Raw genomic sequence first — 571711 nt, forward strand, 5'->3', positions numbered from 1 at the left:
TACCAGTTACACTATCCTGGGACAAGACAGAGAAAAATTTTTCTGGCTATTTATACTTTGAAGATGTGGTTCTGCAGTCAGGCCAGATGATCTTGCTTTTACTAAAATGAGGAGTCCTTATTTCCCCTTCTTCTTCCTACACATCGTTAATCTGGCTGAAAGCTACTTTTTGTTGAACTAATCTTTCATTGAAAACTAACTGGTCAGTTGAGCTGGGTTATGTAGAGGTACACCAAAAGCCAGAGACAGCACAGAATAAGCAGCAGGACCATGTAGCTGGGATTCAGAGAGAAAGCAGAGGTAGCAGTGAACTGTTAATTTTGTCTCAGCTGATATCAAGAAAATCTTAAGGATTTCTAGCTGAACCAATTAAGGATTTGCTTCCACCAATATCTTCCTCTAGCTTTCCACAAACATGAATAATGTGTTCTACATTTGAACATGCTAGATTCCCCAGTATTACACTGAATTCATTAGTACTTCAACTAGTGTACTAATGAAGCACAATAAATTAAGACAGCAAAGTCACCTGCAAACAAAGACAAATTGAGAAGAATTTTTAAAACTGTTCACACATGCTTCTTTTTAATTAAACACAAGGTGCCAATGGTTCAAAATCTTCTGTCAATGCTAAACTTTAAACATTTTTTTTTCCTTGAAGTCATTGAGTCTGCAGGTACTTAAAATGAAAATCATTGTAAGAGTATACCTACACTGCTGAACTAATTTGAGTGAATCACTCAGGTCATACAGAAAAACATACTTCAGACATGAGAAACTAGTAATGCAAAGCCAATTTGTAGAGCACTCATTCCACTGAACATATTTTGTAGAGATACTGAGGCTTGCGGCAGCTTATCATCCCAGTCATAATATTACAATCAGCTCAACTGTCTTTTCCTGGGAACTGTAGAATGAGTTGTTTGTCCTACTGAGGGCACAGAGAATTGTCAGATACCGAGCTGCTTAGCCTGTTTCTCACCAATACTCTGGGGAAGATACCTGCATGCAAAAGCAACCTAGATGGATTACTTAACACAGAAATAATGGAGCACCACATTTTAATGTAGAGATACTGCTTGTGAGGGAAAGGCCAGCATCAACACTTTAGTAACAGTTCAAATTTAGCCTGCCCTAAAGTGCAGAATTGAAATAAATCATTTTTATTTTCCCTTTAAGAAAGCTGGACAGGTACCCTATTATCCCAGAGCAATCTGCAGTTTAAGACAGGTCTGTACCACCTATGTGAGAAGTACAGCTGTCTACGTTAAAGTTCTACCAATAGATCACCCATACAAACATATAGCTAAGCAGGAGTTAACAGTACTAGGAAGAAAAAAAAAAAAAAAGACACACTTTCAGGGGAAAAAAAAAAAATCCCAAATAAAATATTTAAAAGAACTAGAGCCTTTCTTCCTTAAAAAGAGCAGTATGGAGCAACTGAGGGGTAGAAAAACATTTATTTGGGTATTTTTGAAAAATGCTTATTTTGGTTAACATATATCAAGAGGAATTTTAAAATAATCAGATGGGAAACTTTAGTTTAAAAAAAATCAAATAATTCTATTAGTTGCACTAAATTTCTAATGCATCTGTACTAATTAAGCTGGGTTTCAGCTTTGATTTGTATAATACTGGTACTTTATATATTATACAAGCAAGAAGGAAAAAAAATAATGAAGATTTTGAGGCTCCTCAAAAGTCCAGTGTTTTCACTAGGAATCTTTCACTGACTTCAGACAACACTGAATCAGATCTCTGAATATGAGCTTATCCTAGTTTAGTTTCATAAGCTGTTTCCTGCAGTTTGCATACAATCAACTTTGTTCATCCTACTTGGCCCAGAAAAAAGGTTTTGAAGGCCAACTACTGTATCTTGCATTCTTTTAGCAGTTAAGATGCTTGCCAGCTTCATTCTTTCAGAAACAAAATATGCAAGCTTTCTTTCCATCATCTTTGACTATTACCATTCATGTCTGCAGCATACTTTTTATATTTATGCTTTAACTATCTGGGAACAGTTCATGTGTTTCATTTAAAAAGTGATTTAGTAAAAATATTTTTTAAAAAAATAATAATAGAATAATGTATCTTGTTACACAATTAGAACATTTGCAAACAAGAATACTCTTTCTCTTTTGCTTATATAAATGGATTTTATGCAAATGAACATTTTTTGCAAAGCTCACCACCTGCTTTTATACATTCAGAGTATTTTCCTGAAATGAACCTGCACAAGTCCTACTTTTAGCTAAACATCTAAGACTTCAGGTACCGAACAGTGAAATAATTTACATTCATTTTTTAAAACTGAACCTGGTCAGAACATTACTATTCAAAGCTTCCAAAGCAGCCTAACAGCATATAAATATTATGTATAACTTCAGTATTTTTAGTTATGTTTTCCATTATAAAATTTATCTCAAATACTACAAACAATAGTAATTTAATTACATGTTTGTCCAGGTAAGTATGCTGTGTTACAGAATACGTTAAAAACTTGAAGCCTAACTGGGTCACAATTTGGATTCAGCAGTTTTGTCTGTAAAGACCTTGGCAGCTCCCCTGATCACCTGTTAAGATGTTATGTCTTCATTTTTGTTCAGCAAAACACACAGGGCAATGTAGGGCTATAGTTTCATTGAAAGAAGTTCATCGTAAGGGAGAAAGACCCTGAATGGATTCTATGAAGCACATTACAGAACAAAAACATTGAATTCTTGCTCCATACAGCTAAGTCCAAAGCAGAGACAGGGAGCAGGTGAAAACAGTGAGACAATTACTCTCACAAATGGGTGCTGACAAATTAGTAAGCACACAGGGCAACATACTAAGCAGCATTAAAATTGTACCTAATGTTTAAGAAGGAAATCAAAATATTTCTTACAGCAATAAAAATAAGTTATCTCATGCCTACATCATGAAGTCCTTATATATTACTCCTAAAAAAAATCCCAATTTAGGCCACTATAACCCAAAGCACTTTTAGAATATAGCAGCAACAATTCTTCAGAATGCTTTTGAAGCTATCTTCAGAATGAGCATTTTAGTTGCACTCATTTGTAGCTGCTTAGCATAAAGGCAGAAACAAATGGACATCACACATACATACCTATATAAAAATACATGCACCAACCCTAGGTTTATCAAGAATGTCAAATTCATTGTGGATATAAACATCCTTACATGTCAGCTGTCTGAAATTGTATGTATGATCATCATGTTGCTAATCAGAAAAGGTCCACTGGACCAAGAAAATAAACTTTTTTTTTAAAGTATGAAACTTAAGATAAAGAAGAAAATACATATTCAAGTGTGTGTCTGTGTGCATGTTCAGTTGTGAAAGCCACCACCACAGGCTGGCAGATCTCATTCTAGTTAGCATTTAACTTAAGCCTGCATTTAGATTATAAAGAGTAATTCACATTAAAAACAAAACAAAACAAAAACACACAAACAAAAAGAACCACAAACAAGCAAACAAACAAAAAAAAACTAAACAAACAAACAAACCAACCAACAAAACACCAAACACATATACAGGGTTTCATTTCTGATCTTTCTTCTTTTGGACATTAGACAGAATGTGCAATTATGAACATTCCAGTTGTAATTAAGGTGCTACAGTAGCAGGTCTAACAAATACAATTTCTACATTTTAAATGTATAGAAAACTAATTAGAAAAGGCTCAGCCCTGACATACCACAAGTTTTTTGAGAAATACTATTCTAAAAATTTGGGCTTAGTTTGATCATAAATAGTATCTTGAGCTAACCACTCAATCTGCTATTACATCTTCAACTTCTAAAAACTATGCTTCCAGCCTAATCATACTTCTCCAAGCTGCCATACAAGTCCAATGAACTCCATGCCAGGCTCTTTTGTTTCAAAGCTACAGTTCAAAAATTATAAATCATGTGGCTAAAAGAAGATAAATCTAGGGCTTTTTCCCATGTCTGTGTGTTACAGACCAGTTAGCTTTCCCTTCTGGCTATGTCTACTCTGTAACAATCATTCATGGAAGGACAGGTTACAAGTGTTTGGTTTAGATGAGCAACCTAGAACAGCTTTTAACGTTAGAAAGGTGCTGTTCAAACAGAACACTCAATGATTGGCAGCTAAATATGATTAAGAATGTTCTTTACTTAGACCATTAGATTTTAAAGAACAGTTTAAAAATGTCAAACTCTCCCTCTTCTCCAAGGCAACGATCAAGAAATTAATAATGCCAAGAACACAGGGATGGCTTTTTTCAGATTCATTAGCCTTGACATACACACACACATACATATATATTTATATTCCATAACCATAAGAACACCAAGCATTCTTTTAAAACATCACTTCTAGTGATTAAAGTGAATTGTTAGTTCCATTTGTAAAATAGCAAAAAATTCACCACATAGTATTACTGAGGTTTGAATGGAAAAAGTGCATAGATATATCCAAGCTATTGCTCAGTCAGTGCAGGAGTCAGTTTGAACATGTTTGCTCAACATGCACACACTGAAGCTTAAGGGAGCTTGATCACTGACTTTAATGTGAGTACTCTCAGTCCCACAATCACACACCTTTAGAGTTGTATAAGAATAGAGAAATGAGACTGCCAAACATTTGAAATAACCAGCATTGCCCCACATGTACTGCCATCCAGGTTCATTGCTAAATATAACAAAACAGCAAGGTTCACAGACCAACCAAGTGATCACTGTTTTCCCCCCTCTACCATTATTTACAGCATTAAACTATTCAAAAGATAATATTAGCATAATCATAATCCTGTCACTTTGAGGACAGTAAGTTAGTGAATCATCTCTTAATAACAGACAACTGATGTTTTCTTGTAGGTTTGGAAGGGTGGTTTTGGGGGTTGTAGGTCTTGTGGGGGAAAGGCTAGTGGGGGTTTTGCAGTTTTTTATTGGTTTTTTTTAATTGATTTGGAGTTGGGGGGGTGAGACAGGGGTTGAGTTTTTGCTGTTTTGGTGGGGGGGTTTGTTTGTTTTTAAGAAACTTTGATTTCTCCCTCCTGATCAAGTTTCAAATATTTGGGCTTTGTAGGGGAACTGAGTACTGGCAGGACAGAATTCACATACATGGAATGCATGAGCCAAATGTCCTATTATGTCCTGGAATATAGAACTCTTCGTATCAGTTGCTCAGTGTAACAGCAGATCTCTGCAAGATATCTTCTGACTACCTAATGCCATGTATCTTACCATTTTACTTAAAAATCAGCATGAAGGAAATTTTCCTAAGATGCTTTCTTCAGCCCTCTCTTGCATGTTCCACTGAGAGTTATGTTGCAAATAGAAACTCGTGCCAGCCCTTAGCTATTACAAGGCATTGTACCTCCAAATATTCACATTAGAAGTTATGAATGGTCATAATAACATAGTACTTCCTTATTTTAGGGGGCTATAAACAGCAACTTAAAGCCAAATACCTTTGTATCCCTGCAGGCAGACTTGATCAACATAAAATTTTTTATTGAAAAAAAAAAAAAGTACATTCAGCAATATCAAATAAAATTTTGTAACCAGCACCCTCCCAACTTTGAATTTTCTTTCTTCTTAGGGGTGTCATGTGGTGTTTAAAGTGAGACTTTTTCCAATACACTGAGGTGTATTGGAACCTCTCTCCCACAAGTTACACGCTTTAACTTTGTCAGGCCTGAATGAGTCCGGCAGTTGGACTAGATGATGGCTCTAGGTCCCTTCCAACTGAAATAGTCTATTCTATTCTATTCTAAATTTATCACAAGACAAAAGCATCGAAAAATTGAAGTTCTATACAAAGTATGTGTCATAATAAAAAAGAAAAGTTGCCAGCAACTTGAGGTGACAAATAAGTTCTTGTAAAAACACACACAACTGCCCACAACCGAAGAAAAAGTCCCTTTTGCACTCTTGAACACACCACCTGGGAGCTCTCATTTAAGCTGATGAAAAATTTGTTCCAGAGCTTGACAAACACTACGAAAATACAAGACAGTTGGGATTTCTAGTCCCACTAATTCTAACTGCTCAGAGGGGGTTGAACCAATAAATATCCTCTAAGATATGGAGGTGCTTCATAATTCAATTGACTGTTTCTTTACTGTTTTGGTTGGTGTTTGTTTGGTTTTGTTTCAAACAACCATTATTGGCCATGATCCACAGATCTACACATATGCATGAAGTTTACGTGGATCTTTTTATAGGAAAAGGTTGTTAAATATAAACAGTTATGATACCAAATTACACATACAATGTATACAATATTGGAGACAACAATCCTTGTATGCATTAAAATTTCAGGCTACTTATTTTACACTAGCTACCAACTCTATGTGACTTTCAGAGGAATGCCTGAATTTAATACATTTCAGAAAACATGCCTCAAGGTTTAAAGGGATCAGATCACCTTTAATAAAGGCAAAAGATCTACTAATGTGTTCATTATTTCTTCTAAAATTTCAAAGTTGCCTGCTCCTTTTATATTTCTGAATAAAACACATAATAAAGGTTTAATTTTGCAATCCAAATCAAAACCTGTTTTGATTGTGTTATTAAGAGAGACTGATAAATTATAAATCAGCTGTACCAGGTATTTTTCCAACCCACAAATAAGTAATATCAATTATAAACCACAAAAATCAAGAAACTGCTCCTTCACACACAAGAGAGAAATCTTATTACTCTCAGTGAGAACACTTATCTGAACAGCCACTTCTGTTCATAAAGATGAAAGCCTCAGACTCCACTCCAGATTTCATTACAGTCTTCTGTGGACATAACCCTTAGCTAAAGCTTCACACACCATCTAATGTCAAAAACCAACATTCTCAAGTCTAACGATGCTTTCACCCTGCTTTAGATGGTCTATCTAGCACTCAAGCCTAAAGCATAACCGGTGCTTATATTTCAGCTGCTAATCCAGCAATTTAGTGTTCAGTCCCCTAGGAAAAAAACTCTCTTTCTCTCACTCTCTGTTTATCAGAAGGACACATACAAAACCAAAACTGACAATTCTAGCAGGCCTATTATATGAGAAGCTGTCTAGCACCATTCTGAACAGTCTCTGGGTTTGTGCAGGTTAGTTTTTCTCTTCCCAGGATGTCAGATTGAAGGCAGAAAGCCCAACAGAGCTGGAATAACCACTGCATATTATAAATCACAAAACATACAATACTTGCTTCAGGATACAACTATGATGGCTTCAGGCCAGAAGAACAGAATCTCTCTGAAGAAAATTTGAAAAATTCAATTGTATCTTTTGTAATATTCTAAGGAAATATAAATTCCAAACTAAAACCAGAAATCTTTTATTTCAATGCACACTACACAGATCAGAATATAATGACTGTTTGTTATGACAGGAAGGAACGAACTGGACCTGAGTTTACAAAATGAAAATTAGGAGACTTTGACAAATCATCTGATACTGAAAGAGCACACTTAAAGAATTTCAGGAGTGTCCAAACTTATGAATAAACAACAGCATGTAACAATTAGTATTGTGGCTACTTGTGACACTGTAGTTCTCAGAGTTAATTTGAACCAACTCCAAACAATTTTAGCTGATTAATCCAGACTTCTAATATATAAAATAGATCATCTTTACACAGGAGATCAAGTGTTATATAGCATAATAAGGGTCCTAAAAGAAAGACAGCAACTTGAAAGCAAATGGTTAAAGAATTTGTTAGCAAATAGGATTAAATATGGTGAAAGATATTCCCAGCCTTGGCATCCACCAGGGAGCCTCATGGGTGCCTGGATAAGCAGAGGAAAGCCTTGTACACAGACCTTGATATCTCCCCAGTAAAGCCGTATTTGCAGTGAAGGACATTGATAGAGATTCTTTAAAAAAAGTGTGCTGGGGAAAGGGGGGGTTAGACAGAAAACACAGCACAGGCTTTGAGAACAAGAAGTCCTCTCCCAGATTTACATTGTCCAAACACCATTGACGTACGTGAGAGAAAACACAGACGATAAATTCTCATTCTCAGCGCACATTTCAAGCCATCACTTTAATTATTCCTATCAGTCCTGTTGTTCGTTGCACTCCCATTTCTACCTCCCCCAACATATGAGTGATACTTTCCATGTTTTCAGCAGTTTTACAAAGCAGCGCTTTTTGTGCACCCAATCTGCAGGTGCAGTAAAGACCTTGGCAAGGGGCAAACCGATTATCACTTATGAAAACAGATACACTGTATTGTTCATACTTCTCCAAGGTCTTCAGCAAAGCATAAATTCTCATGAAAGTGAAGGCTTTGCAGTTCAAGAATCAGACAGCTAACCAGGTAAGTCTTTCTATTGTTTGTAGAGACGATTTTAGAGTATATTGTAACTTATAAACTTTCTCTCTCTCCCTCTCTTAGCATTTGTTTGGAAATTCAAACAGGTATTTTCACAGCTCTTAAATAAAAAAAGCTTCAAATGCTGTGCAGTAGTGCAATATACAGGATATTGTTATTGAGTTGTAATTCATTTTCAGGTCAATTCTACAGAGATGGCTCTTCAGGATTTCTAAGAACTCTACTTTTTTTTCCACATATTTCAAAAAATGAGATTGCACTGATGAATTTTAACATCCTAAATACTGTTAAGTCTCTGCTGAATCCTAAGCATTAATGTTCATTGTCTCATACTTGAATCTCTGCTCTAGCCTGCACTAGTTTTTAACAGCCTTATAGTTCAAAAGAAAAGGTGCTGGGTAAAGAATATAATTTATTTTTATTCTCCTTAATCTATACATTTATATTCCAGGTTTACTACTGCCACAAGCGGAGTGGATCTTGATCTGACTCGTTGTTCCTTTTTCCTATGCATATACTTCTTTGAGAATTGGATCTAAAGAGGCATAGGGCATGGGAAAATGGGGCGACTGAGGTACTTCACCATTTATTTCAAACAGCATTGCCAAGATGACTGTGGAAGTGTATAAAGAAAACAGCCGTATGAAGAAATGAAAGGTTAATTTGTGAAACTCTCACTTAACCATCAAAAACTGCATAAAAATATACTGGTGCTATTTATGCTGGTATAATGGTTGTATGTTGGTTTCATACTAAAAACCCAATTTATCACAAGAATAATATTTTAAGCATTTATCCAGATACAGTATTTAATACATTGCTTGTTTTAATGTTCCATCTAAAATACATGCATTGCTAAAAAGGTACTTCCGTAGTCCTTATTCCCATAAACCTCCAATTGAAAAATAATGGGAATGTTGTCACACAAACTGCAAAAGTGGAACTCTTCGGACCTGTTTCACAGTTGCTGGGATTCAGTCTTCACCGAATTCAGTTAGTGATGACTCAGGTGCATAAGGCCCCAGTCACGCAAATGTTACCCAAATAGGCTGGCTTCAAGGTACTATTTATTCTTAGGGCTTGATCCTTTAACATCCTAAGTACCTTTTACATGATGCCTGCATGTATGGAATTAGAAATTCCTCTCTTGTAAAACTCAGACAGTTAATAATAAATCAAATAGTAAACATGCTAATTTTTTTTTCTTCTTTCACCCACAGGTGTCTCAGAAGTGTAGCAGTTATCCTGGATTTTTTCATTCAGTAGAAAAATGGTCATTAAATACATCTGTAACATTTCTGTCCGATTAATTTTACTCTAAATAGCAATGTATCACATCAGTTCGGAGGGGGGGAATACTATTTTTAAACTATGTACCTGTACATGCCGCATGTCAAATAAAAATCTAATGTTTCAGTCACAGATCAAAAGTTTGAGTTACCCTGCATCACAAATTCTAACAAGCCTTGTAAAGCTATGCACTTAGTAAAAGCAAAACTAAGTGCATTACAAGTTCTTTTACTCAGTGGTTATTATACTACACTATTCAAGCCTAAATGAATATTTGAGAAGATACTGTTTCATTTATCTGTAACATAACAGTGTCAGAGGACTATTCTATTTACACATCACTTTTTTCCTTAAATTAAAAGTCAATAAAAACTTACACCCACAGCTAGCATCTTTATTCACTGATTTCATATCAAAGCTTGTGGTAAATGGAAGTAAATAAAAAATACATTATTTAACTGACTTGTGAGAGAATGAAAAAAAAAATTTGATTCTAAGAAATATTAAATCCAGTAACTATCATTAAAATCAAGAGGAACCTCCAGAATTATTGCATATAAAGATGGAAAAATCACATATGAATCAAACAAAAATATAAATAAACAAATGCCAACCCCCCAAAAAACTTATAGTTTTTCAAATTCCACAGAGATTTCATGTTAATATACAATTTTTAAAATGTAATTGTATTTTAAAAGTGTGTATTTTACCATTAGTACATCTCTTGTATAACTTAGGCTCTAACAGTCCCCAGAGCCTTATGCAACAAGACTACAACTGATGGAGGTGGAGGAGGGGGTTGTCGGGTTTTTTTCAGACACAGAGTACAAAGTTTAAATTGAAAGCTAATAGGCAAAATAATATCATCTCAGCTATTACCAAAAATAGAGGTAAACAAAGCGCTTTAGTTTGAAGAAAAATTAATAAAAATATCAGGCCAGAGACCAATCATATTAAACATGGTAGCAGCGAGACAAGCAGCAAGATTGAACTGAAGGGGTAAAATATGAATGTCAACAAGAAGATAATTTTAATATGTGGTATCTTTTGTCCTTTTAATCTAAAATTAGTGTATTTTTCAAAAAGAAATTTAGAATAATCAGATAAGCTACCTAAAAATCAAACAATAGGCACAATGTTTACGTTCACTCACTATGTTATGGAAACCATTTCAGTTCATTTACAAAAATGGGGTGGGGGGGAGGGTGTGCATATGAACTTATAAACAAGCACCTCATTGATTTTTTTTTTCCCCTTTTTTATGCTTTTGGTTTGGCTGGGGTATTTTGTTTGTTTGTGGGTTTTGTTGGTTTGCTTTGTTTTTTTGATGTTTTTAAAATCCTTTGAGCTGAGTGAGCCTAGCTCTCGCTCTTCTTAAATACCACTGATTAGTGATCCCAGCTTTCATGAGTAAAGTCAAAACTTTACAAACCATAACATACCTCTAAATGTTCTCAAACTCCACATTTTTTTAACTCCAAGACATCATTCTTTGTAAGCATATATAAATTGATGAAACAACAGGGCATGCAAATGATAAAACTCAGGACAGATATTGGGAGCAGAACTAGCAAATCTGGAGAAGGGATGGGACAATGATGGGATAGTGAAGCACAGATTATCTACAGGCTTTTCCACCTCTATCCAGTTTGTGCTAAATCTCTCAAACACAAACCATAACCCTATGCTTAAATACTTTCCTCGACAAGACTGAAGGGAAAGTAAAAGACATGGCTAAAATGCAGACCTTTTTCCTCTTTCTTGGTGGCACAGTGTAAGATCCAAACTAATTATCACCAAAAAAAAAAAAAAAAAAAAAAAGTATTTTAAGTAGGAGCAGTAAAATAGGAGGTCAGGAATGCAGGATTCCATTCTCTAAGGCTTAAATAGCAAGACAGAACCCTAGCTATAAATATCCTTGTCACCTCCTAAAAACATCAGGTTAAGATGAATTGACAAAACAGTGTGATGAAAATAACAAATAGAAGTACATGCTACATTATTGTATAGTAAATACTCTGTGGAGTAAAATCAAGGGCTGGAAAAATGCAAGGAGCATTGCAATGCAAAAAAAAAAAAAAAAAATCAGTATTAAGGATTTTACTGTTCTACAACTGTATTATGGTTTGTACCACTCACTGCCTGAGTTAAATGGGCAGTGAAAGCTTTAACAAAATTCCTTTGCACAAATATACTGTTCATTCTGTTTGTCATTTCTCATGTCACTATTGGGAAATGAGAAAAAAATGGGAGAGGGGAAAGTGTGAACTTACCTCTATCTGCAGATAAAAGTACAAAATGTCATTACTAAAATAAAATTTTAAGTCAGGCAGGAATCAAAGCAGTGATCAACACTGACACTACACCAGCTGCACAAAGAAGGAAGCACTGAGTTGGAAAGGACTTTTGATTATTTATTGTTTTAAAGCATTGCAAATCTACTTCTAAAACAAAAAGAAATTAGTAAAATTCACTAGTTTACAGTTTAAAAGTAATTTCATGACCCATTTTTCTCCCCAAATAAGGTATTTTCCTTTCTATCACCAGAAACATCCATAAAACATTATCATTCTATAAAAAAACCAAAGATTACTAAAACCAAGCTTTGGTTGCATTAAAACACCAACATTTTGCATTACAATGGCTGGAGTGTGATCATGTCATGCTTCACATAATGTGCAATTGCTCCTCTGTTTTGTAACAGGCAAGTGAAGCAGATTTTCCGTTTTGGAATATTTTTTTGCCATTTTGTCTCATACGAACCAATCTTGTTTCAAGATTCTGTGTTGTACTGATTTTGAACTAGATAATTTGTATGTATCTTATGCAAAAATTGGTAATATCAGCTTGTACTCAAATGTGATACTTAAGCTAATTTAATATGCTGGAGGTCTCAATTCTCAAGTCAGATGTACATGGAAATGACTTTTCAACTGGAAACAATTTAAAATTGGAAACTTTTAAAATAGGAATAAAATTATAAAAACAAATTATTAAATTATCAGCTCAGTAAACAATCTAAACATGTGCATGCCCCAGGTATCAGGAGAAATCACTCAGTAAGGCCAGATGTACCATCTACAAATACTGGTTACACATACAGCCATGCAGAGTAGGAATGTTATGTAGAAGTTCTATACTGCACATCTACAGTTTCAGCAAAGCAACAGCCCTGTGAAGGTGTGTTTATCTTAAACACGCACAGTTGTCTTTTAATTTTTACTGCATTGTCCATTAATTTCCACATGCAAATCTCCACGGCCAAAAGAGAAGACTCACACTGCTCTATATACAAAGAATGTATGTGTTTATAACTTCTACATCTAAAAAAATCATTTAAGCCATCCAGTTTTGGACTTCCACTAAATATGTAACAGAGGTAATGAAACCAAACAATAAGCACATAAAACTATTTAGGTTAAATCACGAACCACGTTGAATAATAATTTAATTTCAAGGTTTTTATAATAATATTTCAATTTAAAAAACACTTATCTCATAATGCAGAACAGCCTTAAAATATTTGCCAAACAGAAGTCAGTACAAAACCTATAGAATCTACAGAAGATGGTACAAAATGTATAATAGTAATAAAGTATAATACTGCAGTTTTACAGAGCTCTTCTATGCAGTGTGTTATCTGTAGGAACATCTTGTAAACACACATTTTAAAAAATTGTAGTAATTCCTGAATATTTATGTATTTGGGGGGAGGACGTTCGGTTTTGTTGGTTGGGTTGTTTTAAACACTCTAAAGCACCTCCAGGAACTAATATATTTACCAAAAGAAAACAAACAAACAAAAAACCTATTCCACTCTCTCCAAATAAAGAGCGCAGCACTAGGAGAAGCAGGAATTAGTTTAATCTAAGTTACAATGACCACACTTTTAAAACTTTCTGGCCAGCTAAACTTTCCTATTTGTTATGGTGTTGCATTCTGTAATCACAATTTAAAAGCACTGAAAAGGTTAGAAGGGGTGACATCTCAATCCCCTTCCTCCTGCCCTGATAGTCTCTTCCTGGATTTGCACTGCCTATGGCAGTTTTCCAACCTTTCCATATGTGACTTTCACTTAGTCATGCAGCAGTTAAACAAACAAACACACACGGTTTCTGTTATGATAGTGGCTCACACATTACGTCCTCCTCTAATAGATGAATCCAAAAAGTGTCAGTCCTAGCAAAAGTTAAGGAGCAGTAGTGTACAACCAGAAGCTAAAAAGATAAGTGCAGCAGCACTGTAAGCTATTAGGTCAGGTCACTTACAGTTGTGGGATAGCTCCCTAAGGATCACAAATAGTTGAGACAAATCAAATGGAAGCCAAAAGCAGATTTTCTGAAGAACTGCTGCAAGAGAAATTCAATAGTCCTGATAACATCACTTCAAAATAAGTCTCTGGGGCCTGACAGAGAATTCTCAACTAATCCTGTCAAGTTTTGAGCTGGTAGAGAAAAGCTAGCCTCCAGCTGTTCAGTATATTTCGCCACTTCAAAATAATTATTTTCTTAATAATTCCTGCTTTAGTTTCCATATTGGAAGATGTGAATAAACATTGTTGGTTTCAATTACATCCGAAGCTTTTTAATATATAAAAGAAAATTTTTAAAAAGGCCCTCCCAGAAGTCAGGCTAAATTAAATTCATTGTGAAGTTTTTCACTATCATTGTATGCAGTAGTTTTACAAGACACAGGGAACAATGTCTTTTTCAGTGCCTTCCTATTTGGTAACAATGTTCATTACAGTTTCCTGCAGTTCCTATGACTCCCTGTTCCTACTTTTGCCTCACTGTATCTGAGCTGTAAATTAGATCAGAGAGCCAACCTGCCTAGGGAAAACTAAAAAAAAAAAAAGGCAGACGAAAAATTCTGCTTCCCCTCCCCCCACAAAGGAATTAGTTCTCTGATCTGATTCACTGTGTACCTGCAAAACCAACTGCATCAGTGTAATGAAGGAGGAGAAGCAGAAGTTGCTTAAGTTGGAAGGACACTCAGGAACATCTTTGGAATTGCAGTTTGCGGAAAGAGTGTTTACATTTCCACTTTCTCTAGCACACAAATACTTGTGACAGATTTGCCTTGGAGAAAAGAACCAAGACCCAGCTAGAAGGAAATATGTTAATCTCTGCCTTTTTCAAAAACACACTGACACATGTAGACCAAATTTGTCTGTAACACTAGCTGTCAGCACAGGCATAAGTCAGAGTGGGAAAACAATAAGGAATCATAGTCTGTACCTCCTTTGTATTTTGTTACAAAACCCAACATGGTTAGCAGCAACATACTGTATCGTGAACAATTAGACTCATTCTCAACTGAAACTAAAGCTAAGTATTCAAATTTATGTTCCAGCATCTACATAAAACAATTTTGTTTTTTGTTTTGTTTTTTTTTTAAGATGCCAAGACGTTAGTTTTGTTACTACATGTAAACAAGAAAGTTGTGGTACTATATGGAGAACTGTGCAGATTAAACAGCTCACTGGCACTGAAAAGGAACAGTCCTTCATACCTTCTACCTGCTAACCTTGCATCAATTCAAGCTAGTTTTTGACACTCAGTTAACTCTTAAGGATATACCAAAAGTGGAAAATCCTTGGGTTTACGTTTAAAACAAAACTGAAAGACCTGCAGTTTAATGATAATTTACATACTAGATACGTGTGCATAAGGGAGGGAGGGGGAAGAAGCCTGACTCAGTACCTAACCTAAAATAGCTAGGCTTGGGACTAATTGTTCTGTTTACATCTTTGTTGCTAGTTAGTTTGTTCAGAGGGTTTTTTTATTGCTTTGTTTGGGGATTGGTTTTGTTGGGGGGGGGGGGGGGCTTTTTTGATTTCCCCTCACACACACTATATCAAACAACTGCTACAGCAATTTAATGAGCTCTAATTCTTCCAACTTTCAGTACTTGGACTTGTCACACAGCACTGAAGCATTAGGTGAGTACCTGTTATTTTCCTAATTAAAACTGATCCAACTTTTAATAAGTCCTAGGTACATCCTCCTGCGCCCCCCCCCCCCAAAAAAAAAAAAAAAAAAAAAAGGCAGCACTTGGATTTCGCACAGATTCCAGAGACAACCTGTTCAACATTCTGCAAAAACTGTCCCCGCTTCCCCGCTCTGTGGCACGCTTCAGCTGGAGGGTGCCAAGAGCCGGGCAGAGCCGGCCCTGCGACGCTCCGGGCGCTCCCCCTGCTGGTGCCGCCCCGGGGAGCGCCGAGAGCGGCCACAGCGAGATGGAAACAACGGCAGCACACACGGTGTGTCAAGTCAAAGTGGCCGGGGCTTACAAAAGCTCATACGGAGAACAGACTGGATGTTTATGAAGCGTATGGGGAGACGAGCTATTGCTTTGGGGCTTTTAGGACTTTTGGGCCTTTGAGGTTTTTTTGTTCTGTTTCTGCAAACCATCTCTTTCTATAATACACCCCCCCTTCAGAATCTGGAATTAAAATGCTTATTCTTGTCAGCAAAACCATCGCTTTCTATAATACACACACACCACACCCCCCCCCCCCCCCGAATCTGGAATTAAAATGCTTATTCTTGACAGCAAAATGTATATTTTACCGGTTTTGATAGTCAGCTTTATTACACATCTACATTGTGAATCTTGTAGTGACGTTTTGTTTGTTCGTGTTTTTATTAGTTTGGGGTTTTGCTTCATTTGTTTGGTTTTATGAAAAGAAATATTTGTAAATATTAAGCAATCTACAAGAAGCTGAAAAGTTAAAACGTACTGGAATTTCTCAGTCTTAACTCCGCTTCATAAAACATGCACTACAATGCAGTCCAAATTCAATCTTCCTGGTCCTATAAATTACTCCCACCTCTCTCCCCCACAGGACCACTCCTCCATTCTGCAGGAACAAAGCCTTATCAGCTGTAGACATAAAAAGCTGCAGATCAAGTAAAGACGGGAAAGCACAAAGAGAAAGGAGAAATCTTACATTAAAAAGGGTTAATGACATATCAGACAACTTATTCCTTCTATAAGAGACAGATTTCCTGTGAGATGGGTCAAGTTTTCTAAACAAATATCTTTGTTGGGGTTTTTTGTGTCTTATAATGTGTCAAAGGGGATAAATTAAGACTAAACACTAATTGAATTTTAATTAGAAATATTATTTTACATTAAAAGTTAGGGGGGTTGTGTTTGGGGTTGGTTGGTTTTGTGGGGTTTTGTTCGGTTGGTTTTGTTTTTTTGTTTTTCCAGTTACCATACAATATCCTTTAAGGAAGAAAAGCATTACCCACTGTCAGAGGGAGGCTGAAAGCAATAATAGACTACCCCTTTACTGGACCACAATGGACTGTTAAAATTAAGCTGTTAATTATTGCTGAATCACGGACGTGTGCTACTTAACAAACAGAAGTCAATGCTTTTAGCCCGTGAACAGATTCTTCTCTTCAGTACTGCAAAGTGCCACTAGGTGGCGTAGATCAGCATCATCATCAGAGGCCTTGCACCAGTGCAAGCAAGCAGTGTTCACAGAATACTGGAGCAAGGAGCAGAGGACATACTAGAGAGTCGAACTAGTCTAATCAGAACATCTAGAAAAGCTGGCAAGGAGGAAGTAATTAAAGTAAAAATCATATTAAAAAATCATTATCTATTTACCATTGAGTTACATATGTATCCATACATTGCTCCAATAAAATACAGTCACTATAGAAATTAACAAATCAAGTCACGTAGGATTGCTATTTCCTCTTGGCTGACTAGAGTGTTGCCAAAGAAAAGCAAACCTGTATTTATACTATTGCAACAGAAAGGCTTTTACTTTGAAGTAGCTGAGCAGTTTAAACATTTCCTTTACAACACTACTTCTAAAAGCATAATTATATAGGTCCACAATAAATTTATACAATACACAAAAATACTGTATATACCTTTTTTCAAGTTCTCTTTTCCCAAATAATCCACAATACTTTTATTTGCTTTTCTGACCATAGCTAAATGCAGAGGCGGCATTTCAGAGAATTGCCATAAGTGATTCACAAAACTTCTAAGATGTGCTATGACAGGGTAGCTGACTCAATGGTTCTCTCCCAGCAAAAGCAAACCAAATCTCTATTTGCCACCCCTACACTCCATAAAGTATTATCTTTTTGCCAGCTTCATATCCTGAACTGGAAACAATGTAGTAAAAGATGAATGATTCTAGTGCACAGGAAGCTGCTGGAGTGAGATGGAAGGGATCATTTTTCACTGATTGCTGGCAGATAAATGAGCTTACCTTGATTACCAAACCGAATTCTAATAGATAATGAAAGAGGGTGTGTTTAACCACAAAGGCTGTGACCAGAGTACTTACAGTTCTTACATCAATCTATCTAGAGAAAGAAATTATACCTACCCACTAACTGTAAATACACCTGTATTTATTTATATAAAGCAACAGAACTACTCACTACTAAAAGGAACCATCCTGCTTCCTGTCTTCCCTCCTGTGCTCCAAATATTCCTCTCTGCAAGTTACAGAGCTCAGCCAACTTGTCAGTGGAGGGCTTAGTTCTCCTAGCTGTTAAAAAGCCGTTTCTTTCTTTTCTTTTATCCCCTTCTGTTTCCTGCTAGCCTAGAAACCTAAATGGACTCTCTAATAGATCAGAGGATTACCTAAATTCAGAGCATGTGGGTAAAACCACGCCCAGAGAAGGGGAAGACTGAAACAACTCCCTTCGACAGCAGAGAGCTGTTAGCTCTACTCAACACATTTCACTTAGCTAGGTGTGTCCTTTGTGTGAGGTAGAAATTAAGGTGGTACGTGACATTTTTATCTGATGAATGAGCTTAGGATCATTTTTCAAATGATTGAATGAACCTGTCCCTAGTGTTTTTCAGTGCTTAGATACTTTCACTTCTAGCATATTGACAAATCCTTGTACAGCTTCTACACATGAATATTTTCCATAATCAAACCAATACCACGAGAATAATTGTTGCTTCATAGGACATGACCTTCACAACTGATGCAATGACTAAAAAAAACATTTCGGTCACTATGCTTTTTGTAGTCTAGGTATTCACAGAAATTGTTAAGGGAAGACGGGATAGCTGTTTCATCATAGTACCTGCCAATTGTTAATTGCTAACCAGGAACACGCGGCAATTACCCTTTAAATTGTAATTGCTTTCATGTGATGGTCGCTGATGGCATTACAATCACTCCATCAAAGCTCTTTGAATGGAGGCTTTGCCTCAAGCCATGTTCTGTATCTTAGGTAAATCATCAAAATAACACTCAATGTATGAACACTAGCATTTTAAAAAATGTAATTCATTTCAACCATATGTTTTCTTGTGCTTATCACCTTATCATAGCCACTGACACTCCCTCTTAGAGTTTTTTTGAGCTCTGTTTTGTTTTATTCTAACATTGCAGCGTCGAGAAACGCGACAACACTAGCGTTCAACTAAAAGAAATATGACAGAAAGATATTACAGGAAAACAATCATATTAAATAATAATAAAAGCTTCTAAAACCAAAATGCACAATGGGTTTCTAACACAGGAGAGCGCTATACATTTTTTTATATTGCAGTCACATGCCAATACAGGGAAGCTTAGTCATTAAGTCACCTACTTCTGTTTACAATAAATGGGCCAGTATTTAAAACATGGGCAGCCACCAGAGCGACTTTCGTTTTATGTCTGCACATAATATCCTCCACAGCAAAAATTCTCAGAGCAATTCTGACACAAATCTATGAAAGTTTTTATCACCAGCAGATAAAGCGAAGGAGATTCCCCACCACCACCCTTTGAAAAGATACTTGATTTTCAAAAAGAGATGGGCAATATCGAAATCACTACTCCTAGCATTTAGGTACAATTTCAAAGCCAAACTACTTCAGAGGATGTAAAGAGAAATTACAGTAAGACTTTCTCAAGTGATTCTGTCCCATGAAAAAAGTGGAAAGGAAGCATCAGCAGCCTAACCGTCATCAGCCAAACCATAGCATGAGCCTGAAAGACTGCTCTACTACCAAAATACGTTATCTTCCTGTGTCTTTTGAAATTAAGGCTTTTTTCCTAGAAGCTATAAAATCGATTATTCCAATCTAGTCAGATAATAACATGTTCAACGACCGAAGGATTAAAAACCAAAATACTACACACGAATAAATCCACAAGTTTCATTAACACTAAAACAAAACAAACAAAAAAAAACCAACACAAAACTGACAGTGGCAATCCTTTTGTTGCTTAAAACATAACCACAATAATAATAAACAACTAGAAATAATTACATAATAAAGGAATGGTGTCTTACTGATGCTTCTGATTAGATGTCACCTGTAACATTAAATATTTTACAACAATTCACTTCAGAAATTGCCTATGACTTTATCATTTTTTCCAGATCAAACTTTCTAGGACTAATTTGCAGTTTCCTTGGCCTAGGGGGAAAAAGCTAACTACAAGTGTATGTAGCGGTCCATTTCAGACAAATGACCCTGAACACCTCATTGTTTCCCAGTAATTTTTCTATAACTTTAAGAGTTCAAGACTAATACCCTTTGACTGTTGTCAGAACAGAGTACTTAGCAACACTCTCCTTCCTGTATTTGTTTTTTTAATTTATTTCATCTGGTAAACATGGAAAGAGAATTTGCAGGTTTCTGTGTGATTTTTTTGCTTGCCCTTTTTTTTTTTTTCCCCATTAAAAAGGAAAGCTGTAACTTTTAACTTGATTCCTACAGTTTTTAAAAACTGTAGATTGCTGTGAGTGGAATTAGAAGCATGTGAAGACAATGTAACTGTCATCCCTGTTAGAGTATTCAGATAACCTCTTCGGTAAAACATAAATATCAGGTATGCAATGTAATTTATTTGCTTCGAAGCATATGTTGTCACCTCCTAGAAGTTTCATGCTGATAAAAGAAGAAAAACAGACTGCCCAGATGGATATTCAAGATTCTTTTGTACTCCTTGTAATAATGAGGAAAAAAAAAAAAAAACAAACCATAAACTGCAGATATATGTATGAAGAATACTGAAAGTCAGCATCTAGAAATTTCTTATGTTATGCTTCAGTACACTTAACAAAAGAGCATGCAAATCCCATTACACATTATGAGAGAAAATAATATTCCTGCCTGAGAAAATACAGAAAAACCTTTGAGGAAAAAAGAGCTAGAAAGGTAGCATTATCTGACTTTTGCCATCTCACTCCAAATACCTTTTCAAAAAAAAGGTGACATGAAGTTCTTTGAAGTCTAAGAATGAAATGTTGTCTCAGGCATGTTCAGCTCCGCGTGAAAGCTAGTTCATTATCTCTGAGTGTATAAACTCAAGCAGTAGTGACTGTTTACTGAAACAACCTGTAAATGTGTTAGTCTGTGTTTGCAAAGGATAAGGACTGTGCCATCCCAGGCCCACTTCAGACCACAAAAGTGGTTCTTTTCTCACCCTTATCTGAATCATCCTTGAACAGACTGCCTCTGAACAGAGTTTACACTCCTCTTCTTTGATCTACTTTATAAGAACATCAGAACTGTTTACTTTGAAATGCACAGATTTCTTTCTTGGCGTGGAGGGAAAGACATGAACAGATACATTCAAGCCAACGAGTCATTTTCTCAGTATTTCTTATCCTGTCCAGTATCCTGAAACCTAACTGCTCATTGCTTTTTATTGAATAAATTAATAAGAATTACTTTATTCTACTGCCTATTAAATAATGCAAAACTTCCCACGCTATTTCCTACAAATGACCTAACAAATTGCCATGCTAATGCCACTGCATCTAGTTTCAAATATTATCTCCCTGAAGACTTCTTTAAATCTCCGATACTACATAAACTGAAGTCAACATCTGTAGCTCACACTTCAGAGGAAGTTGAGAGTCCTAATTGCAGCACTCTGCCTCATGGACAGCAGTGAAAAATATTTAACCATGCATTTCCAACTAACTCTTAGTTTAAACAACATCTGCCCACCCTGACTTGATAAAGAGCAATCTGTTACTCATAAGTGTATTAGGAATATAGTTGTTTCAATATTTCTCCATCATTTTTACCTGTTTGCAAGCTCGAGGACTACTCGTTTGTTTCTACCTCAAGTCTTTCTCCTTTGCTAGTAGGCAGGCAACAGGATTCTTCCAGACCTTGCATCGAACAGACAAGAGAGGACTCAAATTTGGACTTAAGTCTCATAAAAGAGGTCTCTCTATGTACTCCTTTGTTACCAGTCCTTCCTGAATCCTCATCCTTCGTACTAGGAGGTAAAGATTAAAAATCACGGTGTGGTTCAGGAGTTGAGGCCATCTTGGGCAGCACAAAAAGCACAGGCCATGATACAATTATCAGCAGCTACGTGGTCAGGAGACGACTCAGAGCTGAACTTGGCGCCAGGTCAGGGAGCCTTGAGTTCCCCTAACTACTGTGTTCAGAGATTAGGTGGATGTAACAATTACCTGAAAGGAGAGATTAAAGCACCTCTCAATGGTGCCCTTTGTTCTCGGCCACATTTGATGCCTTGCGGCCTTTTCAAACTACGTCGCGGAAGGCGCTTTAAATGTTTGCCCCCACAGCCGGGGCGGCTTCAGTGAGCGGGGAGCGCCGGCTGCACCGGCAGAGCCGGCGGAGATGGAGAAGAGGCCCTTCTCCGTGGAGTGGCTGGCGCAGAGCAGCCGCGGCGGAGCCCAGCCCATCGCCGCTGCCCTGGGAGGCACCTGCGACCCGGAGAGCCCGGCGGACCCCGGTGAGTCCCGCCTCCCCTCGCGGGCGGGTCGCGCGGCGGGACGGTTGGTGGCAGCCGTTATGCTGACGGTCGCCACGCGCGAGGCCGTCGGGGAACAGTTGTCGCACGTGCGGCCTTTGCCTGCGCCACAGCCCGCGCGACCCGACACCCGCAGAGGGAAGGTCCCTCCCCTGACCCCCGTCCTGTCCCCGCAGCCGCGCCGCGGGGCCGGGACGCCGTGCACCGTAGCAGCCCCGGGCTCGAAGCGGAGGCGGGCGGCGGCGGCGCCGTACCCGGGCGGGCCCGCACGAAGTTCTCGGCCGCGCAGCTGCAGGAGCTGGAGCGGATCTTCCGCGAGCAGCGCTACATCGGCGCCAGCGAGAAGCGGCGCTTGGCCGCCGTGCTGAACCTCTCCCAGAGCCAGGTGAGCGCGGCCGCGGCGCCCCGGGCGCGCCCCTGCCCCGCACCGGGCCCGGCGCCGCCTCAGCCCTTGCACCCCTACAGCAGCTGGTGGCATTGCAGGATTTATCTCTGAACAGAACTAGCCCTACCCAGCACATTTATTTCCCTGCACCAGTCTTGCGTTACAGTCCTGGTCCGAATCTGATCTCTGACTGGCTTACCGTGTGTTGTGGAGTTGTCACAGTTTGGTTCCTCCTCATGCCAAAAGACAATTATTTTATACAGAATGTAGACCAATGTTATTATCCCTAAATCTTATAACTGTTAATATATTCCGTTAGTCTAATAGTAAGACTGACTTCAGGATATATTACTATATGGAAAAGGGACAAGTGGGTTGTTTTTTGACTCCTTTTCTTATCCTCAGATAAAAACCTGGTTTCAGAATCGTCGTATGAAGTTTAAACGTCAGACTCAAGATGCCAAGGTGGAAGCTCTTTTCTCAGGCTTATTTTTACCCTACCATTGTTACCCAGATATTGCTATATCCAGCTGTTCTCATGGGATAGATGTCAACATCTCTTCTACCTCTGCTGTACCAAGCACTGCCTTGTCATTACCTTCTGTTCCAGCTCAGTCCCTTCAGCCGGTTTTGCCAAGTCCAGCTTTACTGTTGCCTCCCAGCCAAGGACTATCTTGTTACTCTTCTGTAATTCCAGCGATTACTCTAACCGATGACCACAAAAGACTGAGGTTCCAGCCATATCTTCCTTCCTGTTAAAAATGCCAAAGATTACCTGTAATCTGAAAAAGAACTCCCAAATATCCCTAAGAGTAATTACTTAATTTATTTTGTGATATTAAACAGTTCGATTATCCTTTTTTTAATAGAATGTTGGGGTTTATGTTGAAGGAGAAAATATTTTACCTGTATTACAGAAGTAATACTGAGTGTGGAAGTGGAGGACTTGAAACTTCCATTTATTCCTGGAGTCTTCACTATATTGTCTTGAAACTTCTGTGAGTTTTCCAGTACAAAGGTTTGTTTTCAGAAAACAACCTATAATCACATGATTATTTCCACTGAAAAAGTCAAGTACTGTTTACCCTTAAATTTACACAGCAATTATATCACGTAATAGAAAAGTGTTAAAAACTTTTGACATTCTACTTAAGTGTGTTTTAAGGAAAGGTTTCTGAACTACAGCAAATGCATTGAAGTGAAAATGGTACTAAAGGTGGCAGCCCTAAGAACAAAACTGAACAAGTTTTCCAGTATTGTCTTTTACCTTTATATTCTGTTCCACTCCTGAAATGGCCTCCTCAGTTTGTTGATGGAGATACTCAATTTATGCATTTAAAGAGAGCTGAGGCTAAGGAATTCATTGGCAAGCATGTATTTTGATGCTACTGTCAAACATACTTCTAATTTAAATCTGCTGATGAAAACATTGTTTTTACTTGTAAAGTTTCAGCTGTAACTTGGCAGCCTCACTAATTTTAAACTGCAGGATTCTGTTAGACATGCTATCATGAACACTCAGGGGATGTTCCTAAAACTCCCAAAGCAAACTTTATGGAAAGTGGCAAAGCCAAGCCTTTAGGGGATATTGAGATGCAAGAGATCTTGCATCAGCATAAAGGAACTGCAGCAGGTGTGATTATCTCTCCTTTCCTGCTCATCATAACCTGCTTGCCAGAAGATGGTTAGACTACTTTGCAATTGTCGAAATGGGGGTGGGGAGCCACACAAAACAACAAAATAAAAACCCCACACCACCACAAAAACCCCTCCCTTCCATGCAGATTGCTCTTAAGAAATAAAAGCAGGCAGCTAGTTGGCAAACAGGGCCTACAACAGCCTTGTGTCATGCCTTCCCTTCTTCCCCTCTCTCCCCTCCCATTGATATGTTGTGGAGCTACAGAGAGCAAAGTTGAAATCAGTCCTTGGTAGACAACAGGGAGATTGAAGTACAGGAGAGGACATACTTCCATACAAATTCATGCCTTCTGTGTTTCATCAAAAGGTGTGTTTGAGTATAAGTTCTGGTGAAAAAGCAATCCTACAGCAGCCATAGCAAGCTTATCTCTGAATCTGCTCTCAAGCACTCCTGCTTTTCCTACCTAGGGGGAGGGTGAGAGGCACTTTCCCCTCTTCCAGCCTCAGTGCTACAGCAGGACAGCACTGCTCTGAGGTGCAGCCAGGCTGTGCAAGGGGCAACATGCTTGAACACAGACTATACAATGCAGGGAAGATGCAGCATGACTATTAATGGTCGGCCTATAATTTCACACCTTCTATTAAAGGGCGTGATTTACTGAAAAAAAAAAAAGGTTCAAAATATGAAATTATCATGGAAATCTAGTGGTAAATCAAAGACCAAATTTGCAGGTTAAAATCCCATTGAGATGAGACAGCTATGAACCCAAACACAATGATGCTTCTAAGTGGTTTACAAAGTATTTGTTTTGGTAATTACAGAACTTTAAAAGAAACTTTAAAATTCTATACTGAAGGCTTGAAGTGTTTAATTCCTGTTCACTGACTTAATTAATAATTGTAATTAACACAGATGATGCTTCCAGGTGGAAGATGGGAGTGGGAATGGAAATGGCAAAGCAATACATTTATTAATATTCAGAAGAGAAACTCACCAACAGTTTGTCCTTCCTCTTCCTTCTGGAGGATGCACTTAGCCAAAAGCAACTGATAAGATTCAGGTTCCCAAACACACTCAGCAACACACAGACTATATTTCAGCATGAATGTGGGAAAGTTAGATCAGATGCATTAAAATATCTAAACCCTTCCCCATTACCCAAAACCAGAGTTCAGGTGTCCATAGTTGTTTACATTGCACAAGTGCAACTTTTATAGAGGTGGCACATACAACTGTGCAGATTTTATATATACATATATATATACATATATATATGGAAAACTGGGGATATGCAGTGAAAGCCAGAATCTTAACATGCCCATTTCAGACTAAACTTAATAGCTTTGCCCTACACCACAGGAGTTTAGCAGAAGCAAGCACCTTTTTCTCCTCCAGTTCCCTTTCAGCAGCTTCTTTTCAGTTTACTAGTATGTAGAATGAAGATAGATTACTGACAGTTAAAAATAAGAGCCTATCAAACAAAAAATTACTGAGTGGCATCACATCCAATAAATTTTAATACTAATTAGTACAAATATAAAATTATTCATTTTCACATTTAACTTAAAATAATAAACACATACTCTTCCAAATCAGACAAGAGATTCTGACCACAAATTACATTGCAGCGTACAATTTTCTTCTTTGCCTGTGCCTTTTTGTTTTCACTATAATGCATATACAGGGTGGCATTGCTTGTCCATTGTGTTCTGAATAACTGGATGGAAGGAAGGATGAGGAAGAAAAGGCTGATGGTAGTATGGCAGCTCATTTGCCATAAAGCGGTAGGTGCTTTGTGGTGTATCGTATCTGGGAAAGGAGAAGCTGAACTGCACAGCAGGCACAGGTGTAAAAGGCAGAAGTCTCTGGTGCTGCGGAGCAAAGGGGTAGTGGAGACCATCCTGGAACAAAGCAGTTGGGGTTCCCGGGGGACAGCTGTAGAGTGGAACTGGAGACACAAGGCTCTGCTGGTGATCCTGTATCTGTCTCTTCAGTTTCATCCTCCGATTCTGAAACCAGGTCTTGATCTGAGCAACAAGAAAAACGGGGTGGGGAATGGAGAAGACAAATCAGAGACTTTGCTTAAAAATGAAGTGCAAACTATGAACAACTATATCTCAGATGCTTTTCCCATTTTGCATCACTTGAATTAACAGAATTGCAATGTTAGTTTTGCATAAGTTAACTGAAGGCAGAGGATCTTGGGGTGTAGAGCATGTGTCCATACTCAGCGATTTTGGAATGATGACTTTGGGTCTTTAAGACCATATATAAGCTTTGCAAAGTTTCCGCAGATCACCGCACATCAAGGACAGCAGTTTACCTTATTAAGAAAAAAGGAACGTAAGAACACTGGTACCTCCCCGGTAGAAAGTGCCCCAAGTTCCCCGAGTGTTAATTCCTTAATCCCCGAGGGATCCCACTACCATTCCCACAGCCCCTGCTAAACTCAGCTGAAGACCGCCCACTACGTCTGCTCAGCGCAGGAAAGGTCGATGCCTGGCTGTCCCTGCTCGACGGGACCGGGAAGGATGCGCTTCCTCCAGGACCCACCTGGATCTCCGAGAGCTGCAAGGAAGCCGCCAGCTTCCTCCGCTCCGAGGCTCCCAAGTACTTCTGACGCTGGAAGGTCTTCTCCAGCCGGCAGACCTGCTCGGAGGTGAAGGCCGTCCGCGCCCGCCGCTGCCGCTCGCGGGTCCCGCCAGGCGCCGCCACCGCGGTGCGCTCCCCGGCCGCGCTCTCGCTCTCGTAGCCCGAAGACTCATCGGCACTCAGACAGCCGCCGTCGGAGGCTGCAAAGGAGGAGGGAAGGGGCGGCAATGAGGCTTCTTCGCCAGGAGAGGGGGGTGCCTCCACCTCGCCTCGTCCTGCTGGGCCGTTGCATCGACAGGAGTCGAGGTCCCCTGTGTACCCTGCGCCCGCTCCCCTCTCTCCTCCCTTCCTGTCCCCTCCTCACCCACCTGGCTCCGACGGGTACAGGTCGGTGTGCTCCCGAGGACTGTCTCGGCCCCGCTCTGCCTCGCAGGACTCGCTGTCCGCGGGCTGGCTCGGCCGCGACACCCTCCGTCGAGGCTCGGCTCTGACCAGGAGGTGGGTACTGCCGAGAGAGGTTGGGGCGCAGGGAGGGGGCGCGCAGCAGATATGGGGCCTGACCCCGTGGGGCTTGGTCTCTTCCAAAGGGAGGTCGGCCTGGTTCATGGTTGAGAGGGGCTGGAGGACCGTAGGGCTCGACCCGCTCTTATATGTGTGCTCTGGTCCCGGGTGGGCTCGTTTGCAAGTGTGAACCCACATCAAAGTGGGAATCGAGCAGAGATAACAGCTCCCAGCGAGGAAGAAAGTTCACACGTCTGGCAAATGTCTACAGCCCCTGGCTCCAGCGCGTCTGCAGAGCCGGGGAGACCCCCTTGAAGTGCAAACCTGCCCCTCTCCCCCGGCGGGCAGGGCACGGGCAGGCCCAGCCCCGCAAACGGGCGTTTAAAGATACTGATGGGGCCGATAACATCGCGGCTTCACCCACCCCCTTTTCAGCCGCGGGGTCCCGCATTGGGCAGGTACCCGAAGGCAGCCCCGAGACTGCCCAGCCCGGCCCCCACCGTCGGGGCGCAGGGGTAGTCCGAGGCAGGGATGAGGCATAACGTAACATACCGCAGGGCCTGCCAGCCCCGCCGTCGGCACCTCACCTCGGGAGAGACCAGCCTCCCTGGGAAAAGCCGTGGCGGGGCCTCTATCAAGAAGTCCCTATCCCCAGGGCTGAGCCCTCACCGCTGGGGACCACAGCCGTGCCGGTGGGGTTAGCAGGGCCGCGGGCCTTCTCAGCTTGAACTTGGCGCCGTCAGTCTAGCCAGAGATCTCCCAAAGAGTTTAGCGATCAAAGCACTAAGTGAGCAGCAAAGCTCGCACCTCATCAGCTTCAAACTATCCCAATCCACACATCGCTTTTCGAGTAGGACGACGCCCTTGTAATGTAGGGAGAATACCAAGACATCCCACCTGCCAAGCTTGGTTGGGAAAAGGCTGACTGAGGGAAAGAGGCATCCCGGCCGTTCAGTCCGTGTCCGGACTCTTCTTGTGTCCAGCTTACACTCAGCTTTTAGCCACCCCACTGAAAAAGACCGCACCGACCCCGACCCCATAGGCAATAGCGATACTTGGATAACCCACGTTCTAATCCTCGATGCTGCCTAAAGAGCAGGGGAAATGATCGGCATTCAACTGTGTGAACGCACTGACAGGACTTCAGTTTCCACTAAAATCCTCGGGGTTCCCACCAGGATGCACAACCGAAAGGAGAGTGCACCATTAACCCGGGTCTTACAGGGCGGGAGCTCGTTTCTTTCTAAGAATAGAGCAATAATTTCGGTTCCCACACATAACAGTAGATGTGAGTTTTCTTTAAAAGACAAAACAAAACAAACACAAAAAAACCAAACAACCAAACAAAAAAAAGTCAAACAACTAACCAAACCAACTCGCCTGAAACCTCTCGAATTAATAATGAGAGATCAGAGGAGAAAAATCATATTCGTGCTACCAATTTTCATTGTTTCAAGCATTCCCATAACTCACTGGCCACCAGAAAGGACAGTGTGTTATCGACCTCTCTCGTCCCACCCCGATGGTCACACCAGCTCATCCCAGGTCTGGCCCCAGGGCAGTGATAAAGCCTGGGCACTAAAGCAATGCAAACACAAGCCCACAGAACCCAGGAGCTGGATGTCACCTGGAGCTTTGCTTGCATCACCAGCCGCTAAGGGCAGGGATGGGAGAGGCTGTATTTTCCTTGGCACAGCCCTGATAGAGAGATCGGCCTGTTCTTTATGCGGTGCTGGGCACAGGCACTAATGGAGGTTCAGTTACTGCTATTGTAAGACTGTCATTTTGGCTGATAATGCACAAACCAGCACAAAAGCCCAAGCAGTTGAACACCAAGCTGGAGCCCAGACTCCCTCCCTGGATCTGAAACTCATACCTGTGAGTACCACTGACCCAATCAAAACCAGTAAACAGAGGAGCACTTAAACCCCATAGCATTTCCTAGACACATGTCAGTCAGAGGGACAAATGACTCACTGCTCCTCAAAAGAGCTAAGTGCCTGCACATTCATTTTAATAACTTGTGGGTTTAATAACTATTCCTGAACTATCCACCTGTGAATGGTCCCTCTGTTTTCCGGAGAAAATGTACCACCGTACTTACTGTCTCTATCTTATTTCAGAGTATTTGTGAATAACACCATGTGTGGACAAATCCAAGCAGAGGAAACTCGGGCTCCATCATACAAATTCATCCACAGCAAATTGTTCCTTATAATGATAGTGTACCATCTGCAAAGCCTGACTGCCCTGCCAAAACCAAGTTTGGAGGTAGTACTTGAAAACCACTGGGATTCAGGAGCTCCTAAGTTGAGCATACCTGCGCAGCAAGCAGTGTGTTCCTGCCAGGGTGGCCTTCCCACTGGTTCTCCAGCAGACAAAACATGCTGAGCCAGGCAGCCCTGGGTCCCCTGTGGCCTGTAGTTCCCACACCAGGACACTCGGGGACTCTCATCTAGGGAGAGACACTTGCCACATTAAACCAGGCATGAGATGATCATTCAGTGCTGTGCCCAAAGAGACCAGCACGCACACTTGTATTTATACATTATGTGTCTTCTATAGAGGGAAACTGTTAGTATCCCTGAAAAGCTTCTGCTGTTTCCCCTGTTATTTGACTGAGGCTGCAGACAAACAGCTGACCTGTCCCACTGTTTGTTGAAAGTCAACGAAAACCGAGTGCTTTTTTTTTACCCCCCCTCCCCCCTTTAATTAGAATACAATTTTAATTGCCTGTTAAGATGTTTATACCCAGCCCCAGGATTCCACCCCCTGCTCCGTGCCCCCAGATGAACATAGCTGCATTTGTGGACCACAAAACCCAGGAACAGATGGGGAAGGGGTGGGAGGTGTTATGTGGCTGTTGCAGCTCCCATCAGAAAGAGGTGGCAGCTTGAGAAACTTGGAAACTATGATGACCCTGGGTGGACAGAGGCTTTGCAGCTACAGTTAAATCCTCCCCTCCCCTTTCAGAAAAAAATAGTGCTTATAGGAGACACAAATTTACTTCCACTCAATTCCTTTTTTATCATTTGAAACTTTCCTATCATTCAATTACCATATGACCATGATCAAAAATAAATCTAATTTTTTAGCAGAATTAATGTATTTTAATGTCAGAAGTCCGTATACCCAGAACTTAGGGATACTGTAGAATCTTATAAATCATGTAATGAAAATACATGTATTTTCTCTTAAGAACAAAGTGGTGTCATATCTTCAAATCATATTTCAAATATTTATTATTCTGCATTTGCATGTAAGCATTAAAACCATGAGAAACATGTTTGCTTCAAGTAATGCAGTGGTAACTTATGTGCACTTCTAACTCAGTATGATGCCTTGAAATTTAGGTACAGTGATTAATGCCAGGATGTGAGAATTACAGCTAAGGTCATCAGGACAAAATGCTCTTTTCATGTGAATTTTACAAGACTTCTAGGGGAAAATGGTAGATCTATCTCTCTTGTACACAATGGGAATATTTATCTTGGAGCTTTGTGCACACACAGGAAGTATGAGCCCAAGACAACAGGCATGACTGTAGCAGCTCTGCATACATGAAGGTATCACTGGGGGAAAGGTTCAGCCCATTTTTTAGCCTGCAGTGTTTCCTGCATCAGTTACTAGAAGCTCACCTTTTACTAGAAGCTGAAGTACTTGTACTCCAGAATGGTGTTGGTGTTCCAAGTCCTTCAAACACACCATCCAAACTTTCCTTCTACTAGCTATGCTTGTAACTAGTAATCCATTAAAAAAAAAAAAAATGGTGTACCAGGCCATCTGTAGTGGCATTTGTCACAGATTAAGAGCTGATGCACTAGGTCACCGGACCCTGGACTTGCTGAGCTACTCAGTTACTGTCTCCATCATATGCAGATCTTGTATTGCTTTCTGAAGAGCACAAAGATATCATAATTTTCTCACCAAAACTAGAGAAGCGGGGATGATAGAGGATGCACTAAGAACAACTGCAATGCCACTCCACTCCTTTAGGAAAAACAAATACACACAAAACCCACAACGACAACAAAAAACCCACACACCTCCAAACCCCCCAGAAACCCAGTAGGTTTAGCTGTAGAAACAGGCAGCAGTTTTTTTAGGAAGAGTCTGCGATAGCCTTTCAGAGGTAAGTAAGCTGACTGACTGCAGGGAATGAGGTTAACGCTGCTGGAAGCGCAGGGCAGACACGATACGCTGCCTGCTCTAGCAGGGGCCAGACAAACAGGCAGGACTGTAGCCTGTGGCAGGGCCCGGCCTAGGCTTTCGGTCTAGGCCAGTGGGATAACTAATCCCTGTTTGTACCCTCCGCTGCTCCCCTTTAGAAATGCTAACTAGGTTATTCAGTGCTTCCTTTGATGTCCTGATAGGTGCTATTAGATAGTCAATTAGGCATCAGCGAGATCGATTGTTTCAGAATAGATGCTTTTCTGTTTGAAGTACCTGTGAACACTAACAGGGCCATCATCCAGCCGCTCCTTTGCCCACGGGAACAATGCAGGCTAACACACAATAAATGACAAATGCTACTGACTCACTCGGCAGTGCTGCACCCCCTTCAGCCGGCTCACACGCTGCAAGCCCAGGTATTCCCATTCAGCAGCTGTGGGAACAAACACGCACTCTGCATTAAAAACAATTTATCGGGGAAATCTCATTCAGTTCTTTGCGCAACTAATGGGCAAAGCGTCTAGATAAGTTAACTACAAGTTAGCTCGAAACAAAATAGTACTTGAATTCCCATGCACACCATCACACGTTGCCTGAAGGACTTGTAACACCTCCACAGTTGTTCAGAATTGCCCAGGCAGAATAACTAAGAACTAAAGCAAGAATTAAAGCACTTAATCTACCTGAATACCAAAGAGTTGCCGTGATTGGGTCCCTACTAAATACCATTAGAAGATAACGCTAAGTCGAAGCCTAAGAGTTTAATAAAAAGCTAGGAATAAAAAGTAGCAAAGTCTACACAAGAAACCAGTCGAGACCAGAAGACCTCTCCTCTTTCTTCCTACTCCCGCTTCGGTGGGATTTATCAAGTTAATTGTCATCTAATTGCGTATCAAAGAAAGAGATAATGGGCAGCAATTAGATGTAATGGCCTGCCAGTGCGAGATCTCTCCCGATTAGCACACAACGCCGAATAATTTCACCTAGTTTGTAAAGAGGTCCCTGGACTGGCTCCACCGTGTCTGGGAGATGCAGGGGGGGAACACCCCAACCCTGTTCCCAGTCCCCGGTGGCTGCTCTCGCCAAATTGGGACAGGCGTTAACGAGCACGGGCACAGACGGCTCCCTGCCATTACCGCTGTGCTAATTCAATCATGTTTCTCCCCCTCCGCGCACACACTGCAGGGGAGAAAGGCTTTGAAGTTAGTGCTCTGGCAATTTTCCCCTCCCATTCTCTTTCCCTCCCCAGGGAGCCCAGTTTCCAGGTTATACAGCCTCTTCCTCAAGAGTCGCCAGGCCGGGAGCTCCAACAGTTTCACCACACGAGCATTAAACTGCTCCTCCCCAGCTAATCGGTTCAGCTTTTCCATTTGTAGCTGACTTGCAGACAACGCTTTGTCTTGCCGGATAGCATTCCGGTACTGATGGTTATTGTGATGCGATTAAAGACACAAAGGGGAGTGTTAGAAACGAAGGGGCCTCTCAGCCATGCCAGTGGGGCAGCCCGGGAGGTTCTCCGCGGGCCCGCCGGTCAGTGGCGCGTTCAGTGCGCCCTGGGGCGTGTAGCGGGTGCGGTGCCAGGGCAGGATCGCTTTGCTCTCCGGTGGGGCACTGCCAGTGTGCAGCGGCCCTGCCCTGGCAATAATGCACCTTCATGACTGCCGAGGGTAAACCACAATGAACGATAAATTCACACAAGCAGGAATAAAGCATGAAGGGTTCTCCGGGTTTATTTCTCCCAGATCAAACATAAAATTTGCAACCAAGTTTTAGTAACATATTTCGACCTCTTTAGCAAAAATGAAATTATTTCACATACAGTGTTATAGACCGCTGAAATGTAGTAATTACCTTATTGGGAAAGACGATTTTTGCAGGTAGAAGAGGAATTATGTAGATATTCGGAGGAATCTGCTACTATTAGGGACTCAGCCAACTGACCATCACCTGACAAGTTAGTTTGAGCAACTGTTGAGAAACGGGACAATATTTGCAAGATAGCGCTGCCAAAATAAGGCATTTTCGTTTGCTTGTTGAGTATACATGTGGCCATGGAGTCATTATGTTAAGTGATCATTAGCACCTTTTCAAGCAGAGCCCGGCTTCTCCCCCACCAGTCTGCGTGCAGCTCATACTCCCGCAAACAGGGCGCCCCGGCAGCCCTGCTCACCACCCGCGCCCCTGGCACGAAACCCGCCTGCCTTAGCAGAACTGTAGGAAGCCGCATACCCGCGCCCCACAAACAAAGCCTTCATCTCCGACATTACCCCCATGGCCGGTGCCTTCCGGCCCCGCAGCCCTGCTTGTCTTAGCGTGGTCCCCACAGCCTCCGTGGTTTTAAATTGTGGTAGGCTGCAACACTACATGCTGTCCCGGCGGCCTCAGATGTCTCTGGCTTGTTCTAAGCCTTTGCACGGAGGGGATACTGCTCCCTCAACCCTCCGAGCACCGCTGGGCCTCCGTCGAGCTGTGCTCGGGTGAGGGTAGCCGCAGGGTCAGGCCGGCTCTGGGCTGCGCTGCCATCGCACGGCTCAGCCCGGCCCGCCCACTGCGAGGACCTTGGTGCTGCAGCGGCGCCGGCCCTGCGTTACCAGCTCCGGGGCTGGGAGGGTAAATCCGCGGGGGCGGACGGGACAGACACGCTACAGAAGGCTCAGCCGGAGCTGCCCCTGGGACGTTCGCAGACCCCTATAAGGTGTGCTCCTGTCGTTCCCTTACTATCCTTCGCGGGGTGGGGGGGCTCTCTGTCCCCACGGAAGCAGCTCCCCTCCGCGGGTGGAAGCGCTTTGTTCTCATTCTGTCCTCCTGAGCCCTTTCATCTCTCCCTCATTTCCCCCGGGCCCAGCTGCGGTGGTGCCCGTCCCCCTTTCCTTTTCACTCCCTCCATTTGGTCCGGGTTTGGGGCGCTCCCGCAGGGCTGCGGGCAGCCCCGGGCCCGGCCGGTCCTCTTGAAGGGTGCACCCCCCAGTCCGATACCGCCCGATCTGGCTTCTGGCAGCACGAAGGGCTTTTGACTGTTCTTTTTTTTTGTTTGTTTGTTTGTTTGTTTGTTTTTTTACGGGGTGAGCAAAGCATCTGGAAGAGAGGTAGAGTCTTTCCTTGTGGCCATACAAGGTTATAAGGGCATCAACTAACCCCTTTACCACTAACTTCCTGAAAATGGGCTAGTGGGCTAGCCGAATCGAGTCTCACACTTAAGACCTTTTTTTTTTTTTCCCCCTAAGTAAATTGTATGGTTCTTGAACTTGACTCTTTTGCTGTTTTAAAAATGTCACTCCTTTAGAGAAAGTATTAACCATTGCAGACCTCTTCCTGGACACATCCCTGTCCTCTAGTGACGTTTGAAAGTCAGAGAAGATTGCTGGTGTTTTGTTTGTGATTTTTTTTGTTTGTTTGTGGGGTTTTTTTGTGTGTGTGTGTGTGTGTGTTTTTCTGTTTGTTGTTTTGTTTTCTGAATCAATATAGCCATTTGGTAATACCTGGGTTTGAGAAATAAGCCTCCACTCAATTAGAATTTTTCTCTCATCTCAAGAAGTTTCCTTAATCCCAAATTGCATCTTACTCCTGAAGAGATCTCAGCAAGACTGATAGCACCTGAGCCCTTATTAGTTTTCTGAAACTGTTGCATTAGAACCACATCAATTGTGCAATTGCAAGCAAATGTAATATCTCAAAAGGCTAGAAAAGCAGTATGGATTACGAAATAATTAAGGAGACTTCCAAATGTGACAGCCACTCAGAAAATCAAAGGCCACAGCCTTCAGCTGCACAATGTTGCTTTTTACCAGGCGAGTGTATCTAAGGCACAGAATGGCCCCTATACAAAAGAAAATAAGTGTGTTCAAGGATGAGTGGCAGAGAACCTTCAGACCATTCATTACGACATCCCATTCTAGATTACAAGTGCACAGGAAGTTGTCTAATAACCACAGAGATGATCTCTAAAGTGATGGAAATTTTTATTGCTCTTTTCATGTTAGTTAACAATTGACTTTTCATGTTAGTTGACAATTGACTTTGAAAGATTTATGGCAAGTTACATCATTCAATGATAATTTCTCAGAGCTGTTTTTCTAGCCTGAAATCAAACCATTTTGATCTTATGTTTTCTGGAGCATTATTCAAAATTTTAAAAGTGCATAGCAGAACAGTAACAAACTTTATTGTCATTTAGGGAAAACCAGCTTTGGAATGTTGTATTTCTTTTGATAATCACCCTTGTACACCATTAGGTACATGTAAGATGCCACGATACTATTTTGTTGAGACTTTTTAGTTGATAAGAAATTTCAAGTCTAGATCCTTTCCAATATCTGTTTAGGCAAGAGGCCCTCACTAATCTACTGAGGCTACACATGAGTGTGAAGATGTATTTACGTATTTATTTAGAAAATAACGTTTTGGATCTTAAAATCATATTCTAGATGTTCTTTTAAAGGCTGCAACAGAAAGCATCTCTTCTGCTGCTATAGCAAAACCAGTATGAAGTATTAGTAACAGGTGCATGCACATATTTGGTTAAAAGCACAGATCCATCAGAAAAAGTATCACCTGGAAAGCAGCTGAAGGGGTTGGATACCTGCTTTAGAGGACAGGGTGAAACGCACATTTTGCACTTACCCTGAGTAAATTGCAGGATGCCAGAAAAGATCTAGAAAATGAGCCTATGCTTCCCTTTTAATGAAGAACTCTCTTTTATGGAAGGATAAATAGCTCTACAATCTTTGTGGAAGGAATTCACATGAAAGATGGAAAAAGTTTAGGTTTATTAAAAGATTCCATTTATATTAATGTTTGTCCTGTGTTGTATTTCTATTTTATACAGTTGCCTATAAATGCAGGGGCATGAAGTCCAGGATCCAGATTTTCCACTGTGTCTCTATAAAATATTTTGCTCAGTGCTGCATCATAACTCCACCAGGCAGTTATAGACAAGGGCAGCCCTGATGGTTATTGTTAGTGCAAATCCTCCTTAGTCATAGTCCGTATCAGAGGGTCAAACACCCAGCAAGAAAGCTCTGGGATCTCTGTACCCTACAAAGCAGGGTGCACCCCAAAAGCCCACAGGCTGTGCTCTGCAGGCGCTGCTGAGGTCCAGAGTGGGTGCTGGCAGTGCCGCCAAGGTGAAGCCCCCAGAGGCAGCCTCTTGTCGGGCCAGAGGCGGGGGCTGAGCCATGTACGTGAGCGGCAAGGACACAACACCACTCTGAGGTCCGTAAGGGAGAGATGGGCTGCAGAAAGGCTCCGTCCTCAGCTCCTGCAGCTGCCGCTTGAGCTTCATTCGACGGTTCTGAAACCAGGTCTTGATCTGGGGGGAGAGGCCAGGAGGGAAGGAGTTGAGGTTACAACGGCACACAGCCCCTGCCATGGCCCACACCCAAGCCATTGCCCAAACTGTTGTGCCCTCCCTTGCCCGTTTGCCCCCGCGCTCACCTGCACCTCCGAGAGCCGCATCCTGCCCGCCAGCCGACGGCGCTCGGCGGCCCCCAGGTACTGCTGCCGCTGGAAGGAGCTCTCCAGGGTGCTGAGCTGCTCGGCGCTGAACGCCGTGCGCAGCCGCCGGCCGCCCCTGCCGCCGGGCTCCTCGGGGCCCGAGCACTCGGGACCTCCCTCTGGCGGGGGCTGCTCCGCTCCCCACGGCCGCCCGCCTGCTCCTGGGGAGAGGGAAAAAGGGGTGAGCAAGGGCCAGGAACCTCGGGTGTGCCCGCTCGCCTCCGGGCAGCCACTGCACTGCCTTTATCGGGGCTTTAGGGGCAGCACAGGGCCCGTCCGTCCTTCCCCTCCCAGCCCGGGTTGCCCCGACGGTCGCGGAGACTGCGGTTACCTGCAGCGGGGGTGGCCGTCAAGCGCTCCTTGCTCCTGCTGCCTCTTCCGGCCCGCGGGCCGGCGGACTGCTCCTTGCTCCGCTCGCTCAAGGAGGGGCTGAGGCGAAAGCTGGGCCGGTGGCTCGTGGAGGATGCTCGGTGCGGGGAGCCCTCGGTGGGGCTCTTGAGGGCCTGGCTGCTCTGCGACAACCACTCCACAGAGAAAGGGGCCTTGGTCATCCTGCTTTGTTTCAGAGATGCCGGGAAGGAGGGTGCAGGGGACACCGGCTCCTCCTTTATACCGCAGCTCCCGGAGGAAAACGTTGTTTGTGTAAATACACATCAAAGGGCCAGATAAGTATCATCTAATTGCCATCAGTCCTCCCCCCCAACAAAAGATACCGTTCACACATTGCCACAGCTAGCGAAGGCTCGGCTCCGCTGTGTCTGCCCCTGAAGAGTTCACTCCGCCGTCAGTGATTTACAGCTCTTGTTACATCCTATCCCGATGCAAATGGCATTTATAGAGTTGAGCGGCCTCAAACGGCGCTGGGGAATGCACCCTCGGGGGAGCCCACTGGGACCATCCCCAGACGCTGGCGGGAGAGGGGACGCTGCTGCTCCCTATCCCTCTTCCCCTAGAGCTGGCTTTTTCATTAATTTTCAGCCAGAAGATCCACTGTCTAAAGCGATCTTCCCGAGCCTGCGCCTCTCTGGGCCGAGCACTGTGTTCCCGAGACAGCCCGAGGCACGCAAATGGATAAACTCAGTCATTGCATTCTCCTGAGCCTGCAGCATCAGGTTATAAGTACCAAGCACAGGGTGAGGGGCTTGGAGAAGAAGGTTAAAGGCTGTTCAGTTGTAGCAATGGGCCAGCTCTTAGCTGCTTATATAAAGTATGTTAGAAAATAATCCAAAAAAAGACTATTATTGCCTTAGAATTAACACTCTGCTGAGACTTCTGCTGAGGTTACAGGAATCGTGTCACATATTTCCTCCCAGATGTCTTGCAAGCTGTGCAGGTCACACAGGTTTCTCTGTTATCTTACTCTCCCTGTCTTTACTCTTACTACCTTATGCATGTCTTTCAGAAGTGTTCCCATACATCCTTCGGTTTTGTGTACACCAGGAACACTTGGCTCATGCACTAACGCCTCTGTAGTATATTTACAAAAGGTTCCTGGTGCTTTATAGGCAGTTTTTCACTGTAAGGTTATCCATTAATTCCCTCCCCTTACCATCCTCTTCTGTGCAAGAACAGAGTGGGACAGCTGCACCACTGATAACTCCTATCACACTCCTGCCTGGCATCAGTCTGCCTCCAGAAATCACGACTGCATGTCTGATTTGTCTGTGCTTGTTACTGTTTTTGGCTTTACATTCAGCCTTTACCCCCTGCACACAAACGCAGTGCTCTACTGTCCCTTTACCCTGTGATTTGCTCTGATATTCTGACACTCCTGCTGGATTTTTCAGCATTCACTTTGTCTGCAATGACAGTTAATGTAACCATGATTCTACCTATTTCTTAAACTGTCAGTGAGGTAGAGGCTTGAAGACTGAACCCCTCCTGCTTAGTTTATATCTAAATCTTTCAACATATTCAATTTTAATCTTGCAAAGATGTATATTTTCCTTTATATTAATCCAGTAAAAAGTTTTACTCAAATCCTCTTGATCTATCCTTTTCTAAAGTCAACATTTCAACTTGCTATATCCATTCATCACAAAATCTTACCATTTTCTGCTTACTAGAAAATTGTTTAATTGAACTATTTTCAAGTTTGACTTGTAAGCCCCTTCTAAGCTCTGTCTCTCCTTTCTTGTTCATTCTCATAGCATGGTTAAAGTTCTTCTCTGCTCTACCAGTGATGCCACTGGTCAAGAGTTTGTCTCTGCCCAACAAAAATACAAACGCTATTGTCACCTTTATTTAAAGGTGGCTAATAACTGATCTAGAACCTTTGTTTCTGGCCTGTGTAGGTAGGGATCGACATTGCAGCCTGTACTGCAGCAATAGCCTGAGCCCACTAAACAAGCTTTGTGGAGGAAACTAAGGGAACTGGCATAAAAAAGTCTAAACAAAAGTTCAAGCATTAATGCCTCCTATACATCTGTTACATACCTAAAGAAGCTCAGAAACATCTCCAACATGGACAAAGCCCTGCAGGACATATATATTTGTATTTTTTCACTGTATGAAAGCATCTGATATCTAATGACTTAAAACTCCATCCACCTATCCTTCCCAAGCATTTTCTGATTAACATTGGAAAATTTAGAAAGTTTACTTGGCCAAACTGTACAAGATTTGTTATAAATTTCCTTTCATTTATAAAAAAAATCCCTCTCCTTTTCCACTCTCAGAATATTCCATGCACAGGGTCTTAATTGTAATTTTCATTAGATAATTGTGAAGACTACTCCACCACAAATCAAAGGAAATATTTTAGAATACCAGAAGTTCTAAGCATTTACATATTAGCCAGTCCTGGTGCCAACACATTTCACAGAGCAGACCAAGAAGGCAGGAGATGGAGAGGAGACATACAGGAATCTGCTCTGTTAACCAAGTTCCTAAATGACAAGTCCCCTTGAGATGGCTGCACTTAACATGTGGCCTGGCTGCAGTCTCTCCAGTCAGAACTGGGAATACTAGTGCCATCACCTGCCTGAAGAATCCTGCCAGACCTCCTTTGCAATGACTAAATTCTCATAAAGATCAGAAAAAGGAAGCGTAACTTTCCTGCAAGCTTCCTTCTTGATTCAAATACCTCTGCTTACTTTAACAGCATTTTGCCTCACGGGTGGGGCAAGATCCCATCCCAAAGAGATAAATATGTCCCTTGTGCCCAGAATTATTTCCATTCTTAGTCCCTACATATTATATATACATATAAATAACACACTTACATGCTGCTTACATACTTATATATAACATATATACCTCTATATCTATAATTTTTTTTTTTAAAGTATAAAACTACCTATATTATGTTATTCTTGTAGCTTTATTTTATGTCAACAAATAAAGGTACTTGGCAAGCTGTTGGATAAGACAAAAAGAATACATGACATACGATGGTGCTCTAAAAGATAGAAAATCTCGGGTTTTAGCATCCACTGATACATCTGTTGCATAGTTTCTTTACAGATTTTAAGACATTTTTTACCATCTGAGCTGCAAATTACATGTTTATACACTGCTGGTTTATTAATTGCATTGTATTGAGGCAAATGCCACAGCTGAAACATGGTGTCAAATGTTGAGCTCTCAGATACACAAATTGATCACGTTGTGACAAGGTTAAACTAAATCTCACTTCCATTACACATAAAATGTAGAAATTTCATGGATAGATGGCAGATGACTTCTGGATGTAATGACTGCCACAATATTTAACAGCTGCTAGCTTAATTTTATCTAAAATTCTTAAGCTGCCTTCATTCTGTTTCTATGTATTATTCATTAAGTGTTTGTTTGAAAACCTCCTGCTAAACTATTATCCAGAAATGCTATGTTTAAAATCAAGTGATATTGTCACGGGGCTGTAAACATGCTCATGCTAAAGTCCTCAGGAATTTCTCAGGGAAGAGCAGGAACAAACAGGATCTTCACTCTGCTGCTACAAGCAGGTAGAGACAAAGAGCCCAGACATACCAACATGACTGCCACTAGCAGAAATTTGAAAATCCATTTACTGAAGATAATGACAATATTTTATGCAGATGTCTGTACAATACACACTTGCCCTCTTTGGGGAGTCAGAACCTTCTCCATGAAAATAAAGGCCATCAGCTTCCTGAAGACCACAGGAGACTGGGGATCATAATGCCAAATGCCAAGCCAGGCTGGGCCAGGCCATTCTGTGGGAGGTGATATAGAAGTGAACATTTTAGCATCCAGGGGAATGAAAATGAGTTGAGATTTGTCACTTGACACTGACCCCCATATTTCTTGTGAGCTGCAGCTGCATTTAAAGAGGCCAAGAAGTGGCTTTATAGATATCTGGCTGGGACAGGTAGGATGGGATAAAGATAATGGTCCTTATACACAAAGTAGCACCACAGAAAAGCACACACACAACAGTGGTTTCAGGCTGAGGATGTTCTGCAGAACTAGCTAGTCCTGCTTGGATGCTTACTGGGCAGTTTATAACAGATATATTTTGGGATAATAGCCCAGCCTTTGAGAACTATTGTAATTGTTGCTCCACATCTTCCATCCCAAAGGCCAGCTCTGCCCTAGTAAGCCAGCTCAGAGCCCTGCAGAGGGGCAGGACTGTGCTCTGAGATATCCCCTTCCCTAATGAAGCTTTGAAGGAACTGAGGAGAGAGTAGCTGAGGGCTGCCAAGTACCTTGGGTTCCCCACAGGTACTGGAGAAAACTGCCACCACTTGGCCTTGCTGCAGTGGGGGTACACAAGATCAAAGAAGAGGACTGTCATTTTGAAATAGAAGGTGACCCTTTCTTATAACAGTGGAGGGTGAAACTAGAGTGAACATGTGGTCCTTGGGAGTAGCTTGGTGGTGACGCAATGCAGACACTTAAAAGGGCAGCTTATGACACACAGAAGGACGTGGATCCATCTGTGGACATGCACATTTATTTCCTGTGAAGGTCTGCCAAGTGAAGCAAGGGCTGCTGGCATCTGCTATACAATTTATATGGTCTTTATCGTGGCATGTTTATCCAATCATCGTAACTTCTGAGAAACTACCCTTTAGGACTTAAAAGCATTACAAATAGCCTCTAACCAATCTCTTCATTATCAATTATTATAATCTTTCCTCTTTGACAGAAATAAGAGCTACTTTTCCATGAGGAATGAAAAGACCATATGCGCAGAAATACCAGGAAAGCTTGGATTAAACAGAGTGATGATACATAGAGGAAAATAAAATGTCTCATCATGCTTGGAATTGATCTAAATCAACACAGCACTCAAAATGCCAAGAGCTCCCATGGCACCTTACCATAAGGCTATTACCAGCTGCTAAGCAGAATCAGTGAAATGTTTTAAAAAAATATACATTCTGCAGAGAGCTGCTGTAAATATTAAGAAAGAAAACACATGTTATGTTTTTAACAGTTTCTTACTCAAATTTAAGCTTATTAAATAAGGAAGTCAAAGTCAGTATGAATCAGGACAACATTTAAAACATGTACCGCTGTTGTTACAGAAGTAAGGTTCATCAGTAGTAATCAGAGTTTAAAAACTATTAGTTGAAAGGAAGCAGCATGAAAAAAGGCTTTAGAAGGGGTTTTATTTTCCAAAGTAGATAGGAATTAATTGTTAGGTGCATAAATATGCTTTAGGATCTGGATTTCATTAAAAATATGTATTATCTAGGGATATGAGGTACACCTACAGAGAATAATGTGCATATGCAAATTCACATAAACCCCACTGGTTTTAGTAATTGTTCAGATCACTTGGACTAATAATCTGATCAAGACCACAAAATGTCACACTTAGACACTCTGAAATCTTTTCAAAACCTGACAGAGGCTTACTTCACATTTTAGATCAAGACCCTTCGTCAGTCTTTGCTGAAGGATAAATTTTTTCATGATGGTTACTTCTAAAGTTACATTTAACAACCTATTAAACATAAAACTGAGAATGCATTAAATCAGAAATGTTCCATTATTTTTAGTTTTTGTTTCCCACAAATACCTTCTAAAGAAATGTAGCTATACTATGACTAAAGCATTTATTATTATTGAAAGTAATTTTTCACTTTAAGCTATTAAAGAATGACTCAATTTTTTTCTATTACCTTGATTTTAGAGTCGGCATTTGAGCATGATGAGTCAGCAGGAGAATGAGCTATCACAGCTGGCAGCCCTGGGTCATCTATCACCCTCTGTGCTCATCCTGGTCTGTGCCATACAATGCTGCTCTGAAATGCATTGGTCCCAGCAGTGAAAATATTTTACTGACTCTTCCTTCCCTTAACTTGCACCTAATATAAATAAGATCTTTGTACTGCTCCAAAACCAGTCTATTCAAATTAAATGGAAAAAAAAAAAAGTTACATTTTTTTCTGACTTCAAGGCTCTTCTGTTTCCTGTTTCTAGTTATTTCTTCCCCTCTTCTGTGTTCCTCACTCTACACTGTTTCTTCCTGTTTTCTTTCAGTCACTTCCATCAAGTATCCTGCAAATATTACTGATAGCTGAGGAAGAGAAGATGCAGAACTGTAGCAACAGAGCACAAATGATGCTGTCGCCTTCACTGCACCCTAGAACAGCGAGCACTCATCCTGACATCCTCTGTCACTTTACTGACAAGGGAAAAAGTGGGCTACAGTGAGTGAGGACAGGAATGTAGTTAGCTAAGATGATTAACACTGTCCCTATAACGTGTAATTCAATGTCTACATTTGCTCCAAACAATACAGTGTACTTTCTTTGACAGGTTTTACGCAAATGGATGCATTACACACCAATAATTAAGATTTTAATTTACGAAGTTGCGTGTGCATTTCTTCAAAAGATTAATGGCAGCAGCTGAATGTAAACACGTTTGGTTTAAAAATGGAATTAAAAAAATCTCTGCCGTTTCGTGTTTGCCTGTTTCTAATGGGCAGAATTCAGGCAGAACGTTTTTCACAGTACCTTTGCTCATAGTGCGGCATGTACATTTAGAAGCCTGCAAGGGTCTCTCGTGCCATCTCCTGGTTATATCAAGACTTCGCATCCAGAAAACTGCTACACATAGGGGAAAAAAAGTTGCAGAAGTTTAGCTGAGGCAGCGATAGAATCAGAGAATCATTTAGGTTGGAAAAGACCTTTAAGACCACCGAGGTTAACCGGAAACCTAACACTGCCAAGTCCACCACTAAACCGTGTCCCTAAGCACCGCATCTACACATCTTTTAAATACTTACAGGGATGATGACTCAGCTCTTGGCAGCTAAGGCAACTGATGAGACTTGCTTTCCACTCTCCTCAACACAGGGATGTGCATGGTGGGCTTTTACTCCTCTGCTGCTTTTAGAAATTACCACTTTTCCACTGCATTAATATATCATTATTAATTATTAATATATAATATATATAGTATATAATGCAAATTCAGTATTCCTCTGTAACATGTTTTACATAAGTTCAAGTAATGCACGCCCTAGCAACACCTACTCTTTTGCTATGTATCAGTGGAAAAATATAAATAAAACTTTGAAAATTAAAGTAACTGTTATACGATGAAATTAATAATCAAATTAATAGCATTCTCTGATTGCAGGTGTTCAATTTTTATGTCTAATCTACTTTAGTGAGAATATAGAGTGACTGAAGATCAGTGCTGAGCCACTGTCCCTTCCCAAGGACAGGACTAAGTGGGCCTGAGCACTTACTACAGTTTTATGTGATCTGTTCTAACAAATTTACAGGAAAGGGGATACTACAGGCGTGTTACAGGTCAGCAACCTGTTCCAGTGCTTCACATGAATCTTTCCAATGTAAAAACTGAAACCTTGCTTCAAAATTAATACTGCCTCACTTAAGCTTCACAGAGCATGGAGAAAACTCCATCTGTCTGTAGCTACTACAACTTTTTACAGTAACATTTCACACACAGTCCTGCTCAATCTAATCTTGTCTACGTAAGTCCAATTCTTTCAGGCTTTCTCTGTTTATGTTTTTAAACATATTTTTATTATGGTCCTCTGTTCTCTTTCATGTTGCCTGTATGTATCTTAAGTGCAGTGCCTAAATGGTAAAGTATTCATGCTGATGCTTCACCAGTGCCAGAAAAAAAATAATCACCTTCTGTCATATATGACTCTTTTATAGGACACCTCTGGCTTTCCCTCTTTTTTTTTTTTTTTCTTTTTGTAAACTTTACACAGAGATTCATGTTCAGTTTGTGATCTATTATGGTCCCCAGAGATTTTTTCTGAAGTTCTGCAGTTATTTATAATTTCATTTTTATCCTTCAGAAATGTAGGACTTAGAGCTTAAATTTAAACCATCATCACGATTATTGTGAGTTCTAATCCCGTGTGTTGTGTAAGTATACTGGACTTCATCAGTAGAAATCCCAGACACAATTGGATCCAGGCCCCACCTGTAATGATAGGGCGTGAGAAGACTTTGTTACTGTAACCCAGGATAGTTTGCCTCCCCCATCCCAGTATGCAGAGTCCCAAGCACGTCTTATCATGTTGTGACTGTAACATGGAATAGTTCACTTCTTCCCATCACAATATGTAGAGTCCCAAGCACATTTTATCTCATTACGATAAGCCAGGATAGTTCGCTTTCCCTCAGCCCAGCACAAACCCTTGCGCAGCTGCCAAGCTGAAGGTCAGCTGTGGATCTTGGAACTCAGACAACGGCACCTGCATTACATCAGTTTGCTAATGAGCAAAACAGGACATTGCATATGTATAAATTAATCAGCGCAAGTTTTATTACCCACCTCTGAGGTGCTTTTCCTTGAGCATCACTCCCGAGCAGGGGTCCACTGCATTGAGTCCCCATTTGATCAGTGTCAGTGCCCCAGGGTTCCCACTGTGGTAATGCTACGCTTTTGATAAACCCAAAGCTTTTACTTAATGAGACTTGTGCCTCATCTCTGAGGGATCTGTACCTGCTTTTTGCTCATAACATATGGATAGCCTCGCCCCAGCTGCTCAGTTTATCTTCACAGTTTATCAAGCACTGGTATTCACCCTTTGAAATAACGTATTAACTAGCTGTGTACCCACAGTATCATCATCTGAATCTTAGTGACCTAATATATAATCAGGTCAGGTGGACCCAAGATTATTTCATTTTTTGCTCATTATTATAGAACAGATTGAATCAGAATTTAATGTTCTCATACATCTAATTAGTCTGACAGTCTCCCATTCTGACCTGCATTCCTGTTTCCTGGCTAACTTTGATCATAATATGCACTGTTCGGAGGGGAGTGAAATAGCAAGCACTTCAGGCTTTTGCACCATCTGATATTTATTCAGCTCTCCTAGTAAGCAGAGAACTCTTATTGTATAATAGAAAATGATTTAAGAATCCAGTTTTACTGTTTCACTTTTCCTTTGGTGGCAATAGCATTTTATCTGTCCAGTTTTGTTCCTAACCTAACCTGCTGTGCTGTTCTTTTATATTTGTTCCTGTCAATGCAGTCTTCTTGTTCCTACTTTTTTCAGTATTCTTTTCTGATTTTTTTTTTCAGGTCATTGATGAGCCCCTAATGCTGCCACACTGCTCTGTCAGTTTTCTTTCCTTTGCATGAGGATAGATTGTTATACTTAATACAGTCTGTTTTAGAAATCTCTTTTTAGAAACTCTCAGCCCTCCTGAACTTCTATTTGCTTTAGAATTCCTTCCCTTGGTACCTTATATACCAGTTCCTCAAATTTATTGAAGTTTGCTTTTTTTGAAGACCACTGTTGTTATTCTGCTTCTCTCATCCCTTTCTTTCCTTTCAATCATGAACTCTCTTGTCTCGTGGTAACTTTAATCTCAATTGCTTTCCACCTTCAGATTTTCAACTAGTTTCTCTCTATTAATCACAGTAAAATCTTAAACAGCAGCTACTGTCAACCACACTGTGGTCATCCAGGCAAAGGTGGATCTGCTATTTAGCGGAAAGGTGGAATTGTTAATTCTAACATGTATTTTAAAGTTATCAGAGTATGAAATCACATTGCAAAACCCAGTGGAATCTTCTGCCACAAATTAGTCATTTACTGATACTTAAAATAATTACAAGAAAAAAAAAACTTTAGGGAAAAAATCTTTTACAAAGCAAATGGTAGTGGTGACAGTTAAAATGACTATCTGGAAATTTCTAACATTTATAATATTGACATTTTTAATAACTAAATGAAGACAAAAAAATTCATGGGTGAAGAATACCTGTTTTTGCAAAGATGAGTACTCAATTAAGCTTGATTTATGGGACTTGAGTTTTCAAATACTGTTCAAACCTGCATTTCTAATGCTTTGAGACTCCTTCTAAAGCTCAACATCTATTTTAAAATTATTATTGATAAAGCATGTCTTGAGAAATAAAATCTTCTACTAAAAAAAAATATGCATTTTAAGTCCAGATATTCTTTGGATTGTATTTAAGCAGGTATGAGGGAGAAAAATAATTTATTTGCACTCTAGCCCTCATTGTAATATCAAGGATTGTAAAAAATCTACTGTATGTCTAACACTGAAAAATTATTGTTAGCTTCTCTCTTCTAAAACTATAGTCTATTAATTTGTTTTTTAGAAACAGATTTCCTAAAATTTTAATCCTTTGCAAATCACATACTGTACTCACAGAAGAGTCTCAGTAAAGCTTATGAAACCACTCCCAATACATAGAGGATGAACATAGAAAACTACAAAAGGACAGTTTAGAAGTGGTTGAAAAATTTCGAAGGAAAGAAATTTGTCAGAATCATGAATTAGTGTCTATTCATTAAATATTTTTCCAGCTTCTTGGTTTGGGTTTCTATGGAATAATTTATAGGATCCTGGAGGTGCTGGAGCTGGAAACCTACTTTCAAATGCAGCAGGTGTAACTAGGACACAGGTCCCAGTTCTCTAGCAGGAGGCCTGGAAGCCCCAGGGATCCTGAGGACAGACACCTGCAAGGGGACACAGAAAGAGCACCGATGCACAGAGCAACTGCAAAGGCTCCCAAGGAGCAAACTTCATTTCAGAAATTCCAAGGCTCACAATTGGAAAAGAAACAACATAAAAATAAGATAAGTGTGGAAAAAACTGTGAAGAAGAACTAGGACAGCTGGTGGCAATATTGGCTTAAAGAACAAACTCCTTTTTTTTCCAAACATGCTAATTTGGTATTGGAATGGAAACATGGGGCCAGACTGCATAGTCCCTTATTTATGCAATTCAATTACTGATGACAACAATTTTTTTGCCAACTAGATACAACTGAACTTGCTTTTTTGACATGTTTTGTCCTGTGTTTTCTTTTAAAAAGACATTCCCCACAGGAGGAGAAAACTTTAGTCCAATCCTTCCTGCTTGTTAGTGATAAATAAAACTGCACAGTTATACACTAGACATAACTGTATTCTGAAATTTGTGTCACATAAATGTGCATACATCAGTGTTCGTGGACAAAAGCAAATCAGTTTCTTTGTAAAAGAGTGTTGTTGGTTGTGGGATTTTTGCCCTTTTATTTTTTTTTTCTTCAGTAGCTATTTACATTTTTTGTTGTTGTTTTTTGGGGGTAGTTTCTAAATACAAAATCTTAAATATCTGATTGATGAAAACACCCCAAAGTAAAACCATAACTCAGTACTATGAACTTATAGCAATATAAGGTCTGATACACTCAAGCATTATACAGAAGACATAAGATGCTTTTTAATCTTGTATAGCACCAGATATTGTCATAGAATAAACATAATATTTTCTAGACATAGTAGATTCTTTAATCCTGATGAAACCATAAGAAATATATGAGCTAATTATAATGAGTGCAACATATAAATAAGTAAATTCACAAAAGCAATTTCGATAGTCTGGCAACTGTATAAAATGAATTTATTAAGATAATGTGATTAGCAAATTTTGTGGCATTCTTTACATTAGTAAAGCTTATGCTACTTTAAATTCTACTGTCTTTCAAAGGCAAGGCGTGGCTTTAAGTGAATGGTAATTCTTAATTGAGAAAAACAAATAACTACTAATAAAAACAACTCTTTAAAATAAATGCATATAGATCAAATATGTGAAATGTATGTCTGCAGATAGTTATTAAAATTCTTAAATCACCGTGTAATATAAAGATAGAAGGTAAAGATTAAATGTTTTCATACTTAGCAATTTTTAGAGAAATAGCAACACATTTTACTTACTCAAGGGTAAGTCAGAATACTACAATTAATGACATGCTAAACCCACATATGGTAAATAACAAAATAAATCATCTTAAAAGTAGAACAAATGCAAGAAAACCCTGTCAAGGACTGAGTTCTCCACTGTTTAAATCAATAAGAGCACAAAAGTTAGTCTGGTATTAATATATTAGTATGAAAAAGTAACTGAGGTATTAAATGGAAAATATGGACATACCTTGTGTTTGACTGAGAAAGATGAGGAGCAGGTGGCCTTTGATGTATATATTGCCATTATTGACAAGAGAAAAAGAGAAGCTTTCCTCTTAAACATTGAAAAAGCTACAATTTAACATGTGCACATGCATTTCTGTCAGATACAATAGTACAATTTGCAAAATACTAGACATGTGCACATTCCCATTTCTTACATCATTATCCTTCTCCATCACTAAAACATGCCAAGACAGTTAGTTCACATCTGCTCCCCACATCTCTCAAAACATCTTTTTAAAAATTTTTTTTAAACACAGTTCTAGCAAATCACTTTCAGGATAGAGTTAATTGTAGCTGTTTCTTGCCCTTGCCCACTTCTCTTCCCATACTAACATTGTCCCCTCTGGTAGAAATACTAGAGTTTGTAACTAATTTTTAGCTTTAACATTTTGGCCTTGCATAAACCTGTGTAGCTCAACAAACTTTCAAGCAATTGCATCACATTTCATTGCCATTTAGAAGGTCTTGTAGGTATAAGCTCTATAAATAGGTTAGCACCGAAGTTTTACAAGATGCAGATCCAAATTTCACACTGCTATCTCCTGTTTAATGCTGCTGGAGCACTGTGATCTACAAAAGCAACCTCAGGAGCAAAAGCCATAATCAAATGTGCACACATACATACGTACACAAATTCGCAATGTGATTCTTGTGCCAAATACAGAAAGAAAAGCAATTTCTTGCTTATTGTTTTCACAAGGCTATGAGGGCGGAAGCAGAGCAACAAAGTGGTAATATTTAGATTCAGATCTTACTTTCATTTGGAAACAGGCTGTATCAATGACATTAAAATCAAAACAAAACAAAGAAGGAATGCAGCATGGCATTCCTCTCCTTCCTCAGTATTTTTGATGAAAAAGATGGCCAATTATTATAAGTCAATTATAGTTTTCATAATACACAACATAAAAGCAAGAGACATCAACAGTCAAAGGACAGCAGAAGATCTGTGTCCCTGAATTATATGCACACTGTGACAGGGTAAAAGTGTATTACATTTATATAAAAATACATTCAACATTTAATGAACTATACTCCAAACTCTCCTAGGCCAAATTTGCAATAGAAGCTGTAATCTTAACTTATTTCCATGGTATTTTTTGATATTTGCTTTTAGGCTAATTATTTTCTTATGCTAAATAAGAGTGACAAAATGAATCATCCTTTTCATCTATAATCTCTCTTTACTTTTATCTTTATTTTTATTCTTTTGATCTGTCATTCAGTTGCTAGGAAATCAAATGTCATTAGTCAGCATTTTATAATTCCATGCTAAGAAATACAATCATTTCAACTTGAGATGGAATTTTAAGTCTTTTCACTTAAGTATTTGCTTGGGAATTGGTCCAGGAGATGAAGTCAACTGAATCCAGTTTTACAATCTACACTTGAAATAGAACAGATGAAATGTAAATAATTACTGAAATGTTGCCTTCATTCTGCGCAGTGTGTCCTGAATTTTTCGTGAATGTTTGTCTGCTGGTATCTGATGGAAGTTGGCACAGTTGTCAGCTGCCAAGGCAGAAATGTCTGCATCTTTAAAATGAGTTATTCTTTGTGTGAGGTAAGACTGCAGCTTGAAATCTGGTGCGTATGTATAAGGATTCTCTTGAAATGCATGAACTTGGCTCACAACTTTTGCAATATTTCTTGAAAGAGAATATGGTAGAAAATATTAGTTTGCTTTGCTGATGATTAAAACCAACCAACCAAAACAAAAAAGCCCCAAACAAACTTTAAAGGCTATTTCAAAGGCACTGACTATCCTCTTCTATGGCATGTCTCTTCAGTTAGATGTCAAAATGACTGAAACTATTTAAAATGCTGTGAAATGTTGAATTAGATTTCATTACCCCACTAGACAATACTCAATTTTAAACAGTTAGGTGACACACATCATTAAAATAATTACCTAAGTTTAGTCCACTTGTGAGCTCCATTTGTCATTGTGAATCCTCCAGTTTCAAGCTGTTGGACGTGCATAGCCAAAACGTGGGCTGATGGAATTGTTGGAAGTGTTTTGAATCTTTCTCCTTCCATCAAGCACAGGCTGTCGCTTTTTAAAAACACCTAGTGTAAAAATACACACAGACAAATATCACCGTAAGTATATTGGGGCAGGTTTTACAAGAAGTTCCTAACTCCATTTATTTAGCACTATGTATTTATTTGTCATGAATTTTAATTTTTAGCACTGAAGTTGAAGACAACACTATGAACTAATCTGGTGCCAAACATTTAAAAGTATACAAGTAAAGAAAGTAACTTTAATCAAAAGATACTTCATACATAATTTTAACAGTGCTAAATCTCATCCAAAACTACATTTTAGAACTTCAGTCTACAATTTAAAATTGTATAGATAAAGAAAAGAATGCCTGTAATAAACATTTCAAATTTTCCAAAACAGATTACAGCCACAAAGCTCTTACAGAAATAATCAGAAAAAGTGTATCTAATGTTCCAGCTTGCTTTGAATTTCTTTCTTGATAGTTAGTCATACAGCAAACATTTTCAAGAAATACTGAAAAGTACTGTAAAATATCAGATTAAGGGTCAAAAGTCTTAAATCAAATTAAACTCTCCTTCATATACAAAGTAATAATTATAGCTTTCATCCTGCAGAGTCACTCATTTAAGCAGATCTTGCATATTCTCCAACCCCAAAGTATTTTTACATTAAAGACTTCATACTGTACCTCAACAGCCTTGAGTTCCTCCATTATTTCAGCTACTTTTGCAGGCAAAATTTTCCAGGCCTTACAATAAAACAAAATATATTTTTGTTTTTCACGTTAATGTCCATATTGAAACAAGACTATGATAAGCAAAGCAGTTACAGAACAGAGTCTCAAACTTACTGGTAACTGTCGTACAATAAGATTTTCCAAGCCTGCTAGAATTTGCATCGCAGTAGCAAAATTTCTTTGTTCATAGCAGCATTTTGCTATAAGAAGAAATTTTGATAATAAGCTCACCTGCAGCTGAAAAAAAAAATACTATATAGTTATATATAGTAAATCTGCATAAATCTACATAATAAAATTAAATGAGAAGGAAGAATAAATGCATTTCCTTTTTGACTTTGTTATCAAAATTGTTGACTGTAGTAACATTTCTCTCCAATACAAAGCTTTCTCTTTCCTGTCACCAAGGTGTCATTAAAGCCTGACATCTCTTCAGGCAACCCATTTCTTACATTCTATTAGGTTTTGACACCTGCTACTACAAATATTCAAGACATCCCAGACGCTCCCCTTGTGACAAAAAAAGTATTGTTAACTGCCCACTCATAGGTATATTTCAAAATATTTCTTGCAGCTTTGTTACATAGCAACTAATAAACAGTAACAACAAATAACCATTTTATAATTAATAATACAATAAAACAGTGACAAACCTTAGATGTGTGACATGTTACAATTTCAGCAGCAACCCAGGTGCTGATATTGTCTGCATTTCTTAATAACTGTAGAAGGTACTGGTCTTGTACGCACTTTGACAGAAACAGATTACAGACTTTGAGTGAAACTGTCTCAGTAGAAACAGCTCTATGGGGAGAATGGGGAAAAAAAAGACAAAAATAATTCATGCTGACTTTGGATTTTCAAAGAAAATATTGATTGTGAAGATGCCAATTTCTAACCATTTGAAATTATTTTTCAGTTCTTTCAGTCTTGATTTTATAATATTTTACGAAGTATGTAATGAGCTACATTATTTTTAATTCCTTATACTTACGAGATAACTATATGATTACAAGACAAGCATATGCAGTATACATTTCTGTACATAGAGACACCTTCCCCATTTGTTACTAAATAAAACAAATCATGCAGTCTGACACAAAACAACACCCAGAAATACAAACTCATTAAAAACTGCAGTTACATAAGAAATTGAGCCTGATATCTAATGGTACCACACAGTTTGTTTTCTGTGCCTGAACCCCGAATCAGTATAAACCAGCTGATTTAGCCTCTGCCATTTAACAATCTGTGAAATATGATCTGCTTTAGATGTTCATTCCCTATCTTTACACAGAGAAGTCTACTACAGGTAGTGCAATTAACAAGCACTAATTAGAAGCTAGCTGAACCCACTGAGTATGTGGTAGCTAGACCATAATCAAATATAATTAGGTCCATGTGGCTGGATGAAAACATTAATTACTGTTGAGCAAGTAATTTAAATAGGTTGGTAACCACTCTAATAACTATAGGAAAATTCTTATGTGTTAGTGAATACTGATACTTCATCTGCCTAACAGTACAAAATAAACACTGCACAGAGAGGTTGTGGAGTCTCCATCCATATTCAGAACCCAAATGCACATGGTACTGGGCAACCTGCTCCAGCTGACCTTGCTAAAGGCAGGGGCATTGGGCTACATGATCTTGAGAGATCTCTTCCAACCTCAGCTATTCTGTGACACCATAATGGTCTTTGAGATTTGATATACATACACATATACGTGATCAAGGAATCTGTTTCAGAAACCATTACATTTTTTTTCCGTCAAAAATGAAAACTTTGAAGCAATCCCCTCAACACAAGTCTTCATAAATATTTTGGCCTGACTCACTTCAGATTTCAGAGAAATCACCTTGCAAATGTGACCTATCACATACATATACGTGCATAGGTACACAGATATACACATGCATAAAATCTCCTGAAATTAAAAATTTTTTATAAACAGACTATCTAGTCTGGCAAAAATATATTAAGTTTTAAAAATGTTTTTTTCTTCCTGGACATATTAAAGGTGTAACACAGTAAATTACTGTGCACCAACAGAATAGAAGGGCATTTAAAATAAGCAACTTACTTTTGGACAGCAACACATTTGTCTTTAACACCAAGTGCTCTTGAATTTAGAAAGTGTACAGGATGACATTTATGAAATACTTCCTAAACAAAAAGAGGAAGATACATCTCTTGTTAGATGTAGCAGTTCTTTTGAAATGCTCAGGGATAAAAATGACAGAGGTTTTCCACCCCCTTGCCCCTCCCCGCCCCAAGAATAGAATTCACCAGTCTAAATTTCACTGTAAAGATTTCAAGAAAAAATTAAAAGCCTTATGAAATAAGCTTGAAACAGGGTTGGGAAATGCTAGAGAAAGGAAGCTGAGTATAAAGTAAGAAGCTCAATATTATCTGTACTTTGAAGTAAACCTAGACTTTTGTACCTGTTGCAGTAACGTCAGCTGACAACAAAGCTGTTGCACACTGTATTCTATTAAGAGATACGGTCCCACTTCATCTGCTTTAGCAAGGGAGCCTGGGAATTCTTCTGTAAAACTGTTATAGCATGGCTTTGGCAAAACTGATGAAATAGAGTACAGTCGCTCTCTCTGATATTGCGCGATTGGTCCCATACCTTTGGAAAGTTTCCAGTTAAAGTTCTGTAGACAAAAAAAAATACATAAAGCTTTGACTGCTCTGAAGCAAATATTACATGTCCCCTTGATTTAACTTTCAGGAATGTTTTGTTAGAGAAACACCTTTGTGGATGCAAAACTCTTCAGCTAATCTTTAAGGCTAGCCCAGACATGAATTCCTTTATTCAACATTGCTATTTTAAGTTAATATGGTATGCACAGTCAATGAGTCTGAGTAGAAGGTTGCCAGATCTCAATCACTGGTATTTAAAAAAAAACTTCTGTGTATTCAAGCTTGCTGCCATAAAATAGTTTCTATTCTGAAGTCCTATATTTTATACTTTACTCCTTACTAGCTCTATTTCTTGCACTCCTTTTGCTTAGAATCAAACATCCCTTTCCAAATAAATACTTGGTTTTCCATTGTTTTCCCTTCTTTTATCTTCCAGTATCATTATGATGCAGTGACAACAAAAGAAGTCCATGTTTCTCTACTCTGCTTGCCCTTTATAAGTTGAATCCCCAGTATACCCCATGGAATTCTCCACCTTTATCAGGATGCTGATTCTAAAGTCAACTTGCACATTATCAATACATTTGACTTCCACATGTCATTTTGGTCACTCTGTAGAGAGTTCTTTTTTTCAGGAAAAGCCTACAGTATGCTCCAGCTTCTGGGGTTACTTTTCACGAGGACACTGTATGAATCAGTAAATACAGACAAAAGTTCAAATGTTTTTGCTACAAGCTTTGAAGTTCTAGCAGGAAACCCCTCACTGCCTGTTTTCCTGTATTTATAGACTTAAAAATACATATGCCTAATAAAAAGTATTAATGTTTGACAAGGGGCAAAAGGTTTCCTAGTAACTATGAGACACATACTAGTATCAAGGATGAAGAGCTCAACTCAGAATTTTGATTATCTGATCTATTGTTACTGAAACAGCTGACAGGGCACAATTGAGGCTTAAGATGACTTCCACAGTTATAGTTTATGCCTTAGATACTTTCAAAAGAAAATTTAAAATGCAGGTACATAAATTTTACTGCAGTCTGAAGACATGCCTTTCTGGAAACATCTTCTGAGAGCTTTTTACATAGAGAATGTAATGTTTTTCTGTCCTCCTCGCCCTCATCTTCACACTTGTCCATGCTTACGCACTGACGAGCACTGCCACTCTTCCTGGCAGAAGCATCCTCAAGTAATGACAACAAGCGCTCACCATAGCCATTTAATGGAACAACCTGCAATTGCAAAACACTTTAACAGAATATTGAACTAAATTTCCCATAAATTATAAGGAAAACACAATATCACTGTGAGATTCATGTCTGTCCAAAACTAGATATATTGAACGCAGCTGTCAAAGATAACATTTTTTTCCTTTACTCTAATTGTAATTAGGACTTTTTTTGGTAGTAACAATCTTACATACACCATAACTGACTTAGACTGATTTTTTTTCTTAAAACTTCTACTGAAATTCTGACTTACCTTGGAAGAAATAAAATCTTTTAGGGTACACAAAAGATCAGTATTTGTTGCAAAGTCTACACTGTAGCAGTCTTCAATCCAAGCCTGCAGGATGTAGAAACTGCGGTTACATATTTTGGTAAGTGCTGTGGAAGGATCCAGGCTTGCACTGGTAAGAAGAAAAAGGCACTTGTTTCACAAAAATTGATATCCCATTCCAATTCAAAACTAAGTGCTGAAAAAACCAAAAGTATTATTGGTATTAACTGTACTATCCTAAATTATTAAGCTTCATGTCTCTAGAATCCATGGCTCTATGGAACCAAAGCTGTGGTTGTACTTAAAACCCCTCACTAAACAACTGGCAAAAGTAAGACTCAGAATTCAGAAGAAAAAAATAAGTAAGTACATTGTCAAATATTGCACTTGCTCTAGTTTCATTCTCACTTGTCAAGAGAGTCTTACAAAAAACAACATCAAAATTCAATTTAATTAAGTAGTTATTTTCAGAAACAAGTATTGGGAGGAAAGTCAATTGTACTTTGATAATATTTTTCACAGGAAATTACTATACCTGGATAAAGTCCTGCTGATCCTATCAAGAAGAAACTGCAAAAATTCTTCTTGTGTGCAGAAATAGCGAAATGTGTAGAGAAACTGCTGTACATAACCTTCTAAAAATGCATTTCTGTGAAGCACAAGAAAAACTTCAGACAAGCAAGAACACATTTTCTTCTTGCATCAGAGTATAGCAAGAGCAAAAAAAAATCCTCAAAACATCAAGAATTAATAGGCATCCTAAATTCTCAAGCTCTACTTAAACCTTGATTCTCTTTTATTCTTACACACCAAATATTGCGATTGCCAACACTGAAAACATAATTTGTTTAAAAATAAGTTTCTCTATTTGCAATTTTGTGAAGAACTACATTGACATTTCTGTTATCAGAAGTTACATTCCAAATACTGTGAAAGAACATATTTAATTTTTTTTTTATAATCTCAATTAATGTTGGTTTAAAATACTTCGATTACAATAACAATATAAAAAGTAGATACTTTAATCAAGAAAATATTTCCTGTAGCTCTAATTACAGCAGTAGTTGCTTTAACACCAGAATATGCTTGTTATACATGTGCTAAAAATCAATGCAGTTTATATTTTTTTATACACACACATATATATTTATAAACACACACTCTCAGGGTCTTAACACAGGTCAATTGTCACGTGTCCCTGATGGCTTACAGCTGCCATTAAAATTTGGGCTTGATGAATGTGGAAGCTCTGATTCAAAACAATTTGTTTACTTTGTGCAAAACATTAACTACCAGGAAAAGCAGCACTCAGGATAAATAACTGGGTCTCTGAGTCAGGATGAGCTGGGAGAAGCAGCTGGGAGGAAGTTGCTCCCTCTGCAGTGGCACAGGTCTGATGGAGTCTCTCAGGCACTTTTCATCCTTCATACTACTATGGCTCAGGTACCTTAAACCAACACCTTAGCTGAAGTCTAAAGGACATCTTTGTCCCCTTCTAAGCCATGAGATAAGCCTGTATCTTGATCAGTCCCAAGGACTAGGGCAATAATCTGTAAAACAAACTGTATGTTTTCACACCCAGACCCTATTAATACAAAATATCAAATTATATGTTCTGAAGAATTGTAATATTCCTGGCAGTAACATAAAACCTTGAATCCATGGCAACTATCAGAGCAAAACCTCAAATAAGTACAGGATAAAAAAGTTTAAATTTATTAGGTTTCGATTTATTATCAAATGCATCGAGTTTTAATCAAATCCAAACTTAGCAGTTTGGCTTATTTCTTATCTTTTGCCATTTCCATGCCCATTTCCTTAAATAAGAGTTCACAGAAATAACATTAAACTTAATATAAGGGAGAAGATTTTCTGCAACATTGAATAACTAGGATTTATCACAGAGACTATTTTTTCCTGAATTAGCAACTATGCCTCAACCCACTCTCAATTAAGAATGTGCAAAATATACTATACCTAGAATATAAATAAGCCATTAAACCAAGTGGTGTACCAGCCTGCAGAACTTTTATTCCATTTTGATTATTACACTGGTGTTTCTCTGTGTTATAATAAAGAAACAATGATGAATCATCTGTAGGTGCCACATCCACGGTGTCAGTTCTCCCGTTATGAATGACTGTAGGCAGCACACAGGATTCCACACCCCACTGCTCTGCATACATGATCTGCTCAAAGATGCAAAACCATGTAAAAATAAAATGTAGGGAAATAAAGAGGAAAATCCACACAAAAGGCAGTCAACTCAAAGCCAAACCACATTTCACACAATTGCTTTTTTTTTTTTTTCCTTTTTAAACAATGCTAGCAGCAATTACTAATAGAAATTATCTTTATTTAAATCATTCATTTAGATCCAATTTATTTGGCACTTTGACACAAAACATTTCACATTTCATATACTGACCTGAGCAGCCAACTACACTGATGCAGTAATGAAATGACAAATGAAACAAAAGCACAACAAAGTCTGACTTGCCTGCACATATTTCTTCACGAGTTCAAGAAATTGCACTTTTGATTTCATCTCCTGCAGTTGTAATCTCAATTTGGGCAACACAGATTTAGTTTCAGGACCTTTCAATTTAAAACACACAGTGTAAGAACTTCAATGACTCTGACTTACAGAAAAAAATCCTTAAAAGTAGTATGCACCCACTTCAATACTGGCAAGTTGCTGTACTCTTACCTTTGCTGCTTCTTTCTTTCTGCAATAGTTTCTGGTAAAACTTTATGGTCTTTCTGTAATTTTTTGTCTCTATCATTAGCAATTGTTCTAGTTCCTATTTAATGAGAAAAAGGATTCTGATTAGAATGGTAAATGTAAGGTTCTCGTAGGAAAACAGAAGTATCAGAAGAGAATTATTTTGTATGAAAAAAAAAAAGAACATCCAGACAGATAAGAATATGGTATTAACCAGGAAAAAATACCTTTAACAACTGTTCTCATAGGCAAGTTACAGCAGTCATCACCTGTCCCCAGAAAAGCATTAGTTATGCCACAGTTCTACAAATTAAGAACTGAAGCTGGTTTGTGTATGACGGGACCACATCTGAATCCATTTAAATATGCCTTTAGTTATAAGGCACTAACCTGATAGTTTTTTAAAAGTTACACTCAGAAGTCATCCAGAATTAAAAGTGATGGCTTCTAAAATCAGTTCGTACTCCAGAAACGCTCGGTTAAGCAGCTGACCCCCAGAACTGAAAGTCTGACTGAAAGTAATGTTTGCCATACAAGTATAATTACATTATTTTATACAACCAGGTCACAAAGCAGACAGGATAGGTGCTCTATAAATAAAGGACAGGTCAATTTTGAAGTTAAACTTACATGTTTTATATTTATGCATTTTACACAATTGAAAAAATAAAACTAAATTTCCACAGAATTATAGAACTTAAGCAATTGATAGAAATCAAAGTATATAGGGCTTTTCACAATTAATATAAAATTTAATGTAAACATTTATATTTGTTTGCATATCAAAGGTTTCATTATTTTACCAACCAATGAAAATGGGCCATCCACTTTGGGTTCAGTTTCTGATTTATTATGAAACAACAAACATAATTTGTGCTGTGTTTTACAAATGTGGTGGCTTTTGCACTTGGATGCTGAGCTAACTGCCACTGACCCAGTTACATGAAACAGCATTTTAAATTGAGTAAGTTCACTGAATGCAGCAGACAGAACTCCCACAAGCACAGTGATCAGAAAACACATAGCTCAGAGCTAACATATCAAACAACAGATTGGTAAATAGGTTAGCTTTAATAGGATGGACTTACCAGAAATTAATTTGAGTTTGAGAAAAACCTGTCACTGTTTTTCAGAAAAGCTCAAAAGGTTTAACAACATAGTTCATTAGCAGAAAGTCACAAAAGCCCTGTGGATTTTTAAAAGATTTACCGCTACTTAGGCATTACATAAAGAATATAGAAAGCACAGAAAAGTTATTACCCAGATTCTGAATTGGAAACTGCTTGCTTTTACCTAAAGGTCAGTTTTTGCTTCATCAGTTAAAGTGAAACCAAGTTGATTAAGGGACTATGAACACAGAAAGGGAATCAGAAAGAGCAGTTGTTTCTTGATTTTCAGAATCTGATGGACAGAAGTGGTTTGTTTTCTGAATAACTTCATGTGAGCAGCAATTAAGTCTGTAGCAAATTTCTAATATATTCCACAACATCTTTTATTTTAGGTAGGTCTAGAATATGAACATTTTTGATGAAGCTACACATTCAATTTTTCTGTTCCCTCTGAAGAACATTTAATTTGCCAGGACACTTTTGTATAGAATACCCCTCAGTCTAGGGAACAAAGTAATGATAGAGTGACTTTCCTTACTTGGGAAAATTGCAAATTCCCATCTGTCCTCGAGGAATAAATTTTTTACATGCAGAAGGGTTGCTCCACCAAAGGATGCAGAATATTGGCAGAAGGGAAAGGAAAAGTGAAAAGGAATGGGAAAGGGAAAACTGTGGCCAGAACATGCAAAACCTTCACTAGAAATGTCCTACTCACAGGCTGGGTGCACCAAAGTTTGGTGGAGGCTATTAGAAGTAGCTTATGAAATCTAGGGGATAATTGAAACCTAGTGCAGGCACAGGAGAAAAGGGCAAAGGCCAAGGGTGAAGGCTTGTGCTAGCAAGAGAACCGAAGCCAGCTTGTCAGACTACACAAAAAAAGCTCTTCTCATTGTGAGGGCAGACTTGGACACCCCCTGAAGAAATGGCAGCCCTGGTAGCTGCCTTCCCTTCTTGCTCTGCTGCAAGGACTTGGTTTGGTTTGCCTGGACGTGCTCTGTTTGAGGGTGCAAAATCAGCAGTTCCTGGGCTAGAGGTGATGTGAGGCAGGGGACATATACACACTTGCCTAAGGACTTATTTTTCTAAATGCGGATTAACCTTTGCTGACTTTAAGAACAACAATGAACTATCTGATAAGCACCTGCACAGTAAAGCATTAATTATTTTTATGACACTTGAAAGTGTCACCTTGACCCATAAATACTTTATTTTTTATGCTAGCTATTTCACATTTCTTCCAAACGTAAGAGTACATATTACCATGTTTTTTTGAATCAATAGCTTGCTTAGTCCTATTGTTAGTATTGTTCATCATGTTACAAATTTTTTACTTTTTGCATCTTATTAAACCACAACCTATCTAAGGTACAGACAATATCCAAGAGGCTCCAGTAGAAAAATAGAAAAGTTAATTATTTTTATGGCAGAATATTTGACTCTGTCATAATACAATTATATGTTATGGCACTCAGAGTTTCTCAGAACCTGCATGTTCTCAAACCTACTTACAGGTGTATAAAATTAAAAAACTAAATAAATTTAACTGCATTTAGCTTTAGAAGGTGAATAAAGAAACATTTGAATCATATGAATGTTTTCATTGGAGAGATAAGTGTATTAACAAGATGTTTATGTCTCTAAAACTGTAATTTGTGTGGTTAGACTCTCATTCACTACCCAGTTCCAGTTGCAGACTGGACTCGAAGTGACCAAGCAGACCTAACCCTATGGAAGGGTTGTACCACTAAGTCAGGACAAATGTAATCAAGCTCAAATGTCTAACTATCTTTAAATATTTACTCTTTGAAATAGCAACTTCTAAACACTGCCTTAGCATGTTACCACAAAGCTGTACAATTAGCTCAGTTTTATTGCTGACTTTCAAAAGATCTGTCAGAGACATGGGGCAAAAAGTAGGTTGATGTAATCCGTGTCAGACAATGAAAACTAGACTCCAGTTAATCAAGTAACTAGTTTCTGAAATAAAACTGGTTAATAGATGATTTAAACAAAGAAGGATATGGTGGAGACAAACAGCTCTACCTTGCAAGAGAGGCAGAACTTTCCTCCAGCAACTCAAACCACCTTTCTGCTCCAAACAGCCACTTAGAAGCCTTCCTTTGGACTTCATAGTCCTCCTGGACTGAATATGGTAGATGTGTTTTTGCCACTAGATTTGACAGTGAGAGACTGGTAACTAGCATAATTAACTTTTTTGGGCTTCTACTTTGGCAAAAAAACTCATGTTAGTTTTCACATTGAGTCTATTCTTGTTTTGGTCAGTAATTTGGTTCAGACAAGCGTATCATTCCCTTGAAATTTGCACAGCTCTTCTTCATTGTTTATGCATTAACGGTGATAACACTTCATAAATGCCAATGATTAATGACCACATTTATTTTCTAAATAACAAGTGCTCCAAGTATAAATGTATAAATGTGCATATTCTCAAAAAAAACTAATCGAAAACACATGCAGCTGTTGGCTACATCCAAGTACAACAATACACAAGGATTTATAATGTTAAATCCTACCACTGTCAACAGTACCAGCAATATCCATATTGTTCAAAATGAGATATGAGCTGGTCTTTGCCAGCTTCTGGTATGGAGACTAAAATCATGCTATACATTTTTCACAGTTGGTTTGTAGTGTTTGGTTTGATGAATCAGGCAGCAGAGAGCACAAAGAAGCTGCTTATCACCTACATGTTGATAGTAGATTGTCTTACAGCTAAAAATAATAATTTCTTGTTGGGTGCAACAGTGCAAAAAATAGATTTTTCCCTGTCTTTCTTATATATACTGACCAGTTAAAGCTCATAACAGTTCATATTTTTTTTCAACAATATTGCTAATAGTTTATTTCAGAAATTGTCATGACTGATGGAGTTCTGAAAAACAGCAGGATTTTGGGAAGGTTTTCTTTGCTCAGGTTAAAAGTTCCACATTACTGCAAATGGAGCATTATGAATCTCTAAGCTTTTATTTTAAACACATTTGGAAAAAGCTGGGTTTCACAGAAAGTCAGTGCTGTAGCAACACCAGCAGGAAGATTAAAGTTGTTGATACTACGGCAGTGAAAGAAATAAAAATAGTCATGAGACCAAAAAGTAACTGATTTTTGAAACTATCCTCTGTTGAATTGTAGTAACAAGACACCTTAAAATCATTTTGAATTAAAAAAGAAAGAGCATTTAATACTATATTATTAAAAATATTTTATACCTGCCTTTTTAATATAAACAGTACAACATAGAATATGCGTTTCTGCACATATTAATCCATTCAAAACATTTCTATGCTGTACAAGAGTACTGAGCTTCTGTTAACCTTCTCCTCTGAAGAAAATGGCAGAATACAAACTGAATTTGACTTCATAATCGAAAATGACACTTTATAATTGTATTCTTTATAACTTGGACACAAAGGGATCTCACAAATTAGGAAGGCATTTTATATGCTACCAAACTTCTATTGTCTGCAAATAATTATCCTTGTTTGTCCATTGTTTCATATGCAGTGAAAATCACATATGTTATTCCTGCATTACTTAGAATAAGATTAGAGTTTAATTTTTGTCCAGCTCTTAAGATTTCACACTAATTTTAGATAACACAAGGAATATTAGTTCATTTACCCTCAGAGTAGTATGCATCCTTTTCAGCTATTGGAATGTGCATTCCCTTGCCCTCTAAATGAATTGTTTATTAACTGCTAAACTGAACAAATTGTACTTCATATCAATAGTAATCTTCCTCCAGTGGAATGCACTGGGCACAAACAAAATATAATTTTCTAAAGAGATATCTCATGACTGTTTTCCCCTCAGCTCTTGTATGATTGTTAGGTTTGCCAAGTTCTTATACATTAATGAAAATAGGAGCAATGTATAATACCATGCATTAATTTCATAAGCAAATTCCAAAGCAGACTGTAAGCACCATAAATCTTGCTTCATTTTTGTTATATGCCTGTTAAATATAGAAAACAATCACTAAGTACTCAGAATATCCATCTTTTTGATTCAAACTAAATTGCTGAGTAGTCTGTAATAATCTTTAACTAAAAAAGACTGCCTGTTGAAACAGAAAAATCTATTTAGATGCTTATGAAAACTCCTTGCTCTTGAAAATCTGTTCCTCAGTCAAGAATTAGTCCTTCAAGGAAGGGAGATTTTGCAAGCCCATTTTTCTCTAGTTGTCATGCTTACACAGGATTAAACAACTCTATAGGATTAGAAATACTAATAGGAATTTTTGAGTAGATGTAAATTTGAGAGTGACAGTCCTGAATCCTTATTTTTTACTTTTTATTTTATTTATTTTTATACAAACCAATAGTAGCTGAAGTTTCTCCTGCTATTTTTTCCTGTAGACTTACACTTGAACAGTAAGGAACAAAAACAAAAAAGAAGTAGAACATTTTCAATGATTCAGGCTTTAATTTGCTAATAACAGAAAAATAGTGTTTGTTTATTTTACTGAAAACTGAAGTGACATCACAGTACTTCACAAAAAAAGAGCATGTAAATAGATCAATTGTGACTTAAACTGGCTATGCGGAAAGAAAGAAGTTTAGATTGTGTTCTCAGCTGTTCACTTCTACTATGTCATACTCACTTGAAAACAAAGCAACAAATTCAACTAACTGCCCGTAGTAAGGAAATCCACAAGAACAATACAACTCCTGCTTCATCTTTATTAAACATACATCTGGTAGAAAAAATAAGAATACACAAAGTAGACATCTATCCATTCTCAGGGACACAAAAAGATTCCAAGTGTCCCTTACTAATAGGTCTTCCAGTATTAATAATTAATTTCCTTCAATTTTTCCATTCCCTTCCCAAGAACCAGCTCCAACTACTTAGATTTCTACAGTCTCATATATAATCTTTACTCTGTGGCTTTGGCTTTGAAATATTTACAAAAATATTTACAAACTGATGCTTCTTATATCTAGGTGCACAAATGCAGAAATTAAGTAAACACAATCAACACGATATTTACGGGAATGGAAGATCTTGCTAACCTAAAACAACCCACACCCCTGCCCATGCTCTCCCATAGCCTCCAAGCTGATTAAAAGGAACAAAGCTGCACTCATAATGATAATCAGCCATATCCAAGAGCAAATAGGTGCCATTCTGCTGACCAAAGAAAAGGGCTTAGAGAACATGTGAGGGAGGACCTCTTGAGAGCCCGAGATACACACCAGTCATAGCCATCCTTGGCTCTTTTCTGTAATATTACCACCATGGGGTTGGTGCACATGGCAGAGGGTACTTTTCCAGGACTTTTTCAGCTCCAGGAAGAGAAGACGGGTTGTAGGTCAGTGATTATCCATTTCATGTCAGTGATCTTTATTTTGGAATACTTACCCTCACCCTGTTTTATTGATAAGACATCACAAATCTCAAGGTTTTTAAAACACTTAAGAGTCAGAATTTAAAAGAAGAAAAAGGGTTTCAACTCACTATAACACAACAAATACAATACTTTTAACCAGCAAGTAAAGAGATATTTAATGATTTTAAATCAATGTACTCACCACTTTTTTAGCATCTATATTTTGTGAATCACTTGATTTCTGCTTTCCAAGATTTTTGATGTATCTATGAACTTCTGAATCAAAACATTCAGCTCCATAAAATGCACTGCTCCAACCAGGACTACAGCCATGAAAGTCAGGTAGACTGGGAGACACAAGGTAATTGTTTCCACCTGCCTTTATCATGGTCTCTTCCTCTGGTTCTCTACTTTCTTCTGCAAAGCCTGGACTAATGCCACAGTCACTGCTTTGTAAACATTGTTGCCCTCTCTTCATGTGAATAGTATTCTCTAGCCTCAATTCTTTTTTAAAATTATCTGAAGGTGACTCATCAAAATCCATTTCAGCTACTGATGAATTCATAGACTCAGCCTTCATGTCAAAGGTTGCTTCCCCTTCTCCTAAAGAGGGTGTACAGAGGGAAAAGAAATAATGGTCATGTGTTGTGACGCATGCTTTGTTGAACTTAAACAGTACACACACAAAGTAGAGTTATGAGACCACCTCTGCCCTCAAACAGTGGTGTTACGTGGTTACTTGGGGTCTGTGCTTTTTTCCTCAACTACACATTGCAAAATTATAAAGGCTAAAGAGATTTCAGAACTATTAAGCTTTGGTCAATACATTTCCGAAAATTACAAAATACATTCTGTGTATATACAACAAGCATTTAAACAAAACATAGTATGGAAACTTCAAAACAAAAGTTAAATACGTCAGACCTGTGCACACATTAGTAAAAAGCTTAGCTCTTGATGCTTTTTTCTAAGTCTTGAAGCTTTTAGTCCAGACATAGAGGGAAAAAATACTTGATGCCACCAAAGCAGACATAGATGTTAAACCTTCTGCTCCTACAGGACTAACTCCCTTGAGCTATGATGGGACTTCTTTGCAGTTATTATAATGGTTACTACCAACCTTAAGGGACTGAGGTGACAGTGAAAGGTTGGTATGATGCTGACAGGAGCTTTTACGCCTGCCAGAAGCTTCCCTTTTCACTTGAGCAACTTTCCAGGGCTCAGACATGCCACCTTGAGTCAAACAGACCTGAATTACTGGTGCAAAGAAGTCACATACCCCATGAAAAAGTCTGGCTTTACATTTGCAATCATTCTGAGCCAAATGGAAAACTGTAACACAGCATGACAGCAGCCAAGTGCAGACTTACAAATTTACGTTTTGCCATAAAAGTTAACAATGTAGGGGGTATAAGTCATTCTTTAAAGAACACCCAGTTTGACTTTACCCAAAACAGAGAAGTAACCAAGTTCAAATGTCAAAACTTGGTTGAACTACCTTGAAAAAAAATGAAACTGCTACAACAGCAACCACATACAAGCTGTCCCTGAATACACCAAACCTAGAAAGGGCAATGCTTTTTCTGTAATAATGGTATTTACCAGTCCAAGCTCAGTTTTGATTTCAGTTACTGAAAGATGGAGTATTTTGTGAAACTTCAATCACAAAGTTTGTCAGGGAAGATGCAAAACTCACACATCAATGACTGCCCTGAAATAATGATCAAAGGGCAAAATTATCTTGATTAACAAATCATTTGACCTGATCACTTTGCCATCTATCTTTAAAAAGGCATGTCAATGGATAAAATAGGCAAGTTGAAGAATTCCCAGGAAAGGACTTTTTTTTTTTTCCTATTTGTGAAAACCATTCTGATAGTTAAAAATGCTTATGTAAATGCAAAAGAAATTAAGTTCCTAGATTTCTATACAATTCCCTTCCCAGAATTTGTAAATAAATGTATTGACAAGGCAATATTTTTGGTTTAATACATTTTATTTCTTTTTCTGCCTAGTTTTGTTTTAATTCTGATAAATGATAAAGAAGGACCAGATCACTGAAGGGTTATCCTTCAATCAATTCTCAATGTCTTCAGTAACACCTACAGAGACATAAGCATTTTCTGAAGCTCTCCTCTCTGCCTAGCTAAGCTTGTTACACTGCACAGAGCTGACTTAATGTGATTGTCCTTTCCCTTCCCTCCCCCTACTTTGAAGAATGCCAGTAGAACTTCTACTGGATGAATACAAGAAAACAACATGTAGCAATTAGGATTTTGGAGTTTTTCAACAGACTCATCTGTGTAAATAAACCTAAGTAACGGGCATCTCACTCAGTGAAATATGTGAGCTTCTTATAAAAGGTCCCCAAGGCACTGATAAAGTTCAGATTCACCAATAATGTTCGTAAGTGCCCAGATGAATGTCTTCCTGAAAACAAAAAGTGCCAATCTCTTAAAATCTGAGTCATTTGTTCCTAACATACACAAAGATCTAGAAACATGAAGTCCCTTCTCACCTTCTGTTTGATCGCTGCTTGCCAAAGAGCTACCAGATTTCTTCAGATCTTGGAATACATTGTCACACTTTGAATCACCTGCCTCAGTTATGCTGAAAATGTAAGAGGATTAGGAAAAAATGATATTTTATATCCTTTTATATTTACATCAGTAAAATGAGTTCTCACAAATTACTACCATGTACGTGAAGGGCTTCATGGCATTTATCTACCTCCTGAAGCTTGCATGTTCAGCTTCAGTTGTTATTTCACAAGAAAAAAAAGTGTTCAAATGGACATTAAAGCACACTTGAGTAAGATACAGAGATTTTCCTTTACAGCATTTGGCAAAATTCCAACAGAATTATCAGAACACATACAAACAGGAGGCATAACTCCAGGCACAACTTAGACTGAAAAGTACTGTAATGGGTTTTTCACTCAGGATTCAAACTCTGGATAACAGACTAAGTCATCTCTAACAAGAATAATCATAATTTTAACTCAAAGAAGTTAACAATTAAAAACTGCTATATTCTCTAAAGAATGTTAAGTAAGCCGTGTCTCAGAGATATTCTGAGGCAGTTCTTGTGCATGATCTAAAACCTAGAATTGTATTTTTACACTGGATAATAAATGGTCAATGGTTTTGTGGTCAATGGGGCGGAGTCCAGTTGGAGGCCTGTATCTAGTGGAGTGCATCAGGGGTCAGTACTGGGGCCTATATTATTCAATATATTCATCAACAATTTGGACAAGGGAATAGAGTGTACTATCAGCAAGTTTGCTGATGACACAAAGCTGGGAGGAGTGGCGGACACGCCAGAAGGCTGTGCTGCCATCCAGTGAGACCTGGACAGGCTGGAGAGTTGGGCAGGGAAAAATTTAATGAAATATAACAAGCAGAAGCGTAGAGTATAGCATCTGGGTAGGAGCAACCCCAGGTACCAGTATAAATTGGGGAATGACTTATTAGAGAGCAGTGTAGGGGAAAGGGACCTGGGGGTCCTGGTGGACAGCAGGATGACCATGAACCAGCACTGTGCCCTTGTGGCCAAGAAAGCCAATGGCATCCTGGGGTGTATTAGAAGGGGGGTGGTTAGTAGGTCAAGAGAGGTTCTCCTTCTCCTCTACTCTGCCCTGGTGAGACCACATCTGGAATATTGTGTCCAGTTCTGGGCCCTCAGTTCCAGAAGGACAGGGAACTGCCGGAGAGGGTCCAGCACAAGGCAACGAAGATGATTAAGGGAGTGGAGCATCTCCCTTATGAGGAAAGGCTGAGGGAGCTGGGTCTCTTTAGCTTGGAGAAGACTGAGGGGTGACCTCATTAATGTTTATAAATATATGAAGGGTGAGTGTCATGAGGACGGAGCCAGGCTCTTCTCCGTGACAAACAATGACAGGACAAGGGGTAATGGGTTCAAACTGGAACACAAGAGGTTCCACTTAAATTTGAGAAGAAACTTCTTCTCAGTGAGGGTAACAGACACTGGAACAGGCTGCCCAGGGAGGCTGTGGAGTCTCCTACTCTGGAGACATTCAAGACTCGTCTGGACACCTTCCTGTGTAACCTCCTCTGGGTGTTCCTGCTCCAGCAGGGGGGTTGGACTAGATGATCTTTTGAGGTCCCTTCCAATCTCTAACATTCTGTGATTCTGTGATGATTTCCTTTTCATTCCTGCTTTCAAAAACTTTACTTTGTAACAAAAGTTCATGTAGAGGATGACCTCTTCATATATCTCAGTAATTCAGCTGCAACATGCTGTTTGCCCTGCTGTAACATTCAACTCTGGGGAACTAGGAGCCTAACCTCCAACCAGTTTTCAGTGACTCCTTAAAAATCCCAATACAAACAGGAAATAAACTAGCATATCAGGGTCTGATATCTGGAGGTCTTAGTCTGTTCTCTCTGAAGCTTGCTGTCAAGATAATATACCTCTTAATACTGAGATTTTTCTACAAGTACGTACCAAGCTGCTTTCTCAAAACTTCCAGTTTTTAATTCCAGACTGTGACAAAGAAAACATCCATAACCATCCATATATAAATTGGTTACTGTTTACAATAGCCCTTAGTAAGAAGTTTTTATAAGTATGCTACATTTGGAGGTTGCAATAAAACATTTTTATTATTTTTCAGGTAAATATGCCTTGAAGATGAATAGTAAAAATGAGAAATTAAGCTGGTGTTTTCTCACTTAATGGGCTACTTCAGAAAGATTGCCAGGAGGAACACTTAGTCAAACTAAATCAGTTAAGTAAAATATTTCTAGCAAAGCTAAACTAATTTCCTTGTTCTTAGATATGAATAAATATAAATAACTAAACTCAAACAGAATAAGGAAACCGAACACTAAGAACAATATATTTCACTTCTGATTAAACAGCCTCTTTCTAACATGACTATGAAGCTCTCCATCACACTAATGGTTGAAAATAACATTGATCAAAATTAGTTCTCCATTAATTCAGCTATCCTAAGATGGAGTTACAGACAAGCTTAATAGAAAATGTTTTCTGCTAAGTCATTAAGCCCAATGTGCTATGGGGAAGACCATGAAGTATCTGATAGACCAGGAAATTAACAGTTGGCAGGAAACAAGTAAAGCTATCTGAGAAGAAGCAGGATATCCAGTTCCTGCTTATAGGAAGTAAGGAGAAAAGCATTATACTGAACTGTAAGAAGAAAAAAGTTGAAAAACACCTACCATAAATGTGAAGGTCTTTCTCCATTTACTACCTGATAGAGATTCTCCAGTAATTTTTCATCCCAGTAGAGGTCACAAAACTTCTCACAAATTGTATCAGAGAATATGCCAAACTTAACTTTCTTTAAGCCTAAAATGAAGTTACCTTGTTTTTTTTTTTTTAAAAAAAAAAAAAAAGGAAAAAGGAAACAAAAAAAAAAGAGAGAGAAAAAAAGTCGTTTCTAATAATATTCTCACAGATCAATGACAATAATATATAGAAGAAAATGTACATACCCATGTCAAAAACCTCAACTCCATTTTCTAGATAGCCATCAAATGCAAACTCCTCTTGTATAAGATGAACCACTTGCTGTAATAAAGTGTCACTTGTGCTGTTCTGCTGGGGGAAGACTTCAACACCAGAGAGATGAGAGTTATCTTGATTCACTGAGGTACATGGTATGTGTTCTTGCTCAGCAAAAATACTGTTTACACTGGCAGCACACTCTATTTCTTGGCAGTTGGTTTGAACACCTTGGTTACTTTTATCAAACATGTTCTGTGTATTAGCAGTCTCACAGTTTTGCACTTTGCAAAGGGAGGCATCATTTTCTGCTTGTGTGCCCATTTTATAACTTGCAATAGTACTAGAAAGTAGCACTGGCAAACTCTGATAGCAATCATAAGCAATTCTTGAACGAAGAGGTTTATTTGGTATTTTCTCTGACACGGCTAAATGTACTGGCACAAATGTCAAAACTCTTTTCTCTGAGTCCTTTTTGAGGATTATATTATTTATGTGAAGAAAACTAGGTGATGTAGGGCAAGCTAAGGAGCTTGAAGGAACTTCAGACAAAATATTATTTTCTTGTAGAATATGTGAGGAATTGGATGGCGATGGTAATGTAATCATAGAAGTAAATGCATTGCCTGACTTTTGCTCTTCTGAAGATATCTGTGATGAGTGACCTGGAATTTGCAAATCACACTCAGGTATTTCAGGTGCAGTTTCAACATCTGTGTCCTCAGTAGCACAGCTTTCAGATTCTTCTATATATCCTGATTCATTATGGCCCGCATGTTTTTCTTTTCTTTTATCTTTCTTGAATTGCTCAGAAACTGGTGTGTGAACCTCTCTGAAAAGGAATAAAATTGTTTTGAGGACAATTCAAGTAGATTTAACAATGAAGTGTAAAGTTTAACTTACTCTGCTTTAGGATATACTAACTTAGTTATATTTGCATTTTGCTGCAGAATAATAGGCTTAAAGTGAGTTGCGGGAGAGGTGAATGCAACAGGTAATGTAGCTTTTTCACAATTTAGGGAAATCTGGCATGGTACTGGTCCTTTAACTGCTACAAGTTTACTGTCACTGGTAATAGGCACAAATCCTAAAAAACAAACAAAAAACCACATAAAGATGAATAATATGTCAAATATAAATCTAAAGTAAATAACAATCAATTTAGACAGAAAAAAGCTTTGTACATGGCTGAGCAAATCTTACATGGACAACTGATCTAGAGAGTATTAAAACAAAGTAAATATGTCAAAGAGCCTGACTGCTTACCTAGACTTGACACTGAAGGGTCCATCCCATGGCTTTCATGTTTAAATTCAAAAGCAACATGATCTTGAGAAGAAATTACTTCTTTCTCAACAGCCTAACAATAAAAATTGAAGTTCAAACTGAATTTATTAAAATTTATTTTTTTTAATTTCTGCTCAGCACATTACTTTAAAAACAAAAACCAAACCAACAAAAAAAAAACCCAACCCCATATAAACCTATAACTTCAGGATTTTCAGTTTCTGTGATACGCAAGGCAGCAACTTAGTGATGCTGAGACAAAGAATTAAAACAAATGACACACAAAACTCTGGTAGGAGTGGTAGGACTGATAGAACTGTTTACAAATCTTGGTAACCCTCTGTTTCAAATCAGAACTTTTGGGTCATCAAAGTTTTGAACAAAGCCAATTCCATGGATTGACTGGATGCTGCATGTATTGTATCTACATATTTGAAACATTAGCAGAACACAACAATTACATTTTAAAGTCTTCCATTCTGATAAGAGGGGTTGTAAATGGAAATAACTGCTGCTTCTTATTTCTGAGCCCTGACACATGTGGATTGTGGAATTAGGGCACAGATTCTGGGGAGACACCACTCCAATAGCAAGAACTAGAAAACAGCAATACTTAAAGACTACTTGCCAATACAAAAAAAAAAAAAAAAGAACAAATCTAATATAGAGAACAAAAATATTACTGAATACAATTTACAGAACTAATTGAAAAAATGTAGATAATTAAAAAAGGTGGCACTCTTACCTTAAAGACAGTTTTGTTCAACAATGCCAAAATGTTTTTGCTGTTCATACCTTGTTCAAGTAAATAACAATTGCATGTCTAAAAAGAAAAAAAAAATCATAATTTTCAGTTAGTAAATAAGTTTTCAATCAAGTGAGGTATTCTTGGACAAGGACAAAGTCAAGATAAATAGTCAATTAGAAGTAATATAAGTTTAGGAAGTATTATGAACCTATTCTAAGCACCTTATTGATTTCAATGTAAATTAAAAACACACCTCTCTGTGTCTCTCGGGAGGCAGCTTTATAAAAAACAAACCCCAAGGTGACTGGTTATCATTTAATTAGATATCAGTCTATTACAAAAAATAAATTAATATTTTGACATTCAGATCACTAAAATAAGACTTTAGACACAACTAAATTTCACATAAAATTGCTTAACTCTAGTAACCTTAATTGCATCAGCTAGAGAAGGTCTTTCTTCAGGGTTTTTTCTTGCCATATCCAGAAGAAATTTTTTAAATTTTCTTGGCAATGCTAGTTTGTGGCTTGGTGGAACACTGTATTTTGCAGCCATCCAGAGAACTGCAGCAACACCATAAATGCAGACCTATTAGAATACCACAGGAGACAGAAAAGATGTAAACAGACCAAAACAAGCTTTCACCTCAAAACCAATCTCAGCTAATTATCCCAAAATTCCCATCACTCTCCCCCCAAAAAATAATGATTTGAGCTTCTGAAGTACAGATTACATTTGGCTTTTGAAGACACTGATGAAAATCACAGCCCATTTCAAAAACCAGTTGCTACACATGCAGGGCCAATAATAGTAGCTAAATTTCCACTGTTGAAGCAACAGACATAATTTTCTTTATGCTTTGTCTAGGAAAACTATTCAGGAAAAAAGGTGGGTTTTAGAATAATTTTGAAGAATTCCTTACTCATATAAAAACTTAGATTGCTACAAGCCTTAGAGTTCTACTATAAAACCTGGACAGTTGCAAGTTACTTTAAAAAGGTCACTATAATTCAGCAGTAAATGGCACACAGTAATTAAAAGCTAGCCAGGACGAGTTGTATTTCATAGAGATTACACCTATCAGAAGAACGAAGTACTGTATATTTATTTTAGCAATTATTGTGCTACCTGCAGCTAGATCAGTTGAAGTTGCCATGATGAGGGACCTTGAAAAGTACTTGATCTTCACAAGCTTTCTTGTTTTATTCGAAGAATTACAATTTTGAGACAGAGCCTGATTCAGACTACTTAATGAAGAGTTTACATATGTTAGCATGTACTAGAAATGCAGGTAGAACACCATGCTTTTTCACATCGCCTCTGAAAGATATAAAAATGCTCAGGGGACAGAAACCTAAGCACAGTACTAAACAATGTGGTCGTGTAAAACAACATTCTCTAATACTCTTTTGAGCAAAGTGAACAGCAATAAACACGACGTAAGGAAGTTCACTATAAAGACAATTACCTGTGAACCATTTGAACTGTCAAACAAAAGCGACTAAAAGGTACGAAGTATTTGAAATAGGAGAAAGAAGTTCCACCAAAACAAACAAAAACAAGTCTTCCCCTTGGCTCAGAATTCCAAGAGCTCAATGGGATCACAAATTTAACCTAACTTTATTTATTTAGGAAAAACTTGCCATCCAATCCAGCATACTCATCAAAAGTTCCTTTTACTGCGGTAGTACAGTTGCTATGACTGGCAACACACAGTCTTTATTTCCATACCATAATTCTAACTAAATGTTAGTAACAACCAAAAAGTTATACGAATATCAGGAAAAAAAGCCAAAAAATCCAGTCAGCTTATTCTATATATAATGCTGTAGAAAAATAAGGAAAAAAAAAAAGATTACTCCAGATATTCTAAAGAAAAAGAATAAAGCATAAAGACTTTAGAATTATTAATTTATACTGTCTGGTGAAACTGCTGTATTATATTTCAGGGTTAGTTTAAGCTTTTGAAGCCTTTGAAAAACCGCATGTTGGATCAAAGCAGTTTAAGAAGAAAGAACAACTCTAAAGATGATATATAATAATTTTCTAGTTACAGATAACTTTACAGAAAGTCAAACTCTGTCTATAGTAGGTTATTAATGATTTTTTTTTTTTCTGATTCATGACTGCTATGTCTAATTTTAAAGCACTCAAAGGGGCACAAGGTACATATTAGCTAACTGCTTTTCTTGTTACATAATAGAAAGGTATCGTAAATTCTGTCTTCCTAATTCTTAAGATCAGTGTTGTACAGCTTGCAATTCAGATGCAGCTGCAGGGGAGACAAATACCTGCTATTTATTAACATTTTTATAACCTTTGGTCAGACAGCTCCTCGTGGCTTACACCTACAGCAAAAAACTCTAGGAAAACTGTACTGGTAAAAGACATAATTCATAACGTTTCCATAGTAATAATATGCTGACAGTGATTTTTTTTATCCAGTCTTCCAAATGAGAATAATGTTTGAGGTTTAGCCTAGAAAGTAAAAAAATACTGACCTTAGTGTGACATCTAGAATGTGAAAACATGACTCAGAAGTCTGTCTCACTGCTAACAAACTGAGGATAATTAAGCTTTACGGAAAATTTTTGAATAACAGAGTTTTGGCAAGCAACAGATTTTAGAAGGCAAAATTATTTCTATTATTTGCATTTTTTAGAAGCAATTAATTTATGGGAGATGAATATATTAAAAAACTCACAGATAACAAGAAATATTGGGAGAAATGAGAAACATTAGAATCTCAGAAGACTTTCGCTTTCTTCTTCAAGCAGTAGAGGGATATAATTATCCTTTGATAAATGCATAGCAACCTACATAACCTACCACATTACCTTCTCAGTATTTACATCCTCTTCTTCAATTTCAGGAGCTAAATAAAATATATCACAAGATTCTAAATGAGAAAAGAAACCAGAAACAAAAGGTAAGATATTTGCTTTCCTCTTCACTCCCCTCTAGAAGAAACAGAAGCAGAGCATGCAATGTATCAGTTTACCTTCAGCTTTTGGAGCAGCAAAGAGGACACTTCCATGGCAGTCAATCAGCACGGAGTCCAAACATAAGACCACTGCAAAACAAGTCACAAAAGGGCAAGACGTAATAAATATCTGTTCTTATAACTATGACACTAATAAAAAGAATTAATTTTTAAAATAATTTGCAATGTCAGCAATTACGCTGCAATAAATTATGCTTTAAGTAACACTAATGCTGGAACAGACAATACCCAATAAAGAGACAGTAGATGCATAATCACCCAAAGCAATTCCTAGAGAATGAAGACAAGAAAGTAAATAAGTAAGGAACCTTTATTAGTTATTTCTGCAGAGGCAGCTCCTGAGAACCCTTCACGCTCACTGTCTTTGCTTCTCAAGAGTTAACACCCCTGAATCTGGCCCTGAATCTGCAACAAAATTCAGGCAAACCAGATCTCAAGGAGTTCAGCACAGCAGGGAATTCTCACCTGTGTTATCTGAAGTGCCCATAAGCAACATCCTCTGATAAGAGGAGAGGAAATAAGTAAAGTCTCAAAGGAGGGTACAAACAACTTTTGTAGCAGGATTGAATTAAAAAAAATAAATGAAGAGGATAGCTTTGTGGTATGTTTTCTTACCCAGATAATTCCCATTTAGGATAATGAAAGAGGTGTAATCAAGGAAGGATTTAGAGGAAAAGGCTAAGTGAATAAATAATAAACAATGCAGTTTATTCCACATTTCATATATTTAACTATGACTTACCAGCTACCAATCTTACTCTACCAGTGTTAAGACAAAGGATATTTTAACAAACGCTTTATATGATATCAGCTTCACTTTAATAAGCTAATATTACTCAAAAGCAATGCTGAGAGAACTTTGTGTGTGTGGGGGCACTGAAGTAGCAAACCCACTGTAAGTCATTACACAATGCACAACTACTCCCAGAACAGGCAGAGAATCCTCTCAGAAATATTTTATATCTGAACACAATAGTCAACTTCAAGGTAGCTTTACTTGTCAAATATGGAATTTTAAGTAAGGTGCGCTCCATTTAGTGGTTTGTATCATTATGTTCACTTTTACAGGCTATGTAAGGTTCAGATCACAATTCAGCCTTTAGTACTTTGAAGACTTACACATTCCACGTGCATGTAAGTACGGTAACAGAGACTGGCTAGGCATATTAAATTAGAATCTGAGCCTTTATGTGCAGTTGTAACCTTGACAAACATTAGGAACATGGTATGAGGCTGAAATAATCCTTTTATTGCAAGGTATATCAAATACTTAGTGTTAAGGGTAACATTCCTTAAAGTGCTCAGAAATCTCTAAGGGCCATTTCCTCTTTAACAGTTTCATACCATAAAAAATAAAATAGCTGAAGCTGAAAATTGAAGAGGTGCAGTAAGTTTTCTGTACCTTACAACCTGGTTGTTTACATTCAGTTACAGACCTCAAACTCATCCCTGTCCAAACCCTCAAAAGCAGCCTTTTTAAATCAAAAAAAAAGGAAAAGGTGGTGGTGGGAACCTCTGCTCTGTTTATCAGAACTGCTACAGATTTATTATTAGTAGAAGCTAAACCAACATTCAGAATGCCTACGGAAATTTAGGGTGGTCTTCTCCCAAGTCATATACAACATATTCCAATTCTGTCAAAGCACAGTTTCCCGTTCCTCTCTCAGAAGTTGACTTCTGATAATTCTTCTATAAACTGAAGCATAGGGAATGTGGAAGGAGTTATGTCTCTGGGCACTTTAAACTGACAAAGCCCTGTATTGTCAAAAATATGTCAGGAATCACTTGTCACAAAGAAATTCGGGCAAGAGTTATGTTTACATACAGATAAAACTTATTTCCTCCTGCTTTCAAGAGACAAATCCCAAGTGCTTTTCTTAAAAGTCACAGTACAGTTTCTCCATCCCCAAAATGTCTAAACATAAAATTTGCTTCATTGCTTGAAATCATAAAGATTTGTTTCCCCTGCAAAAGCCACTGAAACTCAGAATGAAGAGAAAAGCAGACATTCTTCTATATATGGAAGAAAATTCCAAATTGAGTCAAAATTCGAAGTCACAATTTAAAAGATACTACCTATTATTTTTTTTGTACACAAAAGGAAAGTAGGGATATTTTTATTCACAGAATAAAGAAAACATTAATAAAGAGAACATAAATAACTAAGAAAATATTTCAAGATATTTAATATAATACCTGGATAATCTATGCAAGTCTGCAGAGCACATAAACACTCATGACACAGAGCCCAGAGTTCATAGTCTTTCAGAGGTTTACGGTACCAGGACAACAGGAGTTTTAGAGAGATCCACTGAAAAAAAAGAAAAAAGGTGAGGATGCAGAAAGTTAATTAAAATCATCACAAACCAAAAATGTTTACGGACACAGTGAAAAAGTAAATCCTAATATACAACACTGTCACCTAAAAAGCATTAAGGTATTAATTGCACTTGCCAGTAACGAATTACTAATACTTTTTACGGAAAAAGCATTGTAAGTTGGCTGTATAGATGAACCAGTAGTTTCTTAATTGCATAACAAAGGTGAGATTTCAGCAAGAATAGAAGTGTTTCAGGAAAAGTAGGGTGTTTGGAAGCTCTTTCTTATCATACTAAGGAAAGACTCTCTAAAAATGCCAAAGATGACACATAATTGTAGGGACACCACCTAGACTTGAAAACATAAAAATCCAAATGATCACCACCAACAAAAAAAAAATCCCACATTCAAATCCTGATTTACCCTGACAGTTGCATTGCAAGTCTTACCTTAAAGATTTCATCAACGTTTCTTGTTCTTCTGTGAAAGATGGTCACAATACTGACAGAATTAATGACAGATTTATTTGAAGTCCAAGCACGTTCTTTTTTTTAAACACTGGATGTTCAATTTGTAGCGACAGCATTTGTTTTTCTGGCTATCAGTTTAGCGTTTGTTACCTGACATAATACATTAATGCGACAAAGATACTGCTCCATGGAAACTTACTGTTCTTCAGAGAATCCATGTTTTACGTTTTGTGATTTTTTTTTTTTTCTGAATGTAGTAACTTGACATTGATAGTGCTGCACAGACACTTTCCCCATCAAGTTGTGCTAATAGAAGAGCTTATCACTACTAGTGCCTCTTGACATCAGGTGGACTTTATAATCTCCATTCAGCTACCAAAGGAACAGTAAAAAATTCACTGTAGGTAGAAACCTCTGGGTTAGAGCAGACTCATCTAACTGTTTTAAAAAACAGCACAGCGCATTTTCTGTTGCATATGCAGCCCTAAGATATTAAACCATCTCTAAATGTCAGCTTTAGGCCATCTTGGGGAAAAGAACTACCACATGCAATTCAGGATTAACTCTGGAAAAATAAACAAAACAAAACCAGAACACACGAGACAGAAGCAAAAATTAAAACCTCTAAACTGTTCTGTTGTTTTCAGAGACATCTTCATATCCCAGTCAATGTTTGTAAAATCTAAATAGACTACAGGTCTCTCACACACAATAGTACAACATTATATTTGCCAAATTGATCTCTGCACTGTCATTTACTGCAGCCAATTTTTCATAATCCTGGCTATGAAATAAAGTCCAAATAGTGCCTCACTGAAGTCTATCATAAACTATGCAAACAGAATACTGCATTAACTTCATCGAGACCGACAAACAGAAATTATTTTCCTGCAATCTATGGGGAGGAGAAAAGGAACTACATTAATTTCTGCATCCGAAACTTCATTGAAAAATTAATTTTTACCAGAAGACCTTCTCAAAGAAGGTAATACTTTGGGATCACAGTATTTAAATATTCCATCAAGGTGAACCAGATAAGCTATTAATTTTTAACAAGATGTGCCATCAAACACCTTTTGATTTACTTACAATGTTTTATTTTCTGCCTACAACTAACACACACAAATGAATTTGGTGGTTTTTTTCCTCCTACCCTCTCCTGAGGAACACAGCAAAAATTAGTAACTTTGGAATAGACAGATTTGAAGCCACATAATAAAGTTAAGCTTCATTCTCAAAGTTTGCTATCGCCAGCATCCTGTTCCATTCACTAATGCGCTTCTTCATTATATCTAGAAAACTAAGCTCCTGAACTGTCTGATAAAAAGACATCAATTACACAGTAGGAAGGAAGAGGTCAGATAGTCAAAAAGAATGAATTATTCTAGAGAACATTCAAGACAGATCTTCAGAAGCTGTTGACTGATTACTGTGTCTGAACAGGGCTGCATTCCCCCCTCCACCGCATCCTGGTCCTCACGTGCCTCCAATGTCTTTGCTCACAAACACCTTACAATGAAAGCAGCAGACAAATCTTCAAATTCACCCTGCATAGCTGACGTGATTGGAGAGACATCAAAAGATAAATTCCACAGACCAACTAGAGCTTTAAGAAGGCTTTGGAATTTGAGAATATTTTTGTAATAAGTACACACCACTGCCACATGTTTCTCTATAAGAGAATCCCTCCTCTTGAAGTTTGTGTCCCTAGAGGCTCTAAAAGCTGCAGTGGAGAAAGATGAACTTCCTCTATCACATATACAAAACACCTCTCACTTCAGGAGAAGGTGATGAATAGCTAGCAAGGGGAAGAAGAATTTCTTACTAAACTGGAGACTGAAGTTAGTTGTACAGCAGAAAGCTGAAAGGCATTTCTCTTGGATATCCAAGCTCCCTAGAGGAAGAAATGACAGAAAGATTTAAGCACAGCAAGAAAGTAGGAATAAGCCCTACAAGCAGCAGCAAAAGTTCAAGAAATAAGAAAGTGTCAATGACAGACAACAAAAAAAAGAGGATGAAAAGGCACCAGAAACTGAAATTCTATTTCAGAAGAAGAAAGGATGTGGGAAAAGCAAATCTTAGCAGAAGTGAGAACCACTGCCAGCCACAGGATGGCCAAACAAACCCGAATCAGGAGGAAAAAAACAACCAGTCTGGTTACAGATTGGTGAATTTTATTTAAATGTATAACCTCATTGTTTCTCTCTGGCCAGCATCCTAAAGAAAGATTAAACTTCAAATATTAATATTGCTAGCTGGTATTTATATGCTAGCTGTTCTGTGATACTCATAATTAACTGCATTGCTATTGTCTCACTGTAAGTCAAATCTCTCTGCATCTTGACCACATCAAAAGAGTATTTTTATTCCTGAAAAAATACCTGATAAGGTCATCCTTCTAGTGTTCTAGTGTCCTAATTATTCCAAATGTTCATCATCCTATACCAGAAGGAGAGAATTCTGGAAGACTTTGTTGGAAGACTGAGAGTTCAGACCTGCTGGGGACATGACCTTCTAACATCCGATATAGTCAAGATACACAATAAGGTATGTTTTATCACACATTTACATCTGTGATGAAACACATGGAATCTGGTTAAAATAGCTTCCAAACGCAAAACAAGAAACTTCTCAACCTAAGGTTATGAAGCAATTTTTATTTAAGCCTCAAAGCAGGTATGTAACAAAGTGGCCTCTCAAATTTCACTGAGTCTGTTTATGTTTTGGTAAACATACAAGTGTAAATTTCCCTTTTTTAGGCACCTGTCTGAGGTTTGGTTGTTTTGTTTTTTAACTTGCAAGTCTCTGATTCATGGCTATTACTATTTCCTACAATTTCAAAAGAACCCCAATCAGGCACCAAGAAAAAAAAATCTGAAGTGTTGGAAAACTGATGATTAAAATTTTTAGTGCAAACACCTGTAGCATGCATTGCTTCTTCATCATCTATTCAGACATTCTAGCAAAGCAAGCTCAAGGCAAGTGTTCAGCATCTGTGTGGCCTCAAGTCCACTTCATTTAAAGCATTAACAGGATTGTAATACTGACATAAAACATTCATCACCAAATGAATTTGCCCCAAAGAGCAAACAAAATTATAATCCACTGCCTCTTTCTGAATTTTTTCTTCACATTCTAGACTTTTTCATAACAGCAATTACCTAATCCAGTTTTTAAAGTAAGAAAATGCTTTTCAGAGCACAGAAATTTTGACAGAAAATATGGAAAAGCCACATGAATGATTATTGCCTATAGCTACATACTGGTGACATTCTGTTTTATGCCAAAAAGATTGCATTTTAAGCCTTGCTTGTTGAAAAAGTGATGTTTTTTCTTCAGTGGTGCAAAGGTTATTTAACAGATCTTTCATTTCATTGTTGTTACCAGAACTGTAAGACCAAACTTTTCAAAGCTTTCAGAGAATGCCAATGTACAAGATTATATGAACATAATGCTGCCATATTTTAAACAGCTGAAGCAAGCAAGATTTTCATTCTTCTTTTCTTAGTAAGTACTGTTATGGGAATTAACAACTTTTCTTTCCTCCAAGTGTTATTTCCCCAGTGTTTAAGTGTCATTCTCTACCTACATGGCTTTTCACTTCTGATGCTTGACTGGGTATGAGTGATGAACAGAAAACAAATGTGTATATGCCAGGTTCTTGTTAACCCTTCTAATGTAAAGGCCATAGCATTTGAATCACAGAGAAACATTTAAAAGCATTAGAGATGAGACATACCTGATTGGAATGAAATTGGTTAGAGAAATAAAAGATCTCCACTCAAACTTGAAGTGAAAAATATTTATTTATGGCATGCAAAACTATAAAAATTACTAGGAAAACCCTCACAAGATACATTGCAGTAGCCAGACAAAAGCAAGCAAGTATTTTTAGTAATGCTTACTAGCAGTAAAGCACATAACATTAAAGAGCAGTGTTGGGGTATTAGAAAAATATTGTCCACTGGAGAAGCATTATTGACAGGTAAGATAAACTGCCTGTTCTCCAGAGTAGACAAGGTTGATCTTCAACCGGATGGGACTGGTATTGCACTTCCTCTGAAAAACAAGAAGTATTTAAAGAGATGCCAGAGATACTATTCTAAAAGCTCTGTTTGCTGCAATCATGCTTATTTGTTACAGAAAAGTAGTGAAAAAGCAGCACTGTAAGTCCGAGGTATTTTTTCCATTTAGTCCAGAAGTCAGAAATCACATTAGTTGAGGATTCACACTTTTTGTGCCTTTGCAGTAAATGAAGAAGCTCTCAGACTCAAGTTTTAGCTTCTCAAATAAAAGAAAAAAAAAAAAGTATTTGGTAAAATTCTGGCACAGAGAAATGAAAGGGAACTTCAAAGTGTCCAGAGACACCAGCTGGAACTTTTTCACGTAAATGATAGCACAGCACAGTGTGGCTTTATTTTTGCAATTGTGAGGAGGTAAGACAGAGGCAGAGAACGCTGTTTCGGAAGCCTGAGGAATAAAATCTGTTTTCCAGAAGCAGAAAAAGAAGCTGAAAACATTACCCTCTTTTCCCCCACCTCCTTCTCTAAGAAGACTTATAATAGAGTCTGCCATACAGCTCAATGACTACTGAAAATGACTGACCCTTCCTCAGCAAACAAGCACCGATGATCTGGCTGGAAGCTCAGCAGTTCGAGGAACAGCCATTTCAGAAACCAAGGTATTGCTCACAGATATTGATATATTCAAATGCTTTTTTTCTCCCTACAGCAGTTAAATAATTAAATAAGTCAGGGGTTTTTTGTTTGTTTGTTAAGATTAATTTAAGATTTTAACAAGCTCTAAAGAGCATTAGATTTTCATGTGGCAGAACCTGAATATTTGCTGGAAGTGATTATTAAAAAAAATAATATAGAGAATGAATCTATCAAACTTTTCTTCTACTGAAAACACAGCTATAAAACTTCGGTTTCATAGACAACCACCATCCTGCTGTCTTCATTTCAGATCATACGTATTATGGCACTTCTTATTAGGGTAACTGGAATATCAGTTACTTTTTCTTATTCACTGTGGTTGTCCTGTGAATTAAGTGGAAGCAGGATAACCTCACTTCTACCAAGAGCCTACTTATTTGGAAGAACAAAATTGGGTTCAAGTTGAAAGAACATTTTTTTTTTAAATTGATGATGAAATATTTGAAGAAAAAGAGTATTTCAGAAGAATAACCTGAAAACAAAATATATTTTGATTTACTTTTCTATATGCCAATCTCAAGTGCTGCTGCAGGAAAAGCAAACGAGGCATTCATTACAGCTTTTAAATTGTGCAATAATTTTGGAAAACTATAATTCTGAGGAAAATTATTTTCTTCACGCATCCAGAGTCAAACTGTTGCCCTGGTAATCCAGTAAGGACAGAATATAGGTCTTATTTTAACAGATGTTTTCCTCCTAATGAAGAGCCCCTATCAATACACTAAATTTATGTTCTTAAGTGTTGGTAGCTTATTCACCACACCTCCCTAGTTAACACAGAAGCTTAAGTAAGCCCTCTTCCATCTCAAGGTAAGCGACTTAAGGGTGGCACCTTCATTTCTTGGAATGTAAAAAAAACCCCAAAAACAAAAAAATACCAAAAAGAGATGACTCCCTCCCCCAAAAACAAACAAACAAAACCCAAACCCCAAACTAAACAATCCCAGCTGCAGTGGTTTTATAGTGGTCTGATGCCCAGTTGTTTCTGTTGCTTGAATACTAAGACACAGATTTCTGTATACTACGAAGCTTTCTCACAGGAAGTCAAGTGACTGAAATTACTATGATCCTTGTTAGAAATACAGGCATATCTACGAAATGAATCAGGTTCATGTAAATCCAGAGTAACAAATAACATAGCAAAAGCAGGAGACTTTGCAATTATTATAAATTAAATTATTACTTTGTACTCTCTTCCAAATATTTAAGGTTGCATAGTCCAGAGAAGGAAGGGGAGGGGAAAAAAAGAAAGGGATGTGTCTACAATAAATGGATCTTTTCCCAGAGTCTAAAGAATCCACCTGCAGGATTTAAAAATTAAATAAAGGACTCAATATGCATACAATGAATAACTCCCTCGGAGAGCAAAACCATGCCATGCGGTACTTGTCCGTATTTACTATTCTCCTGCACTATGAATTTAGTAAGTGCACATGCTACTGAGGGGAGAAGAAACAGGTAAGTGAAAAAAAGCAGTTAGAACAATCTTCAGTGCTGCCTTGATTTTCTTTCAATATGATGAACCAAAGGCTCTTTACACGCTTGACAGTCCTAGGTTACTACTCAGGTGGAGGTGTTTGGACAAGGCGAAAAGAGGGATGGATGCAGGCTGAAAATAACACCAGATGCCACTGCTTGGAATGGCTGGAAGACAGGCTATTAGGCAAGGAGAGCAAGGCTGAATTGCCAGTAAAGTAAGGAAATACCTGACATCTTCGCCTAGGCATAACTGCTGGAAATGAAATGTGTGAAGTTTGTGCTGCTCATTTTTATCAAGCCACAGCAAGGCTGGAGAAGCATCAGCCATCCTGCATTTCTAGGCAGCAGCTCTCCCATCACATGGACTGTTCACATCTCTTTAAGTGTGGCAAAAGAGAAAACCATCTAGTCAGAGACCAAACTTGTCCACCCTGAGAGTATGTAATTTGAGCAGAGACCGTACTACAGCTATCTATCAACAAATTCTACTATACTAATTATTGGTTTTCCCTCTTCTTATTTGGCTATTTATAAAGATGAAATGCTTGAGACAACATATCCATAATATTGTGCACATATTTGAATTTTATACATAACAAACACAGAGGTGGTAATTTAAGAACACAGAACAGATACAGCATACGTACAATTTTCAAAAACTTAAATGCACATGTAGATTAAAAAAAAAAAAAAGTTGGAAACTTTTCACCTCCTGAAGCAGATGGGATATTGCCATTGATTTCAATGAGGTCAGGTTTACAGTCAGGAACTGCAATTTTCAGAAGCACCTGGGAGGCCGACTGCAAGGTAGTGAACTTTATGCATTGACAGTAATGGAGAGTTAAAAATCTACGTACACGTTGGTAATGTTCCCTTACAAATGTAATCAACAATTAAGTATGCTGCTCTAACACACTAGCAAGTATAGTTCATTTGTAAAAAAAATTAAAATGACAGTTAATTTTGCAATAGCATAAATTTCATCATAGCACTTCACCTTTAAAGAGGAAAAAAGGATCGCAATATTTCCAATATTAACTCTTAAAGTGTGCGGACTAGCAAAATGAGATTTTCCAAGATGCTAAGGGAGGTGAATAGGGAAGCAATCACACACTATTTAAGTCATTTCATCTCCACATAAGTGACTACAACAACTATATAATGAAGACTTTATTTTCACTACCTGCTCATTACTTTTGATTTCTGACCCTCTGCCACCACAAAGATTATCTTCATTATTGTTTGTGCTCATCCCACCGTTGCTTAATTCTGGAGACCTAATTAGGTTTGATCCATATCTGTTCCCACTGGGTTTTGTCGTTAACACTGAAGCCATCTTGTTAAAATGTGGTAAAGCATTTTCATTTGACCCTTGAAAAGTTTCAGAAGAGTCTTCCAATGCCATGTAATTGTCTAGCATTTTCGTTCCAGCAATTGATTGATTTGGGCCTTTTAGCATGCCAGCTGTATTTGGCATTTCAGAGGTAGCATCAGAACAGTCTTCTTTGTGATCAGATGAAGCAAAACCTATCTTTTTACCATTAATAAGTGACATATGTTCTTCTAGATTCATGCCAGACACCTGTGTGCACACACACTGAGCTTCTAAATGAAGATCATTAAGCTGGTGATTCTTTGGTTCTATTTCTGGTGGATTACTAACAGCAAACGAATTAAGATTTCCCTTTGAAAAAGCAACCTCATTATTATTGTCTAGAGGTAGTGACTCTTGTGTTAGCAAGTGATTTTTCCTAGCTAGTGGTCCACTGTTGGTTACAGATGTAAAAAAGTTATTTGTATCCCCAGGTTCAAGTGGTAGCTTTGGGAAGGTTTTAATTTTTCTCAAAGAACCTTTCTTAAAAATGCCATCTCTTTCCAGGTCAATAACACATGATTTTATATCCAGAGCAAGACTAGCAAAACTGTCAGTATACACTGCATGTTTGTCCTCTTCTTTGCTCTTTTTAGCTTGAGTTGCAAGTTGAAAATGTTGAGTTTTCTTATTATCCAGATCATTTTGCATTTCCTTTAAACCACTTTCTCTGCCAGTTACCATAGTAACTACAGAAGAGTCCTTATGACAGGCAGCTGTCACATCTTGCACTGCAGACGAATCACCTGCTATGTTGTTTTGCTCATTTGAATACATTTTAGATCCCAAACTTCTCTGACACATTCTTCCCTTCCACATGTTATCACAGACATCTAGATACAAAAACAGATGCTTACATTAAATGTGTATTTAAACCTTCTAATCTTTCCTAGTACATCTTTATATTGCTTTTTCTGCCACTGCTGTTACGTATCTTCAGTATGTTACACAAATTATTTCTGGACAAGTGACTTTTAATCATAAAAGATACTCTAAATATATTAATTATGCTAATTAAAAGTTATATGTTCCCTGTTCCCCAGCCCAAATTCACAAATATTTAATAATGACTTTTTTATATCTAGTAAGGAACCCATAACAGGAAAGTACACAAACTTAGTATTTTAAAAATCATTAGATTTGTCAGTCAATCTATAGTCCCAGAGTAAACACATTTTAAGGTTACCTTGAGAAGCACCAAATGATTCAATTGAAAGAACCCTTCTTCCAACAGCAGATAGGCTTCGGCAAATACTACTTGATGAAGCAATCTTCAGTTTTTCTTCACATAATGACAAAATGCTCTAGAGAAAATTACCGTTAAATACTTATTTAATAATGAATAGATTTGTGAATTTTAACTAAAGTGAATCATGTTAACTCACACAGTACATCTGAGTTTATACAATGCTACATCTGAGGTCTTTCTTGCACTGTTAATTATACTATGTGTTTCTATTATGTGGCTGAATTAATTTCTCATTTTTACCATGGGCTATCATGAAATTATTTAACACAGTTCAAGTTTTAGCCTACAGTTAGAACACTAAGAATAACTGATAAAAACTAATAATATTAATGTTACCCTTTATGAATAACAAGATGTAAAAAGCTAGAGTGCAGATTATTTTTTAAACAGCCACTGATTCACTTAAACTGAGTGACACAGGCAGGATGATGGATGTTTTTATTACTGAAACTACATTAAAAGTAGATCCTGGAGTTTTTTAAAAACTGCAGAATACAATTAGCTAAAAAGCATCATTCCCAATTAGAAAAAACAGTCATTATCAGATAACAAGAAGAAACACTATTACATATCTCTAAACTGTAGCCTGAGCATCATTTGATGGCATTACCACTGGTCTCACACACAATTAACTACAGACATTCTCACATTTGAAAAAAACCTGCCACTATGGGCAGGAAGTAGAAGAGAGCTGCCTTTCCAAATGCATCCCACTGTGTCATCAGTAACTGTTCCTAAATAAAACACCGATGAGACCTCATACAACTCCAAGGAGCTGCTCTTACACCTCATTAACCTGCTTAACTGCTCTTCTGCTATTGTGAATGGAAGGCAGAAATTGGCTCTGTGGGTTCACAGATCCAGGAAGGACAGGAAAAAGTGAGGCAGGTATCCAGCTGTGCTGGAGTTAAGTGAAAAGCCCAGAACAATCTATGGGTTTTCCCTCCATTTAGCTCCCCTCACTCCTTTCCACCCAAGAAAGGGCTCAGTGGAAAAGGAATGGAAAAGAGAACACATAGTCACAAAGTGACCTTCATATATTACTCTAAACCAGCCTTGACTGACCCCTATTTTTGTGCTGATTTAAGTAGTCAGACCAGTCTGGGACTTCAGACCAGCTGGAGATAACAGGGAGTGTTACACAATCCCTTTCCTGATGATGCTTGAAAGTAAAGGACTAGAAATACAGGAGCTGATCGAGCAGACTATGTCAGGAATGGTCTCGTGCCTGGGCAGTCCTCGACCAGGGAGCCACTATTATTTGCTTTGGGGAAAGGAATCTAATCATTCTTCTGTTGTGGCACTCTTTCTGAAAAGTTCTGATTATAGGTGCTATATCATTTAGAATATACACTTGGGAAAAAAAATAAACCAATTAATATCTAATCAAATGCTACATAGCATTTATATATTTAGAGAAAAACTAGTTAGTAGTAATGCTTTGAACAACACTGCTTTGAACATGCCAAGGAACAGAAGTTTCCTGGTGCGTGACTCCCTCCATCCCTTTCTTAAATGCAAGCTAAACATCATTTCAGACATCATACAAATTCCACAGCATAACATTTGTACTCTTACTTCTAATGACTCTCTCTCTCTGTAATCTCAATATTAAGTGGGAAGAAACAGTTAAGAGAAAATGTAGATCCACAAGTGTATTCACCCAACCTTTTTAAAAATCAAAGAATTGTGAAACATGTACATCTGCTTTTCAGGTTCTATCTCCATTAGAGTACAGAGGAAGAAGAATTTCTGCTGAGTTTGGGAAAATCTCAGCTTACTTGCAAAATCTGAGCATATTACATATAAAGATAATCTCTCTATTAATGAGAACACAGAAATATTTGTGTCATTTTTTTTAAACAGAAAAATATGTAGGGCTGTTTTACCTCAATATCTGGCCTATTTTCAGGATTCTCTTCTTGCATTTGTTCCAGCAGAGTATGCAGATCTTTCCCAAATTCTGATTCTGTCTCAGGTTCTACTATATATTCTATCGCTGCTTTCAATGTTGCACCTAAAGAATAGATGTGCGCCTGCATGAAGTTTAAAAGAAGCCATTAAATATGCTACCAATTTTCTCTCTCTCCTGCAAAAAAAGCTCTGAGATCACAAGGGATACAGCTTAAATGGTTTTCATTTTTAACTTGTAAGTAATAGTTTACTGGAGAGGTGGTTTAATTTAAACAGGAGGAACAAAACTGCTTTGGGTGATATGCTTGTTACAAACAAAAAGAAATAACCATGTGGGGTCCAACTAGAATCCCTTTTATTCCTCACCAATAATAAGTATTACAATTTTTCATTGGTTACAGCTAAATATAAAACTCAGCCCCTCTGTACATGCAAGTAATATTTAAATCAGAAGCATGCTGGGAGATTGAAATGGCATTCCCCTTACTAAGGAAAAAAATAATTTCACAAAAATAGTATTTTATAAGTGTTATAAAGCATTAAAAAACTGAGCAGCAACAATATAGAATGAAATTTCTTGTCTCTGAAGACACTTACAGAAGAGTTTAAAGAAATACTCCATGTTTGTCACCTTTGCTTCTCTGCAAGCCCACAGCCTTGTGATGAGCACCAATACAAAAGGAGGTGAGCCAACAACTTTCTTAAATCTAGTGCTAATGCATTAGATTTGTCATACAACACAGCAACCTCTTAATTTTAGAAGTTTTCCTCTTAAAAAAATCCCAACCTTTTCAGATCTGCTTTAGTAGTAATAGTAGTATACCCATAATGGCCTGCGTTTTGTTTTTATGTTCCATTCAGAGAACACAATTCAGTGAAATTTATAACCCAGACAAATGCAAATTTGTGTAAACATTTAAGGAATAGTAACTGCCCTAAAAAAACCCAAACAAACAAACAAACAAAAACCCCAAAAACCCAAATCAAGTCTAGATTTATACTTCAGTATATTCCAATCCGTGGAAGGAATTTAACCAAAATTCCTCCCACAGCATCCAAGAATTTAGGAAGATTTTCTTTGTTTCCTGTAGTTATTTTCATCAGTGAAAAGGATGTGTAGAGTGTAGAACTTATTCCTTTATTTTGATATTAAATACTGTTTCAGTAAGTTATATAATTTTGTGTTTCACAACAGATGGCATAACAAAACTGAACATAAAAAAGAACAAGGAAACAAACTCCTAAAAGCATAATACAGCTCTATTTAAAGAACTTTTCGTATAATTGTAACATTGTACTTTGGTAGTTTAATACACTCAATGTTAGTAAGTTATTTCATGTACTTTATATGATCTACAAGAAGTGACAAATTGACTTTAATAAAGAAATTAATCACTCCTATAAGAACTGAAGGAAAAAAACCCCATAACATACAAGTTATTGACATACACTATGCAGACCAAGCAATGTCAGAACAGCAGGTGAAATAATGTCATGTAGTGCAGGGACACTTTTGAATTCAGAAGGTACTTCTGAATAGAATAACCAATTTCAGCCCCTGTATACCACTTCTAACACCTGAAATGGGTAGAAGAATTGCTTTATTAGGAAAAAAAACCGCTTTTATGCTCTAACATCTGCTACATTACTGACACCAAGCTTCACTGATTATACTTTAAAGACAATATATTGCTTATGTGTTTTTACATCATGAAGCAAAATTAAGCAACACATTACATTTGTACTCTGTCAGAAAATCTTGCAGTCCTATTTATTCAGTGTAGTGTTCTATTTATTCAGTGTAGTGTTCTATTTATAGAAATGCTAAAGTTAACAACCCACATCAAGAGATGGGATGTAGCCATGAAAGAAGAATTAAAAATAGTTTACCTCAAACTGTCAACTTACTTGACATATTTTTTGTTTCCCTGTTTGGCATTCAGCAAACAGAATACTTCTAGGAAACTCAGTGAACTAAGACATGGATGGAAGAAATTCTTGTTCTTGCCTTCTCTTCTTCTTGTTCATTTCAAAAGTGGTAATTTACATGTGTCTACAGACATCACTTTTGAGGCTATTTTATCATTTGTACATCACCTGGATGTTTAAGCCTCTCCAGAGATATGCATGTCATCCCTCAGCATCTGATTTAATTTTCAGAATGTAGTGTCTCTTCCAAATACATAGTGCATAAGACTAAGCAAAGAGTTTATCTCATCTTCTCTCATTAGGAAATATACCAGAAATGAAGTACTTCTTATAATACAGAAGAATAAGAAAGCATTTTTTAATATAATCTCCCTATATACAGCTCAAATACCAACTCTAGGAGCAGGATAGAAAGACGAGAAACTTTACTTTCAGGGGGTAAAAATTCCCTTTTGACAAACTTTCTTTATCCACATGAGGATGGATGTTGACGTTATAGGACACAGAAATGGAAGGGCAGAGCAACATATTACCTCATCCCACTTTTTCCAGTTAATTTCTATTCACTGTGGGGTATAACTCATCCACTAGTCTGCCTTTAAAAGCACAAGTATCTTTGAGATGCAAGCTGATATGTTTCAATACCTTCCATTTTGCTGTCCTGTTTTAAAGAAGTTCACTGTATCTCTTCCTGTACAAGGGAAGGCCACTCTTGTATTGAATAAAGAAATTCTTTTCCCTGGACAGAAAAGTGTTCAGTTGAGATACTTCCTTTTCTCTGACATCCAGGAAAGCCAGTTTTGAACATGGCAATTTCAATTACCATAGCTCGTAATTAATAACTTCCATGGTTAATATTCCAACATATATTCCAACATTTATGGTTAATATTCCAACACAACCTTAAGTCTCCTGTCTGAACGGGAGCAACGAGAAGATCCAGTTTGTGATCGTCCACTAGGTGGGGCGTTCCCCAAGCTTATGCATCAAATCAGCTGCTTCTACTTTCCGCATTGTTTAGTCTTAGGAAGAAAATTTCTCTTTTCAGCAAAGGAGATCAAGATGGTAAGTGCAAAAAATAAACCAAATTCCTAAGTATAAATATCTAATGCTTACTACTGCTCTCAATGAAAACAATCTCACAATTAAGCTAAGGTTTTTTAGTGTGTTATAAGGAAAGTAAACAAATAGGAAAGGGCGCGAAACAATTTTCCTTCTCCTCGGCAACAAGCAAAGATTGGCATTGTATTGGCAGTCAGGAATTTTCTGAAGGAATTAAGAGGGTTTTTCTTCCCAGTGAAGATTTTTTCCTTAGTTTTTGGAAAAAACTTCACCTGTTTTAAATCTAGCTAAGGAGAACAGTTTTTGAATTATAGGAACTGTTGCATTGAAGGATAATAATAGCTGATAAATAGCATTCATTTCAAGAGAAATCCAAAAGGAAAAAAGCAAACAGAAAACCAAAACAAAACAACCTCTTCACAATTCCTAAAGATACTTTAAAATTAAAGAATTAATGCAATTTGTTACAAAAACCCACATAGACCATACTGGCAAGGTTGCACTACAATATTAGCTTTAAAAAAGATGGAGGGAAAGGGAGGAAGTCACACTAGGAAACTGGATCTCCACATTTGGTCTTAAAGAGTACACCTACTCTTAGCCAAAAGTTAGTAAGTGTAACAAGAATCATAGGTAAAACCATAATTGTATGCATCACTGGGAAAGCCATCACGGAAATAACATGCCCTTTAAAAATCAAAATGGCAACACGAAGAAAAGATGTTTGAGAAAAGTCACAAGTATGATTTATGGTCCAGAAAACCTTCCTTTCAGTAACAGGCTAAGTAACCTCATGTGTCTCAGAGAAAAATTTGAAGGTCACAAGCATACAAGCAGCTTCAAATCAAGCTAACTTCTGATACTGGAGCAGTTTCCAAGACACAAACGTATAACAAGGCTCAAAAGTGGAAAAAAGAAAAACAGATAAAAATTCCAAAGGTGAAGATACTACATATTTTAAAAGCGTTCAGGCTAAGTACTGGAAGCACTTACCAAGGGAGAGGATAGCTTCTGCCATCATGTTAAAATTTTATATCATGGCTGAAATACATTTAAAAATCCTCCTGTCAGCTCCAATCAAAAGTTACTCGGCTTGCTGCATGCCATTTTATGACCATTTAACACTATAGGAAGTGAAATCAGAGAATAGTAATGATCTGCACTGGTTTTAAAATCTGCAAATCTAAAGATCAGGAGAGGAAGTAAAAGCTCCAAGCCTACAAAGTGTGACAGAGGCTCTGTTGTATTACTGCTTGGCAGGGCTGAAGAACTAAGCTTCTATAGGAACTCATACTCACAAACATGACAGAAAAAAGCTGACAAAAGAGCTTTTGAACAGTGACTGCATAAGCATTATGGCATATTGCAATTATGAATAATGACCATCTACATTTTGTATTGAGATTTCACTAAGTTCAGAAATGTAGGTCTTCAGCGGAACTGAAAAAGACAGACCATAATAGAACTAATACTTTCTGTAAAACATTTCTCACTAAATGATAAGCTATAGGAATAGTGTAAGGCAGTTTTTGGTTTTGACATTCATAGCCAACCCTTCCTTGCTTTGCAGTTTTTTTCTTTTTTTTTTTTACTGAGATTGCTTCACGTATAAAGATGTTTCCACAGAATCACAGAATGCCAGGGATTGGAAGTGACCTCAAAAGATCATCTAGTCCAATCCCCCTGCCAGAGCAGGAACACCCAGATGAGGTTACACAGGTGGGTTTTGAATGTCTCCAGAGAAGGAGATTCCACAAACCCCCTGGGCAGCCTGTTCCAGTGTCTGTCACCCTCACTGTGAAGAAGTTTCCTCTCATATTTAAGTGGAACCTATTGTGTTCCAGTTTGAACCCATTATCCCTTGTCTTACCATTGGCTGTCACCAAGAAGAACCTGGCTCCATCCTTCTGACACTCACCCTTTATATATTTATAAACATTAATGAGGTTACCTTTTCACAATTCAAAGCATCTAAAGATTCCACAAATGAAAGCTTCAGTGTTGTTATAAAACTCAAAGTTTTATAAACAAATTCAAGCTAATGCTTGAGAAAATTACTATTTTGAGAAAACATTGAGGGGAAAAAAAGACATAGGTAAATATTAAATGTACTTATTCTAAAATGCACTACTTTTATGCAAAAAAAAAAAAAAGGGAGTCAGACAGTAATATACTTCAGCCACACAATGAAAGGGAAATAGGCCTATTATTTTTAATACTTTCCTTCATTACAAATGGACTAAATGCCTTTCTGCATAACTGTAATTACTGGAAGGTGCTGTATTACCTATTAGCTTTTTATTAATTTGGCACTTTGGATGTGTACATAATTAGTCAGCAGAATGTGCTAAAAGTGCTAAACCACTGTAGACTGTTCAGAAACATATGCTCTAGTTTGAATTGGTAGCAAATGCTGGAAAAACACCATTTTCAAACAAAGCTATAATTGCAGTTTATCCCTTCTCTACAGTTGCTACTCAGCTTTGTCTGAAAATATTCTTCCCCAAAAGACTGCTAAAATGACGGGCACAAAAATGCATCCACAGGTCAGATTTTCTCAAATAATCTGCTCACAGCTGAAGTTTTCAGGTATTTCAGTTTGCAAATTGCCTTTTAATTTACCTAACAACTGCCAGCTTTCAAGTTTGAATATGTTCTTAGGCAAACGTCAGGTGATCAGCTTACATCACAAAACATAAGCAAGGCTTCACGGATACAATAATCCAAGAAGCATGCTACAACAACATAAGGAGCAATGAACCAAGTAAAATCTAAACACACTTGCAAACAGCATGTATCACATATATTACGGTTGAATGCCCCTACATTTTACTATGCTTTGTTTTTTTGTGACCTCTGTTTATATAACTCAGTTTGAACTGAGAAACTCTACCTAGTATATCAGTCTAATCTCATTGTTTTGTAGTTGCAGGCTTCTTGTCTGTAAATGGTCCACGACAACTGTTTTATCTCCATGAAGTTGTCTAAGTTTTATCCACCTGCACCTATATTTTGCAGCAAGAACTTCCACAACTTACTACTTCACAAAGAAGTATTTCCTCTTGAGTCCACAGGTATTCACATCATTGTTGCCACTTACTTCTTCATTTACGAGAGCTTGCAAATACTCCCTCTGTGGCTGCTGCTGATTCACAGCCTTCTAGCACAGCATCTCCTTTAGGGCATTCTTTTCCAGGCTAAAGAATATTACTGTTCTCAATTGTTCTTCCAAGCTTTTTTTTGAAATGTTGTAGCTAAGGAGAATCATGTGAATGACAACCATTTTGTCAATCTCGAAGGCTCTGTTGATTAAATCTCGATAGACCTATGATGACCTAATTCACAGTGAAAACTGAACTAGTCTCAAGATTTTATCTTGAGATTAGGAAGTCATCCATTCTTCTACCTACTTCTAAGTCAATCTGATCCTGAACCTTTCAGAGAGGCAGTGGTATTTATGAATGTTCTCATGCACTAGTGGAACGGCTTTATTTTCAGTTCATATAAATGCTATAAATTAATGGTTATTGTTCCAGAGAGTATAAGGTCTCCAGATCCAGTCTAGCAATGACCATGGATCTTTCAGTGACCTGAATATCCATGTAAAACAGAAATAAAATTAATGAAAGAGAAAACCTTTGATATCAAGTAATGACAAGGAATAATTTTGCTGGAGGTCTCCATGTTGCCTTTAAGGGTTCAGGCTTACATTTCAAAAGCATTTTCAAACATTCTGAAGTGTAAATTATTGAAATAAGCAGAGAGTGCTATAGAAAATTAAGTTCTGGCAGGAAGACCAGTATGATGATGGGTTCAAAGACATGAGATTGAATGGTAACACCAAAAACTGGCAGGTAACTCTACAAGGACCAAGGAAGACAACTTAATCCATAGTTGAGAAAGTGTCAGTACTAATCAGAGGAGTTTATGTGGAAGATTCTGGAGACAAAAAAACTATTGAAAACATTTGTTTAACATTATGGAGCCTGGAGTTTTATGACACTGCACAATGATAACAGGAGAAACCAATCTGTCCTCTTTTCCATAGGTTTTTGCTCATGATGGGAACTATCTGCAAATTTACTCAACACATGTCCTCAGGCTTCTAAAAGAGCAAACTTCAACCACCACAAGAACCAACTGTTAAGACAGAACACCAAGTACTCTTTTCACTCTCACTCTTTCTCTCACAAAACAAAAATCCTTAAATAAGCTGATCTGAAAAATGCTTTTGTACATCAGAGGATAATCTCCCTCAATCTTAAAGAAAAAATACATATCTTAGTTTTGATAATGCCTTCTTACAGGAACCTAATAACTGAGTATAAACCTGAAATCCTACATATTTTCATTGAGCAGGTTACTTATACTGTTATATATTTCTATTCTGAGGACATTTTTCTGCCTAAAAGACAGACTATTCCTGATAAAAAACAGAAGTCATTCTGTCAAAAGTTGTGTTTCAGGCTTAGAGGCAAAACTGTAAAAATACCAGCAATGTGCTCAAAAAGCCAGCTAGAAAAGACTAATATGACAACTTCACAAGCCCAACTTCAGAACTAAGCAACAAGCTGTAGTTTTTTGAAATAATCAAATAATAAACTCTAAGGTATTTTATACACTAAAAAAAGAAAAAAAAAAAAAAAAGACTGGCTTCATATTCTTCTTTTGGGTAGCTCTTTGTATAAAGCAACTAAAGGTTGATACTCGCTCAGTACTAAGTTCCTGAATAGAACCTCAATTGGGTTGATAATGTAAAAGCGAGAGCAGGAGGATTCCATTTCGTCTTCTATAGCACAGCAGAGGCATAGGTAATCAAATAAAAGTAATTTATTTTTGTCACAGAAGGAACAGACAGCTTTAAATAACACTCCGAAGACAGACTGGTTTTGACTACAGGAGGAGATAAGTTACCATTTACTGATGACAAGCCTTGCTGCTTTTATATAGAATTAGTCTCAAGAGGAAGCAACGCAAATTAAGGGAAACAGAACTCAAGAAAAAGGGCACTAGGTGTTTCAAAAGATTTATTTCTCCTATCAGATAAAAACAAAACCAAAAACCCCTCTAGGAGAACATATAAAAAGTTTCCTTCCTCCTGCACCAAGTGCCGAAAAAAGAATAGAACAGTAGAGAGAATCTCACAGCATTCAAAGCTACTGCTTTAAAAGAGCAGGGAAGTGGCAAAGGAAAGACTTCCTTTATACCCTCTGCTGTTTTGATTTGGGAGAAAGATGAAGGCTTTGATATTTAGAGAAGGACCAACAGCTGAGACCTGAGCACTAGCTCAGTAATGATCAACTATTGAGAAATACTGAAGTATCAAATTGTCAGCTCAGTTTGGTAGGACCACCATATATATAACCCAACCCTTTTTTCTTTATGTATTCCCTAGAACACTAGGTTTCATTTGGCATTTCAACCTGTGCGTTTATATGGATATAAAATATTTGTATGTATATGGTATATATCAATCCAACTGCCTGGTCACATTTCACAGGAGTATGACATATGAATCTTAACTCTTTGGCTTTCAACAATAATGTAATAGCTTTTAGCTTGTCTTTCTACTTGCACTATTTATACCACTTTGTGTAGAATAATTTATTTTAAAGTTGTTGAAACAATTTGTCTGTCTTCCTTTTTTAAAAAAAATAACAGAAAACTGTAACCCACTGAGAACTGCAAGTTGACAGCTGTCACATTCTAGCAGAGCCAGGCAGTGTTCAGCCTTTTCTGGTTCTGATCTTCTCCCACGTGAGGGATCAGCAAACCCCACTCCTGCCGTGATAGCAAAAACCAAGAACAAGTTCTAGATGAGAAAACAGACAGAAGTGTGAACTTCACTTTCTTCTCATTCTCTATCCACTATTTCCCCTTCAAGGCTCTATTCAACTCTGTATCACTGTTTCAGTTCTTTTATTTTCAAAAGGTTTTAACCATGCTGCATACCAAGGTTTCTGAACTACTGCATTTTATCACCCCTAAATAACGGAAGAAGTCCATCCAGCCTGCTACAGATACATTAAAAAAAAAGTAGATAAGACTGAAAATTCACTTATTTCTGTTACGGAGGTTCACTAGAACAGGCAAAATTGAATAGTCACATTATTAAAAGATTATAAATGCAAGTTCACACATGGCAGACATGGGTCCTTCATCTCACTGAAAGCTCATATCTTAGAAATGTGGGGTTCTACATCAATGAACCTCTGTGTCAGACTCAATGGCAGTTTTGTGATGCAGACAAATAGCTATTTGAAACTGGCTTGAGAGAGCTGATGTTTTTAACCCGAGGCAAATTTGTATTGTAGTGATAGAAATAAGGCTATTAATGAACTCACCAATATTTAGCTATTCCTGTTGTGCCTCTCATTGGTCAAATTTCACAAGTCTAGCACTGTACTGCCCAGGGCAAGAAAATGAAATAAGAACCTTTTTCACTAGGAAAAGTTTAAAGCTCTTCATATTTAGAGGAGGGAATCGGGACTCAGTATTAGTTTACACTGAAGATGAATTTTTATATAAGCCCGCTATATAGTCAAGTAGGCAAATTTTAAAAGAAGCCTCAAATCTCTATTTTTGCAACTCAGTCTCTCAATGTTTTTCTAAAACAGAAAAATTAACATTCTATACTGCTCTCTACAGTAGCATGCTAGTAAAACATTACAAAATCAGAGGCTAGCCTTTATACTCAAGATGTTTCTAACTGACTTCTAGCTCATGATTCTGTGATTCATGATTCGACAAGAACAAAAAAAGTGGTTAGTATTTGCCATAGCAAATACAGACACACCTTGTAGCTTTGAGAAGCAGAAAGTGAGATCTTTCTGTCAATGCAGGCAAGTAATAGCTTTAGCCATCAGAAAGTTTTACTGAGCACAGCCGCATCACATACCTGCATATGCATTAAGAATTAAAGCAAAAATGATAATAAATGTTCTGTATAGAAATCACCTTTACAGTGTCGATCCTAACTCTAAAGTTTCTTTCCTGTTCCCTCTCTTGGCAGCACCAACCCTTAACAGTGCAGTCATTTGGGCACAATGGTAACAGAAGTCTGTAAGGAGATAGCAAAGTTAGAGGGGAAAAAAAATTAACAGACACCCAGGAGATTCTCTGTTTTCGTCCAGTGCTACCTTAGAGACCAACGGTACCTGCTTGGCTGCTTTTTTTGCCCTCGTTCTGTGCCAATGCTTACACCAGGAAGAGGAAGACAGAAGTACCTGATTAAATGCTGCTGCAACTAATTAGCAACACAGTCATTTCAAGGTCTCTTGAGACCCTCAGAATCTGCAATCCTTCCTCCAGCCCCACAGCTGGAGCTGTGGCAACACTAAAGAAGTCACCAGTTGGAAGGCTCAGCCACACTTCACTGTTGGCACCAAATGACCCTTTCACAGCTACTTCCTTCTTAACATCTTTCTCTCTAAAAAGTCTGTTCTACACCTGATACTGAAGCTAACAGCTCCCTGAAGGGCTAGTTTTTACCTTCCCACTCAGAAAAATAACTGAAGTTGGTGTTATTTTTCCCACTTTACAAATGGAGGGCAGGTCAGGAAACAAGGCATAACTCTAAAACAAACCACATGAAATCAATTAGTTTTCAGTCCTGCGCATCGTCATTTGGACAAAGCTTTAGATCTCTTGCTATTTGAAATTCCAACTACAAACTGAAATTTTTAATAGTGTTGTTTCAGACACCAGGACAGTAATGCATTTCAATTTGTTTCCTGCGTCTATTACCATTGTGTGCTTGTGAGCGCCAGCTAAGTTTAGCAACTAATTAGACCTAGTCACAATTCCATTAGAGGTCTGGATCAGTAACTCACCAAGCAGGAAACAAAACATCTATTATTGAAATAACTGTAGCTTTATTTGATGGATTTTTTTTAAAAGAGTTTGAAGAGGAAGAAGTCATCCAGCAGCTATACAAACCTCATTGTGTGCTTCCATTTTAGAAGCCACAAAATAGGTCATGCTCCAATCAAGTGAAACCTTTGGCTGACATAAGTATTTTTAATCAGCTGAGCTTTGATAGTGGAGTAACAGCTATCAAAGATCATCCTGAACATAATGAGTAGCTCCAGTACTAATTTTTTGCTTTATATTGAAAATAGACAGTTTCAACATAAACATAACTTTCTATTATTTTCAACAAAGCAGCTGCAAAAAAGCTCCAACAACGAACAACACAGTAGAGTCAATACCAAGGAAGAAGCAAGCAGTAACACAAGATTTCACACCCCTGTAAAAAAGGCAGCTTACTGGTATAGTGGAAAGAATATTTAATACTGGGAAAGCACAAGGGCCTAGAGTTTCCTCAGAGAGATGTCTATACAGTGGTATTCTTCTATTGTGTACTAGAAGGTCACAACTAGGGTGAGGGGATAGACAAAAGTATCAACGCCTTAAAAAAAAAAAGATCTTGAAGTATTAGCACAGAGAAGAAAAACAGCTAGCTTGGAAAAATTACAATGTTATAAAACCCTTGTAACAACTAGATAAGGATTAATTTACTGTAGGTCTTAGAAACTGCAAAAGCAAGCAGAGGTCAGTGTGAAATCCCTGGCAGAATTTGATCTCATACAAAAGTACTTAAAATTGAACCAAACTCTAAAAGTGGTAGGAGGTAAAGCTTTTAAAGTTCCATGAATACTCCAAATACTGCAGCTGTCAGACAAAATGCACACAAATCTCAAGGAAAAAAATACACCTCTCACTTAGTATTCTCACAGTGTTCCCAAATCCCCATTTCACCTTGTTCCATCCCATTGGTCTTTGCACCTCTTTCAGTGTATCTATTTGCTGTATGCCTAAGAGTTCAGCAACTCAGAGGAGGAGAAAGGGTTGGGGGGGGAATGCAAGTTTGCCAGATCAGCAAATAATTCCACAAATTTTGTGTTTCTGTGTCACATCTTGAAGGCTTGTTAAGGGGTGAGGCATAGAGAACATATTTCTGTAAAAATCTTAAGTCCAGCTTCAGCAGTACAACAAAAAGAAAGAAACAAAAATTAGTCACCTTTGAGCGACTTTGAGGCTTGCTTTCCTCAACCACATCTGAATATAAAGACTATCACACTTGCCAAGTTTACATGCAATACTGGTCACCTCCTAACCACTCCCCACCTGCGCTGGCCCCCTGTCCCCAAAGACTCCCAAAACAAGAGCCTGGGGGTGGGTGGAAGAGCAAGTACAAAATTACTAGAGCTCTGCTGGCCTATGTGACTACATTAACAAATCATAGCAACAGGGAGATATGTTGCATCTCTAGTCTTCAAAGACTGTTATACTTCATATTCTATACTACCCTTCCTGCCATATCATTCTCATCCTACTTGTAGGACTCCATGCTTCCAAGGTTCACTTATCATCCCCTCCTCCCTCTGCTAAGAAAACACAGAGAACTGTAAACATGACTACGAAGGCTATAGCAACAAAAGATAAAAGGTATTTGTATTGAACTATAAAGAAACACAATTTTTTTAAAAAACCTCGAATAGATCATGTTGCTAATCAAAGCATTTGCATTATCTAAGAATACAGGCCAGAAAAAATACTGTATTTAAAAAAAGGATATTAAGCAAACAAGCACTCCTCCAGCATGCAATGAGATAGTTGACTTGGGAGGCTAATGAATTAGTATAAACAATTTAAAACTAATTTAATTTAACAGCATAGAGCATTTGTGCATTGCAAAGCAACAGATAGTCATTTGTTTCTTCATTAAATCAAAGATAAAATTGCTGATTACCCTTCCATGAATTATTTTATTGAAGAGGACAGCAAACAAATTTTATATTTAGTCATAAAAGCTCATAGCTAGTCCCCAAACAAGCAAATGTAGTCAGTGAAGGATACCAGGGAACATAATATAAACCAGCTGTGGTTTAGGGCAACACATTATTCAGCCAAAACAGATTCTCAGATTTTAACAGTTAGCAAACAAATGTTTATACAGAAAGTTAATATAGCATTTAAAGTTTACTTTTTATTTCCACAAAACATATCTAAATAGCAGAATTTATTATTCACAAACTTTAAATGCGTTAATAATATACGTTGAGAATGCTGCGCATTTGGTACCGCCAGAAATACTAAAATGATTAAACCCCCCTCTACTTCACAGATAAGTTTATGAACTTGCCTCAAAAGTGTTACCGGTGATATCAAATTCTGGTGGAACAAAGGCACCCTCTGGATCATCTTTGAAAGCAAAAAGAAATGTGTCATATTAAAAATTAGTAGTCTTTTTCGCTTAAAAGCAAAACCAATTTGATAATATAAACTTAATGACATACTCATAAATGATTTGAAAGAAACTATGTATATAGCAGTATTTTGGTTCACTCATATCTAATGTACAAAAAGCTTGTTATCCACGTTTCTAGTAATGCAAGTAAAATGAAGTGTTATTTTCAAGCTTTCTGTAAGAAGATACCATACTTTTCCTACTAAGAAACAAAAAGAGACAAAACACCGCAAAGAGGTACATTTACCATGCCTAACCACTTCTTGCCTTCATATATTCATGTTTGCACCAAGTTATGACCTAAGCTGGTGTGGCTCAGCTGTGGCTTGCAAGTTTAATTTGATTAATGCAACATTTCCATTCACTATTTTCCACTGCAGACCTGGGGCATAAGGGTTCAAGCAGCAAAACCAACCTAAACAGCTAATGGCCTCTTCATCTACAGGCATCTTGACCTTTCTGCTTAGTTTGTTTTAATTATGATAAAAGAGTTGAGGAAGCACATTCCCCACCTGCATGCTGCTTAGCAGAGAAATGAGCTACTGCAGCAGCCACTTCTTAGTGAAGAGGTGGAAGGAAGAAAGGGACACTTTAAGAGAGCGATGCTGCTGCATCCAAGCATGCATGTAGTATCTCACTGTACTGATGTCACTTGAACCCAGTAAAGAACACCAGGGGATTTTAAAAAGTGCCTGACTAAAAATCCTACACTTCACTTACACATACAACTCACCTAGTGTATCCTTCCGTGAAGCCAACAGATGACTGAGAGCCTTTACAAGCAAAGACTATAAATTTCCCCTCTCAACAGGGAAAAAAACAAAGTATGCTCCCCAGAGTAGCATACTCAACATAGCTTTCACTAATAAAACTTTTGGGCCTGTATTTTAGAAGTGAAATGCAAAGCTCCTTTTGTGAAAAATACTAAACTCAGTTATATGGTAGAGAGAACTAGAGAAGACTTTTTTGACATATTCATATATTGAAGCTACCTGGCATGGCTGACTATCTATATGCCACTAACTGATTTACAGTTTCTCACTATGTTCTGAAATTCTACCTTTCCACTAAAAAAAATAGGAACTAATTCTGCATCCTCTGTCACCATTTTCTCCTGATGTTTGGGGGACAAACAGGGAGGGGAATTAATTAATAGAAGGTATTTGGTCCCTCCTCATTCTCTACCCCTAGACTACTGCTCCTTCTTTTAATCACCCCACTATCTTTTCCCCTTCTTTTGATAGAACACTTCAAAGGCTGTACAAGCATATAATTTTCATCACTGGTAAAGCTCACTGTATCCTTTTAATTGAATGTTTACAATGGAAACCTGTCTGATTTGAGAAGACAAGAAGATATCAGGGCCCTTGGCAGAACATCCTATGGAATGTCATTTCAGTGCCACAAAACCTGCAGGAAGCAGAACTCTGCTAAAGCAGAGGTGACAGGCTGTTTGTTTTCTCTCACTGGCATGGAAATCCAGAGGTTATAATTTTCTTCTAGATAAATGAATCCATAGGCAACAACTATAGGGAAGCAAAAAGGATAACCTCTGCAAGTACCTATCTAACAAACTGTATTTTAAACAAATAGTAACAGGATCTGATGGAAAGGGGAAAAGAAAGAATCAAAGACATAGTGGAGTGTGTATGGGGGACACAGAATATATACATAGCTTTTTGCATTCCTAGGAAAAAACGAAGAAACAATTTATTTAAAGAGAACTGATGAAAAGTCTCTTCCTCAGAGATCAACATGACATTAAGGAACAAGATCTTTGTTCATTTGCTTTGCACAGGAATTTGTTATCCCACATTTTAAGCAGTTGAATATTGCAAATTCCTGGATCGACTGTTTGCCAGTTATTCAATTAGAATAAGACATTTAAGAAGGAATTGATTTTTTTTCTCCTTTCCCAGCTGCAAGCAAAGATCTCAGTTGAGGGGTATTTTCATCGAGTAGATTTATTCCCTTCAACAAGTCTTTCACATACTTCTACAAATACAAAGCCATCTTTTTTTCTAATTTCAAGTTATGGCAAGCTCCTTAAAATAAAGGAAATTGATTCCACATTACCCTATTAACATAGAACTAAAAGTTACCTCATATTTGAGGAATTTAAGCACATAACAAATACCACAACAATTAAGAAGATATATTTTCATCTTTATTAATTGCATTTTATGTTACATGTTTATTTGAAAAACTACCTTTAATTGCAAAGAAGGCAATAAATATTCATTTGTTGCAAACTTCTCTTACACTATTTTTTTCTAAATACTGCAATTTTGATTTTGATGAAAAGAATAAGCACTTATTCTGACACAGAGTTAAAAATAAATTAAAGAAAACATAAGACCTGAATAGCGTGTATACGGACCACAACAGTGGTTCTTGTTACAAGCTGAAAATGTTAAAAGTATCATAGAATAAGAGATTTTTTTTTTGTTTTGTAATATCCCTAACAGGCTCAAGACAAAGACTCTTGAGATGGGTCATATGAAGAGTGAACAGTAACAATAACATGGTTTTTTGTCTGTCATAAATCAGAAGTCAGTTTTTAAGTTAACTATCCCCCCCATTCATCTGCTACAATAACTGAAGGCCTTACATGCTACTACATACTGGGTTTTAGCATATTAAAATTCATTTCTCAGTCAGTCATCACACTTGCCAAGTCTAAAAATCACGACCTCAAAAAAAAATAATAATCCTTTATTCAGGAGAGAGCTTTCCTTTCTGACAGTGAATAGGCACTAGAATTGCCCCATTCTCTGTGGCTGCAATCATCAAGATACATTGAATGTCAGATTTCTCCAGAAATAGAACATACCCATGAAATAAGAAGAACTGGAAGAGAACAAGAACGTGCTTTACATAGGTAGAGGCTTGTGCACACAGATACACAAATACATAAGCTACCGTGTTTAAAATGGAGATAAAAGGACATTCCCCTGGATAAGTCTTAAAATAACCAGGATGAATTTTCTAAGCAAACTCATAAAAGCCTTTGTTCATCAATCACAAAACTGAACATGTAGTTTTATCCAGACCCATACTCACCCATTCTTAAACAAGTATTTGTTTTCTCTTTAATTACGAGTCTTAAGAACAGAATATAATGCCTTACTACAATCTCTCACTATGAGTTTCCATAGTTCTAAAACAAACGGCCTGTAAACACAAATACTTACCGCTGAGCTGTTCCATGAAGCATACATTGCCATTGGTGTTAAAAGCCAAAGTGTCAGGAGTGATGCAGAGCGTCTGGAAGATTGCAGAATGGGCAATGCTCTTCAGTGAATGGCAACACTCCAGGCAAATTGCCCAAATATCCTGCTCAGTAAGACAGCTATCCCGCAGCGACAAAATATCAGCAAGGGACACATTCTCCTGCCAAAATACAAATTCATAAATTACCCTGTATTTCATGACAGTACTTTGTGTATTATAGATTACATTTGACACAACTGGCTACAAGTAATGTTTCCAGCAAGTTCTCAGACTTTCTAGGACACTGATTAACACCCCAAGATACACCAAGTGCATGACTTTGCTCTTAACACAGTCTCTGAAGAAGCACATTTAACCTGAACAAAGGTATCACAGTGTGTTAACATCAAAAGAAGACTTACTATGCAAGCTATGTAAGTTACATAAACACTACATCAAAGTTAGGGAAACAGACCATTTGGAGGTAAAAGCAGAGAGACTAAGTTATAACATTTTGTTTAACCCATGTCTCCCTTAAGCTCTCCCAGGTGCCTTTGGATAAACTACTTAAAAATTCTCTTCACAGCAGTTTTCCCTACCATCTGTGATCTGGGAAAAAGTATTCTCTAAATTAGCCTTTCTTAAGAATGATAGTGTTACGAAGTTTAGTGGTGCAGACCATTTAATAAACACTGAAAAGCCAAACAAGCCATAGAAAAAGTGTTCTTTGACTTAAAAGTAAACACCTTGGTTGGCCTAGGCCTCCTTATTACACCCAGATCTCTTAGTGATCAAAATAGCTCATGGACTTTATTTCTAAGTTAGGGTTCTAAACTGCAAGTCAACCTCTTTGACCCTGTCATCACAGTGAGGCTATGAAGAGTCCAGTTCCAAAAAAACATGGCTCTAATGTGGCTTCTCTGGTCAAGATGTTCAGAAAAAATGCTTTGTTCAAAGCAGCTAGCCTTTTTCAGTACATTTTTTAGAACAGAAAACTAATCCATTACCTATAGGTACAGCAGTAAAGCTTTAATGAACTTAAAGGAATGACAAAGACATACAAACAAAACATCAGTTCTACCTGTAAAGAAAAATAAGCTAACAAAAATGGAAGTATCTACAGAGTTTCTTTGCATCAAAGCTATATAGCTATTACACAAAATAGTTTTTCCTCTATATATAGTAATTAAGAATAAAGACTATACTTTGGAATGATGTTAAATATACGTTGAAGATGTAGCTGCACATTCCTTAGAATACAGAAAATAGAAAGTATGTCATTGTCAGCAAAACAGAATGTGAAGTATCTTACAGCTCAGAAAACTAAAATACAGTTGGAAAGTACAGTTATAACTTTCTTTACGTATCTCTGTACTGAAGAACATCAGTGATATTTAGATTACCATTTGCAGAAGCGTTAACAGCTTGTTAACATGTTTTTTTCAGAGAATTAAGTATTGCACTCATAATAGCCTTCAAACAAGGACAAATTCTTAGTCCAATAATTTATTTTTCTTTTTTAGTCTAAAGTATAATACTTAACAAATAAACAAAAAACTGGTAGGAAATGAAACATGCTATTATTTGTGAAACTTAATTTCTATTTTCAATATTCTAGTTTTCATCAGCCCAAGGATGCATCAGTTTAATGGCAGCATTACTACAGTGCCTTCCAGCACTAATCATGGACTCCGGTCTCACTGAGTTCAGTCCTACATAATAACAAACAGCAAGAGATGTTGCAGTTCAAGTACATGACACAGAAGATCTCATTTTCTCTGTGGTGTACTCAGCACCATATGTGTAATGCTGCCATCAGATTTTGAAGGTGGATGAGGAAGTTTTGCACAGCTTTATGGGGAACTAGTTCCAAGCATGAAATGCAGCACAGAAGTTCCTGTCTCTGAAAACAAACACATGACAAGGAGCTGGACCACAAACCATTAGGCTTTGAAGCTGACCAAACTGACAGGTAGGATGAAGACAGGCTTGGAAAGATGAACTGCTTATTCTATGGTCAGCCAAAAAAAGTTTGGAAAAAAAAAAAAAAAGAAAAACAAGAAGTAGTTCTACGATCAAAGCAATGAACCAGTAAAACCTGTAAAACCTGCAACTTTTAAGACAGCTTCAATAACAAATTCCAGTCACAATCAGGACTTGGTAGAATTTATTTTGAGTCAAGCTTTGAGGTTGAGCTCTAGAGTGGATATTAATCATCAGTGGAGATATCTACACTTTAAACCTACAAAACCATCTTTGTCTTGTGATTATTTGGGGGAGTAAACAAAAGATGATGATGATCTCATGTCAAACTTATTTTCCTTGCAGGGAAAGGGAAAGTTAGGTAATAAAGGGGAAAAAATAAAAAAAAAAATAAAAAAAAAAAAGAAAGGCAGGCCTATGAATGTTCAGTGGTTTCCATCAGCAATGGATGGCTAAGTAAAGATAAAAAACAAAGCAAAATACCACCACCACAACCACACAGTAAGCTGCCTTCTTTCCAGTGCTCCAGGACATGAAGTTACTTATTTCACAGAAACCATGTATTTGTCAAATAGCCACAGTACCTTGACCTTTGTTATTAAAGTTGCTATTGCAGCAAAGCAAGGCCTTTGTAGAGAATGTAACATTAAAAACACCAAGACGTGCATTTGATTAGTTTCCATTCACAAAGCAATACAGAAAAAAGTTTTCACTGAGTGTAAAAAAAAATATATATATATATATATATATATCCTTTTAAGACTATTATAGAGTCTACAGCAAACTGAAGCTTCTGGTGAGCCGTGACTTCAGTATTTTGGACCACTGAAAGCTGGTTCACTCAAATGACCAGAAAACTCCTGTATTGTGTAACAGAGATGCCGATGCCTTTTCTCTCTTGTGTCACTATCAGTAAAAGATGCTTGTAAAAGCAATTATGGTTTAATAAGTACAAAAAGTGAACTGGCCAGACAACCACGCTTTAATTACTCGCTTTAGTTCTCAATTTTCCCTTATGTTTTCTTCAGAAAACATAAACCAGTTCCGTAGCATATATGATTAAGCAGGGGAAGAGAGAGCAGGAAGAGAAAACTAATTAATTGGCCACACACACTTCTTAGAAGATTTGAAACAAAATATTAAGGAGTAGGAGATGGACAAAGTCCTAGACATTTGAAATACACCATCACCCTCTGTATTTCCTACTCTTCTTCAGCTCAGGCAGCTTCTTGCTTCACATACTGTCTTTTGTAAACCACATACATCAGACACCAACCTTATTCCTTATACTTTGTACAGTGATAAGAAGCATGGGCTCCACTAAATGACTAAGCAGTTAAGAGTTATGTACATCAGCGTTCACAGCTCTCTGGGACCTAAGTGTTTTTGCCACGATAATTCCCACACACTTCAATCTATTCCAGAATCGTGGAAAATCTGGAAAATACATTTCGTTAATTTCATCACATTTGACAAAAAACACTAGCTTGCCTGGGTAAGCTCACTGAGTACTCTTCAAAGCAGCCCTTTTTTATTCTCTAATCACCACTTGATAGGACATGTTCATTCTCTCAAAAAGAATATTGAAAACATTTGTGTGTCTGGAATAACTAAATAGAAGAGACTGGTGGGAATCCACAAACAAAGTATATATTGAGCAGGTGAGAAAAATGGGCTCAGGTCTTTCTCACACTGAAGAGTTGACCTTCAGTCTTCTCCTCCTACCCTGAAGAAATACTCTCAATATTAAGCTGATGTGGAAAATGTAGGCCACTTCCACCTGCCTTCTCTATTTTGCCTGCGCCAGTCTGGGAGGGCCCACACCACTGAACGTTACACATGAGGGGACAAAGAGCCAAACTGCTGAGCCATGAGATGGCTTATGAAAACTGGAAGGGACTTTTCATTTTCAAACACACTTTTAAATCCTAATTCAGCTTGGGTTCTTAACATAGCAAATAATAAAGCTTGCAAGATCTGGTTTGGAGAACGAGTGGGTCACAGATAGCTCACCAAACTTTTACTTGAAAAACAAAACAACAAATCAAAATATTTTGCCCATTCACTGGGGGTAAGGAACATACTTCATGTGGAAACATACAAAGATGAGCAAGAGCAATAAAAAGCAAGTGCAAATCTAAGTACAAATCCGGACAAATGTGAGGGCAGAACTGGGTTATAGCTATGGGTTATTTGAGGTAGTAATTGAACAAACAGATCAAACAGGTTTGTTTTGGTTTCGGTGGTTTGTTTATTTCCCAGAGACAAAGACCTTTTTACACAGGGCAGCAAGATATGGTTGTACAAAAATCAGTTTGGCAGCTACTGGAAACTCTTTTATCCATGTAAGAAATTTCCCTTTATCATGTGCGACAAGGACAGGTACTTCCCGACTGCAGCATCAGCACACGGCTACAACGGGAGTTACGAGTCACTCCACACTCGAGGACCATGACTTTGCTGTTGTGTGGGAAAGGTGCAGTGGGGACGGACTAAGCCCAACTTGGTAGCTGGGACCATGGGGCAGAAGAAACCAAGAGCCCGCGGCGAACACGCGGAAAGGGAACGGTGGTGCTGACACAGCCCGGCCGCTCCCTGCGGGGCGGGTGAGCCGCCGGTTGTGCCCGGGGCCCGGCACAGCCGGTGAGCTGTCCTCAGTGCGCGGGCAGCAGACGACGCAGGGGGGCCGCGGACCGCCCCCGAGGCCGCCTCAGTACAGGTGAGCGCAGGGGCGGCGGCGGCTCCGTCCCCGCACCTGCCTCACTCACCTCATCTTCCAGCAGCGTCGGCAGAGGCTCGAAGTCGTAGCAGTTCACCTCCTCCTCCTCCTCGCCATAAAACACATCGTCTGCGGCGCCAACAGCCTCCATTCCGCCCGGCGAGGAAGCAAAGGCTTCACCTCCGCAGCCTCCCTACGCGCCCGGAGCACGGCCCTCGGCCCCCGCCGCGGCTCATCCCCACACCCTCCCGCGGGCTGCCCCCGACAGCGACCCCCACAGCGCTGGCCCGCACGCTAGCCCCTCTTTAACCCCTTCCCCTCTCGGCAGGGTACGGCCGCGGAGGCGCCCCCTGTCTTTCCCGGCGTCCCGCCGCTGCTCGGTTAAGCGCTCGGCTAGGGCAGCGCTGTCATGGCAACGCAGCCCGCCGCCGCTTCACCCGCACGGCGCGGCTTCACTGCGGCGGCGCCCTCCCTCCTGCGGCGGCGCCCGCCCCCGCCGCCCGCCTCAGCCCGGGGCGTCCCCGGGGACAGACTGCGAACCGGGGCGCGTCCTCCGCGGCCAGCTGCCGGCAAGAAGGCGGTGGCGTGGCCGTGGCCCTGGAGGGGCGCGCCCGCTCTAGAGTCGGCGGCGGCCGCCGGGGCCGATCCGCAGCTCGGCTGCGCTCGCTGGACGAATTGGGGCGGCGGGACGGAGCTCGTGCCGCGCGGGGGGCCAGGGCGGCGGCGTTACCGGGCGCCCGAGGTGCTGACAGTCGGTGTGGCCGGAGAGCTGCTCTGCGGGCGAGCCATTTCCTCCTCTAAGGAAAACCTCGGGCCAGCATAAACCCCGGCCCGTGTGCCCCTGCCTCGCCCTACCACCATCGCCTTTCCAGTCGCTGGATGTACCGTATAAACCCCAGCGCGTAAAACCAGGCAGGTGACCAAGGATCTGCATGATCACGGCCATAACTCCTGACGCAGTTCAAACTACAACATGCACAAACAAAATCCGGTGTCACCGGTGTCTGTTCTTTAGCTCTTGCCCATCTTTGCTGTCCACAGGTTCAAAATCAAGAATTCCTTCATAAGTAGCACCACCTGCATAGGCACATGCGTTTGTTTCAAGTAGACCCCATTGGAAACTGCAAATTATGTTGTGTAAACAGGCCGTAGCTATTCCACTTTCTGCCATGGAAGGGAAATCTGCATTCGGTAACAGGTCACTGCACGAACGCCTGAGCAGGTGTATCCCGATGTAGCTTTAAGCATGTCTGTGGCCACATCAAAATCTAACATCTCCATTGCAAACAGTGTGGTGGATGGAGAGAATAAACTGTTTTTCCCTGTAATTAAATTTCACAAGTACAGGTACTTGGAAAATAATAATGCCATTTTTATTATTCTGTTTTCCTGTATTCCTCTAATTCTGTGTCAAAATTGAGTATGTTAATGAATTAATCTGTGCACAGAACATAAAGCAGAGCCAGAGTTTTATATTCTATTTTGTATGTAGTACTTTTCGGAAAAGATTAATATGCTATTAAAATATACATTAAAAACACTGTGAAGCAAACAAAGATACTGTGATTAACTGCCCCATAAAAGTCCTCCTGCAGCAGTTGGAAGATTTCTTCCAATTAAACATTAAGTGGTTACATTCCAATTATGGCATGGTACTGAGGAAAAACCCAAACCCAGGCAGATTGGAATCTTTCACATATATGCTGTCTTCTTACTAACATTTTAAGCTAAATTGATGTGAATAAAATGTTTTTCATGATTACAAATATTTCTAATTATATATACATACAATTTGGTAACTTGGGCTTTTAATTGTGAACAAATATTAAAGCATGAGACCTGTCTCCCAGTTTCCTTGGTTCACTTACTTGGTCTGCTGAAGGAACTATTTATACCAAGTGAAATATATGAAAAGTGAAAATCAAAATGAAATAAACATAGAAGGAGCAAAAGAGACTGTACTCCAAGTTATAAACTACAGCAGCACAGAATTCCTCTGTAAATGGAAACTTGTAGCAGAATTAACCTTATCACAACTGCCTTGATATGCAGGACAGAACGGTTACTGGAACTGGTACGGTTTGGTAGATTTTTCCAGAAAAAATTGCTATACTAAGCCTGTGCTCTCATCAGTAATTCTGTAGTTTTGTTTTCCTCCTTGGTCTCACGGTTGAGCAACTGTCAAGAAAAGGCATTGTAACTTGTTTGATACAGTCATGTAACAATTCTTACACTAGAGTATTCATTATTAACATCTGCAATTAATCATAGCCTGTGGGAATTGTTGAAGTAGGTGTAACACTACACAGTTCACCATTAGAAAAACCTCCACATGTAGATGAAGCTTTCAGTTTGTCTGCAGTCATGTTTTCCATTTCTTTCTTTTCTGCAATATTACTTAAGAAAGTTAAAGGTTTTTAGAGGCCTCTCTAGAGTATTGGTAGGCATTTTTTGAAAGACACTTTATGGATATTTGAGTGTCTGTGGAAATTACCTTGTGAGTCTGAAGCTGGCTAAACATGCAAGTCAAACCAGAAATATCTAGATCAGCAGTCAGGTTCTCAAACGTGAGGGTTCTAAAGAGGCAGAAATAAAAGCATTATTTGCACTAATAATATTCTATATCCTGAAAAGAAATAAAAAATGTTAGCATAGATTAAATATACTGTGACTAAAATTGTGTTGGTAAAAGATAATTGAGACAGTTTTCATTATGTAAGTACCAGAGAGAGGTTTCATTTCCATTTGAGCTGATTTTGAACTGAGATCTCTTTAGTAACAACTACACCAGGAATCACAATTATTAGAGATTTTGACTTCTCAATTGTAGACTAGAGATGAAAAACTACTAAACAAAGGTAAACTCCAGGTATAGTGCAGATATTATATTAACACATGAGAAACATCTCAAACAAAAATCACTGAATTAACACAGTTTTGTGTCTTAAGCTTGGTGTATGATCACAGACAATACAGGAGTACTGGATGAACTACATCTGATTTCAGTCTTCTCACTGTTTTAGCATGCTCCCCCTTAAGATCTATCTAATTTGTAGCAAATGCAGTTTGTAGTTTTCACATAAGCAGTGTTTGCAGCAGAACAGCTGACTTATTTCTGTCTCTGACCACAATCGATAGCAGATGTCTGGAACAAGGTAGTTATATATTATGCTCTTCCAGTACAGTCTCAAAGCTTGCAAGGAGTCACAGTTCAGATATTCCCTAAGGCAGTGGTAGTGCCTATTGATGTAAGAGACACTGGAATATTTTTCCTTAATGAATTTGTCCATTCACTTTTTGAGTCTGAATAGTTTTACTATCTGCTATATCCTATTGCAAAATTCCTCAGCTGACTCACACATTGCATAAAGCAAATTCTTTGTTTCATTCGAGGTTCCTGTCTTGTATTTGAAAAGGTGCTGGATAGATTCCATATTTATTATCTTTCTATCATTTATGATACTGCAGAGTTGTCATATCTCCTCTAGTTTCTCTTTTCAGGTTGAAAGGTCCTGATCTAGCTGCTCTTTGACAGAATAGAAATTAATCCATGACTTCCATCATGCTGTAGCAGTTCACAGTACTTTTTCTAATTGTGTCATTATGTAATTAAAAATTATGAAAGGGACGCGAGGCAAGGAGAGAATTGGTAGACTCTCAAGAGATTTTTGAAAATGTCATATTAATGACCTGTAAACTTAAAGGAAGTACTTTTCTTATCCATGATATACTGATTTAGTTATGAGTCTCATGCCTTTTATTTCCAGGTATCTGGATTTTTGGTATATTGTACAAAAATAATTCAGTGGGCACCAGCCACAGAGAATATATTCATGGGAATTCCGGGAGTGACTGCCAGAGCTGCTGTCTCTGCAACATAATCCAAATACAAACTACAAGAGAAGGAACTTGTGTGGGGTACTACTGTTACGCCACTTTGTGCCACTGGAAATGTCTTTCATGTTCTTTTGTAGGTTTCTGCTTTTCATTATAACACACTGGTTATTCTTTTTAATAGATTATATAATCATAATTGACTATTAAAATTTTGGAGTACCAGCCTTGTAGATGAAAGGTACACATTTGTTACACTACAATTAGATTGTACATTCTTCTTTTGAGAGTTTTCCTTTAATAGCAGTTTGCCTGAAGGTTCTAATTTTAATTTAGTTTGGATGAAACTGAGAGAACTGAAGGATGGCAGTATAAAGAATTGGGTTTTGTGTGTGTATGACTTATATCCTTTTCAATTGTTTGTTTTTTGTTAATTGGAGATCACTTTAATGCCATGGGCTTTAATACTTTTACAGTCTCTGAAACTACTGTTCTTCCTTTAGCAGTTATATCTATTTCAAGACAGAGAAAAGCTTTCTGCCTGTTGCCAACTGCTGCTGCCTTTGTGGCAGCAGTGAGAAAGCATTGTAATAAAAAGCAAATTATGTGTTGCTGCTATGGAAAAACCTGAAAGAATTCAAAGGTAAAGACACTGCAATTTTTAAACCTGCCTCACTGCTGCTATGAGTTGTGTATGAGCATAAATCTGCTTGCCTGAAGTGGCAGGTTGGTTTGTATTCCAAGTACTTCAGAATCTTACAAGGGCACTAAGGTTGTATTAGCTTTGCATTTCTGAAGAGGATAAAAAAATTATATGCATAGGCTGCTTATTGTATAGGGAAAACCGTATATAGGTATTCTCTTTTCGTGGGTTTGGGTGGCAGAAATGTAAACTTCAGAATCATCAAGCACAGTCTTTGGTTATTATAGGTGCCTGTCACATAATTCTTTACACAGAAATACCAAACTCCACCTGTTCCTACATGTTAGGAATCTTCTTATTTCGAGCCTCCACTTATACTCATCTGCTTTTGCTCCAACATTGTCATTTATCTTTTAATCTCAGTTCCTGTTTCTTTACAGGTTACCATATTATATGTACATCTGTTGCCTTCCTTCTTTTCTAAACAGTACATTTTCTTAAAATTGTCATGATTGCTTTTCTGCTACAGTGCACTTTTGTTGTCTCTATAATGCTGATGAAACTTAAGTTAATGTTTTCCTCGGGTGCTTAGAAATTCTGATCTTTTCAATAGAGTCCTCTTCTATCTACCCCCTCGGTGTATTTCTTTATAGAGGCTTGTGTCTCTTTTTCATCTTCATAATCTTCTCACATGTCCACTGTCTAAAGACTTTAATTTCATACTAGTTTCATTTGTACTCATATGAAAGACTATCAAATAATTCTTCACTGTTCTCCTCAAGACATCTTTCAATCATCTAGCACATTTTCATCTGAACTACAGCTGTATGTCCACTTCCTGTATTGTTTCTACATGAATTCTATTGGGTGGCAACCCCCAGGTATAGATAGTTCCCATCACAAGCTACTTTGAGGTAATATGCTTTGAATTTAGGCCTCTCCACTTTCTTCGTCATTCTTTAAATATCCATTGCAGTTGGATATTACCTTCCTGTACCAGCTGAAATGCAGGGAAAGACAGCAAAAGTAAAGATATAATTCAGCTCCAATTGAAGTCAATAGCAAAACTGTCATGGCACAATTTCCTTTGAAGATAAACCATTGAGATGCAAGATCAAAGAATTGAATTGTTTTTATCTGTATAAAAATAGGAAAATAACCTGGTATTGATCCAACACGCAAACACAGGGCTTTCTTTTCACCTCTGGAAAATTAGGACTGGAGGACGTATGAGTCCAAAATCAATGCAATGCTAAGTGTGGTATTTGGGAATTTCTGAGTCATTGTTTTATTAATTCAATTAGATTACTAGGTTTGTCATAGGCAGTATCTATCCAGAAATATATATGTGCATGTGTATTCACACATATATACATACATAAAGATTGATGACAGGATTCTTTCTATTGGTATTACTCTGGAGTGTTTGATGACTTCCTTTATCTCAGTGTCTTTGTACATCCCAGGTATTCCCATATTAGGCTTGTATTGCAAGCTGGAGACCACTTTGCTTATTTCACACGGTAAAGTGAGGCACCATGAAAATAAATCACTTCCAACATTACCCAGTAGGCTAATATCAACTGGAAATTTAAGCCATAAACCTGGAGAGCCAAATTTACGCTATAATTGCAAAGCATTCTCCGATTGATTGTGAACTGGTTTAGTTTTGACATTATAACATTGTCTTCATAACGCAATATTGTCTTAATAGTACCTATTGGTCCCCTTGCTCTTTTAATTCATTTCAGTGGTGTTCATGTGGAAACATTAGAAAAAGGTGCTCAGAAGAACATTTTTAGAAGATAATGTGCATAATAAAGTCTAATATGATGCCTATGGCAATTTCACACTGGAAAATAAGCTGCAGGGTAGTACTAGCCATCCTTCAGAGAAACACCTCAAAATAATTAACTAAATCTTAAGTTCATATTAAAGAAACATAAAAATTAACTATGTGTAGGCAAAATTCTAACCCTGGGATTGCTTATATTTCTCATGTTTGGCTATTTCCTTAAGTTTTCCTCTACAGAGATTAATGAGATCATTATGAGCTGCTTATAGTGGAAAGGAAAACATTGACAAGATAAAGTATTCTCCCATCCCTGGGGAAGTGAATCAAACTGCATTGTTTAAATCCTTCTTGAAGTTAAAGAATCAACAGGAAAAGTCCATCCTGAAGAGCCTAATGTCTCCAAAACAATCACCTGATGTCCCCAACAGCTATGAAATCCACAAGTGTAAGGACAAACTAGAACATAGATGATATGATCTACTAGCAACAGAGATAGTATATAGTATTGACAATTTAATCTTTTTTTATTTACTGGGACTATTTGTCTCCAATGAGGATTTAGCTACTGTGTTTCATGCTTGAGTCACTGCAGTTCTTTCTTCTTGATGTTAAATTGGAAAGGCATTTAGAAATTCCACCTGTGCAAGACAAAACAATCCAAGTCTTCTGGGAACATACCAGGTGCTATTCTCCATATTCCTTACAGGTCCTCCAAAATAAAAACATTTGTAATCCAGCAACTTGTTCTCCATTCTTAGTTTAGGAAAACAACTGCTCTGCATGGAAGGCCAAGGGCTGCTGTGCTCTACCATGAAGCTCTCAGGAGCTGAGATCGACTGTTCTTGGCAGAGGGCCCTATGTTACGTTACTTTGTGCCAGACCTGATTAGAATGAGTCTGATCACAATCAATTTCAGATCACAATGCTGAACTCAGTCTTTCTGTCAAGCCCTACAATCAGTAACAAAGATAGCTGAAAGAACTTTCAAAGGTACAGATGATCCTTTAAAGTCACTCAGCCTCACAAGAAGTGAAGAACAGAGGTTTTTTTACAAACTAGCTGAGGCAAATCTCATACAGGGTATCAGAAAATGTTTGTTGAAAACCACAGCAGGAGCTATACTGAAGCTATTAAAAACACAAGCTTAATTTCTAAAATAGTTCTGGACAATTTTTTTTTTTTTTTTTTTTTCACATGATAGTCTCAACCATGGAGGAAAAGAGCACTCGCTAAGGTTGACCTCTGCTATGTTGGATTGAAAATGCTGTGAGTAGAGTGCTTTCCTGGCAGATGGAAGTAGTCCTTTATGCAGGCAAACTTTGAGTTTGAACCCTGGTGCCACAAGCAGGTGAGTGCCATTTTTGCAGTCTGAGAAAAAACCCCAACACTCCTATTTCCAGTCATCCTAAATTAAGACTTGTTTCCAACTTCTCAGTTCAGCCACTGCACTGAAAAAATCAATTATTTGCACTACCTGAGTCTTAATATTTTAATTGCTACCTTTAATTTGCTGATGGATGCATTAGTAATATCTATGTATTGTGCCACTGGGGACTCCTTTACACTGGAGAACGCTCCTCTGAGGAGAAGCGTACTCAGAATCTGGCTATGAAACTTATAAATACAACTGGGAAACATAGTTGAGACTGAATCTTGTACCTTGCAGATACAGAACAGCAGAAGGAGAGAAACTCTTACCAAAAATCTCCTCTTACCAGGAGAAGGGAGAAAATAGGTCCACAGTGTCCCAAGAATACAGGGCCTGAAGAACTGAGCTTCAGTTTGGCTACAGGACTGCAAATTCTCAGACTTCCCTGCCTTGTTTTAGATTTAATTCAAGAGCAGAGGTGACTGATTTGCAAAGACTCCTACAGATATGGTCCTTAGCTGTATGCTAGTGGAGCTCCAAATAGTGTTTAATGAGCCAGGAAGACAAATTGCTGTGTTCAGCTTGAAATCTATAGTAGCTACAGCAAGTATGTGTTTGAAACATTTGTCATTAATTAGGCATCCTCAGTTACCTCCTGGATGAAGCCAAAACCATCTTGGGCATCATAAAATCCATGAACTGCAGTATACGCCTCCAAAATTTGATAATCCAAATGAATCAACTGGGAAAAACTCTCTTCCAATCTGTTAGAGCTATTGATTCATCTGGATCTAGAATGTGTTATTTAATTTTTATTCTTGGTGAAGATAGTTGATTTGTATTGAGGGAAAAAATAGAGGAAATATTGTGTGTAGCAAGTAGTTAGGTACATGAAGAAACTCTCCCTTAAAGAAACTCTCACAGCACACAGGGAGAAGCAGAAAGAGTACAAGGTAGATCTAGTGCCTCAATCCAGTGTTGTGTAGAGTTCCACTGATTTAATGAAAGTTTTTGATTCTGAATTGGTGTCTCCATGGACACTCCTTTCAAAAGGCAGGAAAGAGTCAGCTGCTTGTATCTCAGAGGCGATACATCCCTATTCTAATCTGACTCACAAGGATAGGTAAATTATTTCAATTCAGTTTCTTGAAATAAAACACTATTATTTGTTGGAGCATAGCCAGGAAAAATGCTTAAAACAAAATAAAATCACCTTCATGCAAGATTCCCTAATTAGGCTTCCCTAATACTTCCCTTACTACTGCATGGAATAAAAGGAAAACTCTTCCTATCATGACTTCTCTCTGAACAAGCCCATAAAGCCTCTGCTGCTTGGGACCTAAACATACAAGAACTAGATTCACTCACATGTTCTGTGTAACAATCTCCAGTTGTCTCAATGCACCTCATGGCTTCAGGGTTCCCCAGATGTGTGTAGTTGTCTGGTTGGCACAAGACAGTGGAATGGCTCTGTTCCTACCTTGTGCAAAAGGTTATCTGGGCATGATGAAAGGGCTTGGCCTCCAGGAATGTCCTCCTGAAGCCAAAACCTCCTTGGGACTGCTCTGAGCAGTGTAAAGCCAAACTACTGGACATTTTTTTGAGCCTTCAGGTATGACAGAACCAACACAGGAACATCCATCCCACTAAGTATTCATATAGTGAACACAGACTACGGCAGAGCCAATACTGTGGCCCAGTAACAGTGGACATAGCAGTGATTCCTTCAGTTTAGAAGCAACTTTAGAAGCAGTTAATTAGACCAGTCTGTAATCTTGATCTGGGGAGGCAGACAGGCACACAGCTGTCCTAGGCTTGGGGCTGAATAAAGTAAAGCCTAGCAGCAGTCTGGTGTGCCAGTCCCCCCTGGCCATGCCAGGCATACCTCAGCTGCAGCCAACAACCTGGCACTGAGGCTCAATTAATCAACAGGGGTTATATAACAGGCACAGAATTTCAGCCAGAAAAAAAATCAAATGTATCTGCACACAAAGCCCTCATTGTCCAGTCTGGTCACTTCTGTTCTGCACCAGATGCTTCCTGTGAACAATTTTTCAGCTTATCCTCAAACAGTATCTGTCCCTGATCATTTAATCAGTATTTAAAGATGTGTCTATGATGTTTTTGATCCTAATTGTGCCTCTAGCTTGTGTTTCCAACAGAAAATCCAGCACAGAGCGAAAGTGCAGAACACTTTCTCAGCATCCACAAGAAGAAAAAGATGCATTTTTCTCCTTTCTGATTTTATGGTTTGTTGTATAATAGCAATAATCTCTATTGCTTTCATATACTTGCAATAAATGGCTTTTGAGATCGATGAAATATCTGAGCTTCACTTTAGCTATTAATCATTCTCAGTAGCCATTTATTGCTTCATATATTACAAACAACAGAAGTTACTCCTTAAACCTGCCCAGACAGCTGAGAACTGCAAATTTCAAACCTAACTCTGAGAGACAGATTCACTGATGGAAATTCCTGTGTTGTCTTTTATAACAGTAAGTAATAACAACAGCACTGTGTCTTCCACCTGCAGATTTCAAAACCTACTATACAATGCATTGAGGAAAAATGGGCCTTACTCCTGTAGTTGAAGTGGGGGAAGAAGGTGAGGATATAGGTAAGAAATATCTGTGAAAATCCCTTCCCTGTTTTTTTTCTTGATATCTGAGAAAGCAGTATTGATAAACTGACGGAATACCTGCTTTTGGTGCCATCCTGCTAGCAAAGCTCCTTGGGAGTCAAGCCTCTGTCTGCAGCTAGAGAACAGGTACCAACTGCCCTGGGAGAGGGGCTGTGTTGCTGTTCTTGGTCAATGCCAGCAAGACTGGTGTGAAACAAATATTCACTCAACAAACTTGCTCCACATGTTTCTTAATCTGACCAATCTCCAGTCCATCTCTTTGCTCCTTACACTCCTTCTGCCTAGGGCCTAATAGTTTGGGTTTTTTTTGGGTGATCATAAAATAAACATGGGCAGTGGCATCAAAGGAGAGAAATTTCCTGTAAGTTTGGGTTGGAAAAATGTGTTCTAACCCTGAGAATAATAGTGCAGGTCCTTGACAAAGAATGAACTACGATGAATTTGAGCATAGTGTGCGTTCTCTTGCATTAGAGACTTCTGCTTTGTCATGTATCTGCCTCTTAGATGCCTCTGCTTTGATCATCCATCATCCTTTATTCTGATGAAAATACAAATTGTATTTCTCGGTTCTGTGGAATTCCAGATTTGTTTACTCAGGTGATGACATTGGTATAATTTCTTTGCCTAGACAGGGAATTTACCAAGTTTGGTAAGAAACCATAATGACTCCATTGGCTATGGCCACTTTGACAGTGAGCGGTCAGCTGCTAAGGAGCAACCAAGCTGTTCTCAAGACATGACACAAAACATCTCACTGTTGCCACACTCGGCCTAAATTCAGCATGAGGTCAATGTATGCATGAATCCTGGCTGTCTGGGAATAGATGATGTTGGGAGCTCAGAGAAAGAAGCCCAGACAACCTCATCTCTTCTACATGAGTTACATTACATCATGATAAGGGCAGATGGTCAATAGGTCAAAATGCCAGCTCCACCAGCAACACTAGCAGTAAGCACATACTGGGGTGCATACAATGGTATCAGTTTGACAGCACTACAAATACCCTACTTATCCTCCTTACCCTAAAGATCTGCAGTCAGATAATATGAAAATGGGATGTTCTCTCATCTGCTTTTCTTTTCTGCAATATTACAAAGCCAAAGTGGGACTGGACTGGATATCGCAAGTTTTTTGTTTGTGCTGCAGCTAACATGAAGAAACAGAGGGGAAAAAGCAGTTTTAATGGTTGTGTCAGAATTTTGATAACAGGCTCAACTACTGCCTGTTGTTGTAATTTGTTCATTTGTTTTTTAAACAACTAAAGGACAGAATTCACTTTCTTCTCCCAAGTCTGGTCTAAGTACTCTACTCTCCAGTGTTCCATTATCTTTAACCTTGCTTCATGATTTAAAAAAGCCGTCATCCAGATTAGCCACCTCAATTCCCAGTGTTTATTTTAATGTTTTCTAGAATTTAATAATGTTCCATTCTACCGAGTATACTTCTACATGTAAAATAGGTCTATACTACTAATGACAGCAATTTTGTGTTATTGTAGCACACAGTTGCAACAGGCACTGAGTGAAAATAACAGCTGAAAAAAAATCTGCATTAAAACTTTTCTCATTTTCAACAAAACCTTTGTCATGTTGCATTTCCATTAGGCTTACATAAGAAGTTGTGCCACTCTGTAAAGTACCTATGTCTTAACAGTGCCTTCTTATTCAATCAATTACTTCTCTTTCAATATCAGGAGCCATATTTTAATAATGGAAGTAGGGATGAGTTGCTCTTTACTCTCACTAGCTGGTCAGAAGAAGATCAAAAGGGAGAGAGTTGGTTTCTGTTCCTTATGCATCACTGGCTGAATTGTTTCCACATTTCCAATCTAATATAAATTACACTTGTGTAACTCCAGAGGATGACAGAAGAGATGCAGGACCGAAACTGAGAGTGCTTTCATAACTTGCTCTTGGAAATTTCAAAAAGTATTACTGACCTCCTCTCCTGCTCTACTTTGCACAGAAACATTTGCTATGGATGTCTAAGGTTGTTCAGACAGCTCAACAAGGTCTTGACAGCTCTCTTCGGAACTGGAGGAAGAGCAGATCTTCCATGAATGCATATTAATCAAATAATATTTTGCTTCTAGCTACCTAAGAAGGAATATAAACTCTTGCCTAGAGATAAAAATTGACTTACTATGTGAAACCAGACTTCCAGTTAGTTCAGTATCCTATCTGCTACTAGCCAATGACATATGCTTAAGAATATAAGAACACAACATGTACAGAATGATCCTTCCCGACTTCTAGAAATTGGCATTTTGCTGTGATTACAAAAAGACCCGTGTTAACTGGTGAAGAGAACACAGGAGTCAGGAAAAATGAGTTCTCTGAAGCACTCTTCCTTTTAATTGCTCTTTGCCCTCAGGCAATTCACAAAGGTTGTGACTCAGTTACCAAGTGAGTATGAAAATATTCATCAGACTTTGCTAGTTTGTAAGGACTGGATGCCCTTATAAAGCTGTGTGTCACCACAGCATCACTTGCTACAGAAGAGCCATAAAAATTGCTGTTGCCAACATGGGTGAAATGTGCCATGAAAAGTGGCATAGAGATGCTCTCACATCTTGAAAACCAAATAATCAAATGAGGTCATAAATCTCTGATCCAGGTAAATTTGTACAGAGTAGAAACGGCAAAGATAAGCTAGAATTATGTGGTTGTATTAAAGTAACTTTTAAAATTTATACTATAATAAAAATAATGAAAGAGCTAGCGAGCAGAGAACAATGGCATAAGCACCTTTCAAACACATGTTCAATGAAAATTAGCACTTACGTGATCTTGCATCACCAAAACCAAAAACAGTGACACTAGTTTTGCATTGATTTGAAACAGAAAGGTTTTCTTAAGACTTCTTATGTCCAAAATTCTCTACAGCATCTGATAGAATTATGCTATAAATTCTTTCTTCTGACGAAAATTATAAGTTTGATGAGTTTTTCTTTATTTGCAAATTGATTTCAGAAACCTCTAAAGTATTCCATTGTTATATTTTGGAAACATTATTTACCATGTTTCTATTTTGAAGATGCTATTCTGAATCCATCAGTATGCCCACTTGTTTCACAGTCATCTTCCATCATATTTTTATATCAGTCCTACCTAATTACATGAGTGACTAATTTTCAAAATCTAGAAAATAGAAATATAACTCTATGGAAAAAAAGTTGTACCTCTTGTGTCTCCTGATTTCTCTTTGTTCTTCTAATAGAAAAATAAACTAATTTACTCAGTAAATTGTACACATAAGTGGAAAAATATGCATGAGTTTCCTTGCTATATTTCAACAAATTGCATATTATCTATCAATAATATTATCCAGTTGTGTGGAATATTAAATAACAGGTTGGCTGCTTTCTGTGAATTTCATCAAATACTTCTTTTATACTTAAAGTCTTACAACTTCAGTGAGAAAAAGGTCAATCAGAAAAATTCCAATCATATTCTTTACTATGTTAGATAGAGCTGAGATTTTACATGTCTGACATAATGGAGTTCTGTCTCGCCTCATTTGATAGGTTGTCCTCTTCTGTATTGGCAGCTACTTGATATGGTCATAAATTTTCCTCTAAAACCTCCCATCATCTTCCAGGTTATTAAAAATGTATTTTGTTTTTTAAGAAACTGTAATTTATCTAGTGAAAAATTGTCATAAAAGCTTTAATATATTTGTAGACTAGTATTTTTCTCTGGTTCTTTAGAGTGTCACAATCAAAGCTTATATCCACTGCATTTTTTTGCTCAGAAAATGTAAGAATGAATGGTAAAAATTTTATTATTGAAAAGGTTCCCCTTCAATATCACTTGCCATAAAAAGGTATATACAAGGCTTTTTTTCAAAATATTCCTTGATCAGCAGCAAGGAAGTTGCTTCCTATCGAATTCTGAATGTTACTGTATAGCAAAATTCTCATCAGGTGGGCTTGCCTGTACAGAAGAGCTGACCAAAACAGTTCTTTTTCAAAATATGTTGTTCTAAAAAACTGTTTACCAAAGTAATAAGTTTATTTTTTCAGTGTAGGAATGATGTGTCAGAGGGAATGCATTCCACTCAATTTTGTTGCATCAAAATCTCTGTGAGAAACTGGAGATGAAATTTGCTCTTTGCCTCAGACTTTTAATAGCAGCATGAGTGCTATTAAATAAAATGACTGTGATCACAAACATTTGTGGTACGTGATCTGCCTCCATCCACAGTAAATCACTGAGTCATCATATTGCATTGCAAACTCATTCATAACATATACTTCCCAGAATATTCTTTCTCAGATCAATGGGCTCATATTGCTTCTGTTTTCTATTAGGCACAAGTGAATTCCACCTACAAATCCATTCTTCTAAGTATAATTTAATTATAATCTGCTGTGTGCAAGGGAAATAGTAGCAGGCAAGTTAAGGAGGATAGTCCATCCTTATGGTTGTCAGGGAAGTGGTCCAGACCATGAGTAACCAAACTTAGAAAAGGAATTCTGTCATATCAGCCAAATTATTTTCTTACTGGGACTCTAAAAACCTTAAAGTAAAAAACAGTCTGGCAGAAAAATGCTCTAACATAACATCAGCATAACTGGAGAAAATCAAGAAGGAGGTAACAAGAAGGTGCATGTTGTGAGATATTATAGCTGCATAAGCTCAGAGTGGTTGACAGCTGTTTCATGCCAAGGTCTGTACTAATAGTGGACTATCAATACCATTTTATTTTTTTTTTAAACCAAGTCTAGATTCATTTCTAAAATTTATTTCATGGACTCAAACCTGTCATCCCAAAGCTATGAATTACCCAGAGTCAGAATAGACCTAGGCAAACTAGAGAGAGTTTGACAGAGAGGACACTTTTCTACCTTATGATTATACCAACAACTATTCCTCTTTGTTCCAGTTTCTGGAAAGGAATTAAGAATGCCTAATCATCATTCCCATGGCACTCTGAGAGGTACTAAAGCAAATAAATATTACATTTAATTTTTAATAATATTCAAAAAGTAACTCTGATTTTATTGTGCATCACTGAACCATCATGGGAGCATTAATCTGCAAAGGTCTATGTTTCTGGGATGGAGACAGGGACAGGAGAAATGCTCTTTGGCACAAAGTTCTATATTATGTATTGCATATATATATATATAGCATTTCTCTATACCATGACCAGTGGCCAACAGTATTTAAATGTTGCTTTCATTAACCTCAAATTAATTGCAGTGGGTACTTCCCTCTCTGTTGTCATGGATTGTGTAACCACACCGTGGTCAGTGAAACTCTGTTGCGTTATTCAGCAGAAAATCAGCACTACCAGCCTCCAGTTTATTGATACTGTTCCGGTCTTTTAAAGAGTGAAATGAATACAGCAGTGTTTCCATCAAAGAACTATGTGTGCTGCATATTAACAGTCTCCATCTTGATGGAGCAACAGTATCAATAACAGACCAAGTTGCCTCTCAAGGCATAAGGTTTTGTTAACCTTTTTGCTTCTTAAGATAAATGATATTCTCATTAATAGGTAAAATGTTATCTTTAGATCAGGTTTAGCTGTTATTGAGAACATCACAAGTGGGGACCTGCAGGACAATAAGACAGAGGCTGCAAGAAAAGCCTTTTACAATAAATATCTTCCAAAAGGAAAAACAAAAAAAAAGTTTCAGTTCCTGATGACATAGAAGTTCTGGATAGCATCCAGTGACCAAATCAGCAGAAAAAACTGCAGCTTATTATTTCACTTAGAGGAAAGGAGCTTTTTGATTCCAGTCTGTGTTATCTTGTTTCGTGCAGTAGAGGACACTGTTTTACACATCACTTCCCTTGCCAGCGTAGCGTGGTAACACAGCCCCCACTTTCATCAAGCCCTGTCCTCTCCAAATACAAAAGAGGGGTTGCATCAAGTTGAGGATGAAGTGCCATGCTTGTCAAGCATGAAATATTATGAAGACATAATTAATATAAACTACTGGAATAATAAAAGGATCGAGTAGAACTTAGATATTGAAGGTGTGCAAGTGTGTTGCTTGACCTGAATTGTGATGTGCATGAGCATCCTGAAACCTCCATCCTGTTCTTCCTGCTAACATTTACCTGCCCACCGCAGCTGAAACATGGGATAATAAGCAAACTGCCACTCACTCTTCATCAAATCTCTAAGTTCAGCCGTCCGTAGGTTCGAATGTACAGTTATGCTCTGAATTTCTTCGAACTTAATTGAATGATTCTGAGTACAAGAATTGAATGATTCTGAGTACAGACACATGAAAACCTAGGGGAAAAACGTATTTATAAAGGTCATTAAAAGATTTATGTCATGCTAGTTGTTTCAGTGCTTAACTTAGCACATCTAGGGAACTATTTAACTAAGTTTTCTTTGAAAATTCCCAACTCTTAGCACATTATAACAGGACTGGGAAATATAAGTGTATTTTCAGTTGAGGTTTTAATATAAATATGTCATATTGACCTGCCTACCTCCAAGTAAGATGCTGAGGAATAAATTTATAATTGTCTTTACAAAAAAATCATCAGCATAAAAGTTCTGGAGAACTAGAAATTAAGGTTTGTTTTGTTTTGTTTTTTCTTAACATATTTTCCTCATGACCCACTTTTGAACCAGTTCATCATTATGTGGAGCCTTCATATAGATCTTATTAGGAAACATCAGTCACATCATTATACCTTTGATGCTGTCATGTTTGTGTTGTTGTTGTTGTTAAAACAATGATAAAGTAATGTTTTCTGGAACAGGATAGTAATTAAATGACAGAAGACAAAATTTGGGATTCTCCCCTTCCAATTCCCAAGATGCTTTCTGGCAACATCAAAGCTTCTCTCTCCTTAGATTTTTTTAAAGACATATTATATGAGCATTTTCTACTCTATCTTGGACTCTTCTGTTCTTCCTCTCTGCTCTCTTCATATTTGGCTGTGTCTTTTCACAAAGTCACCGCTCAACCAAAACAGCAAACAGACCTCATGCTCACAGGCAAAATGGGCTATGAAATACTATGGTATTACTTATTTGTACTGTGTTGTGTAGAAACCACAAGCACATATCAAGGTTCTGTTGTGCAAGAACAGTAAAAGCATACCAGGAAAAAAAAAATATGTCTAGCGGCATAGATTTCAGTCAGATTACATCACCATGAAATTACTTCTCTATATCATTAACACTGTTATTAAATTGAAACTAGACTTGTGAATAAAAGTTGCTTGATATTTTTGTACTGTTGCAATGGTAAAGAGATGCTGTGGGTATAAATCTCAAGGAGAAGAAAAGGCTATCTGAATGGTCTATAGTCTCACAAATGATGAGATAATTTAGTTTGGAGAGAACCTCAGGAGATGTCTCATCCGATGTCCTGCTCAAATTAAGGTCTGCATTGAATTCAGACCAAGTTTTCTAGGGCTTTATCCAGTTGTGACTTGAAATCCTCCAAGAATGGAGATTTCAGAGCCTCCTCAGGCCTCAGTCCAGTGATTAATTATCTTCATAGAGAACATTCCAACGTAACATCTATTCAGAATCTCCCATTTCCATTTACAGCCTTTGCCTCTCATTTTCTTACTGCAAAGAGACTGTCTCCTTCTTGGTAACTTCCTCATAGGTATTGGAAGGCTGCATAGAGTTCTACTATGACTTCTCTTCTGAGTCTAAACAAGCCCAATTCTTCTCATATGACATGCTCCAGCTGCCTGGCCATTGTGGTGACCCTTCACTGGACTAGCTCTTCATTTCCTTCTGTCTGTCTGTCTAATGTTTTTTCAAGTTCTGCAAGGAAGGCAGATATATCTGCATCTATTCTAAAGGAAACTGTGACACACTTTTATCACAATTAGTTGCAAAGCGGAAAAGTATATTTCATATCACTGCCATAAACTAGAACCTCATAAGCAAGTGAGCATCTCTAGGCAGAAATAAAGAGCCACTAACTCAACCACAGACCTTATGAAATCAACACAGTTCTGAGTTGAACAGCACTTACCTAAGGCTTTGGTCAGCATGACAGCAAACTGTCTTCACTGTATTAATATCCAGGCTGTCTTACAGAAATCTTCACTACTTGTGGTAAATACGATGATCTTCCTAGTTCGTCTGGTGAAACTAAAGCAAGAAGCTTTTCCATCCTGAAAGCTTAGGGAAAAAAAAAAAAAAAGAAAAGAAAAAGAAAAAAAGTTTCCGTTAGAATATATCCCTTATCACCCTTCACCTTAACTTCAGTCAATTTATATTATGCATGTAGCTGTTGTCCATCTATATTTATATGACTACCTAACTGCTGGTAATAAAAAGATATGAATCATCTATTCATACACAAAGTTATAAATACATCTATTGGTAACAGAAGGATTTCAATGTTTACACAGGCTGTCCCCCAGCTCAGTTGTATACAAATTCAAAGACTGAACTTGATCTATCCATTTCTGATCTACTAGACAATGTGTGTGTCATGTGTGAGGCTATTTCAGCCTTTGGGAATGATTCCAGTGAGACAATCACTTGGGGAAGGTGTGATTTACCAGAGGCCTGTTTTTGCATTAGTTCAAAGGTCTATTAGCAAATACATGGAAAAAATGCAGCTTTTGAGGCATAATACTTCTCAATTCTAGAGGGAGAGAACTGTAAAGTGCTGTAATTCAAGGCATGCAGCTCTTTGAAGACATGAAATGTTCCCTTTCTAGGTACCATTAGCAGAATTAGAGTAATAAAATGTCCTTCTTTTAGAATCTGATCTATCTGGCTCACCAGTTTTAATCAGTAATAGTTCTACTTAATAAATAGGACTCCCAATTTCCTTCAAGGAAGGTCTTGCCAAGATCTGAAAATCAGGGTTTCACAGGTTCTATTATGGTTAGGACACATCAGAGAGAAGAGTGTTATACAATGTGTCTTACACATTAATTACATCTCTGTAGGCCAGAAATGGGATGCAAGTTTCCAGAGGTATGAGAGGGAAGTGGAAAGAGCACTCATTACTGATCCTTGTGTGAAAAATCTAAAGCAGTCTTTGATGACAGGGAGGTGTGTGTGGGGAGATAAAAAAACCAAAACAAAACACAGCTTTCCATGAAAAACAATCCCATGGGAATTATTTATTTAGTTCTTTAAGTAACTCACAGATGTTGCAGGTAGTATTTCCTGGATTACTAGAATTCTGGACATTATTTCTTGCTTCTGAAGTGCTTATGACTCACAGAAATAAGGAAGGAGCTTTTAGAAAAGGCATAGCTGCATGTTTCACCACAAAATGCATTAAGGCACAAGATAAGTATCTTTCCTTTTGTCTTGCAATGTGTCAGGCATACCCCAGGCATGTAACAAATAATAAATAAAATAACAGCATAAGCGTGGCTGGGATTAGAATACTATTACCGCACTCTGGAGTCTCCGTCATGGTCTTTCTTCTCACTCTTGGCAATCTACTTGCCAGTTCACATCATAGTTTGAGAAAGATCTGCCAGGATATGAGCTACATATGAGAACAAGAAACTCAGGATATATTTTTTATTAACTTGCTGTCTGTATGGGTGTATCTCAATAAGACCTTTGAATATAGCTTGTGAGCACTGGCCAGTACAGAGAGTGCAATGTCTAACGTTCCCTTCCAATGAATTCTTAATCTGCCTTCTTAAAAAAAAACGGCTGATATCACAATACATGTCCTCAATTTTTTTCCTGCCCTTTCTCTGCTCCAATCTTTTGTTTGCATATGACTATATTGCATATGTTGTTAGAAAAGTCTGGTGGGGAGGTCTTTTTCTAGTAAGAGTTATCTAGATTGTAGGTGTGGTATATAGGGAAGATAAATGTGTAATAGATCCTGGAACTCACCCTGGCATGGCACCAACGGAGTTAAGCACAGCCCCAAGTGCTGTGACTTCTCCAACTTTGTATTTTATTTGACAGTTCTCTTTCTCTCCCTGGATTGTCATGTAGCCCTTTTGCTCTGTCTGTTCACATTACACAGTAGCTCCTCTGGTGTCTCTTTCAATTTTTTCCATACAAATGCATTCCCTGTGATACATTCAAATTTGTTCACAGAAGACTTCCTTAGGCTCACTGTTGCTTTGGCACACTTACCTTAATGCATAAATAATGAATATTAAGAACATAGATTAATAAATAAATGCCTGACCAAAATATCGGGAGCATCTACACAGGTTAAGTTTCACAATATGTCTTAACAGACTGCCAGCATAAAATTTCCCTTGTGGAGGACTTCCAGATTCTTCCATAGCTTTATTGGTTTCAGTGTTTATATCAGCAAGTGGAGGAACTTCCAGTAGCATAAATGGATGGTAGCAAAGGCTTTGATAAGGAAATAGATACAGATTTGTAAGAAAAGACCATATCTGCATTCAGGCAGAGGCAGACAAAGAAAACATTACTTTGTATGGCTCCTAATACTACAGGTTATATTACTATATAAATAAGGACTAAGTGCATGCTTTAGTTTCAAAGGAGAATTGGCAGGTAACATTTGATATGAGGACGCTGAAGTTTTGCAACTGATAAGTTAACATCTCCTTGAATAGCTCTTTAGTGCTCCTCCTCTTTCCCCTGATGACTTTGGATGTGATTTGAGCTGACACCCACAGTTGTGTGTTTGAATAGCTCTATTCAGTGCTAGGTTACAGTTTACACATCAACTTCCCGGACCTAAAAAACATGAAACTCTTGATTATGTTTGTCAGCCCATCCTGAGTTTTTACTTCATTATGAAACTTATTGAAAAAGAAACATTGAGCACTTGATTTCCCTCTTTCAGATGTTACAGAAAAACTTACTGAATAATATAAATTTCCTCCAAAGGATTTGTGTCTCTCTGTATGAGTAAAAGCTTATAATACAGAAAAGTCTGCTTTAAGAACTTTGCACAGCTAAGTTATCTCTTGTTAATATACAGTTTTGTCCTCTTTGGTTTTAAAATATATATATCCAATATAAATGAAAACACATATAAAAACAATTATATGATCTGTATGCTTTCCATTGAAAATGTAAACATTTAAAATGAATGAATTCTGAAAGGAACGGCTTTGAGTGTTATTGACTGAAAAAGCAGATGGTGCAAGGATACATTAGTGTCACAGAGCATTACCTTCATCCTTAGCAGCAGAGATGGCATCTCAGTGATGCACTGGGCTTTTCTTCATTGCTTTCTAGGTGGTTCAAGTCATAAAACATAAACTCTGTTTCTTACTAAAGTTGTTCACTGAAGAAATTAATGTATCTCTGATTTACTCTTTGCATATAGATTGCTTCTCTAAGGGGAAATTTCAGCTTAAGACCAATAACACATTTAAGTCTCACCTAAAACCTTAAAATAGAATGTAAGTATGACTTAAATTATGCATTAATCTTGAGTTAGTCTTTGCAAAAGAGTAACCTGATTTTCTTTAGTCCTCACACACTAGACTTTTATCTGTTTTCAATTATAAGAAGGATGAAGGCTTGGCACATGAAGACACCTACCTGTCTTTTTCAATTTACTCTTTCCAGAGGCCCTAATATTTTTCCATCACATAGCTATGTAAAGTATGCTTGTAAAAATAATTCCTGAGTTTTCTAACAACAATATTTGTAATTATCCATATCTTACTGTAACATCACATGGACATCTCTGCCAGACCCAGAGTAAATCCTCTAAGAGTCACAGTGCCTCACCCCAGGCTCTGTTGGGCTTTCCCCAGCCCAGAGAGCATCAGCCAGGATGAGGCAAAGAGGCAGCTGCCTTTGCTCAGCTAAGCTTTTTGTTAGAAAAACCAACCAAAATCAACAGACAAACAAACCACCAAGCTAGAAAAAAGAGATGAAGGAACCAACAAAAGGGATCCTATTTATCACAGAAATATATTTGTTAATAATAAAATTATTTATATTATATTATTTTCAGTTCACTTCAAAACAGTCTCAGGACAAGATACTTTGCCAGAAAGACTGTAGGAATATTAAATACTTATCTTTTTCTGGCTTCACTCTGAGGTCACCCTTGCCTCTTACACCATTGCCTATCTTCTCAAACACACAGGAATGGACAAGTCTGTTTGGGGCCTCACTGTACAAGTGTGACAGACCCAGGAAGTGTTCCCACTCCAGCATGACATTTTAATCTCCATTAATTTTCACCTACTTTAAAAGAGACTGCTCTGGACAAAGTTCAACATTCAAAGTCTGTGTAAGCATTCCCTGGATTTTCTGTTCAGCCAGATGTTGAACATGTGTCTGGATGGCATCTCATGGAGAGCAGCTGTACTTCAGAAGGAAAAAGGAGCCAAATGACCTCACAAGACTTTTACTCATCTAACTGCTGCTTCTTGATCAAGGTTAAAATAATTTATACTAAACTGCCATCTGATCCAAGCATGCACACCAGTTCACACGGACCTTTTTCTAAAGAAGGTGCTGAGAGTGCAGGGAATTGCCCTTGGTACAGAGAAATCCTCCACACTTCTGTCTACCTCTAAATTTCTCATGGCTTTCAGAAGAGAAGGTGTCATGAAAACATGCCTGTGGCAACACAATTGCCTTTGGAACTGGGATACACCTATTCCAGGACCCCCCTAACTAGACCTCAAAAAGTCAAATAGCACAGATAACTCATAGACATAAAGAGGGGAGATTCTGGAGACCTCTGCAGACTGTCCAGCCATTCTCTGCCTTGCACCTTTTACCTTCCTGTTCTAATTAGGAACTATTCACAGAAGGAGTTCCACAAGACTTTAGAGAATCGCTTGTTCCTGTGTACCTGTCCTACTGGAATTTTTTGTCAGAATTATGGGAACATACAGGAGCAATAGGGAAAAGAACTTTAACTTGGGACATTATTTGAAAAAAAAAAATTCTTTAGCTCCAGGAATGTGTTACTCTGTAAGCTACAAAAATAAAATAAATATTACCAGTACTTTTTAATGGTGACCTAATGAGCAAAATTGATGAGAAACTGTAAAACTGAAATTAGCCACCAGAGGGAGCTCATTTGGTTAAAAATGGTCAGTGGCTTCATTTACTTCGGCAAAAATACAGTAACTGGAAGTTTACAGACTTCAAACACGTTATTTATGTATTACTACGCATTAACAAGAAGATGGCAGAGAAGTTTTGTTTTCTTTCCTTTAAAGGTTTAAGTTGATAACATAGGAAAAAAAGAAATCAAATGAGAAAGTGTTTCTACAAAAAATTAACTAGTAGGTACAAGATAATTCAGACTTGAGGCAAAGGGCCTGTGTGACAATTCATGACCGTAGCAATGCATATGCATAAGAGCATTACAGGCAGCCACAGTGAGCACATTTGGATACTATTCTCACTATTGTTCTAATGAATGGGACCAAAACAATCCCCTTTGAAGCAGTAAACATGCACGCTTTGAATAATCCTTTCAGCCCTAGTCGAGATTCCAGATGAGCTTTTGGAGTCTGTGAACACAGGCTGAAAAAGAGCAGCTTATTCATTTATTTAGTATTGAGATCAGAGGAGATAAGAGGAGAAAATGAGGTCCCACATACCCTTTCTTAATGCGTCCAGTTGTGACTCTGAAATTGTGAGTTGCTGGTAAAAGGACAAAGAGATGAGGAAATACCTTTTGAACAGACAGCTCAGAGTATCTGGTAAGCAGGCATGGACCCCAGGTAGGCACTTCATGGTAAAGGCAGGATTCATCTCATCTACTTTAGCCTTCAGAAAGTTAGGCGTGTGGTATGAGCCACTTGCCAGGTTGTCTTTATAGTCAGTGAAGAGAACAAGGCTCTCAGAGAAGGTGGTTAGTCCTGCCTATCTCAGGAAGGGATGAATTTTTGATTGAAAGTGCTCATCTTTTGCTGATAAGGTCACCTGTTATCTCTTTATAGGTGATAGTCTTGGTTTAGATAACTAATATTTAAATAGCTATAATTAGTAGAGATTAATCTTTCAAATGCTCCAACTGCTTAGTAAAATACAGGCTCTTCCTCTTCTAAAAGTCAGGTTTGTCAGTGAAAGTGTATGCTACAGATATCAGCTGATGCTGAAATAACGGTCAACATTGCACACTCCCTGTCCATTGCGAGTGCCAGCTTAGGTACCAGGTGATGCTGAGGTCCAAAACATTGATAAATGGGAGCATTCTGGTTCCTCTTGTATTGGTCTGTTCTGGAGGTAACACTGCGTCACAAGTAAGTCCCATATTATACATAGAAAAAAAAAAAGCACATCACACTGGATATTTAATGTTTTGTGGGGTTTTTTTTCCTTTTCCTAGTGACAACATAGACAAGTGGAAATAGGCTGGTTATTTGAACAGAAATTAAATGAAACACAGTGAGAAGTGGCAGGTTTCCTCTTCTGTGTGGGTTAATGAGACCCTGTAGGACAGCAAGAAGATGGTTTTAACTGTTCTGATTAGCTTGGCCTAAAAGCCACTTCATGATTCACAGACAGAAAATGTAATTTAAAAATGATCAAATTGATGATCAAATACAGACTGTTTGACAAAAGAGATTTTAAAATACCATCTTCACAGCATCTTCTGCTCCTTCCAACCCCATGTCAGGTTTTATTCGATATAATGTGCTGGGCTGTGAACAACTCCCACCAGAAATCTTGTACGTTTTAACACATAGGACACTTTTTCAATACTTTTCAAGTGATGTCTTTAAATGCACTGGATATAAATTCAGGACAACCAAATCTCACCCTTTTTCCTTCCTCCTTCCTGACCTGCAAATAAGTCGCCTCTTTGGGGGTGGCCTGTGCTGAGCTCGTTGGTGAGATCTGCCTGGGAAGGAGCTTGCTGAAAGCCTTCACTGCATGGGAGTGCAGTGCTGGATGTCTGCTTTGGGAAAGCTGTCCTAGAAACCCGCTGGGCATTCTTTTGTTATAGATGAACACTGTCCATGCTAGATTATTCTCCTATTGCTAGCTATTTTTGGTGGTGGTAGAACTTCATTACTGATGGGGAGCTATTGGTGTTTTAATCAGGGGCATCTCATTCTAATCTCACTGCTGGTGAAAAGGGATAAAAAGGAGACATTTGATCCATCCTTCTAGCAAAGCAGAATTCAATACAGAGCCAGAGAGGTAAGAGTCTTCAGATGATTAGACAGAAGATTTGAAAGTCAGTTCTATAAACAGTAGTTTGAAATGAAACGTGAGCTGCAAATTCTGCTATAACGAGAGCAACAGGTTGGACAAATGAAAGATGCAAGATGCATCTGGAATGTTAATCAGCACATTAAGTAATCTTTGTACTTGTAAAACACTGCCTTTATACGTGTTAGAAATATACTTGGACAAACAGGCATAGGAATAAGTTCTTTTTTTTTTTTTTTTCCATTAGTACATGGCCTGAAGTCTTTTCTAAGCCAGAAAAAATACATCTCTTTAATGCAGTCATTGTCCTATAGCAAATTGGTAGAGATCATCAAATCATTCATTCTACTGAAGGCCATTTCCAATCTATCTCATTAGCACAATGTTCAATCCAGTTAAAGCTGGGTCAAACTAAAGTGAGCAACTAACGGACTGAAACGCTGCATTTTTTATATAAAAGTTCCTGAACTCAAAAATATAATGTCTCAGATACAAGATCAAATGATAGATTGTAGCTTTCTTAAGGAGGACTTAAAAAATAGATTATAATGTATCCATGCCTGATTGCTTTTGGGAGAAAAAAATGTTATAAAGGGATTATATTGACAAGATACAACAAAGACCAAGTTAAATCCCAAGTTATAACTTGGGCAAGATGAAAGGCTGTGTGTGTGTGCGTCTGAATACCCTAAAATTAGTGATAAAGGGGATGACCGCACCAAATACCATACAGATCATATTTGAATTTGAAAGTAACAATAAACAACATGTAATCTGTGTAGATTTTAAACCACTAGAGGCTCTGGCACAAATTCCTATTTGCACATATTATGCCAAGCTTACCATTGAATGATTGGTGAGAATTGTAATATTCACTTGTGTAAGGTATGCTTTATACTCACACGTGCAAAACAGGCACAGAGGCTCATATTTCAGTCTGGACACAATTCTGACAGTGCTCTTCTGAACTTCTGGCTGCTAATATCTGTACTGGTTTCACGAACGAGTGCTCAGACAGAGTTCTGCAGGGGTCCTGGGACACGCTTAGCACACATCTACAGGCTCAGTTACAGGCAGACATTAGGTTGCTCTGCCAAGCCAGTGGGAGGCAAATGAAATCTCTCTAGACAAGCTGGCAATTTGCTTTGCCTGAGGTAACAGACTGCAATTCGCTCTGTGGACATATGTGGGGTGGACATATGCATGACCATGTAATTTCTCACTTCAGAACTGTTGCTTAACTTAAATAACTTTCACAGGGAGGGGCGGTAGGAGAAAGCCTCTGCTGTTCTCCTTAAAAGTCTTGAAAATTGGCTGAAACTGACCCTATAAATACAAGTTAATTAGTGAATAGAAATGTGAGTGTGGTTTGTTGATCCGGTAACAGCAACATGAATGATACACAGACATGAATGTTCTGGTGCCCACTGTAAAAAAACAAAACAAAACTACATAACAAGAACCACAATAATGATGGTAGAACTGTAGGAAGTAGCAAACAGTTGAGCAAAATAAATTTGCTTAGCTTATCCAACCGCAAATTTAAAGTTTTATTTTTAATATATTTACTTCTTAAAAGGGGAACTCCTGCTCTCTAAGAAGTCTTAGTAGGAATCAAAAATACTCACTGGAAATGGAGACAAAATTCACAGTGGAAAGACAGCACATATTTAACATTAATTACTGAAACAAGTAATGGTACAAAAGTGATAATTTGTTTTCTGGAGGATATACTTTAATTAGAAATGGTTATTTGGCTTCTGACATATTGTTCATTATAAGTGGTCACTTCTGGCCTTCAAACTCCATGAAAATAGGAGTTATAAGTGCTTAGTCTCAGGAATAGGTAATTTAGCAATGCCAACATTTCACTCTTTGCTAAGAGTGGCCACAAAATGCCATAAATAGCAAAGAGGAGAGGTGGCTATGCTCTCTCTTTCACAAATTTGTGCAGATAAATCCTAACCTTAGTTTACATTAATGCTTTCTCTAAACAATGTGGAGATTATAACTTATGGGGAAGATAAGAAAAGTTGCACCTCACTTTGTCCATAAAATACAATTAGAGCTTCACATAATAAAAGGTAGCTAGAGAGCTGGATTTTTTGAGGTATTTAGTACAATGTTTCTCATCAGAATTGTTTTTAATACACAACTGTAAACTTGATATATGGCCATGATATATCAAATTTGGGGCCTTCCTAAGACCTTTGAAAATTTGAAGCCATCAGTATACCTAGGGCTTAATTATGCATTAACAGCTTCTTACTGCAAGAGAACCTTAATGTTCCCAAAAGCTAATTTTATTGTCATACCTTTCAACATATAGCTGTAAGAAAATGTTTCTGCCCTTAAAAAGCTTACGATGAAAATTTGCTTCTCAATTTAAGGTGCTTTTTTCCCCCCAATCATTTATAACAACAGAAATGAAATGTTTTCCAGATTTCATTTGCCCAGTATTTGTTGGAAAAAATGTCTATTTTGTTCAAAATTTTATACTGTGGAAAGGAAACCTGTGACAAATGGAATCCTTTGAAAAGCTCTACTTATTATAGCAATGCCTGTTGCTCTCTTTTTTTTTTTTTGGGGGGGGGTGGTGGAGTGGGGTAGGGAGGAGTGGGCAGGGAGGGTATTTTTGTTTTCTTATATTTTGAAGGGGAAATATGTTTTCTTTGTCTTGAATAATGACCAAGTTATTTGTCTCCCCGTTCAGTTTATTTTATTTGGCATTTCAGGAGGAATGACTTACAGTTCAGAGGGATTCAAGTTAAGATCATCACAAGCTTTTATTCTGGTGAAATAAACACATTTCTCTGTTCTTCCTCACCCGCCAGCACTGATGATGATAGTTATGATGGCAACTGTCAGGACTATTAATGTGCATTGGGGAAAGGATATAGCAAAGAGCTTTTTGCTATTGTTTTTAGAAAATGTCTTATACCAGTAACAAAATCCAACAGGCGAGACCCCCAGTTTTCACAGTTACAGCAATTCTATCATTCAAATCAAATTTGTGCAGTTTGCCTGCATCTATCAAGATTTAGTGAAAAAAAAACAAAACACAAAAACCCAATCGCATTTAGGAATGAGATTTTTCCTGTGTACAATGGAGTTTCTTGCAATGCCGTAAAGTTCATGAAATTCAAATAACTTTTTGAATGACCCAACGCCCTGGTTTCTACACCTGTCCATGTCAGCAAAATCCAAAAAGCCAGTGTGCCAAAACCTCTTGTTCAAATTTCATGCTTCCTTTGTATTACCATCAATGTGACCTTTCAGTGTCTCGCAACAGACTAATTGGCCTTTAGTGGACTAATATTCCAAAATCTGTAGGTCTGTACATTGCTGGGCAGCTACATTACTCTTTATATAGATAAGATGCCCAGTTCTGCCCTTGTTAAGTTTTGCAGCAGTGTTCTTTTTAATATTAACAACTTCCCCCTCCCTGCCCACTGTGTTGCCAGATCAAAAAGGGATGAAAACAAAAATGATATTTCCATCCTCGCGAGACAGACAAGCAGAATCAAGAAGACATTGCATTGGTGACAGACTGAAGAAATCTTGGCTGGATAATGCAAGGCACAAAACAAGCCAATATTCACCCTTTTCTATCAAGGAACAGATATATGTGATATTTCTCCATATTCTACTCATCACATTTGCTTACCTTAGATTTTTGTTCTGTATAGCAGCTCCCACCAGTGTCAGTGGATTCTGATCTCTGTCGTATAACAGGACCATGGGCTTTTGTAATCCTGGAACAGTTCAGGTATCCGAGGACAGAAAATAAAGGTCAATTGTCTCTTTGCATCATTCCTGTAAAGCACAGTTTTGTTACAATGGTCTAGGTAGTTCAAACTAACCATAAGGAGAGAGTCTGCCAGAACCGCTTTTGCAGATCTGAATTAAGCTCTAGGAGACAAACAAATACCAAAACATCTTCATGTCAGGGGCAACGCACAAAAAAGGGTCTCTTTCATAATAGCAGCCTATTAAACTAGACATAAAATGAGAAAGGAAGGGGAATGGGAAGGACAGTAAGCAGTTTTATCCATTATTGTGTCTTCCTCTTCATAACTTCAAGTTTTCATTGACAAAATACAATTGAGCTCCTCATTACCAAAAACCCTTTAAAACACTCACATAATTTTCCTCTCCCCTGTAGTTTCCATGTAACAGATGCATGTGCCCATTAAGTTATATTTTACGATTCATCTGGGGTAACTTAACTGAGACATATCTTTTTGTTTGCTGCGAGAACAGCCTGGATTGAATTTTTTGGCAAATCAATTCTTAGTGAATGACAGAGTAAGGACTTTAGCTCCCAAAGTTACAAGATTATTTCTTCTACTTCATGGCAACCCAAAGCTTTGCATAGCCAGGTTCTCACAGGCTATTGGGGCGCAACATTGAGGTCACACATCCTGACTCCACTTAATACATTAACAGAAAACAGTCCCATAGTATGCAGCAAAATATGCTCAGCTGTGGGATGGCGGCTTTAACTGTCAATTTGCAGGTGGCTCTCAGTGGGTTATAGCTTCTCTCTAGCCACCAACTCAATAACTTATTTTTGAGCCCTTCCTAACATGTGTCAATGCTTCACTTCTGCAAGGGGATGCTGAGAACAGTCCAGACAGCTATAGCTGATGCATTTAGCTCGGAGTTTCAGCAGTAAGGTGGTGGCTAGAATAAAAGTATAGAGGAGCTTCTCTAGTGCTGCTGGGGTAACAGGTCACAGCATGCTGTAAGGTCGTCAGTCCTGACCACTGCATGAGGAACACCTGACACTAACAACGTGAGATTGTTTTCAGTGAAGACAGAGTAAATTAGGTTACCTTATATAACAAGGAACCTATATTTAGATAAAACAGCCAGCTGAGTGCTGTGAAGGACCTATCTGGTTATTCTGTTGCTTAAGTTGTTTTCCCTTTCTCTAGCGTGAGCTTGAGAGTATTGAATAGCAGAGTTATTCCATCCCATTACTTTATACATCTACAACATAAAAAGTTCTGCAAGCAGATCTCCAACAGACAGGTCATTAAGGTTTACTATGATCTAAAAATGCAATAGGTTTATAGATCCTGTCATATACTATAGTGTAAGTTACTTTGCATGTTATTGTTTATATAACAAGTTCCAGGATGCTTCATGAAACTTCAAGGCTCTTGCACTTGATGTTTGAAATACTGTGTATACAGTCATATACTTAGTCATTTCATTTGTGTTTGTTTGTTTGTTTTCCGATTGACAGACTGTGCCACACTAGCTCAGCTTTCATTGAAAAATACAGACTTTTAGAGACAAAGCTACCTTAAGTAATGCTAACAAAGTAATTCAGAGATGTCCACTTCAATCTGCAGACAGAAGCACTGTTCTAAAATCAGCAAGAATCACATCTGTTCATCTCCCATTTATTGAACTTCAAGGGGAAATAACAGAAATTAAGTAATTTTTTTTTTTACAGTTATTTCCTCAGAAGCAGTACAGCAATAAGTGTATCTGTTTTAACTCTCTTGAATCATATGACTGTGAGAGTATGCATTTATCTAACCAAATGCCTTTTTTTGCTCCTAGTGACATATTGTATCTCTATAGTAACATCATATAAATAAAAGACCATTTCATTTGGGAAATTCTATTTTTAATAAAATAATTATTTCTCATTTTCCATTTTTCTTCAAAATGCATTAAAAAAATAGATATACAAAATTTGTGCCAAGACTTAGTTATTTTAAATATATTGTGGCACAGTCCAAGTTACTGACAAGGTGTGTAAGATCAGGGGATAATTAAATGAAAACACCTTGCATCCAAATTTGAAATCACTCTTTTCTGTAAAGTCTGCAAAATCTCAGGATAAAATATCTCACTTGTTAGGTGGTGCCAAGAGTCAAAATCATCTCATGTCTGCTGGATGCCAGGGTCACCTGACGTGACCATCTCAATTATCAAATCGCAGTTTTACATCTTCACTCTGTTCTTTGCCTTGATGTGTCTGAGAAATTAAATCCTCCAGTGATTAAGGATCTTTTATCCTTTACTTCTACTAGCGTAGATCCAGTTGGTTTTATGCCAATGTTATAATTTATGCTTCAATAATTCTTTTCTTTCCCTTGTGTTACTACCCCCCGCGGCCTTGATTTATTTTCTCTAAACAAGCCAAGATCATTTTTTATCAAACTTTATTCTGCTTTCAGCTGTTGTTACATATTGTCCATCTGTACTCTTCAGCTCAAATAATAAAAGAGCTCTACCACCAAGCTGGTTAGTAGAATACCTTTTCTTCTTAATACAGGTAACCAGAACTGCTTATTGTGTTGTAGATGAATTTTAACTAGTGCCTGATTTTTTCTTTTAGCTTGCTTGATATGTCTGAGCACAGTCTCTACTTTTTCCATTCCCTATTATATTAGTGACTCACAGATATGCTGTGATTGTCAAGTTTTGAAATGTTTAACCCCAAATGCATAACTGTTGCTTTCCCTCCTAAATGCACGGCTTTGTTATACCTCTTTTGTTCAGTGAAAAAGTCTTTTACTTACTATAGCTAGATACTCCTGCGTTCTGCCATTATTCGTAATATTTGTTCTAAAGCCTATTTCTGGAAGGTCAAAATCTCCCATAAAGAGAGTAAATCTTCCCTAATGCTAATATTTCTCTTTCTAATAACATTATGGTGATCTTTATCCAGCACAAATTAAACTCTAGGGGCCTAAAGCAGACATCTAACAGGACTTACCCGTTTTATCATGTTATCTTTTTTTTTTTTTGGCTTAGCATATTATGAATATATAGTAGTCTTTTACTACTCTGCCTTTTACTTCTAGCTTTTCTGAACAATCTGTACTGTTCCTATTTGTTTTGGACCCTATTATTATTATCCTACCTCAGCTGGGTTACCCTAATTATATCTGGCTTGACACCCTGCATCATAATTCAGCTTCCTCTCTTTGTTGTCTAGATTATTGTAATTCCTATACCAATATTTCTATTGCTTCTTAGTAGTCCCATGTGATTTCCTAGCTAGGTCGTGGTATTTTGTCCATGAGATTGCTTACCTGACTACGACTGTTACCAGCTTATTCTCCTTCAGATTCCTCAAATGGATCTTTCCTTGCTGTGTCTTCACTGACCTTCTGTGTCCCTGCCTGTGCATACTGAGCAGCCAGGGACGGAGCAAAACAGCCCAGAAAGCAAATGTCCACCCCCTTCCCATATGAGAGTCCCACAGGTGTGAAAGGACCCGTTGAAAGGAAGAAAAGAAGAAAATATATTGAAATCCAAAGCTGATAATTTTGAAAGAGTTTCACTTGCTTATAAGATAACCCATGTGAGGAGACCACTGGTGGCCTCTTCCTCTCCCCTCACCAGGTATTTCATCTGCTGAGGGTTTCCATGGTCTCTGGCATTGGTGTCCCTTCATCTTCTGCTGTACAGGAGCTGTGTTTGTAGGATGATGTAGGTTTGACAGAGCACTGGCTTTGATGTTAGAAACAACAGAGACACAGGTGTTTCCCCAAATTTCCTTAACACAACTACAAAATATTACCAGTTAACAAACGTATCTCCAGGAATATCAGGCTTTCAGAAATTAACTGATATCTATGATGCTTCCTAATTTCATTGTAATGTGCTATTGTAAATTCTTGTCAGTAGGCAAAACCTTGCACTGGCGGGAAAATGGCAACAAGTGCAAAAGCTTTTTCCCTACCTAGCATCCATATTTCTACACTGGAAAATGTGAGAAAGTTCTTATATTACTTACAAAGGTTGCATCAACTGTAGAGTTGATTTTTTTTTAAATTTATTTTTTATTTCTGTAGAACTCTGTGACAAAAATACCTTGCAATTCAAATGAAGAAATATATTTTTAAAAAAACAAAGATCTGACACTGGAATACAATCTTAGATTCTGGAGAAGAGGGATTTCTTAAAGGACTTGCATCCCAGGCAGAAAAAATGAACTATGGAGTCAGACGAAGGCAAATAGAGAAGTCATAGCTGACAGTGAGGATAAAAATGGTAGGATTTATTCTTTGTGCAAACAGTCAAGCAAGAAACATTGTTTTGATAGGAAATGAACGGGCCGAATCTGACCTTTGTTATTCCAGCTCCTCTGAACTAGTAAATAGGGCAAGTACAGAAATAAGGATTACGGCTATTTTTGCTGCCACTGGAGCAGCACAAAACAACCTTGGTGGGGACAGAGATCCAGCTGTAGGACTCTGTTAATTAAAATAGCCACTATTAAGATATGTACTGTTCTTAATAATCAGAGCTATGCAATTTGTACTACTGAGTAAACAAATCATGCTTTAGAAGTTCCCAATTGGCTATTACAGTCTAGTCTGTCAACTGTCATTTAGTTACAAAACCAATTTTCCATGTAGTTTATTTGCATAAACAACATTTTTTTCAAAGAGCTTCATGGAGAAAGAAATCACATTAAACAAAATTAAAATTAGGTTAAAGCAATGTTAATAATCTGACAAGCTCCCCAAAGCCAAAGTAGTCAAAGCTTTTTTTCAAATTTCATGCTGAGTTTTTTCAATGTGTTCACTTCTCTAGGCAGACTTACACTGTGTTAAAAGAATGATCATTACCGCTTCTTGAATCCTGTTAATTAGGTATGCGTGTGCAGGGCTGCTTGTAATTGATCTCTCTCCAGATATTCTCTCATCTCTGTCTATTTTCATGAAAACTTAAAAAAATATCCATGCCAACTATCATTTACTCACTAATCTCTCTCTCTGTTTATGTGTTTCAGGTGACCTATACTGACGTGGCCTAGAGTGGACAAATACTATCACACTGATTTTCTTTAGATGGACAAGATGCATCTGCCAACATTGCGTTATTGGGTCAACAACAGTTTTAACATATTATAATTGTAGACAAGACAGTGCTTGCAGATGCAATGAACTTTCAGTTTAAATACAGAACACTTTTCATAACTTGCATGTATGGCTTAATATTTTAACTGTAACTGGCTTAAGGCAGAGGCCTCATAAAAGGCACCTGCAGATTTCTCAGAGGATAAGAAGCCCATGAGGGTTGCACTGCAATAGGGGCCTTTGGTGAGCCAAGCAGATGGTTACCCTTGCTCTTCGTAGCCTATTATAGCAATTACAAGTCTTCCCCAGACCTTCATTAACATTGTCTATGTGCCTTCACATCTTGTTATATGTACCACAGCTATCTTTTCAAGGGAGGAGCAAAACTTTAGTCTCCTATATATAAAATTAATTATTAAAATTAAATTTAAAGTAATATAAGCTTTTTCTCCATATATTATCCCAGTATCTTGAATTTCACCCGTGTCATTGAAACTACTGTTTTCACTGAAGAAAATTCTGCCCCCAAAACGTTAATCTGAGCAGAGACTGTAGGTTAGGCAACACCCCAGGGAATCCCAGTGCAGTTGGAGTGGCTAAAACATTGCTTTCTGCTGAAAAAGACTGAAGGACAGGCTTGCAAAGTCTGTGGAATTCTGTGGAAATCTTTTTTAATGTGCACCAACTGCCCTCCAGGACCTGAAAATATTGTTAACAAGTAAGTTTTAGATAATGTCTGATAGCTTCTATAAAATTTGCGTTGCTCTACAATCCCTAGTGAGCTATTAGATTTTATATTTATAATGTCAGATGAGGTTTACTGAAAGAGAAAAAATTGAAGCTGCTCACTAAATAAATATAGCTAGATGCCTATGCACCTTTCTCTTGATAATACTGATGCAATGAAAATTTGTCAGCAAAGATGGTGTTTGCAGGTATAGCAGACTTACAAAGAACGAGAAGGGTCTTAAACTGCCATGAATGGCTTTACCTTTGGGAAAGGAAAGACTTCTGTTTTTTATAGGACGTCGTTTTTTCACATGCCATTCAGCATATGCTTATGCAATCAAAACCGGTCTTGTTTATATTTCTCAATATTTCAGGCCAGCATTTTATTTTCTTCCTCAGAGCTTTAGCTGAGCTGCTCTTGCTTGACTGCCTCTGAGCCTGCATCTGATTCCTGAGTGAATGTGCTTTCATACTGCTCAGATAAAGGGCTTTCGCTGCAGTCGTGACTTGCATGGGGTTGAATATTATACCTTTCTTACGTCTAGACCTACAGAGATGACGACATGCTGATTCATCTATGAATAATCAAAGTGAACTCTCAGACAGTCTCAAAAATAGACTTTGCTCACTTCTGTTAACCCCCAAATGCCTGAATGATACTGAGATATGGGAAAAAAAAAAAAAAAAGTCATGTGCTGTCTAGGGATGTACACATGTACCATAAATATAAGACACAAGAATAGGGAGGGGCATAGACGTTAGTTAACCGGAGCTTACATGTCTCTTTGTTAAGGACACAGCCAGTTAGAGCTTTCAGCTGAACAGTTCATCCTTTGAGTTCCAGTGCTGCTATTTTGACTCACAACTCACTACTGAATTATATGAATTCAATTTTGTAGTATTATTTTCTTATTTAGACTACTTCACATGCATTAAAATTGAAGAAATTTTTCTTAAACTCCTTTAATAAACTCTACTATTTTCTTTGAATAAATATTTTTTTAACTGAAATTAGATGCTTGAGCATTGTCCAATGAGGACCGTGGGACATTGGACACTTGCTAGCTTTTATAGGGTAGGAGCCTATGACATGATGCAGTAGATGGGCAACTTGCAAACAGCTACAAATCTATTTTTCTCTCTCAGGCTACTGTCCTAACAGAATAAGATGAGCTTGAATTGGAAGAAATTTATTTCTATAATGGTTTTATTTCAGCATCTACAACAGGGAATAAACTTTCACAATTTGTCTGGGAGACTGGCATGTGTCTTTTGCCTAAAAATCCGCCTGTAGACATTTTTTCCCTGTAACTCCCAAGCAATGAGTCTACAGATTTGTCAGCATCCATAGTTTTATGGAAAAAAAGTCATATCAGGCAGCATCTGGAATTTACTGTTTATGAATTGGAAGTTTGTATCAGTATTTGAGCATAAAAAAGTTAGATATTTGGGGTGTCACCTTAATTTTGTTATTACTTCTCAGATGATTTATCTCATATTCCTCTAATGGTCAGCCAAAATGATCACTATGCTTTTATTTACTGACTGTTACAATTAGCTTTACAGTTTAGAAAAACATCTTCCATCCAATAATCTTTTATATTAAATTAAAAATGAGAATTAATGTCTTCTGAAGAACTTTGAAGTAAAGAACCGGTCTCTGTTTAAAATGCATGTTTCTGTGAGGCCTTTCGCAGTCCTGATTTTTCGTTTGTTTTGCAGTTTACAGACAGTGAAATAAGGTGACCTTCCATCACACAGACTGTGATGAAGCTTAGGGGTCGCCTTGGGCACTGATATCAACAACACCTCAAATTAGTAACCTTATTGTCTCTTTCAAAATTAGGTCATCTGAGAGCCAAGTCCTAGTTCATGCCTTTAGGGATATTAAATACAGTATATTTCTATACAAAAGGATTTAAATGGAACTCCTCATCCAATATTTGAAGAACAGACTCAGATTAACAGAAATCAATTTTTCTACAAATGCCAGGAAAGTGAATTATTACTTTTCATGAAATAATATAGCATCTGGCTTATGCTGAGATTCCATGCCGAGACCGTGTATTGTCCCTGTATACATGAAAAAAATACCAAATGACTTGCTGACCCTCGGCTTTGTATTTAATAGCCATGTGACATATTCCATGAATACTAGCATGTGTAAAGGATCATGTTATTATATACAGCTGTTAAAGACCTCGAAAGCGAACAATGTGCTACTGACATATAAATAATACCTTCTGTGCACAGTTAAACATTGGTGCTATTTTTGCCAGATTTTGAGCTCTTTTGAGGCCAACTGGAACAGCTGAAATAGAACATTAAAAAAAAAATGTTTTGATGCTGGGGCACAGATGGCGGTAGCCCAATGTGTCAAAATAAATGTTTCATTTTTGCTGTAATGTGAGAAAAATAGACCTTGTCAATTACTCCAATAATCGTAGGTGCAATAAATACACTCTGTAGCTAAGAAGAGCTATTTCAGATGGGCATTCAGAGAAATTCTATGTATCCTACTTCCAACAGCCTGGAAAGGTAAATTACCTTAGGCCAATGACTTACTGCTTTTGAAAGGGCTCTAACAGCTGCAATCAAGCCTGGAGCTTTAATCCTTTATTTGGCACGTGTATTTCACAAACACATGATTGCTCCTTCTGAGAGACAGTCTGAGAAGGTGCTGCAGACAATGGGTCTGTTAACTTTAAATCAATGACATCCATATGTTTAGGAAATTTAGAATGGCTTGAACAGACTTCAGTGCTTAAATGTTAGTCCACATTTTTCTAGAAGGCTGTGATGGCAAGCAGAATAAACAGGAGATCAATCAAATGTAGGCAAGTTTTTTTCACTGCTAACATCTATGCAGACATTACATGTCACTGGCATTGAATGGCCACATCAAGCTGGATGTGTGGCTCACTGGTGTGTGGCTCATTCTATTGTGTTTGCAAGCAACGTTTACCTTTTGAAAAGGAGCAATCCACCAAGAGACACCAATAAAATGGTACAGTGCTCTGAGGAGCAAATTCAAATAACCCACAGATAAAAGAGTATGGGAGAAGATACCAGCTAGTTAGGGGTCAACATTTAACATGGCTTAGGCTGTCAATATTCTGCACCACTTGGTCATAACTACAACACAGGGCTTTGTCTGTAAAATGGAGCAAAGTTACAAAGAGTGAACGCTAATCCTTATGCTATAGCACAACAGTAAAATGATTCATGTTCTCTTACCCAATCTTTTACTTCCCATATGAAATTTAAATCTGCTCCAGCTGGTACGGTAATAGTTCTCACAGTCTGCATGGCCAGTCAGGGCAGGGGGAGGGAGGAGAAGAAAGCAAAGCAAAGCCAAGCCAAGCTGAGCAGATTTACAACTGCATATGGAAGGCATCTCTCATTTTCCCGAGACTGTGCACTTCCAGGTAGCTCCACAGCTTGCTGTTGCAGAACTGTGGCTTTGTATTTTGTCATCTGCAGTGAGACTGCTGCACTTCTGCTGAAGAGGTTTTTCCCTGGGCACTGCAGCACACAAGGTAATGTTTAGTTTTGGGCTGTAGGGGATCTGCAAAGACTGAGAAGCCTGTGAATACTATTGCAGTATTCATTGTCTTAATCTAAACCACCTAATTTCTTTCATGCCCTTTTTAACCTGCTTACAACATTCCGTGTACCTCAGAACAATACTTTTCAGTGGGGTTAATTCTATTTTCTAGAAAAAAAAATATATATTTGGACCAAAATAAGTTACTTTGAAAGAACCACTAAAGCTGTTCCTCTGCTTGAGGATGAAGTGCTCAGTGTGGGTTTTAGGGTAGTGTTTTTTTTTATGGGTAGCCCAAGACAGAGGAGTAAGAAGAAGGGGAATATGGTGCACACAAGAGGTAAAGGCCAAAATCGTGCATCTGTAGGCTGAATTTTAGGTTTAAAAAATATTTTTCATGAGCATAAACCCAGGATGATAACTAAAACTCTGACCCACAAAGACATATCATGGAGTAAGAAGGTCTGTGAAGTTTACTTCCTACATTCAAAGGTCCAGGGTGAGGAGGGACAGAAAGCAGTCAAGAGTAGAAGACACCCTGATTCCTCAGGTTTGCGAGAAGGACATTCTCCAAAGGGGTGAAAATTATTGAAGTGCTTCAACTTCAGGTTGTTGTGACAGCTGGCATGCAACTGCAGCCACAGAATCAATTCTGTGTACATTCTGCTTTAATTACAGATGGATAAATTAGGGTCAGTAAGAAATGAAGCAGCAGACAATGACTGGTAAATGACCCAAATAAACTAAGCCAAACAGAAAATTTCTAAAAAGAGACATGTTAGAGCCACAGAATTTGCCAGAGGCATAGAGAAGTTGTTGAGCGGGTTGTCAGCATCCGTGAAGTTATTATAGACAATTCTAAAGTTAAGGTTGAGCAATTCAACCTCTCTTATGTATGAGAAACACAGCACTTACTCAAGAAAATTGCAGCACTTATTCTGAGTACAGAATTCAATTTCCAAGGATTAATAAGTAAACACCTTAATTAATGTATGACTTTAAAATAATTAAAATAAGTCCTTTAAGAGATTTAACATCTTTTTCGGTCTTTTATTTGTCCTGAATGATCTTCAGAATAATAATTATGCAAGCATTTCATATTTGCAATCTTCCACAGCAGCCACAGTCAAAAGAGTGGTTATAATTAAATTAAATTATTAATGATTTCTGCCTCTAATTGTTATAACTAGACAGACTTCAGTCTGACTTATTTAACTCTTAACTAGAGAAACTCATCAATATCTTATGGTTTATAGGGGAATTTCCATTTGTGAACTACACGCATCTCAAATATTTTGAATTTGAACCATGTCTAGAAATATCACATAATAGTTCGCTTTGCTTGTAAATCAAGATATTTCCAAGCAAGAGAAATTTTTAAAAGGAATTTAAAGTTGCTAGTTTATATCAGGGATATAATAAAAGGTCTAATTTTGTCCAGCCTCTGCATAATTGTGTTAAAAATATCACTATTATGAATCTCGTGCTTCTCTTAGACTAATTTTACAAGTGGCAACTTCCCGTACCTCTGGAGAGATACTCATAATGCAAGTGAAAGAGCAATTACAGGTACCAAAAAAGCTTCTGAGGTTTTAAACGGTTCATTCCTTTTCTGCAGGGTTGGAATACCTGCAACACTTAGAAAATCGTAGGTTCCATTTAAAACCAGTAGGAAATAGTAGCAAATACAAGCAATAGTTCAGATTAGAAGGCATATTCTGAAAACAAGGGTGGCGTACTCAAAACAGAGGGAGGTAGTAACAAGCACTAAACTGATCTCTCTAATATTTTCCACGGTTCATTTATATATGTGTGAGAGTATGTGTGTGTATCACCACACATACAAATTATATATACGTGTACACATGCATACATGCGTATATATATAGTTCAGAGCTATATAACTCCTAAGTGCCAGTGAAAGGAAAAAGAAGCTCTCTGCTTTCAACAGTCTTTTCAGGTCAGCTTCATCCTCTTGTGAGTGCCAACACTGAGGCTCTTTCCGGAAAGGACTCACTTCAGGAAGAGACCATCTGGATGCTGTCTGAGCCACACAGAGCAGAGCGTGAGAGGGAGAGTAAAAACCAAGAAATAGCAAGAAGCTTTGGGTGCAACACAGAAGTGGAAAATGAAGAACTCAGGCAAGAGCCTTAAAAGAGAAATAAGAAATGATACTTCCTGGTAGATTTGCACAACACTGGTGGCTCTGAGGAATGTTAGGGGAGAATGATCCCAAGCTGGCTCTGCTGCTTATGTTCCAGTTATCATAAACAATCAGTTATCAGGCAAATAAAATAATTACTGTGAGAAAGAGCAGAAATTGCTCTAATCACTTTGCTGCAGGTCTATAATCAGAACAACTCTTCCTATATGGGGATGTTTCACAAAAATAATATAGAAAAACAAGCAGAGCTATGTGCTGCATAGCAGAAGCATTTTCAGAAAGGAAGAGTAAAGAGGACACTGCGGATGCCTGGCACTGAAGTTACACAACATGCCTGAGAAAGGACATGGGCGATCATACCACAGGACCCAGCAGGCTGCAGCAGGCAGGAGAAATGGAGAGGGTGGAGGAACTGCAGCTTAATTATCTCACTAGATAAATTCACATCTAGCAGGAGAGTGAAAAAGACAGCAAAGAGCATTTCAGATCACAGCCATGACACTACCCTGGCAGCACAAGACCTGGGGCTGTCAGGTAAGCTGAGGTCAGCACTGAACCTGTGCTGCCTTCCCAGAAGGACAAGAAAAAGTAAGTGGAATAACAGCAACGTGACTGAGTGCACAAACCAAAGTCAGACAATGAAAAATAGGAGGATATGAGAAGAACCACTGTGCATGAGGCTGAAAAGAGAAAAAAAAAGGAAGATCTCCCAACAGAGCCCAGGAATTATTTCATCCTGCTCATCACAGTTCGAGGTGCACAGATGTGCATAGGTACAAAAGCTGTGACTTTGTACAAACTTTGTACAAAATCAGGTCTGTCTCAACCTAGAAAATGCCACTCTTTGTGTAGTCAATTAGGATCCTAACACATGGCTGCTATAGCTTTGTTTCCAACAGACCAAAGGTTAAATCATTTTACATCAAGATCAAGTAAGCATACCAAATATGGAAGATGCAACTTTGGACCTAGAAGCTGGAATGAAGTTGTGGGAAACTTTAGAGATCCTAAATTTTTCTACTATGGGAAATTTGAAATCTGTAATTATTTTAACAGTTTTACCAGGGAGATGGGAAAATAGAAGTTTATAAATAATGTATTCTAGTATGGGCAACACCCTGGGAAGTTTGCAAACAAGGAATTCGATAAGAAACAGCAAATTCTTAATGCTGCTTGAAGTATGGCTATTAGGTGCTAGAGAGAAGATAAGGAAGAATTTGATTTAATGCAGACTGTTATAGGACATACTGATAACATCTAGGTAAGCAAGCACCACTGTGGTTTTAGTCAGAGATTAATGGAGCTCTTCATTTACAGGAGTAACCAAGAATTTGATTATGTTGCAGAGTATAAAGATTTTCCATTCAAATATACAGTTTACAACCTAGCATCATAAATGTTAAAATGGCACTTAGAATGAACAGTGCCATGAAGGCCAAAGTCAAGGTGTTTGAGTACAGTGCAGTTTCCTAGGTTCTACATAGCCAGGCTGAGAAACTGTCCTTTCTATTCACCTCTACAATACCTATCTGAAAGTAGGATTTTTCTGAGGCTAAGTCTACTGAACATCAAATAGAATGTAAACTGCATGAAAAATTCTACCCTGTAGTTCCTATAGCACCAAGGTCAAAAAAATGTGTTTGAAGTGAAATATATTTCTGAAAGACACGCTCTCTTGAGTAAAAAATTTCAACTTATATATCACTAAGGAATTGTTGTGAAGTTAATTACTTTTGCAGATTAAAGGGCAAGTCCTATTTTCAGTTTTCAGATCCTAATCACTGGATTTTTCATACCTTTGCTGCTAGATTAAAGAACCTTCTGTATGGTAGTTTCTGCCCATATAGGTACCTGTGGACAGTGATCAAATCACTTTACTTATTTTCCTCCTCTTTTTCTCCACAACTTGAACATATTACATGCCTTTAGCTTGAAGCATATTTCCAGTTTTCAGCTTGTCTTCAAGGCTACTGTCCAAACATTATCCAATCTTTTGGCATCCTCTCTGAGTGAACATCACAACAGGAGCAGGCTCACCTGTGCAGCCCTCTTAGTCCTGCTCAATTCACTCCTTTACCGCAAGGCTTGCGGTCACTGCCATGCTTGCACCATTTCAACAGGTACTTGTGCTCATTCAACTAGCCATCACAACACCCTCCTTCCTCCCCTTTATGCTCCATTTCTCCTTCATTCCCACCTACTCTTCCTCCAGGTCTTTCCCAGTGTGGATGCATACTGGGACATGGGACCCCATGCTATGACATAAAGCCTCCGTTTAATGAGGTTTGCAGTTTGTCAGTTTTCAGATTAGAATGTGCCTTTTCTGTTCACTATGCATTCAACCCAGCCCCCATGGAAACTGATGGAAAGGTTCCTGCCTGTAATTTGAACTCTACAGCTTATTGCTCTAAAGTGAAAAAGTTTGACTAAAGACTGCATAAATTAAACATCTCCTTGCACCTAGCAGTGATTACACAAGGAAGGAACGCCTGTGCTGAGCTGTTCAAAATGCCACTTTCTTGGTCTTTTCATTGCTTCACTGATTTAAATTCAAACCTCCTTATATCCTACATAAAAAATATTATTTTTTACTTTGTCTATGTAAAAGGACTTCTGCTAAAGATTTTTTTATCCTACAGCCCCAGGGCCTTTGAAATCATATCCTATATGTTTTGTCTTTATCAGCAGTTTCCCTGCATCAATCTACAATGAACTACGTAAGCCACTTATACCAGAGACTGTTCAAGTAATTTTGAATTTGATTGACATATATCTCCCTGGTTTTGTTAAGCAAGCTGAACCTTAATAACACACTGAGAAGATGAACGGGCTAATGAAGCACATTGCATGATCTGGAATAATTCCCTTACAGGTAAAGTTCTGAACCACTGACAGCAAGAGGATTATTATTATTTTTTTTTATTATTTTTTTTTTAATTTTTTTTCCAGTTTTCCATGGTTACTTTTCACTCTTGGTGCAATGCTCTGTTATGCAGCTGTCTGGCTCTGTGTTAGATACGTACTGAAGAAAAATAAGGTCTCATTGTAATACCGATTATTAGCTTTCTGTGTAATTAAAAAAGAAACTTTCCCTCTTTTCACTTCAACATTACAAAAACATTTTAAGTGCATGTCCACAATGAATAGATCCTTAGTCTAAAACAGTCCACCAGTGTATCAAAGGATGAAGAAAATATTTCCACATTACAACTGTGTACATCTTATTTTAACCCAGGGGAAAAGCATTGTGGGTGAAGTGTAGTTTCTTTCAATGTACTATAGCCTTTGACTGTATGTCACGTTGCTTGTGCTGTGCTGTCAGGTGGAATACAACATTGTTATAATGCTAGAATTAAGTCTTCTGTACTAACTCAGAATGGCTGGGGGTTTGTTTTGTTTATTTTGCAGCACTTAAACCATTCCCTTTACTATTCCAGAAGAGATTAACTGGTCTTTTAATTCTCTCTTCCCTGCTTTTTTCTCATTTATGAATTCAGGGAAGGTTTGAATAGGTTTTACATAAGATAGAGAGGAACCAGCCCTCCATGCTGATGAGAATGCTGATGTCGCATTCTCACGCCATCTTGTCAAGGGGACTGAGGCTATCCAGCTTCTGGCTTGGGCAATGCGCTCAGGGTTAGCAATGAAATACGAGCTTTGGAGGCGGGGGACCTTCCTGCGTCTCACAGCAGAGTGACCATTGTATAATGATAGGGACTAAACCTCATGTTTTCATTGAAACACTCTCCCAGTGTGTAAGGACATCCAGCTGTTGGCTTGAGGTGGCTATTGTGCAGTGGTAGAGACAGAAGTACATCCATTCCTTAATGGCCAAAGCTGGCACATCCTACAGTTTGGAGGGACTGGGTATGTGATGACCCTTCTCAGCAGCCCCAGACACCTTACTCATGGGAGGCTTTACAGAAAAGGTTCCATTGCAGGGGAACATAGGATTTACAGGAAGCCCATACATCAATGTGAATTATCATAGTTAAGGTACAGGCTTCCTACAGACTGTAATGAAGGACTTCTTGAGTTCAGTCTGCTCCTTCTCCTAATGCTCCTACATCTTCATAGTGATGACAACACTTAAATACTTTGGAAAATAACCTCAAATAAGGGGAATCTCCAAGGAAATACTCTCAAGCCACCTCTTTCTTTCTAGCACTCAGCACAGGGAAGAGCAGAAAACCGGGTTCTGTGTTATTAGAAGGCTTTGACCTCAAAATTCTTCTGAAAAGGCTTTCTTTAAAAGTTCTAGAAAAAATATGGAAAAGAAGGCTTACAGTCAAATGACTGGATTAATTGATCACACATTTAAAGAACACTAAATATGCAGAATCAAAGCCTAGGTGTTAGAAAGCAGCATGCACTCACACAGAATCACAGAATGTTAAGGATTGGAAGGGACCTTGAATGATTATCCAGTCCAATCCCCCTGCTGGAGCAGGAACACCCAGATGAGGTTACACAGGAATGTGTCCAGGCAGGTTTTGAATGTCTCCAGAGAAGGAGACTCCACAACCTCCCTGGGCAGCCTGTTCCAGTGTCTGTTACCCTCACTAAGAAGAATTTTCTTCTCAGATTTAAGTGGAACCTTTTGTGTTCCAGTTTGTACCCATTACCCCTTGTCCTACTGTTAGTTGTCACCGATGAGAGCCTGGCTCCATCCTCGTGACACTCACCCTTTACAAATTTATAAACATGAATGAGGTCACCCCTCAGTCTCCTCTTCTCCAAGCTAAAGAGACCCAGCTCCCTCAACCTTTCCTCATAAGGGAGATGCTTCACTCCCTTAATCATCTTTGTTGCCCTGCGCTGGACTCTCTCCAGCAGTTCCCTGTCCTTCTGGAACTGAGGGGGCCGGAACTGGACACAATATTCCAGATGTGGTCTCACCAGGGCATAGTAGAGGGGAAGGAGAACATCTCTCTACCTACTAGCCACTTCACTAGATACAGGCCCATTGACCACGACTCTCTGGCTTCTTCCCTTCAGCCAGAAGACACAGTCTCCCACAGCATCCTCAGAGATAAACTGAGGGAGTGTGGTCTGGATGATTGGGTAGTGAGGTGGACTGTGAACTGGCTGAAGGAAAGAAGACAGAGAGTCATGGTCAGTGGGGAAGAGTCTAGTTGGAAGCCTGTATCTAGTGCAGTGCCTCAGGGGTCAGTACTGGGGCTGGTACTATTCAATATATTCATCAATGATTTGGATGAGGGAATAGAGCGTGCTATCAGCAAGTTTGCTGATGACACCAAGCTGGGAGGAGTGGCTGACACGCCAGAAGGCTGTGCTGCCATCCAGAGACCTGGACAGGCTGGAGAGTTGGGCGGGGAAAAATTTATATGAAATATAACAAGGGCAAGTGTAGAGTCTTGCATCTGGGCAGGAACAACCCCAGGTTCCAGTATAAGCTGGGGAATGACCTATTAGAGAGCAGCGTAGGGGAAAGGGACCTGGGGGTCCTGGTGGACAGCAGGATGACCATGAGCCAGCACTGTGCCCCTGTGGCCAGGAAGGCCAATGGCATCCTGGGGTGTATTGGAAGGAGGGTGGTTAGTAGGTCAAGAGAGGTTCTCCTTCTCCTCTACTCTGCCCTGGTGAGACCACATCTGGAATATTGTGTCCAGTTCTGGGCTCCTCAGTTCCAGGACAGGGAACTGCTGGAGAGAGTCCAGCGCAGGGCAACAAAGATGCTGAAGGGAGTGGAGCATCTCCCTTAAGAGGAAAGGCTGAGGGAGCTGGGTCTCTTTAGCTTGGAGAAGAGGAGACTGAGGGGTGACCTCATTCATGTTTACAAATATATGAAGGGTGAGTGTCACAAGGATGGAGCCAGGCTCTTCTCGGTGACAACTAACAGTAGGACAAGGGGTAATGGGTTCAAACTGGAACACAAGAGGTTCTGCTTAAATTTGAGAAGAAACTTCTTCTCAGTGAGGGTAACAGACACTGGAACAGGCTGGCCAGGGGGGTTGTGGAGTCTCCTTCTCTGGAGACATTCAAAACCTGGCTGGACACCCTCCTGTGTAACCTCATCTGGGTGTTCCTGCTCCGACAGGGGGATTGGACTAGATGATCTTTTGAGGTCTCTTCCAATCCCTGACATTCTGTGATTTCCTCAGTTTGGTGTGTTTGACTTACAGCTTCACTAATACTATGTGAAATCAGTTGTCTTTTTTGTGATGGTTCACACAAAATCACATTGATGGTTCCTGGATTTTGAAAGAGGACATTTGAAATATAGAATTTCTATCATGTGACATACAAAATATTTGGTTAATCAACAGCTTTGCGCATCTGTGAAATACTGCACAGATTTCTGGCACTCATGTTAACAGAATAGCTGACAGCACTAATACACTGTCATTTTCTACAAGGACCAATATTGCAATCAAATAGCCATTTTGCTAGTAGGTTTTCAGATGTTTACCAACTGCAAAGGAATCACAAAGCTTGGTTTACATACTCAACCTGGAAACACCCACAAACATAGTTGTTTCACCCTACTCACCCTCTCCCTCATTAACAACTTGGTCCCAGTTTCTTCTCATTCTCCAAGTCTCTCTTTTCCATTTGGTGATCCTCCTTTCCATTCCAGCTTCAAATCAGCCCCCAAGTCAGCTTGTTGCAGCTTCCTAGTCATACCAGCTTCTTTCCTTCTAGTCAGCTTGTTCCATTCAACTCAATCCACAGCTAGATGCTCAATCTCTTCTTTCTTGTTTCCTCTAGCCCAGCATTTGTCTCTCCCATACAAATCAGATAGTTCCCTCCTCCATTCCATTATGGTTTCTGTGAGGGGGAGGCAAACTGGAGAGTTTGGCAGAAACAATGAGAAGGAAAGCTCCATGTTTTCCATCTTAACCCTAGCTAAGGGCAGTTAAAGTCAATAATTTGTAGGTCATGTCCTTTAGAGCCCCTATAGTCTGCAGCAGCCTGAGGGCAGGCCCAGTCAAGGCACACATGTCCTAAGAAGAGGGGAGACTTTTCACACTAGTGTAATGGGATATATTTAGTGGCTAAAATTGGCATCTGTACTGAACTGCTTACTTTCTAGAAACAGCAAAAAGTGCCCTTATCCCTTCTTAGAATAGCCATCCTTCCCAATTTTTCAAATACAGGACCCTGAAGAGAGAACTATTAAAAAAAAAAATTAATGAAAGCTGTTATTGTGGACAAACACACTTTCCTCAAGCTTCTTTGCTGATAACATTGCAGCCATTTTGGCTGAACTCTTTAAAATCATCCAAGGGCAGTAACTGCTGAGGGTATAAATCAAGTTAAATGGTTAACTTACAGCTATGTTCTAATTAGTAGAGAACAAGGTCTTACAATGGAAAGAATCAGGGAATAAGTGACTGCAAGTGCTTACAGCTCAGTAACAAATGGGCTAACAAAAGAAAGTACTGTAAGAAGAATATGAATAGTATGTAAACCTCATGAAGTTTTATCACCTCATCTTCCCCCACAGTTTCCCCCAACCTCAAAATAAGCTCCTTTTGCTGCCTTCCTCAGGTGTTATTGACTACCTGAGAAACAAATAAAGAAGCAAATGAAAGCACAGACTATGCTGGACAATCTCACTCAACAGTGTACTGCAGGTTAAGGGGAACAGCTGGAGCAGAATGACAGGCTGATGGAAACAGTCAGTCATTTTATTGTTCAGACTGCAAGGCACTACAGAATTCAAACAGATCAACATGTAAAAAGACAGTAACACCTATGGGGTATACAGACACCATGTTAACAAAAAACCCTTACCTCTCTGGCGTGGACAACTGCATAACGTTAAGGCAGGATATTGTCTGAGGTTGAACTCTTATAGAGCGTGCAAACCAAATTTCAACCTGCTTTGCAGAGAAGTGAGCCCTATAATACTGTCCTGAGTTCACTGATACTTGCTTGTTTTCTCCTGAAAAACATAAGTAATAGAGTGGCAGGAGAAGGGAATAGGGATTCACTTGCACCTTCACAGACCTATCAACAGGGAACAAAAAGCCATGGTTTACATAGTCAAGGCAATTTGTAGATTAAGCTTTCTTAGCAATTCAATTACTAATTAAAAAAAGGTCAGCTGGGCACAGCAAAAGAAAGCAAACAACCAAACCAAAAACCTGCCCTCCCTGTAGAGTGAACTGCCTAGATAATCATGTTACTACTGAAATTGCTTGACTGAAGCCAGGCAGTCAGCCTTTAAACCCACCTGATGGCTCCTGATTGAAACAGCTGTCTCCTACAGGTCCTTTCTTAACTGGGGGATACTGGTACAGGAACTTGAATTCATGATCTGGAGAGGAAACTGCTAAGCTGCTAATGCCTTAATCAGCCTGACATTTCTTGTCATAGGCAACAAAAACTCAGTGAGAGTACAGGAGATCTCCTTTACAGAGAACCATACCCACCTTCCTTTTCTCTGTGTCCATGCAAAGAAGATTCTATGTTAAACAGGTTACTGGCCTGATCCTGATGACTGCTTTATTTTTTTTATTCTTTTTTTAAATAGTCAGGTGGACAACCCCCCTGTGTCAAACATCTCTTCATTGTAAAAAGGCATATGATTTACAGAGGAACCTGTAGTCACAGTCAGCTTTGTAAACTGTGTCTTCCCAAGATCCATTTCAGATCTTCAGGGCATCCAGGATGCTTAGACACATGTTTCCGGCACAGGATGAAGCAGCTTTGTGACAGAGCATCCAAAAAAGTCTTTTCCAACTTGGACTTTTCTGGTCATTTAACTTTGTTGTGCTGTGTCACTCTCATTTCAGCTAACCAGGAATTTTAGGTAAGCTAATTTTGCAAGGATTTGGCAGATGTTTGTAGGCAGCAGATCTACTAGGCAGGTAGTTTTGGTAGGGAGCTGGAGGGAGGAGGAGTTATACTGCTTAAAGCCACTTCCACTAGGTTTACCCACCTTCAGCTCTCAGTGTTCGAGTGGAGGTTGCCTGGTTACCTGTGTTGTCTATCAAAGGTGGCCTTGACTTTGCTTTAAGCACATACTTTGCTTTTGGTTTAGACAGCAAGAATGCTTCGGAGCCACACCGAAGGCTCCCTTGGTGGGTTAACGTTCAGATAGGGTGCCCACAGGGGGTAGCTGGCAGGCAGCTGTGTGTTGAAGGGGAACATGTGTTTATGGCCACTGACAGAGGCTGCTCAGTCATATTAGTGCAGACACAACCAACAGGGTCCTTGGGAATTGCATATATGATCAGGCATAAAGTGCTAAAAAGGTTTGCTTTATTTTAACACCAAAACTCTGGGTAGGAATTCTTCCTGTAAACAGTCTATGTGACTTAAAATGGAATCACTTAGATGATCTGTAATTTGATCGTGAGAACTGGAATTTCTATATGCAGAGAAGAACACTACAGCATCAGAACGTATTTTTATCCTGGTAGTACTGTAATAAGAACCCTTCAGATTTCTGTTGATTGCATCATTCTCCAAAAAATAACTTTGGATAAAATTTATTTTGCTTGATCTCAGACAAAGTGAAGAGTAAAAATCTGTTCAGCCATTTTTATGTCATCAATGAGTCACCAAAACTAACGCTGACTTTGAAGCATGTTACATGGATATTCTGTGAGGAATTTACCAGGACAATGTATATTTTATACCGCAGTTATTTCATTGACTTTATTTTTATAGGAAAAAAATATCAGATAAACTAGTAATGGTTCACTGACTATTAATATAATTCACCAAAACCCCAAAATAAAACAAAGCCAGACTCCCAAAGCATTTAAATTATTTCATTTATCTCAAGGAAAAAAAAGTCAAAAGCACAAAAAGCATTTTGGTCAAATTTGATGTTACAAAACATTTTTATATTTATTTAATATCATGTTCTCCTACTGTGTAGTTATACTGTATATTTTCTGAAAAAATAATATGCAAACAGATTATTGCATAACACATCTTTTCCAAATTAGCCCAGAAATATTCACTAAATTATCTTTTTAACACAATAAGAAAAGTGTTTTAATATTTTACGTTTAAATTCCAGAGATTTTTATCACATAAGATATTCTGTGGAATGCAGCACCTATTTACTTCTTTGTAAGCCGTTATGAAGATGGAACTAGCCTCTCAGACAAAATAACAGAGGTGATTAAAACACAAGTTGAATAAAGCAGCTCACCGAGTGGGTTCTTGCAGAGTAAGTATTTCACTTGGCTGTGTGTGTGGAATATTTTGCATAATGGTCTACAGACCTCCTAGGGTTTTGCTATTACAGAATATACATATATGTAGTGCTGAGACACAGAGAAGTAGCATTTTACATTATGTCTATGCTTGTTTAGGGCTCACTGTCTATATGGAATGAGTAAAAGTAATATTAAAAGAAAATAATGATTAAACAAAAAATATTTCATTATGCAAACGAAGAAAAATACTGTATTTTAGAGACAGTTCAAGCATATACAGCATATACATAATAAAGCTCAGGCATTTCTTTTTTTGTATTAGCTGAAGAAGCAGTCATGAAACTGTAGTATATTGGCTTAAAACTTGACAACCACCTAGTGCATTCTTCTTGCTCACCTTTAAAAAATACACAATCTGAGATGGATACATTGCACTGCTGGAGTTTACAATATATATTTCAAATTTACAAAAATACAGAAAAACAAGATTTCTCGCACTCAGATACTGAGCATTAACCCTTTGAGTACTAATTCCCACCTGCAACACTGCAGAACACATTCATCTGACTAACATGTTTTTATAACATTCTAACAATTACAATTTTCATTTTTATGTACACTATTAGGAAATGTATTCCTACATATTAAAAGACAAGCTAAAGAATAATAAACTGCTAATAACAGAAAAACAATGGGTTGAAGTATGTTAAAATTTCTGCAACATATACACAGAGAACTGCAGACTGATGATCTCTTAAGGGAATTTTCTATTTCCTCTCTGCAGAAATGTAGCAATTACATAAGCCCGTGTTAAAACATGACAGCAAACTTTCTCATGTGGCCATACAGAATTGTGCTTTTTCTCTTATTTATGGATGCACTTTTCACTGTAGACATTTTTCTCTCAGCTCTACACTCCTATTCATTTCCTGTGATCCATTATTATTCTGCACCCTTCCCATTATGAAAAAAGCGGTTTTAGTTCATATTGGGATAATTATGATTCAGTTCTGTACTGTGAGTAGATGCTTTGTGTCCAGATGTTCATGGAAACATGAAAAAATTTCTTGCCAAGAGCTTTGTTAATAGAGAATGGTACTGACCCTGGAATGCCCTTCAATTCAGCAGAAATCATGAACATAAAGGACTTCTCTGAAGGTTAAATTTGCATTAAAGGATGAAGACAATCTGAAATTCGCTAGGGGACAAAATGTGTTGTCAGAAAACAAGTGGTGAAATTAACAGATGGACTCTAAGAAGGTGTATTTTTGGAAAACGACTGAACTTTCTTCTTTCCTGGCAACTCTGGACTACATTGATCATGTAACTAAATAGACATCATCATATATACAGTATCTCTGAACTGGAATAATCTATTTTAAGAAAATAACTGTAGTCCTCAAAGAGTTAATGATAAAACTGCTCTACCTTAACAGATGTTGAAAGATTACTGTGAAACAGCTTACAGATTTGTTCAAAAGGCATACTTTACAAAGAAGTGTAAAACTTGTTAAGACAATTGCTATTACACCGCATAGTGTGACACACAATGAGTAGTGCATGCTCTGTAAAGACATTAGAGTGGACCCTTATCAAAGCTATCATATAACCTTATACAAAGGATTGTGCCACTTAAACTAGTGCAGAGTGATTTTTTTCTGTAGATTTCTAATGCTCTAGATTATATCAATAGGGTTTTTCACAGCCTTGTACAACACTTTTTTTTTCTTTTTTTCTTTTTTTTTAGCACATGTAGCACTAGAAAACAGCAAATGGTATACCCTGACGTATGTCATGCAAAATACAACCAATACAGCACCACAGATGTAACAGAGACATTACCTAGCACTTCTCTCCAACAAGAAAATGGACGAAACAGAGACTGTACATTACACAATTTTACAGGCCATATGCTACAGAAGATCTTTAGAGGCAGTATCACTTTTGTAGATCTAAAAAGCTCTAATTTTATAAAATCCTGTTTATAATTTCTATCATAGTCACTTTTGATTAAAATTCATGGCACAGTAATATTTTGCTACAAAAATAAATAAGTAAAAGTTCAAGATGCTGATATGTTTATAAAGTGTCTGAATTTACTACAGAAAAGTGAAAATGATGAATGAAAATGATGTAATTCTAAAAAAATGTTGCTCTGTGTAACAAAAGGATATTGCCTCTCATATTCAATTGTCTAGACTTCATTTTCTAATTATCTTTCAGAATAATTTTATAACTTTCTTTTAAAAATAACTTCACTTTAAAACTGTCACTATCTCTTTCTTTTAGACTCATTAAGAAAATGGAAATAAATGTGGAAAAGCTGTACAATTTACTGATGAGCTACACAAATATGTCATCTTACTTAGCTTGGAATAAAAACAAAGGTAACAATGGTTTAGGGGGAGAAAAACACATTGTGATGGCCCATGAACTACACAGTAGTTTCATTTTTCCAAGGACCAGTTTTGATGTTTCCTGTACTATCTGAGCTGTATATCATGGCTTCATGCACATTTCCCTTGAGAATTCCATTGTGATTCGTCGTATTAAATGGCAATGACTGTGTCCGTGGGTGCATTTCAAAATGAGCTGGATGGTGCACAGTGTCACTTTCAGGCATTTTAGCACAACTATATATTACAGTACTTGCGTCGCTACTTTCAGGCTGGTTGACAGTAGGATATGGATCGCTTTTCGAACAGCAGGCCCGTCTGTGACCTGACTGGCTGTCATGCGTACTGTGGGGACTGTCTGTATGGGAGCTGTGGATACTGCCATCAATACTTGAAGGAATGTGATAGGCATATTCTCTTTCACCTGCAGACCTATGCCGACTGAAATAACGTGGCTTAGTTCTGCTTTTCAGACATCTATGGATGTGCATGTTGGGTCTGAAGGTTCCCTCGTTGTGGACATGAATGTGAGCTTCATCATCGAGTAGCTGATCACAGTGCATTTTTGCACAACATGGTGTCACAGGCGAAAGGCAGTTAACGTGATTTTGAACGGCTTGTAGGTTAGTAAGTTTGCAGTGGCTAGCTGCTGGGTGATTGAACGCAGCTGTTTTGTTAGGACATGGCGATTCCTGGAGACAAGGTGCATGAACTTGAGTGTCACCGTTAACATTAACCTTAGGGCGCACATTAACCTGAACAGAATAGGTGTTTCTTCTAGATGGGCAACAGGACCACCAGCAATGCCACACATCATCTCGCTTCGCACAGTGATGGATCAGGATGAAAAGCCCCAAGGTCACACAGAAGGCTCCGTAAAGACAGCTAAATATCATATCCAAGAAATTACCTTGAGATACTGCAAGGGCTCCAAAGGTCCAAGTGGCAGTAAACAGGAACAAAGTGAATGCTGCAGCTCGCAGCTGAGCCTTAAATGAATGCTCATTTTCCAATAAGGAAGAAGAAATCATGGAGCAGGTTGCTTGGGGAACGGACACAGAGTCTGTAATATGACCATGGCCCATCTCAGTACTTGGCATTCTCTGTGGATCTTCAGTCTTTTCCTTTAACTCATACTTGCGTTCAGGATGGCGCTTCAGTTGTACATACGTGCAGAGAAAGTAAACACAGGTGACTAGCACAATGAACGCTACTGGGCCATAAAAAGCACCAAGACTAGGCTCCCATGCCATCCAGCAACTGAAAACAACAAAGAAAAGACAGTCAAGAACACTTTATAGCCCACATCAGATGTGATGGACAACAGACTGATATGAAACTGGGCTTTCTGACTAACTTGCATGACCCAACCGTCTCTCAGAAGTTCAGATATATTAGTTGTGGAGAAAGGGAGTGTGTCTTTAATATCAACTAAGCTGAGACATCACTTTCATATTTTTTAATAGAATAAAATATCTAGTGTAATTTACAGGACATTAAAACTGAAAATTTCCAAGAAATGTAGGTCAGTTTAGAATCTAGAATAGCAGTGAAGTATAAGACCATTTATGTCAACCCTTTTTTTTCTACAACTAAAAATGTCAGCACTAATACTTTGACTAAAAAGCAAATGAAGCATAGTTTATACAATCTTTGTGAGCAATAGAAATGTACAGATTTCAATGGTTTGTATCAATTAACATTGATACAAACTCCTAAGCCTGAAGATTGTTGTTACAGAATTTTCCTATTGCCAAAGTAGAGAACAGCCTGAGTAATAAGAAAGGCTGAAAAAAGACTTTTGGTTGAACAGTCACAGATTTCTGCAGTGAGTGGACCCAAAAGATATATGTAGTTTCTGAATTCTGCAGAGTTTCTGAAATTCCTGGGAGTTAATTTACATCAGCTTGAATGCCCTCAGCAAAATGAATTGATGGTCTCCTTGTGATATACTGGTAGTATAATATTATTGTAGCATAGATCATTATTTGCTTTAAATAATACGGCCATAACTGTTTTAGAGCAGCTTAAGCTAGTTCACAGGCCAGTGTGAGCTGAATAAGCCTTAGTCAGCTGCATAATTTAGTAGCAGTCTAACAGGACCATCCTGAGGATGAATGATCTAATCAAATAAACATAGGAGAAGAAAATACTTCTGACTAATGAAATCCCAAATGGAAACTGGGAGAACTTGGGTCAGGGGAAGAAGGAATACTTGCCTAGTTTTTACTCGTCTCTATGATCTGCTTTTAGCTACGGTTACAGACAGGCTACTGAGCTGGCAGCATAAGGTAGTACAGCTATTATTAGGTTCTTATATTCTGAATATTGCATGGATTTCTAGAAAGAGGAATAAGCTACTTTCCTTATCTGTTGGACTAGTACAAGAAGTAATGGGCTTAAACTGCAGCAAGAAAGGCTTAAATCAGATTTTTCAAAAAGTTTCCTAGATGTTAGGATAATTACAATAATAAACTGTTGGAATAAAGTGTGGTATATCAGTTATTGGAGCATTTAAAGCAGCCCAGAAAAATAACTGTCAGGAATGGTTTGGATATAACTAATTTCCCACTGGGTCAGAAAACAGACCAGGTGATCTGTCATGATTCATTTCAGCTCTAGAAGTGACACTGTGTGACACTTCATACTCATTTAGGCTTGTGTGACTGGTTGTAATCCCTCCAGTAGAGCAAGGAACCTTCTGATATCCCATTCTTGTCAAGCCAGGAATCATCTACCACTTACTCTAAAAAGGACAGAATGAATTTTTCTTGCAGGCTGAGAATGTCTCTGCTAAAAAGAGGCAGTCCCACTGGGTGTTTAGCACAAGAAACTGCAGCATAGCCACTTAAAATTTTTAAAATCAGAACCTTAAACAAAACACACACACGTTTATTGATGAACTTAGAAACACTCCAAGTAGTATATATTTTACTGTCAGACATGTACTTGAAAAGATTCCTTGAAAGATATCTGTGAAAAGACAGGTAAGTTACCACCTATGTTTAATTGGATAAGCAGAGAGTACAAAGCCACTTGAATACTTGAAGTACATTTGAATGCTGCATATTTGATACAAAGTGGAGAATGGAATGCTCCCCAGTGGAACAGTCTCTTGGGATGCTCTTATTTCAAGTGGAATCTCGGTGTGGATCACTTAAAAAATCAGTTCTGTAAAAAAAAAGTTCCAGTTTGTGCCTCTACATTTACTGTACTAATACTATTAAAAATGAATAAGGCACATCACTCACTAGGCTGCTGCTGAGCTATCTTTTTACTCAGTCTTATAACCATCCCTCACCTGTGCCTTGCTTTCTGTTCAGACTGTGGTACCAGGTATTGATTTGCTATGAATAAACATGATTAAAGAAGTATAACCTCTGTAACTGTGCCAAAATGAAACAATGAAACATGTCTCACATTTATGAACATAAATAATTGAGTCTTTTAACCTACTGTGGATTATAAGAGATTGTTTAATTGGATAAGTTTGAATAAATATATGAATATGAGTTGGGCCCTAAGCAGAGCAGTTAGCCATGTTATGTACTAATTTATTACCAGAATTAAAATTTCAATTACCTATAAAAATGCCTTTAAGGAGCAAAATGCTCACTTACAAACCATTCTCCTTTGTTCCCATTTTTCTTACCCAGAACATAACTAGTTTCAAAGGTAATATAATAGATGCTCAAAGCAGCAACTGAGTGATGTCCTCCAGTGCATTAATACTAGTGTGGGCAGAGTCCTAATATATCCATTAGTGTGCCAGTCATTGCCATGCTGATCATTTACACTGAAAGTATTTAACTCTGAAGTCTGATTTACTTTCTGCTACACTTTTACCGAAAGACTTGTTGTATTTTACTGATATTGCATGTTTCCTGACAAGAATGAATAAGCTGTGACGCCTGGACAGCTGGTGGAGGTATACTGAACACTAACACAATAGCGCACTAGAGGGCTATGTCAAGATTGCAAGACATCGTGCTTGGAATGTTTCAAGGTGGTGAAAATCCAAAATAATTGGTTTTTATGGGAGAGATGAGGGCAGAAGGGAGTGTGAGGATTTTCACTTTTCCTTTTTTCATATAATTATTTGTAAATTACTTTAAATAAGTCACCTGAAGGATATCAAGTCAAGGTAGATAATGAACTGGAGGTTTTAATTAATTACTAGCTCCATTAAATATGCTATTCATTAGGTATTTTAAATATTCTTTCATTTACTCAGATGTGAATGAGGAGTAATTCTATAAATGAAAAGTGTTGACCATAAATGGAGCCAAATTGTTAGAGGTAAAGCAGCAAGCCCCAGATTAACACATTGCTCTTTCATAGCTATTATTTAATAAAATTTCATAACAAATGTCATCCCAAATGCCATCTGTACCCTTTATGAAGTCAGTTACATCTATTGGCATAAGAAAAAAAATATATGTTTTCCTTAAAAGTTTGATGATGATAGTTTATACTTACTATGGTGCATCACCTTCAATCCCATAATTATTGATATTGGTTGCTGCTGTAATTCCACATATAATAAAAGGAACTCCACCACTAATCAGGTAAAATCTGTTGAGAGATAATAACAGATATTCTGATTTGCCCAATTTGTAGCTGAATACTGCTTTTTAAATAATTGTACCTTCTTGAAGTATCTTGAGTATACAATATTGCTGAAACATTAAACATGTCCCTAAAATCAGAAAACCAAACAATAAAGTATCATTACAATAAACACTGTAATTTATGAAGTAAACAGCAGAAAACAAATGCTTATATGGACCCACTTTTAAAAATCGCTTGACTTTCTTTAGTAAAATTAGTTACTATTGCAGTGATATGAAGAACAAAACATTGTGCAATGAAAGAACCTACATTCCAAATAAAGTTATTCCATTCATCTAGATATTTCTATTTAATAGTTATTAGATATGTAAGCATTATAAATTAAAATCATTCAGACAAAGCAGCTGTATTCACTTTAACCTGAAAATGTTCCCAGGGAAATTCAGTGAAATCACAGAAACATTTTCCTAATTCCTGAATGACAAGACGAATGGAGTTCAGTTGGGCAAAGAAAAAAGGAGCAGTCCATTTGGCAATGTAATTTTTTTTCCCCTGCACAGATAAGCAATCTGGAGAAATCTAGAGGATTAAATATCACTTTATATATACTCCACTTTTCACTCATTCAATACCCAGCCTTGCAACTGCATTAAAACGTGAGGGCCTCTAGGACTTCAGGAAGATCTCATATATATCCAAGGAGAATGTTAATGTAAGTGTTAAGACTTCTGTAAGGACTTGTATTCTAAGACTGAAATCACACAGTTCCACACCCCTTAACTGGTTAAATGCCACTGAACTACCTGGAAGTGGCAGTCATTCCAATGTATTTTTAGACTCTACCAAAGTCCTTGATGATGTCTCACAGAAGCTGGTATCCTGCATTCCTACGTCCAAATTCAGCAAAACAAACCATCATCACATTTTCCATTTAGAGAAGCAACACAGAAAACTATGCACAGAGCACAGCACTTCCACTGCTGTGGTCTCTGAGGTAGAAAGCACGGTCTCTGGCACATGTGAGGCTACAGCTGGAAGGAATGCTGCTCACTGACAGACGGCAAAATGTTCCACCACACCTAAGAAGCTCAGATGGTTCTCTGGACATCCCAACTATTTTCCTGGTTTAACCAATGTTGTTCTGTCAGTAGACAAAATTACTTTCTTTTAAAGCCACTTCTCTGGTGTGGGAAACAGAATGCGAGGATACAGATGCTTCCCAGTCACTGCTATTATGTTGTCTGCCAGGACTAAGAGAAACCTGTTAACATGTGGGACATATTCTGACCAGAATCTGGCCACTAGTTTTCTATACTGTGTTAGAAATATTGGGAAATTTCAGAGTCATTGCAAGGCAGGATTTTTACAGAAACAGAGATATAGTAAGATTAAATAAATCAGTTTTTAAATCAAACCCAGAATTAGTGTTAGAATTTCTTAACCTCTTTCCCCCACCTCCTTGTGAAGCAGAATTGGAGACCAGACCTCAGAATATTTCATGTTAAGTTTTACAGTCAATCTTTGTCCTAATGGTCTAAGCTGTAAACAGAGCAGAGAAAATAATCCTCCACATTAATGAAAAAACCCTTAAGATTTTATAACTTCAAAGTTATTAAATATATATTTTTTCTTCAAACTTGGCTTATTCTGTAGAGCTCAACAAATTCCAATGAACAAGCTGCTTCCTTACAAAATTCATTCATTTACTGCAGCTTAATGATTATACATATCTTTTGACTTAAGCATGTTGAATAAGCTATCTTAATCGCTTATTATTTTTAACAAAGACATGTTCAATGACATTTCAGAAATTCAGGAAATGACTAGGGTAAGCAATGAAGCATAGAAAAGTTAATCCCAATTTATCTAAGAAATAGGAAGGAGCAGAAAAATAGGAATACGGAAGCAAGTATAGGAAACTGCACTTCAAACTCATCTGAAGTGATTACACCATAGAACTTAACTACAATGCAGCCTATAATTTCATTTTTTGCAGTGCTGCCACTTCTTACAGATTGGATACATATATTTAAATCATGTCCTTTTTCTAAAGTCTCATACAAACCAGTATTTGGATGTTAGTTAATCTACTTGATATCTCACACTTTCAGCAGGCTGCTGAACACTACAATAGTGGCATCAGATGTTCTGGAAGCACTTAGCTACACAGTGCTTCAGAAATGTGCCAAAATCTAGCCAAACTCCTGCCCTGGCTCACTGCTAAGAGAAACAAAATACATTCTAGAAATGACGCGAAGTCAAGTGGTTTCAGTGTACCTGAGGTGCACTGTACTGATATCCAGCACAGTGCACTGCCTGCCCCGTCTCATTGAAAAAAATAATAATAAAAAAGTTAAATAGCAAATAGAAATGACAGTATATACAAATGATTCTTCATGGGTGGATTTGAGATTCTTCAAGGGTGAAGGAAAAAAAAAAATCTGCCAAATAGAAGAAAAGTCAGCAAGAGAGGAATGGGATTAAAATAGAATGAACAGAAATCAAAGAAATGGAAGTAAAATTGTAAGAGCAGGAATGCATACTCTTGCCCATTTCTGTGAGCTAATGGATATCTTAAACACTATATAAAGGAGAAGAGACCATAGTGGAAAGTCACCAGAGAAGAAACATTGCTCAAGAATATCCACATACGAGTTAGTTGTCAGAAAGTACACTTAAAATTATGAAATTTAGACCATTCTTCCAAATGTTAGTTTCTATGCAATAATTAGTTTTTATAAATTTATTCTTTTTCACCCAGATAACTATAACACGTTTTTGAAGAGAAATCTGAAGTAGAATTGATAGAGCATGAATAAAAGTGAAGAAAATGCAGATAATAAATAGCTATGCTTCATACTTTCAGAAAACCATTTATCTAAGAGAATCAAAGTGCTTTGTAATCTTAATTCAGCCTTACAGCCCCTTGTGTGATTGATAAACATTATTATCCCAGTTGTACAGCTGAGAAAACAAGCAAGGTGAGATTAAGTTTTCGAAGTTATGCAGAAAATCTGTTTCGGAACAAGTCTTCTTAATTCCCATTCTATGTTTATACACAAGTCACCTCTGTTACTGTAAATGAAGGGACTGAGAAAATCATCGCTTCCAGGAGTTTGTCTCCAAGTCCAAGAAACACAACTGTCTCTCTGAAAGTTCAAGTAGGAGCAAGAAGAATATAATCTTATCTGAAGGATCCCCTGGTTAGGATGGTTCCCTCCCATTATTCATTAAGCCTTACCAATGACTGTCTGCCTGTTACTCCCTACAAAGCCTGACTTGTGGAGGAGGAGCCCATGTGTGCTATTCCCTGTGTAGCCCTAATACTCACATCCACTGGTATTTCATATAGCACTGCCTGGGGATGTACACAGACCAGATTTTCCAGACCAGCTGAAGCTGTCTGAGTGTAAGGGTTGTAACTGGAGAGATGCTGGGTTCTGCTGCTTCTGTTGCTGCATCCAACTTTTGGTATCTTTCAGCCACACAAGAGCAAAAGTAAGAGGCAGTGGTCCTGTCTAGTAATTCTCATTCACAGAACAGTATAATAAGCAGTACTGTACTGATAAACCTCATAGACTGAGCTAGTACATGCTTTTCAACCATCTTTTTTCCTCTTTTAAGTATTTTTTTTTTATTTTGAAAATAATGATCAATCTTTTTCCTGAACTGTCTGCATAACTTACATTTACTACTCCTTCTCATGAGTATCCTTTGGATTTTAAGCTTTAAAGGTTTATATCCTTTGGTTCAATAACCACCTTTAGTCTTCCAATTACCTTTTCTACTTCTGAATTAATTTTCTAATTTTTCTCATTATGCCAGTGGACTCTTCTCCTCTTCACAAAAGTACATGCAGTAACTCAGGACCCAGAGCCAATTTCATCTACGTGTGATTACTCTTCCACACCATTCAAGAATGCAAATGGTGATACTCAGGCTGCCAGTAATGAAACTCTGTAGGCAGCAGTAAGAAGATACACAACCCTGCTCAACAGATCTTACTGTTACAATGGAGCCAGCTAACACAGGGGGTTTGACTGTGGCCAAGATTGCCATGCAGGCAAATCTTTAGAGACTGGGAAACCACAGGGAGGAAATGAAAACTTTTTTCAGCTAAAATTTGTTCTTGACAAACAGTTAATTTGTACTATAACATACATAATATATACAGTATATATTATATATATAATTTCAAAATTGTTTTACAGAGAAAACTGTAAACTACCTGTGGGAGGATTTAGGGCTTTGAAACAATTGCCAAGCTGTTGCTTGAAACAGCCCTTGGGAAGCATTTTTTACATTTGTGTGTTGCCCTTGCTGGCCACCCAGGGATGTCCTGATGATTCCTAGCAGGCTTTCACATCAGCAAACATTTATTTACTGAAGCTCATTCTACTGCATCTCACATCTTCACTAATATTGTTATCCAAGCTAATTAGATTAAAGCTACCGTAGTAGGCCTCAGCAGGCTGCACTCACACCTCTTAGCTGCAGTGTAGGCAACACCTATGACCTGAAAACCAGGCTGAGCAGTCAAGCACAAATGATGTACAGTAATTTGTGGGGGACAAATGGCACTCACTGAACATTAGAGGGAACCCCTAAGTTGCTGCTGCAGCTGCCTGCGATCGGTAACTACAATGCACCGGCATAACACATCCTATTATATGCACTGACATGAACACAAAAAACCCCAACAGAGCAGCAGACACTGCTTGAGGTGATGTCCCTCTGTTGACATCACAGCTTACTGTTTTTCAGCTTCCTTTCAGCAAGAACTCCTCTTGTAAGGCAAACCCTACCACAAAATACTGGGAGCTACATAGCCAATCTGATGGAAACAGGATAATGTCAGTGGGAACGACTGCAATAGCCTGCAGGCAGCATCCATTTTGCTAACTTAACATAGAGTATATTCTTCTAAGTTTATTTCCATAAATATTACTCAGTAAGTCAGCAAGTAAAAGGAGACTTCTACCCAGTGATGAATTTCTTCCTTGAGTGTCTGGCTATTCTTTAGCCCCAAATTGGTTCCAGATTAAGAATCTTGACTCTGGAATGAATTCTTCCAAAAAGGACCAGACCCTGGCTTTGTGGGTGTAATGCAAGACTTATTTTCATTTTTTTTCTGCAGAGGCTGGCAGAATGGCAGTGGATAAGGAAGTGATTTAATAGTTTCAAATAGTCTTTATTACAGACATTACTTGATTAAAATGTATGCATATGAAAAAGCATTCCTCTCTGCATGCACAGCTCTAGAAAGGTACGTGTTATATATATAAAGATGCCAGTGAAACATTAATATATTTTGTTTTCCCCAGTACAAAACCCCATTCATCTATCTAGCTTTACTTACTTCTAGGACACAGTTCTTATAGGAAGAGATGTCTATCTATTAGCCACTTGCAAAATAAACATGAAAATAAAATAGGAGTCACGAAAAGATGAATTCCCCCCTTATTTTTCCTTGAGCTGGGGTTTGATTTTAACATGTTTGTGAAAATAATCCATATAGAAAATGGTCATTAACTTCTCAGCTAACCAGATGCCACAGATCAAGTACCCAGCAGGCACGCAGACAGATAAGTAGATGCTCTGTAGAAAGTTGAATTTATGAGCCTGATTTTCAAATTATTCTTCCTGAATTTTTCATGCATCACATCATTTCCTAGTCCTTTTTTGTTTTCCTAGGAATTTTGATAAAATAATAATAATTTAAAAAACGCTGTAGAAATTACAGGATTTTGAAAATATCCTTTTCATTTAAGAAAAAAACCCTGTCATTTTGAATCCTATTCACAGATAGTCTGGACTTACAAACATTTAGAAATACCATGTTAGTTTTGCTTCTTACTGAAGAGAAATAGCCTATATTTCTTAAGTGCTTTTTCCTGTCTGGAAAGTAGAATATAAGCATGGAGAATACACTGGGGAAAAAAAAAAAAAAGAAAAACAATCTACTGATAATGCTAAAATAAACTTCAATAGTGCAAGTCAAACTCTAGAAGGTAAATAACAACAGAATTAAATGATGTGGGAAAAACTGTATTTAGCACCTTTAAGTGGCAATATTATTATTTTTAACTGCCTGTTCAAGGTCCATTTTTTTTTCTATAAGACATTTCACTCATTTAGAATGGAAGGAACAAAGACCACTGGACAGGTAGTTATCAATTTTTATATATATCTCCTCTTTCTAGATCATATTGCAAATTAACAGCTTCACAATCATTAATTAATTAATCTTCATGTCCTTGCGAGAACATGTATAATCTTCTCTATTTAGAGGCAGAGACTGAAGCACACAGAGATGAATGAAAAAATAAATAAGAAAAGTCTCTGCAGATTTGTTTGCTCAACTTAAGATGTCCAGGCTTCCATGTGACAAAAACAGGCTCTAATTTTTTACTAAAATTGACCATGAGATAGGAGTTTAAATACTTTGCTGGATCTGCCCTTAGAGACTCATAATATGGGAACACAGGCAATAAAGTGAATGCTTTTCACTGTCAGAAGATATGAAACCTCACCTACCAAATGGCTTCAAAGACCCTTGCCCCTTTCATGGGAGCCCACTGCACCACATAGTCAAATTGAGCTTCTCTTCCTTTCTGCTGTCTCAGATGATGCCTCATGCACTGCTGGGTAGGTATTGTGAGAGTTTAGGCCCTGCTAGTGGAGGAAGTCAAGAGGATGTGCTGAAGCTATTTCTGTTCAACTTCCTTGGTTAATACCCTTCATGGCTAGTGTAGTCATCATGTCTACTTTGGGATTTTGGAGAGGAAAAGGAATTTACAGTCTGGCAGCAGAGCTGCAGTTTGCTTTACCACAACCCTGTAAGACAGTCTGAGCCAGCAGAGAGGACAGAGAAACAAAAATGCATATGTCAAGAAAATTAAAAAAGAAGTCAAGAACTCAAAAAATTCAGAAGAAAGAGAAGGGAGTTTCATTTACATAGTGAGACCTTTTAAAGTTTATTTTTATTTTAATTTTTATTTTATTGGAGAATTCTTTGGTGGCTGTTTGAAATCAAAAAGAGATGATTCTTATAGTGTATTCCATGCTGCAGATTAGCTCTATTGACTTATTGACTTCTACTCTTGCTCAGGCTTAATGAATAAATAACCTAAGTCAGGGCATGGAGGTACTCATGCTGAAGTGACTTCTGAAGGAAAGAAGCAAGTAAAATATTAAGCAGTATGTTGATGAGAAAGAAAATATATTTCTTAGTATTTCTTAAAGAATCTATATTTTTAAATGCTTAAAAAGAGCATGGAGCACAGAGAGATAAAACTTTATATTAATGCTTGGATAAAAATAATAGGCAGAGAATAATGCTCATGCTTTCAGTATTTTCTATTTGCCCAATCATTTAATTCCCAGGGAACACAACAGGCCTTTCAATTCTGTTTCCACAGTTAATTTCTAGTAGTAAAATGGCTGATACTCTTGTTCTGAGCAATTCATTGCTACCTCATTTTTCCAGGCATTTGACTATGGCATAGAGCTGTTAGCTGAAATTATTTTGCAGTTCCAGCCTACTGAATCAAACACAACTGCTTCACCGAGCATCACAGTACACCTTTGGAAAGTCAATTACCATCAAGATGTCCTGCTTTTCAAAAGGGAGAAAAGAACCATTAACCTATCAACCCTCATCAAGACAAGAAATTCCAGTAACAGACTATATATGACAATGCCATTTTATATAATAAGAAAGTGAAATGAAAAGTAAAGCATGCAAAGATAGTGGTAAGTAATGTACCCTTATATTGTCACATATTTAATACTCAATCCATGTTATATAAGTATCAATGTTTTATGACTGTCAGTAGAATCACCTTGAATTTTAAATAGAAAATATGGATTTCTTTGGTTTTACTTGATGTAATATTTCATTATGCCTGCCAAAGGAATCAAATGAAATGACTAGCAGGAGGAAATACATTTAATTTCGATCAACTGTGAAAGTCACAGGGGGTTCTGGTCTATGTTATCCTATGACAATTTTGAAAACATATTTTTTAAAAGGAATTTATGTCAATCCCATATTTTATTATGGCAGTCACCAAAACAACTCCCAGAATCCCCCTGTGTTTCATGTATTATTGAACTTGACAGTTACTTTCTCTGTAGGCAACATTATTTTGTCAAGAAGGATGCTTTTTGTTCTGCAGCAATTTTTTAAAATTTCAAATGGACCAGTCAAGTCATTGTCTTTTAATTTTTACATCACATGAAAATACAGCATTATCAGCTTTCAGATGATGAACACCTTTGGAGAATTTAATGAGAGGTTATTTATTCACTACTTGGTATATTTTTGTTTTAGGTATAAAATCTATTTGTTGTATTAGAAAGAGATATTTCATGACCTTTTTTTTTTTTTTGAGCTATATTGCCAAGTTAGGGCTGAATAATTTCAGCTGCATGAATTTTGCAGGTAATGTGTGAAACTGTCTATTTTCTAGAGAATAATACTCTTAAATTCTTTTCTGTCAAGGTCTTTCCTTGTACATGCACAGAATTATTCAGAAGATATTAATGGCCAAGCAACTGATGTCATTAAGACAGAGACTTCACTGGTAGACCCAGGTGGCTTACTCTTAGATTTGCTCAGCTGAGCATACAAGACAGGTGTGTGCAAACAGACAATGAAAAGCAAATACAGAAACTTCTGGGAAATATCTCCAGGAGGACACATTGTCTTCTCCTAAATTCATATAATCTTTTCCTTTTTATCTTATATAAATCAATTATCTTATTTGAAGGGCAAGACGTTTGGCCCACAGTGTGAGAGGGAGCTGAAATTATTTAGAAGAAAAATTACGAGAAATACTTCAGAGATGTGAATTTCCACAAAAACTACATTTAAAATTCACATGTGTTTTGCAAGCCTTGTATTAATATCTTGTGATACAATATTAACCCCTGGTTCTAGAGGGCCTCAGCTTTCTCTTCTGAAAAAAACAGAAATCTGATTTCCTATGGATTTTTCTTACTGTTGTCTTTGGTGTCTAAAAAGGTACAAGGTCCTCTTGAGATATTTCCCATAGTTATACCATCTCTCTATCATTTCAGCCTTCTCTTATTTTGAGATATTTACCTTCATCATTCACCTGCCCATCTAGTCATGAGAAACTTACAGAAGCTTGATCTCTATCCATCTCAGGTTGACTAACCAGTTATTAAACTAGGAAAGTCTCACTGAGAGTCACATACTTAAAAAAAAAGCTGTTTCTTTAAGATCGTAATATAAACAAGAATAAATTCCCATTTTTCCATTACAGATAATTATAGGTGAGAGGTGAAAAATGTGAACTGTAATGGTTCAAAACTAGCAGACAAACAGGAATCTTAAATTCATTATTTTCATAAAGCACTCTTTTTACACTGATACCACAGTTTTTACTTGAGTTTACTGATTCTTAAATGAAGAATGTTGGCATTACTACTTACAGAGAGAAAACAGCAGCAAGAAACCACAGCTCCAACAAGCTAAAAAGCATTTTTATCTCTTCTGCTGGCCCTGAAACTTTTGAAGCACCTTATAAAGCCCGTTTGATTGATACAGACCATTAAAATTACATTTTGAGGAATGTTAATGTTTCCCCATGAAATCAGCCCTTTCTGCAAAAAACATTTACCTTACTTCAATGAAAATGAAAATTACAGTTTCACACATAATTATCTGCAAAACTGCTGAATGCAACAGCTATTGTAGTTTCTATCACATAACAGTGATTGGGTGGTTACTGCTACACAGAGTACTCTCAGAGATACTTTAAAATTACATGTTCTGGTCACAATGTAACAGAAGTATTTTTAATGTTTAACAGATTCATATTTAACGTAGTCATATGTCATTATAAAGTGCTTTGTTGTGATGTTTACAGAACAATGGTAAATTTCATCTCTTTGCCTACAGATGTTCAGCATATCCTATGGATATTCTTAACTTATAACCACCCGCAATACTAAAGGCATATTTATCCTATCCATGTTCAGATAATCTATGAAGGTAGGTCTACTGGCTTTTAAATATTAAAACTTAAAGTATTAAAGTATTCTTACTGTTTCTGAAGATTTTACCAATAAGGTAAGAAACTCCCCATCTTTAAAATTTTTTTAAGGATTAGGTGCTACATCACCAAAATTAAACAGAGTTAGTGTCTCAGGCTTCTGCTCCTCTGGCTTTACAATTATACACTAATCACAATTTACTTCTACCTTCCATCTGTTTAGGTAATTTGGTTTATTTTCAACTGCATCTATCTAAAATCTAATCACACAGCTAGAGCAAGATGTAACCTCAGGCAAAGTGAGAGAATAAACAGTCTTGTTTAAGACATGAAGAAACCACACACTAAATAAAAATAATATCATTTTGATTATTAAATCTTCTTGGTCTACGAGAAGTATTCAGTCACAAGCCCAGAGGGCCATTTAAAATTGAAAAGCATTTACACAGAAGATCCATAGAAACCACAAAACCCTTTCTGTTGAATCTTTCCAGCTACCAAGTTTCTGTCATAGACAAATTAAACCCACATTTTCAGAGAAAAGATGAAACAGTTTCCTGAAAGGAATTGTTTCTGCTGTGAAAGCATACAAGCAGGTTTTGAATGCCTCTAAAGTCCATATTCAGCACACAGCTTTATTTTTGTTCCCATTTAAAAATATTGCAATTTTTTGTTAATAATTCTAATATTTTTAGTGTTTGCCACAGGTCATGAGTTAAGGAGGGGGCATCTCTGAAAGTTACAAAAAAATTAGTACCTCAAAAATCAAAGACATGATTTTCATTCACACAGAATACTACCTTCAATCACAAAGAAAACCATACAGAAACTTTTAGATGAAGTCAGTTTAAGGCACAGATATTAACATCCTAAAATACACCCTATATGACTTGACATATCGATTCTGAAGGCATTGCATTTTTGCTTTATCTACCAAGACTGCACAATGAGAAATCTAAAAAAAAGTATACTGTGTAAGGTGTCTGTATAAGTTAATCGTGAGCTTTTTATTTTTTTTTTTTTAATTTCTACCCTTATATTGTTTTGTTCACAAGTACTTGCTGAGAAAAAATATCTCAGGACTTATACAGATCAGCAGATTAGAATAGAATACCTGCCTCAAGAATTAACTCGCACTCCACTAGGACTAGAGTTATTGAAATTTTATGCACCAGAAATTTAACATGGGGAGCTTCAAAATATAGCTCAGGTAGAAAACCCAAACTATCAAGATGAAACATTGCATTTTTTTTCCAACCAAAAATTATTCTGAATATCTATTATCTAATCACCTCTAAACATTGACTTCAATTTTGTTTTCAGATTAAGAAGATATATCAAAGATGCAGGCATCTCCCATGAGTGATAAGTCATATATTAATAGTATCTGCAACCACTACTTACAACTCACCAGACTCATACAGAAAGAAAAAATTAGAAAACCAAAACCTATTAACTTGATTGACTGTGAATAACTACAGTCTTTGACTTGGTAATTAGAAAGTATTCTAATATTTTTTTAAAGCACATTTTATTACTTCCTGTAGTTTTTCACTTAGGAATCCTTAGTAATGACAGCTTAATTTTCATGTATTTCCACAATAGTATATTCCTCAGTTTTGCCATTTGCAAGAAAGCCATAATTCCTTTTTTTTTTTTTTTTTCACAGCTTAAGTATTAGTTGAATGAAGTAATTTTAAACCCATGTACCAATGACTAGTGAATGCGGATATTTTTCTAGAATAATAAAAACAACCTTCACGTAATTGAATTCATCATGTTTTTGTTAGGAAATAATAAAGTCCCCTACCTTCTTGATGCTACACCCATTGGTTGGTCAGTGTACACTGACCAATGTGAGCAAAAAGCTATTATATTCCCCAAGGCAAGAAACAAAGTTTACTTTGGTACAGTGAACTACAAGTTATTTGGTACAGTGAACTATTATACCAAGTGAAACCTGCTCCTTTAAGTGACAGTGAAAGAAAACCATCTGCGAATAGTCAGCAATCAGGTACCAAGACTCTCTTCTGCGATGGGGAAGACAGATTCTCTTTGATTGAATTAGATGATTAAGGGCAAGCCATCACACTTGAGTGCTGTGAGAACTGGATATTCAGTATTCTGGTTATTAGCACAAATGGTGCTAATTTCCTTGTGATGTAGGAATACTTTCAATTTGCAGGGATGGAAAATCACTTCCATCAAAATTCTGTTTTATTCTTCTGCATTTTTTAGAGATTTGTTTAACTTCTGGAAAGGCTGAGAGTTGGGACTAGAGAGTAAGAATCAGAATCCTCATGGACTGTGGCAGAATGAGGTGGTGACTACATTATGAGTTTCTTTTACTATACCTTATATTTTCTCATCAATAGTTCAGATACACTATGTGCAATTTGATGGTAATTTCTTCTGTTTATAAACATGATATTTATATATTTTACATTATGTAGCTATGAATTTTAACTTTACATTATATACCTATGAATTTCAATGATGTTCTTTTTAACTCATGGGGTTTTGTACATGGGATTAAGAGCAATTTTTTTTACTTTATTTCAGACTAAGTTAAAACCTTTACATTCATGTTTGTGGCTGATTCAAGATGAAAGCTAAAAGGAAACAGAACTAGGATGGGAGGAAGAAAGATTTTCGAAACTTGACTGGATGAGGCCCTGAGCTAACTGCCAAACCTATTATTTTTATGATTCTATGACTGATTTGTTATTCATTGTTATCTTTTCAATATTATGAGGGTCCATCCATACCAGCTGTCAATGTCAAGAGAAAGGCTCTTTAAACTTCTGCTCTTCTAGATTATATCACTCTGTAAATTGAAACATATACACTGTTCAGAGTAGGCTGATTCATAGGTGAGTGAGCATAGCCTGAAAATTCTTGCAGTTAGAAGGCTATGTGCCCAGATGCGAGGGCGAAAACTCATGGACTCCACACAATCCAATATGAATTCAAGCGAAGCCATTTATTACAGAAACAAGCCTCCTTATATATGCGGTTATTTCCTGATCACGCGTCCACGCTCCAAGTATGCATTAGCTGACTGGATGTTGTCTATATTCACGAGCTGTCCAGACTCCTGAGTCTCACTGCTAATAGGTCTGTTGATGTATGTCGTGTTTTCAGCTTTCCAAGGTGGCCTTGAAATTCTTTTGGGCCTGGCTAGTTTAATAACAAATCTCCATCTAACAGAAACCCATTCACACATTAACTTCAAGAAAATCCCTCAAATCTCCCACACCTAGAGCCAGACAGAGTTCTTTAGGAAAATACAGTGCATTATTAAAATGTAACTGAGATAGGACAAGACTGAGGTCCCACTTCACATGCCATCAACAATGTCGACAGCTGTGACTGTAATGAAGAATACTTGCAACAAAAGAAAAAATTATGCTGTATATAAAATCTGTCATTGTATCAGATAAGTAGTACATCCATTAATGAGGTAATTGTTCCTACTGACTTTGGTAAAGCTCCATGTGAGTAAGATGCAGACTTGAATGATTCTGTACTACACAACTGCACTATTCTTTTGCAGAATCTAATCTATCCTCTCAATAATCTTAGCAAAGTTTCATCTTTACAATTTGCAAAAAGCATCCTTTTATTTGTTTTTATTTTTTCTCATGGAGAAAATATTGTATTAGGATTTATGCAATGCTATCCACTTCTACAACTTCCAATTTATCATCTTGACAGATATCTAGGTAGCCAAGAACTTAAAATCTTACCAAGTAGGTGTTATTAAATGTAATATGCAGCAGTGAAGCAGTAAAGCACGATGGAAATAACTTTCCCTCATGGTTCTAGACTTTTGGCTTCTTTCTGAAACACTTTCTCCTTCATATTCTATAGGATGTAACTCAATCTGCTAATCTAGAGTCAGCAAAAAGCATTCTCTTTTAATGCTATACATAAAAGAATTATTACGGATAATGCTCCTATAAATCATAGAAAACTGTATTCAATTAATGACTTGACTCCATAAAAGCATGGAGATTTAGATTTATTGGCAAAAATTCAGGTTGACATTTTGTCCTTAATTCACCCTACTGAAAAGTAAGAAACAAAGGTACAATTGCATGAGCTCATGAGTGTCAGCCCCGATTAACAACTTTAATGTTGAGGTTTTTTGCTGTTGTCGGTTTTAGTCTTACTAAGTTGAGCTATGGGAAATATTATATATATGGTGATGGCATGAACATTTGCTTTTTCCTGTTGTTTAAAAACTGACATACACAGAAATCTATTTTTGGTGATCCGTATCTCAGATTGTAACCAGAAGCAAAAACAAAGCTTTTCCATCATATATAAAAAGGTCAAAGGGTAAGTTTCTAAAAAAATCACAGAGTTTCTTGGAGCACACAGCCAGCATTGATCATGAAACTTTGAAAGAGAAGGAGACATAGAGGAGAGTTATCTTTATAAAAAATAACAGAGGAATATTAATTAAAAGCTAGAAATGGCTTGTCATTTCCAGAATGCTACTGTGGAAGTAATGTGGAAAAGGAGATCTGAAAAGGAATGAACAGCAGTCCTTGCCATCTTCATAAAACTGTAAGAGCATCTCGTTGCTCAACATTCCTGATCAAAAGGCTACCTAGATTTGCTAGGTACAATTGTTATCAGATTTGGCAATGAACCTCCGAAAGAAGTGTTCTTTCTAGATGGAAAACACTCTCAAATGTACAAATAAGGAATATGGAAGACTGTGTCTATATGAGTAGACAAGTTTAATGTCATCCTTATATGAGACAATAACAAGATTATGACATGCCATATTAAATAATCCAAAATGCCTTACATATACATTATGGTCAGCATAGGATAGTTATTCTGAAAATAACAGTGGCAGTAATTTGTCCATGATTCCTGTTCCTTATCTTTTTGATTAATCAGAACGAGTTTTACTGACATCAGTTATTCCAGAAATCAAATTCCAAAGTGGTACGCATATGCCTTGGAAAATATGTCTTGGAACTAAACTGTTCTTGAATAGGTAGCTTTTTTTTGGAGATGTCTGTAAACTCATCTAATATGAAGAAGCAGCAAGATCCTATGTCTGATCACTCATGACTCACTTAATTAGCAAATACCACAAATTCAGGGACCCTCCCTAATCAACCTATAAAACAAATTATTGCAAAAGTAAGACTAGAAGATAAACTAAAGCAATAAATATATCTGAAGAAATTGTGATTTGCTCAGACATTTAGAGGCATAAATTTGTGGATAATGTCCTTGGCGAATTACCTATATCTACTGACATGATTACTTGTAATAAGAATAGCTACCAGTCAAGGCATGTTGGAAGAGGTAACTACTTACATTTCATACATTTTCCATGAAAATTATATAGAATATTTGAAGGTAAATCTCTGAAATGTCTAATTTCTTGGCATTGCTTATAAATATTGAAAAGCAAAGACAAATGATCCTCAGTAATCATAGTTCTCCTACCTCCTAATACATAGATAAAATAATAACTAGGTACCTGTCACGATCAAAAGATAAATAAGTCGGGTGTCTCATGGGCTCAGGTTTTCTTTCACAGAAAATCTAAGCCAACAGTCACTTTCAGGTAAACTGTTAAAATCTTTAATGATTATCCAAGTACCAAGTGTTATCAAATAATAATGGCATCACCCCTTTTCCCGAGTACTCAATCAATATGCGCATAAAATTGAACCTGGACATTCTATTTTGCTAAGGTATATTAAATATTATATACTTTCTTTATGTTTTAATACGTGTTGTTAAAATTCCTGGGCATTTACCAATTTTTATTTGTAAGTAGGAATAAACAATAATTTCCATCTATTAATTAAAATCTTCCTGTGATTAAATATGTGTAATTCCCAGTGTTTCACTGAAAACCCGTTGTGTCTGTGTGTGTGAGTATATTTCAGAGCAGAAGCTGGCCTAATTTTTTGCTATGTTTTATATAGTAACATGGTACCTGAATAAAAATACCTGGAGGATCAGCAGCCAGTTTCTACAACACTCATAACATTTCCAAGCACTGAAGGCATATTTGGAACACATTAGTTTCAAAGTCTCTTCTGTCAGAATTTGCTTGCATAATAAAACACAAGAGTTTCTTACAAGACCAACAAGGCTGTAGGAATTAAGCAGTAAATAAAGGTTTGAAAAATGAGAATACTGTTAGGAAAAAATGCTTGTTTTAAGAATAACAGAATTGTAGGTCAGGAATCAACATCAAGAGGTCATCTAGTCCACTGAAAAGCTCTGAGGCAGGGTCACATTAAACATCTATCATGACATGCTTGACTTTATCTAACATATATTAACAAATTGCTTGTGACAGTGTTTCCACAGGCTCCCAGGTAACCTGTTTTAATTGTCAACTATTCTCATAGTTAAAATTTTCTTTTAATATCCACCTGTTTACCCCTTACTGCAACCTAAGCTTATTATTAATTGTCCTATCTTCAATAATTTCAGATAATTTTGTTAATAATACATTTTAAGCCTCTTATCAGTGGTGTTGTTCACACTCACAGCTAGCAGTGAGGGTCCACAACTTTCAAGTTATTTGAGCTCACGTATTCCTTTATTCAAGTTTACAATTCATTGCAAATAAGGAGTTAGAAGCATTCTTTAAAAAGTTTAGAATGAGGGTTTCAAACAAAATCACAAGTCCAGAAAGTCAAGCTCTAAACAGAATATGAAATACCATGACTTTTTCTGATGGTACTGCACAGATACTCTCTTTTTCCTTTCCCACCTTTTCAGCTGTGGAATCTCTAAAGGGTCATATCTCACCAACAGAGAGGGGATTTACCATCCCATTAAGATAAATCAGGAATAGGGTTTGAACAGAAAGTCCATAAGATAGATAAGCATAGCTATGCGCTTTTAAAATACATGACAAACTTTTTACCTAACTTGAGTTTGCTTGTCTCTTACTTTACTGCAGGCCGCGATTTTACTCTTTGCATTTCATTTATTAATATGATCACCATCTCAGATGTCCTCATGACTTCTCCTTTCCTTTGTTAGGGTCTGATTGACCTCTCTGGGACTTTCTACAATTCTCCCAAGGTCTATACATTGGTCTGCACTTTGTTTCAAGACCCAACCTTTGCTTAGTTTTTTTAAAGCTTTCTTTGGACATTTTTTTGGTTTCATTTTCACACTGAACCCCTATTTTATCCTGAGTCAAAATTTCATCTCCTGATGTAGCTATTGAACTCCTCTGCTTCTCAGTTTCTATACCTTCAATCATTCCACTGACTTTCTCTCATTTACAGTGCATGCTGTCCTGCACAGGCAATTGTTCAACTGCTTCTGTAAGACACAACATATATTCACAGCACTTTGTAACAGTGCAAAACAAAGGTTGAAAAATCAGATCAATAGTCAGGAAATTCAAAATGCAAATTCTGAATATCCTGGCTGTACTGGAAGTGTAATTTTTCCATGGAAAAATATAAAGTGTGCAGTAGAAACAGCAGAGGAAATATGTATGTACAAAACCTGTTCTATAGTGAAGACCTGCCTTCCCTCTACTATCAATTATGAACCGTTGTAAAGAACTCCACACTAGTTAATTTTGAACTAATTGATCCAGAAAATGTTACTCTAACCCCAACAGTCATTGTCTGGCTTTCAATCTAATGTAGGAGGGCTTTATCTACTCTGGAAGTGATTCTGAGTAGGTACCTTATTCTATATTCAGAATATTAAAATTATAAAAGTTACATAGGAGAACTTTCTCAGCCTGCATTAACCTAGGTGCTGCAATTCATTTTTTTCTGTTTATGTTAAACACAGAAGTGATGAGAAAAGCAAAAGGCAAAACTCTGAGGCACTGATGTATGAGATACAGCTTTGAACAATGAGCTGCCTTTAACACTACAGTTCATGCACTGTACTCCTGAAGATTATTTCACTACTTAACAGCCTTAGCAGTTGAAGCAAAACTAAAACTGAATCAAAACCTGCTTGAAGTTCTAAACTACTGTAACATTTTGAAAATCAAATTTAAAATACTCAGTCATACTCCAGGAGGATGCTAACTTTAAACATTCCTACTTTAACATTGTAAATGTGATTTTCTCTTTAATGTCTTCTTATTTGAAGTTTTTAATTAAGATTAAGTCAAAAAGAAAAGAGTCATCCCCATTTCCAGTAATGGGCTTCAACTATTTAGGACATACAAGGTCAAGAAGATCAATGGAAGTATACGTGTATTTTTCTGTGGTTTCCCAACTCAAAAACAAGTGAATTAATCTAATGCAATGTTTCCTCCCAAACTTTTAAGCCCTCCTTCCAAACAAGAATAACCACAGATTATCACATGCATTTGGCAAGAAGTATGCATGGAATGAGTCAGGTCTGAAGCTGAATTTACTACAGTTACACTTAAATACGCTGCAGCATATTTAATTTAATATGCGTATCTGCAGATTTCACCAGTCTTGTTTGCCCAAGGAATGTATTTTTATTTCCTTGAACTTTTCCATTCATTAACAAAGAAAAATATTCTGAAATTCTAAAATTATGCATTTAGAACTGTCATTGCTAAAAACATATGTGCATAAAAATTTATACTTGGCTTTTATTCCTAGTTTATTTTAAGATAATCCAGGTATTTTTTATTGTTATAATTTGTTCTTGGAATCTAACAGTATCTTTAAGCCAAAGTTACTTCATGGAATAGTGGCGATGTACTGGTAAATGCAATACTCTAATAAGACCTATGCCATACTATAGTTTAAAAGCTTAGTGGTTGTATGGTACTGCAGCTATTATAAACTATTGGATAATTCTATAGTCTACTAGTTGGTTGCTTGCAGTGTTCTAGTTTCTGTGACATTACAGTTCACCAGTCTGCAGAATATACTCCACAATTCTTCACGTCTTATGTTTTCTTGCTCTTGCAACATTGCTGCTTTCATTACAGTTAAGCTGGATGTATACAGACATCCACTTAAACAAGAGGTGACCTGTAACAAGCTTTAAGTTTCATCTTTTTTCACGTAACAATTTTCATAAGAAAATATCTGCATCTAATGTGACTCTGGCTTTATTTAAATAAAACAAATGATTCCTTTAAATTTTTTCTTAATAATAAATGAGTAAAATCATCCACAATTAAAAGTCAGGTAGCTTTTTCTGTAACTGGTGAATATTATTTCAGGCAGATGGGAGTGCTTAGTTCTTTGTCAACACTATGACAATAGCCACATTTGAAATTATCTTATGCATTTATCTTTACAGCTTTTTGCATAATCAAATTTAATCTATATGACAACAGAGAATCATCTGAGAAAATATTTAGCTCTTTCAGATCTGATAAAGTTTTCTACAAAGCCCCCATTGGAGTTTGAATATATTATCTTCAAGGATTTTTGGAACTTGCAAAATTTCCAATCAGCATTTTACATTTTGCCTGGAGCAGCATATCAAAGCATGGAGCATTTTATCAAGCATACCCTACCCTCTAACTTATCCTCTACAATTATGTATATGACTAGCTCAAATTCTAGGAAGTGTTGAGGCAAGGAATAGTGTGACAAGAATTCTGAATTTCCAGGAAATCCCTAGATGTGAACTCCTGATAAAAGCAGCTGAAAATTCAACCCAATACAGTTCTGTAGATCAGCATGTTGCAGTTATAGCCTTTCAAATCTGAAAATACCCAAGGAATCATTATAAGTCTCCCTGAAGCTCACAACTTTGCAAGCTTGCAAACACCATAACTCATGTTGGTAAAATTTCTAAGTCTCAAGACCACAATTCCCTCATTAAATGACCAAGTATCACTCAGATGTTGTAGTTTTCTTTTTTAGCTTTGTTTGTCAATAGCTTTACAACTGGGGAGAGTTTCAGTTGGAAGTCTTGATATGCGACTTGCTATGCTGTTTAATAGCTTGTTTACAAGAAATAAGTTAACATAATTTTATTTTGCAATAACTGTAGACCATTTATTTTCATCTATACTAAGTAGCTCACACACTGTTCTTTAAACATTGAAGATAAAACTTCACCTTCTGTCTCAACATCTCTTAAATATTCAGTATTATTGAAATTCTACTCTGGAAAGTGTAGACATAATGTGTATCTCACTTGTACCTTAGCTAATGAAACTATGGCAGTAACAAAATCCTTATTCTACTATGAGTGTAGTAGAATAGTAATAGTAAAAGTAGAAGTAAAATTAAATCAAAGAGGAATCTCTGTTCCAAGCATCATTCACTTAAAGCATTTCATAGTGAATTAAGGTCAGATTTGAAGAACCATTTTGCCAACTAGAAAATGAGAAAAAACTTTTGAAACACTTTCGATTGAAGGCTTAATACACAAGCCAGATGAAGTGAAACTAAAACTAAAGCAGGTGGCTCTGTTACTATTTTGGTCTGAATGAACACAATAATTCAGTCACTCACCTTTAAGGTGGAAAAGCCAAGTTCTAATCACTTCTCTCATTTGATTCAGAGTAAGCAGGAAAGTACCTCCACACTATGACACCATACACTGGCAATCCCATGCTGTCTGCCATGAATATTTACACGGTGTATGCAAAATGCAACAAATTACTCAGGGTACCACTGACAAAATATTGCTTCTGTGAATCTCCTTAATATTTTAATATTTTGTTTTTACTGAAAATGTTATTGTGTGCAGCAATTAATTCAAAGCTGAGTTAAACATTTTCTTTGACCTAAGATAATTTTTCCCTGTATAATGGAAATGCATTTAGCTTCAGGCTGAAATTGAATAAGAAGAAATAATGAAAATGTTTCCCTTGTCACCATTTTATAGCCTTTTCCACTGCAGATCTTTCAGTGACATTGCTAGCTAGCAATAAAATGGCTCTGGCTTTGATCCATGACTCCATCTGACCATACATCAGCCTTTTAAAGTGTGATCATATTAAACAGCGTATAATATCAACAGTTTTTATACCCCAGGTGGCAGAATCTTGTCATTCTGGCTAAGGCTTTACAATTTGTGTGTGTGTGTGTGTGTGTATGTGTGTGTGTGTGTGTGTATGTGTGTGTGTGTGTGTGTGTGAACTTGCCTAAACTGGTAGGCTATTAGGACACAGTACAATCCGACAAATAAGATCAGCATTTCTGATGGTACTGTTCTATCATTACCTGTGTCATCTTTGAATGTCAGAGTTATTAAAACTGACTTCAGAATACGGCATTGTTGAAAAGATTAGCTCTATATCTAAGCCATACTAAAATTTTAAAATAACTCTTACCATTAGATTATTTTACTATCCAATATAATAATATACTAGTTTATATTGATGTTGAGTACAAGCCTTATTTTGGTGAGTGAAACTAAAACAATAACTGGAAGGAAACCATGTCTTCTCTTACATTCAATTTTTATCAAATGAAAAAAAAATTAAATGATATTTCAACAACATAGCTTTTTTCCTTCCTGGGAAATATGATAAATATTGAAAGAAGAAACATGGGAATAGCGATTTGCAGATAAAATATATGAAAGCAACTGTTACACACCATGTTCTTTTTAGGAACTTACGGTATTGAGGCTATAAGCAGTCTTGCAAATACATGAGGATTGCAAAAACTTCCATTGTTCAATAATGAATCCAACTAAATACAACACAATTAGAAAATGATCTAAAAATATACATTGGAAAAGACAATTTTCTAGTCTTAGCTTCCAATAACTAAAATTAGAAGTGTTGATGACAATATCGGAGATATTAGTTAAACTTCCTGATGACTGACCCTGCCCCCATCAAAATATTCTGTCCTCTAAGCAAAGGATGCAATTGAGTATTTAAATTATAGCCAGCTTCCATGAGCGTGGTATAGGCTTTCAGTGAGACTATTGGCTTACTGTGCCATGGTTCATCCAACCAGTTAAAACCTTACTTACAGGAAGACATAATTATCAGTTGCTCTCCAATGACAGAAATGTGTCTATTCTAATAGTAAAGAGTGAACTACAGAGCTTTCCCTCAGGGCTTTCGGGAACTCTACCCTATGGCATTTCCCATTTATTTCAACATATACAAACTATAGAGAGTTGTTAAGGAAAAGGCAGATAATCCTTTGAGATAATTAGGCCTAAATTTAAACTTTACAGAGAACTTTAAGTATCTTCAGTGAGGGAATAAAAAATGGACTTCCATGGATCAAGATAAGAGGAATTACAATTTAAGGGCATACCATAAAGAAGAAAGCAATGGACTGTAACTGATGCTTTTCATCTGACCTCTTTCTCTCCCTCTCTCTCCATCATTGTTTGATACTGGAAGACATGAATTCATGAGAGCCAATGCTGATGAAAAATGCACTAGAACTCAACTGCATTTCAGAGCTGCTGGTGTCAAGGGGACAAGTAATGTCTGTGTCTGTCAGAATGTAAATTAAGTCACTTCATATGATTTGCACTCAAGATCCAGAAAATAATGTAGCCAAAAAAATGACATGATGTATTTGGCAAACTTGACATTTAATAGATAACCTGTTATCATTGTCAAATTTTGATCCCCTGTTACACTGTTATTATGCTCCGATAAATTATAGCATGCTTGTTATGACTGATTGTGGAATTTTTCCAGACCCTAAGAGTAACAAAGATCAATGTCTGAAGACCCTTTCAGCTTCAGGAATATTAGAAACTGTTAGTTCTTTTTATTCTAGAGTTTTTCTCTGGTAAAGGTCATAATCTTTCTTTAAAACAGCTAAATAGAAGAAGTCTTTATAGCTGGCTTGTATTTAGCACCATTATGGTGCAAAACTATCATGTGCCAATTTTCAATGACATCATGAATACTGTGTGCAACTCAAATTCAGGAAATGGCCTGCTTTACTGGTAACTTATTCAGTAAAAATTGCCACATCATCATAGAATGTCCTGAGTTGGAAGGGATCCACAAGGATCATCAAGTCCATCACCTTGGACTCAATTTGTGATGGATGTCACAACACTTTCAGCCAGGCTCTCTTGGGACCTGCAGCAATATATGGCAGTGGACCCATTCCTGCTCATGAGCTGGTTTCCAGCTTGTCAGAATTCAGATCAAGCATCTAAATGTTCATCCTGGGACAAGCAGGGTTAATACTGTGAGCAAAGCACTAAGCAGATACCACAGGGGTCATGACATCATGTTAGTTTGTAAAGTCTCTTCACTGTGAGGCAGGAGGCTCATCACAGAATTGGTTCACACAAACCGAAGGAGGTTTCCCTGTATTTGAGAGTTTAGCATGGTTTCTCCATTTTTTTCAGTGAAAGAACTTAACATAATTCAGTGTCACAAAGACGCCTAGCTACTGTTTAGCTGGATACTACAGATTAAAGTTTAGGTAGCTGAGAGAAATAATGAGCCAGGGAATGACAGTGAAGCACTGCTGCCACATCACAGGAGAGGGGGAGGATGCAAGTGGAGCACTATCGCATCTTGCACATCTGAGTGAGCAGGGTGTAAGTTGTTAGTCATCGCTACACCACAAACATAGCCCACAAGGAAGAGCCCTGTTGTTGCTGCTTCCAAAACGTCACTCAGTACTCTGGAATTGTATGGATGATGTACAGATTCTTGACCATAGACAAGCTCATATAGAATAGCAGACAGACACACACATTTTTATATATGCACATACACATCCATTAGCAAATACTACCATTCAACTGAAGCACTTCAGGTCTCACCCACTATATCTAGGCCTGTTCTGTGGGCAAGTTAAGGGACAGTTTCTACAAAACAGTTAAGACATATCAAAATATATGAAATATACAAACAGCTTTTTCATTCTAAAAATGATTCTTCACTTTCAAAATTATTTAAAGTTGAAAACAATAAGATAATGGAATTGAAGCCAGTGTTATTGAGTGTAGGTGCTCTGAGTGTGCTGCTGAAAACTGATTTAATTTTCCTGAGTGATAATCTTCCCAAAATTCTCTATGTTTGTTTTTAATAGCCATAGCCCTTAGCGTGGTACTTTGAATACAAAGACACACTCTATTCCTAAATTGCTGCTATGTCTAGATATATAATTTTTGTAAGGCATTGCAGGAGGTATTTTTCCTAGAAGCCCTGAACTTCAGTAATAACCTTTTTAAAAGCTTATCAAATACATTACACAATAAACAAGATGAAGTTCAGTAGAGACAGTGACATCAACTGTTATCCACTTTGCAGCTGATTCTGCAACCACATTTATGCACATTTGTGTTTTTTCATGACAGATACAGGACATTGGACTCAGTAATCTGATGTCTGCCTACTAGTTATTATGCAAAATGTTCATTGAATAAAAGAGAATACAGGAAATTGGGTGCCATATTTGTACGTAAACCTGACATAAAAGGTGAATTAATTATCTATTTCTGGCCCAGCTCTCAGCTTATTTATTTATTTTTTTTTAAATTTTAAATGTTTATAGCATTCATCAGCTACCCTTTAAAACAATGGTAGTTTAATTATTTTCTCTCTTTCTGGAAATAAATGATTTTAACAGAATATCTTTCAGAAACATTTTCTGATTGGTCTCTACTCTTATCTAATCTGTATGTGCATAGAGCATCACATGAAAAATTCATGCACATATCAGGTATAAAAACTAATACTGTGTCTCAGCTTGGGCTGATAAGAAGTTTTGTACGTTGCAAGCAATAGCTGAACCTTGCATACCTCTTTGTATTTGCTGGCAAAAACTGACTTCAGATGAGTCAGAAACCAAACTCTGCTAGGTTTAACAAATGTCCACAGGGAATGAACAGATAGAATTATTTATTTCTATTAAGAATACCAGAGAGTATATTTTACAGGAAGTAATTTCATTATCTGTTGAAGTGCTAGTGTTTGGCATTGCAATGCAAAAAATTCAATAATGCATTAAATTGATCCACCTCATTAACATCCAGGCACATTTAGTGAAAAATGCCAGAATGGTTAGTTGTTTCAAGTCACCAGAGTGATAGGCCCCGAGAGCTTTAATTCTATAATTAACAGATAATATATCTAATGTATAATATATACAATAGTGAATCATGTATAACACAGAATGTATCATACAGTATATGATTAATGTATAAAAAGAGGTAATATTCAAAATCATATTGCCATTGAGAACAAGTTTCAGTAAAATTACACTGCAGAAAGAATTCAAGTTTGATCACCATATCTAGAACAGTGAAAACTAATAGAGAACCACCATTTTACGTAATAGGAAAGGTCAAGGAAATCCAGGAGGAAAAGATCAAGTATACCTTGTATGTTTTACATCTGCAAATGAGTACGCAAATAGCAGGTAGAGAAACTGAAGCAACTCGTAATTACAAGCAACCATTCTTGGCTACTAACGAGTAATATCTCCTTTTAGATATTTCGGTATTTATTTCCACTGTTTCAGCTACTTTTTAGAGTTGATCAAGCTCCTTGAAAAAAATGTGGTGAGAAAATTTTTACCATTTCTTGGTAAATTCTATGTCATATATTTACGTATTATTTTTTGGCAGTAGTCCTCACTTTCTGACTCACAAAAGGTATCCTTATGTCTCTTACAGCAAGTGCATATACAGAGAATACAAAGCCACTCATATATGAATGGGAAACACAGTCTATCTTATATTAATACATCCATTACCAGAAAAGACTGAAGGTGAACAGTAAAGTGTAAAGTTCTTTCCAAACACATTCATATATTTGTGTTCAACTAAACCTGAACGCAAGTCAAATTAGGTCTATAGACAGGGATTACTGACAAACAACCTCCTGTTTAAAATGGTCTTGTAGACCATATTATAGGCACTGATGGTCCTGAGATATAAAAAACCTTAACTCAATCTCCATTTGAACAAACTTGATATAATTTACCTATCTACTGGTGTCAAATGGAAACAAAACCACTTCCTCACACTATCCCAGACCTGGACAAACTGCAGTGTTACCTCTTACGTACCTGAGGCACAATATGTAAAAAGGCTGGCATCAGCTTCTAGATACAGGAGCACTGTTTAGTTAAAACATTTCCTATAAATGACTACACTGAAATATAAGCATCCTAAATGGGTTTTGTGGAAATATTGTGATACAGAATAATTCTGATTTTCATTGTATTGAAACCAGAAAAGTTAACATGCCCATTAAATTATCATTATCTTTCTAAAAGAACAACAGTTACTAATTATGACTTTGCCATTTTCTTGCTTAAAGTGATTTTGAATTTTCTATATACTATGCCCATTTTCTACATGAAATGAAATTGATCCTTACTTCTTTGAATTTAGTACTAACCATTATGAAATCATATTAGACATTTCAGTGCCTCTGTCTCTAGGACGCATTGTGTCCTGTGTGAGAAAAATAACTTTGAATCATTTTACTTAGCTATTAAACAATTATACTAATGTTCTTTTACAGCTAAAAGGTTTATCATTTCTATTACTAAACTTAAAATATCTACTGTTTATTCTCACTGCTTGAAAACCTCAATGTGACTGGTACAACCAAGATCCTAACTAGAGTAATATTTTCCGTTACCTGATTGTCTATTGTTTTCTAACTCAAACAAGATTGGAATTTGAAGAACATACATTATACTGGGTCTGTGTAACCTGTAACAATTATCCACCTTAATAACCACACTGCAGCATTTGAAAATTGGCAATTATTCATTTTGCCATGAGCTAGTAACTGGATGAGTGAAATTCTCATTTGTGAAAAATGGTATAGTAAATCATGGATTAGCAATGTCAGACACTCTCAGTGAAAATATGTCCTCTTGCTTACACCTTATAAAGCTAATGTTCAATATGGCTCTTCTTCCCTTTGCTATACATATGTTATGTTAACTTAAATAAATTTCATCTCTAGAAAGAAAATGTTTTAAAAAACAGAAAACTAATTATGTTAATAAAGATTTCACTCAACAGTGAGTAAAACACAATTCATCTTCCTATAGACTTTTAACAAGTTGAGACAACCTCACACAGCCACCATCAAATGCTATTTAATAAACATTTTGTGTTTAAAATAAAATAAGCTTAGTTTGTTCAAAAGAATACACTAATCTGGATTTTTCACAGGAAAGCCATAAAAAGTAGAATTTATATTTCTTGTCCTTCACTATAAAACTAAGGTCTTTACTCTAAAATGACCATTCAGGCTTTTCATTTTCTGTGGGGAGAGGCACCTCCATAAGACATTCTGTCCTCACACCAACACCCAAGACAGATGGGAAAAGTTCTCTGGCAGTTGCTTTCTGGCTCAGCCTCCCTGCAAAATCTATAGAGGGACACTGAATAACTTTGGCTAATACCTAAATTTTTGATAGCTAAAGTCAAAAAAGATGAATCTATTTTCTCATGCCCTTGGTCAGAAAACCTAGTTTGCAGTAAGTGTGTTTCTTTTGTTGTTGTTTGGGTTTTTTTTGGGTTTTTGTTTGTTTGGTTTCTTTCTTTTTCTATTCCTCCCTGTGCAGACTGATTATTTTGGCTGGAAGTTTCATCATCTCATAGGCACACGGCTAAAAGTCTTAACTGCATTACACCTGCCATGCTGTCAGAGACACGTTCGTCTGCTCCATCTAGGAAGCTGATAGGGAGTCCAGACTTTCAGTCGCTCCTGTAATAGCATTAGATCTCTGATGTGGTATGAGTAGGTTGCTATCAGGATACTAGGCAATCAATACAAGTGTGGGCAAAACTTACAGCAGAATAGATAAGAGTAAAGGGAGAGTCATTATAGCATAGTTTCTGATGATTAAATAATACCCTAACACAGAAGCACGCCAGGTTTTTTTCCTCCATAAGAAACCAACAGGGACATTTGAATTGTCCCTGTTCAGATAAAGGTATCTGAACATAGCCAGTACCAGTTCTGCATATTTCTATCTCCTGAGTAGAGTTAACTATTAGCATACAATAAATATTCAGATTTTTATATACACCCAAGTAACTCAGTTCTTTACGGATTGTATTTATAGTCTGTAAAAAGTAAAGAATATGGAAAGAAAATTTGTTTAAAATGTAGTTGGTTTAGGATTATTTTTTTTTTTTAAGTAGAGCTAGTATTTCATACCTGAGTAGTGGTTGCTTTGGATAAGAAGGTTGGTCACTATTTTGGCATGGCTGAGGTTTCTTTGTGACTTGCTTATAAATATTCCTGGCAGTTACTCCAATCCACAGCATAGTAGAGAGTGTAGAATAATGTAGTACTATGCCGACCTGAAAAAAAGAGTGGACAGTTAAACAAAGCAGTAAATGGATCAGTAAAATAAGAGATTCAGAAGAATCTTACTGCATAAGGGTATAGGCAAAAGATTTTTTTAACTGAATTTGTAAGGGCATCATTTTTTTCTTTCTCTCTGGTTATTTCTAACCAGGGAAAAAACTATTAAGAAGCAGATGGGAACTACTATTTAACCTATCATAGATATTATCTGTGATACCAGATGGCATGTTATGAAATGAAGACTGTAAAGACATTTGTTTTCTAAGAACCTGATTAATGACAACTTTTTATATCTGAATTTAAAGTGATGCAAAGCTTAGATTGTGTTGCAAGCTCTGTTAGCTCATCATGACAATGCAATTTAAAAACTAATGAGAGGTCAGCATTTTTGCTGCTTTTTGCTACTATTTCCTTTCATTTTTCATGAATATCCTGTTGTAGTACCCTCTCAGTTGCATATAGCCAGGGTTACTTTTTGTAATGAGATCAGTGCTATTTGCCTAAAACCAGAGTGTTTTCAGACATATTTTAAGGCACTTATAAACTTGGCCATACAATTCCTAAAATTAAATGAAAGATCTTGGCACCCTCCCTTAAAAGGAAACACAAACTCTCAACAATGTTATTATCATTTTGTCTCCAAGAAACTGGTGTGTTTATCTTTGAAAGTAAAATAAAGTACAAACACCTCTAAAAATACTAACATCTCTCTTATATTAGCAATTGTTATTCATTACTATGGAAACAGTAATTGGAATTTTATCCAATCTCCAATGCGTTATTACATCAGCTAAGTTTCCATCTGATTATATAAAATGAGGTTACCTTTGAAGCAATAACCTGACATTTTGCAGTGACAAGAAAAATATTGCTATAATTGGAAAGCACATAAATGTTTAAGGAATACAGAGAATTGCTGAATAAAGCTAACACAAATCTATTATAATGATTTATTTGAACCAGTGTACGTTTTTGCTCAACTTAAAACAAAATAATTGATGGGTAAAGAAAAAAAATTCCATGAATTTTGTTTATATTTAGTCATGTAGCACAAAACTTGAAGATAGCAGCAAATATCATCAACAGAAAACTCTGTAATTTTCTCTGGGACTTGTCTGACACATTAGACAAGGGAGTATAAAGCCTTCATAGCTGTTGTTGCTTGAGGTAAAGGAAGCAGAAATAAGAGAATGAGACAACTTTGTACCATCAGCTGGCAGACGTTGCCAGTTCAGTGGCTAGTGCTGTCTGGACTTAATTCATATGCAGCTTGCAGCATTTCTCTAGGGATGCAGTGAATATGAATATAGCTGGGAGGAGAGTGAAAGAATAAGGCAGGAGGAAGGAGAAAGGGAAGAGAAAGGGGTAGAAAAAAGAGGTGAGAACTATGAGAAAGAACTGGAAAAATGCTAGAGATTTGATATATAACCTCTCTCTCATTTCAGCACAGTACTGCTACTGTGTATTCTGTAATTATTCTACACAAGCATGCCAAAGTGTCCACGAGAATATGAACAGCAGGGATGAATTCCATGTGAGAAGGCATCTACATGTGAAATTTTGACACCATATGTGGCCATATATGCACAAACGATGAGCCACTTAAGGGAAAGAGATTACTAAAAACAGTACAATAAAACAATTTTATTGAAGTTTCAAGGAGGTAACTGAACTTAAAACATCATTGCTATGCCACACCTTAGTCAAATTACGTTTCTTCGCAGCATCCTTATATTTCAGCAATTAAGTTCCTTGTGATATATGGACAAATCAAACAAACATGGACAAGAGACAGAAATGTTATCTTCTACTAACTCTTTAATAATATGCTGCTTTCTCTCTCAAAAAAAGAACTCCAAATATTTGCATTTCTTGCTTAAAGGAAAAGAGGATATATCCTGATGATACAGGACCTCCTTCTGACTGACAGATTTGAAGGACAATGCTGACAATGTGGAAATAAAATGTATATGACACAACAAAAACCTGTAGTTTGGAAGGATGCACTGAGCTGTTACACTAAATTCCAAAGGGAAGTGTACCCTTTTCTCTGTGTGGTGATGATTTTGTTTCTTCCCATCACAAAATATGCTTTCTGGACTAGAATTTTTCCTTTTTATTCACCCATCAGTGAAATTTAGTAAAGAAATTCTTGTCACAGCTCATCTTGAAAATTCAGTGTTTCAAAGTGGTTGGCTTTGCTCTCTGCCTCTTATTTCTCCATAACTCCACACTGACATCAGTCATGTCATGGAGATGCATCTTCTTCACTGTTGTGCTTAGGGGCTGCGGCTACTCACCCTTTTGTCCCTTCAGTACGAGCACCCCTTTCTAGCTCTCTTAAGCTAAGAAGTCATCTGAGTCCTATGCTAGAAATACACAAGATAACCAGCTCAACAGAAAAGGGAATAGGACAAACAGTTTCGTTCAGTAAATTCTCACTGAACTCTGTGAGCACATGTAAACAACAGGTTTATGCACTAAAGATCCAAGGTATGAATTCACGTGTATCTTGTTACTTCATTTGTGCCTCTAAATTTTAAGAGGCCAATAAATAGATAGAAATTAAACACCACTTAAAACTATTTTTACTATAAGTGGAACTTTCATACTTCACACAAAATTGTGTGGGAAGAGTTAAGTTTTCAATACGGAACAAAGGACTATGATTGAATATATTACAATTATGGCCCTTATTCATAAGATTTTCCAGTGACAGGACAAACTATACTGAAAGAACTTGTCATGATGTATGCATTGAAGCCATCATTGCACCTAAATCTATTTAATAACCACAGTTACGTGGGGAAAACTTTCCTGTTTCCTTGGACTCATTTTTTCCACATCCTTTGCTTTCAGAACTCATTTTTGTGAATAAGCATCAGCCTACTGAATAGAAGATTACGCTTTTCTACAGTAAGAAGATGTTGTCTGTATGTGCTCCTTCAATAAATTTCAGTACCTTAGAGGTAACTTCAGTTCCACACCATGCAGTTACTATGGTAATGACCAGAATATACTTTTAAGCAAAGCATTTTGGCAGAAAAAGCTCTCTTCATCAGCTTTAACTTGCACACAAATTTCTTTGTTTCCCTCTTGTTTTTAATGTAATATTTTTTTTTTCCCTAACTGTAATCTTATTTCAGATAAGATTGTCCTTCTTCAGCCAATTCTGTTTAAAAGATGATCTGAAAATGTACTGACTTTCCAATTAAACCATAAATCCTGCACTGATAGTGAGTCTTTTCAGTGAGATGAAGGTATTTGGGAATTTCTGTGCAGTCTATAACACCAATGGATGTGAATATCTCATGATCTTAAAAACATTTAGTCTTAGAACAACCCCATGATCCCTTAACAGGTAGAAAATTTAAAGCAAGAAGTTGAGACCCACAAGTCAGGTACTGAGACCAGGAAGGACAATATTCAGCACAGCACGGACACCTAACTCTGTTATGTGCAGTCTTAGGCCATCATAAATTGCTGCTAGTGAAGTTCCTAGTCACCTAGTTCCCAGTCTTGCTTGTCCATATGACTAGCTCTGTTCCTGCATCAGCAGAGCTGAATATTGCAGCACCTTTCCCACCGAAGACCACACAACAATTCCTAAATAGCATTCTTGCCCTGAGACACCATAATTGGAAAACTTCATCATAGTATATTAATTTTACACCAATTCTTTAAAAACAAAAACAAACAAACAAACAACAACCCCAAAAGCCCCCCAAAAACTAGAGCAGAAAGAACTGCTCTTTTCCTCATCTTTCTGTAATATTTTTTGTATCTACAGCTCCCACCTGAGATGTGGCACATAGCTCTAGGACCTCCTTAGTTTAACGGAATTCAAATCCAAATTTTAGATTTGCAAGGATAGTATTTTAACTTCCATGCTACTGGCTAATATAGAATGGGCTTTGCCTTTGTTGCTGAAGATTTACTGTCTTACAGAAAGGAATTCACAAGCAGCTTCACATATGACACACATCAGGGAGAAAGAAGATCTGAGCCTTGCAAAATGTTACATAGAAGCTTCTATTTCATAAACCATGTATGAGGTTCTTGGAGATGTGATCAAAGTGCTCATGCCACTCAGTGACTGGTCGCTAGGATAAAAAATTATGATTCTGTCTCACTCCCTAACTTTTCCGTCTCCTCAGTCTTGTGCTCCTAAGCCTATTCTTCGTACTCCAACACCTTGAGCTGGCAGTTTCATCCCCTAGGTTCCACAGCCTCATGACTATCATGTTCTCCTGGAAAGTAAGATGCCATGAGATCGAAATCTTTCTGACTAGGGGTACAGAATCAATGCCTCCTGCACATGGGGAGTGATCCAGCTACAGCTGTGTCTCCTTCTGTCTCATTCCTTACGTGAAAGGAATAAGCCACCTTCTGCTCTTTGAAGGAAAGTAATCTGAGACCCTAACCCCACAACATGGAAGGGGCTGACTACATCATCCACTAGGAGGCTCAAGCACCTTCTGACTAGTCTACCATCTCTGATTGCATTCTGCAATGCCTAACACAACCTCTGTCTTGCATGAAAGATCTTGCCTTAAGCTCAAGACTGTGGATTCTACATTCACTGCTAGCATTCGGTGACACCAAGAATCAGAGTTGTATGTAATCTAAACAGTCCATAGATATAACCTCATTCACAAAGGAAATCTGCGAAGAAGCAATCAACTCTTCCAGACCAGTAATCTAACATCAGTTTTCTTTATCAGTCTTAAAGACTGCATAGCACATACGCAAGTGAGACTGTCTATAGAAAAATCCTCTCTGAAATAGGTATGCAGGTTTAAAAGGGAGTTTTAGATTCCACATAAACATCCTACCATCTCTGAAAACAGTCATTTTTGTGTGTAATACTTTGCCTTGAAGTGGATATGAAGGTTCTTTCAGCTATCTATCACAAAAGATGGGTCCATTTCCATAGAATTAATTCCTGCTCCTTAAAATCAGACTGGGACACTTCTTTTAGAGGGAGAAGGTCATCCAGATGAAGTTATTTTAAAACTACCCTTTTGACTTGGCTAAGGATGTTGCAGTGAAATTTGTGTGAAAGTTTTAGGGATAATTACAATAAGAAAAGTGGAGGTTCACTGGCTTTGACACCACATTTCAGTGATCAGGACAGAAAATGCTTGCACTTGGAATCCTCCCCTATGCACTCAGGAAACAAAAAGTGCAAATTACATTGCAGCAGGGTAAAGCTGTGTTTTGAATTGCAGCAGATGGAAAGATACCTGTGCTATAGCAACACTGATGGTGTTACACATGGCATATAATTGAAAAAAAGGAGAAAGAAACGAAACTGATACTTGAGGGACACACAAGCCCCAAACAGACATATAAAAATACCTTTCATTAAGCTGAGTGATTTCAAGTATTGCTATGTTCCACACACAGAGAAAAGGACTGTTGTCCATCCCACCACCACTTACACAAGTGATGGGAAATGTTCAAATGTGTGAGCTTCTTAGAAAACTATTAGTAGGTCTGAACTCCCTTCATCCTAGCTTTGGCATCATGAATATTAATGCACAGAGTAACCCTCTCAGAGTTATCACAGGAGAAGGCAGGCACTGGGACTCACAGAATTTTGAAAAACATCATTGTCAGTAGGCAAGAAAGGGTCTGTGGTGGGGTACAATGTTCTGGAAGTGAACGTTTGTTCAGCCTGTGTTACCAGCTATAGAGGTTTTGTCTTAGATTGTTTGGACTGTTGCATCCATTAGCCCTACCTAATTATATCAGAAAATTTCTAGCAGGAACAAGAGAACTGTGTGTGTCTTGTATCTTTCCTATATTTTAACTGCAGATGATATTGTCTGTTTACATAGCATGGTGTCAGGTAAATAAATAACTTTACGAAACTGCTTAGAAGGCATATCTGAATGGATCCATTCAGTTTCTCTGTGTGCATGTTTCTCAGCAGCTCAGGATTTGGCCCAATACCATAGCAAGAAACAGCTTTCACTGATACTGCATTTAATGAAGATACTCCTGTAGTCTATGTATTACTCCTAACAGATTATTAATAACTCATTTATCTCAATCAATTTTTCATTATCGCTGTTAATACTGTATTGTTACCATGCAATCTGCAAAGTAAATAACGAGACAATGATTGTAACAACAGATGGTCATTTGTGATCACGTAATTACATGGCCATGGCTGCCCTACAAACTAATCTGCTACCTTCACTTGCAAACTACAATGAGAAACAATGGTAACTGATTCTACAGTTTGCCAGAACTCACAGATTAATTATGACAAAATACCCTAGATATTGTGAGATATTTATCTCTGAATAATCTAGTGGACAACTGTGATATTTAAATGAATACCACGTAATATACATAGGTCGACTCCACACATAGAACATTACAGGTATTTACAGATCTACGTATGCTGTTTACTGATGATCCTGCACAGGTATATACAAAAGGCTTCCAAAGCATCCCACTGAAAACTGGAGTGATAATTCTTACTCTAGTTATGCAAGTTTTGCAGTGACTCTGATGTTGGCTGATGATTCTTGCTGTTTACACCCATTCAATCCAAACAGAAGAACCAGATAATTGACAGGCAAAATATCTGGGAGAATGTTGGCTTTATAAACTGCTTTACTACAGGTAAATGCCAACAACATTCATGAGATCTGGAGCACTTCTACAAAATCTGAGAGGAGAAATATTTAAGACAAACAAATTGCAACAAGCTCTCATCAGGCATTACAGAAGATGACTGAAATGACTCTATTTACACACTCTACAGACTCAGCCTCTATACTCAGAGCAGCTGAAGCTATGCCCTCTCTGTGTATCTCCTGGCACTATATATCCAGAAAGGATGAAGCAAGAGAAGTGAAATAGTTAAGCAGCACAAACTGGGGTCTGTAAATTGCAAGTGTACTGGTCTGCTTTGTCTCCTTAGCTTGAGTTGTAATTAAAAGACATAATCATAGTATAAACATTAAGTTGCCCAAGTATATATTTAGGGATGACCCAGTAAAGTCGGCACCACCCTCAGGCAAATAGTACATATATTAAAAAAAGCAGCAGTAACTTTAGCTCCACACATTCAATCCAAAGATCAGAAAGGACATTAGAAATATTTGAGAGTCATTGTTTTCAACTATGCTTAGAACAGAGAAATACTATCATTTTCAAGTATCTTTTAAAAATAAGAGAATCTGAACTGCAGAGAAGTTAATGCATTGGTCAGCCTCTCACAGAAGCTCAGGTGACAACCAATGAACACTCCCAGTGGTGGACTTTAAAAGACATGATAATAATGATGACTTATTCTGAAGAGCTTAAGATCCAAGAACAATATGTGAAAACAAAAAGTAATACCAATATTATATTAAAGGATACAGTTTCAGATTTTCATTCTATTAGTAAGAATTACTAAGGTATATACTTACAGCTTGACATATAATTGGATATTTAATGCGATTGATTCCACCAGCAAAGACAGCAAATGTAAGAGCAGTATGGAAACAAAAGTTGAGAAGCATGTGCCATCCTTTTCTACTTATTCGGATTGTGCTGTTGAAAAATCACATTTCAAAATTAAACCCCAACATGTCAATTATGAAAATCAAGCTTTGAAAAAAATGCTAAATAGAATTAAATTCTCTGATTCTTTAACACCTACTCAGCGATATACCTATAGGACAGAGCCTGATTCATACAGCAGTGAAATCAATGGTAAAAGGTAAAAATCAATGGTAAAAATCGTAGAGTCTATTGACAACCATCTACTGACTTAAAGCTCCCTCCATCAAATCAAGCATTTAAAGTGGAGTAATAAAAGCAAAAGTTTCATTGCATAGCTTCAGATATGCAGAATTTTAACATGACATCTCTAAAGGATTAAATGGAAGCTGAAGATCAGAAGTCATTGCATTAAGTTCACTTAATTAATATTTAGCAGCTTCTAGAGTACAATACATTCCTATTCTTCTAAATTGCTAATGTTCTTTAACAGAACTATGCAGTTAAAATGGCATTTATATAAATCTTTCATACAGAGGAAAACATGAGTTTTCTAAAACCAAGAAGATTTAGAATACAAAGAAAGTTTCTTTTATCCAATGATAGTTACCAGGCCTTCTAACCAAACTTGCTCTCGGAAGCCAACACCACCGGTGCAGCTCTCCAAAGTGCTGCTCTTTGACTGGACTTTGCCAGTGATTTGATAGTGCTCCTGGTTTTATATTGACTTGTCAAGTTAGAGATCTTAGGAACAGCGTGTACAGCATTTAGATATGTGTCTCAGGAAAGATACAGCTTGGAAACAACTTGAGAAAAACTGACAGAACTTTTTTTTTTTTCCCCTGTAATTTCGCTGGTATAAATCACTTTGCCTGTATTACTATCCAATAGCCCCACAGATCATTTTAATTTATATTTTCAGTGAGGGTGAGAAGAAACGAAGTATCTCAGTGTAATGTTGACCATTTAACACAAGCACTTAAAATGAAATTCTTACCTGTGATGGACAATGTAGGTGATAATGGAAGCAAACAGGCACAACAACATAACTGCAGTACATGCATATACCACAGGGTGCAGAAACTCCCCTGGGTACTGGGGGAAAGACAGCACTGTCTTAAAATCCTATGGAGAAAGGAAAATTATTTAAATATTGTTAAGCATGTGAGAAACCCTTAGACTTCATTTCAATATGTCCTATCTTTTCTAGCTGTTCCCTCTGAAGAGCAGAAAAACAAGATGATGAACTTTCTATGTAGATATACTTAATGAATTTACAATAACACCAGTCTGTTCTTTCCTCATCTGCATACGCTTTGCAAGACAGGAATTAACCTTTTTGTACAAGCAGACATATCCTAATTAAAAAAAAATCGTCTGAAAAAATACGCAGAATATTACATCTTCCAGGCATTAGCAATATCTGTTCCTTCTCATAACATGAACTTTATGTGTGTATTTCATCAATATCAAATATCAAATTACCATAAAGGTCTCTAAATGGCATACACATGGCTGCAGAAGAACCAAAGAACCATAAGCCATGAGAATACACTCAAAATATCCACTTACTGACTTGCTTTTATATTCAAATATAATTCCCAGTTGATACAACTCCTCTGACTCAGTGACCTTCACACTTAGTTGCAAACACCCTACTACCAATATCAATTCAAAAGCAGCTTGACACCTATATTAATAGCAGAGTAAAGATCCTTACATTCCTTTTGGACCTGCTAGTGCCTGCTGACACAATTCCTCGCAAAAAACATACTGAAAAACTTTTAATCTATTTGTAAAACTAACCACATCAAATTCGCATTCTAAATTATTTGGTTTCACAAGTAAGAAATAATAGAAGCACTAAATTTGCAGGTGTGGTGGATGGGAAAGAAAAGGAGCCCTTTACAGAAACTATGTCTTCAGACTATCTGGATTAAACCAAACATTAGAGGTTCACTGTAATACATTAAGCTATATCTGTTTGTGGCACCACAATTCTGCAAGTAAATGCTATAAATTAGACACATGAACTATCATCTGTGTGCAAACAGTGTCATCTACACAACCATTTCCATGTGCAGTGGTACTACTATAACTGTGCACACAAAAAAAGGATATACATCCCAGCACAGAAAAAGCTAAAACCTGAAAAAGTGCTTAATATGACAATCCAGCAAATTCTAACACTGAAAATACTGGCATACATTTAAAAGACTCTTTTTATTTGTCAGTTTTTAGTTGCACTGGAAGAAGATTCAATACATTATTTTCCTGAGGTGAAATATCCCCTTTGCAGACCAGGACTCTAATGATAACACATTTCTTTAATCACATTTGCATGGAGAGAGCTGATTTCCAGCACTATTATTTATGTATATGAACTTGTCCATGTACAGGCAGCTAATGTTCATGAGTATATGCAATTATTAAATCAGGGGGAAAGTTACTGTTCCGTTTACCTTCCAGAAAGGTCTTTAGAAATAACAGGTGCCCTAGTAGTCATCACTTTCCTTCATGCTAGCTTTAAAGTTCCCAAGATTGATTGCACCAGTTTCGCCAGATGTATATTAATGACAGTTCTAAAATAGAGCAGCTTACAACATATATTAAAAAAAACCCAAATCATACCAAACTGAACAACGTACGAACAAGATGGCAAATATATGTCATCACATCCCATTTCTCTTCAAGTAGTTCCTCAGCTTGCACAGGTACCTCAGTTAAATCTGTTCAGTCACCACTTGTCCCACACACATATACGTTCAGGATGTACTAAATTCACAACTTTCAAATAACTATTTAAAAGTCTATAGTCTCAGAACTGCCATTGAACCTCCACTCAAACACCCTTTTTTTTGACCATTTTTTCTCCCATAGTTTTATTTGCACCATCTCCCCATTAATTATTTTACAGAGTGAATTCCTTGAGGTAGACTATTATTTACCAAAAATGTTTGGTACTTTTTTGGCTCATAGTACTGGAGTAGTAATGTAAATACTGGACTATTTAAATAGAAGTACTCTGTTTAAAATGATAAAATATTTAGTTCTAGCTCTTACTGATATAATAATTTTTTGGTTTATCAGTAGTACACGGTCAAAATTTTATATATGCACTTGCTTCAGTTCTGTACATTAAGAAAACGGTTACTATAACTACTATAGTAGTAGTAGTATAGTTATTTAAAGAAATAAATACTTTTGATATTTCTGAAAAAATACTCTGAAAAATTAACAAAGTTGTGAAAAAGGAAACGCAGCGAAACTACACATTTACGTAGCAAAAAATGAAAACAATTTTACTTCAGGTGGCATAAAGAAGAACTAGCTTTTAATAGTGTAAGGATCAACCAAATACAATGAGCAGTGTAAAAGCAATTGCCATATGTCCTACAGGAACACAGCTATTTTGCTTGCAGAAGAATCAAGAACAATCAGCATCTTCAACCCAATTCCATTTTAAAATATTCTTTCTTTAAATTATTATCTCTTCCCTAATCTTGTACACTAAATAAGTGGTAAATCTTTTAAATATCATAATGCATTATTGCATTACCAATTTTAAGAGTTTTGTATGTTGGAAACTGACTTTGTTATAGATATGTAATAATTTTATCTTGTCTACTTTTTGATGATAATTAAACCTTATTGATCCATCAATCTCCTCTGAGTAATCCTCTGGGGAAGACAGCATGCAGAAAACAAATTGTTTTTTTCATGCTATACACAAAGCAACATAATTGTATGTTACATTTTTAAAAGGTAGGTTTGATTTTGTTTCCTAGAGGGGATTCAAATGCTGATGATATTGAAAACCAGCAGGAATTATCTGTAGGAAAATGAATACACACAGGACTTTGACCATCAGAAACTGTTGTCTATAACTACAAGGCCAGTAAAATGTTGTCTAATGAGAAACTGTCATTCAGTCACCCTTATTAGTAGGTGCGAAACCAGTTTCTTTCAGCTGTAAATGGCACCACAATATATAAGACACAATAGAAATTAGAGATGGAAATTAGTGACAGAGAAGACTTTTTATGAGATATTCAATCCAATGATCAGAATTATAAAAACATAGGAGTACAAATGACACTGTTTCACTTTTAATTGAGACTTCATTCAAAAAATCAACAGAAACAGATGCATCTACATCAATCAGTTAAAACTTATGAAAGTTTAAAGAGGTATAGACAAATTACATACCAATGACAGCCCTGAGACATCTAATAGCAGATGCTGAGAAAGCTGGGGGGAAGATACAGCAAACCAATCCTAAAGATCTGGTACCTTCACAAAATCACAGCTGCTAAAAACACTCTAGCTTGTGTTTAAATTTTTGAAATCCATCTAATTGTACTGGCAAATTAAACATTTATTTTTAATATATTGCTTGTAATAGTATGACTTTAGAAGCATAGTTTAACTGGTTTCTATGTTTAGAGCAGGAAACCTGAAATTGTATTCCCCAAAGAAGTGGTACCCAACTGCCACAGAAAAAGTGCATTTGAACAATCAGTTACGGTAAGATTTAGATCCCTATTTGTATGTAGATTCCTCCTACTTAAACAAAACACCACTTGAAAATTACATGCCAAATATGAGGATGTTTAGGAGCACAAGAATATTGTGTCTCTATGGAGAGCTGAAAAGACTGCAATGCACTGTGAGCTGAGAAGCTGATGTGCTGAAGGGCATTGTTGCCATTTGGCAGGATCTTCAACAGGCTGGAAGAATCCATTTACAGGAATTTCATGACGTTCAATGAAGACAAATAAGAAGTTTCCTGTGTCTGGGACAGAGTAACCCTAACAGCAGTACAGGTTGGGAGACATCTGACTGGAAAGGAAATTTGCAGAAAAGGACTGGAGGGTCCTGGTGGACAATACATTGAAACAGGCCAGTGGTGAGCCCTTGTGACACATAAGGTGAAGTGCATATTGAACCATAATCACAGAATCACAGAATGTTAGGGATTGGAAGGGACCTTGAAAGATCATCTAGTCCAATCCCCCAAGAGTGAAGCAAAAGTAAAGGCAGCAGGTTGATGGAAGTGCTTATTCCCAACTATTCATCATTTGTGAGACCAAATCTAGACCGGTGTGTCAAGTTGGGGACATTTCAGTACAAGAAAGACATTGACAAATTGGAAGGAGTTCAGTAGAAACCACCAAGTTGATAATATGGCTGAAGACCTAGATTGCAGGTCTTTAACTTTTGCCTCCTCTCTCCCAAGGGTTGGTCCATTTTACTGAGCTGCTTTATAGGCCTGACACCTTTACCTTTTGGCTGAAGCTGCACCACCAAGAACGCAGGAAAGCAAGAGAAAGAGCTTGAGCCAGATGCTTGATTTGTTATAAAGAAATCATATTTTGAAGGAGACAAGCCTGCATTTTAGTCCCCAGTACCAAGCCAGTTTAAGCATTTTACAGAGTGAATAATAATTGTTATTAAGCACAATTTAATAAAAAGTAGAAGTAATCCAAGCAGAAAGGAATAAAAGCCAGATCTTGCTCTTATGAGTACTCTAAATCCAAGGCTTTATGCAAAAGATTGGCACATTTAGGAATGTTCTGCAAAAAGTGACCTTTTCTGGGAAGCTGGACTCAATACTGTCCATATGGGCTAAGTATTCTCTGTTAGGTGAGTAGGACATGCCAGCTAAGGACTTAGGTATATGCCTCTTTGCCAGGCCTCTGAATGACAGCAGAGCTTAGAAATATAATTAACTCCGGGAAGCATCTATGCACATACAGAGGAATCTAATTCCAGGGAATTTTCAGTTTCGACTATACCAAATGTTAATTTCACAGATAGCAGACAAACTTTCTGGATCACTTTCATAGTCTTTGGCACTTAAACTCTGCTAACGTCTATTCTGTAGGTGTTTAAACACACACACACACACACACAAAAAGTTAATTCTTAAACCTCTCTTTATAAGTAGCTTGATTTTTCAAAGTACTGAACTATCTTTCCACAGCCTGTTACGAGAAAACTGTGTGTTCTCTATGGGGAAAATGTCAAATACTGTAATTATTTCAGCCTTCTAAATGACATCTCTGTAATACTTCCCTGTCTCATGAATTAACTTCTCAAAAAGCTTAGACAGGTTGTTTAATTTGGAGAAGACCTGAAACATGGAAGTTTAGAAGACTTATTTCAGAATTGAACTTCATGAATAGGCATAAGAAATTCTGTAATTTTCTCTAGTCACACTGAAAATATTGAAAATGTAGCTTTTGTGGTACAGTGATCCTATCAATTCCAAAAGACTTAAAAGAGACAGGGAATGCTTGTAAAACAACAGGAGAAAAATCCTGTAAACTCTTACCATAGCATCATCTATTCCTAGTATCTTGCCTCTTCTCAATTTCTCATTCACACAGTTTTTCAGTGTTCACTTCCAAAATAGTTTTAAATTTGCTCTGTTTTTGTCAGCTCTGTCTCCCTAGCCCTAATTATCTCACATAGTCACCCACAGAATGTATGCTACTTTTGCTCTCACAAAGAAAAAAAAAAAAATCCAACAAAAATCCCACCTATGTTTTTTGGAACAATGAGATACAATGTGACAAAACAGGAAAGGAGTTGTTTATGATTTTATGTTCCTTTAACTTATCTCAGGATTACAATTAAAAATGCTAGCAATATGTATTAATCCATTTAATGTTAATTTAAAACTAGCATGCTTAGATATAAGCATTTTACTAGTGTTTATTTGACAGATTTGAGGAAATTACTATTGACAAAGCAGTCTGAGGGGGAAAAGGAAATGCTGCATACAATTACCGTGATATCCATCACTATTGACTTGCCATTCTGTTCTAAGAAAAATGAAAGGAAGAACAAAAGACAGTGTATGTCAAAACATATTTAGCAAATTTTGAAAGTCAATGTTGCTGTTGGATATTTTTGTTATCTCCTGAAGAATTTTTACTCAGATATACTATGGCTACAGGCCACTAGATTGGTCATAAGAGACACAAACATTGTCTTGAAAAATTTAAAAATTGATATACAGCTCAGTTCACAAAAGAGCACAAATACGTAGTATTTACAGAACAAATAATTAGATACACCAAAGCTTCAGGATATATAAATTCACACTTTTACTCCAAAATAGAAATATCATATTGCAGAGGTTCATAGTTCGAAACCCTAGAGACCTCTGGCCTCCTCCAGAAGAAACTAGAGTGTGGCTGTCTCTCTTTCTTCTACAGATAATAGAAGACAAAAAATGGGACTTTTCTAAACACACAGGGGAAGGCAAGAATATAACTTGGGAGTTTAGTTCACAACATTTTACTCTCATCATCAGGACATATCATTCAAAAGCTGATCAGAAATAGATAACGCTGTACTTTGTCTGACACTGCTATTTTACTTCCACCCACTGGCCCAACCCAGTGTGGAGTGGAAGCAGGACAGTAGTGCGAGGGAAGGAACTCATACCTCCTTTCCAACCCAACCTCCAGACTGTTCTCCCTCGCTCATTGACATCACTTGAACAACTGTCACAGAGAGAAATGAAATGACTCTACACAAATCCTCTCACTTCAAGTATGCTCATGCTTATTAATTATCAATCATAGTTGATAAATCCTTGATTACTGCCTTTCTAAAAAAGGACTCTATGAAATCTTCATTTTAACCCTTTTACAGTTTGTAGGCAGAACCAGCTTTTATGAAGGCAGTTCAGGGAACTTTGTCTTACTGTTTAAAAAGATTACAAATCAGAATATGTGCTGTACTAGCTATAAAATGGACAGTTGGATTAACTGAGGCTTCTATTTCATCTTCTTCCACAGCAGGATATACATTATTCTGATGGTAATGTAAACCTTCATCACTGTTGCTTTATTGCTGCTCTTCAGTTTACAGATGCTACTTTAGTTTTCTGCTATTACCCACAAACATAATAATAAATTATGTATTTTTATGGTTTAATAGATTAAAGAATTATAGATTAATAACATGTATCATGCTTTTGTAGCTAATTTCATTGGCTACAGACCATATGCCAGCTAATTTGAATTTGCTGTCAGTTTGTTAGTATTTTAAAATGTATTAGGCACTCAGGTGTGAACTAAGAAGATACACATAGCCGCTTTATATTGTTCATATTAGAAATTAATAACTAAGCAGAACAATGAAATATTTTTTCATTTTTTGTTATGAGAATTGAACTACCCAGAAAAGTGTAGTCTCTAACAAATAAAACAATCCCTGACTTTATGCCACAAAACACTGATTAAGAAAAAACAGTTGAATGAAAATGGTTGCACATAAGGAAGCTACAAATGTTTTCCAATAGCAGTTTTGAAAGACAGCTGCTGGAAGATGTATTTGTAGTCTGTGTGTATATATAAATGTATATATTACAATGATTTAAGGTCAGGCATCTTTTTTCTTAAAAGTTACTGCAAAACATACGCTAAGGAACATATCACATTGTTTGCTACCATATCGATGGCAAAGCAAGGATGAGTCTAAGATTCTATTTTCTTGTCTTGCACAGGCAAAACTGAAAGATGCACACAGGAAAAACAAAACCAAAACCAATGTTCAATTACTGTAACAAAACAAACAGAAGACCCAAACAAGAATTACATACCAGATGCAAAAGCTGCAGTAAAAGGTGCCTCAGTTGCCTTTGCAGTTGTAGAAAACCCAATCTACTACATTTCATCAGAGATAAATGTGCTCTACAAACCAAAAATTAACTGTAGCCCATATATCAGATTACTTTTGCAAACAAAATGAAACCACGAAACTGGTTGTCTGCAAGCAATTAGTTAACATTTAAGAACTACCCAAAGTTTAAGAAGAACAGGCTGAACCCAAGCAGTTGAAGGAGGAGGAAGCCATTTTGGGTGTGGCACCTGCAAAGTGAACAGGTGCTTCCTTAAATTAACTTAGAAAAACATTCTCAAAGCAAAAATATTTTCACATTGGGAGAAACAAGTGGATGAGGGGAAAAAAGAGAACTCACAGAAGATGGAGAAAATGAGGTATATTTGATGTTGTCAAATCTTAGGAACTACTCTGAAATTCTGAACAATTCTGGAATGGGTGAAAAAATGTCCAAGTAACTCTGAGAGAAATCAGTTCTTATGAAGTGGACGATAATATCCGCATTTAACTGGTGGGTGCCACAGCCTTGTGCTATGATTGGCTGCCATCTGGGCTCCATCTGACAGCAGCAGATTGGTATTCTCTGCACACGTCCTCACAATTCCTGTCGCTATGTTTGCTGTCCCTTACACATACCCACAATACATTATTTACTCAACTATAAATGTTTCTGTAATGTACACAAGCAGCATCTACAGTGCAATCATGCACCAGCATTCAGGATCAATCTGGTATTAATAGTACACATCTGGTTAATCTTTTTACAACCGGTTTATAAGAAATATTTTTAATGGTGCGAACATTTTCTCATCTATATATATTAAAAACCTCTAATTTTTTGTTTGCTTTCCTTTGTTCTCAGAATAATAACAGGTCATTACTGCATGCATGATATTTTTGTTTTCACAATGCTAACTTTCTTTTAAGCAGGATAGTGAAATAACTGCAATGGGAACTGTAAGTCTGACTGAGAACAGACCAAAGCAGGCTGATGTGTTAGCACTGCACAGAAATGTATTTCTTCACGAACAGCAATTTCAAAAGAAGGCTGTCAGCACTGGTATACAAGCTAAAACTCCTACAGGATCAACAAGGACAGCACAGTCTTTACTTAAAAAAGCAGAAGATGTTATTCCTCTCCATTTATTAAATGATTCAACATTGCGGTATGCCTGCAACTAATTAGTATGATCAACACAGTGCAGGACAGGAACAAAAGCAGACCAGCCTCTGAGATGTGCTGATGTAAAAAGCACACAGGGCTATACATTTTTAAACCCTGTCCTATAATTTATAACCATTACATACTAATCGTTCCTTGATGGAACTTTCATTTGTAAGACTGAATTTAATGTCATTTCTGATTAGGCCTGCCTCTGGATATTAAAACTGACCACCAGGTTTATTCACTTACTGGTAGTTAAATAACTTACTTTCTTTAAGATTGTCTTATACTAACCATTATAGAAAACAGAAGGTCAGTTACTGACAAGTAAGAATGCACATAAGAACATATATGTATGGCAAAAGAGACACAGAGAGAGAAATATAGGTATATTTGCTAAGTCATATACTTACCATTAGCACTGCAAAGTTACTGAAGTGTGTACTCTGAATAGTGGTAATATTGCCTGCAGAACTAATTATGTGGCACCCTTCTCCCCACCAGCCTCCATGTCCATCTAGAAGGTCAAAATCCCAGAAGGCTGCAATGGGATCTACACCCTGTGCAAAGTGCCTTAGCCCTATAGTAAGAGGGCTGGTGAGGTTTCCAAAACTGCACCCATCTGCAAAAGCAATAAACTGAATCAGAGACATGGAGTGGAAAACGCTTATTGATGAATGCTGTGTAAAGAGATCAGATATGCTAAACTGTAGGAAAAAAAGCAATAGACACGTACTCTTAATGGCCAAAATCAAAGGTAGAACTCACATTCAAAAAGTTTTCCATGGTATAAATAAATCTGAATATTTCAGTCCCATAATGTGTCCAAATGATCTAATCATCCTTCTCAAAGTAGAATTTTTTTTATTTTAGATTCTTCAGTTATTACCAGTGTTACACTATTGCCCATGTAACTGCAGAAATGGCTCAGTTTCATGGTATGATTAATACCTGAGATAATTCTGCACTTCGAAAGTCACATTTAAACATCTTAAAAATGTTAATAGAAATGAGAGCACTATTCAGTATCAAATAAAATTAGTAAAATTGCCTGGGTGAATAATTAATCAAAATAATGACTCACTAGCACATACAATACATCACATTTAGACAAAAGCCCTTAACAACATCTGTTCTACCTCTATCGTATCAGAAAGTATACTGGCGAGTATCGATATATGCAACAGGGCACTACTCCCACCCTAAAAGCCTTATTCTTATCAGTGCCTAAGATGTTAACATTGCTATTTTCATTGTAAAGAGTAAAACAAGGTTCTCTCTTACAGCACTGTGCTTTAAGAAATAAGCATCTGTAACAACAGTAGTCCAAAATTTGCATTCTAGTCATACAGCAAGTGCATTTCTTTATTTGCAGGATAATTTGAATAAAATTATGCAGACAAGAACAATCGCAAACATTTGTACCAAAGAAAGAGACTGTTTCCAGCCTCTCAGCATACTGTATAATCTACCCCCTATTCTCTGCATAATCAAGTATACCGTAGCTTTTAGATTAAAGGAAATAATGCATAACAACTCCTCACCTATTTTTGCAAAAACAGCTGGAGTGGCAACCGTCCTACGTTTCCCATCATCTGCCAGATTTGATGAGTTTCCTGTGCTAGGAAAGAGTTTTCCATTCCGAAAGACAATGAACTGTAGCTTGCAAGTGGAGTTATCAACAGATTGCCAGGCTGAAGACTGAGAGAAGACAGACTGTGGCAAATGAACTGAAGCTACTGCTACAGCATTCTGTACAATGAGAAAAAAAAAGAAACATTTAAAATGCAAATCACAACAGGGTTGCTTTCATGATGTTTTAAACTCCTGTACAAGAAATGTGTGCTGCCTTCCTTTTCCAACAGACTGGAAGCAACCAAAGAAGCACGAGCTGTAACCATGGGAATAGGATTGGTACAGTGCATATTAAAAGGGAAAACGTTTTGATTGAATGTGAGAGTCTATATGGTCAAGCTCCCTGCTGCAGAGGTGAGAATGGTTCTTACCGTGCCTGCTAGAGGGTCCATCAACACTGCAGATCTGATTTAAAGAGACAACCTCTACCAGGTTTTCTCCTTCACTTAAAACAGAATCAGACAACTTACATTCAAACATTTATCCAAAAGGGTATTTAAAGAGTATAAAAATAATTTTATTAATACAAAAAAATTACCTCAGCAGAGAACTGCAAGTGCAGTAAACAACACATTTTATGAATATGTTTTTCTTGCTTCATATAAGGAAAATCAGTTAACTCAGTGTTTTAGTAATGCAGGATTAGAAAATATAATGGGCACTAATGTAACAGAAGAAAACAAGACGGCACTAGCAGAAAATGAATGAAGACTGTCAGATCACTATAATGGCTTTGAGTTGTGATTGTGTTATACACCGTTTTACAAGCAGATAATTCCCTTACAGCAGAGCTATAAAATACAGCAAACATTATGTTCTGAGGACTTCACTCATCAAGCATTTTTTTCCTGACAAAGTAGCAAACTAATCATTAAAGATGGAGATATTTACATGAAAAAACAAATGATGAGCAATGGAAAAATAAACAGGGAGTCTGTCCTAAGCCTTGAAGTGAAAAGTGTATGTATTTAAAAACAAACAAACTACAAAATGCTCTAATTTGCATTTTCCCCAAGGGCAAAGTATAGCTTCTGTGCACATAATTTACATAGATTATCACACAGTTTACTCATAGCACATGTGCGCTACCACTTTGAGAAGTAAAACAATAATCTTTACAATCATGTAAACAAACATGACATCAATATATATCCATGTGCTGGGAGAAACATACTTGTGAGAGACAAAAGGTACAACAGATATCAGCAAACTAAAATAAATATTAGAAGCATCCAGCAACCTCACAATAAATATGGGAGAAAAGCATGAGTAATCTGTGATGTCATTGGGATGCCTAAATAAACAGATAAAGGCTTCTGTACAATTTTCTCTTTATTACCATGTGTATTTTGGAAAGGTTTATGATTTTAAAAATAAAAGTGCCAAAAAATCCTTTTAAAAATAAGTATTCAATCTAGGTGATGCCACTTATTACTAATACTCAGGAAAAACAGAGCATATAGCAACAGGACATTTCTACATTAGATGTAAAAATTACTGTGAAGGCTTTAATTGGAATTAACTGAGCTAAACATCAAGCACTCTTCCTTAGATCATTTCCACTGCCTAATTGACTAAAGCTGTCCATAATTTGCTTGATTTTATCTTTCTGAAAAAGATATATTTTACTCTATATCCCAAAGTATCTGTATATGCTGAACCCCTGATGATCATATTTTGGCCATAAAATTGTTATCAATAAGTATGTACAGAAATTTTTAGAAGTTTCATTTGTCAAACCTCAGATCACTGTTGAGAACGTATCTGAAGATGTACAGAAGTGTAAAAGAAGTTACAGTGTGATTAACTTCATATTTATACTAGGTTTGTATTATTATTCTGTGCAGGAAAAAGCAACAGCAATGACACATTAAATTACACTAATTACTTATTATACACAAAAAGAGAGAGCTAGAAGCATCTGAATCAGTTTATGCTAATGAAATCAACACTTAAAGGCACTGGGATAAGCAACAATGTGCTATGACTTGAGAAGAGCAGTCCTATTACACAAGCCAGAGAAAACAACAGGTTCAGCATATTTTTGCTAAGAGGGGAAATTGTCTAATTCATTGTGGTTCTCCAATTTCTTCTCCATTGTGACTCACTGATACCAACGGGGAAAAGTAAGTGTGGGGACAGAGCCTGGCCGTGAGACTGGGGAGGTGCAGAGAAGAGGCTGCACACATCTGGAGCACTGAGAGCTCACCCGCAGCTCTGATGACAGGTTGCATAGCTGAAGAAAGACCATGGTGATGCCCATCCCTCACCTGCTCACTATCACCCTGTTTCTGCCCACGCAGAGACCCTTCAACCACGTAGCATAAAAGAAAGGAACTCGATCCTGGTGCTCAGGTCTTACACACAGACTACAGCTTTGCCTCACAGGGGCAAAGTCAAACGAAGAGAAGGAAAGCTGTACACAGCCTACACAGGGATTTAGTGTGGACTGGTTGTACGCCTTGGGCTGAATGAGTAAATCTCACACACGAAGCAACATCAAAGTACTTACATGACAGAAAAACACGTTTACAGAAATCTATTTCCTCATTAGACTTCAGGAGAGTGCTTTTCCCTATTTGTCTCCTCAAAATGTACCAAGAATATGAATACCCATAATATCAACTATTTAATATTATTTGCTAAATAATGCCTACAGTCACTTCCTGGGATACAATTTAATTGTGAATACTGCCCTATGTGAACCTGCTATTTCAAATAATTGCTTCTGAATGCAAGCAGTCTGGTAGAACAAAGAGACAGGCTGTTTCCTGAATGGATACATGTACATGTAAAGTCAAAATACTCGCTGCACAACAAATATTTACTTTACATAGAAATTCCTCAAAATTAAAATTCAAACTGTCTGCTACAGCAAGATGCCTGCCAACAAGCTCCTGTGCTAGGATATTAATGAAAAATGCACACATTGAGAGTGCCCACACATTCACAATGCTGTTTAAAAACATGAGTAAATATTTGTGAACAATTTTTACGTCTAAGATATGTGAGAATCTTCTTTTGAATAGCATTAGTCATTATTCACAGGAGAGGGATGATCTGAGCACTCAGGCAATCTCTGTTATTGTGGTTGGAGCCTGACTGGAGACTCAGTCTTGGATTCTGCTAATTTTATGTCTGGTGATGAATAAGTCAGTTCTCTGCTCTTGCCTCAGTTTCCCTCTCATTTAGTGAAATAAAAATTATGGTAATTCTTCTGCTCTGTAAGGTCTCTCAATCCAGAGATGAAACACAAAATGGCAACAGACTATTACTAAACCAAACAACAGTAGCATCAAATTTGGAGTGAATGACTGTGCTTCAAGTGTGTCATAATCCACATAAATCATCTTATTAAAAAAAAAAAAAATTGGATACCATATGACCACATAAGAAGTAACATTTCCAAGTGTACTAGTGGCAGCATCTCAGGAAGCTGCTCCACCTCTAAGAGGGGAGAAAGAGCACTAGAGACCACCATCAAGTGTGCTGCTGAGGAGCTGCAGCTTTGCAATGACACAGGTCAGCACCAGTATCACATATTTTCCCTGGAAAAGCTTAGAGTCTGTGTCAGCATTTTGCTAGTTAGGATTTAGACATTCTGTGCGCGTTTTCAAAACAGAATGTCAATAATCCCTTCATGATTTCATTTCACTTCCAGTCCTATTAACTGGATTGGACTGACATTCATTAGAAAAAGGAAATTCTGAACATATTGTAGATTTTTCCAATGAATATTTTTTTCTGCTGGAAAAAGTCAGTGTTTTAAAATGAAAGTTATCCACAAAGATCTACCCATTTGTGCAATTGCCCAAATATTAAAAAATCTACTGTGTGACCTGCAGCCAGAGGAAGAGGGCTTATCAGCTCTGATTAAGCTCTGAGGGTTTTTTGGGAGGGCTCCTAGGACTCCTGTCTTCCAAAATTTCTTGGAAGGCAGGAAACTTTCCAAAAAGCCAAATGAAAGGTTATTTTGAACACTCTGAATCATATTTTGGAAACTACAGCTTTGTAAGTACTTTTGAAGTTTTATTTTTTGTTTCAATTTCAGAGCTAATTTTTTTGTGTGTGGAATTTTTTAAAATATCCCAGGACAAGAAACAGCACAAATAAATCCAACTGTACCCCAAAAGTTTTAAATTTGAATGGAAAACCTAATTCTAAAGAAGAAACGGTCCTCAGGATATTCAGACCTAGGAACTCTTGACATTTTTGCAGCTCATGCGTGTGTGACCCTTATTAAAAATGTTTTAAGGGAAAATGAAATATTTAAAGTGAAGCTTTTTCCCCAGGCATTTTTATTCTGGTCAGCAGTCCATTCCTTATAATCAATGCTAGCATTTACAAGGAGTTTTTAAGTGTTTAGGGAGGACAGACTCTTGCCTTAGGTGCCTGACTGATATGTTGGCCCTTCTACTTTCTCATTTCTTTAAAGAGACCTGCTTCCATTTTCAACGTTGCTTCCCCATCATCTTGTTCTACTTGTCTAAAACTTAGCATAGTATTGAGAGACCACATCCATTATCAGACAATCATTATCAAGGAAGATACTTCATAACTAATGTGAAATGACATAAATCACATTATTTTCATTAGGTCTTCCTTGCATTTGCCTTGATACTAGATTGACTTTGAATTCAAGCACATTATTTCTGTTTGAGATAAAATATATTTCATAGGATAGCCTCCAATTTGAGTTCTTAGAACAGTAATAAGGTACATTTTTCCAGTTGGAAAGTTCCTTAACTTAAAAACCAGCACCTTAACAAGAGGTCAGAAGAAAACTAGAGGAAAAGAAAAAAAAAGGAGTAAATGAAATAACTTGAATGTCTGGCAGAGAACTGGAAAAGCAGCTTCACTTCCAGATTTTAAAGAATCTGATGAGGTGTTTCATAGATTCAGACACAAGGCACCATATATTTTCTTATTAAAGATCCAGGGTGTTGTCAAAATGGGCATAAGCTACATAAAGTTACAGCAGCAGAAAACAAAAAGTAGCAACTAAGGTCTACAGTTAATAGCCTATATTACTAAATACGGACTAACTGAATTAACAGTGTGGTTACCATAATAAAATGCAGCAAATAATTTTTTTATACATATATGATGGATTTTATTTAGGCCCTCAAACAAGACAGCAGCTTCTTAGGAGCAACTGAAGATTTCAGTTCCCAGTTTATGCTAAAAGTTTGACAGTTAGCAAAAAACTGCAAAATTTTTGTGGTTGTTGTTACTGTTTTCAGCTCTCTCTCTTGGTAGATATTTAAATAACACTCCATTGGAATTATCTCAGCACAGCATTTGGCCCAGTGCTGTGAGGCTTTAGGCAGACTGTACATGAGTACTGAGCTCTTTTTCTGGCATGGAAAGTATCAACAAAAAAAACCCCCAAAATATGGTTATACAAGGCATATACTCAGTGACAAACAATTTGACAGGTCCTAAAAGAGATAGGATTGATTTTTTTTTTTTTTTTTTTTTTTTTTAAATGGGAGAATACCAAGCAAGGAAAGTTGGAGACCCCCAGCTGCGTTCACTCATCTACATAACCTTGCTGCTGATTTGCAACAGTTTAAATACCCTTTTTAGACAGCTGTTGGAAAGGTTCACAAATGACTGGCAAGTGAAAAACAAAATTTATGTAGATTCCTAGAGAGCACTGAAGAGATACTTCAAAAAAATGCAAGAAAAAAATCACCTGCCTACTAAAATGAAATTACTAAACATGTTAGGGTTATTCGGTGATAAAGTCACTATGTAGTAATGTTGCAGTCTACATCCATTTCAGTATCTGGAAACCTAAGTACAGAGTCCAAGATACCTTTGTTCTAGCCAGCCATAAATGCTGCTCTAATGCAGAGTGAAAATGTAGCCTCTGCAAGAAATATAGGCCAATTGTATGAAAAGGTACAAAACCATCTTAATGTGTGTTTAAAGCTCTCATTAATTAATAATAAAGGTTTTCTAGAGTTGTGCTATAGAAATGTTAGATTTGGCAAACAGCATGGAAATATGGAAATTTTAGAAAAACTGGTAATATAAAATAATCTTGGAAAACCTGATTTTCAGCAACCCATTTGTAATAGAAAGTAAAAAAAAAAATAAATGTAGTCTCTGTATTAGGATTTTTTTATTTCAAATTTGAAAACTTGGTAAGCTCAGGAAATTCACTGATAAAAGTTAACAGGACTTGCAAGAATGGATTAGCATATCAAAAAAAAAGACAATTAGCATAATGAGAAAGCCTATGAAAAGGACAAAAACCAGTGATCAGTGAAGCAAGTTTCAAGAAATGAATGGATACAGTGATAATTGCCAAAAACATTTTACATACAGCAGTAAGTTCTTCAGGTCTATATTAAAAAAATCACAAGAAAAGAAGTAGAGCTGCCATACGGAAAGAATCAGGAAGACATAAAGCAAATGAAAAAAAATCAAGTAATACCTTTTTTATTTAACATCAATGAAAGTGTTGATGTTTACGTGGAGACCATGTTAGAATCAATAATGAGAATGAGAACATAAAGATTACCACAAATGTCAAAGCAAAATTCAATAAGAGCTGAATATTGTCATACAAATCTTTGAAAGAACTGACACACGAAATCAAAGGACAATTTTATTTTTTTCTTTTTGAGAAATCTACAGAGTTGGTCATAGAGAAATGATGACCGCTCTGTAAAATCATCTACAGTTAGGGTGAATAAGTGAACCAAGTTTGGCGTGTAGGTAATGGTATATACCTGTGTACAAATGAACAACTTTATTGCTGAATTCACAACATCACTCACAGCTGCTGCTGCTGTATCGGTCTGCTTCTGTGTCCAAAGACAGGCCGCTTTGAATGAGTTCAAAAGATGTGGCTGGTAAATTGCTTGAAAATGTGGTATCCGTTAGGCTCTTCTATACAGACCACTATGTCATAGTTTCTGTGTTCCAGTGTGATGCAGCGAAGTTGCTTCTGAATTAATGCATTATTCATCCAAACCATAGGTCAGCATTTAGGACTTCATTATTAATGCATCCATGAAAATACAGTCAGAAAATGTAAACCTTTTTTTTTCTAAGAAAACAAAAATGTGTGGAATTCTACAAGCAACAACTGACCAGTATCATGAGGAAAAAGAAAACAAATAAACAAAAAAAAACCCCACAAAACAAAGAAAAAGATAACACAAAGGGAGAAAAGGTGTTCATTGAGACTCAAGTGACTCACATCTGCAATAAAGGAACATTGGGCATGGAAACAATACTATGATGTTTTTGAGAAACAAGAAAAAATTCTGCACACATGTAAGAGCTGCAGACAGTTTGCAAACTTTAAAACTGAGCCAGTTACTTAATGCAGATACCTATTTTAGAAATCTTAAAATAGGCATATAAAAATAGAACAATTAAACAAAAATCACACACAATAGTAAAAAATGAAGACATAGGCATACCCATCTTCCTACTATTTGTCCTTAAAATTGAAGAGATCTTTACCACTTAAGTTATTAAAATTAAAGAGATCTTTACTACTTAAGTTACAAGAGCTTAGCTGCCTATACTGTATAATGGTCACGACAGCAAAATCCATTAACTACTGACACTCAGAGGAGCATTCCTAATACACGATCACATCGAAATGGAATCACCCTAATCACTACACTACCATTCCTAAAGAAGAATCCGAGATTTACTCTACTTGAAAGAGAACATAAAATGAAGATATCCTTCATTTTGGATAGCATCAGTAGTAGCACTAAGTGGGTAACCTTGTGGCTCTCAACAGAAGACAAAATCGTTTCTTCACACTGTTGCATCAGCTAAGCAATCTCTCATACACTCAGGCTGCAGCTATAGGTAGGGCCATAATACATAACTCCAGTATTGTGGTGACTTCAGAGAAAGCCTTTGAAGCACCAGTTGAAACAGGTGATTCTGCAAAAGCCTCAGAAAACACAATGCATCTGCAGACAACCTCAAACGTTATTGCTGCAGTACATACAATATAAGAACAAGGATTAGGAACCACGTTTGTAAATGACTTACTGCTGATAATTTGCTAGTATACTTTTTGTGCATTTCAAAATTCAACATCACCAACCTCATTTTAAAATGTCCAAGTTTCACCTTTTATGGTAATGCATCTTTTGCACACTGCAGCTTCATTTTTGAAAAGGCTGGCTTCTGGCAGTGTGCTCTACAGGAAGACTCACCCTCTCAGGAGTTTGGTTCACTGGGCCCCTCAGGGGATGCATTAGCTCCTAGAAATACTGTCTTTTCCTCTGAGCAGCCTGGAATGAAGGAGTATTTTTCCTCTTTATTTAGAAGCTCAGTTCATCTTCAGGCATTAAATATGTGAGATCTTTCTGGAAAGATGATAAACGTATTTGATTTTATTATTACATTGATGAGCCTGCAGTTTTAATTGTTGCAGATGCACTCAGAGGATGGAATGGGCATATGCTAAATTGTTAGAGTTTTTAAATAGAAAGTCACAATAAATAATCTTGTGAGCCGTCTAGGTGGAACATTCAGCTACATAATTACAAAGCTATCAACATGGATCTTTGGAAGGGCATCATAATTATACAGAATACCTAACTAACCAAATACCTTTTACAGCTCATTGACCACCGAATTCAATTATACGTAAGCAGTATCAGTTTAGAAGAAGGAATCACATGAATTGTAGCTTCAGTATACTGGCATATATGAGGTTTTTTGCCATGACCACTTTTAATCTATTTTTTGAACAAGATGAATTGTGCTGATGTAGACCTTATAATAGTCTTCCTTTCTGCATGGTCCACAGCTTAGTAATTATCATACATAAGAAACTATTAGGAATAAGAAGAAAGAGACTACTCAGACATAAAGTGTTAACATAGATTTTTCTTCAACAAAGTTGAAGAAACACAATTTGATTAAAAGGAGAAGGGATACTAAGCGACTTACATGTGTAAGAACAACCACTCTGTATTAAACAAAATTCACATGCATTTTAATGGAGTGCAGTACATACCATTATGGACTTTATAATTTTTCTAAAGTCTTAGATAATTTGTGTATATCCATTTATTGAACATGAGTACACAGTGATGCAATCATTAGGTAATACTGTAATTCAAAATGACTGAATATTGCAGCCACTTAATCATAGTAGATGATAGGATTTCTAATTTCAGTGATGTGGTATTCATACTTGGTTAAACTGGATAAATATAAAGTTCATTTAGCAGCATAAGTGGGAATGTAGTGAAAAAGACTGAGAAATTTTTAATAAACTATTTTGATATGATTTTCCTGAGGCAAACTGAGCTTCTACATTGCATATAATGTACAGTAGTCCGAATATTAAGTGTTTTTCTGGTGCTGCCTTTTCATAAAGATGACTGCAATGAAATGCTGACATTGCTGCTTGATGACTACTGAAACATTGCTCATGTCTAATAATGGAGGAACACTGAAACTGCTGAAAATAATTTTAGCAATTTGGGTCTTTTAGGAAGTGAATTTAAAAGTTCCACACCATGAAATGATTCAATATTCTGCAGATTTTGAATTATTTGGATATTATCCTCAGGAATGATCTCTATTGCCTGTAGCCATTCAACAAGCCAGACCCAGTGCTACTCTTACAAGCTGTAACTTGGGCAAGGTGTACATTTCTAGAAGCAGATGCAAGACCACTGCATTCCTTTGCTTTGCTATATAGAGACAACTGAGTATTTGAAGAAGAGAAATAGTAAGATTACCTTTTCTTTAATTCATGTATGCACAGCCACACTTTTCTTCACTCTGTTACAAGATACAACTTCACTGTCCTCATTATAGTCAGGAAAGTACGCTTCCTCAAGAGGAGCAAGTATGGTTTCTTCCCTCCTTCTGTTCCCAAACTCAGTTTTCCATTTTGAAAAAAATGATATAGAGTCCAACTGGCCCAAACAATCTGCTTCCTTAATTTCAGTCACTCAGTTGATTTATTAGCTTCTACAGTACAGTCAGGAAGTATGTGTTGTAAGAAGAAATGTAAAAAAAAATGAGTAAAGTGAATACAGTTACACTGCCAAAGGAGAGGTTCTGAGTCACAGAGGTGTCTTCACATTTGAATGAAAGTACATAAGGTTCCTAGACCCTTGAGTTGCATGGTTGTAATGTGGATGTATACAAATGACGGCAAGTGACATTTTAAGAGAATTCTTATTATTGAGATGTTGAGTATGAAGGAGAAGACACACATTTCACTACTGCTGGTGCCTGTAGTTGTCAGTAGCTGCTGCTCCCCAAAGCTCCCACGCAAAATCACATACCCTGCTCTGTAAGTCTCGTATACATCTTCAGGATTCTGATGCACGCAGTGTGGACACAAAGAACAAGATATTGAGCTGAGTATGACAATGAAATGGTAAAGTCAGAATTTAGTCTTTAAAGTTCAGTTCTGGCCAAATGCTATACTGAACACTTAGTTAAAGTACACCAAACATAGGTTTGGTGCATAAGGTTGTGTGTGAAATAAGAGACCACAGATATTAAAGTCAAGGGATTTATACATGGCTACATTTACATGAGCTAATTATCAGCACTAGTGGGTACAAATTTGTGCCACAGTGGTGATGTGAGCCTTTGTTTCTGTCTTACTTTCTTGACAACTGAATAGAAAATGAACAGAGGAAAGGAGGCGACCTGGAAAGAAAGTTGCCATTTTGTTAAGAGTAGTACCCTCTTCCAAGTCATTCTGGTTTTCGTTTGTATATAGAAAATGCGTATTGTCTGAGTAATAGTATATTCCTCCATTCCTTTTTTTAAAGAAACAATGCAAGTAATACATTTGCAGATAGGTTTTCCCCAACCATCTAATTTAGAGTCATGAGGAAGCTTTGAAAATAAAACATTGTGGGATGCATACTTAAGGAGGTTATATGTATAGTTCATGTGAAAATCTGTGGCGTGGGTTATTTGGTTCAGCAAGAAAGCATTCACAGTCAAACAAAACACTTCTGCCTCCAGCTGAATCACACGTATTCTCATTGTCCTCATCACAGATTACTAGTTTATCTGGACAGACTCCTTAGCCCAGAACGCATCTGTTCAAACAAGCACTTAGGGACAATCTATCTTGATTCCTTCTACTAAGTTTTTCTAATGGATTTGTCAAAGACTCATGTGAACACCAAAATATATGCTAGCATTATCCACAGTAAAATCCAATAACAACCGCAATGAAAGTGAAATCTGAGTGAACCTTCCATCAGACCATGTCTCCACCAATCTAGTGATCACTTCATACAGTCCTGTTAGTTGAAGAAGGCTGGAAGAAATGTAACTGTTATTTCTTAACATTCCCAAATGCTAAGAAACCACCTAGGCACATGTACTTATTTTTATCTGTTACTGCAAACCCAGTAACTTGACATAGTCAATGTTGGGCATTTAATTTCTAAAAGGTGATTGAATTAAAATGTTAATCCTCCAGTCAAATCAAGTTTTGTAGCTCAGCTGTTACAAAACAGTGATGGTATTCTCCTGATTAAGATTTTAAAATGCTAACATACATTATCAGTTCCTGTCATTAGTCATCACTACATGGAAACTTATGGCTCATATTGGCTGAAGATGGTTTTGTATTTCTGGAGCAGCATGCATTCTATTGCTGCCACTCAAGTGTGCACCTTTGCGTTGAGACGCCAAAGAAGGTCACTTGAGACCTCTTACATAGTGCATGAACGCAACTGAGGTCTGAACTAATTCCAGGAGGAGAATCCTCTCATTCCCATTCGATGATTTTTGAGAATGAAGATTCCTAATATAATAGATTTCTAATATAATAGATTCCTTTAAATAGTCAGAGAGGTGCTAACCCAGCTAAAGTTAGATAGGATGAAACTCATATAATAATAAATAGAGTTTTCTTTCCCCTTTTCTTAGGTCAAACAAAAGAAAATAACAGCAATCTTAGTTCTTCCAAATGCAAAACTGCTTTTGGTTTGCAATGTACTACAAAAGCTGATGGGAAAAGCATAGCCTTTTCAATTTGCTCATAGCTTTTGAATTTTAAGTTTTCAAGTACTAGTGCTGCAGGGTCTGTATACTGAAAAAGTAACAGCAACATGTTAATTAAAAATAGCTGTCTGTATGCCATGAAGTGTTCGCTTCTTAAATCTTGGAAATTAGTTATATAAGCAGCAAATTTGCAATTTAATCAGTAGAAAATGAATTGTTTTACATTGTTATATGTAAGCATTTGCAACGGTTTGAATATTTTTGGTCTTTGCCTCTTGCTCTACTGGTTTTCTAATCTTTTTCAGTAAAGGTCAATTCTTCTGGCATCAGTATATTTAATGTGTTCACAAATTTGTACTAAAGGCTTTTATTCTAAAGGGCTTCATTTTATCAGTCAGACACATCAACAGTGTGTATAATTCGGACTTTCTCAAGGGCTTCCACTGCCAAATTTGACTGATTTTTTTTTTTTTTTTTTTCAAGTGTGTTATCATTCTTGCTGAATCACTTCCAGTCTCCTGTTAAACTGATATGACTTTATTTTAGGCAGTAGCAATGTTCATTTTCTAATATAAAAACTTAATATGTTCACCATTTCACTATCTTTTTCCTCTGGACTACCCAGTTTTACTTTCTGTATTAAATAGGATGGGAGAACTTTGCTGAATCCTGCACATGTATTTCTGGACTCTTACTACTGCTACTACCAGATGCTAATATGAGTACCTGTGTGTATTAATTAATTATTTACGAGCAAGGATCTGAAAGAAAAGTGCTCAAGAAGGGAAAGGGAAAGAAAATCAATACAGAAAAAATTGAGTCTCTCATGCCAACTGAAGGACTAACATCATGTACAAAATTAATAACTAACATCATTAGCTGAAAGGCATTGTAATTGGAAAAACTGGCAGAGTCCCAAATTGTCTATCTCAGCAACGAGAAAGAATTATGGTTTTTTATCATCAGGAATTCTGAGTTGTGGAAGCTCTATTTATCTACAGTGATATGAAAACATTGCTCCTGAGGGCACAGACTCTACTAAAAACTGTATTCATTTTTCTCCTACTATTTTTATAGCAAGTATGAGGGCCTAGAAAAAATTAGAAAAGACTAATTTAGCAAACTAATGAACATGCTTTGATCCTACTTCTCCAACTACACCTAGACTTACTGTGTTTTGTTTCTTTCATAATAGGACACATTACCTGAAAAGCATTAAGCATATGTCACAACTTAAACAAAATGAAATAACATCAGTTAACATCTTCTTTTCTTCCATACATAAACAGTAGGAAAAAACTGATTGGTCACTTTGTGTTCTTCTGCCATTTTAAATTTTGATATTTCCTCGTTTCTTCAACAGATCTACATTAAAAATGCAGTGACAAATACATTAATAAGAAAATCAACCCATATTCACTAGTTATAAATATCTTAGAGTCAAGCTCTTAATTTTATCACATATGAGTCTCTCTGAGGGACACAGCAAAAACATACTCTCTGTATAATTCTGACATCCTCTAGCTTTTTAGATATTTTTTTATTGTCTCTGTTCAGAAGCAATAAGCCAAAAATGATGCAGTCTGCATGTCTGAACAACAGCATTTTCTTGCTTTGTAACCTTGACGTGGAGAATGCAAGATACTTTTACTTGCTAAGCCATGGTCTATTCAGCATCATTGTGTTAGCATTACTCACCAAGTGGAATTAAAAACTGCACTACAGTTACCATGACGACCAGCTGTCTCCTACATACAGCATCAGTTTGAATTTGTGCAGACCATTTCTAACAATGATTTAAGTCAACAAATTCAGTATTACCCTAAGCTAAAAATCTGGTTTAAGAACAAATAAATATTTTCAGTTTCATAATACTACTTAGCTCAATAGATTAATTCCAAGTATGACTTCAGAGATCTTCAGAGAGTTGCAGTGACTTTTCTCAAAAATTAGAGGTGAATGGTAACCTTCTGGTCACTATACAGTCGAGGATCACTGAAATTATTGACCCAATGAATATGTGAGAATCAATAGCCAACAGAGCATTCTATTATAAGCAGTATTTTAAAATTCCTAGTCAATCACCTTAGTAAAACTGACTCAATATAGCAAGTGATGGAAGAAAAACACTGTACTATTTTGACAGATTATTTTCATTTTTATTTTATGGCCTTCTTTAAACAGTGCTGCTAAGAGAAGTAGCATATGATTTATTGCCCATTGCATATGGAGAACAGAAAGTGTAATATTTATAGAAGTGTTTGTGGGGAAAAATGCATTAGAATATTTATTCAATCATTTTCTAAAATTTACATTTGAATGATACTGTTGATTACCTTGTGTTTTATCCCTAACATCATCAGTGTACACGCACTATATAGATTCTTATTAGAAAATGAAATGTTATCCACATTCATCCAAAAGTATCAGCCAGCAATTCTCCAGTGGGAAAATAATCTGAAACTTGGAATATAATTTCTGAGCCAGGGAATTCTAAAATTAGTTCATTTTCTAGTAAACTTGCAGGTTTTTGCTTGGTTTTGGTTTTAATAATCAACGTAAATGCAAAGAGAAGGCCCAGTTGCTTTTGAAACAGCTGAGATATAAAGGAGAGAGGGAACAGAATTATATAATTTTTTAATCATATTTACAATGTCTCTTGAAACGTCATACAGTTGCATACTGGTCATGAATATGAAATAGCCACTTGGCAGTTTTCAAGTCCTTTGATCACCAAGCAAGCTTTCAGTAGACAGCAATTTTGATAGTCCAATAGTTTTTACATAATCACATAATGGCAATGATGTCCAGGTCTGCTTGCAGAACAGTAGGATGAATTGTTATAAGAAGAGGGAAAACTAGAATGTCTATAATGATGTAAAAGCACATATCAATTATTGCATTTGTATATTGAGTGTTGGGAGAGAGGGAAAAATAAATGCTGAAAAAACGATGTTTAAGCTATTAAAAATGTGATGTATGGTCAAACTAAAGGTAAAGTAATAACACTATTTTTTAATGTAAGAAAATACAAAAAATTCAAATATAGAAAACTTAAATAGAGTCTGTATTTACTAAAGAAACTGCTAATGTTACACACTGAAGTATGTACATATTAATGGTACATCCTACACTCACTCATTTTTCTGGAAGCAAATGCTAAAACTAAACATTACTGCAGATTTTCCTTTTGGTATATGACAGAGCACTTGTTGCATCACAGAACTTAAAAACATCAGAAAAGAAACTGGACAAATGAGTGTAATGCATCTAAAACACAAACATTCAGAGGCTGTAAGGAATTTCATGCTATTATGAGAAGTTTTACTCTGTGATTGAGAGTTATTGAATCCTAATGCTGAGGAAAATACATAATAATGAAAAGTTTTAGTTTGAAGATAATGTTTCCAGTTTTAAATAATTTCATTTATGTGGGAATGCTGGACAGAGGACAAAGACATAAAAATAGGTATAATCATTGAACTGTACATAAAAGATGGACGAAGGAAGTAGCACAGAAATGCATTCAGTCCTAGATCACTGTAGACACATTTGTTATCAGTGACAGGCAATGTGAAATCAAGCACAAACTGAAATCAAACCGTTCTTTAAGTTTACACTAAACAAAAGTGACAGGAACACTACATGCAAGAAAGAAAAATAAATGGATTTCTATATAACACTTCAATCTTCAACAATGGGAACACATAATGTTTATATGTGAAAACAGAAGAAGTGAAGGCAGAAAAGAGGTAGAAAGCAAGAGAAGGAATAAAATATAACCTGGGGCTCCAAATTCACAAACCCAGACAGGAACACATTTTTTTGCCAGCAAAAAGGCTGCACAGTCAAAGGTAAATGGCAATGGGAAAACAAAGATGATTGTTACTGGAATTAAACATATCTGTAACAATCCATTAACTCCTAGATTGAGCTGCAATGTAATATCATAAAATAAAATACAAATTAAAAGTAAATCAAGATGACAATATAGGCAGATGTGAATCATTTTGCCCTGAGGCTGATTCTATACCCTTGTGTCAAAGATACCTTAATGGGGCTGAAATAGCATTGCTAACAAATAATGGATGTATTCTTGTTACATTTCAAAAAAGTATTGATGGAGCCATTAAATAAAATGAAGATAATTATTTATTCCAAAATCAGGGGAAAGGTCTTTTAGATATCAATTTAAAAAACAAACAAAATAATTCAGTGTCACTACTATGTTCCTCTAAAAGGACTAACTAAAATTTTTTAATAAGCTTGCCAGATCCATACTTCTTGAGTACAGTAGATGTACGGGTGTGTCTGTATTAACACTTTAGTTTAGATTTGGAATACTGGTCTGATATCCAGATAATGTTTTCATCCTATCACATTCATATCTGAATGCCAATTTCCAAGCAAATTTCCTGATGGCATCTCTATTGCCGTGCTTTCACAAAGTACTCTCAGAGTGCACAATGTATATTCCGTTTGGATGAAACACTCACAAAATATCTTTAAGATATATGCAGGATAGCATTTGAAAAGTCCAGGGTAAAAGCTGGAGCAAAACCCCAAAAGCAGCTTCACTTTCTTACTCCTGATTTAGATCTGCAAAAAGCAAGAAAAGTCTTCCTTTTGCCCTGAATACATAGTTCATTAAGAAGGCAATAACACTAGTTTATTTGAATAATAAGGAGGGAAAAGCTAATGCTTACAACACCAGTAGTTTTTCACCTGGTAGGGAAGTTCTAGATTTGATTCTGAGGCCCAAACAGACTAGAGCAGCCCTTGCTAACCCAAAAGCTGAAGTGACTCGTGATGGCTTCAGTTTTTGTCTTCACTCTACTCCCACTACTATTGTTATGGCAGTTTCAGCAAGCAGAGATTTGAAAAACCCTCTTTTATCTACAGAAGCTGGCATTTCCTTTCTGAATATAAACATTCTTACAGAAATAGATTAATGTTTTCATTGCTGATCAACTACTCTGCTGTCAGTCTCTTAGTCGTTAAAAACACTAACCTTTTCAATGTTTTAAAGTATGTATTTATTTGGTTATATTTTAATCTAATCCTGAAATATATTTTCATATGACTCAAGAGAATGACAATAATTTAGAAATGCACATTTTGAAAGAAGTAGTGATATCCAGCTAGTTTGTGGATTGAATCAATGAACTGAGTAAAAGAAAACCTCTTCTCAGATACACATAAAGGAATGGATACAATTTTGATTTGTGTTTTCATTCACACAGTGAAAATAAGATTTTCTGTTTTGCAGATAATAAAATATTTTTAAGACTTGCCTGGCTAATGCAGTTCAGCCAATTCAAACTTTGTGTTTTAGATAGGTGAGCACACCAAGAACTGAGAGCTCCTGAGAGCAGCCCAAAATTATCTAAAGTGAAAAAAAGTGGACAGAAAAATTGACTCTGCAAGTAAGAATTGCTGTGTGTACTAATTTGAATACCTAAAGCAAAACCTTCGCATTTATTATTTTTGTGCATTTTACTGATGGTTTAGAATCGAAAGTTATAAGGTACTCCAATGGGTTTTAAAAAGTGTCCAATGTTTGTTTGTTTGTTTGTTTCTTTTCTACTTTGCTTCTATATCCTTTTTCACTCATGAATATTTCTGTTGGTTATAGTTGACATAAAATCCCCACCATGAAGTAAAGCACTTGATTCAGTGCAGTCCAGAGATGCTTGCTCCTTAGTTTGCTATATTGTAGTGATCCTCTCCAAATAAAGGTGATACAATAAATGAGGATGAATGAGGAATTACATCATCGCCCATTTTTCTCAAATATATTTTCTCTTTTTCTTCTTCTGAAATAATGTCAGACACATCTGTAGTACTATAGCTGTGTACTCAGGTTTTAATTCTGAAGAGTTAAAAAGCATTAATAAGACCTGCATCTAAGACCTTCACTTTTTATGAAAGAAGGAGAGAAAGTCTCAAACCAGTGAAAACATATTTTATGAAATCTAAGGTTTGATTATACAGTGGGCAAGCACCCACTGTCATTGCACTTCTGCAGTGACCCTCTGCAAATCAAACATGTATCTACAGGGCAATAAACTAACATTTTAGACCTTTGAGACCAAATGATGGTGTTCAGGCCTACAGAATGTACAAATCAGTGTGCTTCTCAATAATTAATTAATATACTGAGTTATTTAATTATATTTATTGGAAAAGATTCATCTTTCAGCATTCTTAAGTACATACATGAATAATATGATTGTATTTCTAATTAGATTGATTTCATAATCATATTTGTTAAGTATATAGGCACAATTTATACTAATAATTCCATAGTACTTATTACAATAAGTTTGACAGCTGCGATAAACTTTATGCTTTCTTTTTGGGCAGTATTGCTTCCTTGGAAAAAATTCAATGAATAAAACAATTGGTTATGAAGCTAACACAGCATTATTTAACAATAGACTTCTTTACTTGAAATGTAAAAAAAATGTTAGATTTAAAGCCCTGTTCTATCTCTTCAAAATGCATATAGGTAAACACTTGTATAAAGTAACATATTCAATATAAAACTGAAAGTTAAACAATAATTAAAAAAAAAATTACTCTTTCCAGGTTTTCTAATTGTAAAATAATTTCTTACAAGAGCTGAAAAATTACTTTTTCATATACTCAATTTAAAAAAAACCCCAAACAATAGATAAAGATCCTGTATATGCAGGGCATGTGCAATACACCGTTTGCAGTAACTTGATACCCTGCTGAAAATGTACCACAAGCTTCAGTCAAATAATGTAGCTGGATTTGCACCACGCAAAAGCTTCACCTAGATGTAACTCTGTCAGAGTTTTGCAGTTAGCTGTATAGCACACATCCTTTCTGTTGGGTATGAAGAAGAGGTAGCAATTTAACACTATGAATATTAATTTTCACTTGCCTATATATACCTTGTAGAAACAAAAGCATCTAACAAAATGAACAGAATGAATGCAAGATAATCTCTGTCCACTGTTTTAATGAAAGAGGAAACATGTACTGTTCACTTAGGAAATACTAATAAATGGCACCTACATATAATGTTAACAGTTCAAGAAAATATGCAGCACTTCATCAGCCACTCAAATATACACTGCTATGCAAATTTACAGCAGTTAAGGATTTGCTGCAGTCTCTTTTCTGCTTCTCAGTGAACATATGGGAGTTTATAAAAATATTGCATGATTTCAAATCCAGACTCTGCATTTTCACTTGCTGTAATTTTCAGCAATAATTAGGATCACTTATCCTAAACATCGAGTGTGTTTCTTGCTTAATCAAAGCACAACTTCCACTGGTATTGAAAGAGGTGGAAGCACTGAGTGTAGGCTAAAGTTTGTGTAGACAAAATAATATATTGTTGAAAACAAAATTTCTTTACTTTGGCAAAACTTTGATGGAGAGGATGGCTACAAGGATTATGACAGGATAGAGACTAAATTTATTATATACGTTTCAATCCAGAACCTCCGGTGTGCATCCTTTGCTCATCTGGTAAACGACCAATTGATTTTCTCCTCTCTAATCAGCAGTAAATAACCTCACATACACTGCAAGGTGAGGCAGACATCCAGAAAGTCACTGTTTTGTGCAGACGTTTGTGTTTACCTCATAGAAACCAGCTGTCAGAGTCACACCATGAATAGTTGAAACAATTCAGTAGTGCAGGTTTCCTCTCAGTACTGCAATGGGTTAAAAAATGTCTCCGATATGAAATAAACTTGCCTTTGAAACTGTTTTTTCCGCAGATCTAAAAAGGGTGTAATTTTTGTTTAGGTGCTTTCTATTGTATTTGATATACACATTGGTTCTGCTAGTGTCCGTACTGTCATTACATCAACATATGCCCAGCTTTACAGAGGTTCAGCCCCTTTCACAAGCTCCCACACCCCTTACCCTTTAGCTTCCATGCCCCTCGTCCTTTAGCTCCCACAAGCTAAACAACTGAAATTCATTTAAAACCCCCCACGCTCTAAATTTAAGTGGAAAGTTAAGTGGAAACTATACAGTTTACTAGCTCTTTCACAATGGACCAGTTAAAAGGGAAAACTGCTCCTATACTTATATATTGTCTCACAATATTCTGATTTTCTGAAAACATGGATCAAAGGAGCACCATTCTCATAGGAATACACAATATCAAATCACAAAATGCAGTAGATGTCAGACAAGAATTTTGCCCACTGCAAAATATTTAATGTGTTGCATGGATGCTTTATGAAAAGAGTTAAGGAGAGGGATCGTCTCTATGGAAACACTATGGTCAGCTTAATCAGTAATGGACAGCTCAGAAATGAACCATCCAAATGTTACAAGGCAGTCCAGTAATACAATGATTTGAAACTAGTGCCTACAAAACCAAAATGGAACTATAAAATGATTCACACAATTTTCCTGGGAGATTTTATCAGCCACAGCCACCACAGAGGTGATTAAACCTTTACTTTTTCTTTGGCCCTACAGTACATAAAGGCCCCAAAGTTCCTTTCATTATACTGTCTGTTTCAAGAATTAGAAGTAAACTGTCATAGCATAATTCTTTACAGATGATTTAATTTTATATATTTAGTACAGCCTTAGTAACTGACTAGCTAATTTCATCTTCAAATGCTGAGTATTTGAAATGAAATCTCACTAAAAAACAAGAAAGGACTATACGCAAATGTCATTGTTTTAATCAACAGCTTGACTTCAATCATGTTTATTTGGGATGCAATTTCTTAGTTTCACATCAAGCCATTATTTCTGATTTTGCATTTTCATCAGCCCAGATATAACACAGCAAAAGACAGAGCAAACTCACTTCTGCTTCTCCTTGTGCATCACCAAACTTGAATAGTAATCTCCAGTCACTTGAAACTACAAATACTCATTTAATATGTCAGTGTCAGTAGTGGCCTAATCTGTGCTGTTAAAATCAATCAATCAATCAATCAATCTAGGTTTTGATGTGAATATACAAACTCATACTTTAAAGTACTTCAGAACTGGTAATGGCTTAGTCCAGAAAAAAGTTTCACCATAGGTAAAGATTCGAAATGCTGTACAAAACCACATTAACTCGTCCTTATTTTTATAAGGAAGAGCTAACATATCCAAAGATTGGGATGAATTAAAACAACAGAACTGAAGAAAGGACACCCAGAAGACAGAAACTGGACCAGGAGAAAATGAGAGCTAGGAATAGACAAAGTCTATGCAATTACATTATTTTGCTGAATTAATTTTGGTCTTGTCTCCCACATCTCTTCCCTCTCTCTGTTGCACTGAGTGATAGTTTCTATAACTGATGTACTGCACAGGATTTTTACAGCTGCCAGCAAAGATGGTGATTATAGTGTGTGCACAATCATCTTAAATCTCAACTCCAACATTTAGCAAGACTATTTTTACTTTAAATGTTAACTACATTTTTCTCTGTCTTTTTAAGTACACCAAATATTTTTACAGGTCTGCAGCTTGGGAATAATGCTACTGTGGCGTAAAGAACATTACAACTATTTCTCTTTCTTGTCTTGTTTTTTGTGTGGTGCACTTAAGGTCTAACAAATTTATATAACAATAGGTTTTACTAAAAGAAACATAGAAGAAGGACTCTTGGCCACACAGAAGGTCAAATGAATTTGACTTCGGTGGGACTAGTATTTCATCCATTCTTCTGTTTTTCAAGGTTTAAGAATGCCATTGCATAATTAGCTTTCTTCTGATCTGGGTTCAAAACCAGATACTTCATTTTTCGAAGTTTAGTTTTCAGTGAGAAATATGTCTTTATTATGTTCAATTATAATTTGGTATAAAGATATCAGAAAATCATTCCTTTGTATTTTTTTTTTTTTTTTTTTTTCCCCCTGAAAAAGTCTGAATGCCTCTGTATTTATTGAGGGTCTGATGAAAGGTAAACTTGAGATATCTCCACTTTATCAGTATTACAATATCTTGCACTATTTCTAACAGACCTCATATGGGTTTTAGGTTTGATATGCATATGAAAAAAAAACCCAGGATTTTTATAGCAGTTACAAATAAGTAGACTGAGCCTTGGCGAAAATTATCCTGCTTGTACAACTGAAAATTTCATTTTCAAATTAACAGTTCATGGTGTTCACTTTATAGGAATTTATAAGGAATCTAAAAAAAATGTTAGGAAACACACAACATTCAAGATCAGGAAAACAGTGGCAGAGTGAAACAGCATGGTTAATCTTCCATCAAACCTAGCACTTAGGCGCATGAAATAGTATGGCATTTCTTAGGAAAAATGAGAATGCTGATGCAAAGTTAATAGTAGAAGCCTTTTCAAAGAGAGATATTTTCTATCACACATCTGATCAGTACTTGTATCCAAGGATTCTCAATTATACTGAAGCATAGTTAGAATGGGTACTTGGAGAAGTTTAATTACTCACATTTTAACTGGAAAATTTTGGACAAAAATAAAACTCTGAGCTGCAGTTATATACCTTGTTTATGAGAAAATCTGAATTGATGGGCAATCCATACCCTCATGGTTTTCTGGTACTTAAAAATTCAAAACTCTATTAAAACATATTCTATTTGATGCCCACATGAGTTCTTTGTGAGCAGCAGTTTGATTTTGCCTCAGTTTTCCCATTGCATTTACATCGCGTCAAATTAGTGGCCATACATTTGATTTATCTAAGCTTTGCAGATGCAGATTTAGACCTATCTTTATATTATGATTTTGAGTTTATCCAATAGGCTGTATGAAATAACCAGTAAGTTGTGTTGGCAACTGGCACTTCCTAGGGTACTAAGCTGACTACACCTGAGTCAGGAAGAATCATCTATGTGGCTGATCAGGTCTTTCTGTATGTGACATTTTTTCATATGAGTCGCTTTCTTGGGAACTACAAAATGAAACTGGATCACATAAAACATTTTTGTTTCTATTCTTTTTGCTGTTATTTACATGATGTTTTAAAATTTTGGTATAATTTCTGTGTATGTTATCTATTTGAACTGGTGCTTACATTTATAATAAGTCTACGCACACTTTGTCATTTTAATGAAACATTCATATTTAAAGTTCTCCTTAATTGTCTAAGAGATAATGGTTATAGCATGTACATCTAATTTTAATTAGGCAGAGCACTAGATAGTTTGTTACATGATTGACCAATTAACCTCTGCCAATGCCCATTTTAAGATGGATGATCTGTTTGCTGATCGAATCTCCATGTCACATGGTAAAAATCGGAGAAAACTGAGACGACAACAAATGCAGACAATCAGACTCCAAAGTTTTCAAACTTAGTGCTCTCAGCATGATACTACATTACTGGTGAGCATTAAAACACTTGGGCAATTAGGAGATGTGGTACTAAGTAATTCTTAAAAATGTCAAGTAGACTTGCAAACACCTAGCATTTAAAAAGACCAAGAACATGTTGTATGTCTTGCTTATGGTGAGTTCAGGAAGTATCTTGAGTGTGATACTCCCTCACAGAAGCTCAAACAGAACCATATGATGTGTTTAAGTACAAATATCAGTAGAAAAGAAATCTGAGGATAGAAAGGTTAGTTTGCACAAAACAGAGTTGCATGTCAGAGAAGTATCAGCATACACCCAGTAAAACAATGATTCCCAGTCCTAACAATGCTTTGGTCAATCACTACATAAACCAAAAAAGACAATTAATTGCAGATAGCTAGTATACAATGTGAGTAAACCAGTGTAAAGGCATCTGTCTCTCATATTGACAGCGAAAGTCTTAATCCAGTGTATATGGTGTCAACAGGCATTTGCAGACCTTGTGATACATCCTTCCTCATTGGTACTACAGACAGGTGCAGTAAGTGATGGAACTGATACAGTCTTGGACATTTACAAGGCAACACCAATAGAGGATGCAAGATGGTACGGGAAAGTTTTAATGTAAACTTTCACTTTGGGAATGTGGGTGCAAGTCACAAGAAGAAAAAGCAGAGACAAATGTTGTTAGGGAAGTCAGGGCTCATTAAGCCAAAGAGTGGTGAGAAAACTGGACTGCAGAGTTGAGCCATGCAAAAAAACCTTTCTGAGCCACAGCTGAGAACCTCTGCTTCCACCTAAATGAAGACCACAAGTATAAATTGAACTCAAGTTATCTCAAGAAGAGGCAGACATATGAGGTTTTTTGACATAAAGCTCTTGTTTTGAATGTTCAGTATAAATAGTTATAATCACTTCTGAAGTCACTGATGCCTTTACACTTTGCCTTAGTTCAGTAATGATACATCTTGGTGAGAATATCAGATAGTTATAAAAGATAAATACACAACACAGAGGCATTGATACGCAAACATACTCACTTGAGATTATATGTCACTGAGCACTGACTGGTCTGTGCAGCTCTGGCATTCAATATGGCACTGTTGCAGGTGAGAGAAAGCTGCAGGCCTTACAAGTTGTGCAGGAGAAGTAGTAACATTGAACTTTTCAGCTTAAGCAAAGATGGAGGCATTCACACTTTGAAAAAATTCATGTCATATATATGTATCTATATACCTACTTATAATACTAATAATTGATTAAAAAAAATTTCCAGCTTATCTGTCCCAAAAAATGTGACTCTGAATTCAGTTGGCATTTGTTGAGCAAAGACCAACTACTCCAACATGCACTGTGTACAAGGTATGGAGCAGGAGGAGTTCAAGATGAACTCGATCTACTTGATTGAACAGTTAAAAATAATAAAAAACTAAGAAGAATTTGGCATTTTGTCGATAATTTGATCACCAGTACCCATACCGGGCATGAAGCATAAGAAGGCTAATTATGCTCATTCCTGAGATTATAAAATGTAAGTATTTTAAATGTCCATAAGTGTAGAGACTTGATAATAATGGTGCTGTTTAATATATATGTGTTGTACTACAAGTGTCTTAAAACATCACTGGCATACTTCCATCAAGGAAAAGATTACCTTATTTGCTTGTAGTACATTTGAACGATGAATATAATTGTTAGTTCCTTGTTTGCACTTAAGATCTCATTTTGAGGAATAAATACTTAAAGTTTACACAATTTAACACAAAATAAAATTATCACCAAATTAAAGAATATTGTCATTACAAACATAATTACCAATAGCCATGATTCAGCAAAGTTTACCAGAGCTAAACAAACACAGTAAGCATAATTGTTTTCAAAAAGAATTTTCCACTTTACTCAGTACCAATAATTGAAATTTCTGATCTCGGTTTATTAGCTACCAGTAACAGCAAGCCTGCATCCAGAGGCAATGGTGTTAAATCAACCCTTTTCTTTCATAGCTGCCTGGCAGATAAAAACCTAATTGTACATATCAAGATGTCTTTCTCTTAATACAATATGATTCTATGAAAGAGCATGGTATAGAAGCTACACTGTTTTTTCACATACTCCAGTAGCATCTCAGACACTATTTTAGTCAATTGATGAGTTGTAATTTATACAAACTGACTGTTGACATTTTTTCATCTGCTATTTGGATTGTTATGATATTCATAATAATATAGATACTTACTATATTTATAATGAAAGCGTCTAGAGCAGAAGTAATAATACTAATACATACAAATACTGAATAAAAGGAAAATAAGCCTTTTTTCAGAATTTACGTATGAGATGTATTCTATTAGTTTTTGTTTGATCAAAGCATTGCTTTGTTGGGCAAGATGGTGAGTAACAGCTTTTATGGTTGGAATGGCATGGCATAGGATATCTTAAAAAAATTACCCAAATACCTTAAGAATTGAGTTTTAACTGAGGCAAAGAAGCTTGCTACCAAGAATAAAATACTAATCAGTCATATAATCAGTTTGAGTCATGATGTAGAGTCAACATAAAGAATAAAGGAAAGACAAAGATATGTCTTGGAAGATATATGTTTTTCTTTTTATATACTCCAGACTTGAACAATGTTTTGAACTGATTACAAAGGTTTTAACTTGGCACTGCAAACTGGCTTAGACTTATATATGATATCATTTTGGAGAATACTTGACAAATACCTCAGTTTAATGTTGATTGTAACACACCTTTCTCAGCAATGCAGTGAAACCCAGTAACCCACTGAAACCCAGTAAAAAGTGAGAAGACATAGCTATAAGTACAAAAATAAGGACAGATGAATTTCTTCCTGACTGTTTAATGAAATCACAAAAGAGGTTTTGCAAATGAGTCCTAAACATGGGAGGCCAAGACCACACTCTGGGAATACGCCAAGTCAGTTGTTCCAAAGAACATGTGCTTCATAGCAAAGAATATGGTTTTGCCAACTTGTTTGCATGTTGTGCTGAATTTTTGCATGGTTAGGTTAGTGCACCCAATTACTCCCACAGAAGCAATAAAACCACATGTAGTAATTTGTCTCATTAGAAGAAGCTGTATTCATATACTAGAGATAATGTCATAATTACAGAATTATGCCCTTTAAAAATGTTAACAGAGAATAGAAGTGACAGGTGAAACTAAGTGATTTGCTTAGCTAGCAATGCTGAACTTCGTCTTTTAACAAATGCAAAGTCACAGATCAGAATATAAATTTCAAGCTGTGAATTCTGCTATGCTTCACAAGTGGGAAACAAAGCCAGTTAAATTTTAGAAGTTCTACTTGGTGGATATTTTGACATTTCAAAAATTCTTTTGATTCTCTGTCATGGGAGTCATATTTTCTTCCTTAAGGATCACCAAAACTAAACTGGCCTAAGCAGCTAAAAACAGTAGAAACATGACAAAGATTCAGAACAAGATGAAGAAAAAGCATGTGAGGATGAATACACAGTTCAAATATGGACCCACCAAAGATGATATCTTTGTGAAGAGGCAGAAACCAACCCACATATAGATCTTCATAACAGCAGTTTTGGTCCTACTCCAAATCTATAGTATTCTTGCTGAGTAGCTGTTAAAGAAATACATGAAGCACTTCATGATTACAATTATGTATAGAAGTGGTTAATTGGAACCCCCCAACTTCTATACATGAATAATGACAATTATATATAGAAGCTGGGGGGGGGTTCCAATTAACCACAGTTATGCTGAGTCTTCTACATGAATTCAGAGTCTTTTATCAACATTCCAATATCATGCTAGCAAGTTCTACCTTGGAGCAATATAAGTGGATTGATTTCTTTTGTAAAAGCAATGCTATTCTAGCTATTTCTACTCTCATTGCCAGTGCTAGAATCACTGTCTGTGACATCAGTCTCATCGTGTCAGCAAAAAATTTTCATTTGGTTCTGAAGACATGACATAGAGCTTTTTTTGTTAACTAATAGCATACATATTTTGATATAAGAAGGGGAGTTTATGCGTTTGATTTCTAGGAGACCCTAATGCAATTCAAGATGCATTTGCAAGATAGTCGGGTAAACGTATCTTAAATCTGACTTCAAGATCCCAGATCTACATCACTGTACAAAAATAGTAATGAGGCTGGATTTGAGAAAAGATTCAGTTTGTCTACATCATTTACTCATTAGAGCATTTTGGGACAAGCTTTATAGGGGGATTCAGCAAAGCTCCTGTGCGCTTGGCTAGGCAATGTGCCTACCTGCCTCATCACATTCTGTCTGTCTTTTTGCTGACATTAAGAGACTGATGTCACAGACAGTGATTCTGGCATTGGCAATGAGAGAAGGCATAGCTAGAAAAACATTGCTTTTACAAAAAATAGGACAAGGCTACCTGCACTTAATACCAGAAATCTGCTGTTCCTTCAAGCAGAAATACACCCCATATATGTTGTCTTTATATTCAAGATATAAAAGCACAGGTTCAGAAAAAGAAAAAAAAAACCTAAAGATCAGGGAAGACCACAAGATCTGCTTAGGATTCAAACTGAGCAGAATATACACACTTCAATGCATGAATGTGCTGACTGAGGCATATATTTCAATTCACGCTTCTTTTTACTCAAGAGAATTTGCAACATGCAGTCTCATATATAACTAAAATAATGCAAAGTAATTCATGTCCCTATATCTTGCTATCTAAAGATAACAACTGGTAACAGTATTTATGCAAAAGAAAAAAAATATCAGCCAATTTTAGCTCAAGACTAACTAAATGTACTCTGGGAACAAGTGTAGCACAAATATAGACAGAAAACATTTCCTCATCTGAAAAAAAAGCAATCAAACAGGAATGCAAAATTTCTATTACAGAACATTTACATGCCTAATTCCATGGCTTCCCTTGAAATATTGCACTTGTCAGCAGCATAAATTTATGCCATTATTTGAATTACTGTAGCTCTTCATACAGTAAAGATAAGGAAGCTCATATAGTATATTCTAAAGTTTAATTATTTACACCGTTTTACAAAGTCATGTCAACCTGTCATGAACTCATGGATTTGTCCAGCTTCTCAATGAATTAATTCGCAATCAAATGCAACAAGAACTGAACATTGTAGTAAACATCAGCAAAACAAAAATCTGTTGTTAATAAAAGAACACTTTCCAACCCCTTAGCATCTTCTATTCAAACATTTGAAAGTGTTCTATTAACATTTCACATAATCATACAAAGTAGTATCTATCCCTTAACTGCTCAGCTTGTACAACTGAGTCTCAAAGAACTGAGGTGATCTCAGCATCATCATGCAGAAAATGGCATGCAGGCAAAAATACAAAGCCTTAACCCAAAAGACCACAACTTGTGTCTTCTGTCAAACTTAACAGCTGAGGTACTAAAAACTGTCCAACCATAAAGCTCTCTAGAGGTTCCATTAGTACTGCTTTACTACTGCTCTCCGTCTTTTCCACATACAGTCCCTTATTCATCTTTGCAGCCCTTTGCTGACTCAGCATGTCAATGGTCTTCTTGTATGGGAGACCCAAGACCTGGACACAGAACTGCAGCTGTGGTCTCACTAGTGCTGAGTAGAGCATGTGATGCAGACAGACTGCAGTATCTAGCTGGGGCATTCATGATCTCACGCAGTCTAGTGATCCTAGTCCTGCTAGAGTGTTGAGCACACTAAAAATACTTTCATAAGCCTCCTTAGGGAGATGGATGACTAGACAATAGAAACTTTAAGCAGCAAATGCAACTAATGCTAAAAAAGCGCTAGTATTCAAGCACTAAACCTCACACCATTTTCACAGAAATGCACTGGAATGGGCCTGAGGGCTGTTTCTACTTGAAAGGCTGTAGACAAAACAGTAAACTCCTAACTCTTTCGGTTAAGTTGTCATAGTAGAACGACAGGATTTCGTGAGATTTCTGTCATTGATCTATAAAATAATGACTGTAGATCGAAGACCATCTTCAGTCCCCACACTCTGAAAGCTTGGAATGAATTTGTGCTAACTGTAAAATATGCACTTAGATCTGGATCTGAGAGAAATGGATGATGATGAATATACTGCATATAGGTTTTCACTCAGTTCCAGAAGTTTGAGAACACATCTCCTTGTATTTCTTTGCTGTTCACCAATGTCTACCCTCTGTTCAGTGCTATTTATTAAAGTGTTGCTTAAACAAGAATATTAAAAAGTTGTGAAATAACAGTTGTACAATTTAAAAAAAAGGCATAATAAATGCAGTTGGAAGAAACATTGAATTTTTAATACATATTTTGAATATACAGATATTTGGTGAATCATGACATAGTTCTGCATAATTATCTATATCAGATGACATTTTGCCACAAAGGCTTAAAAAATTTAAAAATAATTAAAAAAAAAATTACCCAAGAGTCTGGTCTGGAAGTCTATGTTTTGACTGAAAAAATCCTCACTTTAAACGTAGAAATAACTACAAACACTCCTATTGAAGTCATTGGGTGGTATAGATTTGTAATGAAAATGCAGGATGGCCTTTAATGTAAAGAAAACAACACAAAATTCCCCAGGATTGAAGAATACTTTTAATAATGTCCTGTAAATTAAAAACAAACAAAGAAACAAAAACAAAAAAACTCCAAACAAAAACAAACAAACAAACAAACAACTAAACCAAACAAAACCAAACAAACACCAAAAAAACAAAGTGGAGAATGGTAACAGTAATTATTGTCAAGTGTCTTATAAAAAGAAATCAATGCATGCTTTATATATGCTATCCAAAACCAGGAGAGGAACGCAAAAATATAGATGGCTTCTCATCTGATGAGGTGTATTACATATTTACTATGCAATACCACCTATATGTTATTATTCTTGAATAATACATTTCCTGTAGTGAAATTTTTGCAGACTGAAAATATGAAGTAGTATACACGTTATTATGTAACAAGCCCCCAAACTCTCATTGTTAGAGAGACCTGTAAGTCTAAGGAAGCACATCAGAAAAAAGTAATGAAAGCAATAAAAATTTGGTGTCTTCACCATAATAAAAAATTACACATATTGGTTTCAAAGAGATTAAATAAAAACACATATAAACTATAAGAGAGTCCCTTTATGACCTTATAAAACAGATGTTTACACTTCAAATAATATTTGTGGAAAGAAACAACCATTGATATAACCAAATAAATAATTTTAATGGCTACAACACGTGTATATGATATCACAGAATCACAGAATGTTAGGGATTGGAAGGGACCTCAAAAGATCACCTAGTCCAATCCCCCTGCTGGAGCAGGAACACCCAGATGAGGTTACACAGGAATGTGTCCAGGCAGGATTTGAATGTCTCCAGAGAAGGAGACTTCACAACCCCCCTGGGCAGCCTGTTCCAGTGTTCTGTTACCGTTACTGAGAAGAGATTTCTTCTCAAATTTAAGTGGAACCTCTTGTGTTCCAGTTTGAACTCATCACCCCTTGTCCTACTGTTGGCTGTCACCAAGAAGAGCCTGGCTCCATCCTCATGACACTCATCCTCTATATATTTGTAAACATTAATAAGGTCACCTCTCAGTCTCCTCTTCTCCAAGCTAAAGAGACCCAGCTCCCTCAGCCTTTCCTCATAAGAGAGATGCTCCCCTCCCTTAATCATCTTCTTTGCCCTGTGGTGGACTCTCTCCAGCAGTTCCCTGTCCTGGAACTGAGGAGCCCAGAACTGGACACAATATTCCAGAAGTGGTTTCATCAGGGCAGAGTAGAGGGGAAGGAGAACCTCTCTCAACCTACTAACCACCCTCCTTCTAATACACCCCAGGATGCCATTGGCTTTCCTGGCTACAAGGACACAGTTCTGGCTCATGGTCATCCTGCTGTCTACCAAGACCCCCAGGTCCCTTTCCCCTGCATTGCTCTCTAATAGGTCATTCCCCAACTTATACTGGAACCTGGGGTTGTTCCTACCCAGATGCAAGACTCTACACTTGCCCTTGTTATATTTCATTAAATTTTTCCCCACCCAACTCTCCAGCCTGTCCAGGTCTCTAGATGGCAGCACAGCCTTCTGGTGTGTCAGCCACTCCTCCCAGCTTTGTGTCATCAGCAAACTTGCTGATAGTAGTCTATTCCCTCGTCCAAATCATTGATGAATATATTGAATAATACTGGCCCCAGCACTGACCCTTGAGGCACTCCACCTAGATACAGGTCTTCAACTAGACTCTGCCCCACTGACCACGACTCTGGCTTCTTCCCTTCAGCCAGTTCGCAGTCCACCTCACTACCTGGTCATCCAGACTGCACTCCCTCAGTTTAGCTGTAAGGATGTTGTGGGAGGCTGTGTCAAATGCCTTACTCAAGTCAAGGTAGACCACATCCGCTGCCCTGCCATCATCCATCCATCTTGTTATGTCCTCATAAAAGTCAATGAGGTTGGTCAAGCATGACTTCCCCTTGGTGAAGCCATGTTGACTGCCCCTAATGATCCTCTTACCTTCATATGCCTTGAGATGGCACCAAGGATGTTTTTCCATGAGTCTCCCAGAGATGGAGGTGAGGCTGACAGGTCTATAATTACCCGGGTTCTCCTTCTTGCCCTTTTTGAAGTCTGGAGTGACATTTGCTTTCCTCCAGTCCTCAGGCACCTCTCCTGTTTCCCAATACTTGGCAAGTACATGACCAAATACATATGTACATGACTAAGTACAAATTTTGAGTTAATTTTCTGTTCATAACAGAAATTTCATTTTCAAGTATTTAGAAGTAAACTCTAGATAGGCTTGCAATTCAAGTAAATCAGTTCTATGTACTGCAAAGTAAAAAGACAGAGCAAATTCCTCCTTTAGGGTTCACAGCACTAGAGCAGCTGTTCTGCAGTCATCACTGCAGTTCATAGGCAGTAGCAGCCACAGCTGTTATACATTACCCTAAACAGGCATCTTGGGCAGTAGACTAATGTAATCACAGACTTAATGGTCATCTTCCCTCCCCTTGAACTTATCAATTCCTCCTTACTGTTACAGCAGGGGGGAAAACACTTGGAGACTTTCCCAGTGTGAGCAAGGAATACAGAATTCCCGGTGTGCTTTCAATATCTTTCTCCTTAGCAAAATATTCCATATGTACTGCCACGTGAATTGCACAAAACAGGGGAAGTTTGCCTTCTAAGCAATATATTTAGCCTCTCTCATCTTCATTTTCCCTTTATTTTTCTGTATAAGCAAACTTGGTTTCTGAAATGTACATACTTTTAAAATTATATTCTGGACATGTATTTGAAATTATGCTCTCTAATCTGCTCAATAAACAGAATAATTAGCCAATACTTATTGCTAAACTGCACATGGATTTCATACCAAATCTTATTTAAAATTTCTGCCAACAAAGCAATTCTCTTTCAGATTTCAATTCTATTTTTTACTTATTCATTATAATAGTCTCCAATAATTTAATGCCCCATGTTCAGACTTGTTAGAATCATTCTAGCTGATCTTACAATTTCTAAGCAGTATCTTGGTACATTTCCAGTTTCCACCCTTCTCTCAGTATTGAACATGCCCTTAGAAGACTAATGATATTCTCTTTTCTCATTCAGACTTCTTTTCTCGTTTCTTCTTCCTGACACAAATGGTGTACTCAATGCATTGATCATGACATACTTCTCAGTCATTTAGCAGAGTTCACTAAAATCAACATATTTCAGTTTATGAGCTCAGATTTTTTTTCCTTTTAAATAAAGTGTTAACAGTATTCTATCGGTATATTACTTTGATACAGTGTCTTCTCAAGCTATAAATAAAACACATATAAAAAAGGATAGTACCACGAGTGTAAACAATATTTTTTACAAAGGAATAGCATCTATTTTTCAGAGAGGGTGGTGGATTAAGTTCAACAGGTAAGGTGCATTAAACCAAGAAAATGTTATTAAAAATTGCAAGTAGATGAAGCACAAAAGGGTCATTCATTAACAGAAAATGTCAAATCACTGACAACAGAGAAAGCTAAAACAGTTTGGGTTTTGGGGGCTTTTTTTTTTTTTTTGTCTTTAGAAAGCAACTAATTGTGACCAAGCACTTGGTATCATTTCAATAAAAAAAGAGACAGCACAGCAGACAAGAAAAAGGAGAAAGAGAAAGGGTAAAACAATATTTAGATTTTCAGTTCAGCAAGAGTTGGCAATTTAAGACAAGTGCCATCAACTGAAACAAAACTTCAGCTGTTAGGCCTGACAACAAATGGAAGAGGGGGAGGTCTCAGAATTAATTCAGCAAAACCACTCACACTTTTCCCCCCTCCTTTTCATATGTAGCATGATATTCACAGATGAGTGGATTAAATAGGGATATGTGAAAATTTATTAGAACAAATTATTCAAAAATCAATTTCCAAGCACTTGAGGATAATAAGATAATAAACACACAACACAGATTTGTCAAGAACAAAACATACTAAACTAACCTAATTTAATTTTTTTTGGTCAGAGTAATTAGTCTAGTGGGTAAGAAGGAAGAAATACTTGCAATGTATCTTAACCTAGGCAAATGAAGGAAATGCAGTCTAGCAGAAAGTGCTAAATGATGTGCACGCATGGGTTGGAAATAAGGAATGCAAAACTAGGTTTTGAGACAAGATTACAGCAAAAAACATTTTTGCTTGAATTCCAAAAGGCCTGTTTGGTTTGGTTGCCATTATATATTGTCACGAATGATTTAGATATTGCCTAGAAGACATCAACATCCTAAATAATTTATGAAGAGATTATTCTAAGAATATATAAAATTTTCTTGATAAATTCTGAAACAAGAAGTGAGAAATTTCTTTAAAGCAAATGCAAACTATTACATTTTAAAAGAAAACATTCATGAACACAAAGGTGATATAAATGGTTAATTCAACAGAAACAGAAAATTTTAAGTCATCAAACTTTGCTCAAAAAAAGGATATACTATTCGGAAACAGGTGACAACAGGTAACTGAAGTGTCATATGAAAGACGTAAAATGTTACTATTCCATTTTGTTTGAAGTTTTTGAGGCCTCAGCTAGAGTCCATAGTGGGGTATCCTACTTTCAAAAGAGAAATGATCAGATAAAATGACTCTTGATGTGATTTGATTCATTAAATAAATTTTTAAAAAGGCTGAAAAGCAACATGACAATAAAGTGTGTTTCATATTGCATGTGATCAATCATTTTCATGATATGAAGGGAAAGCTGGCTTATTTGCAAAGAAGATATATAGTAGTTCTGATATCTGGAAAACCGTTTCAAGTATTGGAAGAAATAAGTTCATCAGTAGTTGTGAGAGGCTATGATCATCAATGGTTCTAATGAAAATAAATAAATTTGTCAGGCTAGTCTACATATACTTGAAGTTGCCAAAAAGAAGGAATTATGCAGAAGTTATAGCTCTGCAGTCACTTGCTGATTTCTTCTTCTTCTTCCTCTGTTTTTAAGCGATATGATCTTAGCCAATTTTGTTTGCTTTTAAGATTCTGCTTCAGCAAAAAATGAAATAACTTTTCTAGAAGAGCTTTGTACTTTCCAAGCCAACAGATGCCACGGTCAATGGACAGGTCAACAGGCCAGAGAGGGAGAAAGAACTAATTAGCTAACTTTTGGTAAGAGAAGACTTAAAAGAAGGATGTAGTACTGCTGATGTGAGAAAGACTCCCACCTAGGAACCACTTACTCTCCCTCTCATTGTTCACTCCTGCTACAGCATCTAGAACCAACTTACTGAGAGTCACTAAAGCTGAAACAAAGCCAAACCGCATAAGAAATCCCATTATTCAGCCGTTGGAATGAAATTTGTACTGTTTGCTTAACTGTACATTTTTTGAGACTGACATTTGGAATTAAGTTCCTTAAGAGGCTGCTACGGCACACAGCACTTTGGTCGCATGATGCATCTTTTTAGTTTACAAGTAGATTATATGCTGCAAAAGCAGTACCAAAAGTTCCAAATGCTCCAACTCCCAATTTGATGTGTGGAATTTTGTTGCAAATTGGAAATTTACAAAGCTACAGTCTAATTCAGAGAAATACAGAGTACCTTACCACCTACCTAGCTCTGGCTCTTGCTTGTCTAGCCAAGTACGCTTAGATTATGGAACTAAAAAGACTATCTTGTAGCTAAGTAGGTATTCAAAGTACACATAGTCATTCAAAGGAACCAAATGAAAACCCACATGTACTTTGTTGATTATGGGAGTGATTTTTGGTAAGACTATTTAAAGACAGAAATATGGAGATTAGAGTATTTATATTGAAAAAGTAGTGCATGACAAAAAGACTGGTGACAGGAAAAAAAATTCCAGTTTAAAACCTAAAATTCTGAATATAGCATATGTCTGTAATTTAAACAAATTGAACTACTTTTTCAGTTTTCATTAAAATATTTGAAGGTCGTCCTTTAAGAGATTGAAGAGGACATGTGTCAGACTGAAACATTAAAAAGCCTTTGATTGTATTTAGGTTCACTAGATAATCTGGTGACTAAAAGACATCTCAGCATCTGCACTCAAAGCACTCAGATCTTCATTAAAGGCATTTAACTTAATTTTCAAAAGTTAGCCAAATGATAAAACACAGAATAAACTCCAACTTTGAACACAAATAGTCATACTGTTCTATAGCTATCCCTCTACTGCAGAAATAAGCAGTGTCCTAACTACCATGAGAAGCTCTTTGCTTTACAGTTCTTACCAGTGAAACTATCTGTATTCTGACCATTTCTTTGGGATTATATAACAAAACATTTTTTTTCTTTTAATTTTTTTATTTCAGCTGAAAATAACCCACATTTTTCCTCTGGGTCCTTGCAACATGATATTTAGCTTTGGTGCTAATTTCATTCAATGTTTATTTATGCGTTAAAATAATCTGTGGTTTTGTGTATACATATATTTTAAATAATTTGTAAGAAGCAGCACAAACTTCTGTAGGTACAGATACCTGAACAATGGAGCAGAAGATCTAGATATTGCTATAACATAGTCCCTCTATGTCAGTCAACAAGCAATTCTGTGTGATTAAGGAGAGTTCCACTTGAGAGACCGCAATTCACATATTACCAAAAATGGCAACAGAATACAGAACTTAACTTGAGATAACTCTCAAACACATGATAATTGAGAAGACACTCTGCAACATCAACAGGACTTGGCAGTTAGGGTACATTTTAACAAATTTTCAACTCAAATGATGTTCCCATCATACCATATGGATCTCATATCTGGAAATTCATCACCAATGCCAACAAATGTCAAAAAGCTTTCAAAGCAACTGCCTTGGAAAAGATTACATATATTAACTTAAAACAATTTATAAACATGCCAAAATTTCTCAGAGTTCATTAGCCTTCCCTTCTCCCTGTACTTGTCCTGAAAGACCATGAAAAGATTCTGAGGCTCACATGAAGAATGAAGCCTGGGTTTTTTCCACTGCAGGGCAGCAAAACAAAGATGCAATGCGCTAAATGAAGTTCTCTCCAAATGAGACTTCTTGGAATAGAAGTGGATTCAAATAAAAATTCATATTTCACTCAAGTAGCTGAAGTACTTATTAATTAAATAATGAATGATATAGAACTAAGCAATTGTTGATATGTGGTGGTTTTTTTGACTTTTAAATGCAATTTAGAACATTCAGAAGATGACAACCAGAGAAGTCTATGGATCTGCTGCTACATGAATCACAATTTCTAGTAACAACCTCTGTGTAGGAGTCTTATATATTGTTTACTGGGACACTTACTCTTCCTGGATACAGAAGACCACTGTCAGGGTATTGTAACTCAATATATACAAGTTATGGCCTACCAGAGTGAAATGCACTATTTTGTAGTTGCTTGTAAAATGAATTTGTCAAAGGTTATAAAGGAGAGTTTAGTCCACTTTTATAGAAAAGCAATTGTGTTTTATGATATGTTGAAGCAACCATCTATTTGATACAAAACATGTCAGTTTTATACAAGGCAAGCTAGATAACTAAAAGCACTCCACATAAAAGTACGGAAAGCTTATAAAAGCTGATACGTTTTAAAAACCTATATATTGGATCTGCTAGTCCAAGAGAAGAAAAATATGAAGAGAACTAATTTTGCTTCTTCCCTTTCTAAGCCATCTTCACAGGCAAAAAGCCAATAGCCTGTTTCATTGCCTGACTAGCTGCTGTATTATGTCAACCCAGTTAGTGAATAGATTTCCACATGTGGACTCCTGAGAATCTGTGTACAAATTCTAACATGTTTATAAAAAAATACTAAGAAAAATAAATTCATAGATACTGTATACCAACCAATGGAAGTAAAGTTTCTTACTTTGTCTACGCCACCAGTGAAACTATACTAATGTCCCAGGAACCAGAACAGCTGAAAATCACTGGTACTTGAACCTGAAAGATCACATAGAATTGTATACATGACGCTTCTACATAGCATTAAAATTAATTTCCCCAAATAACAAATAGTAATGTAAATATGATAGTCTGTGTTTTCCATTTCCTGATCTACTGAAAGAGAGTTCTAGTGCAATCTTAAATATCTCTAAAAAGCTACCCAAATAAAATCAAATACTCAGATTACTCAAAAGAGTAAGACCTCATCTTAGCTGCCAACAAGTCATAATAAAATATCAGTGGAGTGACAACTTTCACCTGCAACAGACCATGACAGCAATATTTCTTAAACTGTGAAGCTATTCAGGAACATATTTGCAAATGGTCAAGATTAAGCACAGGTTTTTTATACTTTTTCTATTATCATGCTTGCATATACAGATATTTAAGCGTATATATATGTGTGTGTGCATGTATGAGTCAAAATTCTCAGGGAGAGTTATAGAAAAACAAGATAATTTCTACAGAACTCAGAAAATAGCGTATCACTGAATATTTACCAAATACTGTATTAGCGAGTAAGCTTAGTAACTTCGAAGCCAGTGCAGCTGTTTTGCAATACTTGAAAGATTATTTTTAGCTACTCATGTTAAGTAGTCATTTCTAGGAGCCTACAAGAATTGCACAATTATTTCTAATTTAATAATTAATATTTTACTAATATTAATTATTAAATTCATTTCTCAACACAGGAACACTATAAGCTTTCTTTAAGTCCTAAAATAAGAAAAATCAAGTACATAGGAGAAGGAGCTCCTTTGACATAGTTCTGTCATGACCATTTACAGGCAAGTCAGTGTGTATCGGGCCTTTCAGCCAAGTGCATCACATCACACAAGATGCTGAATACCAAATCTTAATTATACTATTTTGGCAGAATATGCAACTTTGAAATACTGGAAGTGCTGTCATTTTCATTTGTAGCAGTAAGACTTGAAGAAATCTCCTCATTTTCTATTCAGAGAAAGTGTCTCATTTGTTATTTACTGAAACATAAACATTATCACAGTTTTAGAATCTGACTTTCACTGAAGTCCAGTGCTCTACTGTCTTCTGTAGCTGAGCTGTTATCAATGCGAAAAAGTACAGCGGTATGTCCAACAGTCACAGACCAAATCCATGCTTCACCTGAGGTTTAAAACATAGGTTATCCTAAGTCACAATTCTGCCTTTTTCTCTAAGACAAAAAAACCCCAAAACAATAATAAGCAAACTCATTATAGGATATTTCCCTAGACAACATTATGAAGAAAACCCAGAGCAGAAAACTGGTGGAGGCTGAAGAAGTGTTCTGGAACACTCTCTCTTCAGGCTAGCCCAGTTCTGACACCCTTCCATAAGCACTTGCTTTCAGCCACTGCCAAAGACTACACATTAATTAATCTTTAGTCCCGGCCATTTCTATGTTCCTAGCTCTTTACCAATGTATCCTAGGTTCAGCATCAGTTAGTTAAGGAGGATATTGATAATCCTAAACACAGATCTTTATGGAGGCTTTGAAATTCGTGGGTTGTATCCTACAGGAATAAATAAGCACAGGCCACTTCGAAGACCTGCCTCCTCCCACAGTAAATTGACAGGTTGTGACTTCTCAAGACCTTCAGGGGAACAGCAGGAGGATATTTTGTTGTGAAAGAGCTGTGGCTGTTTTCACTATCTGCACTGTCCAGTGCAGAAAACCATGCCCAGACCATAGCTGTGACAGTCAGGCATGTTTGTAGTTGACAGGTATCATTACAGTGCTCTGGAATGCATTCAGGGAAGGATCTCATGGTAAAGACTGAATCTGTTAATTCACTTCTGAGGGAAATGCGCATACGGAAACCATATGCAAAAACTGCAAAGGAACTAGCAGTTGGATTTAATTTTGTGAAGATAATTAACATTGGTTTATTTAGACTATGACAAAACTGTCTTACTTTCATTTGCTTTTGTTTTGACTGGCAACCTAATACTGCTTTGATTAGTATTTCCTTCCCTAGATACAGGGACACATACTCCACTCAGTAGTATTTTTACACAGGTGTTTAAAGTCAGGGAAAAGTTATTTTAGCTACATTTCAAGTATATGTATGTCTACACTTGACTTCCTTGGCATTGACTTCTGCAACTCTTTCTTTCAGAGACCTGATCAGTTTGAACTTTCAGCATGATGGTAAGTACAGTATGCATTTATGTTCTTAACTGTTCACATAACTGATTGAAAGTCCAGCCTATTAGACTCGGTTCAGCTCACATCAATTATCCCCACCATTGAAGGTGATGTAACTATGATTCCAGCTAATTAAGTATGTAATGTTGAGATAGAGTGCTTAATAAGGCACAACATGAGAGAATCAAGTTAACTCTGTCAATCTTTGTAATAATGCATTTTGTCATATAAACAGTCCAACAGCCTATAATTTCTAAATTTGTATTTGAGTGCGTTTATCTGATAGGTAAATGTGTTCCTTTTGTGGCAAAATATCTTTCAATGGCAGTCAATGCCATTGAACTAAACATATCCTAATATTGAAAAAGGTAAAGCTTATTTTACATTCTAGAAATAATCCTGAGGTTTTTAGGGACATGGTTTAGTGCTAGATTTAGGTTGTTGTTGGACTTGGTGATCTTAAGGGTCTCTTCCAACTAAAATGATTCTATGATTCTATAATTTATCACCTGTAAATGAGAAAATCAGAGAAGTACCCTTCAAGCAGCATCTAGTTAATAACTGTAAACAAAGAAGTATCTATCTTCTCATTCCCAGCAGTCAATGTTAATTTTCACTGTCTTCTCATAGCTACAGATAATCAAATTCTTATTAATTTAGAGCTATGTTCTAATCAATTTGAAACTCCTCAGAGATTTTGATTTTACCACCTGATCATTTGACAATGTGTAAAGTGGCAAGAGAATACTAGTAAACCTGAGATCTAGATTTTGTCTGAGAGTAAATATTCAAGGTAGAAAAGCAAGGAAAATTCACAACTGAAGGGACATCCCAACAGTGACCCCATTTGAAGGTGGCTGGTTTTAATCTGGAACATGCATGTAGTCATATGGTCTTAGTCCATCCTCCTGGTCAGATGCTGAAATTTGGAAAATCAGAATGCTTTTTCTTCCTTTCTGGGGAGGATTGGGAAAATTCCTGCTCTTTTTCTTTCTCCCAAAACTTAGAAATCAGCTAAGCCAACTAACTGACGTAGTTAGATACAGATTCAGCTCTGCTTGAAATACGTATTATTGGTGAGCTGGACAACAACACTAAGCTCTAATGCATACAGCTGCCCAGAGTTTCAAAGCTGGACTAAACTGTATTGTATGTTACCAGTAAATTTTTTTGAAATTAATATGGGAAGAGTTTGAATCAGGAATCAAACCCAGAATAAACCTTAATTTCATATTCAGTGTAAATGTAGCACTTACAAATTTAGTCTCTACAGATGGAATTTCCACTGATATAAACTGATTAATACCATTGACAATCCATGAGTCAAAGATGTGATTCTAACAATCTTCAATGAAACAAGACCTTACATGGGAAATTCTACATATTCTACTGATGTCTTTATATAAAATTTTTAGTTTAAAATCACTAGCACAACTGACCATATTTTAATGTATTTTCACTATGTCCATGCAAAAGTATTAATTTTAAATATTACCAGTTTATTAATTTCTAATTGACAAGGCAGGACTATTCTGTCTTACTCATTTGGAATGTTATTTAGCAGACACTTGACATGAAATAAAAGTATATCTTCTAAACATAAATGTACTGCTACAGAAGCATTCAAGCTAAGGTACAAGGAGTGCAAAACCCTTCCTATCAAGCTTTCTATGACAAATTAGCATTCAACCCTTGCCATTAGCAGGGTGCCATTAATTATGCTTAGACAGCACAACCAAGACAACAGGCGCTTGTAAGAATGTCATACAAAGGGCTTCACACATAACTAACAAGTGATTATTATGATAGTGCAAAGTGATATGAAGTCTGAAGAAGAATGTATTTCTTGAAAATTGTTAATGGTTATAAACAAGTCCTGGGACACCTGACATGAGAGCCATCAAAAAGAACTGCAAGTCTATCACGTGAAAAAGTATAGAGATCATTACACAGGATACCTTAATAAAGTCTGGTCGACCCTTGTTCACTTGGAATCTTGTTCATTCTGTGAATAAACGTGATACAGGCCATAATAATGGAATCAAAGGAGCTGTGAGGGTAGCAATGGGAAAATATGGACTTGAGCAGTAGGTGATGTCACCCAAGGTTCACATTCTGTGGCAGCCTTTTTCCCCAAGTACCTTATCATATGGTACAATCTCACTTTCTAAAAGGACAATATTTAAGGTTCCTGAATCATAAACAAGAATGGAAGCAAACCAACACAGATCCCTAGAAATTTCTGTGATTTATCTTCATCTACTATAATATATAAGTTCTTGCTCTGGGCATTTAAAAGTAACCACAATAAAGTAATGATCAATATTAATACTAATATAGACATGAAAGATGAAAATATATAACTTCTGTTTTTATGCAGTGATAATGATCCCCAAAGTATTATTTTTTGTGTGAACTATTAAGATATATTTTTAAATCAATAACAAGACTGACATACAGTATATATCATGAAAGATCCATAAAAACATATTTAAGATTCCCTTCTTTCACTAGGATAGTAAATGCAACTAGTTCTTACAGTAGAGTAAAACATGCCAGTTTAACTGAATGTATACCAAATATTCAGTTCCTCTGCAAGAGAGGTGAAAGATAATATCAGAGTTTATAAATCACTGTCTGTAGACAGAAAAAAAACAACCTTATTTGTAAGGACTACAATGGCTATATAAATAAATTTGCAGCTGCTTATATTTTTTGTTACATCTCCCGTATTTCTACAACTTGTGATCACACTCATCATTCTATCAATTTTCTGAAGCAGGAAATCCAAAAACACCCCTTAATCTTGGCCTTATTACGAGAAATATAGGAGAGAATAGAGGAATAATGTTCTCTCTGCTTGAGTATCTCTCATTTAGTCTTGACTGGAAAGCACTTGAACCCTTGAATACTTAAGTCAATCCTCTTCATATCAAACAGGCTTCATCTTCTCAATTAAAAAACCAACCAAGCAAAAACCAAAAAAAAAAAAAAGTATAAATAATACTTATTAGCCCTCCAGAGGTATTTTGAGACTAGCTGGTTAACCCTTATATAATGTTTTAATAATTAATGTATTGTGACATGTTCGCTTACTATGTATAATCACCACCTACATTAGAGGAGGTTTGCCCACTGGCAAGATGGAATTATTTCCGTATTTAATGGAAGGTTAAATGGAAGCAAGAAAATGCATAAACAGCTATTTAATATATGAGAATTTAAAATAAGTGTGATAGAGATTTGGATTGCAACTCAGTGATTCCCCACTTATTTCACTTCAATCCACTTTTAAAGCACATTCTACAAGAAAGGAAGCTTTTATTCCTGTGGGAGATAAGACTAAGAGCAAAAATGGAACAGATCCTAGAAACATTAAAATTAATGATGTCTGAGAAATCATTATGGTTATAAACCATGAGCCTGACAGTTTTAATTCAATGCTCACAAAAACTGAGAAACAGTTAAATAAACTGAAGGACCAGATGGTCTCAGCCTTTAGGGAATTCGTTACAGACAGATAAACTGGGAAACAGGAGTCAACTGTCAGAAACTAAAGATATTCTGAAGTGTTTTGAAGTGTCTGATTTCTGATGAAAATCTTGAGAATATAATTCTTCTATAGAAAACTCAAAAATAAATGCTGTTCCTAAAGACTGTTTTTCTAAGAGATTTTTAAATGCTTACATTCAAAAAAGTTCAGATTGGGTATCTCTATGCCCAAGTACAGGTACATGAAATTAGTTATTTTGCAAGAATGGGCATCAAGACTTAACATTGTCAAAGGGGGAGGAAAATTTCTCCCGTCTTTGGTTCCATTTGTAACTTTAACTTGTTTGATAAGTAACTAAGCGATTAATGACCAGGGTGCCAAGTAAGCAGATTGAATCATTGAAGCAGGGGTGTCAAACTCATTTTCACCAGGGACCACATCAGCCTCACAGTTGCCTTCAAAGGACCAAATGTAATTTTAGGACCATATAAATGTAGGAGTAGTTACATTGCTTTAGAGATTTACATTAATTGCAGAATATTATTTTGTAAGTTCAGTAGCTACAATAAAGAAAAGGTCTTTAGCCCTGTGAGGCGAATTTGTATATTACCATCTCTCTCCTGCTTAATTTACAGCTGGTCTAAAAAGAAAAAAAAAAATAAAATCCCACACCTTCAAGATGTATTATTTACTTTGTGGTTGTATTGTCCCTACAGAAGAGAGTTATATTCTTCTTCAGGTTATACAATGCCATGGAAATTTAAGATTAAGGTAAGAAAAGCCTAACTTCTTTGGTAAATATGACAACTACCACTATCTTCTGAAAAAAATAAAAAAAGTTTTATTTTCAAAAGTAGCTGAAAATAATTTGAAATTATCATTTTTTTAATCTAAAAATGATATTCTGATAGCAATGTGGCATTAATTTAAATTTTGTATGTCAGTGCACTTTGAGCTCTAAAATATTTTTTTTCGAGAGTCTATAACTGCAAGTAAGAGTGGGACTTTCAGAGTGTAAGTTGCTGTTCTGGTGTGTCCCCTCATTAACAGGAGGGCAGAAGCTGGAGAAAGAGACAGCATCTGTTAGAAACAGAATTGCTTAGGAATTCTCACATTTATACTACCAGACTGAATCTAGCTTTAAAACTAATAGCAAACATTTTAATCACCTAGCCTATTCAATCAATGTTACATATAAAATTACTTATATTTTTGTTTAATTCTTACTATTCATTTGTCCACACAGAAATGAAACATCACAACTGGATCTTGCAACCATATTGCCACTCTTGTCAGAAAAAAAAACCCCAAAGATTAAATAGATATGAAAACTGAATTACCATATTTCAGTCTTTAGGGGTCTCTCTTTAGGTCAAAACTCAAGCATTTTAGTGAGCTAGGAGGTCACCCAGGGGCTTTGTCTGTTGTTCCTTACATATGCAAATGATTCCACTTTCTAGGACTGTAGTTGCGACAAACATATCTGCAGTTAAAATATAATAACATAGAACTTAAACTTATTTCAACTTCTAGCACAGATAATTATAGGCAAACAGAACATCTTTCAAGTCATTATAATCTGAAAAAACTATGGGAGACTGGAAAAATTATGCTACATTTTCCTGATTAAAAAAAAAAAAAAAGTAATTTATTTCAGATGTCTGAGGTCACTGCTGATGGCTAATGCATCAGTGACTCATTAAAAAAAAATTAAAAAAAAAATCAGCCTTTTGTAACAAATGTAGACTCATTACTAAACAGATGATAACATCAGTCTCAGTCATATAAATCAGTCAACAAGAATATCCACTCAATTTTGCTTCTAAATGATACACACTGAAACAAATCCTAATCCATTCTTCTGTCTCTATTAAGAGGCAAAAAACCAAACTGTGTATTAAAACTACAATTGTGACTTATAAAACTGTGGATGAAGAGTCATCTAGTAGTAGAGCTAGTAATTTGTCAATTCACCAGGAAGAGATTAGGATAATAAATTCGGCTATATATGTGATGATATTGTCCGGACTCCTCCCTTTGTATGACTGCTGTATCTATTTAGCATCTAACAGTTGAACAAAGCAGGTTATGTTCTGTTACATGGAGTGAGGTTTTTTGTTTGTTTGTTTGTTTTTGAAAATGCTGCCAAAATTCCCCAAATATCACAAACCAGGAAGATTACTTCTGTTTAGTGGAGTATAGGCTAAGAAAGTGGGAATTTGGGAGGAGGTTCTCCAGTCCCTCTATAATACTTTGAGCTAGCAGCAAGAACAGATGTAAGAATGAGTAAGAATTCCTGCTACTTCTGCAGAGTTAGAGAACTGTGGAAAAAAGTTGCCTCTTAAAGGAAGCTATTCCATAGTGTGGTTTGTGCCTAGTAAGAGGAATAAGAAGTCAGAAAACAAAATTAAAGCAATGGAAGCCTCACACCAATTATGGCCTGAGAAGTGTTATAAGGGTGGCACCCAAGCCCAAATGGGTTCACCGTCAAGAAAGATTATATACACTGTTCCGGAAGACATTAAACATCAATATAAAAGTATCCAACTGTTTATTTCAAAATTGGTGAAAATGTGACCCATTAATAAGTAGGACAGTTAACACTGAAATTCAAACACAGAAGAGAATGGTCTGAAACTTGCCATTAAAGGGTATCCATTAGTTTTCCGCAAAAAAACCCCCAACAACCACCAACAAAAAACCCCAAGCCCTGCAAACAAGAATGAATTATATTGACAAAAGCCAAAATGCAGAAGATCCAAGTCTGGATAAACTTCTCATTTTGAATTTTTCTGTTGGCCCAATATGCAGATGATATGAAAGCTCTAGAGGGGCCCTTCACTACTCTGTTTTTTGTTTGTTTCCATTTACCAGCAAGGTTATCTGTATTGAATAGGAATGCAACAGCACTAGTGAAGTTGCTTGGGTTCAGTATTGGCACCACAGGGTACAAAAATAATATATTGTAATTTAAATCCCTGGAAGAGGCTTTTCACCAAGAACCTCTTTCACACGTACATACATTCTAGATATACAGATATACAGAATGTATACAGATATACATTCTAGAACAAAAATCTAAATAATTCCACAAATGACATTTTTTTCACTGCTTTCCTCTGTTTAGAATGACCATAGGCTGGCAAGCATTTGAGCTTCCAGTCCTTGCATTCCTCATTGTCACTTGTGATGTCCACAACTTTATCTCTCCTAGAGGGAGACTAGATGACATCTTTTTTTTTTCCTCTCCTCTTCTTGTCTAACAAGTAAATACATGCTGCCACAAGATTCTAACTGAGAAAAAAATTGCATTTACATTGAAACGTTTAGAAATAATGGTCCCCAAAATTTATATATCACTTGTATTATTTTCAGACTTTCATACCAAATCAATTTTGGTAAAAGAGACTAATTTTTATTTTCTCGATGTCTTTTAAGACAGAAGTTTAATTTATTAAGACAGATAAGTAAATGCTGGCTCCTTCTTCTCTTATCTCAGTATGTTTCTCACAACTCCTTAATATATTATGGTAAACCACGAGTCATTAAAAAGTGAATTCATTCCAAGCCTCTGAAAAGACATGGAACTAAATTAAACACATGAAACAAAGGGCAGCAGTAAATTTTTCTGCTCTATGAGATTGCTAGCTGCTCATCATGTGAAAGTAGGTAGGATGTACTATAATTTGTATATTTAAATATTTCACATCAAACCTATGCCAACTACAACAGTAAGGAAATAATTTCCATAAATAATTTTCTGTAAGCCGTCTGGAAAACAGCCATCTGACATCAGGTAGACCTAAACCATGTATAGATGTAAGTGATTTCACAATAACAGGCATGCTCACACCTGGGTCCATCAATTCTTAATGCGGAAAGCAAGGTAGATATTTCCAGAGACAAAAGGCAGTGATAAGCATCTCACTTCCTATAAAACGGTGTGTATCTAAAGCTCAGATTTATTTCTCTGATAACAGTTAGGATTCTTGAGGTTTTAAGGAAGGTTGTATTTTTTTTCCTATATAACATGATTTTGTCCATCACTTGGACTTACCAATATTAAATCTCTTTGATCCTGATAAGGTCAGCACAGAATGAATCAGCCACACCAAGTGAATAATTATTTATGTCAGCCTCTCCACCTAAATTTCATCTAGTGAACATTTCACAAAAAAGAAGAAAAAGTCAGACCACTTCTAACAAGATTAATGACACAACAGACCTCTATTTTCTACAACCTACAGCGGTAAGAAAAGCAGAAAGCACTAGCATAGAGTCGTTGCTTGCCCTTCATGCCAATGTCAACAACATGTACAAACAAAGAGTGCACACCAGCCGGCACATGTTCCTTAATCACAGTCTGTTTTCAAGAAAAGGATATGTGATTTATAATGTTGGTAATATGAGAAATTTTTCCCAACACATTACCACATTACCAATAATTGAGAAAATAAAAGGTTTAGTATTTCTCTTCTGCTGACTATCATGAATATCTAACAAGTGAAAATTATTAGTCTGGTATGAACTAACCTTTGTCAAAGAAAAGCAAAAAAACATGCAAGTGCTGATTAATATCATTTACCACAATTATACTGAATTGTTGCAAATAATCAGGGATCAAAGAACCTACAAAAGGATTAGTAAATTATAAAATAACAAAAAGAAAGCTATTCTACTGTTTAAATACACGATTGTGGAAGATCTGATTGGCAGAATGACTGGACAGATGTTTTTTCAATAGCTATACAATATGTGAATCCTTGTACTTAGTTCTTGTTAGTGATGCCAGAGAGCTTTTACAATTATTTTCTAGTAAACCATGCACAGTAAATGCACTGTGACTGTGCACATTTTATCTTATTACAATAACACTTCTATTTTGATTGCGTTGTGTATTTAGGACTGAAGCACATTGTTATTAAAAAAATTGAAATATAATGAGTGAAGTTTTATCCAGCTTCTCTTATGTCAATGGTAGTAGTTATTGTAATTTAGGTATTTATAAAAGTTAATGGAGCAGTTGCTGAACTATTTTTACATGGTTTATATTGCACGTGTTTAAATACTACAAAAACTTTGCTGAGTAAAAAGATTCATAGCAATTCAAAAATAACAAGAACTTTTGGTTCAGTGTGTACTATATATAAGTTTTTTTTTTTCCAATCAGCCAATCTAGTTGCTTTCTAATTATCTAGTTGTTATTGAGATAGTCTCCAAGGACTCTCTTTAATGATCATTCATTGAACTGCTTTAACTTGGAGGAAAATAATTAGTCCTTTCACAACAAAAACACCAATTATGCAAAAGCAAACAGGTGAATACATAAGACATGAAGACTGCTTGGTTAATGTTGTACATAGCATAGGTGTAATTTGACTGGTTTTCCAAGCTTGCTGCAAATATTTCAGTGCAAATTAAATAATTTAGTATACCTGTGAAGTTTGAAAGGCTTATCTACACATCTTTATCTTGGCTTAACTGTTGGATGATCATGGAAAAAAGAAAAAGAATATAGCTTCCCCAAAATGTAACCTAGGAAGGATGCAAAGGGTAAAATTTACAATAATTTTCATTGACTGCTAGAACTTTGATCACTGTCAAAATTCATACTGCCTTTTAAAACATGAAAGCTAAAGTCAATTGAACATAATCTAATATTTTTACTTGTATTTATTTTTTAAATTCCTTTATTACTGAAATACAGGTTCCATATGGCTCTTCTTAAATTCTCCCAAACCATCTGGAAATACTACTTTCTACCCATTGAAGTCCTTCCCATGAAGGTAAGCTGTAGAACTGTTATACAGCAACAACAACTATTTCCCCTTTTTTCTCTTCATACCAGACATGCATGATTTCTCATACTGAGGCCACAGGTCAATCTATATAAAATTACTGGAGCAGTATCAGTAGGTTAAACTCTTAACTATATTGCTAGGAGATAGTATCATGCCTCTCTCATAGACTTCTTGAATCAGAATGACATCCTGTTTCCCTGAAAACATCAAGAATCCTTGCTGTTCATTAGAAGCCAGTTTTTAACCCAAAACTGTATTTTGAGAAACCTTGTTAAACTATGCTTAATTTTTTGACAGAGCGTTATCTTATGACCTAGACAGCTAATAAAATCTTCCTCCCTTTTTCACGATGAAGCATGTTACCTGTCAAAAAAATTAGGTTGCATCTCCATTACTCCAAGCATACCGTATATTTACTAGAGCTAAAAATGGACTCATCCTCTTGAAGCAAGAAATTTCCCTTGTGTCCTCCAAGCAGCTGTAATTTTTATCTCAGCATCAATCTGTTTTCAAAGCACTTGACAAAACCAGTTAAAACTTACACATTTATCTATTTTACATGCAATATCCAGTGCATGTACAATTTTAAAAGCATACATACATTCTTGAGTAGAATGCTAATAAAGATAGTGCAACGTTCAGAGCTAATTTGATTCTTTCTTTCAAAGTTACAGGTAATTTCTTGTAATACCTTACCTATACACTTTCAACATTTTATTAACTTTCTCAATGTTATACTGACCTTTGTCAATATCTTATATCTTATATCCATGACAAGATTTTGTCCCTAACAATGTCAATTTGGTTTTCACTGTATTAAAAAAAAACAAAAACAAAACAAGCAAACAAAAAAACCCCAACAACAACAACAACAACAACCAGCCAAACCAAACCAACAAACAATTGTATCAATGCTAAGCATAATGCAGGCTTTCCTAATTCCTGTTTTTTGTAACCTGAGATCAGAATCACCAGACAGTTCAACATGCTCTGCCACCTGAGAAACCTCTGTTGACTTCTTTGAAGACAAACATGGAACTGTTTGGCCAATAAATTTGTGCAAAACCTTCCCCCAAAACCGGTTAGCTAATAGTTTCATCAAGTAGATGAATTATTACTGTGGCAAATGTAATTTGGACTCTTTGTAAGAAACCTTATCTAAAGTGAATATGACTACCATTAGTAGTCATAAAGGTTTACAATTTTAGGTACATCTAGATAAAGATACACAGAGAGAAGTCACGTCCATCAGTTATCATCATTAACTAAATTTTTCTGAGATACTCTGTACTGGATGGTGGTCACAAAGAACAGTGACTATATGAAATCACTGTGTCTGAGTACCAAAGCTTTGAGTTTCAGTAAATGTGGGGTCAGCTGTGACATCTGGAGTCTAAGGTGCTCTAAAGTGCTTTTACAAGGACCTACATATTCTCAGCTATTTTATTTGTGGAGCTCAGGGAAATGGTTAGGTGACATGAAGAGTCCTCTGCAGAGATTTACACAGAGGCAACTGTGTATTACCTGTTCCTGTTGCTACTGTCATCTGTCAAGGTAAGTGCCTCTGCTCAGTTGAGTCTTCACGTGCATAAATGCCTTTCTAGCAATTAAAATGTTTTATTTTCATTGTGGGCTAAGTAAATACCTAATACAAGAACAAGACAAACTGCCTTTTTTTTTTTTCTCTCCCACAAACAGACTTTTTTAAATTTCCCAAATATAGTCATGATATACACTATGCCTACTATTTTATATAGTATTGTATTTGTATTACATTTTGCTCAGAGAATCATGGAAAGAATATTCTAACAATCAAAAGTTACTGAAACAATTCAGCAAAAGTGTTTACATTTATCATGTCTAAAATTCCTGGTGGATTATTTTAGATTTTAATTGAAACATCCCACATTCAAAACATTTTTAACCTTGGGCAATCAAACACCAATTTTTATAGTTTCTGAAAATATAATTCTTTTACCAAACTTTCAGTTTATATTACAAAAAATTATCAGAAAAACATTATAACATAGACCTTTCAAATATTTTGCCTAAGGGAGCCACACAACACTCAATAGATTACATTCTGTCTTTATATGATAATAAACCACCAACTTCTTGGAAATTTCTGCACTGCAAAACCAGAAATCTGTATTCAGGCCTTGCCAGGACCATTTTTATAATGATCTTTTCTGCCTGTTATAGAATGGCAGTCACCTTATCTGCAGAGGATAAACAGAAGCATCACAAGCAGCTGAAGGGCAAGATGTACCTGACAGCTTCTTTTACGAAAAGAAAAGAAAAAAAATCAAAACTATCCCCAAAAGAACTAAACATTAGTTTTAAGTGATAAGTAGTGCATTAGTACGTAATTGGAAAAAAAGAAACAGAATACCCGTTTAGTTTCTAATGCATTGCCTTCCTCTAGAGAAAACAGAATCAATGGGAAAATAAATCCTAAAAATAATAATAAAAAAAAAAAGACATAATAAGCATCACAGTAAAGAAAAGAGAAATCAAAATGCCATAGAAGAGACTGAAAAACTAGCAGAAGAGAACTAGGTGAAAACCGTTCTGATTATCTTAGTTTGTAGCGATTATTGTAGATTTGCTCAATCAATAAGCGAATTCCTCATGGCCAAGGCCTTAGAAGGTCTGATTTAAGTTGTAAAGAATTCTTAGGCAAGGATAAAAATATAGCAAAATATTATTTTTTTAAAAGACTAATTCTTTAAAACATTGTATGACATAGTATTTAAAAAAGAAAGAGGATGGCATTGTGACTTGATGTCAGAGCACATGGATTTCATAGTGTAGCTGGTCTTTAACTCCTTCACACAAGATTCTGCTTGTACTAAGGATTTGGGAAGTCAATCAGGAGAGACAGCTTGTCCATCCTATGGCAATAATCACTGAAGCGGGATTTAGTACTGTAATGCTCCTGTACTTTGCCATGGATTGGATAACAGGTACAAATCTGATGGATTCACTACTCTAATTCTCTTCCTACTCTACAAATCTCACAGCCTGTAGGAATACAACAAATTCAAACAACTTTGTCTGAATACAGTTATAATGAACCTGAAAATGCAGACCCTTCTTTCAAATAGTATGAGATTTATGCCTCTTTACAAACCATAGCCAGGTAGCCAGCAAAGCTTTCTGTGATTTGGCAGGAAGAAGCAGAATTTACTCCAACAAATAGTAACCTAACTGAATCAGCTCTAAGCACTTATCTTGCTGCTTAAAGGTTATGAGGTTCTTGTACTACAAAATAACAAAATATAAACCGATATGACAAAAGTAGCTGGATGTCTTGATACGTGCTGTCAGCAGCTTTATGAAAATTTTCTGTACTTGAGGCTCCTCACTGATAAGTTTTCCTTCATTCAGGTCTGTAGACTTAGGTGCTTTTTTATTTAACAGAGATAAAATTTGAGGAATTAATATGTATTTTTATTAGACCTTATCCTGTTCTCTGCCTGGGATGGCTGCATGACCATGTTGTATGACATAACTCCAGTAAAATTATACTTATTGCGTTTTCATTTTATTGCTGTTTAGAAATAAAAAAATACCTGAATCACTTCTTCTATCCTTTCATTTTAATTTATTTTTAATTTATTTTGGTTGAAGGGTACAAGAGATGGTAAAATAATTACTAAGAAAGCTACTATTCTGTAACAGTATGAAACTGTTGATAAAGATATCTCGAAGATGTCATGGTCAAGCAAATCACCCTCAGCATTCCTAGCAATTTCTGAATATTATATTTTGTAAATATGCTTTTCAGCTGTAATGTAGCTTTTAGAGCTATAGTAATGCCATGTGATAAAAAATGTGCAGCATTTTTCAGGATGTAGTTCCATAGTTAAAATGATCTACCTTATTTCTTATTGGATAATGAGAGGTCAGTCAGGTCTCCTGCGTGGCTTAACAGAAGAAAACACTCAACTAGAATGCAATAACAAGCTGAAATGGAGAGAGAAGAAAAAATATCTATGTTTTCAAGACTGATCAAGCAGAGACAAAGTTATTCTAAATGGGAGTAGTATTGCAGAACAAGCCTCTTACTCGCCACAGGATTTTTTTTTTTTTTTAAATCTGGAGAGTATAAATGTATTGAGAATGTGAGCAAGTAAAGTTAGAACAAGTTACTAATAGTCTTAATTTGAGGTAAATGAATAAGCTGTACTTAGTTCTGTTGATATTTTTCCTTCAAAACAAAGCCTTAATTCAATTTAGCTGAATTCATTTCCAAATTAATTAAATTCAGCTGAACTGAATTAAAGCTACTTTGATTCTGGATAAGGGTGTCTACTTAGGGTTTCACTTAAACTCTTTCAAAATTCATTCAGATTAATTTTCCCCAGTGTGCACACATAGACAAACCCCTTAAACTGAGTACAAATGGAAATGAAGCAATGGCACTTAGAGTGCCACTAGAAACTGCTATTTCTCAAATAATATATTCAAAACTTATTTTTAATGAATTTTATGCATCATTTCAATTTTGATGCGTTATTTCAACATATACATATTGAAACCTATAGAAGAGATAGGCTTGTGCTCTTCTCAATGTCTTTCAACTTAAGTAAAATGGAGTTGGTAACATTTTTTCTTCTTTGCAAATCAGCATGGTATATTTTCACAATAGCACAAGAGAATATACCAGCAAAGCTAAAGACACAACACAAGAAGAAAAGTTCTTAAGAGTTCTAGTGCTAGAAAAGTTTTTGTACAGTTTTTTCTTCTTGATAGTTGTGTGAAGACATCACCGTAGCTGTATGTGAAATCTGTAGCTTATTGCCTTCTTGCACTTATGATGTTTAATTTAGTATCCTAAAGTTGTGAACCTCACTCCAGTACTTGTTCACTGAGCTAAATAAACATTTCTCTGACTCCTCAGGTTATATAACAACTTCACATGACACATCTGCACAATTTGCCCACAGAAGGTGTATTTCATTTTTTCATTCTGCTACCCATAAGCCCAGTTGCAGAAGACCCATTTCATTTTAAAGGAAGTTTACTCTCAGTCCTAATAATTATTAAAAACTTCCATTATTTGGAATCCAATATAAGGCAAATCAATTTTACTATCATACCACTTCCAAGGATACTGTGAAATCAGCAAAAAATCGTAGCTCATATCAACTGTATATATGTTCATGAAAACAGAAGGCAGTACTGGAAAGAAAACATCATCTAGATACCCTGCTCTTCCTAGGGCTAACAGTGCTTCAGAAGGAGGATTGCCAGGGCATGTCTACTACATAAGCAACTACTACCTGCATAAGCCTGAACAAATACATTGGCATCTATCAAGGATGAACAGATAATTACGAGAAGCATCTGGTCACCAGCTCATGCTTGTAGTGTCTCAATACTTACAGAATTACTTTACTTTCACTGATGTTTTAAGGATATACTAAAGCAACTCTGAACCTAATGCTAAAAGAAAGAGCATTTTAAAGTTTCTAAATTAATATATAAAATATTGCCCTCTTTACTTCATGTGTTTTATGTTTTGGTGTTGGGTGTTTGGGTTTATTTATTTTTTTTTTAAGTCATAACAAGCTGGCTAAAATATTTCCAGGAATTCACAGATCATTAGTCAAACTAAATACAGACTCCTTTTTCAGTGCAGTGATTCCACTGGTATTATATAATGGTTAATCAGGCCCAAATAGTAGAGTAGTAGGTATTCTGACTATTTATTGCAGTCAGCTATCATCGATTTGAACATTCACTGCTAGTTTTTAATTATGTCTAGATTGATATTCCACACTTCAATGAATCCGCAGGAAACAAAACACAATGAACCACTGTAGCAAAAGGTATCCAGTGAGTGATCCTCTTTGGAAGTTCTTCCATTAAAGAAACTCTAGCAGTTGCACTGTGGAGGAAAACTCAATGCTGAAGCTTGATTCTGCCATTTGATTCGATTTGTAATTTGACAGAATTGAGCCAAACTCTAAGGGTAAGATGCACTTTATTTCAAATACACTGCATACATTCTGACATATACTCCCGCTAGACATTTACTTACTATGGACTTCACTTAAATCAGACATGAAATTTCTGAAAAAGGTTAAAATGTAGATGCCGAATCAATCAAGTACACTGAAAGTGCACAGAGAGTGAAAACCAGTGACCTGGTGAACAGGAGCTGTTAATAGTTTGGAATGCATATGTAATCCTATTTTATGTGGAAATTAAGAATGTACATATTTAAATGATCAGTACCACTTAAATAGTATATGTGATGTTCTATGGCATTTCTGGAGATCATTGCTATGATCACAAGTGTAGCAATAAAGGCTGAAGAAACAAAACAAAGCTTTAAATAACTCTTCAGTTCAACGAGTCTGATAATTACATGCAACTTTGACAGACTATACTTAGCAAGAGTTTGAAATCTGTTAAACAGAATCACAGAATGTCAGGGATTGGAAGGGACCTCAAAAGATCACTTAGTCCAACCCCCCTGCTGGAGCAGGAACACCCAGATGAGGTTACACAGGAAGGTGTCTCGGCGGGTTTTGAATGTCTCCAGAGTAGGAGACTCCACAACCCCCTGGGCAGCCTGTTCCAGTGCTCTGTCACCCTCACTGAGAAGAAGTTTCTTCTCAGATTTAGGTGGAACCTTTTGTATTCCAGTTTGAACCCATTACCCCTTGTCCTATCATTGGTTGTCACCGAGAAGAGCCTGGCTCCATCCTCATGACACTCACCTTTCATATATTTGTAAACATTAATAAGGTCACCCCTCAGTCCCCTCTATTCCAAGCTAAAGAGACCCAGCTCCCTCAGCCTTTCCTCATAAGGGAGATGCTCCACTCTCTTCATCATCTTTGTTGCCTTGTGCTGGACTCTCAGCAGTTCCCTGTCCTTCTGGAACTGAGGGGCCCAGAACTGGATACAATATTCCAGATGTGGTCTCACCAGGGCAGAGTAGAGGAGAAGGAGAACCTCTCTCAACCTACTAACCACCCCTCTTCCAATACACCCCAGGATGCCATTGGCCTTCCTGGACACAAGGGCACAGTGCTGGCTCATGGTCATCCTGCTGTCCACCAGGACCCCCAGGTCCCTTTCCTCTATGCTGCTCTCTAATAGGTCATTCCCCAACTTATACTGGAAACTGGGATTGTTCCTACACAGATGCAAGACTCTATACTTGCCCTTGTTATATTTCATTACATTTTTCCCCACCCAACTCTCCAGCCTGTCCAGGTCTTGCTGGATGGCAGCACAGCCTTCTGGCGTGTCAGCCACTCCTCCCAGCTTGGTGCCATCAGCAAACTTGCTTATAGTACAGTCTATTCCCTCGTCCAAATCATTGATGAATATATTGAATAATACTGGCCCCAGTACTGACCCTTAAGGCACTCCACTAGATACTGGCCTCCAACTAGACTCTGCCCCACTGACCACGACTCTCTGGCTTCTTCCCTTCAGCCAGTTCGCAGTCCACCTCACTACCTGGTCATCCAGACTGCACTCCCTCAGTTTAGCTGTGAGGATGCTGTGGGAGACTGTGTCAAATGCCTTACTCAAGTCAAGGTAGATCATGACCACTGCTCTGCCATCATCCATCCACCTTGTTATGTCCTCATAAAAGTCAATGAGGTTGGTCAAGCACAACTTCCCCTTGGTGAAGCCAGGCTGACTGCCCCTAATGATCCTCTTATCCCTGATATGCCTTGAGATGGCACCAAGGATAAGTCGTTCCATCAGTTTTCCAGGGATGGAGGTGAGGCTGACAGGTCTATAGTTACCCGGGTTCTCCTTCTTGCCCTTTTTGAAGACTGGAGTGACATTTGCTTTCCTCCAGTCTTCAGGCACCTCTCCCGTTTCCCAAGACTTAGCAAAGATGGTGGAGAGCAGCCCAGCAATGACCTCAGCAAGCTCCCTCAGCACTCACGGGTGCATCCCATTCGGACCCATGGATTTATGGATGTCCAGATTGCCTAACTGCTCCGTAACCCAGTCCTTATCAACCAAGGCAAACTCCTCTATTGTCCCGACTTCCTCTGGGGCCTCAGCGGTATGGGGCTCCTCAGGACAGCCTCTGGCAGAGTAGAGACAAAGAAGGAGTTCAGTAACTCTTCTCTGTATCTTCTGTTACCAGGACACCCACCTCATTCATCAGTGGGTCTACATTGCCTCTGGTGTTAGCTTTATCTGCCACGTATTGGAAAAAGCTCTTCCTGTTGTCCTTGACTCCTCTCACCAAGTTTAATTCTAAGGAGGCCTTAGCTTTCCTAGTTGCCTCTCTACACCCTCTGACAATAGCCTTATATTCTCCCCAAGTGGCCAGCCCCTCCTTCCATGATCTATAAACTCTCCTCTGCCACTTGAGCATACCCAGCAGTTCCCTGTTTAACCACGCAGGTCTCCTGGCTCCCTTCCTTGACTTCCTACGTGTCGGGATGCTCTGATCTTGTGCCCAATAGAAACAACCCCTGAACACTAACCAACTATCTTGGGCCCCTTTACCTTTAAGCAGCCTTGCCTATGGGTTTTCCCCTAGCAATTGCCTGAAAAGGCCAAAGTTTGCCTTGCTGAAATCCAGGGTTGCAATTCTGCTTGCTATCCTGCTCCTGCCACATGAGATCCTGAACTCCATCATCTCATGGTCGCTGCAATCAAGGCAGCCCTCAACCTTTACCGCTTCAACCAGACCCTCCCTGTTAGTGAGGATGAGGTCCAGCAGTGCACCTCTCCTAGTCGGCTCCTCCACCCTTTGCATCAGAAAGTTATCGTCAAGACACTGGAGGAACCTCCTAGACATGGCTGGTCAGCCGAGTAGTCCTTCCAACAAACATCAGGGAAGTTAAAATCCCCCACCACAAGCAGGGCCTGTGACTGTGAGGCTGCTCTCAGCTGTCTGTAGAAGGCCTCATCAACTTCCTCACCCTGATCTGGTGGCCTGCAACAGACACCCACAATAGTATCACCCTTGCCAGCCTGCCCCTTAACTTTCACCCATAGACTCCCAACTCTCTCCTCATCCGTGCCTGGATAAAACCCAATACACTGTAGTTGCTCTCTCACGTAAAGAGCAACTCCATCACCATGCCTGCCTGGCCTGTCTTTCCTGAAAAGGACATAGCCATCCATGACCACATTTCAGTCATATGTGCTGTCCCACCATGTCTCCGTAATTGCCACTAGGTCATAATCTCCTGCCCTAACACAAGTTTCTAACTCCTCCTGCTTATTCATCATGCTGCATGCATTGGTGTACAGGCATTTCAGAGAGCGAGCTGAGCACACCGATTTCACCCCAGGGGTATGGGAGGCCTCCCAGCCTTCATGAACTCTAGAGTGATGCCCTATTACTGCTACAACCCCATCCCCCTTCGGGTCTAGTTTAAAGCTCTCCAAATGAACCCTGCTAATTCCTGTCCCAGCATCCTTTTGCCCCTGAGAGATAAACCTTTCCCACATATCACTGTTTGGACTGGTGTCTTGTAAAACCAGCCGTTATCAAAGAACCCAAAGCCCTGCCTGTAGCACCAGTCCTGTGGCCAATTGCTTACAGACTGAATTTTTCTATTCCCTCCCATATCATCACCCAAAACTGGAAGGAGGGAAGAGAAAATCACTTGAGCCCCAGACTCTTTTACCATCCATCCCAAGGCCTTGAAATCTTTTTTCATTCCCCTCAGACTGCGGGATGCAGCTTCCTCCCCAACTGTCTGGAAGATCAGCAGTGGGTAGTAGTCCGTTGGGTGCACCAGGCTGGGGAGCGTCCTGGTGATGTCCCTGATCCGGGCTCCAGGTAGACTGCACACTTCCCTACAATGAGTGTCAACTCTGCAGATTGGGCCCTCCGTCCCTCTCAGAAGGGAATTGCCTACTACGACTACCCTTTTTTCTTTCCTATCTGAGGCGGTCTTGAGGTGTGGGGTCAACTGCCTCTGAGTGAGGTTACGAAATACAGAAGGCTTTCTGTAACATAATGCCACAGAATTGTGATATTTTTAAAATATATTTTTAATTTCTTTTTTTTCTTTTTCTTTTTTTTTTTTTAAAGTGTCAAGTTCTAAGCTTACTCTTTTTCTTTTAGAGTAGGAGCATATGCTGGTTAGTGAAGCATGCACTACACAGCTGTTACATCTACTGTATGACCTGTACATATTGAATTATCTGTGGTGGTTTTCAATTCTGGTTCATCAGACATTTAGTCAGAGGGGCTTTAACCTAAATTTAGCAAAAGAATACAATTCAGTGTTATCTTGTGTATCCATAATTCATAGCCTCCAGACTCTTTCGATCTAAAACAACTGGCCAACTTCTTTTTTTTTTTTTTTTTCTTTTAAGCAGTACCACAGGATGTATGAGAAAAATTCAGTACAAGGATTAACGGCAGACAACCTCCAGGACTTCAGTTTGCTAGTGTATGAATATATATTTGTGTGCACACAGAGAGGATGTAAAGAGATGTGAGCATTTTAACAATCATCATCACTTCCATTCTCAGGTGTTCACATTTGCCTTCATGGTACACTAAGAAAGAGAACTAATTCTACATTTAAGAACATATAAAATTCAGTATATATATATGTGTACTTTTTTTTTCCAAAGAAGAAATGGATTTCCTATGTAGACAGCCTTTTGGATACAGTCTGTTGTTGAAGAAATCCATAAGGCATACAAAGGTGGATATAAAAGAGAGGCTGTGTTTCCTTTTCTCCAAAGATTTTTCTCCCAAAGCATCTAGCCTATCAGTCTCCGACTAGAGGCAGGAAATTAGGCTAAATTGGGCTTTGGATTGACCCTTTGTGGCTCTGTCTATATCCCTAAATTCAACACTTTTCATTAACTTTTGAAAGAACAGTAGATTCAAGTTTCTTACTGAAGTAATGAATCTTTCTAGCTATTGTATGTGCAATTATAACTTCTGATTAGTGCTTTTTAAAATTACTTTTTAGTAACTCATTGATACCAATAGGAGAAAGTGATACAAAGCTTAGATGAAAAGTCATTTAAAACCATTTGTTTTTCTCAAGTTCATTAAGGAAATCTAATTGTATTTCATCATGAAGTTCTCTCAGAAACAAAACAAAGCTACATATGAGTTTCATTCCCTAAAAATGATAGTGAAGCAAATTAACTTCACTTAGAATGACCGTCTGTGTATAAAATCACAAAATGAATATCTATTTACAATTCCTTTCTCTGTAAAACAGAACATGCTTCATTAGAAACTAATCTGGCATTACAACGGGTAAGTTCCTTCACTGCCAATTTGGAAACTCAACACCTGAAAGCTCCTTCACTTACAGTTTGAGAGTACAATAACAATAAGTTAGAACAATCAGTTAATTCTTATTTAAAACTACGAAATTTTGAAGATGTGGTTTTTATAACCCACAGTCAAGAAGTTATGCTATGAATACATTTGTATTAATCAGGTCTGTATGTACTATGCTACATAACAGTTCAACCACTTTGCAACCTTTCCTTTATATGTTTAAGATATACTATCCCAACCATACAGAGATAAACAATGCATGAATAGTTCTCAGTATGAACATGAATCAGTGTATCAACATTTATTTAGTTTAAAAAATCAATTTCTCATTGAGATGGGCTCAAGAAATACTATGCACATCTTTGTAAGATGCCCCCTGGGACAGTAGTCATGCACTCTTACATTCTATTTTAAAAGTATAACACATGATGTTCAGTCTAAAATGGCAGACAAGAATAAAGAATTACAGTCTCAGTCAAGTCTTGTAATGAAGTGTTTTGGTGGTGGTTTTGTTGTTGTTTGTTTTGTGTTTATTTTTTAAAAAACAAATACACAATTTTCTCCTTATCTCCACCAAATCTCTCCCTCCTCCCATAGCCTCCAACAAAATACGTTTTAACAGAGCAGAGAATGATCTCATGAGGACCGTAAACCCAGCAAATTAATCCTAGCAAACTCGTATCACTAAGTTAACTATTTTTCCTCTCTCCTTCCCTCACTCTTTTCTATTTCATTTTCCATGTGCATTTTTTAGGAGGCATTCCCGAAGTTCAGAAAATAGATAAAACTCAAATAGCTTATAGGCATCACAAACACATAATACTATTTGTTCATCCTTGCACTATTCCTTCCAGAATAGTTGTTGCTATCCCTATGCACACAGAAACCAGGACTCCATTCTAGAAAATAATGAAACTTGCTAAAAACTCTGTTATAACGTTATATATGCACAGGTGTATGAGCATTTGTGCTCATTGATGCACACAAGTTCACCACTCTTTTTATACAGGAGAGAATGCCAGAACTTTATTCTGATTTTTAAAGCAATAATAATTAAAGCAAAACTCACATCATTATTTCATCTATGTATTTTTAGTGAATATCACTGGTTTACATCAACAACCACTGCAAGAAAATTTTTACTTCTCAGTTTTAATGTATATTTTAGATCGACTCGTCAGAATATGCTAAGTGCTTCTTGATTCACAGTGATACACGACATCTCCCAACTTCTAAAAAGTGACAACAATCAATGAAATAAGGAAATATTGAATCCTTTAAACCACCTCCCCCCACCAAAAAAAAAAGAAAAAAGTTAGCTCACCAAAACCACAGAAACAGCACTTTATTAAGCTCAAATAAGTAACTCCCTCATAAACAGCAAAAAGCAGAGTAATATTAGCAGTAGTATGTTAACTCAAATTTCGCTTCCTGTGCCATGGAGACAGCTGTGAAGCATGCTAGTCTTTTCATGAATCAATTCATTGGTACAGTAGTCACTTAAAAGAGACATTCTGCATAACTGCACCCCTAGGTCCACACTGTGTTTAAAATATAGAGGTAATAAACCCCCTTCCGGGACTGAAAATTTGCATTCCATTGCTGACTTCAACTACATATGCAGTAACAACTGTCTATCTGGCTACATACATATATAGTCGCTGGAACACGACATAAAAATTATAGTGTTCTTACTACCATATAGAAAATCACACAGATTAATTCCTCTACATGCACAAAACCAAAAAACTATTAAAAAATATTAAATACATGACCTTATATACTGCTGCATTTTCCCTGAGCAGATTAGATCCTTAAAAGAAGCTCCAGCCCACACCGTCACTTTTATGAGGAAAAAACAGTACCTTTCAGGGAACACCGTTATGCTATGCACAGGGTTTGAAACCTCCAAAAGGAACCTCTTCACCTCTGTGCCATTAGTCATTTCCCCCTGATTATCATATACAGCTGAGACTGAAAAGTCAGGAAACAATTAGAGTTTCTAGGAGAAAAACCCCCATTCAGAAAAAAAATCCAGCCATATCACCTGCTAACCATCAAAGCAATCTATTTCAGTGAACTCTTCATCACCATCAAACCTTTCATAGTCTAACATAAACCAGCAGGAATCAAGCCAAGCCAGAAAAAAAAGAAGAAAACTTTTAAACACACTTCAACAGTTACTGAAATTATTGCTTTAGAAATTGGAAATGCCTTCTGCAACAGCAAAAATAGGTATAAATCGAACAGCTTAACAACCCCGTAGTGAAAAAAGATTTTAAGAAACAAAATGTAATTATTGATTGGAGGTTGAAGTGTGTTCTGTTAGCTGGCATCAGACTTCCTCAGTGAAAATAAAATAAACATAAGATAGAATTTAGAAAAAAGTAGTTGAAAAATTCAACTTATATACAGTTCTATAAAAATACAAGAAGTTGACTATTAGTATCTTAAGAAAATCAGGTTTGGTCTATAAATGTCAATGCAGAACTGGGAATATCACTAGTACACAGTATTCTACTTGTTCATTATTACCTTTGTACCATTAAATTAACTTAAAATATGTTCTAACAACAAGTGCACTGTGTTATTAACTGTTTCAGTGTCAATGTGTTTTTATCTTAATTAATGTGATTTATCTTAATTAGTTTGCAAACCACTATTAAACAGCAGAATGCACACAAAGGAGTCTGATAGTTTATAATGAAGGAAACTAATCTTACAATGGCATTTGGGAAATCCCAAAGAGAACTTTTCTGTAACAAGAGCAATGGTGCAGAAAAGCAGAAGAAAAGAGTCTCTTACCCAGCCATTGTGGATAAGAGTGACAGCAGCTCTCTTAGATCTATATTGACAGCATACATAAAATCCATATGAATCACAACTGACCAGGTACAGCAGCTTGTTTCACAAGAAATCAAATGTGAGTTGAAATAACAGAATTTTATATAAAATACAAGCTGGTAATTCTCACGGGCCTTTTGTCCTTGTATTTATTCTCTTCAGTCTATTCAGATTCCTTTTCACTTCTGTATACATATACAAGTTAGAAGTACAAACTGTGTACAGTATTAAAGAAGAACCAGCTAAATAACTTTAAGTTCTGAACATAATACATGTCTCTGAAACATCCATACCATACTCAGTGAAAATCAGAAAACACTTTGAAGTGCTGATGTTATTTGAAAAATAAGATTTTTATCTGCTAAAAGGTAGGTAGCAAAGGGCATGATAAAAGAGAAGGGACATGAGCTTGTAATTACACATTTTAAAGTTTGTTTTAAGAACTTATGAAACAAAAAAAGTGATACAAGAATTTTTTCCTACTTTCAAAAAACAATGTATATTATTTTATCTATCCTAAACCAGACATAAACAAATATAAAAATTGTAGAAAGTCTTCTGTATACCTAACATAATTGATGTTTGTCACACATGCATGAATAGTATTTTGGCACTGTTTCATTTTGTCGATGTTTAGAAAGATCTGCAAAACAAGGATATCCATCCACAATATAAAAGATCATATGCAGAGAAAAGAAGGTATATTGAACATACAGTATGAAACTACAAATACTGAAGATGTCCTAGTAGGAGTAAATATATAAAAACATTGAGAAGGAATAGTAGTAAGAGGTATAAATATACAGATGTGTGATTTGATCATTCTGGAAGAAGAAAGAGAGGGGCAGTTTGTCTTCTCTGTTTTTGATTTTGAAATTAAAACCATCTAATCAACTGAACATCAGACATCTCAGCTTTTTCCATAGGTAGCACTCAGTGTACAACCTAAACACATCTGCAAGCAAATTAATGCTTGCACAGAAAATACTAGTTTATACATCATATTGATCTAACTCAAAATAAATGGAAAATCTTCCCAGATATTTTCTTAGTACTAAATGCTTTTACTTTGTTTAGATTTTATTTTAAAACAAGGACTCAATGTCTGTCTCGAGATACCAATAGCTCCTAGATATTATGTCTATGAATGGAGAAGAATATTAAAATGTCTTTTTATATTTAAAAATATAATGGATGTTATTATTCAGAATACTCAAAAAATAGATTATGTTGGGATAGATTCTGAATCACAATAAAAACCACTGCAGGATAAAATTTAAAACTATATTTTAATGATAAAAAAGTATAATAAATATAAAGTGATGGAGCAGGTAAAATATAATGAATTTTTAAACCCCTACATCACTTAAGATATCCCTTTGTGACAGTACCAACAACCTACCCATTGAGAAAGAAGAAAGAGAGCTAGAATGGTTACTGTAAAATCAATATACAGAATTTACACCCAAGGAAATTTTCCCATAAGTTCCCAGAACAAATTATCAAATTAATAACAATATCCAATACAAGAAGAGCAAAATGCTTTGCGTGCTAAGACACACAAATAACAGAACAGGGAAAAGAGATAAATGGGCTTGCCAAATGAAAAGCAACAGGGCAAATTCTGATATGTAACATGAAACTTCTTGATCTGGATGTTTAATCATGACATATTTTACAATACTTGGAGGAAAAAATATTTTGGAGCCAAAATAAGCTATGATATTATATACTTCAGCATCGAACCCAGTGTCTCACTGTAATATGGCATACATATAAAACCGAAACACTAACTTTCATTTTGTGCTGTCCTGCTTCAGTTTGCAGTGTTTTCTTTACTGCATGTTTTCTGCAGTTGTAAAAACCACAGGTTCAGAAAAAATAAAACAAACTTGGAGGATTTTAGTGAGTCAGAGGAAGAGTTAACTGTTTAACTGATTATATTTGCACACTGAAGATCAGGCCGGAGCAGAGATTAGGTTCAAAGTATGCTTCAGGTCAGACATAAAATGGGAACCAGGCAGAGGATTCATAATGAACGGCACTAAAATTTCATAAACTATCCTCACATTGTCCAAGCTCAAATGTTACCGCAGCCTTATTGATGGGTCATTATCCTGATATCCTTATACCACAGCCAGGTCATGAGACAGAATTATGCCTCAGGAGCATTCCTGTGACAGGATCTCAGTCTGAGTCCCAGGTTGAGAAGATGCCCTCAAGCCTACTTAAACAGACATGAAACCAACCTCTGTGTCAAAATACAAGCCACTATATCAAAAATTAGGAAGATATACATGAGACATTTTTTTAACCCAAAAGAGTCCAGTCAGGCAGCAAAAGCTTCCTACTAACAGCAGAAATGGGATCTAAGAGAAGGCACCTTGGTCTAAATCCTAACTGAAGAAACTTGATCTGCAACAGAAATAAATTATTCTTTTCAACCTTTCAGATTGGATACTGGCTACAGAGTCAGAATTAGATTTAAAGATTAAAATTTGTGTATCAAACTGCAATAATATTTGGTTTAGGGCATCTGGAAGCACTCTAAGTTAGTGTATAAAAGACCTACCACACATTTCAACCATAAGTGGATATAGGTATATTTTAACAGTTATCTCCTGAATGTCTCTGATGCTGGATCTCTTTCAGTGACTTTCAAATTATTTATTTTCAAAGTTTTCTTATTTTTTAACTTTTTCTCATATTTATACAAGTTCTTAATATTTCTTCCCCTTTCAGGGCCTTTCAATCCCATAATAATCAGATCACGTTAAATTATGTGCAGAAAAACACTGACCAAATTTGTATTGATTTCCTACCATTGCCAGGAAATACCACTATGGGTCAACTACAAAAGCTTAGATTGTATTACTAAGATAGTTTGTGATCATCTACTTCAGTCTCCTTCCATCAATTGCCCACAAACTGCTTCACGAGTATTCACGTTTTTGATTTGTTAGTGCAATTGGTTAGCAACAGACAGATGGCATAAACAATTGTTTATGCTTAGTAAGCAGATGATTTACAATATTATAGATTAGAAGAGGGCTACACTTTTGAGCACAAAAATGTGCAAACATTCTCTTTTAATAAGCTTTTAAGGACACCTTTTCACATTTGTATTAGCAGTAAACTAAATTTGTAATTACCATTTGCAGTCTAATCTATTTTAATCAGATTTTTCTTTTCTTTATGATTAATCTTATGCTAAATAGAGGAAGATGTTCTAAATAGTATTACATGAGTATTACTTTAAAGTATAGTGACTAAACATTGGTAACTACAACATGCAACTCCCAGCTCCATCACGAATTCTCTATTTTCCTGAACTTTGCATAGCACAATCAAGTGTGTTTACTGTTTGCCTCCATTGGGCAATTATAGAAATCATTATGCTTGTGGGTGATGACAAAGAATCCCATTTTCTGTTATCAGTTACAACGCTACAGATCATTCTGTTAAACAACGAAGAAATGCAACTAACTTCAGAATTAAAGGTGAGCTTAGCTTAAAAATTTCAGAGAACAGCAATGAATGAAAACATCTTGCTTTTCTGGATTAAGTTAAAGGAATATATTCTGTCTGAATTTATAACCTGATCACACCTTAATATTGAAACTTAAAGACACAAAACTAACATTTAGCTGAATCTACAATTTCTTGTATTGTGCTGTTACAATATTTACAAATTCATATACAGGTGATAATTGGTGATCCATCTAATAAAGTCACTTCTGTCAGAATATATATAATATAATTCAAAATTACTTTGCATGGTAATAAGTTTACTTTCTTTCTGCTAGTTTCTTCATGAAGTCAGTAGAATTTCCCTTCTGTATTTTGTACAAAATCAGCTAAGTTCAAAATACATTAGGAAAGATTTTGCTGATAGCTTTATATTGTGACATTCTGCCAACATTTTTAAACGGGGCTTCAAATAAATATTCTAACTTTGCATATTTGGCACATGCATGCTGATAGGAGAGAGAAGAAATTTGCATTTATGATAGGTTTCTTTATAACATGAAAGAAACACCAATGTTTGATCATCAAACTTTCAAGAGATTCATTTACTAGAAATGTTGGTACTCAGTTTCTGAAGGAATAAGAAATACATTGGTAGAGCTGATAAAGAAAACTTTCCAATTTCATGTAATCCCATGTATATTTCTATAGCAATCATACTATCCCATACATTGCACAGTGTTGCAGGGCTGCTTCTTGCAAGAATCTTATTTCTTTTAGATCATTGACATTTGCTTTTCATCTTATGGATGCCAAACTCTTCTCTTTTGAGAGACAACTTTCTCTTTCCTATAGATAGACATGTTAACAGTGTCCACAGAAGAAATTAACTCCATTGGATGAAACCAATTTAACCTGTTCTTCCATTATTAAGATTATTTCTTCTTACCAAAAGATCCTGAGAGCACAAACTACCATATCACTGACTGCATAGCCCATACAAAAGATTAAAATGCACCAAAGGGGAAATAATGTCAATCAAGATATTTTCAAAGTTCAATAAACTAGTAATATCGTCCAGAAAAAGCACCATTTTGTCATAGTAAGTTTTTCAAGAAATAAGCCTATTAAACTGAGATTCAGCTGAAGGATAACAAATATTTAACTCTGCAATACTTCAATAACATGCTCAGCCAAATGTAAATTTCCATTTCCTGCTAGATCAAAATTTAATTGTTCCACTTCATTATTTGGTAATAACAGTGCATTCTACTAAAAGGCTTATTTATTATTGCTTTTCTTCAGCTACTACTAAAAAACTCCAACATAACACTCCCTCTGTATAAAGTTCAGAAGATAGAGAATGTTATATTACTGTTATAGCATACTTTTGCAGTGTAAAATCCCATGAGAGCACCTCACTAAGGATTTCTAAATTACTTTAAAGCTTGTTTACACATAGTAAAGTTTGCAGAACTGGACCCAGAGATAGAAAGAACAAGATTTTTACTCATTTCTATTCATATCGTGGATTCCTACATTCCATCTGATTAAATTAATGGAATATCCATTAGCACAACAAAGCATGCTACACCAGTTTAAGGTGAGTTACATGTAGAAATTATTAACTTGTTTACAATGCTAACAACACATAAAATATACATTTTTCAAATCAGTATTCTGCTTAAAGGTACAACTGAAAACACACTGAAATAGGTAAGTTATATTCATGATTGTACTGACTTACCCTGGTAGAAGAATTCACCAAGGATCCATTCAGATTGCCAGTGTTGCACTTGAAATTCAGATGTTGATCAGGATGGTAATTTGCTTCCCAGCTTCCCAAATCACGCACCACCGACTTGTCAGAATTTGCAGATACTTTCTGGAAAGCAGTGCAGGTCATTCCCGTGAAACTAGATGGCTTGATCATAAAGGCCTCCAGAGCAATATTACGAGATACCTGTGAAAACATCGAGAGGCAGAAAGGTTGCTAACTCATTAAGCATGATTGTATTACTATACGTGCATTGTGCATTTATTGTATATATTTTACAAAGGACTGGGCATGCACACAATTTCATACATATTCAGAAGGTAAGGATTTTAAAAATCAGTCTAGAATTGTACAATGAAATAGTGGGTTTTCTTGGATCTCCTGAGGAACAGATCAGTTATACCAGTTACTATTATATCAGTTTTGCAATTGTATCATTATCAGCTTCCATAGAATCAATCCTGATTTAAATCAATACAGTTATAAAGTGAACCAGCAACAGCAGTAGTAGAAGTTATTTTAAAAAATGAATGAGGATGTGCTTTGTACCTCAGAAATGAAACAGAACACTTCTCAGCCATTTGGTGGATGGATTGTTTTTTACAGATCTTGTTCTATTAGAATATTGAACATGACTATGTGGTTTAATGCAACACCATGTTACCGGTCTTTGGCCTACCCTTTAGTGAGGTGATGTGTCTAGAGGGAGATAGTAGCACAGTGCAGAGATATGCATCTCCAACCTTAAACTAATACATTCATTTCAGCACAGTCCTGTGCATGAGACAAACAGCTTATGTTATAATCAGGTTGATGATCTTAGATGGGCACATTAATTGGACTTTATGGTTTCTGCTTCCAGACATAGATTGTTTAGTGATCTGTGAGTGTATGCATTTTGTACACTGATTGCAATGTGAAGATACCCAAGCGAAGCTACAAACTCTTAGAGCTGGTTTATCAGAAGGATAAATGTACAAATGCAGCACTTTTGTATTGCTGTACTTGGCTTCTGTTATGCAAGCTGACAACAAAAAAGCACCTTAAATCCACCTAGTAAAAATTGGTGTGAATCCCTCATAATTTGAGCCTTCATATGAGTTGTGCTGACAAGAAATTACTTCACTGAAGAAAATCACATCAATTCATAATAATAAAGGGATCTAAAGCAAACATTTTGCATAAAAACATAAGGGCAGGATAGAGGGTAGCCTAGCTGTGTAGAAGTCATGGTACCAGAACAAATTAAATCTTAGCATGAGACACAGTACATGACTTCCTGGTCCTCTTTTGAATTTATGAAAACATTTTCAAATGTACCTTCTTCAGTCACTGATGATTCTGCGTAAGTCCAAAATAAAATTACTGAAGTCCTATTAAGCAATTTATTTTAGTTTTTGTCAAAATTAGACAAAATCCAGAAGCTTTCCATGTATTTTTATAGTTTTTATATAAAAGTAGCCTCAGAATTCTTTTCGATTGCTTCTAAATTCATAAACCATCCCTTTTTTAGACTAAATTTCTTGCCTGAAGGTGATTTTTTTTTCTACACTTGAATAAAAATGCCAAAGATCATTAAGAATCAATTATTTTTTTTTTTATTGAAAATCCAGTGGCTGTTTATTCAAAACTCCTAAAATCAGAAACTAGGTTTACTTGGATATTTTTTTGTCCCATCTGCAGATAGCCTTCCAAAGAGACAAAAAAATTACTGCTTGCAGAATACTATCATCCATATCACCAGAATATGACTACATGACTCAGTTAAAACTCCTGTGTCGTAACAGGTTTTCTTTAATCTTGGGAAAAGCCACTTAATTATTCATTACTTCATGTTTCCTGCCATAGAATGGGCATAACACTAGTTCCCAATTTCACATTTAAGAGGTAAGGTGAATGTTGTAATGGGGATTTAAGTGATTGCACAAAAGTGAGCCACCCTATTTTTTTTTTTTTAATTTTGAATATTAAATCCTTTAAACACTTGGGGTTTTACACTCCCAAAGTATACCCATGAAGACTTGACAGTGTTCAAACAGTGTGAACATACCATTCTCAGCATACAGAAACAGATGGGTAAAATGTAAGGCAAAACAGTGTTCATTATGTAGGATCATAAAATGAGCTACAAAACTGATACAGATAAACTCAGAGCAAAATTAACCATGGAAACAATCCACAGTCAGGTACACATTATGAAAAGCCACAAGCTAATCTTGTCTCTAAGCAGTACAGATACAGAAAATGATAATTTGGTGTCCATTTCCTAAACCTCAGATAAAGGCACCACTTGGCAGAAAAGCCAAAGGGGATTGTTGCCTGGGTAGGCTGAGAGCAGCGCTGAAGACTGCAAGACAGAGCACAAAGAAAAAGCCACATTGCAATCAACCTAAAATATTCTGACAGTCTCAGTGGTTAGAGAATTAAATGAAAACTCTTCAGAAGGGAAAACTATTACATGTGCCTGACACAGGACCATTGAGGTAAGTATTGTCAGCTAGAAGTCTTCCTTTTCAAACGGCACATCTGACATGCATACACAGAAATGAAATAAAAGCAGGAATAAAGAAGTGCCTCAGAACAGTGCTGAAGGGATATGATTTTGGGGGTTCTGAATCATATAGATCCACACCAGGAGCTCTCCGTTGCCCAGGGATGCCCAGGGTACCCCTCACTGCTCTGGCTGTGCCCAGTCATTACCAGCCACTCTTCCCACAGTGTGTTTTGTGCACTGCTCGACAGCAAGGGAGACTTAAGGAGATCTAAACAAAGGTATCCATCCTGGTGTTTTTTTGACCTTCAAATTAGCCATTCCACAACCTCATGAAACTGGAAAAACATTTTTTTCTCCCAAAAATGATGTAGAATAACCATCATGGCTCCCAAGTGGCTTTTCAGTTTAGAGGAATGCAGTCATGCATATATTATACAACTGACACAGTTTAGAGAGGTTCCTTTTTTGAGGAATTCTATTATAAGCTAGCAGCTACCTAAGCTTTGGGGGTTTTGTTTGCTGTTGTTTAAAATAAAGAAAACAGGTGCAGTTTCTGTGAGACAGTTTGCTGGCTGGCCTCACAAAGGAACAGAAGTGTTTGGTATTGCTTGAGATGATACCAGAAAATCTCCACAGCTTTGTTTGTTTACAAATTGCACTCAATATTAAACTAATTCTCCTACAGAAAGCTAGAAGAAGCAAAAAAATAAAGCATAGCAAAAAGGTAAGTGACACAGATCGACATCTGAGGACACAGAATTATTGTTTACAGTAATGAAAACAGCTTCCTGAAGCAGTGATAAGAAACAAAAATCACCTTTGGCACTTGACATTTAACAGAGATTTAAGTATAAAGCAAGAGAGCCCCCCGTCATATTGCAAAATACTATTAAAAGGCACATTATTGGCTTTATGTATTTAATATAAATAAATATTTGCAGCAAATTTTATTCTTTTATGTAAACAGGAGTTAAATAAAAAAAAATCCTTTAGGAAACAGTCCAATATATTTTTGTCTTTGAAAGACTTCTTTTCTAAAAATATACAGTGAAGGAACTAAGGCTATTATATTATTTGCCTCAGCCTATAAATCCTTTTTTTTTTTTTTAACTTTTATACCTTATTATTGTAATTGTAACTAACACTGAATTAACTTTTAAGTGGCGTCTTCACGTAAACGTAGTGGACAATTAAGAAAATAACAAAGGTGGTTTGAAACCAATCGAGCAAGCAAACAAACCCAAGGAGTGATAAGGCGTTAAAATTCAGCCTGGGGAGGAAAAGACTCTGGGGAGAGCATTTTATGGCCTTCCAATCCAAACTATTCTGTGATTATGTGAAAATGTTTATCTAAAATTCTAAAAGGATAAGTTTCAAGCTTCTGATTTAGATACATTTCTGCTATTTAGATATTGAAACTCGCAAAAAGACAGTTTCTCAGTATCCAAATGACAACACCTCACTATCTAAATGACATATTGATGTAGGTGGATATCAAGGAATAAGAACATTTTTTTCATACTGCCGCAGCTTGGCTTCTAAAAATCTAAAACTAACCACAAATTAGTCATCTTTATCACAAGATATACCTTTTTTGATAATTTTCTAAATGCTTTAAGGAAGTATTGTCTAGAATCTTCTCTGAAAGGCAAAAAGTCTTCCGCCAACAAGGGAGCTTGTCTTTTCTCTTATCAAAAATTTCACTCAGTCAAGTTAAACCTTTCAGAATAAACCCATATGCTATAATGACAAGAACAATAGAAACTAAGGAAATGGTAAGAACACTAGAAAAATAGTGCTGTGAACAGCCTATTGTAAGAATATATACAATAAATCAAAGTCAAGAAAAAAACACTTTTTAATACTACAAGTGATACTAAAAAAAGGGTTTGTATTCCAAATAAAATCCAAGAGAAGAAGAAAAAAAAAAAAAAAGAAAAAAAACCACACATAAAACCCCACAGAATCCAAGTATTTCTACGTAAATCAACTGTGCTGTGTATCTGGCTTACTCAATCTTGCTCCTCTGTATAGTAGTTGCTTGTAAAAATTGTGAAGAAAAATGACATTTTAAAAATAAATTCTGATAACAAAAAGTTTTGTAATTTTATTAAATACCTTTGATATAACTTGAATATTGCTGGTCAGTATTTGACTCGCAATGTGCTCCACACATCGTACAATCCTGGTGCAAGCTTTGTCTTCCTTTTGAGCCATCCACAACACATGGTCATCGACCAACATCATATTACTGGCAATTTCAATAAGAGCATCCCCAACCTGGAAAAAAAAACAAAAAAAAACAAAAAAAACCAAAAAAACAACAAAAACTCAAAAAGGTATTGTCTGGAAAACTTTCAAAGACAGGAAAAGAGTACACAAGAGTACAACTGAAAGCAGGCACCTTATGTCTCTTAGTAATCATCATTCAAAGACAGTTTTGATTCTATCATGAAAGTTAAATGGACTGAAAAATAAAGACTATGAAAAGAACAGTGCAACTGACTTCAAGGAAAAAAATTTTATTTACAATTTTATAGTTTATCCTCAAGATACACCACAAAAATTGAGTCCCTAATTGGGTGATAAATGGAATCCCAGAATTATCACCCTCTTTCTTAAACTAATTGAAATTGACCATGTTCATGTTCAATCAAAACACCTTTGAGGGGGAAAAAAAATGAAAAAAGAAAAAAGAGGGAAAGTATATTTGAAAGACATTTTTGTTACAGTCATAGTGGGGAAAATTTGAGGTATAACTCAGGTGCTGACACAAACCTATATCATCTCATTTGCTATACAGAAAGTGTGGACTTGGAGCTTTGGACGTTTTAATTCACTCTTGTGGCTAACTCAAAGTGATAAATCTTTGTTTTGCCAGATGACATTTTACAGATTTTGGTAAGTATCAGTATGTGTTTTGAATTTTTATTAGTATGTTACATTTAAAAATAATAACCATTCCTATTAATATTTTTGTGATTATTTCAAATTTAAATGAAAATATTTACTTTTAAAATTCTAAAACTTGAGTGAGATTTCAAAATTAACATTGTCATTATTTTTGAAGTCAAAGATATGCCAAAGATATACAAGGTTGTCACAACTAAACCTGAATGAAATGTATATAGAAGAGAAAAAATGACTGAAATATAGCTAGAGAAAAGTCAAACTAACAGAAACAGAAAAATAAGGGAAATACACAGATAAATCAGTGGAAAGAAAAAACAAAACATAGCAATGGTGAAAAAGGTTTAAGGAATGACTGCCGTTATGAAGTTCTGCATTTTCAATAGAAAGTACATAAATTTCACATGCATTGCAAGGGATATGGAAATACTGAGACTATGTGTGAAATTTTATGTGACTGCTCCTGAAATATTTAACCTGTTTTTGAGAACATAAATACTAGATAATTCTAGATAGCTTTTGACAGTGTGACAAACAGAGCTATTGATACAATGAATAATAATAAAACACATTAAGAGACTGGAGTGACTTATGAGAAATGATTAAAGCATACACCAATCAGCGAAGCAGTAACGTACTGAGGGCATAACAACAGTCTATAAATATACAAAAGGAGAGAAATAAGAGGAGGAAGTAATTTATATCCTAATTAAATGCATTAATGAAGAGTAAAGGCATGGCATTGAAAAATACTAAAAATTGGGCTAATACATGTATATCTTCCTGGCAAAAATTTGTAGTATATTGCAAATATGTCCCAAATGCAGGTGTTGTAGCTCTTTTGTTTGACAGGTGAACCACCAGATGGGACAAAGTACCACTAAGTCATATAAAAATGAATAATCCTGTGCTGACTGGGAGAGGCACTCCCCAGAGAGGATGTACAAAAACTGTCCTAGTTCAGCTAAAACAGTTATTATATTATTTTGATAAATCACAGAAAACCTCTGTATGTATTTTCATTAATTTCTAGTAGGTTTATATAACTGTAGCTTCAGCTGCTAGTCAATTCCAAAATAATATACCTTTGTTCTTATGTTGCCTTGTATTACATGAAGTTCGGTCCCATTTATAACTACATGCATGCAGCCTCATGTGTGAAATTACTGACACTTTAACTTCACAGGTGTTTTCGTACCTTGAGAATCATAGTTACAAAATAGGTATTAGTAGAGAGGAACTGGGTATTAATAAAGAGGAACTTAGTGAACTAGAGAGGAAAAAGTGTAAAGTTCAAAGTAGAAGAGGGAAATGAAGATGAATTAGGAGAAACGTTCTACATTATGAAAATAATAAGAGATTGTGAAATAAGAGATGTAGAGATAAATGGTGGAGACAGATAGGTTTCGCTACCCAAAACCACAAACTGAAGACTTTTTGAAAAGCGAAAGAATTCAGTTAAAAGATTAGAGATGGCGCTCAGTTTTAACGTATACTACATCAGCTGCTAGGAAAACAGAGACTTAATGGTAAATCCAAATGTTTCTTTTGGATGGTAAATTTTTGCTTTGTCAGAAAGCTGTAAGATCTTATCAGGATTGCGAGTTGAAATACAGTTGAAGCTTTGAAACATGATTCTTGGAGAATACTTAATAATACATTTTATGTCTGGCATAAAATGATGAAATCGGAGGCTTTCTCAAATTGGCACTTAAATGTTAACTGTTACAATCCCCAGAGCCAGAATGGAATGTACATTGCCAAACCAAACAAAAACAAATGTTTTAACTATAGCTATCATGTGTACAAAAAATTACAGGTTTTGAAATCTTTACACAAGCAGTTACTCTGCAAATTAACTGTAAAAGCTATGATGAACATTGCTGTTTTTCCATAGGGTTTGTATAACTCTCTGCCCTGTAAAAATGCCATGCTTTACACTAGAAGTTTTTGTAGGAAGTTGCACTTAAGGACACATCTTCACATTAAGTGATACATGCTTTCAAAACTCAGTGAAAACCTCATGACAAAATGGAGAAAATGAAGCATGTGTTAACTCCAGTGGCCAGATGGAGAGGCACCTTGAGTTCATCCTAATATGTTAGACATTGCAGAAATTAGAATGAAAAAGAAAACTAAAGAAGTGGCATATTGAAAAACAATTTTTATTCCTAAGCCTTTGTCAGATGAGATGGCTTAGCTGTCCTTTTTGACATGAAGAAACATAACACAGTATATGCGGAAGACTTGCAATCAGAATATCAGCAATCAATTTTAGAAGCTACTCTTCAGCGTGTGCCTGCATACACTGAGAACAGGGCCATATGTGAAGACTTCACTTCTAAGTGATACTTTTTTTTTCCAGCATAGAGAAAATATCTTACATCTTGAAATTCATCCACGAAGACAATTAACTTTTCCATTATGTAAGCCAAATATATTACATCCATTTTATCCGCAAAGTGGGAAGCACCTCTTGTGTAAGCTGTCAGCTGGCGGGAAAATTCAAGCACAGTTGTCAAATTGATGTGCATCTGAAAATAGACCAGAATTGCTAGGTGTAATAAATCAGCTACTTTTGTTCTCCTTTAAAACCAGAGATCACATAGATTTGTATAATGCTTGCTATAATTTCACATGGATTTATATGCATTAGTAGTACCACGGGCATAAACTTCAGGGGCATATGAATGTATCTAACTTCAGCATTAGGTTTTAAATTTCATTGCTATTATCTGAAGACACCACCACAAAAGGCCAACAAAACAGATTTTGGTCTGCTTTTTCTAGACTGTAACTAACTGGCCTCATAACAGAGTATGAGCTACTAACTAAGCTACTAACCTTGCCTTGCCTGTATTGTCATGACAACAGTATCAGTGAGGGTTCATATACACAGTGGTACATGGTGGAAGAATTAGGGACAAAGGTAGTAAGTTGAAACAAGAGAAGTTCAGACCAGTTAGGAAGAAAATACTTTCTGCCTTGAGGACAGTCAGGCATTTGAACAGGTTACCCCCACAGAGGTTGTGCAGCCTCCATCCTCTGAGGTATTAAAGACCTGACTGGTTAAAGCCCGAACAAACCTGGCATAACCTCATTGATTACAGGAGAATGGACTGGATTTTAGAGACCTTCCTAATTATTTTATTATCCTATAATCACATTGTCTCTCTTCACATAATGATTATTCTTATTTAAATACAAACACATTTGAAAACAAACTTCTTTTGATGTTACCTAGCACTACTGATTGGGAAGAAATGATCAAGGAAACTGAAAGCTGTAAAAGTTAATATGACAGTTACAAATCTGTGCCATCCTCCATGCTGTTCCTTGTTAGGCCTTTTCTTCTAATTACTTTCTATGCAGTTACTTTTTGGTCCTGTTCTCTCTTTTACTTATCCATAAGAAACTATTTAAATACTGCTTTTTTGGAAGACATCGAAAAGGCATTCTAAATTAGGATTTATTTCTGCATCTGTTTGAAATATATTATGAACAACGGCAATGAGGAAAGGTACTTCAGCTGACAGAACTCCGATATAGGCCTTTGAGCAAAATTAAAATCTTTCTTGTAAAAATGCATGAGGGGAAGACAAAGTAGGAACTGAACTGAAGCACTGATGACCCTGCCAGCATTACTAATGGTCATCTAGACTCCAGGCATCCAGAGGAAAAAAAAGAAAAAAGGGCAATGAATATTGTATACTTTTCCCTACAACTTCAATTACCAGACTGTCTTTCAGGTAAAACATTTTGTTAAAAGTCCAGCTATCCCAGCCTTGTGCCTGAACAGACATTCCTTGCAAGCTATTCAATAAAATCAGTACCAGAGAAGTGAAGCCCTGGATTTCAAAATGTTACCTGACTAAAAGCATGAAGAACTTGAGTCACTTCTTGTGAATAAGGACATTCAGAATAGTTTTCTTCATCCCAATGGCCAGTTCTATTACATTTACGCCACGCCTTAGACTCTTCTGCGCCATTGTGAAAGGCAATGGAGTTAAATGAATACTGGAGACAGGGATGGTAAGCAGTTATCCCAGCCAAAGTTTTGGGCCACCTATGAACAACATGATAATAAAAAATGACAATGTGAAACTCCTTATTTAAAGATAACTTACAATATAGCAACATTAGACAGAATATATGAGAAAAAGGCTGTTTAAAATTAATGTTCTATAATGAATTGCTCTGCTTCCTTAGAAAACGTCAAAATTACACAGTTTTGAGTCTGGCTGGTCACACATTAATTCTGCATTAAATCCAGGAATATGTGTGACGTTAAGGAAAAAAATATGGATGGAATGTTGCCTACATTCACCTTTGCAGACTACAGAAAGCAGAGCAGTAAGTCCAAAAAGCAAAAAAACCCAGACCCCTCGTACTAAATGCTGTAAAAGGTAAACACTCAAAATGTACCTGACAATGCTTGCTTTGCATTTCCACCCAACACTACAAAACCCTTGCTGCCACAAAGCCTTGCAAAGCAGAAATCCCTGTATGTACCAGAAACCAATAAACAGGATTCAGAAAAGATTATGTCTCACAGAGGAGGAAGGATCTAGCCCTCAAAAATTAACTATTCAGGTTTACATGACTTATGTAGTGTGGTTCCAAAACAGCCTTTGAAAACAAAGTATAAATCAAGAGCAAACATAATTCTTCTATTTAGCTTATGGGTCTACTAAACAACATTGGGTTTTTGTATATCTGCTGTATTCTCTAGAATGGCACAACTGGGATTTACTTCTTTAGATACAAAATCCATTGTCATTTCCAGTCTAGTATGGGCATAGCAGGATAAGGTAATTGAGAGAAATCAAACAAAACCAGAAGCATATTATCAGCAAGACAGCATATCTGGAAAGGATATGGTTCCTACTTTAATTGCACTGATGTAATGATTGAACTCAACCAATCACAGAAAGTATCAGTGAAGTCACTCCTGAACAATCACCTTTTGCTCAAACATATGTATTAGACCCTCTTGGTTATACAGTGCAGGTCCATTTTGACACTGTTACATAATATACTGACAGGTTTGGGGATATGCAACTTTTCCTCATTTCAGAAAAATAAAAGGCAAGAAGAAAAATATTTTTATGTGTCATAATCAACTCTCACTGGAATAATTCATTTTGTGATGCAAAAACAGTTGATGAAGAACAACCCATGAAAGAATCTTCACAAAAAAATCAAAATATGTACAGTAGTATATTTTGCTTTTGCCTCTGGGCTGAAATAATATTTTTACTAAAACATTCACATTAATGCAATTGGGCCACACTAAGCAGCAACTAGCAAGTTACTTCAAAAGTAAAACTAAAGAGGTAATTCTGAAACTGTTATTAGCACAGGTAGCAGAATCTGGCCTTTATGAATAGGAATGACAGGACATAACAACATTATCATTAGCATTTCAGCATAAACTTACAGAGAGCTGAAAACAAAAAAATGAGCACAATATGACCATCATAGAGAAAAACTCTTAGTACGTAAGGCCAGTTCGTTCTGACTCACAGTGCCCAATTCTTACTGCAGTTGTGCAATTATAAATACCACCTAGGCTGGTCAACTGAAAGAACCACACTTCCCTACCGGCTGATGCGTTTTTCCTTTTTTGGTCCAATAAAAGAAATGTTCTTTTTAGCTTTTGCTTTTGTGCTTCAGGTCTTTCTGCTTACATACTTTCTATGCCAGCAAAACTTCAAAGACCTTTGTAAGAAAAATTACTGGCGTGATAGCTGTATCTCTGAGGCTAAACCTTTGGAACAATTTCAAGTGCTAATGCTGAGTTTGAGCCTGATAAATTCTCTATAATTTTAAATTCATTCTCTCAAGTGTCAAAAGAACCTATGGACTCAGCATCCTTTTGATATACATTTTAAAAATAAATTTATATGGATTTCTAGAAAGATGATCAATAGGGAGAGAAATATGCACTCCTGTTCTTTTGAATTCTATAAAATGACAGAAATGTCCCCAGTCTTAGTTTGTGCAGTCTGCAGAATTTATATATATTTATTTATGAAGAAAATTATGTCATTTTATGGCAAGAGCATCAACTTTATAAAATTGTCATCTGAAAGATTCAGTATGTGTCACCTGATAGGAAGTACATATATTTTAAAAGATCTAATTAAAATACATTGAAGCACATAACTATGAAAAACCACACTGGCAGTTTTTGTGATGGAAAAAAAAAATCTATAGCTAAGATTCTCAAAGATCTGTAATGGATTTGAATCCATATATATGGAGAAATAGGTATATAAGTTCAGCAAATGTGGTATACTCTAGAACTGAGTTTAACACATAATAAAATAGCTTTGTAGCAAAGAGAAAACAGATTATGTCAGTTGGTTTCTCCACTTTTTAATTCTATCCTTTATTTTTATTCAAACACAAGAAATAGTAGTAAAAGGCCTTTGAAAAAGTTTTTAACTTAAAAATGAAGAGAGGCTTTCAGGTCAGAAGTACTTGAAAAAAGTTCTGGCATTTAAGAGAAGCTCCATCTGTCACCTGCTCTTCCTTTTGTTAACTATTCAAGCTGAATTCTTATTATAATTCACTTGGTAACAAATTACCTTCTTGATTTCTCAATGGGAATGCCATCATACATCAGTGTTATTGTCAAGCAGGTAATTCTATTTTGTTTGAGCTTTATGCACATCACTGAAGTATTTTAGAGCTAACTGAAAACAAAACCAAATTCCACAGAATCCTTTAATTTTTCTTCAGTTTATGAGGATTAAAATTTTAAAAACTTGTCAGCATATGCAGGTAAAAGTAAAGGTGAAACAAAAATTACACATAGTCAACAAAATTGTGCAGACACTAAGATTCAGATAGCAGGTCAGATGTGTTTTCCAATCGTGGGATATATTGGTGGAACTGTGTGTATCCTTAAGCTTACCTCAAATGATATATTTGTTTTGCTAAGTAGTTTTACTTACCATTTTGATTCTCTTCAGTGAAATACTTTACTAACAGTTTTATGTCAACTGTTTCCTCTAATCTCAGCTGAACAAACCAGCAGAACTGGTACAGATTAGAAAATACTGAAGATTTAATCTTCTAATGCTTTAATGCAGTATTATCATATTCTGCAATTTAGAAAAGACTAAGAACAATTTTGAACCCTCTCTCATTTAGCTGTAAAGAGCCTGCATATTTTAAATTTTTCCATAATCTCACACTGAGGACTCAGAAGAAAGATTCTCTTGACTTTCACAAACCACTGCTGCTTTTGAAGCATTAGCTGCCATTTCCCACAAAAATCATGCAGTGCTCCTCCTTCCAAATACATTACATAAAAGTGACAAGTAAAATAAGTGACATCTTCATAACTGACACTGAAGTATCATGTAAGCATGAATATGATCTGGATTTACATTAATATATGAAACACACTCCAAAACCTCAAAATCATACCTGAAATCTCCCTTGTTGTTAATAACTCTTTCTGCAGGGCAGTAGGGTGCAGCCGTTTCAAGTACCACAATTTCTACTTGTTTGGTGCTATTTCCATAGGAATTGTTGACTAGACACTCCCAATTTCCAGTTGCATCAATGTCAATGCTGGACAGGATAAGTTCACTACAAAAAATAAAATATTAATTATTGTATATACTTAATTATATAGAGATTGAGTCACTGGTTTTATCTCATTAACATATCTTCAGAGATTGTATATGAAAATATAAAACCAGCTTTTACTTCATGTTATAGGAACAGACAATATGCGAGTGATGTGTATTAAGATTTTAGCAGCAGTAACTTGGACTGACCACTCAGATCATGACAGGCCATAACTCAAATCACCAATCGTCACACAAGTATAACAGTTTTGTACCAAATATTATAATTTGGAGGGAGTTTGTTGTTGTTCTTTCATAAACATGCACTTAAAAGTCAGAAATGCATTTCAAATTGACAATGCAACCAATTCACAGCAATTTCAGCTACTATGGTATTTCAACAGCAGAATCTGCTGCTCCTGTGGTGGCACAGGAAAAGTTTTTGAAAATAGCCCCTGACTTTGGAAGCTGCAGATAATTTTCCTGACCAATAAAAAATGAGATGAGGCAAATACTGATATTTCTGTCAGTACTTTACTACTTATGAACTTCTTTCACACTGCCCCCCACCAAATATGAAATGTAATTATTAACAGCAATGAATCAAAGTTGCATTAACTTTTTATAATGAGTGTTAGACAAGTTAAATATAAAGACACTTTGTGGCTACTGTTACAATTTACTACAATTCTGTTAAAATTTACTACAGTTTTAAAGGAAGTACAGCTTTTGAAAGTAGTTGGGAGAGGAAAAATGTGGTAATTATCTGAAATATTTACTTTGCTTTATGCAAATGGCTTATCTTTGAATATGCCTTGTGTTTTAGGCAATTAGAAATGTGGGAAGAAATGGAGTACAGTCAGAAAGGGGGAGAACATACATTATAAAAAGAGAAGCATAGAATTTAGAAGTTATTACATTAATTTCAAATCTGTATTTAAAACAAAATATTAAAAAAAATTCTACTGTGGCCTTTGGCACTTTTTTAAAGAGCCTGCCTGACATTCTGAAAGATATACAGAGAATAATTAGAATTTATTTTTAATTTTTGCTCTTTTAAACTTCTCTAAAAATGTCACTTTTATTAACTTGGCTGCAAGAAAGGATCGAATCCAATCTTCTTGTATATAGACTACTTCTGATACACATGAAAGTAGAACCACAATCAAGGAGGAAGTGATTAGACAGCTGCATATGTAATCTTACCTTTGAAATATGCATACAATTAAATGTGTTTTTTTCAAGTACTTACTACAGACCTGTTATCTTCATCCCCAGAAAACAAGCAAACATGGTAAATAGCCTTTGATTCAAGTTAAATTGTTTCAGAATTTGTGTGCAGTTCTCCAGATACTCAGTCAAATTTATCATTAAATAGTAGCTTCAAAAATCTCACACTGTTCCTATTATTCACTGTTTTGAGCTCCAAGTACTGTGGAACCCCCTATTTCTTTTTTCAACAAATTGTAACATGTTTTTGTTGCAGAAAACACACAAAAAGCATTACTGGCCATTTGCGCACAGAGTATCAGAAGATTTTTATGTCAAAAAAAGCAGTTGTTCTCTTAAGAAGTCTCAGATGAGAAATCCCAATAACAGCAGCCTCTTAGCTAACTCTTAATACATCTTACATTCAGATTCAATTACTTAAGTGAAATTAGCCAATCGATAATTTTTTAAAAAATTAAATCTTCTGTTTCATATGTCACAAAAATGTCACATCATCTTTACAAACAACTGAGAAATCATATATTCCTAGAGCTTACAAAAATTTTCACAGAAATAACAGGCACCAAGATTCGGAGACTTCCCAAGTGAATAGAATGTATGATAGATGTGCTGATTTTTTGATATATTCCATATCAAATGTCTGTAATAATTGTTACACCTACATATTTAATAAAACTGGGAACCACGGTAATTTTAGGTAAATGCAATACTTGAACATATTATCAGTTTAGAGGTAATCAATATGAAGATAAATAAATATGAAGAAAAAGGGTACATTTTCCATTTATTTAAATTGCTGAAATGTGTTCCATTGTAAATTTATCTGCCACTAAACAGACCTCCTGTCATTAGATGAAGTTTCCCAGTTTCACAGAAAAATATTTACTGATACATCATTGTTGCTTCTTGTAGAAACTCAATACTTGAACACTTGTTCAAGTTCTCTAAAAGGATGAACAAATCCTCACATTCACACTTTTATTCTTTTATGGCCCTTTTTTCAGATAGCGAACCAAAATAAGCCAGAATAGGTTTACGCAACATAGAAGAAGCTGTATAATGACTAGAACATGGAATTGTCTTCTGAATTGCCATCTGGCCACAGTAAATGATGCATTCATTTATATTCCTCTAGGGATATTTTGGATAGCAAGCCCAATGGTGAAACTGTTCATTTACTTACCATCTGGATATGACAAATGATAAATTGATCTTATACCCCTGGAGAATTTAGGGGACTGTATTAAAACAAAATAAAAAGTCTTCCAATTCTCAGAAAGAGCAGTCAACTTGATCCTTTAACATTTTCTCTACCAGTAATCCTTGGCGACTTCATGGTTCTTTCCAAAAGGAAAGAGTGGACCTGTAGAGAATTTTAAACCCCTTTATAAAGTTTTCTTGTAGGTCAGTTACACATTTTAAGCCTTGGCACTATTACTTGAGCATGCCCAAAAGTTCCATTGTTTTCCTTACTGTCCATAGAAAAGCATTCTTCATCTCTTTCAGCCATGGCAACAAGTCTTGATAAAAGGCAAGAACTCTCCTGTGACCTGAGAACGTGGCAGGACTCTCTGGTTTAGGAGCTTGACAAAAGGACAACAGAATTAAGAGAAGATGGCACATTTGGCTGCATAATTTTCTTTATTATCCTATCTCACAGAAGCCAAAGAACGTCAGGCCACAAATGAAATGATCTTGCCTCTACTATGCAGCTTTCCTAAGGATGGAGTATGAGTCAGAGCTCCTACTCCCTCTACATTATCAATCATATCCCACTCCTCAGATAGTTGCGGCTTTTGTGGAAATTTTTGACCTATCAAGACAAGTCAGACATTCACGAGATGGTATCAAGGCAAACTGAATAAGAAGATTGCTGACTGATGAGAGCAAAAGGATGACTAGCAAGATTTTCTCAAGTTTTCTTTTGAAATTATAGTGGCCATCTCAACAAAAATATTGAAAGGAAGAAAGAGAATATACGTTTGTTGTTTGTACTTGGAAATTTCACGTATGACAGGACTTCTTTTTCAAACATGATGACTGGCATATTTAAAAATTAATAAAAATATGCAGCTGATGCAACTGCATTAAAGAGTTGTTATAATATTCAGTAGAAGCCCATTGCATTCGTCATTACAAAGCAAGAAACCATAATGCAGGCAGAAGCCATACTGATGTAATCAAGAAACCTGTGACAATAGATTTCTATTTGAGGCATAGTTTTGCATTGCTACAGCTACGCATAACTAATTAGACAATCAGAAGTAGGTCTCATTATGCAAAGTTACTCAACCATGTTCTGAAGCAATACCTTAGTGCACTTACTGTATGCCCCAGCAGTCATTTGCATGTCAGGAAACAGAGTAACAAACAAAGAGGAGACTTTAACACCATATTTTGATTGGCTTTCTACAAGTCTGACTTGAGTTCCTGCAAGACCTGGGAAGAACCAACTGGTCTTCCTGGAGAAAAATAAAAATTAATTACTCAGAGATAACATTTAGGTTTCCTAATATTATTCTTCAGACAGATAAATAGAAACATTTTTTTATGGCTCAGGCAGAAGGCCTGCATCACCTGGCTCCAACCCATGCCGCCTTAAATTATTAATACTAACATAGAATTTTTAAAATGAGCGTTGGTCTCTAGAGTACACTGATGCTTAGACTGCAGACATTCACAGGGGATGTAAGGTTAAAACATGGAAAATGAAGAGAGAATGTGTAAATTTAGGCACTTTAACTGAACTTAAATTGCTAATCTGATCTCTCTGACAAAATTACTTATTTACCCATGAAAGAAACAGCTTTAGAAGGCTGATGGCCTTTAAAAAAAGATTCTGTCCAGGCAACAGCAAAATAAAAGGAAGATTAAAGATTAAAGTTAGTACTCATTTTATGGTAGATGTGCAGCAAATAATTTCTGGTGTAATCAATTTGTCACACACACAGGAAATTCAGTACCCATGATTTTCTGTTTCTTCTGATTGGAAAAAAAAAAGTGCATAACTTACCATTTAATGCCATCCCATAGCTACTCAAGAAACTTTTACTCTAATTTATCTATGAGTTAATTTGTTCACGTCACTATGGTAGGACAATGACAACAGTTCGATTTGTCTTTAGAGGTGCCAATGGAAAGCACCTAATTTTAATGATAATATATCGACAGGAAGTAAAAACAACAACAACAAAACACACCCCCCAAAAAAACCAACCAAACAAACAAACAAACACTTACTGACAAAATGGGAGAAGAGACCCGTATGTCAGTCAGTAAACCATCTTGCTTTATTTTCGTTTGTATTGCCCAAATTACTTTGACTGAAATACAAATGTTCAAAAACGTTGTCACAGCCTATCCACTTGTTATGTAAACATTAGCCCAATGAGATGTGTTTTCTATAGCTGTGTGTCAAAGAACCTGTGACCTACCTTTACATACCATCAATTTGTTTCTTGAAATTAAGAAAACAAATACTAATAAGAGTGACTAAACCAAACAGTCTTCAGAAACGGAGTCAGAAATCTAAATAGCCTTACAACACACCACAAGAGTTTCATTTTCTTGTATGGTCTGTTTCTCATTGAGCTTGTCAGGTAGAGACAGACTACCCGCTACTGCACTGCATCAAAGAGTGTGCATAAAGATGTTCGCATCTATGTTCATATTGCCACCATCCTACAGTCAATACATGCCAGTCCAGCTGAGAATGTAAAGTGGAGAGGGGGAAAAAAAAAAAGGTATCAGCAGCCCTAGAGCACTCAAAGCTCACTTTTACTGGAGAAACCTTCTAGACAGTTGGTAGGTCTATGATGGCACAGTGCTACAAAGCTATCTGAAGAAAGAACCCCCGGGCCATGGCTTATTTAAAGTACTTTATTAATCAGTTGTCTATCATTGAGCTGCTTTGTCAGTTGGTGAAAGGTTTATGGATGCTCCAATTTGTGTATTGCTATTAATTTTATTCTACCGGCAAACTGCTTGACTGCAGAATGTATCCAACTGCAGTCTTCTGGGGAAACGGTGCTACACCTGCTGTATGCCTTTCAACTGCCCTTAAGTAGTCTGTATGCTGCAATGTTATATCCAGAGGAAGCTTCATTTCATTAGCATACATCTTGTGATCTGTACACTATCAGAGGTTCTTAGGCAAAAATAACACTATGACAATCAGTTCAATAGGCAAAATTGCACAAAAAAGCTTTTAAAGTAAAATATTTCCCAGATGATTCAGAAGTGTTAACATACTTATGAAAATTATTGATTATTTGATTATATGCCACTGGGACCAGGAAAAAACAAAACCAACTAAACAAAAAAACCACAAAGCCCCAAATAACAAACAAAAGAAAACAAAGTAAAACAATACTACATTAATTTTACGATTTCAAATCATTTGTCAAATGCACACTACTTTGACAGAAATTCCCACTCTCTCTAGTCAGTGGTGATGTTATAAATGCAGAAATTAATTATTTAATGAATACTTTATGGGATAGAGTAATTTTATATTAGGGCTAGAATGACGACCTGTTTTATTTGCTGACCTGCAAGAAATTTATGGAAAAAAGAGGCAAAACCTAGCAAATTCCTACATAAGAACATCAGAAACAATCTCTATTCTTCCTTCAGTATACAGTGTATCTCCAACAGTGTAAACTTTATTTTGTGATGGCCAGGAGTCATCCAAGCAAAATACCATAAACAACTAAAAATAAGCCTCTTTTATCCTGTAGGGTGAAAGAAGGGGAGGGGCTGGGGCCTATTTTCATGGAATTCCAGGATGCTACTAGAGTAAAAAAGATTTCCATAAGTTCATAAGGAATATGTCCTACAACATGTTCTCAACACTGACTAGATTAAAAAGTATGAAAAGTAAAAAGTAATTCAGCTATGTGTTTTACTATTTTTAATGTGTTTTGCTTTAAATAAATGGTTTGCTTTACCAGTATCTAAGGTGATGGACTATGTAGGAGGAGTACATCAGTCTGGACATAAGTCAGAATTGCTCTGCTAATCACAGATGACGCATAGGGTTGCAAACTACTGCTTGGTGTTGACAGCAAAAGTAATTTAAAAAGAGACGGTCCTGGGATGTTCACTCCAAACTGCTGCTGCAGCGTAGCATCTCCTCAGCTGTGTAGCTGCAGCTGTTTGAAGGGCCACAATAAAATCATTCTGGCCCGAAAAAGTCAGAGCCAAACTCCACTGATTCCCCCTTGAGAAAGTGCAAACTTTTGTTCCTAATACTGAACTTGACACTCAGTTTCAGGGGTGTGGCTGGATGGACCCCTACATAGCTGCAGGAAGTAAGCAGAAATGGAAGTGAGAAGTCAAAATTTAGAGCAAGGCATCTTGTTAATCTGGTCTCAGTATCAAAAAGGACTTCATCTATTTTTTTTTACAGCTCTGATTTACTAGTTTTCTAGGGCTTTTTTTATTCTATCAGCCAAAATAACCACATATATTTTCTGTGCAAATATCTATTTCTCGATCATGTTTCAGCAAGTAATTATTCAAATTAAGCCTACAGTTTTTATGGCACAGTACAATTCTTGTATAAATTTGTATTCCTTTAATGGAAGAGGGTATCAAGGTTGCTGCTTTTGCTTTTCAAAGTATTGATATATTTTTTTAACAGGTTATATTTTAAATTATTCCCCTGATTATCAGTAAAATGACCATTGGGTTTTATTCAGATAATTGAAAGATTTTTAGAGAAAAAGCCTATGATTAATTAATCTTCAAAATTAATTCACATGAAGATTGTCTTAATATCAGATAATCAAATGCTTAGCCTGCACATTTCATAATATTCTACAACAATTTCAAATATTATCTCCCAGTCTGATATAATAGAATGTTGCTGGGAAAGGTGCATCTGTTACTACTTCGTTACTGTCTGTAGTGCCTGAAGCTGTAGACCATTGGCTATGGGGTTTAAAATAATCTCAAAAGAATACAGAAACATTGATTTACAATTTAAATGGTTATTTTGCTTCATTTCTTTACTAACTGTTCGACAAGTAAGGGTCAAACAGAGTCAATTAGGTGAACCAACAAAATATCAGTACTAAACAATTTCTGCTGATTTCCCTGGGCTTCTCAGTATGAACCTCAGCTGCTCATCTCCAAATGCTCATGACAGCAGAACAAAAAGCACCTGTTCTAGCTTAGTTTTTGTTTTGTTTTGGTTTTTTTTTAATATCTTGTGCATGGTGAATCTCCAAAATTTTGCCATGATTTGGCATATATCTCAACTTCCAATTGTGTATCCTCATCAGTGTATGCTCATCAGTGATACATCATTTTCAGACTGATATTAACCTGATAGTGGTCCAAAAAAATACCACTTGCTTCATATCTTTTCCAGATGTATTCTTTCAACAAATGGTTAAGAGAGTTCAGGGATCATTTGGATTCTTTCCAGAAAAAATAGGCATAGAATTTCTGCCTTTCTCCCAGAATTTCTGGAAGTTTTGTTCTTTCTTATATGGTATCCTGGCCTGGATCTCAAACTTGTCATGATACCACTTGTCTACTCCTAGAATTGGTTTGCACTCATATTCATTTATCTCAATACTCTTCTCTTAAACTATACTTATTCTTTTAGTGACACTGTCTCGAGCAAGTTCCAAATTCTTTACTAATAGCTGCACTGATAATTTCAAGCACTTAGAAGTTATTAGATTCAAAACTGCCTTCCTATCACAAAAATTATGATAGTAATTTTTAATCCACAAGGTTGCACTCCTTTTTATTTTTCTTGCAGTTTCTTCACTATCACAGTACAAGTGGATCATGATTTGAAACTCTTCCTTAATGTATTTCTTTTACAGATGGAAGCTTTCACATAATCTTGTACCTCTAAAAGCAGCTTTTGGAAATGAATATACACATTGTATGTATAAATTTAAAAATAAGTTTTCTTACTATCACCCCATCCTTGTCAGACCTAAAGGATCACCTGTAGTTCCATAATTGTCTTATCTCAAACATTACTATTTCTTTCAATATTTACTTTTGACCATTAAGCACTTTTAAACACGCTACACAAGTATTTACAAAATAGAATTTAAAAGACTTTAAAATTGTCATTATAGTCTATGTGGTAAATAAGAAACTTCCTGAAAATTAAAGTCTCTCTACTACTATGGAGTTGCTTTGTTCCTAAAACTAAAATATTTTCTGTTTTTTAGCTTAATATTCTAATAACTGTCCTGCTAGTCTCTCGAAACATTGAAAGGGAACAACCAATTTCGGTGACAACCAATGGTAAGACAAGGGGCAATGGGTGCAAACTGGAACACAGGAGGTTCCATTTAAATTTGAGAAGAAATTCCTTCACAGTGAGGGTGAGAGACACTGGAACAGGCTGCCCAGGGAGGTTGTGGAGTCTCCTTCTCTGGAGACATTCAAAACCCACCTGGACACATTCCTGTGTAACCTCATCTGGGTGTTCCTGCTCCAGCAGGGGGATTGGACTGGATGATCTTTTGAGGTCCCTTCAAATCCCTGACATTCTGTGATTCTGTGGAACAGTGGGGAAGCTCAGAAAGATGCTGCACTGCAGAGAATCTGCCTTGTATGTGGCTTCAGGGATATGGATTGTTTCATTTCTCCTTATTGTGATCAAACTGATAATCTAATATTCCAGGCTTAAGAAATTAAGCTGTCTTCATGGAAACAGAAGTCATAATTTCAGCTAGATCCATTCGCAGATGATAGGAAATTAGTTCCACATCACATTTACATTTTCTTGTGTGACTATGACATTTATACATAGGCATAATGACTGAAAATTCAACAGAAGAAAAATCAAATATTATTATCATTGGCAAGAAATGGTAAATGTGAGCTAGCAGCAGAATTGAAAACATCTTCTCAAGATGTCCTATAAAGGAATAGTCTTTGCCAACAAAAATGTCACAGGCCGGAATACAGTTTAAAACTTTAGTCTAATTATTGTAACAAAAACATTTATTTTAGTTTATTCTGCTTTATCATAGGAGATAAAAAATACACATTTGGATATTTTATCCTTCTACAGTGGCAGTTAATAAAACAGAAGGTTTTGGTATGATATTTGTGTTGTAAATCTACGGCTAGAAATATCTGGAACTACCCAATAAAATAACCATCTAAAAAAGTTTGAGCAAGCAATTCCTGGAACAGAGCTTCACCTTTTTGTTCAAAACCAGCTTCGGAAATCTTCAAATTACTAAGCAGCGCAAGCCAAAGCCTGTCCTTTAGTGCAGTCACAGAAAGCCTCAAAGAGTGGACGTTTGTTGTAAAGAGTAGATACAGAAAGGCAAAACATGACACTGTAAGAACTTATTTTAAAATACTTTTCTTCTTACTCTAAATCTTGTACTTAACATACAATAACCTCATGGAGGCACAGTCTTTCTGATGTTTCACAGTGCCTTTTACAACTGTGATTTACCCTTAAGAGCTTTCACGAATTAGTGTGTAATAGCAAGTAACCAGCATGTCGACATATACTATTGAAACATATAATAAGCATGCTATTACATATTATGTTAACATATGTAGCAATAATTATATAAATGGAGTTATATTACTCATGGTCGGGCTGATGGGATTAAAATTAAGAAATGCTGAAGAAGAGTTTTTGCAGTCATAACCTGACCAATGTTTTCTCATTTCTCAACATGAAGGGACAATACATCTCTATAATTTATATTTTTGAAAAACTTGACTTCAAAACAGCATGAGTTTTAGAACCTAGTTTCAAAAGCATAGGTCTCTTATGCCTTCAGTAAGTTAATTTTAGTCAGTCCCTTGATCAAAGCCGAGGCATGATTGCTTGAGTATTATCATTTTTGACTGGATAAGGACCATGCTGTACAGTAGATGTGGTGTTGATGCCCTACTATATCATGAAATGAAACATATCTAATAGCTCATTTATTTGTGTTATATTTTTAAACTTTTAAATATCTGTTTAAAGATTGTGAGTTTAATTCCAAAAATATTTTGTCTTTTTGACAAAATAACTTAGACAAACAAATATGATGATGTATTTAGAGAACATTCCTTCTGAATACCCAGTCCCAGTCCATACTGCAACATGAGCAACAAGGTCACCTATTTAATGGGACAGTAAATGAGGTAGGTAGCAGATCAATGATCCTTGTTAAAATATTGCAATGGTAGACAATGATTTTGATTTTATAGTCTGGCAAAAATTAAGCACTGTAAGGTAAAATTCAACCAAGCTACTTCTAAACTAAGTTTTTTAAAGGACAGATATTTTGAAAATCTTAGCATTGTTATACAATTTATTTCAGCTCATAACTATGCTCTACCAATTGCTTATATAGTGCAAGATATTATTCAGGTAAAAAATATAGGTGATTAACAGCATGTCTTTTAATTTTGATATCATGGAAATAAGAACAGGCTTTAATTTAAGTGACTCAGCAGTGATATAATAGCTCATGCACTTGGCATTACCATACTAATTGGTCTAATAGACTTTTTCTTTATCCACTACAGCCATACACATTGGTATTAGAAGAAAGCCAGTAGCTGTGAGAATAGGTCAGATCTACACCTCTACATCTATAGGACTCCAAAGGGGTCAAAAATCAGTGAGTAGATGAAATTAAAATCAATAAACTCAAAAACCCCAGTGGAGAGGAATTAATTTGACACCCTTCATAACTTTCATTTGATAGTTCAAGAAGCATTTCAGGTCAATTATATTAATAGAATCCGGTTGAGTGAAAAGATGTTAATGATGATCCAGAGCTAATTAGCATAGCTATTTTCACTTCGTCTTCTACAAAGAGAAAGTCAGAGCACAGACACAGAATCAGGCTCATTTTTGATCAGTGATGGAAACTGGCAGAGGGCAAAAGTATGTGTGCAACAGCTCAACAGTTTTCAGTGACAAGTCCACATTCTATGATGAAAAACAAAAAATAAACACATAAATTTAGAACAATTTATTAAATAAGATTTGAAAGGGAACATTGAAGTAAAACTGGAATGATAGGTCATTGCCAAATATTAGTTGTTACTTCTTTTATAGAAGCCCTACTTTATTCCTGTTGCATTTTTCACATCAGCAAAGGTTTCTGTAGATCTCTGTGTCTCTCAGGCAGGCACACAGAGGCCCACAGGTGGTAAAGGTCACAGAAAGCTGAGAAAAATTTTAATAAGAAACAAGTATGAGATTACTTAACTAATGAATACAGGATACAGTCTTATTGGATAGTTCCAATATTGATAGTTCTTCACAAGTAGATCACAATTCAGTCTTCTACATGGTGTCAGGAAGTTGTGGTTTGGATGTAAGTTACTCATATGCTAATGAAGCTATTCTAAGTTCAGCTTCTTTTCATGGTTTATTGTGTATGAAACTCTGGTTTCATCTGTTTCAAATCCATAGTTGCTCAAATTTGTGTACTTAAACACAAGAAATATGACTGGCCATTCATAGCCAATGACAAACCTATACCTGTGTGTTCTGATTGAAGCATGCAATTGAATTGCTTCAAATAAACAACTCCTGATGAGTGTTTTAATGAGGCTTATTGCAAGCGTTGCATCTGTTCGCTTTGCCTACAAGTCTGACTATTACAAGGAGTATACATTACCGTGTAATTAAGCAGCAGTCATGAATGATGCTGTCCTCCACAAATACGCCGCTCTCTTCATCTGTTTCGATGAGGCGACCAGCATGGTACCAATGTACTTGCGTGGTATTGTCAACGTATGTTGCAGTACACTGAAAAGGCAAGCGGTCTCCATGAAAAACCACCTGTCTTTGTGATGGGATCAGCTCAAAAAGAGGAAGTTCCAGGGGCCCAGCTGCAGGGAAAAACAAAACAAAAAAATATAGGAAAAAAACACCTCACAATGAATTCCACATATTAACATTGTGCATTGAACTAACTCTATACAATTCTAGCTTCTTAGATCTTAACATTAAAGCACTAACATAAAAGAGATGCCCTAAAACTACCTACTTATGTCTGATCATGTTGTGAATTCTAGAAATCAAATTTATCTTTTGGTGTGAGTCCAGATAATTTCAGGATTACTAGAATATCAACAGAAAACAGATTTCACGGAATAGTTCACAGCATGAGTAAGGCTGGAAAGGATCTCTTGAGATGCTCCAGTCCAACCTTGTACTCAAAGCAGGATGACTTACTACAGAAAAAAAAAATCTTCCAATTAAAGAAAAAATACAGCTCTTAATATATGTACAGTTACCATATATAAGATGACTTCATTCTCAGTGGATGAAATTACCACTGTGCTCCAGAACAATATTTACCCACTCTACAGAACCTAAAGTATCTCATATGCCTGTGATTTGGATAACAATAAGGCTAATAACAAAAGCTAAACGTTCCCCTGAAGTTCAGCTGTGCCTCTGATTTCTCATTTCCGTGTCCCTACTTCCTTTTGCTTCTTCTGTCATCATCTTTACTTTATAGATCTTTAATCCACATTAAATATTTATCTAAATAGCTCTTTCTACTTTTTAATAGTGGAATGCATTTCACCATCTTTATTTTATGAATTTTATCACTCCTGCCTTTCCCCAGGAAATATCATGAAAATAGGAATATTGCATATTCTTATTCTAAGCAGAATCTTACCAAGAAAAAAAAAGCTGGCATCATCACATATCCAAATGTCTAAACACAAAAAATAAACCGACTTGTACATTTGGAAGGCATTTTTGGGAATGCTGAAAGTCTGCTAATTTCATAAATTTTACAGTGATTGAAGGCTACATTCTCTGTAGAGACTGAATCTCTAGACAGTAGTTGTTTTCTTCCATTTTTATTTTTAGTTCCTGAAACTACCTTAACATAATTCCTGTAAAATATTTTCTATACATTGTGCAATTGATGCTATTTCTTTAAACTGGTAGCAGAACATTGAAAAGGAGCATTTTTGGAAAGGTAATTGAAATAGAGGCTCTGCATCTAAAGAAAGATCATCATCTTTTATAGGATAATAAGGAATAAAGGAAAACCTGCTTTTCTTTTTTCTGCTATAGTCTCCTTAGGCAGGACAAGAAAATTACTACCTCTGATACTTGGCTATCATCGCATAAAATCCTCATAGTAATAAAAATACTAAGGAGTCACATATGTGACTGATGAATACACTACCATGGACGTCTTGCACAATAATTCCTAAAATACAACCTTTTTACCTCAGTCTACATTGCTAAACAATTGACTGAGCCCGGGTTACTTTGTAACTTCACTACTGCAATCTGATCTTAGACACAGTGCCTAAAGTCTTGCACCTTGGAAATCCTTCTGCTTTGATGAGGAAAGAGAATTTTTAAGCTAGATCTTCTTCTCCCTTATTTTTCTTCTATTTTCATTTAAAGACCTTTCAGCATTAATATCTATCCAGCCTGCAGGGTTGTCAGCTGAAAGGTCACCCTTCCACATTTGCACCACTAGTAACTATCTCAAACATCTATTTTTCTGACAAGTACTTTAACATTTTTTGTTTCCATTTCACTGCTCACCATTTTATCTTCCTTAAACTTTCTCCTCAAAATTCTCCATTGACCATAATAAATACAGATGAACTTAACCATGCCTAAACAGATTGTAAGCCATAATTACTGGTTCTAGAATTGCTAAAATTTGTAGACAACCAGTAGTGTTTGTTCCTCTCCTTACTCAGCATCCCAGCTTAACACCTTTCTTTATGTCATTCAGGTGTTGTCCTCAAAACATTTAAATTGTGAGAAGCTGCATTTATAAACCTAGCTTTGGGCCCTCAATACTACTGGGGAATTTAAATGTTAAATAGTATATTACTCACCTGCTTTGAATAAACAGTGAGAGGGATCACATTTGCTTTTGTATAGAGTAAGAATGCTGGCCAGCATAATACACAGGATTTGTACATGAGTGAATACATGACATTGCTGTCTGGAAGAATCACACAGGGGATTAAGAAGGTAGTTGCTGTCTACTGAGATGCTGTAAGTGTGCTGCGACTATAAAGGGCAGGCTTCAGATGTCTCTCCTTACTTGTTTATATATCCTATCGTTAATATTTTGATTGTGCCTATAATTTGTGGACACGGATGTGTTATTAAAAATTGAAACACACTTAGAAACCAAACACTATATAGAAATACTAACTAAAAGAAGAGAAATCAGATTAATACTTCACTCATAATAGCTGAAGGCTTGGTCTCAGTCATTTACATTAAATGGTTTTACTAGAAGATGGAGACAACCTCTCTAATCCAAAAGGCCGCAAACTTTGTGTAGCATTGCAAAGTCAGTTATGGAATACAGGCAAAAGATATGGTGTGGAATTTAGCCATAAATTAACTGAATGCTTATGAAAAAGGAGTTCAGAAAAATTGAACATGTGTCACAAGTGCAACAGGAATACATACTACTCACCGAGAAAAATATTCTCATGAATACAATAATTTTTAACCGAGGCTATTGTATCTTGTCAGATACTTTTGCTCATGCACTGAGTTATACATTGTGTCATGAGGCTATGAAGTAGTAAGAGTGCGAACTAGGATATCAATATTTCTTAAGTCAAGATTAATAATTTGTCTGGCATACGGATGCAGTGTAACACTTCATCTTTATCTCTGCGTCTATATCTGGTCTTTAAGGCTCTCTGGTTATCACTTCTGTTGCTTAGCCTTGGGAATCACCCAACCCAGAAATGGAGTCGGAATGATATGTTTTGTGCAGAGTTTGTCAATTAATGATCAGAAGAGAAACCTTTTTTAACTGCACCATATCAGAAAAGGAGAAAAGGATCCCTTGATTGACATCAGTCATATCAACAACCTACTCATTTTCTTTTTCTTTGCAAATCCTTATAAGTGACAACAAAGATGCAAAGTGAATGAAATATACCTTTGGTTTACCATTAGGGTGGGATATCCTTCTGACCAGCTGAATCCTTTCACAATGCACATATTTGGGTTGACCAAATCAGGAAACTGTGCAAACTAATTTTCAAAGTGAAACTAGTAAATTTTCTATGGATTTTGACATTTGCAGAGCAAGGAAGGTACACTAAAGTACTTCTATAGAACATCTGCTTTTAATCTATGTGATGTCTACAAAAAAAAAAAAAAAAAGATTACCAGAGCTAATCTTCAGTTGTTTTCCGGGGATAATCTGCAACTATTACTCATGCAAAAATTCCAGTTGACTTCAGTGACACAGCTCACAGATATAAGGATTAATTCCATCAATAAGAATTTCAGGATTAGGGCCAATACCCTTTTATCCTGAATGGCTATAAAATTATTGTATAGTTCCATCAGCATCAGCTGGAAATACTTATTTTAAATCCATAATCCAACAATCCTTCAAATTTAGAATAAAAATAAAAGTATTTACTAATGCTGTACACATGTTTTCAAGCTTGACTAAGAAGTAAGACATAAGAAATTGTGAAAGTATTTGGAATAATTTTGGCATTGATTTGACAGCACTTGAAAGATGGCTGCTCTGGCAAGCATATCCCTACACAAGAGAAATTTTCTTTTTGATTATGTGATTACTGAAGACCAATAAATATATATAATCTCCGATGCACATATATATGTGAATGTGTGTGTATGAGTGTGTACATATGGCAGATACAACAGCCTCATAAGATTAAAAATAATTCACAGTTTACTATTTTGGTGGGACTAATTTAGGTGGATTTTATTTAATTTTTACACACATGAAAAATTTTCCAAGATTCTCCTTCCAGGACAATCCACTCTGCTGCCCTCACTTTTGGAGCCAGCACCACCATCTGCAAATGAGATGTGTGACTCTCCTATAGACATTTAGATCAAGGGCTGCTGAAGTATTTTACAGTCTTTACCTGTCTTCTCTCTCTAGCTAGCACTAAACCATGATTGCAGCAGAGCACCACAGGAATCACTGATTGCAGCATGAATCTAAAGGTCTAACCCATCATTACAGTAATTACATCTTTATCTTTCACTTCTCAGCAGAAAAGAGTTTTGTTGACTGAAGGCCAGTTTCCTTATGTGATCCACTCTTGTATTTCAGATTAGCTCTAGAATAGAATACTGAGAACATATAGAGAAGCAATCAGGTTACACAAATACCACTGAATTAGAATATCACTTAAGAGTCCTCACAGAAACTGTATCCTTGCACATTTTAATGCATGCAGTGCCTGAAAATGTATATAAAGTTGAAAAAGAAAATAGAAAGTATTTCAATAACCATTAGCTAAAATAGAAAAACAGCAAGGTGCATTGGAGCTCTAAGGAAATGTTCCAATGCATATGCCTTTAATATCTTTATAAAACAATTTATCTCACACACATGCACACGTATTAAGTATTTTCTGCCTTTTTCCTTACAATTCAGTTCTTAAGATTTTAAGAATACTTCAGTTTTCCTTCTAAAGTTGGTCTTCATTTTTGTTCAGTGTTTTAAAAGATGGAAAGGAGAAAAATGTGAGGGAAACACTGCTGTTACTGCTGTTACAATTAAATACAAATGTTTGAAAAAGACATAATAGACAATGCATCCTTAACCTGTATTTTAGTAACATTTTAAATATAACGTGATCGCATTTAAAATGTATGCAGCTATAATGAATGGACACTAATGGACACTTCTGGATGAATGATCAAAATCATATCTGTAAGCACAAAAGCTGGCTTGTCCAATGTATTTGTCTAAACATTACAGAAAGTTGGCTAGTCATTGACCAACATGACCAGCACAAGGTGCTGGAGGCACGATCAAACTAAAATGAAACTACATCCTACCTCCAGCCTCATTTGTTGCATTTTTCCTGCACAACCTATAACCTGGGAAGCACAAATCTCTACACCTAAATAGCTACTAGAGTGCATAATCCTGGTTACCACGCTAGAGCATTCCATTCTTAGTTTACCATAGACACAGCTTTCTGCCATATATTACCTGATCCTCATTAACTGGCTTTGTTTGATATTGGCAGCTTTCGCACAGTCAGAAACAGGAAAAAACACAGATTTCTACAGATTTCCCACACGTCAGTGCAGTATTACAGTGCTTATGTTTCAGGATACACTGTTGACTTCTGCCTCACTACAAAATACAGTTTGCTACAGTGTGCCACAAGCTTTTGAGACAGAAAAACAACAGAAGTTGGCATTTTGCTTCTTGTTAATCACTTGATTTATTGTATTGCCAATGGGCTTTTTATTTGAACTGAGTGTGCCTACAGAGTGAGGCACATCCTGCTGACAAAAGTGTGAGTTAGAGCTCTAATATTTGTATACAATCTCAGTGGGAAAGAAATGTGCATAGAAAGCACAGTGGGGGGAAGCTGGAAATGAAGACAAAGTAAAGGAACTGGTCCAATAAAAAGGACAGATGAAAATGAAGAAAAATAAATTGAAAAACAGTTAAAATTTTGAATTGCTGACACAGCAAATTGCATCTGTTGATATTCACTGAATGGAACTAAAGAAAAGAGAGTAATGTGAATTGCTCTAAAGGCCAGTTCTGCCAAGAAGGGGAGGTGGCAGTACATCAGTGCCAATTTCCATATTGCAAAACTTGCTGACAATGACAGAAGTTTGGTGTAGAAGGTCACAGACAGTGCCATATGCTCAGGAAGTCAAGAATGAATACAGAACTGGAGCCAAGCTTCAGTTTTAATAAAAGCTTTGCCTGGCTCCAATTTTAAAATAATATCCATAAAACACAGATGCCAACATGTATTAAACATATGAAAATAAGATAAGCCTTTTGGGCTTGGGACAAGAAGGCTTTGTACTATATTTATTCATCATTCACTGCAGAAAAGTAGGGCTTCTGTTTGTATAATAGCTTCTTATTTCCACCAGCTTCATAATGCTGGCAGAGCAAGGCATATTCCACACCATTTCATCAGTCCTTTTCACCCTCATACAAGTTTTTTAGACAGGAACATGACATAGATGTTTAGGGGTTTTTTTGAAGCATCTCATAATTAAATCACAGGTTTATGTTTATTTTGTAATGCTAAATGTCACAATGAAATGGTAGCTACTAACCAAAGAGCAAGTTCTACTTCAAGTTACAAATTTTATATCATGTTTTACTCCTTCAAACTTCTGCAAAGCCATCAAAGCTGAGAAAAAGAGAAGAGAAAGGGTGCACGTCTCATGAGCAGGCACAGCAGAGCCAGTGTGCTGAGGCACAGATAAGAATGCAGATGCTGCAGCAGGGACCTGAACAGAAGTAGCAGTCCCAGAATTTGTCCTGAGTTAGAAGGACAGTGATACCAGGTTGTCACAGTCCACTGCTACTGGTGCTTCAGTTGTCTGGGTTAACCAATCAGATATATATACACCTTATCTACAAAACAGAAGATTATGCAGTCAGTGCAGTTACACCAAGAGGACCTATAATCGGTTTTGTATAACAGCATTACTGAGAAGCACCTGGATTCCATAACTTCTCAAGCTTATCTAATTAAAATAAGTTACACCTATGTAGAAACTAAGGAAAACTGAACTGAAAAAAGTACAATTCAAGTTCAGTCACTTTTAGCAAATCTAGCTCATACAGGTTTCAGCCAGCACTCAGGAGGTGAATGACAAGTCCAGCCATGACAAAGTTATTTAACTTGTCTTTCTCTACAGCATTTCCTCCAGGTTTATGAGCCCATGTGAAAATAAATTAGCAGATTTTCACTGAGCCCTAGGACTGATGTGTGTTGTTCCATTACAACCATTTTAAGTGAGGGAGCAGTGGAAAAACACTTTTGTATTTACTGATGCTAGCAGTGATTTACTTGGTAGGAAAGTTGAGGAAGAGAAATACAGAGGTAGTAGGTTTCACTTAATAGAATTGAACATAAATGCCAAATATAACATTAATTTGTAAAATGGCAACAGCTATTTGAAAAATTTACACAACAGGAAATTCAAGGTTTCATTCCAGTTAATCAATTAATCAGAAATATATCTGGTAAAATCAGGCAAAATAAAGCTCCTGCATTGGCATATCTAGCACAAATTGAAGAGTTTGTTCATCAGCGATTTCTTCCTTATCAAATATAACTGCTACCACTTTTCAATTTATTATTTTCAAATTGTCCCAGAACTCCACTTTAGAAACTAGGGTGCATTTGATTATTTGCCACATTCCAAAACTTGAAGACCATGACATATTGACAGCTATGGTACTGGAAGATTCATCAACACAAATTCCTTCACTGGCAAGAGTCAGAAGCCATTGCTAGAAAGCAAATTTTGATTACTCAGATTATCCTTATGGCAAGCAAGCTGGCAGGCTCATGGCTATTCACACTCATTACAGCTTGCCGTTAATAAAAATGGCTCAGCAGTGGCAAGGATAAAGCACCCAGCTCTACAAAATATTATACACTGATTAGCTTTATCCAGTTGGGAAGTGCAGTGGTAGTACTCATCTTTTCAAACCTTAAGCAACACTAGCCACCTTCTTTTTATTTGTGTATCATTACTACACAATTAGACCATGGCAGCAGGAAGGTCTCAAAGAGTGACAGTGATTGCAGCTAATTGCTCAGAGTCCAGCAGGATGCAGGAGTGGTACCCATCTATGCTGCAACGATGACAAAAAAAAAAAAAAGCTGAACCAATGACAGCTCTGTTGAAGCAAGAACTCATCTCAGTCATTAAATGAAATTTTTCCATTCCAAACTCCTCTCAGCCCAGCTGACAGTGCCAGAAACTGTAGCTCTCAACAGCCCTTTTTATACATATATTAAAGAAAGTGCTGTATGATGCAATGTGCTATAAAAATGTGAAATATCACTATGGTATACTCCATTTAATTAATAGAACACAGGGTGATAGGATGGATTTAATCCTCATCTTAATGCACGTGTTGCCATGTTAAGAATAAAGACTATATCTTCCAGGATACTCCATGGGCCTTAGTCGAAGCTGGCTGTCTTACCATAGCTTTACTCATGAGATGAACAGTCAAGTCCTCAAGGGTAGAAGTTCTGAAGATTAAAGAAGCTTCACCTCAGTGATATTGTCCTCACGACATCTTAGCTAAATTTTCCTTTAGTTATCTTAAATGCTTTTTGGAACAAGCAGGCAAATACAATGTAGAAAAATCAGTAAAAACTGTGCATTAAAACCTGCTGATATAGTTTAAGAGAAACCTATAGGAAGAAAAACAAATTCGGTACATTTTCAGCATCTAAATCAAACAGATTCGATGGATGAAAGGTCCTGTTGAACCATATTTTTATGTGTGACAACGCATGCAGGAAAATATGCTGAGGTAAAACCTCATCCTTTAAGTTTCCCAAAGGACCATTTTAATACTTCTGTTACTTCACATTTATAAGTTCTAAATTTTTTGCCCTCCCTCTGATCCCCAACCTTACAGCAGTGTCCTAAACTACCACTACAGAAATCAGATAACTATCTATAATATTAAATGTAGGGCACCATATTCCTATTTTTTTTTTTCCAGACTGATCATATTAGGATAAGAAATACACAATTTGGAGCCAAAAGGTTAGAACATTGTTGGTTTCATACTACCAAATGGTTATCTATTGGTTATCTATTGAAAACTTTTATATTTAAAATCGGCCACTTAGCTCTCATAGAAAATTGGTCTACCACACCTATCTTTTAAAGATCAAAAATGTACATTTACATTATTTGATTTAAAGACATTCTGTTATTATCCATATTTTGCTATTAAAGAAAATCCTGAATTGTTAGCATTGTAAATTGAAAAAAAAAAATAAATTGCAATAGCATTTAACTAGAGCTAATTGTATCATCACCCATATCTTGCAAAATCTTAATCCTGAGAAAGGTTACTAATGTGAATATTCCTATTTCAATATAATTAGACCTATTCATATAATTAGGCACTTCCTGCAGAATTGGAGCTGAAGTCTTGATCCCACATATTCTTGAAGACAACGATGCTCTGCATGAATGCAGTAGGCTATCTGTAGGCTGCCAAGAAACTGCAGGACTGGAATCTAAATCTGGTTAATTAATCCATCAGTCTTTGTACTTGAGATTTTGAGTTTAGTCAGTTACTACATACTGGAAAAAACCCCACAGTTCAATATTTACATTGTGTTAATGTAGCAAGAATGCCTTGTAAATGAAGAAATGGTTGAAAATATAATCTCAAGCCCATTCCTAAATTTAAGTAACTAATAAATGAGACAAAAAAAATGTGTTATGAGAGAAATGAAGAAAAATACGTTCCTTATAAACTTTGAGCCAGGATTTGTTCTCACAATGTATTTCAAGTAGGAAAGCAAACTTTTAAGAACAATCCATGTGCAGATGTATACAATTATAATTTTAAGACTTGAAAGGCAATTTAGATAATTAATTTTTGTCACCATATGAAAAAAATTAACTTCAAATCTCATTTCTTACCCAGTAGCTCCAGCATTGGTCACTCTTCTTAAAAGCTGGTGCAGAATGAAGTTGAATGCATTTAGTTGATTTCAGGCTTAAATTTGACTGTTGAAAAAGTCTGCTTTCAAAGATACAATTTCCCAATGGGGATGAAGAGAAAACAATGTGCAAGCACATCCATTAAAATTATAAGGACATTTCAACATATCTAGCATCTAAAACATCCCTATTCCACCACTGCTGAGAAAGCAGTTAAGGCCATGCTGTGTTTTAAAAATATGTGTCACGAAAAAAAGAAAACTGCTTCAGAAAATGAAAGTACTTTATACAGGAAGTATACAAAAGAAAATGTTCTCTTTTTTCCCAGTGGTATTACTTTACTTGATTTTAAATGTCTTGAATGTTCTGCATTTTTTGTGGTATTTTAGGTAAGATTGCAAAGAAAAATTACTTATGAAAATAGACTAGGGAGCTGCATGTGGCCCGAGAGAAATATGCCTTGATGTTCTGCTCATATTTAAGCATGAGAAATACAGATTAGAAAATGTGAGAGTAGGTAAGTAATGATGAAAGTACTTCATACTTTTCTATGTGAGAAAAGAAAACTTAAAATGGTCAAGAAATCTCAAAGAACACAAGAAGAAAAAGTGCTTAAACAACATAAATGTGCTTGCTTTTTTGTTTTGTTTTTGCTTTATGCTCGCAGAAAGTGCTTACATTTAACCTGACTCTGCTCCTTTAGAGGATGAATACTCTGATTCTCAGTGAAGTGAGGCAAAGTACAAAAGATAAGGTGCTGGTTAAGTACAAACAATTCCTTAACAACTATATCCCCCCCCCTTCCAATATATACGTTACATTTTCTATGAAACATTTAATGAATTGTATTGCAGAATACAGGAACAAGAAAAGGATCTACCCCTTTGAGTTGTATCCCTCCCTTTGAAGTACCCCTCCTAAGGACAGAGTCTATTGCATCATTTAAAAAGTGCATTTCAAGAACATTTTATGTGTCACAAGCTGCTAATTTCACTTATGAGGTAACTCTATAAACTAAGGTACTTTACAGAATTCAGACACTGAGTAATAATTCAAACACTGCTGGACACTCACAACTTGTAGCTTTTCCATTCTTTCTCACCTCTATTTTCAGTAGGATGGATTTTTAGTCTACTTTAGTGTTAATATTTTACTCAGTAAGCAGCCCCCTAAAGCATGCTGGATAAAACTCCAGCTCTGTATTTTGAATATTCATTCCCTTTCATCCATAACCCCAATTGACTATTAAAGCTACAAGTAACTTATGAATCAATCCAAACAACTGCTCACTACGGGTCTGATGTAAACTGTTAGAATTCTATTCATCACAACCAATGGGCATACTACTCATAGACAAAATCCACATTTTGTCATAATACACACTTTCAAAATAACATAGCGTAACAATCCTTCTAAGCTAGGTGAAACACGCTGCAGTTGATTGTCATGACTGTGGAGCATGCAACGCAACAACAGAATTTTAGAAGACTTTCTGGATACCCACAGTCTCTGAAAAAAAGGCTCCTGAGCCTAGGCATGCCACCTTATCCCCATCAAGGTAAACAAGACACTACATAAAAACAGATGTTATCTCAGCCATGTTAATACAAGAAAGGAAAATGTCTCAGCTCTAGTATTTTCTTTGCCATTACTCTGTGCTTTGCAAGTTTTATTTCCACCATGTTTTCCCCTGAGACTGCATTTTAAAATGGATGTATCTAACATTTATCTGTTTCCTTACTCTGGAAGTTTCTTGACTGAGGATGGTATATGAAGAACAGTCATTAATACTAGCTTTGCTAATTGTCTCCATTTGCCCTTGTTGGTTGTAATTATGGAAATTTTTTTCAGAGATGAACACAATATAGGTGAATAAATTATGCTGTATTTTAAAACTTCTTTTCACTCCTGTCCTATAATCCTGTGTTGAAGTAGTTCAACATAAAAGGAGATTTTATCACATTCAGTACAACCCAGCAAATAAGGAAGTGGGAAACTAAGGAAAGTTTAGGATAGAAGCATAATAAAGATACAAGTAACTGATTCATTTCTTCCAAGGAAAAGACTTGTGTAGATCTTTCCATCACAGATAGAGAAAGGGGGTAAACATAGTTTTGGGAGATTACATTTAGCCCATTCCTCATGAAAGGGTCAGATGCAAAGGGCTAGGATGAGCTCTGCTAACATGGCCTGAGAGCCATCCAAGACTGTTAAAGATTCCTTTATCAGATGTACTGCCAGACTGACTTACAGCAGACTGCTCGGAAAGGTAAGGACAACAACAGAAGGAGCAGGAAAGGTGACATGCGACAAAACTAGCTTGCCTGAAAGTGCTGCTATGAGATGGTGTGTATGTACGTGTGTCAAACCATCTGCTCAAGTACAGCAAAGTGATTTTTGAAAAAACCTAGGCTTCTCTACATTTAGACTTCGTGAGAACTGACAAGATACTACATCTAGTTCATTTAACCTGTCTGCTTTATAAGAAAATAGTCCACGCAACATTATGACAACCAAGACTAGGACAGTACTCTACATAAACCCAAAAAGCTACTGACACCAAAGAAAGAACTAAACCTATCCACTCTCTGCACAGAAACATCCATACTGATAAGGAATAAAAATGTAATTTATTATGTATAAATGCATTAGAATCTAAGCAAATAATAGATTTCTTAATACCCTTTTATATTTACTTACTTTTGACTTTTTTTTTTTTTTTAAAAAGGTGACAATACAGTTCCAATTATTTATTTATAAACACCTGTAGAGAAAATGGATATGCAAATACCAATACTTTCATTCGTAGGAGACCTGCACAAGAAACCATATTCTGTCCCAGAAGAATTATATTATTTTCTTTGTGGTGTAAATAGATAAATAAAGTTTTAAAGCATCATAAAATTATTTTTAAACTTTGACTTTTGCCATATTTTTTGTACAATTTAGTAAATATTTACATCATTTTCAGACAAAGCATTTATCTAAAGATAATTAATATTATGTCAACTACTCTCTAAACTTTATATATATAGTTTGCAGAGCAAATGATCTTTCACTAATTTGTGCTGTTAGTTCAATAGCATCAATATATCTTTGAGACAGAAACTAAAATCTAGTATTTCATCCATCAGTGTAAATAATTAAAGCCTAGCCTTAAAAGCAACCTTTAATAATGCCCTGAAAACAAAACATCATATGGGTCTTTCCTGAGGAAAGAATTTTCCCTACAGAACCCATTTCTGCTGATAATGTGTACAAGGGAAAATAACAAAATGCTTTCAGACCTTGGGTGGAATTTATAGCACTGGTATTCAAGAAAATGTAATTTTCCTCCTGTAAATTGAGTAAGTTTTATTTGGAGTCATGGAGAAAAAGTAACAACACACTGCATTAAGCCAATTTCACAATAATTTTTCAGAAAGGTGCTCTGTCCATACTGTTTGAATTCATTGCAGTCTCCCATAATTAAGGCAGAAGACAAAGGCAAAGCTATCTTTTATCATCAAACTTCTTTACAGCCTTATGTTCAACATCGTCAAAATTTGCTTTCTAGGTGAACATTTCTGAGAGCTGGAGGTTCTTTTAAAAGAAGATTTAAATAGCTCTTGTAAGCTGTTAATGAACTATGCAAGCAGAATCCTGTGAATTCTAAAACTATGCAGTTACTTAAATTGACTCATAAAAATCCTTAAAGCAGGTTTTTAGCTGTTTTCAATAAGTGATTTTTTTGCTATCTTATCAGATGCATGAGAAAGACTTGCCAGAAAGAAATTTGAAAGATTAATTCTTCTCCCATAAAAGTATAAAATAAATCTAAAAGGCTTGTGGCAACCTACTCCTTGTAGCTATTCAGAATTTTTTTAATGTTTACTTTTGTCTTCGCTTTGACTTTTTCATTCATTCATTCATTCATTCCCTAACTTGCCTGCAAAGATCTTTGCCATTTCCTTTTCATTTTTACTATTTTCTCTTCTATTCTCTTTTTCTTTGCTCATCTTACAACTGCGATACCTCATGACCTCTTCTAGCATGTAGAGGGAAGATCAGTAACTATAAACGTCTGACAGTATGTAAGATGTTCACATGCAGGATTTTAAAATTTTTAAATATCTTCTTAATATTTTCTTTAAGACATGTTTAATTTTGTTAGCTCTATGCATATTCCAACACATATCATTCTGAAAATATTCTCAATAGTTGTTATTAATTTTGTACCAGACAGCCTTCTATTATGCCTAAATTCAAATTAAGTTACTGAAAATGAAATTGCTAAATGTTGTGGGCACCATGAGCTGCCCAACAGGTATTATGATCACTGTGAAGTACTTGGCAGACATTACAGAACCGGTGGAAGGCTCAGCAAATATAATCACCATGAAGCTCTCTGTGGATATTAAAAGTGGTGTCGAGCTATTGGCAGTCATTACAAACCTTGTCAAGTGTTCTGTGGACATTATAAACAGCAGTGATAACTAGATGTGCCTTATAAATTCTGTTCCAGAGATGTGGTAAGGAGTCCTATTAGGAATTAAAATATGAAATTCTGAGAAATTGCTTTCATTTGCTCTCTAAAATTCACAGGATCATATTCATCAGCAACCTGGAAATACCAATTAACAGTCCTTAATTGATTCTTCTGATCATTCCAGCATTTTCAGAAAGAGGATCTCTATGAAGATGCCCTTGCAGGGTCTCTATAAAATGGCAGATTCATATTTAAGAAGTATTGCAGATTTTCAAATGTTCAGAAATACAGGCTACCAGAAATGTCTCCACCTTTCACTCACAAGAGCTCATTCCTAATTTGCCTCCAGACAGGTATGTGTGTTTCCTTGACAATTCAGACAATGGAAAATCTGTAGCTGCCTTCACATCCTTTCAGATCTCTCCCAACTTGTAAATACATGTATTTGCAGTTGTTGTTAAAACCAATTTTTTTTGTTATTATTACACTCAACCTTGATCCCCCTTCTGCTATAAAAGCATTAGCAACACTCGTCATTCCTCTTGTCGTTATTAGGATAAAAGTTTGACTTTCCTTTTGTTTCTGTAAGACTTCAGCAAAGTCACTATCCCAGCAATTTTATGTCATTCAAGAAAGTAAAAGATTCAAAGATTCTGTGATTAATGAAGCACATGTGAAATTATACATCTTATTATAGAACCCAACAGCATAATGTTAGGCATAGATTTTTTTTCTCTGCAGTACCTGATACTTTTAGAATCTCTGGGTTTGCCTGTTGTTTGCTAGACAGTTTTCAGTCTGAGAGGAATTTTCTTACTCTTGTTTGTTTGTTTGTTTCCTCACACCACACCCATCATGTTTGCTATGGTGGGAAATCTTTTTCAATAAGCAATTCACTTATAGATCTTCAAAGACAGAATTCACCTACCTGGAGCTCACTCTAAAAATCCTATTAATTTCCAGGACATAGTGTTAAAATGTATAGTTACAGTTTTATAAAAGTGAAAAAGACAAGAATGAAATCTGACATTTATGCCACACTGTCAGTGATATAACTTGAAAAGAACATTCTATAAACTCCTGCAGGAAACCTCAGTTTCATGCAACATACAATGTAGAGCTACCATCTTGCATTAATGTTTTAAATAATAATTACATGTTATCTAATAGGACAGTGGTATTCTTGCAATACATTTTTTAAAATTAATTTCTGGTTTTTAACATTTTCTCTGGATTCCATTTCAATTCGTAATGTTAAATGGAGAGCAGCTCACCACATATCAGCTGGCTTTCCTTCAGGTTACGAAATGACAGTCCTTGTAAAGCACTGGGGTAAGCACAAACTGTTTCCTCCGCTATTCGAACTGAAGTATTTCTGGCCCACTGCAAGATCCATTTTAGATTACAGTCACAAATTAGTGAATCGGTGTTGAAATGTCTAGAAAGGCAAAGAAAGATCACAAATGGTACAAATGTAATTTTCACAAACATAATTTCTTCTGTTAGAGTCTAATTATCTAACTCCACATAGAACTAATTCTAGATAAATGCCTAACTATGGGTGTATAATTATAGATGTATAACTGTAAAGATACCCTGAGACAACTAATACACATTGTCCCACTGTTAATGACTTCCAAGACATTATGCCACAATTATGGTTTTGGTTACAGAACAGCATTCACTGACTGCTGGATCAAATTTGAATATGTGCTACTGTAGAAAGTCAGACTATAACATGCTTTCACTTACTAAAATCTCTTTTCAGTAGAAACTTGACAATGGATGCATACACTTTTAAATCTGAGAGAAGTACATTTAATATAAATAATCGGGATTGTTACAATTGCAGGAAAATATTTAACATGAAAGTTTTTGTGTATTTAGAATTATGATATGATGTCATGCATGAAAACATGGATGGTATAAGATCATAAAGGAAATAAACAGGGATGTTGGTCAGGATGGCTAGACTGGGCTAGTCAGGAATGGGTTCAGGTTGTCAGTGCTGACCATTTCACTGAACAGGTAGAACATGGCAGCTCATCAACAGCAAACCAGGCATTGATAACAAAATCCTGCATATTTTACATTAGAAATGCATTGCTAGGAACAATCCTGTTTGAATTCATATTCAACTCTGCTATGTATATGCTAATGTCTTTCTCAAATATTTCAGATTTTGAACCTAAGGAATCATACTTACAGTGCTTTCAGAGCCAGCAGCTCAGAAAAAAGTCCATTCACGAGACTTGAAAAAATATTCCCTGACAAATTCCTAGAAAAAAGCAATTTACAGTCAGTTATAACAAATATAAGAAGAAAACAAAATTATTAGAGTATAATTTTCCCCATGCTAATTAAGAAATTCTGCATTCTTGATAACGCTAAAAATATATTTAAATTTGTACATTGCTTTCTCATAAATGACAGTAATATTCAAATCAAATCATACACTTTTACTTCTTTTATTTTCACAGCAGGTCTAAATACAATTCACTTGGTCTAATAAACAGGAAAATTTCTACATATTTAATATAACAGAATTCTAGAATTTAAGTTAAAACATTCATACAATGATTTTAGTATAGGTAGAATGCCACTTCAAGGTAAAGACATAAAAATGATATCTTAATTTGTCAAAGCTCAGAAGAATTCAAGCAATTCCTTAAAACAGAAATGAGTTTTCAAAGTAACTACACAAATAATTTTATTACAAAGGACTTTAAACAAAACTGACTTTTTCCATCTTTACATTAAGGACATTTCCATTTTAACTACTGTTTTATATTTCTTGCTCTGATGGCTGAATGGATTAAGCTGAATACTTGCAAACAGATTCAATTTAATTTCACCTAGCTTAACAGTATTGCTCTGCCAGTGCCTTAATGATATAAAAGGTAAAAGCTTAACATCAAGTAATGCTGTCTTTTTCTATACCATTAAACTGAAAAATTAGTGCAGTACTCAGGATTGACATCTTATACCATGTGGACTACCTGTTTTTGAAATCCTGGTACATGTTCCTTTCTATCCAGTGCCTAAAACCTACATGCCTGAACTCAAGGATGGCTAGAAAATTTCAGCTATCAGTAAAATTTCAGATCTCTTCACTGGAGATTTGATGTTACATATAGAAAAAAAAAAAGAACAAAACCAAAAATGTAGATTAGCAAAGGAAATGGTTTCATTACTTTTTCATTAAAAAGAATGGTTATATAATTATTGATTTTAATTCTCCTATGTCTAAAAATTAAAGAATATATACTAAACTGAGGATACAAATTTCTCACCAGTGAGGAATCTACTAAGGTGCAAAAGATCTGAGGCAGCTTCATAAAGTAAGAAAGAATAAAAAACTCAAGGACCATGCATTCTACAGAAACCTATAAACATAAGTATGGATGAATGAATTCAAGAAAGAATGGAAAAATACTGCTAATTTATAAATTACTTTAAGAAAGTTATAGAATATTATTGAAACAATTACTAATCTTGGTTTTTTATACAATTAATTTTTCACCACTGAAGTAATGAAAAAAAAAAAGAAAATTAACATGAACTATTCAAATTTTCATGGTAGTTTAAAGCAAATTTCAACTAATACAGAAAAATAAACAGACTCAGCTATGTTAAGTGAAATTATTTCTCTTTATACTGAGTAACAATGAGATGTGTAGATACAATTGAACTCATAGTTAAGATTTTGTCTAACGGTGCATCTTTAATACAGTTGTGGTGCAAAGCTCTTGGAAGCACTTCAAGTCTCTCTTCAAGTGCCAGTATGTCTAAAGGTGGAAATGAATGTTTGCATGTATTTTGATACCTTTAATATTTTGGATTTATCTAGAGGAACTAAAAATATTGAGCATTTCACAAAGACTCGGTTACCTCTTGACTTGAAATTAAATGGATCTACTAATATGCTTGTTGGACATAAGCCCTGACAAGGCATATGCTGAAGCAGTTCAGTGAACTGGGACATTAAATGGACTAAATCAGAAACTGATAAACCTCCAACAAAAGGAGGCTGACGGGAGACCATATTGCTGTCTACAACTGCCTGACAGGAGGTTGTAGCATGGAGGGTATTGGTCTCTTCTCACAAGTAGCAAGTGATAGGACAAGGGGAAATGGCCTCAAATTGCGCCAGGGGAGGTTTAGATTGGATATTAGGAAAAAATTATTCACGGAAAGGGTGGTCAGGCATTGGAACAGGTTGTCCAGGTAGGTGGTGAAGTCACCATACCTGGAGGTGTTTAAAAGGCATTTAGACAAGGTTCTTAGGGACATGGTTTAGTGCTAGAGTTAGGTTATGGTTGGACTCAACGATCCTGAGGGTCTCTTCCAACCAAAGTGATTCAATGACATTTATGCTGAAGTAAATGAGAAGCGGTTACACTAACATGAAAGCAGTTACAGCAGTATAAACCTTCTGACAGAGGACAGTCATGCTAAACTGAAGGACAGGGAGAGCAACCTGCCCAGCCTTGCATGGACCACAGCCAGAGGACAGAAATACAGGAGGTTTCTTTTCTCTGCCTCACTCCAGTGCAGTACGACAACATTTCCAATCTGACGCAAATCCCCCCTTTTCCCTTAAATAGATATCCAGATTTTATACAACAAAATAAACAGAGCATCAAGTCTGAAGTTTGGTAATTCTGTTTGGACCAAAGGAAGGCTTTATGTCTGGCCAATATTTTAGGAAAACAGGAAAAACTGTAAATCATTCCCACAGCTGATATAGTAGCTATGTGCCTGTCAGTGATGCCTATTCGGTATCTACTGAATCCATGTACTTTCCATGGGCCCTGTCAAATCCAGCAAGATACCTGGTCAGAACTGACCTACACTGTGTTAACCTAAAAATTCCTGACTGATGTTCCACTTAGAGATTTTCATTTTCTTTTTATCATGACAGAGAAGTATGTACCCTTCCAGTGGTTTTGCCAAGTGCTGGAATAATTGAGTTCCTGACAGTTCAAAAGTCAGCACAAAGCCAGCAAGCCAATTTTTCATGTTCTTTCAGAATTCTTCTGGTAATGACCTGGTTTGAAGTTTCCATATTACTACTAATAATTAGCAAACAAGGATCATGTTCACAGTCCTGTGTAAGTCATAAAGGGATGGATTTCTGTGCCCAAGATACACATAATTAGAATATCTGGATCTCCAACAGCGGGAATAGCTTCTCTAGCAAAACTTTCAGAAACCTTCTTAAATCACTCCAATAACATGCATTACTGAGCTAGATATCTACAGGACCCTGTAAATTCCTGGTTCTGTCAGTTGGTGTCATCTATACTATATATTAAAATATCTCCAAATGCATAGTGTTGTGAAACTTCCCAATTTTAGATATCCTAAAAACCTACTCTAGTTTGATTTAAAAGGACTTTTGTTCTAAAAACATCTATATCACCTAGTTTGCAAACATTTCAAACATAACAAATTAATGCACTCCAAAGCTGACAGCATTTACCATGCCATTAACTTACTCCATTAACAGAAACATGTGCTTTCTCTTTTATCAGAGGTAACACATTTTAGTCTCACATCTATGGGCCTATAGTTATTTTTTCATATACCAAAGACTCCTGTGCTTTTACAGAAATTAATAAAACACTTTTGCAAAAAGCTTTAATATAAATGACAAATGCCATAAAACAGTCAAAGGGAGTTGGGTGTCTCAAAAGACCATTTTGAGGCAGAATACAGATAGGAGCAGGAGTACATGGATATGAAGAATGCTTCACTGTTATATGCAGTATTCCAAAGCAAAGGATGAACGCAAGGGCAACAGATTGATCTTCTAAGCAAAAAGCCTGGGATAGAAGGGGTAAAAAAGGGCAACAGTAGTACAGAGAGGGCAGGTTACAGTGCATATTGATGTTACTGAAGTGCGGTCTGTTTGATTCACTATGTTACTGGTTTTGTAAGTCACCTCTGGCACCAAGCAAAATTAGTTGCTTCAATATCAGCAAGAAAATCATGCAAGAATTCATGGTGTATCATAAAGCTAACTGCTGATGATGATTCAGAGGCAGGATGAAGAACAAATCAGATGTACTTTAACCAAACAACTGGAAGTAAAGAGGAAGTCCTGTTTTGAACAGGAAGAACCAGCAGTAGGTGCTTGTTGAAACAGGTTTAAGGCTGCAACATTTCAAAACCTGAAGGGCAAATTTAAGAGGGATTAAAAAAAAAATTGAAATCCAGTATATCTGTACAGCAGCACCATCCCAATCTTCTACAATTCTTGATGTTCAGATTAAATAAAAACAGAATTAATGTGGATGGCAGCTCCATTACCTAGCAGGAATATATTTGCATATGTAATTCTGGAACAAAGCACTGAAACATGGCCTCTGAGGGGCCAAAGGAGATTTGGAAAATTTGTTGCACTCAATTATGTCACTCCTAGTTAGAATACATGCACCTCATCACAGCATAAACACACCCAAGGAGTAATACATAAGCCAAAAAAATTAAGCTGATATCTTAGAAGACATAAGAAAACTTTTCTTATATTGTCTGAGGCACTGTCAGCTTCATTTGTCATATAATGTGAAAGCATTTTGAAATCATTTTCCAGAGTATAAATCATCAAATCCAAGAAGGTGTAAAAATTAGATCAGATCACAACTCACTTGCTGCAGTAATTTCAGGAGTTGTGTGAAATTTTAGATTTCATTGGTAACTTGAAAGTCAATTCCTGTTCACTGAAATACACTTCCTGACAGCAACCTGAATGAGTCTTATTTTCTACATTATCAAGAGACATACAATTTTTGTGGCTTCTTTAAGTGTCCATGTTTTTAAAACAACACTAGGTTATACTAGTAATTAATTTTTTTCTAAATTCAAGAATCCTGTAGGTTGCCGTGTAATATAATAGACTGCACAAACTCACCAAGCCCTTTGAAGAGTGCATTATCCCCAAAAGCTCAGGCAGTTCCCATCTTTCATTTTAGTGAAATGTTTAAACATACCTTCACTCTGCTCAGTTTAGATATATGTCTATATCATTTGGTTAGACATCCTACGTTGGTTTGGGGCTAGAGCTGATTTTTCAGCTCTAATTCCATTTTTTCAAACTGAATTAGATATATAAGACTGAGTGAAGCACACTTATATTTTATCACCTGGTATTTGTACTTACAAACAGTATAAAAACAACCCTCATCTCTCTACTTTACAGAAGGTGTATGCAAAGATTTATGTCCTTTGCTCCTTCTAGTGGACTCATGGCTCTCCCTACTGGTTTTGATAACAGCCTGCAAAGATCCTTCTGTACTTCATCTCTGTTAAAGTAACACAAGAGAGCTCTAATTACCTCGGCCATCAACTGGATAAATCAATGCATATGTATATATTTTTATAATCTAAACCATACTTGATGGCTCTGAAACTAATTCTGTGTTTAAGAACTTGTCATCTTTTCCTTGGTACAATTGTATACACTGATGTTACCCTAAGTACATGCTTCTCCATAACCTTTTCAGAGAACAGCTTTCTCACATCCCTGAAATGACAATTAAAAACAATTCAGAGGTATCAGTAGCAACGGAAAAGTGACAGATCGTATTTTAAACATGTTCTACAAGTTTGATTCTGGGAAATGTATATGAACTTCCAAGAGGAAAAATGTAAGAAACTGTTAGAAAAGTACAAGGTGGTGCTAGCTTGCAGTCAATGAACAATCACTATTTCTTACATCAGAGGCAAACTGAGATCCCAGCTCAAATAATTACTATCAGCATCACGTCATTATATGAAATTTCTGAGACTGAGTAACAAACGATACTATGAACAGCAGGGAACAGTTCACTCTTGATTGAGATTGCAGTTGTATTTCTTTACAAAATAATCACTGACCCAACAAAAGTAATTGTACTCTTGACTTGGGTTTGGTAAGGAGGACAGTCCCTACAAAAGCAAATGTCACTCCAGTCTTAAAAAAAGGCAAGAAGGAGGACCTGGGTAATTATAGACCTATCAGCCTCAGCTCCATCCCTGGGAAAGTGATGGAACAACTTATTCTTGGTGCGGTCTCAAAGCATATCAAGGATAAGAGGGTCATTAGGGGCAGTCAACATGGCTTCACCAAGGGGAAGTTGTGTTTGACCAACCTCATCGCCTTTTATGAGGACATAACGAGGTGGATGAATGATGGCAGGGCAGTGGATGTGGTCTACCTTGACTTGAGTAAGGCATTCGACACAGTCTCCCACAGCATCCTCACAGATAAACTGAGGGAGTGTGGTCTGGACGATTGGGTAGTGAGGTGGACTGCAAACTGGCTGAAGGAGAGAAGCCAGAGAGTTGTGGTCAATGGGGTGGAGTCCAGTTGGAAGCCTGTATCTAGTGGAGTCCCTCAAGGGTCAGTACTGGGGCCAGGATTATTCAATATATTCATCAATGATTTGGACGAGGGAATAGAGCATACTATCAGCAAGTCTGCTGATGACACCAAGCTGGGAGGAGTGGCTGACACGCCAGAAGGCTGTGCTGCCATCCAGAGACCTGGAGAGGCTGGAGAGTTGGACAAGGAAAAATGTAATGAAATATAACAAGGGCAAGTGTAGAGTCTTGCATCTGGGCAGGAACAACCCCAGGTTCCAGTATAAATTGAGGAATGACCTATTAGAGAGCAGCGTAGGGGAAAGGGACCTGGGGGTGCTGGTGGACAGTAGGATGACCATGAGCCAGAACTGTGCCCTTGTGGCCAGGAAGGCCAATGGCATCCTGGGGTGTATTAGAAGGAGGGTGGTTAGTAGGTTGAGAGAGGTTCTCCTGCCCCTCTAATCTGCCCTGGTGAGACCACATCTGCAATATTGTGTCCAGTTCTGGGCCCCTCCATTCCAGAAGGACAGGGAACTGCTGGAGAGAGTCCAGCACAGGGCAACAAAGATGATTAAGGGAGTGGAGCATCTCTCTTATGAGGAAAGACTGAGAGAGCTGGGGCTCTTTAGCTTGGAGAAGAGGAGACTGAGGGGTGACCTTATTAATGTTTACAAATATATAGAGGATGAGTGTCATGAGGATGGAGCCAGGCTCTTCTTGGTGACAGCCACCAGCAGGACAAGGGTTCCACTTGAATTTGAGAAGAAACTTCTTCTCAGTGAGGGTAACAGAGCACTGGAACAGGCTGCCCAGGGGAGTTGTGGAGTCATTCAAAACCCACCTGGACACCTTCCTGCGTAACCTCATCTAAGTGTTCCTGCTCCAGCAGGGGGATTGAACTAGATGATCTTTTGAGGTCCCTTCCAATCCCTGACATTCTGTGATTATGTGAAAAAGAAAGTGATAACTTTTGACATAACAATCATGAACTGGTTTACTTCAGGTGAAAGAGGAATTTAGACTTATCTGTTACTATGCCACTGAATTCCAAAGGACAGACTTAACTGAAGTAACTAGTGGAGAATTACTGAAGTACATGAACTAAAATGCAGGATGGCGCCATTTGTTATCAATGGCAGAAAGGTGATTTAAAACCTAAGTAAGAGAAATGGAAGATAGACTAAATAGATTAATAACCAAATCTTAAATGTTGAAAAATGAAATTAAGTTATAAAAAGATCAAAGAAGTGAAGAGACTATAACAAACAGGAAAAGGTTGGCAAAAGAACAGTAAACACAGCAAGAAGTACTAAAAAACAAGTTAAACTTTGTAAAGTATACTAAAATAAGGTGCAAATCAATAAATAATTTTCCCTGCCTAGTAAACTAGTGATATTTTCATGTGATTACATGATATATATTCAATAGATGCATATTCTCTTTTTTCCCTATTTCTGATTTGCCAATATTTTTTCCATTTTTCTTTCTTTCAAAACTCACTCAGTTACTGCATCAAATACAGCAAGGCCAGACTAACAGGTCTGTAGTTACCATAATAATATTTTTTTCCACTGGTGCATGGATCTAACATCCATGAAAGCATGAAGAACCTGGCATTAACTGCATTTATTGTAGGACACTAAGATAATGGACAGGGTAGAAGGTAGGGGAGTGAGACACTGCTGATGTTCTGCAGAAACAGTCTTGTGACTGATTGTATTTAGTACTTTCACTAATGACTCTGTCTCAGAAATGTAAGCATGTGAAAATGAAATCTAGTAATAACAAAACCAAGGATTGGTCAATATTAACAGAACTCTCAGAAGGGAAGAGGTGAATGTTCTTGAAGATGAAAGGTCTAGTAATTTCATTAAATAATATTTTTCAAAGTGAAAAGTGCAACAAGAATGTAACTTGATAATTATACTTAAGAAAGGCCTGATTCAAATTTCTGCTATAAACTGGGGCCTCAGAAGGAAAACAATACAGAAAGCCCTGGATCTACACCCACTTGGAAATGAAAGTTAGCCTCATCTTGAGGAAAAGATAAATGTTTGCTTAGGATGCACAAAAATAATAGATGCAAGAAAATATGGCATTAATGATAGGGTATAGGGAACTGATGAGATTTTTCTCTGGATCTACATGCCCAGAAAAGATTTGCCAACACAGGGACAGGTACACAGGTTACTAGAATGAGCAGGGATATGGCAAATCTGTCTTACAAAAGAAAACTGCAATGGTGGGGTTTGACCAGCCTGGCAGCTAGACAGCATTTAGCATGTATATCGTGACTCTTTTCGACATCTCTGGTATCAGTGAAGAATGAGTAGATACGCTGCCACACTCTTTCCTGGTCTTCAGAGGAAAGGGATAGTGTAGTCAAACACTGTCACAAAACAAATGTTGTACGCTCACTTTGAGTGAATTTCTGCTCCTTACCATCACAAGATTGAAGTTCTGTATTTAATTTCTAATTAGCTTTTAAGATGGAGTCTGGAAGACTCATGAATGGAATTTTTAGACACATTTTCCTGAGAGAGCAGGGATTTGAACAGTTTCTACTGAGGTTGTTCCCAGTATCTAGAAGCACCTTCTATTTAATAAGGTGACTTCACCATTTTTAATTAAACAAATATCCTATTGTAATCTTCCTCTATAGTCACAGTCATGTTCACTGTGCAGAACAAAAGGAGACCCAGCAACCCTCAATAGGTGAGATGGGCTTGCTCAATTTGGCATCTCATTTGAGATGAGTAAAAAGAGAGGTAGTCTGCACCCATCCATCCACATGCTATCAAGGCTCTTCCCATCATCTGTTCTCACTTGTTTTTATCAAAGAAGATTTGCCATATTTACTCTCATTAATATGATCAGTAAGCATGACAGCTGTCAGCCTTTTACCTGGTGTTACTTTGACCTTATGTCAGATCTTTATGGAAAGATTTCCCTGTTTTTCCAAGGAAATGTCAAAAATGGTTGGAAAGGAAGAAAAAGTATGAGATTTGCAACAAACCATGATGCAGTACAGGAAATTATTTATCATTCAGGAATGAAGACAGGTGTGGATGAAGATATAGAAACCTCCTGGGTTTGGCCAAATATTCATCTAACCCAGGACTCCTCCTGTGAATTGTCCCTTTCCAAACCAGGAAAGTCACAGTCAACTCACTCATTCCTAGTACTTACCTGTGCTATACCACACCTTTGGCCAGTCCTCTTTGTCCTTCTCTGAACCTTTCTAGTTTTGGCCATCTTTTTGGGTTGAGCAGACTGGACTTGCCCACAATATTCAAAATGCACATTCTTTCCTTTTTGTCATAGTACAATGGATGTTCCCTGATTTGTTCTCTCATCCTTTAATAATAATCTAATATATTTTTAAATTATATTGAGCAGACATTTTCATGGCATTATATACTATAATCTCAGAACATCTTTCCTGTATTTTAATGGTTAGCTGAGAACAGATTGTTTTTCTCCTTTTTCATCACTTAATACTTATTTACATTAAATATTCTCTATCTTTTTACTGCCTAGTCATGGCATCCTGTGCATTATTTCTGTTCTTCTTCAAAATTGACACTAATTCCTCGGTTAATTTCTACTAGCAAACTTTGTCATTGCACATTTTATCTCTTCTTCCAGGTCACCTGATTCTCCCTAAAACTGAAACAGCCTGGGTATACTATTATAATCTCACGTTTTCTGAGTACTCTTTCTAGAATAGCCTGATAACCTATTGATCAGAGAGGCTTTCTGGCATGCTTATGGACATGTAAGTTGATTGCTTTGCTCTCTAGAACATGTTCTGGGAATAAACTAATGAATCAGAAAGTACGGTAACGAATAAAGTATACAACACAATATGAACAACCTAAATGGACATTTTGAAGCAATTTGAACTGATATTCCTAATTGACTTGGTACTTTATACATTTTTTTCTCAGTACATGCTTACTTTTTTCCTTATTTGTAATGGATAGAAAGACCATTGTATCCTTTTTAACCAGTGTACATGTCATTTGCGTGTATATCTTGGAAACAGTTAAAGGTCAGTCAAAGAAAAATGCATTCAAACAGAAACGTCACATTCAGCCTCTTTTCAAAGTGGAAATGAAATATATTCAATTTAACTCTTTCAATTCTGATAGATTTCACAATTAGAAACATTATCTTTAAAATTCCAAGTCATAAGAATCAAAGGCTTAGGAGTGGAGTTGTTTTAGTACTAAATCTATTATTTTCATATAATATAAGCTTATTGCCAACTGTACTGAGGTAAACCACGTAACAGTTTAGATTTCTACTGTTTAAAACAGAAGTGGTATTATACTCACAGTTTGTGAAGACTGTTAAGTCCAACAAACATTTCTGGTGTTAGGCAACCAATTCTATTATTTGAAAGGTCCCTGAAACAAACAAAAACCCCCATGAAACATTATGTCTGTCTTATTCATGTGTACACCAACATAGTCACATACATCCTCTTTATTTTTAACATGAAAAACGAGAGATAAAATATTTTTCCATAATGTAACATAACTGAATTAAATAGATTCAACAACTTTTATATTAGTGTTATTAAGTAATATTCCACAATTAAACACATCATAACAAAACTTATAATAATAGCATTAAAAATATGATTTTATATATGTAGTAAATAAAATAAATTTAATAATAATAATAATAGTAGTAATAATAATAATAATAAATTCCAACACAAAGAATATTTTTAATCAAAGTTACCAACACCTGTTTGTTTACTTACAAAAAATACTATGGATTTCTTCGTATGCAATATCCAGCCAAAAATTGATACATTTTTACTGCTTACTAATGTCTCATCTAATTGACAGCATCCTTTATTGCTGAAGAAATCACAGAAACCAGAGGACAAATAATTTTTCAGCTAGTAAGAAAGTTCGTATTGATAAGCACTTGGCAAGCCCTTCTAAGAGCAATACTGTGGCTGTATCAGCCCACAAACAGTACAAGGCATTATGTTCCATAACTCTTGTCCGCTGAAAGGTGAATGGATGTTTGCTGTACTTACATAGAACATAAAGTATAGGATACTTACAGGAAGGAGACAAAAATAGGTATCAACAATTATGCTGTGATAACAACATGAATATTGCCCCTTGGTGCATTCTGAACTAGTGTTTAATTTTTATGTATTTGGTTTTCAAACTTGACTCAAATTTTCTTTCCTATCAAGTATTTTTTTTAATAATTGCAGTAACATAAGAATTTTAAGTAATTATACATTAATTAAAATGTTAAATTGATCTGAATATATTTTTTTGTTTAGAATCAGTGGCAGTCTTCTGATTATTTAGTTACATTTTGCATATTCCTTATTTTTCTGTGGTTGCATGAGAACACTAAAGTAATCAAACAAGAGAATAGAGGTTGTGGTTTGACAAATCCAGTTATTGCTTTCCTGGAGACATATCCAGTTAGCTAGAATGCGAAGGCAATATCTTTAGAATTCACTACAAAGCCTGCTTCTGTCAGACAAAGATTATAGTGCTATACAGTTAAATGATGAAACATCACATTAGAATGAAAATATTTCTTAAATGCTTGTCAAGGATATTAAGTAGGTAACCACTGAGAAAATAGTGTGGAAAACAATATAGTGCAATAATTGCGTATTAGCACTATTCCTTAAGTTTTCCTAATGAGAGCTACATAGAAAACCTAAAAATGCAAGTTTAAGACAAACACACATACTTTCTATTAGAAGAGGTAAATATCTTTCTATTAGAAGAGGTAAATAGTAAGCAAGGGCCTATCTAGAACTCTTAAATGGGGAATGCTTTACTTCTGTCTATGCAAAGTTTAAACACATATGGAAGAAACTCATCACTGTATGGGACATAATTTGGGCAGCAAAAGTAAATTTCATCTAAACTATTCAAAACAAGTGCCTATTTCTCTAAGGAGGCACACAGTAAAACAGTACTTTTCACAAAGCAAAGGCTACATCCCCTTTTTCTCAAAGTTTATTTCAAAGAGGGTTATTTTCACAGTAAGATATATGGCGGTAGTTGAAATCTCTGTCTTGTAAAGCACATTTTCTAAAAAAAAAAAAAGAAGGCAAAAAAAAGACAAGACAGCTTGCTGCACATTCCTCCACATTAATAAATGTTATATTAGGCATAATTCAATTTGTAATGTACATAGCTGGTGTTCTTTTTCAGCAGTAAGACATTTAACTTACTAATGCTGACTTGTAAAATTGATGTTAGAGAAAACAAAACTCTCCCCTGTTGAATAAGCAAGTGGCATAATTTTAGTGCTTCATACATTTTCCGTTTTCAATGTTCTGTGTACCTTTTTAAGTAAATCCTTGAAATAATTCAGTTTGTCTCCCAAATACAAATTATAACAGTTCTCCAAATCATTCACAGAAAATACTTTGATGTTGACAGCCTGCAATTTGTCTGACTTGCTATAGCCTTATCTCTTGCAGCTGTCCATATTATATCAGCTTCTGCTATTCAGAGCATCATTTATGTTTTACATGTGAAATAAGATGGGAATGTAAAGTACAGTCTTCAAGTAATCATTGCATTCAGCATTCAACAGGAGTTTACCCTATTTATTCCTTTTACTCCACTGTCCGCTACCCAACAGTTACACAGTCAAGGAGAGCAGAGATTTTCTTCTTTATCATGAAACTCCATCAATTTGTAGCAAACACGTGAGTCTAGTAATTAAATTATTTCTGTCTTGAGATTGTTCCCAGTGTTACTAGTTCATATCAGTAACACGTTTTTTTTGGGATCTAGCATGATGAATGTCAGCGTTGCCATTCCTAGCTTGCTGAAGAGTCTTTTCACTTTTCCCAGCGTCTAATTACATCCTGTTCCTTCCTCCCCTGACCGACCCAAGGCTCCACCTGTGCAATCTTCAGATGTACAGCCCATGACTTGCACAGGTTTCCTGGTTTTCCCACAAGAGGTCAGGGTTGTGTCATTAGAGTGTGCGGCCAAAGCAATTAGCACTCACTTTGATCATTTCAGAGTGAGCAACAAAGTTTCAACCTAATGTTTTTGTTTGTATTAAAAATGCCTGTGCTACTCTGATTTAATCATTATTATGCCATTTGTTTTCTATGCAAATGCACTAAGACTTAGTGGTTAGTGTTTGAAAATGCTGCTACCTGTACGATCAGAGATGGAAATCTTTAGCTTGGGTTGTGCAGTGTTCCCTGTATGTAGCCATTAGGGAATTTAACCTCAGAGAAAAGTAGCAAAAGAATTTGCACATTTACTTTCCTGTGGATTTGCATTCCCTCTCATCTAAATCTCCCCATTCCACGAAAACAATCCCTGTTTTCTCATAGGTTTTCTCATCATACAAAAGACAACAGACACAACAGCTAGGCAGATTTCTGACATGGGCTGATGTTCTGGTTAGCCAGTACTTGGACATTTGGCTGCTGTCACTTGGAAAATTATAACTACAAAAGGGTTCATCTCACTTTTCTTTTAAGCTGAGTAAAGTAAGGAGGTCTGCAGTCCTCATGCATTAAAAGCAAAAATGTACCCTTGTAGGATGTTAGTAACTTAGATATTGTTATCCTCTAAAAACGTAGTTTAAAAATCAGCCAGGGTTTTTAAAATACTATGAGAACACTTTCAGAGAGCGGAATGCAAGAATGATGCACAGGGAATATAAGACATAAGTCTTGCTTCTTTAGAAAAGCATGCTAAAAATAAAAAAAATACCAAGCAGAGTCAATGTGAGAGGTATGAAAACAGAAGATAAATTCTAAAGCATGACCAAGTTTCCTTTCTTAGAATTTATTTTATAGACCTGGTCTGTGATAAAAGTAAAGTAGCCCTTACATAATTAAAAAACTTAGTGTAGCAAAAAACACTGTTTACTCATATTCAAACCACCTAGTTTTGTTTCTGATTAATGCCTATAGTGATATATTATCTGCTAAGTCATTAATTAGGCATGAGTTTTTTTAAGTTTGTAGATGTACTTGTTAGGGTGTTTATTGGAGACCAATCAGACAATTTTAAATGGGAAAAGGTAAAAAAGGAGGAAATGAAAAAAAAAAAAAAAGAAAAAGAAAAAAGAAGGGAAAGAAGAAGGAAGCATGGTAAATTTAAAAAGCACAGTATGTGATTTTCTGTCTTGCTTGGTGGCATATTTGAGTTGCCCAAGGATAGAAATGTCGATACAAACACAATTTTCAGAATAAGTCAAATGGAATCAACACTTACAAGCGCTTCAATTCTGAAAGTCCATGGAAGGCCCCTGGCTCAATTGTGCTGATCAAATTATTCTTCAGATCTCTAGAGAGACATAATAGGAGTAGCAATTAATTTTCACTTTACCTACTATACTACTGTTATACACGAGTAGTGTGAAATGTAATGCAATTTTAACCTTTATTTGTCTTAGCTAAAACCAAGAATAAATTTCTTTTAAATAGTAACACCAAAAACATTACATCATTTGCTGATTACAAAAACATATTTTTCCAAGTAGGGTGGTTAAGTTTAGATGTTAAAAAAATATCTGCTTGTTTCAATTCTTCTCCTACTAGTACTTTTCAAAACCATCTTACCAGCCATTCTTGCCCCAGGAAATATGTTTTAACCAATGAGTGAAAAAAATAATCAGTCAGCAAAGCAAGAGCCTTTTAGTTTGCTTATTCATTGTGCTGTGCACTTTACACTTAATAAATTTCTCATTTCCACCTTATGTAGGCAAAGCAGATGACATGTGAGACATACACAGATAGGTCAAGTTTCTGCCCTGAAATACAAGCAATTTCCCATATTTGGGAGATAGGTGCTTCATTTTGCACTTGGTAACAATCCAGAGGATCGGTTGTTGCGCAGATAAAGAATATTTCACTGGCATTAGTAATCTCATTTGTTCTTGGCACAGTACTTGGGGCCGTGTCATTTCTCTCAGCTCAGTCCCCACAGAGACTGACTACTGAATTGTCTCAGGACTCTGTGATATGAATCCCAAGGAAATGTCTTCAGTGCAATTAGATAAGCAGGCCTAGGAGATAAATCTTGTAAATTCTTGTAGAGTCAGTGATCATCTTCTGACAATCTGCAGTTCATAGGGAATGGCTGATAGTTGTTCCTGTTTATCAGACTGACCACTTCCAGCACATTACAGTGCATACACTGCTCGACTCCACCAAAGTATGGATGTATCAACAGCCACATAAGTCATCTTATTTATTACTTCTATTTTACTGCAAATATAATGCACACTAGGTAAAATTTTGGTTGCACTGATTGTGATTGCCCACAATAGGGCAGAGTTTTGTGCCAAGTGTTTAGTTAACAGTACGATATATTGTACTTTACTTTCAAATTCAAATTCATAAATATTTCTGTATTTTGGTATTCATTTTTGCAGATTTTCTGAATACTCTTCCAAAAATTTGTGTGTCATACTCATTCCATTTCAGTGATAATGATGAGTGATTTGTCCCTAACAAAGATTGCAGTTAGACCCTTAATGGTCAAGTTCAGCTTTCAGCTTGCAATATGCAATACTCAGAGGCCGTACAGAGGTGATAAGACATTCTGATTGCTTATGCACAAGATGTTTTGTCTGACATATATGAAACACAGCTATCAAATGCATGGCAGATGAAAACTGCAATTTTGATGGAGAAAACCCTTGGAATCCCGTATAATCTTAGTTTAGAAAACATATCTAGATATCCAGTAGCTTTGGTTGTAAAATCCTAACTGTCAAGAAGGTTCAGGACAATCACTTAGCATTTGTTAAAATCTACTCAGCTTAAAGTATACGCTGCACAATGGGCAAAGTATGACAGACAAGTATCATACAAGTACAATATGGCAATGTCACCTGTCCAATATTTTTAGATTACCATTTCTCCTTCGTTCCAGCTTGCTTTCATCATTAATATGTATTGCTCTTTATCTTGTGACAATAGTGGGAAAAAAAAAAAAAGCAAAGGACCAGGAGAAAGGTAAGAAGGGAGCTATTAATATTTAGATAAATTTGAAATCAAACAATAGGCTATGCTTTAAACCTTTTTAAAATGTGAACACTGCAAAGCATACAGATTTAATTATTAAGAGTATCTACAATTACATAACATACCTGAAGTTACAAGAATTCATAAAGCTAAGAAATAATATTAGAAACATTTTTAGCCATGCATGTCTGAAAACCAGTGGTTTAATTTCTTACTGGTTTTACCCTACTTGGTTTTACATATTTCAAAGTTCCTCTTTTTCAGTTGCTGTTTCCATTAATAAACCATTATCTGTTCATTATTCAAATAAAATAAACTTGATAAAATATGCCAGTCTCAGTCCAAAACAAATTTAATGGATATTACAAGAACTTATTAAAACTGCACCAATTATTCCAGTTGTCCAGTACTGATGTAACTCTTGAACAGCAATGCATGAATGTATGCATGTATTGACACTTTAAGCATATGAACTACATAGCATAGGTCATTCCTGTTCACCTGAGCCACAATGGCAATCCCTCACTTGTGGCTAAGCTAGTGAAGACCATAAAACCCAGAAGTCCTTTCTTTTCCCTGCTGCGGTGCAGTATAGAGATAAGTATGTCTGTACTGCCTGGGAAAGGGAGTGAGTCAGCGCCCATGAAATTCCCCATAGTCTCAAGAAAACAGCAACACTCGCCAGAGGCAGGGAGAGAAAATGTAACACACAGAAGGGGAGAAAAAGAGACGTGTCAGTTGAGGAGACAGGTAAAGGTGCCAGAAAGGGGTAGAGCTTGGGCAAGGACTTTGATGGTGATTTGAGCATTCACAAGAAAGTTGTACAGTCTGTGACTAATTTTAGGCATAGTTCTAAGCTCTTTCATTTCTCTTGGAAATCACATAAGCAAAAGTATGGCAAAAACGCTGACGTCAAGGTTGATGTTTGCACTGATTCTTATCTGGCAAAGCAGATGACAACCCCATGGACGACACAGAGAAATTAGGGGTTACAGCCATCCTCCTACGGGTATTCTGCAAATCAGATTTCTTCCTTGCTCTGTCCTCTTCTACTAGATTCGGACAAAAGATCTGGACAGTAGCTGATGTAACCACAAATGAATTAACAGAGTATGATGTTTATTATAATGAAAACACCAAGAATTAGAAGCAGCTTTGTATTTTTCAAAATTTTGTCATTAAATATTTTCATTTTAGTTTTCTGGTACCAGCAGCAGCTACTAGATTAATCTTTCTTCTGCCTTCATCTGGTTAAGAAATGGTGACAATTCCTTCAGATAGTTAGAATTTTCCACACCCCCTCATAAAGAAAATGGTTTGTACAAAACTTCCCCAGTTTCTTCTCCAGAGTCCCATCAACTTGCAAAGACAAGTCAGTATGTCTGGTAAAAGTTAATCTACGCTAGTGTATTTCCTTTGATGGCTTAGGATGAGGCCAATGCCTCATATTTTTTTAACCTTCAAATACTCAATGCTAAACAGTTTGATCTACTGTGATTTCATTCACACCAAACATCCGGGCTTTGCTTTCTCTGGGCAGTACTACCAACACTGTCTTCATGAATGAAGTGTAGTTCCTTTTGCTTGTACAGTATGTTAAATATATATCTACTCAGGTCTAAGAAAGTTCTTTAACTTGCAAAGCCCACATGGAAAAGATGGAAAGGACATTGTTCTCATCACAAGAACTTCTGTATTCTTTAAACTTAAACAAACAAAACCCTCAACCCAATACTATAGACCCTTTGGATGTATGCTGACTTACCTCAGGATTTACACTGGGACATATATGAAAACCACTGAGAGGCACAGTTCAGAGCAAACATCCACATTTTTAGGCAGGGGAAACTGATGATTGTAATAATTAATCTTTATATCAATTACCCACATTCTGTGTTAACTGACAACTTTCCAAATGCTCTGCAAGGTCTCATCAGGTGAAGTGATCATCTCTTATAGCAAACAGTGGTAACAGCTCACAACAAATAGAAAAGACTCAGTGTGAGTGGCAAACTCTTAGCAGGGGAGTTTCAATGCCAGTCAAAACAACCAAGCAGGCAAAAGAACTTTCGTTTACTGAAATCCTCTGTGTGCTAGTTTATGGAAACTCTACTGTTTCCCCAAAACTTGTAACCACATAGGAAAAAACCAGCATAATCTTAAACTATCACCTACACGAAGAAAAAAGGCCAGTTTAACACTAGTAGAAGCCAAAGCATTTCATGGGAAAGTGTCCATCAGTTGTACTGTCCCAAACAAAGACATCTGGTTTCCTTATTTTGGAAATTACACTTAGGTAGGCCATTTTAGAAAGGATATTCTCAGAAAATTGTAGATTATTATACTGCCCACAATCCTGGGACTTTCTTACCAATTAGTATTATTCCATAATGTTTCCATATACCTCTGGCTTAACAAAAATAGGTGTTTTCTTCCTTGTTTCCTTGGAAACTAAAATGTCATTGAAATAAATAAATGAAATTATCACAACTGTTAACCATTTACAATTCTTTCTTCTACATTAGAAGAATCTATTTTCTTGCCTCCCACCTGTATTTTTTACAAAAATACTTTTACTAAAATATTAACTTCTCCTATTTTCTAATTTAGCAAAGAGTTTGTTATATTGAAGCCTTATAGCATCAACTATAGGATCAACTTTCACTGGGCTAAATAAAGAAACCAGGGTAAATTTGGTTTTATGTTTACATTTTTTCCCCAAGAGCTACTGCTGAGGTTTGGCAAAAGGTCATGATCCAAGGCACGCCAAGCAGCAGCCCAGCCTGGGCCACACACATGCACGCACACATATATACCATGCAAATGATCTTTATCAACAATCAAAAGTTAAAAAAAAGGAAAAAACCTTTGTATCATAATATTGAATGACCACAGTGTGACCCAGTTAAAGTCCATAAAGAAACCATTTTCTAACTAACAGTTATGGTTTTGCTTAATTTCTGATGCAGCATTCTAACTTTAAAGTATCTATTCTGAATCTGAATGACGTGTCATTAGTGGTGTGGGTGTATATATCTAGTGGTGTGACCTGAAAATAAATCAAAACCAAGTGCCTTGCACACGTACAGATAGATGGAAGCTACATGAAGTTAGCTGTAGTCATAACAACTGCAGGACTTGTACTAAAGCTTCACAGCTGCACAAAAATAAAATACTACAATATTTATTGAAATATGTTTCCCCTAATCTTATTACAGTTGCTAGATATACTTGCTGCATGGTACTCTGATCTTCACTAGACCTGAATAGTAAAAAGAAAAATTTGGCATGGACTGTGTTATCATTGAAAAGTAATCTCAAATGATTACAAGTGAGTTAATGGAAGAGAGTTTCCTTTTCACTTACAGGTGTGAACTTACATAAATTACATACAATAACCATTAAGCACTGTCTTCCTACATGTATGTGGAAAATTTGCATTTATATGCAAATAATAGTCCCACAGGTAAAAAAACTCAAGACTTCTTATTACAAAGCACCACAAGCTGCGGGGAGTATATCATTTTGCACATTAATCTTTAAACTGACTTTTACTTACTAATGATATTTAAGAGGAATTACCTCAACAAAAACATCTGACTTAAGGAGGGGAAATCTGTGTTTGAAATATTCACTTCCTGATGGCTTAGCTGAGAGGTAAATGAAACAAGATGAAGAGGCTACTAATGGGACTTTAAAAGAACATGTAATAGCTGCTCCAGGCAGCTATTAGACATTTTCTGTGGCCAAATACCAGATTATCTAAACGTGTTCTTGAGATTCTTGATACTTCAAGTTCACAGTATGCACTTACACAGTATAAAGCATAGTGGGAAAAATAGCTAAAACATACACAGTCTATTAACAAAAGAATCAATTTATTTTGAACTACATTCTGACAGTTTGGGCATTTTGTATCAACATCTATGCCTTCAGACACTGCAGATTCTTCCCCCAACTTACAATATATGTACTGTAGATATTTTGAATACATATTCATATCAAGAATGTTCAACTAATTCCAGTACTTCGTTCAAATTCCTGACATTGAAACATCTTTCATAAAAAATTATAGGCTGTATTAAAAGGACATCTGTGTTTAGAAAGCTGTCATTATGGTGCTGCAAACTTTCCAAAAAAGCTCTGAGAAGAGCAATCAGTTGTTGAGCAGATGCCAAATACCAGTGAAATATGACTGACTTTCCACATTTTGCATATTATTATGAAACAACAACAGGGAAAAAAAAAAAGTCTCATCTTCCACTTCTTTCTCATGTGAAATAGGCCAGCTTAACTAAATAGCACCTTTGTCCAAGAAATGAATGCAGACTCAGGACTGTTCAAGAAGATTCAGTTTTAAAACTTCATCATGATAATGGTGGTAGGAAAGAGGCATAGCCAATGACGAAAAACCACATTTAGCACCTATCCCACAGACACGATAGCAACTATCATGGTTAGCAGTCCTGGATACATGAACAAAGAATCAAGGTGATATTTGTAAAATGTGTTTGAAGACATTTCAAACACACCCAGCTGTACAGTGTGTATCAGCAGACAGTTACTCTATTATACTTTGATGGACTCAGTATAATCAAAACTTATTTTCACCTTCATTGTTGGTGAATGCATTGTCAGTTACACTCTGCAGAGTGAGAAATACACAGGTTATGCAATATCCATTACCTGGTATCATCATCAATAACTAAAGTGCTCCCATGAATCTCCAGAGCTTTTTTTTTTTTTTAATGCTGAAAGTAAGTATTTACTCTACTTTCCAGAATCAGAAAAGTTATTATTTTGTTGTAGTTAAGTTTCAAGACACAAGGATAAATGTTTTTTTAGATCATTCCCACAAGATAATAAACAAACACCTACAAAAACATGGACAATAATTGTCTGCCTTTGCAGACAGGCTATAGGTCTTTTTTTCATTTAATATGTTAATGCAGGTGGTTTATGCATTTTCCTTTAATTTTCTTTTTAAATCCAAGCCATTACTGGTTGGATTACCTAAAATAATAGACACAATAGACCCTAAGGACTGGACAAAAATCTGCTGTTTGTTCAGGTTACTAGTGAATGATCAGAAGTTTCAAACCAGTCACTTGATAGCAATAATGATAAACAGAACAATAGAAAGGTCATCGCATTTTTGTTTTTTAATTTAAACATAATGACTCATTCACATCAAATGTGATGTGGTAATTTGGCAATTATTCATTATTTAGGAACATATCTAAAATTGTTAAACAAAGTGCCAATAATGACAGCTGAAACAAAACAGATACAGGCATTATGGCAGTTTGCTTGTTTAAAGTATTCCACAGAATGTCGTATTTCATTTTAACGGTAATAATCGTAGAACAAGAATATAAGGCTCAGAGTATTTTAATTGAAGCAGCAATAGGTCAAATAAAGAAAAGTGAGTAAAAAGCTTGGTGAAGCAGTATAAATTCTAGTTTCTTTGTAAATATAGCATCAATCAATCAGAATCTTGGATGAGGATGCAAAGACCTACCTACCTTGTACCTACCTTGAGTTTAGTGTTTTGTTATTGATAGCTCAAATGAAATGCATTTTCTAATAAAGAACAATAAACTATGCTTTCCAGGTACTTTTTCTTTGGCCTGTTTTCAAGAAAAAAATATCTGCAAAATATTCGAATTCCAAACACACAATTATTCCTGTATATGTTTTCTTTTCCTGGAAATTACCAGAGAAACAGAGACATATGATAGGATCACCTCATGCTGGAGATTTATTGGCTATGTAGGTGCAAAGGGACATGCTTGGCAGATCCAACCTGGGAGTCAAGATGAAGTGGCTGTGAAACCCAGCAGAAGGAGTCCCATGGATCAGTTCCATGGGGCTAAAACAAGACTGAAAGGTCAGAATCAGTACTTGTTAAGGGAAACACATAAAGTGGATTTTGGTCTTCACAGCTTTGCAGGCAGCTCTGCAGTGTCAGCAGAAAATACCTCAATGAGTGCTGGCACTCATGTTCCAGCATGCAGCAATAGATTTGGTGCAACCTTGATTACGACAGGAGAGATTCTTTCTATCCATAACTATGTAGAGACATGACAAGCTCAGAAACCTTTGGTGGCTGAAAAGAGCCAGAGGCCTCCTTAATTTCTACATGCACTGGGACTTCTCTGTGTGTTCATGCCTAGAAGGCAGTTCACCATGGGTTAGGTTTCTTGACATATTCTTCACTCCCTTTGTCAAAAAGCTAACCAAATCATTGGGAAGGGGCCTGGGGGAGGGAGTGCAGAAAATCAGTTCTGAGCTAGAACATAAGAGGTTCCACTATTTTATGAGAAGAAACTTCTTCACAGTGAGGGTGACAGACACTGGAACAGGCTGCCCAGGGGAGTTGTGGAGTCTCCTTCTCTGGAGACATTCAAAACCCACCTGGACACCTTCCTGTGTAACCTCATCTGGGTGTTCCTGCTGCGGCAGGGGTATTAGACTGGATGATCTTTTGAGGTCCATTCCGATCCCTAACATTCTGTGATTCTGTGAATTCCAAGCTGTGGGAAAACTGTTTGCAAAGGAAGTGAAAAATTAGGGAAAAAAGTTTCCTCTTTTTTTTTTTTTTTTTAAATGAAGTGCACAGTTCAAACAAAAACTTTCTACTGAGAAGGTGTAAGAATTGTTATTCCACATTCTAAGAATGCATTTATTTGCCTCTTACAGAGTTCTAGCAGTACGTGTTCAACATTCTTAGGTCAAATTTTAAACTCTCAAATCACAGTTTAACAGCATGATTACAATTTTGAAAATGAAATATTAGAAATGTGTGCAGTATTTTCAGAAGTGCATCTGAATTAATTGTCCATAATAAAGTAGAGTGAGTAACATTTTTACACCAAACTATCAGACATATCATGGAAATGAAAAGTTGTTTTGTTAGCTCTGAGAACTATAAAATATACAAACCATTGTATCATGGGGTTTCAGGTGTTTTGTTTTTTAAAGGAAATGTCTGATTCTTTTTCTGTTACTAAATCAATATTGACTTAGCAAAATACAAGCACTTCTTCATTGAATTTCAGTTTGAACTTCAGAGAAATATTTTCTTCCATGGCTTAAAACATCAGAAGAAAAAAAAAGAAAGAATTCCATCCTTAGCTGTAAGGTAAGTACCTGCAGATGGCCCACAGATCAGCTTAGAGTAGTTTTGAGCCAAAAATCAGTCAGTTTCCTAATCAATGTAAATCAATAAAATATGAAAGATTTTTCCTATACTATTTATTTTATTGCAGTGTTTTCATAAGACAGAAGTAGAACACTTCTAAAAATAAGATTCAGTTATGAAGTGTGAAGGAGGGATTCCATCTTTCTGCCTGCTCACTACTTCTATGTAATCTCAAAAAAAAAAAAAAAAAAAAGGTAAAAAACTGAATTAACAGTATCAAAAAGAACACAATCAGTGATTATATACTGAATCCCCAGGGACTGGTATTCATTATTTAGCTGATGGGAGATGGACAAGGCAACACTGCAATAACCTTCACCCATCTCCAGGAGCAACTATACTCAAAGCCATTTTTCCCATTTACCTGGGTCAGGGCAATACCCAGATACATTCCAGCATCACCCAAAGCAGGAGGACTTTTCCAGAGAATTTAAACTCTCAATAGGAACTGTTTTAATTATAACAGCATAGGATTTTCTATAAGCAGTTTAGCTCAGAGGAATTAAATGTTGGTGAAAGACTGATCTGGGAAGCCTTCCCCAGAAGCCACTGTTTAATATATAATAAACTGGGGCTTAGGTAATAACTTAAATTTAAGTAACTTTAAAAACAGCCACGTGTGTCAGTAAAAAGGCATGCAGAATTATCTTCTCCTACAGAAATCAGGGTTAATGAGTACCGTCTTCAACATCTCTGAAGAACTTGAGTATTTTCACTATATAGATTTTACATTTGTGCTTTCCTCCAGGTACCTGCAGAATTTTTCAAATACTTTTGTTAAAATTTAATATGATACACAGATGAATGACAGAGTGAACTAGAAGGTTGAAAAGTAAGGCGGATCTATATAAATGTACAACTTCCACATATTCTTTAGCTCCCTGAGATATACTTGATATGCTATATGATGCATATGTTGTAAGATTTTCAAGTAATAATTATTTTAAACAAACTGAACAAATTTATTTCTTCTACCTCAAAACTGGCAGAGTGATATAAATTTCAAGCCAAAACTTCTATAAAAATAAGTTGGCACATATTCTAAAACTTGTTCCTGGTGGTCCCACTTAAAATATTCATTTTCAGTTATTTCCATGTTTTGTTCTTTTTTTTTTTTTTTGCAGTGTTCCAGACAAAATCACAGTTATTTAAAATGAATTTTCTTTTGTTTACATAAACGTCTCAGTTATTCTGCTCCAGCATATGCAAAGATTATTTAAAAAAAAAAAAATCAACACAGCCATAATAACACACAATAGTAGCTGGGGCCACAGGAGCACCCACAGATCTTGAAGCTATGGAAGTATATCAAATTATGGAGGGAACAGGAAAGAAAGCACAAAAAAAGGATGTGGGGAAAGAAGGAGTATGTTATTGTTGGAGATAATTATCACTGAACGCTGTTAGATACCTTTCGTTCAGTTAGATATCACTTCCTTTTATATCCTTCTCACCACACAGAGTAATAAAACTTCTTTTCCCAGCTTGCTTTTCATACCTTCATTCATGGTATCTCTTATCCTACCTTCTTCATCTTGCCCCTTCCTCAGGCCCTCAAAAACAGTGCTTTGTTCCCACAGTCTTCCTACGTAAGGCCAGGGACCCAACTATTCTCTCCCACAAATAACTCATTCATCAAAACCTCTTTCAGGCATGAATGGGGCAAGAAAGCCCACAGGTTCTTTGGGGAGCCACAACTCAATTTCTCTGCCCCCTGCCCAGCCTGCTGCGCCATGCTGGTTTCCTAACAGGTTGCTTCATTTTAAGTTAGTTGTGGAAGTGAATTAAGGACTGCTTTTCTCAAAAAAGTACACATGTTCTGTTGAGAATAAAAGCATGCAGAGAGTGGATTAATCAGCAACAGATACCTCACTTTAAAGCTCAGAATCATGCCCATATATGATAAATACTAATACAATTATTTTCCTACCCAAAAAAACCCAGCTAATACCTTTCAGTGCTGTTAGAGCTAGAAGTATTGAGAAAGAAACTTCAGTGGCACCAAAACCACTTTATGGTGGCTATTTTAACAGATGTATTTATAAATCTGCATTTGATACATCTTAAAGGATGACAGCATCTAACACAAATCATGTGTTATCTTAATGAAATCACTAGATAAAATGTCAGATGAGTATATTAAACAGTTGAGATGGCTGACTATACATCAGACTAACTATTTGTGGTCCTAAGGGGAAACCTAAGCCTAGATGCTCATCAATTCAATCAAGTGACTTCCTGAAATACAGCTAAATTCATGTTACACTGTCCTGGTTTCAGTCAGGATAGAGTTAATTTTCTTCCTAGTAGCTGGTATAGTGCTGTGGTTTATAAGACACTGAAATTTTGGTTGTTGCCAAGCAATGTCTATACTATGTCAAGGACTTTTCAGCGAGGAGGCTGAAAATTCACAAGAAGGTGGGAGGAGGCACAGCTGGGACATCTGACCCTAAGTGACCAAAGGGATATTCCATACCATATGACATCAATGCTCAATATATAAAGCTGGAGGCAGAAAAGGGAAAGAGGGGATGTTCAGGGTGATGGCATCTGTAGTCTTCCCAAGTAACTGTTACACGTGATGGAGCCCTGCTTTCCTGGAGACGGCTGAATACCTGCCTGTCAATGGGAACTAGTGAATCAATTCCTGGTTTGCTTTGCTTGCATGCATGGCTTTTGCTTTATTTATTAAATTGTCTTTATCTCAACCCATGAGTTTTCTCGCTTTTACTCTTCTGGTTCACTCCCCAATCCCACTGGAGGGTAAGCGAGTGGCTGTGTGGCACTTCGGTGCCAGCTGGGTTAAGCCACGACATACATAAATTTAAAAAAAAAAAAAAAAAAATCGTCTATGATTTAAACAACTCTATAAATTAACTTTGCAAGTTAGTTTATTTTATATTCCTGTCATTTATGACTACTAATATTGACTTTTTATGTAGAACACCTTATAATTTTCCTAATGTGCAATGCCCCAATAAATCTATTCATGACTGTGCTATAGCAAAAACAATCTTGCTGTCTAACCAACCAGCTTGTTCAGCTATACACGTAACAATTTATATTGCAACAAAACAATTATGTAATAGCAAGAGTACAGGCAAAACTCCTAAGAAACACTGCAAAATGTTTTCACACACCTGCGTTTTAAGAGGTGTATAAATATAACTCATTACAATAAGAACACTGACATGTAGTAAATATATCTAAACTAGGCTGTGATTTAGATGCTTTTTTTGCCAAAAATAAAAAAATCTTCTTAAAATTATTATCCAGTAAAATGATTTATTGAACAGATTATGACCATCACTTGCAAAGCACATTCTTACTTCTACAGGCTTGTTATGAATTGTTTAGATAATTGAATAGTTAATGTAATATAAATGACTATATAAAGGCAAAAATGCCTTGATTATATAAGAGGCATAAGGAACACAAAGATAATGACCATTACTCCAGTAAAACATGATGGTATAGAGAACTCTTGCAAGTATTTCAATTGCATACTACATCCACTTTTAAAAATTTATTACTGATCAAGTCAAATTAAACCGTGTATTCCAAATGTCTCCTGCATCTCTTCATGAAAGAAACTGTCACAGATAAGGCTTTACTAGTCCTTTGTAAACTAAGCTTTATATTACCATACATCAACAGGAGTACACATTTCCTATTGTTTCAAAGTCTCAAATATGACCAATAGAACAACATCCACCTATGGAAAATTTAGAAACCACTGTTACATTCATTATTTTACATTGATTTAATTTAAAAAAATTATTTTATTTGAAAAAATATTTACCATTTAGCATGGAATTTGCATCACAGTATATAAACCTCTCAACTGGTCTTCTGCAGAAGCGTCTCTCCTCAATGGCTACTTTACTTGTGAAGGAAAAAAAAAAAAAGCTGACCTTGGACCCTGATGTGTCTCTCTCTTACTCAAAAACACTGAAATATTTCTTCCTACAGGAGAGATTAATGGGGAAACAATGCTGTTTCTAGGTAGCATTTATTTTCTAAGTTACTATTGTTTTCAAGGAATTCCAAACCTTCTCAGTGAACAGCCAGCTAAAAATTCTGTGCTTCACACTGATTTCAATTCTAAGTAATTGCAAATTAAAGTTCACTGTTAACTATTTGTGAACTAGCAGAATCTGATTTTTATTAAAAAAGATGACTGCATCTTCATAACAGATGGCCTCATATGAAACTGGCTTATCAGGGAGCAGGTCACTCTGGCTCTTCCTAGATCAATATCAAATTTTGAGTTCATCCTTTTTCCTGAGAACTCTGAAAATAATTCAGCTCAACGGATCACAAACAATTGCCAGAGAGATGAATAAATAATGCATATGTTGTTCTTTGGAGATTCTTCCTTTTGTAGGTTTTTTTCAATTAGCCAATATTGAGACATAAAAAAATCTGCTCTATTTGTACAAGCCATATCAGTGAAGAATGCTGGGGCACAGCAGTCGAATCAAGTAAAGTATTCACAAACAGGAGTATAAACATTTCTGAAAAAAGCAGGACTGGATAATCTCTTCATCAAATCAATTGACCTGAATGGCAGAAATAATTTTCAACACTTTGAAATACTCAAAGCATAACAAACTCAGAAACAACTTAATGCCCAGCAGAACCACCATAATATATACTGGCCACCCGAAGCACGACGGGAAAAGTGTTGGCCCAGATACAAAAAAGCACTTAGGCTGTCTAAAGTGAAACTTAAGTGGAACATAGGTACTAAGTACAAGAGTGCAACTTGCAGCCCCCCTCTTCACCTCCTACATGTCCAAATGGCTGCAGGTACCTTACTCTTCACTTTTCACATTCCTGAAGCACAGAAATGGTGCCAGGCAAGCCAAACACCTCAGAGCTGCTCTTGTACAAAAGTTCTTTTGGGATTTGCAGACAAGACCTGCTCACTATGTGGCTCTCTGCAGGGCCAGGCAGGCTAAGGGGATGCATTCAGCAAAGCCACAAAAACAAAGCACAGCCCAGTATCCCACAGAATGGTAAGGGGCTGAGGAAGTGTTGCCATCCATCTTTCTATGACAACCCAGCAATTAGACTGGAGAAATGGAAGACATTGTTCCAGCACTGTCTTCGCCCAGAAGGGATGTATGCCTACATTTAAGACACACAGGAGCTGAAGAAACAGACAGGAGTCTCTGTTCCCTAATAACAGTATTTCTGTATTTTATCAAATGAATGTTTATAGCAAAATCAATTCTCTCCTTGTTGATGAAATACCCTTGGCACTTGGCCACTTCTTTTTTTCTTTCTGGCCCCATAAAACTTAAATGCTTGGCTGTGTACTGGCACAGCTCCACTTCAGCCAGACCTACATCCCAGTTAATGACTTTCCCACAGAGGTACCAAATGTGTGATGCGCTCAGGCTGAGAGGCTGAACCTGAGTCCTCGTCTCAAGCAGATACTCCAGCCAGTACAGAAAGAAAAAAGCAAAATCACTTTCTTTTATGACCAGGTTTCAAAAGGAAATATGGAGTCAGTTATGCCTATAAAGAGAAATGGCTCCAGAAGAACTATTAGGTTGCAAATCCCAGTCCCACCAAGGCTTCTAAGGCTGCACAGGAAAAAAAAAATCATGTCACAATTCAGCATTTCTGGAAGTCACTTTGTATCTGTCTAGTCCCTTAGCGTGATGCTTGGTCTGAATCCTCTTCTTACACAACTAATTCTACCCACTGACTGGTTAAAGAGCTTAGGTCTCCAACAAATAGATGGGAACTACATTTTGAAAGCTAAAGGTCTGTGCCACACAGGACAGCGCTCAGAACTACTAATTGTACTATGTCTTGTTTCTGATGGGAGCCTTAGTGACTTCCTCAGCTAGCAAGCTGCTAAATTTTCTGTTTAAAGGCTGTATGTATTATTTACTACCCATTTGGCTGGGGTTTAGCTTGTTTTCAGCCTTTTTTTCAGATAGCTTCAAAGTAGGCCAAGACTAGAATCAACTTTATTTTCAATCCAGCATGCAGAAAAACAAGACAGTATTAGCAAACTGGAGCTGAGAGCATAATTAATGTGACACGTGCTCCCTTCCAACACAGACTGCTAAGGGAAGCATTTGGGATTGCAACTCAAAACTCTAAGAAGTAATGGCACAGTGCAATACCCCTAAGAAACACTGCGGGCAATACTTTGAAAATCAATCACTCTTTTTCATTCCAAAAAGACATAGAGCATAAGGCTAAATATGATTTTGCATTTCCTTTCCCACACAGAGCATTAAAAAAAAAAATAATTCTGGAGAACAGTTTTCCTGTGCAACAATATACACTATACAATATTTATATATTCCACTCTTATCCCTTCCCCTCTGCTGAAAAGTGGTGGGAAAGGGCAACTCAGATAAAATGTCATCCCATATCTGTCTCCCACTCAGCACACACTAACCCAATTCTCGAAAATATCATCACAGCGTTACAGCTCATTACATTCGGCCACAGGATGAGAACTGAACTGCACCACTAATTGTGCAGAGTTTGTGTTTACCAGCAAGAACACTGTATGTAGTGTCGCTTACAATATACCCTGTAATACGGAAGCATTCTTGTTGGCAGCTTTGACAATTTATCTATTCATGTAAAAGTGAAACAGAGGCTGCTTTAAAACTGTTGCTCCTTGTTCTAATGGCAAAAGAAGAATATTAAAAACTATCACAGTGAAATCTCTGTTGCCATCAAAAGGTCATTGGTTCAACAGACAAACAACCTAGTGTTAATGATTTAACAAAACATTTTTCACACAGATTACATGCTCATCCATCAATATTTTTCACATCAGGAAAATAAAGATAATTTCCTTTAAAAATGCTAATTACAAAAAATTGTGTGTAAATCAAATACAATGCCTAAGTAATTTGGCTTTTACCTAAAGAAATTGATTAAAACCACAATTACAAAAGAAAAAAAAAAGTTGCCATTGTTTGGAAATAGGGTCATTAATGGGAGAACTGTCCTAAAAAATGAAGAATGTTGTTGTACAATTTGTTCAGCAGCCTCTTGATTAGAATAGAGCTATATGCAGTCAAACATATAAGTCTGGATTTTTTCACTGCCTTGTCTCTTTTTTGAGCATATACATGCATGAGGGAGAGAAGCTTAGAGTTTGATCTTGACTTCATTAAAGTAAATGTCCACCACATTCCTGCCAAGTAGTATTTGAAATAAAATAAACATTACATATTATTTCAACCATTCTAAATTTGAGATAAATGAAACTCACACAATAACCAAAATAGTAAAAAGCAGTTAAGTCTATTTAACTTACTTTGAAAATATTTTTTTCAGCTCAAGAAAAGTATATAAAGATTATCTTGATTCTGAAATTGTCAGCATAATAAAAAAAAAAAAAGCATATACATATATCTACTGTGGAATGTACAGAACCACAAAATGAGAAGCTTATTTCTTTCTCTAACTGGAAGCCTCAAAACAAAATATCCCCCACATTTTCTGAAATTAAAAGTATATTTATAAATGTGCGTTAATAACATAATAACCTCAAACGCAAGCTCCATATCGTTTTAACATTATATTTGCAATATCCATCACTATTTCTGATGTTACAATATACTGTATTGTTTTCAAGTAATTAAAATGTAAATAATTTATCAAACACATACCATCAAAAATGAAAATAATAACAGAAATGTTCGTATGCAGGCTTCAAAAATATTTTGCAGATAAAGTGAAAACTTACAGGTTAAACACCAGGAAAACCCATCATCATCAGACAAATGTAGCAGTTTTAGTTGCAACCATGTATGTATTTCTCCATAACTGATGATGAAAACACACTTGTTTATTATGTATGAAATATAAGATTTATGGTATATTTAACTATCCATTTTATTGCATTTAAGTGCTGGGTTGATGACTGCTGCTATTAAAAATAGTGAGCGCTGAAAATGTTGACAGTTAGGTGAGGTTCTTTTTTGTTTTGTTTTAAATGAAGGCTCATCTCATGTAGTGTAGAGCTAAATATAGACAGTCATTCTAACTCTATGTAACGTATGGGTGTCTGATCCAGAAGAATGTTAAATAGGTAGTATAAATTCAAAATCAATCCATGACATACTGCCTACAAGTGCAGAGAGCAACAGAATAAGGTAATAATACAAAAAGTGATTTCCATATCCCAGTAGATTCAAAGTGAGTGTGAACAGAGCTGTGCATGCTTTTCAGTAGAGGATCTAATTGTCTGGTGGAAAGATATTGGAATAACACATTTCCATCTGTGATTTTATTTCCCACTTTTGTAATTTGATTGTATCGTTAATATGGGACTTTTTCAGGAGGTATCATAATGCAATTTCTCTAGAAACTTTTGTCAACATTTGGAGTAAGTTGGTACTCTTGATTTACTACCAGTATGGGGTAACACTAGTCTTGTACAAGCTAGCCATCAAAAAAAACAGGGCTAGACATGACTAAGCACAGCCACAATCTACCAAGCTGATAAATCTGACCATTTATATTTAAGCAAAATACAGAGGCTGACATCCAGAACAATTCCAGCAGCAGGTTCAATAAGATTTGAACTAGAAGTATCCTTGTACTTTTGTATATTTTTGGCTCAACAACTTGTTTCCAGGAATGACAACAAAAGAAAATATTTTATATTTATCTTACAGAAGCCTCCAGCAGATCCCAATCAGGGCTGGAGCTTCTTTGTGCTGTGTACTTTTTTCCCATTTGTGATACATATAGAATGACTGAACATAAACTCACCCATATACAATCATTTGCAGGATTAGCCACAGATGCTATGTTCCCTGCCCTAAAGAGATCAGAATAAAGTTCACAGGGGTTTTATCACTGACCTCTGAAAGACCAGAATGAAGTCAAAGAAATTCTCATCTTACAACTATTTCAAATGCAATAGAAACACAAAGTAGCTGTTGAAACAAAACTTAAATAGAACATGATTTAAACAAATGAAAATGGCCCAGATTGCTCTGATGTTGGGGGATTGTTCATTTTAAGCTAATTGTATCAACTCTGAGCATTTGCCTGGGCACAGACTCTTCATGATGCTGATTCTACTAAAAAGCTCTTTCCCAACCCATCTGTTTGTTCTGACTTAGCTAATATATTTATGACACTAGCATTTAAGGATCTGCACAAGATTTATAGGCTACCACAGCATGAACTCTTGCCAGTAAGGTCTTAATTACTTTCAGAAAAATGGGGAAAGTGATGACCATGTTTATTGTTATAACCTTTTTTCTTTTGAACTAATCAAATACAGCTAAAATGATTCACCAGGAAGACAAAATATTCATGAAAGCTATACAAGACAGAAACTATTGAAGGAAGTATCAGAAATCTGCAGCTTTCCCAGTAGCAGAAAAAGCCTGTCGCATTTCTGGAAATAAAAAAAAAAAGAAAAAAAAAAGAAAAAAAAAGAAAACAAAACAAAAACTGGCACAGACCAACATTTCTGGCATTTTTAAACGTCTGCAGTGTCACTCAGAAAACAGATAACTACTGTATAGTGTATTAAGATCCTTAGTCCAGCTGGTCCATTTTTTCTAAACTTTAAAAACCATTTCCAAAAATACAAAGCGTTTTTAATGGATTTCAATGGTCTCTTTCTTCTTTTACATAAAATCACTCAGAAGAAGGATGTTTTCTTGAAAACAATCTGCTGTCCAGGTCTACCGTCCCAGGCATGTCCCTTGGAGCCGTTCCCAAACTATCCACAAAGCACTAGCGTTTCAGCAATGGGAATGACAACTTCTTTTTAATTGTTTGAGATCCTGCAGGCTTCTATCTGAGAACAAAGCGAGCACATAAAGCACATTCTGTGGCCATGATTCAAGTTCCTTTGAAAATAAATGATATATGGAAACAATGATATGTTATATAAAGCAGTCTGACACTGAATGCTCAGCATTACACCAAATCATAGCCAAGTTCATTTCCCACCCATGCAATTGGACATACTAGAAGTGCAATAAAACTTACATAAGGCAATTTTTTCATTATGTGAAACATAAAGAATTTGATTGAAGTTTGAAGGGACTTCACCATGAAGAAAAGATTAAGTCTGTTTAGCAACGGACAAATAAAATAATGAATCCAACACAAAAGTCTATTTGATAGTTGGTAGTGATACATTTTAATAGGGCAAGAACAAGGGAGTATCTAATGAAGTTCAAAAGCAATGTATTTAAGGCTGACAGAAGGAAGTACTCTAACACAATATGTAATTAACCCACAGTCTCATTACCAAAATATTTCATTGAGGTCAAGAGTTTAGTAGGATTCACTAAAAGCATTAGGAATTATATGTCTAATGAGGACATTCACATACACATCAAACAGAACTTCTGAGGACACAGTATAAAAAGAGAAAGTTTATTTTATAGATTGGTTATTCTTTAATTGCCTTTTCTGAAGATTTGATAATCTTATTATACGTCTGAGCTGAAATCCTGATTCAACAACATGGGTAACAAAGCCACAAATTTCAGTGGAGTAAGATGCTCACCTCTGGCAATGGTAAGGGGCAAAACCTTGGAGAAATTGCACAAATATTCTGATTTACTGCATGTTTATTTAAATTCTTCTAATTAATCCAGTGAAAGCCATAATGTAAATGCATTCAGAGCACTTGAAAACTGCTTAACTACATGTGACCTTGTTAGTAAATTACAGAATTGAGCTAAGTAAATTTAAACACTCTCTAAATGAAGTTAAATTTGTGTATTTATAAAGACACAGTATGTCTTTCACATAACCCTTCAACAGCAGGACTCAGGTAAATCTCTTCCTTCATTTATGCCTTCTTAGTTCTTCTATCTATCCATCTATCAGTTATTAATACTTTTTACAGGCCAAATAGCCCAGCTATAATGTAAACTTGGTGATAGATAATTGATTTTGTAATTTAAAGCAAGGGTTCGAGGTGTTCTCTTTCTTTTTTTCTCTGAGCTGGCATGCATTTCCCAAGCAATATAGAGAACATCACATTTATTAAATTAAGCCTTAGGCTTTCAGAAGACTTTACGAATGGTTATGTTTGTAATCTTCAGTGTTTATTTTACTATGAAACTAACACATTCAGCAATACGTCAGATTTATTGTGAAAATAAACACATTAGGACCTTATAAATAGCTGTTAGAAAAGTTCCGTATGGTCTGCCAAAAGCCCCAAATGATTGGTTCATGAACTTTTCCTCTCTGTGCTCTAATGGCTTGAAAAAATTGTTTATTTTTGACTGGTTATGAATAGATGGGGATTATATTTCATCTACAGTCTCCATTAAAGTATCAGGATTTAGAAAACTTCTTCCAAACTTTTAAGAAAGTCACATGAAAAAAATAAACTGTTGACAGCAGATATGCGTAATGGAATGGCAAGAGTGAGCGTTATTTTAAAGCTGCGTTTACACAATGAGTCTCTCAATTTACCTGATTATATCCTCTAAAAAGAAAAAAATAAATTGTTGCTCAAAGATGGTTGAAGACTTCAATGATGTATCTAAATAGTTGCCTATAGCAATTGCCGCAGCATGTGTTAATGCAGAAAATTGTCTCTGCTGCATCGAGAAGGATCTTATGTTGCCTTATACTTGCAGCAAATATGCTGCAACAAGCACAGGAGTCTTTCGGTGAGAGGCTGGATGCATACCTAGCGGCACATGATCCCTGCATCCCTGCTGCAATTTCCAAACCACTCAGACCTTTTCAGATCTTTCCAGCACACAGTCTTTACACAGAGACCAAGATCTCCCTCCTAAAATTAGGATGGAGAATTGTTTCTCTAAAATGCAGCCATCTTTCCGCAACTGTGCAGAAAGATCAAGGTCCTCATCCTCAAACCGTAAGAGAATAGCTGCAAAATTACGTTCCAAGTGTTTCTGTGAGCATGAAACCAGCTGTCACTACTTTAATCAAAAGCATATTTGTGTGGACACTGTATTAAGGAAAGGTTTCTCGGTAGTGCTAGCTAGTATAGTAATAAAAGAGGAGGGCCAGAAAACATTTTGATTTCATGACAAATGGGGGCTTGGTGTTATTTTTCTCATTTAACAACAGAAAAGGAAATCAGTTTCTCAGTGTTTTTGAAGGAAATAGGAGAAATGGACAACAGCTGAGAGCTCAGCAGGCAGGATGTGCCTTGTAATAGGGAAGGGCCACCATTGCCCAGTGTGGAGCAAACATTTGAATGTAGCACTTCCCAGATACTAGGCAAATGCCTTGTCAATTTTTATTGTCAAAATTATTCCTTTTTGTATGGATAAAATAAACACTCTCTGTATTTGACTGGTTCAACAGAAAACATTGCCAAGTCACTTACCTCAGGTACAGCAGGGAGTCCCAGTGATCCACTGTAATTCCAGCCACCTCTTCCACTGAAAGCGTCACCAATCCATTTATACCAAAAACTTTGGGTTTAAATTAGAGAAAATACCCTTCTCCCAGTGTTGAAAACAGATGTAGGATTCTAATGCCACCTGATATCCATCAGAAACTAGCTGACATTCCAACTATGGAAAAAAAGTGCAGCAGAATTCCTCTGAAGTGAGCGGAATTACCTCCTCCTAAGTAAGAGAGTCTTTTTTTGTTTGTTTAGATACTTCTATGTGCTACAGCAGATGTACCACATTTTGTATTAGTTTCTGTTTGAATGAATAATAGAGACATGAGCACTTGTATAAACAAGGAAAGGTATTTAATGAACATATTGTACATACTAAAGAGACTGCTTTCTGTTGGAAGAGTGTAGAATTCATTCTTCCAAGTGCATGAAAATCCCATATTAATGATGCATGAGTTTTCTATGAACTGGGCCAGGCATAAACTGTCGACTGCATTTAAAACACTGAATCAAACCTCATAATTGCTCATTTCAACATTTAAGAAAAAAAAATCCAACCCTGCACAGAAAACAGAAGATGTCTAAAATGACAGTATTATTTTTACATAGTTTTTCATTAGAGATCATTTGTTTGTATTTCTATTTTGAAAATTTGAGCATGTGAGTCCCAGATGAATGTGTTCCTCTAGAACTGCAATTTGTTTCATTGTGTTTTCATTCATTTTCATTCTCTTCATGAGCAACAGTGACATTTGAAAAAACAAAAGAAAAGGACAGAGTAGCTGGAACCTCGTACTTACCGCGTATTTATAGCATTTGGCACACTGGACACAGTTTACCGAAAGATATTATTAGATTTGTCAGTGAGTGTCCTGCTGCTTTTTCAGGACTCTGTGGGTTCTGTCTATGAAGGCAAGTGTTGAGGGTTTGAATGCCTGGCTGCAGTCAGAGCCTTGAGTGAAGCACTTTGGCTTCCTACGCAACAGGAACATGAGAACTACCAGACAGGGTGAGACTCAAAATCCAGCCAGCCAAGAGTCTTGTATCCAACTGTGGCCAGTAGTGGAAACTCATAATAAGCATTATGAGGAACAGAGTGACGCTTTCCTCATGTAGTCTCCCAGCTTTGAGCTGGATGCACCACATGAATTTCATCATCATTTAGTCATTGAGAGGACAGTGGCATGCCCTGATACAGGGATTACAGAGACAGCATGCTGACATGATGGAATAGAGATGGCTGATGCTGATGGCAGGTTGCTATGACTTTTCCTGTGGTCACTGGGAGGTCAGAGGTCGGGCAGCAAGCACAGTAGGTGAGAGCTACGTTGTCTCACCGAAATGGTCATCAGCATTCCAGAACTCCTGCATATGTGAACCTTTGCAAAGAACTTCCCCAGCTCTGGTGCTTGAGCACCACGTTCATGGATAAGGGAGGCTTTACCAGTTTTGAAGGCAGCAATGGGTTATCAAAAACAGTGACATAAATTTGACTCAGTAGTCTCAGACTATCAAGTCAAATAGCAGGTGTTGCATGGACAGATATTTGGGTGACAACAGCCTGTGGATTTCAACCATAGTGAAAGCTGAAGAAATACTAGAATTCCCAGCTGGCACTCCTGAACTGTGCAAGTCTGTTCCAAAGTCTACTCCCACAAAATGGAAATACTTGGGTTAATCAAAAATAATACCACCGATCACCACGCAAACTTCCCTTCACACAGGAGTGTGTGGAAGGTAGTGCCCCATTCATGCCTTCAATGCACAGCTTTTCTCAAAGGAAAATGGTGACACTGATGCTAGCTCTCTTCTAGTATAGAGAACTCATACCTATTTCCAATCCATAACACGTTAACTGTCATCAGCCTTCCAAATAACCTCCTCAACCAGGTATTTGGTATCCACCTTATAGACTTTTCTTATTCCCTGACACTGAAGTTTTCCAATCTAGAATTAAACAGCTCTTCATCAAATTTAGAAAATAGTCACAGCTATATTAGTGGTGCATTCAACAGCCCTTCCTGACTTGCACACAACCACAAACTGAAGTCTTAAGGTTATAATTGCCTCTGTCATGCAAAAGAGTATGGCTAAAACTGTATGGCTAAAATCAACAATAACTCAGCACTATTTTATTGCCTTTTTTTTTCTTTTTTTAAAAAAAGCAAAGTGTGTGACAAGCAGGTTTACCTCACAGCAGATTCTCCACCAATTGGCTGAACAGCTCCACATTTTGTTAGTACAGCTCCATAGTCAACCAGAGACTCCAGTTCAGCAACACTCCATGATTTCTCTTGCACAGGAATTTCCTGTTTCTTCCTAACCACAGTGTTCATTATCTTTGTATAGAGACTTGTGCATCTACTTTAAAATCTATAAATATTAAGTATTTAAACAGCAGCCCTTTAAGGGGTATTACTGTGACCTAGAAACAGAAGCAAATATGTTCATTGTAGTAATTAAAGGGCAGCAAATGATCTTGGTTTAATTCAGATATCTTACTGGAAGGAAGAGGTTTCCATGCCTCAGTCATGCAGCAGCAATGTCTAGGAAACAAATTGCTAGAGGCCAATTAATTAAACAGTTATAAAGGGACAACATGACCTTTTATTTTCCAAGTATTTAAAATTATTTTTTTAAAAGACTGAGTAATAATCTAATTACATACAAATATATATATAAAATATGATCAATTATACATGCTTTATGATAATAGAAGAGCAGCAGAAATGCTCTAAATTTTATACTGCTGCCTTACATAGCCATTTATGGGCCCTCAGCTGAGAGACCATCATCATTAACTCAATCCAATTTCACATTGATAAAATTGATCCTATTAAAATAAACCTACTGGCACAAAAGGCAACTTTTATTGTTTCTTTCCAATCAGCCATGAGGGAAAGCGGGCTTGTTCTATTTCTGCTTCAATCAATAAGCTTTTAAAATGGTATCCACTGTGTTCCTCACCAACACTGCCCTCTGAAGAACCATTCTGCAGTTTTACTCAACCAGCAACCAAAACAGAGCCAGTAATTTTATTTTACCACACAGAATTGCAGGTTTTTACTGTGCAACATCCACTTAGACCTCACCACCAGCAGCATTAGCCAGATATAAGTTGTTTATATGCCTTAAAATTTTCGTAAATAGTGAAAGTAGTAGACTTGTTCTGGTCAAACATACCAGTAATATCAAAACAGATTTTAAAATTCAGTTAGTTAGGAGAGACTAAAGGTTAAATATTGACAAGAAACTAATAAATCAAAATGTTTTCATTGACAATGTCTTGTCTCTATGAGCTCAGCAACAGTAATTCTGCTGTGTTCAAAGCCTTAGCAAACTGCAGATAAGGACAGTATCAGGACCAGAAAGTAGTTTACTCAGCTGCTCCCTTTAGTGGCTCTGCATAAGGAAGTACAATTTACAGCTCAGACTTCTTTTCTAGAATATTATACAATACTGCAGTACATCACTTTCAAGAACCAACTGCCTAAAACAAAAGTCTACACCACCTAACAAGCAGAGCAGTTTTATATATGCAAAACTTCTTGATTTTACTTAATTCTAAAGAACTAAGCAGTCTATTTTACAGTGTACAACTGGAAATTTACACAGCAAGCTTGCCATACATCTATTGAAAAGTTAGCAGATGTTTTCACAATAAAACTACTAAAAAGTACCAAAAGTATTCAAAGCTTTGTGGTTCCAGGCATTTTTGTAGGCTTACATAAAAGAGAGGGGGTTACGCCCCACAGACTTCTGAAATTTGTACAGATGTTCTTACTTCTCTCTATTTAACCAGGGCATGCCTATTACTTAGCAGAAAAGATAATTTGAGAGAAAGTATTTTCATGCCTTAATCACATTAGCCAAGTTCCAAATGAATTGCTACCTTGAGGCATCACTTTTACTCACAGACAGCAGAGCTGCTCAGTTTTTCTCGCTTTCTTTTTTCGACATGATACAATTTTATGTGTCAAAATGTTAATTTATTAATAAAATTCATAATTAATAAATAAAATATAAAGCACTGATGCTAAATAATTTTTATAAATACATTTCAATCAGTAGAAAGTTAAATACAAAAATGTTAATAGGCAAGAAAGAGTGGATATATGGCACATCTAATGTAACATCCACTGTTTTCACAGATTTTGGGACACAGATATATCACCCTATTCACAGGTATTTATAAACATTACTGCTATTTTCTAACTCCATGGTGTTTCTCTGCTTTTATGTGGACTTAAGAAACTTTTATATTAGTGTACATTTCAATAGTAGCATGATTATATATCATTTTCTCATTAAAAAGTCTATTATTTTAGACAGTAGAAAGACAGTATTTCTTTGGCCCTCAAAAAAAATGACACCATGAACTGAGTTAACTGGCACATTTAGGATTCTACTATAACTATTAATCAAAATAAAACACTCGTAAAGGTTTTCTCTATTAACTTCTGTTCAGCTGTGACTGAACATGACTTAGACAAAGCCAAGACATCTGTGGGATTCATTGCAGGAAGCAACACTGCCCTTCATCTTGACCCTTTTTATCTCTGCTTTATTTACAAAAAGAACAAATTTCAAATACAATTAAGTTTTTAGTTTAGAAAAGCCAAAGGCAAATTTTAAATCATAAGTCTAAAATATGTGGTATGGGTGAAACTCTGTGGTAGTGGAAAACTAATATTTAGTCAAGTTTTTAAAAAGGAGTAAATAAAAAGCATGTTACTTAAACTGCTGGAGTGTGTACTTCATATTATCTGAAAACCAAAGTGCTGAATGTTATTAAAACCAAGATACAGAAAACATTTGGAAGGCTGCACAGAGGGAAACGAGCAGCTGCCATTCAGTTTGTCTTTAAATGGGCAGACATAAAATCTTTATGAAAAATGACAGGAGTTAAATCCAAATTTCAAAAAGAGAAGTGGGATGGAAGTGAAGGAAAGCTTTTCTAAGTAGATGAAGGTTTAGGAGGAGAAGCTAAATAAGTGTTAGCCAGGTAGCATCAGGTTGTCAACTGTGAACAAGTTAAATCAGTGAGATGCAAAAATTCTGAACCACAGTAAAGATGAAAATAGCCTGAAATACTCTATATTGCCATACAGCATAACAAATTTATATCTCTCACTAGCAGGAAATGGGATACAAAGTTGACATCAGGTGTTAAAGGTCAGGAAATACAAATCAGTCTAATAGCACTTTTGTCATATTTTCCATGTTACATACTATCAAGAATTATTTCCCACAGTTTTTCTCCTTTACTGTAACATTCCATGCATACACAATTTCCTGCCCCAAAATCTAAAATATTGCTTGACACAATGGAAAACCTGGCATCTACAGCACCTTAATAAGATTAGTGTTAGTGAACAGCAAAAAAATAAAACGTTTCAAACTCTTCAAGGTATTGTAAATAGAGAATAGCTCCAGAATAAATTTATAACTCTCTTATAGCTTCAGCGAGAGCTGCCCTCAACACACACATGAGGTGCATTGCCACACTGAGTACCATATTTAATGTCTGCTTCTACAAAATTTATTTCTCACTGACTGCTCAGGGAATAGAAATGGTTGTTAAAAATTGCATAAAGATGATAAGAGGAAAACAGAAGGCAAGGAAGAAACATACCAATTATTTTAGCTTGACAGTGTCACTATCCAGAATATTCATCTGTCCAAAATTTTCAGACATCTGGGAGTGCACATAACAGATCTGACATGCCTGAGACACACTGAACCCAGCAGTGCTTGGCTTGCACAGAGGTCAGCACATGCCTGTAAACTTGACCCAGTAGATTTACTGCACAGACACAGATCAAAAACAAAGCACATGCCCATCCAGTTCAGGGATCCATATTTTTGCCTGAGGTTTTCCAGAAAAAAAAAAAAAGAGAGTTGTGCAACATGGCTGTAGTAGTGTATCTTTCCCATACTACGCACTGAGACTTCGGTGACTCCCAAAGTCTCCCATACAGTTGTCCGACCCCAGTTATGACATCTATGGCAATGATATTTGACATAACAATGAATATAACTATATTAAATACAGCAGAACTATACTACAAATCAACCTGCATTAGACAAAATACTGACTGGATTTTACATATTGGGGAAAAAAAGCTACAAATCACTTCTTACAATTTTTTCTGTTAACATTGATTTAACTTGTAAAAGCAATAATGACCATAAACCAGAAATATATACACTAAATACACTTCCCCTACTATATCTTTTGGGGTTTTAATGTACTAACTTTATTTAAGTGCAATTACTTTGGGGTTGTTTTTTTTTAAGTGATCTTGTCTCAAGAGCATGTTCCCACACAAGGTCTTTAAGGGAGTAGTTAACTATGCATCTCCACTGATTTACTACTGTGCTTGCATGCACAGCACACTGAGAAGGCTGCCCACAGCCCTGTTGCTTAACTAGTGACCTACTTGCTCTTCTCACCTTTGGGTTAACTCAGAAAAAATTATAGTTACACCGTCATGAAGATTCGAGGCTAACTATGATTTTGCATTAAGCAGCTGAAACACTTAAGGAAATATATGAAACTCTTTTATTTTTAAACTTTCAGTCTTACACTGTGTGACAGCTCAGAAGCAGTAAAATCTGCAAAATTGTATACAAATTTTTGGACATCACCAGAAATTCCTTTCTGTATGAAAAAACAGAGATGCAAAATGTGAAATATTTTAAAAGTAAATTGAAGCTTGGTCTCAGTAGGGGATTTTCTGGACAAACATCCATTAGAACTGAAAGGCTTGCTATCAAACAATATCATCTCTAAGAAAAGATGAGCTTGAAGAGCTTCCCACATCTAACCACCATGGGTCATTAAATTCAGTAGAATCTCTAATGCAGGGCAAAGGGAACCACAGAGTTTACATGATAGGAAAGTTTGGTTAATAAGTGAGATAATGGGTAGCTAATACAGAGAAATCCAGTTCCGTCAAGTTACAAGACTTTGCTACTCAGATGTCTTTGAAATGTCCTTGCCAGGACTGTGATATTCAGAAAGACTGAAGAGCCTCCATGCAGTACTGTACTCATCCTTCTGTGTATTTACTTTGCTGTCACTCACCTGAAAATTTGCTGTCTCTGAATCATATTTCTGAGTGCTGCCAGGTCCAGCAGAGATTCAGCACACGTGAAACTGTGATGCTGCTTCTGAATTCAGAGGTGTCAAAGCCATATAGCCACATTCATGCACTGCTCTGCTTGAACTAATTCATATTGTAGAAATAATCTGAAACTCAGATTATCTACTCATGGACAAACAAAAGCTCTTCATATTTAAAGAGAGGAGCATTTCCAGGGATCTGTAAAGTATTCTGCAGGAGTCCCAAAGAAGGAAAAAGGAGCTTAATTGACAAAATTCTCACCAAAAAATAGTTGAAATGGAAGGGCTGAAAGACAGAAACAACTATTTTCTCATTTACTTAAACCATTATACATAAGACTCTAGTCCAAGGAACGGGGTGATTGCTACACTGTCACACAGCTTTATTATAGTAGCGGGGCACCTAACTTAAAGCAATACTTGGTGCCTTTTTTTTTTTTTTTCTACGTAGGCTTTTGAAAAGCCTCAATCATTTTCCCTAAAATGACTTCTTTTTCTTAGAGAGAGTTTTTTCAAGTGATGAAAGTACACCAATATAGAAAAAGAGTTAGTTATTTAGGGAACAGAAGGTAGGGGATTTCCCCCCACACCACTAGATAACATGGCAGATTTCACAAATTGAGGAAATGAGCATAAAATTCAATCTGTTTTCTCATATAAAATACTTTAATGATACATTAACTTATATAACCAAGACTGTCTCGATAAACTTTCCAATTATATGTTTGAAGTATTCTTTAACATTGACATCATTAATACCGATGAAAATTAATGGGAATTCCACAATGTTCTTTAGTGCATCAATGGAACATTCCCCCAGCAAACTATTAAGGAGTACCTATATTTAGCAATTATATTAAAGAAAATTGTTAGAAAAAAGCTGGCAGTTCAGCAGCCCTTATTAATACTAGAAGCTCAGTTCCTCTATTTTTCTTTAAAGGTCTTGCAGAAGAAAGGCAAAGGAAATTTTTTTATTTCTTAACATGGCAACTGTAACTCTGATTTGAAATACAAGATTCTAGGAAAGTTTACTATAACCAAAGCGCAATCAGCAAAAGAACAGAGGATATACAGTGCTTCAGTGAATAATGCTTTTCTGTGGTATGGCTGGAGTGGAAGAATCTTTCAGTAACTTTAACTAAAACTCAATCTGGATTACATTCATCACCCTGTTAACCACTATAGGAAAACAGGCACACACTTGTTCAGGTCAGAGGTTCTGCCTAGAGACCTTTTCCTTCTTTTTCTTCCATAATCTAGGAAAGATTCTGTTTTCCATTATTTCCAAAATAAATTTGACCAGTAATACAACAGAACACTGGGCAAAAGACCCTGTAGTGCAAAATCTATCCAAAGTGGTAACTTCAACAATATGTGAAGTAATACTAGCAGATTTTCCCCATTTTCAACTGTAAAAGGTTTGGTGTTCTGCCATCAGTCACTTCTCCCCTGGGACTTCAGTAAGAAGGTGAACCTGTTGAGGGGTGCTGGGAGTACAAAGAAGGTACTCACACACTTTTCCATACCCTGTGTTCCCACGTGCCTCCCCAGATACATTCTTTTGTGAGTCTGTATATATATACAAATATATATATATATATATATATAGCTAGCTAGGACTAATTTAAAATTTCTCACTTAGACAAAGCACTCTTGCCCAAGTGGTACACAGCTGCTTCAGTTATTCAGAATATTTTGCAGGAGGCTTATTTCACATACAAGTGGACATCTTCCCTGAGGTCTGCTATAAATTAGCCTATGAGTACAAATAAAGGGAATTTTATTGCATTATGTTCCAAGAGTTTCCTTGTGAGAAAATGTACAATAAAAACAACAAAATAGCCCAACAATAATACCACTTCTAGTGTATGTATTTCTGGGAATTGTATTGCAATCTTAAAAATGAACAGTTTGTCAATGGAAATCTTGCTTCTTTTGGGAAATCAGGGAAAGGGAAATGGTGGGTGGGTGTATTTTATCCATAAACCCATAGTCTCATATGCATCTACAGACATTTTTATATTTACATATTGCATTATGTATATTACATTATATATAATTTACATAATGCATTCTATTAACAAATTATTTATATCACTGTAATATATTCATAGCTGAAAGCTGTAGCCAAGAGTTCTTAGTGTTCGTATAATCAGAATCTATGTAATAACTTTTTAAAACATCTCTGCTTGCAGTGTTTTGAACAGCTGCTTGAATGGGAAAATATGTAACTTCCTGCTACAGTGGTGCATTTTAATTCACAAATTCCTAATTTTATTTCCTTGAATTCAGAGCACCACAACTACACTTAAAAAAAAATAACAAAAAAATCCAGAGCTAATTAGTTTTTAAAACAGAGACTTATTTTAATTTCCAGCTTATAAAACTGCATTTTAACGTGAAAATATATGCAGATGAGAAATTATTTAGGTCAGTTAACTGTCCAAATACCTTTTTGCAAAAACAACAAATGTGCTCGGTATCATACCAATTAATTTCAACATAGCTGTGTGTCTCATAACTAACAAAAGAAAAAAAAAAAACAACAGATTTAAAGCCACCCACCAAGCTGAAAATATTTAGAGTTACAACTGTAGCACACTTTAACAAAGGATTTCACGAGCTTTATATTCTTATTGCAGACAGCTCGTACATTAAACATTTGATGATGTGAGAAAAACAGAACACACTATGTGCAAAAACCTTCTGTCTAGCGTAGCAACTAAAATAAATATTTCATTGAAAAACCCTCAAACCTGTAAGCGAAGCTACTTTTATTACTTATACAGTATCAGCTTTATCTTCTGGGTGGCCAAGTATGCACTAGGCAAAAGAAAATGAAGAAGTTTTGAAAAACAAAGAAACTTTCTCATTCCTTTGTGCTGGACTACTTGGTATACTAAGCCTTTTCTGAAAATCTGGGTTATACTTCATTATCTTGTAAAATACTGCATACACACACCTGGCACAAGACACACCTAAGAGGGTTTGTCACACACCAAACTCTCTGGCATTTCAAAACATTTAAAAGGCAACCTACTGACATATGACAAACTTCCACAGACAGGAGCAGCTGCATGGCCTGGTGCTGTTGCCACTATTAACCTCAGTTACAACTTGATGACTGAATTAAGTTGTCTGCCAGCAGTTCCAGCTGGCATAATACATTACTATGTGGTGTCATGCTGCTTAGCTATGGTCAGTGTTGTGACATGCTGAGCTCCATGTGTTTATCCTCTTTTTACAGATAAAGCTTAAATACTGGAGCTTCATGTAAAGCACCAATTTCTTTAAGTCATAGACAATCCAAGGCTTATCTGTTCTAGTTTTATATAAATTTAATCAAAATAACCTATAAACAAATTATCTCATCTCTGCACACATGGCAAGACTTGGGAAAAGGATGGTCCAAAGACACAGCTAAATGGCATCTTGAGGGCAAACAGAGTGTAATATCTTTATATTTCCTAGCTTTCAAATCGCTGCAAGAGCTGAAATAGTCCCTGGAAGATCAGTAAAAACTCAGGCTAACCTCTCACAAGCTATTTTTGGATGGCACTTAATCTCGATTCCACAAAGATGTACAACCCCATTCCAGCTCCAGCCTCCATGTTTCCTGGATTCTATGTAAGTGTTATTCGAAGACACATTTGCAGGATAACAAAAAGAATATATGCTTGTGTCTGACCAAATTATATGTAAAGTAACACAATTTGTAACTTTACTAATACATATCCTTTCAAAGCAAAGATGCCCAATTTACTGGCTGCAGGCACAAGCAACCTGCCTTGGTGTCCTGTTTTCTGAGGTGGGCACTCACACAGGGGTCAGGCTGCAAACCTTCTCATCCCATAGTCACAATAAACAAAAAACAACCTGCTTCCTCCCATTACCATTTAATAGATATCTGCTGTACCAGAAATTGGAGAACCAGAGTGTTCATAAGCCGTATTGCTCTGAATATTATATTTATTTCTAACACACTAAATTTGAAACTGTATACATCTATGGCTTCAAACATTTCAGAATCTGATTTTAAGAATAGTGATGGAGGAGCAATTCCATTGTCAAGGCTCATTTTGAGACTCTGGGAAAATTTCACAGCGGTATGTTGACAAATGACTTGTTATTTGAGAAACTATTTCTTGTCCTCTCCATAAGCAAAAATAAGCTTAAGGGGGTCTTTTTACATTTAATTGTATTATATTTCCAACTTCACAAACATGATTATGTGTATTACTGGGAAGCCTTATTTAGGACACCCTCCCTCCCCCAAACTACAAGATGTTTCTTGTTCCATTTCAAAGTGTATTAATGTCTCTATTCAGTTTCCCTTCCTTAGAAATAGAAACATATTTTAAGGTGAAAAACTCTTTAAAATTAAGACAATGAAGCAAGGACAATCTTCCTGAGCAAAGCAAATTAATAAAATGGAAGGGACTTTATACAGTCCCTATGGTTGTTGACTGCATTTACCACACAGTTCTGAAAACAAGAAATATTATCAATATTATACCAAACTCACAACTTAGCCATGTTTAGTAGTAGGTTCTGAGATTTTCCTGCAAAAGTAGCTTTCTACTCATACACTATTTTTAATGGCATTGACCTTCATTAATTTCAATGGTGAATCAAAACAAGGAGGCTGTTAGCCGTGGTCCCATGTGGAGTCAATGAGAAGCATCCTCACCTCAGCTGTGCCACTGGCCTCTCCGGATGTGGCTGGACTTGCTGCTTTTACCTGCTCTGAAACTGGGCACACTTTTTCCCCCATCTCTAATTACAGCAACCACTATAATTAAACATTATAACATTACTGACTAGCTGCACCACAACACAGTGCTTGATCACATTTTAAATGTTACCTTCTTTGCAGTTACAGTAATTCTCACTGAGCTGTTCCTCAACCTGTATCAAAAGCTTAGAGAATAATCAAGAAATAAACTCTTTATATGCTTTTCTGAAATCAAAATGAGTTTTAAATGGAGGGGTGGTTTTTTTTGTTATGTGGAGCTTTTTTGGGGAGGAAAGCAGTGATGTCTTTCAATTAATGTGAATGAGAGTCTTTCCCAAGCAAGCAAAATGTGTAAGGAATGCAGAACCAAGCCCTTGAGGTATTTGGGGGATGGTGACAGAAACAAAATTAAAAGTGACTGAGGTGCCTCTGTTAAAACTGTCAATTTTTTATGCACATGAACATTTCCTCGTTAAAGATTCATAAAGACTTCATAGTTTTAATGCACATGTGGCCAGTGTCACAGTTCAATAGCCAGAAGTCCTAAAAAAAATTAAAAAAAAAAACAAAAAAAAAAACCAAAACAAAACAAAGAGAGAAGATACTTGCATGATTTTTAATGGACTCCCTTTCCAAGGGAGATAGACTCCTCCTTTTTTAAACACCAGAGTACAACTGCTGCAAAAGCTTGCCATCCTAAGAAAGGTCTGAACATACGAAAAACAAATAGGCATTTCTGTTGTAGTCCATATTCACAACTGCTGCTCATTTCCTACCTCTGAATTTCTGCATTTTCTTGCCCCAAGAAAGGATGAAATCATGTCCCTTGGTCACAAACCTTTCCTACAATTATAATTAAAGGTATTAGCAAAGGGAAAGAAGTGCCCTGTCTATATCAGGCTGAACATTTGAACACATAAGGCTCAGCACTAGATTTCTGTATAGCAGTTTAGGATAATTACAGCTTCAGGAGAATCCACATGCTGTTTAGGAATGCACTGATTCTTTTTTGCTTTATGATCATTTTTTCTGGTGCAGGTTATATTCCTGTTCTACCACAGTCTGTTAAATTTCAAAGGTGGAAACATCTTTTTAAGGGCAGGCATAATGGGGATATGTCTCACAAGCTGGGTAATGTTGACGTCTCCCATCTTGCTACTTCATTTTTGCTGGAAAGGTGAAGGGCTTCCTCACGCTCTTTTCCTTGTCATTTTTCTTTCATGGTACAAATGATCTATTTGCCTTCTCAGGGGTTCCTTTATTTTTCTCTTTGCCAAAAAAGCTATTAGCACCTGATACAAAGCACTGACTTTAGACAGACAGGCACCAGCAAACCCTCAGCAAACTACCCAAGCTTGTGTCGGGGACCGAGGGAGGACTGAGTTACATATTATTAGACCTCTGGCATAGTTTTGCAATGTAGAAAATAACTGGTTAAGGATTGCCCTGCAAAGGGAATACAGTTTTTAATATTTTTTTTACCCCCAAGACACTCCTAAATCATTTTTTTCCATTGCAACACAGACCATCCACTCACTGGCCAGATCCCCTGCCTTCAGTGCCCTGCAAAGCATAACAGAAGTATATGCTCTTTAAGCAATGCAACTCCCTCTGCACTAGCTGCCACTCATTCTAGGGATGAGGAACACAAAACAAACATCTAAACACAGGTTTCCACCAGTGTCCTAGGCCAGGCCTAGCCATCTTAATCAATAATGCCCCATTCCTGTTGTTTAAGCAGAGCAATTAATTTTTGTCCTTTTTCAGCAGCTCTTCGGTATCCTCCTGTGTCACTGTGTTAGTATCAGCATCCCCTCACTCAGTCACAGGTGTCCCATATTTATATCTTCCAAAGCTATCTCCACCATGGTGCCAACCTAAATTCTCCAACCCTGCTCTTTCCATCTTCATTTTTATTTAATCTCATACTCAATTTCTCCTGCTTCTATTTTCATCTTCTCTTTTACTCTTTCCACTAATCTTCCTAAAAGCAGAGGCCTTTGTCAGAGTGCTTAAAGTTTTAGTACCAATATTATCATCTACAAAGATCATCTTCATCTCCAGTTTGGTTGAGCATGCATGGGCCACTTCAGCACAGATGAGGAACTCAAAGGGTGTTGCTCTGCACCCCATATAGGACATGTGAATCCCTGACAAAGTAGGCAGCCTTACTATACACTCAATTCAAATTCCTTCTAGCTTCTTGTCATAATAAATCCAATGCTAGTGTCCCTGTATTGGTAAAATATTTAGTGCTCTCTGACTTTCATTCCGCAGAATTATTTGGCAAGAAAATTCTCTGTATCCCAAGATAATTATCTCACTATTGGCTTCAGGAAGAAAGAATATTTTTGTAGCGAATGAGCACATCTGTACTATGTCAGGCTTGGTTAGAGATTAATAAGGGGTACTACTATGCTGCCTATAAATTTTCTTACAATAAATGTCAGTCACAAAACCACGCAGGTTAACTGGTAGCAGCAACAAATTTTGGGAAGACAGGCAAAATCTAAAATTGATCAATGTAAGTTTGTTCAACAATGCTCAAACTTTGACTCAATACAAGCTTACTTTGTTATATATGTTCTTGTGAGTATAACTTGCTTATTATTAAGTATTCCATAGGATTAGCCAAAATTTATTCATATGCTTATGCCCTCATCTAACATGGGTAAAGACAATGAAGTTGACAACTATACTGAAGAATACTGTAAACAGTAAGAACAAGTCCCATTATAAGACCTGGATTTCTGGAAAAAATAAAACATGATATGTGATACTTCTCAGTATCAGGTATTTAGCACATCACCATGAGGAAAATTTCCAGATTCTTTATGATGCTATTCTATAGCCTACAGCCACAATGATGCTTAAAACATTATTTCTTAAAAATCTTTTAACAAGTAAAATCAAAATGAAAAGACATAAATCTATAGTCCAATTGTAATTTGTTATCATGCTTAGTATTTCTTAATTCATTCTGCTAAGATCATCTACTACTGTTTTCATCTAATCTGACTTGCTTGTAGCAAAATAATTATTTTAGCCATTAATTCCTGTATTATTAAGCTCTAGTAGGTCATTCAGAACTCTGAAACTGCAGCTTTTGTTACACCACAAGACCAAATTTAGACATAGAACAATTTTTAATTTTGTTTAGGGTTTTTTCCCTCATTTTTCTAAATTTTAAAAGTGGGTTGTTTTTTTTTTTTTTTTCCCTGATTGCTTAAGTTCAAAGCTTTATTGCATTTGCAAAATTTGTCCTTCTTAAAGTGTCAATATGATATTAGCTTTTCAGGTGAGAAACTTCTTTTTTAATGAAAAGTTCTGTATTGAATTCATTGTGCAACTTTCAGATGTTCATTTATAGACATACTAAACCACTGATATAATAATTCCATCATCATATACAACAACTTGGTAATCAGAATGCTCACACTCCAGTCCCAAATTAACGAGGCTACCATTTTTCATCAGTACATTTCATTCACATACACTATTGTTAATTATAGTCCAAAGCCATGTACATCTCTTTTAACTGCTTCCTCTTATTTTCTTTATGTACACAATTCCAGCAAGTTACGGCAAAAATGACTTTTACTGGCAACTTCCAGTGTTTATATATGATACACACACACACATATAATGTACCAAGTGAACGTTGTTAGATCATTGATTTAATTGTTTAATAGAAATCTTTGCACAAATGTAACATATATTATTTAAAAGGTTGCATCTCAGCCAAATGAAAACAGATCATTATTGAGTTGTGCAAGACCATATCTGAAACACAGGGACAAATCTCTGCCAGATTTCAAGTCTGAATATTTCAAATCTGAACATAACAGTGTTGAGGGAGGAGGGGGGCGTGGACAAAAATCTCATTTTTGCATAATTTCTTTAAATCTTGGCCAAAACAATTTTCCATTTGTCCTCAGAAAGAACTCAGCTGCTTTTTAATGAATCTCTGTAAGAAGTTAACCCTTGGCTTATCCTAAAATGAACCAAACAAAAGGTCTGATGTATTATTCGCACTAGAGATTAAAAATACATAAGTAGAACCAATCTGCACTAAGCTTTCAGAAGACACTTCTGTATAGATAAAGAGACAGAACATCTCAGAATTAAAGTTTTGACCTTTTAAATGTTTCTCTGGTATTTTGGAAGATATTTAAAGGAGAGTTTTGTATAAGTAATCTCTATAATTTTACATTTGCCTAAAGGATAGTAACACTACTTTTAATGAGGGTATCTATTACATTCTAGGAAAATACCATACACAATTCTACTGAACAGTTATAAATATAGTGCATAAAACATACTTAGAAAAAGTTCTATGGTACAGTAAATTAGATGTTTTTCTCAAAAAAAGGAATTTATGACCCATTTTCATCATGCAACCAGGCAAAGCAAGAATGGGTACCCAAACATATAACTGTTCACTGTTCACAATATTTAAAAAACAAACAAAACCACCACCAACAACAAAAAGCAAGCCACAAGTATGGGAAATGTGTAGAAACTGGACAGTTGAGCATTATTCTCAGCAAAAATCATGCAGATCAAATGATGCCTGATGTACTCAGTGCGGATGAAAACTGTGTTATACCAAGAATAAACTCAACTCCAGCCTCCCTTCAGAGAAGATTTTGTTTAGTTTAAGGATACTTCTTTAGGTCTGGTAATAGCCAATTAATTTTGAGATAATAATAATTGATTAGCTTTTTAAAAAATCTTCAGATATAGCTCACCTGCCAATAACAGACAAAAGAACCTTGAAGCAGAAAGCATAAATCATCAAAGGGTGGCCTGCATATGTATATGTATATTTTCCTTATACAAACTGTAACCTTCACCAGCAAGGTGTGGTAAGCTCTGGTCACTTCTACTGCCTCTCTGAGAGGAGTGAAGGAAGCAAGGAGGGATGAGAGGCTAACAACCTGCAGCTGTGCCTCATATCATGTTTCCATCAGCCCCTTCTTGCGTTGTTCCCTTAAGTCTTTTCTCTGACATTGTTAGTAATGAAGTAAATAAGCAGCAAAACAGCCACTTGCAATTTAATCATGTAAAGTCAGGTAGGATAAAACTGAATGGGTACTACTTAGGGAAATATAATAGTAATAGAAGAACACTTTTTTTCAGTGCTATAATAAAATGAAATAAATATATTATTAGGAAAATGCAAGTGCATAAGCCAGAGAATAAAGCTTACATGTTCCCAAAGTACACTTAACGAAAATGTACAGAATAGTTGAGAAATGCCAGTAAAGAGAAAATGAATTGCTTTGACTTTTAGAATTCTGGGATGTAGATAGCTTGCTGGGTAATTGACTGATTGGCTGTTCTGCTACTCTCTGGGTAAGTGGTGCAGCAGGCAGGCTGCTTTCCTTCAGGCTCACCGCTGGCAAATTGGCACTGATACTATACATACATGCACATGCTTTTTTATTTTTAAATTTCTTTGAATCCATGTTTATCCTGTCTCACACACAAGCGGGAGACTTCAATGGGAAATGAAAGGTAACTACATTTATTACAAATATTACCAAACTGGCAGTATTGTTCTGATCTATCAGTTCATAATTAACTAACCTGAATTTATCCTAGCAGCTGATGTAAACAGTACACTCGTGTAGCTCTAAGTTAGAAATTCACAATTATTGATGCTATTCTTAATGTCAGAACATCTACTTATGAGCTAGTAGTAGTACTACCAATATAACATTGCATATAAAAGGATTGGTCTCAAAGTCAAGGTTGATTCAAGCTGCCCAGCTCTACTACTATACTATCTCTATACTGAAACAAGAAAAGGTACCATTTCTAGTTTTAGTTCAGTTTGTGGACTGAAGTAGGAAAGTCAGCAGCAGCTGCTCCCACAGATTACTCTTTTTACATTATCCCATTATTAAGTTTGATAGTAAAATCTGTAAGCCAGTATAAAAGGTTCTTTCACTCATTCTGCAAGACTGGTAATACCTTGTGTGATCCTGTCTGTTTATTGCTGGCTCACCACACTTCATTAGGGTTTGTTTCACATATATACCATATATCATCTTTTAAATGCTATTGAACTACACAATGACTTAAACAGGTCATCAGAAAAGCCTTGGTTTCTGAAAATTTTCTTTATTTCATGGATGCCTGATTGTCGCTCACAAAGAAGTGTACACGTTGATTACCCTTCCCAGTTATTCCCAGCGTTAAGTTTTGTGTAAACCTAATTAATGAAAGTAGTATCTACATCTGCTTTTATGTGAGACTAACTTACCAGGAGAACTGGGCAATCAATGGGATTTCTTCATAGAAATCAGAGACTTCCAGTAGAGTATACTAAAGCAAGAGATTTACAAGCTCTGAAACATGCAAGCATTAAAATAAATAAATAAAAAGCACACAGCTAATGCTCTACAGTCCATTAAAAATGCATGTTTTGGTCCATTGAACCTTAACCTCAGTAAGGCACATGAAGCATTTAAATAAATGAATTTGCTAGGTTCATTTAGCAAAGGAAAGTGTGGCACATCACGTGTTAGCATCTTGCCCAAGTCGAAGCAATATCAGCAACAATTACATGCCTATACCAGCTTTTGCATACGTTGGCATGAGCCCAGGGTCCTGTAGAGTTCATGCTCTGGTTGCTGGCAAATGCTCAACTTCATGTGTCTACTACACATCTTTCATAAACTATGGTTCTATATTCTTTGTAGACATCAGTTAGAGAGATGGTTTCACTGCTCAGCCTGCACCTATCTTTTTTCTTAAAATGCTTGCTATCGAAATGGCTGCTCAGTGGCACACCAGCTATGTTTTCTGAAGAAACATGGGCTGTTCCTGTGAAAAAGAGCGTTGCCTTAGGGAACAGCATCTCCGTAACACAGAGGCGTGGAAAGCTGCAAGGGCTACTGAGAGGCATTAGGCGGGCTGAAGGTATGAAACTTGGCTTAGCTCACTTATGTGAGAATTAAACTCATTCTTTTATTGAGGGTAGCCACATGTTTTCATGCTTTACCAGATTTCTGGAGGAAATGCACCAAAAGTAAATAAGAATACAGGACTTCATGCACACTTATGGAATTTAGTAATTATACAGGTACAGGCTACATGTGAAAACAAAGTACCTCTCCTGCTTTTTCAACACTGGAAAAATCAAACAGATGCCATTATGTGAGAGCACAAATACAATGCCAAAGTACAGATTTATTTTTTTTTTAAATGATGCTATAGGATTCACATACTTAGGAAATTAATATTTCACCTAAAACCTGATAACTCTGGGGAATTTTCAAATGGGAGAGACCTGAAATGAGAAAACAAAACTTTAGTAAATGCATCTATTAGCAAAGTAACTCAACACAGGGGTAAGAAGACCAGAAATTTCCTTACATCAGTATAAATGAAAGAAGAAAGTCTGAATAAAGACTAACCCCTTCCAAACAGGTGCCTTCCCTTGTTCCACATGCATCCTTCACCCTTCTGCTAATATTTATGATTTCACGATACCATTTTTCTACTTTTGTTAAATGTTTTTCCTTTCATCATCACTGCTTAAGATAAATTAGGCCAAGGCAAGTAGAAAAGTAGCAAGTGGCTGAATGGAGAAATTATCTCAGAGATATTAGCTAAGATGAATTTTCTCCTCTTACAGTAAGAATCTGAATATGTGAGTAGATAGGTATACGAAGCCAAGGAGAAACCACTATGCAACAGCATTTAATTTGATTTACACAAATAAACTACAAAGCAACTATCAGAGACCACTGGTCAATTACCTGAATGCAAGGAAATTGAGAGAGAAGGCCTGTAACAAAAGGTCTGTATTTTATCTTCCATCTCTGTGCAGATGACAGTTTGAATAAAATAGAATTTTAAAAAAATGTTCAATTTACTGAACTCTCAGTTCTAGAGACAGCAAAATGAAACAAACCTCCCCCATCCATTCAGTAACATCAGTATTCAATTTGAAAATAAGAAAAAAAAGGAGGAATCAATTCAATGCCATCAGCAGGAAGCTTTCAAGTTTCACTCTACTTCTCTACATGACAATTTGGTCAGCAATGGTTGGCTACACATGACCAGAGAATGTAGCTTTGCATAGACCTCCTAAGCCCTAAAATTCCAAAGAATTTCCCAAAGATATTTACTACATGTAGATGTTCCAGAGAGGTCTTCCTTGTATTCAGCTGTAGGAGAGTTTTACAACACGAATGTTAATCTAAGGTGAAACTGTACTTGTCTGAATATTGAATAAACTGCATTCAAATCCAATTTTTAGACTATTAAAAAACACAAACAAACAAAAACAAATCTTTGCAGATAATAATTTTGCTTTTAGATACATTTCAGGCTTTGTGCCCATACATATCTTTTTAAAGATGTATACATTTTGTGGTTATTTTCATGATGTCAATAAGAGATTATCATATTTTTGGCTTGCTTAGACAAGGAAAGTGAGTATTACACCATTGTTTATAAATGCTGAACCCTAGAACAAGAAAGGGATTAGTTTAAGTTAGAGAATAACAACACGATAAAATGATATGGATAAAAGTAGGCTATAAATACATTTAGATCACAGTTAAGAAAAAGCAGAAATTAAAAAAAAAAAAAGATTGGGAGCAGCCTTCAAATTGTTCAAAATCCACTTTGAAATTGAAACTGATACAGAAGGGGTTTTATGCATGGGCAGGGCTCGCTAGAGTTAGAAATTGCATCTTGTGACATGAATTTTTGCATATCCAGAGTTGAATTGTTTCTGCAAAGACCAGCAACATTTTTTTATTTCATGTCTGATGCAACAGAACACAGCTTCAGGAGCCTCCCTTGCTCCTCCCTTTTCACTGAAAAAAGGCTAAGAGAGGCAACACTGGATAGTTCACGCTGGCAACCTGAACTGGTCCACTACTGAACAAACTTCCTGTATGGGTATACCGTGCTGGCATAGTCATGGTTAAAGCAACTGTCAGGTTTGGTCTGTTAAGGATTTATTGTTTACAGTGGCAAAGACATGTAAAAAGAAAATTTTAAAAACCCCCTTGTGACACGTTACAATTTCTTCTCCACTGACACATTATAAATTTTAGGGACATTATTTTGAACTGAAGTTTCAGTGTTCTCAATGGAGTGCTGGAAAGCAATTAATGGAGTGGCTAGTTTATGGTGTAGATGATGAGAGGGAGAGTTCAACAAATTTTCTTTTTATCCCTGGAAACTCAGCCTGGCTGCAACCCATCCTGGTCTTACATTCCTAAATATTTTTGTAAGTTCACATAGCTCTGTACAGTAGGAAAACTTAATACAGTACTCAAACGTCACTCAAATGGGAGAATTGTCCCCTGTGAGGCACTTGCACTTCTCAGAAATACCTAAAAGCAATTAATGGTACAAAGGGGAAAAAAGCTATCACATTCTCAACTTGGCTGCTGACACAGTACAGAAAACACTGTTTTGTTCTGAACACAATGTACTTTAAATTCCCATTTCAGCTGACAAGCACGCCTTTACAGTCTTTAAAGTAGTATTAACTTACTTTGCATTAAAAAACAAATGTGAATATTGAACATAAAAAAATGGAAAGAATACTTGGTGAAAATAAAAAATGCACCATGTGTCAGAGTGGACACTAAACATTTCTTTCATTGGCCATTAATTACAGCATCATAGCAAAAGTGTTACAGTTACAGTTGAGAGGGTAGGTTTTTTAATAAATTTGGGGTTTTTTTTCAGGTATCTGCAACTAAAATATTTTTTCCTGATTTAGCATCTTTCGTATTTTTTCATAGACAGAAATGAATTGATTTGAAGAGTTTCAAGCTGCCCTTTTGGCTGTTTTCTGGGTTATAAAAGCATGATAAAAATATTTTATTCATGCTTCAACAAGTTGCTTGCATTATGCTAACTCAAGTAGCTTATTTTTAACTCAAACTGCTTATATCTACAAGATAAAGCTCACTAACATCATGTAGAACCATTTTATTTTATTCTTTCAAGTTCATAAGCAAATAAAAACACACATTTTAATTCCAGCACAATGTTCCTCTCTGTATTCTCCTCAGCAAAACACTTTCTAAAGTAAAGCATAGAGGAATTTTGTAATTCTTTTTTACACAGAATATGTGCATAGCTCAGACTATACAAACATCCTCTATAGCTCTCCCAGTCACTTTCTATTTCAAGAACGAGGCAATTTGTGTTAACACAAGACAGCTTATCATGTGCTAAGTCTGCATGCAATTTTCTCGTGAGAACAACTATTTTGTACCTACTTGACACATGCAGCACTATACTACACCCAACTAATCAATTCTGTCTATATTAAGAAGTAGGGAAAAAACTGTCCACAGCTGTTATATTACATCAGCTTTCCTAACTACTTCAGACAACTCATTTTGGGGATTTTTTTTAACTAAATTGGCATAAAACATCGCACTTCTTTCTATTTCTTTTCAAGTACTTTTTTTTTGTTTTTTAACCTTCTCAGAGATCATGGGGAAGTGCAAGGGTCAGAGAACAAGCTGTGGTTTCTGCAGGCATCCCCACAAGTTTTGAGGGCAACAAGCTCCCAGGGCCATTGGGTACCCTCAAAGGATTTATGGACTAGCATGACATGAATGTGTAATAGTATGTTTTCACCAGAGACCTCAGATGCTTGTCTATATACAGGAACTTTCGGGTGAGTAACTTATGTATATTTGTGTTTTCTTATAAGTAAGCAAATGATAAACGTCTGTCCTTTGTTCAACACACACAAAGGTACTAGTAGGCCCCAGAAAACACTCTGTGAGGGAAGGATGGAGTTTGAAGCTTTTCTTCCGATACTGACTTTTCCCTGAGCACACCATGACATTAAGGAGATGTTCCTATTCAGAACCTGCGGTCCAGATACTACCAGATGAGGCATCAAACCTTGGTCTTCTCAAGTGCAAACATGCTAAAGACCACATTGCATATGAACAGAGAATATACTATAATATTTCTTGGAGTTTGAAAACATTATTCCCTCAATAGTCTACAGCTGAGAGATCAAAACCACAAAATACTGAACACAAGGACCCTACTATCAACTTACCTCACAGCTCACTTTGCAAGATTACCTCAGTTATCGACCAACTAACACCAATTTTTATCAACTTGGCTTCCCAGCATGCTGCTCTAACTTCATACAAACTGCCCTTAAACAACATTTCTGCTTTTCCTACCTCTCCAGCCAGTCTGCCATTTCTTTATAGAAGAATTATACAGCTTGCATCAGTCTTAAGTGGTATAGTTCAGCTTTATCATTCTAAAAAGACTCTATTGTGCAAATCCAAAACAGTCAAAATGAAATACTGACATCTATGACAAACATGCTCCTGAAAACGCTGTGTCCTCACAAAATGTTTTTATTTAGTCATGCTAGAATCACCAATAGAAATCTGTTTTGTTGGGGGAAAAAAATGCAAATAGTTACACTCAAAAGTATAGCAATGCAACCTGGCAAACCAATGGCATCTGAACTATATTTTCTATACCACATACAACCAGCAGCTGTCCATTTTGTGCCTAAGCTGAAACTAGTTTCATGCCAGAACTGGAGGAATGTAACTCACACTAGAATGGCATAAATGCCCATGATGCCAACGAGCAGCGCTTGCACTGGCAAGTCTTACAACTCACTATGAAGTATGGATTTAAGAGCAAACACATGGCCTGGTAGCCTGGTAAACCATGTTGTGTCTATCACAGGGGAAAAAAAAAAGCTACCACAAGAACCAAAGAAATGAATGTGGCAGTTTAGGAGGCAAACAAAAAAAAAAAGGCTAACGGTAGAAAAAAAGATGGGAAACACACTTGCTTCTGGACCATATTAAAACTATGAGATTGATTTTACTAACCTATTTTTCAGAGTTAATTACTGCTATTTTTAAACAACACTGTAATATCCAAAAGGAAACATCCTCTCTGTTTAGAACTACTGGCTTTTTTTCACACATTGTGGTGTAGCAGCTCTACATGAGTAGACATACAAGGTATTTTCCTGTTGTCTCATCCTCTAAAATATGTGATGTCTAATAGTCTGTATTGTGCCTTTGTACTGGAAAATAACAAATGACTAGAGGAAAAAATACATTATCTTTCTGTCAGATTACATTACAAGTGCTTTGATAGCTACTTCATGCTTGTAAGACTTAGAGTACATATGCCTATTAGAGAGAGGATAAGGTAATTTTCCTTTTAATTCTAACTCTGCTGTTTCTGACAGTCACTATAACTGTACTCAGCTTTTGCATTACTGAATGAGTAACATTCATAGAATGTAATCAAAAGATCCATTAAGGATCACAGAATTAAAACGAAAAGAGAATTTTTAATTAAGGTTGCCCAGTTTGACTTGTGACATTGATCCCGCATCTGTTTCTCCTCCTCTGGTTTCTCAAGATTTCTATGCAACCATTGCAAATTAAGTATCCTCCTCTGTGCAATTCATTAAAATACTGCCTGCAGCCAAGTAATATTTGCTTTGAAGTATATTCCACCCTGCACTCCTTTTATATGAGGACCAACAGTCCAGTTTTCTGCTCTATGATGTTTTCAAAGCATTCTTCAGGTTTGGTTTTGAAAATACTTGTACATATATTGGTTGTAATTATAGTATTACGTATAAAACTCCCTATTTACACAGCACCTTTATGGATTAAGCACCTTTAAGTAAAAGGCATAGTAGCTAAAAAGCTGTATTTTAATTGAGTGCAATGACTTAAATGCAGCATCTTCCAAGACTGGATGATGGCAAAAGAAATCAGTCAATAAATAAATACTGTCAAGCAATAAAGTTGTCTAACTTAAGCTGTCAGTTGGAAATTTATCCACTATGACTACGATAATTTTAGCTAATTAAGGTGATAGGGCAAATTTCTCATTACAACCTTACATTTTATTGGTTTTAAATAAATAATTTTGTAATTTTGCATGATTTACAAGTAATAATTCCAATATTTTAAATGTTAATGAGGAATCCATGTCTGATGCTAAAAGAAAATATCTTCAAAGTGAGAAACTGAAGATATTCTGGTACTACAATGATCATTTTTGTATCTCCTTCCAGTCTGATGTCAGACTCCTACAAATTTCAACAATCCATGCCATTATAATTATAAGATATTTGAACACTTTAATAGAAACTGGATTTTATGGTACTAACTGGATTTTATAGAAAAAAAAAAATTTGACATGTATTGAATTATTTAAGAATAATTCATTTAAATGTTACAAACTTCACTGACAGATATACAAAGTTAAATATTTAAAGAACACATTCAAGTAGACAGCTCTACCTTCTGCCTGTATCATAATAAACATGACACTGGTATTATTGAGTAACATGACCAAAATTATCATAATGGAAGAGGACCAAGCACCAAAGAGAGGCAAATTCCCAGAGCTTCCAGGCTGTTACCACCACAAAGGAAGACTGGTGGCAGCAGATGTGGAAGGAACCCCAGGATGGGTAAGAAATTGGGTCCTGACCGAGAGATATGGTACAAGCCCAGACAAAAATACATTTCAGTGGCTGATCACGGCATTCACAATCAATGAGAAAATGATATAGCTAAGCAGTTGTGTGTATTAAGCTCTGAAATATACAGCCCAATTGTCTAGTTTATCACTCATTTTTGTGGTAGAAATTTTTTCTCTCCATGCTTCAGGATGTGCCTTAACAAAATATTAATTTCACAAAAAGCTATTATTGTTTTAAGTGATAAAGAACTATTATCTGGGTAAATCTTTTCTTCCCTCTTTCTGATCTGTCTGCTGCTTGATACATGCCTTTTTTTTCCCCATTCCTGTATTTGTAAGGATCTTCAATTCTTTAGTATCTCCAACCCTTCAAACCTGTTATTTGCAACAGAATCATAGAATCACAGAACAGTTTGGATTGGAAGGGACCTTCAAAGGTCATTCAGTCCAACCTTCTGCAATAAGCAGGGACATCTTCAACTAGATCAGGTTGCTCAGAGCCCCATCCAGCCTGGTCTTGAATCTTCCCAGGGATGGGGCATCTACCACCTGTTGCAGTGTTTCACCACTTCCATTGTAGAAAATTTCTTATATATATAGTCTAAATCTCCCTAATTTTAGTTTAAAACCATTACCCCCTGACCTATTGCAACAGGCCCTACTGAAAAGTCTGTTCCCATCTTTCTTATAAGCTCTCTTTAAGTACTGAAAGGCTGCAATAAGGCCTCCCCAGAGCCTTCTCTTCTCCGGGCTGAACCCCAGCTCTCTCAGCCTTTGTTCACAGAAGAGTTGTTCCAACAGGTCCATGTCTTTCTTGTACTGAGGGCTCCAGAGCTGGATGCAGTACTCTGAGTGGGGTCTCACCAGAGTGGAGTAGAGGGGCAGAATCATAGGATAGTTTGGGTTGCAAGGGACCTTCAGAGGTCATCTAGTTTGACACCCCTGCAATGAGCAGGGACACCTTCAACTAGATCAGGTTGCTCAAGAATCACTTCCCTTGACCAGGATACAGTTGGATTCCTGGGCTGCAAGCACACATTGCCAGGTCATGTCCAGCTTCTCATCCACTAGTACCTCCAAGTCCTTCTCTGCAGGGCTGCTCTCAATCCACTCATCCCCCAGCCTGTATTGATACCAGGGGTTACCCAAACCCATGTGAAAGACCTTACACTTGGCCTTGTTGAACTTTATGAGGTTCACACAGAACCACTTCCTGAGTTTGTCCAGGTCCCTCGGGATGGCACCCCATCCCTCAGGCATGTCAACCACACCACTCAGCTTTGTGACATCTGCAAACTTGCTGACGGTGCATTTGATCTCACTATCTATGTCACTGCTGAAGATATTATACAGATGTCTCTGTTTAGACAATAGCTGGTTCTCTGGAAGAACAGTTAATTTCAGTAATTCATGAATTTTCAGAGCTTTCCTTTTTAAGCTCAATATTTATAATTGCCTTAGTACTGAATATATTGCAGGCAAGCATACTTAACACCAATTAAAAACTTTCAGTTGTATTAGCTGCTTCTAGAAGTGACAAAGGGAACTATCCTGATTCACACAAACACTGGCATCATTGTAATTAGAAAGAGAATCTCTTAATCTGACACTGAAACTAAAAGGGTAACTCAAAGTTCAATGAGCACCAAGAGGAATATGAATTGTTTTCAGTCTAGTTTAGTGTGCTTGCACTCCAAGAGAAAAATGATTCCCCATGGCTATTCCCATCCTTCCTCACCTACTGGAATATGCTCAACCACTTCAAACAGTACTGCTGCATAATGAGTTTTTTTGTAAACAATTACAACAAGCCAACACAGTAAGAGACTTAACATGAAAAATGTATTAGATTTCCCCAAGATTCCTAGACAAGGAAAGATAATAGTTGGAGCATTTGTATTTTTGCTCTTTTTATATATTTGAGGTGCAATTAAACAAAGAACTCATTTGTTATCATTAGCAGCTAGATCTAGACAATTTACTAAATACAAGAAAAAGTGGCAGTAAAACTTTAGATGCTTAAAAGGAACTTGTACTGATTTTGCTTGCTCCATATATCTGCAAATAAAATTAACAAAAAAAAAAAAAAAGAAGATAAAACCAAACAGTTTCAGTCATGCCATGAGTACTTACACAACAGATAGCTCTAAGAAACAGATTTTAAAATTGCCCTTTCCCTAAGTAACATCAGAGCATTTACTTAAACACGACTATGTGGCATTTGAGATGTATTAATGTGGTCATTTCAGGTCTCCAAGATTATAAATTTGTTTTGTTGTAAGTACTTGCATGATGTTAGAGGTATTAAAAAAAAAAAACGTTGTACAATTGGATCCTGGCTGTCAGTCCAAAATGTTATTGGTTTATAATAGCTAATATTTTTCTATTTCTAAAACAATCCAAAAAAGATAAGTAATTCTAAATTTCATTTATAAAGTTTCTAACTTTGAAGACACATATTTGTTGAAAATACAATTGCTTAACAATTTCTTTAAGCGTACTTCCAATCCTACACACTGCTGAAGAAGAACACCTCTGTTTCTTCATGTGTGCACATGCACATTTCAAAAGTATAGGCAAGAAAAGAAATGAAAAGGCCAGCAATGTAAAGAATGCAAATTGCATGTTTAAAGAAGGACATCAGTATATCAATACATAAAACCTTTGTGTTTTACCCTTTCATCACTTGAGTTTTGCTAAAGAACATCTAAATACCATATTTTTATACTAGCTGTTTAACAACATGTTTTTTCTTATGGTCTAATTTGTTTTACTTGCCTTTCCTGCCCTTTCATTCCCTTAAGTTAATGTGTTATTACTTCAATTGCACAGCACAATATATAGTTGCATAATGCCATACTGAAAGTAGGTTTTATGCAATCTTATCGAGTAATAACTGGGGAAAACATGTGACTGCATAGCACTGCCACACAGTTGGTAACTTTACAATACAGCAATACTTTAAAGTACACACGATCTAAATGAGACCTGATCAAGCACGACTGATCGATACAGCTAAAAAAAAATAAAAATAAATTTAATGCTAAATTGTTACTAATACTTCAATATTAGTTTTCTTTGTCTAGAAACATGTCTATGAATGTTGGGAAAATATAACAGCAAGTTTCTGTAAAAACAGTTACTGCTGAAGTACTAGTGCCTGGCATGGTTTTCTTCTGGGTCAACTGTGAAAAATATGTGTAATCTTACTTAGTGATCTTTCATCCTGATTTCCCAAGGAAATACTGCTTATGCAATCACAGTCTGTTTGTGTATGTTTCCTTATTTTAATTTGCCGGTTCCCTCCAAATAGCTTCTGAACCCGTTTCAGCCACAGGGGACAAAGGAGTAGCAGTCTCAGAGGTAATTATGCTCCTATAAACTTAATGAAAAAGTACATTTGGTTATGAAACAGAGAGAGAAAGAGAGAGAGACTTAATACACCCACTTCAGAAAATGCCAAGCACAAGATCAACCCCATTAAGCACTGGGAAGCCAATAGCAGAGAAGCCACCACAACCAACTGCCCCCAGCTAAAGGTAACATGGGGAACTATTGCAGGACACAGGCTATCCAGGCAATTGTGATGCAATGGTTGTTGTGCAGGGTAAGAAAATTAGTAGTGTCGATAATGGCTCAGTTACATACTGTTTTGTGCCACTTGACATCAGGATGAGGGTATAAGATTTAGCTTCCTAGTCTAGATCTTGACTTTGGGTCCTGCACAGCTAGAGCACCTGGCCCAACAACCTCAGTCCTTGTCCCCAGAAGTATCATGTGGACTATGGCTGGTCAAATATTCTCAAGCATAAAAAGACTTGCCACAACTATTACTAATAGTATTATTCTGCTGTACACTGTTCAGAGCAGGGTCCATACCACATACTGCCATGATAGTGTATCCACTAGCGAGCTGGTAATCTGCATTAGCTGCCATAGTTCCTTGGGTAGTAGTAACGGTTAAGCCCACTGCCCATAAATGAAAAATAAACAGATCAATAACAATACTTTTAAAAAATCAAAGCGTAAGTCACAGGTTTTTCTATTTAATATATAACTATACCATCAAATTACATAGACTTTTTTTTTTTCAGTTGTTCAGATCCTCCAAATCACTATTTTAACTAGATGAAAGCCTCTGGATTGCTGATACTTACTTGAAAAGACTAGCTCACCATCTCATGGCTTTGAAAGCCCACTTTGCCTTTCTGTTATAGTACTCAGAGCATATGAAAAACTTGAAATGTCTACAGTAACATGCTCAGATCAATGAATCTCCCAAAAAGACAGGACATTGATTACAGACAGGGAAGGCACTGGAACTGAAACCATTACAAGCTGTCAAGTCTTTGCCCCAGGCTTCAGATCCAAACTGAACTCTCAGCCTCCTGAATATGAAGCTGTCTCAACAAGGTGTATCACAGAAATGGGTTTAAGGTGCCCTCTTTAATTTGTAGAATTTGTGGTCTGTCAATGCCTTCCAGTTAAGTTCCATAAAGCACTTCATGTTTTAACAGTTTCTTTATCATACTTGATACAAAAAAGTTTATTTATTTTCTTACCTACATTTCTGATTTTATTCCAAATCAAGGCTTATATAACTGAGCATCAAACAAAACCCAGGTTTAAAGAATGTTTTTATTCTCACATGGTATTTAAGTAAGGATATTAACTTCTTAATGCCTCTTGTTAGTACTGCAAAGTAAGGCAAGTGGTGCAGAGGTGCATCATGATCCAGATGTCATAACACATTTGTGAGTCAGCCTTTCCAAACCAGCACAAGGCAGCAATTCTTAGTTTCTGAAAACCCAAACTAAGTGGAGAGAGAATGCCACCTCTGCAGGTCACTCATGAGTCACTGTTCACACATACACAAAATAAAGAAAAAGCACCTTTTGTGAGAGAGTGTTTTTCAAAGCATTTTTGCAAACTGCCCAGAAAAAATAATATTCCATAAATGTATTTTGATCACTGTTGCTTGTATTTTCTTACAGACATTATTAAATGTTTCATTTTTAATATTAATAAAGTATTAGTAGGTACAGGATTATCTTTCTGTTACTAAAAGGGAAATAACTGTGTCCTCAAACATGTTTTTCCCTGGCTAGCTGGTTGTATTCCCTAAAAACCTAGTATCAGATTTCCTTTTATAGCAGTAACACAATTTAAGACAATCTGAAATAGAAACCTTGTACTACTCATGCTATGGCTGAAAAAAAAATGCAATTTTCTGAGAAGTCTGCAGAAACAAATACAAACCAGCTCCAACTATTTTTTTTTTTAAATGCCTTTCATGCATAATATAAGAGTCCTACAATAATAATAGCTTTAGAGAAATTGATTCTATCTTACTCTTAGAATGGACAGTTAAGGGGCAAACAACCTATGTTTCTCGGTTTGTTTGCTTAAAGTTGCATAAAATGAGAAGTCCTAGTTTGAAAGAACTTCTCAGTGAGTCCTCTTGCTTGAGAACTGCTGAGAAATCACCAGACCTTTGGATTACTGACACTTCCATAATCCAATTCCTGTTGTGACAAGCATTGAAAAACAAAATAAGGGGAAAGTTGTCACTGGGTTAGTGGAGTAGGGCTTCAAACTGTTCTCTGCTCAAAAAGAGGTTTTGAGCACTCCATGATAAGAAAGAGTCAAAATATACAAGTTATTTGGTTCCATCTGAAATGTTACTTCTCCTCTAAAGTTTTCAAGTTTGAGATTGAATGACTTCATTTTCCACAGAAGATAACACTCTTCTGGCTCATGATGTCATGGTAACCACAGAAGAATTACAGACACACATGATTCTCGTCTCTATGGCATTTGCATTACTGATTTTTTATTCTCAACAGGACCACAAGAAGTGCAAAGCCAAATTAAATTAGTAATCCTTAACTCCAGCACATTTGTGTTTCTAAGCACTTGATCTCATAAACATGATGTTATCTTAAAGTAAGCTGGATTTTCCTGCTACTGTACTTCATAAGATTCTCTACCTCCGCTTTCAGGTAAGGAATAAAAGTTCTTATTGGTCCAGTTTGATGAGCCATGAACATAGGTCATAGTTCTCCATTTTAAGCACCTGAAGTACCACTCTTAATTAGCTTGTGTGGAAAAGGCAACGCTGGGGAAACTGTCGTCCAAGGATCAAGAGCACTCATCCAGATATACTTCATCCACACCCACCACTTAAGCAGACTATTCCAACTGTTCTCATGCCTCGCAGCTGAAAATGGGGCTTTGCAGGTATTGATAAGAAGTGTGTGAGACCAGAGAACAAAAAATGCAGCATGTGAAGCTGATAAGAATGTCATCACCTGAATCCTAGCCTTTGCTTCAAGGATCACTTATGGGTTTTGTATTACCGCCATGGCCAAAGAGCATCATATACAGATGAGCCAACACTCAGTCATTTTATCTGTAATGTTGTAAAAAATCAATGTAATAAAATCAAGAAGGTTTAGATGCCAGTGACACTTGAGTCTACACACCTAGGACATATTTTGTTTGCTCACTGTTCTCAATACTGTTTGCAATGTCTTTTCAGGTTGAAATATTTCTCTAAGTAGATGGCTAATGAAGCTTTTAAAATTACATGCTCAGTATCACTCACCAATGTAAATTAAAAGAACCCAAAGGAAATGTTTTCCTCTACATCTAAACACTAATGCTTTACTTGCAGTACATTAGAATTTAATTTACTAATTTCCTTTCTTGCAATACATTTGTAATCCTATCCCCTAAATTGTTTTGTCTAAATATTTGTAAACTTCTTTATAAACCTCATATCATTATTACACCTAGATTAAACCAGATAGTAAACAATATACAAATACTTGTAATTCCATGTTGTTTAAAATTGTCAATATTAAATAATTATTTGTTACATCTATAACTGTATGCAGAGAAAAGGTAGTATTCCTTTACAAAACTGTTCAGATAGTTAACTTTACCCTAACACTTCAAAGTGCTTAAGAGAATGCTCCAAACCTTGAAACACATTGTTTATTTTAAAATCGCAGTTAGAATATTCAAATACCACAATATCATATACTTACCCACCTTATTACACAACCATAAACAGCATGCACATCACACACATATATAGTAAAATATTATCTAAAGTTGATTTTAATATGTAATTTTTTTAAATATGGAAACATTTATGAAACATAGAATCCATTCATGAATACAGCGGCTACTTTATATCTACAGCTCTACATAATTAAGGTAATCTTGCAAAGCAATATAAAAATAATATAGCTTGAGCTGTGAGAGATATTGTAAGATAGGCATGATATAATTACTCATTTCAGATGCACTGGCAAAGTTGCCTATAGATATTAAAACCAGTCTTTTAGACTTGCTCATATAATTATTCTCAAATGAGTGACTTACATATAAAGTAGTGGTTTACAGTATAGCTGTTACTGCTTATTTGTTCCAAAGTTTTCAAATGTTTTCTACCTAACTCATTTGTTTCTCCAGAGCATCTCTTCTCCGCTCCAAATATTGGCTAGAAATACACACTCATGGACCTTAATCAATGTCATTGTCTGCTCCAGTGATAAATGCTGTCCAGTTTCTTTAGAATATAATTTAAACATAGAACAGAATTAAAATTAGAATAGAAATGCAATGGAAGTATTGGAGTCCAATGAGTTAAATAACCCCAACTACATGTCAGGTTTATTAGTGTTACCATTACATATACCAGTCTTCACTGTGATAGCATACATAGTGTAGTACAAGACTTTGACTGGATGTTTATTTTAGTTCCAAACTGATGACAGTGCTTTCCTGTATTTTCCACATCCATCCCCATTCACTAATTTTTTTGCTGTTTCTTAACTTCATGACAGCCTAGAAACTCTACCATGCAATACGGTACATAACATCTCAACTTCATTATCTGATGCTTAGTTTCATATATAAAATAAAATGACTTTTTAATCAAAGGTGGAACTAAGATGAACAGTTACTCACAGCCTCTCCAGGGATCTCAGTCCAAAGAAAGAGCCATTCTTCAACCATAAGATCTTGTTGTTACTCAGAATCCTACAAGAAGTCAGGAAAGAATTTGGTTAATAGAACATGATAATTCCACCGATTAAAAACATGTAATTATAGTAAATGACTGCTCTGTAAAATACTAATCAGTAAATTCTCTGCTTCATTTGCATTTTCCCATCATAGCAGCAAATAAAGATTGCCATTTCCTGAAGTGTAGAGTTTCTTCTTTATTACATAAAAGCACATTCAAAAAATATGTCAACAAATGAATTTTGGCTTCAACTTGAAAACTGTAACACCGATAAATGCCCAAACTTCACTAGTAAATTCTAATTTACCACTGGCAAAGTATTTGTTGGGCTTCCCGGTCAACAAAAAGGCTGAGGAAGCAAGGGGAAAACTGTTCCAGCAGATCAGAGGACAATACAGTCACTTTGCAGTGGTTGCTATAGCAAGGATGTACAAAGAATGATACTATACACGGCTGACAGATACATAGCAAATATTTAATTTTCTATAGGAGAGACAAACAGAAAAACACCCCTTTACTGCAAAAACAGACTAGTCTGAAAATGTTTTCCTGTATCAACCTCTGCATAATAGAAATTCAGTCATTAAACTGTGCCTGGCCCATCAAGTGCCACTGCTATCAAGTACACACGTAAACTGGTCCTGCATACAAGCTGTTGAAAAAGTTGTCTAGTCTTCCTCTCCATGTTAAACTACTCTCCATGTCACTAGTGGCTCTTACTAGTTTAGGGATTTTTCATCACTATATTTTACCAGCTACTTCAGAAGCAATACAAGATGAACATTTACTCATTTTGAACATGTTACTTCTTAAAAAACTTGCAATATACAAGAGAAATGCAATTTCTCCCAGAAGCTACATATTTTTTTTAAACTGATCTAATGATTATGCAGTGTGCAGAAGAAATGTTTGTCTCTGAAAAAAATCTAATTCCAACTGCTTGAGGAATTAGTCTTTAATATAACATTTACAAAAAATTACACTTCTCTAGCACACAAAATTTAAGTTCAAAATAAGAGACATAGCCTGCAATAAAGACAGAAACAAATAAAAAAACAAAACTCAAAATAAATTTATCCTCTTAACTAGCAAACTTGACACTTTGTGAATTGATTATTTGCTTTTGCAAAGTTTTAAAACAATCTGTTACATGAGACTATCTTGTCTTGCTCTTAGCATTTCCCATTGTATATGAACAGTAAGTGCTTTGCCCCAGCATACACCAACTACACAAAATCTCAGGTCTAGGTGAGTTGAAATGTAACACCGACCCATAGTGAAACAGAAAATAATTATTGATGTAGGAAAGTTAAAATACTGCAATGTTAGTTAGATTTGGAGATTTTTGCAAGTTATTTCTTAAATTCATCAAGAAATATGTGTAAATATATTTTGACGTGATTTGATGGCCCACTGTCAGAGAACATGGAGAACAGAGCAGTTCAGATCTGACCTGTACATTATTACACTGTGTTGTTATTGAAAACACTTGTGCAGCAACATTAGCCTCACCCAGAACCAGTCAGTATAACTCGCAAATGGCAACTTGGGATCATTTGTGAACACTTACACACAGATATCTTAAAGCACATGGAAGCCTATACTTATGACAAAAAGTAAATATGCTCCAATATATGCCACCAACTAAGTAACTTCATGTCACAAGATCCTCCTTCTACTTCTCAGATTAAAAATCAAATGTATGATATTAAATATTTCTCTAATGTACCAACTCTTCACTACCATCTTAGCACTACATTTCAGCCACAACATGAAAGACTGCAACTGTTTCAATTTGTCGTATTTGTCAGATTTTCTGAACTGTTTAGGTGCCCATGCAGTGACTAAACTGGAAAATTGTTACAAAATTCTGAGTATCAAACTAGAAACATGAAACGTTCTATTATTTCATTCTGTTCTTTTATTCACCTTCTCTTCTGAGGCTACACAGAACTTGAGTCAGTGAAGAAAATATTAATTCCCAAAATTAAAATAGTCTGGGCTTGGAAAGACTAACATCATGAATTCCACTTCATATTGTGTCATTTGGTTATATGCAGTGTTACAGAGAGACCATCTTTGAGGTCTATAACAATGACATTAGATACAAATATTGTATTTGGACTGTTCTGCATATCCTAATTTGCAAAGATATGTGCACTTCAGAAATCTCATCTGGCTTAGATACAAGTAGTTCTGTATTTGAAATATTTTCCTGGTACCAATTTGTTTTTCCAGCTCAGAAAAAGAGAGCAGTCTGAACTTTGCTGGCAACTCCATGAAAATGCAGCACAAGTCAGCAACACGTGGGTCTCCTACTCTCTACCTCTGAGTCTCCTTCTCTATGTCCCTAAGCACGAACATTGAAACCAGTATCATTATTCCACATAAAACAAACTTGTAGAAATAAAAGAGAACTATCTAACTAGTAATAAATCACAAGATTAAACAGAACATTTAGTTCATAAATGGAACACTCAGTAAACACAGCTCATGTTCTGCAATTCTGCCATCTCATTTAGTCATTCACTTTTATTTTTCTGAAAGATAAACTGAGTCTTAAAAATATAACAGATCCCATAAAATTAAAAAAAAAAAAAAAAATAGAACTTAACTATGTAAATTTAAGTTTCTAAATGAAACCCTTCAAATCTTTACACCAGACTTTCACAGAGACTTTCATATAGGGATCACATTTCCAAAATTAAGTTTCCTTCAGGACCTTCTCTACAGTGCCCACTAAAATTCAGCTTTTATAAACAAAGTAACATGGGCATTATAGTTAAAATATTAATCTTCTTCTGTTCAGAAACACAACTTTAGAAAATACTGGCATTCCAATAAGGTCCACGGTGTGGGGGGAGAAATCTTCTTTAACAATTAATATGAATTATCTACATTTCATTCAGCTGGTTGGTATGCTACATGGGAAGAATCCACCTGTTTTTAATCAGCTTTAGTGATGTCCAAAACCTGGCAATGAGCTGTTATCAAGAAGGATTTGGTTTACACTGAAGACCATTTCTGTGAGTACAATGAACAGCTGGGAAACCTAAATCACATTATTTATCATAGAGTAATGAATCACTCGTTAAACTTTTGATGTAACTCATAACATTCTTCCCTTCTGAGGACATTTGCTAGAAGGGAGGAAAGTTCTGGTTATAATGTTCAACATACTACCTCAGACTGAGCCTTAACTACAGATGATGAAAAATCTTTCCAAGTAATCAATGTCTGGTCAAATTGTGGCTCTTACTTTTGATGCTGAAATTACACAGAATAATTTTGTATATCACTTCTTCAGAAAAGTAACAGAATGGATACGAAATGTATGATATATTGCGAAATAGTTAGGTATGTCTTTTCCCTTGAATACACTCACGTGCTTACAGGGAAATGTTGGTTCTTAGAGAACTGCAGAAATTTTGCAGGAAAACAGAGACATGAAGAGCATCCTTTTCTTGTACTTAGAAATGCAAAGGTTTGGTGGATAAATACATAGGGAAAAGGTGCTATTCATGTATTTATTTTTGGATAGTTTATAACATAATCATAACTTTAAGATGCAACAGAAACTGAGTTATTTCTTTTATTAAAAGATTAAATATAGTTTAGATTTTTAAAATTAATCACCACTGTGCACCCATTATGATTAAGTATTTATCACCTTTTATTTATTCACAGCTTTTTCACTTGTCTTTGTTTTCACATGTGCTACTGAATCACAGCAATACATATTGTTACACATTGCAACTAGGCAGCTGGTTTAAATAATTATCAGTTTCTAGCCATGTGCAAAGAATCTCACATTTTCAATATTTTATTCCAAGGAGAGAAACACTAAGAAAACTATCACACTTTATTTCCTTGAAACTTTTTTCCAAAACCAAAATTGACTTAAAATTTTACTTTAATAAATAAATAAGTGAAAGTTTCCTGGAGAAACCTTCTGAGAAGGTACTTATTTTAAAGTTTAGTTTGCAAACTGTCTTTGCACCATATATAATGATCCAAACCCCAAGTAACTGGAAGTTAAAACAGTGGTACTTTCAGCCGTAGTCCTCACAGAATACTTCGACCTGAAATAGTGCTGAGGAGAAATCCACTAGACAGCACCACTCCAACGATCAGACACATTATGATCTGTTTGCTTACTGCATTGACCTTTCCAAATCTTACATCTCTGCTGCTCCTTCTCCCAAGACACTTTAGGGAGTTTACTGCAGGAAGCAGGTTCAGAGGACATTAACTCTACACATTTTTACACCAGCTTTGTCCTTTCCCAGCTCTGTGAAAGCCTCCAGCAGTATTCCTGCAGGCTCTGAAGGGATATCCTTCAAACACCCTCTCCTGGCCTACAGTGACCCCCTAAAGCATGTAATCTATACATGTAGTTTCACAATGCAAATGTACTTATCTGGTGGGCTGTGACACAGGCTGTATGTTATTTCATTCATCCTGAAGTGGAAACAAACCAACCAACCTCACATGTATACAAGGACTAGAATCATGCCAAGGAGCACACTGACAACTGAGAAACACAGACGGTCAATGAGTCATTGCTTCTGCCCTCTCCTGGACCTTGTTCTTTAGCAGTATAGACATACCTAAAAGATGAATTGTTCTAATGGGCTACAAGCCATCTCTCTGATTTTATTTCTGGTTCTTCCATTTGAATTAAACAAGCCACAAATCACAGTTTGCTTAAATTGATGCTATTCTTTTTGTGAAACCACTGAAAGTGTAAAAATACATAATCCTGCACAACAAAGTCTCATTCAAGTATAAAGCATGCACAGTATAAGACAACCTAGTCTCATATTTTAAAAAGTATAAAACAAAAAGCTCTCAACTGGAACACAAGCAAACTTCAGCTTCCTATAGTCGCTCAAGCAGAGACAATCTTTTCATGATGCTTTCAAAGTTAACAGACTTGGGTTCACTTGACATTACAAATGAAACAAATTCCACATCCGAAGCTTCTTCAGTGAGACAGTTCTGCATCCCACCAGTAAAGCCTAAAGACTGTGAGCTCACACAGCAGTGCATCCACAGAGAAAGCACAACTCAGACAACCAAATCCAGGAAAGACAAGACATTTAATTGAAGACTGCTATTTCCAAATGTATAGTGAATGTACAAGGAAGTGTGACGCATTACTAAAAAAAATATGTATTTCCTCTGATAACACTCACAGGAAAATTAAAAAAAAAAAAACCACACACAAGGAAAAAAAACAAAACAAAACAAAACAACACCCAAAATTCAGGAAAAATCAGAAAAAATAAGAGAAAACAAACAAACAAAACAAAAAAAAACCACACACACACAAAAACCCAACCAATACTCAAACTTCAGGAAAAAAAAAAACAAACAGAAAAATGTCATCTTCCACCTGATTTTCTGCTGAGCAGCCCAGGAAGTGGTTCAGACCAGACTTGACTCAGTCCTGTGTCTAGCTGACAGATAATGTGAACAACCAATGTCTAGAAAATTAATCCCTCTGAAATGGTTTCTTTAAGGCTCACTCATGAAGACCAGCCAAAGCACAATGAAGTACTACAGGAGACATCAACCAGGAGATCAACCATACCCACCTCTGCTGTGCTCTTCCTCTTAATTTCTGTTTGATTTTCTACCTCTCAAGTAAAAGGTGTGTTAGATGGATATTCAGGATAAAGCTCAGATAAGATTGCATCTGGGACCTCTGTGTTGGAGTGGTGTTATGAAATGGTTTTTCAAGTTCTGCAGTTTCTCTTACATACTAATTTCAGTTCAAGCAGAGGGTAGTATCTTTTATTTTAAAGTAAAAATGTAAGTCGTAATAGTAGTAGCTCATTTTTCATGGAAGCCTAATTCCAGTTGACATGTGCAGTTTAAGCTGTTTGTTCTCTTTACACTTGGTATGTCGTTAGATACAAAAGGAGTGTGAGCAGACATCCTAGGAAATACTTAAACACAGTGGTGGAGAAAAATGTATTTAATTTCTTTGTGGTATAAGAATAAGATTAGAATCATTTATATTGAAATGTTAGAGTATAAAATGAAAAAGTATTTTTAAAGTTTTAAAACCCTTCTTGGTAAACCAGAATATTGTTTATTCCCACAACATCCATAATTAATTGAGAGTTGCACCATAAAACAAATTAAGAAGGAGCTTGCACCGCACCAGAAAAATAGCAGGAATAGACAGGAAAAAAAGAATGCCTGCTTTTTGTGCCACATATATGAAGACATATGGAGCTATCATAAAATTCAGGTAGTGATTGCACTTTTTTTTTCCTCCAAGCTGAAGACCACAGCTGAGCTACTGCCTAGGGCTTCAACAGATTGAACAAGACAGAAAAACGATTGGAAGGAGTATTGACAGATCACTAGATGAATGTGTGGCAGACACTGACATAGTTTGATAACCAAAGAGAAAGAAGGAAAAACTAGAAAAAATATCCAAAGTATGTATCAATTCATTATATATCACTATTTGTGCACAGTAATTCATAGTCCCTGCTACTCTGTCCAATTTTGAGAACAGCAAAACTCAAAAAAAGCATAAAGATAAGTTATCAGAATATTAAAGATGTATCTAACAGTCTCAAGTGCCACTTCTCTTCCCTAAGGGGATTGTGGCCCATTGTATTGTCTTTTCAAACTAAACAGTGTGTTGTCAACATTCTTAACCAGAATCATACAAAAATCCTGTAGAAGCTAATAAAACCTAGTCACGTAGAACCTCTAATTCTAGCTGGTTTTATCATTATCTTCAGTATGTACCAGCTTTTGTTAAACACATTCATGTGCAGCATAACCAATCCCAAGCATTAGTGAAAACAGAAAAATATTCAAAAATAACCTTCCATTGTAGATAGTATGTTACATGTGATGAAAAATCCCAAACAGCTATAGCCAAAGAAACAATAACGGTGTACCAATTCTCCTTCTAATTACAACAGTACCAGAAGAACAGATATTTCCAGATCTTGACACTATCTGATAATGACAAAAGAAGCAATGAAACTACAAAGCACCAAGAAATTTTCTTGTAGGTAATTAAATACTTAAAGTCCTGCCAGAAATGCAAAGAAATGCTTATAGTCTGTCATACATATAATGGAATGTAGGAGAAACTGTAGCTGACTATTCATGTTATGGAAACACAATACTGCTTTTGTGAAAGATCACTGTTCAATAGCCTCATTTTCAGCAATTCAAAACATAAGGCAAAACTCTTATTTTTGTTGCTTCTGTGTTCATACAGGTGGCTTTTCATCAATAGTCATCTTGGTTGATATGAGACTTCTAGGTCACATTCAAAATAACAAAGCCAGACAGCTCTTGCATAAATCATCACATGAACCAATTTAATTAACTAAAATCACATTCAAGAACATTTTTGTATAAGCAACATAACAATTCAAACAGTAAACAAAATACTATCATCACTAGCAGGACACACAACTCATCTTCTCCCTAATAGTGGTTCAGTGGTATTAATGTATTAAACAAAAGGCGGCAGCAAGGTCACTCTCAAGTAGAAATTTTAATACGATTTCTTAACAGTGGGAGAGTTAGAGCACCCAGCTTTTGAAACAAGCCGCACCTGCTACAGTGTGATATTCATTTACTGAACAGAACATGAAGCAGCAGGAATCAAAACCTTATTAATATGACTGTAAGTATTTCAGAAAAGAAATGAGGTTGTCTATTTTGTGACTTTTGCCAAGCATCAGCAAATTTCTGAACTAGATTATTATCTTAAGTAAAATTGTTGTTTCCACAAGAACTTTAAGATGTAAAGGTTATATCTATACATCAGTGAAGATCCAAAGTATCTTACAGGATTCTATGCTCGAATTTTAGTTGTATTCAATAAAGTCAATACCTGGAACACTCACGTTATTGATGGAAGATGGTGGAAAAATGTTTGACAATACAAACAGTATGTAGAATAAAATTATGCGGCGCTATTTCCTGAAATCATAGAATATTGAACTGATGATGATATGAAAGTGTGATGAATCATTACTATTTTACTGCAACATGTACATGTATTTATAACATCATTAAACTGTCTAAGTAAATCTTGCTTTTTGAAGTTTTGAACTTGAGTGCAGATAACTTTAAAAAATGTAATCTAAAAAGCCTAAGACATGATCTTCTGATAAGACAGCATTTCCATTATGTCTTTCAAAAAAGATACAGTTTTATCTAAGTGAACTTTCGGACTATGCTATTATACCTACCACATGCATGGTCTTTATTTGAGAGATAGTTATGTGTTTAAATATCTGTGATGGGTCCTACTGAGTCTAGAAAAATTATTTACATTGATTACATTTATCATGTGCATTAGTTTTTGAAGATCAAAGATTCTATTGTCAACATTTTCTTTGGAGAAAGGGAGGAATTGTTCAAAGCTTTCTCTACAATGAGAAGGAAATCCTTCTGTCTGAACTTTCAATAAAACACCATTCTTAAAAGCATCTGTAGGCAATTGGTGATGGCATGGGTCTGCATGTCTTCTTGTTCATGGTTTTGCCTTAGACTCCCTGCACATCTTTCACTCATTGAATATACATTTATAACGCATTTTTAGCGGGGAAAAATGAGACTGATATATAATTTAAAAAAATAGCAAGTTCTTCACTGAGTAAGCTCATGTAATATGCAAATGGGTTTAATGAAGTGATTGTTTATAGGAGAATTAGCTTTTGCTTTACCTGTCATTCAATTCAGTTGGCATTACGAGGAAATTACTTTCCTATATTTGTTTCTCATTCAAAATTTTCTACAATCCACTGATAGCTACAGTGCAAACAAGTCTAGGAGGAGCAAAGCAGCTGAGTGAACAATGCACAAGAACAATATGCAGATTTGACCATTTCAGTGTGCTTGGCACCAAATAGCTGGTCAAGAGCTGAAAAGCTTCTTTATCCTGTACAACAGGAATTTTTACACTCATTTCAGTGGGACTAAGAAGTTCATTTAGGTTCCCCATTTCAAAATAGTTACTGAAAGTATTGTGCCATGGTGATTCATGACAAGGTCAACAACAGTATGCCATTCCTTTCTCCTGGGCATACACTCTGCCATTCAGCCAAATAATCATCAGCATCTCAATCTGCCTTGCAGCTCTCCCAGGGGGTCCAAACCTGTTGTTTACATGACCTATGATAGAATCAGGTGGCTTTACTCTACAAATAAATTCTGAATCCTTGTTTAAGAATTTTAACAAATTCAATTTTAATAATTTGGTCAATTTTTTAATAAATAATTCAGGTTTTCCAGTTTGAATTTTACTATACCTTTCTTTCTTCTAAGTAATTTTGGAAAAGATTTAACAATTTCTGAGTCACCATTCTTTGTTTATTATACATTTTATATTACCTTTTCAGAATTCTTTTCAGAATTACTCTTATTCAGCCCACAGTTCTTCCTTTAAACCCTGAAACACCTGCTCTGCTTTTTGCAGTTCTCCTAATTTTGTATGCATTTCTAAAACAGCATTGTAAAGTTTCCATATTATTTCTGAAAAACAAGCTCAGAATTGTCTCCAAAATATTTGTGTCTTGGTTACTACAACAGATAAGCAATAACAATTGCTGAAAAACAGAAAAACAGTGAAAATTTTTCACTGTAGTAATTTATTTTGATTTCCTTCCAAATTGGTTTGTTTTTATAATGGTTATATCTTAACTCATAGGTTCTGCTGGGACTGTAATTGTGTTTTGTGAAAGAGATATCTGTAGTGGTTTTGGAGTTTTTTGTAAAGGACGATGTATATCATCTGATAATTCAATAAAATACAAAACTCATTCTGGATCCCCTGGGTAATAGATCGGAAACTGAAAGTCTGAAAAAAAGACCGGTCTGACAACACAAAATAATTCCTAGCTGAATTTGAAGAGAAACTCTTTTCTCATGAGAAGACATTTTAAAGACCTACATTTTCACATCTAAATTGCACTATTTTGCCTCAACAAGCAGGACTGCACATCAGAACACTCCACTTGGTCCTCCTTTTGGTTTTAAAGACTGAGAGAAACAGAGATTTAACTGCTAATAGGGAGTGACAAAGAAGTTTCTCTAAAGTACTTCAGTCAACTACCAATGTATGCTCTGGCAGAATGAGATTCCGAAATTTGAAACAGTTGGTGATTATTCATATTTAATTCAGAGAGCAAGCAAGTCCCACATAATGCATGCAGGCCATCATATCAGTTTACAGTTCTTTTGGTGGTGCTGCAAGGCTTGAAAATGGTTTGAAAAACTGAGACTTGGGATAGCATCTAGTTGAGGTAGAAAATGCAGAACCACAGCTAATTTACGATCTCCAAATCAACTGGACTGGAAGGGAGCTCCAGAGGTCATCCAGTCCCACCTCCTGCCCAAAGCAGTTCCAGTTAGATGAGAGCTCTACTCAGAGTGGTGAAACAGTGACATGTTTTTGTAATGGAGACATTACCTGTTGTGGATTACTTTGGAACTATTTATAAAGTTGACGACAAGAGATTCAACAATCCCCTGTAAAACTCCAATTCAGAAGTTAAATCCAGACAGCACAAAGGTATTCTGCTTTATACCTACTGCAGAGACCAAATATTTATGAGAAGAAACAAGATTGTCACAAAAAGTATCAGACTGAGGAACCCTAAACATGAGGGTACAGACCTTAAGCTTTACCTGAATCTCCTTCTGCTTTACTCAATGTGGGTCCCTAACTGGACGAAGAATGTTTATACTAGAGGTTACACAGCAAAATCACCAATGTGTAGCCTGCAGGTTGGATGTGTTTTATTTCTGTGACAGTGCCTTTAATATGACTTCTGTCATATTAAATCCCAGTTCTATATTGCCCACCCAAGTAAAATTTGAAAACTATTAAAATGTAACATTTATTGCAAATAGTCTGTATAGAATTTCCATTGTTTCCAGCACTAATTAATATTATTAAAGGGTTTACCTCAAAAATTCCTTATGCAAATATATTTCTACTGAGTATATACAAAGAAACAAACAGACATTTCATGTCTTCTTCTAGAAATAATGAAGCTTTCAGCTAGCTTTTGATTTCCAATTTGAAAATATATTAAGGTGGGTTAAACCAATACATAGAATAATTAATTATTACAGGTAAAGGACTCAGTTTACTTAGCTAAAAGTACTAATTTTGAGCCTAAGCAACATTCTTATGTCTTAAGATATCAAAGAGATTTTGAACTGGTGAAGGGCAACGTGATTACCTTAAGAAAATGGGCTAAAAGATTCTTCTAATACATTTGGGAAGGCAGTTCTCACCCCATGTAATGAATGTAACACAGGAGTAATCATCTCCAAGTGCCTCTACCTCTCAGCTTCCAAGCTGAAGTGGTCAATGATGGTCTCACTTGTGATTCTGTCTTTTTTTAATCTTAGCTCTATATGAGCTCAGGTACTTAAAACTATCTTCCCAAGGCTGTGTTGTTCAATATTTGATGTTCTTTCCATTTTAGTTATATCTGCAATCTTTGAAATAAAGCTTTCAGCACAACTGTTCAAAACACTGGTATAAATAATACAAACCAAGAAACCTAACATTCGATCCAACTTCCATCATGCAACTTTTTCCTATCTTGCTTTGTGTTTGTTTCTTTCACATTAGTTGATGCTCAGACCATTCAACCACCTTTTGTTTGATGCTTGATTGTGAATATTCAGCATTACCTCACAGAGTGCATTTCTGCCAAATGGCTCCTAAAACATTTAGCTGTACAATAACTGTAGCTGACTGCATTGCTTTTACAATAATAAACTCTGGCAGCAATATCCACAAGGAATTCCAAAGCCTTTGTAGGGAATCATGTCCTGAAGCTATCACAGCTATGTTAAATGAAGCTCAGTTATTCCTAATGGTTTCTCAATACATTTCTTTTAGTGGTTTTTAAAGTTCTCCTAAAATCATGATGACAGAATCATTTTTTCGTTTTTCAGAAGTGTCTTCAGACCCTTGAATAAATAATGAGAATGATAACACCTTTCAGGGATGCCTGAAATGACATGAAAGTTGTGAGACCAGTTGCACTTATTTATTTTTTTTTAAAACAGAGACTGTCTACGGGAAGAACGGAAGAAATAAAAGGCATAAAATTAAAAAAGATTAGGGTCAGGGAAGAGAGTATAGCTATCAGTACTAATGAAGAAAAACAACTAAAGGAAATATAAATATTGTCTCTTCTGGTACACATACAATTAATCAGGTATTTATTAAACTGGTCCACAAGTGATACACAACTTTAGTTCCTTAGAAAAGCAGCGTGACCTGTTTGAAGTATAATGATGAAAAAGGTACAAGGAAGTACAGAGTCCAACAGACAGTTCTAGCAACAGCCAAAATCAGCATGGGTACAAATCCATTTCTTTTCCATCAAAATGCCTTTCTCATTTATAACTGTACTACGTGCAACACACGTAGTGATTATTTCTTTGCTGATCACCTGGACAAGTGACACATCAGATCACCACTCTGTCCTTACTGCATTAGCATGCAAAATGGCTAATATATAGTATTTTAGGCAGAAAGTTGCTAGTACAAATACTTAGTCCCATTATTTGATTTAGATTGAAACCATGTAATATTCAGCTTGTTAGCTCTACAGAACTTCTTAAATAAAAGCAATACAATTGCTACTAAGTAATCCAATACTCAACAAAGCCTTGACTTTAAACTCGTAGGATAGATAAATAGAAAATAGGTTTCCTAGATGCTATTTTTACAGTTGTATCTACGAAGACTCCATTTGTAAATTTACTTCATTTTGGAGTTGTACATGCTGGAGATGTACAACTTGGAAATATTCCTTTTTCAGACTAATCACTCCTAGAAAGCGGATGTTTCACCTTTGAGACGCTACTGTGTAGATATTCAGATGTTATCTTGGGATTCAGCAGAGCCAAGATAACTGTAGTTTTAAATTGCTTTTGATGTTTCTTACCTCTGCAGTAATGAATGACACAACAGCTACCTATTGTGATGTACATCTGAAGACCATTATCATGCTGTGTGTAATGGAAAATTTTATTTTTTTAAGTGCTAAAATAAACTGGTTTCATGTAGACAGGACCAAAAGGGAGCTGTAGAAAAGCAAAAGGCAGTATCTCCTTGTGTCCTTTTTCATTATTCCAATATGCATACTAGAGGATATATAAACATATCATTCCTTCCTCTGAAAGGTACTTTCCTCAGCCAACAGAATTTTCTTAACCTTCTTTAAGGGAATTGTATATTTAGAATGGAAAACTGTCTTATGAATGTCAAAGGTTATTTTTCATTGCAAAGCCTTCTCTCACTGGTTTTAGCAGAATGGAACAAAAACTATTTTTATTTTGCAATAGTCTATCTGGATAAGAACACAGGACATGAATAAACACAAGATTTGAAGCTCAATCCACTTCCAGTGCAAAATAACATATGTAACATGAACAGTTAAACTGCAAGCAAAAGAATAATGGAAACGAAAATATTTAAACTTTCACATGAGCTTTATGATCAAACACAAGATTCAGAATGGTGTAGTAGAGTCAAAAAATGAGATTATCTTCATTAGGCCTCTACCACTGGAAGCTATATTCTGAGTATTCTTTAGCCTTTAAATTACACTAATTTATGCAAGTGTTCTTATTTCACAAATAGTGAACCAAAGTACAAGAAAGAGAATTATTCATGCAGTTTTGGACTTGTGTTTGAGTTGGCAACAAAATCAAATTTCTGGTGTTTCAGGCTACAACTCTGAGCAAGTGACTCTCCTCATTTCACTTATTTCAATCTGAGCATTAGGTTGAATGAGAATTACATAGCTGAGAATTACCACAAGAGCAAAAATTGTGAGCAAGAATTAGCTGAGATGTACCAGTCAACTTAGGAAAGCTTAAGACATCTCCATCTGCACTTGTTTAGACAAAGCTAATTTCACCTCTAAGACTGAGCTTATTATTAAATCAGTATATACAAAAACTGACGCACATATATATATTCATTTTACAGATTCCATTAAACCAGTTCTGTTTCAGTAAAGCACTAGCTCATGTCTCTGGGAAAGTTTTCTTGGTGCTGTTCCTATTAAGCATGAAACAGCTGAAGCACCAAGCTCGGCTATGAAACCTCTCTGAACAGAAAGGCAGTGAAAGCAGTGGCTCCTCCTGGGGACACCTGCCGACCCAGCGATGGACAGGAAGGGGCTCTTCTGAGCAGAGAGACAGAAAACCTCAAAGCCTAGACAAAGTTCACTTTGTCTGTATACCCCCATCCAACATCAAAATTAGCTACTTTATAGCTCTTTGTGAGAGATATGCTTTGGGATTTGCTCAGGTGATACACTACAGAGAATAATGTGCCACAAAAAAAACCAACTGGTAGCATCATTTCAGCACGTATCTTCAGTCCTAGAGGGGGCAACAGTCACTTCTAGTTTTGTCAGCACCAAGCTACATACAGACCACAGCAATGACCAAAAAAACCTGTTGTAGACAAGGTATCATGTGCAGCGGTTGCACATCCCCCTGAGATCTGGAGCCTTCAATGGGGCAGTTGATGTCTCTTTAGCATGTTTTGTGCCCCACTGTGCCTGTCCCCACTTACACACCCAGGGTGGTACCAAGGTGCTGACAGTCACATTCTTCTCTGCCCCGGGGCAGGGAGACTTCACCTCCACCAGCTGGTGGGGCAGGAGGGGTGGGACCCTCAGTCAATTGACAGAGTCACTAACAATGGAGGTGTCCAGAGTAGCTGCAAAGTTTCTAGACTATGTCGTAATGCCCACAGCCAGATCTGACCAGACTATTAAACAGGGTCATTGCTGAAGACCCCCTTGGAGCGGTCTTCTCAGAGCAGCGGGTCTGTGGACTGGACCCCTCCCCTTCGACTGAGACGCTGTGTAAGGAACATTACCAGGACTGAGAGTGCCTCACATCCTCATTTGGGTGCGTGGTTACTTACTGGATATATCCTTGAATGAGTCCTTGCCTAACCCAGACAAGTGATTATTTTCTTGTGGGTACCCTGGAGTGAGAGGCCTCTGGTTTTGTTTCTTGTGAGTGTATGCGTGCACACTGTCGGTCCTCATTATTCTTATGTTCTTATACCCCAATAATCCCCTCAACTGATATCCGAACCTGTATTTTCTGTTGTCAAAGTGCTAAATAATTACACAAACCCTGTTTCTAGTTGGTTTATTGGCTACACTTTTCTGGCTAGAATAAAGTCTCTTTTGGAACTTGTCTGCCTAAAATTGACTTTTGGGGTGCCTCCATGACGTCATGCCACATCATATCTCTGTTAATGCCAGAGAACAAGTGTCTTGCAGGCCTCTTCAGAAAACCAGTATGTTCTCTGTGGTGCCAAACCCTAAGGAATATTCAATTGAGCTTTAAAGGGGCATTCAGTAATTGTAACTGGTATAATTTTGTAGAAAATTGGATAGCTTGACACAATTTGAGCAGACAAAATTAAAAGGCTGGGAATACACCACACGGTATTAACTTTGCAAAGTCAAGCTGTAAAGCCTGAAATCATTTTCACTTAGCAGATGCTGTGTACCAAAAGACCTAAAATCCAGTACAAGAAAATCTGACTGCTGATCCACACAACTCATCATAAACATAAAGGCAGCAGCAAACAAATCCTGCCTGAGAACACATCTACAGATCTCCATCAAGATGTCAGATGTCTGCTGTATTCTCAACTCTCTCTTCAGTGTAGGAGATAAATAAAAAAGATTGCTGGACTTGATGGCATCTTTACAGAGTGGTTTAAGTACTTGGGTTTGAAAAGAAGATTTTGACTGTCAAAATTTCTGAATGTATGATCTCTACACATACTTGAAGGGTATGAGGCTGGAAAATTTACGGCCATTCTTGTAGATTGTGACAAGTGAACCCAGCTAATGATGAGTACTTTCATTTAATGGGTGCCACAGATCATGACAGTAGCTGCATCTGGAATTTGTGCAGAAGGGTAAAATCAGTTGTCACTTGGTGAAATTCTGACATTGACTTTTATGTAGACACTTGGCTATCAAAAGCAACGAAAAACTGTGGTGGCATTCATTGACTTTTCATCCATACCTAATACTATCTGACAGAAAGAGTAATTATAAATTACTCCTCTGCTTTCACTCTGATCAACTAAATCATTTGTGATATTAAAAATAAAAACTCCCTCTATAGCTACTTTGGCAGTAAGTCTAATGAAAACATTTGCTGTTGGACAAGGTTTTGAGCTTACATCGACCTTTTACAGCTGTGATAAATCACTGTTACCATGGTTTCTGTGACCGCAAATTTATCTTAAATGTAGACGAAATCACATTTGCAGTTATGGCTTGTACTCCAAAATAAGATGGTTACTCTTGCAAACCTTTTAAAGATGATTTATAAAGTTGATTTGAGAACTTTAAGGATACCTTCATAGCCATAGCATCTGTTTGAGTTCAACTATCAAGAAACAGGGGAGGGAGGGAATAATAATTAAAAAAAAAAAAAAAAAAAGGCAAAATTAATGCATAACAACTTCCTGAAATACCTTAGCGTTAAACCGTATAAAAGAGTCAAACACCAATGTCATTTGGGGATGTCAACAAAATATGAAAACCATTCAGAACGCAGTTAACACTACCGGAGTGAGCAATACAAGTATCTTCAAGATCGCATAGATGTCACCACAAACACTGATTCTGTCTATAACAGATTACTGCTTTTCAAAATTCCAAACTTGGAGAGAGTTTTTCTTCAATTTATCTCCATACCACATATTTATAAAGCTAGTGACATTATTCAATAGCAAGCAACAAAAGTTATAACATTCCCTTGCACATGACTATAAAGGAAGAATGGTAGGGCTGCTCTGTATGTTGTACTTTGCTATTTGCCATTTTATTTAAGACATCTCTTTTCTCTTAAGTATTATTTCTGCTTTTGTACTTTTACAGACTGAAAAGAATCCTTTTAAAAGAGGCTTAAAAAGTACAAGTATGTCTTCATACCTGAGCCTGCCACTTTCAATCATGTTAAATTATACTGATTTCATACTTGAGTGTGCCACTCTTGCTCACATTGAATATTCCCAATGAGCTATGCAAGTCTCACTGAAATCTAGAAAATCAGTTTATAAATCTCTTTTTCACATTTCTAGGAAATTGCTCACCAAAATAAACTCTTTGCACAGAGCTACAATATTCGCAGAAAGTCTCCATTCTACCAATGCAAGGTATCAACGTGTGTGCTTTAGGAACCATCATCAGAATACGCTCTTGCCTCCCTCAGCTCAGTACCTGAGGAAGACTCTCACCATCTACAGTTAAATGTGGAAGAGAGGTCCTGGTGGTCTACAGACAACAGACAGAAGGGGGCAAGGGCAGAAGACGCAGGACAGAGGTAACTGAGGCAAATACTTAACTGGATCAGATTGAAATTATAACTGTGAATTCACTTTTTATGACTTTCTCACACTTTTTAGATTTCAGTATTCTCTTTAGAAATGCCTGAGAGATAGATGTTTCAATGAATGTGTTAGCAAGTTTCACCACATTCACCATACCCAAATGAAGAACAGATTTAGTTACCTAACGAGACGTACCCCACTTTAACTGCTTAATCACCCTTCTTTTAAAGGGCCCACGGTTGTAATTTTATCCAAATGATATACCAGAACTATAAAAAGCTCCTTGGCCTACAATCTGGATCATCTCACTCCCATCTGTAAATCATCAGCTAACCACTGACTAGTCAGCAGTTACAAATTTACGTAGCAATTTATTACATAATTTTTTAAAAATATATACAAAATTATTGTGGGCTTTAAGAGGTATTCAAAAATAAGATTAACAGATTTCTTATTTAGTTTGAATATAACTAAAATGACATTGTATCAACAAGCTTATACAGTACATGTGATATTATTTCATTTACATTTCTTTAAGCTTGCAACAAGATTTTATAAGCTGTATTACCCCAAGGCATTTAACATTCATTAGACAAGTACAATTTCTAGCTGCATAGTTTATATTGCATATTTTGTAGCTGCACAGTTTCAGAAAGAATGAGCAGAAAAATCAACTACAAATCAACACCAGCATCATCCGTTCCCAAATTAATTATCACTTAAAGAAGAGAAAATTCCAATATCTTGCTTTCTAACAAGCAGCATAACTTATAAAAAAATACACAAAGTTTGCTTGCCAACTGGACTCAGTACTTTACAACATTCCCTCTGTTCCACAGGGAAGGCTACTGAGCTTCAAATAGTTCCATAAGCTCAAAATAAAAGTGGAGCTCTTGGCTATCCTACTTTGGAATGTTAAGTCTGTAAACTAGGCAAAATATTTTATATGCTTAGGGGTGGTTTTGATTCTATAATAAAAGGAATTTAAATTCCTAAATCCTATGGTGTTATTATGAACCTTCAAGACAGTGTTATAAACTTAACAATGTGCCTTTATCTTTAAATTCCTTCAGCTTTCCTACTATGTTTAAAGAGAAAGAACTTTCATAAGGCTGATTAAAATTTTCCTAAGCTATATAGTTTCATAAATATGTTTTCATGAAGAAAGAAGAGCTCTTGAACTTGAGATGGGCAGCTTTTGAATCTAGAAATTCAATTTCCTTAGAGAATATCTGAAAGCCACATTACAGGAAGCTGTGGCTCCTGACTTAAGGGAAGTGGAGGGAAGGAAAAAGTAAAATAACAAAATGTGCAGCTGACCTGAACCTGCCAAAAAGCCAAAATAAATATTACCCTGCATATATTGTCCTGAGCACAAGTTCTATTAAAACAGCAGCTCACATGTGCCAATAAATATTAAAAGGGTATGAACTTTGTTTAATAGGTCAACACTTAGCAAATTATCAAAAGAAAAACAGCAGCATAAGCTAACTAATTTATCAGCATTCATGAGGATTTTCCTGCATTTTCCTAGCATTTAAAATACATTCCTGGATGTTTTTTGGTAGTAAACAACACACAAACACAGGAATTATCTTGCTGATTGATATATTTTATTGTACATTGACAACCTTGTTTCTGACCATGTGAAGTACCACACACTTCAAAGGAATGACAAAAAACACACATTGTTTAGTCTGTCCTCAATTAGCTTATTACTCTATAACATCAATTAATACATGCCTGCAGCCCTTTTAATCTACTCCAGTGTAAAAATATTTTCTCATTGTCCATTTTCTTTTCCAAATTTCCTTTTAAAGCATTACATTAACTGCTTTGACAGTTTCACTCCATGCATTTTTATAAGTATTATTTGGTTTTACCAATTTTATCTTTCATACCAACTAAATTTCCTGCTTCATTTTGATATTTCTATTTCAATCAAAGAACTTTATCTCAGACTATTTAACTTGGTTTTATTTTTTTTATACTGCAATGGAAAACTTATCTGAAAATAATGATGTTTTCATAAGTAATATTTGTGCCATACTTAAATTTTACTTCCTACACTTCACCTCCTCTCCAATTTCATTAAAAGCTCCCTCTTAAGTTTAGTGCTTATTACATCCTGTCAATGTATTTGCTCTTTATGTTGATGCATCCATGTTATTCACTCTTCGCTTAATGGGGATTATGTCTCTAATCACCCTTCAAAGCTCAGAGTACTGAGTTTTTCCAGTTTCACTTGTGCCAAAAAGAGGTAAGAAGGGCTATTAACTAGGCTTTATATAGTCCAAGTGTAAAAATTTGTTGGATGAGTTTGTTAGAACTCAAAAATGTCATCACAATATAGAAAAGGAAAAATGGAAGCTTTGTCTTTTCTAGGTGACTTATTCAGTAAATTTATTTAAATAGAGATCTGTGATTGTTTTTAAAAAGAAGAACATTGTTCTATTCCTATATTTGTATATAAAAAAGTTAAAGTAAAAATGTGGTTTTTTTTTTTTTTTAATCCAAGAGTGCCTAACAGGCAAATAGTGATTTTTTTATTAGCACTCAGTAGCAAATGCAAGGACATGGACCTGTTGGAGCAAGACCAGAGCAGGGCCACAAAGATGATAAGAGGGTGGAGCACCTCTCCTATGAGTTGGGGTTGTTAAGCCTGGAGAAGGCTCCAGGTGGACCTTATTGTGGCCTTTCAGCACCTAAAGGGGACCTACAAGAAAGCTGAAAAGGGACTTTTTATAAGGACATGGATTGATAGGACAAAAGGTGATGGCTTTAAACTGAAAGAAATTTAGATTAGAAATATGGAAGAAATTCTTCACCATGAGGGTGGTGAGGCACAGGAACAGGCTGCCCAGAGAAGCTGTAGATGCCCCATCCCTGGAAGTGTTCAAGGCCAGGCTGGACGGGACTTCGAGCAACCTGGTCTAGTGGAAGTTGTCCCAGCCCATGGCAGGGAGTTGAAACTAGATGATCTTTAAGATCCCTTTGAACCCAAACAATTCTATGATTCTATGAAAATGTGAACAGTTTAAAAACACAAATTGTGCACCAAATCCTGCCAATCCTTACGCATGCCAAGGAAAACATTTGGACCTACTTCTTCTCTCCTGAGACATTTGAAAGAACTTTTTCTGGGTTCAATGCATAAGCATCTAATAAAAGTATCAGAAATAATATATGACTTATGATAATGACTCATGTTAAGAAAGAGCCCTGCCACTGAAGTATTTTAAAATACATCCTTCATTTAATTCTCATGTCTTTTAACAGAGAGAATCAAAAGCCACACACTTGCAACTATATCATAATAAAATTCAAGATAATTTTGATATATCAGCATCCATAGAGGTTTTTTATTTCATTATACTTGAAATTTTTCTTTGAAGGTTAATTTGTTGGAACTCTTGTCTTCCTTCTGGGAATCATTTTTTCTGGTCCCCAGACTTTCAAAATATTATTATTGTAATTAACATGTATTTGAAGACTTGATACTCCTGTATTGCCTTCAAAGTCTACTGAATACCTTGCACCAATCAACTTATTCATGGGATAAAATGACTGAGGCAGTCTCAGAACCATGTTGATCCAATATAGCCATCCATCAACTATCATATATAAATCCACCCAAAAAAGGTATGATTTTGTTCTTCAGTAAGTACTGCTGAACTGAACCAATACTTAAAAATCCTTGATAATGTAAGCAGATTTGCCTTTTACTTCTCAGATTATTTATGAAATCCAGCACATCTTCATAGTACTTCATAAATAAACAATAGTAATGCCTTTTCATGCAAAAACATTTGAATCACCATAGCATATTTGTTCATATCCATCACATTCTTGTCCTTAACTGACATTCAGGCCCACACCTATTATTTTTAATACATAACTGACCATTTGAAGACATCAATGTCACTCTTCTTATGCTTATTTTTTTTTCATCAGAACCTCTGTCTCCAGATCAACACTTCAATGCAGGGCAGGGCCACACAGAAGGAAGCTACTTTTTCCAGCTTGGATTCAGACAGTCAGCAATAGACTTCAAAGCTGATCAAGAAGGACCCAAAACCTTACTGAAATGGGATGTGATCCCAGCTTCTGCAGAAGATGAGAACAACTGATCAGCAAACACATGAGCTTGATAGGAACTTCACAAAAGGCAAAATAGTGCACAAGTTTTTTTCTTAAGTGTGTTACACATATTCTAATGTACAATGACTGAGCACTCCTGTGGCTGGCAGGCTTACTTTTAGACTTACCTTGCTGTAGGTAGTAGGCCAGATTTATACTGGCTAGTGTCATCTACAGCTAGAAGACCATCTAGAAGTGTTAGATACGTTTTGATTAAAACCATTCCAGAAAAAAAAAAAGGAGAAAAAAATGGGGAAAAAACAGCAATATTTTTTTTAAAGTACTTTCCTACCATCTTCTGTGAAATACAATTATTTAAAAAACTGAGAAATATATTAGCTCCCTTTCACAGCTAATGAAACTTCATGAGAAAAGACTCTTTTAACAACTTGAAATTAGTGTATTTATTTAAAGATTATTCATTTAGAACATGCAGCCCTAAAGGTAAAGGGCCTACTTCAAAGGCGCACTGCAGGGCTGGTTGACAGGCAAGAGCGACTTTTGAAACTCAAGTCTGAGACCCCATCCATAGCTTAAACAAACTAGCAAAAACCTAATCCCCTGAATTTTGACCTGCAGTAGTGCAAAACTTGAATTCTCTGATGACATAATGCTGCTTTCTATAATTTATTTCTTTCAATAGAAGGATGTTTAACCTGCATGTGTTAGTTCAAATACTGCATGTATCTTGTATCTGATATAACATGTTAGAATTACAATTCACTGTAGTAAATCAATTAATATGAATGTAATAAGAATTACTCTGTCCTAAGAATCCATTAAATGTCAAAGTCAGAAAATTGTCAGAGGTCTTAAGTAACAGCTGTGATTAAAGTTTCTCATTTTGCTGTTCCAGACTTTGTCCTTTTTATCTACCCAGCCTTTTAAGTTATATCCTGGTCATCAGCTGAAGTAATATGGAATCATAACACTGCAAGAAACAAAGCATTTCCAAAATAGAACTAGTTCCTTCCTTTTTCAAATACCTTAATCATTTCAAAATACACTATCCATAATACCAGCAAACAAGAACAAGCTAGCTGATTTTTTAAAAACACTTCTGAATGCTTCTCAGTGCCGCTATTTCATTTTATAGGCAATACAGATTTCAGTGAACATATCAGAATTGATCCTAGTAAATATCCAAAATCATTTCAACTGGGGCACTTTCATGAGTTTAGTCATGTCATACTGTAAGCCAGAGATGCACTGAGGAATTTTGTGTACAGAAATAATGTAGAATCTCTCTGAATTTTTGAACTAATAAATAAAACTACTTCAAATAATTTTCAAGTACATGTGACAGGATTGTGTGTTGGCCAGAGCTTTGAAGATCTGCCTAGTCCATTTGTTCCCCAAAGAGAACTCAAATATCTTTTACTATAGAAAAGAGAAGAGAAATTAAAAAGGGTTTTAATCCAGACCTCCCCCTGGTCATTGCTTCCATACAGTTAGTTGGGGAATTTGGCAAGGTTTTGTTTTGTTTTCTTTTTGTTTGAGAATTCGGTTTTGGAAATGCATTGTGTTTAGCCTGTATCAAAATCTGCACCACCCCTTCTGGTCTTTCAGCACCCACCACGGTGTGTTCCCATGCTGCTATCATGTTGAGTTCAGGACACGACTGCGCTTTGAAGGGAATCCTGCTCATCCCCACTTCTGTGCTTCGGTTTGCAGCACAAAACAGCCCCTGAGAGCACTGATGGGATTTATTGGAGGGTGAAATCAAGTTCAAGCTCTGCTCCAGGAATGCACCTAATGCCTTTCAGAAGGAGAGGAACATTCAGTCTGTGAGATCAGACTAGAGCTAGTCTGAAATTAAATACAAACACACACTCCTGCATGTCCTCAAAGTCCATATAATGGAGTTCTACAGCAGCATTTAACATTCCAAAGTAAAAACTGAAACCTCTCTAGGATGGATGCCCAATCCTCAGCACCAGCTCTTTCTCCCCACAGATCCACAGCGCTGACTATGCCAGACCCCTGCACAAACACCCCAGTCTGCGCGGTGCCTGCTCATCACCACCTCTTCTGCCCAGCTGCCAAGTGCCTGGAAATCCAGGCAAATAACCTCAGATGATATTTCCAGGCAGATTAAGGCACCATACCATCTCGCCCTCAAGCATCATCACAGCAGAAAAGGAAATACTCCCTTCTGGTCACCACTGCCCCCATCCCATAGGATATCAGATGAAAGAACAAGCAAAAGCACAGCAGACGATCAGTTAATTTACTTATACATTACTGAGCTTCCATGCTTGGAAGGAACTTCTTGGAAACACTGAAAATCCAAGACAACTGGCCTCCCCCAAACCTCTCCCTCTCACACCTCTGCCATTCCTTTGGTCAGGGTTGGTAAAGCAATGCAGCAACACTTTTGTTTGTTACCAGGAGCTGTTGCCATTTTATCATGTTATCCATGACTTTTTATGCACAAAAGAAATAAATTGGTTGTCCATTTCTGTTACAACATGTGCAAGAAATCCAGAATGAACATTTTTCTTTGTATTACTATAATGAAAGAAAATGGTAATAAAAGGATAGGTAGACATGAAAATGCAATAGGCCTCAAAGAAGAGCAGATTAATCATTAAGCCTTCCCTATGCATCTAAAGAAGTATCCATTATTTACTTGAAGGATGGTATTTCACTGCATTGACAACATTCATCTGAATTTGTATAATGTTTAGCACTTTGCTGCTTTCCTACAAGCTAGGCATGACCACTGATCCTTTTCATTTTTCTTTTTTTTCCTATAATCTCAAAAATAAAATCCTGTAACCTAAATTCATACTTTTCAAATGAAAGATTTTTAGAGACATAGTATTTGCCTAGCGGACCATCAGTCTGGCTCAGTGAGGTGTTTTATCTTGTGATTTTTATTTAGGTTTAGTTTTGGGGTTTTTTTGTCTGTCTTTTTTTTACTGTTCCCAAATATTGAGGGTAACTTATGAACAACTGCAACATATATGTTACCAGCACAAAAATGAAAGTGAGCTATCAAAATAGAACATGAACTTTGATTCCATAAATCATTTGTATCATATATATAACAAAATTTTCATTTATTTTCAACTACATACTCAGAACAACAAATATTACAGATAAAAACAGTGTAAATTTAGCTTTAGACCAGACTACAGATTCTGGTAAATGCTAACATTAAGGCAACTTGTACATTGTCTAGGTGTCTAGAGCAAGGGACCAGCGGCTTCCTCTAATGCCTGCAGCATACACGCCACAAAAACACTTCAAGATCCTGCTAACAAATTCTGGCAAAGGACTTTGCTCTTGAATACTTTTATAATACTTTACACATTGTTTAAGAAAGCCAATCATGCAGTTTGAAGTTACTGAGAAGAAAAAAGCTTGCCGATTTTAAGTGGTGCGGGATTTTTTTTTTACTTTTAAGCATACCCTCTCCCCCCAGCAGCTATGCATTGTATTCTAATTTAATTCCAAATTATTAGTGGTAATGTTTTCTGAAGAAGAAAGCTGAAAGCTAGCTGCATTGTGAAATCCCCTCCAAATATCTTCACAAATTGAAGCAACAGTAACTTATCTAGAAAGCATTCATGATTAAAGAACTGTCAGCATGGAAATTTCTCCTTTCCCCTAATACCTTGGATTAGTCCTTTGGGGTTAGAATTTTGGTATAATATAATGTATAACTTTATACCTTTTACACAAGAGATTATCCATAAATAATACAAAAATAATCCCAGATTACATAAGAATTTACCAGTGAATCCTCAGGGTGATTAATATGTTCTTTCAAACAGTTGTCATTTCAGTAGGTAAAAAATACTCATTCCACACACACAAGCTGTAGGTGTAGGTTCTCCAAGTAGCTGTAAACCTGATTGAAACCAATGTGAAAATAGCAGACATCTAACTTGTTTAGCCTGTCTTTATAAAGTTTAACATAGTACTTCATTGTTGTATAAATTATAAAAAAAAAAAAAAAAGAAAGACAAAGAGGAAATCTTCTTAATACGGCTAAAAGTTTGCACTTCCTAGTACAGGAAAGAAACAGTGCCAAATTACAGAAAGCACTCTTATTTAAGTTTTAAAATACAGGGTACAGGGGAAAACTTTAAAAACAGTAGCTATCGAAACATTAAACTTAATGAGTAACTTAAAGATCAAAGGATGTTAACATTAAAATCAAAAAGTTCTTCATGACTTTCATCTCTGCAATAAAGCTGCTACACACTGACTTAGAACTATACGGCTTTTTAGTAGCATCCCTTTTACCAACACCCACCACCCAATAAAAATCCTACTGGCAGGAACAGACAGGGAAAACAGAAATATAGGTAATTAAAGAAGTGTGCAGACATAGTCTGATTAGTTTTAAACTGCAACTTCTTATGCTAATAACTTTCTTGTTGTCAGTATTTTGTTGGTAAAGTGGTGAGGATTAAATCTGAAGGAGAAATTAATTATTTGGGTAACACCAAATATTAAACAAACACAACTAAACTCACTGGATTCAACATCTCAAGAGTTAAATTATAGTCAGAGTATTTGGCAGAATTCAAAGCAGAAGAACTTTCACAGATGAAGTACACCTGGTGAACACGTTTGCCAGTGTCAAGCCAAAAGATACTTGGAAACTCTCCAGTGTTGAGTATTTCCAAAAAAAGTGTGTACTACTGTACAGTCAACAAAATTATTTTGATACTACCATGATTCTGCTTCTGTTTTAAAAAAATCAGTCACAATACTTAAATCATGGTTTTGGTAGTATTCATAGAAATATGTGTGAATACATACTAGAATTAGCTTTTCACTAGCTCATTTATTTTAATGCTCAGAAGAGATAATATGATCATGTCACATAATGCAAAGAACCTCTCAGTAAAAAACACATCAAGCCACTAACTTCGCAATCTAAGAACAAGTTATCCATCACAGTCCTGATGTCTTCCAAAGGTTAATTACTCTCATTTCGATTTCCACTCGCATTCTTATTCTGAATGCATTTGGTTTGAGCTCTCAATGACTGTATCTCATTACTTTCCATTGATATCAGAGATCTTTTTTCTGTGTACGCAACTATGGGACATGATCAAATAACCTCTTAGCCTCAAACAAATAAAAGAGATTTATGAGAATATATTTAAGCATACAACACATTTTCTAGTTCTTAAATCATCCTTGAAATTTATAAATATATTTATAACATCTTTTTCTAGTCATCTTTTTCTCAGTAGCAGCAAACAAAAGTAATACTTACTCCTAAATACTGTTTTGTATTCCCTGCTTTTGGATCCAAGATGATATTATCAGTGCACTTTTAGTAATATCACACCAGGAACAGATGTTTAACTGATTATGCACCATTATAATTAATTGCTTTTCAGTGACACAATTTTGGAACTGTCTTCTGGAACATGCAAGTGCAGACTACTTTCTTTGTTCTGGATGTATGACAATGTTCTTGGCCATGTTAAAATGAATATTGATCTATTGAGTCTAGCTCGCCAAGTTATCGTGGTTACTCTACAGAGCTGCCCCAGGCTGCAATCATTCCTCATGACTCTGTCTTCTGAGAACTTTATATTTTCCATCTGGATCATGAATAAATACACTCAACAGCAACAAGTCATCAGAAGCAGGTCAGACAGGAGTCTATTTATCTCACTGTCCTGTCTTTGACAGTGTTCAAAAGAAGATACATGAACACCAAAAACTACAGAAAGTAGCTCTGCAGCTAGCCTACTTTTTATTCCTCATGAAACTCCAATCCAATAATTTGTTGCCTCCTCAGTCCTATACTATGGAAAACACTGTATAACCTTTCCTATTCTCTTTTCATGTACCGTAGAGGTTTCCAGGATAAAATTCCCTCAGCTATTCATCATTCCTCACACACAAGTTTTTCCATAACTCTGCACATTTCTGTACCTTTTCTTGTCCTGTTATGCCCTTTTGACATGGAAGAACCAGAACAGTAAAGTCTCCAAGATGCAGATGCACCAGTGTGGGCTTACACAGCGGGAACAAGATGTTTCATACTGTTACTCGTGTTGACTACTGCCAAGCCCTCATTTTCACAGGGTGTATCATAACTGCAGTGTTGCTCCTGCAGAGAATAAGTGTCTCGTTCGAAGTCAGTCAATGCCTAAGTAAAGTTAAAATGTTCCACACACCCTTTTTCACTTAAAATTCAGTAGTGACAAATGCTATCTTGATTTTATAGGAATCTTCTTCTCAATCACAGAAACTCAGGGAAAACCACAGAGAAGTAGAGGAAGAAAAGGCTAAGACAGCTAATAGAGCACTCATAAATTCAAGATATCAACTCGTATTCTCACCCATGCCCCTCATTCATTATTCTCTGAAGCACTGGCAAACTAATGCTAATAAAACATTATTTGTTCAGTGATCAATGTCCTTTTCTGCAGAATAACTTCTATTACAATACAGCAATTTCCCTATAACCACAGCCTCATTCAGGGCTGGGGAACCCATCAGCATCCCACGGCATCCCCTGCGGCTGCAGGACCACCTTCGATTCTGACTCGCTGTCGGCAACGGACACATTTCTCCAGACATGTAGAAAGTGCTTGGCAGAGCAGATCTGTCTCTGATGACTTGGCAGGGTCTCGTCTGTGAGGTCTGTAAATCTTCAAACCATTCACATAGATCAATACAGGGAAGAAGTAATCTGAATTTGAAGCATTTTGTCCTACTGTAAGAAATGCCAAACCAGTTGATGAGGTGTCAGTACTTTATAATTCTATCTCTAATCATCTCCTCTTTCAGGGTCAATCTGGCAGACATGAGGCGCCCTGAATGGTCAGCAGTGGCAAAGGCTTTTCTACTAAAGGTTCAAGGAGAGGACTTGGCTGCTGGTCAGTTCCTGGAAGGTGTGTCACATAATCTACAGGTTTGGGAAAAACAAACAAACAAAAACACAACAACAACCAACAACAACAAAACACAAAACAAACAAACAAAAAAAGGCAAACAAGAAAAAAACACTACACCACAGGCCCCCAATAAACACATTAAAAAGAAACAGCAGTATGGAAAGAAATCACGAAAACGGTGCAGAACAAAGCAGCAAATAAAAGGAAAGAGCATAGCAGGCTGCCCAGAGACAGGGATGAAACACAGGGGTTTTGTGGACAGCCTATACAAAAACCAGATATTCAGAGAGCATCAGCCTCATGCATGTCCTGCAGAGACGATGTGTAGAGACTACCTCCAGAAGGGATCATTACAAAAGAATTCTAGATCAGCTAAAAAGAGTAATCCAGTTTAAAATAACATTGTCAATATTTTTACCTTTATTTCCCTCCAGTCAACAAATTCAAGCTCAAAATACAAATTTTTCCACTTCTAGGGGTTTTTTTTACCCATTTCCTTCTAGTCTTATATGAATAGAGTGGTGACCCATACTCTGTAACAAAATCTACTGAACTATCATTGCATGTGATAAGGCTTAGAGCGGTGAACTACAGAATACACAGAAAGACGAAACTGAAGCTTAACTCAGGCAAAGTGGCTATGGGCAGAGACATGCTGCAGTCTTTCTGAACAAATACACTGCCAGCATCAATATCGATCAAAATTATTTTGAACAGATAAAAAAAAATAAAATGACCAATCGACCAGCACTCTTTATCTTTTAAAGTCATTTACCTCCTCCAAAAACCTTTTTCACTGGCATGCCATTATTGCAATTTAATAGGTTTTTCTCTCAGTCAGACCTTCTCCCTCTCTCCTTTCCACAGTGCCAACAACTAAAAGCAAGCACAAAATATTGGCCTCAACACACAAAGAAAATTGAAGATGGACTTATTCTTCAGGAACACAGAGGGAAGCAGGAAAATCTATCAATCTGCCACGAGAAAACTAGGCCAACCAAGGAGAAAACTGACTTCAGGCTTTTATTCACTTTTCATTAATCCAAAATGTTAAAAGCAGGAGTAGGGCTTCCTTTTTTTTCTCTTAGAAGACCAATGCATTTCCCCATGGACTGAGTTAACAGTAATGATTTTGGTTATAAAAATGTTTTCTCACTGCTCTCCTTTCATAAAGCTAAACACAATGTTGATAATATACAAGGAAGCATACTATTAATAGTATAAATTAATTTTACTTCTTGAAATTTCATCACCCCCTTGCCTTTCAGCTTGCTGACAGTGACTGACAATGACAAGAGAAAAGCAGAGAGATGGGTTCTCCCACTGAAGACAGAACCTGGTCCATTTTCCTGAGTTTGATAACCACATCAGCTCTGGCTGAAACAAATTAGAAAGAATTTTGAATTCTTGAAGCTAAGAAATAAACAAAAGGAGGACGTTCCTTGCCAGCATGCAGTTGAGCTGTGATACTTCTTGCCACTTCTTGTGAGGGGGCTGGACCGGGCTGTAGAAAAACAATCCAGTTTGGCAAATTAAATACACAGCAACTACAACCCTGAGTTGAGATGGACACTAGAAGATCCTTCTGGGAAATCTCACACTGCTACTTTACCCTATGCACCTGCTTTTAAACACTTCTAAACTAGAGACATGGTGCTGGTTCAACATTAGTTACTGAAAATTCAGACAAAACAGCAACACAGCAAGGAAAAGCAGATGGGAAACCCAGCTGCCCCAGTTCTTCAGCCTAAAGCTTCTTCTGAAGCTTTATTAGCTATTCCAATTTCAAGAAGGAAACACCAGCCAACTGAAAAGGCTAACCAATAATATGGAACCACTGGCTCAACATATAATTCAATATCACCATTTTGACAGCTACTTTCAGAGACAAAAAACCACACACACACTTCAGTGCTATTTAATAAATGATTACTTGTGGGATTTTATTTGTTTAAAACAATCACTCTGCCTCAGCTAAAGCAGTACTCTTGAAAGCCAGCATTAAAAAATTATTTGTTCTAATCTATTCCAAACGAGGTCTTGGCATCTAATACCTCTTCATTATCAAAAAGCTTGGTAACCAAGTATCCCATTTGTAAAGTAGCCATAATAATGATACCAACAGTTGACATGATTTCTTCAAAAGTACCTACAGAAAATACAAACATACCATTTGATTACAGGGAGATTCAAGCAAACAGCTCCCTCGGTCTTATTAACAATACATGAAAAAGTATGAAGGATATTTTCAGTTAAAGTCATTTTGTCCAATTAGCAATACTACTCTATTATTTATCCTAAAATGATGTTGTCCTAGTCAGCAATTTACTGTTTAACTGTATAAAATTGTTATGAAGACCATTTTATGGACCAATTCACTAATGGACTAGTTATTAAATATAGACACAAATTAATTAATAAGAATTGTTTCTGAAAGCATAGTTTATTAGAAGCAGGTTTATATGGATAATCAATAAACAAGAAGTACTTTCAAGTGATAACTTCATTTGCTCTAAATGCAGAATATTAGAATTTATTACATTTATTTAGCTCTTACAGTTATTTTTTGCTTCATCAATCTATATTGTTGACTCTCTACATTGTTATTTACATGTAATTATGTAGAAAGTGGAGAGAATTATGAATAGTACAACAATAAATGACCATTAATGTGGTTTTTTTCCACATTTTAAGCATTAGGAATTTCATTATTCATCCTTTTATTATAGAAGTAAAAGGAAAGACAAAGAAAAGCTTTTGAAGAATTGCTTTCCCTTTTTCTGCAAATCTCATTGTTTCTTTTTCTGTTTAAACTAAAGATATTAGCACTAGAATATCTGCTATAGCTCCATGAGGACCAGCAAGTATATAAATAAGTCAGGTAAGTCTTTATTTAGCATGAACAGCAGTTTGCAAACATTTAACATACACATTAAATCATACAAATAGATAAATATGAAACGTCTGTGATTTACATCATGTCATTTTCTGATGTCAACATCTCAAACATTGTGCTTCTCTGCTCTTCCTGAGGTATACTCAGAGTCCACAAAGAACAGGTCCTCAAACTCTGTCAGCACCATTGCTAAAGAAAGGAAAGCAAAGGAAAGTATGGCCATCAGAAAAAAAAAAAACAAACACACAACCTTAAAGAAGGCTTCCTGCTCACACTGGATAGACATATATTCTTACCCAAAGTCTCCCAACAGTAAAGGAAAAAAAGTAAGGAACTTCCCTCCACAAGACTCCTATATGGTATAACCAAGGAAAAGAGCACATTAATTTTCCTAGAGTCTCTTGTTACCAAACATGGAGGGAAAAACTCGCCATAAAAAACCTGACTACAGATACTATTCTCACATGCATCGGTATTTTAACAACAACCTGAATATCTGGTATTGTAATTCCCACAGCTTGGCTCTGATTTCTGAGTACCATGCAATTCAAATTCCTTTAAACAATCATGATATACTTCGAAGAGCTACCTGAATCATAACCTAACAAAATTTTACTATTCTCCCTCTACAGACAAATAACTTGCTATAGATGAGATGACATATGACTCTGCCACGGACTCTAGTAATGAATAAAGCAAATGATTAAAAAGTTGGTACAATTCACAAAATATTTGCCCAGCACAAAAACCCTATAATGTTGACATTTCATTACTGAGGGAATAACGTATTGTTTTCTTCCAATGGAAAGCATGCTTAGCTTTGTGTGTTTTGACTGTGTTTCCTTTCCTGTGTATCCTATATGTAGTATGCAGAGAAAATTGTGACTTTTGCAAAACTAGTATGAATTTGTCAACTGCTACAGCTATAGCTGAGAACAGTTCATTAACATGATATAATTTAAGATAGAGCTGTATGATAAAATGTGAATAATACCAGCTATATAACAAGAGAGAGGAATGCAATTCCTTAAGCTTAGATTTGCCCACATATCAAAAAGTTTTGTTTTGTGGCTCAAGAACTGCAATGAGAATAAGAGCACATATTGAGATTTCATATTTCCCACTATAATTATGTGTGTTATACACATTTCAGTTTTGGAAGGACAGTTGCGATATTGTTTGAATGTTGTCACAAAGGCTTAGAGAAAACTGGAAATTAAGTTTTCCTCTTCCCTTCTAAACAATACACAACGCTGGGGGTGGAAAACAAATCTGATCGTTGTGACTGTTCCCTCTGATCAACAGCAACATGTTTGGTGGGTCGATATAAAACTACTGCTTGACACAACCACAGACTTCTCTATTCCGCTGGCTGCAGTTTTAATGATAAACTCTGTAAGGAGGCAGAGCTACAAATTCAAACATTTTTCTTGTCTGTAAGGTGTGTAATAGGATCAACTCCATTTGTCTGGCCCCAATTCCAGGCATCACTGAACTCCAGGACTTAATCTGTATCTTTCTGAGCACCCATTTCCTCACTCATTTCAGTTCCACTCGGTAAGTTCAGAAGAGAAGGATAAAATGAGTCAAGAATCTAAGGTGATGAGGGAAGATGTAATGGAAGGTCTTAGAAAAGGAGAAGGAACTGGAAAAAGAAGCAAGACTAAAGAAGTGGTGGAGACTGTGAGCTGAAAGCAAAAGCTGCAGCACACAGCAGTGGAAGTGCAGAGGCTGGCAGAGAATTGGAGCGTGCCAGAGGACCAAGAGCAGAGCTGATGAGGAGGGAGATAGGTTTTCTCCTTTTTTAGAAATGCATTTGCAGTAAAGTGTGCAATACATGTAAGCAGCGAACAAAAACAAGATGCAGAAGAGAAAATAGGGAGACGTATCAACAACAATAATAACAATAATATTAACAACAACAATAATAAAAAGGAAACGGCACAATTAAAAGGTTCTGGGAATAAAGGCAGATGGGTCCAAGTACAGGGAATGGACAAAAAGCATTAAGAATTTTTCTCAGCATGCAAAGCTCCCCTGATATGACACATGTTAATATGTAAAAATTCCGTCACTTAGGAGTGCTGGTGAATTTGATTCCTCAAGATTGACAATGCCTTGTTTTTCTTCTCCCTCTCTCTCAAATGCGGGTAGGCTTCCTGATGCACCAGGCTGTTAGCACATTCCATTAGAGGACCTTTTCAGTATACTTCCTCTGAAATTTCTGTAAAACCTACTGTATTAATAAAGTTGCTCACAAACAGGTTATGCTCTTCTTCCACCCCTCTGCTCTCCAAGAAATTGATACTATGCACATTAATTTGCAATACAGATAGCGAAATAACTGTTGCCAGGGAACTACTACTATGTAGTAATGTTAAGTGTTCAATTATTTCATTAAATCTATGCTTCTCTTCAAATTTTCCACGCCTGATTTGGTTACTGCTAGTTTTAACCTTATTTTCCATTCTATGATATCGTTTGTCCATTTTTGAAGTTACAGTACACATAAAATCTTTACCCTCCCAGTTTATACTTCTGTTAATAAAACACGCACTCTCTGGAACAGTCCATCCCATAACATAAAGAGAAAGGTTTTATGGGGAGACATTGTCTTGATTGCTATTAGAAGGAAGAAATCACAGTAATTCCTCAATAAACAAGGAGAATCATAAATGCCTATAATTTGTAATTTGGAGGCCTTGAGTTATCAGGTTACTTGAAAACCATAATGATACCTTAATAACTTACAAAATCCATTGAACTTCATTTTGTGTTATACAAAGCCTACAGTATATATACTTCATGAGTTTTGATTAATAACCATTTCAGAAGACAGCCACTCATCAAAGGAATGCTTAAAATACAAGTTTAAAACAGTTTGCTTACTTATGCATAGTTATCAGTAAATCTAAATTCTACGTAGTCTAGAATAAATCTCAGGTTTTGGCAAAGATTTATGGGTCTATGAGCATAATACCCATGAATCACTGTGTGTTTACTTTATTAGCAGAATGGTTTATATTTCTGACATACTGCTGTTTAGGTAAGATTATATCCAACTAAGTACAGAAAAGAAACTGTCAACAAGTCTATAAGACTATAACAGAAACTGCAAAGCAGGATTTTCATAAGATTAACCATACCTTCAGAGTATTCCTAAATCAGTCCCAGGCATGAAGCCACAGTTGGAACTGATTTTAAGAGAAGGGTGAAGAATGGCACATTGACACAAAAATAAGAACCAAAGCTGAACTGTGTGTTCCCTGTATTATGTAATTGCCAAAGGAAATTGAAAAAAAAAGTTACTATTATAAATAATACAGAGGTTTTAGCCAAATCGTATTTGAAAAGTCTAGAACTCGCCAGCAAACTTGTGATTGATCAAAGTTAATCACAGTTGCATAGAGAAGCACATACCCAACCTTTTCATGTTTTGTATGCGTGGCTAGTCTATCAGGAAGACAGAGGAAGCTTAGAAATCAATATGCATTTTTTCCTTAAAAAAAATCTAAGTCAAAGAGCATAAACAATGATTCTTGAAAACATGCACAAACATCACGAAGTAGTGAAAACCAAGCTGGCATGAAGCTCTGACTCTCAGATGTGCACAAAGGAAGTCTGTAAGCTTCATATATATGAATGTATATTTCCTGCTGGCTGTTAGAGCAGAACCTCTGGCTCGGTAAGGATGCTCTACACTTTAACTTTCAGATTCATGCTAGCTCTGTATTATAAAAATTACTAAAGACAGCAATGAGGAAAGTAGGGATGGATTATCTGGAGCTTGGTTGGATTCAACAGCTGCAAAATTTGTAATGACAGAGGGTCCCAAATAGGGAGAAACTTCACACAAGAAAGCAATGTCACTCTGGCTATTTCTGCCCAGAAACCTGGGTCTGGTTAATTGGCAAAGGAATAAACGGGCTTCCAGAGTCACAAGAGCTAATATGATCCTGTCATTGTACAGAATCAAACAAATAAGATTTGTGATCTTAAACCTCTGAAGAGATAGAAAAAGGAGAATCTATAAAATATTAAACCTTTAAAGCTTCAATTTAATAACGTTCTTCAGAAACTTTCCTTCTAGCTATTCAGATTTGTTTTAAGAAAGTCCTTTCCCCATCACTCCCCACTCTTCACCTCACCTCACATCTTATAATTCTGTCAGGATATGTATTTTGAGAAAACATTTCAGTATACCTTCTAAAACAAAACAAAGCAAAAAAAGAGCTACATTTTCAAATCTTTAAAGAACAGTCCATTTTAACGGCTGACAGTACGTTGGTCCCAAGGGGCAGCAACTCATGCAGCTTCCTATAAAGGAAAACTCTACATATGTAAATCACCTTCTCCCTGGCTACTACCTTACTGCAACATCAAATGAGAATATCTACATTTCAGTAATAAATATCTGTTCCTCATATCTTCAGATAGTTAAAATTAAATAGGTTTTATGAATATTTGGCCAACCTAGGAAAAAAGAAAGAACCAGTGACATACACTAAATCTCTTCCTGCTTAAGGAAAACAAGCTCAGTAGCCAGTGAACTGACAAATCATACATATCATAAAGTCCCAGCATCATTTAGGACTTCTCAATAGGTATCAGATATATACTTATATGATAAAAGTCCCTTCCCACATGTATCACTGTCCTCCTGTTTGTCTTCACTAGTTTATTTTCACCTCTGGAAAGAAACTAAGTGTAAAAGCACAATACTGCAAATATGCAGGAAAAAAAAAAAAAAAAAAGGACTTGGTTTCTACATGAAATTACCAAACTAATGAATTGTTCAATACTGCAAAAAACTTTTATCTGCTTCCAAAAATTCTCCTCCCATTCTCTTCTACAAACTGCTTTACTCAAAAGAAGTTACATTAAGAACTTAAAAGCATCAGGAGAATACATGGCACTCTTTTACCTCATGACATTCATAGATTAGGAAGGATAAATAGGGAAAGAATCCTCAATATGATTTGTTAATCTGCTAAGTATTAAAGCAGCCCTTGTTTTATTTTGGACATTATTTGCAAACAGAATTCTGTTTGTCTTTACAGAAACTTTTTTACTCTCCTCTTGTGCTAAAATTTCCAGAAATGCCATGCATTAGTTGCATCAAAAAAAAGTCATAATTTGGAAGAAGACAAGTGAATTCAGGTAAAGATTTTCCCTTGTCAGAAATAATATAAAGAAAAATAAAGTATTTTCAGTTATGGTATTTTATGGACACTCTAATTGTATCTATTCCATGAAATATCATGGAAGACTAGACTAATATCTAAAGAAATTACATCTCTAGTGTTTTTCTCTTCTCTTTATTTTGCTCTCCCCAAACATCTCTTCCAGACCTTCCAAGTCTTATATGTATTTTATGTCAGTTCGCTTTATGTTAGGAGTTTCTTTCACAACAGCAAGCTGGCTTTAAGCTAGCTTTTTTTTTTTTTTTTAAGAGTTTTGAAGAAGGCATCTATAAATATGTATACACACATAAATAATGCAGCAGGAAACCTGTTTTTTACTCTTTGTTTCTGCTACTCTGAGTGAATACAGGAAGCTAACCAAGGTGAAAATCTTTGTGAAACCCTTTATAATGAGAAGTAGCCTACATTCATTAATCACTCACTTATTTACAAAACAGAAACACTACGAAAGATCTCATAGCAATAAAGAAAAATATGTGAATTTCAAGATGGAGAGATAAAACTACTGAATAATATTTTTGGTTCATCCTTTCTTCAATTCTTGTTTTGTTTGCTTTGGCCAGCTTAAACTCTAAGCTCTTTGGAACATAAAGAACATTTTTGTGATCTATTTCTACAGCAAGATGCTTAAATTAAATAAACCATATTGATATGTTCTAAACCAAATACAGGAGTGTAAAAGACTGGACATAAAATAAATATAGCAATATAATAATCTTGAATAAATTCCAGTAGACATGACAAAAATGAATGCGACAAAAGTAATTTTGGGACAGAGAAAAGCGAGGCAAAGTTGCTTTCAGAAGACTAGTTAATGTTTGTTAATTGCTTTGACGATGAAAACCCTTTTGTATGTATTACAGCTATAGATTACCACTGGAGTCACGTAGCCTCACTCTGAAATCAAAATTTTAATAATGTGAGACAACCTCCAATTCAAAGTCAAAAGAAATGCATAGATAGGAAGATTTCTATATGATGTGGAATCACTATGATCCATACACTGCCTTAAATTTGTTTCATTTCTATCATGACAGTCAAAACATCAGATTTCCACAGGTGTATCTGTGGGTAAGATCTGTAAAAATAACAACTTCTGGTATAAATGCTGGACTTCCTATTGAATTAAGAGGGAGGATAAAAAATAGTAATGCTATTATCAGAAATTGTCGGCATTTGTAACTTCAGAGTATGTTCTGCCCAGTGATATCAAGTCATGTAACAAACCGAGAGCTTCTAAGAACTAAAAGATAAACTTTTTAACACCATTTGACAGGGGGCGGGGTGGGAGGGAAAGAGTACAGATAGTAAGTAACTACTAATATACTGTCCAGTTTACACGGAATAATTCAGAAAATAATCTTATCTGCTAATTTCTGAAATTTCCAACTGCAGTACTTCCACATTGCGAAAAGTGGCAATATTCCATATAGCCCAAACTTCAGCTAATCACAAGTTTAATAACTAAAATTTCCATTAGCACAGAAGAGAAAGAAAATTGCAAATAATCTTTTTCTCTAGAGTTACACTTCAACAACCAAATCACACAATTAAAAAAAATATATGTAAAGTATAGCTTCAGTGTAAGAATTCCCAAGTACTCAGCCATAAAGCTTAAACTAAGAAAACTATATTATCCTGAAGGGAGGTGACTCCTCCTTGTTGGGTCTACATTTCCATTGCCTACTGAAAGTGAAGTGGGGAGAGCAGAGCTCATAAATCAGTGATTCAATAGCTGTATTTTTCATGGAAAAGAGTAACTCCCTTACTCCAGTGCTGCCCCGATACACAAGCCACAGAAATACATGTTGCAAATCAATAAGGGCTAGAATTCCTTTTAACAAAATACATGCAAATACTTTGTGAAGCTACAGCTAACCACTTGAGTCTCATTTCCAAAGCAGTAAAATACTAAATAAAGACAAGGAAACAGGGTCCAGAACAACGTGGGGTGTTTGGGGTTTTAATATAAAATAAAGATGAGGGGATAGTTGCTTTACCAGCTTATATTTTTATTTTATTCCTAGTGTGATTGTTTATTACTGGGAGCATTCAGACAGCACTGAATAGCTCTAGTATTCATATGATTTCAGAGTAACTATGCAAACTTCCCACCTCATAAGCTGGAAATAATTGGTCTGAACCTGCCAAGAATATGTGTTTCTTCAGTGACTTCACACTAGTTTGTAGTCACTGTGCATGACTGTGCTAGAAATATTTGCAGTAGTGATAATTTAGTAAACATATGCCACAAAGAGACTAAATAGTCAAACTCAGCCAAGTTCCATGGTCACTTGGGTGAAAAAAAAAAAAATTAAACTAACAAATAATAACTTCTTAAATTTGCTGATAAGCAACATCACCTAATGTGTAAATAAAGTGTAACACATCCATAACTTCACCCTTTAATGGCTTAATAGATACAGCAGAGGTAATTCCCCTGTCATATCAGTAGAAGAGTTATAACAATTTGGCTTTGATATTCCCTTCCAGAACAAAATGCCACTAGAGAAGCAGCATCCCTATATAATGTAGAGAGATATGAGAATTTACCCAAGAAAAACAATTTGTTACATTGTTTCTTTAATGTGTTACTGCATCTGAGCATACATCTCATTATTCACCTCTATATTTCTTAATTGTTAAAGCAATCTGAAAGGTTATGTTCCGTATGTTTCTCTCTGTGGGCCCATAAAACTGAATGGAAGGAGGCAGCATCTACTAGAATACTCTCTTTTGCCCAAATCCTCCATGCAGCTACATAAACTAATGTCAGCACTAGTGTTTGAGCTTTTTATCATTATTTTCTGCAGCTGGCCGAATCTCACAAGTGTAATTTAATTAATCAAAACCAGATTATCCTGCAAAATCTTTGACACATTCAATCAAATTGTCATCTGTATGTTCCAGCTACCGAAAATTACTATCACCCTAACACAGATTTGTTGTAAATGGTCTTTTTACATTCAAGATTAACCTTACATTTACTTACTGAGGAAAAAAAAAACACCACATCACAAACAGAGAAGACAGATAGTAAGAGGAAAGGGACAAGTTTAGGTGATACGTGTTACTGTACTTACCCATGTGAAATACAACAAAAAGCAATTATGTGTATGTTTTATATCAACTAAGGACAGCTAATCAGCTTTTAGATCAATGGCTACTTGTAATTAAGTTTAAAAAAACTAGCATGGTATCTTTCTAAGAAATACAAGCCTTACCTGAAATGCGCATGTTTAGGGTGGTAGTATCAAGTTTATTTCTGGTGCCTTAAATCCTACGTCTAATTGACCAAAAACTCCCACCTACCACTTCAAATGCACCACTTCCCCTCCTCGTCTTTTCTCACTTCTGTTTCCAATTCAATTTCTTTTCATTACAGTGAATACATACTTCTGGTGATCTTATGGTTAGCTGGATTCATCTACTGGTACTTACCTTGTCAAAAGAAAAATTTCTTAGGAAAAAAAAAAACTAAATAGAACACTGTAAACCAATGCTTAAGAAGAAAAACCCTTGCAGACATGCTGTGTGTGAGAGTTTCTAGATCTTTAACTAATGGAAAAAACTGTTGACATTATATACTTTTCGGGGAGTACAAACTATAGCCATACAGCCAGTTAAATTCACTGCTACTTTTCTGGTTTATGTATCTCCTAGGCCAAAACTTGCATTGATGTAATGATTTTATTCTAAACCAGCCTACTAAAATTTACCAGGAAATATAGTTACTATATCCTGTATATTAAGAAGCAAAAGTTTCCCAAATGAATAACCAGCAGACAGCTAATCAGCATCAAGTCACTCAACAGTTATAGCTAAAACTGAACTGAAGCATACACAGCACATCTGTACATTTACCAACACAAGCTCTCCAGATGTTATAAATTACTATCTTTACCAGTTGTCTCCTGAAAGCGTTGACTTAAAGAAAACTCAGTGAACAGTGGAGATGTTCACAGCAGGAATTGTCAACAGAACTAAATTCAAGAGTAAAAGATGTGTTGAAATGTGCATGATGTAAAGGCTAAATGTCACAGAGCTGTTACTGCTTGGGTCCATTACAGGGACATCACTTTCACCTATACTTGATGTTCCAGTTACAAAACAATCTACTACTTTATTTACAATACATATCATTTGTTTAACTACATGCAACAGGCAACAAAACATCATTACCCTATTTCCAAGTCACTTGGTGAAAAGAAAAAAAAAAATAAACCCAAAACACCAAGCTGTGAGTCATTTTCAATTGCCAGGCAACTCAAAACAATATTGGAGATTGGGTCGTTTCAAACGGTTGTACACAAACTCTTGTTTAAAAAAAAGAAGACATAAATTCCAAACTTTATTGAGAGGAGACGAGAGGGAAGGGGAAAACCAATTAATTACACAGAGCTCCAGAGGGCAGTTTACCATTATCGTTACCATCCATTTATTGTCCGGATAGTTTGAGCCCATCCCACCACCGGCAGAAAGGTGCACTAGGGAGCTCCATCAGTTCTACTAGCCCTGACATTTCCCAAACCACCACACACAGCAGCATGCAATTTACATCACGGTAAGCCCAGCTGCCCCAGCTCGACCAAAAAGCCAGCAAGAGTTTCCAGAGATTAAAAAAAAAAAAAAAAAAAAAAAAAAAAAAAGGCGAACCAACTCAGAAACTCTCGCACACTTTTTAAAAGCCAGGCCGGGGTGATAGTCTCAGCGGAGCGGTTCAGCCCGCTCCTGCGGTAGCTGTCTGGGCGGTGGGTTCGGCCACGCTGAGGGGACCCCCGCGCCCAGGAGCGCGCGTCCCCCACACACACCCCTCTCCTTCGCGGCACCCTCTGTCCCGTGTCAACGCCTCCCGCAGGGGAAATCCCGGGGCAGCCGCCGCCAGGTGCGCGCTACCCCGCGGGCCGTACTCACAGGGACACGGTGCGGTTGGGCAGCACGGCGGGCTGCAAAGTTTCCACCAAGTCGCCGCCGCTGCAGACCACTTTGATGCGGAGGGCCGGGCGGCCGGGCCCCTTGGAGCGCTCGGCGGTGCAGAGGCAGCGGTCCACGATGAGGTCGGGGCAGTTCCTGCTGCCCCCGCACAGCCCCAGCACGGCGGCCACCAGGCAAAGGCGGCGGCACAGCCCGCGCATGCTGAGCCAGCGAGCGAGCCGCCAGCTGCCGCGCCCGCCGCTCCGCGACGCGCATGGCACGCGCCACTCCGCGCCGCTCCGCGGGCGCCGCGCTCCCCTCCACGCCTCCTGCGCCCGCCCCGCCTCGCCGCGCCTCTCGCTGCGGCCGGCTGCGCTCAGAGGGACCCCCCCTCCCCTTCCTCCTCCGAGGAGGAGCCGCGGCTCCTTTCCTGCCGCAGCCCGTGCAGCGGCGGCGCTGGGCGGACCCCGCGGCGCGCTCCAGGCCCCCTCCTCCCTCTGCCACCCACCGGGCGCAGCCCTCGCCGGGGTCCGGGGCCGCTCCCCCCCCGCCGGCAGCCGCAGCCCCAGGGAGGTCCCTGCGCCGCTGGAACCTGCGCTCGCCGCGCTGGACCGCGGTACCCTCAGCCCCCGTTGGGTGTCCGCTAACTGGGGGGAAAAACAGATGTGCCAAGGGCGAGCCGCAGTGCAAAGCGAGTGCTACCAGCCTGGGCAGAGGTTGGAAAACTAGGAGCTGAAAAATTACACGAGTAGGGAGTCTAGTTTTGAAAAAGCCATCTTTCCTACCACTCCCGAGAACCGTGTGTGCAAACTGGCATGGTAATGGGAAAGGAGCTTCAGGCCATGGGCAAGGGTCACTGGAGACCAAAAGACAGGACAGTCCTCCAGCCAGCTGTGCTGGCCAGCAAGCCACTGCTTCTGGGAAGGGTCCATGCAGTTATCTGACTTCATACAACTCAGATAAGGCTGTGTACATGACCTAAATCAAAGGTTTGATCAGTTGTCAATGGCTACTTCATCAGCCAGGTCAATGAGCAGATTTCTTTCTATTTGTATGTGTGTGTTGTTTATGGCACTTCGGCTTTGAAGTGTTCTTAATAGTATTTTATGCAATGTGATTAGTAACTCCCAAAGCAGAGTTTCAGCATCAACTGCAAGCTACCTTGGTTTTTCTTTGCTCAAAGTGAAAAAACCTTCTGATTTGTAACAAGGACTTACATTCTTAATGGGCTTTTACAAAAAGGGCTAATTTCTTGCTTTCTCTTGCTTGATGGAGACTCACAACACACATTTTCACTGCAGGATCTAGGCCAAAGTTAGTAATAGTCTGCTGTGGCTGTAAAGCTATTTTAAGAAATTACTAGCTTTTTAAAAACAATACTGTATTATACTCCCTTAGGGAAGATTTGTCCTGCACATTTACAATGCCTGTTATCACTGTGTTCTAATACCTAATTGGAGCCTTTAGGCACTAAGATTATTAGTAAGTGATAGAAGACCTAGTCCCCATGTGAAATTCCAGCCTAATAAGAAGTTTCTCAGGAGCAATCTCTTTCTGTCCAGTTGCTGACTTGAAGAATAAATATTACAACCTCTGTTCTTTTATTTTTAAAAGCAAAGTTGTGTAAGGTTTGCTGGCAGACAGCAAAATGAACTGTGTTACATGAGACCACTCAAAATTGTAATGGTTACATGCTGTTCTTTACCGTAAAGAAACCCTATGTAGCATTCCTATTTGCAAATACTTGTTTAGATTTGAAAAATTCTGTCTCATCTATAGTGTTGTTGAAAACCCAAGTGGAGAATACACATTTATTGAGACATAGTACGGGTTTCATTCAGTGCTAACCTTGCTGAAAAGGAATGGAATTTTTCAGTCAAACTCAGCCCTAAACACATGCTAGTAGAATTTTAACATTTTTTCTGACTCACTGATCCTGAAAGCTTTTGAAGAACATTGTTTTATTAAGGAATGAGGAGGTTTACTGTCACATTGAAGCCATCTATCACATCCTACAGTAAAGGTAGAAAAGGAGTTGTTATTCCTAACATGAGAGATGAAAAATAAAGAGAGTTTCCTTTCCAGTTCCCAACGCATCTGGTTTTTTTTCTTACTTTATTACAAACAAAGAAACAAAAATCTCAGTCCTTTCCCCTCTCCTTCACTGTCATCGTCAAAGACTAAGAAAGTAAAATTTGTTTTATCATTTACAAGCACAGATGATGGTTCCTGCCCTGAGATCTCACAATCTAAAAAGGCCCAGTTGAAAAAGAACCTGGGCACCTACAAAGCTCAGTACTGCTTCAGTTGTCATTAGCCAGCACAGCAGAACTTTTGGTGTTGGCAGCAGCTAACCGTTTTCCTAGACTTTGGAAGATGCAACTTCAACCCACTGATGATATGCAAACAACTGAATTTCCCATGTCTTGGGAAGGCAGTATAATCCTCGATTCCCTTGTAAAATGGGATAGAAAGGAAGTTGTGGTGCTTCAACTTGAAAAGCAGTCAACATTGCACTAAGTTTGGGCTCCAAAACTGTCAGTTTTAAACCAAAAGGCAAGCCCACAGCTTGGGTGCCTTTGGACACTTTTACAGCAGGTAACTGTGAACAGGGCATGAGCTCCTTAGCTGGGCTTTTGTGTGTGCAAAAGAGAATTATGAATTTATAGTGTATGTTAAAGTCAAAGATACTTGGAGAATTTAGGTGTCTGTGCTGTTAAATAGAACTGAGTGAGAATTTTGTAATTTATAGTTGACCTTGGGGCCTTCAGTTTCTCTTAAATCTTTTTAAATCTTGCCCAAGGTTATTGCGTATATATATTAGAGGGAACACACCTCAGGTTGTCTCTCCTTACAGTTTTTTCTTTTGGTTTGGTCAGCAGCCAGAATGTGGTATGTGCTGGTCTTCTTTTGCCACAGAGCCAAACAGAAGGACTTAGGAAACACTTAAGGAGTCCTAAAATGTCAGGTTCTGCTCAGATCAACTTTCTGGTAGACAGAAGCAAGACCAGAGATTCACTTGAAACATGAAATATTTTCTAACTTTAATAATTTCTTTACAGTTAAATTCTTGCTTTACTTATTTGATTAAACCATAGAAGTGAAGGATACATTTTCTTAGATCAGATAAGAAAGAAAATTACTATATGTGGCTATTTTCATTGTGTTTTTATTTCTCTGCATCAAAAGTCTTCAGGATTTTTCATAGGTCTGTCTGTGTATGCACACACCATGACCTTACAACAGTACTTGAGAGGGAAATTTTATCCTGTGTCTGAGTGTGTAAGAAATGTAAATAAATTTAGGAAGATAATCCTAAAAAAGCATTAGCCTGAACAAAGATGAACAATATCGAAAATTAGAGATACAGATGATTCATTAAACTACAGGTTTACATTACATTTAGATATGTTCCCAAGCAAAAAGCAGCAGCAGCACCTGCTTAGCATCATAGGACATTACACAACAATTAAGTAATGACCATGTGTTATACAATAATAGGAAATATGGGGAAACAGAATGTAAATAAGTCAATCTGAATTTTGTCAGGATTTCAAAATCGTATGTTAGTATTGGACCAGAGCCATGGAAACTTTAATAACCACAAACTGTCAGAGCTTTTGTTTTATTTCTTATCCAGAAGTTGGCACTCTGTAAGCCTCTAATTCTTTGAACATTGACCCTTTATTGACAGGAGTGAAACAATGAATCATTCACCCCATTTCCTCCAGCAGCTTGGTATCCCAACACCATCATCCCAGCATGACTGTATCTCATGCTACTCATCACACCAGCGTAACACAATGTTATGTCTGTAAGCCTTTGCAATTAAATGATTAAAAAAAACAAGCCTAGAAGAGATACCGCCTAGAAAAAGAATAGGTAAAGTAACCAGGATAAAAACGGTACAGAGCAGGTTTCCTCTGGGACAATTGGAATTCTCTGAAAAGACATTATTTGAAAGGTGATAGAAGAAAAAGGCAGAATGAATGAAAGCACATGGTACTGCATTCACGTAGAAAGAACCCAGTGATTTTTAGCTTCACACATAATGAACTCATAAATCAGCATTAGAGTTAGGATAGTCCTGTTCCATGAAGACATCACATATGTCATTGATTATTTCAAAATGAAGATAAGAAGACACTAAAAGCAAAATTATTCAGAATTCTTACCAATCATGAGAATTAACTGAATAAAACTAAGTGTGGAAACAGACTCCCCTCAAAACGGTCCTGAATCTATTTCACAGACTGAGTAATCTTTTAAGGAAATGCGGAAACTGAGTCATTCAGAACAGGAGGAATCATGGCAGGGAATTGTGTACTGGGGGGAACAATGCTGTTTTAGGAAGAACTGACAAAACAGGATTTTGATTTCTGCTATTCAGTGTTAGCACAATGAGAAACACCTCTGTATTGTTTTTATGTTAAGAAAGCATAATGTAGGAAACCCTCAAATATTGCATTGTTCTCCCTCCACTTATATTTTGCATATTTACAGTTATAAATATAGTATTTGAAATCAAAAGTATTTTGACTACCTGTGTTCTTGCAGGGTGAGAGGTTTCCAAAAAAGTTACATTGAACTTTTCATTGAATTAAAGAGGTTCTTGAAGTTAGAATCCTCTTGTGAAAAAAAAAGTGGCTTCATTTGTTCTGTAGCAAAGACCAATGCAAAATTCTGTTAGAAACTGAGAAAGTATCTCCAAAGTTATACATAAATAATAAGCTATCAGTGGGGAGTAGAATAATTTTCACAAAATTTTCAACAGTGAAATAAATAAAAAATATTTGAAGGAAAAAAGCTAGTGTTAGCTGTTTCTCAAAGCCGAGCCACATTTTTTCCAATTAATACTTCAGAGTTATTGCCAAATAACAAAAAAATCCCTCCCCCTCAATATATATATACATACCTACATGGGAGTATATGTCAGTGTAAGTTTCAGATGACCACTAAATGCAACTCCAACTGCTACCGAGTCCCTCAGCTGCCTCAGAGAACAGATTGAAATTGTTCAGAAATTCTATTAATGTCATATATTTTTTAATGTTCTAGCCTTCATTTCTTCATACTGTTTTATATGCTTGCATAGTAGCAGAATAACTCTTTTGCATGGTCAGCTAAAGCAGAAGCAGCTTTTTTTAATTTTTTTAACTTTATACCTTCTGAAGTCTCATATGGGGTAAGGTTGACACTGTGAAACAGCACAGAAAACTGAAACGGTGTCCTGCAGAAGGCAGAACAGAAAGTACAAAGGGGATGGCCGCCCCCTTCTGTCCCACAGACCCCTGCAGGAATGTGGGACTTTAAGGAGAGCCACCTTTCTTCTCTCACCTGTGATTTCAAGATGCACTGGGGGGGTCACCTTTTGGAGGTTGACATGCACATACCAGTGTCTCTCAGTATTGTTCATTCCTAAGACACGTGAGAATTCTGACTGACTTATCAGCACACCTCAGATCAGAGAAAACCACAGGAAAACCTAGCACCCAGCCTGCAAATTAAGTATTTTTCAGGTAGAAATCTATTTCAAGCTTTGTTTTCCTGACATAGAAAAATGCACTTTTTTCTCTGACATCTCCCTGCATAAAGAAGGTCAAATGAGTCTTTTCCACACCTTTCTGAATTGTAAAGGTCTCTTAGTGCCCTCCTTTGTATTTCTAAAGGTGACAGGTTAGGTACTCTCTTCATTGCAGAAGAGACATAAAATGATAATTAGATATTCTAGGGTCAGGAAGATGACAATGGCCACAGACATAAATAGCAAAGGCAACACCTATTTGTGCTATTTGTGCAACTTCATTAATGGACTTTAAATACACTTTATAATAGTTGTTAATGGAGTTTGGATTGCCAAAATGATTTATGTGAGAAGGGAGCTCTGGACATCACCTGGTCCAAGTCCCAGTTAAAACAGCACCAGCTTCTAAAGTATATTTGGTTGATCAGGGCTTGTCCAATGATATTTTGAATTGCTACACAGATGGGAATTTCACAGCCGCTGGGTCTCGCTCCAGTGTGTGGCCATCCTTGCTGCAAATATTTTTTTTCCCCCCCTTAGCTCTTAAAATAATGTCTCTTGCTGCAGATTGTATCTATTCCTGCTTTTTCTTTTGCTGTGTACCTTTGGGGAGAAAGAAAAAAGTCCATCTGTTGTGTTCTCTTCAACAGCCCATTAGATAATTGAAGACAGCATTAAGATCCTCCCTTTGCTTTGTCTTCTCCAGGCAGAAAAAAAACCCACTCTCTCCCTTTTGTGTCAGGTGCAATCGCCCAGCCAGTAATCTTGCTAACCTTCCGATGAATTAAAGCCAGTTTATCAATATCTTTTTTTGCATGACTGTACCCTCTTGTGACAATATAGGAATGGTGCAAAATAGAAGTAGTTATTACTCTATTTTTTCCCCTTCTTAATCAACTTAATGGCAAGGATACTCAGCAATATTTCTGGGTTACTTGCTATCTTGCATCCAGTGAACTAAAATGACAAATTAACCTACCCTGTATTTCACTGCTGGCTGTTTTATTTACTTGCAGCAGAAAAGGGAAGAAAAACAGTTTATAACCTGAAAGACAATGATTAAAATAAGAATCCCATTGTACAATAGATGCTTAAGGTAGTTAAATGTCACATTGCCTGCTATATTTTGTCCTTGTCACTCAGTTATGTGGAATCCTATCTCAATGCCAACAGTAGTATTATAGAGAAGATTTGATGCATAGCGAGTTGTTTTTAAATAGCCACTTGAAAACACAGGAAAAAGGAATGACAAAGTTTAAATGAGAACTTTTATTTATACATTAACAGAGTTTAAGAAAAATAACTATACCATGGCTTGAACTAATTTTGTAAAGGATTTAAGCAGATTCATATTTTGTGGTCAAGTTATAAAGTCCAACGATAGAAGTCCTAACATTAAAAGCCAACAAATCCAATTACCACTAACAGCTGTGTAACAGTTCTGCTAGTATTAATAATCCCTCAGTCCAAATAAACTATAACATGCTTCCATCTTTCTCTAAATTCTTTCTGTCAAAAACAAATTCCAAATTGTCTTAGAAGCAGAAAGTGGCACCTATTACTTTCTGCCTGCATATTCCCCTTTCGACCCACTTGTTGGTCATTATTTCATACTATTTCTTTCAAGTTCCTTTGGAGAGCTTATGTTTTCCTCAAACAATTCTCTTCTTCAACTTAAAGATGCTCTAGAAACTGACCTTCTCTTCTGCCAGGCGGATGTCTTCTTCCATCTATTTCCAATATCTTTTAGATTTGTCAATAATTCTTGAGTTTGCTTTTATACTCTCTCCGCATTCTTGGAAAGCTGGAGTGTTGCCTTTGTCTCCTTATTTAAAAACATCAAAAACAACACATCCCCTTCATAACATTTTAGTTGACATGCTCTTTCTTAAGAAGCATTATAGCCTTTTATATAATTCATCTTGGTGCTTTTAATAAGGAAAACCTTTACCAAAATCAAAGTCCTAGGTAACTATAGTACTATGTACAGCAACAGAAGTGAATGTCAAAAAAAAAAAACAACCAAACCACCAAAAACACAAAAAAACAAAACACTTAAAAGATGTGATATTACAGGCATGAAAAATATAAAGCATGTGTATTTGCAAGTCTTAATTGCTGTTAAGTATAGTATAGGTGAGTCACTTTTAAAGGGCCCTACATACATCTGAATCTTATGACATCAGGACTAGATGCTGAGAATGTAGCTATTTGCCTTAAAAGTCAGAAATGCTAATATCCAGAAAGTCTACTGTGAAAAAAAAATTAAAAACAACAACAAAAGTCCTCCTAAGCTCTCTAAAATGGTGTGATAAACAATATTAGAAACAGTTTAAACATCTATGATTAAAAACCCATAAATATACTACTTGAATAAGGATAATATTCAGGAAAAGAACTTGCAAAGATCACCAAAATTATTTCTGTTTCTCATTTGTGAAGCTCTGTGTCTTACAGGTATTAACTAGCAACAGACACTAAACCTACCACAAAATGAGCTGGTGAGGGCTGTTTTTTAAATCAAGACTTCTAGCTCCTGAGAATGACTAAAAAGCTATTATTCTTTACTCTTTTCTTGTAAAATGTACCATTTTCCCACTCTATTTCCTAACCTCCTCTCTTAATATGCGAGCACATTTGGAATACTGAATCACACTCCAGAATGGCAGCAATTGGTATTCACACGGTGTTAAAGGAGTCAGGAAACATTCCTTACCAGATGGATATGGATTTTTGTGAATGCATAATGGCCCTTTAAGAAGCTTAATAGAAAAGTATGAAACCTTTTACAAACAGCATTCCAAAGCAAGATTACCAAAAGCAAGTGCACATAAATAGCTCAGATAATTGGAGCCGTATTCCTGCACCCATCCCCAGCGACAGAGAGGCATTGCTGACCGTGCACCGTGGTTTGTATTAGCTTCTTGTTCTGGGTCGATCCTTAAGTTGCCCTCATCTTCTTTCAAACACCAGAATTTTAGGTTTTGTCCTCTTTGCCAGCCAGAACTGTACCATTAGTTAGTTACTGGTCATAGCTTCTCACTTTCCACATATGAGTAGATTTTTTAAAAATCCTGCACTTGTTACAAAAACAGCTACAGGGTGGTGCAAAGACCAGGGCCCACTGTGCTGTACACATGCCTCCTCCAGGCACAGCAAGTCCTGTCCCCAAGCTGAAAAAAAGAAGAAATCCTGCAGGACATTGGCAATGCAAGGAACAGGGCACCTCAGTTTTACATTCTTCCCTGGGCCAAGGGTGCAGCTGCTTTCTGACACTATTGAACATCTTAATGGTAGTTTTGATGAGTCTCCTGCAAAGAGCTATCTACATAATACTATTCATTATCTGTTTTCTTTATCTACATTTTCAAAAACATGCGTACAGCATGTGTTTCTCATCATTGACTATGACCTTTGTTTATTTATAGTTTTAAAAACTCTGACTACTGCCAGACACTATTAAAAATAAACATTTTTAATTGTTTTCATGTTTTATCCTCTCCTCCCCTTTCCAACCAAGTCTGACAGGATGAAACATTGTTTTTGCTTGGGATGTAGCTACTTCTCCTGTGAGAAGAAAGAGGAATAGGAGGTTGTATCAGAATAGTTTCATATTCAACAATCTGGAAACAAAGCAAACTACCATCTCCCAGCCCCCTTTCAGTATAAGTCTCCCCATTCCCAGGATCTGTCTTCAGCTAAGGGGGCAGAAATAGTCCTGAATTACTCTCCTGCCTTTAGCCCAACCAAACCTACTTCTTTCTTCTCAGAAACACAGTCTGAACATGAGAGGCCATCTTCGTTTCCCACATATAGAAATAGCTGGACTGTTCAGTGGAAGGTGGGTTTTTGTTTCCTCAGGCAGAGAAAAAGTCTTTTCCATCCAAAGTGAGTTGCTTTAACAACTAGAATAAAAGGTAGGAAAGTCACAACTGTACCATACCCCTTTCCACCTTCTTTTTGTCATTTGTGTTTTTATCTTTGGAAACAGACACTTTTGTTCTGGGGTTTTTTGTTTGTTTATTTTTAATGGGCTTAAGAATCTGATTCTAGACCTAGGCAAAATGGGTGCAAAATACCAGGGAAAAGTTAAAACAAAACATTTTGCAGTCTTTCTGATCAGCTGGCTTTTGCAGTTTATCGCTCAGATCAGCCTCTTCTGTAAACCTGATTTTGGGGTGCAAAGCCATGGTCAGGGAGCTGCAATGCCTCCTTGGCACTAGGGGTTTTACTGGATGAAGTCAGTCACTAACAGCATCGAAAAGCCTAAACCTTTTAGATAATGTGCTGCTGACTAGGATAGAAACACATTAATTAAAGGTGCTCCTAAATCTCCTGCAATATTATCTACTGTTAATTCAAATTCTTTGTGTATCTACGAGAAGCAGTCAGTACCAGACTTTTTTGATAGCCGGCATACCTCCTTTTCTGAAATAGGATTTTACTTTGTTTTATTAATGATGTTTTATATAAGCCACTAGGCTGAATCAGTTTCCCAACACGAACAGGAATAGACCATACTGTGTCTCAATTTTACTTGCTTGCATTATTCTTCCATTTGCCTCCTTTAAATTCAAGCTCCTTAGGCAAAGCCATTCCTTAATAGGTCTTTGTACATTGCCTGGCACAAGGGACCCCAAATTAGAGTTGGTAACCTTCAGCAGGTACAGATTTGCAAAACAGTGTAGGAGCAGAATCATATAATGTGCTCTGAAGCTGAAAACAAAGGACCACAAAGAACTGCTTCAGCTTTGGGTAGGGGAGGTTGGAATAAGAAAAAGAAAAAAGAAAAAAAAGGTATGTAGGTGGCCCTCATCCTCCATCCCTGTGAGGTTGCTCAAGTCTTCCTTCTCCTGCCTTGCAATTGCATAGTGAGGTAAAGTCTCTCCAGTAAAAGTATTAAGTGAATGAAAAACAGACATCTGACTGGGATACTTAGAGACAGCTTTCCAGAGAGTGAAGCAGTACAGTCCTGATGGAAAGATGACCACAGGAACAGGGCTCCTAACGTGCATCTTCTCTGGAAAGATTACTTTCTTCCCAGGCCAAAAGAGGGGGAAAATATTCTCATTCCTGAGTAAAAATTAACAGTGAGTGAGTGTATATGTCTGTCTGGGGCAGTGGGAGTGTTCAAAGAAGAGGCTGATGGAAGTTTTCACATTTGTCCTGACATGTCTGGGGAGCAGGTAGAAAACAGGAAGGGAACAGTCAAAGACGAAGCGATTACATATTGTTTCTTTTTCCAGTTTTGTTTTGTTTGGATGATTACTGCTCTGTCTGTGAACACAAATTCCTTCTGAATATATTCTTGTATTTCCTTTCTCCTTTCCCGCTTTCTACATTAGAGCCCTTTGCACAACATGCTGCAAATGGAATTTCTGATCTCTTCTCTGTCTTTAGCTAGATCTTGATGACAGTAGTAAGTGAAATCGACCTTCCCTGCAGGTAGGAAATTCAAAGCCCATGGCCTAAATTAGTGATCCATGATTCAGAGATTTGTTCCTCCATCTTATCTCAGCAAGTGGCCATACAGCAGGTGATACAACACCAAAGTACCAGCATGAGTCTTATTCCCTCCTGGGACCGTAGGTATGCAGTGCTGATGGATCCAGACTTGTCTGTGCTGACTGAAAAGGTACAATCACTCTTCAAGAGGAAGAGTGATGGAAAATTTGATAGCAGAAATTTCCAGCCTATTGCACCCTCAGTACCATTGTGCTTGGGAACTGTTGCTATGTTGAAGTAATAGAAAAGCTCTGAATTTCCAGAGAAGCTACAAAAATCAGGCACTTTCTTCTGCTGATGCTGTCGTTCACACTACTTCCTGTCTCAAACACACTGAATGGAGGTTCTGGATCATGTACAGCTTGTGAACTATGGCCAATGGCACGGCTGAATGCAGCCTCCTGCTTCCCTTTTTGCAGAGCTGTCAAATCCTGCTTTCATCTCCTGACTATACCATCATTTAAAAAATAATAATTCGTAGTCCAAATTCATAATTATTACTGGGTATTTAGATCCCCCAGGCAAATAAAATATTGCAAAGTTATGGTATCATTTAAATTAGTGAGAGTATTTCCACTGAACTCAACATAGCCAGACTTTTATCCACTAAATCTTGCTGAAATAGCAGAACACTTTTTAGTAATCAAGGATTCCACTAGTACTTTGACAGCCTGGTGTCCTGCAAAAGAGAAATTCTAGGAATTTCCTCAATTATGTCCTAAATAGAAACAAAATATAAATAACCATTCTGAAAAAAATATATCTAACTTGGATTTATGGATTTCCAGTAATGGAAAACCTGCTGTTGTCTTTACTAAAATCAGCAAAAAGGTTGATTACTGCCATTTCTAGATTATCTACACTTCGTATCTATGAGAATTTGCTTAGCTTCAAACTGCAGACATTGAACTTCTTTATACTTTCAATTAATCAGTAGGAGAGGTATCTACTTTTAAGAACTTATTTGTTATAGACTGGAAAAAATACCTTTACCCTACACATGATAAAATAAATGGATTGAGGTTTTATGTGAAGTTTGACATCCTCTTCTCATTGTTGTGATTCCTGTCTGACCATTCCAACATTTTCCTGTAAGAATTGGGAATATGATATTCAGGCAGTCACACACAAGCTGATACTGTTCCTCCTTAAAACCACAGATTTCCGCTAACTTTGGTGCAGGATTGTAGCAAACGGGCATGAGTGATTAAGCAGATGTTCTAGAAAAATCTCTCTTAAAAAACCAAACCAAAACAAAACAAAGCACAACACAACTTTAAACCAAAATTAGGCTATTGCAAAGGTATTTCATTGAGCTTTATTGAACAGTCTGGGCAAACGTTATTTCAGCTATTGTATCAATACAAATATTAGGCTACATTAAGATATGATGTATCCTGGCAAATTTACCACATGGAAGAGGAAAGGAGGAGCCCCAAAATTGTTCAGCTATAAAGTAAAATAAGTTTTCCCTTTTAAACCAAAATCTGATCTGCCTGTGATAATTCCCTTGCAAGTATAATTACATAGAAGAAAACAGTCAGATGCCCAGACTGTGTGTGTGGTTAGGGGATCTAATACCTGTCAGAAACCTCACAAAGTATCATTGGGTGTATAATACTCACATTCTTATTAGCTGCAAACAAACCAAATAGTTACAAACAGCTTCTGACTCTTCTTGCAAAGAACCTAGAAGTTACACATACCAATTTTTAGAGGCAGGGTAAAAGTTGTCCCACTTTATTTATAGAGGTGGAGAGAGACAAGGATATCCTTTGGACTACTGCAGCTCAAAACTCAGAAAGTGTTTCCTGCTTCCAACTGTGTCACTAGGAAACAGGAAAAGCCAAAAGGGATATTTACCAAAAAGATATTCCTCTAGTTTGTATATATTATATCAAACTGCTATTACTACTGGCCATTAGAAAAAAAAAAAATAGCTCAACATCTAGTCTTTCTTGACTTTAGGGTATTTATTATCATAGATTTACACTTCTGAAATAATAGTTAACAGCAGAGTTTCTCTGTGTTCAGTGCACATTTGTAGGCTAGGAATAACTATTGCCAGAGGAAATAAGCAAGAGGGTCAGGGGACAAGCAAATTAAAAACAAACCCAAAATAACCCAAGGATGTACTGCTTTGGTAAATACAAACTTGTTTTAAATACTCTTGTTGTAAAGAGAATGTCTATATTGGATCAATAAAAATAAATTTATTCCAACTTACAGGAATCCATGATGTATTTATTTTCATGGGAAACACAGCCCTGAAATCTGTGAAGGTGACAAGGAGACTTAATAATGCATTCCCCACCCCCCAATGTGTGTTAATCCTGATTAATTCCAATTTTAATGATATTTTACAACCTGAATTTTTCCAAGTTGTTACCACAACACACAGCAAATCCTTAGCATGACTGCCAAAGTGATCTAATCCTTTACTCCACTTCAAGTAAAAATAAAAGAATAGTAGTATTCCATGTTTTCTTCCATTACAGAAAAGAGTCCTCCTAGCTATCTTTTGCTGAAGACACACAGCTATGTTAAGGCTCATTAGAAGGATCACCACTTGCTTGTTTTTCAGCATCAGTCATGCAAGCAAAGAAGTACCAGATAGTTTTCAGAAACCATTTCATTATGTCATTCAAAAAGGTACCACAAGATATGTAACCCTAGATGTAGGTGAACACAGTCCATATACAGCAGAAAGACCAGTCAGAAGATGAATTGCGTAAATTTGTGGTGAGTGGTTTTTCGAAAAACAAACAAACCAACCAGTCCTCTCCCCAAAACACAAATCAAAACAACACCACACATGACACAAACCAAAAAGCTCACTACACTGACACACGAAAATATCAGAATTATTTTTTGTTGGAAGTCAGGTGCCAGGAAAAAAAAAAAAGCTTTTTGCTTATCTGAGGCTTCATCTGGAAGCTTCAGACAAAGTTCAAAAAGTACTTTTTACATAAACATCACAGTCAGATGACATCTGTCATACATTTTCAATTTTAGAGACACATACACTGCCACTGCAAGAGTGACAGATAAACTCATCTCAGTTGGAACTGAGATTCAGTCATGATTTTACAGGTTTGTTGCAATCTTCAGTTCCTTCTCTGTGAAGATGTAACCTTTCATATTTCAAACACCTTTTCGAAGGCACGTTACTGCTGTCAATATTTGAACCTAAGTTCATTCAAAGAGTTGGTTCTCCTGGTCGGGCTTTCAGTATGGTACAGTAAAGTGTGCTCTAAAATAAGCCAAGTGATCCAACTTGCTTTGAATGAAGTAAGCAATTATTCTTATTAGTCTATGCTAGATAAAGAACAAATTTTTTGCCGTTTAAAATTAAGGGATACCTATGTAAACCCACAGTTGCCTGTGAATTCTGATCATGAATAAGTTCAAAATTGTCATAGGTGGTAAAACTTGAAGATGATTGTACAGCTAGGCTGTGTTGTAATAATAGTTGACCTTAAAAAGTAGTACTTTTAAAATAATATCTTCATCTACTCTCTATTTCCCCCCCTCAGTCTAAGTATTTGTATATTTCAGAGGATGGTTTAAGCATTAGGAATGTGTTTTGAAGCCAATTTTCTTGTCTTTATTTTCATATGGAAAAAAAAAGTCTACAACTTTTAAAGGGTACAATTTCAATCTACTATTGAGTCTACCACTGAAAAAGCCAACCAATGAAAAAAAAAAGTCTACTACTTTTAAAGGGTATGGCTTCAATCTAGTATTTCTCCTTTTGCACAACAGGCATTCCTGATGAAGAACTGCAAACCCTGCCAAAGCTCCGGCCCCCAAATTAGTACCCGTGTCTGGGTAGCTCTGTCACTAACGGTTTCAGTCACCTCATCATCCTTCCTGCCATACACTTCAACCTTTCATGGTAACACAGAACATCAATTGAACAAACCTTTGCAGAGGGTGCTTAAATGAGTCTGATGTGCCTTATCACAGGACATTAGAGTCATTAGGTCATTTCTAAAAGTAGAAGAAAGCTCAGTGCTCTTTGCTTCTTTCCTTCCCCCCAACTCTTTTTCTTTTTCCCCTTAATGATCAAGATAGTGGTGGTTTTTTTCTAATATATCAATAACTTGATGTGGAATTAATTCCAGAGCCAGGGAAATGTCTTCAAGTGAGTGTTCAGTAGGAAGGTAGGTGTGCTGGCCAAGGGAGCGTGGGACCAGTGGGGCATCCCATGCTTCAGCAGAGCCACACTGAAGTGCAGACCTTGCAACAGCACCACACAGTTGTCCTGGTGCTTTTTGAGCCTGTTTCTGAACATGAACCAAAACATCCAGCATATTTAAGAATTTTCTCTAATTCTACAGTGGGAAGTTCAGAAATTAATATAGTTTCGCAGAAGATCATACATGTATTTCCCCATATCACTTAGGAATGGGTTAAAGAGTAGGGTTTAAAATTAATCCAGGACTCAAGTGGGAAGTCAATAAAATAAAAAAAAAAGGAGGTGGACATTTTAAAACTTGAATATATTTCCTGAGTGTTCCTGAAGTAGTTACAGGAGCAGGAATTAAAACAGCAAGAGTGGTGATGAAGCATTACTTCTCTCTTTTATATTATCCATGATCAGGTGGAGGAATGCATCCATAGAAAAAAAATAAAGTTTTTTTTCCCCTTTACTCTGCATAACATGAACAATCAGCTTTTACCTTATCTCACACGATTCGAATAAAATAACGGCCTTGTATACAACAATTGTATACCAAACAAACACTCTCAACAGTCATCAGTATAGTGGATGCTTTGCTATCAAGTATCAGACACCTAATGCTTCTGTTCATAAGAATTTCTTCATGGGACTGCCCAGGAACTAACTCAGAGAAGCCCAAACAGTCCTAGCACGTTTAAGATTCAGTCAGCAACTTTCTTAAGGTCCTATCTGCCCAGTGTCCCAAAGCAGCCTGGTGACCTGCTGGTTACCAGAAATTTCTTTTAGAGAACAAAAGAAAAAAGTCTACACCATAAGACAGAGAAGCTAACAGAGCTAAGTGCTCATAAGGCCTTCAGTGGGAGTGAAATGTTCCACGTCACTCCACTTACAACAAGGAATAAGAGTGTAGAAGTAAATCAGCAAGAAAAGCTTGTCCTTTGCCTGTCTTTTTACTTATTTGCTTCTTCTCACTGAAATGAATGTTTTCTGAGTATCTAAGTTGTTCTGAAGAAAGAAGGTATTTATGATGCATGGGGTATTTGTAAAAAACCAGAATTACTGAATACTTACTGAATACTTAAGTTTTTAGTCTAGAAATATTTTCTCTAGAAATTTTGCAGATAACATGGACATAAAAATACTTCTTGCTTTCTGCCACTGCTTACTTACATAAATCATAAATGCACTGTGACACACGATTCCTTCACTTTTTCAGGCTTTATTCTATCATTCGGTAATTGTTTGCAATATCTGTTATATAAAATACAATTTGTCCTGTATTGCAAAAATGGCATTACATTATTTAATTTTGATCTGGTGTTTGCATCATATTGTGATGGAAATCCTAGCTTATTTTGAAAGAATGTCTGCCTGGGAGCCATGACTTTCCTTCTGCAGTATAGCACAATTGGTCCATTTTGATCCTCAATGATGAAAACTATGACTTTCCAATTAAAAACCGCTGCTTATAAATTAGTTCAGTTTGAATTAGTCAAGCACTAGAAAAATAAAACTTAAAAATGCAGGTGTAAAATATCTGAAAAACTAGTATAGACTAAAATTAGGCAAACAGATTATTAGAGCTGTGTGTCTTCTAGGATATGCATGTATCTCCCGGCATTCATTGGTATCGCTACAGATACATTGAAGTTGTTAAAGCACTTTGAAATGTCATCAGCCAGCTTCATAACTAAGACATAAGTGGGAAATACAGGGTGAGGAAGAGAAATCATTCAAACGTTAAAGCTACTGTCTTCTCACGCCAGCAGCTCTCCCTGCTCATGACCCATAGATCTTTAAAATGCCTTAAGTATCCTTAAATTTATTTTTTTTGAAAAAAGAAAAGTTGTCAGCTGGCCACAGACCACACATTCCAGAACTGAAGTAGAAAGGAATGTGAATGGGTGGGTGGGGGAGAGGAAGGAAATCAGATTTAGTATTGAAAACAAGACTAAATTGAGAAGCAGCTGATGTGCACTCAAGCAGTTGCAGTGTGCGAGACTATTTTTGTTCATAGTACCTTTTGTTCAGAAAAATAAGTGGTGACTAGCCACTTACTCTTTTACGTGGAAGGTTTTATTTTAAGTTCATTTGTATAACAAGTTGTGAGATACCAAAGACAAGAAGTAAATTCAGATAACCTGTAGGCTGTCTACAGGTCAAAAAGACAGTTAATATGTCTCTATTGAGAATGAAATAATGTCTCAGGAGATACTGATAGGTGAATTCATTTAGCTGAAGGCTAAGCGAGTATAGACTCCCAAAGGCAATGACAATCAAAAGATTATGAAATAAACCAGTCAGTTTGAAGATGGAGACCAAAGTTTTGTGCTGCTGGCCAATATAAAATTATTGCAGGGATTTTTGCATTTGTTGTTAGATTAACAGTAGGTGTGTCAGAAAAGTGGGAGTGCCCAGCTGAGCTACATTTAATATTATCTACCTTAACCTTGGGAGAATAGAGAGAAAAAAGAAGCCAGGAAGATTAAAGGATTATTAGTTCCTTAGTTTGATAAATTTTTAGTCTAGAAATCTTTTCTCTAGAAATTTTGCAGATAACATGGACATAAAAATACTTCTTGCTTTCTGCCACTGCTTAAAGTCTAAGTCAGCCTTTTCTCTGTTCCTGAAAGGATCTCAGTGGCAAGACCCCAACTGGTCTGCAGCAGAGTCAGAGAAAGCCCAGGAGAAAAGATCTAGAAAGGTCTACAAGAAGCAGCATAGACAAAGAAACGAAACAAGGAAATGGATAAAGTAGAAGCATATATTGCTACCAGGACTGTTAGGGTATTTACTTGGATGACAAAAGAAGGAACTGGGATTATCAGAAGAAACACCATATTTTCTTTTGTGCCAAAGACCTTAAAAAGTTGGAAAATATTTTCTTCCTGTCATTTTTTTTTAAAGACTTCAGAGATTAAATTGCTACTTTTTGTTCAACATCTGTGTTGGTTCAGCTGTTTCTGGGCCCTCATATTGGACTAAGATACATCCCTCTGTATTGGGAGTTATTGCACACTTTATTGTGGGAATAAAAACAGAACAGAATGGGCCAGACATCCTGTGATGAGAATATTTGGTTAAATGACTTTAAGGAGGGAAACATAGAAGTATCTTTGCTAAAGTGAGGTGTCAGGGCAGCCCTCTGTCCCCAAAGGAGACAAGCTATGGTTGAGGTGGGGAATGCTGCGGTTAGTCAGAGTCAGATCTCTCATGGACATCCTTCTCCCTGATACTCAGCTGGCCAAAAAGGTCTTCCAAGCAGCCAGACTTTTGACCTGGTCAATGAACAGCCGTTAGTCTGATCAGCACTAGTTACATGAACTGGACTCTTATCTTGGTAATAGGGAAAATAATATCAGACTCCTTCACTGGCTAAACAGGTCCCTGGAGGGAAGACAGTCACACCTGTTTGTCCCTGAAAAGGCAGTTCTGGGGAAAGGCCGGTCTTAACTAACTACTCTGCATCTGAGCTTTCTGTATCACCCTTCCTCATCATTGTTTGTACATCCCTCTGTAATAGTGATAGCATTATATTAGTACTCTTAAATGCTTCGCATTTTGCCTCAGTAAAAGGAGGGAGGGCGGGATTCTAGTTTGTTTTTGCTGGCCCTCCTTTCTTTAGAGGAAAAAAAAGAAACCATCGACAAGGTTTGACTTTGGAGCCAGTTTACATGCAGCATTTTAGGTTTCAGAATATGGCTTTTGCATTTCCCTTCCCTCAAATCTCCAACACAAATATTCCTGAAAAATGTGCCTAGAGGAGCCAAAATTTCCCTAATTATGGAAAAAGTAAACAAAACCCCACAACCTCCAAAACCAAAAGACAGAAGGACTTGTCTCATTTAACTCTTCATGGATGGTCATAAAACATTTCACAAAGTCTCCTTTTTTCCCTCCTGCAATGTCTATTGAACTTCCTCCCATCAACAAAAAAATCAAATACAGTGTTCAAGTAACCACTATGATACTAAAACCTACATGTAGCTTACATCCTGTGCAAAAAAGAACAAAAAAAAAAAAGTGGTGAATCAAACATCAGACATACAGGTCTCAGAGCATATACTGTCAGATTTGAGGTACAAGACTAAGTACACTTTTCTGCTTCTATATATTTCTTACAATCAAATTTAGAATAAACATGTTCATATAAGATAATAGGAAGCTAGTAACAACAAGCTAAAACAATAGGAAGCAAAATGATACTGAGACAGCAGAGGAAATGTTTTACTCAAGAAAATATTTTGGTTTGTTATTATTTCCTGTATGTTGTTCTGCTATTTTGGTTCTACTGTTTTCCTCAAACATTATTTGCAAAGGTTATTCTACTGGTCCCTCATAAAAGTCTACAAAAAGGTGGGGGTGGGGTAATAATTCATTTTCTCCTACTAATGGAATTAATCTAAAAATTAACAAATAACAGAAAAAATAAAGTGGGATAAAGGAGAAAAACTAGGAAATAAACTCACAGGTTGAGTTGTGTAACTTTCTGTCAGCATAACACCAACAACCCAAGAGCTTCCTTCAGCCCAGCTCTTTCCTAAAAAAAGCTCCCTTCCCTGCCCCCAAATCAAACTTCAGCTTAATGCACCTGAGATTAATTTTCTAAAATAAGGAATACCTTGCAGTTCCTCTCTATGGCACACAACTGTAGCAGGCTCATGCAATAATGTAAGAATGAAGTTAAATAAAGATGTCATTGTTAACAGCAGAGAAGCATTAGGCTTTGCAGAGTATAGGGACATAATTATTTAAAACCTTATTTTTATCACAAGGGTGCAGTATTATGGTTGTGTGATAACTTTCCATTACATATGTGGTTTTGTACTTTATAACAGGAGCCTTATATATGTATGCTCCTTATTCATCTGCAGATTATATTTCTATTCTTTTCAAAAGTAATCTTGCTCTTCATTTAAATAACTTTAAAATGTTTCTACTTTCTATCATAGCAATAACATATTTAATCATAAAATTATGCAGTCCAAAACTACCTCTAATTGACTCTAATACTAGATTTTAGTTAGCTTAAGAGAAAAGAAAATTGAAACTACTTAGACCTGATATGTTTTGACAATTAAATGTTTCTAACGGGATCAATAAATGCAGGAAAAGCTAATGTAAACACAGAAAGCCTAGGTAATACACTGTGAGATCTAATAAAAAAAACAAAACAACAACAACAACAAAACCCAACACACAGTAAAAGGAGTAGATATTAGGCTTCAGTAGGTGAAACTTCCAAATATCTAAATGTTTCCTACACAAAAGCCTTAAGGAGGCAACACAAGATAACTAAGAAATGCTATGATAGCTTTTTAATTGAAAGGAGGATCAAACATCACATATCCAGCTATGTCTTCACTTTCTAATTTTCAAGTTTCATCATATGGTCCATGGGTCCAGTAGGTCTTAACTCATTAGTATCATTAATGATTATTTGGTGTCTTCAGTCTTCCTATCACCTGCATTGCTTTGTGCATGAACCCTCTTGTAATTGAAACCAGTCAGCCTCCCATGTGGCCTGAAGGAATTCAAGGCTGAGAGTTTTCAAAGTAGTCTAAGGGATTTAATTTCAATAACCAATATGCACCTAAATCACCCCAAGTGCTTTGAACAGTGTCAGCCCAAAATCCAAGCATGCTGAATCTCAGGTGAATCTGTTAATTACGTTGGTCTGTTTGCTTAAGAAAGGGGTATTTGGTTTATTACAAATAAATACCTTCTCAAGCTTCTTCCCCTGGGATTCTTCTTCGTTTTAATTTTGGTACTGAGTCTTTGTGTGAATCAGATATTCAGAAGTTTCTAGAACATTGAACTTGAAATTAGTTTAGATGACAACTGTGATTTTCTACAATGGTTACTAAAGATGTATGAAATTGCTTCTATATCATCCATTTGGTTTAGTTATCTACAATTCAAGCTAAAGACAAGGTTAAAAGATGGCATTGTAGGTTCAACTGTTATCTTAACTGTGATCTTCTCTCCTGCACAAGAAATGTAAGCAAATGTCACTGTTTCCAAAGTGAATGTAGCTGCTGTGGAGATTACTGTTCAGTACACTGCGTATCTCTTCTGTAATCTGTACTTTAAAGCAAAATCTAGGAAGTGTTACATAAAAATTTTCCAGTAGTGGCTGAAAGCGTATTAGAAGCTGTTAAATGTCAGTTGGCAATATAATGTGCATTCTACTGCATGAGTGATCACCGGAGGCAATGCCTTTCACCATCAATCTAAAAATGGTTATGGTGTTAAGATAAAGCTAATACTTACACGTGTAGGTCTGGAGACAGAGCTCCCTTTTATTTACATGGGGAAACATATAAATAAAACATTATTTCAGAGTATGTATCTATTTCAGAAAAGCAGAGACAAATCTCTTCCAGTCCTTGCAGTGAGACTGGGTTTGTTCACATTAAGAAATGACCCTACAACACATGCCAGTGAAAACACATTCAGTTTTAATTCAGTAAAAAAGGAGACGCTTTTCTTTCAGAATGTAGATATTTTTTGCAGTATGTTCTGATTGCAGACAGAGACTGGAATGGATTAGTTATCTAGGGTCTATGGAAAATGAAATGTCCTTTAAAGTGTGAGTTAAGTACCACAGAGGTTAGAAGAGCATGTAATTGTAATGACTCACAGCTATTGCTTGTGATAACTCCACAGTGCCATTAGAGGAGAAAAAAATGTTGACACGATTATGGCATATCTCAAGAGGATGAAAATGCATATGTCCAGGTTGCTGTTATTATTACCATTACTATCACCATAGGGCTGAGTAGGCATAACCATTTTGTGCTAATTTTGTACAAAACACACACAAAAATCTTTAGTTGTATGTAACAGTCTTACGTAGAAGAAAAGAGACAAGCAAAAAAGTTAAAGACAACAGAGCAGAAAGACATAAACTACAAGGATGACAAGACAACTCAGCACTATAAGGTGGTTGTTTCAGGACACTAACAACATAATTATTTTCAAGCACCTGGGGTTTTTTTGAGACAAGCAACAAATGACTTGCCACCTACAGTACTTTATGGTAGAAAGGGAAATGCATAAGCCTCTTGTGTGACCTCCTCCAGAACTTGCCAAAGTCTCTTGTCACCAGTGCTTAAGATTATCCTGAGGATAATCAAGGGAAAAAGATCCCATTTCATGAGAACAGATTAAAAGATTTAGATCTTTGTTTGTTTTGACTAAAAAAATATGGGGGATAGTACTGCTGCCTATAAATATATCATGGGTAAATGCTAGAAAAGAAGGGAGAGTTTTAAAATAGTAGACACTGTTAGCACAGGAATAAATAATTGTAGTGTTATTGGGCAGTCTGTAGCCATGAGTGAAGAAAAATTCTGGAATAACTTCCTGAAAGAATGTTAGTCGGAGCCTGAATTAATTATTTTTAAGATTGTATTCAATCCATTTTATATAATGTGACTTCTATAACAGTTTGGTTGCATATATTTAAAAATCCAAAGAAAGGTGCTGTCCCTTTACTATTTTTGTTTGCTGAAATTGGGTGAAATGAAGTCCCTACTCACTTCTTTATATAGATATATATATATATAGTTTTATCATCATATCAACAGTAGAAAAACTAAACTGTAATTAGACATGAGCAGGCATCAGCCACTAAAATCTGGGGGGCTCCATAGGATGCAAATATCTGCTTACATGGATTAGTGTCATGCAAGATTACAGATTAGTATCTGACGTGTTTAAAGGGGGGAAAAAAAAAAAACAGTTTACAATATACACTGCATTTCCATTGAATTAGTGAGGTTAATGTTAGTCTTCCACAGACAGTAATTCATCATTTTTCCTCGTGAATGTATGGGTTGTATATGATTAACAAAGCCTATAGATGACCTATGATGCATGTTACGTAACGCAAGTCTGTTACATTCCCAGTGATTGGCAAAATCAATCATTTTACTTACGCTTCATTACTGCTAATGGTTTTATAGCTATCTTGAAAAAATTATGACATAGTAAGAGCTAATGTTTCAGCTTGATAGAACAGTTTAATAATTTAAAAATAAATATTTAGCCAAACCCTACAAGCTGTAACTTTCATTCTTTAGTCCATTTATTTGTGTATTTTCTCTAACACATAATTTGTATATCCCAGGTTTTACATTTTCTCCTAACTTTCCAGAAGCCTATAAACCTTGAATAAGAATGGTATTTCATGAATGACACTGCATACCTTTAACATGAAAAAGTTTATTTTAAACAAACAAATTTTTTTAAAAATCCAGTTATCTAAGTTGATTTTTTTAGCTTTTTGTTCTGCTTAGACATGTTACTTTCTAATTGTATGAGTAACAGTAGATATCTAATAAACAAAACAGAAGTGTAACAATGTAGTAGTTTCCTGAAAAGTTTCCATCAGTACAGAAGTAAGCCTGTATCTTCAATTCATGCTGAAGTATGGTTTTAAATAAAATTCATGAGACAAAATCTGTCAAATTATTAATGACCGACATCAAGAAACTATTATTTCTTTTTTAGAAATGAGAAATTATTCAGATAAAAATAAAATCTTTGCATTCATGAGGTTATTGTATTTTGTTCTTTTTTTTTGTTTAAGTCTGTATTCTATTCACACCCAGATAGAGATAACAAATTTATGGTTTAGATGCTTCACTTACAGAGAAGTGTTTCTTATGAGTGAAGGAGAAAAAAAAAAAAGTAGCTACAGGGGAAAAAAATAAGGAGGAAAATTAAAAAAGAGCACATGGAGTAGAAGGGGATATTTTGAAGAAAATACCAGATGATTCATTGATGGTGTTCACTGGTTAATGTTCATTTCTGCACTGGAGGCTGGCCCCCTACATCACTCACTGACTTAAATGGTTTCATTACTTTGACATTTATGACACTGCAGCGTTCAAAAGGCATGTCTAGATGCTGAACTCTCAACTCCACATAATCACAATGACCCAAATGACATCAGACTTGACAGCTTATCCCCCTTGTCTCATCTGTTACAAGGCCTCTGTGAGTGGATTTTCAAGTTGACAAACCTAGCTGTCTTTTACAATTACTTATTTTTCCTTATTTTACTGTTGATTCATGCCTGAATTTTTTCCATGTGTATCTCTACCAAACCGATTTAACTAATAAAAGAAAAAAAAAGTGTTTTAGCTATCTGGGATGTCCACAAAAATATCATAAGTTTTTGTTTAGTACTGTTTTCCCTTCTTAACCTCAGCTTATTAGATATTTTTGAGCTGGTTTGTGTCAGTTCTGTTGCAGATTATGACTGAGAACATTCATTAAGTCCAGAAGCTGACCTTTAAATTAAACATTGAATAACGTATCTTTGGGATACCACTCTGCAGGAGCTCTCTGTTGACAAAGATATTTTATTTCTGTGCAGAATTTGTTAACCGTGTTTTTATTTGGATGTATACTTCTCTGATTGAAATTCAGAAGAGGGAAGTTTGAGAGAGGGCATGGTTCAGCCTGAGTAATAGGTTGCAAATAAACTGAACACAAAGAGGAAGCTTCCTCCCTCTGAATTTTGGATTTAAAAGAGAGAGTGTATGATTGGTGGAATTATTGACTAAGAGAGATAAGCCACAAAGAATGGCTAGGAAAAAAAAACAGCCAAAAAACTTGGTCTTTAAATTTATGATGTTGCCCAAGTGTTTTTGCAGAGGATGTCAACTTTACTTCTATACTTTTCTCATGCATCTCTTTGGCCAAGCCCTATGACCTGAGTGATGTGTCAGTGACATCTGGTACAATGCAGAATGAATCAGAGAGAGCATCTCCTCACGAATTCTCCAGCTGAATGTAATTCAGTTGAACATAGTTGAATGTAAAGGAGAGAAAGAAAAATAAGAAAAAAAGAGTTAAATAATGTATTAAAAACTACTTGAAAGATTTCTGAAATTATATTACAATATTCTCAAAGAACATGAGGCATAATGGGTAGGCAATAGTTTCTTACACCTCTCTGACCTATACAATTTATTTGTTTAATGCTGTGTTTTCCTGGCATTTTTTAAAAACTCAGTGATAAGCTTCCATGGAAAGTCTCACCATTAGCAAGTGAGAGGTTGGAAAGGTGTCGATAGCAAACAGGCTTCCAGAGGCCACTTGTGTCTCCTAATCTCTGATAAACAGCCTGCAACCAGCTCCTGGAAATATTTCCAGCAGTGTTTGCAGTAATGTCTGTGCAAAACATGTAACAACAGAGATAAGAAATTTTGAGGGCTTACACCAGTCTGTTGAGCAAACAAATGTGAGTCCTCAAGAAAGATATATGGCTACAGCACTTGACAGAGTGAGAAATTTAATGATTAGTCTTATAGTTTTACAGTTTATCCACAATTCTTTTCATGTTGCTATGGAAGTGGCAGCTGGAAAAGGAACTTAGGAGCTATTTGCTAGCAGGGAGCCAGAGGACAACACAGAGCATGAAAGCAAAGCTTTCCTTAAACACAGCACAGCCCTAGTACCTGGAGGATCCTATTAGATACAGCTGAGTTTTCCCTATATACACAGATCCTGGATACCTTTTATTTTTGTGAACTGTGCCAATTTTAAATGGAAAAATCAATCTCCATAAATCGAAAATACAGTTAAATGCAATAAAATGCATTCTAAGTAAATGGCAACTGAATGATACTACCATCACTGATTTGTAAAACATCAGGACTCTCACAATCCCATAGAAAGTGCTGCTACAAACAGCTACATATCACAAAGGGCCAAATGGTCATTCTGCATTTACTGAGGAAACTGGCTTCCAAGTGGCAGAGGAAGTCCTTCGGTACATGAAAATAGATCTAAAGAGGGGATCTCCTATAGGAGAATGCTGAGATAGCCATACAGCAAATAATTTTATTGAAACAGTTGCAAGTTGTGGTTTAACTGTGGTGTCATCGTATGTACTTTTTTTATGAGAGCTCAGTCTCTGGTGTCCTGTGAACATGTGAGAGTCTCTATTATTGTTTCACACTAATGCCTTGTCTTGATCTGAACAGAGCCAAGTTTGAAATTGTGGACTCTCAAAGTGCTGAGATCAAACTGTTTTAGGTAATGAGATCATAAGACAAAATGGTGAAACACATGTTAAAATATCATAATCTTATACAACTTTTGTTATGTTGTATCAACTCAGGATCATGAGTTTGATTGTTTGTAATTACTTTTAGTCACAATAGATCGAGTGAATCAAGAACATAAGGTCTGATATTGAGCTGTGAGAAATGGTTTTCTGCCTATTATAATCTTCAATACTGTTGAAAATACAAATGAGATATATAGTTTTTACCATGAATCAACACAGATTAGACTTCTTTTCCTGAGATAAAATGTAATAAATCTCAGAGGATACTTACTCTGCTAGTCCTAGAAGGCTTGCATGGTGATAAAAGAAACTTGCTTTTAGTTTTTAAACATTTTCCTTTTTATTTTTATGGGAACTACAAAACAGCTATGGTAATGCAAAAATGCTACTTTCTCAGAGATAGGAAGAATTGAGAAAAAGTAAATTGTCAGGCAAGATGCTGTCTCTAGCACTTATCTCTCACTGGGGAACTTTACAGTTCCTTTTTTCACCTAATGATAAGTTACAAGGCTAATTTGGTTGTTAGGACAGAAATGCAGCTTTCTGCTTGGGTATCCAAGATGCCATCATTTCCCTAACGAGACTTCAGTTGATGTCTCCTTTTCTCAGATTTTTTTTCCTTTTGAAATTGGTGTCAAAGCAGCAAAAGGTAGCATAATGCACTCATAGGAAATTAGACTATTTTATGAATCATTAAATGAGAATGGCAGAGACAGAGGTTTATTAACTGTGACAGCAAATGCCTTTGACAGTAAATACTTATGACCATACTGAATTGCAACAAGCTGAAGGAAAAATGATTCAAGTAACCGGTCCATTTGTTGTCAGCAGAGATACCAGCCACACTCAGTCTCTGTGTCCTTCCTGAACACATGCATAGAGATAAATAACTCAGTAGCACAAGTATGTTAGGGGTGTCACAGGTCACAAGGGTGACGGGACAAAGTCAAAGTCATGGCTTTGTTTCACATCCATATTGATACACAGAATCAGAGCAGAGCTAAGGAGAAAAGCTTTCACCCTCCTACAGTTTTCTTCAGGCACTCGTGAAGGCACTATTAAGGTTTATTGCATAAACATTTCATTTCTGAATGTTCATTTGACAGTGCATTGTAAATTAAGAGCACAGAACCCCTTTCAAAGAGTGATATATTTGAGCTTTCATGAACCGATTTTAAATATATATTTTAAAATAGTCTTTATTATTATTTTATCCATTCTTGCTCAGGAGAAAAAACTTCATTATGGATGCAATGTAAATACAATCAAACTGCATTTTATTGTCAGATCAATCTAAAAAAGGTGTTGTTAAAGAATACCATAGATTTTGTATTATACAAATAGGAACTTTCAAAGGACAAACATGGCTAAAAATTGCTATAGAATTTGCAAGTCTATAAAACAAGACAATTTTTAATAATACAAAAAATTAATTTTATTTTATTCTTGCACCCTCATCCGTGAGCTAAAACCAAAAAAAAAAAAAAGCTGAAATTTATGTGCATGGTTATCACTGGGACTTTGTTGCACTTACTATTTGATTTTAGTTATTCTGGAGCCAGAAGTGGTTATTTAATTCTCTTTTCACAACTTGTGATAACCTCTTTAATAGCCATCTCTTTGAGAAAGCCAGGTGGGTAATTTGAATCAGACCGATGACAAAGAGTACAAAATGAATGGTGAAATTGATACAGATGCAAAGAAAAGTATATTTTTGCATGTGAAGCAGTAATACAGGAGATTCTGTAGCAGATCCAGTGCCTATCAAAATGTGCCACAAAAAAAATGATCATATTAACATATTTTCTGTGTGTTGAAAACAGACAATGTATAAGTCACTGTATATGGAATCTTGTTACCAGATGTCAGAGGGGAGGAGGTGGCAAAACATGAGTTCTAATCTCCTTCTTTAGCTTTACTTTATGTGGGATTTGACAATAAAGACAGATCTTTCTAAAACAGCTGGAAAGGCTGCAGATCACTGTGCCTTTACAGCCGAAACTTCAAAACAGCTCCTTAAATAATATTTTTCTCTATTGCCTTTTAAATATTGATGACATGTGAGTCCTAACTAGGCTTCTGATTAAACATCAGAACAGATGATACACCAGGCAATTTGTTTACCTTTTTATTAATTCAGACTCACCCTGACTGTAAACCAAGGAGAGGACAAGACCGTAGGATTCAAAAACTTCTAGCTAATATAAAATTTTGAAAGCCAAAGACTGATACAGAATCGTAATGAACTTTTCTGCCAGACAGTAACAAAGATTTTGGACACATTCTCAATGCCCTACAAGTTAAATCATCCAAACTACCCGTAGTTAGCTATATTATACTGCCCAAGTGATATCAGTACTTCTGGAACTTAAGCAGTAGGACTACAGGCTGTTTGGTGTTTGTAAAACGCAAATACCAGAATATAGCCCAGAAGTTCAGACAATTAATAAGGATGAGATTAAGAAGCATAGATGTTCACAGAAGTATCTTGAACTTACCAAGATTTTTTGTAAACAGTGGACCTAGTGAAGCCCATCTTCTTTAGGACTTTCTGCCCTTCAGTCCTATGCCTCTTGATCTTCCCAATAATTCCAGTTTGCTTTTCTATTTCTGCTATGGCATCACCCTCCACAAGATCCACCCTCTCTCCAGAATTACCCTGTCTCTCAGTGCCTTCCTTGACTCCTGTCTCCACAAGAAGCAATTTTTCTGCAGCTGCTTCTGAGTGATCAGCCAGGATTTTTGCCTCACTGGTATGTTCCAGGTAGTATAGAATGAGGTTGAGCCTTGCACCATTTGCTTTTCCTTTGTGGAGGTACTAAACCAAGTGTCCTTCCAATGCAGTGTCTATCCAGTTTTCACAAAATTTGCGCAAACTTCATGTGTCTGAAAATTTCATCTTTACCTTGAATGTATTTGAAATCAGTCAACATGTTGCAAAGTTGTTCAGGGAAACAGACAGACAGGAGGAACACATAAGGCATTACTTCATCCAGGAACAAAACTAAAAAAGAAACCAAGAGAACATCCAGAGTTCTCCTCCCAAAACCCCAACAAAAGTTATATTTTTATATTTTCCCCAGGAAGTATTGTCTTGTTTTAATTATTTTCCTTTTTTTTTTAATGTGCAAAACTGTGATGTCTTCATACATTCTATTATTACTGTTGTACCACATTGTTTTTTATGCTACAAAGTAAGGGAAGAGATTTCAGAATGTACATGAAGATATCACAGCCATGCTGGGGTGAGTTGGAGGCAGTCAAAAAGCAGGAATCTTCTTTGCAGACTCTATCATTAGGTCAGAGCTTCATTCTGGACATGGAGAAGAGAAGGAACACTAAGGCCGTAAACGTCTCCAAATTGAGAGAGCTCAGCTCATTAGAATCAGGGTGATAAATAAGCATATATTATTTGGAAGTGGTATCACTGAAATGAATAAGCGGTTCAATGAGACTAATAAACATTTCACATTGGCATTTAGTATGACAGAAGTTGATGGGGCTGGTACTAGTTTTCAGTCTATATTATGATTAATTAGGTAGACAAACTACTGGTGTAGTAGTGTTACCACATTCATAGTAAATGGTAACTTTTCAGGATTGTCTTCTAAACTTCAGCTTAGAAAAACTTCCAGTAACTTCAATGGCAGTGTAAAGGAAGAATGGAATTAAGCACGAAGATATTTGTTTCCCTTCTCCTACTAATTGAGAGTGTCTAAATCTTTCTATTCATGAAATCCAGCATGTTCTTGTTTCTTCTAAATCTGTGAAAACCCTTCTCTAAGATGTCTGCACAATTTAAAGAGGAAGAGGAAAAGCAGGAAATAAACAGATAGGTTTGCTGGAAATCCTAGGAAGGAAGAAAGATGTTAATAATGTATAGACATTTTAGTTCCTCAATGGTTTTGATCTCTGAATACAGGTTTCTCCAGAGTCTTCCTGTATGGTGGATACCTCAGGTAACCTTAACATTATAGTTCCATCCACCTAGATTGCCAGTCAGCTATGATAGGTATGAGGAGTTGAGAAGGAGGCTTTTCCAAGTGAGTGAACTGTGAACCTTCCTGTGTCCACAGGCATCTGATGACAAAGAATTATAAAGGTTAGACTTTTTCCCCTGCTTTGTTCTCTTGTCTAAAGATACAACACTTTTTTCTCTAAATGTATGTAGATTATTCCCATGTAGAAGAGGTCAGAACTATTCTTCTGTCAATTACTGTATTAACGATGTGCAGGATTTTTTGTTAAATTGTAATTAAATGGAATAAAAGTTTTGGAAGTGCTTATTTCCACAAAAAAAAATAAAAAAAAAAAAAAAAAATTGGATGTCCTCTCTGATAGAATGGCAGCATTTAATCTCTCTACATACTGAGCAGGAGTTAATGTTTAATCATGTACTAAGCCAGTAAATACTGTTAAATTCCCTTACATTTACTGTTTTATATACTCTTGATTGAAATGTCCCATGTTCTAAAATAGAAATCATTAGTGAACCTGTTAGTTCCTCTGACCTTAATAATGTGTAACCAGAATTAATTATCACATTGAAGCATTTGCTGTAACTTGTCATTTAGTGATTATTGCAGAGCAAGAATGCAGAATCTCAGTGAATTGATCAGTGACCTATATTTTCTGGTGCTTCTGCTTGAATTTAGCCTTGGTCAGAATGACGGAAGATCTGTCCAATTGCATTCTTGTTAAATGTTCTCAACTGAATAAGTCTGGTTACTGTCATTCAGTGAATAAAGAAGTGCTTTCTTCACAATACTGTCACACATGGATTGGTATATTGATGGGATCTTTTAATTCATTCAGCTATGTCCATGCCAGAGTCTCCCCAAGCCCTGCGTAGGAAGCAGGACCCTGCTGTTCCTAAAGCAATGAGAACTTTGCCACTGAGTATGCTGGGAGTGAGTTTGAAATATAAATTATTAATCTACTTTTCCTTCAGAGTGCTCAGCAATGGAAAAAAATGTTTCTCTGTGAGCAAACATGTTTGAATATTGTGATAGACACCGGTAATTCAGCAGTTTAGAATCAATGTGCTGCAGCAATTTACTTCACCATAATGTATGCCCAGGAGGATGGAAAAAGTGATAACCTCATGGTAAATGACAGTTTCTAACAATAAACAGAAAGGTTATGGTTATTTTGAGAGAGAACTTTTTCCTCATCCGTATTTAAATCAGAAACAACAATAAAGCAATTTTTAAATAAAAACCGCTGCACTAGTATGGTATTAATGCCATGTAGTTTTATCTCCCCCTCAGCAGAAAAATATAAGGACCATTATCAATAACCAGGTACATTTTGAACACTGAAGTATAACATTTAAGACAAAATAAACGTTTATTTGGATCTAGATTGTGTGTGAAAAGGAGAAACAATGTGGCAAGAATAAAACAGGTTGAGGCAGTCTATGGAAAGTGGAAACAACGTAGCTAGGAAAGCAAATCTAAAAGGTAAAACAAATACATACTGCTAGCTGTTTCACTAGTAAAGCTGCAGAGTTACAGAAAGAGAGAGTAGACAGGTAGAACAGATTTGCATACTGATATCGTTTTGTTTGGCTGGTTTTAAATATAGAGCCTAACTGCAAGAAACAAGAATAAAATGGACAGGTTGAGGTTTAAATGGAGAAGCTGAAATTCAAGATTAGAGGTGCAAGAAAAGTGATTTTCTGCACCTTTCATTTATGTACCTTGAAGCTAGAAAATACATTAGATGGAACCCATCTGGCAAGGTGAGACAAGACCATTTTTTCCCAATAGACTTGCTAACCAAATGAGCATGTTTTTAAACTAGCTTGAGGTTTGTTTGTTTGTTGGGGGGGAAGGAAAAGGGGGGTGCGCTTTGGTTCATTGGTTGTTTTGGGTTTTGTTGTTGGTTTTTGGTGGGTGTGATTTAAGTCTGAAGAGAAATGGATAAAGAGAGGACAAGAAAGGGTGACCAGGAGGACAACTCGGTAGGGGAGGCTGCCATACATCCCCTGAGAAAGAATCATGAGTGAGAGCCATTTTCAAGTGCCAGTACCCACAGGCCTACAGTGTGGGAAGCAAGCAGGAGTTAGAAATCTGTACACAGCCACATAGCTCGGTATTTCTGGAATCCAAGAGATACAGCACAGTGATGGAAAGACACATGCTTTCAGGTAGGACCTGAAGTTAGGTTAGTTTACGATTTGGTCAGGGAACTGTTAGACAAGATCTCTTGGGATGCTGCCCTGAAGGGCAAAGGGCTCAGGAGATCTGTTCAAGCCTTAAGGACACCCCCTTCAGAGCAGAAGAGCATGTCCTGATGGGCTGGAAGCTGAGGACACCTGGCAGGAGAGACAAGGAACTCCTGACTGGGCTCCAACACAAAAGAAATCATACAATGGGTAAAGGTGGGAGCAGGCTACCCAGAAGGAACATGCAAGGACAGAACCAGGCATACCAAACATCAACTGGAGACAAAATTGGTGAGGAACATGAAGGGCAGCAAGGAAGACTCCTACAGAGTAACCAGAGCAAGAAGAAGGCTAAGGAAAATGAGGCTGTTCTGTCCTAGTGACCAAGGATACAGAAAAGGCTAAATTGTTCAGCATATTCTTTGCCTCAGTCTCTACTGACAAGGTTTTCTCTCAGACCTTCCAGCTCTAACTGACTTGTGGCAGAGTCCAGAGGATAAGTTCCTACCCATGGTAAACAAAAATTGAGTTGTAGGCCCCTTAAGGAAAGTGAACATACCACAAGTCTATGGAACTGAGTAGGATGCATCCAAGGCACTGAGGGACCTGCTGCCATCATCACAGAGTGACTTTCTGTCATCTTTGACAGGTTGTGGCAGTCAGGAACATCCCTGGTGACTGGGTAAGGAAAGATGTCACTCACATTAAGAAGGATAAGAAGGAGAATCCAGGAAACTACAGGTTTGCTGTTCTATTACTTGTTCATTGTTGCTGAGTAAAAAGTCAATTTAAAGTTTAATCAAACTAGTTCTGCTTTTTAGGGGTTAAAATTAAATCAGTGTTTTCTTTAATAGACTACAGGTGAAATAAACCCCCCCAAACCTGTCACCAGCTGAGTCCTGCCTTCAGAGTCTCAGCAGAAACATTTCAGTGTTTTGCACATTAATGCAGAATTCACAAATATTTCCTATATTCATATGCACCAGTCCAATATTTGTGTATCTTGCGTGCTGGAATACATACTATTTGTAATTGGACAAAGAGTCATCCTTTGACTACAGATACTGAAACAAATTTATAAAATGAAACAGGGTGGAGAAAGAAGAAGCTTGTCTCTTCAGAGCATACAGTTTACATAATACAGATTTTTACTTTCTTTCCCCAGCAAGTCTTTTTCCCATTTCACTACATACTTATCTGCTTTGTTGAAACAGCTGTATCTTCCCAGTACACTATGAGTGAAGATCACAAATAATATTTGTACAGCAATTTTTAACTACTGTACAAAGAGAAATAATCACTCTTTTAATTGTCTTTTTCTTTCTATACATACTGTACATTCTTTATTCTTAAAATAGGTGATGACACAATGAAAGCCCACCAGAGTGAAAATGTACATCTTCTAAAATTAACTATGTGAAGATTCTTACTTGCACTGATTTTTCTTGCAGTTAAAAATATAAAAAGCCTTTATTGCTTCATAATAAAAAGCTTGTTTGCGTATTTTCAAAAATTATGGTACCATCTACCACTTACTGCACTACCTGGAACGCAAAAGCAGATGAGATGGATCAGAGCAAAGACTCACCTATTATGTGTTCTTGTCTATAGTAGTGATCAGTACAGATGCTTACAAAATGATTCAACTGTAGAGTGATTATTCTTGTAGTATGTACTCCCAACTTTCATGTATCTATGGTTTAGACACTTCTTGAGTTTGAGGTTGCATCAGTATAATTCTCCTTAATAGCTTTGGTGAGTCTTCTTTCATCACAGTATTAATTACCTTATGAACCCATTAACAATCTTGCATTTACTAAGTGGGGTGACAATGAGTTTCAAATGGAATGTTGTGAGAAACAAGTCCTTTTGTCTATTTTGGTTCTGCTGCCAGACAACATTATTAGGCCTCCCTGATTGTCAGGATTTATTGCTGCTCCTTTGTTGTTTTCTTCTCCAGGCAGCTCTATGGACACTGCAATCTGACAGCTCCTCAAACATATCCTCCTGTGGTCAGAACTTCCTCAAGCTTATGCACCAACACAAAAACATTAATTTAGCCCTTTTTTTTTTCATGCTTTTTTGTGAGGTTTGTGGGGGTTTTTTGTTTGTTCATTTCCCCCCCACTTTTTGAGATGTCTTTACATTCATTAACCCCTGCCATCCTTCCCATGTCTCCAGCAGGTGTGATACCTTGTCATTCTAGCTGTCTGGTCACCACCTGTGGCTGCATCACATAGTACTGTTACTATACTTTTTCTACATCTGTATGGAACTTCAGACCAGAGGAATGGTGCATAACTGATCTACAAAATTTAGAGACATGCCAGTTTTGTTACTTCATATGCTATGTCTACACCACTGACATTATCCATTGCTGTTATGGTAATACACAATCAAATTCCAGTGCGTACAGTATATCACACAGATGACAGAAGCCTACTAATCAAAATAACATATCTGTTCTAAGGATGAAAATTCACTGTAAATCTATTTGCACATTTCCTGTTAACATCAGTAAATTATGCATGGGAGTAATTATTTTGTAGCCTTTGATATAGAAACAGAGGTAATAGCTTTCTTAAAGTAATTTAAAGCTTTTCTCTCCTACTAAAGTAATACAGGGTCCCACTTGGTAGAGCAGGACACTAGTTAGCTCTTTGCAGCCTCTGATGTAGAAGGAAATATTTTATATGGGTGGAAAGGAACTAGACAAGTTAATGTAAGGGAAAAGAGGAAAAAAAAAAAGTCCATTGAGGATTACTAAACAGCTAGAAAGCTAGAAATCATGTCTGATACAGAAAGGCCCCAAATTGCAAGTGGCTGGAGGCTCTCAGAGGGAAGTATGCTATATGCTTGCCCTGTCTGACATTATTTTCTGCATATCTGCTTCCTCTAGGCAATGTGAGACAGATATGGAACTTTGATCTGACCTAATACAGCTGCTCTCATGTTCCTGTACTTAGTGATAACATGAATATTTATACAACCACTGTCTAAAATGCATACAGTTGTATGAAATACGGCAGCAAATCCTACTAGCAGGTATAACCCAAAGTGTATCAATCTAAGTGATAGTTATATTTGTTTGAGTTTGCAAATATATATGATTTACTTACAGATGTCTGATCATTTTTGCATCTTTCCATCTCAGGCTTCATTCCATAGACTTCCTTTGTCCTCTGACTTCTTCCAGGAACATGATGCTTTCACAGTTGTAGAAAAAGAATTTGCTGTTGGGCTAATGCCATATGGGGCGTGGCAAGTCCCAATTCTTAAACATCTGCTCTTTTAAAGAAAATTGGACACATTTTTCAGCTTAATGAGTGTGATACATTTGTAAAATTGGCTCAAAGTGGAGAGTGTATCCTACAGACAAGTGCTGGAACCCATAATCTTTTAGATTTCAAATCCTCATCAGAATAGAAGGAAAATGTCTTAATAAGATGGAAGGATACCCATGAGAGAAGATGAAGCAATTAAAACTTGGTACCCTACTCCTGATGTATAACTAGGTAAATCAAAGTGTTATAGAAATATAAATTAAATCTCATGAAACCTAATGAACAGGACTATATCTGTTCTACAGATGAGTGGAGGACTTGCACTGTGAGTAGGATGCATGTTAAAACTCGCAGCTGCTGCTTCTGTATTTCAGATGAGACTACAAAAGCTTATAAAAACCCAAGTCTGTTTTAGCTTCAGTGTGCATGTGTATTTACTTCCTAACTGAAGGGTTATGTGACAGTTCAGTGCTCATTTTGTGGAAACCTGTGGTTGTAGCAGGAGGGAGTATTCAAAAATAATTGTCACAGAGGAAAGTTACTACAGTTTAATTAAGTTTGTTCTCCAGTTATGCCTAAAGAAAGGGATTGGATTCTAGAAAGGATGTTCAGTATCTGCTACAAACATATGGTTCATCATGTGTACACACAGTCCTGTGTTGGGCTTAATGAATTCACAGAGATTTGATTCTGTCTTTGAGCAAATAACTTGTGGTGTTTCTAAGGAATGGCACATCTGCACTTGAGATTTGGAAATCACATAACAGGATGCAATTTTTCACCAGGAGTACAGGTGAGGGACTTGGTCCAACACCTGGTGAAAGCGTTCACCATAGAAATATATCTTTGTAAGCTTCCTGTCCTGACTCTTTTTCTACATGTTCACTTGACACTTCTGTTAACTGGTGAAGAAAGGTTCAGTCTTTCCCAAATACTTTAAGCAATTGCTGTGCAAACATACTATCCTTTGTAGCTGCTTGTCAAAGGCACACAAGTGCCAGCTACAAAACAACTTTAATTTGGCTGACAAAAATCCACTCCAGAACACTGTAATATAGTTAAACAAAGCAGTTTTAAAAACATACAGAGAACAAAACATACCTCTGTTAAGTGCCCCATACACACATTTTGAATTATTTTTATATGTAGGAAGAGATTTCTCAGTTGCACTGGAAAATGTTATTCCAAATAAACACTAAAAAAAATTGTGCTGCCCAAGAAACACTTCTCTTGATATTTTAGACATGTATAAGGAAATTCAGGAGTACAAATCTTTTTCATTTTGTGCTGCACAAAATGTTAGTGTTTTCTTAGTGTTATGCTCCCTGGTTTCTGACTGATCCACAGAAAACATAACTGTCACATATTTCTTAGAGACGCTAATATCCATGGATGTCAGGGCATTAGCTACTACCAAACAACAAAATAAGAAAGTGTCTGCACCTTTAGAAGTCTTTAAAAAAATAGCATCGACTTTCTATTGAATTAATATTATACAATGGGTTTTAAAAGGAGACAACTACAGATTCATTTAATAAATTGTCTTTTCATAGGACTCTGAAGAGTTCCATCATCGCTTATAAAATATATAATCCTGGTGACAGGCTTTTGTCCTGAAAATGTATCAAAGTGATGCTCAAAAAACTCCAATTTCAGAAGCTGCAGTAAAAATGGTGCAGATTCAGAGGTTATCCACATTCTGAATTTCATTCACAATAGGCGTGTAAACTAAATTTTAAAAGAAACATACTTTAGTGATTAGGGTGTCTGTCTTGAGCTATAGAGTCCATTTGATCTGGTCTAAGCAATCAAAGAGAAATTCTCCCTAAACATTATATTATAGGCCTATTTCCCTTGGTGTCCAGAAGCCAGGAGATTTTTTTGAGTTCATTTTGAGGAAGTTGCTGGAAAATTTATCATTCTTTTCTTTTGTGAATGAAAAATAAACAAGTGCCTCTGTAGGTATGTGTAACCTGTACAATCCCAGAGTACTTTCTACCCTGGATGCTAGCTTGTCTCCTGATTTTGTGTGATGATACCCCCAGTGTGTGCTTTACTCTCTGCATGCCCTGCCATCCCTGCACAGGCAGGGAAAGGACCTGAGGTGCAGTTTTAAGTCCCTATTAACAGACAGTCAAGACAAAGACAGCAGCACATCTGTTCTGCAGGTTATACGCAGCATAAACACATGATAATGCTCACATACGTAGCCTAGCATGTTTCATAGGGTTTGGTCCTTTGTGATGTATAACCAGAATATAATAGAATGGTCACTTAGTTCAACTCCCTGTCATGAGCAGGGACACCTTCCATTAGTTCAGGTTGCTCAGAGCCCTGTCCAGCCTGGCCTTGAATGTCTCCAGGGATGGGGCATCTACCCCCTCTCTGGGCAACCTGTGCCAGTGTTTCACCACCTCCATTGTAAAAAATTGCCTTATGTCTACTCTGAATTTACCCTCTGTTAATTTAAAACTATCACCCCTTGTAGTATCACTAAAAGCCCTATGTTGGAATGATAAAGGACTCAGCATTTCGATTCAATGTGAATCACACAGAGCCATTTATTACAGAAACAAGCCTGCTTATATATGCAACTATATTCTAATCACACTTCCACGCTCCAAGCATGGATTCGGTAAATGAGTATCATGGGCTGCCCATGCACTGGAGTCTCACTGATGATATGTCCGATGATTCACGCCATGCCAGGACCCTGCTGATTGAGGAACACCCCTCTTTCTCACAGCAGATTCTGATCTCAGCTTCTCGAAGCGGCCTTGAGATTCCTTTGAGCCAGACTAATTCAGCAACAAATCTTTATCTATCAAAACCCCTCCACAGCCCTACTAATAAGTCTGTCCCCATCCTTCTTATAAACTCCCTTTAAGTACTGAAAGGACACAATAAGGTCTCCCAGAAACCTTCTCTTCTCCAGACTGAACAACCCCAACTATATACAAGGTTGCCCTAAAAATCTAGGAAGAAAGTTCTAATGGGAAGCTTAACTCCTCTGTCTCCCTGCAACTCAGCACGTTAAGGCTCAGGCTTTAGTCTTCTCTGAGGAAGAAAAGCCAGAAGAGTAGCTACTCTGGGCTGCAGGATGACTGCTCCCAGGAAAGAAGGAAGGCTGGCTCCAAGTGCAAAAGGCAGGTTGGAACATTTCTTTTACATTTACTTCTATAGTATAAATAAACATGAAAACAGAGAAAATAACAATAAGAGGAAGTAAAACCAGAGTGAAACACTCTTACAAACTTTTCTTCCCCTGAGGAGGCACTGAGCATACAAACAACGTAAGACAGATGTGGGGATGCTGGATTTCTAAAGGACCTTCTAAAGCTATGATCCCAAGCATTATATGGGAAACCATATAGAAAATGACAGAGGATAAACAGTTTCCTGCCTGCATTTCACTGCCAATTTTGTACTGGATGGTTATACACAGATGCTGTAAGAATTTGGCCCTGAAACTGGTTGTCTGCCAGCTGCAACTGAAGAATTAGATCAGCTTCTGTACAGTGCCATAAAATGAACAATGACTGTTGTAATACCATATCTTACAGATTCTTCCATGTGTTCATTTTTTCTGAACGATGAATGTAAATACTAAAATGTCATGATATTTTTAAACTTGGCTTTAGTATACTGGAGAGGCTCTGTGGGAAAATCACTTGTCCCTGGTCATGTAACAATCACTTTCCACCACTCAAAACTCTGGCTACAATCTGTTTCTAATTAATTAGTAAGACAAGACAGGGCGAGTCTTGTACTGAGACAATGTCATTATAGTGGACTCACTGTAAAGCACGCCAGACAAAAATATGTTTAGTGCACTAAAAGCAACATTCTAATTATCAGCTTAATGCTTGAGTATTAAATTATTTGGGGGAAAAAAAAAAAAAACAACAAAAAAACCCCACAAAAACAACGTTAAAGCATAGCAAATAGTCTGGATATAGCAAAAACACATTGTGAAATAGTAATGCCTAGGGCAAACTGGAATATTCAGAATTTTACCATAAAATTATCTTATTCTTCCAGAAGCCCTGCAGACTACAGGAAATTCAAAAACGTTGAATATCTAGCTCCTTCTTCAAACCTTGGTCTTTGACTGTTCACCTTCAATAATTTTTAGAGCTGTTAGAGCCAAAAGAGTTTTTACAGCTCACAAAGTAAAAGATGTGATACTCCAAAAGATAATGAAAATAGAGAAATTTAAGAAAAGATAGTTTGTGAAAGTCACTTGTATTTTTTCCACCAGCAGCAGTGCTCAGTTGCTGAATAGAACTCTCTCTTGCAAATCATACTAATGCAGATTGTTCAGCTAAAGTAAGGGAAAGCATTCATCTAGCAGCTATTTGCAGGAACAGATCAGAGAGAAAAATTATTTACTTTAGAAAATGAGAGTAATGGAAAGTCTGTCCATGTTCACTTTTATTTTGCTCTTGTTCCTTTTCTTCCTGATGTGATGAGCACTGTAGTGAGTGGTGTGTGTCATTGCTCTTTAGGATACTGGAAACAGAATAGGAATTGCTCCAGCAACAGAGCTTAGAAACGATAGTCAGAGAGTATGTTTGTGAAAGAGGAGTTATGTCTGTTTATCATTCTGTCTTCTTTTGAGGAAGACCAGTGCTGTCCTATAATCTCTTAGAATTAAACTCTTCTCAAGCTGTTTCCAGAAAAGTATTTCTGATTTCATTGCAAATACGCATAGAAGTCCAGGATACTGTTTCTGTACTTAAAACAAAATAATGGTCTGTTATTTCTAGATGGATAAAGCAGTGAAATAACCCATAGGGTCGTTTAACTTCTGTTTATGCTATAGCACAACAGTATCAGATAAAGCGATACTTTGTGCGCATAAATTTAGCTGAAGGGCTGATGTTATGTTGCAGATTAAAATCACAGATGAAGGGAAGACCTACAAGTTGTTTTGTGTACAAGCAATGGTTAGAGATTTCAGCTGACTTTTACATAGGAAGCAGTTATTGTGAGTGGGTGGGCTTTGTGGACAGAAACTCTCCCAAGACTTGAGATCTCACTTGATAATCTGGCTCCAGATGTAAAAATGTTAGCCATTGGAAACTTAATCCAGCAAGGGCCTTCTTTTTCTTTCTAACATTCCATCAGTGCAGCACATACCCTTTTCCTCTCACCCCTCAAGGTCTGCTTCCTTATCAGCAAAATACACAAAAAGGATTTGTTACAGATTTGTTTTGCAGAATTTCTCATAATTCACATGAACAATATATATCTTAATTAGATCACTGATAACTTTTAACTTTTGGTCTGCAGTAATTTTCCCTGTTGCTGCACTCTCCCTAGAATTAGACTATATGTTCTTTGGAGATAGGAATTTGTCTGAAAATCCCAGTTACGTTGAGTATAAATATAGTTTTGTACTCTAGGATTTTACTACTTGCCTTTCTACCTGTAATGCAAGGCACGTAGTCTGCTTTTGGGCTATAAAAGTGTGAATAATAATAGTAATTCATGGGGGAAAAGTAATTGTAACTGAAGGGTCTGAGTGAAACCGTAATAAAGGGTACTGAAGCTAAACTGAATAGTATGAGTCATTTCTCAACAGGAACATGCACTGAGCACAGGATGCTAGTGCCAAGAAAACTCATTGTGGATAACCCGGGAAAAAAATCAAACCAAAACAAACAAACAAACTCACACAACAGCAACAAATACCATTATCGAGCAACAAAAAACAATTGAGAGGGATGATGACTGCTAGGTACCTTTCAGCAGGCATTCTCAGCTATAGCTGTGAAACACTGGTGGCCTGGAAAGTGCTTCCTGGAGGTTATTCGAAATATTTTTATCACCTGGGGTTGGCTTTTTGGTTTTCAGCTTCTGAACTCAATTAAAATAGAGTAAAAGTGGGAGGGAGTATCTCCCCGGTGCTGTGGTTCTGTCTGCTCGTGGCACAGCCGACAGCCTGGAGAGAGGCAGGAGCAGGCAGGTCACAGTGGGCAGCGTGGGAGGGGTGCAGGGCGCTGGCTTTGTTCTGCAACATTTCTGGGGCAGGGACTTAGCTGATTGTGTTTGCTACCTCTGAACAGCATACCTGTTTCAAACAGCTAATCGTATTAAGTAACAGGACCCCTCTCGAAAACAAAAGGTTTACGTCACTTGATAGGTTTTATAAACAATTCTTATGAAGATTTTTATGTGGCTACTGTAATTACACACAAATACAATAAATATTTTTCTAAAAATTAAGAGGATTATGATTTCATCAGAATTATATGAGCTTCTGATATATATGCAATTTTATTAATTGACATTGGCTATGAAATACATGCTGAAGGTAAAGTTTTCATATACAGAAACACAATCTATACAATTTCTTAATTAAGAAATAGTAGAAACTTTGGGTTTCATTGTAAATACACTACATTTTGCTATCAGAAGCATGATTAATTAAAAAAAGGTTTATACCAAATTGTTTCACTTACAATATCTCCATCTGGTGATTAAAAATATTGCAAACAAGTTAGACATTTTCCAACCATAATGGGCAGACTTGGATACTCTTGTTTCCATTTCTAGAGTACAAAGATATCATGGAAAAGTTCACCCAAAAGACAGGAACCATTCTTCTTTTTACTGACAGCTCTGTTTCCCCTTTCTCATCCAAGGAACTTCTGATCCCATGGTAACTACTATCTCCTCTCCCATGCTTAATAAGCATATTTCAGATTAGATAAAGATATGCCACATCAATTGCCTTGCTCTTTGTAACCTAAACCACAATTCATGGTAGTGGAAGCACATGTTCTGTATTTGACAGCTAACTTTTTTTATTACCAAAACCAAACAAACAAGAGAAAAAAACCAACCAACCAACCAAACCACCACACAACCAGACAAACAAACAATGAAAAAGACCTCATAGAGGACATTTTATGTTTTTATATTTGAAAGAGGGAGAGTGCAATAAATCAGGTGGCCTAACAAGAATGTGAAACTAAAAAAAACAAGGAAAAAACAACCCCGTAGAACTAATCCTGCCAAATAGAAATAGCACAAAACTAATGCTATGCAAGAGGCTCAATATGTAAACATTTTTCTGTGGTTTGCCCAGGATTTGAACTGAACTTCTGTGGCTTGAACTTTAGGTACATGGACAACTACTCCTCAAATAGCATTAACAGACAGTGGGGGGGGATGGAGGGGAGGTGCTGATAGGTTGTTTGGGGATGTCTTTTGATGGATTTATCATATTTATTTTGTCTCTTGTGTTAAGGGAATGGAATTGAGGAAGAAAAGTGACATAGGAGGGTGGTCTAAACATAGAGAAACATTGTTTTGTTTTTGCTTTATTGTACATTTTTTGTGGTTCTCAGCGTATAGGTAAACTTCAGCAGCTCTGCTGTGACTGCCCAGGTATATGTTCTCACACAGTAACAAACACAAGGTGATTTGAGATAGTGTGAAACCTGTTAAGGAAAGAGAAACTGTGAGAATTCTTCTTTCCAGCTACTTTAACTATGCTCCTGTGTAAGCTAATTTGTTGATAATTATGGTTGCCAAGTCCTGGTTAAGTTTGTTCTGGATCTTATGGATTTACAGTCACATATCAGCATTAAAACATGTTTATACAAGTCCTAGAAATTAACCTTATCTTAAAAATTTCCCAGTGGTTTACTTAAAAACAAAGTGGTTTTGTAAATTCATTAGGCTGTACTGGCAAGAGTACTCATATGTCTAATAATCTATTGTTTATATAAACAGAAAAGAGATTTCAATGCTTATTTTTACTCTGCCCTTTAAAGTGGAAATAAAAGTAAACATTTTAGGAATCCTGAATTTACTCACTGAATCCCAAAGATGCCCTGTGATACGCTATGGTAGACTTTCTTGAAAGTGGGAGAACCCATAGGAGATTCTGGTATCTTCTCAATAAAGTTTCTGAGCAAACATGCTAGGGATTCATTCATGCAAGAGAAAAGAACACGTCTCCCATTATTCTGAAATTAAGTAGGCGTGAGTATTATAAACTGAAGTCACACTTTTCAGCATGAACCAATTGTATCTGCTCTTAAACACTATACATGCCGCCTAACTGATATTTAAGCAGACTGCCAATAACATTTTCAGTCTGAAGCTCGTTTTCATTTGCAGTAGTCCAGCTAAAGAAGAAGTGACATAACCCCTCAAGTCCTTCTTACACACACACAGCAATTTCCTGAAGACTGATCTCTGAGCTAGAGTCCTTCAAGCACTTTGTTACTAAACAGTGATACTGTATTGTTCACAGAGCACTTGTTGTGTACTTCTATTCAGGAAAGTCGCATGGCACAGACTAATTGGGTAATTTCCTGTTAAATGAAGTGACATCACAAAGATGATTAATATCTAAACAACCTAACGCCATCAAAATACTGGTCATTTAGGGAAATGAGAGATCAGATGATTCTGCTGAACTATCATGAATTCTTATTCCTGATTTTGACAAGATAATTTGAGAAAATTTGAGAGTCTCTAAATTATTTAATGAAGACCATGCATCTATGAAACATGCTGTAATTAGATATTCATTCTTAATTACAGAAGAGGAAGGGTGTTAAATGTACAGATGTGCAGACTCTGGGAGGAACATCTTTAACTCCCTTCACCTCTTGATGCAGGCTACTTGGTTTTCCCAATCCATCAGCAAGTATCTCTGCATTATTGCTCATCCTTTAGAAATTCCAATGAATTCAGGTGAAATGTTGCCTTTATGATATTTCTGCCAATCTGAGCAGATCTAAGCAATGGAATGATTTTGTATCTTTCAAGCTGAAACATGCAGTCACGTGTGTCTCTTTTAGATGCTCAGTTATAAACCTTTTGCTTTATATTCAGATATACATGAATGATTACCCAAATGTTACTTTTCAGTGTCTGTCAAAGTTGAAAAAAATGCCTCACAGCCTTAATTTTCTCAGTGAGTTCACTAGTGGGTTAATCAACATTTGGAGACTAACAGAGACATTTAGCAATGGAACATACTGTTGGGCATTAAAGGTAAAAAACAGTTATTCATTTTAGCACAGAGGGAAAGAATGATAGAGAGTACATAAGCCTGTTGAGTAATATTTCTACCAGTAGCAATAAAATTGAGAAAAAGATACAAGTGAAGAGCTTCAGAATCAGTGGGACACATGGCACTAACTCTCATAGTCATTAATTTCTGCGTGCACAAATGCATTACGTGAGAAAACAAGTTCTTTGAAGCTTTACATTGAGAATGTTTCACACTAAGTGATGCACTTTGGAAATAAATTCAGAATAAGCCATGCCTGGAAGTCTTTGGGACATGCAGAATGCTTTACAGTATTGCTCTCCTCATGTCAACCTCTGCACCTGGGCAAAAAGGGTGCTAAGCCCATCTATGGCCATCTCACTATGCCACAGATCTCCTCACTTTTCTTTAGATGTAATTAGTAAGTGTTAGATGTAATTAGTAAGGGTTTCTCACTTGCCTAGTCTAGTCTTACAAACTTAGTTACTATGAAAATCTTTTTTTAATAGAGAAAGTGTTCTGCAGCTCTCTCTCCTGGTTCCCATAATTTGTAACTCGAAAAGCAAATCACAAGAAGTGAAAAAAATACCTCCTTTTATACTAAGGCCAGTTCAAAATTATCTTGGAAAATACATAAATTCTGACTGATTCTATGAGAAATATTTAGTGACATCTGTTTATTACAGACTTGTTGCAGACCTTAAACTTAAGAAGTTTAAACAAGAGTTTATTCATTCACATCAACGTACTCCTTCCAAATAGATTAATTTGCCTGGAGGCTTGATAGTCTGATATAACATTAATTGAAGTCAAACAAAGATTTTTCATTACCTCCATTGGAAATTCAATCAGGCACTTGGTCTGCAAATAGCATGGATCTAGACATAACCAGTCGTGGCTTTCTTTACGTTAGTGTTTACCACATGTTCTGTGACTTACTTTTAAATGACTTGTAGAGAAACAATATTTGAAAAGATTGTGATATAATGCACAAGACTTGATATTTTTCTGAACGTTATTGAGCTCAGTGGTTTTCAATAAAGAGGATAATCTATTAATATATTCAGTAAATACACTGAGTTATGCAAGTTAGAAGATTATTTAAAGTAGGATATAGTGAACACTCTATAGAAATGGTCTTATCATTAACATCAATATGGATTGCAAAGATTTCAGTACTTATCTTGGTATACAACAAATAAATACACACAAGCAAATAAGAACAGTGACAAATATCAGTGGTTCAAACCCTCAGACAGATTCACTGCAAATCCACCCCTTCTCCTCAACTCCTCAGGTCCACATTTAACCTGCTGAGCATCTTACCATTTCTCTCCATTAAAAAGAGAGAGATGATTTCTGCATCCAGTGACAGAATAAAAGAGAACTAAATTATTATCTTTGATAGCTAATTGGTATTTGCAAACTTAATTCATGAAGTGTTGGAGGAAGTATGCCCTGTGCCTCCTATGGCACAGAAGGAAGAGGGGAAAGGAAATGCATATCTGAGACTTAGTACAACAAATCTCAGCTACTCAGGTCATTCATTGACAGAAGGGCACCGAGCAGTTGAGTCAAGCAAAACAATCCTTACCCACTCCACAGCATCAGCCTGACCTCAGGTAGAAGGAGCAACTGAGCCTATGATGCCATGTTCAAAAACAATAAATACCCAGAGAAGGAAGATAACAAAGTAGTTTATGGGTATAATTGCAAAATGAAGCTACTTTCTCTCCCAAGAAAAGGAAATTTTAATTTATGCTTGTCCATATAAGAAATCCCCAAATTAAATTCATATCCACTTCTGCACAGCAAAGGATAATACAACCCTCTTTGTCCCTATCAGGACAGTTTCCAGTCTGGACACCAGCACAGAGAGAGCCAGAAGTAGCATTCCTGGGAAACATCTGTGCTAGTTAACCTGTGCAGCACATTTCCTGACTAATAAGCTAGCTGCATATCTCTCCAAACTGCGTATCTTTCCAAACTGGCACCTACTAAATGGGATCAATCACATACAATCTCCTATTGTTTTGTTGTTGGAAGGAGGGTTTTTTGCGGTTTATTATTGTCAATTAAACTATTAACAACAACAAAATATTAAACCATCATGCACTCCAAATCAATTTCAAAGTTCAGAGAAAAATATTAGCTGCTTCTGCAGCTTGTCATTTGGAAGAAATAATATGTGATCTACTAACCAAACAGCATAACCAGGATTATAAATCAGTAAGATTGAAATCCCTACAGCATCATCTTTCTGTCAGCCTTTCCCTAAGACTCACATAGCTGCAGGATTTCTGCCAGTGAAGTAGCACAAAATGCTGCAACACAGATAAATAAAATACAGCCATCTCACCTAAAAGTTCAGAAATGTTTTTCCCCTTTCTAAAGTATTGTTTATAGATATTATATATATATATCTTAGCTCAACATTTCTTAATCTCTTCATTCTGTGCTCTCCCTCTGCTTCTTTGCTTTATCCAGCTAGGCAAACTTTCAAGGAGAGAAATGGAGTGTCACACCCCATAGGTATCTTTGCACAGACCTTTTCATAGATGTGAGCTGCAAGGTTTCAGGTCCTGCTTCACACCTGATTACAACCAACTACAGTATTTCAATTGATGAAAAAAATAAAATACATAAAGTGCTGTCCTTCCTTCTAATGGTTCATTTTCAAAATCATCCAACTTATATGCAACTCATATATCAAGATAGAAGAAAAGAAGAGGAAGGAATTATAGACTATTAGCTGATATACAGATGTTCAAGGAAAAGTCTTTTTGCCATTTGTGCAAAGATTAAGTATGGCTCAATCACTACATCTTAATCTTTCAGGTCTTCAGCAGTGACAACAGCTGAATCTCTTATTTTTAGCCCCTTTAAATCCTAAGTTTCTACTTCCAGAAAGATTATTAGTATTAGATACTGATTTTACTAGTAAACTAAAATAACAAGTTAGCATTTTACTTCTTTCACCTGGCAACACACTCAGTTCTCTCACTGACAAGATTTTAGGAGAAATAATTGCATGTAGGCACTGACCATATTTTAAACTCATGTCACTGTTCATCTTCAAGCAAAGCATCTAAGCACAGGAATCAACTTTCAATCCTCTACTTAGACAAAATTCTCAAAGTGCATCACATAGAGATTTTTAAGTCTTTAGAAAGTCAGTGTTAAAGACATAGACCTTAAATAGATCTCAAAATTGGAAAAAGAAAGTACATATATATAGTTAAAAACAGGACTGTATAAAAATCATTAGAGATCAAATTTCTTACTTAAGAGATTCCCAAAGCAATCCCATGAATAGCTGAAATTGCTGTGTTGGTATAGGGCAGGATTTTACAAACCTTCATTCAGTCATTTATTCCCTATCTACCAGCTGTGATAATTCTGAAAAGAATTGAATTCACATGGTACTGAATAGTTCTCTGTCCTATAGAGATGTTTGTGGGTTATATGAAGCAATACAATTATAGTCGCCGCAATGAGGAAATAACTTTGTGGTTCTTTACACATAAATTAATTTCAACTATAAAATATTCATTGTGGTTTTTGTTGTTGTTGGAGAAAAGAAAATCAACTTGTACAAATGCCTGTTTTAAATCAAAATCCAGCTGCTGCTGTTTTTAACGTTTTGTTTTCTTCCATTTAAAAAATCTAAGAGGGGTCTCCACAGACTTTGCCAACAAGGGGCAAAGGGTGTTGGATCAGTCATTTATTTTTAGCTTTAGTTTTATTTCAGAAATCCACACTAAGTACATATCATATTCTGAAGATTTTTCAAGGCTTTCTCCATTTTTCTTGCTTGTATTTTCCTCAGAGGTTTAAAATCCTACCGGTAAGCCCTTATACTGGCTATTCAAAGGAGCAGGAAACTTTTCAGCTGTTCTGCTGGTGCCCCACCTGCATTAAAGTGACAGTTGCTCAAAAGTAGGTGATTAAGAATTGATCCAAAAGTTGGACTCATTAAATAAATACAGTGGTGATCCTTTTTTATGTAAAATCATTTCCAATCAGTGTAGATAAGTCAGCTTAGTAACTGCTTTCAGACCACAAATCTTTATGAATGGTAAAATATTTAGTAGTGAACAATAAAAGCTACACAAAAATTATGTGAGGTTAAATCCCTAGCTGAATAGCAGTAGGCAATAAATAGAGATCTACACTTGTACATATAATCAGGTCAGGTTTTCAGGAGCAGCAAAAAGAAAAATAAAAGCAACAAAAGTGAATGTTTAAGAATATGCACAGCCATGGCAATTTACAGCTTGCTGCTCCCTCAGATATTGGGGCCAGAGGAACAGCTATTCAGATCTCGTTTGCCAGCTCTGAAAGTGCTGGTGGAGGTCAAGACAAATCAAGGCAGAAATATTGAATGTAAATTCTTTGTTATGACCTATAAAAATTAGCCCATTGTCCTCAGACGTTTTCAGTAGTGGAACAATTCAACTTGTTCTTTGCAGGCTAAGCCATCAAACAGAGAAAATGCCAAGATGACTTCTCATGAAAAGCAATTATCTTTTTCCACTGAACTAGAAAAACTACACAGAGTTATTTGAGACATTTTATTTAAATTTGCCTTAAATATAGGGTAGTTTTTTATTGCTAAATAGTTTGCAGCTAATTGTTTTACATAATACAGTCACATTTTTTGGCCTTGCACTTCCAAAAAGCTGTGATTCAGAGTTTATAATGTTCAACTGAGTCTGTCTGCTTTGTATTAACACTGTTTTCTACCGAGAAATATTTCAAATCCAAATAGATATCTTCAGAATATGACTTACGACATGTCTTTGTGTCTTCACTTGCCCTTATAAAGGTCATAATAGAGTTAAAGAAAGAGGGCTGAAATATATCCCAGGCATCCAGTTCTCCATCCTTTTCCCCAGAAGACAAGAGTGCCTGAAGTCCTACTAGAAAATCTGTTCTTTTATTTTAAGAGTAACAAATAGCTGCTGATAGTAGTTTGCATTACTAGACCAGGAATTTTACGTGACACGTTAGTAACTTCCATGTGTAAGTGCAGAGGTTCCAGCTGAAAAGGACACCAACAGGTTTGGAACTAGTACTAAAGTCTCCAAAAGTCTCAGTCCAGTGCTCTGTGACTCTACACTGCTCCTTATGTTGGTTTGTCAGTGGGAAGAAAGATCTATTGAAAATCAAACCTTCAGACTCTTCTTTTGTTCACCCTACATCTCATCAAATGCAAACGTAGAGAAATTGTAGTGTTCTGGGATGGGATTGTTTATCCCTTTCTTTACTAGAGTAGACCCATTTTGGGTGGAAACTTATCTGGGAAACAGGTGAAATAGATGGATAGTGTCATCTTACAGGGCTCTCATTACACCTCCGCTCGTTTTCTTCCAGGCAGTTAGAAACCAAATGATTGTTGTTATCATTATAACCCCTTAGCTGAATCTGACTGGATTTGCTAGGCAGCAACGGAAGCAGTGTGTTACCAGCTCACAGGTCATGCTATGTGCACATTTGTATTTGTAATACTTGCTAGATCTTAAGGCCAAAACTCAGTTCTCCTGTCTGCAATGCAGAGTTTTAGCTGCAGTGCAGATCACTAATATCTATTCTCCCTGTCCAAGTCTCAGAGAGGTCAGCTATGATTTTGTGAACATCCCTCTGCAATTGCTTTCCACATTCTAGTGTCTCTTTAACAAGCGGTGTGATTAGCCATCTTATTGCTGACCTGATCGCTCAGTTCCTTCTTTTTCCTGTGACTTTTTAAAGTACCCTCTTTGCTGACCCTCCAGACACTCTCTCCCTTCTTCAATATGTAGTGGATATTCAATAATCCATATTTTTTTTCTCTGATGTGCTTTTGAGCTCCATTTTACACTAAACCATGTGAGACCAGAAATGAGCTTCTCTCCTGACAGCTGGGTCAGTGCTACCCAGATACACAATTCCTTCATTTTTAACCTGTCATGTTGAGGAGTGCAGGAACAGCATGAACTTGGATGGAAATCATTAGAATAGCAGTGACAGGTTTCTTCCTTGTAATATGGTGCTTTCAGGTAGACTTTACATCAGAAAACTGGTCTTGTTTTTGTGTTTCCTCACTTTCATTTCTTCACTTTCTTCTGAAAAACAATGAAAGCATAAACCTATGTCTAAAGTGGTGGAAGACAGGGTTTTTTTTAAAATCAGAGTCCTGGCAAACATCAAACATTTTCCCACAAATATGAACGGACTCAGTGAGGCAGGGACTTTTTCTTCTGCTTGCTTTCTTTACTCTTTCCCAAAAGGCCACTCTGATGAGTAGCTCCTCTCTGCACGTGGACCTGCAGGAGGTCTGTTCATTACTTGGTGTGATTTTTGACCTGACCACTGATGCACATAATTGAAAAGTGGTGTCTTAAGTGCAAGAGGAAACAACCCATAAAAATTGTGCTTTTTCAAGAAACATTTGTACCTGTATATGTATAGACATGTATAGATATATATATACACATACACAGAGAGTAAGTATCCTTTTACAATCCATTTCAATCACTGCTGTTGAATACAAAAACATGAGCCTCTCCTTCCAGGCAGTTTTTGTATGTGCCTGTAAAAGATGACTACACAGTACTTTCTACAAGTGTAAGTATTGCTAGAAAAGTTAAATAGTGTGGACTCATTGTCAGGGAGGTCTCATCCATGAGTAAGCTGGGACAGAGCTAAATGCTGCATTGCACCGACTAAGGGAGGGTGCCTTCCTTCTATCTCAATTTACCCTCTGCTACACCACTTCAGACAAGGAAACCTTGTCTGCAAATGTCTACAGTTATAACTATGACTTATTCCCATATTCTTGTGTTGTGTGCACAGTAAAATTTCATCTTAAAAAACTGGCTCTCCAAAAATGAAGAAACTGCACATATATATCGACTAAGTTATATAAGGTTTGTTTTTGTCCACGGCATCCGCACTGCTTTACTAAAACTTATCAAATGTCAGGTATTTTGTGATGTACAGCATTCCCTGACACGAACTCTGTGCTCAAATGCTTTGCTAAAAATCTCATTATTGACAGCACAAAGTTTTCATTAAATGCTACACTAAAGCTTAATCAGTTGTTTGTGAATACTTAGATATATGGGATATTTCAATAACTGGAAGTTGATCACTGAAGTTATATGTTATTCTTTATTTTTCATGCCAGATAAAAATGCAAGTGTTATTGGAATGGTTTGCTGCTCTTGCAATTTTTAAAGGTTTCCATATCACTCAGTCTTGGCTGCTAGGAATTCCATTCCTGTAAATATTAATGTCACCAGAGTGTGACTGCATGAGAAAATAAACCTAACATAGAAAATAGTGTGAGCCCAAACAGAGCAAGTTCATTGTGGAATGACTTATGTTAATATCATGGAAAGCTTTCTTAAGCATATAGAAAAGTCTAGAATCAAAGACTTGAGCCTATATTTTACACATAGCACAGTATGAAGGTGCAATCAATCTAGTGAAAAACCCCAGAGCATATTTTACAAAAAGACACTTTATTAATCTCAACAATGAGAGAAAAAAAAATCTACAGATCACCACGAACATGTTCAAAACAAAACCAAAGCCGCATGAGCTGAGAGCACCCTCTTCTGATCATTAGTTTGTTTTTCAGGTTCTAGATAAAATACCTTCCTCATGTGTTGTAAAATTCCAGTGAAATGCCCTTTAATCAGGATTACAAATACATAATCTGCTCAGGAGATGAATACAATACATTTTTACTGTAATTGTTCTTTTTTACAAAGGTGAGGACACTTCTTCTGGTAACTCTTTCCCCTTTTATTACTGTGTTCCAGTTTGATTTCCATGAGGCCATCCAGGGCCAGAGGTGAAGGAGGAGGCTGACTTTTTATTTAGCACCTGTCACCAAGTGAGACATTTAAATTCAGCTGGAAAAAAAAAAAAAAAAAGAAAAAAAAGCTAGTCTAATACTAAAAGATTGTATTTACAAAGATGTTAGAAGGAGGAAAAGCTGAGGAGAGAATGAGAGTAAGAGGAAGATTAGGGACACAAATATTTTTTCTATAGCTGTAACAGCATCCTTTTTACAGTGTTTTCACACAGCCAAAACTGAAAACAGTTTGAAATCCCACTGTAATTCAGGAAAAAAACGAAGAACAGTGCTCTGCCCTTCTGCATTACTTTCAGTCTCTGAGGACAAGAGAATTTAAGTAGCTCATGGATATTAGAGCTAATGAAGCCTGATTTTCTCCAGATTGGTGTTTCAGTGTTGCTTGACTCTCATGTCGGGAAGATATAAATTGTGACTGAAGCTTGTTCGGCATTTGAGGCATTTAGATGTGCTCTCTTCAGTGCGTTTTCTCTTGGATTTAAAAAGACACAAGCTCATGCTGTAGTGTTGTGCTTTGTGAGCAGCAGTCAGATGTCTCTCTGACCTGGACATCTATTTCATATAGTTTGTAGGAACATCCTGTCTCTGAGATTCTCTTCCCTTATTATATATGGTAAAAATACAACAACGAGTTCAAAAAGCTGGGTAGCATGGATTAATGGGCAGATATATTGATACGTCTAACCTAGTACACTCTTTACCCCATCTCTGAAGTCTCTGAAGCTTTTAATTAGAGAGCCCTTGATAGGTAGACACGTGGGTAGAGGCTCCTCTTGGTGTAGGTAGTGATTCAAATCAAAAATAAAACCCAAAGAAGCAAGAGGACCCAGCAGTCACGGCCAACAGTCCTCCCGCACTGCAGATGAGGCAATACATTTTGGGCTGAGTGACCCCACCTCTCAGCAAGACAGGCTTGTGTCCCAGCTTGCACTCTCAGCATCGCACACATTGAAAGCCAATAAAAATGAAATTGGAAGATACAGGCACAATCCTATTATGTGATAAGGAAACCAGGATGGATAGACACAGCACAGAGATAAGAGGGTCATGAAAACTAACAGAGCAATTTGGATCTGAGAAAGTAGATGCACTATTCACCAGATGCACTCACCCACACTGGATTACCAGATGAGGCTGGTCCTTGTCAAAATATAATAAATTAGCCTCTTCAGCCCTCTCTGCATTTAAGTTTCTGGCATGGACTGTTTTAGACAAACAGAGACTGATGACTGCAGCATACACAGGAATGACACAGGACCAGGATGATGCTGAAATATCATTAAAATTGATTATTTTGGCTTGTCCCTCTGTCATCTTTAGTATAGTATGACAGTGCATCTGGAGACCTGATATTATCAAAGAACAATGTAGAGAGGAAAATGCTACAGACAGAATACAGGCATATGCAGAGATTAAAAAAACACAGAAAGTTTTTGATTCCGCTGGCAAAAAGCTGCATGGTAATTCAAGTTATCTGACAGGAGAGAAAACCAGCTCAGGCCATTATGTGCACTTGCTTACAGAAAAGGTAACCTACGGATGATAAAATGATACTCAGTCTCTTACTCATCTTTCTGGGAAAGAAGTTGAGAACAAGGTACAATTTATATTTAGCTACTTACTGAATTTCCTGAGATTTTAAACTGCTATACTATTATTTTGAAGATTGTGACATTTTGAGAGGTCAAGACTGTCAGTTCTCGTGTTCTCAGAAATGCACCGAAAGGTTGTCAAGGTAAGCCTTATAAAACTTCAGCAAGGATTGGACCACGTCCTTGTAACCAACTCATAGACAGATAGTGTAGGGTAGAAGCTGTTCCTATAGATCTTCTTTTCTTCACAAGGATGGGAAATACCACTGAAAAGGACAGTTGTATTCATAAGATATCATCAAAAATGTATTGCTGTGAATAAAAAGCACTTTGATTAGGACTGAATTAGCTGAATGCATAACATAGCTCAGCATATGAGTCTAATGGACTAGCATTTCAATGCATAGAATTGTGCAGATGGTTCCCTTAGAAGAGACTAATGCAGTGTTATGTGATTCTTGTTCACCTTGCCATGGCACTGATCCAAAGCAGGTTTTCGATAAACCAAAACTGGAAGTGGACTGAAATGAACTAGCTCCTGAAGAAGCTGGGACATAGAAAATGAGGAGACAACAACCTCTGATTCTGCATCTTTCCAGGATATATCAGTGGGTGTAATGCTAGCTTTCCCCATGCTGGCAAAGCTCACAAGTTTGTTACTGTTTCTGAGATGCAATGGATGTTGTTTGTAGCAACATCAACATCAGCATGAGGGCCAGGGGCATACAAGCTGAGAATGCCAATATGTCAATATGTAATTCAGGTTCTAAATCCATTTTATAGTCTCATGTTAATTTTTTTCTAACTTTGCCAGCTTGTTCAGCTTCCAAAGCAGCCAAGCCCCAGCTAGAGCAGGTGCTATTCTGTATCCATTCCTGACCTGCCTTTAAAGCAGAAAAAAGACATTCCTCTACTTTCTGAGAAATCAACTAACCCTGATATCAAATCCTTTTACTGTCTGTGTTCCAAAAGTTACCTGCCATGGCAAGTAGTGGTGCAGCTGTGCATTTATACAGATGAAGTTATCCAGTGGTTAAATATCGATTTAATTTAAATTCAGAGCAGAGACTGAAAAGAAGTCAGGTTGTGATTTGTGTGTATGTGATGGTGCTAAAATCTTGTGGGGTTATTTTGCCTTCTGAAGTTTCCAACGTCTTTGATATGGAATGGAAAAATAGGGTCCATTCCAGTTTGAAAAGAAACACAGAAGCCAAGTTATATGAGTAAACTCACATCAAGAGACTGAAATGCCCTCAAATGCCCCCCTACCCTTCTCTTTCTGAGGATAGAAAGTTTGACTGTCAGATAGGGCTGGGGAAAGATGTCTCCAGATGGAAACTGATTAAAAGTTGAATTTAGCAATATTATTAAAGTGAACCCCTGGTTTTAATTATAAAGTTATATAAGTAATGGCAAATCCATTGCAGTCTTCAAAATCATGTCAAGTTTATCTGCTTTAAGTACTGTCAAGTTCCCACTTCTCTAGAGTAAGCAGAATCCACTCCAGTCTTCAGCACCTAGGTTGAGACAGCAGCAATCAGCTCAGAAGACTCCCCTGACTCAGTTTCCCACTGTTTCAACAAACCCTACTTCAAGATAAACTTTTCAAAAAAACTTGAACTGGCTTTTAAAATTAATTTGATCCTTGTGTCAGCTGTTAGCAGTGTGCCAGTGAATTGCCTGAGAATATTTATTTAGGATTCTTAAATATTTGTAGGTAAACTGTTGGTACAGCCACTGTTCTGCCTGTCTTGAAATACTGAGATGATACAATATTTTGATTTGAAACATTATAACCTGCAGGAGAAAACCTTGACATGAGGATAGAAAATTCAGGCTTAAAACATAAGGTATTGTGATCATAAATTTACATTGCAGATTGGCAGAATATGTTAATGATTTCAGTGGCTAAAATGATGGAAATAGGCTGGATTTGAAAAGCCTGAACTTTAGTGTGAAAAACAGAAGTCCTCAACACTCCACCTGACAACGCTGTTTTGTCTGATTTTAATTAATATGTCACTACAAACATGACCTACTTACCATAGTACAAATGTCAGCTTGTAATAGCTGTTCCCTAGAGTCCTCCTTAACTAGCTGTTTGCCATTTACATTTACTCGTTCAATCATGAAGAGTAGTTAGTTAGCTCCATCTACTGCTGCATGGAGTGAATTGTACCAGCAGCACCAGTTCTCCAGTAGCCTTTCAGATTGCACTCCCAGTGGTGTTTTACGCGCTCAGCTGCACCACACGGCTGGAAAGAGCAGACAGCAGAAAGCACGAGGTTCACATTTTTCTATTTCTTCTTCTGTCACCAGCTTTACTGTTATGTAGGTTTTCTTTAATCTCTAATCTTTTTGGTAATTTCTTTTTGAATTGCAGAGTGACAACGTGGAGCATAATTTTTTTTAATATGTTTTCCCATGCCAAAAAACATAGCATTATTTGCAAGGAAGGAAATGGAGCTATTTAAGTTACTGCTGTACTGATAATAAAGAAGGCCACTGTGCTGAAAATGGGTACTCAGATCAACAGACGTATGCCCCTTCCTTATGTATGCCGAATATGTTGACTGGAATATTTAGATGGGGTATTTAGTCATTTTTGTTTTAAAATAAATGTTCTGATATTCATTAAAATGCCTTCTTAATTTATGAGAGAGCTAATGAATGCCTGCTCTAAAATATCATCTTTCTTAGTATTTCCCTTTTGATTTAGGTGGAATGTTTCAAATACTCTCAGAACATCACAACTGGCATCCCAGTAAGCAGGCTGCATGAGATACATACCTACAACATGGCTGAATCAGAGAAACACACCAAATAATTGCCAAAGTGGAAAGGTGGCAATGATTAATACCTTCAAATGTCTAAAATCTCCCAATGTTTTTACTATATTTAAAGACATAGCTCAGTAAAGGATTTTATTTTGATAATAGAGTTACTTTTCCATTAAGAAATGCAATAAGACCAAAGAGCTTTTTAAGGTCAGAAATGTTTTTCTAGTCTCCACAATGCTCGTACTCCTGTGCGATGGCTGCTAAACCAGAAGATCAGACCTGCAGGTACTCCATAGAGAAAGGAGAATTATTCCTTGGAGTGGCTTCTGCCTCCAGATACATCAAAAGTAGCACACCTCCTGCGAACAGCAAAGTAAAATACATGAAGGTGCATCACCAGTTTGTGCCACTTCTCCCTTTCACCTCCTTCGGGTCTCCAGTTGTACATTTGCCTCAAGTGGCCTCAAAATACTACAGGATATTTCTGAATTATGAGTCTAGGAAGGTTTCCAATTAGAAAACATTATAAAGTAAGCAAAAAAAAAGACAACTACCAACCAGGAGATGATGGCAGAAAGTCCAAGGTCTTTCCCGTTTTGTTTTCACCAGCTATGAAAACAAAGCCATTTTCCTGGCCAAGGGCAGCTTCGAGTGCTTCAACCTCCACTGCAGTCCCCGTTAGCTCAGAAAGAGACATCTCCATCTCTAAATTACCTCTGAGTATTAGCCTTCAATGCATTGTTTGTGAACACCACTTACTGAGAAGAGCCTTTCCAGTTAACTCCAAGAAATTTGATAGTTTCTCAGGACAGTTTTGCATGTTTGAATGGAATAATTAAAATGCTGTTCTTCATTCTTCATACACCATATTGAAAATCTGTTCCCCTGTTCCCTGTGGGGAATATCTTTTACTTACACAAATTCATGTCAAACTGAGTTTTGTTTTTTCAAATTAGTAATTAATGCAGAATTATGCAAAGCAGAATAATAAATAATCTGGCTGTGCAGTTTATTCTTTCATGTAAACATGGGAGACTTCAGTGTCTAACTGCTTACAATTAGCACATCAGTGGGAAAACAGACCCTGTTATCGATCAATGCACTGTAAATAAAGCTGTCCAGACCTTCAACAGCTTTCTAAAAAAATATTTAAGGTGAATTATCTCCAAGTTAATTTGAAGCTACAAAACTCTAAATGCTTACTTTATGTGTGTAGTAAACATAAATCCCAAATTTAGCGTTAATACAACAGGTAACTTGCAATGGGTGGATAACTATTCGAAAAGATTAAGGATTAACGTAAATTGCAAATTCAAGAAAAAAAATACAGAGCTTTACCGTATGCCTTCTGTGAATTTTATAGGAGTAAGAACTGGAAAGAGATCTCAGAGTCCAGTTCCACGGCTCATTTCCAAGAAAAATTCCATAGAATCTGCTCCTGAATAAAAGGTTTAAGGTTAAATCTGCAACAGTAGAATGTTAAATAAAAAGTATAATTTTTTTTTATTGTACTTAGTACAGGTAGTCTTGGTTTGATTTCTTGAATGCATTTGCTTTTATATCAAAGTCAGAAGAGCCACAAGGTACCAAAAGCTAGTAGACTGTTATTGAAGCCACATTGCCTTGATCAGCCTTGTAAAAGGCATTACTGAAAACAGAAGAGAAATGAATTTTCAGTACTCAACCCATTTAGAAAATGAAAATACTGAGGGGATTTTTTTTTACCTAATAATTGTTTACCAGTGTGCAATGATTTTCAAGGATTTATTTGTGAGCAGGGGCATATCTAACCCACCTTGGTATTTTGCACTTTCCTTCTTCTCCTGTTCTTCATGAGCAGCTTACTTGTAGAAAGGTGTGTCAAAGAGTGTCAACATTATGGTTTTTTTTTTCCATGCATTTCTATGTGTGCAGTGTGTCAGATCATTGTAAATGCCAAGGTACACAGTCTGTAAAAGCACATATACACATTTATACATATATATACAACCCACACATATATTATGGTCAGGAAAAATGTATAAAAATAAGTGCTTCTAAATTTCCAGATTGCAGTATAAGAAATAAGTTGCCATATCAATAATTTTTGTAATATCTTTCAGTGAAGTAACCACTCAGAAAGACTGTTACAGTTTTCCATCAAGTATAACCATCCTCTCATGTGGGTCATAATTTCATCTGTATAAAACTTTCATTTATTCATCAAGAGTTATTGCATATCCAGGGCTTTCTTTTCAATTCAAGAAGTCTTTTCATCTTTACATGACATTTATTGGCAAGTAACTCAAAAGGAATTTGCTAAGCTGAAAATTAAGCATATCAGATTTTTCGTCTGCATAATATTTACACAGGCAGTTGTGACTGACCAGAGCACAGAGTATAAACATCAAGATATACGGCCATATTCCATTAGGGATTAGCCAACACCTAAGTATGTCCTTGAGAAAAACACCTCTCTGGATCTAAGCATTTTGGATCCAGTCCATTTCTACATTATGCCTTGCACTTATTCAGAAAAGTCTTTGATGCCTGTGGGAGTCCTGTCTAAAGATGTAGGGAAGAGTCTTGAAACATATTTGTGACCTTACACAAATGAATATATTGTTTGGTTTGTGTTGATAGCTCATGCCTTCAAACCTCTTTCTTGCTATGAAGCAAAACCAATTCAATCTGCAATTAAACATTTTCTTATATGATCTGGAAAATTATGCAGTATCAACAAAGCTAGAAGGAATTGAATACAGAAAGCATTGCAGGAAAACAACACTTCATTGTTTTTAGTTTTAAATGTATTCAATGCAGTGCATAAACAAGCAACTTTTTTACAAAGTTGACCATTAAAATATTAAAAAATACTTATTTGCCTCTGACAAATAGTTTAATATTGGACATGCATGCTAATAGGAAAGTCATTTTTGGGTGACAGTTACTTAACAGTGGAAAAGTGAGTTAACAAGCAACTTTGTAGAAATACTTGAAAACATAACATGTCTTTTTATATCACTTTATCCAAATGCAGCTTCTTAATTCTTCCGCAATTTCCCCTCTCATATCCACTTTCTAAACTTGAAACCAATTTTACAACTTCAAATACTTAGAAATACAAGTAATACACCCAATAAAATACATTAATTATGATGAAAGATAGCGGGAAAGAAAACCTGGCATAGTTGTCTATGTGGTAAGGATTTTTAACATGTAAGCAATCAAAGATACAGAAAAGTCTTTTCACTACTGACATTGGAGAACCACACCCACTGTGTTTACTTCTCTCCCTTTTTCTGTCAATGCTGGTTTTGCTGCTCTTGTTTGAATCAGTCTTGTTCATATCATCAGGGTCGCTGAAACTGTTAGTGACTGCTGCCAGAACTCCATTCCTCTCTTCTTCAACCTCCTCATCCTCATCCTGATAGGAAACAAAACAGCAGGTACTTCAGTGTATGTTCCATTACGTATTTACTTTAGAGCTGCAGCAAATAATAGGATTTTTCTTACTATGACTCCTGTATCTCACTCCTTGATTTCAAGGGCGAGCACCTACACACACCAGAGAGCTGCTTTCAGCTTTCAACATCTCTATTTACAGGAAAAACACTGACTTAAACAGCACCTTACTGCAAAAGCTTTTGTATGACTGGAAAGCAAAGCTGAATTTGTTCAAATATGGCCCACCAAGCTTTACTAAAGACAGCAGCAAATCCATTAAATGTGCAACAATAAGCTGTCTTCTGCTCAGGGAGAACACAGGCAAAGGTCAACATCTGGAAAGCAGGTAAAGCAAACCCCCAGTCTGGAGATGGAGAAGGTGGGAGAGCTGCCAGATCAGCTAGGCAAGATGGTTGGACCCCAAACCAAGCACCCCACAATACAAGACACTTTCATTCTGTGCAGTTGGCTACTCTATTCCCAATGCTTTGTGATGAAAATCAAATTAACTTAAAACAAGAAAGAAGTACAAAAAAAAGAGGGCCATAAAGACAGGCAAGCCCCACAACTAATTCAATACTAAATAGCTTCGTAGTACTTCTGAAACCCATGCTTTAAGTTCAAAGTTACGCTAAGGTTAAGCTCATTTTTGTGTGCCTCCCTGTATCAGGACAGCTCTTTGGAGAATGTTGTATAAGCCTTCTGGTAGGTTTTGTTTCTTTGATTAGAAATGGCTCAGAGCCATGAAGTTCATGTATGAAATCTTCACCCTTTGAAGTCAGCGGGTTTTCTGTTAACTGACTCAGAGGACACAGGATTAGACATCAGCTGAAGCTTCAGCTCTAAACACAAACTTTCTTGAAAGTTCTGGGGCATTTATTTTGGTGATATTGCTGATATTGCAGAGATAGCAGCAGATCTAAGCTACAAAGATTGGCTGTAACTTTGTATCTAAACTAAACCTAAACTTGTACAGTTAGAGGAGGGGTCATTTTAATTCAGGCAGGTGTACACGTAATTTTGATTTTCTCCTGATGATTTTATTACCTTCCAAATTAGTGATGGCATACAAGCAAAAAAAAAAGGCTACATATTTATTTGTGAAATGTAGAATGCAGAATCTCTTTCCTCTGACCAAATTGCTTTTTCCACTTGCATTATGAGAAGAAATAGATTAGACAAGGACAAACTTTAGATAAGTTGAGATGTACAGCCCTATGTGTAGCCACACGAAAAGCTCATTTAGAAATATTCCAGCTATTAAAGTCAAAGAAAGCTCATTAAGCCACCTAAGTGATCTGCATGCCCATGCAGAATTGCTCTTCTCCCCAGGGTACTTGTAGACAACGCAGTTCTTGAGCCTTTCTTCATCTAAAATTAGTGACGTCCTTGAAAATTGAAGTGGAGTCTGGACAATGTCCTCAGACTGCTGTGAATCAGTGAAGCAGAACAGATGGAGCTAGCAAAGGGGATTATTACTGCTGTTCATTTCCAATTTACAGAAAAAAAAAAAAAAAGAAAAGAAAAAGCCAGTATATTTTATTTGAGAGAGATAAACGTAGCTCAACACAACATGTCATCCTAAAAATACACTTGACTACAAAACCTCACTCATCCTCCACCTACCCTCCCGCAGCTACGTAAGGATTTTGAAACCAAAGGCCAGGATAAAAATCTCCCTATAAAGCATTAAGAAGATCAATCCATAAAATTCCAGTCTGAACCTTAAACAATCCCCAGGGTAGTACTAAAACTCAAACCTGGAGTTTTACTTGGGGCCTAGCTCTGCTATAAATACCAATCTCTTCTGCTTCAAAAAGTTGAGGCAGCTGAGGGAAGTGCTGGGGGTGGCAGCGGAGCCTTTGTTAGCAGCACCAGGCACTTGAAACAAGGCACCGGTGAAACAGCCTAATGAATAAACTCAGTGCTTCAGAAGTTAATAAAATGAAGAAACCTCTCAGAAGAGTCCTGACATCTTTCCACTGCTCTCATTTTTTTGAAAGGGAAAAAAGAGCAAAACAACATCTATACTTGAATACCGGCAGGATTTGGGGCATTATTCATTGTAAGAGTCTATTTGTCTCTTGGGTAGGGCTGGCTAAAAGTTGTACAGAATCACTTTTACTGCAGAGCATGAAAGGACATTGCGTACGTGTCGTTTTTCTTTTCACATAACTGCACGTGAACAATTCGCAGGAGGCTGGTGCTTTATTAGACTGTTCTCAACTCCTTTCTACTCCCCAAGAGGCAGTTATTACTTAAGCAGCAAATACCATACATGGTGCAGATATACTTGATTCTGTTTGCAGTGTTACAAGGCAGGGTTCTCACAGAACAGAGAATTTTACAGAAGAAGTGCTGTATCACATTGCTTGAAAAGGAGAAATCTAGTATAGATAGAACCACCACTGCTAACTTATAAAAAACCCACAGTCTTATAAACTGAGACTATCAAGGGACTTTTCCAGCTCACTGTGGAGAACTGGATGTGATGAAAGATTAAGCTGGTTTACATTGTAGAAAAAAAAAAATGTATTGCAAGTGTTCAACTGTGGCTTTGATATTAAATGTCACACTAAGGTTTCCCTGGATTCCAGCTGTCAATGAGAAAATGGCAGCTGGCACCAAGGACTCTGTTTGGATACAAAATCAGCAGCATCCACAAAAGTTACTGTACGTCACCCAAAAAGCACTGTATATGGCACCTGCTACTGTGGCTGCTGTTTATACTAACTGAAGTGTTTGCTGTCATCTAACAGAACTGAGGAAAGTAGTCATTCCCATTGAATAATAAAGATGCTCAAGATTAAAAATATTTCAACCTAGAGTGTTGCACAAATGGAGCCTATGCAGTGTTCAGGAAGACTGAACGATGTGTGCACAGCAATGCCATGTAGGCAGAACACTGCCCTTGAAACCTTATTTTCAGTTTTCAAACTTCCATTTCTGACCAAAAGGAAGTGGTTTAGGTGAAAGACAGATCAAGGTCAAAGATAATTTCTCTGGTTTATAGTAGAGTACAATTCACATCTTTGTAGAAAAGAAAATAAACTCAGGATTTTGGAGGGGAAACCTCTCAATTTATGCAGTCGATGTGAATGGGACATTTTGTCTGACCACCTTTGCAGCAGCTTCTTCCTCTGCTTTTGCCATTAACTTCGAAGCTGTCTCTGTGGGTGCTGGTTCATGTGATGTGAGACACTGCAGGAGTGTGGATGTGATGAGCTCTTTTACCAGTTCATATTCTAAACTAGACACCCCAAAGGCTTCAAAGGAACAAGATATTCTAGTATCTGACTGCTTTAAAGAGCAAACCAGAAAGCAAACCAGTACAACTAATTCCTATACAAGGCAGAGGGTTACATTTTCAATTCACTTCCTACATTTATTTACATAATTTTGAGTGCAAATTTGGTATCAGCTCTCATATGAGAATAAAAAATTGGGAGGTGAGATTTCTAATTAACTCACGTCCACAAGAGAATACGATAATGAGGAGAACACATTTAAGGTGATGATATTCAGACAGAAATTTGTGAAGTACCTGCTAGGCAGTGACATGAGATTTTAGCTGCTACTTCTGTCCTTGCAACATTTTAGTTTTCACAGTGAGAAATGAGAAATACAAGCCAAGTGTGCTGCACCCCACTCAGTAAGCAGGGATTGTCCTTGGCTACAGTAGGTAAAGGACATGGCAGGTATTTTCCTTATTCTGCAAAGTCTTGAGCTGATCTAGGACCGGCCAACTGCCCCTTCCCCTATGTATTCATGTGGGCAAGAAGTGAGTTGGACACCTGAAGGACAGCAAAAGGCAGAAATGTGCCTGCAGTGACAGATCATCCCTTTCAGTCATTAAGTCCATCACAGAACTGTACCTTAAGGGTTTCTTCCTTCCTCATTTTAAAGCTACCTCCACTTACTTCATGACTTTCAAGGCTTTGAGTTCCCATGTCTGCCCCATCTGCAAGCACTAGTACGTGTGCCCCAGATGAAAGAGAATCTGACAGAGGTAGGCAAAGGCAAGGGTAGTCATAAATGCCCTTCACAGATCCAAAGATGCTTAATCATCCAAGGACTGAAACATTTTATTTTCTTACCCAAACCTCCAATAAGCTTTTTTTTCTGCTCTATGAGCAAAATGCCAACCACTTACTTCACAAGATGGATATGCTCAAAGGGAATCACAACTGATACTACTTTGCCAAGAAAAATCACTTTTCAGACTTTCCACTCAAATCCTCATTCAAAGTGAGTGTTTGCCCATTTGCAGACACTCCACCATTAGATGATGTCTTTTAAAACCCACTGAGTGGCTAAGCTTTGTGTTCATTTTTCAGTCCTTCTCCATACACCTAGATCTAATTATGGCTTTGAACACATTCCTGTGAATTTACAGAACCTCTCTCTTATCCAAACAGTCAAAATCCCATATTAATTGTTGAACTATGTAGGCACTCCAAAAAATTAAAAAAAAAAAAATTAAAAAAAAAATATATATATTAAAAAAAAGATATCTTGGTTGATCTTCATTGTTTTTAGGCTTCTCCATTGGAATTCAATATCCTGTTTCTTGAGCCTACCTAAAAGCTTTGCTTAGGCATTTGGGATGCTCTGTTCTGGTTTAGCTTAAATAGTTGACAATCTTTCTTCTTCTGCCTGTCTATCCCCACAGTACTCGACCAAACTTCTTCCTGCTTTTTTTTATTTTCACTTTCTGTGTTTTACTTTTTTCTATTTGTCCAGAAATTTCATAAGCTGATTTAAATTTTCTTTTCTATCATGCATATTAGATTCAGTTCTGTAATTAAAAGCTGCAAGACAATCAGCTTCCAACTTCCTTGTGATTTCGTTCTCGCTGCTTATGAAAGTAGTGCTAAACACTGGAGATGGAAGATGTGACAAAACTTCTTCATGAATCTGTCCCAATTATTTCAGCAAGATGACAAATTTCACAGTATTTCAGAGTTGTGACAAGCTCATTAGGGCAGCAAAAAATGCTGCTATAATAATGATGCAGAACAGAAAGTGTATCCCAGTCTGAGCTTCAGCTGCAGCTGTTGAAAGAGAATGGGTAAATGGAAGGCTACAGGGATCCAATACACCTAATACATGAAGTTAGCAAACTGATTCAAGTCCCATGCACTTGCAGAGGGTTTAATAAACAAAATGTGATAAAATATTTTCTCTTTTTTTTTCTGTATTGCAATAAGATCAAGTCACTGAGCTCAGTGTGATTTTTGAACCGTTAAGTACGTTTACGCCAGTGCTGGGGAGACAATTGCCCTTGATTTTTGTGATACGTCTACCATATTGTTTGATAAATGGCCATAAAATCCATGACAAAAAAGAGTATTATTACAGCTGGATGTTTCAGTTTGTTTGATATCTTCCAAAAAGCTCCAGGTATACAAATGATTTTTCTTTTACTCAAGGTTATTTTGTTTTCACTGTCCGCAGTCTAAAATAGAAACTTCCTTAAATACATTTACTGTTAGTGCTAAGATAAATCATTCTCTTTAGTAGGTATAATTGAAATCTGTTTTGTGGGGCAACAATAAAATTATTAAAATACCTTTGGAAGTTCCTTTGAACTGAGTCGATGCAGAGTGCAGAAATGAGCCACAGCATACTCTAACAGTGCTCCAAAGATGAAACTGAAGCAGATGCCGAGGTACACATCAATTGCCTTAATAAAGCAATTAGCATTTGGGAGCGAAGTCCTGGCCCCCATCATCAGCGTTGTCATAGTAAGGACTGTGGTAACACCTGTGCAATGCAAACAAAATTTAATGTGTCATGTTTTGGAAAGAAGGTTTCCAAATGAACTTGTGATTCTGAAGTTAAATGCTTATAAACGCTCATAAAAAATGTTTGTAATGCTGAGAAGACTGGAAATTAACATGAGAGGGATTTTGGTGCCATAGGATGCATATTTCTGATTAACACATTATTACTGCAATACTATGCAAATGTTCAGCGCAGTTGCCACTGGCCTCATTTGATATGAAATCTTTCTTTCTTCCCTGTTCTGTAGAAGTGTTTTTCCCACCCCACCTGCAGTCAGATCAGAACTGATTTTCATTCTTTCCCTTTCAGAATATCCTTTATTTGAAATTAATTATATTTAATCTCTTATAATCCTCTTATTATTCATGTGTTAATTAGTATGTATCATTAGACCTCACAAAAGCCTCACAATTCTGTCTGTGCATGCCATGTGTTTGGAAATGTTGAAATTATTTCCAAAATGACTGAGTTTTTTCATTTGCTTTCAGCAGCCTCCCCTGCTTCTACGTCTCCTGTAGCTCCCAAAGACATATTCTTAGTTAAAGAATAGCAAGGCTTTAAGGAGAGTCTGCATGATGTACTGCAGATGACAAGCCAGAAAAGCAATTCCACAAATATCAGAAGTGTTTGCAACTTCTGGAAATGGATGCCATGTGCATGCAATAAAGAAAGCACCTTAATGATCCAACTATTGGTTTGTTTCCTTTTGTTTTGCTTCTCACCTATGCAGATTCTGGCTGGAACTGAAGACTGGCTTATCCAAAATGATACCCAGGAGAGTACAACCAGTAGGATTGATGGTACATATGTTTCTAGTATGAAATATAAGATGTTTCTCTTGAGTTCAAAGTGAAACACTAGTTTTGGGTAATGTCCTGTGGAAAGAGCAGGAAAAAAAAATAGTGAATGTTCAATTCATAAAAAGTCCTTTAAATTATCAACCTGTATTACTTTTTTCTATCACAATGCAACAAAAGCCTAACAAGTTTGAAAAAAGTTAAACACTGCACTGAAAAGTTCTGTTATGAAGGGTCTAAATCGAACTGAAGGAAAAAATAAAAAAATGTATAACACCAAGTCGGTATATCTAGAGTTTCATTAAAGAAATGGAAATTCACTGAGGGTTAGTGAAGGAAAAAAATAAACCCATCAATGTGTGGAAAGAATGATTCATTATATAACACAATGCAAGGAAATTTGAAATTACAAATGTATTTAGCTGTGGCTACTCGTAAGAATTACCACAATGAACTACGACATAAACTAACATAACAATTGTAACTTTATTAAGTTAGTATGGGTCCTTTCTTTAACAGCCTCAACTATCTGGTTTATTTTGCTTTTCTTTTCATTTCCTATTGATCAAGATATGGATCAAAGGTACCTTCCCTGATACTGCTGACCTCCCTATTATATTCCCCTTAAAAACAAGCAGTGTCTTTTTAACCTCACTATGTTTTTCTTTACATTAGTGCATTACAATGTTTGCGCTGTTCTGAGCGGTATCACTGTTGCCGCACAAAGGATTTTCTTCTAAATTAGTGATTTGTAGAGGATAGAATTTGGGCCCGCAGTCAAAGAGAGAATTGGGTTTCTTTAGGGAACAGCACACTGGTAAGCAGAGTCTGAATTTGATATCCAGCTCACTAACTGAGTAAAATTTGGCTATGCTTGGGCAACAGAAGTGCCAGATCTGAAATTGCTACCAGTCCAACAGATCAAAGTAAGGCAAAAGCTTGCTTTTTACTAACCTAAATGTACCAAACAGACTTCAAACTTAAGAGTTCAAAATTAAGAGTTAAAGTGTTTAAGTTTTAAAAATATTATTTTAACAAAAGTATTGAACCAGCGTATCAGTAAGAGAGTAATGTTTGAATACACTTTGGTGAGATAGCTTTGGCTTCATCTCTTTTAATCCAACAAATGATGATCTACAGGACCTGTATTTGTTTCCAGTGCTGAGCGCTGTGAGTCAGGACAAAACTACAGAACAGTGAATGCACTTTAGCAACAATATATGCATGGACAGGTTATTTGTACATCCCTCAGGTGCACTGTGAGACATGGAATCAAAGAATACTTTTAGAAGCTTGAAGTGCAAGTAACGGATGCCAAGAAATGTCTTCTTGCTTCTAGGCTTGAAAATGGATAGTTAAATTTTTATTTTTAAAAGTATTGTATAAATTGCATCCAAAGGAAAATAAGGTTTCATAGAACTCTAAAAATCAGAAAGAGTCACTAGATTATGTAGTCTGACCCTAATCACATATCATTAAATTTACTCCATTATTCCTTGCATTGAACTCAATCACTTTGATTGAAACAGAATCTATCTTTCACACAGACCTCTACATTTGATCTAAGAATATTTAGACATGCAGCATTCACCATTTTTCTCAGTAATCTGTTACAATTATTAAAATCATTCTGTTAAAAATGAATGCCTGATTTCTAATTGTAATCTGACTTCAGCTGTCTACCACGTTGACTCTGACTTTTCACTAGTGGACTAAATAGTCCTTTGGTAGTCAGCTCTTTCTCCTGCTGAAAGTACAAACACACTGTAATTAGAGTTCTGCTTTGTAAGTTCAACATAATGTGGTCTTCGAGTTTCTGACTGACAGAAAAAAAAAAAGGATACAAAGACAGACAGTAGATCCTTAATGCTCTCCATGAGGCAGGAGACACAAAGATGATTTATACTGTTATCATCATTTCTATGTGAAAAGAGGAACATTACATTAGTGTACCACATCAATACTGTGATTTTTAACAATACAATTGTTTCAGTAATTTTGCCCACCAAAACTGATTTTAAGTGTAAGCAGACCACGGTAAAGCACTCAAAAGTTAGGAAATGTAAAACTCACAGTGAATACATCTCACCCATTACTTCAGTCTGTATAATAAAAGACTATATCATAAAGCATATTTAGGGATTTTAAATATGTGCTTCCTAGTGTGCAAGAGCAAGCATTTAAAACCTTAATAAAAACTGTTAAGGATTTTATTAATTTTGCTTGCAATCTTCTTGGCTGCTATTTAGCTAGAACTCAGACTAGATACTTTTAAAGAGAGAGACAAGATTTTTCTCTGCAGTGTTTGTACTTGGAACAGTCCTTACTGTGGCATGGTTGCAGCTAGCACACGAAGGATGATGGCACAGCCACCAGGAGGGAAGGGTGTCAACCCTGAGCTCATGTGAGAGTGCAAAGGGTGCAAACCATCAGCACAAAACTGAATCCTCCACAGAAGTCATTTGTCTTTCTGTACTGATCAAGGGGAAAGATGTGGTGCCATGTACCCAGCAAAGGAGGGTGAAGAGACTGGACTGTGCTTCCTGCAGGTACCACAGGCACTTGGGTATTCCTGTGGTTCAGCCTTAGAGTTTGTCTTTAATAATGAAAACTCTGAAATAGCCAATACATAATAGCTGTCCAGCAATACCTTCTCCTTTTTAGCACCCTATAGCGGAATCTCCATTCACCTTTGTATAAAAGGCGAGTGGGTACATAGGAAGTTAGTTCAAAATATCAAACTTGAAAGTCACACTTTGCCACCTCACTGCAATTACCAAATGTAGACGAGACCTCTGACTGTACCTGTGCTCTTCTGTGTTATTTTTCCTGGTGCCAGAAATTTTTGAAGTAATGTGGACAACAAAGAGAAATAGAGATGTAACAGCTTATAGCTGAGTAGCTTTTTGGGGAACAAAGAAAAGGCATTTCTCTAACCTTAGAGCTTTCAGCTTGGCAAAATCCAAAGGCACATCATGGACATTATAATAATAATGTCAGCATTTCTCTAAAGAGTTCAGAAGAGCTTTTATAATGGAAATTTTGAAGCAAACTATATATAGAATTCATATGAGCTCCTTCTGTAATAAATTGAAGAAAGTAGTCAAGAAAATGTATGCAATGCATACTTATCATGCTAAAGAAATGAGCAATGGGATAAAACGAAGACAGGGAAATATTGCAGCATTTTTGCCTCTACACTCTGCCCATACCAAAAGTCATCATCTTTAGAAAGAAACAGATTTGCTGCTCCTGTTACGTGAGTTGTATATGAGATAGCAATGCTGTACCTCTTTGCATTTGATTTGTATATCTGACACTGTCGTGCCATCAGTAGGATCAGAAGTGAAACAGCTTCATGTAATCCTAGTCTTGGCTTTACCAGAGTCAACTCAAGCACAGCTCATTAACTCCTCAAAACTGTCAGGTTCACCCCTCTCTTGAGTCTTATTGACCGCAAAAATGCTTGCATTAAAATGAGAAGATTCCTTTTCTTTCAAGCTTCTGGTCCATGATGGATGCCACCTCAGTGTGTGACTGTTCTGATTCAAATTTGGTAATGTGACGGAAATAACATCTGTGCAGATACCTAACTCTGCAGTAAAGGCATAGTGTTAGCACTTACCAAAGTATCAAATTACTCTGTTTAACAGTTTCTCGGATTAATCTGAACCTAAATGACTGTCAGTACACATACTCTAAACCCATCATAATGTGAGGTATTCTACTTGGCCACCTCATAATGAAAGAAGATTAAATCGAGTTACCCAGGGTTTATAAAATTTACTAGAGGGCAGAAGTACAAAACTGGACAGTAGCTCTAGCTTGTGGATGAAGAACAACTCTAGATAGCAGACTATAGTCTCATACCTACTGTAACTCTCTCTACTCCTTTAAAAAAATAATAAAAAAAGTAGAAAGAGTTGAAAGAAACAAAATTTCAGTTGGTTCCAGGTGCCTACTTTTGTTTCAGGATCAAAAATTACACCAGCATAGACTCTGAGTAGCTAAGTAGGTGTAGGTCTAGGGCAGATCTTTCTGAAGGGAAGAAAAGCTATTTTATTCCTTTTTATAACTTGCCTTTGAAGTTTGCCTATTGGCTTCTAAAAACAATACTCTAATTTATTCTAATTTATCTGACACTTTGTATAGACCATGCCACTGATGATTTTGTTAACACTGACTGTCGCTGCACTGTCTGAAAAGTAGATATAACTTAAGCAGGCCTTTTTATCACCCTAGGATTAAAAACAAAAACAAAACAAAACCACAAACAAGCATTTTTCTGCGGTGTCTGTTCCCAGCTCATGGCAGAACACTGCATCTCTGCTCTTTCCCGCTGCCCTCTGACCAGCAGACAGTCACAGCAGAGGCACCTGAAGCAAGGACAGATGCTCTACAAACACTGTCAGCAGCTCCTAACTTCCACTCAAGTGTTCCAGGATGGGAGCATCTTCCCCCCAGTTACTTCCTGTGTTCTTTTTGATGAACTCTACTCCAGTAAAAGACTACTCCACATGACTTTTTATGTAAGAAGCACTCTGGTGTCCTGCACAGGGCTGTGCAGTCAGGCACAAAGAGCACATTCCACTCTGTCATGAATTATGTATGCCTAAGCCCTTGGGTGCCAGCTAAAATGTGTGATGTACATCTCACACAAGCGCATCAGTATAACTCTTCCAATGCATCATTTTCTTCTCTTCTTGCACATTTTAAGGGCACAGTACAGGAAAGCTTTAAATAGCATTTTACTGCCTTAACTACGTGCTGAAAATATAGTTTTCAGTATGCAATTTTTTATTGCTTGTTTGCAATGAACACATGCATTACGGAATTGGTAGCAGCCCCAGTTTTACCCAACAAATATGTTGTGCAACTGAAATACAATTCTTCGACTGATGTAGGATACTAAGGGTGTCAATATACATTATTAATATGTTATCACAGCTCCTTTGTCCCTCCCTCAGAGAACAGTCGCCTTCAGTCAAGATCTCACAAACTATCTCTTTTCCTACTGGTTCTTCAGAGGTGAACTAAAGGAAATGGAAGATCAGGACAGGCTTCTCAACATGTGTTTCATCTCCATTAAAGCGCTTTACAAAAAATGAGTTTGAAATCCAAATTTGAAATCAAAAATTGAAATCCAAAAAAGAATTAAACAAACCCTTTCATGTAGTGTTTGTATAGAGATATATTTATCCATTTAGCTTAGGTATTAAAAAAAAAAACAAAAAACAAAAAAAAACAAAAAAAAACCCAAAACAAAACAAAAAAAACCACCAACAAAACCAAACTTACAAAATAAATCATGCCACAGAAAGTTTTCCAAGTCCTTCTGTGTATTTCTGTCTAAACTTCTGGGAAGTTCTTTGTAGTAATCTTAATTTTAATTCCATTAATTGCATTTCCACATGTTTTCATGTTACTGTAACTTTTTCAATGCATTTTCCAAAACTGTTTTCTTTCTAAACTGTTCTGCAGAAGTCTCACAAAAACAACTAATGATGGAAAACCTTTCAACATCAATTCAAGGGGAAAACCTTGGTTAAAAAGGTTGATTATATGGGCTCAGGTAGGTAACTTGAACGTATATATATGGTAATAGAAATATATGCATATGTAGCTGCTTGAATCTTAGTTGAGACTGGCCAAGACTCACTAGATAAGATTATACTGAATACAGTTCTGAGATTGTTTGTGAGCCCTGTATGGCAAAGAAGATGTTCTCAGAAATAACAATTTGTGAGCAATTACAGATTTTTAAAGAACTGATGAAGAGAAGGAATGAAGTTACTTGGTGTACAATACCTAAAAAAAAAAAAAAGAATTAAAATTCTAGAAAAGTTTCATTATTAACTAAGAAATCTCTCGAGCCTTGGGAAAGTGCAGATGGGCCTGTAGGACAAAGCAAGGTAATGCTTCTATTTTGAGAGAGACTGTGTCTGATGGACACACACACTGTGTAGGAGTCTGTTACATTTATACAGTCTTAGACACCCTTCAGAGTTTATATATAGTTTATATACTTTTCGATTTTCAGATCACTCATGATAAATGAGAGTAACGCATCAATGGCTTAGTCCTGACCTCCCACCTGAGACGCCAATAACGTGGAGTGGCCAGGGGTCAGAAGAGTTTCAACACTGTATAGCTAAATGAGGTCTGACAAGGCCTCTAGTATAAGGAGGTTAAAGCGGGATTTGTGATAGACATCAAAACCCTGGCAGTGAGTGCAGACAAGGAACAACAGCCTTTTTTCAAGAGGGAAATGCTTTGTCTTTGTGCATCAAGGAGAGGAGACTGACTTTATGCTTTTGTCTCTTCTTTCCCTCTGTTCTGCCAAAATAATACCATTTAAATATGCCATTTTGCTGACCTCATGGTTTTCTAAGCCAGGAAGTGCACTGAGAGCCCTGACTGCCTGGCATAATTCTCCCTGCCCTCCAGGCTGGGGCTGAAGACTTGGCAGGAAGATTGCAGTAGTTAGAGCAAGACTTCAGGAAAGTTGCCAGCCAGAAGAAAAGCTATCGACAGCCAATTAGCCTCAAGTATTAAATTACTTTTTGCCGCTTTCTCCAATTACAAATGTTAATTGAGATTAATCAGCTATCGCTTGCTGTGAAAATAGAAGCATTTATCAAGTGGGAACACATGGGGTCTGTCCTGTGCCCAGTACTGCTCACTAACAAACATCATGACATACCAAGTGTCTTTTAAGAGAGGAGTGTCAGCACATTAGAGAACAGTATTACAGTCCAAAATTATCTCAATGACTATCAGCCTGAAGAAAACAAAAACAAGTAAAAAGTCCTGCACTCAGATGGGAATTACTAGCTCCTAAAGAGAGCATAGGGAATATGTGGCTACAGGGCAATAGAGGAGCTGGATTACTGGAGAAGGAATCACAATCTGAAAGAGGTCAAAAATGCACAACAATTTTCTGCAAGAAAAGAAAATATCAACCCAGAATGGATAAAGAAGAACAGAATTCATCATGAAATGCATTAAGTAAACCCTCGCCTATATGGAGGATTTCTGGTGGGAACAGGGTACCCATTTTTGGGTGCTGCACATCAGCAAAGATATGAGCAATTTGAGGGAGAACAATAGCAAAGACAGGAGACCTAGAAACCGTACTAATTAAAAAGAGGGAAAGTGTTGGTCTGAGAAAAGATACATCTATCCTGAAACAGTGAAAGGGCAGCTGAAAAATAGCAGGAAATTTATCTTCTATATCAACATAATGGATTTGAAATGCATCAAGGCAGATCAAGATTAGACATAAGGAAAATATGCATGTGATAATCACCAGAAAAAAGTCATCTAGGGAGGATGAAGCAGACACTTTGGAGGTTTGTCTGACCTACTCCTAGAAACATCTGTCAGGAAGTAGGCTGAAGATATAGATGACCTTGCCTTGCAACATGAGAATAGATTAAATGAATTCTTAAAGTGTATTTCAGCCTTATTTCTATGATTATTTACACAAAAATCTAGACTGTAACAGTCCTTCATTGCTTTTATGTTTTTCCAATAAGAAAGGCAGCTTTTTATATCACTGTTTATTACTCTAAGAATGCAGGTGGTGCTGGCTATATAGCTAAACTAAAAACCCAGCAGCCACAGATACAGATGGTTTAGGTTTTGAGAGCGTATCAGTGTATGCAGAATAGACTATAGTTAAAAGTGGTTCTAGCACTTAATTTACCCGTGTCCACCACCAAACCCTAGCCAGCAGCAGCATTCTAGCTAACGTTACTTGAAGTGACTTACTATTACGTGATTACTATTATGTGATACATGCTGTTCTATAAGCAAGATTAATCCACAATGTCTCTTTCTTAAATTTACTGAAGTTACTTATGCAGGAATTTTGCTGACTACATTTTAAATTTGGCTCTGTCAGTGGCTGTACATGAACTTGGGGGTTGCTTTGTTGTACAATATTTCACTTGCACAGCAGCTGTACTGTCTGTTCAAGTTCACAGAGTATTAAATCCTGATTGCTTTTTTTGCTGTGTTAGGAAATGCTACACAGGGCTCTTTCCTCATATCTTTAGCTTTAGCCTTTTGAATCGTTAACTGTTATAAATGACTGATATTTATAAAGTAACTTGTTTATAAAATACTTTCAGATATCTATTAATAGTGATAAGGAAATGCAAAGCATCATTTTTTCCTTTCAAAATTGATTACATAGTTCCATTATCTCATTACATTTTTTTTGTCTTTTAACATGGGCTGGAGTAGGCACAGCTTTCCTTAAAAAAAAAAAGCAACTGTAGAAAATAGCACCTAATTCATAATGACTCAACAGAAAATTAAGAGGATTATAAGATTTCATTTCAAAAGTGCTGCATAGTACTTGATAACATGTCTTTGAACAGGAGAATTGAAACAAGCAGGTGTGGGAAATTTTAATAGAATTAAGTTGCATGTGTTAAAAAAATAAAAAAGTATCATTAAATGTGGCTTTTGATTTTATACATATGATTCCTGTCAGCATAAAGGGAGGGAGACTGTATCATTTACTGAAAAGAAGAGCACAGCTCATTTGATCATGCTTCTTCAGTTTTAAGTGGAAATTGGTTTTATTCTATTTTGTAAAAAAAAAAAAAAAAGAATTTTTCTTTTTCAATTTAGAGCCCAGACTCTATGATAGAAGGTAGTAAGAATTCAGCAGGTTTCCTCTTCCTCTTTCCTGTATGGTGAACAGGTCCTAATACCCTTGTGGGTAGAGAAGCACTAAAGGATTATTCTCCTTTGATTGAACTTGATGTTGCTTACCCAGAAGCTGTAAAGAGGAGGAAGGCAAGCAGATGTCACTTATGTAAGTAGCAAGATAGCTTGTGATCCTAGAGCCTGCTAGTATGTATTTCATTTCTACTTTTATATCCATTTAGAGAACTTTGACTTTTACCCTGATTTAATACCTGAAATCAGATGGTAAATTTTCCCTGTGTTGAATTATTAAAGCAGAAATACCCAACAATGGAATAGAAAAACTATATTTCTGTGATGCAGCATTAGTAGCATATCTTCCAGTGAAGCTATAGCTTTGAAGGATGTGTGTGTCTTCATTTAAAGATCACTTTTTCAGCTGGCGCACTGACTCGAGCAGAAGGGAAATTGAGTATACAGTGAAGAACAGCAATGAAGGGTGTAAGCATAACTCAGAACACAAAGAAGGTTTGGAAGGTCTTGAACTCTCTGAAAGCCCGTTTGAAAATAAACAGGAGCAGACTGTTTCATGATGTTAAGTTCTGCAGTTAGAAGAAACTTCCTACAGCAGTTTCCTAAGATCAGCAGGTCTGCAGAAATGCTTCAGTGGAACCTCAGGCCAGGCAATATCCTCTGCTGCCCACCAGGCTGGACAGAGGCTGCTGCAGGCAAAGAGCAGCTCCCACAAGCACTAGCCATGAAAACCAACTTCTTGCAGTTTAAAAGTTCCCAGCGTATTCACAGAAATTTCCATGGCTGAATAGGGGCTTTTGACTCGCCTAATAAAGCTAGAGTGGTTACCTCCAGGAAAGCTGGAAACTGTTTTGAGCTGGTCCCTCCCCAATTTAAATACCCAAATTACAGGCTCTTCTTCCTTCACAAGAGCTGTCCCTTACATTATGTGGAAGAATTAGTACATCTCTTCTTTATCATTCTTTAGATAATGTGTAGCCTCCAAGAAAATGCTCAAAAACTCTCAACATTTACATTAGCTGGGTCTCTGCTGGCAACATCTGGAAAAGTATGTATGGTTTCAATAATGTGATCTGGCAGGAGATTAAAACTGTCATCCTAAGAGAAAGCAATGTGCTCAGTTCCTTAATGCTGCTCTGTTCCCAGAGCCATATTCTAAACTGTACCTAGAAAGTGTTAGAAGGGTGTTCTTACCTGTCTCATATACTGCTTCAGATACCGAAGTGAAGTGATCTTCTACTGTGTATTGTGCCAGTCGGAGTGTGTCCAAACCTCGAACTGAATCATTTCCTCTAGTCCAGTAAAACATTACATCATTGATATTATAACCCCCTGTAGTGATACACAAGCCAACAAAAGTGTTTATTTTACACAATAATTAATCTGTGTTGAGCACACTTATGGTTCATCTGTCTCTTATTTCTCTGTCTGAAAGCACAATTAGACATAAACAATGACAGTTCTTGGCAGAACATAATGCCTATTTGCAACAAAACTCCCAATAACATACTAAGTCTTATCGTTAAAGCTGACTTTTTTGGAATTGGTCTTTTTTGTATCTTTTATTTAGTAGAGACAACAGAAGCCAATAAAATAGATTAGTACCACATGGTATTCTAAAGGCAAAAGCTATTAAGCTTTAAATACATTCTTTATGAATTATAGTACTGCCAGCACTTGGACTGAACATTAAGTGTGCTCTTTGTTGCATCCCAGGCAGCTGTTTGTCGATGCTGTGCATTTGATCCTCTTTCCTGTAGAAACGAAGGGGTGAGGAGAGCAGCTGGGCTGCTGCGCACTGATGCCAGGCTTCGAGCTGGGCTTGGGTCATCACTTGGGGCGATTTGGCTCAGGAGCTTGAGTGCTTCTCAGGGACACCAGCTTAGATGCTGAAGTTTCTGCAGGCTCAACAGTGCGGCATGTTTCAGGGGCCCCAGGAGATTTCATCTTACCTTCAAGTAGTAATTAGGAGCTGAGATGGGACATGAATCATCTATCAGAAGGCAACGGTATTTTGCACACACTTGTTAATATGTGGCACAATCATAGCTAAAATACCTCTGTAGCTTTTTTCCCATTATATTAAAAGGCAGGCAATTTTCAGACTAGTGTATATGATTAATTCAAGATTATGTTAATGTAATTTACATGTTAACAGGGAGTATTTGAACATCTTTTCCTTTAGCTTACTTAGATCAATCATTCTTGTATTTGACAGACTTATATTGTGCAAGTTAATATGTAAGCTTAGGGGACAGAAACATGAGCAGAGGATTATTTTTAGACTCCAGTCAATTGTAAGTAAATTACAGTGTGACAACAATGCAATACACTGCACAAGGGTATATGCTGCAAAAAGAACAAAGCTCTAGAATCACAGAAGACGACACATATTAAAATAAAAAATAACATTTTAAAAATTAAGTTAATGGCTTTGGTCCTTGCAATAACAAAAAAACCAAACAAAACAAAACGCCACCATTCCTCATAGTCATTTCATGTAAGCAGGAGTTCAGAAATTTCATTTCAAGGAAACACTGGGCTGATTACCAATTAAAATGGCAATTTCACCTGGAAATTCTTTTCCTGACCATTCTTTAAACATAAATTTTGTTTTCACTATCACTGGCAGTTTTGTGACCAGTTTTCTACCATAACCAGGATCATATTTATAGCAATTAAAGCCAAAACACTGCTGTAACAAAAGACTGAGTCAAAACATTCACATCTAAGCTAAATTCTCAATTCACACTGAGAAATTTCCCAGATTTGGGAGGTGAAAGGTAAAAGTAATATTTCCTACAAACAAATGATCGCATTGTCCTCAGTCAAAACAGAGGTTTGTAGAAGCAGTTTCTATGCATCACTCCAGGTATGTATTCATTTTACTTTCCTTCAGTGTAAAGGAACTGCAGATATTTAAACAAAGTCCAAAGAACTAGATTATCAGAGTGAATTCTTATTTGTATTTTGGGGTTTTTTTGTTTGGTTGGTTTTGGTGGTTGTTCTTGTTGCTTACAAGATATTGTATCTTCCAGGTTGTACGAGATGGGAGAAATTCACAATGTCCAGATGGGTATTTTCATTAGCTGAACAATTAGTAGGTTTTGGTTATCATTCCAATGAAAATTCTTCAAAAATACTAGTTCCAAAACTGTGAAAAATTTTCACGAGGAGGAGAGTCTTCTCAATAGTCAGTAAAGTTAAAGAGCACAGTGCTCCCTCTGTGCAAATTTACTCTTTATTCAGGGGATTAATATTTTGCTAATTATAAAATGTTTAAAAAGTTTATAGAGACAAAATCCTTAAGCCAAGTTATTTGGCTTCTACAAGTAATCTCTGTTCTCTTTACATGGCACTGAGTTTTCATTCTAACTAATTCCTCGAGCCCAAAATATCTCATTCCTGTACTTCACTGATACAGTACAAGCAGCTAATGTCAACAAGGTTAACTACAGGAATAGTAAATTTGGGATTAAACATTCATAATGCCTAATACAAATGAGTTTCTTTACCTTTTAGTTGCTAATTTTAATTTTCCCTGATTGTCAAGCACAAGTTAAGTGCCTTCACATGGCTCTTGACTGAATAAATGCTAAAGGACAAGCTCAAAAAGGAAATAAAATTTCAGAGATGGGCCCAAAACATGAATATGTATTTGGACTGGAGACCTGGGGTGGCAGGGGGGCGGCAAATGAGGAAAAAAAAGTCCTCAGCCGAGTGTGAATGAATGGTGGCGTTCCCTACCACACAGCAGAGAGCACGGACTGCCTGGCAGCATCAACCGAACCAAGAGTCTTCCAAGTCCCCAAATGTCACATCTGCCATATCAACTGACTCAGAGTGGCATCTCTGTCTCCTAACAAATGCCTGTACTACTGTCTGAAGTGTTGCAATTGTGTAAAGCCATTACTTGATAATATCTTGCCCTGTTTGTCTTTGCATTAGAAAACACTTTAAAAAAGGTTTAATGCTTTGTTTTGGCTCAAATATTTGCTATATATTTCACATTTTATTTGTAAATGTCAGTATTTGTGTAGATGTGTGTGTATGCTTGCATTGACAATTCTTGATTCCAGGCAATGGTATCTGAAAGCAGTATTCTGGAATGATGTTAGTATTTGTCTATAAATTGACATGGCTTATCTCAAGAGGGGCAAACAGCATTTCTAGCACATCCAAAAGAAAGTATTACAGTGCACAAAACAAAAAGGGACACAGCTGAAGGCACACTCTTCCTTTTGCATTTATTGTCTGGAGCTGTTTTTCTCAAAACTAAGCACCAATGTCATGGGAGCATTTGTGAAGACATTACCATGTTTTCCCCTTGGACAGCAAACACTCTGTGTTGTCAAAAAAGCAGATGAAACCATTTAAAAAAGAAATAATAAAAAAAAGCTTATTTTTAATTATATAGGGTATTCTCATCTTTTTAGTCCTGTCAAATAAATTTTACGTTTCTGTGGGACATATATTTCACTCTGGAACTAGAGAAAATATTGAATTACTCATTAGGCAATGCTGTACCTGTACACTGATTTAACAATATGCTCTTCCAAAGGAAAATAATTTAGAGATAAACCAAATTCTAATTCAAATTCCTTTTTGTTAAACAGATCTTATAAAACTGTTGATTCTAGAAGGACCCCTGTGCGGGGAAGGTTTTCGGTTTCATTTCCTTTCTGTTTCTGTCTAAAATTAAGCTTTGCAGCAATCTTCTAATTGATCATTACCAACAAAAGAACATCAACACAGTTCTGAAATGGTAAAAAATAGAATTAGCCAAATACTGAAAAAACCTTCCAATTTGTGTCGATATATATTCGAACATTTATTTTCATCTTAGAGAACTAGATATCCTTTTACTTATTCTGCACAAAAATACTTGGATATGGATGAATAATAGTAAGAAGTTAACTACAAACATACACATTTTGGTATTTGCAGAGCAACCACATCTACAAAGTATTAGCATATTTTAAGGAAAATCATGAGAACATCAATTGATAAAATGAGAATCTATAAAGGTATATTTAGTCTTGGTCCATCAATTGATGACATTTTTCCCAGGGCACTGGCACAGAGACAACTGATTAAGTCATAGAAGGATCTGCATATATCCATATCAGAACAGAACTGACTATGTAATTACCTTAATGACCTTTTTTTCAGTATTAAAACAGCAAATTAATTAAATATAAACTCTATGCCTTACAAAAAAGCCTTATTTTAATTTATTTCTTCCCTAAAGGAATTGTGCCTCTGGGGGAAATCGTGTCAGGGGGCAGGCACTGGGAGAGAGATAGAAATATATACTCTCTGAAACAGAAAAAACAATAAAGTAGTATTTTCTCTGCTGTGTTGAAAAATGTCTGCTCACAGAACTCCCCCTGAAGACCAACAGTAAAACTGCAGGATGTGCTGCAAAAGCCTATGATAATCTCCTGAGATTTGTTTAATCGTTAATAGCACAGCAGCATTTTTCAGTACTGACATACTATTTTCAGTGAAGCCAGATACAGATACATTGTAGACAGATACATTCGTAATTCAACAGGAACTGGTCACATACTGTCCCTTGGTTTATTCTAGAATTCCAGCTTCTTTGATAACATACAGTAGCTCCCAGAAAAGATGACAATTTTTCTAATTGTATAAAAATAATGATTGTCTTACAGCTTTCCAGTTGCAAAGTACATGTCTGCTTATCCATTGGATATTTGGTCAGATCCATACTGCATGCAACAGTTGTGGTGATCCTTGAAGAGAAAAAAAATTATTAATTATTGCTCATAAGTAAAAATAAAAAAGCCATATATACTTCTTGAACTAATATTTACTGGCAAATATCTATTGTGAGGGAAGTTAAAAAAAAAAATCTAGTATTTACTGGTATCTAATGTGGAAGGGTAATAGCATCCCAAACAGGAAAACACTCCAGAACAGCTGAGTTTAGTGGCAGCCTAGAAAGGCCACCCCTTGTTTCCTTCTCACTTACAGCAGCATTTTCCTTTGTTGATTTTTTTGCAATACATTTTACAATTTTGTTATGTCTATCAAAATCTGTTATAAAGGATAATCTGCAAAAAAAATAATGAAAATCAAAAATTACAGCTTGGTTTCCTCTGTGATGACTCCTTTGCAAAACAACTGGAATGGCAAAATGCAATTAGCAAAAGGATCTATTTAGGGACGAAAATGAGACATATCATTAAATTTAAGAATTTAATCATATTCATCAATAAAACCTGTAAAACTACAAGACTATGCATATTCTACTTTTACAAATAGACCAGTTTCTTCAGCATAAAATTACGCTAACCTGGAGAGGTTAAAATGTAAGTATAAGCCAAATATAAAGGCTGGTATGTGGTATATACATACCGCAGTGCATATAAGACTGTTCCATTGGGGTATATTCTTATAAGACGATTCTCAACAGTGATATCATGAAGAAAAGACTTTTTTGAATCAACTATGAAGGTATCCGGTACCCAAAGCATTTCCACAAGTCGACCATCTAAGCTTAAACTCTTATTACCATCAAAACAAAGTCTCTCATCAGTCCATCGCTGCCTTAGAAATATGGTAGCTGTGTAGTCCTGAAAGAAAAAAACAAAGTTATCATGCAGAGCAAGCCTGTATTTTATTCCATTTTATAAAAGTATTTGGTAACAGCTGTGGGGCACAAATAGTCTGTGACTCTCCATGTCCCTTTTTCAAATGCTAGCACCCTGATAGCAGTTGTGCTGCTCTTGTACTGCCAAATGTTCCAGCACTTCATGTGAGGTTGACATCAGTAAGAAATATTGTCCTGAGTAGATTTTGTTTGTAGAGTCACTGGAATTTTACAATAAAAGTTGATGGCCTAAGCCTGGGGCTATAAATCAGCTGAAGTCAGAGTTTTGTAAGCAAATAATCTGGCTCTGTAGATCTTCAAGTTTTAGAATTATTTATTTAAGTGGTTGCAAACATTTTGTTCACATAAACTAGTAAAAAAATGCATTTTTTAAAGAAAACTTTGGGAAAAGTTGTGTAAATTCAGATGGACAAAAGGACACAATAAATTAGTGAAATAGGAAGGGAATCATCATTTTTTAGCATGATTTATCCTTTCAGCATCACAAGTGAAACAGTGTCACCAGATTTATCAAGACCTTGAATACAGCTCTCAGCCCAACTCACCTTCAATTCAGATATACTTTGCAGTCTTCCATTAAAATCACACTATTTCTTAGCACACTTTTAATCAACTTTTTAATTTATGGTGTGTTTATATCATTATGATACGTTCATCTAAGTTCTGACCTCACTTACTGCTTTCTAAATACCTGTGAATACTTCGAATACAGAGGGATGCTAATACTTAACGTCTTTGGAAGCCTGAACAATAAAACAGTGAGGTATATTTATATACATATAAACACGCACATGTATATATGTAGAACACATTTTCTAATACTGAACATCTGATTAATGAATCTTGCCTTTTATTTCTATGCACCAATGGAGATTCTTTAATTAGAATACTCCATTTCATAGTTTGTTCAAAAATAAACTATACAAATTTAATGAAGCACAGCCGGAATAAGTTAATGTGTGACAGTAACAGTAAAATAGAAACACAACATGAGTTCAGCTGTGTCTAATCACAAGGAAAGGGAGTGGCTTGAAAGTCACGTAAATATAATTTTTCTGAAACACAAAGTTTTAGAAATTTCATCTGGAACATAAATAGCACTCTGCATGCCTTTCATTAAGATTAATAACCAGTAACAAATTTCTCTTTGTACCTATGGGAGGTGTAATTTGCATCTGTATTTATATACTTATTATAGTGGTATAACCACTATCTGTAGTTAAAAAATAAAATTCTGTTTCCTAACACAAATTGCACAAAGAGAAATGCCTCAAAATCCCATTGCCAGCAGCTGTAAACACAAGACATTAACTTATCAGCACGCAAAACAAAAAAGATTGCAAAAGCTACAATACCATGTTTATTTCTGATATTGTATCAATGCTTGCAATATCCAGACTCATTCCAACTGACACAGGACCATCTGCAAAAAAAAATAGAAAGTGAGAATCTAGCACACAGTTCTTTAATACTCAGTGTTTAGGAGAACTGGCTACAAAGTCTTTCACAGTATGATTCATTTTTTTCCTAAATGACAGCAGCTTTTTTAAAAAAGGAAATATTCTTAAAACTCAGATTATGAAGGAATTTTAAGGATTTCATAACCAAATTATAGTACTTCTAGACTAACTGTATCTTGTTTTTAATAAACATGTTTTATTTACTAAATATTACCTGGTTTATACTTTTTTTTCGTCCAAGAAAAAGGGTACTGAGGAAAAATGCTGCAGAACAAGGTGCGGAAGGTACAGTCCTCACAGTTCATCACACCCTTCTGCTCCGAGGTGCAGAGCGGTGGAAAGAATTCTTCCATTTGCAACATCTGGTCCATCAGATGTTAGTAAACTAAGGAATTGCTCCTGGCAGTGTCACATGGCTGATATCCAGATGGGATATCTGAGTGACTTTCTTTACTGCCTATTTAAGAACATATTGTCTATATTGTGTCACTGCATTTTAACATCTTGCTTTTGATGATTAGCAGCTAACTTGTGACTTAAATACTTCCATTTATAAAGGAAACCTAACAATTTAATTCTCCCCTTAACATTAACATCAGCTGAAGGTTTATTTAATGTGATTAAACACCTTACCTAAGGAGTTGTCACAATGTCATTGTAATGTTAGTATGTTAGTATGCTCAGATTCTCATTTCCTTGTGAATGTGCATTTCACAGTGTCAGAAGGATGATTACCCATTGTGCATTTTAAAATGCAGAATTTGTGCAACACTTTCATGGAAACATAACCTTATTCCTGATTGAATATGTGTGGAATGGTTAACAGAGTACACATACAAGGAAATTCATATTTAATAAGTGCATCTTCCCTAGTAATTGAGAAGCTGAGAGTACAGTACTCAAATATAGAAATTCTTCAGAAAAGATCTATGTAGTTGATCTTGCCAGTCACAGACATGCTGCTGAAACCCCCACTTGGCTCCTTGTGATGCATCATGTATGTAGCTCTTATGTCCCCCAAATGGCATCTAGAGGAAGCTGGAGTCCAACTCTACCCCACCAAGTAATGCTAAAGAAAAAAAAATATGGCATTCGGAGTGGTATCACTGTATTAGTTGTTTTGTTGGGTTTTTTTTCCCCAGAATAATTTCTATTTGTAATGCATGTGTTAAAGTTGTTGAACATCTGGCACTCCTGAAAGAATCTATAAATGCTTTATTCTGGATCGAGTTGAAAGTTCAAATGTAAAGCTTCAGCTTAAAGCAGGACCGTAGTCTTGCAGCATCCCCTGATGGTAATATATGTGTTTATTATATACTATAAACTGTACTTAGAGATTAGAATAAATTGTTAATCTATTGAAAAAAGACTTCAGAAGTAACTTTGTAACAAAATTATGTGACTGAAATGTTCCCTGACCATTGATGGCTCGTCTGTTTCATTCCATTTTTTTCAGGTTTGATACTCAAACAACAGATTTTGGGTTGTTCAGCCTGGAGAAGAGAAGGCTGCAAGGAGACCTTATTGTGGCCTTTCCACAAGAAAGATGGGGATAGATAGTAGGGCATGTAGCAAGAGGACAAGCAGTAGTAGTTTTAAACTAAAAGATGAGAGACTTAAACTAGATATAAGGAAAAAAAAATTTATTACCTTGAGGGTAGTGAAAACACTGGAAGAGGTTGCCCAGAGAAGTGGTAGATGCCCCATCCCTGAAAACATTAAAGGCCAGGCTGGATGGGGCCCTGAGCAAACTGATCTAGTGGAAGATGTCCCAGCTCACGGCAAGTGGGCTGGACTAGATGTGGACTTGATGATCTTAAAGGTCTTTTCCAACCAAAGTAATTCTATGATCTTTAAAGGTCCCTTCCAATCCAAAGTATTCCACTATTCTATTAATGCAATGCAAGATGCTGAGAACAGCTTTATTTTAAGAATTAATTAAATCAGAACAATATTCATATTTAAAGGCTAATTTCGGGGGGGGGGGGGGGGGGGGGAACTAAATACAATCTATGGTGCCTTACTACATAAGCAAAGTACTAATAACAAAAATGAGTCTTCCTGTAATTATCCACCAGAGTTTTCCCTGAACTTCCTCTGGAAGTGTCAACAACAGGGCAATAGACCAGATGAGTCAGTCAGTTCCTACAGTTCCATATGTTTGGCAGGAATTGTATGCATAATGACAACTTCAGAAGAAATCAGAAAACTGAAGTCAGTCTGTCGTGCATAAGTCAAAAGAATCTTCAAAACAAAGAAACACCAAAGGTTGTGCCTTGTTACAGCAATGGGTGCGCAATCTAATTAACATGTATTTAGCTTTTACCGAAATTTACTTACAAAGACTGGTACTTTATGCACTCTACAGATATACACAGTAATTCCATATGGAAAAGCAGCCATAAGAGTGGCATACGACATACTTAAAAATTAAAATTGGATCACTGCTATGATCACTTTATGTTAAACTTTGTACCAACAAAGTCAACCACCACTATGTCACATATGCATTTGTAACTCTGAAGGCCAACTACTTAAATAAATTGGCAGTATCATGAACTGCTAGTGCTGAGCTGTCTGTACTAGCTCTTTTTCATTTAGTTTAAGAAAACTTAAAACAATTCTGACATTTAGAAGTATCTCAAAAGAAATGGCTTTCTGAAAACCACACCTCATCCTGGCAGCAACGTTGGACAAAATACAACTGTAACAGAAAATTAGAAGAAAAGTATCACTAAAATAATTTATTATAGTTTCATGAAAACTGTTTGTCTACTTGATTGCAAGCTTTGCTTTGTTTTAGAGTATTATGGCACTTTTAGATGAAGTGATACATTATGGTTGGATTTTTTTGGTGCATTTCACTTCCAACCACAAAACATCTTTCTTGAAAAGTACACATGACGTGAAGATACCAGACAGATTAAGACAGGTCTTCTGATAGATCTCAACTGTAAGTGTCAATATTAAGGCATCAGAAGACAGATGCATTTCTAGCAGGAATTAGCTTCAATTCTATTTGTTCACATCAATGATCTTTAGACAGCGATGTAGCTCTGCTAGTATAGTTTGTGGACAAGACAAAAAATGGTGGGGATAGTAATAATAGCAGCTTGTTTAATCATTCTTCAAAAAAAACTTTTAATATAGCCAAATGCAAACTATTAATGTGGGAACAAATAAGGCAGGCAGTACGTACAGGATAGGAAGCTATCTTGGCAAACTGTGCCTTTGAGAAGGATTTAGAGGTTGTCACAGACAATAATTTCAATATGATCTTTCTGTATTCTGCTTTGGCAGAAGCACTACTGCAATGGGGAGCAATACACAGAATTAGGTTATCTTGCAATCTACACTGCGCTGGCAAGACTTATTAGATTACTTTGACAAGATTTGTTTCCCACATTCAAAAAAAATGTGCAGACAGCAGATAGAGTTCAACTGAGAGACAGAAATATTCCAGAAGACAAAAAAAATCTGGAATCTTAATATCAAAGCTTGTAACATGAAAATTAATGAACAATATTTATTCAGGTCCTCAAGGAGAAGACCGGGAGGTGACTTGCCCAATGTCAGTAAGTACACAGAAAATGTAACCAGTGGCAAGTTGTACACATTCTCTGACAAAGCAAAATGAGATCCCAGTTTATAGAAGTTAGAGACAACATTAATTTTATTTTTCTTCCCCTAACGGAATTTAATCACTTCTCATCATTTAGAGCCTCTAGAACAACATTTTAGGGCAGGGTGAACAGCAAACTGTCCTGCACAGTCTCACACTGTCTCTTGTTCCCATGGGAAAGGAAAGGAAGGGAAAAAAACTACATTACCACCTCCATGCTGAAGTTTCCAGTTTTACACCAATTCATTGATTTAATAAATCACTATTTTGGGGGATTTGAGAGGTATTTTTCCCGATATACTGCTGGCCATACATATTCTAGGTTTTCTGCCTTTCTCTGAAGGATTAGATAGTTGGTACATAAAATCGTTTTAGGATTGCAATTATTTGGTATTTCCTTCTCATGTACCTTGTGAGCTTGTCTCACTAAATCAAAGGGTCTTAGACACTAATGACATCCTGATATCACCTGATCTCTTTTGTGGTAAACTGTAAACTTCAGAGGACTAAAATGTCTTCATCTAATTAAACTCATAGAAGTTAATATAAACAACATTTGGGAGAAAAATGTGATGACTGGTCTTACACAGGAGGTTGGACTCAGGTTTAACTAAACTTTCTTGAATTTAAAACTTAATACCATGAAATGTATGACTCTCTACAAAGCTAAGGAAAATAATCTTTTTAGTATGGTTTAGAATAACTGATTCAAGCATGACTTTTTTTTTATATACCACTTGAAAGCAGCTTCCATATTCAAATATACTTAGCTGTGACCTTTTCCTAGTCTCTTTTTAATTAGAACACTTAAATTATCACATTCAATCACAGAACAAAATCTATTTGTATAAAATTATTTACAAGATTTTATGCATCCCTTAACAACTCTGTGAACCTGATCCAAGGCTCACTGAAGTCAGCAGGAATCGCTCATTAATTCAGAGAGGTTTGGCATAGCACCTAAAGTTATAAAATTGGTCTACACAGTTTCAGCAGAAAACCTGATGTTGAAATCAGCTTGTATTGCTCTGATAAAGTGACAGGGTTATGTAGCACATTTAAGGGAAATAACCGCATTTTTAAATTGCTTGTGTCAGCTTTCCTACAGAAGACTTTCACATCTACCTAAAAGTCTAGGATGGATATTATCACTTTAGTGGATACTATTTACTAACACTAGTATTTCATATTCCAGTCCAAAGAATGGTTATAATAAACATAGATTAGGTAATTTTTTAACTCATTAATGGAACTTCCTGGTCTACCTGTTCATTTTATTAATATTTGCTTGAAGAATCAGCTCATTAAAATGCTATAATTAAGGAAAAAGAACACTCTTAATAGTAACTTTCAGGTGAGGGCAGAGAGAAGTAACCAGTCTATCTAGGATTCCTCTGTACTAAGCATTGTTTAAAGTACTGCCATAATTTGGTAACTGGTATGTATCACCCACCACAGACAAACATAAAATGCTCAGTCAATATTACTTGTCTGCAAATTTTTGACATACTAAGCCTGGTTTCTTCTAATCTGACTTTAGGCACCTAACTTAGGTGCCTAGAGATGGGAATGACAATCTGTATTGGGCATAAACAGCAGCATTTGGGTACCAAGGTTTTGGAGGAGTTACTTGGGCAGGAGAAGATGACTAAAGTAAGGAGAGATTAAATCAGGCTTAAAATCTAGAAAAATGTTAGTTCTTCTCCTGTCCTTGCATGGATTTGACAATTTCATGTTATGTACAGGCATTCGATTCAAATGAAAAATATATTCATAATCCCCTTGTTAATGATACTAGCTGAGTTTTTTCTGCTTAGGTAATTTCTAGTATCCACTTAGGTAATTTCCAGTCATCTGCTAGTCCCAGCACAAGGACCAAACACAGACAGGCAAATGGAGGGCTTATTTAACTAGTGAAGGAAATTTCTTGTAAGTTCTAATTTATATTTCTGTTTCTCCTGGCTTTTAGGAAAAAAAGGAACCTTCACTTTAGGATCATTTGTTTATACCTAATGCTTTCTTTTCAGGACTAAAAAACTATTTTGCTAAACATTAAGGAGTTCAGCAGCACTGATTTTGTGAGAGTATGATTGTATCTTGGCAGTGAGCATCACTTCAAAAAACCCCATTTCCTCCCTGAAGAAAAATTTCAAGTACAAATAACTTTGAAATGACTTTGTATTATGTTATGCTAAAACTCAAACTAACCCCTGGCCCTTCACACTCGATAAAAATCACATTTCAGTGTTCCATTATGACTAGCTAACATTAAGCTCAAAGCACTGTAGATGTCAACAAATAATACCATCTAGTTTTATGACAAATTTCTTCAAACAGATTTATGAATGCGTATCTGACTGACCACATAAATAAACAGGAACAAGCACACTTCTGAAAGCAAAAGAATCTTGAGGTGGGGGGTGGGGGGAAGGAAAGGAGCCAAGTGTCTCAAAGAGGCTGACTTTAGGATATTATTTTTAGATATTTCTGCATATCAAGATACACATACTAGGTTCCCATTTTATGCAAATCCTTTCATGCACTTCAGACAGCAAACATAGATCTTGGGATTAATATGCATATACATCCTTTTCCATTCTTGCTTCTAGAACTACAAGTTTCCTTCTCAGAGCAAATCAGCCCTGAAGGGCTGACACAATTAGAGCTGTGCAGGCTTTTATAGTAGCTGATAATCTCTACCAGTACCACAATGCCCCAGTTTATGTTTTTGTCATGCAGTTTTTCATTACCCTACTCAATTCTTTCTGATCTTCAGATCTGGACTTGATTGGTCAGTCTCTTGCTATTAACATGCAGATGTCATACCAAATAAATTAAGGATTTGGGGATAAGGAAGGTAAATATATATATATATATCACAGAAGAGGTATACATTACTTAACTGTTACTATGGCTTCACCAACTATTTAGCAGGTGTACTGTAGCCATTGACACAATTCTGAGTAAAGCCAGCTATACTTAAATCTTTTTCTCACAAAGAATAGATATAAGATACACCAGCTGCAAGCAGATAATATCCACAGAAATAAGCAAAATATTACATGAAACAAAGCTAGCATAGCTGTGGTCACACAGATGAATATAATCCACTGATTTGTTAAGCTGAGGATTTAGGTGGTTTACTAGCTCTGCTGCTGAGATGGGCAAGAGCTTCTCCTGGACCCAAATCTCATCCGAGCTGCAGCCCACTTTGACAGTAACAGAGGGGTCAGGGCTAGGCATGCCGAGCATACATGCCTCTATCACACGGAAAAATTATTCCAACTAATCCCAAATGATCATGCAAAAAGCTGCAGATCCAAAAATCAGGATGAACACCTCCTTGGTCATCCTAAATTATTCCTACAAAAGAAGTCATTTCTCACAAAATCATCAACTCTGCATTTAGAAATGGCATCAATAAAATGTCTTTTTCAGAGTCTTAGCCTGTTTCTTCAGCAGTTGGGCAATATATATCCATCAAAGATTTATGAGACAAGTGTTTACATGCCTGAGCCATGGCAAGCACGCACAACAGTGCTGGCGCTGTCTGGAAGGGCCCGACCTGATCTGTGTATGACAGACTTGATCTGTGCTTGAGCTCCCCTGGGATTTCCAGGCAAACACAGAAAGTCCTTAGCATCACTCCAAACAAAATTCCTGGGAAGGACTATAGCCTTGCTGCATTACAGCAGCTGAAAAAATCTTTGACTTACATTAGAAAAGAGAGACTCCTAACTCAAAAGTGCTTTACTGCTAATCTAACAACTATCATAGGATTTTGCAATTAAATTATCTTCACTGCCTATCAAAGCACATCCACCATGTCAGCATCAATGTACCTCTAGTACCAGCATGAAGTAATCAATTAAATAACTATATGTTCAGTGGCCACTAATGTATTTTCCATTATGCATCATCTCCAGTGATAAGGGGTTAGTTTATTTTTTAGCATTACTTTTATTTTGCTGATAATCTTTTTAGAGCACTTTGAAACAGTTGTATCAGTACCTGAGACAACTACAGTAAAACCAAGCAGATGAAATAATTATTTTCCCTTTCTCTTAAACCTAAAATACAGATCTTAATATTTTTATAAAACTGATTCAGAAATAGCACCAGATGCAGGGTGTCCTTATTGAACAGATTGTTAGTCTCACCAGGTATTTGGACAGCAAGAGGTAACATTATGGTCTCAGAAACTCTTTATATTCTGCTTAAAATTGACTGACTAAAGGGATATAATAGTCTTCATTTGAAATCCCTCACTTTTCTGAATATTTAACTTTTAAGAACTAGTGCCTACCATTCACTCTGCACGTTTACTTTCTGACAGACACATGGTGCTGAGCATCTTGTCAATGTGCAGAATATTTGCTGTTTCAGAGTTGTGCAGGCAGAGATCTTCACCTCCGCCTCATAACTCTCCAGTATTTCTGACACCTGCAATAGCCTGATTCAAGCAAGGAAGATGCTGAGATTTCAGGTGCTTAATGTTGACTGCAGGGCAGTAAGATCAGCCTTGATGCAGCAGATTACGTGTGTGTCCCAATCTGGTGACCATGGCCTTCTGACACAGAGAATCTATATTTTCAATTTGTTTTCCCTCACATATCTGTAGTGAAACAGCTCAGGGACCTTCAAGACATGAGGCAAGAAGCATTTATTAAATAATTCTCTTTCAATCTTGTAGTACATAAACATAATACTTGGTATAGTAACAAGATTTGCCCGTTCCTTTATGAATGGCTTGATATATAAAGCTTTCTTACATTTAATCAATTTTTAATAGTTATTATTTAGGAAATTAGGGAAAATTATACTTTTAAATAGTTACGATATTACAGCTTATCTCATTGAGGACACATAAACATCAATAGTCAAGTTCTTAATAAAATCCGGAAGTTTTGCTTGTGAATACCTCGAATATACAAGTTCCACCTTGGGCTACAAAGCTATAACACTGTATCTTATTGTATTATGGGATATCATATATAATCAGGTCAGTCACTGTCAAACATTGGAGGAAAAGAGTAGAGTGAAAAAAACACTTGTTCTCATTGCTGAGTTTCAGACATTGCATTATATTATTGCCCAATCTTATTAAAAGAGCTTTTATACTTACTATCAAAAAAAGGACGTAGATACTTGTTGTATCCTTTTATTATTTTTTGTATAGTTGGAGGTAGAATTTCATCTTTTCCTTCAGCTTCAGGAATTTGCATTGACCTAAAAGGAATGAAAAAAGTGAGCATGTTTTCAAAAAAGAAATGATCAATTATGGGAGAAAAAAATGCAGGAAAAGCGCAGGAAAATGCCGATGATTACTGTCTATCACTAAACATTTGTATGCTTGCCTTTCACAGCATTGTAGAAAAAAAAATCTTCTAGAAAATGGCAGATTCTATAACCTGTATTAGTCTCTTATTGGAAAGAAATACCACTTCTATACCTTAAAGTCTATCATTTCTTAACACTTCACCAGAGAAAGTAGTTCAGTCTTCTTTAACACCTTCTCTGTAAATAGGGCACTATCCTTATAATCTAGGAATGTGAGAGGGGCATTGATTATTTATTTCAGCATTAAAATTAAGCTTCTTTTTATATAATGAAATACATTAAATTTAACTCCTGGAGAGAGACAGAAACCAACCTCAGAGATTAGCAACAGAAAAAAAAATAATAATAACAACAGAAAAGCCACAAACCAAGAACAAAAAAAAAAACCCCACCGCTTCTAAAATCCTGCTTTTTCAACACAATTTTTAAACAGGTTACAGAAATAATCCTGTTGGGCAAAATCAGTGAAGCATAATGAGAATGCAAACCACCCCATTGTTCAGAAACAGCTACAAATATAATCCACAGAAGTCAAATATAAATAAGCAATTACAAACCCCATTTTTGCCCTGGGGCCCCTGCAATAGCCTCCTTAGAAGAATGAGCAAAGGGACTGAGAAAGATGCATACTTGAATTACAACTCTTTATTTAGACCATATCAGGATTAATTTTTATATGTTCCCCACTCCCCCCGCCTTCACCTTTTATGGGTCTTGCTGTTGAGCAGATGTGGGAGGGACACCTGGGGTCACTGAGGGGTGTTACACTGTAAGCAGCAGTCCCCTAGCAAAAAATATTATAGCTTTGCCCTTAATTTCTGTCTAACCCCTAAAGTGAGTACCCTGAGAGCAGGAGCAGGTTGTGCTCACCTGTCACAAATTCAGGCTGCACTCTTCATAAATTAAAACACGTGGTACTGGCTGCTCATTGCCAATGATGTAAGAAAAGCTGGGGTAGGACTTTTCTTTAATTATGAAGGTGATAAGCAAATAATTGATTGAATTAAGGAAGCCCAGCTGGCTGCAGGCAGAAGTGTTGTCTCTGCTCATGGAGAGCAGTCACCTATATATTCACCAGGAGAGGGTCTCTTTGTTTCTTACTCTACACACCAAAAGTTGCTGGTTGCTAAGAATAATGAGCTCTGTTCTTTGGTTCTATTCCAGCAGATACAGCAGTTGTAGCTGTTGTTGCTCAGCCCTGAGAAGGGAGTAAGTACAAATTGATGACTAAGGGGAAACTAGTGTTTTATGGTGTTTCCTAGTCCTACTAAATTCTTACTGAATTTCTTCTTCTCGATTTTCCTTGGAGCTGCTACTAGAAACTGTGCTTGCTCTTCCTAATGATGTTTCTGGGCTTCCTGTAGCTTTCTAAAGCTGGGGTTTTTATTTTAATTTCACTATGTTTCTGAGAGACCTTGAGCTGTTCTGTTACGAAACTGTGGTTTTCATCCATTAGGAATAATCCACTATCTTAAGCTGGCAAAGCTTAAATGCTAAGATGATCTCACTGAGTGTACATGGCCAAATCACACTGTGGTTTTCGACATGGTGTCTGCTGTCTTGAAGTGCTGCTATTGCTGTGTAATTTTTCTGTTCACCAGGCTCTATTCCTATGTAAGTAGCTGGTTTTCATCAGCAGTCTTGTAACTTGTATAGCTTAGATATTTGAACAATCTGACTTATTTCCCTCATTTTGACCCTTTTTTGTTTATTTATTGCTAGAGAACTATGTTTTCACTTCAAGTGTGGTCTTGAGTAATGACAGCATTGAAATAAGGACAATTTCTCCTGTAAATTTTATCCTAAAAAAAAAAAAAAAACAAACACAACCAAGCACAGTTATACTCAGTTGAGATGTGAATATAAATCAAAAGGCTATTTTCATGTTGCACAAAAGTGTGGGAATTAGAAATGTACTCAAATTTAAATCACTTGCTAAATATTGTATCTGTAATAGATATTTCTGCTTTTGTAGTTTACATATAACTTTAGCTAAGTATTCAATAAGCTGCATGAATTTCATTTCACAGCTTTACTACATTGTTCTTAAATAACTTTCACATACTGTGAAACAATAAAGAAAAGCCAGTCCTTTTTATACTGCAAAGGTATAATATTGTTCTGATCAGTATGCAACTGTGGAGTGGCTTGGTGTGTTACCAGTAACAGCAACTTTCTAAAATATATTTTAAATATTTGGTATTATTGTGTGGAAGTCCTTCCCTTAAATCACCTGTGATACCATTTGAGGTAATTCTTGATTTCTCTTATTAATATATGATGTGTAGCCTCATGTCTCTGATTTTTATGATTAAGTAAGAACTTGTTGGCATGGGAAAGCTGTTGTGTGGTAATTGAGGATGTGAATTAATGAGGCACTGCCCCTTATGTGCTATTTTTCCATACAATCTTTGAGAAGGCCTATCATACGAAGTCAATATATGAGAGGAACCTGATGCCTCCTAAAGGCACATGTGTGGTGTTACCATGCAGGTAACTTCAGGGATACTCAGAAGCAGATTGTCAGAAGTCAAGGGACCTACAGATGTTGCATGCCTTAAGTGGTTTTGCTTATCTGCATTTTAAGGGAGGATGCCCTGTTTCCTTTAAAGTGCTCTTCAACTCATGTGCCCCATTCATCATTAAGAAAGTGTGAGCTCACAGCTGTGAATATTCCTGTATTATGTCATAGAGCCCCATGCGGGAATCACAGAGGATAAAAGTAAAAAAATTAGACTTGCTCCTCTTATGCATGTACATCTTCTCATCTGTGTATTTAGGCTTTTCTTTTATCCAGTATTTGCACTGTTGTATTTAACTAACTGCATAAAGCTTAGTTCTTCCATTTTCCTTATGTATTTGAAATACATGGGCATGCATCCAAGTATGGAATTACCTTGAAGCAACTGTTACAGCCACCGAGGCTTTTACAGAAGAAAACTGGATATATATATCTTTTGATAGCTGGGAATATCTATCTGTTCTGGGCTGCCTATGTACAATACATGTTTTAAACCCTTCAGGTCCAATGACCCATACTTGTTTTCATAAAAGGTGAATTATGATTATTTAGTTTTCTTAGTTATTCTTATAACTCAAAAACTTTGTTTACAGGTTAGGTTAAACTTGGAAGGTACAAAAACTGCTTGTTGTTTAGGATACTTTCAAGTTAGTGTCTTAAAAGAATTGGGTAACTGGAGGGTGAAAAGGGAATGTCTATTCTGAACAGTAGTATATATCACTGCTTAAAACAAAAGTACAGTCTAGACACATGTATGGGAATATTTTTGCTGGCTATTTTTTGTCAAAAGTCATGTATCATGAGAAAGGAAGAATCATTTTAGAACTGAGGGAAGGGAAAGCGAAATGCCAAACACAGTCTGAGCAAGCTTTTGAAACATCCGCCTCAGGAAAAGCTGAGGGAAAAAAGCTTTTTCCAGGCAATACGCTGACAGGCGAAGGGTTTACAGAAGCAAACAAAGGTGTTACTTCTTGTTTCATACGTGATGTGCTCAAGGATGCAGACGTGTGTGGTCTTTGCAGATAAACTGCAGCAGAACCACTTACATCACTGATTAATTTTCTGCTTCAAAACTGCCAGTACTGTCATGGGGTTTTGGTTAATTGGTGAGGTGGAAACAGTAGTATTATGTTACCACTTACCACATATAGGAACAAATACTGGAACAATTTAAGTGCTCTGAAACACAAAGAAAAATCAACACCCCACAGAATTTTCTGGATTTGGCCCTATAAACTCAGGCTAGCATTCTTTAATTCAAAAATGCCCTTCCTGAAATAAATGGGAGTCTTTTCTGAGATTAAAGAGCACATATTTACTTAAGCTGATTCCTGATAATGATTTGAAGTGTAAGTTCCACTGACTACTCTGATAAATTTGCTTTTATTTTTTTCATTTTTACTTCTTAATGAAAATATTTCTGGGATAGTGACCATCCAGAGAAACTCCTGGATATAGATTTTTGTATGTGTGTTTGATATGACCATAATGTAATTTAATGTCAAGTTCTGAAAGTGAAGTTAAGAAATGTCATTCAGGAAGGGAGAAGTACAAAGGCAGAGACTGAGAGCCTGATGTGATGTTGTTAACACATGGGTTGTAGCAAATCATGTTCTCTGTATGTGGCTGTCTATAAACTTAAATAAATATATTTAAAATAATAAATAAAACCAAACACTATTGTCTATAAAGTACTCTAATCAGTATACTCTGACCTAGTCATTCTCCTGTATGTGTCATACATTAGCCAGAGCTTATACAAGTGAGATATCTAATGTAGGGGTGTCAAATTCATTTTCCCTGGGGGCCACATTAGCCTCGCAGTCACCTTCAAAGGGCTGAATATAACTACAGAGGTAGTTACATTATACAGTCCTAAAATTACATTCAGCCCTTCACGGACAACCATGAGGCTGATGTGGCCCCCAGTGAAAATGAGTTTGACACCCCTGATCTAAGGGACCGCTTGGGGAGCAATCCTGGCCCTTGCTGCAGTGCATTTCAGTCCCTGCTTGCTTTGAAATATTTCTCTGCTTCAGTGCCAGGCAGATTAGTTTTGTATTAAACAGCACTTTCATCAAATCTTCCTGATTTGTGCACTGAAAAAAGACCTTTGTGTCTGTGAGCTAGGCAAGGGGCTGAACTTCTCAGCCTGTGTTTGGATTTGGGTACAACATGATCACATCAGCTCAGTGCTGTTGGTGTGTCTGGATACTATTGGCCATGTGAAGCTGTAAGAGAGTATTCATAAAGTCCACCTGATAGTAATGAAGGCAATTATATACTGCAGGCTGAACTTCTCAGGGAATTTTGCCTCTTTGTTACTCAGATACTTCTGAAATTTTGTTGGTCTCTTTGCAGTGCCTTATTACTACAAAGCCATGAATCATCCAGCGATTAGAGAGTGTGGCAAGTCACAGCTGATGAGGAAGAAGGTGGAATTGGAGCAACTGTGTGTTCTGGGCAAAGATCTCTTTATAGCACTGGAGAAGGTGGTGGAGATGAGTGTTTTAAACTCCCTTTCAGGGGACTGTTCCACCTGCTCTCACAACTAAGTGGAGGCTTTATCTGAACATGTGTTTGTACATCTACTTGAACTAAAGCTCAGGCAGAATCTTATCTTGAGGGATTTGTTGGGAGGACAAATAGGTTAGGCAAGTCTACAAAGAGTATTGGCTAACAGATGCTAAATATTTCTGTTAAAGGTGGAAGTGCAAATGTTTAACCTGTCTGTGCTTGCATTTTCTCATTAGAATTAACTATAAAGAATATTTTTCCCCACATTTTATAGAAGGAATGTATTTTAAGTGCTCCATTTCTATCTTAAGCTTTTTGTCATAGCAACTGCACTATTGGTAGTGCAGGGACGGATCAGTTTCACCTTCCATCTTAACACTACTCAGCTTTCCTAAAGACTCCATTATTTCATCAACAGAGAATAAGATGACAATGTTTTAATCAGGTAATAATTTTTAACACACTTTCCTTTAGTAATGAATGCACAATCATTACTTTATTACCTTAAGCTTACAGTACATCTAGGTGGACTGTGTGCTTCTGTCCTTGAGCAAGGTGCTGTGCTCCTGACAAGGACCATGTGCCCTTCTAAATTTGCTAAGCCTCTGGTGTGATATTCACACTCTCTACACAGTAATCTTTCATTTGAAAGACCATTTACTTGAGTTCAATTCCTTTCTTTTTTTTCCCCCCCATCAGTCTTCTTGGTGAAAAAAAAAATCTGTAACTCAATTCAGATGGCTGAGATGATTCATAAAGGAGTTTGGTCCTATATTTCTGTTATTAATATCCAATTTCAAGTGGGTCTGGCTTTCTTTACCTGGTCAGATACATTTCTAATTATAAGTAATTTGGTTATAAACCAACTGATATTATTACACGTTGAAAAAATGTTTTTTGCAAGTATTTCTTACCTACAGAGCATTGATAGAAAAAGGGCTCTGAGACTGCAACATTTAAGACTGTACATTTTCAGCTGTTCGAAAGTTTCAAAAGTTCTTGTAGCTCCTAAAAAAAAAAAGGTGCAGAGATGTTTTAGAACACACTTGCATTTCGAATATACAAATTTCACATGTTTTCAATACTAAAGATATTGTACCTTGAATAGCTGCTTCTATAAAGGTATTAGTAAATATCTACAATTAAAAACCTCAAAACTTCAAAAAAGACATGATATCAGCAATAATCTAATAGAAGCTGCACTTCAGTATACTGCAGCTCTTTCATTTTTTGCATCTGTCCTTTATGTATTAGGAAAAGTCATTGTTTTGAAAAATAACGCAATCACATGCAGCAGAATCATAAACACTGTGTTTTGTCTCTGCTATTCATGCTTGTAAATGAGTGCATATCAGCATATCAGTGCACTCCTCTGAATGGAAAATTCACAACACCATACTAGAACACAGAGCTGTTCAAGGACAACATTTCTGTTACGAAGTTAGTAACAATAGCTATAATACATATCTTTGCTAAGCTTTTTGTTAATGAGGAAAATTGAAATTATATGTTTTAACATTTGACTGTATACAAATAATCACACAACCATTCACTTTCATCAAAATGTCTGGCTGAGGCATGATGGTTTTTTCTGAATGGGATTTCTTTGCTTTTTGCATCCATAATGGTTATTTTAGGTGAGCTGTCAGCTCTGTAATCTATTTCTAGATGAAAAGAGTATCAGTCAATACTTTAATGCAGTCATGCAACAGATCTGAAATTCATGGGCTGTGCAAACTTCTGCTGTACTTCGTCAAAGCACTGAAATGTTATTTGAAAGCCTTCCTTCAAATCTTAAAAAAAAAAATATATACATGACAGGAACATTGCCTACTCAGAATCTGCAAGACAACTGTTAAATGACAATAAATAGAAATGAAATATCTTCTGTAAGTTTTAGGAAGGGGCAATCAAACAATACTATTTTCAATATCCAAGTACAGCCTCCTGCACTTTAATTTCACAATAAACTACTAACAAGAAAGAATCTGAAGCTTCACAACTCGAAGCTTTGTTTCTCCATCTTTTAGTCACCAAGGCAAAATGCTAGCGAACTTTTTTTTGTTTTTACCCTAAAGTACTTTTCTTTCAGTCTGTAGTTCTAGTAAGAGCAACACTAGTGGTATTTACTTAAATTAATGCAGTGTGAATGGTATATGACTTGTACGTAACAGTGGTGAAGCGACAAAACAAGTTAATGTCTCCAAAGGAAAGTGAAAGCCATTTCAATGGCTTTTTAAATAAGGAAAAATTCTCAGCATCTTGGATACTTTAAGCATATACCAGCCTGGTAAATATTAATGTCAAAATAAATCATCATATCACACACTCCTACTGACTTCCACAGAAAATCATGCATGAGACATTAAGAGAGCCTGTTATAGCAAGATACAGCACAAATGAGCAGATGGTGTTGTCAGAACATTGCTCTCTAAATGCTGATTCTGTAACACTCCTGGTGCATATTGTGGGATCTCTTTTGCGTATCTCATTTTGGGTTTGGATGGATACTTTCTACGTTCATTATCTTTATCTCACAGGAGAATATGCTAAAAATAAGTATTATCTTTCTGGTTTCCCAGAAAAGCTCTTACTGACTTTAAGTACTTCATAAAGCTTCTTTATTTAGCTTTTCAATTGCTGCTATGAGCTCCTAATGTGTCTGAAGATCTTTTATAAATAGATTAAGGAAACCTATGGATATTTCTGTACTTGCTTGGTTTTAGTTTTTACAGTACTGAAGATCAAAATGAATGTGTTGATTACTAATCTCTTTCTGAGGCAACTGGTTTAACTTCAGATCTTAACCAACATCCAATTTAGCAGTTTTATGGGGGGATGGGGTAGAAAATGAGTCTTTAACACATGGAAGGTCAAATCCATTCTATGGTATGTGAATTAATTTTGTATTTTCAGGAAGAGAGCATGGAAATAGAAGGAAGAGAATTGGATAACTATTGAAGTCTTAAGCAGTTTCACAGCTAATACTTAAGCTGGATATATAAATCACTGCTGCATGTGCATACACGCTTGCATGCACACACATTTTTCTCTGCTGTCTTTTTTTTTGTGGGGCTTACTGAACTGGTTTGTTCCATTGAAAAGCTTGCCTCTTGGCATGTTTGCACATCTGGACCTTTCCTCTGTCATGTATTTCTTTATCAAATCCTATACACTCACAGCAGGATTCCTTCCTGCATATGTAGACCTTATTAACTACTGGTATTTAAAACTGGTTCAGCAGGACTCAAAATATTTTCCTCTTTCCCAGAGCCTAGAAAAATATACATAATCTATTCTCTGCATGGAATATTGAGCCATTCGATTTACCAGACAGGCTACATGCTGTCCAAATTATTGTGCATATATTGGCACATCTTCATATTCTAAACATACCATTAAGTAATTGAGGTGAAGGTAACAAATATCTGCCCCAGTTTCCCACATGATGATCATAGAATCATTTCAGTTGGAAGAGACCTTCAGGATCGTCAAGTCCAGCCACAACCTAACCTAATTCTAGCACTAAACCATGTCCCTAAGAACCTAATCTAAATGCCTTTTAAACACCTCCAGGAATGGGACATGGGAGTATTAGAGAGAGTGCAGAGGAGGGTGGTGAAGCTGGTTGAGGGGTCTGGAGCACAAGTGTGATGAAGAGCAGCTGAGAGACCCAGGGCTGTTCAGCCTGGAGAAAAGGAGGCTGAGGGGAGACCTTATCGCTGTCTACAACTACCTGAAAGGAGGTTGTAGCATGGAGGGTGTTGGTCTCCCAAGTAGCAGGTGATAGAACAAGAGAAAATGGCCTGAAGTTGTGCCAGGGGAGGTTTAGACTGGAAATTAGTTAAAAATTGTTCACAGAAAGGGTTGTCAGGCATTGGAACAGGCTGCCCAGGGAAGTGGTACAACAACACTTCCTACTTTGAATCAGATAAGATTAGGACTGTAAAATAGTGTCTGATGTTTTGGCATTTCTCCTGGGAGTTCAGTATTTATTATCAGTGTGAGAGGAAAAGTGAATTATGTGAGTTTCACCAACCTCTGAGACTGAAATGAGATGAAGGCAGAGTTGGCAGAGGTAGTAGCAGTATCTTAAAACTTCACTGGAAGTGAATTTTGTGTGAATGAATCAAAGGATGAAATGTCTGTCATACTGAATTATCTTATCCACAAGTGAATGCATGGAAAAGACTAAAAAATATCAGATATAAACACTTGGCCATACACTAGTGGCCATATGCCTGAATTCCAATGGCTGCTGTTGCAGGCATCTAAAACAGCATGTAGAATTACTTTAAAAAGTCAATAGTGGCTTTATGGATAGTGTAAGATGAATTAGCATTGCAGTTTTCTTTTGATTTCTGAATCCAAACTGTTGAATGGCAGCACCTTTAATTGTTTGAATGAAAAGCAGCTAGAAATTCAACAGGAATTCAGCCAGAGTGCCGAGGAAGCGTAACTATTTCCCCTGCTCTGTATTGTCCTAGCTGAGCTGTCCACAACAATGGCAGCACAGCCAATGAGTCTGTATATATTCTTAACTCCATCCTCTGGTTGTTAGATCAATATGAACCACAGAATCACAGAATGTCAGGGATTGGAAGGGACCTCAAAAGATCACCTAGTCCAATCCCCCTGCTGGAGCAGGAACACTCAGATGAGGTTACACAGGAAGGCGTCCAACTGGGTTTTGAATGTCTCCAGAGAAGGAGACTCCACAACCCCCCTGGGCAGCCTGTTCCAGTGTCTGTCACCCTCACTGAGAAGAAGTTTCTTCTCAAATTTAAGTGGAACCTCTTGTGTTCCAGTTTGAACCCATTACCCCTTGTCCTACCATTGGTTGTCACAGAGAAGAGCCTGGCTCCATCCTCGTGACACTCACTCTTTATATATTTGTAAACATTAATGAGGTTACCTCCCCGTCTCCTCCAAGCTAAAGAGACACAGCTCCCTCAGCCTTTCCTCATAAGGGAGATGCTCCACTCCCTTCAGCATCTTCATGGCTCTGCACTGGACCCTCTCCAGCAGTTCCCTGTCCTTCTTGAACTGAGGGGCCCGGAACTGGACACAATATTCCAGATGTGGTCTCACCAGGGCAGAGGGGAAGGAGAACCTCTCTTGACATACTAACCACCCCCCTTCTAATACACCCCAGATACCATTGGCCTTCCTGGCCACAAGAGCATAGTGCTGGTTCATGGTCATCCTGCTGTCCACCAGGACCCCCAGGTCCCTTTCCCCTATGCTGCTCTCTAATAGGTCATTCCCCAACTTATACTGGAACCTGGGGTTGTTCCTACCCAGATGCAAGACTCTACACTTTCCCTTGTTATATTTCATTAAATTTTTCCCTGACCAACTCTCCAGCCTGTCCAGGTCTTGCTGGATGGCAGCACAACCTCCTGGTGTGTCAACCACTCCTCCCAGCTTGGAAAGCTGAAAATACAAAAGACCCAGTGGGATAAAGGCAGTGGATATGTGGAAGATATTCGGAAGTAGAAGAGCAGAGAGATAAGGAAAGACTCTTCCAGGATTTGGTCCCAGAATGCCACTGTCGCTTCTAGGTTCTTTATTCATTCTTCATTCCTGTCCCTACTTCTAACAAACTGACACTTGATGCTATACTGCCGTCTTCACTGGCATGCCCAGTTCTTCTGGGCAGTCTTCCTGACTCTTCTTATTTCCAAGTTGCATAGGAAATAATTGTATCCCCTTTCAGGCGTGCACAAGCAACAAGTGAAAATAAAGGGACAGTAACTTTTGCTCATCACTTGGAAAAGCCAACTGCACACAACTGACTGACCATAGCTACTGACAGATGGCATGTCCCTTCATTCCACAAAATGCTATCTGTCTGTGTATTAATATGGATGCCTGTCTATAATAGCCCTAGTATTATGACACTATAAAATACATAGATCATGAAAGAGAAGAACATGTAAAATTTTCGCAAATTAAGATTTTTTTTTTCTCATGTTAAGGTTAATACTGCAAAGAGCATGGCTTGAGTGAAAAGGAGCAAGAGATTTTTTGAATGGGGCAAGTTAGAAAGAAGGAATAAAACCCAGCAGCAGTGAAACTCTGTGTCTATCTGGGGAACTGACTAATCAGAATGGACTAGTGCATGTGTCTGCATCCTATTATAAGGGACACCCTCTTATTTGGCTGACAAGCTGGCTCTTGGCATACCAGCTAGCTTGTTTCTAAACCCTAGGCACATCTGATCTTGCATAGCATGGACATAAACCATGCAAAGTCTCCTTGGACAAGCAAGCAATGTTAGATTTGCTTGGTCCATGGAAAGTAGCTGTCTTGTCATGTTTTCTTTGCAGAGACAGGAGATACAGGGGCCATCTCTGGTGACAGTGCTATGTTAGCAATTGGATAGATGTTAAGTTTCTACTGTGGATGTACCTAGCAATAGTTCAAAGTGAAATACTGGATGTAATTTTTGCTCTGTTCTGATCAATACAGTTGTTGCATATGCCAAATAATACATTTTAAATGTGCATTTTAAATATATTAGTGTTTGGCTGGGAAATGGGTTAACTGGCAGAGATGTTAATATTATATAATTTTCCAGGAAAATGAATTTCAGATTTATAACTGGGTGTTTAGGATGATAACACAATTCTAGGAGTTACCTTCACTGAACAAGTGCCAGATGTCTTACTTCCAACCATCATAACAGTGAACTGAAAGTTTTCAACAATATACAGGAATCGATGTAGTAATAAACATTCACAGAATAGCTTCTAATAAATGTGTTCATGTGACTCAAATATAGCACTCATTGCAAGGTCTGCTCATACCTATTGAAAAATCTATAGAATGTGTGCCACATAGGCTATTTTCTAGTAAGAAAAAAAAAAAGGCAACACATTAAAAAACTTATCTCCACCTTGTTCATAAATATGCTTTTAGATAGCTGAAGCTCAAAAGTCCAGCCGATCAGTGGCATTTGAGTCATGGTTGATGATTGCTGCCATCAGTAATTAGCCAAATGAATCAGAAGTTTGTGGGGTTGTGAATGGTCATTTGTATGTGTATATAGACATTTTTACTTAAGTCTTTTGCTCCCTACATCCCAGTTCTGCCATCTGCAGCTGGACCTCTATGTACATCTGCAAATGTTTGAGTCATCTTGTAGCAAACTACAGGTATCTCAAATCCAGGACCTTTACTGGCTTTTTAAGGTGTGTGTCAGCACTGCAAGGTCCTCACACACCTGATCCCACAGACAGAAAGGGATCACCTTCTACCGCACCAGTCTGTTTGATGTGACAGTCACAAGTCTCAGCCCATCCCTGTGGCTACACCAAAGCAGCAGAGAAGTGCTCGATTTTCATGCAGTTTAAAGAATGAATGTGTTTGAGTAAAGTCAAAAAGGTAGGCAACTTTCAGAGGCTGCAAAGGATGAATGAAACCTCAAAGCCACATAAACAAAGGCTTTTGCTTTGCAGGAAGGTGTGAACAGCTTTCATGTGATGAACACTGATGGCTTGGGTGGTCTCCCATCTCAGAGTTGACAGCTGCCTGGGTGAGCACTTCAGGTGACCAGGTTTCTAAAGGGCACCCACATGTGTGCGTTGAAAGCAGATCCTATGCTGCTGCAGCACTGATACCACACTTCACTAGTTAGACCAGGATAACTTGTTTCTACAGCCTGTAGCAAAATGGAGCCACAATTTTGTTTGTGCACTATCAAAATAGATATGATTAATATAAATAGTTGAAAATCCAGAAAGTTGAACAGAATATGCTGGTTTGGATTAAGAAAGTAACAACCTGATTTGAAAAGACAAGTGCAATAATCTCTTTCTGATGCCATCTTAAATTATTGTGCATTATGGAAGATAACAGAGCTAGGATCTTCTGGCTCATAACCTAGAGGAGAGTGTCCCCATATAGACCCTAAAGTCTGTGAGCTTTGCTCAAGTATTCTCATGTTGTAGAAACTATCCAGGACCCAACTCATCTGCCCATGGCTTCCCTCCCTGCAGCCTCTGGCATGGGAGAATGAGGGACATCTTGCTATATGTCACTGAACACATGCTTGGGGCTGTGAGGGGAAAAATTATAGTCCTGTGGTATCAGATCAGGCTTAATCATATCCATCTTCTCAATGAACATTTTGCAATATGTCTCAGAGATAGGACAGATAATCAGCCCCTTGTTTTGCATTTAATTTTGTTTGCAATTGCAAAAGATTGGGGGTTTTTGGGGGGGAAGAGGGAAAGAAGAGAGAAAACATACTGCAGTGATGCCTTGTTTTCCATGCAAATTATGAATTTGATCCATAGATTTTCCTGGTTTGTCTGTTCTTATGCATGCCTGTAAACCTCTGGAGAAAGTCCACTTAGTCACCAAATAACTACTTGTCAGTTTGAGTCCAAGGTTTGTAATTCCCTGCTGAATTAGTAAGTGTCCTGTAAGCAAGGGATTTACAAACTAACCATTTTGAGCAGTTCAACAGCATGAGAGACTAGGAAGGAAAAAATCAGTTTTTAAAGCGTTTTAGGTATTTTATGATCTAGAAAGCTTTACCATTTGAAAAGAACTGGTACAAATTAATGTAATTAAAAGTATTCCGTAGAAACACTATTAGCAAATTATAATTACAAGAAGAAATGCTTTTAATTGTACAGCCGGACAAAAATGTGAATGTTTACAAAGTTCAGTACCCTGGACTCAGCTGCACATGTTTGTACCTGCAAAGCTGAAGTCAGGGGCATTATTCTGCCCAAGAGGTGGAACTGAGCTCACAGTCAACAGAAATTCAGTCTAGGAGGAAATCACAAGAGGGGAATTTGAAAGTTTATTGCATTTTTCAATAAAACACTTATTTCAGATTTTTTCCACTAATCAGATTTAACTAATCTTCCCACGTGATAAGTGTGACTGTTTCAGTATCATCCTCTTTTCTAAGTACATACTGCTTTAGATTTATTGTAATGCAGTCATTAGATTTACCTGGAGTTGCATCATGATGAAGAACCACCTTTGAGAAACCCATTTATGAAGTTTGAATAGACATGGAAATTATTCACATAGGCAGGTGATTTATCTGTGTGTGCATATATATATATATATATATATATATATAAAATTGGAAGAAAGCTTGCTAGAGAAATAAAATGCTTTCATTTAATTCAAATATTTCCCCTCATGATTGAACACCCAACAACAGCTTTAATCAACGTGATCTATTTTCATTCCAATACTGTACACCTTTTTAAGCACCGGCACATTGTTGATCTATGTATGCATTTGAGGTGAGATATGCAAGTTTGATAAGGAGTTGGGGGGAACAAAATCAAAGCTGGCTCTTAAATTATCTTTCTGGCAGAAGTTTCTCTACATGACCTTCACTTTAAAAATAAGTTTTGTGCAGGCTTTTTGGGGTGAACTCACTTCTCAGATATTATTTCTTTCATTAATGGCAATTTGAGTTATTTTGTGATATTTTAATATAACAGTGCATTTTAACAATGCCTCAGAGAGAGAGAACATTTAAAAAAAAAAAAGAACACTTGAGCAGAGAGGGAGGAATGAGAAGGGAAGGCAGGAGCACCCCTGGGAAGGAGCAGTGCTGGGTTCAAGGGGACAGGCTCCGGGCGGGGAGGGTGCCGCGTTCCCCGAGGCACAACGCGCCTTACCTGCAGCCGGGGCCGCGCAGGAAGGAGCGCGGCAGCCGCCTCCGTGCAGCCTCGCAGCCGGCTGGGCACTGCGGGGGCGCCGCGCCGCTGGTCCGCGGGTTCGAGCCCGCCCCCGGCCGGGCGTGGGCGGCAGTGGGAGAGAGCCCCCCCGCTATTGCTAGCTTAAGCCTTCGTAGGTGCCTCTGAACAGCGTTGTCCCTTCCCTGCCCCTCCTCCTTTCCTCGCGCTCACACCCATTTTCAATTTCTAGTGGGTCTGGAGATGCTGGAGAGGGCAGTGGTGGGGGACCTCTGCCACACAACGATTTTTGCTGTACCTCCTTAACAAAGCTTGCATAAAACTTTCTGTTTATTTCCTTGTTTGCCTTCTTGCAATTGTCACATCCCAGTTACCTTGGGTAGAGAAGTCCACCTTGCTCTCTATTTGATGTAGAAATTATCTCAGTATATTCAGGTAGCACTGTTCAAGTTTCTCTAGGAGTGAGTGGAAGGAAAATGTTACCTCTGCAGATGGTACTTTAATGTCTGACCTTTCACTTCAGGAGCCGTCTGCAGCTTGCAGATAGACAAAAGTACCACTTTCTCTGCAGAAACACCATTCCGCACAACACGAGATGAAGGAAGTCTCTTGGGGAATGTGATTCTCAACCCAGGCTGTGTTAGGGGAAGCAGTTTCTGACAAAGTTGAAGATCTACTGTCAGAAATATTGCCTGTAGCTAGGATATGAGGAAAAGGGAAAAAAATCCTTCCTGACAGGGTCACTACAATCAGTACTAAAATATGGTATTGCTGGTCCAAGCCATGGAGGTGGAGAAATAACATTATTTTGATGACTTCAGTTTCAACTATTAGCGCTGCTTTTTGGGACAAAAGTGTTGGCAGCTGTTGACAAATGCAAAGGCTGAGAGGTCCCAAGCCAGCATCTTCTAGCAGTAAGAACCCTCAGATCTTGCTTCTTAGCAGATGTTAGTTTGAGTTTGTCTCAGAAGTAAGCATGTGGGTTTCTTGTTTTTTGTTTTTTTGGGTTTTTTTTATCAAATAATTTGGATTGGAAAGGATTTTTAAAGCTCATCTAGTCTGACCCCTCTTCAACCAGATCAGGTTGCTCAGATCCCTGTCCAGCCTCATCTTGAATGTTTCCAGGGATGGAGCATCTACCACCTCTCTGGGCAACCTGTGCCAGTGTTTTACCACCCTCGTTGTAAAAAAATTTCTCCTTTTATCTAGTCTGAATCTACGATTTTTTAGTTTAAAAACCATTACTACTTGTCCTTTTTTTAAACTTTAAATTAGTTACTGACATGTTGTTATAAGAAGCTGTTTTGATGCTGTGTGACTGCACTAAAATCTCCCCCCAAGCTACAGAACATGGGAAGATCTGAGGCCCAAAATAGGAGAGGAAAAACATATCTCCCCATGACAAAAAATGGAGCATGTTTCCCTACAGTTTTGTGCCTTTCTGCTACTGCTATTGCCTAAAGCTCTTATTTGTCACTGCATCTGTGGGCAGGAGAAATTAGAGAAATGTGAAATCCCATCCTCCCTTCAATGCTGAATGTTGATCCAATTATAAGTCAAGAATATGTGCCGAGCATGCCTGCTCTGGGTTACCTTCCCCCCATATCTAGCTTGCACAGTCTGGCTGACTGTGTAATATGTGTAGTGTTTATCTTTCATCAGTTGAGCAGAAAGAAGCTTGAAACCCAGTGGAAAAAAAAAATCCCTGATTGTTTCTATTGCAGAACAGCTGCAAGTGGGAGAAACAGCAAGTTTGGTCTCATGTGACATTTCATAGCATTAGAACAGAGAAAAGGCTTTAAAGACAATTCTTTTACCAACTGGTGTAGAGGCAATGCTGATAGTTATTTACTATTCCAAATAGTAGTCCAAGCACAGGTTATATCTAATGGACAGTATCAGAAAAGCTTAAATTTCTAGGGCTCTCTTTCTACCCTCTTCTTAAAACCTATTTCAAGTTCCCACTAACTATGAGTCATAAGTTAAATAGAATTAAAATATTCTGTCTGAAAACTCGGAAACAATGTGCTGTTGCCTGTTTCACTTCACAGTGCTCAAATAGAGAACTCTAAAAAATAGTATTTTAATGAAGTGGGAATTCATCATCTGTCTGAATTTCAAGCCTTTAAGACAGTTGAGATGCATTTGAAAATCTTGGGCAGCACACATCCTGCTCTCCAAACAAGAGCCTGAAGAATAGCAGTCACTGGGACTCCAGATCACCTGAAACAGACCCTGGGCCATGGGTAGTGTCTATTGGACACAAGCAAGTAAAAGACAGTGCTAAAAATTTATTACCTTGGCCTGAAATATTAAGGCTGCCAGTAAAACCTTTTAATATAAAATTAAAGCTTATGCTGGTTTAGTCTCCTAAAGCTTAGTGATCCTTCAGAGTGCCTATGGTTCTTATTTTATCTATTCTTGGTTGAGGCTATTGCACCCTCAGTAGGGGCTGTACTAGTTTATCAGCAACTGGCTTATATGAGTCTGTCCCCATGCGCAGAAGCCAAAGTGTCCCCCAAGAGCCAGCTCCTGCCAAGCCCCTGTCCCTTTCGTGCTCCTGCAGCAGTGGGACCTCTGAGGAACTGAACCCGCCACCTGCCCTTGAGCTTAGTCCCAGAAGGGGACAGCTCAATTATTAACCCAAAGCTTAAGTCTTTGAATAGAGCCATTCATTGACTGGGAAAATCAGCTGACTCCATCCTCAGGCTGGTAAAGAGTAATGAAATTGTTTCAGAGAACAACTTGCAGAAAAGACTCCTTGAACACACAGAATCAGGATGCCTGTGGTAAGAAATCATTTAACTCCTCTGTGCATTTATCCTTCTGCATCTGTATTTAAGCTCATGTCGGGTAAGTTGGTTTTTTAGTAGATTATCCTAACAGTTTGTAAACTTAGAGGGTTGTTGTAACATCCACAGCACTGATTAAACAGCATTCTAATCTGCAATGACTTTCAATAGCTGTAATGCCAAGAATAATAGAAAACATAGTGAACTTCTGGTATCCCAGAGGTTCCTGGAGACGTTAAATTCTGATCAGCAGGCCGACTCTGAGATTTTTAGGTGCTTGAACTGCTTGCCCAATAACATATAACCCTTATAAATAAGCCAATATTTGCATTATCACTTAAGTATAATATTGATACATAAAATACTTGGCGATGTCATGTATCATAAAACAAAATGTCCTTGTTAATAATTTGATTACATTGACATTTAATGGACATATTTTTGGAGATATTAATATAAGTGCAGATACCTGGAATACTGACCAAATAGTTCTGAATAAATGCTGTATTGAGTGAGGGCCTGGAAATGAGACCAAAAAAATACAATTTCATTTCTAAGCTAAATGCAAAGCAAAAAGTGAGAAAATTCCTACTGATCTATAGATTTTATTTAAATCTTCACATTTTAATGAGGTAACAGGTAAAACCAATGTTGAGGACTTTCAAAATCTGCTAATTTGAGAGTATCTATTTGAAATTATTATGAACAATTCTACTCCATTATACAATGTTCCAGTCAATGTAATGGGAAGGATGAAAATGACACCACAAAAAGTGCTCCATCTTTAGAATTCTTTAGAAAAAAGTTGTCTTTATATAAATTATGTGGGAAATAGAGGATGAGTCAATTAATGTTCTAATACCTGATAAGGTCTAATCTCAGATAGGAATGTTTGTCCATGAAAGTCTACATTCTTATACCTACTACAGACTGCATGAATAGTTGCATTTTCAGTTATTATAATAATACTCAGTGACCTGAGGGCTACATACTCTGCAACCATTCTGGATTATCTGAGTGGAAAGTAATGAAACATAAAATGGCTCAAATATAAGATATGTTCCCTTTTTTAATCTTGTTGCCCAGTCACACAACAAATTATTTGAACATTACCTGGAGCAACAGTCACACATACAAAATAAAAATGATTGTGCTTTATGTATCAGATGTGTTCATTTTGGCTTAGACCCGTCTTGGGGTGAAATTCTTCCCCTTTTAATAAGTCTTTACTTGGCAAGTGAACTTCTCATTTCACTACTTGCTTTTTTTCACTGAAGTCACTGATGCTTACTGGGTTATTTAATGTTCATTTGACTTCTTCTAGGATTATTCACATGCTGACATCAAAGCCTGTTCTTACTGAAACTGGGGCCTTTTACCCCCCTGCTCAGTCTGGAGCCCTATGGCTCTGTTACCTTAAGAGATGCTGTTATAGGCAGCCAGGATGCATCTTGCACCTGAACAATCTCAGATCATGGTTTTCAGGCACTGTGCAAACCTTTACTTTTCCCATGTGGCATAGCACTCTGGGGTGAAACCTCTGCAGGAGCAAGGCATCTTCATCTGAAACTACTGTTTCTTTAAAGGTTGTTTTGAGAAGCACATATTTTTGGTTGTCTCTCATGTCAGTTGATTCATAACAGCAAGATTGCATTGTTTTATTAGCTCTTGCTACACTATTGAATATGTCCAGGTGCTGGCTTTAATGAAGTACTTATGTTTCCATTATGCCTGGAATAATGTCAATACTCAAGAATTAGATTAAATGAATGAGAGAGCTGAGATGAAGATAGTGGATTTGATTATCTCAGATAATTGATTTTCTTTGTATAATGCTGTCAATACCTGAAAAGCCAGGTGGATTAACTGATTCTGTCAAGAACAGGCAGGCTTGTGCTAGTCTTGCATAATCTACAATTCACCAGTTTATTATCGGGAGGACAGTGGAAATCTGTAAGCCTATAGCTGTGTGATGTCTCCTGCTGTTTTGAAAGACTTATATTGAAAGCTAGGATTTTTTGTTATTTTTTGGTGTGTGTTTGTTTTTACCAGCCTGAAGTGCTCACTTTTCATCATGTACCTGTTCAGCTATCAATAACAAAAAGCCTCTGACAAGTGTGCTACTGAGAAATCAGCAGCAGTTTTCACAATCCCCATTGTCATAGGGAGCTGTACAGACATTAATAATATGCATTGTGAGCTCTTTGGCCTGGCTATTACATGGGGTAAAATAAATGCACTGGAGTGTAGTTAGTGAACCCCAGTCATAGATAGGACCAGGAAAAGCTGTGGGGCTCCAGGCTCACTCTAACTGTCCAGCCAGAAATATTTGCTCTTGCTCTGTATCCAAGAGATAAAACTGAATTGCTAGGAGGAGGTTGACTTGTCTTCCCCAAGGAGAAGCTGGAGTGGTTACTGAACTGTTCTACGCTTCCTTATGAGAGAAGTTGTTAGAAAAGTATCACTTTCTCCTGTCCATGCTCAGTCTATCTAAAGATGCCACCAGTGTCCATGATTATGACAACTATCATCAACTCTGCATGAGATGCAATAAAAGCTGTAAGAATTAACACATTAAAGTTTAATTTCTTAAGTCCTACCTGCTATGTGATCTAAAAGAAGTGATAACATAACAGTGAAACTGTACTTTGGCAGAAAATATTTTTTGCAACCCAGATGGGATTGCACTGTGCTGTTAATATGTACCACAAGGCTTAATCTGTCTATATTTCAGTTTATTCCACTATACTATCTACCAATGACATTAGAGAGTCAAAGTTTAGGGAGATGCTGGGGAAAAAATATTTTACACAAGCATTTCTACTATTAATGTACTCTTGACAGTTTTCATAGCATACTGAGGAAACTCAGACAAATTTTGTTTCTCTAGTTGGCTGTGCACTAGCCCATATTCTAGGACCTATTCATGTTGTTAAATGTGGAGTTCAACATGCTATTGATTAAAGTGTAGTAGCTATGTATAAACACAAAAAGAATTTGCCAATATTTATTTTAAAAATCAGTTATGAACATGAAGAAAATATTTTTAACAGGCACTTGTCAGCCTTTCATTTACTTAAATACTATGCAAGAAGAATAATAGTGAGGTATGGTAGCCTCCTAAATGTCATTTGGATCATATCTTAAATTTATCAGACTGAAATATAATGTTCACTTTTGTCTGCATTATTAACATTCTATGTAAGAACCCCCATTGTGTAGTAATATTAACCCATGAGGTCTATTTAGACCAACAGCTGGTAAAGTTAAATTTCCTACAAGCGATAAGAACATTGTTTTTATTTGGAATACTTCTTTGTAAGTCTGTCAGATTTAGAGCAAAATTTCCAGGAAGAAAAAAAAAAAATACACTCAAACTATCTGGCTTTTTCTATGAGCTTTGTTAGGGGAAAATTGGAAGTGTCCAGGCAAAGATACTGATGGATGTTTTTCCCCGGCTGCCTCAGTTGCCCTTTGGAGGCCTCCAGCCAGGGTCAGCCACTGCAGCAGTCCTAAGCTGAAATGTCCGTGTTCTGAAAACTTGATGTGAGGCTGACAGATTGCTATGATAGCTTAACATATGTGAACTTTGGGTCATGAAAGAGGATTTCCTCATGTTCCTATTTAAGTCAGGAGTAAAACTTTAATCTGGGTAACGACAGACTTTATTTTCAGCTAGAAAACAAAAAAGTAATCTATGTTATTCTCGGGAGCTAAAGAGATTTAAATTGAGGAAAACTAAAAACAAAACAACAACTGTGAGAGGTGGGCAGTTTTGCTCGAATCAGTTTTCATTTTCCTCAGGAGTGCATGAGAAGTTGTTTCAATTCAAAAGATGGAATATCTGTCTGATCTATTAAACTAGAAGAAAAAATAATTCTGAAAACAGAAAATGCTAAAGGCAGTTTAAAGAGTTATAGATATACACGACATACAAAAATCTCCCAGTGGAAGTTAATGCAAGTCAACATCTACAGTGGTCTTATATGCCACATTGATTAAAAATCACACAGTAACTGATGAAATGGGAATGAATTATGTTCAATGTCACTTTTAATGAACTCAAAGAATTCACTTCAAACCCACTAAATGAACAGTCCTTGGGATGTGAAGTGCTGAGGCTCAGAGCCTCAAAATAACACTGTCTTGTGTGGTTTAAGTGTCTTCCAAATGCTAATCTTTTTAGCTTGGTTTTTATTATTTTGGGTTTTGTTATTCTATAACCCTACTTCTGTCCTGCATTATTCTTCTCTGGTCTTTAAATGTATTATACTGCAGGCTTGGAATTTCACTTAGAAATCATCCTTTAATGCTTGAAGTTATGCAATTAATATTAATCTCCTGGTATGATTTATATTGATCTCTGATAAAGCAGAGTAATAAGGTTGTATACAGTAAATTTGACAGTCTAATTCCAAGGCCATAGAAATACCATGGCTCTGCACTGAATGGGGAGCCTGGAAAACTGACATATTTGGGCCAAAGGTGTGGGCTGACAGTAAATAGCTGGTAAACAGGAATTGTATGTAATGTGTAATTTATGAGGAGGAATACTATGAAAACCCTGTTCTTGTATTTATCCCATGATTGTAATCTCCAGTGTCTTAAAGGGTGTCTGGGCTGATGCTTTGTCCTATGACTTGAGGCATCATCATTTCTCTTGTGGAGCTTGGGCTCTTTAGGTCCAGATAGAGTTCAGTTCAGGATTCTGCCTTTCTTCTAAGAAGGGAGATCTGATCTATGCTAAAAGATCTGATCTTCTTTCCATGTTTATTTGGATGAAAATTTGGATAATTCAATATATATGAGACTAATTATGTGTCAAACCTGAGACTAATAAATTAAATCAAAAGTAGTTAGCTGGGAACCCACAGGCTAATATAACAGCATGTATATGATTATATCATACATTTATTTCCCTAACCAGTGAAACTGAAAAAGAATTCAAAGCTGCAGAGTTAATTACTTTTAACAGTGAAATAAAATTGTTAAGTCTTTGTCAGCTCTGTAATGACAATATGATTAAACGTGTCTAGTCTGGTGACAATGCAGAATTAAATGTCATAACTTTAATAGCTGATGTGCTGATATTTGAAGAATTTGAGGAAGAGCATTTGGTTTGCCTCTGAAGTAAAAACTTTTCAGGAATTTTACTAAAAATTAAAATAAAATAGAAGTAGCTATTACACTTTATACAGCAAAAATGTAAATAAGGTAACTTAATAACAACCTTAGTTAATCAGTTCTGCAATAGATGTTCTTCCACGGTTTGGTTTCTATCATACTGAAACATATAACAATATTTGAGGTAGCTGTGAACCTAGAAATTTGAAATTTTGCCTCCTGGAAGTGAAACAGAATATGGAATAATGTCTGCTTTCGGTGAATAAAAATTGTTCAAATTAGTTCATCTACTGCCATCATGTACTAATAAAATAGTAAATTTTAAGGAAACGCCATTTAGAGTATTTTAATACAAGTTTAAAGTATAATACAAATATGGAATTTGAGGGGCTTGGCCCAAGCTGCAATTCTATTTTACCAGTAATGCACATTTTCTTATGGGATATTTTTTTTCTGAGCAGTTTCAGACAGAAATATAGGGGAAAAAAAAGTGTGAGTTCAGACAAATTTTGTGATATCACACCCTGTTTCATAGATTACAGCTATTTGACACTGCCGTGTATATGACTGTGTTTTACTGAAGTCTCTAATCTTCATTACAGAGCAACTCAGACATAAGTATGTACAGGAAATTGGGTCTGTGTAGGTGCTCTTTTGTGCCCTGAAATCAAATAATTGTTTAGAGAACTATACAGACTATAGGTAGGAAAAAGAAAAATAAACTGACCTTGAAATAAGTGAAAGCTCTTACTTAATGCTTCCAAAATTGCAGGTTTTGTGCTTCTTTACAGATGTCAGCTCATAATTAAGTGAAAGAGAAATCACAGTTGAATCCAAGATAAATACTTTAATTAAAATATTATCTGGTGATCTGCTGAAATGATTCTAGAGTTATCTTAAAAGTAAAATTATGTATGGTATCTAAAGTAGAGAGGATAGTGATTTCGAAAGTGTACATTATGTCAGAAAAACATCTAGTGTAATATTTTAAAATCAAAATATACTATACAATATCGGTGTTTCTGTAGGTTTATACAATGGAAAAAAAAAAGACAAATCAGGCAGTTGTGACCTGTTTTTGGTCACTGTGTATCTACGGAAAAAGATATCTCAAACCCTTATCAGTTCATCAGTACCTCTTGTCTTCCCATACTCAAGAGGAGCCTAAGCAGAGCACAGTAAATTTTACTGGTGCAGGTACTTCATATTTTTATTTCCTATAAGTGCAATGATGCTTATAGTAATGACACACACAGCGGATGGGAGATGGGTTATTACTCAAAGCAAAATCGAGGTCATTTGAATTTTTTTTTTTGAGAGGAAAATGTTTGTATTAATGATTATTTGCTGTTCCTGCTGCGGGTGGCAGTGTGGTACCATCCTCAAACCCTCTTCTGCCTCAGCAGCTCTTCTCATCTTGTAGAACAAACATGCATTCATCTTGTGGTCTCCTAGCCTAGGATATGGGCTCATGCTGGTTGCAGACCTAATTCAGGTGAGGTGCATACAGTAGTAGCTGTAATAACAATTTTAAAAGTGAAGTCATGAGAAAGATTGGCAAAGGCAATGTGTGTGTGGATTATTACCAGGGCTGACAATTCCAACCCCAGAAGAAGACTTATTGTTTTGGCTTCTAAGGAAGAAGTTTTTCCTAAGGACCTGATTGGATATAAGGGTTTTGCTGACTTGGTAGCCATGAAGAGTCTGAGGTCAGCAAGCTGGCACACGTAACCAGCTCATGCAATGTATATGGTTTATATAAAGCACTGCCACACCTTTGTTTAAAATGGTTGATAAACCTGTAGGAGCAGGACAGACGTTGAGCTTCTGACATGAAGTCGTTTAAGAACTACAGATTGATGTTGAAAATATGTGGACTAACATGAAATTTTAATCTTTCTTTACAGTATTGACTGCTGAGTTCTGCTTATAGGTGATGTTATTTACAGGTGCAATGACTGATTTCAGTCTAGCTTTATATAAGTATTTCCTTGTAGCTGTGTTCACCTACCCCTTATCTAATGAGCTCTCTCTGTATTACCTGAATAATTCCACTTGTTTAAATGTTGATGGGTGTTTGGGTAGTTCAGAGTGGGATTTCTGTCATTGTAAGCTCCACAGGAAACTCTGGCTTAGTTCTGCAGTAAAACCAGTTAATGTGTTGTTAAAACTTTCTTGAACTTCAAATGAAAAAACTGAAATGAATCTTTCTGCCTGTATTAAAATTAATTCCATTGTATTGATTTTAGTAGATACCCCTTGAAATTAAACTACTCCTTACAGGAGCTTCACTGCAGAAGTCATTTTATTAGTGAGTAATTTCTTTCCATGATAGCATCTCTACTATGTAATAGAATTCGGTTCTTTTGTAATACACGCTTGTAAGAGTTCAAGCTGAATGAAACAGTGCATTTGCATTTGTTTATTTTGAAGGGAACTTGGGACAATGATTAATACTAGAAACTGGTAAATCGGTATAATAAACTTGAGTAGACAAAGTATGCTACAATGACTGTTCAGGCCACGCATTGACCATTTCCTTCAGTGATCTAATGTAAGTGAAAATTCCAAGCAATAGAACTGCTGCCTGGAAATACACCAAGAAATTTAACCCTTGCGAAGAAACTTTTTAATTAATCTCAGAAGACCTATTTATTTGCTTAAATACTGTCAATTAAACTTAAATTGAATTTTAAATAATTCCTGTTAAATCTTAAATAGACATTTGCTTCAAATCTACAAAGATTTTTTTAAGACTTTTGCCAACCTGATCTAGATTTGTTACTGGGACAAAGATTTTTGTGTTTTTCCGAAGTATGAATTGAATTTAAATACCCAAGCAGTACATTTTTACTGTGTGTAAAGGTAAACACAGCATATTGGTATAAGAAAACACTGGGAGTTGTATAGTTATAAAGTTCACAGTCCAAAGAGAACAAACTAGGAATAATGTTAACATTTTTAAAAGTACTTACATGTAATTAATATTTGTTTGTATTGTTAGCTTTAAACCAGGTCTTTAGCAATATTTCTACATTTGTACACCACGTAAGCAAAGTGTTGCAAGTGCCAATGCTGTTTGTGCTGGACAAGTTGTGTTTAAGAAGTGGAATTACTGATCCACCATGTGCAGTTAAAAGACTGAAGATCTCAAAGCCTTTCCATTAGGCTCCTGGTAGAGTTGTGCCAAGTGTCTCCATACTGGGAGAGCTCTCTACTGGAGGCTGGAGGGTGGCTTGCATGTCAGGAGCAAGATTAAAATCGCTTGATAGAGCAAATGCTTTCACAAAACCTTACACCATTTAAACTAATGTACTGGTGAAACAATTTCATTTTTAAGTCAAAAAATTATTACTGAAAAATGTATTTATGTAGAATAGTTTTTTTATTTTTAACTGACAAGCCCATTGTCACCGTGGCACTCTAAATTGGTGCCTCAGTGCTGACAGTCTTACCTGAACATCGCTGGACACTCTTACTTTAAGTGAGCTTTGTTATTCTGTTCAGTCTGCAATGTTCATATTCTAGCATCTAGAATGGAAAAAAAAAGTTAAAACTATGAGCACTTATGTTCCTGTTTCTGCAGTGTGATCGCCATATAAATGCACATATTAGTTTTACTACGTTTTCATGGAAAATTTGTATTTTAGCACAGCACACAAAGTAGTTTTGAATATATGAGCTAAACAAATCTTGCACCACAAAGTGGTAAGTTACAATTCAACTACCAACACATTTGGGGTTTTTTTTAAATATCGCAAAATACCAGGTTTCACTCTATTTAGAAATGCTTTATGTGGAAGTTTCTGCTAATCACCTCTCTCAAAGCCTTAAGTCATCCCACTGTTTAAGTTTGGATAGATTAGGAAGCAGTTTCATTTCCAACAGCTTTTTTGTTTACTTTTACCATCATCTCCTTAAAGAAAATCAGATCATATTTGCAGTAAATTTCCTGAAATACTTCTTATGTCTTTGTATGTGCAGCTATAACTTATTTAAATTACTTTCCATTTGCTGGGGACAGAGGGAGGAAATATTTATCACTTAGTTTCCTTTCAAATCAGACAGTGATGCTTTTAAGCTTAAGTAATTATATTTTTGAGGTATTTTAGGGTTATACAGTAAACAAAATAATTCCCAGTGTGTGACATAAAAGCACTAAGCCTCTTAGGAACTATCAAATGCAGCCCTGAAATGTGATGATAATAGTGGAAAATTCTATGACAAATAAAAAGATTTTACAGGGTAAAGTAAATTTCATGTAACACAAACTGGTTGCTTTTCATAAGTAAATCAGAGAAACTCAAAGTAAGTTTGTTTTGGTTTGGTTCTCTTTTATTATACTCGTTAACTTCCACATTCAGAAACTACCAAGCCAAATATCACCTCTCCAGCTGACCAGTTTTAACCTACATCAACTTTAGGCAATGAACTTGAGTGCAGGTTATTGGAGAGGACTAGATCAGAGGACAGACAGACCCAGAATGTTTCCATAGTTCACATAGGGCTGAATCTAACTCTAAAAATGCATGTAAAGGGACAGGAGTGTCACGTCATCCTTGAGGCTGCTGCGCTGCTGCTGACTGTGGTGACCAGGATGGAAGAAGCTCTTACTGCTTTGTCATGGGACTTACATCAAGAGCACATCAGATAGTGTTTACAAATGTAGAGAATATTTATTTGGGACAGTTCCTTTGGAAGCAGACAATGGCGCAAACTAAGACAGACAAAATGTCTGGATAGATGTCTCCCATGCGTTTCTGACCATTTGCACTGCTCACTTGGCCAACCTGCAGGGCAGCCCTCAGCCCAAGAGGGCTTTGCAGCACAGAGTTGCCCAAGGACATGGACCAAACTGCTTCTGGGATGCTTTAGGCTATGTCAAGTCTGGTACTGTAACCACATTGCAGAAGAACATTGAGCTGTAACTGTTAACCCATGAGTGCTCATTGGCCCAAGATGAGATCTGGCTGGGGTTATCTGGCAATGAGGGACGTGGTGCTTGTGGTGGGTGAGCTGTGCAACACTTGCATGCCCTCATCAGTACAGCCCATAGGGGTATATTGCATAATTATACTTGCAGCTCTTCAGTGCACAGTTGCTCTTGCACAGCCTTGGACAGGGCCCTGTCTGAGTTTCCCTGAGGAGTCATTAAATTCTGAAAAGACACTTCTTTCAAAGAAATCGCATAAATGCTGATCTGATCAAAACAAAGAATGTGTTGGTGACGGTGAGGCTTTAAATGGCTGCAGACAGCCGAGGGAGGTACAGGCAATGCTGGAAGCACTATGCTTTGGGCAGGCCTCTCAAGTACCATCCCAGCTCCTCCTTGGTTTGAAAAAAGACAAAAGGCCTGATGGAGGCATGTGGTCATGTTGCAACCAGTTGCAATATTCTACTGCACCTTCTGGGTCGTGCTCTTTGTTGTGTTTATCTCTGCTGCAGAGGAAATAAGACCTATAGACACCCTGAATTAGGAGACTAAAAGAACAGGCAATCAAAGAACGGAATAATCTTGTAGGGTTGGTTTTTTTTAGCTGTTAAGAATCTTGAACCAGACAGCAGGAATATTTTTTACATAAACTGTCTCTGAACCTTAATTAATCTCATGTCTTTTAAATGTTTGTTTCAACAGTAATCTGTGTTCACCTGCTTAGTTTCCAGCAGCATGCAGCATCACAGTTAATGCAGTTGGTGTTCTATGTGGTGGCACCCAAAGAGGTGACTTGGCTGCCATTAGTTTCCAGTTTCCAATTCTAGCCTGAATGACCAGTATTATTTTACTATTGTGCTGGATTTTGGCTGAAGTCCCAAATTGCTCTTGACCTCGGATTTTTTGAATTGCAGTTGAGGGAGCAAAATCAGGACACAGTGAGAAGTGCCTGAGGGATGGTGTTTGGCTGGTTGGCATTGATTTTGCATTACAGGATTTCTTTTGATGCTTATCTGTTCCTTGCTTTTTTTTTTTGTTGTATAGTGTGTAAGATGGGTTTATAGATTTCCTTTTTAAAATGCTAATTTAGAGAAGGACTCAAGGAAGATGATGTATTCAAGAGTTGCTTTGCTGATGGGTTCACAAGGATGCTAAAGGTATAGAAGGCTACATGGACAAATATACTGAAATGAAAGCAAAATGGTAAAAAAGGGATTGCAAGCAGAACTGGGTGAGCCTGGAGAGGTAATAGTTGTTACAAGTGAGGGGACCTGTCCTTTCCTCCAATAAAAAAATGGTAGGGATGAAGTTGCCTTTATTAAATCAGACTTAACAGATATATCATGAATAGCCATTTTCCATTAGGAAGAGGTAAAGAAAATCAACTGGAAGATTTCCAGTAGAATGCTCGTTTATTGGGAGACTTATGCAGATGTGTGTTTAAATAAATAATTTTAATGTAAGTGCTGCATTCCTGCATTTTGCCATTCCTGGATCCCAGGAATTTCCAGACAGTCATCTAGAAATAGTGTCAATCTGCAGAACTTAGTTTCATACCTGAGGGTGAAAAAAGATAAGGAAAAAAGTGAAAAAATACAAAAAACAACAGCTGCAATTGTCTCCTTCAAATAAAGAATTAATAATTAGTGAGGATAAGGACAATATTCTATAGTTTAAATGAGTGTGATTCTGTGATTTTTTGGGAATATTAGCAAATACTCTAAAAACTAAATACTGTAAAGGCTAGCTTTCTGCAGGTGACCAATACCATTTCATCAAAGCAGTTTTTAAATGAATTTTGTATAAGTCTTGCTACATAAGAAATTGAGAGAAACAATATTTCTCAGAAATGAATGCATCATGCAGTAGATCTTCAGCTTGTCGTAGCTGTCCATTGCTGCTGTCATTATCATGTTTTGAAAGGTATGTATATTAAATATGCACTAAATGCTTGCAAGGTCTCAGTTATTGGCAGTCATTTAGAGCAGTGATGGTAGACTACTGCATAAATTATGCAATACTTTGATCACTATACTGTAAATGCTGTCATCTTTAACTTACGGTCTTATATCTGTAAACAATTTAAAGCAGTGTTATTACTGTTTTTCTGAAGTAAAACAAGCTTTTATGCTTTAAATTAGTTTAGCAGCATTTCATTCAGAATTTATTACACAGAAAGGCACATCAATTATAACAAATGGGAAATGCCGTAAATCCTTTTCAGATAAAAGAAACAGTTAACAGCTAAGATGAAAAAGCCTTATGTAAAAAATATGAAAAGATAAATATTTGTATTAAAAGAAGAATTAATAGGAAGTGAGAAAGAGGAGTAGTTAAAAGGGAAAGAGCAACCAACAGAGGGAGGAAGGGAGTAAAGGAAAGTGAAACATCAAAAAATGAAAGAAAAATGAATGCTGAGGCAGGAGCTGAAGGATGGCAATGGGAACTACATAAGAAAAGACTAACAGCTTGAGGTTGGCAGGGTTTGTGTTTGTACATGCTAATGTAGCCCCCATCAGTTATTCTAGGAGTTCTGTGAGTTTAAATGGGAGGCCACTTTGGGAGAATGCATTTTCCTATTTTGTACTGCTAGGCAGGCCTGTATCACAGTGGTAAGTAATGCTTTATTTCCTGGATTCCAGACTGTTCTTTAAAATAGAGTATTAAAATAATAATAATAATGAAAAACAGTCAGGGCAATAGAGAAGCAGAATAGACTGGGGCTAATCTGCCAGCACTCAGAGGAAAAAACATTTTTCCTGCCACAAAGAACCCTATTGTTCCTATGTTAACTATTAATTTTGCCTGCATTTAAACTGAGCTGTCTTGAAGTCTATTTTCTTACAATGGTAAAGCGTGTGCCAGTTACTGCAGCAGTGCACAGCAGCACAGCTCCAGGCAGGAGCTGACCCCTGCATTTTCTGGGGCTGCTCAGTCTTTCTCTGTCTGCTTACACTGATTTTTGGTGGAGGAGAGCATGACCTGCCCTTTATGGCTAAGAAATCTGAGCACGTGTTCAGCACATGGGAGCTGTTGTTACATGAAGGAAATGAGCCCATGAGAAATCTGAGCATTTTGGGAAATGTTGGATATTAATGACTGATATACACATACGTCCTTTGGTAAAACTTATTAATGAATCTTCAGTGTATAAACTTTCATGTAGGCTTTGTCACTAAGAATTGAAACTCAAAATTTCATTTTCTCTGTGACAGGAAACTTTTCTGTGAGTTTTTCATAGCTATAGAAACTTAGACAAGTATCACCATGGGGTGCATTTCCCTGATAGAGCATCAACTCAGGGTGATTCTCTCCGCTGATATTAGAATAATTGCATGAAGCTGCTATTAATATAAGCAAGCTGTTATTAACAGATAATTACTCACACAGTACTTTCAATTATTTCCTCCTACGGTCACACACAGTCGGTACCCAGTGAGGAGACAGAGTGGGGTTTGCTCCAGCAGACCAGCTTGGCATATTTGTAAGAGGAGAAACCAAGAGAGTGGAGGGGACTGTCAATACACTAATATGATTCAACAGAACCAAATGATGTGGATTTTTGATCCCATAGTGCTCCTGCTGAGACCATGTTTGTCTGTGATTACAGCCTGAGAACTTTAAGTTATGAGGAGTATACCACAAACCTGGAGAAATTTCTGTCATCTTCAGCTTGAGTTCAGACTGTTGCTTAGGATTTCTGCTCTTATATTGCAAAATAAATTTTAAACAGTGGATGGTTGTCTTGAAAGCAAGTGGAAAAACTCCATTTTCATTGAGTCAGGCTCAGTTTGTAAAGAGGTTGTGCTTAAAGTTCCTGTACATGTTTGTATGTCTATGTAATTTCTTTAGTAATATGGAGTATAAATCTGAAAAAAAAAAAAAAAGGTTCCATCCAGGGTAATATAGCTTAGATTAACAGTACTGTATTTTAGCCATAAGAGGATGAAACATCTGAAATCTCCAAAGTGTACTGACCTGGTATATTTTTACACTGTGTGGTATTGTTGCTTGGAAAAGTTCCTTGATGCTAAAAATAATCATTTCTACACTGTTTTCTATCTCCAAGGTTACAAAATCTTTTTAACCTAGGCATAATTAAGATTATACCTACAGAATATATTTTTAGCATGTTAGACTTTCTGCGATGCAATGTTGTTCCAGCAGGCATAGCTGAGTTTAGAGGAAGTCTGCTTCATGTGAGAATGAACAGCAGAAGATAAATCAGTCACTTCTATAGGCAGTTAATTTCTTTTGCAGCTTTTAGTGTTGGCCCTAAAATTTTGCTTGATGACCCGCAGGTGTTAAAAGACCAGCTATCAATTTAAAGAAAGAAGCACCATGTAACCCTGAAATCAGAAATCTGAAATCTGAGTTAAGATGTTGGAAAGTTGACATTCCCTAACAGGTTTGAAACTAGAATTATTCCTTGAATTAAGTTTTCAGATTTTCTTGCTTTGAAGTCTTTTTAGTAGACTGAAAACCACAAAATGAATGTAACTGGTGTGCCTCTCAGTTCAAACAGTTTCACAGAAGGCTAACAACATGAATTTTTTTTAATGTTTTATTTTAAGTTTATTTAATTCTATCAGGGCTAGGTCACATGAAGACCTGATGGAAGCCTCTGATCCAGACAAAAGAACTGCTATCCTAAATGTATGACAGTAAGACTGTGGCACACATCAGATAGTTGCTCTGTGGAGTTTTTAAACTAATATCTGCTCACAAATGATTCTTTTGACCATCAGCAGCTATCTGTGCCTCTCTGCGTGCAGCAGGTCTCAAGCTGTGCAGCTGATGTCCTGTCTCTAGCTCTGCTTCCCTCCCAGAGCAGGACTGGTCCTGCTCCAGCTGTGCCACCCTCTCTACCTGAGCGTCAGCCAGGGCTGCCAGCGATGGTACAAGCTTTCTGCTTCGTGAATCTGATGATTGCCATAGAATGGAATATCTGCTGAAAATATCACCTGCAAGGTCTGAATAGATTGCTAATTCCTTATTCCAAGCATAGCGAGCACGCTTGGGAAAGGCTGACACTGTACAATTAGGGTCTTGTCTGCAAATAAGAAGTTATTTCAGAGCCTGCTAATTTGTAACTAAGCTAGTTAAGGTACCTGATTTGTGAGTGCCAGAAAGTGTGTTGTGCAAGAGCATTTGAAATGTGATACTTTCCTTGGAAAAAAAAAAAACAACAACTCATGCAGGAATTCCTTAAAAAGACAGTCAAGCATATTTATCTAGTCTTTCATGAATCTTTTCGGCTGGGAATACTTTTCAGACCTGAATTTATCTTTCTCCATACCTATCCACGGATGTTCATCTCCCTTGTAACTTTTTCCAAAGGATGCTTTGGGGAAATAACAGAATAGTTATTTCAGTATTACCCAGTATATGTGAAAATAACTGAATCTGAAATAAGTATTGTAGAAAACAGTTTAAATAAATTCTATTAAGTCAATTATCACAGTATCACAGTATGTTTGGGATTGGAAGGGACCTCAAAAGATCATCTAGTCCAGTCCCCCTGCTGGAGCAGGAACGCCCAGGTGAAGTCGCACAGGAACATGTCCAGGTGGGTCTTGAATGTCTCCAGAGAAGGAGACTCCACAACCCCCCTGGGCAGCCTGTTCCAGTGTCTGTCACCCTCACTGAGAAGAAGTTTTTTCTCAAATTTCTCAAATTTTCTCAAATTATCTATTGGTGATCTCATAGTCAGGTTGAAGGTTTGAAGAATTTATGCCGTAATGACAGAATGAGAGATACTGAGATATTTAACTTCAGAAAAAAAATACTTCTAGTTTGAAGACTTAACCATCTGATGCTGAGATATGTAGAAAGGCTATTTCTACAGCCAAGACTGTTGCATAAGAATATACTTACAGATTTAAGTAGGTGAAGGCACTGAGAATATACTGACAATACAAATGTATTGAGAATGCTGACAATACAAATGACAATTGAAACTGGATGCCAAGTTGGAGTTGTGTTCATGGAAAATGTGGATGAAGGATGCTGCTGAATGATTAAAGCATAAATCTCAGTGTATTTCAGTGTATAGAACAGCTCAAGGAGAAAAAGGTACATGTGATTTGAAATTATACAGCCATATTTAGTAAGGGGCCAGATCTGCACCTTTATTACAGATACAGACTGGGTAAGGAATGCAGTGCTGACGTTAATCACTTGGAGTCGGTGGTGGAAAAGGAAAGTCCACTGAGAGAAACAGAAGGGTTGGAAAGCCACTTCTATGAGGCAGTTGATATGCATCAATCTGTGCACCCTGAACTGATTCTCCTTTGTTAATATATGCACAAATTCTGTTTTTCATAAAATTACAAGTTTCAAAATTTAGGATTTAGTATGGAGCTTGATGCAGGTAGAAATAAACAGGCTTAACCTCTTTCCCAAATTTATAAACTAATGCAAGTATATAAAAAAAAGTCTTGCTTTAAACATAGTTACTTAATACTGTCTGTTAATTCAAGAATTGAAATGGTGTGAAGACTTTTATATAAAGCAAATATACTAGAACCTGTGAAGGTAATAAATATCAATCACCAGTAAACGAAGATCTACCACTTTCTAAAGTTCAGGATGATTTTTGAAGTCTGTCCCTTTTCTTCCCATTTTTCTCAGTCTATTGAAGTGTGAAACTAAAAAAGAGAACATGAAAGTTTCCAGAGACTAAATAAAGATGACCACACTGAAATGCTTGTATCCAAAGTCATGTAAGGCATACATAAATTCACATGGAGGAAAAACCTCATAGTGAGAATCCAAAAATATCTGAGAACTCACATCTCTATAGATAGTTCTCTGTGATGCTCATGGACATGCGTAAACTCAGCACAGGCATGTACTGAAATGAGGTGGAGTGTAAAGAGGCCAGTAGGTTTTTGCAGTTGTAAAGATCTAGTGATTTCCCTTTTGGTAAAGGCTAATATATAGTCCAACACAAAATGATGAGGACATGGCTTAGAGTTAGGTTATGGTTGGACTTGATGATCTCAAGGGTCTCTTCCAACTAAAATGATTGTATGATTACGTTTCTCAAAGCAAAACCTGCTTTCTGTAGCTCTGTTGGAAGAACATGTTATGCTTCTAGAACATAGCAAAGCAAGTGGGCTGAATTATTATGGGTATATTTATGGTTAACATATGCAAATTAGATACTTGGGCATCTAAGGCATCTTCCTTTTTGCCAGTGTCTTCAGATATTCTTGCTGGATGGATGCAGTCAGCTTCTCTTCTGCTATTGATTGAGTGACATCTGATGGACAATGTCTCTGTGCTGCCACTGGTTTTCTTCTGCAGATGCTCAGTTATTAAAGAACAAATCACTTAACAGAGGGTGAGTGGGTAGTCAGGCTGAATTCAGACATAGAAAAAAAAGTATTTATTTTAAAGTTACTCTTTTTCATTTTATGCATATTTTCCACATTCTGTCTAGTTTTATCCTTTTGAAGAAATATTAAAATTGAGTGACTTTATCTGATCTAAATACATGCATTTCTTTTTTGAAAGTAGCTACTTTGAGGCATTTTGTATATTTATTGTGTTTTAGCTACCGATGTGTCACATGATAAATTAAGATTTAACAGGACAAAAAATAATTTTTGTCATAAAACCATACAGACGAGCTGGTAATAAACCTGTATCTATTCTCCAGTCTTAAAATAGCAATTATTCAGGGCCTATATGCATGTTGCTGATTTATGTTTCTTATTTTCTTTCTCTAATTGACTAAGTTTGGGAGGTATTTTGAAGTTCTGTTTGTTAGACAGGACAATCTGGTGCTCACTGTCTTCCCTTATCAATTCATGGTACATTTAATACTGATTTTTCTTACACTTCTTTCTTTATTTTTTTCTTGTTATATCCTCTTAGAACTTTGAGGATATTTTTGTGGTTTTTCTCTTTTGTTTTTTTTCTTTCTGTTAATGGAACCTTTCCATAAGCCTCACATATTTCACTTTACAATTCTCCTTTCTTGTATTTTGTGACCCCATGACATGAAAAGTGAGATTTAAGAGATAAAGGTGGCTGTTGGCTGCTCCGAAGAGCTCTGTCCTGTGTAGCCAAAAAGGGGCTTCCTACTCTGAGGGAACACCAGAAACTTGGGAGTTTTTGCTTTGGCAAGCCATTACTGTCTGCCATTCCTGTCAGGTAAAACAACAGGAAGGTACTAAAAGATGCAAACCATAAGAATAAAAGTTCAAAGGCATCTGAATAACTACCACCACTAGTGTATTTGCTGAAAACCAACAATAACAGTTTTGCCTAGCTCTATTCCCAGTTGCTTAGAAGAAAAAACAAGAGCTCTGTTGCCAGCAGGGCAGTATTGATGTGCTGCCTAAATATGGTGACTAATGATCTGAGCAACAGAGTTAAAAGGCAGGGAGTTGCCTATGTTTGGGACCGTGATGGTTTTAAAAAACTATTGAGCAAATTAAAGAGCCTCTGGAATTTGGTTTAGAATATTTATAGCTGACATGGGTAAAATATCAGGTGCATGAAATAACCTGGGCAGGAAGAGCAACAGGTGTGTTGTTAACTAGTACTTGAACAATGAACAATATGACATGTTAACTTTTTAGGATATACTTTTTTTTTTCAGTAAGTATAGAGTTTACGAAGACTAATTGGCTTTGCTTTTAGTATGTTTATGTATCTCTGTAAATGTAAATAAAGGCAATGATAGAATCTTTAATGATATTATGAGATAATAGCATTGAAAATCTGTTGAACTAATAGAGTATGGTATTGCAAGCCTGTTAGAGTTGCACCTGATAACTTGCTAATGAATATGTAATCTAGTTTGGCATTTTATGGTGTTTGGTAATGTTCCTTTCAAATGCCATTTCAGTGCCCATCATTCATGTGGCTTCTGTTATTCTGAGACTGAGTGTGGGAACTTGTTTGCATGTATTGCTGAAGTTCTGTGGATTTTTAACAATAATGGTGTTAATTTGTTTCATTTATTTTGTACAAATACAATTTGCCCCCAATAGCTGTGACTGCTTAGAGGAACAAACCTAACAGATTAACTACAGAAATGATTCACCTCTACAAACAAAAGCAGGAGCTCTTTTTTTTTTTTTCAGCTTCACTGAACATAATTATTTGCATTACCAGTTTTGTACGATCACAAAAAAAACCCCAAACAAACAGTAAATAACTGCTTAATCGGTTGGTCTGCAGATGTGTTATTTGAGCACTATGACCCCTATATCACAAAAATAGAGATGGGCAAAGGTTCTGCAACTTTAACATGAATGGAGAAGAAAACAGCCATTAGAGATGATGACAAAGCTAGTGGCTGAGTAACAGATGAGCTAGATGGTTGTTTTCTATTTCTGCATTCTTCAAAACAAAATAGTATCAGGATCTCTGAGGAAATTACATTAAAGTGAAAGAGGAACCAGCAATATAGATACAGTGTGATGCAAGAAGCTGCAAAGAAATCAAAGGGACTTGCATTGGAACAGAATGATAGAGGAGATAGTGTTGTTTGCTACTGACTAAAAAATGGTGAGAAAGAAATGCAGTAAAAAAGTATCTTAGAGGTGATACACAGGTTTTGGGTGACAAGATCTGTGAATATTGGTATAGAGACAGCATAGTGGCATCCTCTGAGAAGGTTGCAAATATGGAAACCAAGACAAGGAACTAAGATGAAGAAAAGAAGCATAAGTCATTTTTATAGATAATGCACTTCATAAGTTTAAGGCTAAGGAGCAATGCTTGTTTGCAGTAAGATGAAGCTGAAGGTTTTATATATATTTTGTTATTATTTTTTTTTTTTTTTACTAAATACCAAAAGTAATTTGTCCTTTTTCAGAGAATTGCATTCTTTAAAAACAGTGCTCAGTGCACACAGACAAATAGTGTTGCTTGTTTATTTGTTTCTTCGGGGGTCATCCAAGATGTTTACTTTTTGCAGAGGAAGTGTTTTGTTTTTCTAAATTAAGTATTTGAACTTCAGGTATTGCAGAAGAACTTGGAAATGTGGGGAGGACTTGGCCTATTGTATTGTGAAAACTGTCAAGCCTGAGGTGATTGCAATGTGCAATGGGTGTGCCGAGGAGCTGAAAGCTGGAACAAAATAATCTTGGCATCATTAGCTCTTTTGGCTATTTGTGTTTTTCTAATGCTTGGCCTCTCTTCTCTTGCCTTCCTTTCCAGAAGGAAGCTGTACTAATCAATTGGATCAACCTCCCTTTGTAGGGAATTCTGCTCCCTCTGGTCCCAGCAATTAAATGTGTTCTGTCTTTCTGGAGACCTTCACTGTTTAAGACATGTTGCAGAGATGCTGGGATGGAGGGCTGGGTACCTGCTGCCCCGCTTCCCAGGACAGCCAGCTGGGAGGTGGGAACATGAACCAGCACCGCTGGGGCCAAATGTCTAGGAAAGCCTGAGGAACATTCAGCCTCTCTCTGCTAAGGCCAGTGTTGACGCACAAAGTCTTTTGAAGCTGTCACTCTGTTGATTAAACACACCGACAGTGATATGTCGTCATCTGAATATGCATACCCCCAGGCCTTGACCCTAAGCAAACAAAGACACAGATTACTTCAATAATGTTCTTGAGATTGGTGATGGGATGGCTTGTTTCCTGTTTAAAGCATTTCAGATATTTTCATGCTAATTCTTTCTGTAGAAACAAGCTAGTTATGTTTCTAATGCCTGTAGGTTTGTTCCCAGGCTCCCTGACTCTCTTCCTGTGCCTGTTTCCTTTCTCCATCCTAAATCCAAGAGGTTCTGGCCCTGGATTCCAGCCTTATCACCTCAGTACCTTCTGTCTCCTGTTGGGTGGAAATGGAGCTAACACGTTCTGGTGCTCACCCACTCTTGCTTCTTTCCTGAGTCCCAAAAGCAGCATACCTTGTCTGCAAAACAGCAAATTCTTGACATCCATAAGGTTTCATATTTTTAGACACAGGACTTGTGTAAACTTAGAGAAGCGAGTTGATTGAGACTAAGCTCTTACTATAGCTAGGAAGAAGATGGATATTTAAGACATTTTGTTCCTCTGAAGCTGCACAGGATGCTTGCTTGCGTCCTAGGAGTAGAAGAGTGGCGTTACTCTGTTTTGCTATTCTTACCCCCTGCTCAAGATGTGTGGAAACTACATCCTGAGTTCTTTGGTTTCCTCTTTTTTTGTGTGTGTGTTTTCAAGCTTCCTCCTCACACTGTCTGGAGCCTTATCTGAGCACAAACGCCTGCCTCCAGGGCTGCTTTTTTTTTTCTTGTTTTGTGTTCTTATGGAAATGACTGCAACACAGAATCGCCTTTTGCTCGCTTCCAGGTCGCACAGGTTGCAGTCCGAGGCTTGCCCAAAGGCAGGAGGATCAGCAGGCAGAACCAAACTGCTCTGAAAAAATCTGGATCTGACTTTATGGAAGAGGAAGTCTGCTTTTCATGTCACATGAGGCTACAACGTCCACCCTTCCCCTTCTTTGTCACAGCCAAAGGGGAAAAGTTTGTTTTATCACCATCTCTTACACCTAAACTGAATGGCTGCAAAGTTGCATGTAACATCGTTCTCTGCTCCTGTAGCTGCAAAATACTATTAATGTGTTTGTCAGTCAATTGCTTAAAGGAGATAATTTTCAACTCATCTATTCCCTGCAGCTCTGTGGAAGACCTGGATGTTTTTAGGTGTAGCAGACCATAATGGTCATGGTTCATAGCAACCCGTCCCTGTAGGGCCCTTACACTTGAGGTGAAGCTTCCTCTTGTGTGAAAATGCGAGTATGTGTGTCATGGTCAGTGATTAATGATGGCCCATCCTTCCCCATAAAGGCTTCACCTGTTTCTGTTTAAAGCTGAACTTCCTCAGACAAAAGAAGAGATAAACACAAAACTGCCCTTGGCAGACTTGGATGAAAGAGCTTATTGTAGTTTGTCAGGTACACAAACAAATTTAAACGAGTTTAAATAGGTCAGTTTAGAGGTGTCTAACACCTCCATAAGAGATGTTAGATGTGGCTTGGAGTCATGTCTATCTTTCTCCTATCTGTCTATCTATCTTCTACTTGTTAAATTTACTTTCCTTATCCCTTACATGAGCTCTTCAAGAAGCCCATCTGACTGAGCTGCTTATTTTCTAGCTGTAGAGACACTGAATCTAAACATAGCCATCTCATAATCCTAAATCACAACTATATGTTTTTAAAAACTAAATTTCAACAGGATTTAATTCATTTAATGTGGCAATTTTCTGTGACTATTTTATTTCTTGTGATGACATTCTACCAGTAAGTGTTCTTTGCAGAAGTCAGTGTGATTGGTACATAAGCACAAGTACTTCTATCAGTATTGTTTAAAAAAGAAAAAAAGAAAAAGGCAATAGCATCGTTGATAAATCTGTGCAGTGTGGTTCTCACATCAGCCTGCAGGACCTGCTCTTCCTACTTCTCCCTGGGGCAAGATCTCTGGAAGCTGGTTGTGAGCACAGAGCAGAATGCTTTCCAGCTGCAGGGCAGTGTGTCCATTTGTCTGGCTGCAAAGACAAGCCCCAGAAGCAGGAGGGTGAGGTGGTAAAAGTGACACCTATGAGATGTGAGCAGGCTCTGGCACAGGCAGGACACATGGCAGCTGGCTCCAGGTAGTGGTGGCAGCCTGTGCTCCAGTGACTTTACTCTCTGGGTGACAAGTGGGGAAGGTGTGTGGGGAGATGGAAGAGCCCCAGGGGCTGGGAAGCTGGTAGCCACACCTGAGAAGGAATGAAAGAATCATGGTGGTTGGCAACTTCCTTTGGAGCCAGAGGCTGACAGATGCAAGGTGGGACTGTGGGGTGATGTGTGGTGCCTGGATAGGGCCTGAATGTCAGAGGCTATGGAGAAAAGCTGCTGAGACTCCTCCAGTGCTGTCCTGTATTTCTTGTTTGTGTGGAGTCAACCTGGGGAGTGCACAGGGACTCTGCAGGGGTAAAAGACAGTGAGGATGGGATGGGTGGGCAGTGTCCCTTCAGGCCTTCCTGACAAGTAGTCAAAAATTGGCTCTTTCCTGAAGTTCCCCAGGAGATGCAGCTATGGGCACAAGCTTGTTCTGTGGGGCAGGTAGGGGCAGGTGGTGACTTGTCAGCAGTTATTCCAAATTAATCTATGTTCATGTTTTTGTTGTTTGTTTAGTAGTCGCTGTTTGTGAGTTGGTTTGTTTGTTTGTTTGTTCCTTTCTCTGGGCTGGAATTCACGTCTAAAAACAAAGGAGATTATCTCTTCTGAGGACAGCTCTCCTTATGTACCTCACAAAGTCTTTCACAACTTAAAAAAAAAAAGAAAAGGCAACTGGCCAAACACTCTCTCTGCAGCAAAAATGACATCTGCCCCCCGTAGCCAGCAATACAACCCTGCTTCAGACCACGGCCCCAGTGGAGCCAGCGGCCGCCTCCAGTGCTAGTCCTCCGGGCACGCACCGCTCCCCCCGTCCGCCTGGGACCCTCCGACCTGCCGGAGGAGCCCAAGGCCCTGGTAACGCGGCGAGTCGGAGGTCATCTGTGCTTTAAGGAAAGCAGAAGGTCAGCGTGCAAATTAGATGGATTGAGCCATTTAGAGTTAAACTAACCCCTCCCACTGCCATGGACCACTAAAGCGCCCATTTTCATGAGCACCTCTCACTAAGGCAGCTCAGAGCCGGCAGAGGCTGAGAGAGGAAGAAGAGGAGAGAGAGGGAGGAGGGAGCGAGCGAGCACCGGTACTGATGGACGAGCCAAAGGGTAAGGACAGAAGCGACGCGCTCACCTCCAAAAGCAGCCCTGGCCCCCGGCGAGGGGGCGCGGAGGGGAGGCAGGGCTCGGCGGGGCGCCCCCGGGGGGGGTCATCCCGCGGCCGGGGCTCGGGGAGGGCTGTGCATATTCATGAGGAGCTCCTTGAGCTTCGCCAGTCAGGAGGGAGCTGCGGCTGCGGCATCCCCGGGTGGCGCGTCCCTCTCTGCGCGCCCGCGGAGCGCTGCCGGCGGTGGGCGAAGGCTCCGCGGCTGGGGCTCCCCTGGGTGGGTGCCGCCTTGCCGCAGTCCTCCCCCAGGCGACATCAACCTCAACCCTTTGCACTCCTGGTCGTTTCTGATGGGACATTGTCCGCTTGGGACTGGGGTGCCTGCGAGGGGGCCCGGCAGCTCGGGGGAAGCTGGAGGTGGCCGCGGGCTGGCGGGTCCCCGGGCGGTGCAGCGGGGCGGGCGGGAGCGGATGCTCCGCGCCGGCGTCTAGCAGAAGTTTGGCCGCGTCAGTGCGAGGGATTCCCTCCCTCGCCGCGCAGGGGAAGAGCTGGCGGTGAGTTCCCGGCTGCAGCCCGCGCTGCCTGCGGGGCCGGGGCCGAGCTCCTGTGGCGCCGAGAGCCGCACTCAAAGGACGAAGAGAGGGAAAAAAAACAGCAAAAACTCAGCGGAAGTATTGGCTGTTAGAAAACCGCGGTGGAAAGTGGTAGCTCTGAGGCTGGAATAATTGCTGTACACGGGGGGCTCTCAGTGCGTGGGCTCAGGGCCAGAACCGGCGCGAGAGAGCGCAAGGGAGAGGGGGATTCCCCACTTGGCATCCTGGGAAACCCTCTCGCCTCATCTGCGGTCATGGGCATCGGGGAGGGACTCGGCGCTAGCTGGAGATGCGTATTGCACAGTAATTTTTCCACGAGATACGTCTTATGCCAGGGTTTTCCTTTTATAATCAGTTGGCATGGTGCACGTAGCAGCACTAGTCACACAACGCTTGGCAGAAACATTTCCTAGTTTAGTATCAGCTTTTGTCTATCTGGGTGCCTCACCCTCTGTTTACAGCAACTTCTGTAATACGGACCATCTTTCCATACTGCTGGCTCTGTACGGGGCTTTAAACACAAAGCAGGGACTCCAACAAATAGGCAAGAACCAGTAAACTGGGAAAAAAAGACCTGGGCAGAAACTTAGCTTTTAAGTTGAGTGAGAAGCTTAGAGATAATAGTTTCTACTATTTTGATAATTTCTTATTCATTACCAGGTGAAAGTCTCTCATTTATCATTGTTATGACAACAGAGAATCAAAATATGTTTCGTTTCTTTTTTTCTTTTTTTTTTTTTTTAAATAAATGACGTGGTAAACTAGACCTCTCCAAGTTTTTAACTACATAGAATGTAATGAATGGCATTTGAGTGAAAGAAGTGTTTTCACAGTCTGACGTACACCAAAATTTAAAGCAAAGACTGGCAGAAGGAGAAGGTTAGCTCATTAGTTTATGCAGTCATGTGTGAAGCTGGAAATTTAGAAATAATTTGCCTTTGCTGAGG

At 36.8% G+C, this 571711-nt stretch overlaps 5 protein-coding genes and 1 pseudogene across 6 annotated transcripts; 1 reads left to right on the top strand and 5 right to left on the bottom strand.

Annotated features, from left to right (window-relative positions):
• Nucleotides 1–21895: 21895 nt before the first annotated feature.
• LOC308042651 (homeobox protein vex1-like) lies at nt 21896–23467 on the top strand (the record flags this gene model as incomplete). Its single annotated transcript, XM_080348238.1, has 4 exons — nt 21896–22077; nt 22136–22305; nt 22437–22708; nt 23114–23467. 4 exons carry the CDS (start codon nt 21896–21898, stop codon nt 23465–23467), a joined length of 978 nt encoding a protein of 325 aa, XP_080204364.1.
• Nucleotides 23468–26014: 2547 nt separating this feature from the next.
• Nucleotides 26015–27545, bottom strand: LOC308042652 (homeobox protein vent1-like; the record flags this gene model as incomplete). Its single annotated transcript, XM_080348239.1, has 3 exons — nt 26015–26374; nt 26901–27139; nt 27308–27545. 3 exons carry the CDS (start codon nt 27543–27545, stop codon nt 26015–26017), a joined length of 837 nt encoding a protein of 278 aa, XP_080204365.1.
• Nucleotides 27546–36609: 9064 nt separating this feature from the next.
• On the bottom strand, nt 36610–37760 carry LOC308042653 (annotated as a pseudogene). The gene is made up of 3 exons: nt 37374–37760; nt 37047–37331; nt 36610–36921 (listed from the first exon to the last, which is right to left on the bottom strand). The product of its transcript is annotated as an uncharacterized misc_RNA (transcript).
• A 13172-nt stretch (nt 37761–50932) lies between these two features.
• Nucleotides 50933–110955, bottom strand: KNDC1 (kinase non-catalytic C-lobe domain containing 1; the record flags this gene model as incomplete). Its single annotated transcript, XM_080347366.1, has 30 exons — nt 50933–51164; nt 51428–51585; nt 52215–52274; nt 52377–52499; nt 52916–53066; nt 54347–54429; nt 54708–54923; nt 55965–56144; nt 56395–56542; nt 56948–57061; nt 58390–58601; nt 58913–59010; nt 59123–59216; nt 65799–66199; nt 68115–68206; nt 70801–70945; nt 71077–71918; nt 72011–72173; nt 72353–72446; nt 73119–73196; nt 73551–73709; nt 75959–76020; nt 76123–76194; nt 78322–78436; nt 86295–87316; nt 87670–87787; nt 89622–89768; nt 102785–102843; nt 106084–106282; nt 110854–110955. 30 exons carry the CDS (start codon nt 110953–110955, stop codon nt 50933–50935), a joined length of 5739 nt encoding a protein of 1912 aa, XP_080203492.1.
• Nucleotides 110956–164003: 53048 nt separating this feature from the next.
• Nucleotides 164004–436335, bottom strand: LOC308042479 (adhesion G protein-coupled receptor A3-like; the record flags this gene model as incomplete). Its single annotated transcript, XM_080347921.1, has 19 exons — nt 164004–165225; nt 168445–168540; nt 196624–196769; nt 204210–204333; nt 205280–205407; nt 214501–214709; nt 215632–215839; nt 284175–284390; nt 288817–288978; nt 291993–292142; nt 293476–293674; nt 297049–297213; nt 309056–309269; nt 324616–324779; nt 325548–325619; nt 336031–336102; nt 339943–340014; nt 394609–394680; nt 436115–436335. The coding sequence occupies 19 exons, from the start codon at nt 436333–436335 to the stop codon at nt 164004–164006; spliced, it is 3912 nt and encodes a 1303-aa protein (XP_080204047.1).
• Nucleotides 436336–496220: 59885 nt separating this feature from the next.
• On the bottom strand, nt 496221–534900 carry LOC308042316 (gamma-aminobutyric acid receptor subunit pi-like; the record flags this gene model as incomplete). Its single annotated transcript, XM_080347641.1, has 9 exons — nt 496221–496532; nt 502125–502318; nt 503062–503214; nt 513025–513162; nt 517507–517589; nt 518215–518432; nt 519826–519893; nt 528678–528781; nt 534845–534900. The coding sequence occupies 9 exons, from the start codon at nt 534898–534900 to the stop codon at nt 496221–496223; spliced, it is 1326 nt and encodes a 441-aa protein (XP_080203767.1).
• Nucleotides 534901–571711: the final 36811 nt, after the last annotated feature.

Source organism: Nesoenas mayeri, assembly GCF_963082525.1.
Source record: "Nesoenas mayeri genome assembly, chromosome: 7".
Lineage (NCBI taxonomy): Eukaryota > Metazoa > Chordata > Aves > Columbiformes > Columbidae > Nesoenas > Nesoenas mayeri.